The 487,587-nt window shown below is 39.9% G+C and overlaps 2 protein-coding genes across 3 annotated transcripts; one reads left to right on the top strand and one right to left on the bottom strand.

Moving 5' to 3' along the window:
* Nucleotides 1-4,725: 4,725 nt before the first annotated feature.
* LOC124805146 (odorant receptor coreceptor-like) lies at nt 4,726-280,034 on the top strand. The gene is made up of 8 exons (XM_047265615.1): nt 4,726-4,802; nt 44,085-44,478; nt 104,642-105,187; nt 176,490-176,589; nt 180,612-180,719; nt 204,147-204,302; nt 240,192-240,254; nt 279,672-280,034. The coding sequence occupies exons 2-7, from the start codon at nt 44,102-44,104 to the stop codon at nt 240,246-240,248; spliced, it is 1,344 nt and encodes a 447-aa protein (XP_047121571.1). The 5' UTR covers nt 4,726-4,802; nt 44,085-44,101; the 3' UTR covers nt 240,249-240,254; nt 279,672-280,034.
* On the bottom strand, nt 257,780-391,876 carry LOC124805145 (elongator complex protein 1). 2 transcript variants are annotated; one of them, XM_047265613.1, is made up of 14 exons: nt 390,669-391,876; nt 390,221-390,584; nt 383,926-384,164; nt 381,968-382,488; nt 373,130-373,443; nt 372,910-373,048; nt 367,214-367,416; nt 342,921-343,114; nt 331,344-331,487; nt 303,201-303,309; nt 293,009-293,145; nt 279,716-279,867; nt 269,829-269,913; nt 257,780-257,925 (listed from the first exon to the last, which is right to left on the bottom strand). In XM_047265613.1, exons 1-14 carry the CDS (start codon nt 391,813-391,815, stop codon nt 257,852-257,854), a joined length of 3,822 nt encoding a protein of 1,273 aa, XP_047121569.1. In that variant the 5' UTR covers nt 391,816-391,876; the 3' UTR covers nt 257,780-257,851. The 2 variants fall into 2 exon arrangements, with proteins under 2 accessions (XP_047121569.1, XP_047121570.1); XM_047265614.1 differs by having other exon boundaries at nt 381,968-382,485.
* Between the last annotated feature and the right edge of the window lie 95,711 nt (nt 391,877-487,587).

Raw genomic sequence — 487,587 nt, 5'->3', positions numbered from 1 at the left:
AACTTTGCATCTGTTACACAGTCTATAGAGGTGCCATCTACATTTAATTTAACGTTGTCATTTTTCCTCTTCAAACTGAAATTCATGGCATTGTTTATCTCTATGTTCAATGTCGCTCTATTGCTTACTGACCAATCATAAACGTCCTTGAGAGTTTCGTTTGCTTTCTCAGTGACTATAATATTGCTGTTATCAGCGAAGAGAATTTTTTCACCATGAGTAACATTACTGGGAAAGTCATTGATGTTCACCAGGAATAGTATTGGTCCTAATATGCTACCTTGCAGAACCCCTATAGTAATATATTTTGGTTCTGATAAGTGTTTTACTAAATGTTTAGATCTATTTGAAGTATGTGTTATCTCTACTCTTTGTCCCCTATCTCCTAGGTATGATCGAAACCAGTCATTAGCTACCCCTCTTATTCTTAATGCTTCTAATTTATTTAATAGAATCTTGTGGTCGACTGTATCAAACGCCTTAGAAAGATCCAAAAATATGCCTGTGACACACTCATCTTTATCAAGAGCATCAAGTACAACTTTTGTGAATTCTACTATGGCTGACTATGTATTTTTGCCACTTCAGAAACCAAACTGTGAGTCGCTTAAAAGATTGTATTAATTCAGGTAACTGATTAATCTGTCTTTCATAATTGCTTCTATTATTTTTGAGAATGCTGACAGCAGGGAAATGGGCCAGTAATTTTCTGTCTTCTGCATTACCTTTCTTAAGCAAAGGTACAACTCTTGCTTGTTTTAACTGCTCTGAAAGTGTCCCTGATGTGAAGGATTCATTCATTACATTTGTTAAGGGGCCATGTATAATCCCTATGTATTGTTTCAGTGCACACATTGGTACTTCATCTAAGCCTACTGACTTTTTATTTTTTAGTTTTTGAACAATTTTATTGACTTCATTCTCTGTGGTTGGAAGTAACGTCATTGTATTTATTGCAACATTAGTTACAGGTGTTATATTTCTTTTGGGGAATTTTTGCTGTAACTTCTCTACAATACTTGAAAAATGTTCTTTTACATAGTATGCTAAGTGTTGTGGATCATTTATTACTTTATCCCCCTCCCTTAGCAGTATGTTATTCTGAATTTGTTTGCCTCTCCCCATTTCCTTTTTCATAACATCCCAGATTGCTTTGCTTTTATTCTCTGCATTATACAGGGTGATTCAAAAAGAATACCACAACTTTAGGAATTTAAAACTCTGCAACGACAAAAGGCAGAGCTAAGCACTATCTGTCAGCGAATTGAGGGAGCTATAAAGTTTCATTTAGTTGTACATTTGTTCGCTTGAGGCACTGTCTGCAGCTGATAAGATTAAAAGAATCGATTTCTCTGATTTTATCCTTGCTCAAATGGAAACAGATGACTCTTTCGTTTCAAAGATCGTGTTTGGTGATGAAGCAACTTTCCACACTAACGGGAAAGTCAACCGTCACAATGTCTGTATATGGGGCACTGAGAATCCGCGGGAAACAACTCAGTATGAACGTGACTCGCCTAAGGTGAACGTTTTCTGTGCCATGTCAGCCAATAAAGTTTTTGGTCCCTTTTTCTTCGAAGGTGCTACTGTAACTCGACTACAGTATCTGGAGATGTTAGAGAATTGGCTGTTCCCTCAGCTCGAACAAGAAGCACAACAATTCATATTTCAGCAGGATGGAGCGCCACCACATTGGCACTTATCTGTCCGTAACTACCTGAACGTCAACTACCCGAGGTGATGGATCGGCCGCCAGGCAGCCCGTGACAGAGCACTTCATCACTGGCCTCCAAGAAGCCCTGATCTTACCCCCTGCGATTTTTTCTTATGGGGGTATGTTAAGGATATGGTGTTTCGGCCACCTCTCCCAGCCACCATTGATGATTTGAAACGAAAAATAACAGCAGCTATCCAAACTGTTATGCCTGATATGCTACAGAGAGTGTGGAACGAGTTGGAGTATCGGGTTGATATTGCTCGAGTGTCTGGAGGGGACCATATTGAACATCTCTGAACTTGTTTTTGAGTTAAAAAAAACCTTTTTAAATATTCTTTGTAATGATGTATAACAGAAGGTTATATTATGTTTCTTTCATTAAATACACATTTTTAAAGTTGTGGTATTCTTTTTGAATCACCCTGTATATTATTTTGTCATTAAATGACTTTTTTGCAGCAATCTGCACCTTCCTATAGATAATTTTGTATCTATAATAGAAATTTAAGAATTGTGGATCATTGCGAATCTTTTCCATGGAACTGAGGTGTTTAAGTGTTTCGGAGGACTTCTTAATACATGTTATCCATCTCTTTTTGTGAGATGTTGATACAGACATGCATACTTTTGGAAATGCCTTTATAAAGTTAAATTTAAACAGTGTGGAGATTTTAGAGAATTTCATATTCACTTTGGTTACCTTATACACTTCATCCCAGCTTTGTTTTTCTAGTTCTTTTGAAAAATATTTTATTTTTATTTCTGATAGATGTAGTTTGTAGGCTTGTAGTTTAGGAAATGATTTGATGCCTGATTTTACTGTTGTTATTTGACAGAGATGGTCTGATAGTCCGAGACCTTTCACAGCTACATCACATTTTTCCCTGTCCCTATTTGTGGCCACATGGTCAGTTACTGATGCAGTCATTGTAGTAACCCTTGTTGCACTATTGACCAATACGGACATGTCAAAACTTTGAAGGATGTTTATGAAGGTGCTACTGGATTCATTTATGATATTGGTGTTGATGTTAATGTCCCCAGAATTATGTTGACCTTTGTACTTGTGACTTTATCTAGAACTTCTGTTAATTTATTTAAAAAAAGTGTCCACACTACCACTAGGAGATCTATACACACACAACATTATTAATTTCTTGCTGATATCAAGCGCTGTTAATTCAATAGCTGATATTTCAAAGTGTATATTTTCACTTACTGTACTGAGGTCATGTCTGGATTTGAACTGTGTTCCTTTTCTGATATAAATACATGATCCTCCACCCCTTAAAGTAGTTCTGCAGAAAGAGTTTGCTCTTTTGTACAGTGCATGAAACATTCAACGAAACATCATTGCTATGGGCTTTTGGAGCTGAAGGGCCACTCGTGAACTCTTTGGGACTGCACGACACAAAGTTTTGCGTCTCACTTCGACCCGCCAACACCAACACTGGACTGTTGATGAATGGAAACTTGTTGCCTGGTCGAAAAAGTCTCGTTTGAAGTTGCATCGAGCGGATGAACGTGTACTGATATGGAGACAGCCTCATAAATACATGGACCCTGCATGTGAGCAGGGGACTATTCAAGCTGGTCGAGGCTCTGTAATGTTGTGGGGCGTGTGAAGATGGTGTGACTGGGGCCCCTGATACGTCTAGATGCGACTCTGACTGGTGACAAGTATGTAGGCATCCTGTCTGATCACCTGCATCCATTCATGTCCATTGTGCATCCTGATGGACTTGGGCAATTCCAGCAGGACAAAGCGACACCCCACACGTCCAGAATTGCTACAGAATGGCTCCAGGAACACTTTTCTGAGTTTAAACACTTCCGCTGGCCACCCAACTCCCCAGACATGAACATTATTGAGCATATCTGGGATGCCTTGCAACGTGTTGTTCAGAAAGATCTCCAGCCCCTTGTACTCTTACCAATTTATGGACAGCCCTGCAGGATTCATGGTGTCAGTTCCTTCCAGCACTACTTCAGACATTAGTCGAGTCCATGCCACGTCGTGTTGCAGCACTTCCGCGTGCTTGCGGGGACCCTACACGATATTAGGCAGGTGGACCAGTTTCTTCGGCTCTTCAGTGTAATACCTGAAAACTCAAGCAGAATACTTGTTGTAAAACAATATATTGAAAATAGACTTAAGCGATTATTAAATAATTAAATTATTGAATAATAAAATAATTAATTAAAATAATTAATATTAAGGTATTTAAGTCACTCGTTTGTATAAATTTTGTTTTGGCGCCAACATTGCCAGTCGCACGTCTGTAAGGTACAAGCTCTTACAGACAGTTCCAAGATGGAGTGCTTTGTAAAAAAACTTGTATAGGCTCATGGACAGATTAAAGTAAAAATTATTTGAACTGAAAATATTGCTCAAATGCAAGGTGTTGTAATGAATTTTATATAATCTATGGACGGCAAAGTAGAAAATGTAATTAATAGGACTTCCATTTTCAATACTATAACGAGAATTCGATTCCTTGAATTTTGCAAGTTCCTTCAATGTTCCTGGTACCACGAAGAAAATATTTCGACGTGAGCTACAAGATGACAACTAAATCAGACAAAATTTGAATAATTAAATATTATTTGTATGCTTTCATTTTTAAAATAATTATTCCTGTAAGAAATATTTGCCAGTTAATTTTAGAAGATAGTAGCTAGTCATTTTTATTTCTCAGGCGGAAATATTGCTGTCCTTTCTTACACGGTACAGGAATATTAAATCGCTATCATTTGCTTTTTTCTGTTCGTCATTGGAAAACGCAGGACAGTGAAACATCGAGCGGATCACATTAGTCTTATGCAAAACGAAGACGGGACTGTTCTCGTGCCTAACACGTGTGTTGTGTAATGAATTTTTTCGTCCGTTTGGAAGACAAAGAGAAGACGCTGCGTTGCGCAGTACGCATTAAATCTTAAAAATTCCCCAGGTTCTTACCGAAAGCCAGTCGCGTGACACACACCCTTGAAATATTAATATGCGTGCGAGTTCGCCACATGAAGATCGTCATTCAACGTCTTTGAGTTCCTTAATCGGTTGTTTTACGCTGGCGAATAACTTCAGGTAAGAAATATGATGAAACACACTACTTTTCCCTATTCGAGTTTTTGTGAACAATGTTTTCGGCTGTATTCGTCGACGGAGTAATTCTTACCGAGAATATTTATAGATGATTCAGGCTTGGTGTGACACTTGCAAAATCCCTTTCGTATTCGCAACTCTACGGATAGCGCTCTGAACACCTGTCTGCGACGTCAGATTACGTGCCGCAGGATATGTAGTGTGTACCAAAGACACTTTTACAATCCTTGTGAGAGAACTTCTCACCGCAAAACACTGAAACGTATTTCATATATCAGGAAACCTTTCGTTTTGAGTTGTTAATGAAATAACATTTCACAAAGTTTTCAAGTCATAAAACGACAACAAATGTTCAAAACGTCTACCGATTGTATTCATGCAAGCATGCAGTATTTGAATCACGGATTGCACACTTCTTAAATCATTCTCAGATGGTTTCAAATGGTTTCGCAGACCTCCATGACAGTGTCAGAGGCTCTAAATTCGAAGTCTCTGCTGCATAAACCATTTGGTAGCACAGTTAACAGTTCATAGGAACAAGGTGAGAGGAATTTTCTGGTCATGGAACTGGCCCTTTCCTACACGTCCACACATCCACATACCCATCTATCATGACCGACCGAAATAGTGCATCTCGAACAGTGTCGCTGAAATGTTTTGTATCTCCAAGATTTATGAACCCACTCCCTCTTACTTGCGGGACACACCCTGTAGTAGGTCTGGAAGAATGTGCTGAATGAAGTCCTTACGGACAGTGCCTTTATGATCTGCCAGGAGAAAATGTGGACCTACCTTGCAGTCACCTACAATACCATTGGTCTTAAACTGTCGCTGGTGTCTAAACTGAATTTTATCATCAGTATTTTAATCCACGCATAAATGTTGAATGAGAAGCTGTCAGAGGACATTCTTAAGGTGCATTACAATTTCTATCTCGAAAAATACACTCTAAGACAAAGAAAAGGACACCCAATGAAGGAATTCGGAGAAGGGACGAACACATTCAGACAAACAAATGACTACAAATTCAAATAAATTGGATGATTTATTCAAGAGAAACAACTTCACTAACTGAAAACGTCAATAATGCGTTGGTCCACCTATGGCCCTTACGCAAGCAATTGCTCAGCTTGATATTGGTTGAAAGAGTTGTTGGATGTCCTCCTGAGAGATACACTTTCAAATTATATCCAACTGGCGCGCTATATCGTCAAAATCCGAGATGGTTGGAGGGACCTGCCATAATGCTCCAAACGCGCTCAATTGTATAGATATCCGGTGACCTTCCTATGCAAGCTAGGGTTTGGCAAATACGAAGAAAATCAGTTCAAGCGAGGTGGCGCAGTGGTTAGCGCACAAGACTCGCATTCGGGAGGACGACGGTTCATTCCCACGTCCGGCCTTCCTGATTTAGGTTTTCCGTGATTTCCCTAAATCGCTTCAGGCAAATGCTGGGATGGTTCCTTTGAAACGGCACGGCCGACCTCCTTCCCCGTCCTTTCCTAATCCAATGAGACCGATGACCCCCGCTGTTTGGTCTCTTCCACCAAATCAACCCAATCAGCATAAGACTCTCGTCTTGTGCGGGCGGGCATTATCTTGCTAAAATGTAAGGCTAGGATGGCTTGCCATGTAGGGCAACATAACGGGGCACAGAATATCATCAAATTGCCGTTGTTATTTAAGGGTGCCGTGCATGACAACCAAATGTGTTCTGCAGTAAAATAAAATGGCATTTCATACTGTCATTCCTATCTGTCAGGCCGTATGGCGGGCGTAAAAAAAAAAAAAAAAAAAAAAAAAAAAAAAAAAAAAAAAAAAAAAAAAAAAAAATATTTCAAATGGCTCTGAGCACTATGGCACTTAACATCTGAGGTCATCAGTCCAAAAAATGGCTCTGAGCACTATGGGACTTAACATCTGAAGTAATCAGTCCAAAAAATGGCTCTGAGCACTATGGGACTTGACATCAGAGGTCATCAGTCCTTAGAACTGCTTAAACCTAACTAACCTAAGGACATCACACACATCCATGCCCGAGGCAGGATTCGAACCTGCGACCGTAGCGGTCGCGCGGTTCCAGACTGAAGCGCCTAGAACCGCTCGGCCACAGCGGCCGGCGGCCGGCGTCAGTCAGGTTGGTGTCCCACCGTTGTCTTGGGCGCTTCCAGACACGGCTTCGGCCTGTGCTCTCATTCACTGGGGTAGAATTGTCTTGACTGATGAGTGCCGCTTCGAATTGAGCCCCAATGCCCAGCGAAAACGTGTCTGGAGCATTATAGGCCGATCCCTCCAAACATCTCGGGATTGTGACGGTCTAACACGACAGCTGGACAGAATTTGGTACGATGTCCCTCAGAAGTACATCCAAAAACTATATCAGTCGGTGCCAAGCCGAGTAACTGCTTGCCAAGGGGCCTTAGGTGGACCAATGCATTATTGACTAGCTCATTTTGTGAAGCTCTTTCTCTTGAATAAGACATCCAATTTATCTAAAATTGTAATCATTTGTTTGTGTGTGCATGTACATCACATCTACCGATTTCCATCCCATTCGGATAATTCCTTCATAGTGCGTCATTTTTTATTTTTTATTTTTTTTATAATAGCCAACAGAAGGACGCCTATGACAAACTCTACTTTTTGCGACTGTTTCATTACAAGCTTAATAAAAAATAGCGAACGTTCATTTATAAATGTACAGTTCCGAGTATTTATCCTGCTGGCCATTAAAACTGAAATGTCAGGAAGATTACCAAATAACAAAATATTACTTATTTGATATATACAGTATAGTATGATTAGATTTGTAGGTGATTTGGGGATATATAGGAAGCAAACTTTAGTTGACAGTACTGCCACCCTTGATAAAAACAATGGTTCTAACATGGCCAGGCGTTGAGTCGAACTGAGCTTGGCACAGGTCCTCCATTCTCATTATGCTTTGAACAGTCATAGTCACCAGTTGTAGTGGCTGACAAGTGCTGCCAGTCTCACCAACGCATGTGTGTTCAACGGGTGAGATATCAGTAGAACATTCTGGTCTGGGCAACAGGGGGACATCCTCTACGTCGAGGTCTTGTGTTATATTATTGAAACATAACATCACAGAGACCTCGAAGCTAGGACTCCGTTGCTGACTGTAAAGCATCATAAATGTGACGACTGCTGTTCGTAACAGGCGGGTTATGTGAACCACAGGTGATAGTCTTGTGTGGCCGCTGGGACCCGTACCATCGCCCCATGTACTGGTTCCATGTGGCGGTGGCGAATTCAGTCTGGCACATTCATTCTTCTCGGAGCAACCACACACAGATGTAGCCATCGTGATGCTTTATGCAGGACAGAAACTTCCCGGAATAGATAATTTGGTGCCACACCTACATCCAGTGTGAGCGTTGGTCACATCATTCTATGTGTGCTTCTCAGTGCTGCTGTGACAATGGGGAGCTGCAAGAATGGTCGCATTCTGACTGTCTCTGGTGCTCCAGACATGGTCACACTGTCCTTTCAGATACTTGCCTTGCTGTATACAAGTCCAGTTCCTGGATTTGGTCACATCATTCTGAGCATGCTTCTCAGTGCTGCTATGACAATGGGAAGCTGCAAGGATGGTCGCCTGCTGAATGTCTCTGGTGCTCCAGACATGGTCACACTGTCCTTTAAGATATTTGCCTTGCTGTATACAAGTCCAATTCCTGAGTCAGCGTAAAAGAGGATGTGCAGAAATATGGAAACAGCGAGAAAGACAACACATTTGTCATACCCAGCGCTGTGTACGAAAACTGTGACTATTCAAAAGACCTACCAGTCATCTCTGAATGGATAAATACGGGCCCTGCATGATTTTCAAGGGAATATTATATAATTCTTGCTGCAAAATAGCGGAAAGTTCTGGTGATGATGATGGAGTTGGACAGCGATCACGCACCCTTCTTCCCTTAGTAGACCATAAATGCTCACCAATATTGAGATCTGGTGACTGTGGTGGGCAGGACATATGCGACAATTCATCCTTGTGCTCACAAGATCAGTCCTGGACAAGGTGAACTCTGTGAATATGGGGCGGTCGTCTCGGAACATAGCATCATTACTGGGGAACAAACATTGTTTCATGGGATGGACCTGGTCAGCTAAAATGGTCATATGTAACGCCATTCTGCAGAGCAAGCATGGGCCTTTGACATACCATGATATGGCTGTCCAAGTCATCATTGGACCCACGCCATGTTTCACTCTCGGGACATAAACTCGGCTAGAAGTTAGAAACAGTATGAAATAAGACTCGTCTGACCAAATGGTTTCCTTCCACTGCCCCATAGCCCAGGTTTTATGGCTTCAGCACAACTTTTTCCTGTTATGGAAATTTGCATCACTGATGAGAGGTTGTGGGATTCCAGTTTGCCCCGCAATTCCCAGTTCATGGAGCTCCCTTCATATTGTTCTGGTGCTGGCAGGGTTCACAAGTGCGACATTCAGCTCAGCAGTGACTTTTTCAGCTGTCGTCCTCTTAGTTTTCGCCACAATCTCCTTCAATGACTCTCTGTCACTATCACTTAACACATTGCAACTTAACGGATGACGTTTTTCGGCTTTCCCTGTGAGTGGTATAAATCTCCGATACAGTGCCTCTTGAAACACCAGATACTTCGGCTTCTTTGGTTACAGAAGCACCCACATATAGACGTCCCCAACTGGTAGTAAGGGGGGCGGGGGCGGCATTCCCCCCCCCCCCCCCCCTGGAATATGGGTACAGATTTTTCATTCATTATAGATTTCTCTCGAATTTCTAGTAGCTATTGTCTGCGTCTCCACTCAACTGCAGATTTGACATTGACGACTGAGACGAAAAATACTGCAGATTCAGCGGTCACTATACAACATGGATTTTTTTAGTTGTCACAATGCACTAACAATCTTAGCGTGAACGGACGTTAAGTTTTGTGAGCGAATGAAGTGTTATAGAGAGTGCCAAAATTCTATAAGCCATCTTAAAAGTTTTCTCTAATTCGAGGGGTGTTAACGTGGCATTGTTATTGACATCCAACAGTATTTTCTCTTTCATTTATTCCCCCCCTCTCCCCTGCTATTTTAGATTTTTAATTTGCTATTCCAGCCTAACATTATTAGGATATGAACAAATAATATTTGTGAATATTTTCTAGCTGTATTTCATTACTCTCCGGATGTTCTGGATTTAATAATATGAGGATGTAATTTCAGATTGCTGAATCAAAAAGTGTCATCCACATTCATATCAATAACGTAAAAAGGTGTGCAATTGAAATGTGCTTATCGTTTAGGTACCAAGGTAATCTACCTTAAAAGTGCTAAGTAGATTTTCTTCAGATACAATAAGTTTTGTGGACTTCTTGTCAGTTTTACTTCTTGGGGGCACGACTCGTTCGCAAACTCTCCGAGACGGTTATATCAGACTGGCAAGTTTTGAATCTTGTCCCCTCTTGGAAAAATTTATGTGGACACCCACAATTGAGCATACATGCTCTGAGCTTGAAGAAAGAGAGTATCTTACGAATTAAGTCTCTCGCTTGTTCGTGTATAGTTCATCGCATACCAATACCATCAGGAATGGCAACTCGCAACAAATGGAATTAAAATCCACTAAATAACTCGCTACGATCACGTTTAATGCTCGCATTGGCTACGACGTTCACACCACCACAATCCGCAGAACACTATAGAACGCTCATTGGCTGTCTCAAAAAGCGTGGCGTAGGTGTGCAGGACAAGATTAAACTCGACCGCCATTGTTCACGAAATATAAATGGGTCAGTCTCAAGTGTTGGCAGACGAGAACGTCGTGGCTATTAGCTGCAAGAGAGGCGGATGAAGGATGGATATATACCATCAACTTGCGTCTGCATGATCTTGTGTTACAAATAGATTTTTAAAGATTGATCCTCCAGCACTGAACCACCACTCGAGATGGTGGAATGGCATCAGCGATGCCTTATAACTGTTTGCAGTTAATGAACACTGTGATCAGATTTTGTAAGGCCCAAAGAGCTTCAGGTTGCATTATGACAGACTCGCATTTTATCAGCTTCTCGTTTGCACATTTGCAAATTATTTTCTTCGTTATTGGGCAGTGAATCCTTCAGTTCTCCAAAAATTACAGCATGGCGAGGTGTATGCAGCAGGTTGCTTGTATGTTCAAATGATACTCCTGATCTGATACTGGACGTGGAATGCTGGCACTACGACGATGGCGTTCAGAAAAAGAAACAAAATATCACACTTCAGTCTGATGCACTGGTAAGGCAGTTCATGCGTTAAAAAGGGCAGAAAAAATTGAGTCCCACATAGCGGTCAGTAAATTGATGAGGAGACCATCAGACAGGGCATGCAGTCAGTGATGCTGACGATAGACAGACACAACCACTTAGGATCGACGCGCAAGTCGCCGAAATGGCGTCAAATCGAGAGACTTGCACCAGGTGAGCGGTCTACCCGAAGGGAGGCCCTCGTCACACGCCATTGTTATTATTATTACCACTTAGGAGGACGAGATTTATGTTGTGACCCAATATGAAGTGGATAACGCACATTATCTAATCCCACATTGGAAGCAGGCATGTGTAATCACCTGTATGCGTTGGTAGGTGTGGCGAGGATTGACTTTTAGTAGCTAGATGGCGGCGCGGACTGACGGTCAACCATTGATCAGTGGTGTTGAGTTGTTGGAGGTGTAAGCAAACAAAGTTCTCTGCTCAGAAGAACTTTTAGTTTGGAACTGCTGTTGGGCATCAACTCACCGATTTTTCTATGGCGTGGAGGACGTAAGAGGACACTTCACTGCAGTGAGACTGAATTGGAGTGTCAGCAGCTCTTGTAGGAAACCAGAATCGGCATTTGTAACCTGAAATCATTACAGTGCAGATTTTAATTTCCATTATTACTGGTTGACACGGAGAGAAGTAAAACACAAAATTACAGCTACCATATATTTGACTGAAAGTTGGGTTGACTGATTTCACATTAAACTTAGGGTAAGGTGAGGCTAGGAATTTGCTTGTTCTCAAGTTTTGCTCACGGCAGAATTTGAGAGATAGATGGATAGAGTGTGTGTGTGTGCGTGTGTGTGTGTGTGTGTGTGTGTGAGAGAGAGAGAGAGAGAGAGAGAGAGAGAGAGAGTAGTCGACGCAGTAAGAGGGAAGACGCAATTGTCTGGAACAGATGAGATAGCAAACCGCCACAGTCCCTTCTAATTACCAGTGCAGTTGGGAGAGAGAGCTTAGTCAAAATTATTCACCTTCACCAAATAAAGTATAGCATTTGTAGTTCAGCAGGAGAGTAAGAATTAAAACAGTGACAGGCAAAACAAAACCAGGTAACATCCAAAGGCAGTCGCCCGCCGATCTTAATTCAAGACGCAGATTGGCACAACAGATAATTGTGGACGTGCCCCCTTGCTAGTGGAAGATACTGGGCCACCCAAAGTACATCAGAGCCAGTCTCTATCTGTTGTGAGTTTGATACAACCTCCCTAACTGCTTGTTTGTCATACAGGTAACACCAAAGGCCAGCAGATTCTGACAACCACATTTGCTAGTGTCCGTACCCTATGTTACATGAGCTAACCAATGTAGTATAACTCAAAAGGAACGGTGGAGGAGAATTCCTCGATTATATTTTTGCAAGATGTAGGCAACATGGGTGTGTAAACATGGTTGTGCATAGGCAGTATCAGATTAAGAGTGTTTGATGTTTATCGTATACAGTCCAAATGACTCTGCAGATTCCTCCAGGTTAGGTAAATAGCCTTTTGTTTGACAGGTGCCAAACGAGAGTGTATGTAGCGTAGGCAGTAGAGTAGTATGAGGCAGCCTTTAGGACGTTATCCTTTAATATGCAGATACTCAGTTCAGCTGGAAAAGATAAGATGTACATGTTCCACAAGCTAATGATTAAATTCATACAGCTGGTGGAACCCCTTTGTTTGCTTAGTTGGTGTTATACAACTGGTCATTTAAACTCAATATCTTGTTACGTTATAGAAGCAGTGTAGCATAAAATGTCTTTAAAACAGGCAGTAAAACGTCGTCGCATGCTACTTCAGGAATGTCATTCACTCAAATGTGGATCTGATTAAATCCCTGAACTGGCTGAGCACTGTAGTAAGCCATGTGCGAGTTGCATGGAAAAAGCAGGCACCATAGATGGCAGGAATCGGCAAAGTTAAGTGGAACTCGCAGCATACGGACATGGAGATAGAATAGTCATCCATAACATGGAAATACTTAAGGGGACACGCCCCCTGAGTGGGCTGCAATTTTAGCATTATCTTCACCCTCACAGTGCAACTGATCTACACTACATGATCAAAGGTATCCGGACAACCTCGAAAACATACGTCTTGTCAGGATATAGCTCTCTGTACAGTTCTGCTGCCTGTATAGCATTTCGCCTACCTTCAACAACAACAACAATAAAAGAAACCTTATGTCGATGCAGTTTGTAGGAAGAGCAGCCTTTATTGTTTGCCTACTCTACACACAACAGTATTTGAAAGGACTGGACTACTGCCGCGTGGGATTAGCCGAGCGGTCTTGGGCGCTGTAGTCATCGACTGTGCGGCTGATCCCGGCGGAGGTTCAAGTCCTCCCTCGGGCATGGTTGTGTGTTTGTCCTTAGGATAATTTAGGTTAAGTATTGTGTAAGTTTAGGGACTGATGACCTTAACAGTTAAGTCCTATAAGATTTCACAAACATTAGAACATTTTTTTTTGACTAAACTACTGTACTAAAATTACCTGTACATAAGGAAACTGTATCGCACTTACTGTACTGCTAACTTACATTCCCCAAAGATGAGTAGCATTTCTACCTTCTCTTCGTTGGTGTACATTTTACTCACACAAACCTTCAGCTGACGATGGTTGACGGAATGACGGGTGTGCTTTCTACTTATGTTTACATTTGTCCTCTGTCAACGTCAGCATGTGGGTATGGTCCATTACCCCGGGTACCTGCACTAAGTGCTGGATGCGTCAACGTCAGTGTTGTGTTATGTAATTAATAACGTTGTGTTTCAGTGAAAGGTACACTGTGATACATTTTTGAACAGATCTTGAGGAAAGGAAATGAATTACCGGATAAAAAATACAGGGTGCCATTAAAAAAAGTCAAACCACTGTTCCATTTACTTAAAACATTTTGTAATTTGCATCTGGACAAACAGTTATTTAGGGTGGTCAAGATAAATGTGACACCCTGTGTATAGGGATCTGGCAGATAAAAATCTACTAAGGAAATGTCTCTCTCAGAATGCAAATGAAAGGTTCAACAGCTGTATATGGGAGAGAATACCCAAAACTGTATTTGTTGGGCTGACAGTGCTGAAGATTGGTGTAATGGATGCAATAACAACATTCAGTGATGGTGCAATGTCAAGGATCAATGTTATGCAGAAATTGAACATCCAGACAATAAGGAATATGGCTTCAGGTCTAACTGCTATTGATAAACGGTGGGTAACCGAAGCAGAGGCAGCTGCAGAAGCTCTTACCAAGGAGTCAAGGATAAAGGAAAGAATGAAGAGAAAGATTATGGAGGATAAGGAAACAGAAGGACAGCTGGTGTATGCAAATAGAATATTCTAAACGAGCATAGTGATGAGTTAATAAATCTGAAAATCTTCTTTTGCGATTTACCAAAAACTTGAATTTTCATCAGTCGGTTACACTTTTCTCCTAAATGACTGAAGTTAAACTTACAAAAATTGGTACAGATACTTAGAATGACCTCCTCTACCTCCCTTGCCTACTATTTCCTGAAAACTTTTTAACATGAAGATAATGTCGGTTATACTTGAGCTACATTTTTAAATGTTTTTGTTGTAGTACAATAAATTACTTATCTTTTTCACAGATCAGCATCAGGAAAGGAAATTGGAAGCCTAAAACACTTATGTTAATGTTGTCTGTACTCTGACTCTTTTTCCAAGCCGTGCAGTCAGTTGTTCCAAAGAAAATGGTACCACAGTGAAATAGTGCTCCATTTTTTATACTATTATAAATATTGTCGTCAGTACCAAAATATAATAAATATCTCAATGATTTTGTGGGAAAAACTTTGACTAATAGCCCTGACTGTGTGTGTAAGAGTTTTCAGCTATCTCTCATTTATACACTATGTGATCAAAAGTAAACTGACACCTGGCTGAAAATAACTTCCAAGTTCGTGGCACCCTCCATCGGTAATGCTAGAATTCAACATGGTGTTGGCCCATCCTTAGCCTTGAAGACAGCTTCCAATCTCGCAGGCATACGTTCAATCAGGTGTTGGAAGGTTTCTTGGGGAATGGCAGCCCATTCTTCACGGAGTTCTGCACTGAGGAGAGGTATCAATGTCGGTCGGTGAGGCCTGGCACGAAGTCGGCGCTCCAGAACAACCCCAAAGGTGTTCTGTAGGATTCAGGACAGGACTCTATGCAGCCCAGTCCATTACAGGGATGTTATTGTCGTGTAACCACTCCGCCACAGGCTGTACGTTATGAACAGGTGCTCGATCGTATTGAGAGATGCAGTTGCCATCCCTGACTGCTCTTCCATAGTGGGAAGCAAGAAGGTGCTTAAAACATCAATGTAGGCCTGTGCTGTGATAGTGCCACGCAAAACAATACGGGGTGTAAGCCCCATCCATAAAAAACACGGCCACACCATAACATCACCGCCCCCGAATTTTACAATTGGTACTACCCACGCTGGCCGATGACGTTCAACGAGCATTCGCCATACCCACATCCTGCCATAGGCTCGCCACATTGTGTACCGTGAACGTCACTCCACATACGTTTTCCTCCTGTTCAATCGCCCAATGTTTGCGTCCCTTACACCAAGTGAGGCGCCGACTGGCATTTGCCAGCGTGATGTATGGCTTAAGAGCATTCGCTCGGCCATGAAATCCAAGTTTTCTCACCTCCCGCCTAACTGTCATAGTACTTGCAGTGGATCCTGATTCAGTTCGGAATTCCTGTGTGATGGTGTCGATAGATGTCTGCCTATTAGACATTACGACCCTCTTCAACTGTCGGCGGTCTCTGTCAGTCAACAGACAAGGTCGGCCTTTACGATCTTGTGCTGTATGTGTTCCTTCATGTTTCCACTTCAATATCACATCGGAAACAGTGGACCTAGGGATGTTTAGGAGAGTGGAAATATCGCGTACAGACGCATGGACAGAAGTGACATCCAATCACCTGAACGGAGTCCGTGAGTTCTGCGGAGCACCCCATTCTGCTCTCTCACGATGTCTAATGACTATTGAGGTCGTTGATATGGAGTGCCTGTCAGTAGGTGCACAATGCACCTTCCCGACGGATGTTTTCTCGTCTTGTTGCGAGGTTTTAGGAAACAGGAAGTTCCAGCCCACGACAGCGCAATCGTCGTAGCACTCGCACAGACAAAGCTGCCGAAGTTACTGTACTCGCTTCTGTTGTTACGAATCCACATGTGAGCACACAAGTGCTTGAACACGAGATTGGTACTCCTAAAACCAGTGCACATCGTATTCTTACACGTCATCAGTTCCATCCTTACCATGTACACCTACATCAAGAATCGCATGGGAATGATTTCCAGAATCGTGTACAGTTCTGTCAGTGGGCAAAGCAGCAAATCCTCGCCAACCGCAACTTCTTCTCCAATGTTCTATTTACCGATGAGTGTTCCTTCTCAAACAAAGGACAGGTAAATACAAGGAACAAGCATTATTGGTCTAGTGACAACCCACAATGGCTTAGACAGGTGGAACATCAGCGTCAGTGGAGAGTTAACGTCTTGTGTGGGATGCTTGGTACTACAACTATTGGCCCTTATTTCATCAATTGTAGTCTAAACGGCACAGCGTATGCCAACTTCCTCAGACAAATTTTTCCTCCTCTTCTGGATGAAGTGCCACTAAGAACCAGACTACTTATGTGTTATCAATACGATGGATGTCCAGCATATAATGCCTTGTGTGCACGTCTTGTTCTGAACCGAAGGTATCTAGCCAGATGGATTGGTCGAGGAGGAACAGTTACTTGGCCTGCTAGGTCTCCCGATTTAAATCCTTTGGACTTTCTTCTTTGAGGATGCATTAAAGACGTTGTCTATCGCGATATTCCAACAGCTCCAGAGGGCTTGCAGGAACGTGTCGACCTTGCTTGTAATTTTCTTCAGCAGGCAACACTGGAAGCAGTAAATAATTCTTTCATTCAACGAGTGCGCCGGTGTATCGGTCTCCAGGGTCACCACTTTGAGCACCTATGAAGTTCTGTTCCCGGTCAATGGTACAGGAGAGTCAAAGTCAATTTTGTATTATGTTTTTACTTGGTTTTCAGTTGTTTTCTGACAACTCCAGCAAGTGGAAGAGTTTGTGATCCTGGGCTCAATGTCAAATTTGTGTTATGTAATTAATAACTTCGTGTTTCAGTGAATGGAACACTGTGATACATATTTGAATAGGTCTTTAGGAGAGGAAATGAATTAGCGAATAAAAAATGCAGGGTGCCATTTAAAAAAGTCATACTGTTGTTCATATCTTTGTAAAAAACAAAGCTACAACGAGGGCAATCATGCTGATTGATGTCCCCCTGACGACTAAAGGACATTTGCTTGAAACATATTGTAATTTGCATCTGGACAAACAGTTATTTAGGGTGGTCAAGATAAATGGGACACCCTGTATAGGCCTAACTGCGTCCATTACAGCAAGTGGTAAGGAATGCTTGTGGGTATATTGTGTGCCTGTAGCATTGCTCAGCCAGTACTTGCACCACGGATCTTCCCCTTTTGTACACAAACCCTGCTGTGGGGTTTCATCTGTTAACACTCTGTGAAACCATGTTGCCCAAACAGCTCATCTCATGTTCTCCAAATCTCGTACATTACTCTTTATTGCTGGTCCATAATATTGAGTCAAAGAATCAATTCCACTTTGTAAGACGACCTGGAACACCTGTGTGTTTTCCTCCTGACAGTTTTTTTCCACTGAAGTCTTTACATAATTTTCTCAGACGAGCCCCCATTCTTTTTTGTACATGCCCAGCACATTCAAGCTTTTCTATCAGTGTGTCCCCATATGGTCTGTCATTAACAACAGTACTGTGCCCTTTACACTCTCCATCCCCAAGGTAGCATACATACCTCACACCACAACTGACCTTTGATCTTGTAAAAATGTTTAGAACTCCTTTCTTTTCCATGTTTGCACTTGGGTCATAAAAAGTTCTTTTCACAAACATGGGTGCCACTAAATTTTTGAACAAACTGGCAGTGCTTTGTTAGATATTCATAATCTAGTATGTTACCAGTTACAATAAATGTGGCAGTTACAACCCCATTCAGAGAAGTATGACCTCTCTTCTGCCAAGATCCATCAAACGCTGCTACAATGTCTGTATTCTCAGACAAGGCTATTGCTTCTTCTGCTGCTCTTTTCATTGAATGTTCACTCACACCACATAAAGCATTATGTATTAATTTATTGTACCTGTCAAACCTCAGTGGAGGAGGAGTCAAATCCATCACTGCACAAAAAGTCTGTGCAGCTCTCCTGCCCCTTCCAATACATCGCATTGCATAAGGAAGCTGAATATTTACACTATAATGTCGACTATCAGTTACTGGCGATGTCATAGTATCGCTGTGCATCTTACATGAGTTACAGGCAATCACAAACCGACTTGAAAGGCCCTTGCTTGCTGAAATATCCTCAGAAACGTCAATACTATCTTAACAATTGCAGTACTTACATTTCACAACACTCTTCAAAAGTCTTCTCAGCATATTTAGGTTCACAATAACATTTCCGTCGTTATTGCTGCTCACAATACTACTAGGCTTGTTCTTATTACATTCAGAAAGCGAAAATTTACTCCTAGAAGCACTGCCTGTAGACATAGTTTCCGCAGGCGACTTTTGAAGCAACTGATGTGTACTATTCAGTTGTGTTTGGAACTGATTGCCGCGAAATTCTCATCTGGGGCTAAATTTCTTTACTCTCGGCATTTGTAGCACAGGAAACATACACAATAACTACAAAACCACACGTGTATGAAATTCCGATATCATATATTCTCAGATTTTTCTTTACATTCGAACCATAGCCTTCTAGACATGCCTGTACTTTGGTTCTGGTAGTCAGTGCCTTCTAGAATACACCTGTGTTAACGATCCGTAACTAACAATGGAAGTAATGGAGAAACAATATAATGCATCATGTATTCTGATGCACTTCAAACTGACAGACGTGTGGCCCCGGTGGAACATTACGTTCAACCTCAATTTTAGAATGAACAGAAAATGATAATGCCCATTAACTATACCTTTTTGTAGTCTGCATGAAATGCTCTTTTCTATAAGCCAAGAATTTTTTTTCAAATTTTTGATAATTTTTATGAGCATGTCCTCTTAAACTGTTCAGAAGAAGACAGTTAACAAAATAATATACCATTATCACTAGAAACGAAGGTTTATATAATATGTGCAAAGTATTAACATTGTTAATAGCAAGCATGTAACATCTTATAATCATGCAATTAGCTAGGCTATCACCAACACATCACTTATGCGTTGGTGGAAGTACATGTCACTGCTCACTAGCTGACTGATGTTAGCGTATCTTTATAAGAAATCAAAGAGTAATAATAGGCATATTTTGGGCATCCTTGTACTTAATCACAGACATCACCCTCTGTTTTCAGCAGACTTGTAAGAAAGAACAGACACCACACATATAAATACATGTGCCATGATGGCAAATAATGATACCTTCTGTGTTTGTTAGACCTCTAGCAGGAATCAGGTGACAATGTGAGCAATGAAGATATTGGATGGTGGATGCCATGTATGTAGTGTGTAACATATGTGAATTTGGATCAGATGGGAAGCATGCTCAGATTGTTAAGGCCACAACTCGTAGTAATTGGGAACCTGGTTTCAAGTCCCAGACCAGCACAAATTTTCACTTGCCACCATTACATTTATTTCAGTCCCAAATTGCAGCTGAGATCAGAATTTCTGTTCCATCATGTATATATGGCTGAAGTATCATGAATGGAGTCTGTTCTTCGAAATATGTCTGAAAGAACAGACACCACACATATAAATATATGCACCTTGACACCAAGTAGTGATACCTTCTGTGTGGATTGTGGACATCATGTGAGGCTTAAAACAATGGGGATAATGGACAGGTGATGCGGTACTCTCTTTATTCTTATTTGGACACTCCTTTTAATCCAGAGGTGAACTGCTTTAAGAACTTACAAAGGTGAGGTGTACACCTGCCTTGGGATGGTGTAGCTATGCCAGCTGGACTAGGAACTGAGCCATTGGGTCGGATCAGAAGTGTGCTCAGATAGCCAATGTGGTCAAGGCCACCATCCGCAATAAGCAGGAAATTCAGGCTCAGGTCCTGGTCCAGCACAAATTTTCACTTGTCACCACTTGATTTATTTCAGTGCCAGGTTGCAGCTGATATCAGAATTATTCTTTCATCATGTATATATGGTTGCAGGCTCATGAGTGGACTCTGTTCTTTTGGACACTGCACGTATAAATATAAACCATCTTAGCTATCAGTTGGCCTACTTATTCCTGGTAAAGTATACCCTAATCCATTTTGAAAGGGGGAGCAGCTCTGGTAGCAGGCAGTGGGGCCAATACTATTAGATCAAATTAAAAAGTTGGCAGCCAGAAACATGGTGGAGTTAGTTGTCAGTTATTGGGGTGCTTGGGGTGGCCTTTCATTTCAACATATGCAGGGAAACTAAAGAAGATATCAAGACATTTCTGTGAAACCTTCAGGACATAAGTCACCACAGAATAAAAAAGGAGAATAAGTGGCTTATATGAAGTTGTCCTGCCAAGATTGGACAAATACAAAAGTCTTTAGGACAGAGCATAGTAATTTTTCATGACATGGTGACATAGCAGTGCTAAGAGATATGGCTGCCAGGCAGTGGTGCACCCTCACATGCAGTGTGGTTGCTGACAGCTCATCCCGTGGCTCAGTACCTAGTCCAGCTGCCATAGCTACACCATCCCAAGGTAGATGTACATCTCACCTTTGTAAGTTCTGAAAGCAATTCACCTCTGGATAAAAAGGAGTGTCCAAATAAGAGTAAAGAGAGTAGAGTGTTGTCTATCTTACGGATGTTTCTTTGTATATTGCACGTAAGAGTGGTCCAGCCTAAATAAAGTTATGAAATGAGCACTGAGTCAGTATTAACTGCACATTGCATAGAATGTTAAAACTCATATTCAGTGTGCTAGCTGCTAAAAATTCTAACGGGTACACACAGTCTACCTGTTGGCATAAAGATAGATGCAGCAGAGCCATGGCTGGGAAAATTAACGTTTAATGGTGCAGTTGTATCTAATGCAGTTGCACCAGGATCTAGATTTTACATCTGGATGTATACTCTCATTTAGCAGGTTATAACTAAGGTGAATTTGACAGCTCAGACTGGAACAATGCTCCATAAATAATATATTAGGAGCTAAATAAACTCACACCTTAAGTTTCCAGTTATGGACGAAGGAAGAAAATAGTGACAGTGATTGGTTGAGCTTGCTGCTGAACTGAATCGTGGACATTGCAGTGTGAGTGACTCTGGCTAACGCAGGAAATTGTGGTGGACTGACAATCAGTAGAATGCCACTAAGTAGAGAAACCATGAAAGTGTATGAAATGACTGAGACCCTGTGGATGTGTTAATCACATCTATCTTGTAATTAAGATGTACAGCTCATCACAGGATATATTCTCTGTATAGGTATGAAGATATAAGTATTGTCTTGTAAAACACACTGTGGAAGAAAAGAGGCACTGCTCAGGTGACAGAGGACTATATTAAAAACATTGTTACAAAGGACAATATAAAGAAGGGCATTCATACCATAACATGCAGAGAACAAAATTCTTGGAATAACTCTCCTGGAAAACATATGAAACAGTACTAGCCAAAAGCACCGAAAAAACTGTAGAAATTCTAGTCATACAGTTTACTTTCCAGTGCTGTTTGATGGTGGCATCATTAAAATGTTTGGGACTAAGACTAGCAAGACTAAAATTGTCCAGAGATGCACATAACTATGCATAGATTAAGTAATTGTAATAGTAAGGCCAAATGGGTAAGGTGCTTTCAGTGGCATAAAGTGTATCATTCCCATTGACAGAAGAGTAGTAACAGATACAGCTTTGATCATGACCATAGGCCCCAGATATGGCCTGCACCAATTTGTCAAATGTAACAACTATTTGGCACGCACACCAGATGTATAATTATATGTGCAATGAATGAAGTGTTACTAGAAGAGGCCAAGGTTATGGCAGCATTCTTTATGCACCCAGAGCTCACTTCCACAGTGGTCCTAATGCTGCTAGGTGAAAACATGGTGATAGCTTCAATCACAACTGTAGTGGTAAATACTGTTTCATGTATGTGGGTAAAATTGTGTTAATAGAGATGTCTGTGGATCTTTCTAGGACTTACAGGCAACATGAAGATCTCTGGCAGGAGACACAGCAGTCAAGCTCACTCTATTGAAGGTAGTAACGTGGCAGGAGGGGGCGATAAGGCACCAAAATACTTGGCATGGGCTAGCATTCCAAGACACTTGCATGGCAGGGAGACAGGTTACACCCCACCCCCACAAACACGGGTGCCACACATGTTTGCTAACTCCTATAGGAGAGTGGGGGGTGGAATGCCTCTTAAAACTGGCTACAGTTAACATCAAAGAAATAGCACACTTCACTGTAGCACAATCAATATTAGAGCCATGACTTCAAAATAGCAGCAAAATACAGTAGTCATTCTAGGAGGTCTGATTTTCTCATCCACATGTGTCACGAAACATATATTGACATAAGCAATATACCCTTGGTTAAAAAAGATTGGATAGGTCAAATAAAAGCCTAAGAAACATACCTGATATTTAAAAACCATAAGTTACTTAGGTGTAATAGCGAGATCTGTAGTGAGTAGCAAACAGAGTTTATTTATTTATATAGTACCAGTGTAATGTACAGTGGGCCACATGTCAGCTTAGGCCCCATGTAAACAGGTATCTGGTTCTGCTTTATTTTCTCATTGATTGTCCTTGGTGTCGACGTACTGCGTTGCTATACTGGCTGAAAAATGGGTGGGGGGGGGGGGGTGGAAGATCAACACTGACGGCTTTAAATGATGTAGCCAACAGGTGCACATTGGCGTTTCACAGTTCTTTACTTTCACTGTCGACAATCCACCCAATAATACACAGTTATATGGCCAGTGCACTATTGTTTAACTTTCGATAAGCCTCATTAATAGTTTGCAGGCATACATCAGCATACTGCTACAATAGTTACTGTTAAACATCTATGAGCAGTAAAAACATAACCACGCAGTTCACTGTTCTTATAGAATAATACAGTGTGTATTAAACAGACTCTGTCATTGTTTTAACATGCGGCCTATTTGTATTACTCTTATTTCACTGTTAAGTCAATGCATTGTTGTTGATCTAACCAATATGGGTTTCTCGTCTGAAACTCGGACATGGATTGATCGTATCGAGACCAAAAGTGGAGCATTTATATATCATCAAAATAACACATACTGAAACTATACATTGTTTTATGTTTAATTTACAGAAATTACAATTACAACATCACTCATTAATTTAACTGAATACATCGAAAAATTGGTTCTTTCTAACTGTTTCTTCTACCAAGAGGATTAAGCCGAATTATTTGTTTAAATGATGAAATTAACAGATATAGTTACGCAAACAATGCTTTTGACAAAACTGGTGATTACTTTGGAATTAATTAAGGGCTGGTTTGGCTAACATGTTTTCGAATAGAGCCAAATAAATACTTGAAGAATACTATTGTTTTGTCCTCCCAATGTTTATAATTAGTAAAGAATTTATATTTGTTTATAAGTCAACAATAGAATTTAAGTTACTAAACAATTACTGATTTCACCCTATAACAAAAGATATTAACTAGGAATAGTCGAAATAAATTAGAAATTCAAATACATACATAAAACTAAGCACAAAATTAGATCTGGTGCTATATTCTCTAAAACTGAGGACCAATCTTTCTCTTTTATGAAAATGGATCTTATATTCATGTATGTTAATAGTAATTAGTCAGACATGGAAAATTGAATTTTAAGGAGGCAGATGGCAAAACAAGAGGGGAAGTAAAAATATCCCAGCTTGCTTCGTCACATGGTGACAAGTCCAAAGGAAAAAGGGTAAAATGTTTAAGCAATTTTTTAATTTGTTTGTCTTCATCAAATGCAATAACGAGTGATCAAAGTGTATACATCTCAATAGTGTATTCCAGCAAATGGCTTTCCTGGACATGGTTCTGTAGGATGCTTCTCTTTGTATAGGCACAGCGTGTACACACTTGAACAACACTTAATAACACTCACGTTAGGTGTATGTTCTAAACCCAGACTGTTGTTGTTGTTGTGGTCTTCAGTCCTGAGACTGGTTTGATGCAGCTCTCCATGCTACTCTATCCTGTGCAAGTTTCTTCATCTCCCAGTACCTACTGCAACCTACATCCTTCTGAATCTGCTTGGTGTATTCATCTCTTGGTCTCCCTCTACGACTTTTACCCTCCACGCTGCCCTCCAGTACTAAATTGGTGATCCCTTGATGCCTCAGAACATGTCCTACCAACCGATCCCTTCTTCTAGCCAAGTTGTGCCACAAACTTCTCTTCTCCCCAATCCTATTCAACACCTCCTCATTAGTTATGTGATCTTCCCATCTAATCTTCAGCACTCTTCTGTAGCACATTTCAAAAGCTTCTATTCTCTTCTTATCTAAACTATTTATCGTCCATGTTTCACTTCCATACATGGCTACACTCCATACAAATACTTTCAGAAACGACTTCCTGACACTTAAATCTATAGTCGATGTTAACGAATTTCTCTTCTTCAGAAACGCTTTCCTTCCCATTGCCAGTCTACATTTCATATCCTCTCTACTTCGACCATCATCAGTTATTTTGCTCCCCAAATAGCAGAACTCCTTTACTACTTTAAGTGTCTCATTTCCTAATCTAATACCCTCAACATCACCCGACTTAATTAGACTACATTCCATTATCCTCGTTTTGCTTTTGTTGATGTTCATCTTATATCCTCCTTTCATGACAGTGTCCATTCCGTTCAACTGCTCCTCCAGGTCCTTTGCTGTATCTGACAGAATTACAATGTCATCGGCGAACCTCAAAGTTTTTATTTCTTCTCCATGGATTTTAGTACCTACTCCAAATTTATCTTTTGTTTCCTTTACTGCTTGCTCCATATACAGATTGAATAACATTGGGGAGAGGCTACTATCCTGTCTCACTCCCTTACCAACCACTGCTTCCCTTTCATGCCCCTCAACTCTTATAACTGCCATTTGGTTTCTATACAAATTGTAAATAGCCTTTCGCTCCATATATTTTACCCCCTGCCACCTTCAAAATTTGAAAGAGAGTATTCCAGTCAACATTTTCAAAAGCTTTCTCTAAGTCTACAAATGCTAGAAACGTAGGTTTGCCTTTCCTTAATCTAGCTTCTAAGATAAGTTGTAGGGTCAGTATCGCCTCACTTGTTCCAATATTTCTACGGAATCCAAACTGATCTTCCCCAATGTCAGCTTCTATTAGTTTTTCCATTCGTCTGTAAAGAATCCGCGTTAGTATTTTGCAGCCTTGACTTATTAAACTGATAGTTCGGTAATTTTCACATCTGTCAACACCTCCTGATTGGAATTATTATATTCTTCTTGAGGGTATTTCGCCTGTCTCATACATCTTGCTCACCAGATGATAGAGTTTTGTCAGGACTGGCTCTCCCAAGGCCGTCAGTAGTTCTAATGGAATGTTGTCTACTCCCGGGGCCTTGTTTCGACTCAGGTCTTTCAGTGTTCTGTCAAACTCTTCACGCAGTATCATATCTCCCATTTCATCTTCATCTACATCCTCTTCCAATTCCATAATATTGTCCTCAAGTACATCGCCCTTGTATAGACCCTCTATATACTCCTTCCACCTTTTTGCTTTCCCTTTTTTGCTTAGAACTGGGTTTCCATCTGAGCTCTTGATATTCATACAAGTGGTTCTCTTTTCTCCAAAGGTCTCTTTAATTTTCCTGTAGGCAGTATCTATCTTACACCTAGTGAGATAAGCCTCTACATCCTTACATTTGTCCTCTAGCCATCCCTGCTTAGCCATTTTGCACTTCCTGTCGATCTCATTTTTGAGACGTTTGTATTCCTTTTTGCCTGCTTCATTTACTGCATTTTTATATTTTCTCCTTTCATCAATTAAATTCAATATTTCTTCCGTTACCCAAGGATTTCTACTAGCCCTCGTCTTTTTACCTACTTGATCCTCTGCTGCCTTCGCTGCTTCATCCCTCAAAGCTACCCATTCTTCTTCTATTGTATTTCTTTCCCCCATTCCTGTCAATTGTTCCCTTATGCTCTCCCTGAAACTCTGTACAACCTCTGGTTCTTTCAGTTTATCCAGGTCCCATCTCCTTAAATTCCCACCTTTTTGCAGTTTCTTCAGTTTTAATCTACAGTTCATAACCAATAGATTGTGGTCAGAGTCCACATCTGCCCCTGGAAATGTATTACAATTTAAAACCTGGTTCGTAAATCTCTGTCTTACCATTATATAATCTATCTGATACCTTTTAGTATCTCCAGGCAAGTCACTGCATATTGACCTTCAGAGTGGCTGACAGCTCTTTCCACGATTAACCAGTGTAATGGAGAGGGTGTCATCAACACGGTTGATAACACCTTGTTCATCTTGTGTAATAAACTTGTGAATGTAGCTGCACAGGTATTCTCTATGATTTACATTGCCACTTCCAGACATCAAGTCACCAGGTTATTAATCTCAGGGAAGTAGAATTCAATGGGAAAATTAGGGAATTTATTTAAAGTTTTCTTTTCTTTTGTTTTTCTCTCCCTATTGTGAGCTACCGAGGACCAAGGACTGTAACTACTATGAATGACAGATTATAGTCTGTAATATTAACAAGGTAACAAAAGACAAATTGCTACTTGCCGTAAAAAAGGCATGTCAAGTTGCAGACAGGCACAATTTAAAGACATTCACATATAGATTTTGGCGACAGCCTTTGTCAGTAAAAGAGACACACACACACACACACACACACGACCGCCATTCCAACCTGAGATGCTGAAGTTGGCAGTCATGTGTTTGTGGGGCATGCTTGCTTCTGTGTGTGTGTGTGTGTGTGTGTGTGTGTGTGTGTGTCTTTTACTGACAAAGGCTGTCGCCAAAATCTATATGTGTGTGTGTCTCCTTTATCGACGAAAGTTTTGGCCAGAAGCTTTATGTGAGTGTTTTTAAATTGTGTCTGTCTGCTACTTGACCTGTCTTCTATACGGTAAGCAGATAGTGTCTTTTACTACATTGTTGATATTCCTACCTGGAGTTTCCATTGTTTGAGGTGTAGTCTATAAGACATGCAACAGAGGTTAGCATCACGTACATGGAAGATGTCAGGTACTAACTACAGACTAACTACAGACTACATGGCAGTGGAGTGTGTGGTGGGGTGGCTCCATCTATACAGCGATGACATTACTGATGGTGGTACGTGATGCACTGCAACACGTAATCTCATGTGTGAAACAAATCCTGTTGCTCAAGAAAAATGTAGCTGGCACTAATGGAATTCACCAGAAAAGAATAAGGTGGTCAGGGTCTGTACTGCACATGCAGCCTGTTAACAGTGAACTGTACAAAACTTCACTTGGAATGAAAAGGGTAAAGGCTGGTTTGGTTTCAGTGTCCAGTAGGCATAAGGTTAACGACAGTATGATCACAAACTAATAATTGCCAGCCACATACAATTCCAGTACTACTTCATAATGCTACTTCACAGCAGACTTCTTACCTTTCAAAATTACGCAAGGAAATGTATTTGAGATGTGCATGAGGGGGACTCCAGGCAACACAAAAGTTAAAGGGTGAAGCCTTCATTCGAGTAAGTACCGATACACCCAGACATTGGTTAATGTAAACACACTAACAATAACAGTGATCGTCTTTACATGCAGTAGTGCCAGAAGGAAGAATTAGTGTAGGAGTTAGCAAATTATTACATAGTGGGGGCCACACATTTAACTTTGAATCTCAGTGGGTACTGGATAGCACGTTTTCAGAAATACTAAAAAAATATATATCATGAAGTTTATTGTTGTTTGGTGCACCAGGCTGTCAGTGGAGTCCTCAGTCACGCTGTGTTATTCTTTACCATATTTAGTGACATATATGAAATTTGTCTTTTGAAAACAAAACTTTCTCGAACTGTAGCTCCAACCTAGTCTCTGGCTTAAGTGAAATATCTCGTAAACGTTCATTACTCAGATTATTTCTGCATTCAAATCTTGTAAACTTCAGCAAAGAAAACATTTGTTGCCAAGTTTATTACAGAGCTACAAGGGGGGAAAGGAACCATGTTAATGATGTAACATTTACATTGGCTGTTGTCTGAGAAGAATTCACAAATAAAGGCAGCACAGTATAATTGGCACATATTCAACTTCACAAATGGTAGTAACTAGCCGTACTGATGGCTTACATGTTGGTGCATGAAGACATGCTTGGTGAGGTGCTATTAATTCCAGTAGAAGACTGGGAATACTTATAATATTGTCATAGAAATAACTGTCCCCATTGTTACAACATAATATTTCACATTAGGGAGGACAACATTTCAAATCCGCAGACAGTTCATGGTAAAGGGATAATCTTTACTTTTACTTCCTCTGAATATACAAATACAACAACTGATGGAAGTTTTAGAAAGATTTTTTCAATGGAAAGTGAACAGTGATTGGTGTGAATATTTTAAAAATTTTAGTAAAACAATCTTGAGCACTACAGATGTCTATTTTGGTTGGAAACTGGCTTTGGTCTATAACTTAGACCATCTTCGGATCACAGGCACCATGATAGTGGCAACTTGAGAAGTTAACGTCCGCGCTCTTATGATCTTGCTCTATCTACCGCCAACAACTTCCATCATGGGTCCTACTACCTGAAGTTGGTCTAAATTACAGACCAAAACTGGATAACAACCAAAATAAACATCTGTTGTGTTATACTAACATTTAGTCAAAAAAACATTGCATAAAACCTGCAACGGAAATTACACGTGCTCTTAAGGTATCCGTATCCCACATGTGAGTGGCACAGTGCAGCACAACATAGCAATGTAAGGCGTTTGACGACATCACATTGATCCATCCCTGAGAAAGAAAAGCAAGCAACTGGTCCAGGCAGCTGAGAAGCATATCAGCAAGTACCGATAGTGGGAGTATGGCGACCCATAAACATAATAACCATAACACAACATCATCTACTGAAACTGATCAAGGAGTTTGTGAGATCATATACCCTAAGTGAAGGCCTCCGCTGAAACAACACCAAGGGAGGGACGACAGGTGGTATGAAAGGTCACAACAAAAAAATATAAAACGAAATACTGTTGTAACCAGCTAGGAATATTCAGTGAGCGCCAGCTACATCTTGCGAGCTATCATCCCAGAGATGTTTGGGCTCACATGCAGTTCCTCTTCGTCGAAATATCTTGGCACAAACTCGTCTAGGGGTTGAACTGCACGTGTTGCATTACACGCCCATTAAATTAGACACTTGTGATCCTTTGGTTAAATTGTCTGGCTGATGGCAAGTTTGCGAAATACAAAGTTAATTTTACGTATAATAACAGTAATAAAAGTATCGGGAACTAAATCAACGACCCATAAATGATGTAGGCCACACAGTTGCGATTTGGTTAGAGTAATGTTTATTCAGAAAGCAAACTAATAGAGAAAGTCGTCGTATTTAGAGTTACTGTTACACTCGAGTGCATATCCATTTGACACAGTTCGATCATTTACAATCTCATCGCTAAACACAAGTCCAATACTCCGCCCCCTTAGCTACACGAAAAGTTACGAGTTCACACTAGGCGTGCGGCTACTCACTGCTCAGAGACTAGGTCCCGCGATACCACACAATGCGAAATTTTCTAAGTCGTTACACTTCCTAGCTACCTAATGACCGACCGTGTGCTTTCACGTCTCCTCCAGCACTCCCTAGACCCGTCCCCAGCCGCGTTTCCCGCGCTCCGAATATCCTCGCTCAATTGACTAGGGCAGTTCCCTTTCCTGAAGCCGTCCATCTGATTGGCTACAACTTATTCTACATTGTTTTACTTTTTAACATATCTAAATAATCAAAGCTTGACCACTTTCAAATTCTAAATAAAGTAACAAGAATATCCATTACATAACAAACGTTAAATTCTTTTACATAAAACCAATACAACTTCCTTCTTAGCTTTTAATGCACGGCCAGTAGCCTTGCACCAATGTTCTTTCTGATAAATAAATAAAGAACAAAAGTAACTATTATCCACTAAATTTTACAACAAATATTCTATTACCTAATGATTCAATAAGGTGTCATGCTGTCACCGTTCAATGTGTTTTGTGTGGAGAAAATGATGATCCGATGCTTAGCTGAAAATACTGATAATTTAAATTTAGTATATCTTTTAAACAAATAAAGAAACAATGATGTTATTTACAACATTGTCATTTTGATGATGCGCTTCTATATGAAATTCAAGTTTTATTGGGATCACCATGAAAATTTATGAAGGATGATAGATTAAAATAACTGTGGCTTAATTCCATGCACTACTACAGAATTAAACAGTTTTCATAAATGTTTCCCTTTATGGCCGATCTTAGGTGCGCCATATTTAACACTGCTACGTCTCCTTGGCCACAAAAGCCCTCTACTGGGTTTCCCTGTGATGTAGGTAGTCGTCTGTCTCACTTGCACACTACAGTGCTTAAGTCTCAATAGACAGACGTCTGTGAGTTACCCCATCTCGTAGTGAATCTGCGCCCTTTGTGGCATCCGGTACTTTACGACAGCGTTCATTTCAGAATTCCTGAAGGCTGACTCTTTCGGCCATATACTTAAATTAGCGAGAAATGTTTGTTAACTCAGAATCTCTCCAGTTGAGAGCTGCTAGAGAATAATGGCTCTGAACATAGACTGCTGCTAACTGTGTGATCACAGTGCATAAGGATGCTCTGAATGTAGAGGATATCTTGGTCATGACAGGGGTGCTGATCTTTTCCTCTTCAGCACTGCTTTACCAATGTGCAGTTTGTCTCTTGGTGGCTCTATTATGCCAGCAGGCAGGTTCAAATGGCTCTGAGCACTATGGGACTTAACATCTATGGTCATCAGTCCCCTAGAACTTAGAACTACTTAAACCTAACTAACCTAAGGACAGCACATAACACCCAGCCATCACGATGCAGAGAAAATCCCTGACCCCGCCGGGAATCGAACCCGGGAACCAGCAGGCAGGGTTAGCACTGTGTTACTCTGATAAGCTCATCAACTGTCAAAAAGAACTACCATGGAGTGGTCAGCTGGTTGTATCCCTGATTTGACAGGAGATGGTAAAAGCATAATTTGATAAGAATTTTCATAAGGAGGAATAAATTTCTTTGTCTTTCCATTCTTAAATACTGTGTTTCGCATCAGGACCCAGTCATTCTGTTGATAAAGAGGATACTACTGTTCTTTTATTTACTCCCTGTACTTACTTGGTTCTGAGTTTAGTATTACACTGAATCACCAAAGAAACTGGTATAGGCATGCGTTTTCAAATACAGAGGTATGTAAAAAGGCAGAATACGGCAACACAGTCGGCAACACCCATATAAAACAACGATTGTCTGGCGCAGTTGTTAGATTGGTTACTGTTGCTAGAATAGTAAGTTATCAAGATTTAAATGAGTTTGGACATGGTGTTATAGTCGGTGCATGAGCGATGGGAGACAGAATTTTTGAGGTAGCGATGAAATGGGGATTTTCCCGTACGACCATTTCACGAATATACCATGAATATCAGGAATCTGGTAAAACATCAAATCTCCGACATCGCTGCGGCTGGAAATAGATCCTGCAAGAATGGTACCAACAACAACTGAAAAGAAGCGTTCAATGTGATAGAAGTGCAACCCTTCCGCAAATTTCTGCAGATTTCAAAGCTAGACCATCAATAAGTGTCAGCATGCAAACCATTCAATGAAACATCATCAATACAGGCTTCCAGAGCTGAATGCCCACTCATGTATCCTTGATGGCTGCACAACACGAAGCTTTATGCCTCGTCTGGGGCTGTCAACACCAACATTAGGCTGTTGATGACTGGAAACATGTTGCCTGGTCGGACAAGTCTCGTTTCAGATTTTTTCGAGCAGATGGACATGTATGGGTATGGAGACAACCTCATGAATCAGTGGACCCCGCATGTCAGCAGGGGACTGTTCAGCTGGTGGAGGCTCATAATGCTGTGGGGCATGTACAGTTGGAGTGATATGGGACCCCTGATATATCTAGATATGACTCTGACAGGTGACACATACATAAGCATCCTGTCTGATCACCTGGATCCATTCATGTCCTTTGTGCATTCCGACAGACTTGGGCAATTCCAGCAGGGCAATGCGACACTTCACACGTCCAGAATTGCTGTAGAGTGGCTCCAGAAACACTCTTCTAAGTTCAAACACTTCCACTGGCCACCAAAGTCCCCAGACATGAACATTATTGAGCATATCTGAGATGCCTTGCAACGTGCTGTTCAGAAGAGGTCTCCATCCTTTCGTACTCTTACAGATTTAATGGCAGCTCTGCAAGAGTCATGGTGTCAGTCCCTCCAGCACTATTTCAGACATTAGTCGAGTCCATGTCATGTCGTGTTGCGGCACTCCTGTATGCTCGTGGGACCCTACATGATATTAGGTAGGTGTACTAGTTTCTTTGACCATTCAGCGTATTTCGCTGAACTCATTTCCACATCAATTTGGATCCATGTGCCAAGTTTCTTACATCCTTACAAGGGAACCTCCCCATCGCACCCCCCTCAGATTTAGTTGTAAGTTCGCACAGTGGATAGGTCTTGAAAAACTAAACACAGATCAATCGAGAAAACAGGAAGAAGTTGTGTGGAACTATGAAAAAAAGAAGCAAAGTATACAAACTGAGTATTCAATGTGCAACATAGATAACAACAAAGAGAGTGTGAGCTCAGGAGCACCGTGGTCCCGTGGTTAGCGTGAGCAGCTGCGAAACGAGAGGTCCTTGGTTCAAGTCTTCCCTCGAGTGAAAAATTTAATTTTTTATTTCAGACAATTATTGTCTGTCCGTCCGATGCGAGGTAACTGCTCTTATGTTTTCATCACTTTTTTGGGAGTCATTATCACATCCACAAGAAAACCTAAATCGGGCAAGGTAGAAGAATCTTTTTACCCATTCGCCAAGTGTACAAGTTAGGTGGGTCGACAACATATTCCTGTCATGTGACGCACATGCCGTCACCAGTGTCGTGTAGAATGTATCAGACGTGTTTTCCTGTGGGGTAATCGGTTGACCTTTGACCTTGCGATCAAATGTTTTCGGTTCTCATTGGAGAGGCACGTCCTTTCGTCTACTAATCGCACGATTTTGCGGTGCGGTCGCAAAACACAGACACTAAACTTATTACAGTGAACAGAGACGTCAATGAACGAACGCACAGATCATAACTTTGCGAAAATAAAGAAAGTAAACTTTTCACTCGAGGGAAGACTTAAACCGAGGACCTCTCTTTCCGCAGCTGCTCACGCTAACCACGGGACTACGGCGCTCCTGGGGTCACATTATCCTTGATGTTGCCTATGTTGCGCATTTACTACTCAGTTTGTATATTTTGCTTATTTTTTTCATAGTTCCTCACAACTTCTTCCTGTTATCTCGATTGATCTGTGTTCAGTTTTTCAAGGCCTATCCACTGTGCCAACTTATAACTAAATCTGAGGAGGGTGCGATGGGGAGGTTCCCTTGTTAGAATCTACACTTCGATGCAACTTGTCTACCTCAAAATGTAATCTCATAGGACAACCACAGATCACCTCATAGTGGATGTGCCCAGTTGCCTCATGAATTCTGCTACTGCAAGCAGATTGGGCATATAGAATATACTGGTCCCAATCAGAAAGTGATTTATTCATATAATACAATAACTTACAAATGGTAATTTGATGGCCCATTCAAACAGCCATTCACCTCTGGGTGGAAGGGCATAGTCCTCCACTTTTTGATTCTGAGAAGTCTACACACTTGTACAAATAATGAAGACATAAGATTTCTTCCCTGGTAGTTAATATAACATCAGGAGTGCCAGAAGATAGTATTATGTGGTTGACAAATGCCTTTACTGCAGATCCTGCCATGAAATCAGCAAGTGCTACTAGTAATAAATAACTGACAAGATAAATTCGTTTTCCTGTTGTGTCTGGGAGAATGGTCCTGTTATGTCTGTAGCCACAATCCCAAAAGATCTAGAGCCTTCAGATATGATTTGCAACAGAAATCATGGACGTATCTGTTGTGTCTGCTGTGTGCATATCAAGCACATGCGTATATATTTATTGATGTCACAGAGCCAATTGGGCCACCAACAGTGAATAGCAGCATGGGCATCTGTGGCACGTTTGCCACTGTAACAACTTGGACGCTATCATGACACTAGGAGATGATATGAGTCTGGAGCAACTCCTGTGTTAGTAACCCATCTCCAAGTTGAGTCTGGCGGTTTAAGACCCTGTCTTCAGACACAAAATCAGTCTATGTGGTATATTGTTTGTAATCTGTATTTTTTCTGTGAGTGTCTTTTAATGCTGCTATAAGTACTTCATCTGCTTGTAGCACTTGGGCCTTCTACTTAGGTCATCTGCATTTTGATGTGGTTTACCAGGTTATGGCACACTTCCTAGTTATATTCAGATAATTTTGATTCCCATCATGTCAGGTGGCTACTGGGGTCTTTTACATTGAAAAGCTATAAGAGGGCAATGTGATTAGTTACCGTGGTAGTTTTTCTGCTGTGTAAGTAACATTTAAAATAGTTAACGCCAAACATCAAAGTGAGCAACTCTTTTTCTGTGGTGCTGTAGTTAACTTCAGCCTTATGGAGCTGGCGAGAAGCATAAGCAATAGGCTTTTCCTTCCCAGTGTACTCTTAACTCAGAATACAGCCTATGAGAAATCAGAGGCATTGCATGATAATATAAATGGATTTTCAAGGTCAGAGTACCTGAGCAAATGTGAATTTGTTAGTATCTCATTATTTTGCCTCATTACAGTTTCACACTCAGTGGACCCTTCATAACTTGGTCCTCATCAAAGGTTTAGTCACAGTAGCATTGTCTTTTAGAAAGTCAAGGCAGTTATTAGTCAGCCCCAGAAAACTCTGTAATTATTTTACATTTGTAGTGGCAGGAAAGTTGTCTACAGATTCTGTCAGCCATAGAACTGCCTTTACTCCAGGAAAACTGATAATGTATCCCAAATCCTGAAATTGAGACTCTACAAAGGAGCATTTTTTTCAACTTCAAAATTAAGAGAGCATTCTGCGACACTGCTAATCCATTTATCAGTCGCTCAGCATGCTCTTTCATAGTTTGAGAGAACACTATGGTGTGATCTCAGTATATTGAACAGGTGATGAATTTCAAGCATCATAATAACAAATCAGCAAATCTCTGGAATATGGCAGGTGCATATCTCAGCCAAAAATGCATACTTAAGATCTCATATAAATCTGAGGGTGTGACAAAATCTGTCTCTGGTCAGTCCTGGGAGGCTATTGTAACTTGGTGGTAGCCTGATAGTATACAAAGAGTAATGCAAAACTTCCAATTCTCCAAGCTGTTCAGTGTTTCGCCAATTTGTGGCAAGGGAAAAGTATCAGCTGTAATAACCTTGCTTACTGCCTTCATGCCTACACGTAGGTGATAGGACTCCTCACCATTGATTGATTTTTTTATCTATGCTAGCAGATGACTGAATTATTCCTGCATCAAGCTGTTGCTGGATTGTCTCTTTCACAAAAGACTGTAATTGATATGGAATTTGGTATGGTTTCTGCATTAGGATCTGAAGTTTCCAGTAGATATTTCATTGTAAATGAGATCAGTGGAGGGGACATACTGCATTTCCTCAAACAAACATGAATGTAACATCAAAACCAGATACAATTGATTCCACTCAGAGTCAGTAACATGTGACAGCTTACTTTGCAACTGCCATTAGTGGGCTGGCATGGCTCTGTACGCTTCTTGGATAGGTAATGGCTTTTGTTGGCATTTTCTCTTAACTGCCCTTTCAGCACAGAGCTCCTCAGCCTCACTTATTTTCTGTACACTGGCCAGTATAGTTCCTGACGGTATTACTACGTCTCACACATCAAAATTATCTGCACTCAATGAGATACACACTTTCATCCCTCCAGTTTCAGTTGTGCACAAACTTCTTGTTATATGCTCCTGGATTCTAAGGAGAATATCATTTTAGATGAACAGGTCTTGGATTTGACGGTCAGCCAGAGAAACTTTCCATTACCAGCAATGATTGTTACAGGGGTGTTGGTTATCAATGCCATAGTACGCAGTTTATTCGGAACTCGAGAAATAGGCTTTTTTCCCATGTTTCTCGCGTCTGCATGGTGTGGCTACCATTAAAACAATTATGTGCTTCACCGAATCCAACAGAATGCATCCTGTAGTCAATTACATGCTGGTAGTAGCCTCCATTTCAAACACATAAAAGTTGCCATTAAGGCTGCTGGTGAAATATCGACATATCTATATTCTTTCAAAAAATATCGATATAATTTGGAGACATTTTCCCACAGTATATCGATATCAATATGGTAATATCGAGAGCCGATATTTTTATTTTGTGTTATATTTTTTTCACAATTTTCTGTAAATATTTGAAGTTGTTATTTTGAAATTGCAGTATAGCATAATTTTACTTTCAATGTGTGAAGAAGTCTTACTGCTTTTTTAGCTTTCATCACATTATGTCTTTCTCTTTGACTGTGCGAAGCAAGTGTAGATGGTACAAAGGACCAAGTCTAATGGCAAAGGGGGATGGCGGCGTGATTGGAATAACAAGATCTCCGATGTGAAGAAATACGACATTAGTTGCATTAAAAATCAATTTTGAATGCAACTAGTGTGATATTTCTTCACATCGGCATTCTTCAGTAACAGTTACTGGAAATGATAAACAAGAATCTAAATGACAACAAGATTGGTTTTTGTGGTGGACAGAGACATGCGAGAGGGAATGATGATGAAGCCGGCGTTCGGCGCTTCCATCAGAAATGGCAAGGTTTAGCTTCACTGTGCAATTTTGACGTTACACCTGCTAGGTCGCTGTTATTGGCAGAAACGAAAATAAAACAGGTAAGTCAACATGAAGTGGTCCAGTCAAATCCAATATCTGACGAAACCGGTGGATGGAACTACTTACCTGGAGTTACTAGTGTCAGCAAAGTACTTATCACCAAGTGCGAACATGTATCGTTTTCCTTTCAGTTCTTGTTCTAAGGGTGGAGGGGGGATTGGCAGATTGCTAGCCTGTTGATGTACAGAATATATAACAATAAATTATTGCTTAAATATACAGCTCTAAAGCCGGCAGTGTATTTACAAAGTGCAGCCGATATTTTTATAGGTCGGTACGTCGATATTTTTTCAGTCGATATATCGATATATTGATACTTTTTCCGATATGTTAAGAGCCGACAATAATATTTTTTCAAATATGTATAAAATGGATTCTCGATATTTTTAAAACTATCAACAGTCCTAGTTGCCATTGATCGTTAATTTAGTGAACATGCACCTGCAGACTTTATCACTTCAGTGCTCAAATTACTAATATGAAAGTGATTCGGTTTTAGTGGCTGTCTGTCGCCAGCTGTTTGCAACAATAGATTGTGAAACAGCCATGCTAGTTTACAACCCTCTAGATCCACTAGGAGGAACCTGAAAATTAAGGTCTGCCCTGGATGTAGTTGCTTGTCTTCGCGTCCCACTGTTCTGGCCTTACAGCTCTACGGTTTTGGCCATAAGTTTCTGTATTTGTTGCTGCATTGATACAACAAGGTCTTCTTCGTCACTCTCAGCAACATTTTCCTTCTTAGAACTTGTCTTTTGAACCATCATTGTAGCAAAAAGAAGTCCTAGCAGGCAACAGTAAACAACAGTAGACCAAAGCAAAACAGGAGGGAGATCGTGCAGGAAAAAAATGCCCTACTACCTCTGGCTGCTACCGAAGCAAGCACATTCTCCAGCAGATCGGCGACAGGATGCGAAAGCAGTGGCTAGCGTCAGTCACGTTTGTAGTGTTGTGTGGAGATGGTGGCGGCAGTGATGCATCACTATGGCGTGGATCACATGACCCTTGGTCAGGTGGCAGCTTGATGATAGTGATGATGAGGTGGCGTCGACACCTAGACCTTCACAGCGACGACAGGAACAAGCGAGAGCAACAGTGATTGCAGCCTGGCATTGGGCAGCACCACGGCAGCAAAAGGTGACGCTACAGTGAGCAGTGCCTGACCAGCAGCAGCCATGGTTGGGTGGAAGGAAGTGCAGGCCAGAGAAAAAAACCTTCTCACAGTGTGCACGTGGGTATGTGTGTGTGTGTGTGTGTGTGTGTGTGTGTGTGTGCTAAGTGTGCAAGGGTGGTGGAATGCAGCTGGCTGGTTAGAGCCAGATGTGACCACAGGCTGTCCCTAAAGTTGTAGCACGTGTCTAACCATGCCAACAAGGAACAGTAGCGACAACTAGCTATAAGGAAATAACTGTTTCTGCACTAAAGGATGGGACGTAGCCTACTGATGTGACAACAGACTGTGCAGGACAGACGAGTGTGCACCTGGAATATCCAAGATCTTCGAAATACTACTTGGTTACTTGTGGGCGCCTGGAACAGCTGGGTTCTTTGAAATAATAGTTAGAAAAATTAAGAAAAATCCCAAAGGGTTTTATTCACGATAAAGTAGTACAAATGAGACACCTTAGAAAATTGCCACTACGGCCAAAGTTCAGATAAAACCATGGAAGTGCAGGGGAGCACCATGTTAGCAAATCGGAGGCCAGCAATCTCGAGAGAGTAAAGCGTCGTCATCTCACCCATTTCTGTTGGTGTCCACTGCACTACATAATCCTTTCTTGCACCCTTATTGCAGTTCACCCAAGGTGTCACTCCTCAGCAATCCTGTCTATGTTCACAACACCAGGCCAGCAGCACATACTGATGCTACAGGTGGGCTGCAAAGAGTCTTCACATCATTTACACTTGGAGCAAAGGAATGAAAGCATTAATAAAAAAAATTGAAATTGTCTGTCCCTACCCCTCCAAGCAGGTGGCTCTCGTACAGGGTTTATGCTGTAGCATGAAAAAGATTGTAAGTTAGTATTTATAAACTTGTTGGTTAACTATTTCCGTGGAATAGCGTGATTGGCCTGTGTTTTCTGTGTCTGGCCACACCACTCGCTTGACTGTGCTGGTTGTTGATGTGTAATGAACACATGAGCGTCCTCACACAGTATGCTTCTGCTGATACATGCATTTGTTTGTACGCAGAAGCCTATGAGGATATAAATCAAGTCTGCTTTAAATAAACGCTGTAACGGTTGTTAACGTGAGTTACCTTTGAGATTGGACGTGGTGAGTTGATGATGGTCAAGAATGTCTTTAAGGTGACAAAGACGCCATAGTCAGCACCTCACTGAGTTTGAAAGAGGTTATGTAATAGGGCGAGAAGAAGCTATATGTTCCTTCTGCTGTATTGCAGAAAGACTTGGCAGGAATGTAGCCACTGTACATGTTGCTGGCAGCAGTAGTCACGAAAATGTATGGTGCTAGAAGACTGGGCTCCGAATGGCCATATGGTACTACAAAGAGGGAAGACCATGGTTTTTGGGATATGCCTCTGGTACATCACACTGCATCTGTAGCAGCAAATTGAGCAGCAGTTGGCAGCATTGTGACACAACAAAGTGTAACAAATTGGTTACTTCAAGGATGTCTCCAAGATGCCCTGTAGCATGCATTCCACTGATCCCAAACCACCGCCATTTGCAACTGCACTGACGTTGAGTGAGAGCTCATTAGAGGACAGGATGAATGGCTTTGTGTTTTCTGATGAAAGTTGGTTCAGCCTCAGTGCCAGTGATAGCTGTGTTGAGTGCTTGTAGCCACCCTGTTTGTGTGCTAGACACAATGGACCTACACCTGGAATTATGGTCTGGGGTGTAATTTCATACGACATCAGGGTCCGCCCCGGTAGCTGAGTGGTCAGCGTGACAGACTGTCAGTCCTAAGGGCCCGGGTTCGATTCCCGGCTGGGTCGGAGATTTTCTCCGCTCAGGGACTGGGTGTTGTGTTGTCCTAATCATCATCATTTCATCCCCATCGACGCGCAGGTCGCCGAAGTGGCGTCAAATCGAAAGACTTGCACCAGGCGAACGGTCTACCCGACGGGAGGCCCTAGCCACACGACATTTCCATTTCCATACGACATCAGGAGCACTCTCGTAGTTATTCCACACACCCTAACTGCATGTTTGTACAACAATCTGGTGGTTCGACCTGTTGTGCTGCCATTCATGAACAGCATTACATGTGGTGTTTCCCAGCTGGATAACACTCGCCCATATATCACGTTATAACCCAACATGCTCTACATACTGTCGACATGTTGCCATGGCCTGCTTCATCACCAGATGTGTCTCCAATCAAGCACCTATTGGACATCATCAGATGACATCCACATTTAGCTTTAGCTGTCCCTGCATTGACCAACCAAGTGCAACAGATATGGAACTCCGTCCTACAAACTACCATTTATTACCTGTACATAACAATACATGCTGGCAGTCAAGGATGTAGGCAGGAATTTTGTCAAAGGGTGAGTCCGATTTGTTAAAGAGGTCCTTAAAAAGGCTCATGTTTTTATTTATTCTGAAAACATTTTTTTTAATTTTATGTATCTAATTTGCTTTTGGGAGTCCTTCATAAAAATAGTAATTGGTCTATAAAATTAAACATGATGCCTTGTATGAGCTCCACTTGACCCATGGATTCACACGTGAACATTCCACAGACCATACTGAATCTGCTGCCAGTTTGTCTCTGTCTTGCTGTATAGTTATCACAGAGCTGTTTCCCTGGAAGAGAACAGATTTTCGTCTCATCAGCATGATGAAGCGAGACCACGCAAAGCTCTGCTAACACAGTCCTTGGTTTGCGTTCCCCACAACATGTTCTGTGTGTTCTTTCCACTTTAAGTTCTTTGTAATTGTAATTCCTAGCATTTAGTTGAATTTACAGACTTAAGATTTGACTTATTTATCATCTAAAACAGTGTCGCCACGAAAATAAATTAAATAAGATATGTGCTCGAAAGAGAAAACTGAAAATAAAAATACGTGCTTAATGTGTTAATGTTGTTTCCAGTACTGGTTCTTTTTGCTCGCCGCCCTTGAGGATGAGAATAATTTCTGGGTCTGCACAGTCTTGTTGGGAACTGGCAAAAATATCATCAATGTTGACTTAGTCTCGACAGCAGTGCTGGGTTCTGATCAAAACTTTTAGCAGTTAATAAGCTGTTTGCTCATCGGCAATGTTGGGATATTGGTCTTAAACCGTTTACCTTGTCGCCAGTGTTGATAACTGGTGAAAAACTGTTCTCATCAAATTTAAATTTTCCTCATCGCCAGTGCTGATAACTGGCGATAAATTATGAACAATTTCTACTTATCATTGTCGCCAGTGTTGGGATGCTGTAACTGAATGTTACTATCAGTTCAGCGCAAACATCCATGCTAGCAGAAAAGATATTTCCTACAATGGTTCTAATTAAGGTGGCAGTATGCACGCTAGTAAAATCTACTTGCTTGACAGGGCGCTACTAGCAGAGAGATGTGCAACACTACAAGAAATTAGCAATAATATTTACTAATAGTTATGATACAAAATTGTACATAACTTTGGTAACATTTTGATGTGTAGTACTTAATATCCTACACCTAATACAATGAAATCTAATTAGCTCTGTTGTCTTTTGGCAATCTGCGGTATTGTAACTATAATTGAAAGTAATTATTCAGACACTCCTGACTGACTATATCTAGTGTCCATAAATAGCAACAGCTGAGTCAGAACTGTTGTCTTCTGGAAAGAACTCAGGAACTATAATCCTTAGTGTAACTGCAGGAAATGGTGGTACTGTAGGGATGGCTGAATTGCAGTAACTCTGAGTGTCAGTGGGTCATCGTCCTTTGTTGGCACTGGTAGAACAATCTCCAATTGTGCCCGTACTAGGCGGAAGCAAAATAGTCCACTGTTGACAACTCTCTCTCTCTCTCTCTCTCTCTCTCTCTCTCTCTCTCTCTCTCTGGTGGCTGACAACACCATTGGTGAAGGAATAACAGGAGCAGAGTGTAGTCCTGACGAGTGAGTGCTGTCTGGAAGCATCTCCTCAGAACTGAGAAGGCACCAGGCGACTGGTTGTGCATGCGTGGTTACAGGCTCTCGTGGTATTACAGAGTACCTCTTGCCATGTACACAGCATTAATGATCCATCCTCACAACTTTATTTCTGCCAGTACCTCATCTCCTACCTTCCAAACTTCACAGAAGTGGTGCTGGGGATTTTCATCACAGTTACCTCCTTGTACTAATATTTGTCTTCCCACTTCTGTGATTTCTCGTTTTGGGTATATCCACTCCTCTTCAACAGCACTACCTGTATGATACTCATCATCTCAGTATCTACAGCCTTTGATATCTTCAAATGCATATCATCATTCCTCACTATTTCAGTGCCTCACTTCTTCCACATTGATTCTTCAACATGATTAGCTTACGGATCACTCTGCTCTTCATCATCATCATTACATTGTCATCTGAGTCTTTAATTATCTGAGCGTGGTTACGCCTTCCAAGCAAGTGGCTGTGAAATCTCTGTCTGACCATGATGTAATCCAGCTCGGATCGTCATGTGTCTAGCGGCCTTGTCCAAGTATACCTTCCTCTCTTGTGATTTTTGGAGTATTTATTTCAGAACTCAGTTAATCCTTCTCCTCTCTCATTCCTACAATCAAGCTCAAATTCTCCTAACGCTGTCTTTTATTCTTTGCCTACTGTCATGTTCCTATGCTCCATGATTATTAGATAATTATCTTCCTTTATATACCAAGTTACCTGTTTCTGTCAATACATACTTTCTCTGTCTCTACATTTTCTGCTTTTAATATTCGCAGTTATATCTGAACTATTATTGTCAGCATTGGTCTGCTGCTGGTTCTGATGAAATCTACCTTATCCCTTATCCCTAATCTGTTCACAGCAACTCAGTCTTTGCCCTATCTTTCTACTCGTAACGAATCCTACTCCAGTTAAAGTATTTTCTGCCGTTGTTGATATTACCCTGTACTCATTTGAGCAGCAATCCTTATCTTCTTTGCATTTCACTTCACTTCTGTCAATGGAGAGATCATTATGAATAATTTTTCTATTACAGGCGATAGGTCTTGTAGATAACCATCATGTGTAGTGAGCGCAGGGGTTTCTATTGCCTTCTGCGTCCTCATGCCGTAGATCATTGCTGATTCTTCCGCCTTTTAGGAGCAGTTTCCCACCCAAAGGGTAATAAACCCCTTCCCTTCCGTTCTCTTTGACAAAGCCATTGGCAGAATGGAGTGATTCTCTGAACCAGAACTTGTTGGCTGCCATTGCTGATAATTTTTATTCAGAATTTAAATAGTGGCTGGGATCGAACCCACGGACTCAGTGTCTTTCAATCACTGGTCTACATCACTACCACTAGAGCATGAGTCTTCTCTAAGTGTACACATGCTGTAATTGTTAGTTTCCCTTTCTTCAGCCCATCTTGCAAGATGAGTCGAAAATTCTGTATAGCTTCAAGTGCTCCTACATTTCTTTGAGCCCAAACTGATCTTACGCCAGGTTGGCTTCTATCAGTTTTTCCATTCTTCTGTGAATAATTTGTGTCGGCGTTTGCAACCACGAGTTACTATATTGATAGTTTGGTACAGGGTAACATTCGCAGCTGTCGGCAGCCACTTTATTTGGTACTGCGATTATTACATTCTTCTCGATGTCTGGGGATATTTAACCTGTCTCATTTACCCTGCATACGTGATGGAACAGCTTCATTGCAGCTCGTTTGCCCAAGCATGATATAACAAAATGAAATCGGCCAGTAATTTGTGACAACCCCATATTTCTCCCCAGTTGCAGCAGTGGCAGCCATGTTACGGCGGGTGTACAATGCACTGCGTAATGTGGATGAACCATCACGTTACATGGAGTTCAACATCCTGATGGTGCGGTTCATGGGCGTGCTGGTGAACCGTGGCATGCCTGGAGCGCTGTTGACATGGTCGCTGCTCGCGCTGCTTCTCAGCCAGGGGCTGGCCGGTGTGCTCGACCTGTACGAAAACCATAGTGACATCGCTGATATCACTGCTAACCTGCCTGTCACCACCATTGTCTTCAGCTCTGCCTACCGCCTCTTCTTCTTCACCCTACACCGTGATCGCTACCAGGCGATCGTAGATACCGTTGGGGATCGTTTTGTCGCCTCTTCCAGCAGCATCAACATGGCTCCCTGGCTACGACGCTCCAGGTTGGTGTGCCCAACGTCTGCTCATTGACTGTTTAATGTTTTGTTTCAGTTACAGGTTTGTAGAGAATGTATGTAGTACTAGATGACACTGTCATAATTGGAATACCTATAGGAATTTGAGCCAACAGTTCAAGCAGCCATCGCTAGTCAGCACAGCAGTCGCCAAAAATTTCGAGACGGTGGTGGCAGGAAATTCAAATATTCAAGATGGCGCTGGCAGTAAATTCGAAAATGCAAGATGGCAGTGGTGGAAATACAAAAGCTGCAAGATGGCCCAGTAGCTGAATTGTGCTAGTGGGAAATAAAAAATATTCAATATGGAAAAAGTAGCCCACTTGTGCTAGCAACCATCACGGATCCATGATCAAAAGAATCCAGATAGTCTGAATTTTGTGTCATGTTGAAAAATATCTGAATAAAAAAATATGTAAAGGGTGTATTAAAGGACTTCCACATGCACAGCATTTATCAGAAATACATAAGCATCGTCTGGATTTCAGAAAATGTCGCCATGTTCGAAAGTATCTGAACAACCTTGGGAAAGATGTTTCAATGTGTGTGAACAGTCTGAACTGTGCAAACTGGTGTAATGTCCAAATGTATCCAAACCACAGGAAAAATTGATCAAACACACGCACAGACACACACACACACACACACACACACACACACACACAATTGGCATGTCAATTGTCACAATGTTAATTCCACATCTAAAATGACTGTCAAAATACATAAAGAGTATAGCTCACAGTATTTCCACCTCGAAAATGTATGTCAATAAAAGCCGCCAACACACATAATGTTTATACCAAGCGTCATGAGATTATTACCAAATCTCAGCTGACCCCTAAAACATAACTCTGGACTCCTAAATTATGTGCCACAATGTCATTTTCACATCTGAATGGTCTGTAACATTTGTTAAAATACGTAAAGGGATTGGCATTCGAACCTAGGGCCATATGAGGCTAGATTACTGGTAATACAAAGACAGAAATTTTATCATCTAACATTTTTAGATACTTTTCAGTACTGTTTTATTTTACTAAGCACTGTTTTAGGGGAAAAGATGGTAATGCATGATGTTCTACACTACAGAAATGTAATCGATGTTATTGAATTCCCAACACAGCTTTTTTATTAGTCTAAGTCTCAGGCCTACTTGAAGTTACACTGAAGCGCCAAAGAAACTGATATAGGCAGGCACATTCAAATACAGAGATATGTAAACAGGCAGAATTTGGCACTGCAGTCGGCACCGCCTATATGAGACATCAAGTGTCTGGCGCAGTAGTTAGATCGGCTACTGCTGCTACAATTGCACGCTATCAAGATTTAAGTGAGGTCGAACGTGGTGTTATACTCGGTGTATGAGCGATGGCACACAGCATCCCAAAGGGAGTGACTAAATGGGGATTTTCCCATATGACCATTCCACCAGTGTACCGTGAATATTAGGAATCTGGTAAAACATTAAATCACTGACATCGCTGCAGCTGGAAAAAGATCCTGCAAGAATGAGACCAACGACGATTGAAGAGAATTGTTCAGTGTGACAGAAATGAAATCCTTCCGCAAATTGCTGCAGATTTCAATGCTGGGCCATCAATGAATGTCGGCGTGTGAACAATTCAACGAAACGTCATCAATATGGGCCTTCAGAACCGAAGACCCACTCATGTATCCTTGATAATTGCATGACACAAAGCTTTACGTCTCACTTGTCAACACCGACATTGGACTGTTGGTGACAGGAAACATGTTGCCTGATCATAAGATTTTTGTTTTAAATTGTATTGAGCAGATGGATGTATACGAGTATGGAGACAACCTCATGAATCCGTGGACCCCGCATGTCAGCAGGAGACTGTTCAAACTGCTGGAGGTTCTGTAATGGTGTAGGGTGTGTGCAGTTGGAATGATATGGGACCCCTGATACGTCTAGATACGGTTCTTACAGGTGACACGTATGTAAGCGTCCTGTCTGATCACCTGCATCCATTCATATTCACTACTAGCCTTTAAAATTGCTGCACTAAGAAGAAATGCAGATGATAAACGAGTATTCATTGGACACATATATTATACTAGAACTGACATCTGATTACATTTTCACCCAATTTGGGTGCATAGATCCTGAGAAATCAATACCCAGAACAACCACCTCTGGCCGTAATAACGGCCTTGATACGCCTGGGCATTGAGTCAAACAGAGCTTGGATGGCGTGTACAGGTACAGCTGCCCATGCAGCATCAACACGGTACCACAGTTCATTAAGAGTAGTGACTGGCACATTGTGATGAGCCAGTTGCTCGGCCACCATTGACCAGACTTTTTAATTGGTGAGAGATCTGGAGAATATGCTGGCCAGGGCAGCAGTCGAACATTTTCTGTATCCAGAAAGGCCCGTACAGGACCTGCAACATGCGGTCGTGCATTATCCTGCTGAAATGTAGGGTTTCGCAGGGATCGATTAAGGGTAGAGCCACGGGTCGTAACACATCTGAAATGTAACGTCCACTGTTCAAAGTGCCGTCAATGCGAACAAGAGGTGGCAGAGACGTGTAACCAATGGCACCCCATACCATCACGCCGGGTGATGCGCCAGTATGACGATGACGAATACACGCTTCCAATGTGCGTTCACCGCGATGTCGCCAAACACGGATGCGACCATTATGATGCTGTAAATAGAACCTGAATTCATCCGAAAAAACGACGTTTTGCCATTCGTGCGCCCAGGTTCGTCGTTGAGTACACCATCGTAGGCGCTCCTGTCTACGATGCAGCGTCAAGGGTAACCCCAGCCATGGTCTCCGAGCTGATAGTCCATGCTGCTGCAAACGTCGTCGAACTGTTCGTGCAGACCGTTGTTGTCTTGCAAACGTCCCCATCTGTTGACTCAGGGATCGAGAGTTGGCTGCACGATCCATTACAGCCATGCGGATAATATGCCTGTCATCTCGACTGCTAGTGATACGAGGCCGTTGGGATCCAGCACGGCGTTCCGTATAACCCTCCTGAACCCACCGATACCATATTCTGTTAACAGTCATTGGATCTCGACCAACGCGAGCAGCAATGTCGCGATACGATAAGCCGCAATCGCGATAGGCTACAAATTCCGACCTTTATCAAAGTCGGAAACGTGATGGTACGCATTTCTCCTCCTTACACGAGGCATCACAACAACGTTTCACCAGGCAACGCCGGTCAACTGCTGTTTGTGTATGAGAAATCGGTTGGAAACGTTCCTCATGTCAGGACGTTGTAGGTCTCGCCACCGGCGCCAACCTTGTGTGAATGCTCTGAAAAAGCTAATCATTTGCATATCACAGCATCTTCTTCCTGTCGGTTAAATTTCGCGTCTGTAGCACGTCATCTTCGTGGTGTAGCAATTTTAATGGCCAGTAGTATACATTGTGCATTCCGACGGACTTTAGCAATTCCAGCAGGATTATGCGATATCCCACACGTCCAGAATTGTTACAAAGTGGCCCCAGGAACACTCTTCTGAGTTTAAACACTTCCGCTGGCCGCCAAATTCCCCACACATGAACATTATTGAGCATAACTCGGATGCCTTGCAACGTGCTGTTCAGAAGAGATCTCTCACGGATTTATGGACAGCCCTGCAGGATTGATGGTGTCAATTGCCTCCAGTACTACTTCAGACATTATTCGAGTCCATGCCACGTCGTAATGTGGCACTTTTATGTGCTCGTGGGGGCCCTACACGGTATTAGGCAGGTGTACCAATTTCTTTGGCTCTCCAGTGTATTTTCTACTAGTGTTTCGAAAACAAACATGCGAGGATCTGCCAAAAAATAATGCCTCCTATTTTTTGCTGCATGAATAAATTTCTTTCAGTGAAAAATTTGAGTTTGGCGCTAGTCCGCAAAGCTTGTTCTCTTATCTACTGCAGTAGTAACTTTCTGCATCAACATAGGGCAGTACTGCAGTCGCTTACAAAATGGCTGATATCAATATTCGTATAAGATAGTTTTCTGTGACAGAATTCTTGAATGGAGAAGATGGAATTCCCATTCACATTCACGAAAGACTGAAAACTGTGTAGTGAAGCAACAGGAGGACTGTTAGACAATGGGTTTGCCACTGTATTGGAGCTGAAGGACAAACACCACAAGCTGATGAAATGCAGAGTATCAGAGCAGTGACTTCAGAGAATCCACACAACATTCAGTGAGTCGATGACATCATTTGTGGTGACTACCAGGCGACTGTAGATGACATGTGTCACATTACTCTCCTCAGAAAAGGAAGCAAAACTGCCTCCCAACTCTTGCAGGATTTCTGTTTGGAGAGAGAGGAGTTTCTGGAAAAAATTATGACTGAAGACGAAACAAAGAAGAAGAAAGAACTGAAGAAGAATCAACGACTCGATGAAATGCCATCACAGAAGCTCACAGCAGAAGAAACTGTTTGACTGGCAAGGAAAACGTTGCCTATAATATTCTGCAGTGCAAGGGGTGTGATTATGGCTTATCTGTTGGAGTGGGGATACACAGTAAATTGTGTCCAATACATCAGAATCCTCAAACAGGTTAAAGCATTCCTTCAGTGAGTTAGACCAACAAAAGCTGTAGTGGATGTTCTTCTTTTGCATTATAGTGCAAGACTACACACCAGACTTCACACCACGGACCAGTTAATGAAAATTGGATGTAAATTCTTGTCTGACCTGGTACCATCAGACTTCCAACTTTTCAGGCAGCTAAAAGAAGCTCGTCACTTGGAAGATGAGGAGGCCATGAAAATATCTATGGACCAGCGGCATCAAAAGCAGGTTGCTGTATTTGTGAAAATGGATAGAGATTATACCGAAAAGTCATAAATTTATCTTCAGTGTTGTAGTTTTCAACCTATGTAGCTGTGTTTTAAATTTTTGGCCAATTAGAAAGGGAGGCATTACTTTTTAGCTGACCCTTGTATTTTGAACTATGGTGCCAAGGCTATCTAAACAATTTACCTGGGTCTAAAACGTATATCAAAAAATACATCAGCAGCGAACACACACACACATTTTTTTCAAATGCCTCATTGTTATTACCATGTCTTCTATAATGCCTAAAACATGCCTGTGGACTCTCAAATTAAGTGCCACAACGCCATTTCCCCATCTAAATTGTGAGTAAAGTTTGTCAAAATATGTAAAAATAGTGGTATTTTTATCTCAAGCCTACTTGAGGCTATGTTACTGGCGGTACAAAGATCAAACTGTCATAATGTGATACAGATTTTTTCAGGTATTCTTCACTTCTCCAAGCACTAACTCTGGGAACAGGAGGGGGGAGGGGAAGAAGGTAATGCATTACGCTTTACACAAGAAAAATCTGCTTGATGATATGGACCAGCTAATGTAGCTTTCATATTCCTTTTTATCTTGGACTTACCTGTGCTAGCATACTTCTCTGCTGACAGATTTTCCCTAACCTTAACGAAACTAACCGTGCATATTTTTAATATTTAAGTCCAACTTTATGATGTGGCAAATGTGAAATGTAAACACAAGACAACATGGTCAAAGACTATGATGGACAAGATGCCATACAGAGAGGAAAGTTCGATATTTCTAAAACATGATCTTTTCACCAAAGTAAATTATATATCAAATACATATGGATTTCAAGAACAAAATATACATAGGATACTTATCATAATATGCCAATATAATTACAGATGTCTGATTACACATGAAAATTCGATCTTTGCACTAAAATAAAATTGTCTATATTATTTATCAAAATACATAAATATTTGAAATACATAACACTTGTGGAACAGTTGTCATAACTTAATTGTTCTAACAGATTTTCAAAAATCTATATATGACTTGCATATTGGCACTATTGATGTAATTTACAGGTTAAGCAACACTTCCAAATGCGCTGAGTTTTATTTTCATACAACAGGCCTATTGTAAGGAAATCAAAAATTCCCTATGTTATATATTATGATACATACATATTTATTCTATAACATTACATAACACTCATGGCGCTATCGCTGATCTAACTTACATCCTGAAATGCACTTGCCTGTGCTAATAGTTTGATTATTGTATACCATTTTAAATAAAGAAAAGAGCTGCATTTACAATTTATCAAAACTCAAATGGCACCACTCACCTAACTTAAGGGCTAAAGTACATATGATTAAGACTGACTTATGCTGTCACACAGAGGAAACTACTAGACATTTCGATGAAATAACATGTTGAGCAGTAGTAATTCATATTCATGTAGGTAAGAAACAAACTTTCAACTAATTTTCAAAGACTGCCAAACATTATAGTGACTCCATTTCAGAGTATTAACTTTAAGCTGCATTAATACAGCTGTCCAGTAAAAAATGTTTGTCACCTTCTGGTGATAATGGTAATTTTTTCTATCGCAAAGTGGAGATTGCATGAAACTTTGCCCAAAACATGAACATAGTACTGCAAAATTGTAACAAATCGCCTCATACAATGTCAGCTACAAGATCATGAATAGTATTCTCAGTTGGATGTAAGTATCATACATAACTGTAGCAAACCGCTCTATATGTCATAATATTAGACCAAAATTGTAACAAATCACTCATTGTTACAACAAAATTGTAACAAACTGCTGTACAAATCGATTTGTTACAGCAAAATAGTAACAAATTGGTACTTTTACAAAACTTTAGTCATATTCTGCTGATAATTCTAACTTACATTATTCCACAATGGAAACTACAATGCCAAGCAGGCAAGGCAGTGATAGCTGACAGAAACAAATAGCCATCCAGAGTTTAAAAAGTAGACTGACACCAAATGTTGACAGTGTACGTAACTCGACAGTGGTAGCCACCTACTGAATCTTAAAACTATGTTGTAACACTAGAAACTAACAGTGTATGTGCCGATACTTTCCAGTGGCTGTGAGCTAATGGATCTCTGATAGTATTCTAACACCAGAAGCTGATAGTTTAGGCACCACAACTTGGCAGTGGGTGTCAGCTATTGTATCTTAAAACTGTGTTGTAACACCAGAACCTATCGTTATATGTGCCATAGCGTATCTATGGGTGTCACCTACTGAATTACAAATGGAATTTTCAGATAATCACCATGTTTCAACAAAGTTGTAAGAAGCCACCCATGTTACAGAAAAATTGTAACAAACTGTCACATGCATAATGTATTTGCCATCTTATGCTATCACAGTGGAGATTACATGACACTCTATCCTATACATCATCTTTTTACAGTAAAATGGTAACAAATCTTCCCTTGCATCACCATGTTATCGCAAAAATTGTAACACCTTAACACATACATTGCTATGTTACAGTAAATTACCAGTAAATATACTACGTTGTAGCAAAATTGCCAGACATTGCCCCATTTATCAACATGTTACAACAAATCTCCAACAGAGTACCCAGTACACCAGAAGTGGTTGTCAGCTACTGGGTCTCAGATAGTATTCTAACAGAAGAAGCTGACAGGCTGCATGTGCCATAACCTGACAGTGGGTGTCAGCTGTTGGATCCCAAATAATATCCCAAGCATTAAGGAACACCTTAGAAATCGTTCTATATACCATCATTACTACACAAAACTCCAACAAATTAGTTACATACATCACCGTTGTTACACATAATTGTAACAACTGACCCCACACTTTGCTACACAAGCAATTTGAGACTTGTTGTAGCAAGTTATGTCTTCCTGCAACAGGCATACACAGTTAGTGAGCAACCTGAGACATGTCCATACCGGAAAATCAAGACCTTTTACATAAGAAGCAAAACAATTAGGTCCATAGCATCATGTCTGCAGGTCAGTACCACATTCATGACATTACAAGCTGTGTCACCTTTATTATGTCATCTTTATGACATCACATGTGTCACTGTCCTTTTCTCCATCGCGTCATTATCGGCACATTATTTTACCAGTCATTAAAATAATTAGCCAATCAGATTGTAGCTTCCATTTTGTATTGTGATGTTGCGTGGTCATGGTCAGTGAGCTGCACATGATGCCACTACCACATCACAGCAAATGGTGTGTGACAAGTGACCACACCTGCGATATCATCCTTTTGACAAACTATTTTGCTTGTTGTAACATGTCTTGACTTACTGGCGTCGACAAGTCTATAGTGGCTGACTAATCACTATTGCTTGTGGGAATAAGTTGCAACTGGCCAGAGCAAGTCTCTTTTTTCTAAGGTGGAAATGCATGGATCAGCTTTACAATTTTGCTGTAACATGTCGATGCAAGAGGAAATTTGTCAAAATTTTGCCACTACAGGGGTCATTAATTCACAAATTAGCTGTAACATAGCAATGTATGTGGCACTTCGTTACAATTTTTGCTGTAAATGGTGATGTGTGGTGCAATTCGTTTCATTTTCAGTAACTTGACGATTTAAGGTACCATTTGATACAAGTCTGGCATAACATGACAATGTATGGGACGATTCGTTACACTTTTGCTATAAGGAGGAAATATGTTATAGTATTTCTGTAGAATAACACTGCATTGGGTAAATTTTTGCAATTTTCCTACAACACAATTTTTCTGTAAAATACCAGTATATGATGCAGATTGTTAAAATTTTGGTGCAACGAGGAAAACTTGCTATAGTTTTATGTATCAGTAGTAATGTATGGGGGAGTAAATTTCTAAATTTTGCTGTAACATGGCAATGTATATGGTAGTTTTTTAAAATTTTGCACTAATATTTAAATGTATGAGGTATTATGTTACAAGTTTGCTGTAACATGAAGAAATAAGGGGCAATTATGTATAATATTTCTGGAAAATTATGATTATAGTAGAGTTTGTTACAAAATTGTTAAATGCTGATGCGCAGGGGAAGTGTCATGTAGTCTCCACTGTGCATCAGCATTTTAGCATTATCAGAAGATGTTAAAAATTTGGAACAGAGGGCAATTTGTTACAATTTTGGTACTATATAGTGATGCATGGAAAATTCAGTTACAATTTTTTTGTAACATAACGCGATTTGTTACAATTTTGCTGTAACATGATGCCATAGTGAGTCATTTGTTGCAAATTTGTTTGATGCTCATATGTAACCAAGATTACTATTTGCAATCCAGTAGTTCACACTAGTAATCAAGTTATCACACGCACACCCATCTGCTTCTGGTGTTATAGTACAATTTTAATATCCAGTAGCTGTAACCCATTGTCAAGTTATGGCACATAAACTGGCAGCTTATTGTGTCAGAATGCTAAGTCAGTTCTGAATGGCTCTTTTTTTGTGTCAACTCTTACTCCTTGGTCTGTTTAGCATTGTTCTTTCTACTGTATGTTAGCATAGACTACCATTGTCAGTGAAATACGACAAACGTTTTGTACACGGGAAAATTTGTTACACTTTTTCTGTATTTTGTTACAATGTCGCTGTAACATGCTGAACCACCTCAAAGATGTTTAAAGATGGGACAGTTAATATTTCTGGTCTTTAAATAATGGTCGACATGATGCCCTTGGCTGTGCAGAGCACATGTTGCGAATGAGTCTCCCTGCACTAGCTGCTTGCAATACTGAAATTTTTAATTTTATTTGAAATATTTATTGTATTAGAGCTAAGGCAGTGTTCATTTAAAGAAATAATTTGTATGTTTTTAAATTCTGAGAGAAGAATTTCTAACTCATCAAGTTTGTAGCTTAGGCTGCTGCAAGTTTTATAATTTAAGCCATTTATATTCCAGTGAACCAAATAAGAATTTTCGCTTGTTTTAATAGTATTAAGCATACATTTTCATAGTCACTCTTTAGCAGTTTTCTGTTCAGCTAAAAGGCTTTTTTTTACATACCCTCCAGTAAATGTTAGTTTCCCTTAGTTCTAATGATTTTACAAACATCCATAAAAATTTTGCTGAAGGTCATCGATCCTAGTGTATTTAGATATATACAGTCCATCCTTGGCTAGACCTTCCTTGATCAAAAACTTATTTGAGTCTACAGCACCTAGTCTGTCACAACACTCATTAATTCGGCAATTGATTTGATCGATATAACTGTCACTCACCGACCTCACGTTTATGATTCCGCTGATGACTATCCTGGAAGCAGGGTAAATTTTTCTGGCTGATCAGATTATATTTTTTGATTCGCTGATAATTTCCTCTTCGCTGTATCCTTGGAGGGAATTAGTTCCAACATGGATGAAAATGGCATTGTAATTTTGGTTCGCTTCTTTTTTGATGTTTTCTCTTGAATTTGTAGTGTTTTTAAAATAGTTACTGATCAGATGGGACCTAATTCCTGGGTGGTCTTCAGCTTCACATGTTGGCACTATGACATTTTTCAACATGGAATCGCCAGTTATGAGAAATTCATTTTCAGTTACACTTTTAATATTATGACGTCTTTTGACCTCGAAGTTTTCACCTGTCCATTTATACATAGTATTTACGCCTACTGAGTCTGCATTTTGTTTTGATTCACGTGATGTGAAATGCTCAACATGCAGAGAGCTCGTATTTGTACCCCTCCGCAAATGCCGTAGTTCCTTGTTTGAATCGGTCATTTTTTGGGACTTGTTTGAGTCGCAGTTTTATTCATGAATAAGATCCACATATTCATTTCTAGTCGTCAGTACCTCTGATTGTAGTTTCATTGCTTCACAGGATGCCTCATTACCGTTTTTTGAAACACAGCTTGTATCACTCCGCATCCACAGATTTTCATCATCTCTGGCGATGTAGTTCATGCATTCACTGTCTTTTTGGCGCATAAGTTCGCAGTTTTTGAGTTGTAATGCTAACAAGTCGTCCTTGACGGATTCAGATTCTTTCTGCAGCTTCTGAATAACTGTCAGTTCACTTTGGAGATCAACCTTTTCTTCGCATAAACAGGTCCATAAACAATTTTGGCAATGCCATAAGAAATCATTATTTATGAATTTTAGGTTCATTCTTGCACGCTTTTCATGTAGGCAGAAGCGACAATTTACACACAGAATTCCTTTAAAACACGGTTTTTACATTCCTTGCACATTGCACTGCTAAACACTTGCTTTTTTAAGTGAGCTGCACTGTTACACTGACCTGTTGGCGCAATCATTTTATAGACACCATACAAAGTAATTTTTTATATTTTTGCCATAACATATAGATGTTTGGGGTGAAGAAACATGCAGTATAAACTATGCAATACCAGTCGATAGATATCGGGTTTTCTGTCCTACTTTGCCACAATTATTCCTAAAATCTCAAAAATAAGCACAAAAAGACCTAAAATTAATCAAAAAGCATAAAAAACACTATCTTATCAAGAAGTTAGATTTTACAATAAACCAAAATAATAAAGGAGTGCATGAAGGAAACTAGTCGTTTTTCGTAATTTTTTACTATTTCCACTGTTTTCAACAATTCTTCTCCATATTTTAGAGCATTTTTCTATCATTTTCGAACCTTCACATCATTTATTACATTTTTTAATATGTGTCAATATACACCAAAGGATTTCAGGAAAGGTCATAAAATTCGAAGAATAAAATCTACCTATAAAAGTTTAAAATGATCCCTTTTTCTCTTGAATTTTTGGATTGAACAATGAAAAAACTCAGTAAACCAGTATTATTTAAATATTTTTAGCACTTAAAAACATAGGAAAACACTGGAAAAAAAGATCATAACCCTGAAACATTTAACCTAAAAACTCGATATCTAAGATTAATATTCGCATGTTCAAAGTAATAAAAATCATAATCACTAATTAATTTATAATATCCAGTTGGCAAAACAATTTTTAGCTCATTATTGAGCTCCATACACTTTTCTCTCCATATTCAGTATTCAAATATTCGCATCCAGCAACATTATACCAAATACTCACTTACAGCTCAGTATTTTTTTTAATCAAATTAGAATTGCTGGCATTGTTGAGCTTCTTCAGCAGACCTTCCATTTATATAGAAAAATGACAGAAAATAATTCTTGTAAATGAGTGTCAAATATTAATACACACAAAAAAATTTATTTTATTTTATTTAGCAACAGGTTATTTACTTGAGGAATATTGTAAATGTTATATCCTAGCCAGTAATGCCACCCGAGCCCGCTGCCAAAAGGTTGGCAGCATCAAAGTCCAGACGCCGTCCGCATAAGCAGCGCCAGCGAGACAGGAAATCGCCGCAAGTCTGCGCGCGCCACCGCTGGCTTCTGGCTTCTTAAGCGCTGGAGTCGCGAGCGCTAGGACAGTTCTGTATTCGCCGCTCAGTTGTATACTCGCCACCGAATTGTGTACTTGCTAGTCAGTTGTGTGTTCATCGCAGCAGAGTTGTTGTTTGTCGTCAGCCAACGCTGACCTAGCCGCTCCGACTCGAACTAGACAGATTTCTGTAGACACGGAGTTCATTACTGTTTCTGTATCTTCGTTAATAAAGATAAGTGCCGACTTTTATTTAATCAGTGTTTGGGTTTTCATCTTTCTGTTCACTGTTCCAGCGGACCGGTCGGCCCGCTATTAAAAGTGTGGCGGTGACTTCGTAAGCCGTTTCTACAGCGAATTGCTTGTCGCTACGAACACCGCCACAAAACTGGCGACGAGGACTTCCGAACTCGTGTGCAGGGCTGGTTCAACTTGTTTCTGGTTATACTGATTATAGCGATAAAATTTTGGGGGCTGGTTTAATTTGTGTTCACTATGTCTGCCGACTTACAACAGTTGATCTTGTTACAGAGTCAGCAAATACAAAGTCTGGTGGAAGCAATCGCCAAACAAGCGGCTAATCCTCCAACACAAAAGGAACAAGCACAGGCAGCACCACCTTTCCGTGCTTTTGAGGCATCACGAGAAGAATGGCGAGAACATTTCGCGCAGTTACAGGCGCACGTGACAGTCTACAAAATCACAGGTACTGAGCGGCAGCTTTATTTAATTTCCACTGCAGGCGTGGAAGTCTATCGACTACTTTGTAAGTTGTTCCCGGAATCCCAGCCAGAAGCTTTAGACTATGACGTTGTTGTTAACAAGCTTGCTGAGTATTTCGAGTCGCGAGTTCATGTGGCAGCAGCCAGATTCAAGTTCTTCAGATTAAAGAAACTGCCACATCAATCTAATAAACAGTGGTTAACAGATTTACGGGGCCTCACCCGTCAGTGCCGATTTAATTGTGTGTGTGGAGCTTCCTACAGTGATGTCATGTTACGAGACGCTATTACTCAAAACATTGCAGATTCTCGTATTCGTGCTGCTATCTTAAAGTTGCCTGACCCGTCATTAGAGACTGTGATGAACATCATTGAAGCCCAAGATACTTTTGACTATGCTGAGTGTGAGTTAGATCAGCCATGTATTTCTCAAATTGCCTGTGCTAAGCAAGTTATGTCACGCCCGCGGCCCCACCGGCAGAGTCAGACTGTAAACACTAGCCGGCCGCGTCATGTTAAACACATTCGTCAGCCGCGTGTGCAAAATGATAGAGTTAAGTCTTGCCCTGAGTGTGTTCTTGCTCATCCTCGTGAACGTTGCCCGTTGAGAAACGTGGTTTGTCACTTTTGTCAAAGGAAAGGACACATCCAGACTGTTTGTTTGCGTAAACGCAAGAACACTTCTAGTGCTGCCCAGCCCATGGATATTCATGTTCTTCAAAGCCAGCCCGCCCAGAAGGTCGCGTTTAAAGACTCTTCCACGGTTCGTGTGGGTAATAAACTTGTTCGCAATAATCCACCCACTCAGCCCTCTGCTATGCGACCCAAGCGTAATTCCAACGCTGTAAAAAGTAATGTACAGACTGCAAGTGAAGCGGGAGTTGTTGTTCCACCCGCCCAACCCACGAGTTGTCGTAAGCAGCGAACACGCGCTAAACGCGCTGATTTTGTGTCTTCCGCCTCCACTGCACCGATCCAGAGACAGTGTAATAAACTATTTGTGAAGCTACGCATCCAGGATAAGACCTTCAATTTTCAATTAGACACTGGTGCGTCTGTGACTCTCATAAATAGTGCTACGTATGCGGCTATCGGCCGCCCTAAACTTTCAGCGGCAAAACATTCTTTGGCTACTTATAGTGGAGAACAAATTCCTGTGTTAGGTGTATGTAGCGTGCCAGCCACATTCCGTGGCAATACAAAAACAGTTTCATTCACAGTGCTCCGCGCTACAGACAGTGTAAACATTTTCGGATTAGACTGTTTTGACTTGTTTGGCCTGTCTATCCAAGACAATGTGTTGCAAATTAATTCTGTTGTTGGTCCTCAAGACAGCATAACCGATTTGTGTAAACGATACAGTGACATATTTAAAGACGAACTAGGTTGTGCTGAGAACTTTGCCGCTCATATTACGTTAAAAGATAATGCTCAGCCTCGATTTTGTCGTGCTCGTCCAGTGCCTCACGCCCTCCGGGCACCTGTAGAAGATGAACTTCGTCGTTGGCAAAACAACGGTGTTATTCAACCCGTTTCAGCGAGCCAGTGGGCTTCTCCCTTAGCTATTGTAAAGAAACCGTCTGGCAAGTTACGTTTGTGCGCTGATTTTAAGTCGACAGTTAATCCTCAGACTGTCATTGATTCTTTTCCTTTGCCTAGACCGGACGAGCTGATGGATAAGTTAGGGGAAGCTCGTTTCTTTTCCAAAATTGCTCTCCGTGAAGCATATTTGCAATTGCCCATCGACGAGCAATCACAACAGTATTTTGTCATAAACACGTCGTTGGGGTTGTTCCGTTTTCTGCGTTTGCCTTTTGGTTGTGCGTCAGCTCCAGCTGTTTTTCAGCGTTTTTTGTCACAACTTCTGGCTAATGTGCCATCGTGTTGCAACTATTTAGACGATATTGTTGTGTCCGGTCGGACGCCTGCTGAACATTTCCGTAATTTGGAGTGTTTTTTTACAGTGTTGTCTCAGGCAGGCCTACGTTGCAACATCGATAAATGTTCATTTTTCCTTACGGAGATGGGGTATCTGGGACATGTTATTAATGCTCAAGGCATTCATCCCTCCCAGTCACATTTAGCAGCTATTCGTGATTTGCCCGCCCCTCGCAATCTGCAGGAATTGCAAGCAGTTCTTGGCAAATTGACATATTATATTAGGTTTATACCTAATGCATCACAGATTGCTGCACCGTTGCATCGTCTCCGCCGTAAGAATGTTCCGTTTGTGTGGTCAGCTGATTGCCAATCAGCCTTTCAGCAGCTTAAAGAGGCTTTATTGAATGATCGTTGTCTGGCCCATTACGACCCTAACAAGCCTCTGGTGTTAGCTTGTGATGCCTCTTCTTTCGGCCTCGGTGCTGTGTTGTCTCACCGAGTCGGTAACACCGAATGTCCTATTGCGTTCGCATCTAAATTGCTAAATAAAGCTCAGTGTAATTATAGCCAATTGGACAAGGAAGCATTGGCTATTGTGTTCGGTGTCACAAAATTCCATCACTACCTCTATGGTAGACCATTCTATTTAGTAACAGATCACAAGCCCCTGACGTCACTGTTTCATCCGTCTAAACCAGTTCCTCAGCGGACAGCTCAGAGACTACAACGTTGGGCTCTTTTGTTATCACAATACCAGTATGAGATACTGTATCGCCCTACAGCTCAGCATGCAAACGCTGACGCGCTTTCTAGATTGCCGATTGTTGCGGGTGATGTCTTCCATTCCTCTGACGACTCTTGCCATCAGATTGACGCCGATGAGCATCAATCCCTCCCGGATTTTCCGATTGATTATCGTCAGGTGGCACGTGAGACAGCTACGGATCCTCATCTGAGTTTACTATTACGTTTTGTTCAACGTGGTTGGCCGTCCAAGGCAAAGGACATATCGGATCCTGTGGTTCGTCGCTATTATCCGCAACGTCATTTGTTGTCTGTTTCGCACGGAGTTTTGCTGTTACGCACCGAGAATGACCAGCTTCGTGTAGTGGTTCCCCAAGTGCTCCAATCCAAGGTCCTCGACTTGTTGCATCAAGGTCATTGGGGAGTGGTCCGCACCAAGCAGCTTGCCCGCCGTCATTGTACATGGATCGGCATTGATAAGCAGATTACGCAGATGTCTACAGATTGTTCGACGTGTGCCGAACACCAAGCTGCTCCGCCTCAACGCTATTTTGAGTGGGCACGCCCTGCCGGTCCCTGGCAGCGAGTACATATTGATTTCACTGGTCCATATTGGCATTCTCGTTGGCTCATCGTGATAGATGCATTTAGTAATTTTCCGTTTGTTGTGCCCATGCAGTCTACGACGTCTGCACAAACTATACAGGCGTTGACTTCAATTTTTTGTATTGAGGGTCTTCCAGAAGTTTTAGTGTCTGACAATGGTCCACAATTTACCTCTGTTGAATTTGAAAGTTTTTGTTCTGCCAATGGCATTCGCCATGTTCTTACTCCGCCGTTCCACGCTCAATCGAATGGTGCAGCGGAACGTTTTGCACACACATTCAAGGATCATATGGACCGCCTTTGTGCTACGCACTCTTGTCAGCAGGCCCTCATCACGTTCCTGTCGTCGTACCGGACCACGCCACGCGACGGCCCTTCGCCTGCGGAGCTTCTCCACGGCCGTCGTCATCGCACCCTACTACGGTTGTTGCACCCCCCAGATCGACCCGCCGCTTCTGAGCATCGCACGCGTTTTCAGCGCAACGACGCCGTTTTTTTTCAGAGTTTATCACGGTCGCCGTCGTTGGGAATGTGGTACCGCGATAAGTGTCCAGGGTCGCGGTTTTTATACTGTTCAAGGTGCTACTGGGGTGCACAGGAGGCATCAGAACCAGTTGCGCCGCGCTGGCCGCCCGGATTCTGCCGCTCGTTCTTTGTACACAGATTTGGTCCGCGGAGGGTTCCAGCCACGCCTTCCGACTTCGCTGCCGCCCCCAGGGCAGCAGCAGCAGCCGTCGCCGCTACCACGCCGACAGCCCGTCCCGTTGATGCCTCCCGCGCAGCTTCATTCGGGAGCGCCCCAGGTGGTCGCTCCGGCGCCTGCGGTCCCTCTTCAGTCGCCACCGCCTTCGGAGCTGATGGACGTCGACCCCTCAGCCGGGCCGCCTTCCCAAGCGGTGGCTGTGCAGCCTGTCCTGCAGCCGCTTTCCTTGGGCACCCCCAAGGAGTCTGACACCGCAGCGCCTTGTCTGGCGCCCACTCAGCAGCCGTCGACGCAGCGTCAGGAGACGCTGCCTCTCTTCGTGGGTCCCGACGCACCGTCGCGTCCAGTACCAGAAGCTGCGCCCGTGGTCACAGGCGTGCACCCTGACCTCGGTTTTCAGTCGGTGTTTCCCGAGGCCCCGCGCAGCCAATGCTGGGGTGCGGACCGGGGACTGCCAACGACAAGTCTCCGCCCCGGTCTCGTCCGCTACGCCTGCGGCCAGACCCCTCCCCCGTCGTCGACGCTCGCCACGTCATTATTCAACGACGGTGCGGCGATTTGGGGGGGAGGAGTGTTATATCCTAGCCAGTAATGCCACCCGAGCCCGCTGCCAAAAGGTTGGCAGCATCAAAGTCCGGACGCCGTCCGCATAAGCAGCGCCAGAGAGACAGGAAATCGCCGCAAGTCTGCGCGCGCCACCGCTGGCTTCTGGCTTCTTAAGCGCTGGAGTCGCGAGCGCTAGGACAGTTCTGTATTCGCCGCTCAGTTGTATACTCGCCACCGAATTGTGTACTTGCTAGTCAGTTGTGTGTTCATCGCAGCAGAGTTGTTGTTTGTCGTCAGTCGACGCTGACCTAGCCGCTCCGACTCGAACTAGACAGATTTCTGTAGACACGGAGTTCACTACTGTTTCTGTATCTTCGTTAATAAAGATAAGTGCCGACTTTTATTTAATCAGTGTTTGGGTTTTCATCTTTCTGTTCACTGTTCCAGCGGACCGGTCGGCCCGCTATTAAAAGTGTGGCGGTGACTACGTAAGCCGTTTCTACAGCGAATTGCTTGTCACTACGAACACCGCCACAAAAGTAAATATTACTAGCTGGATAATCACTACTATCAAATTTATCTTTGATATCTTCATAAAACTCCAATTTTTTACTATACCTAAGACTTATGTAAGCTGAATATTATCCCCCTTTTTCAATTTATTACATTATAATGGAAATCATGAAATAATTATTTGCATAAATAAAAAATACTCATGACAATATAGGTTAATTGTTGAACATAGTTTTAGTCTTATTCATGTGAATAGCAGCATGGTTTTCATTAAATGTTGTTCTTCCTTTGAAATTTGATTATCCTATAAGGTTTTCACAATTTTTGGATTGGAAACTAATTATATATCCGCTCTGTTTCTTACAGTTTCCATTGCTTTTCCAAATACTGACTTATTCATCAATTTGTAGAGATCATTTGAAAATCATTTTTGCTTTAGTCTTCATTTCTGTATTCAAATCTATGTATTTTTTCAACTGATCAGATTGATTAAATTTTATAACTCTGTGTATTTTTGTTATCATCATTCCTACAGATAAATATTGTTTATATTTCTATAATGAACTACATAACTTTTTCTCATTTAATGTTATTAATAACTGGCTTTCTTTAGTCTACAACACATTTTTATTTTTTGAAGGAAGAGGTAAATCGTTATGCAAATCATGTGGTTCTCTAAGATATTCTTGATATAATTCAAATATCTATTCAATTTTAGTAATATTTGATATTTCATTCATTTTTGTTAAAACAAATAAATTTGTATTATCTCATTCAAATCATATAAATCGTAAATATTGGTTTGAAGCATATCCATAGATTATTTGCTCCAAATATTTGATATATTAGCTTCATCAGACTTTTTCACAAATTATTAATTGTTTTTACTTACCTTTTACAACATTTTGGTGTTCCTCCTCTCATTCCTTTTCTAATCACAAAAGCGTATCATACTCATGTAATAATTCTAGTGGTTGTCCAGTCATTTTTAGCATTGCATCCCAAGATAAACCAGGTGCTGTAAAATACCAGGACAAATCTAAATCTGTGTAAATGTTCTATATAATTTTTTCTAAAATTTTCAAACATGTCAGCCAACAACAAAACATCAGACTTAAGACGTAAATAATGATCTACTTCAAGACTTTCTTACAGGAAAATTTCATTTACCTTTGTTCAATTTATTATAGAATTCTTTTTTGGTGGAAGCTAATTTCTGCCAGTTATATAAATAACCATAAGGATAAACATATTTTAAAATAACTTGTGGAAAAATTTTAATAGTTGTCATTTGATTCTTTCTTAAATTTGATAGAAGTTTGTCAAGAGTTGAAGCCATGAATTTAACTGCGCCAACATATCAAATTTTTAAATATTCTGTTTTTTTTACCAAAATGAGTGTATATGTCTTCTTTATTTGGTATTAAATCTATTTGTTTTTCGTCATAATCAAGTTCTTTTGCAAACAAATAAAGTCATATCATGATAAATTATGTAAATAAATTGCTACAAAACTTGGATGATTTAGTTGAAATTACAATTATATGCCTAATGGATTTATATATTTTCCAATTAGATGATCATGATGATTAACACCTTGATTATTTTTTTAATCATGGGATCTACATACAGAACATATTTTAAATTTTTTGTCTTTATTGTTCTTCATGTGTCAAAGGTTTCATTTCATTTCTTCAATTTCAGAACAAATTCCTCCAATTTCTTCAACTTCTTTTTTAAAAATTTGATAAAATTTTTGACTGTTTGGTCCTCTATATGCAGCAGGACCTTAATAATGACCAGCATATGCAATGTAGTAACAAAAACTACTTTGATATTTCATAGTATAAGATTCGTTATTTAATTTTCATTCAATTAGAATTATCTGTTCATTGCTAAGTTACCTGCACTTTAATATTTTCATGTATAAACCATTATAAATATTATCCTCTGTTAATAGTGAACATTTTTGAATTAGTTTAAATATTTTTATCATTTCTGGTTCTGATTGACGATTTCACAATATAAAAGAAAAATTTTTTAAATCTGCAAAAATAACAATAGACCCTTTTTGCATGTGACAAAAATTTATAAAACTTACTTATCTGTCTCTCTTTGGTAATTGGACTTTCAATGGTTTGTTGACTAAACAGTGTGGTTTTCCTTTTGTTTGTTTATTTTTTGTACTACTACATGCTTGTATTATGTGTGTTGTGGTTGACTTAGGATATAATTTTATAGCAAGAACATAACACTTAAAGAAACAGTGAGTTTCTTCTTTTAATATCTAAAAAGATAATGTAGCAACAAAAAATTCATGAAATAGAAGCATGAAGGAAAGAAACTCGTATGAGTGAAGAAATTCTCGCAATACAAAACCAAGCACCACTGTAGGAGAGGACAGAAAACATACAGTTCTGCTTTATTTACTTTTACACATTTCCCTGAATCAAACTGTGGTGCACAGAATAACTTTTAAATAAAAAATAAGAGTTCATAACATATTAGTTATGAAGTCCTAACTTGGTATACATTTCCTTAAATTTGTTTCACTTAAAGACTTTGTAAACATCTCACCAAGATGATTTTCAGAACGAAAATATTCCACATTGATATCCCCATTTTCATAGTGTTCCTGCACAAAATAATATTGTACTTAAATGTACTTGGAGCATTTGTGGAACTATGGATTTTTCAGTAATTTAAAGGCACTCGCATTGTCAATCAACAATACAGGCATGTTTCTTTTTCCACTGATCTCCAACAGAAGTCTGTTAAGCCTTACTAATTCCTTGGCTCCCTCACTTACAGCAATGAACTCCACTTCAGTGGTGGATAGCACAACTGATTTCTGCAATTGAGATATCAACAATTCAACTGTATTGCCAATGACTGAAACAAAACCACTTGTTGATCGCCTTGTTTTCGTGTTGCCAGCAAAGAAAGCATCAGCGTAGGTACAACGTTTACTGCGATATGATGTATAGAAGAGATCTAAATCTGAAGTACCATGAGGATATCTGAAAATGCGTTTTACAGCGTTCTAATCAGAAGAAGTGAGTTTAGCTATAGATGGCTAGACTTTTCAAACAGCATGAGTGAGGGTTGGACGAATGCATTAATGATTGCACAGTTGAACTACAAGGAATGTTGCTGTCAAGAGTACTGCTATATTCACTGTCAAATTATTCATTATCACAGGGAGTTTTTAATGGTTTCAAATCAGATGTATTAAAAAATGTAGAATCTTTTCCATGCATACTTGGTGTGAAATAAGCAAGATAGACGTTTGTTGGTCGGCTTGCATACCTAAAAATGAATCTGAAGATCGCACTGTTATTTTGAATACTTATTTTAACACATCTAAAAATGAAATCACTTTGAGTTGTTCCATCGATAAGTCCATCATCGAGATCAATGCAAGGATCTGCTGTAGTACTAGTAAAGCCTCTAAAGTTTTAAATTTTCTTCTTCTGCAATCGGTATTACAACACAAACGTCATAATGAGCAACTGGACAAAAAGTTTCATCTTAATGAAGTCTGGCACGTTGAAACTTACACATCCACTTGAGCACAGTATCTATCAATCTATTAGTTGGGCTGGGTCTATTTTTAATTCAAAATACCCGTCGATAATCGATAGCATGTTTTCCTCTAGGCAGCTCTACCAAGTCCTAGGCATCATTTCTTCTTTCATTGCAGTAAACGATTTGTTGAAATTACTACCTTCAATAGCTTCCATCTTCCATCAGGCTTCATTGATATATGTTGGTGCAAGCTCTTCATGGATTGCTTTTGTCAGGCAAACTAAGGCGTTTGCTTCTTGAGCCTGGTGTGGCCGGTATCCTAATCCGTAGTCACTAAATTTCACTGGTGGGTGTAATTCACGAACTGGATGTCAATATGTTAACTCAATCATTTGGTCACTAGTCTCACTCTGAGCAACAGTTGATTCACTTTTCGCTCCTGTTTCCTGATATATGGAATTAAATTACAACTCAATCGAATTTCCAGTTGTGCATAGCTTTCCTGGTTAAAAATCAACATTGCATAAATTCATCAAACAATATTTTGACGGAATGCACACGTTGTAACTATCTATGTCATTCACGTAGCCAGTGAAATGGCCAGATATAGTTTTGTCATCGAATTTAGAACGAAATTTCTTTGGTCAGTGAACGTAGCATTTTGATCCATAAATGCCTAGATTGCCAGTCCACAATTCGAAAGATGTGTTACCTTCAACACTTGACATCCCAGTACAATCGAGTAGAAAAACGCTGTGTCACACGAATGAGCTCAAAACGAATTAGGTAATTTACTAAATGATAACACTAAATGAGCTAATTCAACTATATGCCGATTTGCTTGTTCAGCACCACCGTTTTGCTCAGCAGTGTCCGGACACATCAGACAAAACTCAGTACCACGGTCTCATAGCACTGCAGCTACTATGTTGTAATTAAACTGTCCTCCACCATCAGACTGAAATATTTTTACCTTACAACCAACAGAATCACACTCCTTTAAAAATGTTTTCGAATTGTCAAGCACTTCAGATTTATTTCGCATGAAATACTGTATATCCGAACGAAAAGGGAATAATCATCTTTGAAGATCACGTATTTACGAAAACCATTTATAGAGTCAATTGACATTGGTTCAATAACGTCTGCAACGATCAACTCACCGACAGCTTGTGAACGATCTCTGCAATGGCTAAATAGTTCGTGATGGGATTTCCCAAGAACACATCTCTCACAAAACAATGTGGTATCAGGGCACCTCGTACATGATGTTTATCTTGATGATCGAGTCTGTCATGCAAACATTGTAGCTGTTCTGAAGTTGCAAAATTAATCATTACTTGTGAATCCTGAGTACAGACTCGCATGTTCAGAATGTATACTGAAACAACTAGTCTTCCTGTTGTGACTATTACATTCTGTCGCCAAATGATAACACTTTTGTTGTCACAAGTCACATTACATCCATGTTATGCAGCTTGACGGACATAAAAAACCTGGTCTCTGCCCTTAGGTACATGCCAGACATTTTCAAGCATATAACGTGTCTACCTTTTATTTATGAATCTTTCAATATGAACACTGCCAGTCCCACATAGAATGTAGCCAGTCCCAGATGCAAAAATAACTTATTTTCCAACTGTCTGTACACACTATGGAATCAAAAACTTTTCTAACGTAGCAAAATGCCATTTACTTGTTGAATTATGATGCTTTGTGACAGAGTCTCAAATCCAAGAATCTGCACTATCAAAATTAACATGAAACAACAGGCTAGTAGCTAGAAATGGAACATATCTATTAATTCCTAATTGCAAACCACTAATTCTATTTAATGTCCAGCCAGAGTCACAGGTTCATTCTTGATATAATTTCTCTTTTCCATTTTTTAATCAAACCTCTTTAATCCATAATTATATAATTTTGTCCCTGAAAGTTAAAGTTCATAATTCTTTGATCTGTTTGCATTCCTTACTCGCAAAATAGGATGCAGCTAAATTTCAATCAGTGACAAGCTTTTAGATAATTTTTCACAGTTTTCATAATTTTTGACATTGATCATTCAACAAAAAATATGCTTATTATTTTCGGAATCTATAATTTGTAATCTGTTTTCAAATGCTCTATTAAATAGATAATCTTTGATTCTTTTTTTTTAGCTTTTTGTTTCCCTAGTACATTAGTAGTAAAAGAAATGTTTCTTCAGTGGTATAGTTTCGTTGTTTTGAAAAATTTAATCTTCGTTTCAGTTTTAGAATAAGGTGATTATGACCAAATGTTTGTCTTAATATTATGATGTTTCATTGTAAAGGCAATTAAATCATCATATCTCAAGTTACAATATCCGCTTATATTATTTCATTTAAAGTAATCAAAAGTAGACTGATCATGAACTGAGTCCACTTTGTAATTCTTTATGAAAAAAAAGTTTTATTAGGACAAAAAATAACATTAAATGGAGTTTAACATCAAAATTATTACTTTTTATATATTGTGGAATACATTTCTTACATTTAGTCATAAGTTTGAAAAGAATTGTTCTTTTTCAGAAAGAGATATAAAACATAAAATAAATAACAAACATATTGTTTCTTGTATAGAAGAAGGAAAGATTTTAGATATTTTTAAATTTAGTAAACAAATATATTATAATATTAATCTAGGGTCATAGTTTAAAGATATTTGGGTGGGTTTATTTGAAGAAAAACTGTAATGGCAACTAATGATATTTTGTTTTATTCATTATGACTAGGAAATTATTTAGACCCTACACATGTAGCACCAGTGAGAAGTAATAAAATCAAGTCAAATTTGATGAAATGCTTATATAATTGTAATCTAAATTATACAGAAATAAAATGCAATAATCCTTTTACTTTAGAATACGATTATATTCGAAACACTTCGTTCTCATAATTTGGTTCAGATGAAATAGATTTTATTAAGTTTTAGAAATCCAGAGAAACTTGTATGAGTCTAAGAACTAAAATTGCTGATGAAGTCTGAGATTATTGTCTTACTGTTTAGGAAATTCTCTTTGATTGCCTTAAATACACAAAAGATTTAAAAGATGCTAAAATACAGCAATTGACAAATGATTTCCAATAAATAAACTATCTCTACATAAAGAAAGAACAAAAGACAATTAAGTATTAATAAACAACAAAAAAGAAATTAACCCAAGAAATAAAATTAAAAGAAGCTTATCAGATTTATTGCAACAGACTTCAAAATAAAATTTAGTTAAAAAACATAAAGTTACTTCAGGTCAACTCGATTTATAGCACAAAAATTTCTAATTTTTTTATACATCCTTGGATACATGTCTTGCATTTGTTCATAAGCTTGACTTTACAAGATGGATTTCTATGAAAATAATCTAGATTTTAAATTTCTAGACAATTAATACATTTTTTTGAGATGTTATCCTCCTCAGATTGTTGTTGTTCTTCAAGTTTAATCAATAATCATATTTCAGAATGTTCTTCAGTTGGATTTTTCTTCACATGTTCTTCGTAATAATATTTCTTCATAATAATATTTTCCATGTACACACAGAATTTGTATAAAATTACACAATTTTTTTATGATATTCATTTAAACATTGTATATAAATTGTCCTATAACCATCATTTCTGTATTTCTGAGAAGTAAAATTATCGGTTAATTTCTCAATTTCGCAAGTTTTAAACTTTTCGGATTTGATGCAGTCTGTAGATTTCTCCAGCACTCATATAATCCTTTCCATTTATTTAGAAAAAATATTCAATAGGAAAAAATACAGTTTATGAAGCAGTAAAAATTGTTTAGCTTAGCAAGCGGTCTCCAATTCTCTGTGAGTGACTGCTAATCTGTCGATTAAATCTCTAACATCGTTCATTTAAGTATATTCAACTTGTTTTTCTGTATATTTCTTTATTAATACTTCGAGATTCTTCACGTAAATGAAGAATCTGCTGCTAATTTTGAAAAATGAATTTCAACAATTTCTTTTGCACATAATTGTGTTTAATTCCTCAACTTTATAAGGTGTCAGGCAAATCCAACACCTTCCATGAACACCCTGACATGATAAGCAAATCCAGTAGTATGTCACATAGCTCTGAATAAATCGTGACATTGAATTAACCAAAGTAATACTAGTAACAAGTGAGGAAATGGAATACCAAAAACTAACACAAGAATGCCTAAATGCATGTCATACCTTCCCACCGTGAGACAGTCGCAGTTCCGAGGGGAGAAACGAGAACGGAAGCCGAGAACAGAACCGTGTTAAGCTAGAAGGCCCTACGATAAGGGACGGACGGACACCCACGTCGCCAGCTAACCGCTAGGACCACACAACCTGCAAGTTTTAGCGTGAGACTTTTTCGCGTCTCTGTTACATTAGGACCACCCCCCAGCCCATGTTAAAAGCTATAGCCCTACAGAAGAACAGTATAGATCTTACGATAGCACAAAAAGGGCTACACCACCCGCAAGTTTAAGTGTGAGACTTTTTAGCGTCTCTGTTACATCAGGACCACCCGCAGCCCATGTTAAAAGATAGAGCCCTCCAGAAGAACAGTATAGATCTTACGATAACGCTAAAAGGACCACACCAGCTGCAAGTTTTAGTGTAAGACTTTTTCACATCTCTGTTACGTTGCAAACTTATTGCCCCACCACGAAAAGTATAACGTTTCTCATTAGAGAGACAGAATTTTTGTAGGCGGAGCTTAAGGTTAACATTGAGACCTTGATTGGTCAGATGAAAACACAGCCAGATAGTTTTTTTAAACCAACTTCCGTAAATTGTAGTAAGGAGAAGTTAGGCGAGAGTGGCTTCCGAGACAGCGAGGTGAGCGAAGCTGTGATTGTCCGCCGCCCCCTGATGAACACCGACAAGGTAATGAACGCACGCGATGCACAGAAGTCTCATATCTTACACCCCCTTTTTGCGTAATAGTAGTGTCGATCGTCAATTAAAGCTCATGGTGTTCACATTTGCCACTTGAAGTAAAAATCTGAAATCCGATGATTTTTCTGTTATATAGTTATTGAGAAGCCACATCAGCCACTGTAATTTACGACAAGTTAGATAAGTAATTAAAGATAATTGAGGGTCACTGTATACCATTTTGATAGTTTTCTCTTTTGTGAAACTTAATTTAAACCTAGATTATAGATGTGATATGGTAAAGGTCATCCTTCGATCCATTGTAGAACTTGGAAACCCATTCAGGGAATATTCGTTCACATTTTTGTTGAACACAGTTGGTTTTTTCCATCCTGTATTAAAACATTTCCTTTTATCAATAGTGCAATTAATAAACAATGTTTTGTGAGTAGAATAAAATTTCCAATGGTAAACGTAACTGCTTTTTCGACGTTATTTTACCAGCTAACTAAAAATAGGAAAGCCTCGAACCCCTTCCACTAAATTTAGTTAGTATTAAGATTCTTTTACAGGGAGTGCAGTGGAGGTGACGCTGAAATCATTAAGTATTTGGTTATGTCATCGCTAGTCTCACTGAACTCTTCTGAATTCTACATGTCATGTGTGGTCTGGCGTCTCCTTACCAGCAACAGGTCCCAGGTTCAAACTAGACAATTCCCCAAAAAACATGCTCAGAGCGTCGTTGCGCGAAAGTGGTAGGGAGACACGATATAGAACAAACAGACACCACGCAGAATGTTAGAATTTTATTCTATTTTATTTGGATTATTTTCAGAATGTAATGCTCCTGAATCATATAATATATTAGCATAACTGGATAAATTGATATAAACGTATTTTGAATTTATATAATGTATATCAATATGTTATATTAAATGATTCATTAATCTATCTCTTTCTACTAGTAAATTGAAAATATATTTAAACACGCCATCAGGTTGTAATCTAAAAACATTCTCTTCCCTGGTGTTAATATATTTCGACTTTCGTCCACTTATTTTCATTTTTTTAGCATCTAATGTTTTTAATTTTTCTCTTCATCTTACTTCTTCAATCCATCTTGTATTTTGATTCAAATATTTAATACAGATTAAAAATAAAATAATTTAACATATTACATTTTTGTTTAACATTTATGTTTATACTGTTTAACAGGTAACGAATTTATGTATATTACATTTAACATATTTACCATTTATGTTTATTATTCTATTAATAACTTCTAATTCTATATCTTTACTTTCCTTCATTAAGTTGCCTAATCATTACTATCATAAAAAAGCTGAAGTTATCCCCATTCCAACATTTACCACACATTTATTTAAAAATCTTCAAATTTTAAGTACCTATTAATAATCTCATGATAAATATGATCTAAGGTTGCATCACACTGTCTAAAAACATTTAAAAATGTGTGTTAACTCTGGCTAATTCCTTAGGTATTTTTGAATATGTCTGACATAATTAAAAACAATCTATTCCTTTATATCTTTCGCTAGTGAAGTATTCTCTAACTATGTCCTGATTTTCAAAAATTAAATCATCAAATAAATCAACTGGATTATTTTCACATTCATCTAATGCAATAGCATGATCGTTATGTTCAATAAAATTCGTAGTATTATTTTTATATTCCACTTTTTAACGGATTTTTAATAAATTCTTGATTTTGGTTGATCTAATATTTTAATATACATATAAATCATTGATTTTATTCTTGTTTTACCACCCTAGTGCTAAAATATAATTATTGGAGGTTAGTGTTGTTTCTTTGCACCTGCTTGGTCCTACTATTGAGCATCGAATAGAATTTGATAGTAGCTTAACGTATTTCTTATTTGATTGCTTCTTTGGAATTCTTATTTTAACAACCTCTTTTGATATAATTAGTAAAATTTTAGTTAGTATTAAATGAGTCACTTATTTCAATTGAGTGGTAAGTCACCTATTTTTAAAAAAGGATTAACTAAAGATATAAGAGATAGTTATAAAACTTTGCACTAGTTGGTTTTTATACAACATTTTTAACTCCAAATATTATATCAAAAAACAATAACCTTATTGTGATGGAGAAACAAATGGAGATTCTATTTGTCAGTACAGTTTAAAAAGGTTAGAAAAATTCATTCACACAAAAATCCTCATATAATCATTAAACCAGGTGAAAAGTTATTATGGAGTGAAATGTTAAATTGCATATGGAAATAAAAGATACTATAGGAAGTGTGTTAGAATTTAATACTCAAAATAGTCTATTAATGACAAAATGTTTGGTAACAAAATTCCTAAAATTAATCCATTCGAGGTAATTAATATTAATTTAGTTTCGAATGTCTGTAAAAATGATGACTACTTTCATATAGAGACAAATATTATTGCTTTATTTTAGCCTAAGGATGAATTTGGCGCCCCAGTAATGTATCAACCAAATTATACTTCATTTAGTTCAGTTCATGATTTAATTTTGGATTTAAAAATAAATATTACTGATGAAAATGTTAATTTGGTTAACTTCAACAGTGGTACTGTAACAGTTGTTTAACAAATGCAATAGGTTAATAAAATTTTATTCTTAATAAATGAGCTACAACTTTTAGTCGTTCTCTGTGAATGAGAAAAGTAATATAATCTAAATATCCCTAGAAAGATGTTTACATTAGCTTAAATGTTGGCGATGGCTGGCTACATCCAAATCGTACTCAGTTATTCATGAAGATTACAATTATTAAGGGGATGCAACAGACTATGCAACATATGATGGAAAACTTAATAAAAAATATTTGATAACTTTGGGGCAAAGCTATTTGATTTTGTAACCATAAAGAAAGGAATAATTTTTACCTAGAATAGAACATCCATTTACTTCTTCATCATTTTTATTAAATTTAACTTCATCTTGTAGTGATAAAATTTGTATGAAACGACATATACTTATCAGTGGAAAAAAAATTGAAATATTAAAATCATGTATTATATCCACTTGAAATGTTTGCAGGATTTTTAAAGACCTTAAAGAAGTTACGTCGAAAAGTGGTATACTTTTAATTTTTACTTGGAAATCAAGTCGAAATGATGGGCCAATTATAATGATCATGGAGTCGAAATAAAAGATACGTTGCTGAAAGACAGTAAAATTGTAGTTGCGAATATGGATGTTCGAATTCCAGTTTTTAAATATGAGTCTAAATATGCACTTGTAGTAGAAGAAGAAAGACTTAAAAACCATAAAATAACAATATCATTCTTTGAATTACTAACTACAAAAATAGCTGGACTTAGTGACAGACAAAATTATGAACTAGATACCACAAATTACTACTACACAGTACAATCTGATATGGGCTACTTTATTTTTGTTGTGTTTCAAACTAGTTAACAAAGAAATCACTTGGTTGATTCTTCATATAAGATCATGTTGAACTACATAAATTACGTAATTCTTCAGGTTTTCCCGGAAAGGGTTTCTGCCGTTCATTTGCGTCTTTCCTCGGTGATATTTCAACTGCATGACTTGCAGTCATCCTCAGGTGCTGTCTGGACAGCACCTGAAGAAGACTAAGAATCACACAGTGGAAATATCGTGCGAATAACCGGCAGAAACATGATTAAGCAACATAAATTATTTATATATGAAAAATGGAAGAAATGAAGTATTTCTGTAAGAAATTAGGAAATTGAAACCACCTAATAATTTCGAAAAATAATGGAAAACGTTTATTTTTCTTTGTTCCCGCCTTTATGACTTTATTTTCTTATAGAACATGACTTTATGATCAAATCATGTTTTTCTCATGTTTTCTGATGAATTTTCGACATTTGACGTGAAATTTATGTTTATTTTTCCGATTTTGAAGCGAAGTGGAGCAGAAGCCCCAATATATATCTGTTAAAACTGCATAAATTAGTGTTATCAGCAGAACATTTTGTAGTGAAAGATAAAGTAACCAGCATCAGACACTATAATGTTTGGCCGGCTTTGAAATGTTGTTGAAATTAGGTAGTTAAGAACCTGTCAACCCTTATTTCTTACCTTTATGAATATGTATTACTGCTGTTTAAATATGTTATTTTATCCAAGGTTCATGTAGTTTACATTGTGTGACAGCTTAAGTCATGCCTCTCCAAGTGTACTTTAAACTGTAGGTTAGATCAATAGTGCCATTTGTGTTTTGATAAATAAAAAGAAATCTTTTCTTTCTTTAAAAGTATTCTCGCCAGTAAGTGTCATGATTGATTTGCGACGTTATAGGACAAATTCTTACATATTTTACTAAATGCAAATTTTGGTTTCTGTAAGAAGTAAGCTCACAGAGAAGTGCTGCTTAACCTATAAATTGTGACACTAGTGTCAATATGTATGCCATACATGTGTTTCTCAAAATCTTGCAGAATAGTTAAGTTGTAACAGTAGTACCACATATGTTTTGTACTTGATATCTTTATTTATTTTGATGAATAATATAGATATTTTCGACAAATGTCAAATTGTTCATGACCAGAGATCTATCATTATACTTGCATATTAGTGTCAGTGAGCTGCAAGTATTTCATACTTCTTCTTCTTTTCCTTCATCTTCATTTTCTTATTTTTCCTTTCTTCTTAGCCTAAAGCATGCTTCCTTCAGTACCATCAGTTTACCCTGAGGTTGTCACTCCATCTTTTCTTTGGACAGCTAATATTTCTTTTACCAGGTGGTGATTTATTTCGTATGATTTTCAGAATCTTCGATTTATCAAATCTGCCTATGTATTCATGCTTTCTCTCATATACTAACTCATTAATTGAGTCCACTTTACGTCATTTTCTAATTATTTCATTTCTCTCTCTACCTTTCAGTGTCTTCCCTGTAACCCTTCTCAGAATTTCATTTCAGTAGTTTCCAAAAGTCTTTTTGTTTTTGATGTTTGTGGTCTTGTCTCAGCAGTGTATGTTATAATTGGTCTCACTATAGCTTGTTGTATTGTTCCCTTTACATCTTTTCCTATATGCTTGTTTTTCCAAATAGTATGATTTAAACACACTGCCACTATGTTTGCTTTTGCTACTTGTTCTGTAACTTACTTTTGACATTTCTATTGCTGGACAGTTCAATACCAAGATATTTTAAATGTCATTACCAGCTGAATAACTTTTCCATCCACTTCCAGCATGCATCTAATTGGTACCACAGATGTGGTCATACAATTGGTTCTTTGTGTGGATATGACTATATGCAGAATTTTAGCTGTCACATTAATTATTTGTAAAAGTTTCTGCAGGTTATCTTCACTGCCTACCAGTAAAATTGTATTGTCAGTAGAACAAATTATTTTTATTTCTTTGTCCCTATTCTATAACAACTACCTAGTAGTACCTTCTTTGTCACCTTGTCCATGATTACATTAAAAATTGGCAGATTCAGAGAGTCATCTTGTCTTATACCATTAATAACTGGTCTGCTGCTGGTTAACTTGGAACCAATTTTCACCTGGATGTAGCTTTTTTGTCATGACTTTATTTTTTTAATTTTTTTCTTGTTATGGCAATCCATGTTGGGACAATATCACAGGATATGGAACATGACAGAAAGCTATGGTAGCACATAAAAATAAAAGAAAATGATTTCATATTACATGAACTTAGGTTCTACTGCAAAAAATCAATTTTGAGAGATAAATAAATATTAAAAAATAGTAAGTGTTACAGAAAATAAATAGTGCAAAATAAGTTTTTACAATAAAGAATAGTCCGTATTATGAATGAAGATTTGGGCATATATTTGCAGTTAACAATACGAGAAATGCTGAACACTGTGGTTCAGGAACTCTTCTATCATATAAAATAATCCTTGTATTGGGAACTGTAATAAAGTTTTTTTTAAATAAGAGCTCATCTTCTACCAAACTCTATAATTCTTGAAGGGATGGTGTTAAAAATTTTACTGCCAATGGACTCTTTTCTGTACCATACTTAAATTTGCTAGTTCATATTGGATATCATGTTTTCTTCTCAAGTCATGACTAAGATACTCACTATCCGGCTTAAAAATTGATTTTAATTTCCTTATGAAGCACATCAAAGTGAATGTACATTGTGCAGAGGATATAAGGATTCCAAGTTTCTTAAAAAGATTCCTGTATTTGACTCTATGATGGATTCCACACATGATCATTATGGCTCTTTTTTGTACACACAGTACTTTTTAGCCAGTGACTGATGACCCCAAAATATAATTCCATATGCCAAAATGGCATGAAAATAACCATAATAGGCTGCCTTCGTGGTTTCCACACTTCTAAAAGAAGAAACAATGTGTAATGCATAAGTTTCTGAACTCAATCTTTTGCATAGTTCCAGGATGTGGTTTGACCAGTTCCGTTTGCTGTCAATATGCAAGCCTAGGTATTTCTTCATCTTTGAATGTCGTATGGAACTAAATGTAGTTTGTTTTGGTGTAAGTTAAAGGAGGGCCATTAATGTCAAACCAGTTCACTGTTTCACGTAAACCTTATTTGCTCTTTCCTCAGGTTTATCTTCTGAATTATCAATAAGTAGTGTAGTGGCATCAGCAAAATGGTGGATCTACAATATTCTGTACAGGGTGGCAGACCATTTATATAGATAATAAAAACTGTGGGGCCCCGAACTGAGCCCTGTGACACTCCACATGTGATGCTACCCCATTTTGATAATAGTGGGACTCCATTTTGACTATCCATTACAACTTCCTGTTTACTGTTTGACAGGTACAAGTCAAGCCATTTCTCTGATGAACCACTTATACCGAGATGTGCAGCTTTTTGTAAGATAATCTGGTGATCAACGCAGTTAAATGCTCTTGTTAGGTCACAAAAAGTCCAAACCACCTTCATTTTTTGTTGATAGATTCCAAGACATTGCCATCAAATGCAAATATTGCATCTTCTATTGACAATCCTTTCTGAAATCCAAACTGACTTTCGCTGAGGATATTTTGATCTCTGAGATGCTTAACTATCCTGGCATACATTAGTTTCTATAAAACCTTTGAAAAACTTGTCAATAATGATAATGGCCTATAGTTAGCAGTATCCATCTTATCTTGATTCTTATACAGTTGTTTTACAACTGCATACTTAAGCTTCTCAGGAACTATTCCTTGCTTAAGTGATGCATCAGAAATGTGGCAAAGGATTTTACTTACATGGCTGGAGCAGTATTTTAATAATTCGTAAGAAATATTGTCAATTCGAGTAGAGTTTTTACTTTTCAGGGATTTAATAACTCTTTCAATTTCTTGAACAGTGATTGTTGTTACCTTCATGTGTTGTACTGAGCTAAGTACAGTGGCTTTCAAAAGATTGATGGCTTGGTTCATGGAGCTTTGTAAGCCTATTTTTCTGTTACTTTAAAAAAAAATGTTTGTTTAATGTGTCTGAAACTATTTTTGGATTGCTAACAAGATGATACTCACTTTTTATTTGCATATTTTCCCTACAAACTGTATTTTTCCTTCTTTCCTTATTTACAAAATTCCAAGTAGTTTTTACTTTATTGCTCACATTCTTTGCTGCTTGTATGGTCTTATTCAGGACTTTATTGTAGAGTTTATAGTGCACACCCCTATTGGGATCATTTGATCTCTTGGCTGTTGCATGTAGTTCTCTTCTTGTATTACAAGAAATTTTGATGCCTTTAGTAGTCGAAGACATGTTTCCAGATTTTAACAGGCTTTCTCTCACTGACTTTTTTGGAAAGGTTTCTTCAAAATGACTTGTAACTTCAATGATAAAAATATTAAATTTTGAGTTAACACCAATTGTAGCATACATAAGAGACCAGTCCACTACTTGTAATTGCTGACTAAAACTTTCAATGGTATGTTTGTTTATAATCCTAAAAGTTTTTCCAAATGAAATTTTCTTTCCTTTGCACACTAATTTGGTTAGGAGTGAGGAATTGCCCTTATGATCAGAAAGGCCATTTATAATATTTTTCACAGTTCAGTTATTGTTATTATCCTTATCGACAAATACATTATCTATTAAAGTGCTAGAACCAGCTGTTACTCTACTTGGAGTGTCCACCACTGGTACTAAATTGTAACAGTATATCAGATGTTCAGAGCCTGTTTTGTTTCTATTTCCAGTTAAAAAGTCCACATTTAAGTCAACCATAACAATGGTTGAATTAGTTTTCCTACATAGGTGGGACAGAAGTGATTCTATTTTTCTCAGAAATACATTCAGATTTCCAGCAGGTGTCATGTAAATAGCCAGCACAATAATTGTTGCACTGTCTGTTGTTAACTTGATGCCACAAACCTTAAAATGCTGTTCATCACAGTATTTGCTTAAATCTAGAGATTTGTTCACTAGATTTTTTTCTTTTTTTTCTACAAATATTGCAACTCCACGTTTTCTCATAATACATCTATAGTGAAGTGCAGCTAAACTTATGTTCTCAATCTGTAGCATGTGGATTCTACTCATAACATGATGTTCTGTGAAACACAGTATACCAGGCTCACTTTCACACTCGTCTTTTAAATTTACTAGCAACTGGTCTATTTTATTCTTGAGACTACATATATTTTGGTGGAATAATGACAATTTTTTATTTTTGCACATCCTAGCATTTGCAGGATGTTTGCTAGGGGTGGCTTTTTCCAGTACACTAGTTGATAGTATTGCTTGAGGTGTGGAAGACATATTGAGCACATGAGAGAGACGTTTCATGCATCCTGTTCTCTCACGTTACTCGCCATAGAAAACGCTGTGTTTGCTTTCTACTGTGTGTAGAACGGGCAACAGTTTCTGCTGCATGTGTTGATGTTTCAGCTGTTAATCCTGCCACTGATGATTTTGCTGCTTTTGATGATGATGCTTCTTCTGCAGCTAAGACTGGTCCCATACCGGTATATGAAATTTTGCTGTTCACTCTCACTCTGTTCGCAATGATTTCATTTATCATTTTACACACAAAGTTTTTTCCTTCATAATCTAGATGCATTCCATTTTTGATATGCTGCCATCTGCCCATTTTCCATATTTCAAGGGTGCTACATTTTCAGACAAAGAACACATTTGTTTTATTTTAATGTTAGTTTTTCGAATTTCTTTGTTAATACAATAGTGATACTTTAGACCATATCTGTATGGTAAAGGTTCAACTACTGTATTTCGTTGTCTATTGCACTCCAGGAGCTTTTTTAGTTCCATTAGGCAGTTATTTGCTTGATTTTTTTTGCAATATTATTTGCACCCGCTATACACAAGATATAGTCATTTTTTCCTGACTTTTTATCTGTAAGTCAACATCAATAATGTTTCTCGTTGTTGCTCCCAGCTTTACAATACTTGTTGCGTCGCATTTTTTGTTTTCTTTGAAATGTCTCGTCGTGTTTTTGCCATGACTGTCCATTAAAAGTAATACTCTACTTTCTTGTTTGCACTGTTGTTTGTGTTTGTTGATATTGTCTTTCTCATTCGTCCCATTGCTACATGCAAAAGATAATATGCTCAATTTCTCACAGTCACTGTTTGCCTTAATGCTGAATTTTCACCATTCTGTTGATAAGGTTTGTTCAAAAGTCCATGTTCCCTTAATGATATTAGGCCTAAATCTGCCTCTTCACTCATGGTAAAAATATGAAAGTTGTTTTTAACCGACAAATGTTTGATGTTATCACTCCCTGGCGATGTTTTCGTATTTACATCTCTTTTTTTATATGGTATTTTCGTTCACTCGTTAGAGTTTTTTTGTGGAAGAGAAATGGACTTTTGCTTCACTAATGGCTCACTTATTTATTTTCGAACTTTTAACATCTCACTACTCAATACACTGAAGATTTGCTGAAGGCTAGAAGTACGCTCATTTAGCTTCAAAATTTCGTCCCTACAATTTACACACACGGACATTATTTTCGTTTTTCGCAAGTGCACTGCTCACTCGTGCACACAAGGTGTCCGCCATCTTGTTACTTCTGGAACTGCACTGTTTGTACTTTGTGGTGTAAAGCCTAGTTTACACGACTCATTAGTAGCAGCCGTTGCAGACAACTGCGCTACCGGCCTCTGCGCATTCACGCCGCGTATTTGCGCAACTCGGTGAAAGCAAACTTGTTCGGCGTGTTCCAACTTTGGCGACACTAGCTGCATGAGTTTTGAGGTAACGAGTGTTCGTAGAATGTAGACAAAATGAAATATGAAGTGGGGGAACGGAGAATAATGTTCGATTTTTGATATCTATGCTTTGCATAGGTGTTTGTGGGATTTCGATGAAGCTGATTACAAAAATAAGCAACATATTGCTGCCGGTGAGACCGTCATGTACGATCATAACATAGATGGTTTGACAATATCTGAGCTGCAGGTCAAAATTTTTTGAGTTAGGAGCACATGTACATCTGAATTAAGAAAAATACATGCAAGTGTTATTCTAGCTGTGGCAATGCTCTCGTCTACAAGACTAAAATCCCATCGTTCGAGTTGGCCTCTCTTTGTTAAGGAATATTGTTGACAGGAGGGAAGGGTATACAAATTCAAGTAACTACATTCTTTATTCAATATCCATCTCTTCAAAACGTGGCTGCAGTGCTCCCCATTCACATATGTTAGAATTTTGAAATATTGCCACTGTACAGACCTACCTTCAAGAGAGTAGTTTGCAAACCATTCTCTTTTTAATGCGGCCTGCATTCAATAATTATTGTTGCTAATGTTAATAATTATTACTGTACTGTTAATGTTAATAATTATTGGTGTTAATGAAAAAGCGTCACCACCAACTAAAACCGTATCTTATACCATGCCAAGTTTTCTCGATTGTAATGCACGCATTATGATATGTAATTTCAGTTCTGGTGACAGTGCTTCATGCATTACAGTATCTTCATTCCTTATCGCATAATTAACTGTATTTAGAAGAAACGTGAACAGTTCTGGTGAAATTCTAATATAATTAAAAGAACTTCTTGGATCTTCTGTTATAAATTATTTCTGCAAGGATGCTGAGCAACCGATCTGACGTCTTTTCTTCATCCAGTCACGAATCAAAACACGTTTCTTATTTTTTTGTTATGCAGCTATTCCACGCAACAAGCGTTAACACCATCACAACTCGTGCGACGTGCAGCTGCCAAAATTTTTATTTCAGGCACGTCAAAACAACGAAACTGAAGTGTATACTGGTATCGTCGTGTCTACAGTCGTGTATGAAACCACTTGCGTGCAATTCATTCCACGCAGTGAGTAGCGCAACACAATATCGTCGGGTAAACTAGGCTTTAGTGTCATGACTTGCCATTATGCGCCGGTACTGATACAGTGATGTATGGTTAAAAGACAGGCAGACAGAAAATATGGATGTGGACAAGATAAGCAGGGCTTTAACGTAAAGCTGTTTTATGAAAACAACAGCAATAGTGCCATTGCTTTTCATGAGTATTGATGCATCAAAGGAGCATGGAGAGGTTCTTTTTCCACACTAGGAATGAAGAACATTGTTCTGATGTTCAACTTAACTTGTCATTTGGGAATTCCCCCTGGGACAGCCTGGCGGCCAATAGAGGAACAAATTGTTGAAGCTGTGGCGCCTCTGGCATAAAGCGTCATATCTCTGGACCTGAGGATCTTTGCTTCACTTTGTCTATGTCTGCAGCGCGCTACATTTGTAAGGCCATGCTATATTCGACTTGTTCTGTGCTTAAATAAATGTTCATTCGACAGCTAAAGTGTGCTATTACCGATCTACGATACGTAATATCCACAATGGTGACCCCGACATCGTCATCGTGCGTTAGGGAATTACTATGTGCTTTGTTTCATCACAAATGGACTCCCTGTACCGGTCCACATTGTCTTTGGAACAACGGATCTACCAGTGTCCTTTCATGCTACTGCCTTGCACCCTGTTAACTGTGCTTGCGTGTTTACTAGTGTACCTAATGTGCATTTGGTGAAAAGTAAACAATTACCTGGGCCCAGCCATGCTTGTGGCCACTTAACCGTAACCATCCCAACATGGCCACTGTCAAGTGCTACTATGCAGCAATGGCTGCTACACGGACAGTGCATGCCGTTTAGCGACATTGTGAACGATAATTGAGTGATGGACGTAATGGTTCACCCCTCAGCTAAGCAGTCCTCTTCAGTTTGGTAAATATGGAAATGGTGCGTGGAAGGGGCCTCCCATCGGGTAGATCATTTGCCTGGTGCAAGTCTTTCGAGTTGACGCCACTTTGGCGACTTGTGTGTTGATGTAAATGAAATGATGATGATAAGGACAACATAACACCCAGTCCCTGAGTGGAGAAAATCTCTGACCCAGCCGGGAGTCGAACCCGGGCTGTTAGGAATGACATTCCTTCGCACTGACCACTCATCTACCAGGGGCGGACTTCAGTTTCATCTGATGCGCCAACGAAATTCGAGAACTGCTATCGAACATTCATGAGCATGACGTCGCACATTTTTACATGCCTGACGTCATAGCACCACCCCCGCACACCGTCTCGGCGACACCAGCTGCCTCGGCCACGCCAGTTTCCCTGGCCATCGCTCTGTGGATATACCACAATCGCCTTCTGACTGCTTTTGTAATGGCACCAGCCATTCCACCCACAGCAGTTACCGGATCAAGCTCCCTGTGGCTGCACCATGACTGCCTTCTGCCCACTGTTGCAATGGTACCAGCTATTACACCCACATCCTGTTTGCCTTTGAGCTTGCAGTTGGGACACATCGTGCCGTCAGTTGCATCGGCTCACTCCACATCGTGTGCTGCTTGGACTGCCCACGCAATGCACGCAGATCTTGGCAGTGCATCATCCACGTCCCAGTGTCGGGCTTCCTACCCTGCTCATACAGATCTTCACCTCTCAGTGCTGCATCATGTGTTACCCAGCAGGTTTCCTGCATTGCAAAAGGACAACCCTAAGACTTGATTCTCATTGGTGGATCATCTGCTGGATATCCATGGGATTTCGGACGACGACATGCATTTCGTCTGTCTGGTGAGCTACTTCCATGCTCATCCAGACCTCATCGGTGATCTGTTTAATGGGGAAAACACTGCTCTTCAAACGCCTTTCTCACCCACCAGCAGAGGTTATCCACTACATCATCCATGATGAGCACCTCAACAACCGCACACCTTAACAGCTATGGCAGTGCCTTCTTGCATTAACTGATCATCAAGCACTACCAGTCGCCATGCTGTGGACCTTGTGGATGGTCAAACATCCGTCAGACCTACAACTTCACCTGCTATTTCATGTAGCTGACCCTCTCAAGGTTCATCTACGCATGGCCGAACAGGCCTATGCAATCCTTCGTCACTGACACCGCCTGTCACGTATGACATCGCCATCGCTTTCAGTTGGCAAGCCTGCACCTTCGGTTCTGCGACCTGCTGGCGGGGGCCAGTGTGCACGCCTCAGCAGCTCAGCAGCCTGTCAGGAGCTGCCACCTGATGGCCTACAGGAGGTACTGCCTGCTACTTCCCGACAGCAGCCGACCCCGCCCGAGCAGCAGCTAGAGCGGTCTCAGGCAATGACGCAGTCAGCTGTGTAACCCAACCACTCCACATCGCCTGCTATGCTGGTACCATGCCACTTACGGGGACACCACTCGCAACTTGTGTGTACCAAACGATTCTGGCAGGCACGTTTAGGGGCCTGGTCCCACCTCAACCATCCATGGTGCCCACCATCTAACCCGCACCACTTGCTCCAGTGGCATGACGCCTCTACGCCACAGACTTGTCATCAGACACTTGCTTTCTTGTCGACACCGGTGCTGACGTCAGCGTTATCCCGGCCAAGCATGCAGGTAAGATGCTTTCTCCCGCTAACCTTGCTTTGATAGCTGCAAATCACTCTCCTATCATGGTCCTTGGCTCCATCAAGATTTCGCTCCAGCTGTCACCAGTCGCCACCTTTCCTTGGACTTTCCATGTCACCAACGTGGATGAACCTGTGATCAGGTTGGACTTTCTACACGATTACAAACTTCTGCCAGACCTGCAGGCCGCAGTGCTCTGCCACACACCTGGTTCTACCGTTCCATGCTCTAACGAGTTTGGCACAACTCCGCTCTCCGCCCCCTTGGCTATGCTTTCCACATGTGCATTTCTGCTCGAGGGTATTACTGCACATCTCTCTTGGATGTATGTACACAGATCCACGAGCTCCACACACATAACAAGGCAGTACATACCAACATTGCCACCACCTCTGCTGAATTGGCTCATGCACAGAATATGATTCACATTCTATCTGCAGAGCTGAATCATTCGGAACCGTCATTCGCTTCTATTGCATCTTCACACTGCATCACTCCTGTGTCAAGTTTCCCTCCTCCTGCTGCCAGTTCTGCGCCATCACAGATGAATCAAGAAGACACTCATGTTCTCGCTTTGCAAGATCTCTCGCATCGCGTGGCTGCCACACCACACCCTCCATCATTGTCTGCTGCTGACTCCCCACCCACGCCATTCCGGCCCAGCAAGTTCAGTGAACCACTCATGCGCCCCCTCTTGTCCCCCAAGCCTGCCTGCCTTAATGGGTATCGGTCATCAGCAGTGGCACTCATCATAGAATCTGCACCATGGATGACCCACCTGTATGTTATAAAGCTAGACGTCTTAACGCTTCCAAACTTGTGCAAGCGAAAGAAATTGTTCAGGATTTATTGACTTCCAGTGTGCTCCGACCATCAGACAGCAGCTGGTCTTCACCTATCCACCTTGTTCCTAAGAAGGACGGATCGTTACACATATGTGAGGACTACAGGTCGCTTAATGCTTGGACAATTATTGATAACTGTCCCATTCCTCATATCCAGAATTTTACACAATTACTGCATGGCTCAAAGTTCTTCTCTGTCTTAGATTGTTTGAAGGCATGTCACCAAATTCCCATTTACCCACCAGATATTCTGAAGATGGCCATCATCACATCCTTCAGCCTATTTTAATACTGTTACATCCCTTACGGCTTGAAAAATGCTGCACAGATGTGGCAATGCTGCATTGATTCCATTTTGCTAGCTCTGCCTTTCGCTTTCACTTATTTGGATGACACCCTGAGTTTTTCCTCATCTGCCGAGGAGCACCAGTTTCACCTTGATGCAGTCCATTCGGCTCTCACAGCCAACAGTGTGGTGTTCAACCACAACAAATCTCAACTCTGTTTTACATATGTTACATTCCTTGGCCATACAGTTTCGGCCTGCGGCCAACGAATTCTCATGTCGAAACCATTCTTGCACTGTCTCTTTCTGAGTGTTATGGTCAACTCTGTTGTTTTCTGGGTATGGTAAACTTTTATTGACGCCATATCCCTTAGGCTGCTTCCATCCAATTGGCCCTTACCAACGCCCTCTCTGGTAAAAATACCATGGGGAAGTGAAAGTTGGACTGGACTAAGCCCATGCTCGATGCATTTGATAATCTGAAAACTGTGATCGCAAAAGTGGTCACTCTCGCCCCCGCCAAGGCCCATATTTCTATTATGACCAATGCTAGTGAGTCAGCTGTGGCTGCTGTCTTACAACAGCACACTGGACTCTACTCAGCCACTCTTTCTTTTTAAAAAAAAAGTAAGTGGTCAGTTATCGACTGTGAGCTTCTCGTGGTTTATGAGGCAGTCAAACACTTCTGGGGTGACCTGGAGGGGCGTCCTTTCACTATCTACTCAGACCAAAAACCTCTCATTGTCACAATACACAACCCAGCGAAGGATCTCCCTCCACGACCCTTTCTGCACATGGACTTTATTTGCCAACATTCCTCGGACACTTGTTACATCCGCAGTGCGGAAAATGTTGTAGCTGGCTACCTATCTCGCATCTCGGTGCTCTCCGCACCCTTGAATTTAGACGACCTCCCTTGACTCCAGACTAAAGGCGCAGATACACAGCAATTGATTTGGGATAACGAGTCTTAGCTCGCTATCAAACCTTTTGCCCTGCACAGGTCGACAGCCCCGGTCCTCTGTGACGTTTCTACGGCCTCCCTCTGCCCCTTGGTGCCGTCCACTCTTCGGCACAGGATCTTCAATGCTTTACACAACTTGACCCACCCCAGAACGTGGGTAATGACAAGGCTAGTCACTAAACGGTTTGTCTGCCCTGGTGTGCGGCATGATTGCCACTCGTGGACGAGCGTGTGTGTCCGTTGCCAATGTAGTAAAGTGGGCAAACACATGCAGCCTTCTTTAGGACAGTTCGACATCCCCAGGGGTCATCTGCGGCATGTGCACATTGATGTATACCCATTCCGAAGGGTACAAATACATATTGTCTATGATCGACCACGCAACCCGTTGGGTTGAGGTGATCCCTCTCGTCGACATGATGGCAGAGACCATAGCTCGCACTTTCCTATTGCGTGAGTTACGAGATTTGGCTGCCCCCTTCCACTTACTATGGATCAGGGGCGACAATTCGAGTCCACGCTCTTTGCTGGACTGTGCGAGCTGTGCGGAGAAGCAATATTCCACACTACAGCCTATCACCCACAGGTGAATGGCCTGGTTGAGTGATGGCACCGAACTCTAAAAGCTGCTCTCATGAACCATGGTGGGCTTTGGTCTGAGGCACTTCCTTGGGTCTTACCCGGCATCCGTTCTGCCCACAAGGAGGACCTGACTGCTTTGCTGGTGGTGATCTTATACGGAGAACCCCTCGTCCTGCCAGCTGAATTCATCAAGGATTCACACCCGACTGATGCAATCGACCTGCCGGCCCTTGTAGAACGAGTGCATGTGCACGTCACCTGCCTTTGACAACCTCTGCCTCACGCTCATTCCTCGCCACTGGTGTTTGTCCACAAAGACCTGGCATCGTGTGAGTTTGCAGTGCTACACAACGACTCCATACGTGCGGCCTTGCAACCACCTTACTCGGGTCCGCACCGTGTCTTACACTGCGGAGTGAATACTTTAATGATACTTCTCAATGGACGCCCAAATATGGTTTCAGTTAACCGATTAAAACCGGTATGGTCCCTTGCCGAATGGCGTTCCAACACCTCCGGTCTGCCTGCCATTGCTGCTGCCTCGCCCACTGATGCCGCCAACGTGACCTCCAGCAGCACTCCACCAACTGCACAGCACTCTGATGCACGTGGCCCAGTCGGCGCAGCTTCTGAGGTGCCCATTTCTCATGCTTGACGCCACCTTCATCCACCATTCTGGCATGACGACTTTGTGTTCAAGTGAGAAAGTTGCCCTCCGCACTGCTGTGGTGGGGGGGGGGGGGTATCTGTGGCGCCACTGGCGTAAGGCACCATATCTTTGGATCCAAGCATCTTTTTCTTTTTGTCTATGTCTTCTCAGCGCACTACGTTTGTACAGCCATGGTGTATTCACCTTGTTCTGTGCTTAAATAAATTTTTCATTCGACAGATAAAGTGTGTTATTAACGGTCTACGGCACATGCCTATAGCCATCCTACTGTCATATTAGATGTCATTTAGATATTAATGGTGACTTTTCAGGTATTCAGTTGAAATACTGGTTCTAGCTTGCTATGCAATATTTAACAATTGACCCAGTTGTCTTCTTCAGTTGCTGCTAGCTTTTATATCATGTATACTCACTGACTGGACTCCATGCAGACCGTGAAGTACCATTAATATTGTGCTGCTACATAGATGACTTCAACTCCTGGCATCTGCCATGCTCTTTGATGCTTATTTGCTTTTCAGATCCTCCACTGTTGTATCATAAAACACACATTCTCTTAACATGTCCCAGCTGTGAATGAAAAAGAAGAGCTAAATTTGCTTACGTACCTTATGCTGGCACAGTTTTTGGTAAGATTGGTACTGTTGTACAGGAATGTATTTCACTTCCAAGATCGTTTATAAAAACTCCTCTTTGTCATGCTAAAGATGATCTTCATAGGTCTCCCCAAGCTTGGTGTGTACACTATTCCATGTGAATGTGGCTGAGAAAGAGAGATGCAAGAAACATAAGTGACAGACACAATGAAAAAACCAAGCCAATATGTTGTCACTGAGCACTGTCTCAATTGTAATCATGAAATGACGTATTACAACACCAATATCCTGGTGCAAATGCCTTGTTTGTTGGACAGTGTAATTAAGGAGACTATTGAAATAAAGATGTAGGAAAACATAATAAACTAGGAGAGGGATTTCAAATTAAGAAAGCTTGGGACCTGGCACTCAATTTACTGATACATCACTGGCCATCTCAGCCACCAGAGCTGGAAAATGCTGAGAGAGTAAGCATTTCGTAGAATAACATTGCAGGCTTTGAAAACCAGATGAGTATCAAAGGTTGTAGTGGACACTGGTAATCGAACTGTTCTGACATTGTGGCACTTCGGCACATTATCAACAGTATTTCAAAGTGTGATTGGAGTCCATATAATGAATACACATAATAATACAGCTCACAGAATCTGCATAAGACTACTGAGTCTGTCACTGGTATATTGTAGAGACAAATCAAATCAACAACTTACCTGAATACCCAAAGCACACTACTAATCAATCACATCCTTTTTAGAAATAAATAATTTTTACAACAGTAGAAGATTTTATCACTAATATGCAGATTTTATCGCTAATATGCCAAGGAAATCAAGATCACCTCAATTTGTATATTGCTCTTCAGAAACTATTTCCAGAGCATGTTATATGAATTAGTCTAATGCATCCAGATTATGGGTTTATAGAATCTTAAAAAATGGTAGTTCCTCAAGACAAAAACAATCCTATATGCCAAAGTATAAGAGACAGGTGAAGCATAAAACAGTGTTGAACGATCAGTCACCTCTCATGTGTGGAATATACACTAAAATTACCGCCAACTGCATATTAAACACAAACTGCTGTAATCCAATAGAGAAACAAACAGGACTTAAAAGTGTATACTATGCAGTGTTACAGAAAGATGTTTTAAAAATTTCAGACGTTGTAAAGGATGAAATTTGCAACATTTTGATATAAGGAACCAACAGCAGTAAAAGTGAAGTAAAGTTTCAGCAGTTACCACTGAGCTGTTGAAAATCCACCCACTACCTGTATGAGAAGTTACACAGTGATGCTCTCAGTAAACATTTGGGTTGTACTCTTTGGAGATACACTTACCAGATCATTTGAATTATGCATAGTGTTTGAAATTTCTGGACAAGGCGTTTCCTGTACTTCTGGAGGTCATTCCCTTGCAATTGTGCTCAAGTTTATGGTTTCAGAATGATGGTGCTCCAATGTACTTTGATCGTCAGCCCTGGGCACATCTCACACAGAACTTCAGGCAGAGAGTAATTAGAAGGGGATGTGGGGATGCCCAGTCTGTTTGGCCTATGCACTCCCCTGACTTTCTTCTCTGGGGTCTGTAAAGCCCCTTGTGTACTCAACATCAGTAGGAGCAGTACCTGAGCTTGTTGGGTGTATCTTTACAGCATTTGATACTGTCAGAGGAGAGCGCAGAATATTATAGAGAATCAGACAAAACATGGCTCATTGTTACATATTACATATAACAAATTGAACATTTGCTCTACAGTAGTGATGCAACAGATTTGGTTTATCATTTGATTGCACTCTACTATCAATAAAGGTGTTCCAAAGTACTGTAGAATGGTGTTTCATTTAGCCTACTGAATGCATAGAAAATGCATAGTGCTGTAGAAACTTTATTTCATATTTCTAGCTGCAGGTTTTTTATTGAAAAATATTCTGAATTTAACATTATAAAATGTCCTAAATTTTTAAAACGTCACTCTGTAACACCCTGTGTAGTACTAGGGATAATTTGCAAGCAATGAACAAAATTAATGAATGGGGCAATGAGTATTAATCACTGCTTTGCCTGGATTTTGCAGATTTCGAGAAACATTTTCTTTCAATATACATATACATGAAATCTGTAGTAGCATCCCGTGCAGAACAAGTATTGATTCATCACGTGTTAGTATACTGAAGAATGCATTCATTGATACTACAGCTTCCATTAGTGTTCATCAGGAGTGTAGGAAATTTAGGATTGAAAGAGGGCTTAGGCAAGGAGGTTTCAGAAAAACAAAACAGTTCTGCGGACCTCTCTACAAAACAGTATGCGATGTGGCATCAAACAGGCAAGTGGTAATCTCTGTGAAATCATCTAAAGTGACAATGTTCAGTCAGTGATGCAGGCATGTACACTAAGGTGACAAAAGTCATGGGATAGTGATATGCTCATATGCAGATGATGATAGTATCACATACACAAGGTATACAAGGGCAGTGCATTGGTGGGGCTGTCATTTGTAGTCATGTGGTTCATGTGAAAAGGTTTCTGACATGATTATGGCCATACGTAGTTGGAGATAGATGCATGGGACACTCCATAAGGGAAATCAGTGTCAGAAGCATGCAGAGAATACTAAATTTCAGGCATTACCTCTCACCACAAACAACATAATGACTGATGACCATTATTATTTAAGACCGAGAGCAGCGGTATTGGCTTAAAATTGTCAGTGCTAACAGACAAGCAACTCTGCATCAAATAACCACAGAAATCAACTTGAGATGTATGACCAACGTATCCTTTAGGACAGTGCATAGAAATATGGCAGTAATGGGCTATGGCAGCAGCCAACTAACCCGAATGCTTTTTCTATCAGCACAACATCACCTTCAGCACCTCTCCTGGGCTTGTAACCATATTGGTGGATTGGAGGACCCTAGATGCTGGAAAACTGTGGCCTGGTTAGATGAGCCGTGATTTCAGTTGGTAAGAGCTGATGGTAGGGTTCAAGTGTAGTGTAGATCCCATGAAGCTATGGACCCAAGTTGTCAACTAGGCGCTGTGCGTGCTCATGGTGGCTTCATAATGGTGTGGGCTGTGTTTATATGGAATGGACTGGGTATACTGGTTCAACTGAACTGATCACTCACTAGGAATGGTTATTTTTGGTTACTTCAAGACCGTTTGCAGCCATTCATGGACTTCACATTCCCAAACAAAGATGAAACCTTTATGGATGGTAATGCACCAAGTCTCCAGGCCACAATTGTTTGCAACTGGTTTGGAGGACATTCTGAACAATTTGAGTGAATGATTTGGCCACTCACTGAACATTCATGGGCCATAATCAAGAAGTCAGTTTGTGCATAATTTCGTGTACCAGCAACACTTTTGCAATTATGGGTGGCTATAGAGGCTACATGGCTCAATATTTCTACAGGGGCTTCCAGCAGTTTGTCGAGTCCATGGCATATCAAGTTGGTGCAATACACTGTGCAGAAGGAGGTCTGATGCAATATTAGGAGGTATCCCATGACTTTTGTCACTTCAGTGCATATCAGTGAAAGAGTGCATCTTATTACACAGAGATTCTCACTCTCCTGCTCCTCTGCTTCCTACCACACATGCAGCTGCAAATGCCACAGGTTGACTTTTGGCAGGAGACTATGAGTCAACACATTACCCCTGGCTTCTATAGTCATCATCGAGGGGGAGTCAAATGAAAAATCTGAACTATTTTTAGTGGAATACAAGTGTATCATTATTTGACAGACTTCCTGTCTCCTGAATGAGATTTTCACTCTGCAGCGGAGTGTGCTCTGATATAAAACTTCCTGGCAGATTAAAACTGTGTGCCAGATCGAGGCTTGCACCAGGGACCTTTGCCATTCGTAGGCAAGTGCTCTACCAACTGAGCTACCCAAGCGCGACTCACAACCCATCATCACAGCTTCAATTCTGCCAATACCTTGGCTTCTGCCTTCCAGACGCAGAAGAGCTCCTGTGAAGCTTGGATGGTAGGAGACAAGGTATTGGCATAATTGAAGCTGTGAGGATGTGTTGTGAGTTGTGCTTGGGTAGCTCAGTTGGTAGAGCACTTGCCGCGAGTGGCAAAGGTCCTGAGTTTGAGTATCAGTCCGGCACACAGTTTTAATCTGGCAAGAAGTTCCATATCAGTGCACACTCTGCTGCAGAGTGAAAATCTCATTCTGGAAACATCCCCCAGGCTGTGGCTAAGCCATGTCTCTGCCATATCCTTTCTGCCAAGAGTGCCAGTTCTGCTAGGTTCGCAGAAGATCTGTGAAGTTTAGAAGGTAGGGGATGAGGTATTGACAGAATTGAAGCTGTGAGGATAGGTCATTCATTGTGCTTGGGTAACTCAGTTGGTAGAGCACTTGGACACTTAAAGCAAAGGTCCCAAGTTTGAGCTCAAAGCTGACTTTTTAACATATTGAAATATGGTGCACTGGTGATGGTGTTACTCCTGGTGTGTAGTGTTCGAAGACAACCCCTCATTTGCCTCAAAAGTGAGTCAGTAAACTGTCGCCGCATGCAGTGGCCATGCGGTTAGAGGCACCATGTCACGGACTGTGCAGACCCTCCCGCTGAAGGTTTGAGTCCTCCCTCGTGTATGGGTGTGTGTTGTTCGTAGTATAAGTTAGTTTACATAGTGTGTAAACCTAGAGACCGATGGCATCAGCAGTTTGGTCCCTTAGGAATTCACACACATTTGAACAATTTTTCATTTCAGTAAACTGTCCCTGCAGATGACTGCATCTGGAGCTTCTTGTGTTTTGGCAATGAGGAATGGTGCCATTCCTAGCTTGCTCTCTTTTTTTTTGGGGGGGGGGGGGGTTATGGTAGTGTACCCAGGTTTTGTCTGTAGTAACAACTCTCACAAATCAGCCATCACCTTCTGCTTCAAAGCACCACAAAAGTTCTTCACAAATATCAATGCATTGCTCTTCCATTTCTGGAATCAGCTGTTGTGACACACATTCTGCAGACACTTCATGAAACTTAACCACATCATGAGTGTTCTGACGTGCTGAGCCATCACTGATGTTCATACACTTTCTGCAGTGATGGACACATAGCACCATACTGGACCTTCATTCGCCAAAGGAATTCAGTAGGTTTCTAGCTTCACTTCTCAGAGAATGCTGTTCTTCCTTAGTGTAATCCGCAAGAGGGCAGCCATTTTGAACTGGTATTGTGGCCACATTTCATTTGTCCGTAGCATGCTGCCACATGCAGGCCATTCCTTACATCACTGGTAACAGTACTGGCAACTTACAAACAAAAGTCTGAAATATCAGTTATTAATTACAGTATTAAGGTTTTCATTTGACTCCCATTCATATTTTAAAGTTATTGGGCGATTAGGATTTTTGACAAAAAAAGAAAAGAAAAACAGTTCATGTCCCATTATACTGCTTCAGTGTATCTCAAGTAACAGTTTTGTTCCAAGAATGGTATAAAATACTGTTCAAACCATTCAAGATTTGTGTATATTGACTCCACAAGACTTTAACCAGTTTTCGTTACCAAAAGCACTACAATTCCTGAGTCATAGTGGATATATCTGGTGATAAATATGACACAATAGTACACTCAAGAGAACTATTTTGTCATAATAATCAACATGGTACAACATACATAAAATAATTAACGCAGTCTGGAAAACAACAGTATTTGTTATCTCTGTCTCTAAAGAAGGCAAACATTTTGATTGCGCAGGAATATTTCCCACTATTGACAATTTTTATATCAATCATTAAACAATTATTGTGGTGATCGCTAGGTAGAACCCTTCCCCATCCCCCTCCAGTGTGGAGCACTATTGAAAAGAAAGAGTGGTTTCATAAAAGTAGTTGTTGCAGGTTAAACACACCATTGAAAAAGAAATATGATGAAAAACACTAGACATGAAAATGCAGAAGTACAAAACAGTAACGAGAAGGAAATATAATAAAAATTAGATCCAGATTAGAAACAGGTGTCCTCATAGCATCTAGTTCATTGCTACAAACAAGATAATTTGTGGAGTCATTCATGCTTTGGGTGGCAACACTGTGACAATAATAAATACAAGCAAAGAAATTTGCATTTGTATGTCATAAATGAAAGCAAACTTAATAGAACACAGTAACACATAATACACAACAGAGGATGTATCAAAAAGAATCATCCAATTAGGCATGTCTATACTTCTGAAACTAATTTTTGATGAATGGGAAACTCTAAAAGTTTTTGTTCATACCTTTTCATAGTTTTTCAATTGGCCCCCCCCCCCCCCCCCCCCCTTGAGATGCACAGCATAAGTCGATACGATAGTCTAAATGTTCCCACACTGCATTAAGCATGTTGTAAGTTAACAGCTTCCACAACTGCTGTTATGTGATGTCTCAGTTCATTCATTGTTGTTGATAATGGATGCACATAAACAGAGTCTTTTATAAACCCCCACAAGAACTAATCACATACAGTCAGGTAGGCCAGTAATGCAAGCCTGGATGATTTGGTCCAGTACAACTGATCCATTGTTCAGTAATTGTTTGAGATAAAGAAATCCCACACTTCCAGATGCCAGTGTCACAGTCGCCCCATCCTGTTGGTAAATGAAGTTTTACCAATCAGTCTCCAATTATGGGAAAAGAAAGTTCCCAAGCATTTCAAGATATGTGCTTCCTGTAACAGTGTTCTTGGCAAAGAAAAATGGTCCACACAACTTTTCTGATGAAACTGCACAAAACATATTAAATTTTGGAGAGTCCCTCTCATGTTGTACAATTTTGTGTCATTATCCTATACCTCATATTCTCACATTATGATGGTTCACCTTTCCATTTAAATGGAATATTGCCTCATCACTAAACACTAAGCATGGAAGAAAACTGTCATCCTCCATCTTACCAGAAGAACTCCACACATTGTTGTTTGTCACCTTCACAAAGAGCTTGCAGTCACTGAATTTTGTGTGGTTTCATGTGTAAATGTTGATGCAACACATGTCAGAGGGACATTGGGGGCATGCTGAGCTGTCAAGCTGCATTGCAAATGGATTTCTGTGGACTCCTTGAGAAACTATAGTGGATGTGTTGAGTATCTGTGTCAGGGGATGGCCCAGCGATTTGCCTTTACACAAATAACGTGTTTCTCAGAATTGTTAATACTATCGTCTAATATTCTGTCCTGTAGGAGGATCCACACCACATCTAGTACAAAAGTTATTCTGAACAGTTATTACTGACCCACACTGCACAACACGTAAAACACAAAATGCTTTCTGTTGTCCTGACACCGTTTTTACTAGAACTGAAGTGGGCACACACTGCTGCTAGCTAGTGGGAACTATGTAAAAATCAAGAGTTTGCTCTTCTCAATGGTGCACTGTTCATGCACATATCTCAAATAACATAATAGTCACAATTTTTTTTAATTGGGTGATTCTTTTTGATACAACCTGTATTTTGAGTAAATGCAGTCATATAATTAGGAAAGCAATATATGAAGTTCATGTGAGAACAGTGAGTCCAATTTGTAAGACATGGATATTACAAATTCTTAACAATTATAGAGGTTATATATGAACACATTAGAAGGAATGACCTGGGTAAGTCATTACCTACTCAATGATGTAGTCAGTGAAGTGTGTCAGTAATCAGTGATAGCGGCCAAAAAGGGACTGTGTTACCAATGGCATTGTCAGTGTATTGCCTGGGTTTCAGTGGTAGACTGTTGTACAACAGTCTGAGGTGCCTTCTGTACTTCTTCATGAGTTGCCTTGTCACCGCCTAAAGTCCATTCTGGCTTTAATCTCGTTCAGAAACTGTGGACATGCAACCATTTAGGCTGATGCCCAAGGTACTGTGACTTCTGTTTAAAACTTTATGAGGACCTGAACAGGAGGGCTGTAATGATGGATGCACTGATTCATCCCTTAACATGACATACTTGCAGCTTTTGGAGTCTTGGTGTATGAATGCCAACGGCGAACCATGTGAGTGAAGAGGAGGAGAAGGTATACAAATGTGAACTATGTCCTTTTTAACCTTGCTTACAGTTTTGGCAATGCCAGTATTTCATGTACATCTGTAGCCTCCATGAGTTCCACAGGTAAAATCATGATTTCTGCCAATGTTGCCTTGAATGTGGAACATACCCCCAGCAACATACACCAAAGGGCCTGTTGCCATTCTCCTTCATGGCACATTAGTGCTCCTTTAAAAGTGAGGTGCCAGCTTCTCTGCCAACCCTTTCCTCTGAGGATGGTAGGCAGTGGTGCAAATTCATTTGAACCCACACATTTTGTAATTGTTGGCGAACAGTGCAGATTCAAATTGTCTTCCCCATACGAGTTACAACAGGCTGGCCTGTTGTTACATGTACAGGGAAGCCAAAACAAGATAGTCACAACTCTGAGAAGGCTTTCACCATCGATTCTGCTTAATATCTGTCAATGGTGTTGCCTTCACCCATTGTAACACCCTGTCAATCACCTAAGAATGTTCCAGAAACCACCAGATGCTCGTAATTATCCCACAAGGTTGCAGCCTCCCAGTTGGGATATCAAATTTGGCCAATGGTGGGCTCACGCACTGCCTAAAATTACTTCTCTGACTATCTATGCATACTTGAGCCAACCATCAGCAATCATGCTTCATACAAGGCCATACAAAACTTTCAGTCACTAACTGAACTGACAGACATATACCATGGTGTGCCAGGCTGTGCAAACATTTGAATATAGTTATTCTACATGGCTTGGGAGTAAATGGCCATATGTGGCCTGTGATGTGTCGCATCACAATTTACAACGCAAAGTAAGTACTTGGAAACATTCAAATTTAAAACTCATTGTATCATCTGTTAACAATTATAGTGTGTCATAAAAGTACTGAGCTTCTGTGATTTGGGCCACATCAGTGGGGTTTGACAGCAGATTAATCCTTGACAGAAAGTCTGCAACTAAATTGTCAGACCCCTTGATGTATTTCACAGTCATTGAAAATTGTCCAGTAAATTCTAGATGCCTGAAATTGCAGGGAGGACAGACTCTGCTTGGAGTTTCTAGTTGTCTCTGCCAGTGGGCCCAACATGTTCCAATGTATTCACTGTACTTTTTGTACGCACATTGTTGATTTCTGTGGTTTCAAAGTTTGTGGACAGTTTATAGTGACTAAGGAAGTTTGAACCTATAACTGGAAGTACAATTTAGTGTCTCAAAAATTCCACACAAAGCTGTGATGCAGTTCCCAGTTGATTATTAAAAATGGTGCACTGTTGTGTTGTTAACAGCCCATAAAGATATCACCCCATGTTTAGCACCTTCACATGAATGTTCATAAGAGATGATGCTAACTGCTCAGCCTGAGTCAATAAGAAAGCGTCTTTGTGATACTCAATCTGATACAAATGTTCTCGGGCCCTTAGGTGGCGAAACATCACACACAATTTTAGCATCATACCCTGTTAATTTGGAATCTTGTGCTGTCTCCAGTGTGCCTATGTGTGGTGGTTTCACCTGGTATGAAAAACTGCAGAGCAGGTTGCACTTATGTGCAGATTTGCCAAATATTGCATGGTGCAACAGAAGTATGCTGAGTGATGTTCCTCTGTGTGTTGCTGAATGATAGATGTGGTCCATGCAACCAACATTGTGCTTTCCAGATCTAGCACTTGCGAAGTTTTGTCTGACTCCAACAGTGCTCATGTAGTCTGTGCTCAACAAGCAGGTCCAGCTCCCAGCTCCACATGTGATTGGAAGTGCTCAAGGAATGATCGGGTTGCACCCATTCCATTCCAGAGGCCTTGCTACTTGCACTGTACTGAAGTTACATATTGTAACACAACTAGCTTGGTTTTGCCTCTGCTGAAGCACAAAAATCCAGTCTGCTAAATCAAGTTTGCTGTTGATAGGATCCCCCTAAATGGCGACTAATACTGTATGCAAAGTCAATGGCAACTTCAGAAACCAGATCCTCCTCCAAGATGTCACCCCCACAGATGACCGAAGGTGCCACCGGAATTGTGATGGTTCTTATTGTCCAGTGTATCTTTGTAAAGTATCTGGTGCATTTGCAGTTCTTGCAACTTTGATAAATGAGATAATAAGTACTTTTTTAACACATCAAACTTGTTTACGATAGGGATGCTGTTACTATGTCACTAACCATGTTAGTGTGTTCTGCTAAAACATTTAAAACTTTCACAAACTAATGATTGTTTTCAGTGATACTTTTTGGTGGCATGGCAATTTTCTTGCAAGCAGGACCATGTGCCCATGACTACAGGTGCCACCCAGGGACTATCACTGGCTTCTATGGTGCCTTTTGCCAACTGTCAGTCTATGAACTCTTCCACAACTGGTTGCAAATGCTTTGGTATATGATGTGACTTACTATAAAATGGAGCATTATTTCCTGCTAGTATGCAATGTTGGGTAACAAGAATTGCAGGTAATGGACCTTGTTCAGGAAACAAATCTTTAAAGTGTAACAGTAATGCTTCCATAGCTTGCCAATCACTGCCCTGCAATGACCCACTTTGTTACACAATGCAGACTAACTGATGGTATGCTTGTAGCTGTGGTCAATACATGACCTATCTATAGCCTTTTGCCCGTATGCATGGCAACTCATGCCCAGAAAGACTGCTAAATGCACACCTGGCAGGTGTTAAAGATGACTCACAACAATTATTACTATTAAAAGCAGACAGGTCAGAAGGTGCACACAGCTATACAAATATTATCCTCAAATTAAAATGACCACCCCTATGATCCACACAATGAAAATGGCCAGGTAAACAAAATATTTCTCAATCACTGCCCTACATTGTGTGAAGCATTGACTGCAAGATGAGTGAAACTGCTGTGCTGATGATGGTGATATCAGAAATTGGCACCATGGTAGTGGCACCAGGATCACTTCTGACCACTGGTTAAGTTGTTACTGCTCAGGTCAGGATATTTAGTGGGCAAGGAGGCTGAGCAGGTGAGTGCCTCACCCAACAGGCCGAAGGCAGCAGTTTGCAGACACTTGTTACAGCTCTTCGCCAGGGGGAGGCTCAGGCTTGTCTGCATCTTCTTTCAGTCATGGAGATTACCAGACAGCAGTGACAGCTTGCATTCCCACTGAACCTGGCTGCCTGTGGTCTTGGTGGGGAAGTATTCACTCAGACAGTAGGTAACACATCACCATTCACCAATCAGGTTATCCTGCAACTGGGGAAACAATCATTCCTTTTGAATCAGAGATGCAGATGAGATGACCACACACTGAGTCTTCTGAAACAGGGTATTTAAACTGGACGTAACTCACTGCAGCCAGCAATGCAGTCATTTGCCCTCATTACCTGGAGGCTTCAGTGGACTTTTCCCTATTGTGGTGACTCAGTTATTATCAGTCCTGTTGCCTTTGCACTTTCCATCAGTGCTGTGACACCATCAAGAGGCTGAGCTTGGATGGAGTGGACATTACATGTTACAGCTCCATATTGCGGGTCTCAAAGAATGATGCATTGGATACTGTCATACTGCACAGTTTGTGCCTCATGATTATGGTTCAGCTCAATGTGAAAATCTGTTACAAGTGACATTCTGCCATCTGCAGAATTGGCACTCTTTGCATGCCCCAGATACTGACTCTGGCACGGGTCAATTTGGTTCTGTGCCATCTGTGCCAAGTAATAATTTTAAAGATCTATATACTCACACAGAAATTGGATCTACTGGGCAACATTATGGTTAATGTAATGGGTGTAATATTATTTTCAAATCAGTGTTCATGTGTGATGGAAAGAAATTAGCTGGTCTGAATCAAACAGCTCAGTGTAAAACTTCTCATGGCTGAGGTTCACAGCCGTGTAGAATTTTTTACAAGTCATCGTAATCACCTTTGATTGTAGGAATTATTTTTTTCACAATTGCAATTTTGGCCTTTGGGCCATTTTCAAGTGGTAACACAAAGGCTAAAGGAATACAAAAATGAAGCACAGAGTGTACCCATATATACAGAAATACACAAACATGTTATTTCAGATGTTACCAATATTAACATCATTCATGCAAATCAAAGTAAATTTTCACTGTAGAAGTACAGTAACATTACATGAATGTGTTATGTTACCAATGTCAACATTTCATGTAATTTACATTATTTCACAATGTACACAGCTTTGTACTTGTCTGATGTTACTGTATTTCTACAGTGCAAAGACCTGATTTTGACAATGACAGTTTACATGTCAAAGGATTTTAAACCCTGACTTTGACTGAAGCAAAATGTAAGTCACATGTTATTTTCAACATTTTTGTAATGTACTACTGTCTACACAACATGTTTTTGTAGCTCTTTGTATACAAGTACACTCTGTACACACTTCTAGATTTTGCAGTAACATGTGAAAATGGCCCAAAAGGTCGAAATTGCAGTTGTGAAATAAATAATTCTTACCATCAATGGCGAATGTGATGTCCCTTAAAAAACCTTCAGTGTAAGTTAATAAGTAATTATTTGAAGTGTAACTACCACTAATTAAACTATGATCCAAAAGAAGTAATTTTTTTTTTTAGAATTAAAAGTAATTATGGTTTGTTCTTCTGGTATACAATTGCATTCTGCCTGTAGTTTAGAAGTGATAAATCTAATTAGTGTAAATAAGCTTCTTAAGCTGGATAACATAATAATTTTATCCACATAGAAAAAGCTTCTCATATTGCCCTGAAGGTAAGTTTAAAACTATTTACCATTGTGCGGCTACTAAAAGTATTACAACACAATCTAGTTTGAAGATTTTCTGAAGAAGATAAATTTCATTCAAACAACTTTGTTGAGGATTCCCAAACATATTAACAGAAATTGTAAACATATTCTTCAATTTTTTTTTCTTGTACACCCATTTCAGTAAATGGAAGAACTTTAAACTAGTCTTTTGTGTTTCTTCTAACAATTTTAGTAATGTCTAGCATTAGTATTCATTAGATATGCTTTTGCTCTATAGATATAAGTACTGCCACAATAGCTGGCCATTGTGGCCGAGCAGTTCTAGGTGCTTCAGTTTGGAAGCGCACGACTACTACGGTTGCAGGTTTGAATCCTGCCTCGGGCATGGATGTGTGTGATGGCCTTAGGTTAGTTAGGTTTAAGTAGTTCTAAGTTCTAGGGGAAAGATGACCTCAGATGTTAAGTCCCATAGTGCTCAGAGCCATTTGAACCATTTCAAACGCCACAGTAGTGATTATTATTTTTATTAGAAGTCAAAAATACTAATAATATATTTCCACAAGATTGTCTCCATAGCCAAATGATTTGCAGTCAGCCACTCAGAACATGCATAAGGTCTAATCCATGAGTGGCGTTTAGTTACTTTACTTGTGTTTTCACAAAATACACTATTTTTTTGCTCTTTCCCTTTTTACCACCAAAATTTTTGAAATTATTGCTGAAAATAATGATGATTATCAGTTTTGTTTACACCTCTTATACAGTTATAATTTTTTTTGGAAGTGTTTTAAATTTAATTAATTTTTGATTTGCCTATAGTTTCTTTTACTTCTATTATCAAATTTTTTAAGCATTCATATCTTTGTCTTTTTTAAGCAACATTTTTAATGAAGACAGTTTTTTACTTATGACCAAAGTGTACATTGTTAAATTGTGTTTTAGCCATTAGGACATATAGAAACAGATGATCATGAATGTATAGAATTCTTTGTAAATATAATTTCATAGTTAATGGAGATAAAATTTCCATATTTACAGAATATTTTATACTGATATTTTCTGTGTAAAGTACTCTAAAATCCTAATACACACAGTCTTTACAACACACATGGTGCTTCTTGTTCATCATATCACAATGTTAATAAAAGTAATTATCTAAACTCTTATCAGTGTTATATTTTTACACATTTTCTTCTGCATACAGTTAACATTTATTTATTATAGATATACCCATATAGCTAACATTCCTTTCCCTTGGATTTGACATGTTTTTGAACTTCCCACTGTTCCTCCTACTAAAAACAATACATTTTGGTTACTGGTCCCAATGGGAAGTGTGCAGATAGTGTGTTAACACAAAACTGCTTAGCTAATGTTGCAGACAAAAATAATTTTGTTAACTGTAAAATTTCCTGTCATTACGAAAATAAATTGCAGTAAAATACCAATAGTATGTAGCAAGTGATATGTTTTGCCATATTATCATTAATGTTGCAGCATCTAAATTTATACTGATAGAACTTGAGTTATTAAGAAAAATTAAAATTAAAATTAGAATTCAAACTGTCTAACCATAATTAGTTTTATACCTAAAATTTTATTTTTGCTGTTTAGTGTGTTAAAATTTTTAGGAATTTTTTATGAATGTACATCACAATACAGAATGTTAAAGCACACCTTGGTTTAGAGAAATGTTTTATTTTTTCTTAAAAGTATTGTTTTTGTTGGTTTATACAGCTTTCCACATTTGCAGACTGAATAAAGAAATACAAATACAAATACAAACTGAACTGGCATCATTAGGGCATGTCATTCAAAGTTTATTACTACTCTCAACCAGTGCTATAATGTGACTGAAAACAGCTCAGAGTTCATCACCACAAATGCTCCACGTGGCTCTACATGCATGACAAACCACAGTTCACCCAAAACACAAATATAAGTGACACAGTCTTCTATATTTCCGTGTTCTAGAGGGAATTACAGTTTGGACAGCAAAAAATTTTTCTTCCCTTGCAGAACACTATTTTATTCTTAAATCAAACTGATAATGCACCATAAACTATTATTTTTACTGCCAGTAATAACAAATTAATACTTTGTCTAAGATCTTTCCCCGGAAACCATAAATCACAGTTTTCACTGCTGAGCCCTGAACTTGCATTCACTCACATAGTTTTGTATCATTTCTCTGATGACTACTACTTAGCACTAAAATATTGTTGATCTTCTTAAATGCTCCCTTCCTATTGTTTGCATATATCTTATGCTTTCTATTATCAAACTATCTGTGCCCTCACTGGGACCTGTCTATCCTTTGTTATGAGTCTACAAAATAATGAAGCTACTGCAGATGCAGTATACATCTGCTGCTAGAGATGCAGTGTCTCTTGGTTTTGGTAATTTGGAAGATTTAACTGCACACCAGTTGTCTAATATTGACATAATGTTACATTGGAAAACTGCAGCTCACATCTGTTCTGATTCTGCTGTGCAGCTTCCAAATCATATTGAAAGTCCTAGTTTTATAACTGTGTAGCAATACCATCTGAGCTGCTGAAGCACGACTCACGCCTGGTCCTCACAGCTTTACTTCTACCAGTATCTCGTCTCCTACCTTCCAAACTTCACAGAAGCTCTCCTGCGAACCTTGCAGAACTAGTACTCCTGAAAGAAAGGATATTGTGGAGACATGGCTTCGCCACAGCCTGGGGGATGTTTCCAGAATGAGATTTTCACTCTGCAGCGGAGCGTGCACTGATATGAAACTTCCTGGCACATTAAAACTGTGTGCCCGACCGAGACTCGAACTCGGGACCTTTGCCTTTCACGGGCAAGTGCTTTACCATCTGAGCTACCGAAGCATGACTCACGCCCGGTCCTCACAGCTTTACTTCTGCCAGGCCTGTTCCAACTAGCTAGTTGTTTCCTATGCACAGTAATCTATGAAAAAAATCCTGAAGATGCCTCTGCTTCTTTTATTCTATGAGCTCTTCATTTGACCTGTGGGGACCGCATTCTATACCTACCTATGTGAGGAAAATCTGTCGGAGGCAATGGGAATTGAAAATGAGGCCTTCTGCACCAAAGGCAGTGATGTTAACCATTCAGCTACAAAAGAGGTCTTCATGAAAAACATATTGACAATCAATTTACACAGATTTTGAACTGAAATCTGTGTGAATATCATGAAAATCATGTTGATAATGCAGGTTTCCATTTCAGATTGACACACAGTTAATGAAACACACTGCCCTCCTTATTATAACAGTGTGTGGCTTTTATTAATAACCTTTTTATGCCAATGATTTATAATAAATTTTTACTTTACAGAATAATTTCCATACTATACTTCACATATGGTTCGTTTGTGGCTTCAACTTGGCAGCTGCACCCACTAATTTCAGCACAATTGACATCAGCTGAAATGAGAAAGGAAAGTAATGGAACTTTTGAAGGCTTACCTAGAGAGCTGTGGGAGTTTCCTTTCAGAGCACAATACCCATTTGATGCTAGGCAGCCATATGTCTACACTGTTGTTTTTCTATTACAAGGAGCTTGTATATTTGTTTCTGGATGCATGATAGTTGTACTAGATATGATGTTTATTACACTAACATTACTCATATGTGGTCAACTTGAAATACTCAAAGATAAACTTCAAAATATGAGAAACATAGCAACTGACCAAAGGCAAAATGAAGATATTGGTTTAGTGGGAAAAGCTCTGGAAAAACAAGCTCTGGAGAGACGTAAAATGATCCTGAACTCGAGTACTGACATAACTAAACAGGATGAAAATTTTAATGAAGATCTTGTAACTAAAAAGATAAATCTATTACTTGGTGAATGTGTAGAGCACCACAATATGCTACTGTCGTAAGTACATGAAAATTATGTATAATATCTTTATTTATTAAGGATATTTAATATTAATTTTATGATGATGTGCACATTTTCATATCACAGTCACATTACACTTTATGTTACATGAACTGTATTCCACAAATCCTACTGAACTGAGTCTCTCGGAACTGCAAAAGTCCGAAAAATGAACATTTTATTTAAGCTCTATGCTTTGACTTAAAGTGTGAAATATTACATTATAAAAAAGATAACATGATATGTAAAGAAATACATTTTAAAGCAAGTTAATTCATTTCACAGTAGCCTTAGGTATACAGGGTGTCCTCGAATGAATGGTCAGTATTCAGGGATAAGAGAGGAATGGTCATTTGAAGTAAAACTTCATACGGACATATGCCCTATTCCATATAGTTTCTGAGATAGATCACATTTAAAGTACATTGTTATTAATTTTCTGTATTATTCAATATTTTGTCAGACTTACACATGTAACCACAGATAGTAAGCATTGCAACATGTGTTTTACAAAGTATCAATTGAGAAATGAACATTTTTAACACACTCATCTCTAAGCATTATTGTGCATATCACACTGCAGCTGTTGCATGGTTCACAATAAATGTATGAATAACCCACTGTCAGCTTCAGTGTGTCTGTGCACTCTTGGGAGAACATGTTGTGTTGCTTGTCTGAGTGCCTCTCCATGTTCCCTAGTGAGGACAGCAGCATCCTTGATTTGACCAAGTATTTCATGTTGCATATTCATCTTTGTTTGCATAACTCAGAATTCATCCAACCTCATGAACAAAAATCTAACAGCATAAGATCTGGCGATTCTGATAGCCAGTTAGTTGTACCACTATGACTGATCCAGCAATTGGGGTCACTGAAGTCCCTCACACATCTCGTAAAATGACAAGAAGCTCCATCATGATGGAAGTACATTGTGGTCTGTGTGACCAAGGGCACAAACGTTCTCACGGTGTTCAGCAAATGAATTTTCCAAAGAATGGAAGTAATTCTATCCTGTCATTTGCTCTTATAAAATGACTGGACATGTCAACATATTACCAATCATGCCCTGCAAAACATTGGTTGAAAAACTAACTTTGAAATTGATTTCCACCATAGCATGTGAATGTTCCTGTGACCACTGATGATTATTATGGATATCGCTGACTCCATTCTTTGTAAAAGTGACTTCATCAGTGAGAAATATTAATGTAAGCAAATGACAATTGTCATTTAACCAACAACAAAATTCAAGTCAAGTGGCATTGTTGCCTGTGTGAAGATTATGGACATACTGTATGTGAAATGAGTACAGGTTTTTCTCATGTAATGTTCACCATACATGTTTTCATGGGACACTAATATATGCAGAAAGTCACCATGTGGTGGTAACAGAACTATGGTGCATCATTTGTTGTTCATTCACAGATTGTTGAAGTATACATTCAGAAGAAAAATGGGATCTTGGAAGAATACCTGTTTCATGCAATGTACTAAAAACTCTGTTAAACACTCTACAATCAAGAATACGATGTGTCAGAAAGCCCTGACAGTTTTCATCGATAGCAGCAGGAGCACTATCACTGCAGAAGCTGTAAATGTACACCATATCTGCATATTCTTAATTAGTATAGATATGTGGTATTTTAGCCAGCATGTGTACAAACCCAGTTGATCGATGCTTCTCTGTGACACATTCTCAATCCCTCGCACTACTTCACTCACAACCACCGTGAGCAACTGTGTGTTCAATAGTCTAGTTTAATGACAGAAAGACATCCCAAGAAAGGAGGCTGAAAGCAATGATGTACGTTGGGCTAGAATAATATATTAGAGATGTTGTGTTGGTAAGATACAGAGAATAGACAAAATAATGTGAACACCTCTGCTTACTTGGGAATAGCTTATTAATAAGGGGTTGGACTTCCATTTGCCGTAATAGAACTGTGATTCTTCTTAGAATACTGACATATAATGATTGTACAGTCTCCAGTGGAATGTTATGCCGCTGTTTGATCAAAACCTCTTCTAACTCCTGTACTAAGGAGGGAAGCAGAAATCTGCTCCGGACTCTGCGCTCCAATACTGCCCACAAGGGTTCAATAATGTTCAAGTTGGGGGACTGAGCTGGGCAGGGAACATGCTGCAGTTCAGTTGCATGCTCCTCATACCATGATTGTACTGTCCTGGCTGTGTGAATGAGTGTATTGTTGTCCTGAAATATGGCATTGTTGTTGGGGAAAAACATTTGAATCACGGGATGCACATGATCATCTAAAATGGCTGTAACATGGCCTTTGAGAGTAATGATCAGACCAGCAGAATACCATGATATGGCTGCCCACACCATCACACTTCCACCTCCGTGCTTAACTGTTGGAATCAAGCCATCAGGATTGTAGGTTTCTTTTGGCATTCTCCAGGGGTAAAGCCAACCCGATGTTGTAAATAATGAATAATGTGGCACAAGCAGTGTGAATGCGGGTGCACAAGCACACAGACTACTCTGAATTCACTCAACAAACGAAACGGAGAGGAATCTTCAGGCGTAAAAGTAACTTCGGCTGTACCCCGAGGGAGTGTTATAGGTCCATTTACATTCACAATATATGACCAAGTGGACAACTTCGGTAGTTCCATGAGGCTTTACACAGGTGATGTTGCTATATACAGAGAAGTAGCGAAAAATTTTAGCGAACTGCAAGAAGACCTGTAGAAGATCGACACTTTGTGTATGGAATGGCAACTGACTCTCAGTATAACGACAGTTATGTATTGTGCATGAATGACCAGAAAGACCCATTATTGTATGACTGAAGGATTGCAGACCAATCACAGGCAGCAGTTACATCCATACAGTGTGTCTGAGTGTGCATACAAATCGATTTACAGTGGAACGACCATATAAAGCTAATCACAAGTACGTTAGATGCCACATAGATGCACTGTAAGAATCTTGAGGAAATGTAGTTCACTAACAAGTTGAGTAGACTACATAATTCTCGTTCAAGCAATACCATAATATTGGTCATCAGTCTGGGATCCGTACCAGACAAGATTGGAAGTATTAGAGAAAATTCGAAGAAGAGTAGCACATTTCATCACAGGTTCACTTAGCAGGTGCGAAAGCGTCACAGAGGTTTTCAGCCAACTCTGGTGTCAGGTGTGAGAGAAGAGTCTACGCTATCTCAGTTTCATTTTTTACACATCCAGCATAGAAAGTTTCAAAAGCTCTTAGGAGTGTGTAATTATTGTCAACAATTTACAAATTAAGAATGAAATACACTTGTTTTATAATTTGTAATACACCATTTCAATGAAATGGAGCATTCAAAATTTATCACAAACACATCAGCATCATCATTAAATGACACTTAAAAACGCATCAATGGCACAAGCCCTCAAGACAGAATGTGAAGACGAAGATTGGAGTTTAACATCACATGGTTAGGTGCAAGCGTAATGAATAACGTCGTGATTTCTGGTGTCCAAAGTTGTTCATTCGCATCCTGTTACATGCTTTCTTCCTTTCATTGTGACGTTTAATATCTTAGTGCTTATCAAATTATGCTAAGTTATACAGGGTGATATTTATTAATGTTTAGAAACCTCCGAAGTGGTATAGATGACGCTGAGAGAATTTAATGTACGACACATGGGGCCATAAATGTTGGCAAATATCTCAAAACTAGATAACAAATGTTGAACATGTGACGTCACCAGATGACGTACGTCGCCTCACAAGGAGCGGTGGACCCTCTGTCTGTCGCACCTGAGGCTCAGGGTTCGATTCTTGCTTCTGGCAGGCAGTATTTTTATCATTGCTTTGGACGTCTGTGCATTTACATTGAGGTAAGATAATTGTATTTACCGGTCTCGTGGTCTCCGTTGGTTTATTGCAAAGTACAGTACAACGAAAACCTTCCGTATTGCGTCAGAAGTAAACAGGTATAAAGAAGCTTCCGAATTTCGTCGTTATCTATCAATGACCAACGTTTCCTCTACTAAATAATGCATGTAAAGAGAAAAAGAAGGAACAAAACAAAAAATAAAATAAGAATAGCTGTAGCTTGATTATGAGGCTAGTAATTTATTCACTTTTCGTTTACCACACCTCACAGATTAGATTAGATTAGTTTTTCGTTCCATAGATCCGTGCTGAGGAAATCCTCGTGGATGTGAACATGTCTTCTTTTTTTAGCTGAAATAACAATACTAATAGTATGAGTATATACATCATTTTTTTCTTTAAGCTGAAATAACAACACTAATAGTATGGGTATATACAATACATTGTTTGTTTCTATTAAAAAATTCGTCAAAGGAGTAGAAGGAGTTGGCCACTAGTAAGTCTTTCAGGCTCCTTTTAAACTGGTCTTTATTTGTAACTAAATTTTTTATGTTTGCTGGCAAATTATTGGAGATGAGTGTTCCTGAGTAGTGGACCCCTTTTCGAACTAAAGTAAGTGCTTTTAAGTCCTTGTGCAGATCATTTTTGTTCCTGGTACTGTATGTATGAACTGAGGTGTTTGTTGGAAAAATAGATATATTATTTAGGACAAATTTCATTAAGGAGTAAATATACTGAGAGGCAGTAGTTAGTATACCCAGTTCTTTGAAAAGGTTTCTACAGGACGTCCGTGAATTTACTGCACAAATAATACATATTACATGCTTTTGGACTCTGAAAACTTTTGTTTGACTTAAAGAGTTACCCCAAAATAATATACCATATGACATTATGGAATGAAAGTAGGCAAAGTATGCAATCTTTTTCATTTTTATGTCGCCTATGTCAGCTAACACTCGAATTGAAAATACAGATTTGTTAAGGCGTTTCTGCAGTTCTGTGGTGTGCTCCTCCCAACTGAACTTATTATCAAGTTGCAATCCCAGGAATTACCTCTTCTATCTGCTCTTCTTCGTATTTTATGCATATACTGGGTGGAAACCTCTTACAGGTTCTGAATTGACTATAGTGAGTCTTTTCGAAGTTTAATGTCAGTGAGTTGGCTTTAAACCATTTATTAATATCCATGAAAATATCATTACCAGATCTTTCTAGAACTACACTCAACATACTATTTATTGCAATTCTTGTGTCATCTGCAAACAAAACGAACTCTGCTTCTGGCAGTGTAACTGATGAGAGATCACTAATGTACACAAGAAAAAGCAATGGCCCTAAGATGGATCCTTGTGGGACACCACATGTAATTTCTTCCCATTCTGATGATGACTGACAACTTCATTCACTGGTCCCTTGCACTGACACACTTTGTTTCCTGTTAGTGAGGTATGACTTGAACCATTTTGCAGCACTGCCCCTGACACCATAGAATTCTAATTTATTTAAAAGGATGCTGTGGTTCACACAATCAAATGCCTTTGACAAATCACAGAAAATACCTGCTGCTTCTAATTTGTTATTTAATGAATGAAGTACATTTTCACTATAGGTGTAAATAGCTTTCTCGATAACAGAACCCTTCAGAAATCCAAACTGTGTTCTTGATAATATGTTATTTGTGGTCAGATGGTTGAGCAGCTGCCTGTACATTACTTTTTCTAAAATTTTTGAGAATGTTGGCAAAAGTTAAATCGGTCTGTAGTTTGATGGTATCTCTTTATCCCCTTTCTTGAATAGAGGCGTAACATCTGCATATTTTAGCCAGTCAGGAAATGTCCCAGTTATAATTGACTGGTTACACAAGTAACTTAGAATTGTACTAAACTCACAAGAACATGCCTTAATTAACTTTGTTGGAATTTCATCGTAACCACTAGAATGCTTTGTTTTTAAAGATTTTATTATGGAAGTTATTTCTTTTGGTGAAGTGAGTGACATATTCATGTACCTGAAGCTATTTGTAAAGGCTAGTTTCAGATATTCAAGGGCATTATTTACTAATCCTGGATGTAAAGTACTTGTTAAATAGATTTACCACACTATGCCCATCGGTTACTAATGTGTCATCTACCCTTAATGTTATTTGCTCCTGATCCTTTCTGGTTCTACCAGTCTCTTCTTTCACTATATCCCATATTGGTTTTATTTTGTTCCTGACTTTGCTATCTTCTTTTCGTAGTGCATTTGTTTAGGTGTCTGAATCACCTTTTTTTAATATTTTGCGGTGTTCCTTGTATTTAGCTAAATCATCAGCATTGTAGCTATTATTGGTCAACAGATACATTTTCCTTTTTGTCTTACAGGAAATCCTTATTCCTTGTGTAACCTATGGTTTTATTATACAATCCTGTTTAATTTGAGTAACTTTTAGAGGCAAACAGTTTTCAAACATGGTACTGACATTGTTCATGAATGTGTTATATTTTTCATTCATGTCATGAGCACTATAAACATCTTTACAGTTTATATTTTTGAGCAGTTTTCTAAAACACTCAATTTTTGGTTGATTGACTACCCGCCTGTACTCAGATTTAGCAGTCTTGATAATCTGCTTAGAATTTACATCTAAAACAAGGAGCTGCATGTCATGATCTGATAGTCCATTTATTACAGTTTTTATTATATGATTTTGTTCCTTTGATTTGTCTCTAAAAATGTTATCAAATACCGTCCTTGGAGCTGCATGTCATGATCTGATTGTCCATTTATTACAGGTTTTATGATATGATTTTGTTCCTTTGATTTGTCTATAAAAATGTTATCAAATACTGTCCTTGAGGATTTAGTGATCCTAGTTGGAAAGTTTACAGTGTGAGTTCGATTGAAAGACAACATTACTAACTGCAGTAAATGTTTACTGGGAGATTGCATTAGAAAATCTGTATTAAAGTCACCAGCAATCAAAATTTCTTTGTTTCTTCCTGTTAAATAACCCAAAAGAGCTTCTAGATGATTTATGAATAGATTATAATTTCCTGCAGGTGGTCAGTAAATAGTTACTATTATATAGGATCTGTTATGGAACTCTACTTCTGTTGAACATGCTTCTAGATGCTGCTCTAAACAGAGTTTATTAATGTCAATGTTCTTGAATTTATGGCAGTTTTTAATAAATGTGGCAACTCCTCCTCCATCCATATCTACTCAGCAGAAGGAGGAAGCTCGCTTAAATCCTGAAATGTCTAACATATCTATACCAGTGGTCACTTGATATTCAGAGAGGCAGATTGTGTCAATTTGGTTAGATGAATTCATTTCATCAATACAAACGAATAGTTCATCAACTTTATTTCTGAGTCCCGGAATGTTCTGGTGTAATAAAGATAACTGATACTGCATACTAATGGGATTATAACTGCTTTGGCAAAGATGAACTGGCAGTTTCTGATTACTTTCTGTTAAACATTGTTTAAATTGAGGCTGTATGCTAAAATCTGACTCCTGTTCATCTGTTTTCTCAAACTGAGTGTGTCTGCCAATCTCTCTTAAAATTAATTTTCTTTCCCCCTTCCCTATCCTAAAAAAGGCATCCCTCTGACACCTGTGACCACTGGTATTTTACCACTTGTGACACTGTCCCCCTTACGTTTTCTGCAATCAACCCAGACAGTTTTCCCTTCCCTTTCCTATTGAGGTGAAGGCCATGCCTGGTGTAGTCCCACCTATCAATAGCATCCACAGGAATCAAACCAATATGGGACCCTATATCCGTCCTAAGCAGCCACTCCAACTCCAAGTTCACCCTCCCGACGGAAGAGTTCAGATGAGGCCGATCATTGTGTCTCAACACAGACACAAATCCCACTCTAGTATGCTTTGTTGCTGATGCTATCTTCACCAGGTCACTCTCCATGGAATATTCAGAGTCTCTGTCAATGCTATTTCCCGGACCACCCACTATAACCACAGCTTCCTCCTTTGTGAAATCCTTGCATAAAGAACCTACATCCTCTGTTACCTGACCCAGATCTGCACTAAGCTTGAAAAAGTTTGTGACCTGGTACTCTGGACCTAGATTTTCCTGCATTAGTCGGCCAACACCTCTACCATTGGAGCTACCTAACAACAGAACTTTCTTTCTCATTACAAATTTCCCTACCTTTTACAAGTCCTTGAAAGCTTCTTGTGCCCTTTCTACAGCTTCAGCTACATGAGGCTCATCTGATTCTGACTGAAGTAACAGGTCAAATCTATTTTCAAGATTTATGACAAAGCTGTCTGGTGCTCTCCTTTGCCCATTCCCCCTATTACCTGTTGCCTCTTCCCACCTCTGTTCACCCTTCTCCCTCTTTAACCTGTCCAGATCCTCCCTTGCCTTGTCTAAGTCAACTTGAAGAGCTGCAATTTTCCCTTCCTGTTCTAGTATTTTCCTATCTCTACTGCAGATCCTACAATACCACTGGCGAGCCTCATGTATGTCCCCATTTCCTACACCACTACATTCCCCCCAATGAAAGAAACTACAGCACCCATCACACCACACCCCAGAAATAACGATCCCATGGCATGTCACACACTTCTCACTCATGGTAAAAACAGAAATCGTATAAACTGATTTAAGTACTGACTAAAACGTAAACAAAGGACCCTAGAAACTATTCAGGAAGATATAAATAAATTGAAAGAGTACTGAATAAAGAAACTGGTGATTACATATAAGTTTAAGTCACTGTTTACTTACGATACACGCGCATGAAATTAAGCCTAAAATCTGTGCTATAGGCGCTAGAAGGAAAATAAACTTCTTACCCCATTTAATCTTCTTTAACACTTCACTAACACTTCCACTAATGTAACAACACTTATATTTATACCAACTGGAAACTAAGGATTTCTGTTTTGCTAATTAGTTAAAGATTGTAATGCATTTTGACAAACATTATGGATTGTGAAACTCCAAGGGACATGAAAAATGTGTACAAGACCAGGACTCAATGCTGGGACCTTTGCTTTTCACAGGCATGTGTGCTGCTGACTGAGCTAACCAAGCATGACTCATGACCAAACCTCATAGCTTCATTTTCTCCAGTACCTCATCTCCTACCTTTCAAACTTCACGTAAGTTCTCCTATAAAACTTGCTAGTCTAGTGCTCCTGGAAGAAAGGATAGTGTGGAAACATGGCTTAGCCACAGACTGGGAGATGTTTTCCAGAAAGAATATTCAATCTGGAGGTGTGTGCTGATCTGAAACCTCTTGTCAGATTAAAACTGTGTGCCAGACCAGGAATCAAACATGGGACCTCAGCTCAGTCGGAAGAGCACTTGCCTGTGAAAGGCAAAGGTCCCAGGTTTGAGTCCTGGACTAGTGCAGAGTTTTAATCCACCAGGAAGTTTCATATCTGCACACAATCTGCTGCTGAGTGAAAATTCATTCTGGAGATTACTGGCTTTGTTGAACTACTACCTCCAATACTAAGACCTAAATGTATTGGACATTCACAAAAGCCGCCACATTGATGACTTCACATAAAAAATTGAGCAAATGAATAAATAAGTAAACCACGTCATTTACAGAGCAGTATGACAATCCTGGTGAACATGTTAATGTATATATGTAACAAAATTCTGAGGGTCAAAAAAACTGTGGATCTGAAGGAACACTCATTTAGCTTATTTTGTCAAAATGTGATAAGAGTAAATTTCTAATACCAATATTGAAAAATGAAAGAGCAAGAAGATTATCAATAGATGTTTTATCTTTATCAAAAGATCACTTGTAAATCGCTGAAATTAGAAATTTACTGTATAATATCAGATTATTGTAGGCCCTATAAAGAAATTGAGAAGTGGCCATGTATTCAAAGACTGGTATCAAGTCTCAAGCTCTGCAGGTTAGTGGATATTGTGCCAAACACCTGTTGAATGCTGTACAATAGCATTTGGTCCGAGAACACACTATCTGGTAGTAGTGACACATTTAAAGGGTATCTGACTGACAATGTGTTTTAAGTTTCACATAGCTGTTATAGAACACAAAGAAGATTATTCAGCATTAACTGGAGACTCATTTCTATGCAGGTTGTACTATTGATTGTCTGCTTGACTGTACTGACTAAATATACAAGGTGCAACTTAATGGCAATTTAAGATTTTGAGAGATAGTAGAGAATGAAACTTTGAACATTCTAATATAAAAAAAAAAATACGTAGCTGGAAATGTGAAATAAAGTTTTTGCAGTACTATGCACTTCGTATCCTTTTGATTGGCTGAATGAAACACCAGAATACTATAGTTTGAAAAATGTTTATTGATATTAGAGTACAATTAAATACTATAAACAAAATCTGTGGCTACACTACTGTGAAGTAAATATTCAATATTATGGCAATCAACCTCATCAGATAATATTAGAAGATATAATATAACAAAAAGAGTTTGTAAAAGGAAGATGTTAAAAAAGAAAAATTCTAGGTACACTAAAACACTGTCCAATGTGTAAGATAATGTAATGAAGCTGTTAGACATGTACAATAATACCAGGTCTGAAAATGCAAAATCCTTGTATGTAAGATGGAGAAACAATTATATAAAAAAAAACAGTTATTGAAGCAAAAAAGTCACACAATGTGCAGTGCATTGAGAGTTCTAACAAAAAATGCAGAGCTGCTTGGAATCTCATAAACAATGTTGCCAAAGAATTGCTTGATGTCAAAATCATTATCTCTCCATAAAAGTAATGATTACTTTATTAAGTCTGTGGAGGAAGTAAGTCATTTCATCAGTAAATCTGATACATGTCCATCAGACCTCTTAGGAAAAAATTGTCATGGAACACCCTACAACCATATTCTCAATTTCTCTGAGATTACGCCTAGTATTGTGTTAAAAATAGTAAGGAGCTTCAAGTCAGCAGATAGTGTTGAAATTTATGACATGTCTTGCAACTTGCTGAAGAAAATCATTTACTCTATTGTTTATCCATTGGTGCAATGTGTAAATAAATGTATATCACAGGAGTACTTTGCAGAGGTGCTAAGATTATCTATGGTGACAAAGTCAACCCTGCAGGTTTCAGACCAATATCAATAGCTCCAGTCCTAGCCAAAAGAGTAGAATATATCATTTATCATCAACTGTCTGCTCATTTTGAAAAACTTGGAATATTTAATGTAGCACAGTATGAATTTAGAAAAAAAATTATCAACAGCTGATACAATAGACACTGTAATTAAATGTATGGCAAAGCAGATTACACTGCAAATAATTAATAGGCTCCAAGTACTGCTCCTTGCAGCTACCCCAAAGTTTAAGAAGATTACCCAGTTCCTCTGGCCCAAACAAAGTAGCCTTTAAGTTACAGTGACATTCCCACCAGGATCCTATGTCTGTCATACACCAAAAATAGCCAACAGTTCTCTTACTCTCCCCACTGTGTTGACACTGTAGGCCATATTCCAGTTGTCATGGTGCTTGGATGACAAACCATCTGCTACCCACTAAAGTTGATTTCACCACTTCTGATACCAACTACAGCCAACAAGGTCAGGAGGCAGGCAGCACAGGGCTGAGGTGGGTTAGCACACCGGTGAAGGTCCAGAGAGACTCAGATGTCAAAATTAACATTTTATTTTACTTGTACATTTGTGCTACATTGGTGTGGTGTAACAACCATGCCCTCACCCCAATGAGATGACTGGTGAAATGACAAGCAGAGTCCAGCTAACTGACTGTAACAAGCATGCTAGTTTTGCTTATGGTGGGATCAACCCCACTGTGTGAGTCAAGCCACAAACATCTTTTGTCAGCATCACACGAAGATTGGCCAGTAGTCCAAATTGCTGGTGAAGTGAACCTGGGTAGGTGTGCTGCACTGTGGGACTAAGTCCAGAGGAAAGACTTAGTGCAGGAAGCTGGTAATACTGGGCTGTGAATGAAACTGCTACAACAGTGATAGCTATTTATGCAATATGGCATTGCACCAGTTATGCCAATGTGCAGCTTCTAGTCATATTCTCAGCAACACCACTGGAGAAGAAATCACCTTTCCTGTATGGCAAGAACTGTGCATTACTGCTGCAGTGGCAGATTTCAATGAGCGAGCCTGGCCTGTCTCACAATACTTCAACACCTCTGTTTCTATAACCAATATAACAACACTGCTAGTTCTCCCTAGGATCTCAAGCATTCAGAGGGAATGCCACCATCTCAAGGAGCCTTGTTTTCACTTAGGTTTTTCAGTGCTCTGTCAAATTCTTCTCACAGTATTGTAACTGCCATCTGATCTTCACCTACTTCTTCTTCTATTTCTGTACCCTCATGATTAATTTTATTGCGAAACTAGGAAAAATATTACTTTGCATGTGAGTGCATGAAAATTGTTCCACCACTTTGAACAAATATGAAAGGAGAATGAATCATTTGTAAAATACTGCTTGTGAATAACAAGAATTTATTAGCTTTCATTACTTAACTTACGGTCATAATTTCTTGAAAATTCAGTGTCTTTGTTAGCTCATCTTGTAGACATTTTTTCCCCTTATACTGACTCTCCATATATTCCTTCCATCTTTCAGCCCTCCATTCCTTGCCTAGTACTGATCTGTCATCTGATCTCCTGATATTCTTCTGTTTTCTTCAAAGGTGTATTCAATTTTCCTGTGGACAGCATCTATCTTTCTCCTAGTTATGCATGCTTCTACAGCCTTGAATTTGTCATCTAGCCATTCCTGGTTAGCCATTTTGCACTTTTAAGTTAATGGTAATGTGACAGTTCTGTGGTCATCCGTCCACATGACATACTGTAAGATGGCACCAGGTGTACACTTTGTTGATTGTTTTTCTGCAGATGTAATTTTTAATAAAGAAGAAAACTGTCCATCATTTTGAAAAGTTGATGTTTATGATCATAGAAAGTGCACCATCACCAGTTTTTCTGAACTACGCAAATGAGAGTTATCCTTGCAACATATCATTAACTTCCAAAATCCTTTTCTCCTAAATCTCCATTAACCCACAGTCCACACACCCTCCACCCAACAGTTTCCCCTTCCTTTGACCTGTCAGCCCACCCAGTCAATGCCTTTTTCTTCTTGTGTCACATGCCACCAGCTCCAGTGGCTGTGCATGCCTAGCCCATGTGCTTTCAAACCTTCCTGCTCATCTGATGATTAATTTCATTGCAAAACTGGGAAAAATCTTACTTTTCATCTGTTTGCATGAAAACTGTTCTGCTGCTCTGAACGAATATGAAAGTAGGACAAAACTATTTGTCAAATATTGTTTGTGAATAACAAGAATTTAGTAATTTCCATTACTTAACTTATTGTCCTAATTTCTTAAAGTTCAGTGTCTCTGTTGGCTCATCTTGTGCAATGATTTTTGCCTGCAAGAGTATATTCAGATTTTGATGTAAATATAGAATGAGAAATGACCAGTTGCAGCCAACATAAAATGTTTGATTCCTGTTCCCCTCCACACTGCACACAGTGATGCCACTGGCGGAGGACACTGTGGCAGTTGGTCGGGCCTTACTTGCCCATCTAAGGCCAGGATGCAGAACGTTACCTTTGTCTTTACCATTAAGAAAAAAATAACATCATACAATTTTCAATCTTTTTGAAACATTTAGGAAACAGTCAAAGTTTTTAACATTCTACTTCAAAGACACTTCTGGTATCTTTCTTTTTGTGTAAGTTATTTTTAAATAGTCACACCTGTTTCAACATTGTGGCAATATAAAATGGTAGTTAGTAACATCACCACATTACAAACACCTAATTACAAATACTTTCAACAGCTAACTCCTCTACTATTTTCATTATCTCTGTTATCCTAAGACATGTTTTATCACAAAAATAATTAGATGTTGTCGGCATACTTTCTCTTAGCAATCATATTCACAGTAACCACACAATGAATTTTCAACATATTTTCTGTTACAAACACAAACACATCATAACCCAGAATATATTTCCCTAACTTTGACTATCTTCATCTTCTACATCATCATCAACAAAATCATCAACTGTCTCATTATTATAATCTCATCATCGGAAGCATCATCATTATAATATTATTTTTTCTTACCCATCAACATTTCCTCAACACCCCATGGAGACCCTACTTCAGCACCGTATCATCACACATAGTTTTCGAACTAACAGCTTCCTGTTGTAAAAATACGAAAAATATACTATGTGATCAAAGTATCCGGACACCCCCAAAAACATACGATATTCATATTAGGTGCATTGTGCTGCCACCTACTGCCAAGTACTCCATATCAGCAACCTCAGTAGTCATTAGACATCGTGAGAGATCAGAATGAGGCACTCCGCAGAACTCACGGACTTCGGACGTGGTCAGGTGATTGGGTGTCAATTGTGTCGTATGTCTGTATGCAAGATTTCCACATTCCTAAAGATCCCTAGGTCCTCTGTTTCCGATGTGATACTGATATGTAAATGTGAAGGGACACATACAGCACAAAAGCATATAGGCCGACCTCGTCTGTTGACTGCCAGAGACTGCTGACAGTTGAAGAAGGTCGTAATGTGTAATAGGCAGACATCTATCCAGACCATCACACAAGAATTGCAAACTGCAACAGTATCCACTGCAAGTACTATGACAGTTAGGCGGGAAGTGAGAAAAATTTGAATTCATCGTCAAGCGGCTGGTCATAAGCCACACATCATGCCGGTAAATGTCAAATGACGCCTCGCTTGGTGAAAGGAGCATAAACATTTGACAACTGAACAGTGGAAAAACATTGTATGGAGAGACAAGTCACAGTACACAATGTGGCGATCCAATGGCAGGGTGTGGGTATGGTGAATGCCTGGTGAACATCATCTGCCATTGTGTGTAGTGCCAACACTAAATTTGGAGGTGGTGGTATTATGGTGTGGTCATGTTTTTCATGGAGGGAGCTTGCACCTCTTGTTGTTTTGCATGGCACTATCACAGCACAGGCCTACATTGATGTTTTAAGCACCTTCTTGCTTCTGGGACAATATTTAAAAGCAATTCGGGGATGGTGATTCCATCTTTTAACACGATTCAACACCTGTTCATAATGCACAGCCTGTGGCGGAGTGGGTACATGACAATAACATTCCTGTAATGGACTGGCCTGCACAGAGTCCTGACCCAAATCCTATGGAACACCTTTGGGATGTTTTGGAAAGCCGACTTCATGCCAGGCCTCACCGACCGAAATCAATACCTCTCCTCAGTACAGCACCCCATGAAGAATGAGCTGACATTCCCTAAGAAGCCCTAGAGCACCTGATTGAACATATGCCTGCGAGAGTGGAAGCTATCATCAAGGCTACGGGTGGGCCAACACCATATCGAATCCCAGCATTACCGATGGTGGGGGCCATGAGCTTGTAAGTCATTTTCAGACAGGTGTCCTGATACTTTTGATCACATAGTGTAGCTTACTATTGTGAATAACACTCATTATTTAATGTAGCTGGGACAATATTTAAAAGCATATTAAATGTATCTGCAATATTGCAAATATGGACAACCATCAGCTGTAGAATGGAATGGCGACAATGAAAATTTCTGCTGGACTGGGACTCAAACCCAGATTTCTCACTTATCGTGAGTGATCAGCTTATCATTTGGCTCTCCATGCATGACTCACAGCCAGATCCAAACTTCCATATGTCCTCAACTACATGTCTACAACCTGTACCCATACATCCATTATGCATGTCCAAATGTACATTGCATTGTAATTCAGAATGACGTAGGCACTATAATATTGTACCATATGTAAAAATTGTTAACATACATGACACTTCATCTTAAAAGCTTTTGTTCATAATAAGATTTTCAAAAACATTTCAGTTCTTCCATAGTAATTCAAAAGCTGAATCTTAATCTGAAGATAGCATCAGCAACGAAACATACCAGTGTGGGATTTGTGTCTGTGTTGAGACGCCATGATCGGCCTCATTTGAACTCTTCCGTAGGGAGGGTGAACTTGGAGTTGGAGTGGATATAGGGTCCCATATTGGTTTGATTCCTGTGGATGCTATCGATAGGTGGGACTACACTAGGCATGGCCTTCACCTCAATAGGAAAGGGAAGAGAAAACTGTCTGGGTTGATTGCAGAAAACTTAAGGGGGGACACTGGCACAAGTGGTAAAATACCAGTGGTCACAGGTGTCATAGGGATGCCTTTTTTAGGATAGGGAAGGGGGATAGAAAACGAGTTTTAAGAGAGATTGGCAGACACACTCAGTTTGAGAAAACAGATGAACAGGAGTCAGATTTTATCATACAGCCTCCATTTAAACAGTGTTTAACAGAAAGTAATCAGAAACTGCCAGTTCATCTTCACCAAAGCAGTTACAATCCCATTAGTAAGCAGTATCAGTTATCTTTATTACACCAGAACATTCCGGGACTTAGAAATAAAGTTGATAAACTACTCATTTGTATTGATGAAATGAATTCATCTAACCAAATTGACATAATCTGCCTCTCTGAACATCAAGTGACCACTGATATAGATATGTTAGACATTTCAGGATTTAAGCGAGCTTCCTACTTCTGCAGAGTAGATATGGATGGAGGAGGAGTTGCCACTAAATACAAGGAATACTGTAAAACATTAAAAAAAGTAATTCAGACACCTAAACAAATGCACTACGAGAAGATGACAATGTCAGGGAAAAAATAAAAACAATATGGGATATAGTGAAAGAGCAGACTGGTAGAACCAGAAAGGAACAGGAGCAAATAGCACTAAGGGTAGATGACACATTAGTAACTGATGGGCATAGTGTGGCAAATCTATTTAACAAGTACTTTATATCCGTTACTGATAGAATGGTACTTTCAGGATCAGTAAATAATGCCCTTGAATATCTGAAACTAGCCTTCACAAATAGCATCAAGCACATGAATATATCACTCACTTCACCAAAAGAAATAGCTTCCATAATAAAATCTTTAAAAACAAAGCATTCTAGTGGGTACAATGAAATTCCAACAAAGTTAATTAAGGCATGTTCTTGTGAGTTTAGTACAATTCTAAGTTACTTGTGTAACCAGTCAATTATAACAGGGACATTTCCTGACTGGCTAAAATATGCAGATATTCAAGAAAGGGGATAAAGAGATACCATCAAACTACAGACCGATTTCACTTTTGCCAGAATTCTCAAAAATTTTAGAAAAAGTAATGTACAGGCAGCTGCTCAACCATCTGACCACAAATAACATATTATCAAGAACACAGTTTGGATTTCTGAAGGGTTCTGATATCGAGAAGGCTATTTACACCTACAGTGAAAATGTACTTCATTCATTAAATAACAAATTACAAGCAGCAGGTATTTTCTGTGATTTGTCAAAGGCATTTGATTGTGTGAACCACAACATCCTTTTAAGTAAATTAGAATTCTATGGTGTCAGGGGCAGTGCTGCAAAATGGTTCAAGTCATACCTCACTAACAGGAAACAAAGGGTGTCAGTGCAAGGGACTAGTGAATTAAGTCATCAGTCATCATCAGAATGGGAAGAAATTACATGTGGTGTCCCACAAGGATCCATCTTAGGGCCATTGCTTTTTCTTGTGTACATTAATGATCTCTCATCAGTTACACTGCCAGAAGCAGAGTTCGTTTTGTTTGCAGATGACACAAGTATTGCAATAAATAGTATGTCAAGTGTAGTTCTAGAAAGATCTGGTAATGATATTTTCATGGATATTAATAAATGGTTTAAAGCCAACTCACTGACATTAAACTTCGAAAAGACTCACTATATGCAATTCAGAACCTGTAAGAGGTTTCCACCCAGCATATGCATAAAATACGAAGAAGAGCAGATAGAAGAGGTTGACAGTCTTAAATTCCTGGGATTACAGCTTGATAATAAATTCAGTTGGGAAGAGCACACCACAGAACTGCAGAAACGCCTTAACAAATCCGTATTTGCAATTCGAGTGTTAGCAGACATAGGCGACATAAAAATGAAAAAGCTTGCATACTTTGCCTACTTTCATTCCATAATGTCATATGGTATAATATTTTGGGGTAACTCTTCAAGTCAAACAAAAGTTTTCAGTGTCCAAAAGCGTGTAATACGTATTATTTGTGGAGTAAATTCACAGACATCCTGTAGAAACCTCTTCAAAGAACTGGGTATACTAACTACTGCCTCTCAGTATATTTACTCCTTAATGAAATTTGTCTTAAATAATATATCTCTTTTTCCAACAAACAGCTCAGTTGATACATACAATACCAGGAACAAAAATGATCTGCACAAGGACTTAAAAGCACTTACTTTAGTTCAAAAAGGGGTCCACTACTCAGGAACACTCATCTCCAATAATTTGCCAGCAAACATAAAAAATTTAGTTACAAATAAAGATCAGTTTAAAAGGAGCCTGAAAGACTTACTAGTGGCCAACTCCTTCTACTCCATTGACGAATTTTTTAATAGAAACAAATGATGTATTGTATATATTCATACTATTAGTATTGTTATTTCAGATTAAAAAAAAATAAATTGACATGTTCCACATCCACGAGGATCTCCTCAGCACGGTTCTATGGAGCAAAAACAAAACTAATCTAATCTAAACAACGCTGACTACCAAATCTGACTTGTCTTTCAGTAAATATTACCCAACAGACACAGATTCTCACAAATACACCACAATGGTTCCCCAGATGCTTCCAAAACATATACATACATTTCTATTAAACCATGTGGCATAAAAGCTCAAAGTACTTGTCATGTATTTACTTTTTCCAAAATTATTTTCAAGTCAGAAACAGTGTGGTGCAAAGTTTATTGCAGACAGCAAAATACTTCCCAAATATGCCAAAATTTGATTAAAATAGCATAACAGCTTCCCATAAAGAGTCAGTATTCTATCAGGTTCTCTAAGTTCAGATACTACAGAAACATGTTGCATCATTAAATCTCATATCATGCAAAACATTTTTTCATAGTTATAGAAATGTGCAAATTTCTATTTTCAAAACAACATAACAGTCTCCAAAAATGGACAGCAGATCACCTAAATAAATTTCTTTTTAATCAATCAGGACAAAATATAAATCATAGTCACTGTCATTCCAATAAAAAAAGGCTTTCCTTAGAAGCAGTCAAATAGATGTGTTCAAAATTTCTCATCACTCAACCATAAACACAAATATATTTTTCTATCACAGAAGCATGCAGCACTAGATACAACAAAAGCAAAATCATCTAGCAATAGTCAGAGTCATTAATATTGAACACAAAATGGTAAAAGGCATCAAGTATTCAACACAGTCATTTCAAAAACGTTCATTATCAAAATATGGAAAAACTTTTACAACATAACACTTCCTGCCATTAATCATTCTACACATTTCCTAGCACCACTCATTTTACAACAAAGACAAAAGCTTCAATTAATCACTGTACACTACTAATCATTGCATTATATTAAATGCTCAGTTTGCAACATTAACATATTCACACATTCACAAAGTGTAGTCTAACAGGACAAGAAAATGTCCATTACCAAAACATGAGGATAATCTTTTGCATACCTTGGAAGAGGAGCCTTTCTTTTGAAGTCACTGTAGTTTCTGAGACATATCATTTTATCTGGAGGATTTTTTAAACCTTTTAACTACTTTATCCTATGGTACCGTTTCCATTTTAATGTCAAGCTTAAACATAATACTATCATCACATTTTCAACAACCATGTATAATGTTACTGTTACATGTTACATTCACTTTTTCTTTTAAGTCTACAGGAGAACCCAATATGTGAACTTTTTTACCACAAAAAAACATAATTTTGCTTTGAAAGAGTGCAAATATTCTCTTCTTCAATGTAACTATAAGATACACATTTTGAAATTTTTCGTCAGAAACAGCTATTTTACATATGTCAACAAACTTTATTATCATGTGACAGTTTCTTTTGATTGATTGTTTTTGAACTGCTGACAAAAATTATTTTGGTACTTCTCCCACACTCAATCTGCAAATGATTGTTAAATTTGAATAACTTTTCCCACACAGAATCACTTTTGTAAGATTCTGATGTTAAACAACTTGTGTTATACACAGTGTTGAAAATTCTATCTTTACAGATACCTCAAACATTTCCTGTTTATTGTCTTCGACTACTACAAAATTATTTTTCAAAACAAGAAAACAGTTACTTTCCTCATTCAAAACATTAACATTTTCCAAGGCAGGAAAATAATTTGTCTCTACACAAGTTTATCTGTTGTATTTACAACCTCATACAAATTATCCACTTTACTATCATTAGAAATTTCTACATTATTAAATGAATCATTTAAGTGTTCCTCTTTACTAGATATTGTAGACACATGACAGTTTTCAACCCTAACTGCAGGCTTCGTTTCTACTACTAAACTATATTTTAGTTCAATTAAATTTGTGTCTACATTTTTGTCTTTGTCTTCAACATTCTCAATGTGAACTTTTATTTCGTTAGTGTCTACTACTAACGTTTCTACTCCAAAAATTTCATTTTTGCCTGTTTCCTTTGTAAAAATCTCACAGGTCTCATTTACTGACATTTCAAATACACTCTCCACAAAAACAAAATTATTTTTCATAGCAATACCTTCCATTTCCTTCCCAAGATGTTGAATTACCTGTGACAACGATTGTTCAAGGTTAACCACTAACTGATTAACACTCATGATTGACTGTCCCCTTTTGTGGAATTTTTCCTGATTTCATAGATTTATTTATGTATTTATTTAGTCCTTCTAATCCTACATGTACAGAATACATACAAGGATATTGGACATGATTAAGACTTTACAAGATAAAATACAGTTTGTATTGCATGATCAATTAAATATGCCTTTAGTTCAAGCTACTGATTTTATTTACTGATTTAATATGCTTAGGCAGATTATTGTAAATTTTTACCCCAATATGTAGAGTGCCTTTTTGGCACAATGATGTTCTCACCTGTTTCATATGAAGATCAGATTTTTGTCTTGTATTGTATGCATGTATATCTTCAGTTTTCAATAAGATTTCTGGGTGTATATGAATATATTGTTTTATGAAAACTGATGTTTCGTATATAAAAATGCAAGGAAGAGGAAGAACTCACAATTTTTTTGAATATGGGTCTGCACGATTTCCTGAAAAGTTTAATATTTGTTGTTGCATTGCCCCAGAAGATTATGCCATGTTTAATTACAGAATGCACATAGGAGTAGTATATATTTAACAGCCTGGCTTTGCTGCAATAAGTTTTTAAAATCCTTATCAAGTAGCAGGTTTTGCTTAGTTTTCTTTGCAAATATTCAATGTGTACCTCCCATTTTGTGTTGTTCTGGAGCCAGAGCCCCAGAAATTTTGTGCTGCCAACACTTTCAAGAACTCTGTCCCTTAGTTCTATTTGTATGTTTGGATGGTGGCTTCCTTTTAGATTACAGAAGTTAAGTGCTACTGTCTTTTCTTTGTTTATATTAGCTTGTTGTGGCTGAACCACTGTTCTACACTGTTCACTGTTTGGATAGCAGAATCTTTTAGTTTTTCTTCTGTTTTCCCACTAATAAGGAAGCTTGTATCATCTGCAAATTGGAGGGTAGTTCGGCAATACTTGTTGTACATAAGATCATTGACATTGAGGAGAAACAGAATGGGTCCTAATACTGATCCTTGAGGGACACCGTATTTCACATTTTCACATCCTGAATAGTAATAGCTGATTTTCTTATGGTCAGTATATTGCACTTCAACAACCTGTTTGCAGCCACATAGGTATGTCCTAAGCCACTCATTGGATATACCTCTAATTCCTAATTGGTCAAGCTTCTGCAGTAGGGCATTATGGTCAATGACTTCGAAAGCTTTGGATAAAGCAAGACATATGCCCATCACAAACTCACTCGCATCCAGTTTAGCATAGATTTCATTAAAAAATTCAAATATTGCACTCTCAGTTGTGTAGCCTTTCCTGAAACCATGCTGTGAGGGAGAGAGAATTTTATGTTTATTTAGGAAATCAATCTAATATAAAAAAAATTTCTAAAATTTTTGAAAATACAAGCAGTAGGGCTATTGGTCTATAATTTGAACCACCTTCTGGATTTCCTTTTTTGAGCAGTGGTTTCAGTTTTGCTGTTTTTAAGCATGAAGAGAAGGTTCCTGACGCCAGTGAGCTATTGCACAAGTGTGTCAAGGGTTCAGCTAAGGCAAGACAGTATTTTTAATAATCGCATCTGGTATTCCATCAATTCCACGTGAGTACCCTGTTTTCAAGGTTTTTATAACTGATAAAATTTCTTCAGTATTTGTGGATGAAGGGAATAATGATGTAGACACATTTCTCATGCTGTTGGATGATGGAGGTGATATTTTGTTGTGTTCTTCCAGTCCACTCACCAACTGTTCACTTATGTTTGCAAAACATTTGTTGAAGGTCTCTGCAATTTTTGTTGGGCAAGCAATCATTTGTCCTGCATAACATAAGTTTATATTGTTATATTGTTTGGTTTCTCATGTTGTTTGATTTTTTATAACTTCCCATATAGATTTAGATTTGTTTTTTGAATTTTCAATGCATTTGTCATTTGCCATTGTTTTAGCTTCCCTTACTACATTTTTGAGGATCCTCTTGTAATTCTTCAGGTACAAATGAAAATCATGAGGCATGATCTGTGTCTTTGCTATATTGTGTAACCTTCTCTTCTCTGCACGAGAGATTCCTGTTGTAATCCATTTGTTCTTTTATGAAGTGAAGCTGACATTTTTGTTTTTTTAATGGAAATGCAGCTTCAAACTATGGCATGAAGATTTCCATGTATTTTTCATACTTTTTGTTGGTATTTTCACAAGTATACACTTCATACCAGGTTTCTTCACTGTATAAAAATGTTTGTTTATTTTTTACTGAATTTTCTTGTTTCTTTTACAAGTTCCTCTTTCTCATTTGTTTCGCTTGGAGTGTGTAAAGCAATAAACTGTGCATAGAGATCACTGAAGCCAGTACAGTATTAAAATTTCTGGCACAGAATTTGTCATTTACATTTGTGTTTATTAATATCTTATCAATTTTTGAATTTGTTGTTGGTGTAACTCTTGTAGGAGAACGTATGGTGGCTTTTATATTATATGTTTCCAGTAGGGCCATTAAGCTTTGCTGGTCTTTTGAGATTTCTTGAAAATCAATATTAAAATCTCCACATATAATCACTATTCTGTTGAAGTTTTTTATAGTATTTTAAGCTGCTTCTAGTCGATGATAGAAATCATTTAAGTTCCCATCAGAGCTCCTATATACACAGACGATTATTAATTTTAATGCAGAGAGTTCAACTGCAAATACTTCAAAAACTTTCTCTTCAGCTAACAGTTCCATGGGTTTTAAGTTACAGTAATCAATACCAGTTTTAACAAATATACATGACCCTCCATGGCTGGATGTAATTCTAGAGAATGATGATTGAAGTCTGCAAGTTTTGTGACTGACATTGCATCTTTAGGCAGCCAGTGTTCAGTTATTCAGTTATATACAGTACAGAGGAGTATTTTAACTCATCAGTAAATAAAATTTCAAGTTCACTTAATTTGCTTAGCAATTATTGGACATTTTGATAAATCAGCATTAAATTAAAAGATTTGTTAGACTTTGGCATATTGTTAGACTTTGGCATATTTAATTGATCACTTACCTTTAACTTGTCAGTAAAAAATCATTCAGATGTACTGGAGGTACTGCTTTTCTTTTCCCTACTGCACTTATTCTTCTATTATCATCTGCTGCAGAATTTTCTTCTGTGTCTAACTCCCCTGTTATTTGTCCAGCTGCTCCACTTGTTGATTCTGCTGCTGATGCTACTGTTGTTGATTTTGCTGCTGGTGTTAGTGCTGGGTCTGCAATTGGTGAAGCTGTTACTGCATTCATTGTTGTTGCTGTGACTGAATATTGGAGGCACCTTGTTTCATCTTTTGTTGTTGTTGATATGTTGGTGAGTGAGGCCTTGGTGGCGTTGTTTCCTTCGAATCTTGGGAGGGGGAGGGGAGGGCAATCCAGGATGATGTTGCTTTTGAGTGTTTGATGCCTCTTGTTGATAATTTCTTTAATTTTTCTGACAATCAGTTTCTTTCCCATGTTTTTAATCTGCAACCAATGTAATGTGTCTAATCTGCACCCGATATTGTTAACAGTTGTGAGTTCTACATTTCTGATATGTTTGCAAAGTAATGAAATTTGTTGGTTGGCACAGATTATTTCTTTATTTATGCATGACCAAAACGGTAAGTCATGCTAATGTGGGATGTTCAGCACTAAAACATTTGTGTGTGTCAAACCATAACTGCTTAGATAGCTTAACAAAAAATTTTAAGTTTGTGGCTCTCAATTCTACTGGTTTTCTTGTTTGATTTTGTCTGCAAAAATATTAAAAGGAAAAGTATTTGGAAACATTGCACTCATGTGTCTGTATATGCTGTTATTGTTGACCATGTCAGTCCATTTATTACCGCTTCCATCAATACATTACACACTCTTCATTTGATGGCTTGGTCTCCAGTTACTGGCGTTGTTGCTACTTTCATTAATTACATTTCTGCAACATGTACATAATTTCAGTATATATTTCTAGTTATTTATGTTCCAGCTGGTGCACCCGTATTCAAATGTCTCTCTTGTATCTCATGATTAATTTTATTGCAAAACTGGGAAAAATGCTACTTTGCATCTACTTGCATGAAAATTGTTCTACCATTTAGAACAAATACAAGAGGAAGATGATTGGCAATGCGCCAATCCCCCCAAATCCCCCCAATACTCCAGTCAACAACTGCTAAAACATTGCATGAAAATTCTTGAACCTAAGTGAAAATTTAGTGCATATATTGTGCAAAATAAAATAGTGGCTAGACACAGAAATAACAATGTCTATTTTAATACACTAAAATATAGAAATTACATGGTAATATCTTAATAGGTCATGCTACAAATGAGTGCAAGCATATTATTTCTGTATAAATCTATGAAATGGTGACAAATAGAAATTCTGCCTATAAGCACTGTTGACCACTGAGTACACAATATTTTTAGGAACTTTCCTCTTTCTTAAGATTTAAATTTTGCATGAGAGAGAATGAGGTCAATAGTCAATGCAAGTTTGCCTTCAGGTACTCATCTACAGAATAAAAACTGTTTCATTAGCAAATCTTTAAGCTTCTTCATGAGGGCTCTGCATTTATTTCTAATTGATAGAAGAAGTTTGTTAAAAAAAATAGGCCTGCTCATGTTTCTCGCCCCATTCTGACTTCTGCTTCATCTTTGGCTCACCAGGTGAATGTTTTGTCCTGTGGTGATCCCAGTAGAGTGAACTTGACAATCCTTACTCCCAAAAACTTCCTTCCTGTTACTCATTTAATTTCTTTGTCATCAGTTTCAAAGGGTTCCATATTGGCAGGATGGTTGTGGTATGGGTAGAAGGGCATATAATGTGTTTATTGCCCAGTACTTTCCTCAATATCATAATGTACTAGATTAAATTTAGCCTGTGGGAGCAGAAATAATACACTTCTGGGAAATTAGTACACCCTTTCAGAGTTTTCTAGTTCACTCAACATTTACTGTTGCAACAGCACTTGTGGAGCACAGGAGGTGGTTATGTTTACAGGTCAATAGCACAACTGGCCCATAGGTACCAGGTATCAACCAATGTTGAAATACCCATATTAGTAGATTATGTAGCCTCCATGGGTGGCAATGCAGGAACTGACTCTGGCATCCAGCTGATCATACAGATGGCGAATACTGTTCTGGAATACATTATTGCAGCCTGCTCAACCTATCCACATAACTGTGTGAGAATTGTTGGTTGGTGATGTGCATGAGTCACTTCTTGTCCCATCATATCCCATAGGTGCTTGATTGGAGAGAAGTCTGGAGACTGTGATGGCCAGGGAAGCTGCTGCACGTCTTGCAGAAAACATTTAAGTTTCATGGGCAATGTGTGGGTGAGCACTGTGCCACTGAAACAACACATCACCTTTATGTTGCAAGAATATTTTGCACATACCAAGCACTGGTTAGTCCCCATTGAGAAACACCAAAGGTGAACAAGAGCTTACTGCAACCCAACTTGTAGGGACTGGGGTGTGGCCAGTGTGTCTTGGATAAATGCTCTCTACAAGACAGCACTCACTAGTCTATGTCATATGCACAAACAATCATCACTTGCATGCAGGCAGAATCTGCTTTCATCACTGAACACCTAAATGTGTCATTCTTTCTTCTAAGTGATCCTCTGATGGCACCAGTTGAGACAGGTATGTTGTTGCTGTGGGTTGAGTGGAAGATGGGCTAGAGGTGTGCATGCTTGTAGTCCCACTGTTAATAACTGGTTTGCAACAGTTCAAGTTGACATGTCTGGTCTCACAAGCCCCCTTATCTGTGCTGTGGTAGCTGTACGATCTGCCACTGCTGCTCTTACAATATGATGATTTTGATGGGTGTTGTATTGTATGGACATCTGTTCCATCGGTCAGTCTCAGGGTAGCCCTTATGATGTAGAATGCGTCAAGTGCCTAAGAAATGCACAAATCAATGAAGATTTAAAAAAAAACTTAAAATTTTTTTTACCTTTGCCATGCCCTTAAACGGCACAAAATACATATATTATACCTATAGATTTGTTGTTGTTGTTGTTGTTGTTGTGGTCTTCAGTCCTGAGACTGGTTTGATGCAGCTCTCCATGCTACTCTATCCTGTGCAAGCTTCTTCATCTCCCAGTACCTACTGCAGCCTACATCCTTCTGAATCTGCTTAGTGTATTCATCTCTTGGTCTCCCTCTATGATTTTTACCCTCCACCCTGCCCTCCAATACTAAATTGGTGATCCCTCGATGCCTCAGAACATGTCCTACCAACCGATCCCTTCTTCTAGTCAAGTTGTGCCACAAGCTCCTCTTCTCCCCAATTCTATTCAATACCTCCTCATTAGTTATGTGATCTACCCATCTAATCTTCAGCATTCTTCTGTAGCACATTTCGAAAGCTTCTACTCTCTTCTTGTCTAAGCTATTTATTGTCCATGTTTCACTTCCATAGATGGCTACACTCCATACAAATAGTTTCAGGAACGACTTCCTGACATTTAATTCTATACTCGATGTTAACAAATGTTTCTTCTTCAGAAATGCTTTCCTTGCCATTGCCAGTCTACATCTCACATCCTCTCTACTTTGACTATCATCAGTTATTTTGCTCACCAAATAGCAAAACTCCTTTACTACTTTAAGTGTCTCATTTCCTAATCTAATTCCCTCAGCATCACCCGACTTAATTCGACTACATTCCATTATCTTCGTTTTGCTTTTGTTGATGTTCATCTTATACCCTCCTTTCAAGACACTGTCCATACCGTTCAACTGCTCTTCCAAATCCTTTGCTGTCTCTGACAGAATTACAATGCCATCGGTGAACCTCAAAGTTTTTATTTCTTCTCCATGGATTTTAATACCTACTCCAAACTTTTCTTTTGTTTCCTTTATTGCTTGCTCAATATACAGATTGAATAACATCGGGAGAGGCTACAACCCTGTGTCACTCCCTTTCCAACCACTGCTTCCCTTTCATGCCCCTTGACTCTTACAACTGCCATTTGCTTTCTGTACAAATTGCAAATAGCCTTTTGCTCTCTGTATTTTACCCCTGCCACCTTCAGAATTTGAAAGAGAGTATTCCAATCAACATTGTCAACAGCTTTCTCTAAGTCTGCAAATGCTAGAAATGTAGGTTTGCCTTTCCTTAATCTTTCTTCTAAGATAAGTCGTAGAGTCAGTATTGCCTCACGTGTTCCAACATTTTTACAGAATCCAAACTGATCTTCCCCGAGGTCGGCTTCTACTAGTTTTTCCATTCGTCTGTAAATAATTCGCGTTAGTATTTTGCAGCTGTGACTTATTAAACTGATAGTTCAGTAATTTTCACATCTGTCAACACCTGCTTTCTTTGGGATTGGGATTATTATATTATTCTTGAAGTCTGAGAGTATTTCGCCTGTTCATACATGTAGCTCACAAGATGGTAGAGTTTTGTCAGAACTGGCTCTTCCAAGGCTGTCAGTAGCTCTAATGGAATGTTGTCTACTCCTGGGGCCTTGTTTCGACTCAGGTCTTTCAGTACTCTGTCAAACTCTTCACGCAATATCATATCTCCCATTTCATCTTCATATACATCCTCTTTCATTTCCATAATATTGTCCTCAAGTACATCACCCTTGTATAGACCCTCTATATACTCCTTCCACCTTTCTTCTTTCCATTCTTTGCTTAGAACTGAGTTTCCATCAAAGCTCTTTATATTCATGCAAGTGCTTCTCTTTTCTCCAAAGGTCTTTTTAATTTTCCTGTAGGCAGTATCTATCTTACCCCTCATGAGATAAGCCTCTACATCCTTACATTTGTCCTCTAGCCATCCCTGCTTAGCCATTTTGCACTTCCTGTCAATATTATTTTTGAGACGTTTGTATTCCTTTTTGCCTGCTTAATTTACTGCATGTTTATACTTTCTCCTTTCATCAATTAAATTCAATATTTCTTCTGTTACACAAGGGTTTCTACTAACCCTCATCTTTTTACCTATTTGATCCTCTGCTGCCTTCACTATTTCATCCCTCAAAGCTACCCATTCTTCTTCTACTGTATTTCTTTCCCCCATTCATGTCAATTGTTCCCTTATGCTCTCCCTGAAACTCTGTACAACCTCTGGTTCATTCAGTTTATCCAGGTCCCATCTCCTTAAATTTCCACCTTTTTGCAGTTTCTTCTGTTTTAATCTACAGTTCATAATCAATAGATTGTGGTCAGAGTCCACATCTGCCCCTGGAAATGTCTTACAATTTAAAACCTGGTTCCTAAATCTCTGTTTTACCATTATATAATCTATCTGACACCTTTTAGTATCTCCAGGGTTCTTCCATGTATACAATCTTCTTTCATGATTCTTAAACCAAGTGTTAGCTACGATTTAGTTATGCTCTATGCAAAATTCTACCAGACACCTTCCTCTTTCATTTCTTAGCCGCAATCCATATTCACCTACTATGTTTCCTTCTCTCCCTTTTCCTACTCTCGAATTCCAGTCATCCATGATTATTAAATTTTCGTCTCCCTCACTACCTGAATAATTTCTTTTATCTCATCATACATTTCATCAATTTCTTCGTCATCTGCAGAGCTAGTTGGCATATAAACTTGTACTACTGTAGTAGGTGTGGGCTTCATGTCTATCTTGGCCACAATAATACGTTCACTATGCTGTTTGTAGTAGCTTACCCGTACTCCTATTTTTTTATTCATTATTAAACCTAATCCTGCATTACCCCTATTTGATTTTGTATTTATAACCCTGTATTCACCTGACCAAAAGTCTTGTTCATCCTTCACTAATTTCCATTATATCTAACTTTAACCTATCCATTTCCCTTTTTAAACTTTCTAACCCACCTGTCCGATTAAGGGATCTGACATTCCACGCTCCAATCCGTAGAACACGAGTTTTCTTTCTCCTGATAACAACGTCCTCTTGAGTAGTCCCCACCCAGAGATCCGAATGGGGGATTATTTTACCTCCGGAATATTTTACCCAAGAGGACACCATCATCATTTAATCATACAGTAAAGCTGCATGCCCTCGGGAAAAATTACAGCTGTAGTTTCCCCTTGCTTTCAGCCGTTCGTAGTACCAGAACAGCAAGGCCATTTTGGTTAGTGTTACAAGGCCAGATCAGTCAATTATCCAGACTGTTGCCCCTGCAACTACTGAAAAGGCTGCTGCCCCTCTTCAGGAACCACACATTTGTCTGGCCTCTCAACAGATACCCCTCCGTTGTGGTTGCACCTATGGTACGGCTATCTGTATTGTTGAGGCATGCAAGCCTCCCCACCAGCGGCAAGGTCCATGGTTCATTTACTCCTATTCAAAAATTCATCTGTGGTATAGAAGGAGTTGTCAAGCAGATATAAGTTCAATTTGTGATGCAGCAAGTTGGGATAATTTTAATTCCCCTCTTGTTTTGCCTTCTGCCTTTTTTTTTTTTTTTTTTAACTAAATACCATTAACATATGTGAATAGAATCTGCATATTCATATAAGAGGTAGGTTGGCTCTCTGTTTTAAATAATATAAAACAAGATCTGTGCTTAGTTTTAGGTAGCAAAGGCAGACCTTAATTAATTCCCAATTACTTTTCAGTTTTGTAAAAAGTATTGTTTGCATTCTTATATTTCTTAATTTCATGATTTAAACAAATAATTCGGCCTAACCCTTGTAGTAGAAGGAACTGTTAAAATGACAGAATTTTTCGATGTATTCAGTTAATTTACAAGTTAAGTTTTAATTGTAATTTCTGTAAATTTAACTTTTAAACAATGTGTAATTTCAGTACCTATTATTGTGATGATATATAAGGGGCCCAATTTTTGGTCATGAGTCAGACAGTCCACCGCTGAGTTTCAGACGAGGAACCTGTCTTGCTTAGAATGACTTAACAGATCAATGTAAATAAAAATAAACCTCCAGTAGTCAAATGTGTAAAACTGGATGAAAAAACAAAAAGATTCAAAGAAGGAATGGAGTATATGTATAAGCTACACAGAGAAACCAGTCTTGATTCATATAAAGAGGATTATAAAAAATATAAATATGAGTATTGCAAGGAAGTAAGGAGAAGGAAAGTAGAACATATTAGTAAACAGATCAGAAATTCTGACTGTGTCTCAAAGTCGTGCTGGGCAGTAGTTAATGATATGAGGAACACTGATTCAAAAACTAAAATTAATAATATAGAGTTAAGTATACATAATGATAATTTTTCTGATCCTTATATAGTTAGCAATATATTTAATGATTATAACCCTGATGTATGTGTGGATGGATATGCGTGTGTGTGCGAGTGTATACCTGTCCTTTTTTCCCCCTAAGGTAAGTCTTTCCACTCCTGGGATTGGAATGACTCCTTACCCTCTCCCTTAAAACCCACATCCTTTCGTCTTTCCCTCTCCTTCCCTCTTTCCTGATGAAGCATCCGTTGGTTGCGAAAGCTTGAATTTTGTGTGTATGTTTGTGTTTGTTTGTGTATCTATCAACATACCAGTGCTTTCGTTTGGTAAGTTACATCATCTTTGTTTTTAGATATATTTAATGATTACTTTATAGATGCTATTGAAAATGATATTTGCATGAAACAGGAGAGGAAGTTTAAATATGATAAGGAAAAGGAATGGGACTCTTGTAAGCTACCTACAGTAACCATCAGGGACATAACACAGCTAATTGACAGCCTAAAAAATAAAAGATCAGCTGGATGGGATGAATTTTCTCCTTTTCTACTGAAAAAATGCAAGGGTGAGTTAGCCAGACCATTAGTCCATCCAATAAATTGTGTACTTGAAGCAGGTGTGTTTCCAAAGAAACTGAAACTTGCTATAGTTAAACCTTTATATAAAAAATAGTTAAACCTTTATATAAAAAAGGGGAAAGAAAACAACCACAGAACTACAGACCAATTGCCTTAACCTCAGTGTTTGGTAAATTAATTGAAAAAATAATGCGAGAAATCTTAATGGAGCACTGTAATATGAATAACTTAATAGGAGATTTCCAACACGGCTTTAGAAGTGGTCGGAGCACCATATCTGCAGCAGTACAGTTTGTACACTGTCTGATGGAGAAAATAAATGAGGGTTACGAAATGGCAGGAGTGTTTTTAGATCTTTCCAAAGCGTTTGACAGAGTCCATTATGGCGCTCTTTTAAGTAAACTAGCTTATAATGGTGTCAGTGGGGAACTGTTGCTTTTAATAGAATCTTACCTTAAAGATAGACAACAATGCACAGAAGTTGTGTATGATAATGGAGAGGTAATCGAAAAAAGAAGATCAAAGATAAGAAATATAAATTTTTGTGTGCCACAAGGCTCTATCTTGGGCCCCTTCTTGTTTATTTGCTACGTGAATGATTTCCCAAAAGTATTAGACACCAGTCATCGTATTACTATGTATGCTGATGACACCTCTGGAGTTTTCTGGGCACGTAGTAATGATGACCTAAATTCAGTGGTACAGAATTTTGTTGAAAAAGCCCAAACACATTTTGAAAAAGAAAACCTGAGGGTCAATATTAACAAAAGTAATTTAATTTATTTTAAGACAAGTGGCTCAAATACAAAAACTGTTGTAAATGAGGACATTAAGGAAAATACCTGTTCAGAATGTAAATTTCTGGGGATATATATAGATGACAGACTTTCGTGGAATCAGCAAATAGATCATGTCTATGGTAAAATAACATCTAGCCTGTATTTACTAAGGAGATTAGTTAAATATCTAGATATTGAAGCAATAAAAATAGCGTATTTTGGGTTGGTGTATCTCCATCTATCTTATGGAATTGTATTGTGGGGTGGGTGCAGCCAATACAATATAAAAAGGGTATTTGTATTGCAGAAAAGAGTAATAAGAACTATGGCAAAAGTAAGACCCAGAACTTCATGTAAAAACCTGTTTATTAAGTTTAATATTATGACTATCTATGCAGTATATATGTTTCAATCAATATATTAGTGAAAAAAGACAAAAGAGTGATAAACAGGAATATGGAAATCCATGATTACAATACAAGATAAAAATCAGACTTTCATATGGTGAGCAGACGATTGAATCTAACAACAAATACCCCATTCATTGAGGGAGCAATATTTTATAATTTTCTGCCAAACAACTTGAAACAGCTTTCTGGTAGAATTTTTAAAAATGAGTTAAAAAATGGCTTATATTGAAGTGCCCGTACAGTATGGTGCTGACATGAGTTGACCTCAGGAATGCTATGTTAAATATATTTAAATGATCTTTTACTTAATAGCATGTAATCTAATTATATTGTGTATCAATAATCTAAATGTAATTATTATAACATTGCCCATGCATGTTAAATACATGTTTCGAGCTGTAAGATAAATAAATAAATAAACAGTGAACTAAGTGTTAAACAATTAGGCCATATGTAAAAACAATGACAGTGTCTGCTCCATACATAACTATTTATTCTTCAAGAACTGTCAATTATCTGGTTATGTTTTTACTGCTTGTAGATGTCCAACAGTAAAGTATTGTAGCAGTACGTGGAGATTCACTTGCAAACTATTAATAAGGCTTATGGAAAGTTTAAACAATAGTGCACTGGCCATATAAATTTGTATGTGGGGAGTTGAGAAAAGTGAAAGTAAAAGATAGTGAAATGCAACTGTGCATCTGTCGACTACATTATTTACAGTAGTCAGTATCAAATTACAATCCCCTATTTCCGCCAGTATGTCGACACCAAGGACAACAAACGAAGAAATAAAAGCCGGTTTAACCACTACATATGGTGCCCCGAGTGAGGAATATTGTACGTAGCCACAATAAAACAAGGACTCGCGAACTTTGAAAAGTGAAATCAACAGCAGGGTACAGTGAAGAGATACTACAGCCAATCGGCGCTGGGGTTTCATAGCCATAGTATGACACTGATCGAGATAAACACATGCTTCGCCAAGAGATCGACAACTTGCTGCAGCGGTGCAGACAATGGACCAAGTTGACAACCACAACAGCAACAGCAGCAGCAGAAGAAGAGTGAATGAGAACAAGGTAATTCATTGCAAAAGCTGTTTTGTATTGAGTGATATACAATGAGCGACTTTAACAAACAAGGCAGTGTGACGTTGTAGAGGTTAAGTTGTTAGACGAATAGAAAGAGTGGGACTGGTTCTGTAGCCGACTATAAATCAAAAATGAATGTAACTTTGAATGATGTGGATGAAAAACCTCTTGTAAAGAGCAAAATGGACAAAAACAGCACTGAAGTGGTCGTCAAGGTTAAGGAGGAGGAATCTAGTAGCAAAAGTCAGCAAGGGAAAAAATTTATGACACACGGAGAAGTGTAAGCAGTGTTAGGGCAAATTATGAGTATGTTGAATAACATAGCTATCAAAGAAGACATGGAAAGTAACATGAATAGGGGGGGGGGGGGGGGGGGAAGCCATGAATAGGGTGGAATACATAATACTAATGGGAAATTAACATCGAGTAGTAAATGTGGAGAAGAGAGAGAAACTTTGTGATGACATTAGTAGCAAGGGGGAGATTTCCTTGAAATTTTGTGCTGAAAGTAGAGTTAAACTTGAGAACCAAATAGATCAGATTTTAAAATGATTTTGAAACGGAGGTAGAAGCCAAGTGCCCAGTAGGGGTAGAGAAAAGACTGGTAAAAGTAAATGAAAATATAGATTCAAAATTGACTGAAATAGAGAAAAAAGTGGAAGAGCATAGCATAAGTGAAAGTGTATCTAATTCTGACTGTAAATGTAATGATAATAGCAATGACGAATCCAGTAGTGATGAGAATGGGGTATTTGAATTTATAATTGATGATGAGGGTGTGGGTATTACGTGATGTAGACCCATAATAACACACTTTTAGAGTCAAAACGAACATTTATTTCGGCACTGAACAGAGCGAAAATAGAGGTGGATGTCGAACCTGGTGTGAGAGAACAAAGACAGAATGCAAAGTCAAAGTGAATAATCAAAGAAGTGTCACTTCATGTCAGAGACGCCACAGACACCACACCCCCCCCCCCCCCCCCCCCCCCCCCCGCCCCTCCCCGGGCAGTGCGGAACATGGCTGGGCGAAGCTAGCACACATCCACAAAAAAATCATCATTCCAGCATGGAGGGTGGAGGTGGCGTCCGGCGCGCAAAGTGTGCAGCTCAGGTGTGTCATCATCATGGTTTTGTTCAGCAGACAGCTGCGGCGTAATACACAGTGCAGGCCAGAGTACAGAGGTTGCAGATTCACACGAACAGAGTCATCCCGTAGCATGACAAAATCGTAAGAATTCAGGTCCTTATGAACAAACATCTGTGGCATGGTGTTCGCGCGTGGTAGAGGCAGGTGGAGGCGGGCCACATGAGCACGCACCCTTTCAACGAGGGCCAGCAGATCAGTAGCATACATGGGAGAAGTATCCTCAACAAATTCAGCAGGCAGGATGAGTGGTTCGCCATACAGGACGTCTGCCAATGAGAGGTCCTCCATGTGCGCGATGCGAAGAACCGTCATCCGAGAGCAGACATTGTGTATCCATGTCTTTGGCCTGAAGCTGCACCGGTTCCTCTAAGTTCAACGGGGTGGAGATCATCGATATGCGAGAGAGGTAGTCAGCAACTATGTATTCCGCACTGCAGATGTAACAAGTGTCCAAAGAATGTTGGCAAATAAAGTCCATGTGCCAGAAGCGGCACAGTGAGAGATCTTTCGCCAGGTTGCAGATCACGTCAACAAGAGGTTTATGATCAGAATAGATAGTGAAAATGCATCCTTCGACATCGAAATGTTTGACTGCCTCATAAACCATGAGGAGCTCATGGTCAAATGCCAATCATTTACATTGACTCCTCATAAGTGTTTTGGAGAAGAAAAGCAGTGGCTGCATTGAGTCTGCAGTGTGCTGTTGGAGGACAGAACCTACTGCCAACTCGCTAGTGTTGGTAGTGATAGAAATCCATGCCTCAGGGTTGGGGTGTGGGAGACTGATAGCCTGTTCGATGGCTGGTTTCAAATTGTTGAAAGCGTCCAGCATGGGCCTAGTCCAGTAGGGCACAGGCTGTCGGTCGAGACCGTATGGCCAGTTGTGGAACAGAGCTGTGATTTGTTGGCGTTAATAGCCAAGCCATTGGCCGCAAGAGCTGCACAAACTGTGTGAAGGTGTAATTTGTGTTCCTCCACAGATGAGGAAAAGATAAGTATGTTATCCAAATAGGCAACAAAAGTAAAAGGAAGTGGCAGCAAAATCGAATCAATGAAATGTTGCCACACCTTTGAAAGTAAGCACAAAATAATTCTCGAACGCACGACGTTGAAGACGGGGTCACCACTATGGGTATTACATGGCATAGAACCATAACAACACACTTTTAGAGTCAATATGAACATTTATTTTGGCACTGAACAGAGCAACAACAGAAGTGGACATCGAACATGGTGTGAGAGAACAAAGACAGAATGTAAAGTCAAAGAGAATAATCAAAGAAGCTTCACTTTGTGTCAGAGACACCACAAGGGCAATGTGTTAAGTAAGGAAAGAATAAAGGAGGATAATATCAGACCTAGCTGAAGAGTTGTAGTTCGAGAGTGGTAATGAGGAAGAGAACCATGCTGTCTGTCATTTGACTAAGTTGGATAATTACTTTGGTAAGCAAGCTGATAGATTTTCCAGGGAAAAGTTTGATGAGGATTTGTAGTGTTGACAAGATCACATGGTAAGTAAAAAGGATGTGTATCAACCTGTAATAACAGCAAGTGTACAAGGTATGCATGTTAAGTGTTTACTGGACAGTGGTAGTCATTTGAATGACATGTCAGAAGCATTTGTTGAATCAATTAAGAACACAGAGGGTATAGTAATAATGCATGTTTCTGGAACAAAAATTATTGTTGCTACTGGTAATCTCTCAAAGAGAGTGAAACAAGAGATACCATTAACTGTGGAATTGACAGGACAGATGTTGAAGTACAATTTGTTGATGATTCAAAATCTCAACATTGATGTAATGTTTGAGACTAATTTCTTGTGCAATTAACAAGTAGGGGGTTCAACATTCTGTGCTGAATTCATTATGTGGCGATAATGGTTATCCCAGATGTCTGTCTCAATTTTCGAGTTTCCTGAGGTAGTCAAACTTTTCTCCTATCCTATCTGTAGTTTGTAAATGAATCAGAATTAAGCTCTCTTCGACTTTCAAGTGATTTTGTGCAGCAGCATACCTTAGTATAAGAATATTTTAGGAAAAGGCTTCTCTAGTGTCATCTGTGTATATGTATATTATGTTGTGAATATAATAGAGGGAAACATTCCACGTGGGAAAAATATATCTAAAAACAAAGATGATGTGATTTACCAAACGAAAGCGCTGGCACATCAATAGACACACAAACAAACACAAATATACACACAAAATTCTAGCTTTCACAACCAACGGTTGCTTCATCAGGAAAGTGGGAAGGAGAGGGAAAGACGAAAGGATGTGGGTTTTAAAGGAGAGGGTAAGGAGTCATTCCAATCCCGGGAGCGGAAAGACTTACCTAAGGGGGAAAAAAGGACAGGTATACACTCGCACACACACACATAGCCATCCACACATATACAGACACAAGCAGACATATTAAAAGGCAAAGAGTTTGGGCAGAGATGTCAGTCGAGGCGGAAATGCAGAGGCAAAGATGTTGTTGAATGACAGGTGAGGTATGAGTGGCGGCAACTTGAAATTAGCGGAGATTGAGGCCTGGTGGATAACGGGAAGAGAGGATATATTGAAGAGCAAGTTCCCATCTCCAGAGTTCGGGTAGGTTGGTGTTAGTGGGTAATGGCTAATGAGGATCACCCTGTGGCTAAACATGCCTTGGTGCACGGCCAGCACATCTTGGCACAGTGTTACACCGTCCGAGTTATCTGGATACTTCCCACTAACACCAACCTATCCGAACTCTGGAGATGGGAACTTGCTCTTCAATATATCCTCTCTTCCCGTTATCCACCAGGCCTCAATCTCCGCTAATTTCAATTTGCCGCCACTCATACCTCACCTGTCATTCAACAACATCTTTGCCTCTGCACTTCCGCCTCGACTGACATCTCTGCCCAAACTCTTTGCCTTTTAATACGTCTGCTTGTGTCTGTATATGTGTGGATGGATATGTGTGTGTGTGCGAGTGTATACCTGTCCTTTTTTCCCCCTAAGGCAAGTCTTTCCGCTCCTGGGATTGGAATGACTCCTTACCCTCGCCTTCAAAACCCACATCCTTTCGTCTTTCCCTCTCCTTCCCTCTTTCCTGACGAAGCAACTGTTAGTTGCAAAAGCTAGAATTTTGTGTGTATATTTGTGTTTGTTTGTGTGTCTATCGATGTGCCAGCACTTTCATTTGGTAAGTCACATCATCTTTGTTTTTAGATATATGTATATTATGTTGTGTTAGTTATAAGTAATAGAATCATCAGAGGATAGAGGAAAACAAATTTGTTCCATGGTTAAATAATTTCTGTCATACAAAAAGGTAAGTTAAACATAAAATGAAAGATGCCAGCATACGTGAAGGATAATTACCATCTGAAGTAATCAGCTCACTGGTGCAGCAGCAGAGGCAATATGCAGTAAAAAAAATAATTTCTGTAATACAAAAAGGTAAGTTAAACAGAAAATGAAAGATGCCAGCATATGTGAAGGATAATTACCATCTGAAGTAATCAGCTCACTGGTGCAGCAGCAGAGGCAATATGCAGTAAAAACCATCTTAAGTATTCGATCTTAATATTAAATTGGCGTAATAGAAGTGTTTGTGTTCAATGCAAATACAAATGTTTTATTCCAATGCGGATCATATTTACAGTGTTAACATAATAATAATAATAATAATAATATAAATTTCTACATGACAAATTTTATTAACTACAATATAATAATCCAAGATGGATACAATACATATTTGTGCAGATGTCAATAACAAGACGTTTTCTAATAAATCGATTACAGGATAAATGAACTACATAGTTCAGTGAATGACAAATAAATAATGAAACAGATTGTGGCGTAGAGCGCCATAAATATCAATATTTGTTCTGTGCGTAAGTGTGCTATCTTTGAGGAGAGGGCTTTGGGCAGGATGTTGGGACACTAAAGGCAGTTAGCCTCCGGACTTGTATCTGTGAAGAAGCTGAGTGTGAATAAATCTGTATCTGAGTGAATTCTAGTTGTTTACCTACAACTATTCCATATTCCCTCACTGGTGACCCTGTTTTTGTGTAATACGCGTCCGAGTTACCGCCCGAAGGTTATTTACGCGCCTACCGCGTCGAGTTTCTCCGCGATCGCGAGGGCCTTTGTTCAGCTCCAGACAATGGCCTTTCAGCATTCACCGCCACCCGGATTCCAGCAACATCTCTCCAGCACTCCTGCTGTCGTAGTGGACATGCCGCAAGAATCTTCGGAATCCTTCAGCCAGAACATGCAGTGGAATTCATCGAGTGCCGCCAGTTTCTTCCAACCGCCAACGGTCGTGGACTCTGGCTTTGTTAGCCTGGACCTTCCCATGTGTTCTCCACAGAGCGTTTGTCGGAACATTCCTACTCCTGTGTCGAACACACAATTCAATACAGTTCGTGGCATCGAGCGAGGTTTTGCTACCTTGGAAAATCCAGTAGTAAATTCAAATTCGAATCAGTTCCCGCCACGTGTGTATCCTTCCATGCCGGCTAGTCAACAGGTGTTCAATGCTTGCCAAACAGCAAATATCACATCGAGTGTGCATCCTAGTGGACGTGTGTGGGATCCTTGTGTTGCTTCTAATCAAGTCAACAATTCTGTGCTGGACAGTAATTACTCCAACATCTACAACCAGCCCCACCACTCACGGCCGGACATTCACCGGCGTACTTATGCACTTGTGGCTTCTCTCCGAGCTACCACGTCAATGAGAATGCACATTTTGACTACGAACCTCACACCGTTCGAGCGTCCGCCGCTTCTCAGCCGCCCCCCCCTCGGCGTCAAGTGAATTTCGCGATCCCCACATTACGGGACGCCAATAATTCGGACTCACAATCTTCTGCATGCTCTACTTCCATCTGAAGTAATAGGCGCACCTCCGCAGTGACTGCAGTGGCGAATCTGCTGAAATTACCAGACTTCAAACCCGCTCACCCAGAGTTCTGGTTTAACCTGGTTGAGCAAACATTCAATGTCTGTGCTTTGGACGACGACGCACGCTTCGTCTCCCTCATGAACCATCTTCACGACCGCGTCGATTTAATTTACGATCTGGTCAACGCACCCCCCCTAGCAGGGAAGTATGCTGTGGCAAAACAGACGATACTGGAGCGCGTCTCTAAAATCAGGAGAGAAAATGTGCAACAGCTCATCTACGAAGAGCGTGTCGGCGACAGGTCTCCGTCCCAGCTGTGGCAGTGCATCCATCTTCTCGTCGATGAGCAAGTTATGCCTGATGACACACTCGCAGAAATCTGGACTGAAAAGCTGCCTTTTCCTGTCCAGACTGCAATCTGCTTATGAAGATAGGCCAGTAAATGAACGTTTACGCGCCGCCGACAGAGCATACTCCGCCAGGCAACATGAGCTCCATGCACTGCATTCTGGACGTGACCGCACTAAGACGCTTTCTGATGCCACGCCCTTGTCTGGTGCTGCTAATAACAAGTTTGTTAAACTAGCCACCCTGCCTGCACCTTCAACTCCCTGCAATGACAGTGCATCGGCCTCGGTGGAAGACTCTGGGGCACATACTCCGTCACCTAGCAACTACCCACAGGAGCACAGGCCCACCCAACCTTACTGTTTCTTCCACGCGAGATTCGGGGAGCAAGCTCGCAAATGCCAGTCACCGTGTTCTTACCCAAACTCCAACCACAGGTAGGCTACAGTGCCACCTCCTGCAATGTAAACAACAGGCACCATCCCACGTTGCACTCCGTTTCGGACAATAACAGTAAGTGTGGTCGAGTCTATGTTCGCGATTTATGATCAGGTGTATATTTTCTGGTAGACACTGGCACAGACGTCTCTTTGCTGCCGGTTCGCCTAGCAACCAATAAAGTGCAACCACACAAAACAGTACTTCGTGCAGTGAACTTGTCTACCCTACAGTGTTTGGGTTCCACTTTGTATACAGTGAAACTTTCGCTCGAGTGCAAGCTGGAGTGGACGTTTCTAGTGTCAACAATTGAAGAACCTATTCTCGGAATTGATTTCCTCAAGCACTATCAGTTGTCACTAGATTTTGTGCAAAATACTGTGTTTTACGCCCCCCCCCCCCCCCTTAACAAACATATTCCTTTCGCTTCGCCGAGTGACAGTTCGGCTACCACCAAACATGTGTGCTGTGCTAAGAAGTGTGTAAACCTATCCTTGGAGCTGCAATCTTGGACAAACAAGTGGCTAGTGGAGTGTGCCAAGTCTTTGAAGTTGCGGATGGAACGTACGGAAATGCTGCTGCAACTTCGCGACATACACCACGAGTTGGCCTTCACACAACAACGCCTCACGGCACTGCAAGCAGACGACTCGTCGGCTACAGACAAGGTCAGTCCATGCCAATCTGGTGTTCCCGTGCCCGCGCACATTAACGACAATGTTGTGAACTCTGTAAACTGTGTCAGCACCCCCTTTTGTAATGATAGGGTATGCCCGAGTGCTCATGCTCCTTGTGTTCCGAATGGACAATTAACTTGCCAAGCTCGTGGCAACGAACTACGGCCATCTGCTGTTCGGCCATGCCCACTCGTGCCTACAGTGCTCGTAGCAGCATGGCCCGCTACCAAGAACCGGTGTACCAACTTCACCCATGTTAACACGTGTGCGGCCTTTACGCAGCCTACGAGCGGGTGGCACACCTGTACTTCCGTGCCCTCAGCACCACAGCTTGGCCCGTCCACCACTGCCTGCTCCACTTCACGGACGTCTGACTGTCATGCCGCACCACCTATTGCAGTAGTCACTAATGACACAGTTCATCGGTTACGTCTAACCGATGGGTCGCCCATATCGCAACGCCCACGCCGCCTCAAGCCGGGATTTATGAAAATTGCAAAAGAACAATTGGATGATCTGTTACAAAATGGAATAATTGAACCTTCTTCCGGTTGCTGGGCTAGTCCTATCCTGTTTGACCAAAAGAAAGATGGTACTTGGCGTATGGTCGGAGACTATAGGCATTTAAATGCCCGCACCATCATTGATAAATATCCGGTCCCACACATTGCAGACTTCAATCATGCACTCGCAGGTGCGAAGTACTTCTCTGTTTTGGACTGTAAGCACGCATTTCATCAGATTCCTATGGCTCCAGAGGATATTGAAAAGACTGCCATAACCACTCCCTTCGGGCTGTTCCAATACAAATTTATGCCATTTGGGTTGAAAAACGCCCCCCAAACGTGGCAGTGTTTCATCAATCAAACTTTATCCCATCTAGACTTTTGTTTCGTATACATGGACGACATATTGGTTTTTGCTTCTACTTTGGAACAGAGTGAGGAGCGTGTTCAAGTCGTGACAGATATTTTAGCAGCCGCTGGTATTGAACTGAACAATAAAAAGACTCAATTGCACCAGTCATCCAACACATTCCTAAGTTATGTTGTGTCATCGGACGGTCTGACACCACCACAGGACAAGATCAAGCCTGTTCTCGAGATGCTACGCCCAGAGACCTATAGGGAATTACGCAGGTTCATCGGAACAGTTAATTATTACCAGAAACATTTGCCAGCCGCTTCTGCGGTGCAGGCTCCTCTCACAGATGCTCTCGCTGGCCCACAAACTTCTGGCACCCGCCAGGTACCATGGACACCAGACATGGACAAGGCATTTAATGAACTCAAACAGTTGTTGGCCTCCGCTGTCACTATTGCTCACCCACGGGCGGACGCCACAATGTTTATCACTACTGACGCTAGTTACAATGCTATCGGCGCAGTACTAAGTCAGACATACAACGATGTTACGACCCCCCTGCAGTTTTTCTCAAAAAAGCTAAACAACGCACAGAAGAAATACTCAGCATTCGACAGAGAATTACTTGCAGTTTACGAGGCCGTAAGACACTTCAGAACCGATGTCGAGGGTCAAGATTTCTGTGTGTTCACTGATCACAAGCTGTTGGTTCCTGTCATAAAAAATCCTGCGGCTGATCCGCCCCCATGACACTTTCATCACATTGATTACATCTTGCAATTTACAAATGACATTCGCTACATCCAAGAAGCAGACAATGTGCTCGCTGATTTTCTCTCGCGTGTTGGTGCTGTCACAACCTTAATTGACTTAACGGACCTACCTCGGTTGCAATCGGCAGACCCCGATACCATGCAGTTAATTTCAGACCACAGCTCCTCTCTCCAATCGGTACGCTCTACTTTCCCTGGCATATCTGACTTAGTGTGCTGTGATGAATCGACTGGTATGTTGCAGCCATTCATTCCTAAGCCCCTTCAACGCCAGGTCTTTGACAAACTACACACATTAGCACACCCCGGTGTCAAAGCTTCCACCCGTCTGGTAGCTGAACGGTTTGTCTGGAGAGACATGCACCGTGACTGTCAGTCTTGGGCAAGGGCATGCATGGTGTGTCAACAGAAAAAAGTTTCCAGGCACACTTCTCCACCCCTCTGTTTTTCCAACTGCCAGGCCGGTTTCACCATGTTCATGTTGACCTCGTAGGCCCTTTGCCCCCCTCTGAGGGTTTCCGTTACTTGTTTACAGCTATTGACAGGATGACTTGGTGGGCTGAGGCTGTGCCTATTCCGAACATTAGCTCTGAGACAGTAAGTCGAGCATTCTTAGATTCGTGGATCTCTAGATTTGGCTCACCTGTTTACCTCACCACTGACCAGGGGCGACAATTCGAGTCTTCAGTTTTCTCTGACTTATGTAAAATGTATGGTATTGTCAAAATTCATACTTCTGCACACCACCCCCAAAGCAATGGGCTTGTTGAGCGATGGCATTGCACCTTAGTCTGCCCTGCATTGCCATGACTCACTATGGACAGAGGCACTGCCCTTCATGCTTCTTGGCCTTCGTGCGGCTTTCAAGGAAGACCTCAAGGGTTCTGTAGCAGAGTTTGTGTATGGCCAACCTCTGGTTTTGCCTGGAGAATTAGTCACTCCGACCACACTTCCACGGCCCTCTGAACTCCCTTCACTTCTCGAGTGGGTGCGCTTGCACTGCAGCAAAACTCAGCTGCCACCTCTGGCTGCTCATATACCTCCACGCGTGTACGTACCGCACATGCTAGACTCTTGTGAGTACATGTTTCTCAGAGATGACTCAGTCAAAGCCCCGCTTCAGTCGCCCTACACAGGTCCTTACAAGCTCATCAAACGCTCTGAGAATAACATGGATCTCCTCATAAAAGACTCTGTAACCACGGTCTCACTCAACCGAGTGAAACCAGCTTTCATTGAGCCTCAGGTGAACCTCCCTGATTCTGCCCCTATTTCTCCCACTCCTGCTTCGAGCGGCCATCCATCTTCCCACACCATGCATTCGGGTATTGATTCTCCACAGCGTGCTTCTCTGCCAAGCACTCCTCCTTCTCCACGTTCATCTAATTCGAGTGGCCAATCTTTTCGGGGCTTCACTCCTCACAGCCCTCGCAGTCGAACTGCCAACCACTCGGATTCTACCATTGTGCTACCATCTTCGTGTAACAACTCTTTGTCATGCCGTTCAATCCACACTGGCTCCTCGTTGCCTTCGGTCACGCTCCCTCGTCTGTCAGCTGATCGCCTGAGGTTGTCTCCTGCGCAGTCCAGTGCACCTGCCACCCCCCTCTTAGCAGATGCTTCCCCCTGCCATGGCTTTTCCACACCTCCCTGCCTCCCTACCATTGCTCGTACAGGTGTCATCCAAGAATTCACAATACATGTGCACCCTGATGACATACATAAATTATCTGTTGTCGTAGATGGCGATACGGTGTGTGTGGTACTCGCGTGTGACAATGTTGAGAGAGGAAGTGCAGAATCTCGTGTTGTGCGCCGCTTTAAATTGAGCAGAAGTGCTGCGTGTGGCAATTTGCGTGCCTTTGTTAGGCCTTCTGGCAAGGTGATTCTCCACCTGCCGGCTGACGAAGTGCTACACCTCCACTCCAGGACGGGATGTCGTCTTCAGCCGCCGGCATCGCTCACTGACTTCACGGTCGACATACCGGGTTTCACCCCCCGGTCTCCTTCCAGTCGACCGCTTCCGCCTGACGCAGAAGAACTGTGCGTTACCTTCCTAACTTCTCACCCCCCGCCCCCCGCCCCATTCACAGATTCACAGGGACGTACTCCATACTGTGCGGGGGGGAGGGGGGGGGGGGGACTATGTGGCGTAGAGCGCCATAAATATCAATATTTGTTCTGTGCGTAAGTGTGCTATCTTTGAGGAGAGGGCTTTGGGCAGGATGTTGGGATGCTAAAGGCAGTTAGCCTCCGGACTTGTATCTGTGAAGAAGCTGAGTGTGAATAAATCTGTATCTGCCCTCAAGATAAATAACAATAAGTACATGAAACAGTAATAAAATAGTTGCACAGTGTGGCATATATATAGTTTGCATATGTATAGTTTGCTGTTAAATTATAGTTCATTCTCATAAGGAAAATTGGTCATTTGTCACATAATCAAGGAATTCTTAAGCAGAGTAAATTACTTTACTTTTAATCCACCTCGAAAGATTGGTTTTAAATTTATTTACTGGCACTTTGTAGGCATTTTCAGGTAATTTGTTGAAGTAGACAGGACCAAGATATTTGTAGCTGTTGTGTGTCTTTTCAAGCATAGCGTATGGCATATTAATTTATGCCTGCTTCTTATGTTATGGTCATGAACTGTTCTCCTTAAGTCAAATTTACTCAGATTCTCTTTAACAAAGACAAGGCAATTGTAAATATAAAGACCAGGCACTGTCATTATATTTAGTTTCTTAAAATGATCTCGATATGATTCATATGGGCTAAGTGGTGCTATGCACCATATGGCTCTCTTTTTCCATTTAAACACTAATTTTGAGTCTACAGAATTGCCCCATAATAGTATTCCATAACTCAGGTGCGAATGGAAGACTGTAAAGTATGCATATAATAGAAGTTCTTTACTGACATTGCTTCTCAGCTTGTACAGCAGATGTAATGCATGTGCCAATTTGCCACATATCTTCCCTGTGTGAGTATCCCAGCTGAGCTTTTGATCTATATGAAATTCTAATAATTTTACTTTCTTGTTATCATGACTGGGAACACGCAAATTGAAGGCTTCAGTTTTACTATCATTCTTCTGCCATACATTTGCCTGAAACAAAGTAGTGCACCTCTCCATTGTCACTACAATGCTGTGCTGCACATTTTTAAAACTGATATCACATGTGATGAGTGTTGTGTCATCACCATATAGCACTGCATCACATGATACAACTGCAGGTAAATCATTTATATAAATAATGAAAACAAAAGGTCCAAGAATAGATCCTTGAGGTATGCCCTTTACAACTGGGAGACAATCTGACATTTGATTTACCTTAACTAACTGTTTTCTGTTGTCCAAGTATGACTGCATTAGGCATAGGGCATTATCTTTCACTCCATAGTGGTAGCATTTTTTAAAGAGAATATTGTGCCAGGCCATATCAAAAGCTTTCCTGAGGTCCAACAGTGTTGCACAGATAATATCTTTATTTTCAAAACATTTGTATATTTTTGCTATCATACTCTCAATTGCTTTGACTGTAGAAAGGTTGGATCTGAAACCATACTGTGAGGAGGTGAGTATATCATTATGTTCAAAATATTGACTTTGGTATATGGGTTCCCTTTTTGTACCACACTTACCCACCATATCTTAGCTGCCATAACAGAGGAAGTGGGATGGAAATATGGTTGGTAGTCACAATTTATAATTAAGACCGTTTATTGACATTACGCCTTTTAAGGAATTTGACAATTACAAATGGTGGACGAGCCACTAGATAAAGCTTTGCAAATACAGTTAGAAACTCAACATACTCAGTACTCCAATTAACAGTTCCTTAAGAGAAAGTTATATAGAACTTAATGTGTCAGGCATTTATAGAAACCTTAAGCATAGCAATTATCAATTACTTCACACAGCCACTTCATCAAACTCCTTAAGGTGGCCACACTTAAGACATTCTTCACTAAAATACCCTTATAATTTACTATTTCAATCCATTAAAGAAGCACTTGTTAAAAGGTCAATTACAAACTTAATGTTGCCGGGCACTAATACCCCTTGCTTTATTTTCCCTTATTAAGAAAACAGAATTACCAACAAATTTCAGAAATTTAAACTCCCATATAGGATTTCCCTCAAAATACATATAATGAAAACAGTTACTAATAAAGGGTGATATAATTACACTTCAACACTAATGCTCAACTAAGATCCAATTACGTAATATGATAGAACTACATAAAAAAAACTCCAGCAGAAACACTCATCTTTAAAAGTGAATGTTGACATGCTCAGATGTGTTAATAAAGACTTCTAGAAAGGAAGGAACTCAGCAGATGCTATGCAATTTAATGTTTAGCCAGTTGCCAGACGCTAATATTTAAGGAAACAGGTTCATATAAGAACAGGTTACATACAATATACGTGGTGTGTTTTTTTAAGTAAGTACCATTTTGAAATTAAAAAATACATGCTAAGATATCTCAATAATTTTATTTTTACATGAAAGCCTGTACCTTAATCTACTTTTCTACATAATTTCCGTCAATATTGAGACACCTGCCATAACATTGTACCAGTTTTGAATACCCTCCTCATAGAAGTCTGCATCACCACTGTTTTGACTTCGTCATAAAGACACTGACCGCCCAGGTGTTTCTTCAAGTGCAGGAACAGATGGTAGTCACTGGGCACAAGATTGGGGCTGTACAGAGGACGATCTAGAGTTTCCCATTGAAAAGATGTGATGAGATCTTTGGTCTGATTCGCCATATGTGCACGGGCCTTGTCTTGCAGCAAAACGATGCCCTTGCTCAACTTGCCACTTCTTTTGTTCTGAATTGAACGGTGCACATTGTGCAATGTCTTACATTATGCTGCTGCATTGATTGTCTCATTACGAGGCAGAAATTCCTCAAGCAATACTCCTTTTCTGTCCCAAAAAACTGTGCACATGATTTTCCAGGCAGAAATTGTTTGCTTAAACTTCACTTTTCTGGGTGAATCTGGATGCCGCCATTCCATTGACCATTGCTTTGATTCTGGTGTGATGTAGGCCACCCATGTTTCACCTTGAAGAAGCACCTGGGCGGTCAGCGTCTTCAAGACGATGACGAAGTCAAAACAGTGGTGATGCAGTGGTTAACAAGTCAGGCGGCAGACATCTATGAGGAGGGTATTCAAAAACTGGTACAATGTTATGACAAGTGCCTCAATATTGATGGAAATTATGTAGAAAAGTAGATTAAGGTACAGGCTTTCATGTAAAAATAAAATTATTGAGATATCTTAGCACGTCTTTTTTTAATTTCAAAATGGTACTTACTTAAAAAACATGCCTTGTATATTTATCTATCTACCAGCTTAACCCGCTTTGATGGAAGGAAGACAAATGCTAAACTTTGGAAGGCGGTATGTGAACAACTCCCAGTAGTGGCCAGGTTCTTAAACACTGGCAGGCCTAGACCTCGGATGGCATTTCACTCCCCGCCAAGGTGCTGGCACAATCAAAGGCTTTTGTGCAAATCACAAAGACATTCCAATAACTCTGAAACATAGAAACACTTGGCAGAACCTTTGGCTCCATACATGGGTAAGCATGTATAGGAACATGTTACACTACTGACAAATTTGCAACTTTGACCTCAAGCATTTTACACATGGACAACTGTATTGATAAAGTGCAGGCTTTGAAAACGCCAACAAAAAATCATTTCATTACAAAAAACACAGAGCTCTAATAAAACTTCTGAGAAAACTTTCAAATAACGGCCACCATTTAACTAGGTCAACTGAACACTTCCACACCATCTTAAAGTTCGACTATGAAAGTCTCACCCTAATAATAAAATTTAAATGCCCCTGAGTGCATTGGTCATCAAAACACAATTGCAACCACTTACTCATACCACATACACAATACAAAGGAGCGGGTTCCACAGCTTCACCGCTTCACCTCAAATTTTGTTCCTAGTGAAATCACTGAACTTGTATCTCCAAGCTGCCCATGTCGCCAAAACGCCCAACCATCTTCGCTCCACAACAGATAAAGGTCATCACGCTATTTCAGTAGCCATTGACACTCGTCTCCCAGTGAAAATCACAAGACCTCGAGGGTTATCCGTCGAAGGCTAACAACAAAATCGCTTCGCCCACCAACCCAGAAGAAAAGACATGCAAAAGGCAAAGATAGCTTACCTCGACCACAAATGATCTCAACGATACATGAACAAAATATCAGTGGCACCAGATCAACACAGCTCAGACTCATCTGTTTATGCATGCAGTATTCTATTATTTTTGATATTACTGGTATAAGTGATATTAGTCGATAGTTATCCGGTGATACTATATCTCCTTTCTTATGTACTGGTTTAACTACAGATATTTTTAAACATTCTGGATAATTACCTCTATTTAAAATTTTGTTGATTATTTTAGTCAGTGGCGTTACAATTTGATTCCTGATATATTTAATAACATAACCATAGTAATCCTCTGCTCTAGAATTACTGAGCTTAGCTATTGATTCATTGACCATCTTCTCAGTTACACAAATCCAGTGAAAGTTGTCTGTCTGTTTACTGTTCATTTCTGGCAGCAGTGCCTCTGCCTTACTCACACTCTCCATTACACCGTTATCTGATTTGAGGACTGACAAAATGCGCATTTAGAATATCAGGTGGAATTGGTGTCTGGTATACTTTATTATCACAGCTACTTTCTGTTTTAATAATTTCCCATGATGCAGCTTTGCATTTATTTGCTGAGTTCAGTATAAATGTATCATTTGCTTTGTACTTAGCAGCCTTGATTTCAAACCTGTAAATATTTTTAACTTTCATGTACATTTCCTAGTCAGCATTATTGTGCTTTGACCTATCATGATAGAGTAGCATTATGATTCTTATTCTACTTAGATGTGGGATGTACCAGCTTTTTAGATTTTGTGGTTTGGTGTAACAATTTTGCTTTGATATTTTCTTGCAACGTCTAGGACAACATGCTTCAAAATTTTCAGTTAACGGTTCTAGAAATTTGTTGGTAGATTGATTTGTACCGGCATGCTTCAAAATTTTCAGTTAACAGTTCTAGAAATTTGTTGGTAGATTCATTTGTACTGGCAGTGGTTATTATTTTATTCCATTTTATTAAATTCAATTTACTTATCAACTTGTTTAGCTTTGATATGTTAACTGATCTACAGTCTGTGGAAGTTTCAGATGCTTTACTGTTAAGAGTTCGTCTGAGCCATAGTCTCTCATGATCTGAAATGCCTAGCTTGATTGTGTTGAATTCTGTTTTGTTTAGATGAAAATTACAAATTATGTTATCTAGACATGCTTCCTGTCTTGCGGGTTTGTCATTTATGCAACTCAAGTTAAGGGATCATAATGTATTTAGCAAGTGATCAACCTTTCTATTCTTAAACCTAATATTATCATCAAACATTAGTATTCGGTAATTTCTGTATTTGAGTACGAATCAGTATATGCAGATAACTATCTATCTGTGTCATGGTGGTACAGCATTTTATAACATTAAGGAATTACAACTTTAAACATAGTTGCCTGGAGTAATGTGTGGGGAAAGAATAGGCAAGGTTTGCACGTATATCGCCCTTCGGACTAGAATATCAAGCAAATTGATGTAATACAGTGAAATAATAGTTTTTGTAAGTGATAATTTTATCTGATCAGTAATGAGAGTCAAGTTTGCATTAGCATAAGGATATATTACTGTGGAGTGTTTTTCAGTAGAATCAGTTTTGCATTAGATAAGCAGAGCAGGTGATTATTAATTAGATAATGAAGCAATATGAAAATAATAAAATAATGAATAGTGTTAGGGTATTAATGGTTAGGGTGCCTGTCTCTGCAGTAGGGATAATTTTTGAGAATGCACTCCACAAGTTAACTAAGTAAGAAATGTAAGAGAAATAATGGTGCTGACAGACAAGATAACTGTATACAAAAAAATGTAGTGTAACTGTAATGATGATCTACTTTTGAACTAGGCAACCTTGCATACTGTGTATATTATGCAATTCATGACACCAAAGCTGGAAATTAGAGGTTAACAGAAACAGCAATATTTTAGTGACGTACAAGTAATATATCTATACATTATCCCAAAACTTCTTTTTGTGCTCTGGTAATACTGAAAAGTAATTTTGCTGACTAACTGATAATGGGGTGCTAGAGTGACGTGAATATTCTGACAGGTCACCTATATGGTAATATTTTGTGATTTAGTGAGTATTTAAGTTTCTGATTGAATGAGAGTAGTAATCAATGTGGAGAAATAGGCCAATGATTTGGTACAGCTTCCATCCCAGTAATTTTGATTTGAATAGTAATTAATTTATTTGATGGCGATTCTATTCTTTTTTCACAAAGTAATGATTAGTAAATCCATACTATGGCTCATCTTGAATTTCTGCTATTTTGCAAATGGAAAAGAAACACAAATCTTTCAAGTTTAACCAGTTTCAGACAATCATGACCTATAGTACTGTTTTGTAGTGTCATGTGCATTTGATTTTAAATTTTTACTAGTCCACACTTTTCATAATATAGTCAGTTTTAGTACTAATTATTTTAATGTTATGAGGACTATGTAATGCCTCTATTTATTATGTAATGACTATCATTTGCCATTAGTGAATCATTTTTATTAGACTTAAGTTAGAAGTAAAAAGTAAGTGTACTAAAGTAGGATATTTTGTCTGATTTTTTCATGTACTGTGGTGGAGAAGAATCACCTCCATGGCAACTGATCACAGTGCATTTCCTAACAGCCACTTGGACCTGTTGAAGGCATGGACAGCTTGGTGACAAAGTGTGTTAAAGATCATTAAAAGTGTGAATTTGCAACCCATGAGGATTTATTATCTGAAGCAAAACAGGACTTGTATCAAATGATATGTATCTTTAAATGTAATCTTCGCTTTGGCAAAATAGACATGAAGATGTGTAATTTTTGTTAAAAGTACAACTTCTAGATATTTTGTGATATTGTACAACAAGACACTGTGTGTAATTATTTTCTATGGGGATTTTTGTATGGCCAGTTCACATAAGTTAGATTTTGAAAAACATATGTACTGTAGTTTTTGATAAGATTTCCTATTGTGGTGTCGATAGGTCACATCGACTACATGAAGCATGATCTTCGAACTCTAACTGCTCTGACGAGCTGCCATGTTAATGTACCAGTCAGCCTTTGTACCTTGTACAGTGTACACGTGTATCTTTCTTTGTGCTGAAATATATGTATGTATAGACATTTATGGGAACAGTTTGTTGCATATACAGTTATCCGTATTCCTGTTTCCCATATTGGTGACCCCAATGTTTCTATGTCTTCTGTGACTTCCGCGCCGGCCATGTGGAATCAACAGGTTTTACTATCGATGCCATGGCTGCCTCACCCAATGTTTTATATGAGGATTTGGAGGCTCAGCTACTACTACCAGACCACTCCAATACCCAGCCAACAGTTGTTTCACCGCTAACGGACAGTGATTCGTGATCTCCAATGAAGTTAACCACAAACTTTGCAGATCTACAACGGCCGAGTGTTATGCCATTACCTCATACAATGGACTCAGGTTTCATGTCGCTGGACTGTGCACGCCAACATGTGAAAGGTGAAGTGGACGATTTCCAGAATCGTGTAACAATCGACTGCTCTTGTAGTGTTCAAGGGGACCCAAATTCGCACACGTGCTTAGATCCTCTACACGCTGCAACATCGGTTACAGTAGTGCCAAGTGCAACACCACCATTCGTGCAAAACGCACACATGGTAAACTGCTATCAAGCTATGCCAGTTTTGCCATCCTCACAATTTAATAATGGACATTTTTATACATCAAGTTCGCCAGGCTCAACCACCAGATCTTTTGCCCAAGTTCTCGTCCATGTAGGTGTAAGTTTAAGGACACCAGATGACACTTTGCCATCCAGGGGAACATTGTACCACGACAATGTGACTGCCAGCAGGTTTCACACCAAGCCCCCCCCCCCCCCCACCCCCACCCACCCCTCCTGGGGGGGGGGGGGGGGCCAATTCCGACCATACAGCCGCTCGCTCCTTCCGCAGTACTGTCTGTGCCCACTGCACCCACAGAGCTGGCCTTCTGCATCATTTGCAAGAGCCGCTCGCTCCTTCCGCAGTACTGTCTGTGCCCACTGCACCCACAGAGCTGGCCTTCTGCATCATTTGCAAGGTGGACAATTTAAGTACTGTGCCTTTAACCTCCGGTCCAGTTTACGGGCCTACCTCATGTGCTACTCATCCATTCGTTCCCACGGTACCGACCGTGCCTGCTGCAGCGTGCTTCCATGACTCACCAGGGACATTGCAACTGGCTGTTGTTCGGGACATGTTTGCTAGTAGCACGCCCACGCCAGTAGTGCTGGATTACAGGACAGCCTATCCTACCATGTGACAGCAGGGCCTTCCAAGATATGCCGAAGCCACCCTCCCCCCCCCCCCCTCTCCCCCCCTGACTGTCTGCTGAAGCTACATCCTTTATATGAGGACACCCTGTTTCATGGTTTGTACTTGTGGAACACCTTTTCAAGTTACATTAGGTGACTGATGACTACTCTAAATTTCTATGTCTCGTCATGCACCTCCATGACCACTCAGATTTAATTTGTGACCTCCTCCTTTTGCGACTGCCACCGCCACCGCCAAAATATGAGTTCGCCAAGAAGACAATATTGGACTGACTCGCCTGCTCACCACAGGAATTTATAATCAAGGTCCTGTACAAGGAACACCTGGGGGACTGCACTCCGTCACAACTCTGGCACCACCTTTGGCTACTTGTGAGTGAACACATGATGCCGGGCATTACCCTGTGGGCAATATGGTCTGCCAAGTTACCTACCAACCTGCAGATACACCTGCTACTGCACTCTTTCGAGTCTATCAACTCTCGCCATCGCATCGCAGATCAGCTGTATGCACTACTGAGACAAAAACACTCATCACACCTCTCACTGCTGGTTGGCACTATGCTGCCTGTTTACCAGCTGTCTGCAGGCAGAGGCAGGGCTCATTCTGCCTCCACGCCATCTACACCACCGGGCAGTACTCGTTCACTCTCTCCTCTTTCCGAGCACTCAAGAATCGCACACGCACCATATGTCCCAGTTTACATTCTCGAACAGATCAGCGAGGACAAACCTCTTCCACTGTCACAATCACCAACACCACCACATCCAGCTCACCCATACTGTTGGTACCACAAAATTTAGGGGGATGAGGCCAAGAAGTGCAGATTACCTTGCCAGCACCCAAACACTGACCACAAGATCTAAAAGACGCCAAGTCCTGCAGGGAACTTCACAGGCGTCCTCAAACATTGCATTCTGTCCACTCGTCCTCTCGGACGAGCGGTTGGTTATACGTGACCGAAATTTCGTCGTGGCTTGTTTTCCTAGTCGACACAGGCATTGATGTGTCCATCATACCTACATCGTTGGCTCCTCCCATTTTTTCACTGACAAAGTCACTCCTAACTGTCAATGCATCAACATTACAAACTGTTGGCCCTGCTAAAGTTATGGTGCACCTATCCCCTTCTCTACGTTTCCCAAGGACTTCTTACATCTCCGTTGTTGATGAACCAATTCTCAGTATGGATTTCTTGTCTCACTACAAACTCTCCCTGAACATAGTCCAAGGTTCAGTTCTACACCACCCTTCTGACACTCAGATACCATGCTCAGGCACTTATGCTCGTCATTCCATTTCCGTCGCGACATGTGATAAGGTTTGTGAGCGCTCCACCCTTGCAGACAAAATTGTGACCTGCATCAATAATCTACTGTCAGAGTATGATGTAGCAGCGCAACTCTGTCGGCAAAACGACGAGTTGAAACAACACATTACTCACACTTTCGACGAGCTCACCACAGCTCGTACCTCGCTGCTGCAACTGCAACCCACAGTTCCTTCACCTGATTGACCTTCATCAGCAGACACCAGCACAGACACTCATCAGGTTAGTTCAAAAACATTCATTGTGTGTGATGATTCGCATTCAGTGATCTCTGCAACTGCCACACTTACACTACGTGCAGTGCCATGTGTTTCAAACAATGCATCTAATGACAGTCGCGCATGCGATCTGAATACATCCACCGCGCAGGCAGCTGCCCCACGTGTTGGTAAACATTCCCCCTCTCTCGTGTGCCAACCACGTAATTCAGTGGCCGTCGCTGTTCCCCACGCAACACCAAAGCCTCTCTTGCCAGTGCCAGTTACTCAAGGCAAAGCTAACAACAGACAGTCGCTGCGTGCCCCGATCCGCTCCATGCTGCATGCGCAGCCAATCTCTCCAAACAAGCACACACTGCGCTCACGTAATAGACATGTGACTTTCATGCTGCCTTTTCCCACTTGAACTAACGGCTATGCCTCATCACGTCCCACTCGTCCCGAGACTTCACGTCAGGATGTTACTCAGCCTCATGTGCAGTTCTCAGTCTCTTCCGGCACTGACAGAATGACAAAAATGGTTCAAATGGCTCTCAGCACTATGGGACTTAACATCTGAGGTCATCAGCAGTCCCCCAGACTTAGAACTACTTAAACCTAACTAACCTAAGGACATCACACACATCCATGCCAGAGGCAGGATTCGAACCTGTGACCGTAGCAGCAGCGTGGTTCCGGACTGAAGCAACTAGAACCACTCGGCCACTGAGGCCGGCGACGGAACAGGACACAAGATAATTACCACTGCTGGCCCTCCTATTAGGCACAAGGTTAGATGCCTCAACCCCATTAAGCTGCGCACAGCCCGGCAGCAAATTAATGAACTTCTGGAGGCAGGCATTCTACAGCCATCAGACAGCAATTGGTCTTCACCGATTCACCTCGTCACCAGACACAATGGTTCTTTTTGAATGTATGGTGATTACAGACACTTAAATGCTCGTACCGACATGGACAATTACCCAGTGCCACACATAAACAATTTCACCAATATGTTATCGGGTGCCACAATCTTCAGTGTGATTGACTGTAAACGTGCCTATCACCAGATTCCCATCACGCCGGAAGACATTCCAAAGACTGCTATCATAACGCCGCTCGGTTCATTCCAATACAATTTCATGCCTTCAGCTTAAAGAATGCAGCACAAACATGGCAACGTTTCATTGACTCAATCTTATGACAGTTCGAATTCTGCTTTGCATACCTGGATGACATCCTCATTTTCAGCAAGTTGACTGAGGACCACGAAGATCATTTATCCCAGGCCATCCAGACCTTGAACTCCAAAGGTGTCGAGGTCAACAAAGATAAATTCCAATTGCGCCAGTCTTCTGTGACATTTTTGGGTTACACTGTCTCCACAGACGGTATACAGCCTCCCAGATCCCCCATGCAGGCTATCACGTTATTGCCACCCCTGGCTACATACAAAGAACTCTGACATTTCCTGGGTACTATAAATTACTACCGCTGACATCAACCTTCTGCCGCCACTGCGCAGGCCCCGCTGACGGACTCACTGTCCGGTAAACAGACTTCGCCTTTAGCTAGTCCGTTGGACTGAACCTATGTTAGAGGCCTTCAGGGCTCTAAAGGCAGCTTAGCTCACGCTGTCATACTCGCCCACCCCGATCCATCTGCTGAGTTGTTCATCACTATGGATGCCAGTGACATCGCGGTCAGGGCAATATTACAGCAACGCAAAGGCGACATTGTTTCACCCCTTCATTTCTTCTCTATAAAACTGTCTCCAGCACAGAAGAAATATTCCGCTTTTGATAGAGAACTTCTGGCGGTCTATAAGCCATCAAACACTTTCGCCCTGACATTGACAGCCATTCTTTCTTCCTCCTTACTGACCACAAACCATTGGCGAACGCATTCTGCAACCCTCCCAAGGACCCACACTGTCAGTGTTTCTGCCACTTTGACCTGGTCTCTCAGTTTACTACAGACGTACACTACATCAAAGGCACGGAAAACATCCCCACTGAGTTCAAAAAATGGCTCTGAGCAGTATGGAATGACCCCATCCGAGGTCATCAGTCCCCTAGAACTTAGAACTACCTAAACCTAATTAACGTAAGGACATCACACACATCCACGCCCAAGGCAGGATTTGAACCTGCGGCTGTAGCGGTCGCGCGGTTCCAGACTCAAGCACATAGAACTGCTCCACTATACTATCCGGACCCACTGTTTTCTTTTCGTGAATAAATACTGTCTCACGCATCATCGATTTATCTGCCCCTGCCGCTCTCCAGATCTCTGACGAGGAATCTCAAGCTCTCCTCATGGATCCTCAGACATCGCTCGTGTTTACCAAAGCCAAGTTCCCTGGCGTTTCAGACTAAATGTGGTGTGAGTCTTCTACCGGCACTCTGCAGCCGTTGCTCCCTCCCATGTTGCACCGACAAGCCTTTGACACCTTCCATAACCTCACCCACCCTGGCGTCCGCGACACCACATGCCTCATCACTGAGTGTTTTGTTTGGAAAAATGTTAAACAGAACTGTCAAACCTGGGCACGCAGATGCATTTCCTGCCAACGCAACAAATTCAGATGACACACCTCTCGCCTCCTTGGCAAGTTTGACGTTCCGCAAGGACATTTTCGTCATGTACATATCCACCTTATTGGCCCTCTGCCAGCATCAGAAGGCCACAGATATATCCTCTCCACAATTTACCGCATCTCTCGTTGGGTGGAAGCTGTTCCTTTACCCAACATCACAGCAGAAACTGTAGTCAAGGGATTTGTCTCATCATGGCCGCTAGGTTTGGTTGCCCATCCACCATCACCACCGACCAGGGTCGACAGTTCGGGTCTGCACTTTTCACGGTTCTATGTAACCTTTGCAGTATCAAAAAAATTCATACCACAGCCTACTACCCACAATACAACGGTTTAGTGGAACGATGGCACCACACCCTTAAAATAGCACTCAGGTGCCATGACCGCCTCTGGTCTGAGGCACTTTCTTGGGTGTTACTCGGTCTCCATTCGACCTTTAAACCTGACTTACAGGGAACCATCTCCGAATTCTTTTTCGGTGAGAACCCAGTTCTACCTGGAGAATTTATCCTGCCTTAAGCACCTAAGGATTTCCCCACTTCCCCAGACTTTATTAGTAGAATGCGCGCCCATGTTAGACATGCACGACTACACCCGTCTGTCAGTCATTCCCCCGCCGGACACTTACGTGCCAACCACACTCAACACATGCTCCCACTTTATGCTCGGGGGTGATTCCGTTAGACAACCCCTGCAACCCCCATACCTCGGCCCCTTTGAAGTACTCCACAGGGGCAAGACGACGTTCGACATTTGGTTAAAGATCACCCTCAGATCGATTCACTACACAGGCTCAAGCCTGCTTTCGTGGACTCCGATGCCCCTCTGCCATCCCAATCAGACCATCTGGACGAATTTTCCATTGCCGAGCCCAATAATGAGTTAGCTAACCCATGGTAGGGTCTTCTCCTTCTGATGATTCTTCACCGCAGTTTGCAGGTTTCCCAATCATTTCATCAACCCCATGCACAGTTTTGATGACGTTTCATCTACTGGAGAGACTTGCTCCCCAACTTTCAACTTGCGCTGCAATGTACCACCTAACCACGTTGATGACATGTCGATTGTCACTTTCAACAACCATGTGCTCGTGCTCCTTACAGACACTGCAGACTTGACACTCAACGAGGAACTAGATTTCAAGATAGTGCATACCCTGTCCCTCCCCCAAGAGTGCAATCCATCAAGTGTTCGTGCATTCATCTCCTCAGATATCTCAATCTGCATTAGGGGCAGGCATGCCGTACCCCTCCCCACACGTCTACTCCCAGGCCGGACGACGCATTGTCCACCCCTGCTGGCTGTCTGATTACGTTGTGGACCTGCAGCCCATCACCACGCCTTCGTACATTGCCCTGACTGAGATGGAGCTTCCAGTCGTGTGCCTGCCACATCACACTACTCACTCCAACACTGACACCCACACGACCTCCCCCAGGCCTCACAGGCTGTACAGCAGGGGGATTGGGGGGGGGGGGGGGGGGGGGGGGGGGAGGGGGGGGGGCTGTGTGTTGTCAGTAGGTCACATTGACCACGTAAAGGATGATCTTTCAACTCTAGCTGCTCTGACGAGCCACCATGTTAATGTATCAGTCAGAATTTGTACCTTGTACAGTGTACACAAATATCTTTCTTTGTGCTGAAATATATGCATGTATAGACATTTATGGGAACAGTTTGTTGCATATACTGTTATCTGTATTCCTATTTCCCATATTATGTAATATTTTTTGTGTGTACATTGTTAAACCCAATTTCTGGCATCAATTGTGGTCATTGAATTGTCCAGTTAGCTATTGGCAATATCTATCTCTTCAATCCAACGAGATGGTGATGTGACAAAGCAAGCTGGGACAATTTTAATTCTCCTCTTGTTTTACCAGCTACCTCCTTAAAACGTGAATAGAATATGCTTTTTCATACAAGAGAAAGGTGGGCCCTCAGTTTTAAATAATATAAAACCAGATCTAATTTTGTGCTTAGTTTTAGATATGTAAGTGATTTTCTAATTTATTTTGACTATTACTAGCTAGTATGTTTTGTAATAGGGTGAAATCAGTAAGTGTTTTGTAACTTAGATTCTATTGTTGACTTATAAACAAATATTAATTCTGTACTAATTATAAGCATTTGGAAGACGAAATACTAGTAATCTTACAAAGTATCTATTTAGCTCTATTTGAAAACATGTTAGCAAAGCCAGACCTTAATTAATTCCCAAGTACTTTTCAGTTTTGTAAAAAGTATTGTTTGTGTACTTATATTTCTTAATTTCATGATTTAAACAAATATTTAGGCCTAACTCTTGTAGTAGAAGAAACTGTTAAAACGACAGAATTTTTCGATGTATTCAGTTAATTTAACGAGTTAAGTTTTAATTGTAATTTCTGTAAATTTAACTTTAAACACTGTATAGTTTCAGTACCTATTATTGTGATGATATACAAGGGTCCAATTTTTGGTCACAAGTCAGACAGTCCACCACTGAGTTTCAGACGGGGAACTTGTGTTGCTTAGAACGACAACAATGATCGACTTAACAGTGAACTAAGTGATAAACAGTTAGGCCATGTGTAAAAAGAGTGACAGTGTCTGCTCCATACATACCTGCTTATTCTTTAAAAACTGTGAATTATGTGGTTATGTTTTTATTGCTCGTAGATGTCCAACAGTAAACTATTGTAGCAGTATGTGGAGGTTCGCCTGCAAAGTATTAACTAGGCTTATGGAAAGTTTAAACAATAGTGCACTGATCATATAAATTTGTATACGGGGAGGGGGGGGGGGGGTGAGAAAAGTGAAAGTAAAAGACAGTGAAATGCAACTGTGCACCTGTCGACTACATTATTTACAGCAGTCAGTGTCTAAATTACAACCCCCTATTTCAGCCAGTACGTCTACACCGATGACAACAAATGAAGAAATAAAAGCAGGTGGAACCGCTACAAATTTATCTTTAAAACTGTTACTGCTGTCTGTCAGACATTTTATTTCATCTGGTAATTTATTGAAAAGTTTTAAAGCAGCATATTTGACACCTTTCTGTGCCAAAGATGGGTCAAGTAGAGGATAGTGTAAGTCTTTCTTTCTTGCGGTATTACAGTCGTGAATGTCACTGTTGTTTTTAAACTGCTCCATGTTGTTGAGTACAAATTTCATTACTGAGTAAATGTACTGTGAGGTTGTTGTAAGAATTCCTACCTTTTTTAGGAGATGCCTACAAGATGTGCGACTATGTGCCCCACACATTATTCTAACCATTTTCGTTTGTGCATTGAATACTTTTTGCCCAAGTGTTGATTTACACCAAAAAAGGACTTGGAAGAGCAGTTGAATGGAATGGACAGTGTCTTGAAGGGAGGATATAAGATGAACATCAACAAAAGCAAAACGAGGATAATGGAATGTAGTCGAATTAAGTCGGGCGATGCTGAAGGTATTAGATTAGGAAATGAGACACTTAAAGTAGTAAAGGAGTTTTGCTATTTGTGGAGCAAAGTAACTGATGATGGTCGAAGTAGAGAGGATATAAAATGTAGACTGACAACAGCAAGGAAAGCATTTCTCAAGAAGAGGAATTTGTTGACATCGAGTATAGATTTAAATGTCAGGAAGTCATTTCTGAAAGTATTTGTATGGAGTGTAGCCATGTGTGGAAGTGAAACATGGACAATAAATAGTTTGGACAAGAAGAGAATAGAAGCCTTTGAAATGTGGTGCTACAGAAGAATGCTGAAGATTAGATGGGTAGATCACATAACTAATGAGGAGGTATTGAATAGGATTGGGGAGAAGAGGAGTTTGTGGCACAACTTGACTAGAAGAAGGGATCGGTTGGTAGGACATGTTCTGAGGCATCAAGGGATCACCAATTTAGTATTGGAGGGCAGCTTGGAGGGTAAAAATCATAGAGGGAGACCAAGAGATGAATACACTAAACAGATTCAGAAGTATGTAGGCTGCAGTACGTATTGGGAGATGAAGAAGCTTGCACAGGATAGAGTAGCATGGAGAGCTGCATCAAACCAGTCTCAGGACTGAAGACCACAACAACAACAACATTATTCCATGTGACTTCATAGAGTGAAAGTATTTAAAATATGTTAGCTTTTAGATTTCTATAAGTTATACTCAAAATTAGCAATTATTCCAATTGCAAATGTTGCTGAACCTAGTCGCTTTAGGAAATCCAAAATATGAATTTTCCAATTAAGATTCTCATCTATATGTACACCCAAAAACTTAGTATGCTCTACACTGGCTACTGACTTCTGTTGGTATGTAATATATTTATTCAAGAAACTGTACTCCTTGCAGTAGAAAATTAGATGTACTGTGTTTTTTCTAAGTTCAGAGCAAGCCCATTCGCAGAAAACCAATCAATAACTTTTCCAAAGATATTATTTGTACCATTTTCTATTGGAGTTTGTTTCACTTGTATCATCAGCAAACATTGTCAGTTTAGCTTCTTGTTTCAGATAAGAAGGGAGGCCGTTCGAATGTATCAAGAACAGGAGGGGACACGTGATCAAACCCTGCCTCAGTGGAACAGCATTTTTTAAATCCAAACTGTGATTTACTAAGTATCAAATTCCTGCTGAGATGGTTAACCACTCTTCAGTACATTACTTCCTCGACAATTTTTGAAAATGATCTGAGCAAGGATACTGGCTGGTAATTATTTACACCTGTGGTGTCCCCTTTTTTGTAGAGAGGCTTGACAATGGCATATTTTAACCTGTCTGGGAAAATACTTTTGAGCTACGGTTGCTTTACTGATGTGGCTCAGAACATTTGTTATAACTGCTCCACATTGTTTTAATATCTAGAGATGTCATCTACTCCAACAAAACATTTAGTTTTCAGAGATTTGATGATATTCCTTATTTTACAAGAGGTTAGATAAAAATTAATCTGACTAGGGTTTCTCAAAACTGACTCTTCCATATACTGCATGGCTTTTTCTTCTGAACTATTCTCACCAATTTTTTCACCTACACTTAAGAAATGGTTGTTAAATACATTAGCTACTTGTGTACTCTTGGTTAAGATGGTCTCATTCCTGTTACTAGTAATACTATCTACTGCAGTGGTTACTTTTCTTCTCTCTCTTCTAACAACATTCGATACTGATTTGATTTTATTGCCTGAGATGTTAATTTCATCTCTAATATACATATTTTTTGATTCTCTGACAACTTTTCTCAGGATGTTACAATATTTTTTATACTGTAAAATTACTTCTGAGTCATTACTAATTCTTGCTGCCTCATAACAATTTTCTTTTCCTTTCTGAAGACACTTTAATACCTGTAGTGACCCAAGGTTTCTTTGAAAACTGTTTAGTGTTACATTTAGTAATTTTTGGGGGGCAACAGTGTTCAAAAAGGGATATAAATTTATCAAGAAATATATTGCATTTATCATTGTTATTTGGCTCGTTATATACATCTCCACAATTAACATTTCTTATACTTTCTCTGAAGTGCTCTACAGATACTGGGTTGCCCAGCCTTACACTTTTACTTAATGGTTTCTGAATTGTTCACCCTGCTAAGCTTTCTATGTTAATCAGTTGTGTGCATCGTGGTCTGATAATCCATTTATCACAGGGAAAGCATGTGTTAGTTTTACATCCTCTTGCTTCACAAATACATAATCTATTAGAGTGCTACTGTCTTGAGCTATACAAATAGGGAACTTGATCACTGATTGTAAGTTATATATTATTAACAACACTTCTTGTTTATGTTTCCTATCAGAACTGCTTAGAACGTTTATATTTAAATCACCACAGATTAATAACTTCTTTTTGTCTAACAGACAGCATAATAGGGAGTCAAACTTTTTTACGAATAGCTCCCAATCTCCTAATGGGGGCCTGTACACTGTGGCTAATATCAACACTACATTATCTAGCTGTAGTTCATATGCACAAACTTCAAAGTGCTGATCGACACAAAATTTGGTTACTTCTACTGTTTTGTACTTATACCCTTGTTTTGTGTAAATGGCAACTACTCGTTTATCCATACTAGATCTGCAAGTGTAAGATGCTAAATTATACCCATTTATACTGATGCTTTCCATCCCCACAGTCACATGGTGTTCAGACAGACAAAGTATATCACTACCATTCTTATTTTTGAGATTATTAAAGAGATCTTAAGATACTACAGGGCTATTACAAATGATTGAAGCGATTTCATAAATTCACTGTAGCTCCATTCATTGACATATGATCACGACACACTACAGATACGTAGAAAAACTCAAAGTTTTGTTCAGCTGAAGCTGCACTTCAGGTTTCTGCCGCCAGAGCGCTTGAGAGCGCAGTGAGACAAAATGGCGACAGGAGCCAAGAAAGCGTATGTCGTGCTTGAAATGCACTCACATCAGTCAGTCATAACAGTGCAATGACACTTCAGGACGAAGTTCAACAAAGATCCACCAACTGCTAACTCCACTCGGTGATGGTATGCACAGTTTAAAGCTTCTGGATGCCTCTGTAAGGGGAAATCAACGGGTCGGCCTGCAGTGAGCGAAGAAACGGTTGAACGCATGCGGGCAAATTTCACACGTAGCCCGCGCAAGTCGACGAATAAAGCAAGCCGGAAGTCGACGAATAAAGCAAGCAGGGAGCTAAACGTATCACAGCCAACGGTTTGGAAAATCTTACGGAAAAGGCTAAAGCAGAAGCCTTACTGTTTACAATTGCTACAAGCCCTGACAGCCGATGACAAAGTCAAATGCTTTGAATTTTCGGCGCGGTTGCAACAGCTCATGGAAGAGGATGCGTTCAGTGCGAAACTTGTTTTCAGTGATGAAGCAACATTTTTTCTTAATGGTGAAGTGAACAGACACAATGTACGAATCTGGGCGGTAGAGAATCCTCACGCATTCGTGCAGCAAATTCGCAATTCACAAAAAGTTAACGTGTTTTGTGCAATCTCACGGTTTAAAGTTTACGGCCCCTTTTTCTTCTGCGAAAAAAACATTACAGGACACGTGTATCTGGACATGCTGGAAAATTGGCTCATGCCGCAACTGGAGACCGACAGCGCCGACTTCATCTTTCAACAGGATGGTGCTCCACCGTACTTCAATCATGATGTTCGGCATTTCTTAAACAGGAGAATGGAAAACCGATGGATCGGTCGTGGTGGGGATCATGATCAGCAATTCATGTCATGGCCTCCACGCTCTCCCGATTTAACCCCATGCGATTTCTTTCTGTGGGGTTATGTGAATGATTCATTGTTTAAACCTCCTCTACCAAGAAACGTGCCAGAACTGCAAGCTCGCATCAACGATGCTTTCGAACTCATTGATCGGGACATGCTGTGCCGAGTGTGGGAGGAACTTGATTATCGGCTTGATGTCTGCCGAATCACTAAAGGGGCACATATCGTACATTTGTGAATGCCTAAAAAAACTTTTTGAGTTTTTTTATGTGTGTACAAAGTATTGTGAAAATATCTCAAATAATAAAGTTATTGTAGAGCTGTGAAATCGCTTCAGTCATTTGTAATAACCCTGTAAGTGTTCCCTCATTGTATCTGTATGAAATAATTCTTTTCACAAGTAATAACCCTAAACTCTTTTTGTCAAATAATTTCCAGCATAGTTACAAAACTAGAAACAAAGAAAGCTTCATGCTGCCTATACACAGGCTTAATCTTTTTGCACAGACTCCACAATATATGGTAATGAAAGTACACAATAAACTGAAAGACACGAATTTTAGAAAGGTCCAAACTGAGGCAGTAAAAAGAGAATTGTACAGCACCCTGGTGCAGAAATGTTATTACTCTGTTGATGAATTTTTTAGTGATCTGACCATCTGAGTGGGATAAAAACAATAATAATAAATAATATTCAGATTTTATTGTAATTTAAAAAAAATTGTATTCCATGTATAATTTATCATAATTTTAATATAATAGAAGGAAACATTCCACGTGGGAAAAATTATATATAAAAACAAAGATGAGGTGACTTACCGAACGAAAGCGCTGGCAGGTCGATAGACACACAAACAAACACAAACATACACACAAAATTCAAGCTTTCGCAACAAACTGTTACCTCATCAGGAAAGAGGGAAGGAGGGGGGAAGACGAAAGGAAGTGGGTTTTAAGGGAGAGGGTAAGGAGTCATTCCAATCCCGGGAGCGGAAAGACTTACCTTAGGGGGAAAAAAGGACAGGTATACACACGCACACACGCACATAATCCCTATTTACTATACATGAAGTTTCGTTTATTCTATTTTCTTGACTTTGGTTTTAACCTAAAAAAAAAAAAAAAACTGTCTGCCTGGTCCCATTAACCACAAGGACCAGGCACTATTGCGCATCTGACGCAGCATGTCCAACTTGAATGTGGCAACTCTCCAAAAGGACCATCCTGCCACTTGGAAGGCCACAATTTGACCTCTTTCAAACTCCCTCAGTTGGCTGTAGGAAGCATAAGTGCATCTCCGCAGCATGGTTGCCTGCTTGCTTCACACGTATGCACCACACTGAGCCTTCTGGTTATGAGCATTCCCTACTAGAAGGTAGACAGATGGTGCTACGATAGTTATGCCACTATGCTGTCTGTTGGCAGACAATGTTGAAACCATTATCAGTAAATCTATTATACGCCAGGTGGCATATGCTGTCATCAGATCAAAGCTGACACAGTCTTTCCAGGTGTACTACTTTTTTCCAGCAGTGTATTAAACATTATGGTAATAGTTTATTGTTAATATATTGTACAGAATAACTTCCTATGAATTGCTTCTCTTTTATTAATGTATATCTTGACTCGTTCCACATCCAAAAAAGCTTCTCTTTCATGATGCAATCGTAAGAAAATGTTAAATGACAAGTTTCTTCACCCCCTTGGATACAGTAATTTCCACAATGTGTGTGTACAATGTTCTTCAATAAAATGCTCTTATTTTTACTGAAAATGAGAAAATGAAATGAGAGAATGTTCACAATGAGAGCTATACTACTACGTAACTTCACAATGCTAAATTATTTCTTTGTATGTTTGAGTAACACAAACTTTTAAAATTCTGGAAGCTTTTGGTTCTTTCATTTGTATAAAATTTAAAAAGAACAGGCTGTTAAAAATATCTCAAATTTTCTTTCAGCAGTGGCAGATATTCAGATGTTGTTCAGGAAAAGCATTTTCCCTACCCCCAAGAGATTACTTCTCTATCACAAATTCCGTAGATCCTTTTTGGTCTAGTACAATGTTTCTGCACCATCAATCAAGCAAAATGGTATGGTGTGATTTATACTGCTGGCAAGTTGTTTCTACTCTCTACTACATAAAAATGTAGCCAAAACAGACCAACTCTCTGAAAGAGTTAATGAATTATCAACCGTATCTCTCTATGAATTTGGACAGGAGACAGATGAATTTCATAAAGTGTTTAGTACTGGGTAGTTATCTGGCTATATGTATGTGACTAACACTGCATATTTTTATTTCATGCTGCAACATAATTCCATCTAAAGCCAGTGCCAGTAAAATACATTTCCTGCTGTCTAAAGGACAATGTTCACCTGTTTTGAGTACAAGCTCAATCCAGTTGTGCAATATTTCACTTTCTTCCCTTTGTGTGGTCTTTGCAGTACACCATGTGAATACAAACACTGTCTACATGCTTCAGCCCCTAATGCTTTCACTTCACTAATAAAGTTCACATATCAAAATTGTTTTTAAGAATGAAAACACATATCATATTTGAGCAAATAGCCAGTACATTTGTTGCAGCACAGCTTTCTGCATGTGTATTACTAATAGATGTAACCTAGTGTAGTATTGGATCATATTTGTGCTACACACAAAATAAAATAAAAACGATGAGTGCCGTTACATGCGTGGCTATTTAGCCAAATATGATATGAAGCTTGAGGCTTGTGATATGTCCCCGAAAATGACTGATGGTCAGAATTAGCTAAGATTACTGCCTGAGTGGACCATGTTTTTGGTCCTAAAACAGTTCCTACTGTTCTTTGACAGCAAATAGAAAGAGTTGCAGGAAGTGAAAGAAGTAAGTTGCCCGTCTCTCTCTGGAATTGCACATATGGTTTTTGTGCTTTGTACTGAGTATCTCTCAAACAAGAAGGACACAGTGAAATAATGGCTGCCAAATATTTCATAATATATCTACAGTCACTTTGTTACCTGCTAGCATTTAATAACAATGATGTAGTTGATGTGACGTAAAATCATTGAATTATTTAGTTCATAGGGAGTTTTCAAGGCGTTTAGCACTTGTCCATGTCAGATGACTGACCAGTGCATGTTTGATAGTACTGTATTTGTCCACAGTGGGTGGGGAATCTACGATGGCCTTTATTACTGTGACCATTTGGTCATTGAAAATTAAAACAATTTGGAATATTATTAAAAGAGAAACAGGTCAACCAAGAGCAGAGGAAGACAGTATTACCATCAAATTGAATGAAAACTTTACGAACAAAAAGTCAGAAGTTGAAAATATTTTTAATAATCATTTTCTAAATGTTGTGGATTTAGTAGGATCCAGGTGTTCATTAGAACATGCTAGGCTGTTAATGGAAGAGGCCATACCTATGCAATTTGATACAATTGAAATCTCACCCACTTCTCCCTCTGAAATTAGGAAAATAATAAACTTGCTTAAAAGCAAAAACTCACATGGAATTGATGGCATTTCCAGCAAAATACTAAAAGCTTGTTCTCAACAGATAAGTAAGATTCTCAGCCACCTGTGTAATAGCGCTCTGGAACAGGGCATTTTCCCTGATAGACTGAAATATGCTATTGTTATACCTTTGCATAAAAAGGGGGATAGATCTGATGTCAACAATCACCGTCCAATCTCCCTTCTAACAGCTTTATCAAAAATTTTTGAGAAAGTAATGTATTCAAGAGTAGCTTCACATATCTGTAAAAATGAAGTACTAACAAAATGTCAGTTTGGTTTCCAGAAAGGTTTTTCAACAGAAAATGCCATATATGCTTTCACCAGTCAAATTTTGAATGATCTGAATAACCAAACACCACCCATTGGGATTTTTTGTGATCTCTCAAAGGCTTTTGATTGTGTAAATCATGAAATTCTGCTAGACAAGCTCAAGTATTGTGGCATGAGTGGGACAGTGCACAAATGGTTTAATTCGTACCTAACTGGAAGAGTGCAGAAAGTTGAAATAAGTAGTTCTCGTAACATGCAAAGATCAGCACATTCCTCAAACTGGGGCACTATCAAGAATGGGGTTCCACAAGGGTCAGTCTTGGGTCCTTTGTTGTTCTTATTATATATTAATGACTTGCCATTCTATATTCATGAAGAGGCAAAGTTAGTTCTCTTCGCTGATGATACAAGTATAGTAATCACACCTGACAAACAAGAATTAACTGATGAAATTGTCAATACTGTCTTTCAGAAAATTACTAAGTGGTTCCTTGTAAATGGACTCTCACTGAATTTTGATAAGACACAGTACATACAGTTCCGTACAGTGAATGGTATGACGCCATTAATAAATATAGGCCTTAATCAGAAGCATATAGCTAAGGTAGAATATTCCAAATTTTTAGGTATGTCCATTGATGAGAGATTAAATTGGAAGAAACACATTGATGATCTGCTGAAACGTTTGAGTTCAGCTACTTATGCAATAAGGATCATTGCAAATTTTGGTGATAAACATCTTAGTAAATTAGCTTACTACGCCTATTTTCACTCATTGCTTTCATATGGCATCATATTTTGGGGTAATTCATCACTGAGGAATAAAGTATTTATTGCACAAAAGCGTGTAATCAGAATAATAGCTGGAGTCCACCCAAGATCATCCTGCAGACATTTATTTAAGGATCTAGGGATATTCACAGTAGCTTCTCAGTATATATACTCTCTTATGAAATTTGTTATTAACAACCAAACCCAATTCAAAAGTAATAGCAGTGTGCATAACTACAATACTAGGAGAAAGGACGATCTTCACTATTCAAGATTAAATCTAACTTTGGCACAGAAAGGGGTGAATTATACTGGCACTAAAGTCTTTGGTCACTTACCAAATAGTATCAAAAGTCTGACAGATAACCAACAAGTATTTAAGAAGAATTTAAAAGAATTTCTGAATGACAACTCCTTCTACTCCATAGAGGAATTTTTAGATATAAATTAAGAAAAAAAAGAAAAAAAAAACAAAAAAAAGAAAAAAATAAAATAAAAAAATAAAAATAAAGAAAAACAAAAAAACACAAAAAATAAAGTTGTTATATTAACTTAAGTATGTTGTTAAATTAACCTAATTATGTCATGTATTGGAAAATTCGACTCGTTCCACATCATTACGAAATATCGTATTCATGATCCATGGAACTAGTATTAATCTAATCTAATCTAATCTAATCTAATCTGAAGGCAGAAACCACATAGTTTTACCTGATCTTGTCCAGTGGGTCTGGACTCATTGGCTCTCCAGTTGTGTGAACCACACTTATAGATTCTTCTGTCAGATTAGCAGTGAATTTGTAACGACTGGATTAATTATGGCATTTGTTGCTGGGTCAGTAGAGCTTCCTAATTTTGGAGTATGTGGGTAGTGAGTGGCAAGGATGGATTTTATATGGCACTGTAACTACAAGTAGGTGTACACAATGTATATGTTGTGAAAACTTATGTATCTCACATCATATTATTACCAGTACATGTTCCAGAGTCATCAAAATGAAACAGATTACAACACTCCATTGCTAATCTATTTCATAATTTCATTCTGAACATAGCTAAAGAACTTTCAACCCTTCTTATAAAATGGAGACATTAATTGTTAGAGATCACAGAAATAACCGTAGGCTGAAATAATGAGTGAAGATACCAGTGTTAATATTAAACATCATGTCACTACAAACTAGTCATAACACTTTTCAAGCATAATTTGTGCTGTACACAGTACCATTGACTTTGGGTCCTCAAATAGTATGCTTATGTCATAAATGAAGATTGCCATTTTTAAACAGTCCTTTACAAGCATTAGAAGGTCATTTGTTTTGTTTTAGAACAGGATAGGATCTATTTCTAAACATTTAAACATTCCATCCATTACGTTCTCCATTATGCACAAGATGCAGCTGAACATAACATGCTTGATTTCAATGGCTGCTTCACTATCCAAGCCATTTGGATCCTCCCCTCCACCACCAGAATTTGTGAACTGCGCAGCTGACAGTTATCCTTACAACACATTCTCCACTCCTAAAACTATCCTAGTCTCAATCTTTGGTAAAATACTGACCCCACACCCTCCAGCCAACAGTTTCTACCCCCTCTGACCTATCACTTTCTCAGTATTCCTGCCTCCCACCCTTTTTGTGTGCTGCCCTCTGCCTACACACTCACCCACCTCTCTCCACTTCCCCCCCCCCCCCCCCCCCCCTCCCTGCCACCACCTTTCTCCACTCTCCCCACCTCCCTGCCACATAGCCTCCCAACACTGTGCCTGTTGGCAATCTAGTCTATGCACATTGCACCAGCCAGCACTCCTCTCTCCCTCCATCTATGGACTGCTATCCCTTCTCTTTCCCCACCCCCTCCAGATTGCTGATTCCATCCACGTGACAGTTGCATTTTGGTCTGAGCTGCCAGATGTGGCAGTCATGTGAGCATTAGGTGTGCTCGCTTGCGTGAATGAAAGTGTGTGTGTGTTTCTCTTTCTTTGTCTGATGAGGGATGTAGCTGAAAGCTAACATGTGTCTTTTAATTGTGCCTATCTGCAACTTAATGTGTCATGTTTATGGTAAGTAGCAATCTATCTTTTCCTTACATAGTTAATATCTGAACAAAAATGATTTTTGTATGATGTTCTGTAAAAAAAATCCTCAATGAGTGTATAAATGAACCAATGTAAATTTATGGAGAGCTGCGGGGCATTAAGTCATTCTAAAACATAACTATTTATCTGTTCAAGTTCAATTTTGTATATGACAAACATATATTTGCTATTGCAGGATGATTTCTGAAATTGAATTTATGCACTGGTCTGCATTCATGATCAATTTCTGTGTCTTACTCATCATATTCAGCTTTGCTGCATTTGAAGTAACATCTGTAAGTACGAAGATAAAAATGTGATATAAATTCACTATAAGAAATGAGTACTATATTAACTAGCTTCTAGCTACACTAATACTCAAGGTCTTCTGTCCTTCTGCCCATTCCTCTCTCTCTCTCTCTCTCTCTCTCTCTCTCTCTCTCTCTCTCTCTCTCTCTCTCTCTCTCTGTCCCCCTTCCCCCCAGCCTCATATTGTACCTCCTTCAGATTATTTCTGCCATCTATAAAACTTTTATTTAATTTTAATTTTCACCTGTGTTACTTACATATTTTCTGTTGCGCTTATGCAGAACATAGTGCTTTGACGAAGCTCCATCAACACACTCAACTCTGCAAACGGTTTCCTCTCTTTCTTCACTTGTTCTTCCAGTGTGCTCGTCCATGATGTCCTTGGTCTTCCTCATTTCCTTTTACATTGTGTGTTCCAGCATAGAGCTCATCTCTGGATATCACATTTGACCAAAATGTTTTAAGAATTTACCAAAGACATTTATTGAGGAAGACTTGCACACTCTTGGTGATTGTAGAGATAACCTTTCAAGGTTCACGTCCATATAGCAGCACTGCTTTCATATTTGTTCTAAACATTCATAGTTTATTTGCTATGGAAATCTCTTTGTCCTCCATAATGGATGCCCCATTGACTTTTTGAATTCTTGCTCTGACACTGGCAGCTGCTCCTCTGCCTTCAGTAACTTCGATACCTGGGCAGTTCTCCTGCGCAATACTTACTACTAGTGTCCTCTGTAACCTTTTCCTATTTTTTTTTCTTCTTCTTTCATGAAAGGAACAGCCAATTCTGAGAAAACGCGTTTCTCTCATCTTATTTGTGTTTGTGTTTACTCCCATCCAGTAATTAACAGTTTTTTATCTGCTTACATTTCATTGTTAAATTATTCAGATTTTTGAACATCCCTAACACCATTATCCTATGAACTTTGTTTCTAACACCGTAACACATTTTGTGACGCTTTCTGCATAGTGTGAAAATATATGGTCAAATTTGGCTCACTTTTTGCCTGAGGAGACAATCACACACCACCATGATATATGTCTGAAATTCTGTCAGCATTTTTCACCTGCTACCTGAAGTTTTGCCTATTATAGAGCTGTAGAGTTTTATCTTAAATAGTGATTGTCCATACACGTTACTTTAAACCAGTGTTCATTAGCTTGAAATGCTAGAGCAGATTACTATTTACATTTACTCTTCACGTTGTGAGTGAGTAGCTGCAACAATAAGTCCTGAAAGAGTGTGCTAAACAAGAGAGTTATAGCCTAAACCAATGCACTATAACTTAAAATTAGAAATGAAATGGACATGCAGAAACTATTCAATATCTGGCCTATCTCGTACTGAACAAGAGGCAAATTATGGTGAATGAACACAAATTTCTTTGCATTAACAGGTAATAAGTGATTTTGCTTGTCTTTGTAAATTAAGCCAGCTTCAGAGAAAAGTTTGTCACTACATACACTGCTGCAGGGTGCTGAAAGATTAATTCTGGCAAACTTTATCAAGTTCAAGTACTATGTCACATTTCGGACAGCCAGATACTGCAGTTGATTTGAACAGTCCCTGTATAAGGTCAATTTTGCTTGCAGTCATGTTTTTTCCCTGACCATCACGCTGTCTATAATTAATTTCAGTTGCCACCTCATTCCCGCAATTCCAAAATTTGTCATTTGATGCTGATATCTTGCACAAACTGATGCTCTGGTAAATTTAGCTCCTTTTGAATCACCATGAGGTTTTCTTGAGTTAAGCTCAAATGATTATAGTACATCAAGAGCACGGCCAATTAGAAATATCTCTAGTCAGCTGTGGTCACCAGACAACTATTGGTCATTCCCGCTTCTTCAGGCTGGATGTTCAATGGCTCAATTGCAATCCTCTTAATCAAATGGATGAAATATTTAGCAGAATCATACTTAGCCACTCAAACACCTTTCACCATGTTAGTGCCACTGGCATGAATGTGTCAATGTATTTTGCTTTTGTCTATATATAAATGATCTGCAAGAGTATTAAGCTAACTTGCTATGATTCTTCTGCTGTCAGAACCTATAAAATGCTTCAGAAAACAACCAGTGAATTGCAAAACTCAGGAGCCAGACATTTTTATGCAAATAGCTCCATATACCACAAGTTACAGAGACCATGAGAGCACCTAAAATACTTATTTTGATTTTTTCATAAATTCTGTTGCAGATGTCAGGAACAATTTTTTCAAGACTCTATGAAAAGCTTGGGATTTTATAGCACAGTAAAACTTGTTGTAGGAGTATTGTAATGCAAGTCCTTTCTATGACTGATAATGACTCATTGTCTAGAGAACAATTTTTGCCATTGAAAAAGATAATTTTTTGGATTTTGATGTTTTACAGCCCTAAACAGTTTACTTTCAAAAGATTCTGCCTAGTCAGTTGGTTTTCTGTCAGATGAACTTGTACCAGGGATGCCTAAAAGATGGTCCATTCGGGGAAGTGACTGTACTTCTATTAACTGCTTGGAATTTATCTGGACTTTTGCTACAACAGTTCAAAACAAAAGAATAAAAGACAAGCTAATGCTGCTGTACAAACTCACTACAACAAACAAACAGAAAACTTAGAGGAAAGTGTCTTAAACTAGACTCCTCATGTAAAATGGATCATCCAGTCTCTTGGCTCTCCATTCTCCTCAGGTTTAATGGGAATGAGTTTGAATTGTAGTTCAGGCTTGCACTCTTTAGCAGAGTGCCTAAGTTGCTCATTGCACTTCTTAGTTACCAGTTTGGCATTACATATGTTGAGAATGGAACAAGTTTTTACATTTGGATTTAAAGTTAATATTTATGACGAAACTGTTTCATTTAGATGTTTAGTTAAAAATTTATTAAGTTAACAAAATGGAGGCAACAGTTCCATAAACTTGAGCCCCTGTGGTTGCTTAAACTGGACCCCTGACTATGCACATTGCCTTTCTTGATGTCCTCTGCATGTCCTCTGCTTGTCTTATCTGCAAGGAAACCAAATGCTTTGAGCAACATTCAAGTGTTTTGCAAGCAATCTCTTTCACACACAAACTACAATTCCTCAGCATACCTGCAATAAATCCAAACTTGCTGCCATTTTTGCTCACAGTTCAGTCTATGTAATTCTTCTGTTTCATAGTCTGATGCACTGTTTCTCCAGAATTTATGTATGGCAATGCTGCTCCTATTTTGACTTCCTAATTGTCCAGTCAGACACAGCTCTTTATGTTAAACAAAATGTATATTTTTATCTCAATTAAGAAATAAGTACCAATTTTTTGTACCAGGTATATACTTAATTCAGACTGATCTGGATATTGCTACAATTTTGTTTGGTAGCACTAATTCACAAATATCTGGGTCGTACTGAAGAAGTATGAGATTAATTAATACAATCAGAACTTGCAAAAATTCATAAACAAATTAATACTAGTGGCTGTTATCTTGACTTCCATACCTAGTCAGAAAGTTTTATCCTGTATTTTAGGTTCTTAGACAAAAGTAGTTATAGTTTGACCCCACTACCATATACTCTATGAATCACTGTGTGTGTGTGTGTGTGTGTGTGTGTGTGTGTGTGTGTGTGTGTGTGTGTGTGTGTGTGTGATGTTCTTCGTATCTTGCTTCATTTAAAATATTCAATATCTCTATGGTGACAGAATAAATTACTCAGTTGGACATAGTGTGACCAATTTTATAACCACACTCTTTTTTTAAAAAAATTAAGTTTATTATGTTCATGCAACAATTTCTTCTCAAGTCATAAAACTCCACAATGCTAATTAATTGGAGCATATTAGTAAATTTACATTTGTTGATGTTAGACTGCATTCCTGTACTTACTCTGCGTGATGTTTCAGAATGTACATATTTTTCAAACTGTTAGCTCATCATTATCATGGAAAAGTTACACTTTGTTTATGGAAAACAGTTATCAATTAAGTACTGACAATAATGTATATTTTAGATTTCAAGGCTTTGTAACATGCACAATATTTCAGGGGACTCCAACTTCTCCAGCAAAAGTGGTGAATCTTGCAGAATATCTACTGGTTTCTATACTGCAGATGTTTCTGCTGTGTGACTGTGGAGATAAATTAGTTGATCAGGTAAATAGTGACCTATCTCTGTAACAATTGCTAATTTTGCATAGTCATTGTCAGACTGAAAATGATTTCTTGGTACTCAACATATACCCAATTTATGACAAATATATGAAACATCAAGTACCAACTGTTCTCTATGATGAATACAAACTGCCAAAAACATCACATGTTGTCTTCAGTGAATCTCATAGTTGTGTTGAGATTTCCGAAATAAGGTCAACAGTAGAACAAAAGAATTTGAGACTTTAGCTGCACCAAGTGAATGTTACTGATAAGGCATTTTATAATATAGCAGCATGTTTTTCAGATGAATAGCAACAGCCACAACCATAAAAATTAACTGGTGCCCTGTCATGTAATTTATAAGTAACAAGCTCTTCAGGAAAAAAGAATAATGGCAATTGACAAACTGCCTGTTGGCTTCTGTTTTGGGTTCTTCGGCCAATGTTCATCTAATGATTTTGCTGACGTTTCGCCAGCACGAGTGGCTGGCATTGTCAAAGCTTCACCCTCCATTGCCGGTGGTGAACTGGAGCCGAGCTCGCGGGCGCAGACTATATGTACCTGGCGCGCCAACGTCTGAGGGCTTCTACGCGGTCATTTCCGATGCGGTTCTCCTCTTGCTACCTGCAACAGTTGTTCATTGCAGTACGGGGAGCCAGGATCCATTTACCTTAAGGCTTTCCACTTTCTCGTTGATGCTGTTTGTGTGTTTTTGTATTTCTACAGCTTCTCTGAACAAGCGCGTGTGATAGTGCTTCTCTACATTCAGAACTTCCGTGTCGGCGAATTTTATTACGTGGTTGGTCTAACTTAGTGTATGCTCTGCCACGGCTGATTTCTCCACTTACCCCAACCTGCAATGTCGCTTATGTTCTTTGATCCTGGTGTTGAAGGATCGTCCAATCATTCCGACATAAACTTTTCCCCATGTGCATGGTATCGGTATATTCCCGACATTGTAAGTGGGTCCGTTTTTTCCTTTGCCTCTAATACACTCTTTGATCTTCCTTGTCGGTTTGAAAATCGTCTTTACACCATGTTTGCACAATACACAGCCGATTCTGTCCATCACTCTGGGATTGTATGGCAGACAGGCCAGACCCGACATTTCTTTTTCTGATTGCTTACTTCGCCGAGTGTTTGGCTCTGTTACACTTCTAATATAATTTGCAGAGTACCCATTGCTCCTCAGAACACTTTCCATTTCATGTCTGAGGCGCTGCAGCTCACATATTCGTCCTGCTCGCGTTACAAGCGTACTAATCATGCCTCTTTTCTGGCTCGGGTGGTGGTTTGATAGTTTGTGCGGGTATCGGTCCGTGTGTGTCAGTTTTTGACACATGCTGTGTCCCAGGTTTTTGCCATCCCTTGTGACCTGCACATCTAGAAATGACAGTTTTTTGTCCTTTTCTACTTCCATGGTAAATTTTATGTTGGCATGGAGGCTGTTCAAGTGTCTTAGGAAGTCACCGAGCTGTTCTTCACCATGGCTCCACACAATGAAAGTATCATTGATATATCTGTACCACACCTTGACCAACAATGGAAGAAGAAAGCACAATTGATGTCCTCTCTCGCCTTTCTGTCATAGTGCTGAGATGAAGGTGCTACACTGAAGTTCTTGAAATGTAAGTGCCTATTCACCACTGTCCAAGCACATCGTATCTATGACAGAATGGAATGAGCTTTCCTTCATGAGCAAATTCATACAACACGGAGAGACTTGGCAAGAACTGATCAGGAACTTCTGGACATTTTCTATCAACTAAGTAGCAGAATGCATCGAGACGACTGGGACAGCATCGACAGCATCACTCACAGAAGTATGCAGAACGTACTTGAGTGCTGCACTGAGCAACAGAAGAAAAAGTTTGAAAGATGCCGGAATCAGGCCGACAAGGCGATTCCCAACATGTCACACACAGTGGTCAACCTCACTGAACGACAATTGACCGAAGAGGAAGTGCCTGTTCTTCGAAAAGGAGCCACTTTTCACACTAATGAGAAAGTGAACGGGCATAACTGTCAGATCTGGGGTACAAATCATCCACACAAATGCACTGAATTTGAGCATGATTCCCCAAAGTTAAATGTTTTTTGTGCCAAAAAGGAGGCAGTGGTGGCCTACTTCTTCATGGAACAATTTGAAGCACAGACACTGGACTTGGTGACTTACAAAGATAAGGTGTGGTACAGATATGTTGGTGATACTTTTGTTGTGTGGAGCCATGATGAAGAACAGCTCAGTAACTTCCTAAGACACTTGAACAGCCTCCATGCCAACGTAAAATTTACCACGGAAGTAGAAAAGGACAAAAAACTGCTACTTCTAGACATGCTGGTCACAAGGGATGGCGAAAACCTGGGACACAGCATGTATTGAAAACCGACACACATGGACCGATACCTGCACAAACTATCAAACCACCACCCGAGCCAGAAAACAGGTATCATTAATACGCTTGTAACACAAGCAGGACAAATATGTGAGCCGCAGCACCTCAGACACGAAATGCAACACCTGGAAAGTGTTCTGAGGAGCAATGGGTACTCCACAAATTATATTAGAAGTGCAACAGAGCCAAACACTTGGTAAAGTAAGGAATCAGAAAAAGAAATGTCGAGTACAGCCTTTCTGCCATACATTCCCAAAGTGACACACAGAATGGGCCATATATTGTGAAAACATGGCATAAAGACGATTTTCAAACCGACAAGGAAGATCAATGAGTGTCTTAGATTGGCAAAGGAGAAAAGGGACCCACTTGCAATGTGAGGGATATACCGTATATCATGCACATGCGGAAAAGTTTATGTCAGAATGACTGGACGATCAATCAACACCAGGATTAAAGAACATAAGTGACATTGCAGGTTGGGGCAAGTGGAGAAATTGGCGGTGGCAGAGCACACACCGAGTGAGACCGACCACATAATAAAATTTGCTGACACGAAAGTTCTGGTTGTAGAGCAGCACTATCACATGCGCTTGTTCAAGGAATCTGTGGAAATACAAAAACACACAAACAGCTTCAACAATAAAGAGGAAAGCCTTGAGGTAAACGGGTCCTGGCTTCCTATACTGCAGCGAATGACCGTCACAGGTAGCAAGAGGAGAACCGCACTGGAAATGACCGTGGAGAAGCCTTCAGATGTTGGCTTGCCAGGTACATATAGTCTACAGCCACGAACTCGGCTCTAGTTCACCATCGCCAATGGAGGGCAAAGCTTTGACAATGCCAGCCACTCGTGCTGGCAAAACGTCAGTAAAAATCATTAGATGAACGTCGGCCGAAGAACCCAAGGCAGAAGCCAATAGGCAGTTTGTCAACAAGTGGTCACGAAAACCTTAACAATTTTGTATAATGGCAATTTTTAGTGATCTCTGAGTAAGATCATTTTACGTGCACATCGATCGCATAATGCCTCAAACAAAAAGTATCTGAGACATTAACAAATTTTACTCTTTGTGTGACACATGAGGAGCTTTGCTATGGCACTTGTCCATGAAGGCATTTTCCACAATTACTTACTGTGCTCTCACTGCAAGGGAACAACAGACAGAACTTCACTGAGTCAAATGGTGATGGTAGATGCCTATACTGCCAGGTCTACTGTTCACTCTGTTGAACTGTAATAAAAAAGTGCATAATCCAGCATGCTCCAAATACGGAATGAAGAAACTGATGTTCTGTCCCTGTCCTTCTCCTGAAAATGCTGAGAACATATTTTGCTACATATGGATGGCTTGCAATATTTCCTTCTCGCAGCATTCAACTAGAGTGCTGTTCGAGTTGTACTGACAGAAAATCTAAAGTCAAATTACAGAAATAAAGCCACTACAGTAAAGTTATGTCCCTTTCTCCCTTGCAGTGCAAGGATGAAAATGGGTGGAGCCCCATCCTGCTGAAAGATGAACGGAGAGTCCAACTGCATTTGAGGCATAAGCCATTACTGCAATATGTCCAAGTAGGAACATCCAGTGACAGTGTTCTCGGCAAAGAAGAATGGCCTGTAAAGTTTTTGATGTGACAAGGCACAAAAAACATTTACCTTCGGGGAATCATGCTCAAATTCAGTGCATTCGTGTGGATGCTTTGTACCCCAGATCTGACAGTTATGCCCATTCACTTTCTCATTAGTGTGAAAAGTGGCTTCGTTGCTAAAAATTAAGAGATCAAAAATGCCATCCCCATCCTCATTCAACTGTTGCAGCTGTGAACAAAACTCAAAATGCTTGTCTTTGTCATCATCACTGAACTTCTGCACTAGCTCCAATTTGAATGGTTTCATTGACAGCTTCTGTCCAGGACTTTCCACACTGTCACTGGAGCCATTTTGAGTTCACAGGATGCATGACACACTGATTTCTTTGGACTCCTTATGAATGTCTCTCGTATGCGCTCCACATTCACTTCACTCACACTGGGACATCTGCTCCTCTTTGCCGGGCACAAGCAACCCATCGTAACGAATTTGTTGTGGCAGTGGTAAACAGCCTTCCTTGTTGGTGGCTTCTTACCGTACTTGGTTCTAAACATCCGTTGAACAGCTGTAGCACACTTGTTTTTGTCGAACTCCAACACACAGAAAGCTCACTCGTCATGATGGCAACTAGCGCTGACTATCGGCTCATTACCAAACTACACTGTTGCAGTATACATGAAAAAAAACTTTCAGAGTTTCTCTTCAAAATGACATATGTATCATATCTATACAATGTTTGGGTCTTGTGCAATAAATAATTGAAAATGTTTCCGGACTTTATGTACACCCTGTATATTCACAAAGGTATCATGAAATATGTTCAATTTTAAATTAGCATCAGGTTCCCTCACAACTCATCCCAGTCTAACTGTTGCAAGCTTCCCTAAAATTTTCAGTTGTTAAGTCATTAATTGAATGCACTATTTCAGATGACTGTTTTGCATTACTGTATGGAGCTTTACCATATACTGTAACTAGCTGTGCATCATGATCTGACAGACCATTCTTAACACGAAAAGTTTCATAGTATTTCAAAAATAGCTGAAAATTTCCCCGTGGGGACCTATACATGGCTAAAATTATAAAAGTATCATTATTTAGTATATGTTGGTCTACACAAAATTCTTTAGTTTCCAAATTTTTCACACTATGACAGATTTTAACATTTATGGATACTATCTTGACTACATTATGTATATTATCTTGACTACAAATCAGCTATTGGTTCTTAAAGAAATGTCAATCACAATACTATTTTTTTATTCATAGTATTTCAGCTAGATCATCACTAAAATGTATTGAAAACCTTTAGTGACGTGTTATAAGTTTTTCTTGATTAAGGACTGATCTGATGCTGAAACTTCCTGGCAGATTAAAACTGTGTGTCCGTATGAAACTTGGACTTGGGACCGTTGCCTTTCTTGGGCATGTGCTCTACCAACTGAGTTACCCAAGCACAAATCATGACTCATCCTCATTGCTTTACTTCTGCCAGTATCTTGTCTCCTACCTTCCAAAAATCACAGAACCTCTCCTGTGAAACTTGCACAACTAGCACTCCCAGAAGAAAGGAATGGCTTAACCACAGCCTGGGGGATGTTTCCCGAATTAAATATTCACTCTGTGTGGAGTGGCAGATTAAAACTGTGTACCGGACCAAGACTAGAATTCAGGACCTGTGACAAGGTACTGGTGGAAGTAAAGCTGAGGATGGGTTTATGACTCATGCTTGGGTAGTTCAGTCAGTAAAGCACATGCCTGTAAAAGGCAAAGGTCCCTAGTTCTAGCCTTGGTCTGGCACACAGTTTTAATTTGCCAGGATGTTCCATATCAGCACATGCTCCACTGACCTAATGCTTTTTCGAAATGACTGTTAATCAGACACCAAAATACTCACTTTTACGCTGTATGTTGTTGCAATGTTGATAAGGGCCTCCCTGTTCCTACTTTTAGTGAGAACGTCAATGTTAATCTCCACAGACTCTGAAATCAGTTTTATAATCAATGATAAAATCCCCTACTGTTGTAAAAAATATTTATTTTGGAAAGCACAACCCATTTCAGGACTTGTTTCCCATTTTCAGGTGCTTCTGAAAAATTATAAATCAATAATAGTACTTATCCACAATGCTGATGTAAGAAAAGCTAAAGAGAACCAACAGAAATTCTTAGAAAAAAAAACCTGTACAAAAATTAAAATGTGAGTCCATAAAGGATGCATCACTGAGATTAAAACCAGTTAAAGTATGTTAAAATAGTGCACCCCTAGTACATGGCATGAAACAGAATATCCTCTACCAGAAAGCCTCTCGCAGAGGAGAACCTACATAAAAGGACAAAGGTCCCCAATTAAAAAAGAGAAACCACCATTAAATGGAAGCAAATCTAAAGTATTAACAGCCTAACATCCAAAATCCTCACTACAAAACTTGTAGTGGTCGGGGCTTAAGGGCACACCACACCTGGATCTGCATGAAGGTAGATAGGTGGTCTTTCAAAAAGTGAAACTTAAAAAAAAAGGGTGTTATATACATTGTGCACCTGCAGGCATGTATGAAAACACAATGTAACCCTCTGAGTAAAGTGTGTAACTCAGCAATGCACCATATGCACCCATCTGACCTGTACCATGCACAACTCAAAGCTTAAATGCCAGTGGGAGTGGCCATGTACCCATAATGTGAGTGAGTGGACTGCTCATGCCATCAGATGGTCAGAATTTTAATTAATGTGACCACCAGCAACAGGTTAAGAAACCACAAACTAACATCTGCTGCTGTGAAAGTAGTTTCTCTCATGTACCAGTGAAGCACTAATTACAGAATACCTCATTTGCACCTGAATTCATCACAAACTAACCAGCAGGATCAAACCAAACTGTTGTTGTTGTTGTTGTGGTCTTCAGTCCTGAGACTGGTTTGATGCAGCTCTCCATGCTACTCTATCCTGTGCAAGCTTCTTCATCTCCCAATACGTACTGCAGCCTACATCCTTCTGAATCTGCTTAGTGTATTCATCTCTTGGTCTCCCTCTACGATTTTTACCCTCCACGCTGCCCTCCGATACTAAATTGGTGACACCTTGATGCCTCAGAACATGTCCTACCAACCGATCCCTTCTTCTTGTCAAGTTATGCCACAAACTCCTCTTCCCCCCAATCCCATTCAGTACCTCCTCATTAGTTATGTGATCTACCCATCTAATCTTCAGCATTCTTCTGTAGCACCACATTTTGAAATCTTCTACTCTCTTCTTGTCCAAACTATTTATCATCTATGTTTCACTTCCATACATGGCTACACTCCATACAAATACTTTCAGAAATGACTTCCTATACTCAATGTTAACAAATTTCTCTTCTTCAGAAACGCTTTCCTTGCCATTGCCAGTCTACTTTTTATATCCTTTCTGCGAGGGCAGTTCAATAAGTAATGCAACACATTTTTTTTCTCGGCCAATTTTGGTTGAAAAAACCGGAAACTTCTTGTGGAATATTTTCAAACATTCCCGCTTCGTCTCGTATAGTTTCATTGACTTCCGACAGGTGGCAGCGCTGTACGGAGCTGTTAAAATGGCGTCTGTAACGGATGTGCGTTGCAAACAACGGGCAGTGATCGAGTTTCTTTCGCGGAAAACCAGGTCATCTCAGATATTCATAGGCGCTTGCAGAATGTCTACGGTGATCTGGCAGTGGACAAAAGCACAGTGAGTCGTTGGGCAAAGCGTGTGTCATCATCGCCGCAAGGTCAAGCAAGACTGTCTGATCTCCCGCGTGCGGGCCGGCCGTGCACAGCTGTGACTCCTGCAATGGCGGAGCGTGCGAACACACTCGTTCGAGATGATCGACGGATCACCATCAAACAACTCAGTGCTCAACTTGACATCTCTGTTGGTAGTGCTGTCACAATTGTTCACCAGTTGGGATATTCAAAGGTTTGTTCCCGCTGGGTCCCTCGTTGTCTAACCGAACACCATAAAGAGCAAAGGAGAACCATCTGTGCGGAATTGCTTGCTCGTCATGTGGCTGAGGGTGACAATTTCTTGTCAAAGATTGTTACAGCCGATGAAACATGGGTTCACCACTTCGAACCTGAAACAAAACGGCAATCAATGGAGTGGCGCCACACCCACTCCCCTACCAAGAAAAAGTTTAAAGCCATACCCTCAGCCGGTAAAGTCATGGTTACAGTCTTCTGGGACGCTGAAGGGGTTATTCTGTTCGATGTCCTTCCCCATGGTCAAACGATCAACTCTGAAGTGTATTGTGCTACTCTTCAGAAATTGAAGAAACGACTTCAGCGTGTTCGTAGGCACAAAAATCTGAACGAACTTCTCCTTCTTCATGACAACGCAAGACCTCACACAAGTCTTCGCACCCGAGAGGAGCTCACAAAACTTCAGTGGACTGTTCTTCCTCATGCACCCTACAGCCCCGATCTCGCACCGTCGGATTTCCATATGTTTGGCCCAATGAAGGACGCAATCCGTGGGAGGCACTACGCGGATGATGAAGAAGTTACTGATGCAGTACGACGTTGGCTCCGACATCAACCAGTGGAATGGTACCGTGCAGGCATACAGGCCCTCATTTCAAGGTGGCGTAAGGCCGTAGCATTGAATGGAGATTACGTTGAAAAATAGTGTTGTGTAGCTAAAAGATTGGGGAATAACTTGGTGTATTTCAATGCTGAATAAAACAACCCCTGTTTCAGAAAAAAAATGTGTTGCATTACTTATTGAACTGCCCTCATACTTTGACCATCATCAGTTATTTTGCTCCCCAAGTAGCAAAACTCCTTTACTACTTTAAGTGTCTCATTTCCCAATCTAATTCCCTCAGCATCACCTGACTTAATTTGACTACATTCCATTATCCTCATTTTGCTTTTGTTGATGTTCATCTTATATCCTCCTTTCAACACACTGTCCATTCCGTTCAACTGCTCTTCCAAGTCCTTTGCTGTCTCTGACAGAATTACAATGTCATCGGTGAACCTTAAAGTTTTTATTTCTTCTCCATGGATTTTAATACCTACTCCAAATTTTTCTTTTGTTTCCTTTACTGCTTGCTCAATATACAGATTGAATAACATCAGGGAGAGGCTACAACCCTGTCTCACTCTCTTCCCAACCACTGCTTCCCTTTCATGTCCCTCGACTCTTACAACTGCCATCTGGTTTCTGTACAAATTGTAAATAGCCTTTCCCTCCCTGTAGTTTACCCCTGCCACCTTCAGAATTTGAAAGAGAGTATTCCAGTCAACATTGTCAAAAGCTTTCTCCAAGTCTACAAATGCTAGAAATATAGGTTTTCCTTTTCTTAATCTAGCTTCTAAGATAAGTCGTAGGGTCAGTATTGCCTCACTTGTTCCCATATTTCTACGGAATCCAAACTGATCGTCCCCGAGGTCGGCTTTTACCAGTTTTTCCATTCATCTGTACAGAATTCGCATTAGTATTTTGCAGCCATGACTTATTAAACTGATAGTTCGGTAATTTTCACATCTGTCACGCCTGCTTTCTTTGGGATTGGAATTATTATATTCTTCTTGAAGTCTGAGGGTATTTCGCCTGTCTCATACATTTCTCACCAGATGGTAGAGTTTTGCCAGGACTGGCTCTCCTAAGGCTGTCAGTAGTTCTAATGGAATGTTATCTACTCCTGGGGTCTTGTTTCGACTCAGGTCTTTCAGTGCTCTATCAAATTCTTCACGCAGTATCGTATCTCCCATTTCATCTTCATCTACATCCTCTTCCCTTTCTATAACATTGCCCTCAAGTGCATCACCCTTGTATAGTCCCTCTATATACTCCTTCCACCTTTCTACTTTCCCTTCTTTGCTTAGAACTGGGTTTCCATCTGAGCTCTTGATATTCATACAAGTGGTTCTCTTTTCTTCAGAGGTCTCTTTAATTTTCCTGTAGGCAGTATCTATCTTACGCCTAGTGAGATAAGCCTCTACATCCTTTCATTTGTCCTCTAGCCATGCCTGCTTAGCCTTGCACTTCCTGTCGATCTCATTTTTGAGACGTTTGTATTCATTTTTGCCTGCTTCATTTACTGCGTTTTTATATTTTCTCCTTTCATCAATTAAATTCAGTATTTCTTCTGTCACCCAAGGATTTCTACTAGCCCTCATCTTTTTACCTTCTTGATCCTCTGTTACCTTCACTACTTCATCCCTCAAAGCTACCCATTCTTCTTCTACTGTATTTCTTTCCCCCATTCTTGTCAATTGTTCCCTTATGCTCTTCCTAAAAACTCTGTACAACCTCTGGTTTAGTCATTTTATCCAGGCCTCATCCCCTTAAATTCCCACCTTTTTGCAGTTTCTTCAGTTTTAATCTACAGCTCATAACCAATAGATTGTGGTCAGAGTCCACATATGCCCCTGGAAATGTCTTACAATTTAAAACCTGGTTCCTAAAATAATCTTTCTGAAACCTGTCAGTATCTCCAGGCTTCTTCCATGTATACAACCTCCTTTTATGATTCTTGAACCAAGTGTTAGCTATGATTAAGTTGTGCTCTGTGCAAAATTCTACCAGGCAGCTTCCTCTTTCATTTCTTCCTACCAATCCATATTCACCTACTACGTTTCCTTCTCTTCCTTTTCCTACTATCGAATTCCAGTCACCCATGACTATTAAATTTTCGTCTCCTTTCGCTATCTGAATAATTTATTTTATCTCATCATACATTTCTTCAGTTTCTTCATCATCTGCAGAGCTAGTTGGCATATAGACTTGTACTACTGTCATGGGCGTGGGCTTCGTGTCTATCTTGGCCACAATAATGCGTTCATTATGTTGTTTGTAGTAGCTTACCCGAACTCCTACTTTTTTATTCATTATTAAACCTACTCCTGCATTACCCCTATTTGATTTTGTATTTATAACCCTGTATTCACCTGACCAAAAGTCTTGTTCCTCCTGCCACCGAATTTCGCTAATTCCCACTGTATCTAACTTTAACCTATCCATTTCCCTTTTTAAATTTTCTAATCTACCTGCCTGATTAAGGGATCTGGCATTCCACGCTCCGATCCGTAGAATGCCAGTTTTCTTTCTCCTGATAACGACGTTGAATGGAATGGACAGTGTCTTGAAAGGAGGATATAAGATGAACATCAACAAAAGCAAAACAAGGATAATGGAATGTAGTCAAATTAAATCGGGTGATGCTGAGGGAATTAGATTAGGAAATGAGACACTTAAAGTAGTAAAGGAATTTTGCTATTTAGGGAGTAAAATAACTGATGATGGTCGAAGTAGAGAGGATATAAAATGTAGACTAGCAATGGCAAGGAAATCGTTTCTGAAGAAGAGAAATTTGTTAACATCAAGTATAGATTTAAGTGTCAGGAAGTCGTTTCTGAAAGTATTTGTATGGAGTGTAGCCATGTATGGAAGTGAAACATGGACGATAACTAGTTTGGACAAGAAGAGAATAGAAGCTTTCGAAATGTGGTGCTACAGAAGAATGCTGAAGATAAGGTGGGTATAACATGTAACTAATGAGGAGGTATTGAATAGGATTGGGGAGAAGGGAAGTTTGTGGCACAACTTGACTAGAAGAAGGGATCAGTTGGTAGGACATGTTTTGAGGCATCAAGGGATCACAAATTTAGCATTGGAGGGCAGCGTGGAGGGTAAAAATCGTAGAGGGAGACCAAGAGATGAATACACTAAGCAGATTCAGAAGGATGTAGGTTGCAGTAGGTACTGGGAGATGAAGAAGCTTGCGCAGGATAGAGTAGCATGGAGAGCTGCATCAAACCAGTCTCAGGACTGAAGACCACAACAACAACGATAACGACGTCCTCCTGAATAGTCCCCGCCCGGAGAACCGAATGGGGGACTATTTTACCTCCGAAATATTTTATCCAAGAGAACGCCATCATCATTTATCCATACAGTAAAGCTGCATGCCCTCGGGAAAAATTACGGCTGTAGTTTCCCCTTGCTTTCAGCCGTTCACAGTACCAGCACAGCAAGGCTGTTTTGGTTAGTGTTACAAGGCCAGATTAGTCAATCATCCAGACTTTGCGCCTGCAACTACTGAAAAGGGTGCTGCCCCTCTTCAGGAAACATACGTTTGTCTGACCTCTCAACAGATACCACTCCGTTGTGGTTGCACCTACAGTACGGCTATCTGTATCACTGAGGCACGCAAGCCTCCCCACCAACGGCAAGGTCTATGGTTCATGACTTAATTCCTGTAATGTCACTCAAGAATTCATATAGCGTGCTTAGAGAGCATAGTCCCACACTGTTACTAATTTATACCTCTAAACACTATGGAACAATTAATACAAATAAAAAGAAATCTATAAAATATTTAGTCCACCAGCAGTTATATGAGAAGCAGCTACGCTAGAGCAATATTGATCACTTTAAGAATAGCCATTACAATAAAAAGCACAATGAAAGATTTTTAAGGTACATTGGTCACAGTGCACTGACAACATCAATAAAATTTAAAATTGAACCAAAATAATAATAATCACTAATAACAATCAAAGCAATGAAAAACATAGTAACCCTCAAGAAGGGTGCCCATAAACATGCTGTAATCCAAAGACTCAAAACCAATGCAACTGACTGAACATCTAGCATGCAGAACCAAGAGCACAGTGCAGTGTGAAGGCCAGGTCAGAGTTGGTCAACGTCAGCATAAGAACTGATGCGTCTGGACTATCACTGCCGGCAAGTAAACACCTGTATTAGCTGTTATGCTCATCTATGCTCCAAGCACTTCATCAGCAATAGCTTGCCACACTACTCTGCAGCAAGACCCACACCAGCTCATCTGTGGCCACCTCAATATCCGCTTGCAGGGATACTAATTCCCTTCCCTCTGAAAAGCCCATATAGAGCCAAACATTGCCATGTTCCTGCCACAACCTCTGCTGAAAAACTATAGAGGAAGCGAGATTCCATGGCAACAGGTCTATCAATGAAGTAGGCAACACCAACGCAGCAGACTCTGCTGGAATGGTGAAAAATTGCAGAGGCGTAATGGCTGGTTTTCCAGCATCAGTGGGTATGAGGATACATACTAGGGTGAGCAGAGAAAGGAAGGAACTGACTTCAAGACCATATGCTCCACATCAGAAGTCAGGGGAGTGATCGCCATGGCACCCTATCCCAGGGGCTGACTGTAGGACAGAAGAGGCATTGTGGGTGGTAACAGGTGTGCACGTGATGTCGCAGGTCCAAAGATTACAGACATAACTGATTCAAATGATGGGTCAGATGCTCCTGACTGACAACATCCACCATAAACAAATGCTGACTTTTGTGGCGCACCACTACACCCAGCAGCCAATCCCACTGCTGTGATGGTCCACAGTATGCAACTCACATGAAGAAGATGTATTAAAGGCTGCCACATCACACAAAGCCAGATCCCCATGGTTACTTGTGTCAGAGAGTCAGAGAGGTACCTTAATTACATTAGAATCAGGATTCAGACACTCTCTTATAAAAGAAGTTAAATTAACAGAAGAGCCCCACTTAATGTTCAAGAATACACAGAAAAGTGCCTATATCATCAGCATATTAGATGATTGAGTAATAAGACAAAGAGCTTCTTGTCTGTTTAGAAAATTTAGAGAGCTCTGAAAAGATAGACATCCTACACTTAAATGAGCACCACATAACCAGACAGTATAGCATCTTACTCATGTATAACTAATATGGGAAGGAGAGGAGTTGTTACATATATTGAGGCAGAACACAAGTTCAAGAACATTGAGACAAGCAGATTTAGTAGTGAACAGCACATAGATGTGTGTGCTTGTGGATTAATACTGCAAAAATGGGTACACAGGTCTCCACTGGGAAATTTTGTACTCTTTATGAGAGATTTGGATTTGTAGCGACGTCATGCGTCTGCCGAAACAGATGTCAGTTGATCAGCTGATCGGCTGGTGCATGTCAACAGAGTTGGTGCACTGACTGCCAGGAGCTACACTACGATATGCTTTCTCCTTGCTGCAGTGTGCGCTCCATCAACTTAATAATTTGCTTTGATTTTTAGGCTCCATGAATTTAACAATTTGCTTTGATGTTTTAGTATTCTTGTTACTGTTACTTTTTCCTCAATTAGTTACCAAAAAACTGGTAATATTTATGGTACTGGAAATGTTTCGTCATGTTTTTCCTGCTGTTATGTGAGCACCTTCTTGCCCAAATAAAGTGTTGGACAGAATTATACGTCATGCATATCTTATTCTCACTGCAAACAAGAACACAATAGCGAGATCACAAGTACAACACTCCCAGCTTGTGACAGTTGTGATCACGATATGATTGCAGCTAGAGAGAGAATAAACCAGCAGCACAAATGGCTAGCAGTGAACATGAAGAATTGGAAACTGCTGCGGTTGGTTGGTTGGTTGGTTTGGGGAAGGAGACCAGACAGTGTGGTCATCGGTCTCATCGGATTAGGGAAGGATTGGGAAGGAAGTCGGCCGTGCCCTTTCAGAGGAACCATCCCGGCATTTGCCTGGAGTGATTTAGGGAAATCACGGAAAACCTAAATCAGGACGGCCGGACGCGGGATTGAACCGTCGTCCTCCCGAACTGCTGCGGGGATGGATCTGTCAATCATATCAAGACTGGCTGTGTGGCTACTGCCATTTTGGCCCCACAACCCAGTGTTATGGTTTACACAGGTAGAAGTGAGTTTCCTCTGCGCCGGAGTGACCACTGACTCCACTAAGTTCGCACTGGTGGTCAGTCAGCTGGACTTTGCTACACAGCTGAGTTTCAAGATATTATAACTTCACCTCCAAATACAGAATCATATGCGAAGTTAAAGACTGAATTAATTTGAAGAGTGTCAGCTTTGCAGGAAGAATGAGTGTGGCAGGTAGTCACACAAGAGGATGTCGATGACAGAAAACCATCACAATACCTTCGTCATTTAAGAAGAACGGTTGACACGCGCACAGTGCCCAATACATTACTACACACGTTGTGGAGCAGCGATCTGCTGGCACAGGTGAAGGCCATTACAGCATCACAAATGGACGTTGCTAGATGCCAATGCGGACCTGGTGGATCGAATTCAAGACACCATCGTACCATCCTCCTGCCCTGAAATTACGACAGGATGTAATAGCAACTTGGTGGTAACACATGAGGATTACAACAGTCTCGTGAGCAAGATTGATGTGCTGAGGAAGCAGATGGGCGAAATACTCTCTGACATGTACGCTAGAGGATGATTCTGCAGAAGATCTAGAAGTCGTTCCTCAGCGAACTTCGCTGTGGCCGAAGATTCAACCTGAGCAGACATGTGTTGGTACCACAGGAAATTCGGAGAGCAGGCACACAAGTGTACTTTGCCGTGTACCTTTCTCAGTTGTAAGTGGCAGGCAGAAGTAACTGCTCCAGACTGTCGGTCGCCGTCCTTGTGTCTCTTTACGACAGATCGCAAGACAGGGCGCAAGTTTTTGGTGTATATGGGTTCTGACTTAAGTATTTTGCCATGGACCCAGTTACAGCTCATTTTGCCTTTTCCGCGGCTAATAATTCAACCATCACGACATATGGAATGCAGCACATCAAGTTGGACCTGGGATTACATTGTGCCTTGAAGTGGAATTTCACTGTGGAAGATGTAACTGAGCCTATAATCAGAGCAGATTTCTTACCGCATTATCGACTGCTGCCCGAGATTGCCAACACCCGCCCAATAGACAATGTCATGGGACTATCTGCCGATGGATTCTGATGTAGCTTGGCAGTACACAATGCCAAACTGATCCAGTTGGAGAGAAATGAGTATACCATAGTTCTAGATCTGTTACCGGCTATCACAAGGCCATCTCGGGCCCCAAAAAAGGTGTCACAACACTGTACATTATATCAATACTACCGCAGGCCCTCCAATTTCATGTAGACCCAGGCGTCTTCCTCCTGACCGATTCACTGTTGCCAAGGAGGAATGTAATATAATGTTGAAGGAAGCCCTCATCTGCGCATCTAGTGGGCCTTGGTCATCACCCCTCCATTTAGAGCCCAAAAAGAATGGTGTATGGCATCCTTGTGGTGATTACTGAGTCTTGAATGCTGACAATGCCGGATCAGTACCCTGTTCCTCCCTTGAAAAATTATAATTACGCATTAAATGGAAAAAGATGTTTAGCATATTAGATTGCACAAAGGCTTATGCACAGATTCCTGTTGCCGAAAGAGACATTCTGAAAATGGCCATTATAAGGCCATTTGGTCTGTTCGAAAGCCTGTTTATGACATTCGGATTGAGAAATGCTGCCCAGACATGGCAAAGATTTATAGATTCCATTTTGCAAGGCTTGCAGTATTGTTTTGCATATTTTGATGATACACTTATCTTTTCAGCAACCCCAGAAGGACACAAACAGGACCTGCTTGAGGTATCTAAACGCCTTGATGAATACAGAGTAGTGTTGAACACCTAACAGTGTTTTTTTGGCCAGACAGAGGCACCTTTTTAGGCCACCAGATTTCTTCAAAGGGATCACTGCCACTACCAGAGAAAGTAGAGGCTATATTGAATATTCCATAGCCAGAAACTACTAAAGAACTGTGATGATTCTTGGGAGTCCTTAATTTTTACCAACATCACCTATCTCCTGCGGCAGAACTCCAAGAGGCTCTTACTGCAGCTTTAGCCGGTCCCAAGGTTAAACGCCAAATGCCAGTATTGTGGACAGAGTCGATGAAAAATGCATTCAAAGTAGCCAAGAAAAGTATAGCAGATGCAGCCCTTATTCAACATCCAGCTTTGGAAGCACCTCTCGTTCTGGTAGTAGACACTAGCCAGATGGCAGTCAGTGCTGTCTTGCAACAGTATGTACACGGAGTCTGGCAGCCTCTCACATTCTTTTCACAAAAGCTATCTCCTGCGCAGCAACAATGGAGCACATACGACCACGAATTGTTGGCGGTTTATGAGTCCATTAAATATTTCCGTACACAATTGGAAGCTAGAGTTTTTGTCCTTTTTACAGACCATAAACCCCTCACCTATGCCTTTCAGCAAAATATGGACAAATGTTCTTCGAGACAATATAATCAACTGGAGTTCATCGCACAATTCACTACTGATGTATGGCACATATCGGGAATTGACAATGTTATTGCTGACTGTCTATCCTGGGTGAGCAGTATCACGAAGACTGTAGATTTCGCACAGCTAGCCGAAGCACAGGAGTCTGACCTGTAACTTCAAGATTGTTTACAAGATGCCACGTCTGGCCTTCAACTTCAGCCAGTCGACATTCCAGCTACAAACGCAAAGTTATATTGTGTTGTTTCAACAGGGAAAACTTGTCTGTTTGTTCCTATGGTGCTATGCAAGCAGGCCTTCAAAAGTCTACATAATTTGTATCTCTCAGTGTAAAGGTAATAATTAGACTAATAGCTAGCCATTTTGTGTGACCTGGAATATAAAAAGAGTGTCGCATATGGGATCGTGCATGCGTACAGTGCCATCACAGCAAGATTTCTCGCCATGTCTGTGCGCCAGTGGGCAAATTTCCAGACACGACAGCATGGTTTGCTCATATTCATATTGATGTTGTAGGTCTGCTGCCCCCTTCAGAAGGACAACATTATCTACTGACAGTAATGGACCAGTTCACATGCTGGCCAGAAGCCATTCCGGTAGATAACATCTCCACCAAGATGCTAGCCACTGCATTAGTGCCACACTGGATAGCCCAGTTTGGTTGTCCACTTCTTATAACCACAGACAGAGGGCAGCAGTTTGAATCTGACCTATTTGCCCAACTAAGTAAATTTTGTGGCACATTGCATCACACAACAACAAGTTACCATCCTGCTAGTAACGGTATGATTGAATGCTGGCACCGATCGCTTAAAGCGGACTTAATGTGCCATGAACCACAATGGACCTCTGGCTCACCACTGGCTTTGCTTGGCCTACATAACATGTATAAACCGGATCTAGAAGCCTCACAGGCACAACTGGTATATGGAGAAGTCCTATGGCTTCCCAGGGAGTTTCTGGACCCACATGCAAGTTCGCTGGACGATGTTAGTGCACGAGTATTTGTCAGCCACCTCAGAGGCAGGCTGATGCAGATCTGACCACAACAAACATGATGCCATGGTACATCGCAAACATTCATACCCCGAGAGTTACGATCCTGTAGACATGTAATTCTGTGAGTAGAGGGTGTCAAACTGCCACTCACACCGCCATATACTGGTCCGCATCATATTGTCATTAAGGGTGACAAAACATTTGATATCATCATCAATGGACAAGATGAATATTGTTTCCATTGATAGAGTGAAACCCTACTAGACTCTTCACATTCACATCTGCAATGCAATCAGGTGAAACCTCCACCCGCCACCCGGCAACCTCCACCACCACCATCACAAGCTCTACTTGAACGGCAAACGCGTTCCAGATGATGGGTACACTTCCCGGAACACCTCAGGGATGTCACTTCTGGCATCATCCAAGGATGCTTTCCTGAAGGGGGCTGGTGTAGTAACATTGGGCATCTGCCGAAACAGATGTCAGTTAATCAGCTGCTCGGTCAGCGCATGTCAACAGGGTTCGCACACTGACCACCAGGAGCGATGTGAGACGCTTTCTACTTGCCTCAGCACATGTTCCCTGAAACTTAATTTGCTCTGACTTTTAGGCTCCATGAATTTAATAATTTGCTTTGACTTTTTAGTATTCTTGTTACTGTTACTGTTTCCTCACTTAGTTACCAAAAAACTTGTAATATTCGTGCGACTGGAAATGTTTCATAATGTTTTTCCTGATGTTATGTGAACAACAAATAACTTCTTGAATAAATAAAGTGTTGGACAGAATTATATGTCGTGTGTATCTTTTTCTCGTTGCGAACAAGAACACGATAGCAAGATCGCAAGTACAACAGTCCCAGCTTGCGACAGATTTCCTAGTACGCTGTCATACAAAAGCAAACAGCTATAATCTGTGATGAATCCAATGTAGATTTTCTGTAGGAAGCTTATAGAAAAAAGATCTAGAAACCTCATCTGGACCCTACAATTTCAAGATAAAGAGAGTACAACCCTAACTGATAATGTTTTGAAACTTCCTGGCAGATTAAAACTGTGTGCCCGACCGAGACTCGAACTCGAAGGTAGGAGACGAGGTACTGGCAGAAGTAAAGTTGTGAGTACCAGGCGTGAGTCGTGCTTCGGTAGCTCAGTTGGTAGAGCACTTGCCCGCGAAAGGCAATGGTCCCGAGTTCGAGTCTCGGTCGGGCACACAGTTTTAATCTGCCAGGAAGTTTCATATCAGCGCACACTCCGCTGCAGAGTGAAAATCTCATTCTGATAATGTTTTCTTCGATGAAACTCAGAGCATGAAAATAACTGTATACCCAGAAACAAATGCTCTCTCTGATCATGATGCATAGTTAGTTAGGATAAATAAGACAGTGTCTTGCAGTACTAATACTCCTCACTAGAAATTAGAATAATTAGCAACTCCAGAACAAATGTTTTTAAGAACTATGAAAAGGAGATGGCTTGGGCTGAAATTTATAATGAACAAATACTGAAATAAAATTTAATCTGTTCCATGATAAATTTGTATCATTATTTGAAAATAGCTTTCTACATAAGCTAATAAGAAATGACATTAAACAGCCATGTAAAAAACCACAGATTACTAGAGGGATTAAAGTATCTTGTGAAAGGAAAAGGGAAATGTACCTGTTGGCAAGAACAAGTAGAGATCTTGCAGTAGTTGCACATTACAGAAACTACTCAGAATTACAGAGATAAGTTATTAAAAAAAAATTAAGTAACTTGCATGGTATGACAGAAATCAGTAATTCTGACAACAGTCTTAAGGCTATGTGGAATATAGCGAAACAAGAGAATGAACAACCAGACAAAGAACAGGATAACATTACTGCTGAATTAAATGGAAGTGCTTTAAATGATGACTCACAAGCAGCAAATGTATTTAATAATCACTCCACAAATATAGCAGAAAATATAGGGACAAACAGTTCAAGAGAAAAATCACAGCAGTTTGTTGAAAAAGCAACTCTCATCAAATTCAGTTATATAAATGTGAGGACCTCCTCATATGGATCAACTTGGGTTGTTTTGAGGAAGGAGACCAGACAGCGAGGTCATCGGTCTCATCGGATTAGGGAAGGAAGTCGGCCGTGCCCTTTCAAAGGAACCATCCTGGCATTTGCCTGGAGCAATTTAGGGAAATCACGGAAAACCTAAATCAGGATGGCCGGATGCAGGATTGAACCGTCGTCCTCCCGAATGCGAGTCCAGTGTCTAACCACTGTGCCACCTCACTCGGTATGGATCAGCTGGAATGAAAAGTACATCTAATCTATCACCAAATTAAGAAAATTAAACATTCACTCAAAAATAAAAGCTCATCTGGATTTGATAGTGTTTCCAACAGAACACTAAAGATTTGCTCTCGTATAATACGTAATGCATCTCCAATTCAGGGTATTTTCCAGAGAGATTGAAATGTGCCATCATTAAACCCCTCTATAAGAAAGTTAATAAGAGAGATGTCAATAACTTCTGATCTGTTTCACTACTGACGGAATTTTCCAAAATCTTTGAGAAATTAAATGTTCAGTATATTGGATTTACAAATTAAGTTGTGTTTTGAATATGTATTCACTTGTTCCTCAACATCATGATCTATCATGCAAATCATCAGTGGAACATTTAACTAACTAACTAACCCAAGTTGCAACAAACCAACTTATAATGTGGCTTGGGCTGTTGCAAAGGTTTTGCTGGATTGCACCCATTAACTGATGTCAACCAGTATGTAGGCTAGTTGGAAAACTAGACAGTGCATTATGATGAGGGATGTCTACACATGTAATTTCATGTCATGGCTGGTAGTGATCAAGGGAACTCTGATGTACGACAGTACATCACAGATATCCAGCATTCTCATGCATTACCTCTCTTCTGATAGTATCGTGGTGTCTTTTTCAACAGGACAATGCTAGTCCACAAATGGCATGTATCTCTATGAAATATCTGCATGGCTCTGAAGTACTCTTATGGCTGGCAATATCCCAGATCTGTCCCTGACAGAACATGTGGGAGTCCAGCTCGGACATCAACTCTGTTCCAGTGTCATTATCAAGGATATTGAGGACCACTTGCAACTGTTATGGGCCATCTTGCCTCATGAGAGGATACAAAGGCTCTATCGCACCCTGTCAGCCAAATCAGTGTATGCATCCAGGCCAGAGAGGGTGCATCATCATATTATTAAATAGGCTCAGACAGCTAAGTTCTTATGAATTGATTTTGTAATCAATGAAATAACATCACATGCACTCCCAATGCAGTAAGTTTCATTTCCTATCCTCCTCCTTTCCCATGGGGTACTTCAGTTTTTTGTAAGGCAGTATAATTTTGATCCTAAAGGTCTGGGACATACAGTATTTTTAAGCTGTTTTTTATGAGATAAATTTATTGACTTTTACCTGTATATCTACTTCAACGCATACTGATTTCTAGTACATCCTTCAAACTCCAAACCCATTACCTCATTCCTCATACATGTAATTAATTTTATCCTAACCCAGAACTACTGCTCCTCTGAAGGGAAGGTATACAAACAAATCTGCGGCACTGCCAAGGGCATCCATTACACCCACCTATGCCAATTTGCTTATGAGACATCTAACAGAGACCTTCCTAGCTCCCAAAATGCCAAACCCCTAGGCTGGTTCAGGTTCATTGTATATATTTTCATGATGTAGACTCATGGCCAAGACAACCTATCTTCACTCCTTCACAACCTGAGCACCTTCTCTCCCATCTGTTTCACCTGGTCCTCCTCAACCCAATATGCCACCTACCTAGACATTGACCTCCTCCTCTCTGATGGTTCTATCCACACCTCTGTCCACATTAAACCCACTAACCACCAACAGTACCTGCATTTTGGCAGTTGTCATCTTTATCACACCCAAAATCTGTCCCATACACCCTGACCACCCGGATCTGCAGTGATAAGAACTCCTTTGCGCAGTATGCTGAGGGTCTCACCAAGGCCTTCACAGACGGGCACAATCCCCCAGACCTAATCCACAAACAGATCTCCTGTGCTATTTCCCCCTCACACCTCAAATCCTCCCACCCCCCTCAAGAACCAGTCACTAACGAGTGTCCTCTTTGCCACCCAATACAACCCTAGACTTTAACAACAGAACCACATCCCTTTGCCTAGACTTTGGTCACCTATCATCATGGCCTGAAATGTGGGACATACTTCCTGAGATAATTCCCACTCCTAAAGCGGTGTTCCATGCCCACCCAACCTACATAATACCCCAGTCCATCCCTGTGCCATACCAATAACCACGTGCAAGACCTGCCCGATCCATCTGCCCAGTACCTCCTGTTCCACTCCTGTTGCAAGTTTATCCTACTACATCAGGAGCCAGACCACCCGTGAAAGCAGCCTTGTCATATACCAGCTCTGCTGCAATCATTGCACAGCTCATTATATTGGTATGACCACCAACTAACTGTTCACCAGGATGAACAGCCACCACCAGTCTGTGGTCAAGAGCAAAGTAGACCACCCTATGGTTCAATATGCAGCCAAACCACTTGATTTCAATGGCTGCTTCATTTCCCCGAGGCTTCTATCCTCCCCTCCACCATGAGCTTTTCTGAACTGCACAGCTCAGAGTTATCCTTATTCCATGTTCTCTGCTCCCATAACTATCCCACCCTCAATCTACAGTAACATGTTGTCTCACACACTCCACTCAACAGTTACCACCCTCTCTGTCCAATCACCTGCTCCCCATTCTCATCTCCCACCTGTTTGTTTGCTGCCCTCTGCCAACACCGCCGCCCATCTTTCCCCACTCTCATCTTCTTTTTAACTCTGATTTCCCCATCTCCCTGTCCCCCAAGCTGCTGACACTGGACCTGTTCACAGTCTAGTCCCTGTACACTCTGCCAGACAGTGCTCCTCCCCCCCCCCCCCCCCCACCCATATGCTGTTATCCCTTCTCCTTCCCTGTCCCATCCAGCCAGATTACTGCTTCCATTCCACATCACATGGCAGTTGCATTCTGGCCTAGGCTGTTGGATTGGTGGTCCAAGTGTGCATGAGATGTGCTTGCTCATGCCAGCTTGCTTGTGTGAATGAATGGTGTGTGTGTGTGTGTGTGTGTGTGTGTGTGTGTGTGTGTGTGTGTGTTTCTCTTTTTCTGACAAAGGCTGTGGCCAAAAGCTTTGTGTAAGTGTCTTTTAATTGTGCCTGTCAGCACCTTAACATGTCACCTTTATAGTACCTATCTATCTTTTCTTACATTTTAGAAATGGAAATTATTTTATCTGTTATACAGTTATTACTATTATAAAAGTCAGTTTTCAGCATTCTTCTGTTCTTTTCAGGAACTCAGTGTGTCTCAGGCTGCATATGAATCAGAATGGTATCATTGTTCAGAAAGCGTGAAACGCACTTTACAGATCATTGTGCTTCGAGCCAGGCAGCCTGAGCAGATCACAGTTGGAAAAATAGCTGGACTTAACCTTGACACTTTTAGTGATGTAAGTAAAGTGATTCATGTTACAATACATAGTAAAGAATCCTGTTTCAGCTGACTAGGTCACATGTACACCTAAGATGCAGTATAGTGAGGGAGATATGTCTGACAACACTGGCCTTTTTCCTGCAGCTTCACCCGTGTATGCGTTTGACTCTTATATTGAACACCCCCCCCCCCCCCTCCTCTGTCAACCTCTTCCTCCATCCCTGTCTGTCTGTCAACCTCATCCTCCCACCTCTACCTGTTATTTCCTCCTCACCATTCTCTCTATCTCTTCATACCCTTCTCCCCCTCTCTTTGTCCATTTCTTCCACCTCCTCTCTCTGACCATATCTCCTCTCCCACCCTCCATCTGACTGTACCCTTCCCTGCCCCCCCCCCCCCCCCCCTCTGTTTCCATCTCTGCCACCCTCTCTTCCTTCTTCACCTGCCCATTACCCTCTACACCTTCCAACTGCCTCATGCTTCCCCCTCCTTCTCTCTCTCTGCCCATTGCCTCTTCCCCCTTGATCTGCCCATCCTCTCCTGTATCCATCTGAACCTGTCCTCGGCCATGTTCATCAGAACCTGCAGATCCTGAAATACAGTTAAGGAAAGCAGGCCAATGCCATTCCCAAAACATGCCTGTCATGCAGGGCAGGGCTGCACATTAGGGGCTTGAAAAATCATTTATTTGCCTCTGATGTTCAGGCTGTCATGGAAAGCACGTCAATAAAGCAGGCCGATACTACTACAACACAACATGCCTGCCATGCAGGACACCCTATATGCCAGGGGCTGGAGAAAACACAATTTTGCCTGTACCTCCTCCCTATTGGAGCTGGTAGGTTATAAACCTCACAGTCTTAATACTCGTGAGGTATGCTGCTTCTGTGTCAAATTTGGCTGAAATTGATCCAGGAAATTTGGGAGGTCTAGACAGACAGACAGACACACACACACACACATTATTTTCCTATTGGAATCATAATTAGTCGACAGAGTTCTCAAATTGTTAAACACTTTGGCTTTTTAAATTTACCAGTTATCAAAGGAGGCAATTTTTCAGACCTATCAGTGATGACCATAAGTAAAGCAGTTATTCTCTGGTTTCTCAGTTTCCCACCATCCCATTTCTCACCTTTAAAACAAAAGATCTTACTTGGTAATAAGTTATAAAAAAGAACAGTGCTGTCAACATTACAAATATTTTTTGGATCAAAATCTTTAAGGATATTTGCAGTTCTTTTTTCTATTGTTTCACAGTTCTGCTTTCAACACTTACAATTTCATTATGCAGTTGGTTGTAAACAATGTTATGAGAAGCTTTACATTATCGATCTAACCATTCGGTGCAGTGTAGTTGGTGATACCCACTTTTGCAGAAAACTGAAGTGCCTTTTCTCTCAGTATGTTGTCATCAAGTAGAAGCTCCGACACTCTTGTGCTAGCAAACCACTCTGCAATGAGTTTATCCAAACTATCATATGCTGATGGCTGAATGCATTTTCACATTTTGCCATGTAATCAGACTGTTTCGCATTGGTTTGATGGTGGGCTGATTTCTACAATTGTGTTCAAGGTGAATGCAGAATGTCCTAGGTCTTTTGCTAACTGAATTTGTGATCTGACACATGAATCTCCACATTGTAGAATCATAAGTTTTTCTTCAAGAGAACTACATTTCCTGTCTTTTCTAGTCATTTTACTTGTAGGCACTGATTCAAGTTAATAAAGAATGTGACTTTTACACTAGTGCTTGTTTGTTTATTATTACCAGTATGGTACTATTTTTTCAGGATCTTTGTTAGCATTACAGTTCATTTTTCTGTTTTCAGTCATGGAAACTTAAAAGATCTTATGGTAATGAATCTATCAGGACCTTCATTCTCCTCACTGTGTTGTGTTACAACACATTTAATTTAATTTCACAGTCATTTAAACAGATAAACATCACTTTTAAATTGTTTTTACTTTCACGTGAAATACGCACACACACACACACACACACACACACACACACACACCATCTTACTTGGTACGATGTCAGATGTAAACATTCCTTCTCAAGATGCTCTGTAACATGATAACTATTTCCACTCTCTTTCCCACTCACGACATTCCTGAACCAGATGACCTCCTTGTCAGCAACAAGCTGTGGATTTCATGACTATTGTGCTTTGTTTATGAAGACTGCCAACATTAGTGTTTTAACAAATATTGTGTTAAAAGTTTTATTTACTGTAATTTTGTAATGATTATCAATAATACATCTCATATTAGAACATGAATATCATTTTAATGTGGTTTCATGAAAGACTTTTGCTTCCATGTTTTATTTACGTTACTAGACATGATCGGAAAAAAGAAAGAAACTTGTGTTTGTGTGTGTTAGCACTCAGCCACTGGCTTTGTGATACTCACAATATGTAAATAAAATACAGAAGCAAAAGTCTGTTATAAAATAATATTATAAAGATTTTCATGTTCTAATTGAGACTCATATTGATAATTATTATAAAATTACAGCAAATAAAATTCGTGACACAGTATTGATTAAAATGCTTAAGTTGGCAGTCTTTGTAAACAAAGAACAATAGCCATTAAATCTACAGCTTGTTGCCAACATGGAGGTCACTCAGTTCAGGAACATCCAGGGTGAGGAAGAGGATGGAAATTGTAATCATGTTATGGTACATCTTGAGGGGGAATGGTTTACATCTGATATGGTCATACCAACCTAATACCGTGTGCCTGGTATGGAGTAACATATTCCATGTGGAAGTAACAATGATTTGTGAAAGCCCATTATAGAGACGGCACTCTTCAAAAGCAATGTTTATTTGTATAAAAAAACTTTGAAATTAAATTAAAGCTCTAGTAATGCAAACCAATGAGCAGAAGGAAGGTTGCTACTAGAGTCACTATCGTCAGATGGTGATTATGATTAAGGCAGTGACTCAGCATACTTTCCCACTCTTCCAAACACTGCAAACCTATAACACAGACAGCTGTGACCCAACATGCCAACAATGAAAATCTTGCTTACCACGTTAATGCTACATTTGGTGATCAATAACTCTGCATAAAGTCTGCGTTTTCTGCTTTGATCTAAAGCTGACATTGAGCAGGAACACAATGCACTTTTTGTAGAAATCTATATGAAAGTCAATGTTAAAGATTGTGATAATATCAAAGAAAACTTAAAATACGGGAAATGTTATGACATGGAATCCTTTATGACAGGAAAGCGCTGTACAGGAGAATAGGACTTCTGTTGGAACGAACAGAAATTAATGTAAGAAATGTAAAAAATGTAAAATGCAGGAACATAAAAAACGAGGTTTTCCTGTATATAACGGATATACCTATGGATGATTCCACCTCATTCTCATACACAGCAACATTTGTTTTCAAATAACAATCATTCAACATTTAATAGTTAACTGGTATTGCAAATGTGCTTTCAAGAGGCATGTTGAGCTTATAGGTAGTTACTGTCAGTACATATAGAATTGGAAACTACTAAATTGTTGTTTATGTTGACTTCAGTCTACAGACTGGTTTGCCAAATCTCTCCACGCTAGTTTATCCTGTGCAAATTTCTTCATAGCTATTGCAACCTTCATCCACTTGTATTAGCTTACTATCATCAAGCATTGGGCTCCTACAATTTTTGCTCTCCACACTTTCCTCCATTATCAAGTTTGATTTCTCAGTAAGAGCTGTAGCAACTAATCCATTCTTGATGTCAGGTTTGCGATAAATTTCTTTTTTATCCAGTTTAAGCAAGTATCTCCTCATTAGCAATCTGGTCTATCCATCTGATACTCAGCTTCTATTTGTAGTGCTACATACAAAATTCGCGCACTCGGACTTCGCAGCGCAACTCCTCACAACAATAAAAAAATATCTCTCACAAAATTTCGGCCAGCGAGAACATGTGACAGTAAAAGGACGTCAAAGAGTGACAATCTGGCAACAATGTAATCACATGTAAGCTAACTATCTTTGTCGTCATATAAGAGTTGTGTTTTTCTTTTTTACCAGTTTCGAAATGTTAAAGATGATAGCACAATACAGTAACACAACATTTACTTGTCATTTATATTACATGTAATATGAGTGCTAAGATGTCGTACATTAGCAACCAGTGACAATAATAATGTCCATATTAATGACCGCATGACCCTCACAACAGAATACGTTGTCCTCAGAACAACAGATGCTCAAAGCGAGCTCCCTCCATGTCCAAACATTGCGCAACTCGCTGGATCATACAGCTCTGGTCCCTTCATGCCAAAGATGCATCCACAGTAACAAGACCAGCATGAACACACCATACCAATTCTTCCCCATTCATAGGTGGAGTAGAGTACAAGTGCTCATTCAGGTGTCCCCACAGGAAGAAACCCAGGGGATTTAGGTCACGTGAATGTGGTGGTCATACAACTGGACCTCCATGTCTGAGCCATTTCCCTGGAAATGTTCTGTCCAAATACTGTCACACATTAATTCCAGAGTGTGGAGGTGCACCATCATGTTGGAACCATATCCTCTGCCGAACATGCACTGTAACATCATCTAGTGCATCAGACAGATAGTTTGAGACTAATGCATGATACCTTCATGCAGTCAACCAATCAGGCAACATGTAGAGGTCCAAACACCTATCACCCAATATTCCGGGCCAGATGTTGATATCAAATCGAACTTGATATCCACGGTCGCGGGTGACATGCAGGTTAACCTCACACCAATGGTGGGCATTGTGCATGTTGAAGACACCACAACGGGTGAATGCTGCTTCATCTGACCATATTACGGTGTTCACGAAGTCATCGTTGGCTTCCTGTTGTTGTTGGAACCATTCACAGAATTGCATCCGCTGATGGCGATCTGCAGGAGGCACGTGTTGCGGGAAAGAATAATGATAGAGGTGCAGCCCATGCTTGTGCAGCACGTTAACGACTGTGCATTGTGAGACACGAAGTTGTCTTGCTATGCTACATGTGCTTCACTGAGTTTCTTGGTGCATGACTTCCAGAATAGCTTCCTCAGTAGCTGGCATATGGTGAGTCCATGGATGGTGGAAGGCGAAAACCGGACACCTGAAGGTGCAGCTCCAGACGACGAAACACATTTTTATCTGGATGGCATTGACGAGGATGTTGTTGTTGTTGTTGTTGTTGTTGTTGTTGTGGTCTTCAGTCCTGAGACTGGTTTGATGCAGCTCTCCATGCTACTCTATCCTGTGCAAGCTTCTTCATCCCCCAGTACTTACTGCAACCTATGTCCTTCTGAATCTGCTTAGTGTATTCATCTCTTGGTCTCCCTCTACGATTTTTACCCTCCACGCTGCCCTCCAATGCTAAATTTGTGATCCCTTGATGCCTCAGAACATGTTCTACCAACTGGTCCCTTCTTCTTGTCAAGTTGTGCCGCAAACTCCTCCTCTCCTCTTGACAAGGATATCTAGCAGCATATTCACGAGTGGCAACACCAGCCTGGTTATCAGATGCACCAAGGGCCTGAAGCATACCCACAAATTCCTCGTTTGTGTATGCTATACGTCTGCCACTCTGGTTTAGAGGTTTACAATGAGAAAATTTGATAGGTGTATGCATGTACGTTGCAATCTATCATGGCGCATTACTTTGCTCGCTACTAGTCCCTGTCTTGTGGACAGAGCATATAGTATAAACACGCCATCAGTCCTGCGCGTCGTTCCATCTAACGGCATTATCCCTCTGACGGATATTGTTCTGTATGATTCATCCTGACACTGCTAATTGTTAAATGTTCAGTTTCGAATTACATTGCTTACCTAATGGTAACAGATGCGATGTTTCCACAATCCCATCGATAGAATAATAATAATAATAATAATAATAATAATAATAATAACAATAATAATAAAGTATACACAACATTTATTACCAGATACCCAGAACTAAAATTTTTAACAGTACAACAGCTAGCTGATCAGACCCGTGTAATAATAAAAAATAACAGGATACCCCAGGCAGAATTAGAAAACATCAAACAACAAGTACAACAAATACTGGAACAAAATAATGTGCAATCAGAAGAACAAGAAAATACAGTAATGGACTCAAACATCCCATAGCAAACAAACAAAGAACAACACGCATCAATTAAACAATCAGAGGAAAACGAAATCTTAAGACAGCCACCAGAACAAGCAGAAATAGAACACGAAGTGACACACATGTTAGATATAGAAGAAAAATTTCAGTTGCCATATATAGAATACAAAGACACAAATACAGACATTAGACCATTCTTGCATAGACCACCAAATAACCCACAAGTCGAAACAACTATCAACACAATCATACACAACAAAATAAATGAAAATAGAACTATGGGAGAGTTACAACTACTGGTTTATGTAGGAGCACTCACTGCACTAAATATACACATTAGGCAGAGACCAGAACAAACCAACACACAGAAGAAACCCATAAAACCAGCATGGCAACACAGGCTACAGATCAGAATAGAAAAACTAAGAAAAGACATCAGACAGCTAACACAATTTATAAGAAATGAAATAGCAGACAAAAAACGAAAAAGGTTAGGTAAAATCTCACAACAAGAAGCGATAGAGCAATTAGATGAAAAGAAGCAGATATTACAAGCATTGGCCAAACGACTTAGAAGACACAAAAAAAGTGAAAATAGAAGGAAACAAAACCAAACATTCAACACAAACCAAAAGAAATTTTACCAGACAATAGATAACACACACATTAAAATAGACAATCCACCAAACATAACAGGCATGGAACACTTCTGGAGCAACATATGGTCAAACCCAGTACAACATAACAGACATGCACGGTGGATACAAGCAGAAACAGACTCATACAAGATGATACCACAAATGCCTGAAGTGATAATTTTGCAACATGAAGCCACCCAAGCAATTAATTCTACGCACAATTGGAGAGTCCCTGGAAATGATAATATAGCAAATTTCTGGCTAAAGACGTTCACCTCAACACATTCACATCTAACTAAATTATTTAACAATTACATTGCAGACCCATACACAGTCCCTGATACACTTACACAAGGAATAACTTATTTTAAACCTAAAGATCGAGCAGACACAGCAAACCCAGCAAAATATCGCCCCATAACATGCCTACCAACAATATACAAAATATTAACATCAGACATTACACAGAAATTAACGACACATACAACACAGAACAAAATTATAAATGAAGAACAAAAAGGCTGCTGCAAAGGAGCATGAGGATGTGAAGAGCAACTGATAATAGATACAGAGGTGACATATCAAGCTAAAACTAAACAAAGGTCGCTGCACTATGCATACATTGATTACCAAAAAGCTTTTGATAGTGTACCGCACTCATGGTTACTACAGATATTGGAAATATACAAAGTAGATCCTAAATTAATACAGTTCCTAAACATAGTAATGAAAAATTGGAAAACAACACTTAATATCCAAACAAATTCAAATAATATCACATCACAGCCATTACAGATTAAACGTGGAATATACCAAGGAGACTCACTAAGTCCTTTCTGGTTCTGCCTTGCTCTGAACCCACTATCCAACATGCTAAATAATACAGATTATGGATATAATATTACTGGAACATACCCACACAAAATCACACATTTGCTATACATGGATGATCTAAAACTACTGGCAGCAACAACTCAACCGATTACTAAAGATAACAGAAGTATTCAGCAATGATATAAATATGGCTTTTGGAACAAACAAATGTAAGAAAAATAGCATAGTCAAGGGAAAACACACTAAACAAGAAGATTACATATTGGATAACGACAGCAACTGCATAGAAGCGATGGAAAAAACAGATGCCTATATCTAGGATACAGACAAAAAATAGGAATAGATAGTACAAATATTAAAGAAGAACCGAAAGAAAAATATAGACAAAGACTAACAAAAATACTGAAAACAGAATTGACAGCAAGAAACAAGACAAAAGCTATAAATACTTATGCTATACCAATATTGACCTACTCATTTGGAGTAGTGAAATGGAGTAACACAGACCTAGAAGCACTCAATACACTTACACTATCACAATGCCACAAATACAGAATACATCACATACATTCAGCAACAGAAAGATTCACATTAAGCAGAAAGGAAGGAGGAAGGGGATTTATCGACATAAATAACTTACATTATGGACAGGTGGACAATTTAAGAAAATTCTTTATAGAATGAGCAGAAACTAGCAAAATACACAAAGCAATCACTCATATAAATACATCGGCTACACCATTGCAATTTCATAACCACTTCTACAACCCTTTAGATCACATAACATCAACAGACACGAAGAAAGTAAATTGGAAAAAGAAAACACTACATGGCAAGCACCCGTATCATCTAACACAGCCACACATCGATCAAGACGCATCCAACACATGGCTAAGAAAAGGCAATATATACAGTGAGACGGAAGGATTCATGATTGCAATACAGGATCAAACAATAAACACCAGATATTACAGCAAGCATATTATTAAAGATCCCAATACCACAACAGATAAATGCAGACTTTGCAAACAACAAATAGAAACAGTAGATCACATAACATGCGGTTGTACAATACTAGCAAATACAGAATACCCCAGAAGACATGACAATGTAGCAAAAATAATACATCAACAACTTGCCATACAACATAAACTAATAAAACAACGTGTTCCCACATACAAGTATGCACCACAAAATGTACTGGAGAATGATGAAAACAAATTACACTGGAAGAGAACAAATTATAACAGATAAAACAACACCACATAACAAACCTGACATCATACTCACCAATAAAAAGAAGAAATTAACACAACTAACTGAAATATCCATACCCAATACAACAAATACACACAAGAAAACAGGAGAAAAAATTGAACAATACATCCAACTGGCTGAGGAAGTCAAGGACATGTGGCATCAGGATAAAGCTGACATTATACCAATTATACTATCAGCTACAGGAGTCATACCACACAGTATCCACCAGTACATCAACGCAATACAGCTACATCCAAACGTATATATACAACTACAGAACTCTGTAATTATTGATACATGTTCAATTACCCGAAAGTTCCTAAATGCAATGTAACACATGCCGTACAGTTAAAAGGAAGTCACGCTTGATCAACATCCATGTCACTTTCCATTTTTAACCAGACATAATGTCTGAGAAAGGAAAGAAATAATAATAACAATACATTGAGAAATGTACTAAACAGCGTGCAGTTACCAGACTGAATGATGAAAGGCATAATTAGTAGGACCATGATGATAACACAGACAAATAGTTACCAAGTTTGGACATTATTCACGAAGCACGTTGCTAGTCTTGCTGGTAACGAAAGGCCCTAATGAAATGTAATGTACCTGAATGAGGCAAGAATAATAGTTTGTACTAATCTATGGGACCACTGGAGGAGGGTACAAAGAAAACAGGTTTCGCATCTAGTAGATGAAATGAAGTGGAAAGAGCTTCTTTCAAAGCCTACCAGTCTTCCATTTCTACGATTCAGGTGCATAAGTACAAATGTTTTCTAGAGGACCCGCTGCAATCGCTGTTGATGATTAAGATGCCAGAAACCATACCACCTGGACTACATTTAGCACATAAAAAACACGTGCCTTGACCCAGGAACGAACCATTGACATCCTGCATGCTAACCAAAAACTCTATACACTGCACCAACTGCAGTGCACAACTAGAATGTGCTGTCAGAGGAAGTTACCATACATGTGGTTACAGTGTTGCCAGATATGCCACTCTTTAATCTCCTTTTTCTCTTGGATGTACTCAGCGGACAAAATTTTGTGAGAGACATTTTTTTATCGCTGGCATGTGAGGAGTCACGCTGCGAAGACCGAGTGTGGGAATTTTGCTTCACCCTCTATATTCCTTATCATTTACTTTTCACTTCCTCAAGGCACACATTTTCAGAAAAAACTTAGCACTTAAATTTATATAAGATGTTAAAATAGTTCTCTTTATCAGAAAAAACAGTGATTCTGTGTCAAAAAAAAAGATTAAAATAAAAACATTTAAAATAAATAAAGTTAATTTTCTGTTGACGACTGAACTCTTAAATGTGACCACACTTCTGGCTATACGTTGTTAGCTAGGTTGGTTGAACCCATCACTGTCAGTTCAAACTTGTGTACAAGCTGTTAAGTGTACAATACATGGTTAGCTTGGTGACAGACAAGCTACTACAAATCACTGTAAGTGAGACGAAATTTTTATTGTTTATGCCACACAGTTTTATGTATGGAAACATGATCACAAAACGATACATATTTCTGGTGCTTAAAATGAACCTAAACTCTCATTTCTTGCCACTATTATTAAAGTTTAAGACCAACTGTATTTTAAAGAAGTGAATAGAATACTGACAGTATTTAAAAACCCATAAAATATTTCCATCCTGGACTTAACCGTAATAAATTTACAGGTGCTGAATGCACACTCATGTAAACCTCTTTTGCAAATTTATAGTTATGGCTGAATTGCTGCACAAATCGACATACATCCTGCCCGATTTGTGGTTCCAAATTGTAGGTCCTACTTTAGCCTCTGTGCAGCCGTATACACCAATGAACTGGACTTTTATAGTGATGGGCTGTTAGGCTCAAAGAATACACCAGTAAAGTTTTGCGAATTCTTTATGCAAAATATGTAAAGATTCAAACTTACAAGCAGATTAAAATCAGCTGTTTCAAAATATCATACAAACAGTCCACTCACAAATAACAAAACACTAATCTCTATGATTGCATCCTACTTTAAATAATTAACAGTGCATAAAAATATGGGTTTACCCATTTTAAATGTGTCTTCTAAGATTAATTGCATGTTCCTAAATTGCTCTAAATTCAAGCGCAAATATCATGAAATATTTCTTAAAAGTATTACAGACAGGATGGAGTCACTATCAAAACATAAATAAATAGAGTCAGGAGGAAGGTATGAGGTAAAAACCAGTCATTGAGGAATTCTTTTCAGTTTATGAGATAACATTTAAACAAATCTCCCTCTCATTAACTTCCAGCCTGTGCAACTGGCTAAGGGCAATGGAGCTCTTACTTTCAATAACTCAAAGTTGAATGCAGCTCTCATGGTGAACGTTGCCTCACACCAGTCAACATCAATTACAGCCCTTCATGTAACCAAAGTTTATTAACCAAAATCTGGTGTCAGCCAATGTTTCCTCAATGTGATCACCTATGTAACTAAAGTCTCATTGTTTTTTAGTACGAACTTCTTACATGGGCTATGTATATCCCTATACTATCCATAGTTGGAAGCCTTCTGGTCATCGTTCCACAATGGTCCCAACCCAGGCAGCTGTGAGATGTATTCACTTCTCTGCTACTGCGATCCTGGTCAAACTCCATTGCATCTACAATGCTCAGGGACCTCTCAACAATCACCTAAACAAACTAAAAGCAGTAGCTATTCTAATATAAACTCACCTTACAGTTAATTAATAACTCTGAATGCAACTGCCTCTTGCCATACTAAATTATTTGAGTACATTACTCTGTCACGAGTGAGGTGGCATATATAGCATAATTTATATGTGAGAATATTATGAAAAGGATAGATTGCTACACACTATTTAGTGGAGATGTTGGGTCACAGTTGTTTTGCTGTGCCAATCACGACTCTACATCTCCGCCATATGGTGAGTAGCAACCTATCCTTTCATAATATTGTTGTTAATCCATCATCAATTTTCCATAATTTATATGTGCAAATTTGGACCTTCACAATGTATAGTTGAGGTATTGAGTTGTCAGTAGGCACATAAATGAGGAGGAGGCTGCTGCTTAGCTTTGGCATGGATCCTCTGAAAATCACACTTAGTGATTATCAGAGGGTTCATCAATCACTTCCACAAAAATCCTCTAGTATTTCAATCTTGAACACAGAGCAGAAAAAAATGAACACTTACATCTTTCCGTGAGAGCTCTGAGTTCCCTCATTTTATTATGATGATTGCTTCTCCCTATGTAGGTTGGTGCCAGCAAAATATTTTTACATTCGGAGGAGAAAGTTGGTGACTGAAATTTCATGAGAGGATTCTGCTGCAACAAATTAAATCCACCCCAAATCCTGTATCATGTCAGTGACAGTTTCTCCCCTATTTCTCAATAATACAAAATGTGCTGCTCTTCTTTGAACTTTCTCAATGTACTCCATTAATCCTATCTGGTAAGGATCCCACACCATGCAGCAGCACTCCAAAAGAGGACAGAAAAGTGTACTGTAGGCAGTCTCTCTCTAGTAGATCTGTTCGACTTTCTAAGTCTTCTGCCAATAAAACACAGTCGTTGGTTCGCCTTCCCCACAACGTTTTCTGTGTGTTCTTTCCAGTTTAAGTTGTTCATAATTTTAATTCCTAGGTATTTTGTTCATTTTTCAGCCTTTATATTCAACTGATTTATCATGTAACCTAAGTTTAAGAGATTCCTTTTAGCACTCATGTGGATGACCTCACACTTTTCATTGTGTGTCAATTGCCATTTTTTGCTCCATAGAGCCAACTTTTCTAAATTATTTTGCAATTTGTTTTGATCTTTTGATGACTTTACTAGATGACAAACAACAGCATCATCTGCAGACAGACTAATACAATTGCTCAGATTCTCTCCTAAATCATTTATGTAGATAAGGAACCGCAGAGGGCCTATAACACTACTTTGGGGAACACCAGAAATCACTTTTGTTTTACTTGATGACGTTTAATCAGTTACTATGAAATGTATCCTTTCTGACAGGAAATCACAAATCCAATCCCACAACTGAGATGATATTCCATAAGCATGCAATCTGACTTCAAGCCACTTCTGGAATTCTACAAGTAAAGAATCAATGTGAAATCCCTTGTCAATAGCACTCAAAACTCCATTTGAGTAAAGAGCTAGTTGTCTTTCACAAAAACAATCGGTGCTGACTGTGTGTCAACAGACCATTTTCTTCAAGATAATTCATAATGTTCGAACACAATATATGTTCCAAAATCCCGATGCATATGGAGATTAATGTGGTTGTTGTTGTTGTTGTCTTCAGTCCTGAGACTAGTTTGATGCAGCTCTCCATGCTACTCTATCCTGTGCAAGCTTCTTCATCTCCCAGTACCTACTGCAGCCTACAACCTTCTGAATCTGCTTAGTGTATTCATCTCTTGGTCTGCCTTTACGATTTTTACCCTCCACGCTGCCCTCCAATACTAAATTGGTAATCCCTCGATGTCTCAGAACATGTCCTACCAACCGATCCCTTCTTCTAGTCAAGTTGTGCCACAAGCTCCTCTTCTCCCCAATCCTATTCAATACCTCCTCATTAGTTATGTGATCTACCCATCTAAACTTCAGCATTCTTCTGTAGCACCATATTTTGCCAGCTTCTATTCTCTTCTTGTCTAAACTATTTATCATCCACATCTCACTTCCATACATGGCTACACTCCATACAAATACTTTCAGAAACGACTTCCTGACATTTAAATCCATACTCGATGTTAACAAATTTTTCTTCTTCAGAAAGGCTTTCCTTGTCATTGCCAGTCTACATTTTATATCCTCTCTACTTTGACCATCATCAGATATTTTGCTCCCCAAATAGCAAAACTCCTTTACTACTTTAAGTGTCTCATTTTCTAATCTAATTCCCTCAGCATCACCCGACTTAATTTGACTACATTCCATTATCCTCGTTTTGCTTTTGTTGATGTTCATCTTATACCCTCCTTTCAAGACACTGTCCATTCCATTCAACTGCTCTTCCAAGTCCTTTGCTGTCTCTGACAGAATTACCATGTCATCGGCGAAACTCAAAGTTTCTATTTCTTCTGCATGGATTTTAATACCTACTCCGAACTTTTCTTTTGTTTCCTTTATTGCTTGCTCAATATACAGATTGAATAATATCGGGGATAGGCTACAACCCTGTCCCACTCCCTTTCCAACCACTGCTTCCCTTTCATGTCCCTCGACTCTTATAACTGCCATCCGCTTTCTGTACAAATTGTAAATAGCCTTTCACTCCCTGTATTTTACCCATACCACCTTCAGAATTTGAAAGAGAGTATTCCAATCAACATTCTCAAAAGCTTTCTCTAAGTCTACAAATGCTAGAAACATAGGTGTGCCTTTCTTTAATCTTTCTCCTAAGATAAGTCGTAGGGTCAGTATTGCCTCACGTGTTCCAACATATCTATGGAATCCAAACTGATCTTCCCCGAGGTCGGCTTCTATCAGTTTTTCCATTTGTCTGTAAAGAATTCGCAATGGTATTTCGCAGCTGTGACTTATTAAACTGATAGTTCAGTAATTTTCACATCTGGCAACACCTGCTTTCTTTGGGATTGGAATTATTATATTCTTCTTGAAGTCTGAGGGTATTTCACCTGTCTCATACATCTTTCTCACCAGATGGTAGAGTTTTGTCAGGACTGGCTCTCCCAAGGCTGTCAGTAGTTCTAATGGAATGTTGTCTACTCCGGGGGCCTTGTTTCAACTCAGGTCTTTCAGTGCTCTGTCAAACTCTTCACGCAGTATCATATCTCCCATTTCATCTTCATCTACATCCTCCTCCAATTCCATAATATTGTCCTCAAGTACATTGCCCTTGTATAAACCCTTTATATACTCCTTCCACCTTTCTGCTTTCCCTTCTTTGCTTAGAACTGGGTTTCCATATGAGCTCCTGATATTCATACAAGTGGTTCTCTTTTCTCCAAAGGTCTCTTTAATTTTCCTGTAGGCAGTATCTATCTTACCCCTAGAGTGATAAGCCTCTACATCCCAACCTCTAGCCATCTCTGCTTAGCCATTTTACACTTCCTGTTGATATCATTTTTGAGATGTTTGTATTCCTTTTTGCCTGCTTCATTTACTGCATTTTTTATATTTTCTCCTTTCATCAATTAAATTCAATATTTCTTCTGTAACCCAAGGGTTTCTACTAGCCCTCGTCTTTTTACCTATTTGATCCTCTGTTGCCTTCACTACTTCATCCCTCAGAGCAACCCATTCATCTTCTACTGTATTTCTTTTCCCCATTCCTGTCAATTGTTCCGTTATACTCTCCCTGAAACTCTGTACAACCTCTGTTTTAGTCAGTTTATCCAAGTCCCATCTCCTTAAATTCGCACCTTTTTGCAGTTTCTTCAGTTTTAATCTATAGTTCATAACCAATAGATTGTGGTCAGAGCCCACATCTGCCCCTAGAAATGTCTTACAATTTAAAACCTGGTTCCTAAATCTCTGTCTTACCATTATATAATCTATCTGATACCTTTTAGTATCTCCAGTGTTCTTAGATGTATACAACCTTCTTTCATGATTCCTAAACCAAGTGTTAGCTATGATTAAGTTATGCTCTGCGCAAAATTCTACCAGGCGGCTTCCTCTTTCATTTCTTAGCCCCAATCCATATTCACCTACTATGTTTCCTTCTCTCCCTTTTCCTACTCTCGAATTCCAGTCACCCATGATTATTAAATTTTCGTCTCCCTCACTACCTGAATAATTTCTTTTATCTCGTCATACATTTCATCAATTTCTTCGTCATCTGCAGAGCTAGTTGGCATATAAACTTGTACTACTGTAGTAGGCGTGGGCTTCATGTCTATCTTGGCCACAATAATGCGTTCACTATGCTGTTTGTAGTAACTTACCCATACTCCTATTTTTTTATTCATTATTAAACCTACTCCAGCATTACCCCTATTTCATTTGTCTTGTTCCTCCTGCCACTGAACTTCACTAATTCCCACTATATCTAACTTTAACCTATCCAGTTCCCTTTTTAAATTTTCTAACCTACCTGCCCGATTAAGGGATCTGACATTCCACGCTCCGATCCGTAGAATGCCAGTTTTCTTTCTCCTGATAACAATGTCCTCTCGAGTAGTCCCCGCCCGGAGATCCGAATGGGGGACTATTTTATCTCTGGAATATTGTACCCAAGAGGACGCTATCATCATTTAATTGTACAGTAAAGCTGCATGCCCTTGGGAAAAATTACGGCTGTAGATTAATGATATGTGCTTGTAATTTAACGGATTACTCCTACTGTCCTTGAATATCGGTGTGACATGTGCAACTTTTCAGTCTTTCATATGGGTATTTCATTGAGCAAGCAGTTGTATATAATTGTTAAGTAGGGAGCTATTACATCAGTGTACTCCGAAAGGAACCTAATTGGTATACAGTATGGACTGGAAGGTAATGGTGTGGGGGAGCAGGAACTGAATGGTCATGCACTACATCACACATTACTACTTTAAAGATTGGAACCACAAAACTTTTAGAAGGCAACAGTTATGTCAAAACTTCTTGTTACTCTGTGCCATTTATTTCTGATGACAAATAATTAATATACACATCAGCTTTTCTCCCATTTACTTAGCAGTCTGGATGCTTTTGTCATCTAAAACAATTACACAAGAACTCCCACCCCAACATATTACAAAGAGCTCCTATCACGACCTTACATTCCCCTGCTTAAGTTTCTTTTTCAGCTTTATCCAGAGTTTTGGAAAAAAAACGAGAAAAAAAGAAAACTCCTTCAGCTCAGGAAAAATGTAAATCCCTCAAGGTAGTGGGAAACACAATGTTAATGACTTGCCCCTCAATCATGCAACACCCACATATTCTCACTTGTAAGGTAACATCTTAATAGCATTTATACACACAGTCAAAAAACAGAAAGTCCAGAATAGAATAATAACAATATTTTGAAAATAATAGATTGCTACTCACTATATAGGGATGTTGAGTTGCAGAGAGGTGCAACAAGTGACTGCTATATATTTAATGTTTGGCCAAAAGGTCTTCTCCTGAAATGTAGAATACACACAAACACAACTCACACACACTTGACCACTGACTCCAGCTGCTGTGGTTGAAATGTGGACTTCATCTGTGCCTGACAGGAGCAGCAATCCGGCACGAGTAGTGGGGGTAAGTAGGAGGCACGGAGTGGGGATGGGGAGGAATGCAGGGTAGGCCTGGGGTAAGGTATGTGCTTCTTTGACAGGGTTTCGACTACCTCTCATCGTGCCTCGAAATAAGGAATATCCGACTCTCCTACTCACTATCCTTACCAACTGTCCCACAGTGGTATTCTGCAGCTCAACATCCTCGTCCACTCCTACTCCACCCCAGCTCTTAAGGCCTCGTCTCACGGCTCATATCCCTGCAATAGACCTAGATGCAATCCCTATCAGTGTCAGTGTCATCGTAACTGCCGTCTGCTTCACATCTGCTGTGCAGCGAGCTACATTAATTTAAGTATTAACTGTATTTTTCTTACTTGTCACTTCTTCTTCCGTGGGTTTTGCTTTTAGGAAGCTTTAATTGTCGAGTGCTAGTAATAGTGTTCCATAGATTTCGTGTTTGTTTTGTATACAGTCAGAGAGAGTCCCCTTAGTCAGTCATAGTGCCAGTAGTGCTAGTGTTTGTTTTGAATACAGTCCAGACACAGGTAGTGCTATTTTTATTGTTTTCTACAAGAAGTGTCTAGTAACCACAGTTTAGTCAACTATCAGCCGTCTATAGTGAATTAGCAGTCTGGTTGAAAGTTGATTAACTCTCTACAGTAAATTGATCTCTTAGGATGGATAGGATGTGTGACTGCTGTGTACAGACGCAGGAGGAGCTGGCCACTGTACCCGAACAGCTGAACGTGTTGATGGCCGCTGTCAGCCGTCTTCAGGCTACTGCCTCGGAGTGTAGCGGCAGTGGGGAGTCTGCTGCGTTGCACGCTACACTCCAGGTGTTACGTGCTTCACCCACTGTCCCTGCTGTTGAGACATCGTCGCGGGTACCGGGCGCGGCTGGGCCACCCTTTCCCCGAGGGGAGTGGCGGGTTCGGCGGCGTTCACGGCGCACGAGGTGGAGGGTCAATGTGGAGGCTGGCCGTATGGCATCGCCCGCTCTGCCTGTGAGTGGACATGTGGTCGCTCCTTCAGCAAGGTCCGAGCAGGCACACGGGGGGAGGGGTTTATTAGTGATTGGGAGCTCCAACGTTAGGCGGGTGATGGAGCCCCTTAGGGAAATAGCGGAAAGGTCGGGGAAGAAGGCCAGTGTTCACTCTGTCTGCTTGCAGAGGGAGGGGGGGGGGGGGGTCTCATCCGAGATGTGGAGAAGGCCCTGCCGGCAGCGATAGAGAGCACTGGGTGTACCCGACTGCAAATTGTTGCTCAAGTCGGCACCAATGACTCCTGCCGTCTGGGTTCAGAGGTCATCCTCAGTTCATACAGGCGGTTGGTGGAGTTGGTGAAGGCGGAAAGCCTCGCTAACAGGGTGGAATCTGAGCTAACTATTTGTAGTATCGTTCCCAGAACCGATTGCGGTCCTCTGGTTTGGAGCCGAGTGGAAGGCTCAAACCAGAGGCTCAGACAATTCTGCGAAGATCTGGGGTGCAAATTTCTCAACCTCCACTATCGGGTGGAGAAATGTAGGTTCCCCCTGAACAGGTCAGGCGTGCACTACATGCAGGAAGTGGCTACAAGGGTGGCGGAGTATGTGTGGAGTGCACATGTGGGTTTTTTAGGTTAGAGAATTCACTCCCTAGGCCCGACAAGACGCCTCCTGAGGCGCAGCAAGGTAGGAGTAGGCAAAATGCAACAGGGAATAACAATATTAATGCGCTAATAGTAAACTGCAGGAGTGTCTATAGAAAGGTCCCAGAACTGCTCTCATTGATAAACAGTCACAATGCCCACATAGAACTTGGGACAGAAAGGTGGCTGAAACCAGATGTAAACAGTAATTAAATTCTAAACTCAGATTGGAATGTATACCACAGAGACAGGCTGGACAGTGAAGGGGAAGGTGTGTTTATAGCAATAAGAAGTGGAACAGTATCGAAGGAAATTGACGGAGATCCGAAATGTGAAATAATTTGGGTGAAGGTCAAAGTTAAAGCAGGCTCAGAAATGGTAATTGGATGTCTCTATAGGCCCTCTGGCTCAGCAGCTGTTGTGGCTGAGCACCTGAAGGATAATTTGGAAAATATTTCGAGTAGATTTCCCCACCATGTTATAGTTCTGGGTGGAGATTTTAATTTGCCGGATATAGACTGGGAGAATCAAACATTTATAACGGGTGGCAGGGACTAAGAATCCAGTGAATTTTTTTTACATGCGTTATCTGAAAACTACCTTGAGCAGTTAAGCAGAGAACCGACTCACAGCGATAACATATTAGACCTTCTGGTGACAAACAGATCCGAACTATTTGAAACAGTTAACGCAGAACAGGGAATCAGCGATCATAAAGCGGTTACTGCATCGATGATTTCAGCCGTAAATACAAATATTAAAAGAGGTAGGAAGATTTTTCTGTTTAGCAAATGTGACAAAAAGCAGATTTGAGAGTACCTGACAGCTCAACACAAAAGTTTTGTCTCAAGTACAGATAGTGTTGAGGATCAGTGGACAAAGTTCAAAACCATCGTACAATATGCGTTAGATGAGTATGTGCCAAGCCAGATTGTAAGAGATGAAAAAGAGTCACCGTGGTACAACAACCAAGTTAGAAAACTGCTGCAGAAGCAAAGGGAACTTCACAGCAAACATAAACATAGCCAAAGCCTTGCGGACAAACAAAAATTACGTGAAGTGAAATGTAGTGTGAGGAGGGCTATGCGAGAGGCATTCAATGAATTTGAAAGTAAAGTTCTATGTACTGTCTTGGCAGAAAATCCTAAGAATCCTAAAGAATTCTCTAGATTGTCGCACAGATGACAAAATGGTAGATATCGAAATAGCCGACAGAGGGATAGAGAAACAATTAAAATCGCTCAAAAGAGGAAAGGCCGCTGGACCTGATGGTATACCCGTTCGATTTTACACAGAGTACATGAAGGAACTTGCCCCCCTTCTTGCAGCGGTGTACCGTAGGTCTCTAGAAGAGCGTAGTATTCCAAAGGATTGGAAAAGGGCACAGGTTATCCCCGTTTTCAAGAAGGGACACCGAACAGATGTGCAGAACTGTAGACCTATCTCTCTAACGTCGATCACTTGTAGAATTTTGGAACACATATTATGTTCAAGTATAATGACTTTTCTGGAGACTAGAAATCTACTCTGTAGGAATCAGCATGGGTTTCAAAAAAGACAATCATGTGAAACCCAGCTCGTGAATTCGTCTACGAGACTCAGAGGGCCATAGACACGGGTGCCCAGGTAGATGCCATGTTTCTTGACTTCCGCAAGGCGTTTGATACAGTTCCCCACAGTCGTTTAATGAACAAAGTAAGGGCATATAGACTATCAAACCATTTGTGTGATTGGATTGAAGAGTTCCTAGATAACAGAATGCAGCATGTCATTCTCAATGGAGAGAAGTCTTCCGAAGTAAGAGTGATTTCAGGTGTGCCACAGGCAAGTGTTGTGGGACCGTTGCTATTCACAATATACATAAATGACCTTGTAAATGGCATCAGAAGTTCACTGAGGCTTTTTGCGGATGATGCTGTGGTATATCGAGAGGTTGTAACAATGGAAAATTGTACTGAAATGCAGGAGGATCTGCAGCGAATTGACGCATGGTGCAGGGAATGGCAATTGAATCACAATGTAGACAAGTGTAATGTGCTGCGAATACATAGAAAGAAAGATCCCGTATCATTTAGCTACAATATAGCGGGTCAGCAACTGGAAGCAGTTAATTCCATAAATTATTTGGGAGTACGCATTAGGAGTGATTTAAAATGGAATGATCATATAAAGTTGATCGCCGGTAAAGCAAATGCCAGACTGAGATTCATTGGAAGAATCCTAAGGAAATGCAATCCGAAAACAAAGGAAGTAGGTTACAGTATGCTTTCCCACTGCTTGAATACTCCTTAGCAGTGTGGGATCCGTACCAGATAAGGTTGATAGAAAAGATAGAGAAGATCCAACGGAGAGCAGCGCGCTTAGTTGCAGGATCATTTAGTAATCGCGAAAGCGTTACGGAGATGATAGATACACTCCAGTGGAAGACTCTGCAGGAGAGATGCTCAGTAGCTCGGTACGGGCTTTTGTTGAGGTTTCAAGAACATACCTTCACCGAGGAGTCAAGCAGTATATTGCTCCCTCCTACGTATATCTCGCGAAGAGACCATGAGGATAAAATCAGAGAGATTAGAGCCCACACAGAGGCATACCGACAATCCTTCTTTCCACGAACAATACGAGACTGGAATAGAAGGGAGAACCGATAGAGGTACTCAAGGTACGCTCTGCCACACACCGTCAGGTGGCTTGTGGAGTATGGATGTAGATGTAGATGTAGATCCCATACATCCTCCCACCATCACCTATTTCAGTCTGGTCATAGTCGCTTTCTATCCCATGAAAGGCACGTCTATCTTTGAAAGCAGTGAGTTAATCTGCAAACTAAACTGCAACCACTGTGCTGCTTCCTATGTGGGTATGACAACTAATAAGCTTTCCACATGAATGTCCACTGAAAACTGTGGCCAAGAGACAACTGGTCCACATAGCTGCCAACCAAGGAGCCCTACACAATGTGCTTTACTTCAGTGACAGCTTCACAGACTGCACCATCTTGATCCTTGTTAACAACACCAGCTTTCCTGTAATGCACAGGTGGGAACTCTCTCTGCAGTATATCCTACGTTTACGTAATCCCCCCTGCCCTCAACCTTCGATACTCCCTGTCCTCCTCCTACCTATCTCCTTCCCCCTGCTCAAACTCCAATACTACACAGCATTCTATTTCTCCAACACAGCCACTGGTGAAACTTCCTGGCAAATGAAAACTGTGTGCCATACTGAGACTCGAACTCTGTCTCTGCAATATCCTTTCTTCCAGGAGTGCTAGTTCTGTAAGGTTCGCAGGAGGGCTTCTGTGAAGTTTTGGAGGTAGGAGACGAGGTACTGGCAGAATTAAAGCTGTGGGGACAGGGCATGAGTCATGCTTGGGTAGCTCAGTTGGTAGAGCACTTGCCCACGAAAGGCAAAGGTCCCGAGTTCAAGTCTCGGTCCGGCACACAGTTTTAATCTGCCAGGAAGTTTCATATTAGTACACACTCTGCTGTAGAGTGAAAATTTCATTCTACAGACACTAGTCTTTTTCCACTTCTCTCCTTTTTTGCTCTTCCCCTTCCTGCCCCCCCCCCCCCCTCCCCCTTCTGCCAAAACCTCCTGACTGCACCTAGTAGCACTACCCTTTCCTTACCACATCCCTGCATGCTCCCACAAGCGTCTCTACACCTTCCCCCACCCCTACCTTGTTATCCCTCCTATCCCTATGATTCCTCCTTACCCCCCCCCCCCCCCCAATCAACCACAACAGATAGTAGTAGGTGTAGTTATAGTCTGCAGTATGGCCACAGTGTCTGGAGACCGTGGTCATTTGTGATTTTGTGAATGTGTGTGCTATCTATTTCAGAAGGAGCCTTTTGGCCGAGAGCTTAAATGTGCGGCAATCTTCTTTTTGTGCCTGTCTGTGACTCAATGCCTCCCAATAGGGTTAGCAGCAATCTATCCTTTTTGTAACACTGGGCTTATATACATAAGTTTATCAAAGGTATCAACATAATACCTTCAAGTCAAGATGCCTTCATCAAAAAATAGTAGCTATGTTTTTCTACATTCAGAGCAAGCTGACATTCATCACACCAACTAGAAATTTTGTCCAAATAATCTTGTATTGCTCTACACCCACTCAGTGATAATACCTTCCCACACAACACAGCAAAATCAGGGAACAGCCACAGACTGCTGCTCACCCCATGCGTCAGGTCATTTATGAAATTTGCCTGTAAAGTACGGTCTCCAATGAGCTTCCGTCAAGAGGGAGCGAGCTAGCCTAAATTTGACAACAGCATCGTGTTCCTTGATTTCCACACCACTATTCTTGCAGTCCTCATCTCTCTGTGACACTCATACTTTGTGTGGCAGCTGTTAATGATGGAAGGGAAAATCAATGCTCCCACCAGGTGTGAATTGCGTTCTGTGATTAAATTTCTGTGGTTGAATGGATCAAGCCCTATTGAAGTCCATCACCAGTTGACCAATGTGTAGGGAGGAAAGTGTATGGATGCAAACAATGTGCGTAAGTGGCATAGGGAGTTCGCAGACAGCCATACAAATATACACGATGAGGCCGGACACAGGTGTCCATCAATTTCAGATGAGACAGTGATGAAAGTCAAAGAAGTTTTGCTTGTTGATCGGCATGTGACTGTACATGAGAGATTGCCAAACTGATAGGAGACATATCTAACATTACAGTGGCCAAGATTTCGATGCACATTTTGAATTATCACAAGGTGTGTGCCATGGATGTTCAGTGTTGTTGTTGTTGTTGTTGTTGTTGTGGTCTTCAGTCCTGAGACTGGTTTGATGCAGCTCTCCATGCTACTCTATCCTGTGCAAGCTTATTCATCTCCCAGTACCTACTGCAGCCTACATCCTTCTGAATCTGCTTAGTGTATTCATCTCTTGGTCTGCCTCTACGATTTTTACCCTCCACGCTGCCCTCCAATACTAAATTGGTGATCCCTTGATGCCTCAGAACATGTCCTACCAACCGATCCCTTCTTCTAGTTAAGTTGTGCCACAAACTTCTCTTCTCCCCAACCCTATTCAATACCTCCTCATTAGTTATATGATCTACCCATCTAATCTTCAGCATTCTTCTGTAGCAGCACATTTCGAACGGCTGAAAGCAAGGGGAAACTATGGCCGTAATTTTTCCCGAGGGCATGCAGCTTTAAGCAGGGATGGCTAGAGGACAAATGTAAGGATGTAGAGGGTTATCTCACTAGGGGTAAGATAGACACTGCCTACAGGAAAATTAAAGAGACTTTTGGAGAACAGAGAAGCATTTGTATGAATATCAAGAGCTCAGATGGAAACCCAGTCCTAAGCAAAGATGGGAAAGCAGAAAGGTGGAGGGAGTGTATAGAGGGCCTATACAAGGGCAGTGTACTTGAGGACAATATTATGGAAATGGAAGAGGATGCAGATGAAGATGAAATGGGAGATACGATACTGCGTGAAGAGTTTGACAGAGCACTGAAAGACCTGAGTTGAAACAAGGCCCCGGGAGTAGATAACATTCCATTAGAACTACTAACAGCCTTGGGAGAGCCAGTCCTGACAAAACTCTACCATCTGGTGAGCAAGATGTATGAGACAGGCGAAATACCCTCAGACTTCAAGAAGAATATAATAATCCCGATCCCAAAGAAAGCAGGTGCTGACAGATGTACAAATTACCAAACAATCAGTTTAATAAGTCACGGATGCAAAATACTAATGCGTATTCTCTACAGACGAATGGAAAAACTGGTAGAAGCTGACCTCGGGGAAGATCAGTTTGGATTCCGTAGAAATGTTGGAACACGTGAGGCAATACTGACCCTACGACTGATCTTAGAAGCTAGATTAAGGAAAGACAAACCTACGTTTCTAGCATTTGTAGACTTAGAGAAAGCTTTTGACAATGTTGACTGGAATACTCTCTTTCAAATTCTGAAGGTGGCTGAGGTAAAATACAGGGAGTGAAAGGCTATTTACAATTTGTGCAGAAACCAGATTGCAGTTATAAGAGTCGAGGGACATGAAAGGGAAGCAGTGGTTGGGAAGGGAGTGAGACAGGGTTGTAGCCTCTCCCCAACGTTATTCAATCTGTATATTGAGCAAGCAGTGGAGGAAACAAAAGAAAAGTTTGGAGTAGGTATTAAAATCCATGGAGAAGAAATAAAAACTTTGAGGTTCGCCGATGACATTGTAATTCTGTCAGAGACAGCAAAGGACTTGGAAGGGCAGTTGAAAGGAATGGACAGTGTCATGAAAGGAGGGTATAAGATGAACATCAACAAAAGCAAAACGAGGATAATGGAATGTAGTCGAATTAAGTCAGGTGATGCTGAGGGAATTAGATTAGGAAATGAGACACTTAAAGTAGTAAAGGAGTTTTGCTATTTGGGGAGCAAAATAACTGATGATGGTCGAAGTAGAGAGGATATAAAATGTAGACTGTCAATGGCAAGGAAAGGGTTTCTGAAGAAGAGAAATTTGTTAACATCATGTATAGATTTAAGTGTCAGGAAGTCGTTTCTGAAAGTATTTGTATGGAGCGTAGCCATGTATGGAAGTGAAACATGGATGATAACTAGTTTGGATGTTCAGTGATGAACACAAAAAAGAAGTGCATTCAAAGTTCCCATGAGTTTCTGCACTGTTACCGGCAACAGGGTGAGGAATTTCTGGATTCAATTGTACCCGAGAACAAGACTTGGGTCCACTACTTAATGCCAGAGACTAAGGAACAATAAAACAAATGGAAGCATTCTGGTTCTCCAAAAGTCAAGAAGATCTAGCAAATGCCGTCAGCGGCGAAGGTGTTGGCATTGGTATTCTGGGATAGGAAAGGCGTTCTGCTGGTCAACTACCTGGAAAGAGGTACAACATTCAATGTGACAAGGTACTGCGAGACACTAACAAACCTACGCTGGGCTATACAGAACAAAATTGGCTGACAAAGTTGAGTTTGTTTGCTCCATGGCAATACCTGCACTTACTTTGCCAGAAAGACAACAGATCTCATCGACAAATTCGGGTGGGAAATCATTGACAATCCTCCATACAGCCCTGATTTGGCTCCCAGTGACTACTATTTGTACCCCAACTTGAAACAACACTTGCGGAAGAAGGGGGGGGGGGGGGGGGGTGGATGATATTCTCACGTGATGAAGAGCTGAAGACAGCTGTCCTTTTCTTACTACACAAGTCAGCAGAAGAGTGGTACAATGCAGGTATGAAAAAACTTCCAAAGTATCTCCAAAAATGCATCAATCATGACAGGGACTACATTGAAAAATAGCTACATGTCCAAGCATTCCGAATCTGTAATTGGTTTTGCAATAAAAAGATGTTTACTGTGTGAAAAAGCATTAGAGATCTTAATTTATGGGCAACCCTCGTACATATAGAGAGAATAAGACTGGGGCTATCACATTTCTCTGGGACACCCCTGATGATACTCTTACCTCTCATGAACTCTTGTTGCCATTGAGGACAATATACTGGGCTCTATTACTTAAGAAGTTTTTGAGCCACTGGCATATCCGGCAAGCTATTTTGTATGCTTGTACCCTTGTTAACAGTCTGGTGTGGGGCACCGTGTCGAAAGCTTTTTGTAAATATAGGAATATGAAATCTGCCTGTTGCCCTCCATCCATGATTCACTGTATATCATTGTGAGGAAAGGGCAAGCTGAGTTTCACACATGTGATAGTTCTTTAATCCTTGCTGATTTATGAACAGAAGCTCTTTCATCTCCCAAGAAAATCTGTTATAATCTGACTGGGAATATGTTCAAGAATTCTGCAGCAAACTGATGTTAAGGACATTGGTTTGTAATTCTGTGGGTCCTTTCTTTTATCCTTCTTATATACTGGAGCCAACTACACTTTTTCCAATCACTTGCAACTCTGCACTGGGTGAGAGATTTGTGATAAATGTGAGCTAAATAAGGGACCAATGTCACAGAGTGCTTTCTGTAAAAGCGAGGGTTTCCATGTGGTGGTAGTTGTTGTTAAGCTTTGTGCTTTAAAATTTTTACAGATGAACAAATTTCTACTAACTATTGCCTGTTGTCATTTGCGAGTACTTTTTTTAACTGAGTGTGCAACAATCTCTGCTTCCCCAGCAGTTTCAAAATCTCATTATAAAACCATGGTGGGACTTTACCAGCCTTAAGCCACGTAGTTATACATACTTTTCCAAATAGTCCTCTGTGTCCATCATAAGAGAACTACATGCTGTACTATGTTTGGGCTATTACCACTGCATAATGAGGCTTACGATTTGTCTTTTTGTTCTTTATTCTGATTTTGTCACACCATAAAATGTATTGCATATTTTCTTCTTTTTACACATTTTATGTTTCCGAGACAGTCATGAATCTTTAGTCTCCTTCTTCTTCTTCCTTCGTCATGTTGTTCTTGTTTTACTTTTTTTTCATCACCCTGCATTCTCTCTGCCTATGTTCTCATTGCAGCATTTTGCTCCACTTATTAACATTAGCTTTATTTCAGTCGGTTTTTCCTCTGACCAATATTCTTCCAGATATGCCACCTCAAAATCTGTGTAGCTTTGTAATGTCATTCCTACACACATACGCCAGATGACTGCACCTCTTGTTAGTTCCTTGATTCACAAATGATTCTTTTCCATCCAACCAATTGGCCAGCTTCACTTGAAGTTTACCAAAAATTGCAAAAGGATGGAGCAAGCCTTTCAGAGAAGGTTTGTTGATTCACCTTAACTGAGACTCTTAACACCTTCCAAGTATGGTTCTACTATGTACACTAGATGACTTTGCCTGTAATTCCTTTTTAATCCATCCTTGTATGGCTCCTTTAATCTTGTTGCTGTTTGTGGTTATTTCATTCCTCACATTTTCCATTTGTTTCCAAAGCCCATCACATTTCTTGTGTTTTAGCTTCTGCCTTCTCAATTTTGATTACATTACTATGCACTTCTTGTGTGTCATGTTCTAATTTTGTGTATTCTTTCTTCGATAAATTTCTGCTTACTCAGATTTCTCTCCCACAGCTGTGACTGTTTGATTAGATTTTGTAGCTCTCCTTCCAATTCAGATATTCTCCCCTGAATGCTTGTTCCTAATTCCTCACATTTGGCTGTACTTTCTTCTGGCTTACAAAGTATTGATCAAGAATTTCTTTAAGTTGTTAATTCTCCTTTAGCTCTTGTGTCCCCCATTCTTTCCTCTATTTTATACAGTGTGCCTCTCATTATTCTTTCTCTTGCATTATTAAAGTCAATTGTATGTGCCAATTTGATTTTGTAGCTTCAATTCAGTACTAGACTTTCTTTCCATTTGTTGAACTTTTGTGACCCTGTACAAGGTATACTAGTGCAGGGTGTATACGTGGACAAGGAAAAAAACTTCCCAGATTTCCTGGTTAAAAAATACACTTTCTCCCGGGTGAAAATACACTTTTTCCATGTTAAGTGACAGTACACTCTTATGCAGCACTGTAAAACTCATAAATCCTTTGAATGTTTATGGTTTTATATATACCGGATTAGAATTTTCCGGCACTTTAGAAAACGAAACTCAGGAGGAAAAACACGTTTTGAAAGACCTTTGATGTGCAGCAACATGTGCGCTGCAAATTTTTGTATTACGAAGGTATAAATTCGAATTACACCAATCACTGCATGTCACTTTCCGAAGCATTGAAATCGAGATTGTGAAGCGTTTTTGTAAGCCAGTCATAGCTCATGTCACGTGATCTCGCCAGCTGATGACAGCACAGGACACGTGATGTAGTCAGCTAATAGCAAGATCACTGTTACGTAGCGCGCTTGTTACACTTTAAGATACATCGCACAAATGTGCCAGTAAAATTTTTAATAATGATGTAAATATCTGATCTTCTGGGTTCAAAATTCTTCTAAATGGTCGTCCTCAAAGAGTTGATTTTTAAATGAGAATCAAACGCGTTGTGATTTAAGAAATTCATCATACATTCTCGCACATACCTCATCTTACGTAAAAGGAAATCTGCTTTCAATGTAACGCTTTTCAAACCACCATTCACAATAATTTCCCGCAACCTGTTAGAAATACGTTCGTTTCAGCAGTTGCAAGAGAGCGCCAGATAACAAGTGTCACCGTGCTTGGGCAGCTATGACGATGCAGGAAGCCCATAGTTCGTACGTGTAAGATATTAAAAGATCTTAAATTACATCATAAAAGAAACAAGACATCAGAGGATACTTCAAGAGCGTTGGAATTTCGTGAACCATACTAAAACGCATAATTCGGCTTAAAATGCACATTCGTATGTAAATTTTCTTGGAGTACCAGTACTGTATTATCTCATGTTTGGTCCTTTATTATGGCATAATGCCATACGTGCACTTGAAATGCAGCGAACAGTTGAAACTAGCCTATAGTGTGAAATTAAACACTTCATTTCAAATAAATTGACTGCCTCAACAGAAAAGATTAATAAAAGCCAAATCTCTTTAGCAAACCGGCAAAAATAACTTCCTTGTTCTGTAAGGTGATTAATGTTTCACTGTCAGAAAGGTGGAAATAAAATCTAAAACTAATAACATATTTTAGCCTTCCGTAATTACGCGAACGTATTTTAATTCATTTGATAGCTCCCAGCCACAAAAATCCGTTTTGTTATCATTTAACGTGAGAGCAATAAACAAAGAGGAAACAATAAAAATCACTAAACGTAAACACAGGACATGTGGAGACGACCCACCTCCCCACCACAACTGAGACTGCTCTGTGCATCAGCCCCAGATTTACTAATTTTCGAACCGGGGCAATATTAAGTAGTGGCACCCAGCCACACTTCTGTAACCAGAAGCGGGAGAAGGTACTACTCATACGCGACTTAACTGCGCATGCGCAAGAGCCCTCCCGCGACTGCTAATCTAATTTAAAAAGTTGTCATGCCACGCTCATCGGAGGCAATTTGTTGTTACAAAGCATTGCATAGTCTTCCTAAAGCCTTTGACACACTTTGCTGTTTGCAGACGCTTGTATGAGCACTGTTTTGTTGTTGTATACAGCGTATTTCCTTTGCAACTTAAGTTTTATTTTCGTTTCTTTTTTTTTTTCTCTCTCGTTCATGTTTTGTTGCTGCAGTATTATTCTGCAGTAGGGGGATATAGTAATATCCTTTGTTAGTGTATTGGTTCTTACCAGTCAAAATCACAAGAATTTAATTGAAAACTAAAACAATGAAAAATTCCCGGAATTCTAAACAATTCCTGGGTTTTTTCCGGTTTTCTCCCAGGTGAAAAAATTCCCGTGTTTTTCCCGGATCTCCCGGTTGTCCCGGGTTGTATACATCCTGTAGTGTATGTAAGATTCTCCTCCACTCTGGTGTCACTACCATTCAAAAAACCCTGAATCTTTAGCTTAATTCCCTTATACTATTTTGTTATTATATTGCTTCTTATTTATTCCATGAAACATTTCTCATGTTTCAGTCAAGATGATAATTTGGAACAAAAGTTTTAACAATCATCACTCAACTTGAAGAAAGAAGTAAGATGCAGTTACAACACAGTTAGGTCTAAATCTTCATACACTATTAATACCCATAACTATAAATGTTATCTATCAAAATTCTACTGCAACTATGCTAGGCAAAACAATGGTATTGCTACTAGTGACACTTTTTGTTGTCTGAAACTACTGTGGCTAAACAGCATACTGTGCTCTGCATTGCTGAAAACTGCTCCATAATGTTCTTGCAATGGTTCTGCATGTAAATTTATTCCTTTTCTCATTTCACAGTTTGTTAAACACTTCAGTCCAATGGCATTGTTCACTATGCTAATTCTTCCTTGTCATTCAACAATGTTTACTGTATGACCTATTGTTGGCTCCTCTGATGGAATGTAATGATAGTCTCTTGACAACCGCTTTTAATTTTAATACTGCAATTTCAATTTGTTTTTCCCTGCATTCTTCTTCACCAGAGGCAAACTCATTACTACTTAATAATCAGGATAATAAGATTTTTAGAACAAAACAGTTATATCAAAACTTATTATTTCAGCAAAACACTTGTTTTTGATTACAAATCAAAAATTAGAAACATTACCTCCACTTTTACAGCTGTCACACGTTCCATGTCAAATGGGCTCTTCCTCATAGCCTCACAATCTGTGGATGTTGCATCTTCAGTGGAAAGCAGGAGTCATCAAAATATACCGAAAAGCTTATCAGAGCCTTTATTGGTAGACAATATTTTATCCAGTTCATCCATAAACAGATCTCAAATACCATATCCTCCTCTGACACCAGTAAACCTGTTAACCAGCCACCGACCAGCACTCTTCTATCACCCAGTATCTCCCTGGTCTTGAAAAGATCAGGCACATTCTTCACCAGGACTTAAAATACCTCTCGTTGTGCCCTGAGATAAGGGATATCCTACACAAAATCCTACCCGCTTCACCCAAAGTAGTGTTTCATCCAGCACCTGACCCACAGAATATCCTTGCCCATGCCTATTGCAATCCTGGACACAGTGGATTATTCCCTTGTGGTCAACCCAGGCACAAAACCTGTCTCAAATACCCACCCATCACCACTGACACAGTCCAGTTACAGCCATTTCCTATCCAGTAAAATGCAGGCCATATGTGAAAGCAGCCATGTTATATATCATCTATGCTGCAATTGCTGTATAGTGTTCTGTGTGGGCATGAAAAGTAAGCCATTTGGATACTATCCTCCAGCACTAGTTTCTATGAATTATGCATGTAGGAATTCTCTCTCCAGCATATCCTGCATTCTATGTGCCTTACTCTGTCCCGCTATATTCCGCTAACCCCTCCCCACCTCCACCTACCTGGACAACTGCTCTCAGTAATCAGCAGTGTGTACTTGGATGTCTGTGTGTGAGGATGTGTGTAATTTTTGGTAGAAAAAGAGCAAGAGTTCTAAAGCTAGTGGGAATACTATTTTTTGTTACATGTTTCTACGCATCAAACAACAGATCGCTAAAGGTGAGAGGTTGTCTTTCTCTTATTTTATGTATTATTCCATCGAGGGATTTGCATTATTGTTATCCATTACCAATTCACACTCTATTCTTTAATATGTCATACTTTCTTCTCCTTTCAGTGCCTGCCTTCAAAACGCACACCAGTCATTCTTAGGTTGCACAATTTTAATACCCTATTATAATGGCCCAACCATGCTAATAAGTGGTCTACTACTACTCCCTGCTCTCATGGTAATTGCCCCTTTCTGATTATTTAATTCCACTGCTGTTTTTAACATATTCTCTTCTACCAACTCGTGCAGCCCAACTTAACTGTTGGCTTAGAAAGGGTCTTTATTTAAAATTGCATAGTACGATCCCAAGTGTTTTTTTACTGTGGCATGTGTCAATTTGCCATCGAACATTTCTATTTACCAGTGAGGCTACTATTGCCTGCTTCTTTAAGACGTTATGTGGCCTTCCTTCTAATGTACACATAGCTCTCTATACGCTGCCTACCATCTTATTTTCCTTATGACAGACTGTAGCTTTTCACCCTCTTATTTTCAACCCTTTATTCAGTCACTCTTCTTGTCTTCCAACCATCCCACCATGAATTTTACCTCTGCCAATTCTGGAAGCTCTCTTTAGCCCTAGCAAAACTCTAACCACACATCCTCTATCTGAAATAAAAGTCTGGCACATGGCGTCCCATCTCATGGGACTGCCATTGAAATTGGCATGTTGGGTTGCCACCCATCCTACTGCAAGAACCTTCAACTTTTCCATTCCCACCTGTGACCACAACTTCCTAGATGCTACCACTGAAACAGAAACTCACACCATTCAACAACTGGAACAGCACTCCTAGCACCATCTGAGGAATATGTTCCAGTCACTCATGTCTTCTGTCCACATAGGATTACCTACAGCCAAGAAGAGTTTACCACCTGAACATGACCCCCCATTCGACTATCATAGCTCCCAAACAGTGCCTTGCTGACTTACTCCACCTTCCACATCCCAAAACAAAACTTCCTCCACCTTCACAAAACACACTGATACTCTTGAACACTCATCTTGTATGGTTGTTATCAACCTTTCTGCCAAAACTCTGACCCCTGCAGAAGTACCAGTGCCTTCTAAAGATCTCAACTTTAATCCAAAATCTAAATTTAACTATTCTGGATTTGTAATGGTCATTATTTTCTTTCTCCAGTAGAAACATTTTTCACCACATCCCCCACCCCCCACCCCCACCCCCCACTGACAACAGTTAACCAAAACCCTGCTTAGAACATTGTTTACAATAGTTCCAACATCATTCCAACAATGATCCTCCTCCTCCCCTTCCACACTACCCTCTGGTAATCTTTCAGAAATTCCTCATCTCTAACCTGACCTTACTCTTATTTCCTAAATCCTCTGCTGTTAGTTCAATAACACTCGTAAGGAATACACACCTATGTCTAACCTGTAAACCAATCAAGGCCTTACCATCCTTTCCACAGACAATGGCTCTACCACAGTGATTATGTATCATTGTCACTATGTGGATAAGGTTCTTCTTCAACCATCCTAAACCTGTGCATACAAACCTTACAACCATGTTCCCATTCCACAAGTCCAAGATGACCTCCAGCAGATCCTCAAGGCCATAGGTCCAACCCATGACCAGGCACCTGAATCCATCTCCCTCCTCAAGCAAGGAACCCCATGCACACCTAACTTTTACCTGCTCCCCAACTCCACAAGCTCAATCCCACACATCTCCTCACTGGCTGTCCCATTTTGGCTGCATACAATGCTCTCACAGAACAAACCTCTGCCTTTGGTGACCAACACCTCAAAACTATAGCCCATAACCTCATATTTTACATTCAAGACAGTGCTCACTTCCTTCACCATTTTACGGTTCATGTCCTGTTACCACCAGTCTCCTTACTGGTCATTGTGGATGTGACATCCTTGTACACCAATATCCTCCATGCCCAAGACTTTGTGGCCATGGAATGCTACCTTTCCCTAACCTTTCCCAACATCCTCCTGATTCTAAAACCCACTACCTCTTCTCTGCAGTCCCCCTCTTCCTCTGTTCTACTTCTTCCTCCCAATCAACTTCTCTATGCCACTCGTGCAGCACATGGACCACCACCTCCCTGCACTGCCTGCACCAGAATGAGCCCACAGGTACCGCATACCTGTTCTGTGTCCCTACTACCACTCTCTCCCAGCCATCATTCATTCCATCCTCTAACTCTCCCTCCTGCTTCCCACCATCTTCCTCCTCTCAACCAACACAACTCATCATCCCAGTAGAGCTGCACGTCTGGGGAGTTCGGTGGCCAGCGGAAGTGTTTGAACTCAGAAGAGTGTTCCTGGAGCCACTCTGTAGCAATTCGGGATGTACGAGGTGTTGCACTGTCCTGCTGGATTTGCTCAAGTCCATGGGAAGGCACAATGGATATGAAAGGATGCAGGTGATCAGACAGGATGCTTACATACGTGTCACCTGTAAGAGGTTCCATATCACTTCAGCTGCACACGTCTCTTAACATTATAGAGCCTCCACCATGTTGAACAGTCCCCTGCTGACACATAGGGTCCATGGATTCATGAGGTTGTCTCCATACCTGTACATGTTCGTTTGCTACATACAATTTGAAATGAGGCTCATCCGACCAGGCAAAATGTTTCCAGTCAACAACAGTCCAATTTCGGTGTCAGTGCACTCAGGTGAGGCATAAAGCTTTGCGTTGTGCAGTCATCAAGGGTACATAAGTGGCCTTTCACTCCAAAAAGTCCATATCGATGATGTATTGTTGGATGGTTCACACGCTGACACTTGATGATGGCCCAGCATTGAAATCTGCAGCAATTGGCAGAATCGTTGCACTTCTGTCATTTTGAACGATTCTCTTCAGTCATTGTTGGTCCCATTCTTGCAGGATCTTTTTCTGGCCACAGTGATGTCAGATATTTGATGTTTTATTGAGTTCCTAATATTCATGGTACACTCGTGAAATGGTTGCACGGGAAAATCCCAACTTCATCACTACCTCAGAGATGATGTGTCCCATCACCTGGGCGCCGACTATAACATCACATTCAAACTCACTCAAATCTTGATAACCTGATATTACAGCAGCAGTAACTGATCTAACAATTGCACCAGACACTTGTTGTCTTATATAGGAACTGCCAATGGCAGCGCCATATTCTGCTTGTTTACATAACTCTGTATTAGAATATGCATGCCTATACCTTGGCATTCCAGTGTATATGAGGAAAGTACCAGGCAGCTGTGTCTTGAGAATGTCTTTATTGTCTGACAGGACTAGTTTTCACAGCACATTACTGCCGTCCTCAGGCCCCAGTGCAGCCAAAAGAATATTAGAACTTCTTTGTGCATCTGTTGTGGAGTCCTTGTCATTAGTACACATGGGCTAGCTTTCCTTGCAGTCTCCTGAGGAAAGCTAGCCCAAGTATACTAGTGACAAGGACTCCACAATAAATGTGCAAAGGAATTCTACTACTCTTTCGGCAGTGTCGGAGTGTGAGAATGGTGGTAATATGCCGCCGAAACTAGTTGTGTGAGACAATAAAAAACATTCTCAAGACGCAGCTGTGGTGGCACTTTTCCTCAAATAGTTTCAGTCTTGTTCATGTGCCTACCGAAAACTCGATTTGGTTTAATAAAATCATATAGCTCGTAAGATTCTCGCCTTATAGTTCTGTTCTGTTTTGATGGTTGCACCAGACAAACAATTTTAATTTAGTTAATATATTCCGGGTTGGAAAGGAACCTTGTCATGCTAGAGGTTGGATGCCAACCACAATCAGATATGATTTTTACTGATAGCGATGAATGTTTTAAGATGAATATGCTGATTTATTAACATGTGGCACTCAATAAGACCCACTTTTACATTCTATCATTTGATGATATACATTTTCATATTCATTATATGATCTCTCGGATACACATCTAATGCCAAAGTGAGATCACCAGCCACTACTGTAATTTAAACAAACCCCTCACAGGTGCTACTGCACTGCATTTTATTATTATGACAACATACAACATACCTTACAAACTCTTCTGACTTTCAAAAAATATTCTAAACTAACCCAGGCTTTTTGCTGAAGCTACTAACATTTGGGCATCTGGATCACTGGTTTTGAACAGCATCTATCTATACTACTATACATGTCACTGAGCTATTATTTCAAGATGTTAGCTAACATTTATTGGAACTTAGAACTGAATAACACAAGTGATTCCTCTTTTGCAGATGCTGAGCCGATCTTTTTCATACTTCACAGTTCTAAGACAAATACGAGATGGATAATGAAAGGTATGTAATTCCAATTGAACTGTAGTATTTTTCATAAAGAGTAAATAAAATACTGAGAGTGATAAAAAGGATAGTTGGTACTGACCATATAGCGGAGATGCTGTGTCGTAGATAGGCACAACAAAAAGACTGTCGGAAAGTGAGCTTTCGGCCAACAAGGCCTTTGTTGAAAATAGACAACACACACACACACACACACACACACACACACACAAAAAAAAAAATCTCTGGCTGCTGAAGGCAGACTGCGAGCACCAGCACATGATGGGCAAGGCAACTGGGTGTTGAGGGTAAGGAGGGGCACGAAGGGAGAGGAATAGCAGGGTAGGGGTGGGGAAAGGTATAGTGCTGCTCATTACATTCCATCCTTTGTCTGAGGTTAGTAAAATAATAAATAGTGACTCCTATGCCGGTAACATATTGTGACAATGCATAGGCAGGCATTCTACATTTATACTCTGCAAGCCACCCAGAGGAATACCAGTGTTATACACATATCAAAAATGTTTCCCAATGGCAGTTAAAACGGAAAGAGTAAAAGTAGAACATACCTAAGCTGAAAATTAATCACATATATACAGAAAAAGTGATGACAAATGTGAACAATCACATGTGACAAACCCAGCAAGAAGTTCAAAATGTAAAAAATATTTAATCATGATCTACAATTTAAAAAATGAACAGATGTAGAGAAGAGAAAATAGTCAGACAGAAAAGCATACTGAATTTCGTGGAAAATGAGCAAAAGGGTGAGGGGTCCACGAAAAAAGAATAAAATTTGTAATTCTTTTCCTAGTATAGTATAGTATAGTAGCCAGAGAGGAGCACTGCTAGACTGGAACCATTTGTAGGTGAGTGTGTGCCCACAGTTCATACAACACAATGTGACATGTAATCAAAGAGCAAACATTGTTGCTGGCAGAGCGAAGAAAGCAGATCATAAATATACAGCAGTAAATGACATTCACACAGATACCAGACCAGGAAACACTTATAGCCAGAGTCCACTTGGCTGTTGGAACACTACAAATACCCAGAACCAGAGGCAGCATTTATTGCAGCATTCTATCACAAACACCTGTTTCAAGAGCCGTGTAAAGTGCCGATGTGCATCTTTACTGATAAGTAGCTGAAACTACCAGCAAACACACATGACTTGCTGAAGGTGTCATGTGGCCTTATGACAGGAAACAAGAGCTCACACGTATAGGCACTAATTTGTAAGGTAGAAAGCACAACAGAAGTTATAGAGAAGCACCCAGTTGAGAGTAATTATCTGCGAGAGGAAATCATGAGAACTGGAAATGAGCTAACTCAACATAACGACTTAAGCTCCAAGCTAATGGTGTCCAACTACTCAAAGCAATCAACAAATTCAACATTGTGCTCAAAAGCACACCTGCTTCTTAATGGTTTGAGCCTGACAATTTCTTGACAGGACTGAATGAAGCTCATGAGTAGTGTGTGCACAAAATAACTAGAGCTGTATCTGCACAAATGGTATGATAGGGTATGATACAATGGTAGTGGGGGCTACTTCATTGCAGATGGCCATGTGTGTTGAAGGGGGGCGCAATTGAATAGCTGACTCCACGCACAAATGCGAATCTCGCCTAACTTGTAAGCTACAGCACCTGAGTCTGCAAATGCTCGTGTTAACATGTTACATCAATACAATCAGTAATTCAAAAAATATAGGTGTCCATAGTCAATAGTTTCTCTCTAGAGTACCAAATTGAAATAGTTGCAATCACAACATGTCAACATAAGCACAAGAAGTCCAACCAGACACTGCCAAAAGACAGTCTCATAAAACAAAACAAAAATGTAGTGGAACACATTTTGCTTACTGTAAACTGTCTGTGTAAAAATGAGAATTGTGTGTCACATCAATATTGTGTGTCAGTCCCCTGACAAGCTGATTGTCAGTATTACCTAAATATAACTTTTTTTCCCTTCTTCCACATCATTCATGAAGTAGTGAACCTTTGGGAAATACTTGTAGTTGTGCTTTCCCTCTCCTTCATTCTCTTTATTGTGTGACTGGAATAACTAGCAGTTCCAGCCACCCTCTCAAGCACAGCTTTTGAATGAGGTTTTTGCTCTCTTGCTTGCCCCTTCTGAAATAAATATAATGGCACTGTACATAATCACTTGAGTCTGATAATAAACAACATGACGTCCATATTACTGGGAGTTGGAACCACTCTCCTGCAGACATCATATAACAATATGTTGAAAACGACCTCTCACTACCAACATTACTCACTGGGATTGTTTCTATTACGGGCTTCTGATTACCAACATACCTTAGTGACTGCATGTCGTTGCTGCCAACTTGCACATATGTAAATAGAGAATTGCCAACTTCGATACATCATCCAAAAACTTCACACTGTAAACATTATAAAATTATGATGTTTGGCAGATTGGTTAGGGTGAGTACGTCACCATTTCTACATTTTACAATTCTGTTGTGTGGCAGTTGGCAGCGCAGAAAAGCCTGAATTTTGCTGATTCACAAAGACTTGGCCTCATTCTTTCTATAAAAGTAATAATAACTGTTGGAGCAGGAGGGTTGGTTCTGAGCAAGCACGAAGGAATTATCTTCCTTCTCAGCTACATTTCATTACTTAAAACCACATCCATGTATTTTTAGTAACACTAGAAAAATTGCTGATCTGAAGCCATGCAATCAAACTGGCACCAATGTTAAGTTAAACCTGTATTTCTTCCCATCAAAAATGTGTAATATTACATAAATCTGATACATATTTGTTCATCCACACTCTCAGCTCTGGATGAACAACTTTTTCAAGTGGAATAGCAGTTTCAATGAAAGCTGGAGTTGATAAAATGAATTCTTCTTTATCAGTTCTCACTCGTTTCGTCAGTGCTCTGACATCTGTGATATTAACTTCGCTTTTGACACTTGTCGTCATCAGCACATTCTTCTTGCTATACTTATGAGAAGAACTGTCATTAGTATGTTTTAGGCATGTGTCCTTTCTCTGCCACTCAATTTGCATGTTGCTGTATTTACACGTGAGTATCTATCTTTCCAGTTTTGCCAAGCATGTAACATCCTTCTGATAAAAATTCTTTATATCAAGAAAAACTGTCACTACCGTATTAATAAACTCCAGCATGCAGACAAATTGCAAAATATGAGACCGAATGCACCGGCGATCAGCAACAATTTCCAACACTCAATACACGGCCACATCAAGTAATGCGCTGGGACACTGCTAAATGTCTTGGGCGGGAACTGTAGTTAGCAGTACTCGATATGATACAAAATATCAATGTATATCAAAGGGGTGTAGAACTGATGGTTACTGGTATTCAAAATCGATTGCTGTAGCTCAAATTGTATTTCCACCATTAATTTCACATGATGTGATTCCACACAATTTCATTAATTATTTCACTATTTTGCTTAAAGGTTGAGCAAAATTTGTAAAATTTCAGAAAAATTTTGCAATTTCACACTTTGCCAAAACTGGTGACTCTACATATTACACGCCATTGATATTACTCAGCTGACTTTCCCACTTCGCTGACATGAGTTGCAACCCTCTGCTGTTAGAGAGCTTCGAACTGTTATCATGCATCATGGCAGTGTGTAACTTAAATATGCTGATGTGTGAAGAAACAGTGCAATGTTATCAAGTTTCTACCGTAGAAAATGCCTCCGATTGATATCCATAGAAGAATGAAAGCTATACATGGTGATGATTATATCAACATCAATAATGCGTGACACTGGGTTATTCGTGCTTGCAATGAAGGAAACCGTGGTGCTAACCTAAGTGTGTGTGACAGAGCTCAGAGTGGACAACAGCGTAAGGCAACAGACGAGACTTATCAGAACTGAGTGGATGAACACATCAGAAAAAAATCATCAGATAACACAGACACGGCTTTCATCTAAGTGTTGCTTATCACAAGACTGTGTACAGGCTACACATGCGGCAGAGAAAACTGTGTGCACAGTGGATGCCTCAAACGCTCACTCGACGTCTGTCAATAATTTCGTGTGTGTTTTTAAGTGTGAGTGTGATGGATTCCTTAACAAGACACCAAAAAGTTCAAGGTGATGCCATCAGCAGGCAAAGTCGTGCCAATAGAGTTCTGGGATGTTCAAAGCATGTTGCACTTGGAATTCATGCCTAAAGGCAACAGCATTAACACTGCAAGGTACATCAAGACCTCCGAAAAATGAAAGCACGAATTCAATGGGTTTAGCCATGCATGGTGAGCACCTTATCCATGAGCATGTCAATGCCAGACCACACACGTGTGCTGCGGCATCCGCAACAATCTGACACCTGGGGTTCACTGTCATCGATCACCCTCCTTACTGTACCAACTTGGCCCCATCCAATTTTCACCTGTTTCCAAATCTTAAAGAACACCTTTTAGGACATCCCTTTAATAGTGATAAAGCATTGCAAGCAGAGATGGCGTGGCTCCACCCCCACAGGCAAACAGTCTTCAGTGGCGGCATCAATAAACCGGTCTCTCATTGAGAGAAACATATTTGTTACCAGGGGGACTATTTTCATAAAAAAATAAGTAGACACAAAGAGTAACAATGTAAAATCTTAATAAAGTTTGTTTTATTTAGAGAACTTTAAGAATTCACACACACAAAATTCGGAGGCATTACTTTTCAACACGCTCTCACACACTACATCAGCCATGTTCCAGGGGCCCACAGAGAGGGGCATGGGGCATGTGGCATGTGGATAGAAGTAAAAGGTGTACATTTTGTTCAAGAACAATACAATGACAGGATGTATACACAGACAAGGAAAAAGATCCCGGATTTTTCCCAGATTTCCCAGCTAAAAATACACTTTTCTCCTGGGTGAAAAAACACTTTTTCTGTGTTTAGTGACAGTATATTTTCCCTTGGAATTGCAAAACTTATCAATCCTTTGAATGGGTATGGTTTTACACATGGGCTTAGAATTTCCCGGCACTTTAGAAAATGAAACTCAGTGAAAAAAATAAGACATGTTCTGGAAATATCTTTGATGTGCAGCAATGTGTATGCTGCGTATTTTTGTATTAAGAAAGTATACATTGGAATTCCACCAAACACCACATGTTACTTTCCGAAGCGATGCGCTTTTGTAGGCCAGTCATAGGCCATGTCACGTGATCTCGCTGCCAATGACAGCGGATATTGAGAGCACAGGACACGTGATGTAGTCAGCCAACAGCAACATCAATGTTAAGTAGAACGAATGCACAATCACGGAAAGTTAATAGTTTAAATTAATATACGTAGTGTTGCTACAAGAAAAGCAAAGCTTTCACATATATTACTGGTCTCTAAGGTTAATAAGCAGCAAGAGATGCTAAGTTTTCGCATATAATGTTGATCTTTTTTGCACGTGTTACACTTTAAGATATATCACACAAATGTGCCAGTAAAATTTTTAATATTGACATAAATGTCTGATCTTCAGGGTTTGAAATTCTTCTAAATGGCTTGTCATCAAAGAGTTGATTTTTAAATGAGAGTCAAATGCTCTGTGATTTAAGAAATTCTTGGTAAATTCTTGCACAAAGTTCAACTTACATAAAAGGAGCAACTCTTTTCAAACCACCATTCGCTATATTTTCCCGCGACATGTTAGAAATAGGTTCGTTTTAGAAGTTGCCAGAGAGCACCAGGTAACAGGTGCCACCCCACTTGTGAAGCTGCCATGACGTAGGAAGCCCGTAGGTACGTGCGTGTGAAACATTGACATATCATACATTATGTCACAAAAGAAACAAGACATCAGAGGATACTCAAAGAGCATTAGAATTTCGTGAACTATACTAAAATGTGCACATTCAAAGTGCATACTTAAAGTGTACATTTGTATGTCCTGATTACCAATGAAGTAGACCTCGACATGATATTAAGCTTTTCAGTGTGGGTTTCAGGGTGTAAATTTTCTTGGAGCACCGGTACTGTATTATACCATGTTTGGTTCTTTATTATGGAATAATGCCATACATGCTAGAAGATGAAAACGTGCACTTGAAATGCAGCGAACAGTTGAAACTAGCCAGTACTGTGGAATTAAACATTTCATTTGAAATACATTGACTGCCTCTGTGGAAAAGGATTAATAAAAGTCAAATTTCTTTAGCAAACAGACAAAAATAACTCCACTGTTCTGCAAGGCAATTAATGTTTGACTATCAGAAAGGTGGAAATAAAATAAAGTCTGAAACTAAAAACATATGTTAGCCTTCCACTATTATGTGAATGTATTTTAATTCACTTGATAGTTCCAGGCCACAGATAAACAGTAAAATCACTAAATGTAAACATTGGTCACATGGAGACTAACCATTATAGCTCAGACTGCTCTGCGCATCAGCCCCAGATCTACGAGATTTGCTAACCAGGTCAATACTAAAAAAATTGAATTTTCAAAAATATGTTCATCTTGTAGTGCACACATTTCTGAAAGTCTGAAACATAAAACATATGTGTTTGAGGAAATGTAAGACATGTTATTTGGTCTTAAGTTTGCCAAAGTGCAATGCCATACCTCTTCATACAGCATTCTTCTATCGCACGTCACTGTATTTCGCTCCGTGGAATTTAAACGTGTATGTTTTGTAATGGATGCCATCAAACTATATTCAGGACAGTGGAAACTGAAATGTCCTGTGGTGCCTCTCCTGCTCCCAGTCAGCCAGTTTGACAGCCTGCCCCTCTTTAAAAAAATTAATAGCGGATAGGATTATTTGTAATCGGGAGAACAAGAACTCTTCAGAAAATTTGCACTCTTTATTGCCTATGAGCTAATAACTTGCTGTTCTGTGTGACATAAAATTAAATATAGGATACATAAAACCAATAAAGACAAGAGACAAGCAAGAAAGTATACATTTTCTCAATCCTTAGCTCCTAGCATTTTTTTTCTCTCTATTCTTGCTACAGCTTTACATGGCATGCTTTCTTTTGTGCGAAACAATGTATTACCTCGTCAAAGTTTGTCAAACGTTTTGCTACACGAAAAATTGAAATGTCGTTATCTAATGCTGAAAAAGCTGTTAATACAAATAACACCCAAAACTGGTGTGGTTTCTTGATCTGATTACATTTATTTTGTCACTGTCTGCTAGATAAAATAAAATAGGCCTTTCTAATATTGCAGCAATTTTGTAACACACACCAAATGAATGAGACTATCTTGGCACAAATGGTCATTTTTATAACACAACAGAATATAATTCACGAAGTACCAATATCAAATGCCTATTTGGCCTAGTACAAGCAAAAAAGCTGTATGTTGGGAAGTAGTTTCACATTTCATTCACACGCACCAGTTTCTCAAGCATGACATCGAAAAGTAGTATTACGAAAATTTTTATATAAATTTGGAATGGTCTTATTCTTTCATAGTTTGTGTGATGTCCCCGTTTCTTCTCCTTCCTCGTTCTAACAAACTGTCTTGTCATCACCAATTCTGTAGCTGTTCCTGCCATTGTCAAAATTTGTTCGCAGATTAACTTCACTAACCCTGCCAGAATCACAGGTTTAGTTATCTCGCGATTATTCTCTGGTTAGGTGCTGTTACATGTTCATACAACATGTATTCTGTGTTACTTCCAGAATAGAACTTAAACAGCTACTAGCCGGGCACTGTACAACTGGTCATTACTAATGTAGCGATCTGGCCAAAAATTTTCTGCCACAATTTCATTTTCTTGGATACACCAAGAAGATAATACGATAATACGTAATCTTTCTCACCTGTTATTCCTGTTAGTCTTTATTTCAATTCCGGTAGTCTGAATCTATAGATTTCGCTAGTAATTATAACAACGCTGATCATTCGCAAACCCAATCAACCACATAATCAGACAGCATTGGCATTCATCCATTCAGCTTTACTCTGCTCAGCTCGTATAGCTCCATCCCCGTTTGTCTGCAGAAAGTTTATTTCTAGATGCGACGAGGATTCTCCTGACACAGACATCACGTACACTATGCATGCATTCAAAAATCAACTTACGATTCATTCAGAAATCAACTTAAAATGTGTTCAAAAACGAACAGGGATGTGTTTCAAAATCATATGAATAATCGATAGATCAGCGTGCGCTGGATGCTAGACACTTTGTGAAACAAGTTTTTTTTTTCCTCAAGAATATGAATTTGGCACCCCCTAGCTGCTTGCTGTGACTGCTTGCACAGCCAACAGCCACATTCCTGTAGCTAGAAGCGGGAGAATCTACTACTCAAACGAGACTCAACTGCGCATGCGCCTGCTCGTAACTGCTAAAATGAATCTAATGTAAACAATTGTGACTTCACGCACATTGGAGGCAATTTGTTGTAATGAAGCATTGCATAGTCTTTCTAAAGCCTTTGACACATTTTGCTGTTGGCAGACGCTTGCATGAGCACTGTGTGTCGTCGTCGTATATGGGGCATTTCCTTTGCAATTTAAGTTATTTTCGATTTTTTCTCTTGTTTATGTTTTATTGTTAAAGTATTATTCTGCAGTAGTGAGATACAGTAATATACTTTGTTAGAATATCGGTTCTTACCATTCAAAATTACAAAAATTTAACAGAAAACTAAAACAATGAAAAATTCCCAGAATTCTAAAAAATTCCCGGATTTTTTCCAGATGACAAAATTCCCGGATTTTTTCCAGATGACAAAATTCCCGGATTTTTTCCAGATGACAAAATTCCTGGTTTTTTTTCCAGATCTCTCGGTTGTCTCAGGTCGTATACACCCTGAATGAAAACTTGCATTTTAGTAATTTTGCTATAATGAGTGATGGTGAGTAAGCACATTAGTAATTTCACGAGATGTCTGTGTATAGTGCTATAGAAACGTGGATAAAGAAATGTACGCAGGACCAGTATGTAGACATGTAATAAATGCGTTTCTATTATTTTACTGTGCGTCGAATCAGAAAGTGCACTATATTTTATAATTATATTTAAAAACTGCCTCGATTCATTACATTCATGCAGAAGTAGTTTTTAGTGATTTCTCTGGCTCACCTAGTACTGGATGTGAGATTTTGCCAACACAGTAACACATACCAATTGTTTCTCCCTTCCATTTTATTGTGTAATGGTGCCTACATTTTTGCTTCACTGCTGTTTTGCTCCATCCCCGTTTGGCGACTTATGATTGACATAGTCGGTTAATGGATCATCGTCAAATGCAATCTCACCAAAAGCCTCCAACGTTCCACATGTAAAGGTATGACACACTGTTTACCATACAGCCTTTAAATGACACTGTCATTGTAAGTCTTCAAAAGTCTTGGAAGCTGTACAGGACACATGATGATCAATGTCTAAAATGCGATGAGCTTGTGGCTGTTCTAATGTCTTTGTAGCTCTGAAGACCATCTGACGCCCTACATCCAAGATTTGGTAAATGTGAGAAAGCTCTGAGGTTACTTGGAATCAAGTAACTTTTGCGGCTTGAACTCTCTTCGAACTGTGCAGTAAATCACATTTATGTTTGCGAGGCTTGTAGTAATAGTTTTAAATATGGCTCTCATGCTTACTGTCCAATTCTACTGTTGTATGTCCACGAAAACTCTCCAGTTATGACAGGTGGTGTAAGAACTCAACATCATAAACCACGTGCACAACAACATTGGATTTACACTGTCATGGAATGATCTATCTATAGACACTTTAGTGTCACCGACAACTGCACCAGTGTCATCTGCATGCCATTCACATACACCATATTTAAAAACACTGATAATACTCAGGAAGGTACAACTTTTTAATGTGGCTTATATATTTCCTCAGGATTTAAGCTACCTTTATATCAAATACCATCAGAATCGGTTCAGTGGTACAATCATGAAAACATAACAAATTGAGTTACTTTTGCAATTAATAATATTGGTATTAATAGAGAAGTATGGATTATGTATTGATTACATTGAATCATATTTCATAAAACATATCAACCAATAAAAGCATCTGCGCAGCTATGATAAAGTTCAAAATTGCTGGAAGTAAGTATCTTTTTCAAAGATTACATAGTTTTCCGTAACTGTGCCATATTCTTCAGATCAATAAATATCTTGTACTACACACATTATAATTTAGCTTATCTTCTTCATTAGGGTTCAAGCTATCTCACAACAAATTTCGTGGATATTGGTTCAGTGGTTTAGTCATGAAAATGTAGCAGATAGAGTTACTTTCACATTTATAATATTCAGTGCTTTTTTTTTTTCTAAAAAAAAGTTTGAGGGTACTCCGACATTGGATATAATGTAGCAAAAATTACTTATAACTGAACATTGGATACCACCTGTCTGCTTTTAGCCATTATGTCATCAACATCATCATGGTAGCGGGACCATAGAGACTCAGCGTTTGAGTGTACACATACCCATTTAGCACTACCATCGCTCACTATTAGCAGGCGAGGGCACTACATGCTTGTCGAACTGGCTGCCAGCAATTCAGTTGTCGAGAACAGTTGCTGCAGCTTCGAAATGCTTGAAAAGTCAATGACATCGCTTTTCCCACCAAAAACTGCACTGATATCGTTCATATTGCAATTACCAACACGGAAAAATTACATAAAAAATTTATGTCCGTGAAATAAATCTTTGGCACTCTTCAAAGTTCTCAACATTGTAAAAAAATTACTTTGTCGACGAAAAAGTTTAGGGGTACACATCCCCCAGCGTTCCCCCAGAGAAACAGCACTGATAATATTAATATGGAAGCATGGATCGACATGTATTAAACACGTTGAAGATTGTATAAGCATTGTATTCTAATTGTTATCCACGATTGCACTTGTGTATCAGCAAAATGAAATGAAATGTGTGTGGGGCTTTATTTTCTGGGGGATCACAGTTGGAATGTTTGAGAGCTGGGTGCAAGTATTTTTATTTGACATGATTTTGGTGACTTGCATGTTGATAATGATAGTGGTGGTGGTGGTAACACACACATCCGGACACGAGCAGGGAAGAAAAAACCGACCCGGGTGGGAACTGAATGCGGGATGCTGTTTTTGAGAAAAAGCAATGCTAACTACACGACCACAAGTTTTTCACACAAAACTGAATGCAGTGAAGAACTCGCAAGTGATGCATGACACTCACCAGCTAAAATGCGATGGGTTTGTGACTGACATTAGTATGGGACTATGAATTAAACACGTAAAGTACTGTATTGACTACGCTGAATTGCATTATGTAGGACATAACAAACAATAAAAGCATTTTCAAAAATATGACAAAATTCAAAAGTGAAAGAGTAAATACCTTTTTTAAAGCGTAATTATTGTTCCATATTTCATGTTATATTCTTCAAATCAATAAGTATGTTGTACTGCACACTTTCTAAAATAACCTATATTCTTCCTCAGAGTTCAAGCTATCTCTACACCAAATTTTATCAAAACCACTTCAGTGGTTTGGCCCTGAAAAAGTAACAGAGTTACTTTTGCATTTATAATATTAGTACTGACTGCCATATCACAGTGTGCAATGTTTTTTCTTGTTGGTTTAGGGTTTTATGTAGCTGCTGGCCCGCTTCGAAGCTGCACCAGAACACTTCATGAGATCCATTACTCAATGTAATATCTGATGTATTTACCTTCTTCTTTCATCATAGTTGATCCTCTTGAAGTAGAGGTCTTGGTAATCAGCGCCTCTGAAATCACATGTGTAGCAATACAGCTGTTATTGGAACAAAAGAAGATAACGTCTACTCATATGACGAAAAAGCATATCCACTACTTTTCTTTTACAAATATATATTTTATTCAACGGTTGTACAAATCATTAGTGTGACTCGTGAATTCGAGTAGAATACAATCTTTTTATATGACATACGCTTTGAAGGATCAATATAACAAACCAGTTCACAATATATTTCACTTGTACAAAACCACCCTGTCTTTTGTTTTCATTCTTGCAGAATGTGGTTGGCTCTTTGACGGTGAAGCCACTGCCAAGCCACAATGTCAAAATGTAAAAGGCTCCACCAACAGTAGGTGAAGCTGTTTATTTGTCTTCACATCTTGCTGTTTTCTCGTATTCCACACCTACCATTTAATGTGTGCTCACACAAAAACAAACACCTGCACACAGTATATGTTACGCGACTTACTTCATACTTAATATAATAGAGGGAAACATTCCACGCGGGAAAAATATATTAAAACAAAGATGATGTGACTTACCATACGAAAGCGCTGGCAGGTCGATAGAAACACAAGCAGACACATACATACACACAAAATTCAAGCTTTCGCAACAAACTGTTGCCTCATCAGGAAAGAGGGAAGGAGAGGGAAAGACGAAAGGAAGTGGGTTTTAAGGGAGAGGGTAAGGAGTCATTCCAATCCCGGGAGCGGAAAGACTTACCTTGGGGGAAAAAAGGATGGGTATACACTCGCGCGCGCACACACACACACACACACACACACACACACACACACACACACACATGTACAGACACAAGCAGACATATTTAAGACAAAGAGTTTGGGCAGAGATGTCAGTCGAGGCGGAAGTGCAGAGGCAAAGATGATGTTGAATGACAGGTGAGGTATGAGTGGCGGCAACTTGAAATTAGCGGAGATTGAGGCCTGGTGGGTAACGGGAAGAGAGGATATATTGAAGAGCAAGTTCCCATCTCCGGAGTTCGGATAGGTTGGTGTTGGTGGGAAGTATCCAGATAACCCGGACGGTGTAACACTGTGCCAAGATGTGCTGGCCGTGCACCAAGGCATGTTTAGCCACAGGGTGATCCTCATTACCAACAAACACTGTCTGCCTGTGTCCATTCATGCGAATGGACAGTTTGTTGCTGGTCATTCCCACAAGATCAACACCTTCAACCCATTACATGCAGTCTCCCATCCTTCATCAAAGACACCAACCACTTTCTCGAACGCCTGGAATCTTTACCCAATGTGTTACCCCCGGAAACCATCCTTGTAACCATTGATGCCACTTCCTTATACACAAATATTCCGCACGTCCAGGGCCTCGCTGCAATGGAGCATTTCCTTTCACACCGATCACCTGCCACCCTACCTAAAACCTCCTTCCTCATCACCTTAGCCAGCTTCATCCTGACCGACAACTTCTTCACTTTTGAAGGCCAGACATACCAACAACTAAAGGGAACAGCCATGGGAACCAGGATGGCCCCCTCGTATGCCAACCTATTCATGGGTCGCTTAGAGGAAGCCTTCTTGGTTACCCAGGCCTGCCAACCCAAAGTTTGGTACAGATTTATTGATGACATCTTCATGATCTGGACTCACAGTGAAGAACAACTCCAGAATTTCCTCTCCAACCTCAACTTCTTTGGTTCCATCAGATTCACCTGGTCCTACTCCAAATCCCATGCCACTTTCCTTGACATTGACCTCCACCTGTCCAATGGCCAGCTTCACACATCCGTCCACATCAAACCCACTAACAAGCAACAGTACCTCCATTATGACAGCTGCCACCCATTCCACATCAAACGGTCCCTTCCCTACATCCTAGGTCTTCGTGGCAAACGAATCTGCTCCAGTCCGGAATCCCTGAACCATACACCAACAACCTGACAACAGCTTTCGCATCCCGCAACTACCCTCCCGACCTGGTACAGAAGCAAATAACCAGAGCCACTTCCTCATCCCCTCAAACCCAGAATCCCCCACAGAAGAACCACAAAAGTGCCCCACTTGTGACATGATACTTTCCGGGACTGGACCAGACTCTGAACGTGGCTCTCCAGCAGGGATACGACTTCCTCAAATCCTGCCCTGAAATGAGATCCATCCTTCATGAAATCCTCCCCACTCCACCAAGAGTGTCTTTCCGCCGTCCACCTAACCTTCGTAACCTGTTAGTTCATCCCTATGAAATCCCCAAACCACCTTCCCTACCCTCTGGCTCCTATCCTTGTAACCGCCCCCGGTGTAAAACCTGTCCCATGCACCCTCCCACCACCACCTACTCCAGTCCTGTAACCCGGAACGTGTACACGATCAAAGGCAGAGCCACATGTGAAAGCACCCACGTGATTTACGAACTGACCTGCCTACACTGTGATGCATTCTATGTGGGAATGACCAACAACAAACTGTCCATTCGCATGAATGGACACAGGCAGACAGTGTTTGTTGGTAATGAGGATCACCCTGTGGCTAAACATGCCTTGTTGCACAGCCAGCACATCTTGGCACAGTGTTACACCGTCCGGGTTATCTGGATACTTCCCACCAACACCAACCTATCCGAACTCCGGAGATGGGAACTTGCTCTTCAATATATCCTCTCTTCCCGTTACCCACCAGGCCTCAATCTCCGCTAATTTCAAGTTGCTGCCACTCATACCTCACCTGCCATTCAACATCATCTTTGCCTCTGCACTTCCGCCTCGACTGACATCTCTGCCCAAACTCTTTGTCTTAAATATGTCTGCTTGTGTCTGTACATGTGTGTGTGTGTGTGTGTGTGTGTGTGTGCGCGCGAGTGTATACCCATCCTTTTTTCCCCCAAGGTAAGTCTTTCCGCTCCCGGGATTGGAATGACTCCTTACCCTCTCCCTTAAAACCCACTTCCTTTCGTCTTTCCCTCTCCTTCCCTCTTTCCTGATGAGGCAACAGTTTGTTGCGAAAGCTTGAATTTTGTGTGTATGTATGCGTCTGTCTGTGTTTGTATCAGCCTGCCAGCACTTTCATATGGTAAGTCACATCATCTTTGTTTTTAAATATATTTTTCCCGCGTGGAATGTTTCCCTCTATTATATTTACTTCATACTTAATATTATTCTGTTACAATCACCTTTTTTTGTACTACAGAAAAAGTGTGAAATAATGTTTGACTAAACAGCATGTAAAACTGCAAGTGCTAATGCTAATTATGAAATAATCTAGAACAGGTTACATAAAATAGACACACATTTAGGATGAGGTGAAAGAAAAGGCAAGACATAGCAAAACAAGAAGCAGGACTCATGCTATTAGGGGATGATGATGATGATAATAATAATAATAAATCAGACATAATGTCTGAGAAAGGAAAGAAATAATAATAATAATTTCATATGGCTCAGTGGCCTGGTGCAAGTCTTTCTGCTGGACACCAATTTGGCGACTTGTGTCTCCCTAACCTATCTCAGATATCCAACTGGAAAAAGCGGAACTATGGTTTTAAGGTGGAATCTGAACCACATGTTGTTTCTGGCGACTCTTTATTTCGTTTGAGAGATGAAGGCTATGTTAGAAAGAAGACTGAAAAAACAGTGATCTGACTGAGACTCAATCCCGCAACATCTTGGTTTGCAGGCACGCACTTTACTGCTACTGCATCTATAGGTTTTGATGAGTGAGTCTGCGAGTATCAAGATATGTGACATATATTATCAGATCTTTTGTTTGCACTGACTTGGAAGTTTAACATTTTTACACCACCAAGGGCCTGCTGACCTTAGTGCCTGATACAAATTTCAGCTTCATATCTATACCTGTTCCTGTGAAAAAGGTGTCTTAATAGTTGAACAGACAGAAAAAAAGAACAGCAAAGTGATTCTCTAACAGTTTCGTTTTTACCAATTGAGGAACAGAATCCTAATGAAACGAAAATCAGGAACAAAATAAATAATGTGTAATGGAACATATTTGGATAGGAAAAGACGATAGGCAATAATGTAAACATAAATTAGGATTTTAGAGGAAGTCCCCAGCTAAACAGTCATGATGTACCAATGTAACTACATAAATTTTGCACTGGGGAGAAAATTTTGTGATTGTGGTTGTTTCCTTTACAGAACAATGAGATTCAGTAACTAACAATTCTCCTTGGGGTATGAAATAATAGTCTGAAACTTATCCATTATTACAACTGTAAGTTCCATTTTTTGATAAACTATTTACCCTACTCTTGTTTGTTCAGTCAATTATAATGACTGAAAATAGCCTTCTTGTTGCTTCATAACATTTGTACAGCAATTTTTCATACTAAATTCTTCTGCATGTTGAAAATATCATTTTGTTGTGCTTAATTAGTATTTTCCCTCTTGTTGCTCAAAATTCTCTCTCCGCTCCGACACTTTTTTGTAAAGCAGCCAGAAACAGCTCAGAGCTGAATGTAACTTTGTACACGTGCAAACCACCAGCATATATGTAAGTGTTTAGAGTTGCTATTCTCTGTGAAAGAGTGCATTAGTATTGTTCATCTTTAGTACTGTTATCAGGACTGATAGGGTACATCAGGGTGTGAACAGCTTTAGATTCTGACTGATTATTATGAAACCCATGGCAATGTTGCATACTCTGGTGAGCCAGCAATACCGACGCCTGACAAGAGTTTGGAAGGGACAACATTGTGGGTCCCCATTTGGCTAGCTGGTCAAACTATGCAATATCCAGATTTGAGGGACATTCAGAAGTGACAGTGGTGAAATGTTAGACAGTGAAGGCAGGCATTCTCATCATGGTTCTGGTCAATGACATCTGATCACAAGGGAGGATTGCCGTATGGTGCACCAAGCACATCATAACACTCTCATATCTGCCTCTGTAATAAGAGAACACACAATGGACCCTGCACATTCTGCACCTTCCTGTACCATTCTTTAGCAAAACAATATCTATGCTCCGTTGATAAATGGTGTCGCACTGCATTCAGGAATGAATCCCAGTTCTGCGCTATCCTGAATGAGCATTCTCGGCGAGTACTGTGGCAACCTGGTGACAGGTACCTTTCTTCATCTGTTCTGGAGAGGCACAGCAGTGTTATTTCTGGCTGCCTTATGTGGGGAGCCATTGGTATGACTTCCTGTCACAGCTGGTAGTGAATGAGGGAAATCAGAAGGCAAATTGGTACGTCCTATGCGTTTCCTCCCATGTGACAATATTGTGGTGCCATTTTTCAGCAGGACAACACTTGTTCACACACGGCATGTGTCTCTATGAACTGTCTACGTGATGTTGAGGTATTTTTGTAGCCAGCAAGAGCCCCAAATCTATCCCTGATAGAATATGTGTGAGACCAACTTGGACACCAACTCTATCCCAGTAGCAGCATCCAGGTTATCAAAAACCAGTTATAACAGTTGTGGGGCAGCTTCCCTCAGGAGAGGATTCAATGACTCTATGACATACTTCACAACCAAAGGAAAGCAGGAAAGTTACAGATGAAGCACAAGCTCAGAGGATGGGGAAGAAAATAGGTTGTGCCACTTTTTAAAGGTACTTTACCGACATACGCCTTGAGAATTTTAGGGAAATCGCGGAAAACATAAATCTGAATGACCAGACAAGTTATGAACTGTCATCATCCCAAATCTGAGTCCATTGCCTGGCAGTGTAATAGCACTTTTCAACAACACAAATTCTTTCAGTTGGCATTGGTTAAGTATTAACTTTGTTTTAAATTACTACACTTTAACTTTTTTATTTTCACATATCAGCAACAATTCAAAAGATGTTCATGCTAATCAAAGGAAATGTTGTGTGCTAGATACATGAAAACAGAGAATGAAAATATAAAAAATAGCTAATTTAATGAATTAAAAGAATTTATTTACAGTTATCATACATAAATTAACACTCAAGCATTATTTTCCAAGATCTGCAGCTTCCACTGAGAACCTGTCATTGTAGGAGGATATCTGACATGGGGTTCTGGAACAAATGAAACATAATTATACAGAACTGTTTATAACCTATAGGTACAATTACAAAAATGTAAATTAAATAGCCAACATATGTACATATTCCACGCCACTGATGATGCCTTGCAGAAAATAAAGGCGAAACGCGTATGGCACTAAAATTGTGTTTTATTCAGTTGCTGTCAGACGTTCCATAAGTAAAAATTATCAATATACCGTAATAATTATACATCTTTAAAAGCAGTTCCATCCTTGTCCTGATCAACACACTATTCATTTCTTTTCATGGACGAACCAAGATCACAAAAACATTTTTAAAATCTTGTCAAGTAACTTAATATAGTGAAGCAATACAGGTATTTCAGTAAAATCAGTGAAATAGTTATTTTTTCCTTGATACAGTTTATCACCATGTGTGTGTCATTATTCTAATCAAGGCAGATCTTGGCATATAAGTGCCACAAACTCGAGCAGTGAAAAATAAATGCATGAAAAATACCAACAGTACAATTGCTTACTGATTAGAATGACGACAAACAAAATGTTGATGACCACCAGCCGAAGTTGAAACAGTTTACATGCACAACCGAAGTTGAAACAGTTTACATGCATGTAAGAAATAGAGATTTGGGCTGTATTCTAATAAAACACACTGATGTAAGTAACTTTTTTATGCAAAATAAAGAATGGAGGAACACACACACACGCTAGGGGAATGGCGAGGGTGGATATCCTGTATTGCATTTATCGGTTCCCAAAATGTGGAGAAGAAAAGGAAAGGAAATTGTATAATAGAAGAACATCACGTACAGCAAAGCATTTTCATCCATTCAGAATTCAAATTGTCCAACAATTAATATCAATTGATTTAGCAAAAATGATAATACTTTGCACAAATTATAAATGAGTATCACACAACTACAACTTCTTTCAAACACAATAACATCACAATTATGAAGTCCATAGCCAACTAAATGGTTATATCATAAAACAAAAATTTAGATACTGAGCAGAAGAAAACCTGTGGTTACTGAACACCAGTTACCTTTGCAAAGGAAGGTTAAAAGCATGACTTGGACATTGTTCATTTTGCATTTTAGGACCAACAGAATTTTTTGAATGTGGAAACAGGCATGCTATTATGGTGAAATCTGAGCATTATATGAAAATACTCAATGACTATCTTTCTCAGAATTGTGCTGTCTAAGATACCAGCTTTGCACAGTTCAATGAGATGGTGTGACATCTGATGTGGCACAAATCACCAAAAACAATATGAGATATGTTCCCATTAGCTGTCACATCGATAAATGATGGCAACAGTCGCACTTCTGGCTCACTACTAAATTCATCCACAATCCACAACTTTTTACACAAATATTTTTGAAGCTCAAGATCTATGACTTAAAGAGTTAAGGATCCTTGAGGACAAGCATTTTGCAGATTCTGAGAAAGACATACACTCTTGAACAACATGCAGAATGATGTTTGAGAAGAATGAGATTCACCACATTAATCTGTTCAAAATGAAACCAACATTTATTTACAGACTCCACAAATTTGCATGTGTTCTTTAGTCAATTGAAACCAAATTGCTACTTCCTCAGGGAGGAAAGAGGATTTGGCTGTGCAAGGTTCATCAGGGAGGGGTGGGGTCAGGTCATTTCAAACCCAGACCACGAGTAACATAAATTGTATATGGTGAATCAATCTGGATTTTAATATTTTATAACAAATCATGTAGCACAGTGCTTATGATAATTTTTGAATAATGTATATTTTATTAAAAATGAAACAATTTCTTCTTTATTCCCTGTAATGTCACAAAAATACGAAAAGTCTACTGGATGAAAAAAGTAAATGTTTTCCTTACACCAGGCACACCTGGCAAAAGAACAATTAATGCATTCAGGCTCTTCACAGTTTTCTTTATACAGACCTGGAATGGAGTAAGAAATGGTGGCTGTTATTCTGCATATTGTGTATGGCAGAGTTCATGTTGTTGTTTGTTGTTGTTGTTGTGGTCTTCAGTCCTGAGACTGGTTTGATGCAGCTCTCCATGCTACTCTATCCTGTGCAAGCTTTTTCATCTCCCAGTACCTACTGCAACCTACATCCTTCTGAATCTGCTTAGTGTATTCATCTCTTGGTCTCCCTCTACGATTTTTACCCTCCACGCTGCCCTCCAATACTAAAGTGCTGATCCCTTGATGCCTCAGAACATGTCCTACCAACCGATCCCTTCTTCTGGTCAAGTTGTGCCACAAACTTCTCTTCTCCCCAATCCTATTCAATACTTCCTCATTAGTTATGTGATCTACCCATCTAATCTTCAGCATTCTTCTTTAGCACCACATTTCGAAAGCTTCTATTCTCTTCTTGTCCAAACTATTTATTGTCCATGTTTCACTTCCATACATGGCTACACTCCATACGAATACTGGATGTTAACAAATTCCTCTTCTTCAGAAACGCTTTCCTTGCCATTGCCAGCCTACATTTTATATCCTCTCTACTTCGACCATCATCAGTTATTTTGCTCCCCAAATAGCAAAACTCCTTTACTACTTTAAGTGCCTCATTTCCTAATCTAATTCCCTCAGCATCACCCGACTTAATTAGACTACATTCCATTATCCTTTCAAGACACTGTCCATTCCATTCAACTGCTCTTCCAAGTCCTTTGCTGTCTCTGACAGAATTACAATGTCATCGGCGAACCTCAAAGTTTTTATTTCTTCTCCATGATTTTTAATACCTACTCCGAATTTTTCTTTTGTTTCCTTTACTGCTTGCTCAATATACAGATTGAACAACATCGGGGAGAGGCTACAACCCTGTCTCACTCCTTTCCCAACCACTGCTTCCCTTTCATGTCCCTCGACTCTTATAACTGCCATCTGGTTTCTGTACAAATTGTAAATAGCCTTTCGCTCCCTGTATTTTACCCCTGCCACCTTTAGAATTTGAAAGAGAGTATTCCAGTCAACATTGTTAAAAGCTTTCTCTAAGTCTACAAATGCTAGAAACGTAGGTTTGCCTTTCCTTAATCTTTCTTCTAAGATAAGTCGTAAGGTCAGTATTGCCTCACGTGTTCCAGTGTTTCTACGGAATCCGAACTGATCTTCCCCGAGGTTGGCTTCTACTAGTTTTTCCATTCGTCTGTAAAGAATTCGTGTTAGTATTTTGCAGCTGTGACTTATTAAGCTGATAGTTCGGTAATTTTCACATCTGTCAACACCTGCTTTCTTTGAGATTGGAATTATTATATTCTTCTTGAAGTCTGAGGGTATTTCGCCTGTTTCATATATCTTGCTCACCAGATGGTAGAATTTTGTCAGGACTGGCTCTCCCACTGCCGTCAGTAGTTCCAATGGAATATTGTCTACTCCGGGGGCCTTGTTTCGACTCAGGTCTTTCAGTGCTCTGTCAAACTCTTCACGCAGTATCATATCTCCCATTTCATCTTCATCTACATCCTCTTCCATTTCCATAATATTGTCCTCAAGTACATCGCCCTTGTATAGACCCTCTATATACTCCTTCCACCTTTCTGCTTTCCCTTCTTTGCTTAGAACCGGGTTTCCATCTGAGCTCTTGATATTCATACAAAATCGATGAATCATTTTCTGTAAATGTTAAGAGGATGTTTTGGATATAACAATGAAAACTATTCTCTCCCATTTTTCCAGATTATGCTAGGTAGATTACAAGATTTCTGCAAGTAAACTGTACTTTTTTAAATTTTTGGTCCTAATTTGCCTTGGAATCAGGAATATTCTGATACTTATCACTGGCATTGTTGTGTATGAATGTGTGATGGCATTTGACTGCACAAACGACTCTTTTCACTCAAAATGACAAAGTACAGTTTGAACACACAAAACCTGACTGACTGGTATTATAGACAGCATTTTAGGGGATAACGAGAAGTTTTTTTCTTCACATTTGCTGCGAATTTCTTTTCAGTATTACCTATGAATGACATGTCCTCTGAAAGTTTACTTGAAGGAAACTTCGTAATTTTGAGACTTCCTTTTCCTTTCCCGAATCTGTTTAATCAGGTCGAAGAAGGCTGGAAATCACTAATGTTCATCTCACTTGCAATTGAGAATGCCCGGTTTTGTGGATTTTCCTCAGTAATGGTGCACTGACTCTCACGAGCAATCCTAATTTTTTTTAATAGTTTATCTTCAATACTTTTGCAAGTTTGCTTTTGTCGCACACTGCTTATGTTCAATTGTTTTTGGGCTTGCACGGTGCTCTGTTTTTGCTCTGGACTTTAATTAGCACAACGAATCTCATTCGAACCACAATTCATGGAGCTGTCTGAGTTATTTCCTGTTTCTCCTCACGTTTCCACAATTTCTAATGAAACACCAATATCATCTGAATGATTGTCAGACATTAACTAATAACTAACTCATATGCAGGTCTTAAGAAGTAGGTGATTTTGACTGCATACCACATTCTTCATATTTCATCTTTGCAAGGTTGAAAATATTAATTTGATTCCACATTACTGTGAATCCATAGTTTTATTTAATGTGTTTTGTCTACTTCCTTTTGATTGATTGAAGTGCTTTAAAATAGAGCCAAACGCGCCCGGTGTAAATAAAACTTTTATGACAGTCGCGAAAGACGGAATATTTCTCAATATTACATACAACACCTATGTGGTTCTTAAATTAAATGAGATATTGTTATACAGTAAATTTTATATGAAATTTAGGTATCTTGTCCACATTTCATTCTCAACATTGTAGCAACTAAAATCAACCATACGGAAAGTATACACTATGGACTTTTACCTCTGCAAACTCTTCAAAATTTCGTGCAATGGTTTACTACATTTAATGCTGCACAACAACTGGGTTGAACATCGAAACAAAATTAAGTCATTTATGGGGGGAAGGTATCAGTCAAGAAGATGTGTAAAAATCTAATTTTTGGGCCAAATAGTTTTTGTGAAATCGAAATATAAGTGTGTCAAAGCAGTGTGAACACCATGTGTCTGCACAGGCGAGCAGTGCAGTGATGACAAAATCGCGCACACCGCGGAATGCGGGGAGCACGTGTCTGCAGCAGGGAAAGGGTTAATGAAGAGACAAAGCACTACAAATGTCAAAAAATTGCATTCAAATGAATAAAATTCGTGAAGTAAGACACTCTGATATTGTTTTTAAATAAAGAAAATATTAAGCTCCGCACAAGGTTTGTACTCTTCACCTTTCGCTTACTAACCCATCGTCTTAACCGTTATGCTAATGCAGCTCGTCCTGTAACTTAAGTCCATGAGGACACTTAACAGGTCACGCAAAATACTGACAAACACTGTTGGTATGACTATGAATTACTCACACTTCGTCGAAGTACAATAGGAAATACACAATTACCGCTGTTCTTTATTGCGAAAAAGCGGTTCGTGAGATTGATACAGACACCTTTCCTTGCTATCGCCTGAATTAGGAGTCTTATTGCTTGTATGGTTTAATCAATTAATAGAATATGAAGCAATTGGTATAAAGAACGCTTTTTCTAAACTTTCTATAAAAGAAAGTCTGCTATCAAGACATTGCTTTTCCTCTATTACTTTATTTATGACTGAACGGTTCTAAAACTGAAGACACTCATCCATGCACTGCTCTGCAGTCGAGATCTGGCAACGTCGTTCTCTGTTCATTGGCTGACTGTGTTTTCTGACGTCAGATGCGCAGAACGAACCTAAACTCGGCCGCCAATATAAATGACGCGCACTTTAGTGATGACACTCAAGTACCAAGGTGAAGTCTAAATTTTCATAACGTATCCATAGGTACAGATTTACAGGTCTCTTTACAAGACCTCAGCCCACAAGGCCATCAGATTTCCTCTTTGGACAACTGTGTCACTACTAATCTGTGTGTTGATTAGTTTCACTTATTCTTGTGTATACAGCAATGTGTTTGTTCATCATTTTATGCTATGCTAACTATGAAGGAATTTGCTTTGTCATAAGCTATTTTGCTTCAATGGAAATGTTTTGTGATGATGCAAGAGAACTTGTAGATCCCTACATAATTATAATGCAACAATAGAACTCATTCACTTATTTGTTGAAGGCCAGGTTAATATGGTATTGTTCTCCAATAACAAAGACCACTATAGGTAAATGTTATGTTGTAAATAGCCCACATGCACCAAATAAGGTACAAACAATGGAAAGTACAGTGTGGAATAATAACAATATTATGAAAAGAGGGTGCTGAATTGTAGACAGGCGCAACAAGAAGACTGCTATATATTTAAGGTTTTGATGATATAGTGTTCTTCAAAAGCAAAATGGTGTTCTTCAAAAATAGCACAAACCAGAGACAAGGACTGATTTGTGTGTGTGTGTGTGTGTGTGTGTGTGTGTGTGTGTGTGTGTGTGTGTGTTATGCACTTAACATCCCATGTAATGACTTAGCTGATTAAACACAATGAACAAATTTGTGTCAGAAACTTCCAGCGCATGGACCTGTATTCAGGGCTGGTTTAAAGCATATGTCACATAAGTGGCCCCTCAGTGCACCCAGCTGCAACGAGTGCCAGAGGCTCCCAAGTGTAAAATTTATGTAACACGATTTATCACAACTAGCATCTATTTAAACTGTGCCAGAGTTCTGTGATGTCAAACATACATAACAAAAGAAGATTTCACTATAGGACACAGTACTGTTTGGCAGTCCTCAATTTATTCTGATGATGATGATAATTTTCTGTGGTTCAATGGTCAGGTCTTTCAAATGGATGCCACTTATGTGGCTATTGTGTCTCTAATCAACCCTATTTATATAACCAGAGCAAGGGCACCTACAGCGTAACATGGAAACTGAACCATGTGCCACTCCTGGCGACTCTCCCACATCACTGAGATGTGAAGAATAGATTAAAGACAGACTGAAAATTCCCATGATCCTGCGACCTCTCAGTTTCCATGTACGTGCTTTACCACTAGACCACATGGTCAAACATTCATTCTTATAAATGCTTCCCTTGTGGCAAAGCTCATTAAGATGCAAACCAATACGGTGTGTATACGTTGACAAGGAAAAAAATTTCCCAGTTAAATAAACACTTTCTCCCGGGTGAAAATACACTTTTTCATGTTAAGAACCACTATATTTTTCTTCAGAACAGTAAAACTTATCAATCCTTTGAATGGCTATGGTTTTATAGACCTGAGCAGAATATTATGGCACTTTAGGAAATGAAATTCAGGGGAAAAAAAAAACACTTTTTGGAAAGATGTCTGCTGTGCAGCAACATGTACACTGAATATTTCTGTGTTACGAAAGTATAAATTCAAATTCCAGCAAAGACCGCATGTTACTATCTGATGCATTGAAATCAAGATTGCGGTGCGCTTTTAGTAAGCCTGTCATAGCTCATGTCACGTGATCTCACCAGCTAATGACAGCGGACATTCAGAGCGTAGGACATGTGATGTAGTCAGCCAATAGCGACATCACTGTTAAGTAGCACGAAACACAAACAGGAAAAGTTAATGGTTTAAATTAATATACAAAGTGTTGCTACAAGAAAAGAAAAGCTTTCACATTTAATATTAGTTTCGAAGATTAATAAGCTGCAAGAGAAGCTAAGTTTTCCCACATAATGTTGATCTTTTTTGTGTGTGTTACATATGTGCCAGTAAAATTTTTAACGATGTCATAAATGTCTAATTTTCTGGGATTGAGATTATTCTTAATGGTCATCCTCATAAAGAGTTGATTTTCAAATGCTCTGTGATTTAAGAAATTCATCATACATTCTCGCAAATGGTTCATCTTGCGTAAAAGCGAATTTATTTTGAAAGTAACGCTTTTCAAACAATCATTTACAGTGTTTTCCCGTGATCTGTTAGAAACAGGTTCGTTTCAGCAGTAGCCAAAGAGCCACAGATAACAGGTGTCACCACGCTGGCGCAGCTATGACGACGCAGGAAGCGCGTATGTTCGCACAAGTAAAACATTAAAAGATCTTACATTATGTCATAAAAGACATTAGAGGATACTCCAAGAGCATTGGAATTTTGTGAACCATACTAAAATGCGTAATTCAGCTTAAGGTACACATTCGTATGTCCAAATTCAGGCGTAAATTTTTTTGGAGTACCAATACTGTATTACCTCAGGTTTGCTTCTTCATTACGGCATAATGCCAAGTGTGCTAGAAGATGAAAACGTGCACTTGAAATACAGCAAACAGTTAAAACTAGCCAATAATGTTGAATTAAACACTTCGTTTCAAATAAATTGATTGCCTCAGCAGAAAAGATTAATTAAAGCCAAATTTCTTTAGCAAACTGACAAAAAGAATTTCATTGTTCTGCAAGACAATTAATGCTTGACTGTCAGAAAGATGGAAATAAAATAAAATCTGAAACTAGTAACATATTTTAGCCTACCATAATTATGTGATAGCTCTTGGCCACAGAAATCAATTTTGTTTTCATCTGACATGAGAGCAATAAATGAATAGGAAACACCAAAAATCGCTAAATGTAAACACGGGTCTTTTGTTCATTTTCTAGTGCAGGTTTTTCTGAAGAGTCTGATACACAAACATATGTGTTCGAGGAAATGTAAGACATGTTATTTGGTTGTAACTGTGCCTAAGTATAGTGCCATGCATCTTCAAACAGCATTCTTCTATCACACGTCACTGTATTTCACTCTGTGTAATTCAAATGCGGAATATTTTGTAATGGGTGCCATCAAACTATATTCAGGACAGTGGAAATTAAAATATCCTGTAGTGCCTCTCCTGTTCCCAGTTGGCCGGTTTGACATCAAGCCCTCTTTTTAAAAAAATCTTCAGAAAATTTGCACTCTTTATTGCCTATTAGCTAAACTTGCTCTTTTGTGTCACGTAAAATTAAATATAGGATATAAAATCAGTAAAGACAAAGAGACAAGCAAGACAGTACACATTTCTTCAATCCGTAAGTCATAGAATTTTTTTCTCCTCCAGCTTTGCATGGCATGCTTTCTTTTCTGGGAATAAATCTAATACCTCATCAAAGTTCGTCAAACATTTTGCTACATCAAAAAATGAAATGTCATTGTCTAATACTGTAAAATAGTAACCACGATTGGTGTGGTTTATGTGTATTTTCTCACTGTCTGCTAGATAAAACAAAATAGGCCTGCCTAATATTGCAGCAATTGTAACACACGCCAAATAAACAAGACTGTTTTGGCACAAATGGTCATTTTTATAACACAACAGAATATAATTCACGAAATACCAAAATCAAATGCCTATTAGGCCAACTACAAGCAAAAGGTTTTATGTTAGGGAATAGTTTCGCATTTCATTCATATGCTCCAGCTTCTGAAGCATGAGATTGAAAAGTAGTAGTAGTATAAAAATTTTTATATAAATTTGGAATCGTCATACTCTTCCACAATTTGTGTGATTCCCCGTTTCTCCTCCTTCCTCGTTCTAACAAACAATCTTCTCATGACTAATTCTGTACTTATTCCTGCCAGTGTCAAAACTTATTCTCTAGTTTACTTCACTAACCCTGCCACAATCACCAGTTTAGTTATCCCACATTTATTCTACCGTTACGCGTTATTACATGTTCGTACAAAGCGTTTTCTGTGCTAGTCCCAGAATAGAACTTTAGCAGCTGATAGCCTGGGACTGTACAACTCGCCCTTACAAGTGTAGCGGACTGGCTAAAACTTTTCAATCAAAATCTCATTTTCTTGGGTACTCTGAGAAGATAACATGTAATCTTTCTTGCCTGCTATTCCTGTTAGTTGTTTATTTCCACTCTGGTAGTCTGAATCTATGGATTTTACTAGTAATTATAACAATGCTGATCATTTGCAAACCCAGTCAACCACATAAACAGCAATTGGCATTCACCCGTTAGGCTTTATTCCTTTCAGCTGGTATAGCCCCATCCCCTTTTGTCTGCAAGAAAGTTTACTTCTAGATGCAACGGGGATTCCTCTGCCAGAGACATCACGTACACTATGCACACATTCAAAAATCAACTTATGATTCACTCAGAAATCAACTTAGAATTTGTTCAAAAATGTTCAAAAACCATCTGGGATGCGTTTCCACATCATATGAATAATCGATAGACCAACGTGCACTGGGTGACCCACTTTTTGAAACAAGGTCTTTTTCCTCAAGGATAATGAATTTGCCCCCCCCCAAAAAAAAAAAAAAAAAAAAATCGCCACCCAAGACAGATACCCGGTTTGCCCCCCAACCCCTAGGTCCACATGTGTGAATCTGGCAGCTTAGGCGTGTCAGTAAAATTCTTCCAGGTAACATCTGGCTGCATGCTGCTATTGCTTATACAGCTAACTGCCACACTTCTGTAGCCACAAATGGGAGAAGGTACTACCCATACAAGACTCAACTGTGCATGTGCATGAGCTCGCTCGCAACTGCTCAAACAAATTTAATGTATGCAGTTGTGATGTCACACTAATCACAGGCAATTTGTTGTTATGAAGCATTGCATAGTCAAACTTCCTGACAGATTAAAGCTGAGTGCCAGACCGAGATTCGAACTCGGGACCTTTGCCTTTCATGGGCAAGTGCTCTATCATCTGAGCTACCCAAGCACCACTCACGACCTGTCCTCAGAGCAGTACCTCATCTCCTACCTTCCAAACTTCACAGAAGCTCTCCTGCAAACCTTCCAGGAGTGCTAGTTCTGCAAGGTTCACAGGAGAGCTTCTGTGAAGTTTTGAAGGTAGGAGACGAGGTACTGGCAGAAGTAAAGCTGTGAGGACGGGTCGTGAGTCGTACTTGGGTAACCCGGATGGTAGAGCACTTGCCCATGAAAGGCAAAGGTCTTGAGTTTGAGTCTCGGTCCACCACACAGTTAATCTGCCAGAAAGTTTCATAACAGCACATACTCCACGGCACAGTGAAAATCTCATTCTGGATTGCATAGTCTTCCTAAAGCCTTTGACACATTTTGCTGCTGGCAGACGCTTGTATGAGAGCTGTGTTTTGTTGTTGTACATGGCGTATTTCCGCAACTTAAGTCTTATTTTCATTTTTTTCCCTCTTGTTCATGTTTTACTGCTGCAGTAGCGAGATACAGTAATATCCTTTGTTAGAGTATCGGTTCTTACCAGTCAAAGTTACAAAAATTTCACTGAAAACAAACAATGAAAAATTCCCGGAATTCTAAAAATTCCCATGTTTTTCCCGGTTTTCTCCCGCATGAAAAAATTCACAGGTTTTCCTGTATCTCTATGTTGTCCCGGGTCATAAACACCCTGCAATAATACAGCATAGATGAAAGATGACATACATGACTCTTCATGTGCATTGGGCTACATACACAATGGACAATGGGCAAATTTCAGACAAAGGTTTTGAAAAATAGACTCGTAAAGTCATGACGACTAACCAGGTGACCAGGATCGAGACAGTTTCAGCAAATCCGCTGTAGATGAAGGATAAAATAGAATCATTACGTAAGAATTTACCAATTACTTCAAAAACTGGAAAACACGTTTAGAGGGCTACACTGCACAACAAATATCACAATTTTTGCTGTGAAAATGGCACATTTCACTTCTGGAAAGCCAAATAATTAGAATTTTGTAGAATTACATCCTCTACATTTTAGAAAAGGAAGGAAGATTATGATTTAACATCCCAATGACAACAAGGTCACTCTAGACAGAGTAAAAGCTAGGATTGGGAAAGGAATCTGGCTGTGTCCTTATCAAAGAAACCATCCAATATTTGCATTAAACAATTTAGGATACTTTGGAAAACATAAATCTGGATGATGGATGGGAAACTGAATCCTGGTTCTCCTGAATGAAAGTCCAATAACTTAAGCACTACACCTCTTTGACTAACACATATTAGAAATGAAATGTTCCTCCATATTACCTAGCAAATGAAGGTTCGTTCCAGAAGAAACACCTGCATTGAATGACTCGATGATGCTATTCGTTGTTGCATCTGGTCCAAAGCTCTGGAAAGAAAGAAATGGCCAGTTAAGCAATATTTACAACAAAGAAAGAGAATCTTAATGATATTTGTATAATTAGATTCCGAAATTATGAGATAAAATTGCTCTCGGTACTTATCTTCAAGAGATGAAAGTCTTAGTGCTACCAATACATACACATAAAAGTACGCGAAACTATCCTGGCTTTTGGAACTATTAGTTTCTTCCTCAGGGAAGAAATAGTGACAAGTAAGAATGTTAACAAGGATGAGCAGTCACTCGGGCTCCAGGGTGAGTGTGACCCAGATGTTGTGAGGGTAATATTGTTGTACACGTGTAGGCACATTCATGTGCAAACTGACAACTAAATGCCTCAGTTATGGATAACAACTAATTACTTACTAAAAATAATACAATATATTATGTTCTACATATCATGCAGGTATGCTTATGTAACACACAACTCCATCAAGAATACATCACAGTGCTTACCAGCTTTCAGAAAGTTATCATGTGTCTAATTAAAGAGCATAAATGGACAGGAATGTATCCACTCTATTACAGTGCAAAGATGAACAAAATTGGAGTATGGATGTTTTTTCATATATTTTTACATAGAAATAATCATACAATTTATAGCATCCTAAATAACAGATTGTCATATTTGTTTTGTACTTATGTTGTTCCACAGACAAAAATTTTGCAGTTTTTGGCTGCAACTGAAAAAGTCCTAATTTGTTTCTTTGCATGTGTGGATGAATCCCTATAAGCACAGTAGTTATCCTACAAGTTTTCACAATAACTGTCCTCCGAACTATCATGACATAACACAGTGGAAGAAAGAAGAGTGACAAACAGTTTTGCAGTGCAATATTTATTGAGGGATACTGGATTTAAGAAAATATTTTGGAGTCCAGAGGAGACTCTCCACCCACATCAAGTACTCTCACAAAAGTTGATCTCCTCCATTAGTCTCTCTCTCTCTCTCTCTCTCTCTCTCTCTCTCTCTCTCTCTCTCTCTCACACACACACACACACACACACACACACACACACACACAAATTTGGTGGAGAAAGTGTAATATGTTTACATACCACCAGATAGGGGATTTGTCAGGCTAGTGTATATTTGTGATGACCACTATCTATCAATACCACATTAAAAGTGAAGAAAGATTGTTTTTTGCAGCTATGACGTTCATAGACAGAACACAGAGGAAAGAAGAACTCTAAAAAATTTAAGTGAGAAGCATTTTCCTTGGGCATGAATTGATATTATTATATAAATGTTTAAAACAAAAAATAGTTGCCATTTAAATACTGTTGATGCCATTAGAGAACATGGAGCTCCTCCAGTGTCATAACCTGTACATCTACTTGCTCAACCACAAAACTGAGAGTGCGTGGCTGAAGGTTATTCTGAACGCGAACAGTCTCTGAAAATTACTTCTGTTACTGTTTATTAATGGCACCCACATTATGAAGCAAACAATGCATTTCAGGAGATAATGTCCCATTCCTCAGGCAAATTTTATACACAGACAAAAAAATCATGGGTGTCCACATTCTCTTTTGCTTAGTCATACAGACATTATCAAGTTGTACAGAGGGACTGGTTCAATACACAACTAGAGCGAGTGTAATGTGGTACCATGATGGGGGTCCACAATCCATTCTGTCTCATTCACAGATTACTGAATAACAGCTTTCATCAGCTAATATAAGCTCGATTTACTGTAGTTTAAAGAAGACAATGTCATAGATATCTGCATATAATTAATTTCAGGAAGTAATATGCACAGCTAATTTTGGTTCACAGGAGAGGCAGGCATGAAAGCATTGGAAGCCAACATGGCTGACTTTCAGTGTAAACTTGCCGGAATGGGATATGTGGCTCTCAATAAGCTTTTAAACACAGTGGCATAGGGATAAGGCCAGCAGTTCCTACAGGTGTTGAATACCCGCGAAGACACCCCTGCCCTGCAAGAACGCGAACCATTTGTTTTTCTGGGCATGGGGGAATACATAAACTAGTATGAAGCTTTTTTAGACCTCACAAGCGCTCTTTCTTGAGTTGGAGAGCCAGATCTGAGACAACGTGTGGGAATTAAGTTTATACAGCACTACAGACACATACAGAAAAATATCTATAGAAATAATAGTTACTCGTCACTTAACCGAGGTGAAAGATAAATGGGTGTGCATACTGGGTCCTGGGAAGAATGTATCTGAACCAAATGCTTGATGGAAGCTAGTGCAAGTTTCAATGTGAAGTTAGTCTTCACAAGAGCTACAGAGAAGCTAACAGACACTTCTTCATGCTGGATTACACCAATGGTAGCATCATCAGTGGTGTTCCATACCAGCAGCAACCATAATACCACTCCTTTTAGTGTTAGCAGTGATGATGCCACTGCACAGCTTGCCTCATATCTCAAGTAAGTACCTGACACACAAGCTCTTCATGTTTGCATCAACCAGTGTTGTTAACTGTCACGATAACTAGCACACAGTGTTCCTATGTTTGTGAGTCATGGAAAAAGGTAAGACCAGCATGGCAGGACTACGATTTGGTTCTCTCTGCTTTATACATAGTGGCAATTGGGGGAGAGCTTTATTCTATGTACTGTCTAGTAGCCGCTGCACTTCCAAGTACATGGCTTGCTCTCAAAAATGTTACATTTGTTCCAATTTCCCATCAACTGAAACCTATCCATAAGTAAAGCAATTATTTTACCATCTCTAACTATGTTATGGAGAGAGTGCATCATGCAATCAGGTCTTTTGAAGATTACAATGTAGGTAGGCCCCTTCAATCAGCTGTGTGGTATATAGCACCAAGGGAGTTTACGTGGAGTTCCATTAGCATGCTCTCTGGGTGCCACCAAATGGGTGTGGTTAGGCGTTTTACTAACTCAGCCTAACACATAGTATAAAAATATGCTATGCTGCAAGTCCAGGGCCAACCGGTAGAACACTTTCACCTCTCTAACCAGTGGTATATAAGCTGGCCAGTATCCATTCACAATGCCCACAGGAACACTCCCTCTCCTGCTGCACAAGTTAAATCACTAACAGTAGTTAACCTTCTGTCCATACATAAACAAAGCCTATGACAGCTTGCTAAGACTACATTCAGTTTTCCATGCCAGAGCAATTGCAGCAGACTGTAAATTTATTGTCTATGCTTCACATGTACAAATGAACAACCATTTTCTAAACTAGAAAGGAAGGAAAGATTGAAATTTCAAAGTGGAAAAGATTTCTTCGACAGGAGTTGGCCCTTTCTCAATTTCTACAGGAGGGGGGGGGGGGGGGGGGGTTTAACATACAGTCATCTACACCTACATCTACATCCATATTCTGCAAACCACCAGAAGTGCATGGCAGAGGGTACATCCCAATGTACCAGTTATTAAGGTTTCTTCCCATTCCATTCATGTATTTAGCGTGAGAAGAATGATTGACTGAATGCTGCTGTTCATGCTGTAATTATTCTAATCTTGCCTTCACGATCCCTATGTGAGTAATACCTAGTGGGTTGGAGTATATTCATTGAATCATCATTTACAGCTGGTTCTTGAAACCTTGTTAGTAGACTTTCTTGGGATAGTTTATATCTATTTTCAAGAGTCTGCAGTCATATAGTCTGCAATCATACAGTTACCAATTTGATTACACAGCTGGCATGGCCACATAACAAGATGTCAAACTGAAGAGATGAAGGTCTTGATTCAGTCATAGGCTGTGAAGAGTCAGTTCTACAGGCCAATATGGAGGTAGTTTGAAGGTTTGTCGTGTTCATCAAGGTAACACTGGGCCTGGCTTGAGGTTTACAGAAACAGTCCAAAACATTTATCTTCCACAATAGTAGTCATGTCAGTTGACACAAAAAACTGAAGGCATAAAAACAATGCAATAAGTTCATAAACATTATCAGTTGTAGAGCTTTCTAAACAAAGTGGTCAGTTGAGAAATATTAACCAATGGTATGTTATGCTAGTCATTTTGGTTCATATCCAACAAGATTTCCTCTATAAGTCTGACTTCTTTTTCTATTTCAAATTTTTAGTTTTCAGCATCAACTCAATTTTCTTGACAAATAAATAAAAATATATTTTGTGAATATTTTCTAGCTTCACTTGCTAACTTGATGGATACCCTGCATTTAATTACACAAGGAAAGTAATTTAGTATAATTAACTCATTACAGATATCATCCCTTATTGTATTAATTACACTCCTGGAAATTGAAATAAGAACACCGTGAATTCATTGTCCCAGGAAGGGGAAACTTTATTGACACATTCCTGGGGTCAGATACATCACATGATCACACTGACAGAACCACAGGCACATAGACACAGGCAACAGAGCATGCACAATGTCGGCACTAGTACAGTGTATATCCACCTTTCGCAGCAATGCAGGCTGCTATTCTCCCATGGAGACGATCGTAGAGATGCTGGATGTAGTCCTGTGGAACGGCTTGCCATGCCATTTCCACCTGGCGCCTCAGTTGGACCAGCGTTTGTGCTGGACGTGCAGACCGCGTGAGACTACGCTTCATCCAGTCCCAAACATGCTCAATGGGGGACAGATCCGGAGATCTTGCTGGCCAGGGTAGTTGACTTACACCTTCTAGAGCACGTTGGGTGGCACGGGATACATGCGGACGTGCATTGTCCTGTTGGAACAGCAAGTTCCCTTGCCGGTCTAGGAATGGTAGAACGATGGGTTCGATGACGGTTTGGATGTACCGTGCACTATTCAGTGTCCCCTCGACGATCACCAGTGGTGTACGGCCAGTGTAGGAGATCGCTCCCCACACCATGATGCCGGGTGTTGGCCCTGTGTGCCTCGGTCGTATGCAGTCCTGATTGTGGCGCTCACCTGCACAGCGCCAAACACGCATACGACCATCATTGGCACCAAGGCAGAAGCGACTCTCATCGCTGAAGACAACACATCTCCATTCGTCCCTCCATTCACACCTGTCGCGACACCACTGGAGGCGGGCTGCACGATGTTGGGGCGTGAGCGGAAGACGGCCTAACGGTGTGCGGGACCGTAGCCCAGCTTCATGGAGACGGTTGCGAATGGTCCTCGCCGATACCCCAGGAGCAACAGTGTCCCTAATTTGCTGGGAAGTGGCGGTGCGGTCCCCTACGGCACTGCGTAGGATGCTACGGTCTTGGCGTGCATCCGTGCGTCGCTGCGGTCCGGTCCCAGGTCGACGGGCACGTGCACCTTCCGCCGACCACTGGCGACAACATCGCTGTACTGTGGAGACCTCACGCCCCACGTGTTGAGCAATTCGGCGGTACGTCCACCCGGCCTCCCGCATGCCCACTATACGCCCTCGCTCAAAGTCCGTCAACTGCACATACGGTTCACGTCCACGCTGTCGCGGCATGCTACCAGTGTTAAAGACTGCGATGGAGCTCCGTATGCCACGGCAAACTGGCTGACACTGACGGCGGCGGTGCGCAAATGCTGCACAGCTAGCGCCATTCGACGGCCAACACTGCGGTTCCTGGTGCGTCCGCTGTGCCGTGCGTGTGATCATTGCTTGTACAGCCCTCTCGCAGTGTCCGGAGCAAGTATGGTGGGTCTGACACACCGGTGTCAATGTGTTCTTTTTTCCATTTCCAGGAGTGTATATTAAATATATAGTTTGCTTACTCTAGTGAAATACACTTACCTTCCGAGTTCCAACATTATCTATGTTCATAAAACTATTAAGTAGGAATATTGTTCTTTATCTACTGAGAAATATGAGTCTGTTATGTATAAAAAGTCCGTTTCTTCAGAACTGCCATTTCTTGGATACATTTATACTGATGCTCTTGCATAAGATCAAGTCTGGTTCAATGGTGTAGGTGTGAGACTATCAAACCAAAGGCACCGGGCTCATGTCTCAGTCAGTCCTAGAATGATTTTTCCCCACTCTAGAAGTCACACTATAACTGCCTGGGTAAATCAACCCCCAAAGCAAAGACAGGCACAGGGATACTACATCTAATAGTATTATAGAACCACATCTAGTAAAGCACTACAATGTGTAAACCAGTCTTCAGGCTGAATACAACTTTAGTGAGAACATCATTTCCTGAAACATTATTTTCATAATATAAGTGATACTACTGATACATGTTGTGGTTGAAGCTAACGGACATAACTTTAAAAACTTGATACAACCATGACTTCGAACCCAGAAAAATAGATAAATTAAAGAGAATAGTCATTATTTGCTTAAAAGAAGTTTTGATATATACTACGCTTGAATATAAAAATTTAAAAATCCACCAGAAAGCTACACTGAACAAGGCCTGCCTAAATTACAAATGAACCTCAAACAATCAATACACAAGATTAAACTCTTTCTCCTGTTTCTTTCTTGACAAAACATCAGCTATAGTAGGTTTCAATATTCTAACATATCCATCTGATAGCCTTAATCATAGTCTGTGTAGAATATGTTATTTTGACATCTGAATACTCATTTGGAAAAGATAATGAATTTCTACATATGAAGAGCTCCAGTTGTTGAGAGATAGGTGCCCTGTTACCAGAAGAATCTTGGGAAAATGTAGCTACTCTTTTGCTCTGGAGATACTCTGAGTATTGCATAAATTATTCATAAAAACATAGCAAGATTACAATGCACTGTACTTTTTATTCTGCAGATGCTCGTTCCCTGTTGTCTTCAAGGGTAATTTTATGTAAATGCAGCAAAAATTTACAATGAATTCCTTCAGAAAAACAGATGTTAAGAATATTGAGTTATTACCAACTGTACAAAACACAGAAAGCTCTTACGGAATATCCTGGCAAATTAGAACAGTATACCAACCAGTGACTCGAAGCTGGATTCTTACCTTTTGTTGGCAATGCTCTGATGGTAAGAGCATTGCCACAAAATGCAAAGAACAGACTTGGAGTCCTGGCATACTACAACGCTTTACTCTGCCAGGATGTTTTGAAAGATGAACAATCAACTGCAGAGTAAAAAATACATTATGGAGACTCTTCAAAAAAACAGCATATGGAAAGGCATATGCCAGTATATTTATCTTCAACTGTATTTGTGGATCATGCGATAAATTCAAATAAAATACGATACCCCTGGGCACCAAAGCCAGGAACTTCATCAGTAACCATAATAACGACTACTTTCACTAAGACTGCTACAACTCAAATACTTTCAAAACTGACAATATTGTGAAAAGGATAGATTGCTACTGACCATATAGTAGAAATGTGTTGCAGATAAATGCAACAAAACCCGCCCTGACATTAGCCAAAAGCTTACTTGCTTAAGAGTTGTGTTGTTGTGCATACCTGTGACTCAACATCTCCACTATATGGGGGAGTAGCAAATCTGGATTTTATTGTTTGATTATACTTCCAAACTTCGATTGTTTGATTATACTTCCAAAATTCAGCTTTCTTCTGACCATCATCTCCTCTGTTTGCCTACTGTTTTTAATAGTACATTAGTTTTAGAAAACTTGTTATTATACAGAGTCAAATTGAATGAAACTTTATCTTATGTGGCTTAATTTCTTCCAGGATATCCTTTGAATTTAGTTTAAATTTCACTTCTGGTCATCACAGAAGTAAGTTTAGGATTTCATTCATTTCAATGTTAACATTTTACACTCGTTCTCCCTTATGAAGTTTGTTGTCAACAAACAATCGCAGTCTGGAAACAACAGTCTTCTTTTTCTTGCTTTTCATCCCATATCTTCATGGAGTCAATACGTTAATCCGTATTTTGGTAATAGAGTGTCGCCAGATGCCCTACCTACCCCATTTCTGAACTGTTTGTTAATCATGTAACTGAGGCAGGACAGGAATATCAACCTAGTATTCACCTAGTCAGATATGCTCAAACAGCACCCTCAGGTGGCCCGCACACCACCCTTTGTCATTAATCTATCAGGTGAATTAGATTCCAAACCAGCCAGTTTCCCCAAATCCTGGACAGGCGTAGCTATCCAGGTAGGTAGTTTGGAAAACAACAGTAATATTCATAAATGTAATTCTAGACAAAGAAATTATATACACTATCCATCACTCAGCCTTAGTGTGCCATACAGGAAGAAGTGAGGTATTCAGCCAAAAAATCTTTACCCACCTACCAAGTGATGCAAAGAATTTAATGGAAAATAAAATTAACTTCAAACACAAATTAAAATCAATGTGCTTGACAACTCTTAGTCCATAGGAGGATTTCTGAATATGAAGTACTATTGTGTGTGTGGGGGGGGGGGGGGGGGAGGAGAGGGGGGGGGAGCACGTTTAACAAAGGAAGACAGAGCGACAGATATTTGAACTTACAACAGGTAAGTATGAAACACCATATGCACATTTTAAAAAATGCTTAATAAATCATGCACGTGGTCAGCATGTTGCCATATGTTTCACTGTGATGTCTACAACTGTAAAATGCCATGCCATAACAAGGGGTCGCAATTATGGTCCACAGAACATGCAAATAACTATGCATGGTTTAGAGTACAGTTTTGCATTCTAGACCAAGAACTTCAATTGACTGTAACAGAGATAAAACAGTAAAATTGGAATTATGTAAAAGCTTGCTCCTACTGCCTAAATATTTGAGTGACTGTCTTTCAGGACAGTAAACCTGCTGTTCATATATTACCCTATACAATAATGATATTTATATTTACATAAATAATTACATTCCAAGATATGTAACAGCATTAATTCAGAAAAAGCTGCAGATTATTATTTAGGACTTTTGAAACAACGGTAAATACTCTATTGAGGACAGGATTGCAGACAGAAGGGAGCAGATATTTTGGAGGTGGTTTAACAACCAGCTTTCAGAATTTTCATTGAATTCATTCATCAGAAAAAACAGATGCATAAATAGATAAAAGGGAGCTCTGATTACTATTTTGCCCCTTCATATGTGTAGTACAAAGTAACTTTTCTTCCAGCACCTGTCCCCCATGGTTTAAAGATCAATTCTTGGAACATCAATGTGAAGTCATGTTTTTACTTGGTTTAGTTTATTATTATTTCCAACACACACAAAAAAACTCAAACATTGAGGTGAACAGTGCAGTATCCCACAAAAAAATATTTTGTGTAGCAAGAAACAATACAAACACCGCAAGGATGAACTCCACAGCTTATTCTGTTTCCCACCGTTCGGTAGAGTTAGTGTTGTCTGTGCATTCTGTGTTTAATTTTGTTGGTTGTGATGGACAATGAGATTGTGATGGACAACCAGGTTGTGGAGGGTTACCCTTGGAAGAAACCTTCAGCTCCACCCAGTGAATCGGAACACTTTTTAAGATAAATCAGAATGAAGGGCAATAGGACACATTCCTTAAGACAAAATGAAGATAGACTGTCCACTTTTGAAAAAGTGCATCATAATAAAATGCAATTCATGTCTGATAACTTCCATTCTTTGGGAAATTACAATCTACATATTTTATACATATCTAAATTTTTGAAAAGAACTTTGTATTGTATCAGCTACAAGAGTACTGATGTATTGCATACAGCATTCTATAACATTCACAGTATCAGGGAAAAATACATTTGTACTGTACTAAGTAAGATATACGATACAGGGACAGTCAAAACAGATTTCAGAGACAACATTGTGTGTGCAACAGCAAATTTAAAACACTAAATCTTTTATGAAATGAGAATGTGTGCAACAGCAAATTTAAAGACTAAATCATTTTATGAAATGAGAATGTGTTAATCTTTTATGGCGACACTCTGTTTTACAGATTTCCATTTACAACATTCTTAAGGAGCCACATACAGAACTCACCCTGACGGGTTGCAATAGCAGATCGGCCGACCAGATTTCGTCCGTGCTACGCTGCATTTCACTCAGCACTGAATCAAGCAAATGTTGCAAAGCAGCAGCATCAGCATCTCTGCCAAATCTTAGAAGCATTTTGCACAACATTCCAACCTCATCTGCATGAAAAAAAGGAAAGTGCATTACTACAACCATACTGTGAAATTCTTTATTGAGATAGTGTAGAACAAGAACAAATGCAATCTCTGCACAGATAGAACTGGAAATGAACAAAAAATAAAGTTTTCAACTTATGTTTCTTGTCATACAGAGAGAAAATGCATATGTACAAGTCGTCTTATATCACAAGTGTTTATATGAGGATGATGGTTGATATGAATCTCACACATTTCATATCAAATCAAATTTTAAACCATAATTTCACATAATTTGTAAACATTATGAATTTTCATCTTTTTGTCTCTTTCCACATGATGGCTATATCTACTGTTACATTTTTTCCTTGTGCCAATCTGCAATGTTTAATATACACACACAAATTTACAGTTTTAATTTACACAAACAATCAAAGATACAATGCTTCAATGAATAGCAATAAAAGTACATCTTTGAAACTGCATTATAAGAATTCATTTGTGGTTGTCATTTTCTTATTTTAGAAGAGTAAAATCTCATTAACAACAGAACAGAAATGTGAAAGTTAGCACATTAGTAAATTGCGTTTATAATAAAAAAACCATTCCACTTAAATTCTAGGTCCATATAATGACAATACTTTTGTGAAAGTTTCCTGTACTAGAAGATGGAATAGTTTCATAAAAATTACTATCACATGCATAAAAGATATTAGCATGTGATGAAGTTTAACTGACACTGACGTGTTGATATGAGTGGATGGGAGTGAGGGAGGGGGAGGGAGAGGGGGGGGGGAAGGAATAGTGAAAATCTACATCTAAATTTCTAGTCTGCCAACTACTACAAATTTTGATGGAGGGGAGATCTCCTCATAGCTCCACCTCCTTTCCACTCACAAGTTTTCTAATCATTTCTGTGATGCTTTCATGCTGCTTAAACAAATCTGCACAATACTTCTTTGAATCTTGTTAATCTGTTCCACTAATCCAACTTCTTGTAGGTTTCCAAACAGTTAACAATACTCGAAAATTTGTCAGACAAGTAAACTCTTACACATACAATGAATGTTTCCCTCAAACTGAATCTACTTTCCCCTTTGCTAAATTTATGCAGTCATTCCACCCTAAATTGCTCCCAGTATGTACTTCTACATGCTTCACAGTTTTATTCAGAAGGAGATTTTCTCTAGGTGAGCACTATTACTACTGTTTGCTTCATCAGAATGTTTATTATCAGTCAGGATCACAATATGTGCTTTTTGTTTCAGTTTATTTAACAAACCATCTTGCACTATGCCTGTAGTAGGTCTTTTCAACAAGCATACTGTCTGACAGCACCCAACACAATATGCTTATTGAATGGAAACAGAAATCGGTAATTGCCAACAAAATTGTATTGTGATCCTGACGGTCAACACATTTTCTGTTGAACATTTGACAATTACAAAGGAGTGTTACCAATGGTAATTAAAGGAACAAGTGTTGGGCATCAGCCATCAATGTGATACTGGATTAAACAAAAATGTCAACAAAACTACTGTTGAACGCTTCATTAGATTGATTCTGGTCTCTCTCTCTCTCTCTCTCTCTCTCTCTCTCTCTCTCTCTCTCTCTCTCTCTCTCTCTCCATTCATCCATCCATCCATCTATAATGGCCCTCCCACCTTAAGCAAGCCAATGGAAGATAAGTACTTATCTTAAGAGTGTTTTTGACAGCTATGCAAACTGAGTATTTGAGCTACTGTTTCCAACAGCAGAGAAATATTTTTACATTCACAGTTGATATTTTTATTTCTATTTGGTTTATATATAAAAATACGTTGATGCACTTCTTAATTACAGGGCTTGCTGATAAAATTTCTCACAAATTTTACTTGGTGCAACTTTTCATCTGCTACAGTAAATTGCAGTGTCAGCAACAAGCTGGCCATTAACACATAAACAGGTGACATAGTGTTTATCTCTTTCTTCAAAGTTCACACACGTGTAGTCAGCATACTCCCCCCACCCCATTCGTGAACGTACAAAACCTACTTTCTTCTATGAAAACACGCGACTGTGATGTAGTGTGATGGTCATCCAGAAATTAAGTTTTCATATTTTTCAAAAGAAAAGCTACATAAAAATTTATTGGTAACTGATATAGCAATGTTGAAAGCTATTTTCTGACAATCACTGCCAGGACCGAGACAACTGTCATACTATAGGATCAACTTTTGTACTCCTGTGCTGCGGAAGTGTGCCACCTGAGACTGCACCCTCAGTAATCTTCAGCTCTTTGTCATTGTAAAAATGCTGATCAGAGGACAGGATTTTCTGGAGGTGCAAGAAAAATGGAAACAGCTAGGATCAAATTAGGACTGCATGGTGACTGATTAATCAGCTATAAGCTGAACTTGTTCAAAACATATTGTACACCAAGGTGCATGAGGATGAGCTTTGTCAAGGATCAGCATAACACCTGCACCGAGTTTTCCATGACTCTTGTTTTGAATGGCCCTTCACAATTTCTGCAGTCTTTCACAGTAACGGCCAGTGTTCACCGTTTCATCTCTGGGATGGAAGTCAACAAGCAAAATGCCTTTCCTGTCATAAAATACTCTGCACATCACACGTTGTGCGCTTCACATTCTGCACCGACAGTATGTTGAACCAGAAATCCTTTGTGATGCCAATGCATCAACAGTTTCCGGCGTAAAGCGGACAACCCATATTTCATTGTCTGTGATGATCCTGTTGATGAACTCATCATCATAATACTGGTATTGCTGCAACAATGTCAATACTGCTTCTAAGCGATTCATTTCAAGTTTGAGCATCAGATTTTTTGGTATGCACCTGGCACACACATTCTTGAACAGCAGCTGTTTTAGTAACAGTTTCAGGCAACAAGGATCACAATATCTGCGATAAATGTCAACTGAGATCCATACTCGTGGTGCAACAGTTTTCCATAATGTGCTGTCTCACCAGCTCCATAATGCTGTCTTGATGAGGGGCAGTCTCCCATGACCCTCTCCAATATGGACACTTTGATTACCTTCAAACAACTGCCTCAACAGTGACACACCATCTGTTTGGTCATGACCTTCGGCTCATACAGCTGACACAGCTGATGATGAATTTGGACTGGCAACTTTATCACAGCCCAAACTTTGCCTTGCAGTTGGGGAGAAAAAATAAGAGAAGTCATTTTTAGCCATTCTGCAGAGCTTTTGACAACCATCAGCACTTGTATGGAAGTCCAGTGATTGTTAGGTCATAGCTTGGTCATGCATGCACTACAGTTCTGACTAAATACGTTTAACTGGAAAAAAAGGTGGGAGGAGGCTGGAGGTAGGGGTGGAGAGGAGAAAACTTAATTTCCGGGTGACTTTCATAGGTTTTCAGATCATGCAGAATCCTATTTTTACTAGACTGAAATATGGAGCAAACTTATAAATCATGTGATGAGTGGAATAAAGCTGAGTGTATGTGATTACATGCTACACAAAGTGAAGCTGACAGTTATAATTTCCTTATTTACAAATGAGATCAAGCATCTGTTTCAACAATTATGTGACCTGTTGTATTAGTCTTAAGCATTTAACACTGCAATTAACATAATATCTCTTAAATTCTTGATAGTAATGTGATGATATTTGTTTCAACAATTAGCTAGTTGAAATACTAACAAAATAAGTTTGAATCATAGCATTTTCAGTTATTTCTTTGTATACAACTCATGAGCACCAGAATTTTGTTTTCTTTAATGAAGCCCTTCTACAGGAATAGAATCTGAGAAATGTGTGTTAAATGTGCTTTTTTATTTTGTTACAAGAAATTACATTTTATTTTATCCATCACATCCAGCTTTAAGACATAAAAAGCATTTATGTTTTATGGTGTTTACTAAAATCCAACACAGATATAGCAGCAATATCAAGACATGAAGCAGAGTATATCAGAAAACTGTTAAGTACTGAGAAAACTGTTGTACTGAATGAAATAACACGTAATCTGTGTTAGAGAATAAGGTAGTGATCTTATTTGCTTGAATACCACAGGGATGTTCATTTCTGATACCTGAAAAAATTGACTTCTATCCTGCAGCCAACAAGTTCAGCAGATTCCTTATGACAGCACCACTGAGCACAACAGAAAAAGAACAGAGAAATGTGGTTGTTAACAATACAACCATATCCTTCACCAATGTCTGTGACACAGGGAAATAGAAATTATCCCGTGTTGTTGTAATTTTTAGCATTTATTCTACCCATAAATTAAGATTTTACAGCTAACATCTACAAGCTAGTATACCATGTTCTGTTACTGAAATTATGCTTCCACCATCCTGCCTGTTGGTGCTTTAATCATACCAACTCTAATGCTACAATACTCTATACAAAAAAAATTATAGTCATATCAAGAAAAGAATAAATAAAATGCACCTTCATTTTCAAATGCATATGACTTTCCTTCTCTGAATTGGTTGACTTATTTTTTTCCTTCAGATGCTCCCCCAATCCATCCACCCAGCAATTCCTATTCCAGTCCTGTCACATGTTTATCCAACCCAATTGGGTCCGGCCACCTGTGAGTGCAGCCAAGTCATTTAAAAGCTCTGCTGCAATCATTGCACAACTTTTTATATTGGTATGACTACCAACCTGCTGTCCACCAGGATGATCCACCACCAAACTGAAGCCAAGAGCAAGGTACACCACCCTGTTGCACTACACGCAGCTGAACATGACACACTTGATTTCAATGGATCCTTCACTACCCGAGCCATCTGGACCCTTCCCTCCTCCACCAGCTTTTCTGAAATGTGCAGATGGGAGTTATCCTTACAACACATTCTCTGCTCCTGTAATTATCCTGGCCTCAACCTATGGTAACATATGGTCCTCACACCCTACACTCAACAATTTCCACCCCCTATGACCTATCATCTCCTCCCCACTCTCATCTCCCTCCCTGTTTATTTGTAGCCCTCTGCCAACCCATCTGCCTGTCTTTCCCCACTCCTCTCCTTTTTTGTTACTTTTTTACCCACCTCCCTGGCTCAACTGCCTGACATTTTGCCTGTTGGAGTCTAGTCCCTGCACACTCCATCAGAGAGCGTTAGTCTCTCTCTCCACCCACACACTACTGTCCCTCCTCCTTCCCTTCCCTTCCCTTCCCTTCCCTTCCCCTCCCAGATTGCTGCTTTCATACCACATGATGTTGCATCCTGGCCCGAGATGCTGGAGTTGGCGGTCATATGTGCGTGAGGTGTACTTGTTTTGCGCGTGCGTGTGTGTGTGTGTGTGTGTGGGGGGGGGACTGACGACGGCTGTGGCTGAAAGCTACATGTGAGTGTCTTTTAATAGGGCCTGTCTGCAACTTCATGTGTCTTCTTTACTATACGTAGCAGTCTATGTTTCCCTGCATTGTCGATATTTCTACCGGAAATTTCTATTGTTTAATTTTTGCTGCATATAGTTTTGTGTGGTCCTTTGCCATCAACTTTTTCCTTTTTAAGACTGCAGTCCACACATTCCTTTATACTTCATCAGTGGGAAAAGTGTTACCAATATTGAGATTATGTAGAAAGAAGTTATAGACGTCATGATAAGAACAGAAAAAAAGGAACTCCATGCAAATAATATTTCATGACATGAGACAGCTATATCAAAACCTATAGCATCAAATTTATAATATTTATACACAAATAAATATTCTCAAATAGAAGTAAATTCACATTTGCTCCATAACAGTATCACTCCTTCAGTCCAGTTATAATTAATTCAATAGATTTCGAAAATTGTGTAGTAAAGTTTTTGTAGTTTTTAAAACAGCCTTATCTATGGAACGGAATATTACTTTCTTTCACACACTTTTAGTACAACCAAATCCTGCACAAGACTTCAGCATTGTAATAAAGAAACCTCTCTGAAAATACTACAATAAAGAAAACCTAATTTTTATTTTAGAAGCTACCTGCAGAGAGAAATCCACACCTGATCAGGATGTGGGTTTCAATATAATGACATGGTCAATATCATCTGAAGTCTCAGTTTCCTTGCACAAACAACTAATTTGCTTTAATGGGGATGTGTTGTTCAGGATACTGTTATTAGTTTCATGATTTGGTAATTTACTCATTTCTGAGTCAAGAACATAAGGTGGATAAAAGGCTCAGGAATCCACTATTATTCATTCCAAAGGTGCAAGTAATGTAACTAGTAGTGCAAGAACTTTCTTCTGCCACTATTTCCATCTTTGAGAAATGCTGGCCATTATGTTCTGGTAGACTTCAAGTGGTATTTGTTTCCACTCTTCCATAAGCATATTTTCTTTCTGAAGCATGGTGAATAATGCCACCAGGTTCTTGGATACATTACAAATATACAGGGTGTCCCACTCGAAAGACGCCCCAGAAACATGTGTAGTAATTCTGCTGAAATTGCAATGTGTAATTTGTGATGTTTGACATGGCAACACTGCATTGTGCATCATGATCTGATGCAACAGTGTGTTTTCTTGCATTACTATGGCTCAAGCTCAGTGTTCAATGTTTAGTGTTTAGTGTCAATGTATTGCTATTCTGTCTAAGAGTGCATGTTTTTGTGAAACAATATCTGAATTACTGGTTCCATTCAGACATGTCAGTGAATATTTGTTGAGCTGTTTGGTGACCGGCATATACCATCTAAATGCTGCATACAAAAGTTAGTGAACAAGATGGAGAGCAATGGAACGGTGTTGTATCTAAGAAGACATGACTGACGTGAAACGATTGTTGGCCTCTCCCACAAAGTCTGTTTGAACGTTTATCTCAGGATTGTGGAATGTCATGAGACACGTCACAGAGCTGTGAAGAAAGCAGCATATATCCCTAAAGGTTGTTCAGGAACTGAATATCAATGACAAAGACAAACACATTACATTCTGCCATTCGTTTCAGCAATTTATTGCTCAGAAGCCAGGAATATTGTAGTACAATGGTTCAGTGATGAGGCATGGTTCCACCTCTCTGACTATGTAAACTCTCAGATGAACGTTTGTGGTGTAATGAAAATACACATACACAGGTCGAGCAACTCCTGCATTCACAAAACAATGGCATGTTCTGAGCAATATCATTGTGTCGCAATATCAGACCAATTTTTTTCGAGGCTACTGTTACAAGTGCAGTTTACATCGAGAGGTTTCTTGAGTTTGTGAACCAGTTGGATAATGAGAACCCTCTGCTGATTAAGCAAATTTTTGTTTGTGGAGCCTCTTTCAAGTGGAACACCCTGTATTATTGATGCTAATTTATCTCTAGTTTTTTATTTGATTCAAGTCAGCACATTGAACACCCAAGTCCAGCAGACCATTTGATTTTCTTCATAGTATTGTGCAGCTGAGATTGTTTTATGGACAGAAGCACTGACAAGCTGGTACAGAAAAGATTTGATTCCAAACTATTCCTACAGAGTGGTGTGCATCCAACTGCCTGCAGCCTGCATAAGCCTGCAATCATTTTCCCGTCAAACAGGACCGAAGATCAAACCTAAACACACAACCTCAGAAAACTAAATCATTTCACTGTTGCTGGGACACACATGGATACATTTGTATGCATATGCCAGGTTTACACATCCACAACCGAGCCGTCACATAATGTACTGTGTCTCATCAGACAGTAAATCTCCTTCCACCTTCAAAGACCATTAATGATACTGTTGGTACCATTCTAAGCAGTGTCCAAAAATTTTGTTTTTTAATCAATGATTTAAGAGCAGGAGCACATTTCAACGGATTATTATGTCACTGACTTCCGTACTTCAACTGCAAAGGTAACAAGCACATCACACATTGATTCACACATACACAATGTTTTAGAGTTTTACAGTAGCTGTTAGTAAATTTCATAGGCTTACTAGAATGATGAAGGGTGTAATAATTCCAAATATTTCCACTTCACTATAATGTTTACTATTGTAATTCCAAAACAGCACTTTGTGGGAAGAGTCAGACAACATATTACTTCCTCCCACGTACATCTCACGAAATGACCACAAGAAAATTCAAAAAATTAGGGCTAATATCGACAATCCTCCTATCCATGCGTCATTCATAAGAAAACAGGGAATGGGGGTATCAATTAGTGGTATCAGAAATACTCTCTGCCAGTAACCATTAGGGGGGGGGGGCTTGTGGAGTGTGAAACCATTAGGGGGGCTTGTGGAGTGTGATGTATATGTAGATGAAAGCAAACTTGGATGAGAAGGTCAAATTTTGTGACTTAAGGATACAGGGTACTTTTCAGGCTCAATATTATGTAAAAAATCAACACCTATTTCTTTTAGGCACTGTTTACAATGTATATGTTTCACAGATTTTTTGTATATATCAGGTAATGCAGCACACTTTCTAAACAAATTAGAAGTATTTTGAATATTTTTGAACCCACTTAGGGTTATCAAAAAAATTACACAGAAACTGATGCATTTTTATATATTTATTTTTTCAAAATGCTTCCTCAAATTGAAGTACCATTTAATCCAATGTTATACATTTGAAGGAGACCAAATTTTTCCCAGATATGCATGACATGATGGCTGTGGTACTCGACCTATTTAATTCCACCTATTATATATATTACAAGGATTTAAAAAACCACATCTTACATTTTAATTTTTACAATTTTTTTAAAATAAAAATGTCATTTTTTCTATAATTTGGTTGTTTCTGCAATAAAGCTTAGGTCTACTACATAAGTATGGACTATTGCTTGTTACAGAAAAAAATTAAAGCAATGCTTTATAAACTTTAGGAAATATTTGTACCTGAATTCTGAAAAATACAACTTCCGGGAAATTGCGAATGAAGATATGGGTCCAATTAAACTGTCTCTCAGACCATTCCAGAAGCATAGTCTTCATCCTGCAGCATTTCTTCATCTTCAAGCTTCCTCTTGGCATTCCTTTTAGCACTTCTAGCTTCTTTGGTAACTTGAAGAACGAATCTTTCAGCTTCATGCACCCATTGTCTGTCACATGCAAGCAATTGATCTTCCATACCAGAGCCACATTTTATGCCTGGATCTCATGACTTCCAACCTTCCTATCACTCCATCATTGAAACATATCATTGCATCTAGTACACCAACTTTTAATGGATTTAGTCCAACAAAAACATTCTTGGGTAATCTTTCCCATATGCAAGGGTTGGAACTTTCATTTGTATTCTGAGTGCCCCCACGAAGACATTTACTAAGCAAAACAGGGTCACTCAGGTCTCTAAAAATTGGTTTTATTTCATTCATAACAGGCACATTGCTTTTTGGTAACCACACCAATCTGCTCCTTTAGGGCTAAGTCCATGAACAGGGTGATCATCTATGGACAACTTATGAAAGTAGATGGCCCATACAGCTTTTCTCATTGCTGTAACATCATTCGGTGGTGCAGTTTGTCTAATGGCCAGTGCATAATAACTCTGAAGAACGTCTATTTCAGTTTCTGTCCATCTGCCTTGATCAGGCAGAGACTTTCCATCAGATAGCAACTTTCCTTTCATTTCATTTCTTTTCATAGCTTCCTCAATCTAGCACCCTCCTCTTTTGCACATGTCCACAACACTCCAGTTTTGCTGCCAAGGTATCACCATAAACATTGAACTCATTAATTTTATTGAAATCTTTAAAAGTCCCCATCACCTAGGTACTTCGTATATCTAACGTTATGAACAGGCAAACACTGATTTTCAATATGTGTTACCATGGCAGGTGTGGCAGTACTTAGATAAGCACTCAACATCAACAACTTTTCCATTCTCCAGAGAAGTGGTACTTACAACAACATTCAAGGAAAGATGTCCTCAATATTGCCATGTCCCATCAAGTGCAATAGCAATGTCCCTGGTTCCACTAATATTAAGAGTTTCTTCTGCTGTACATTTCATAGATGCTTTAGACACAACCGACAAGGCATCTAAAATTATTTTTATGTACTTGCTGAACCTACTGAGAGCAGGAGGAGGAAGCTCCATCAAACTACAAAACGTTTGAGCAGCCTTTTTTCCCTTTCCTATTGCACGCATTGCATACACTAACTTCAAATTCACATCTTATGAATCATGCACAATGTTCGAAGTCATTTTCGAGGTAGATTTATTGCAGGATCTATGCAGAACAACTAATTTTGACGCTAAACTCTTCCTGCTACTTTGTTGTTCAGTTATTTCCAGACAGCCTAAACCATCACATTTTTTTACATTTCGCCTTTTCATTTATCAAAGAAGATAAGATGCCCACATCAACAACAACAAATCCACTACAAACAGCATCATTGTTAACATAAAAATTTGAATCACCACAAGGCGTGCCATGTGGGAGTATCTTCCCTGAAGAACTGATACATAGGTTACTTTTAACAGTGTGGTTGGCTTTGTTTGTGAACTGGTTACCACGGAATTTCCCTTTATTGGATTTCTTGATGCGTGGCATAGTTCATATTTATTGTACACTAAAGGATATGTACTTCCACAAATATATGTAACACGTGAAGAAACTGCTTCAGCGAAACAAAAGTAAATACTAGCAAAGATAATCATTTACAGACACTAGAAATCTGCACTGTTACCAACAAATACAATATATCATACATATAATTGCTGGAAACAGGAAGTTCACAGTTCTTTTTCAAATAATACTGGTTTCTGTAACAGAATTACAGGGGGCATGGTAGCATACATGACAATAACTTTAAAATTTGAGACATATAGGTCATTTTTCATTTGAAAACCTATAATGTATATATCAACGTAGTCAGGAAAGACTATAAAATTTAATAAAGTCATAATTTTTTTTTCCATTTATAATTACCCTGTATCCCTAAGAACATGGAGTCAGACATTTCAGATCTTCTCTTTGAAGAGTGGGACGTGGTTGAAGAGATGTACGATTGTGTTTACATTACGATGGGAGCTTGGAAGAAGCCCTACTGTATTACATTCTTTGCAACTGATTATTATATTTTGTATTTTTTATACTATACATTACATTTTATTAATTTATACCATTTCAAAGCACCATTATATTTAGGATCTTTTGAAAACAAGACTTTTTTGGAATGGCCTGTTACAATTAAATAGTGAGAAACATTTTGGTAGTTAAAGGCTTTTTGTATTTGGTGCTTTTAGTAATACAACTTGCACGCTATGAAGTTATGCCATTCCAAGGTAGCATTACACTGGAAATTTATAAAAATGAGTCATTCTTGGTATGATATCTTATAATTAAAAGTCAGTTAATGACAAAATTGTGTGTGCAGACTAGGGGACATGGTAAGATCAACTATATATACTAAAGTAATGTCTGTTAACTGTAACACAATGGATAGAGGTGCAGATTGAGGTGTGAAAGGTTACAGGTTCACATACTGCTTTCTCGGTAAATCTTTTTAGTCATCTTTATGTCTTCAATAAGGTTCTGGAATGTTCTTATCAATTTAATGGAAGTAACATTGGATTTTCTTTGTACATACAGTAGGAAATTTTGCACATTTTGTCAAGTCTCTTGTATTTCACATGTTAAAAAAAATCTGCTTCTAAATAGAAGTGGCCATCTAATAAGAATGTCCTTCAGGTTTTACTGAAAGGTGAGACTGATGAAATAATTTTTAACTCATATGAACAGTAACAGTATTTTAAATTTTTACTGCATTATTTCTAATGGAAGTTTTAAAAGTTAGTGTCACTGATGGCTGGACACTGAACTTTTATTTTTGCATTATATACGGTTCATTGATGCTGTTTACCACTGACAGAACAACACTGACAGAATATGGACAAGGGAACTAATGTACATTTTAATAGCAGATTTACATGCACCTTCTTCCATAAACAAACTGTGTGATGTGATTGACAGATATAGCCAACACCTGCCATTGGAGAGTGCTGCAGATGCAAATTACAATGAGTAGCAAATTCCATGCCATTTACTAGATTTTTTGTGAGCTTGACAACCATGATAGAAACTAAATTTGATGTGCTTCACAATGAGAAACGCATTACGTGCAAGGAAAACTGTGCTGTCAAATCTCAGGTGTAATACTTGAACTTATGAGCATGTATAATATGGCTGCATTTAAATTCACTCGGTTCTCTGTGCTGTCTCATTCTGAAAAACAAACCTTTACGATGCTGTTGCACTGCTCTTGCACCTACACATTTTTGGATATGTAACATGTTGCCTCACAGAGACTTTTGACCACACAGTGTTGAGCCAACAGAACACAGAAACAGATAATTTTTCATTTTAATACAATATTGATGTTGTTACACTAAAGCGTGCCATTACATCAAATAACATCAAAGAGCAAATGCATTGTGAAGTAGTTGGTAGATGGACTTAACTTCTTAAACACATTCTTACAAATTAACCCAAATGAAGCAAACTCAATGACTGTTACTTTTCTTTATGGAATGAACTATTTTACTTGATGAATAAATTTCCTGTAAACATTATGTTCCAGAACACCAGCAAAAGAAATATGTTGATCTGCCAATTTCTGTGTTTGCAAAGTAGGCATGGAATATTACTGCAAAACTACCAATACATTTGTGGATGTTCTGTGAAATTATACTGGGTTACTGAGGTGCTGCTTACAGTCAACAACAACAACAACAACAAAAACTTTACTCAATATTTCATTGTCATTATTAGCTACCAAACATTAACCTTCAATTTTAAGGGGATGGGCTCTTTCCATATCTGGAACCAGCAGCAGGAGAAAGATCCACACAACTACATTTTACAACGTGCTTCTTACAGAAGAGTTTCATTTCTGCTTACTATTAAAAAATATGTTCCATTTGTGCACTGCCAGCTGTAAACTCTAACCCTCCATAAGAGGGTAAAACAGGTTTTATTATAGTACTGAACAGCACTTTAAACTAAAATACAATTACCGCTACTCTCATAGTAGTCATATGTCAATAACAGTGCCTAGCAAGTGCTATTATAGTACCCTCTGCCACACACTTCGGAGTGCTTTTCAGAGAGGCGTAAATTCCTTTTTCCAATTACAAGTACCATATCTTACCAATGCATCAACTGGTTTGGTATAGTAATATAAGAGTAAAACTCTGCGGCAGCATAGGACAAAAAAAAGTTGTAAAGATATATAGAAAAAGTACTCACACTTACCCTTTAAATTAAGACAAATTGTGATCTGCTGATGCAAGGCCTGAACCAGTGCTAGATCTTCATGCTTGCTGCCTTCTTTTAAACTGAGTAATTTCCGTTCTTGTTTGCGGCGATTCTTACTCGATCGGCTACTACGCCTGCAAGTAAAATATGTTATCCAATAATAATTTCAGTGCATTAATAATTCAGAAAAGTATTGTCCATACTGATTTTTAGCACCCTACTAGCAGTGAACATGTGTGTAAACAAAATTTGTTATATGCTGCACAATTTTGATTCAAGCAGAGGGTATCAAAAGAAAATGAATTTGTTCTTTTGTGTGTGAGACACTTACAGGGTTAAATTGTAAGTGGAAGACCACAGGTATCTTCTTTAATTTAACAAAATAATTTTACTGGGTGTGCCTTATACATATGAGGAAGCATTATATAATTAAGGAAAAAGTTCATTTCACATCTACCAAAAAGGAAGCAGAGATTTGTCTTTCTGCCAGGGGTGGGGGTGCAGAAGAGGCCACAGTGTTCTGTTCTAGGTACAGTAGTACTCTTAGCACATATCAAAGATCTGCCTCTAAACACAGCACACAATTTAAAAAAGTTACTTTTGAAAAATGGCAAAAGTTTCATTGTGGAAGATATGGTCTGTAATGTAAGTGATTTAGCAAAAAGAGTAGTGTGTTAAATTAGCTTGTGGCTTAAAGAAAGCCTAGTGGGAAAAAACTGTGAGAGAATAAAAAACTTTTCATAAGAAAATTTATGAACTTGTGCAGGAACAGAATGCTGGTATCTTCATTACAAGAAGAGATCCACCACCACAGAAATGAAACATGAAAGCCTAGTTCCTTGACCACCTTCCTATCCTCTTCATTACAAGAAGAGATCCACCATCACGAGAACAAAACATGAAAGCATATTTACTTGGCTATCTTTCTATCCTCTACTGTGTCTTTTTGGGCGTTACTGTATGTATTCATATGTATTCATATTCTTAGTTCAGAAAAGGGTAGTCAAAATGATTTGTTGTATCCTTCACAAGTTTCATGCAGCCCGCTGTTAGTGTCCCAAAATTCTAACCATGCCATCCTTATACATATGATGTCACATTGGACTCATCTAAAGAAATTACTGCATTCAGTCTGTACTTTTAAAAAAAGGGGAAGTCCAAGTTGGAATATCAACAATATTACAAAATATGCTGGTTGGAGTGGCCGGAGACAGCGGTCATGTGTGCATAAGCTGTGCTTGTTGCATGAAAGTGTCTGCCTGCATATTTCCTTGCTGATGAAGGCTTTGGCCAAAAGCTCAATGTGTAACAGTCTTTTCACTGGGCCTATCTGCAACTGAATGTGTCATCTTTACAAAAAATAATTTACTCAACCATTGTACAGACAGTTGTGCACAGTTCTTCAGATTCCATTTTCACGTTTCCAGCAGAACTGAAAATTTGAAGTGGCAAACCTCATATTTTCAAATATAAATTGGAAAGTCCCTTTGTGGCACTTCTATTAGTCTGTACTTAAGTTCTACATAGCAGTTTCGAGTAGTTCAATGTGAAGAGTGGCTGCCTCCTTGGTCTAGTGGTTTGTATTGCCAGCTACTAACACAGAGATCCCGGGCCTGATTCCTGGTGACCTCAGATTTTTCTTTAGTGGGATGGTATGAAAACGGGTCCACCACAGCCTTGTGAGGTCAAATTAGGAGCCACTTTAATAAATACTCAGAAAAATTGACATGTAAGCTGCAGAAGTGGTGCGAGATGGAAAGGCTTGCAACACGCCAATAACCACACGAGATATATTTATTCGTATATGCCATCATTTTTTCTTGTTTTCTTTTGCTGTCTGTCAGTAAATTATGTAGTGACCTTGGCTAACATGGTCTCACAGAATCCGAGAAGAAATAAAATTACAAATATAAATTTGGCGTCTGGTTGTAGTGATTTCAAGAAACCTTTACAAATTAGGTCCTTCTATAACTGGCTGTGTGAACTGCTCCTCAGGTCAGAGTGACCACATCCAACAGGATCAATCTTCAGGATATTAAACTCTCTTTACTTTTCTTATAAATCTGTCCTCCTCCTTCCCTTCTTTCCCTATCCACAGAAAAACAAAATTCATATGCGAGTTTTGAGATTTCTCACCTTTACAATGGTTACTTACATATACCATCCCAGTTAAGAAAACTACTTTGTCTCCCATCAAAAATTGATACTCCCTATCATTGAAACACCTTGTAATAGGTCACAGATGTATTGGCAGTGAGTGCTTTTGCATTGTATGCCATGAAATAATCATAGGTCTTTTAAATATTAGTTGTTAGCTCTCTGAAAAAATGATTTAAGTATAATGTTTACTATCTATCAGAATTTAAATCAATTATTCTGCGAGTTCCTGATAAACACAGGCATGAATCTTCAGAAAAATTGGGACCATTTCAGGATTAGTGTGTTCATCGTGTAAAAATTTAGCAGCCACTTGTAGTACTAACATCAAGAAACTGTATCTGAACTGGTCAGTCAACGCCCTACCATTACTTTGTAAGCTTCTAGTTTCAGTTTGTGTAACATTCTCTGAGAAGGTGGTACCGACACACACATCAAAAGTGCTAAATGGAACAACTGTTTTCTTATACTTCTTTCTATGGCCACTCCTAACTTGTCTCTTTCATTCTCAGTTAAAACAGATACAGCTCCTTCCTTACTGTTCCGGCAACATAAGAGTCATCAACCACATTTTCTCTGTGTTTTGGCAGATATTTTGCAATTTCTTTTAATAATGTGTAGCTGGAGTCAGCCAAACCAAATAATGCTCATCACGTGTCTTTATGTGACACCCAGTGCTGGTTCGTTTCCACCTTACAAACAAAATGATTTTAAAAGTGGAATTTTACATGCCCATTCAATAGAGCAGTCCCAAATGAGTCTAGTTACGATTCATTTCATTGATATGTATTAACAGGAATATTTAAAAAATGATGAATAACCTGTATTTCAGCAGTGACTCGCATGCCGCACTGACTGATACTGTCATACAGCAGTGATGCTCAGTCGCTGCTAGAGTACTGGTTATTCATCGTGTTTTAATGTTCTGGCTAATATATATTGATAAAACAGACATCAAACTAGACTAGTTTGGGACCACTTTCTCAACTGGGCAGATAAAAATCCTCTTTTTGTCAGTTTGGTTTCCAGAAAGGTTTTTCAACGGAAAATGCTATATATACTTTTACTAATGAAATATTAAATGCTCTGAGTAACCGGAAGTCACCGGTTGGGATTTTTTGTGATCTCTCAAAGGCTTTTGATTGTATGAATCATGGAATACTTCTAGATAAGCTCAAGTACTGAGGTATGAATGGGACAGCGCTCAAATGGTTTAAATCATGCCTAACTGGAAGAGGGCAGAAAGTTGAAATAAGCAGTTCACATAATATGCAAACAACTGGTGATTTCTCAAACTGGGGAACAATCAAGAATGGGGTGCCGCAAGGTTCGGTCTTGGGTCCTCTGCTGTTGTTAATATATATTAATGACTTGCCATTCCATATTTACGAAGATGCAAAGCTGGTACTTTTTGCCAATGATACACGTATAGCTGTCACACCCAACAGACACGAATTAACTGGTGAAATTGTAAATGATGTTTTTCAGAAAATCATTAAGTGGTTCTCTGCAAATGGGCTCTCATTAAACTTTGACAAAACACAGTACATACAGTTCCACACAGTAAATGGAATGACACCATTAATAAATATAGACTTCGATCAGAAATCGGTAGCTAAGGTAGAATATTCAAAATTTCTAGTTGTATGCATTGATGAGGGGTTGAACTGGAAAAAACACACTGAAGATCTGCTGAAACGTTTGAGTTCAGCTACTTATGCTATTAGGGTCATTGCAAATTTTGGTGATATACATCTCAGTAAATAAGCTTACCACGCCTATTTCATTCTCTGCTTTCGTATGGCATCATAATCTGGGGTAACTCATCATTGAGTATAAGAGTGTTCATTGCACAAAAGCGTGTAATCAGAATAATTGCTGGAGCTCATCCAAGATCATCCTGCAGGCACTTATTTAAAGAGCTAGAGATCTTCACTGTAGCCTCACTATATATATGTATATGTATATATATATATATATATATATATATAAAGGAAGGAAAGATTTCGAAATGTTATGAAATTTGTTATTAACAATCCGAACGAATTCAAAAGTAATAACAGTGTACATGGCTACAACACTAGGAGAAAGGATGATCTTCACTACTCAAGGTTAAATCTAACTTTGGCTCTGAAGGGGGTAAATTATGCTGCCACAAAAGTCTTTGGTCACTTACCTAATAGCATCAAAAGTCTGACAGATAGCCATATAGCATTTAACAGGAAATTAAAAGAATTTCCGAATGGCAACTCCTTCTACTCATTAGATGAATTGTTGGATATAGTAAGTGGGTAGTTTCCGCAACCCCCCCCCCACACACACACACACACATGTAATATCTTGTATGTTGTTGTTGTGGTCTTCAGTCTTGTATACACATCTTTTATTAACCTGACATGTTCCACGTCATTACGAAGTATCATATTCATGATCTATGGAACAAGTACTAATCTAATCTAATTTCATCTTTAAATATCATGTCGTTTGTAATGGGAAACAAACCAAAGCTTTGTGTCACATGGAAGATGGGATGAGCAGTATTTATTTGGGTTGGTTCCAACTACACAAAGCAAAAACAAAATTGCAAATATCTGCCAAAACACAAGATAAAATATCCCTGATGACCCTTCGGCATGATTCTTTTGCAAAGAAATGATAGTACACAAAGGCGCACACACTTCTGTTACATGATAAAGTGTCTTAACTCTTGAAGCAATCAAGATATTGTAGCAATTATGATTTTTGAAACAGAATGGCACACCTTTTCTTTTTAAAGGCATCCGAAAGCACTTATAAAGATAAGCACTGTGATATAATGCTTGTTAATTTTGAGGTTGAAGCTCTTCACAACAGAATCCAGGAGATATTCTAAAATTGAGATGCAAGTAAAAAAAAAAAAGCTATTGTGCTGTAAACACACACATGCCATGTTACATCACTATATCAAAGCTTCTGACTTTTCACTAGTTCAGAACTAGCAGGAACTGTGCTGTCTATTGGCAGGTCATCTTTTGTGTGTGTGTGTGTGTGTGTGTGTGTGTGTGTGTGTGTGTGTGACACACCATGAAGGAATTATCCGAATTTGATGGAAATCTGTAGATGTGATGTACATGTACAGACAAACAACTGATCACAATTTCAGAAAACCTGCACGATTTATTCAAAACAAAGAGCTTCACAAATTTAGCAAGTCAGAAATACATTGGTCCATCTCTGACCATTATTGCAAGCAGTTATTCGGCTTGTTATTGATTGATCGTGTCATTGGATGTCCTCCTGAGGGATATCATGCCAAATTCTGTCCAAATGGAGTGTTAAATCATCAAAATACCAAAGTGGTTGGAGGGCACTGCCCATAATGCTCAAAATGTTTTCAGTTGGGGAGAGATCCAGCAACCTTGCAGCTAAAGTGGAGTTTGGCAAGTACAAAGCCAAGCAGTAGAGACTTTTGCCATGTACGGGCAGGCATTATCTGCAATGAAAAGAAATAGCATCCAAGACCATCATTCCTGACTGTCGTGCTGTATGGTTGACAACAGGTTGGTACCCCACCACTGTCTGGGGCATCTCCAGACACATCTTCAGCCTGAAATCTCATTGACTGGAGTAAAACTGTCTTCAGTAATGAGTCCCACTTTGAACTGAGGAGTGATAGCCTGGAGAGCCCCTTATTTTCATAGCAGGATCCCTTTGGTTACCATTAATGGCACCCTTACAGTACAGCAGTATGTCGATGATATCCTATGCCCCATTTTGTTGTCCTTCATGGCAAGCCATCCTGGGCTTACATTTCAGCAAGATAATGCCCGCCCGGACATGGTGAGAATCTCTACTGCATGTCTTTGTGCTTGCCAAACCCTGCCTCATGAAGGTTGCTAGATTTCTCCTCAACTTGTTATGTTTGGAGCATTATGGGCAGGACCTTCCAACCTGCTCAGTGGCACGATATCACTCAGGAGGACATCCAACAGCCCTCTGAACCAATTCCAAGCCAAATGACTGCCTTGCGTAAGGACCACAGGTGGACCCATGCACTGCTGACTTGCTCAATTTCTGAAGCTGTTTGTCTTAAAGAGAACATCCAATTTTTTTCTGAAATTGTAATCATTTGTTTGTCTGTAGATGTATACAACATCTACTGATTTCCATACCATGCAAATAATTCTTTTTGTTATGTTGTGTCTTTTGTCCTGAGACCAACCAACCATCCAACCCACCCACCCACCTACCCAGACACACAAACAAACACACACACACACACACACACACACACACACACACACACACACACACACACACACTCTCTCTCTCTCTCTCTCTCTCTCTCTCTCGGAGTTTTCATAGACATGTATATCATTCTTTCCGTATCTTACAATATCAAGAACTACATGGTACTGATGTACACACATAAAAAGTTTTGCATCACCTCGGCTCCAAGAGTTCCAGAACCTGTACACAAAACTGGAATAGAGATCAACATAAACATCATTTCTGCCCTTTTTATTGCTCACGAAAACCACACATTGCATATTGTACCACCATACAGAGAGACCTTCAGAGGTGGTGGTCCAGATTGCTGTACACACCAGTACCTCTAATATCCAGTAGCATGTCCTCTTTCATTGATTTTTGCCTGTATTCATCGTGGCATACTATCCACAAGTTCATCAAGGCACTGTTGGTCCAGATTGTCCCACTCCATGTGTGGTACACATGGACTCTAAAGTGAATACCTTAAGAGCCATGAGAACTTGTTCCATCTTCAAGACTGTGAAACACATCTCTTTTACTGAATGAGAGCTCATAGATCTTAAGGTATTCACTTTAGAACCCTTATTTACTGGACTTTTTTCCTTGTTTGGTCCATGCTAGCACCTCTCAACATTCAAACCAAAGAGGACAGTTTCTTTTAGATGCAAAGCCACTCTGTGTTCTTCATCTCGACTATTCAACAGTGAAACAAGGAAGACAACTTATTTCAACAACCAAGCAACTGCTGGAACTTTAGTTTGGTCAGTGCAGTATGTATTTGCCTCAGGCAGTGTCAATAATGTTTATCTCCTAGATTTATTCTGGGTGGTACCCCTCATGATCAGTGTCGACAGATTTTAAATGTACCTTCAATGATCGATATAGAGTTGTACATTTTTCTCTCATGATACCTTCAACCTGGTGCACACCATCTATACCTCTAGCTGCATAATGGTTGTCTGGAACCGATCTGTCACTGCCACTTAACTGGTAGAGGAGAAAAACATTGTGGTCCATAAATAGAGTGACCCGAATCAGCCTGCAAACACTGGACATTATGGGTTGTTAATGGCGATTTCAAACCAGGGTAACTCTCAGAAATCTCCACAGAGACCTCTTTCTCTGTTCAAATCAGTCCACCGAGACTTTCCTGACTCAATACATGATGTTTAATGCGAGGGCAAGGACCATATAAAGATGGAGACTTGTCGCCAGAAGCAGCACTTATGGAACTGCCCAAGGAAATTATATATTCAAGTGGTATTGTAGAACTTCTACCAGTTAACATTGCTTCAAAAAGTCTCTGGTAAGGTTCTTGAGCCTCTTTACTGATGAGAAGCCATCTGATACCACAACTGAGTGATCTACAATCAAGGCCTTTCAAAACACTTCACATCTATGAAGTTCACTCGTTGTATGTCTTGGGGAGCTGACAGTGTGTACCTGCTCCAATTTTATACAACCTTCATATGATTATGGCTGGATAATGGGTACAAGGTGTTTGGATCATAAGTGCTATCCTGGTCTAAAGTTAGCTTAATTCCATCCTGCAGCCTTCTGGTGGTCACTTGCAACTCATATGTTGCTCTTATAGGGTTGAAAGAGGAAGAGAAAACCCTGCAAGACTGTCCACAAACAGCAAGGCCTCAACAATCCTTTACCCATGCTAATGGGTTACATCAGCAGTTCACAAGCAGCAAAATCATCTGAAATATGCATAAAGCAAGACCGTGTTAAGCTTCTTTAAGGCAAAATTTCAGTTCATTCATAGGAGGTAAGGCACATACAGACATGGAAAACCTCAGATTAGACATGGATGGTTCACAGATCCAGATTGCTTCTATGCTGCTTCTGTTATGCCACCTTCTGCTGCTACATTACACGATGAGTGGTATTCCACATTAAATACGTAAGTGTTCCATTTTATAACATCATATGCCAGCACCACGACTGTGAACCAATAAACATAGACATGTTTAAGGAGGGAGAAAATGTATGCTGTTTTGTGAAAGGTTCTGATTGTGTCTTTAAGATCTAATAACACAATGAATTAACAGTCTCCTCAGGACACTAAAGCAGTTGAGACAGATTCAAAATATGAAAATCATCATCTGCTTCAATTCACTGAGTATTCTGCAGGTGAACCACTGTATTTAGCTGGCAGAGTTACCAATCCAGCCTATCCAACACACCCCTTTGGCTACTACATCCAAGGTAGGAGGCAATTTTCTGCTTGGAACAGGGTATGTGGATGAGGAAATTGAAGGGAATGAACTGCCAGGTCTCAAGAATACTCATTGCAGTACAGTGTAAAGTTCCTGTACATGCAGCAACATTCCTGTTGTGGCATTTATTTAACCCTCGAGTGTGCGTGCCATTTTTCATAACACGAGTGGGCGCACGGCGCACTTTGTACACATGTATAGAATAGCTTCATTCATGTTGCCAAGACAAGTCATGTATGATCAAAATCACAGTTTAATCTTAGTTTATTTAAACAATAAGAACATAAACTTACATAATATGAGCTAAAATAAACTTAGGTAATATGAACTACACCACTGTTTTATTAAACAATAATGAAATAAATTTTCAGTACCACACCCTATTGCCAAGGACAGGTATTACAGAGACAATAAAGACCCTCTCGAAGCATTAAGCAGTGCAGTTGCATCAGGTCTCGGTCAGCTGCTTATTCAATCACTAATTATCTCGTAGACAATGGCATCAATGTGGAGTTATGTTGCTAGTTTGTAACTGGGGATTTTTTTTTTTTTGCCTAGTTTGCTTTGTATCTTATATTACTGCTGCTCACTTGGACATATGACAACATAAATTATCATTGTGTTACCAGAAGCAATAATGAAGAAGGAATAGGTATGGGTCTGCTGTTGTGAAACAAAAATGGAACCATGCAAAATTATTTTATTTTTTGTTGGTGCACTTTACAAACACGCTCAAGGGTTAAGGGAGGAAAAATGAATATAAATTAAAAACAATCTGTTGCCATCGGTGGCTATCCAGCTATCCTATAATGCCTCAAAGCCACAAACATAAAACTATGTCCACCGAAGTCACCTCCAGATTAGCATGGATTTCTTTTCGGGCAAGAAGACCCAATTTTGTGTGTGTGTGTGTGTGTGTGTGTGTGTGTGTGTGTGTGTGTGTGTGTGGTGTGGTGGGGCCTATTGGTGCGCGCGCGTGCATGCTCAAGCACACCATATAGGTGATCATACACCACCTACTGCATGAGTGCACCACATTTTAGAATGACAGGTTAGCCAACAGCCTGTTGGAGGACTCTGCATAACATTAAAGGTATTGAATACATCTTGTCAAATTTTGTTTAGTTACCATGCTTTTAACCAAGGTCTTGGGGAAGTACACATAGCTAAATAATTCAGCAGGCTTTAACATTTAACAGTTCCATAGTTCCCATTTGGGAGCTCATTATAACATTTGTCTCATATTTCTATGAACTTTTTTTAAGCATTTTTGTTATATTATCACTTATCTTTATTACTCTCAATTTTTTATATGATTATATCAGTTTCTATACATTTTGTTCATGTTTACTCACTAATTACCATGCTGGTCAGCACCTAAACAACAACAACAACAACAACAACCATCTCAGAGATGAAAAAATAACACCAGCTCAAACACACAGCTGCAAGCAAGTTAAATCACTCCAATGCTTTGTTTCATGCAGAAGTTACATTTTAGATGATGAAGTTACATTACAGAGTTACATGTTAGATGATAAAGGATAGGAACTTACGTGGAAGCCTTAGAGTCTGTCCTAGATGTTCTCAGAGTCGAAGCTGCTATGCTACTGGTGTCGGAGAACAGTTCATTTTCAGGATGTACACTGATTTCTTCATCAGCATCTATATTCAGTAACAAAAATAAAATAAAATAAAATAAAATAATCTTCACTCATCTGAAGAGTCATGTAGTACCATATGAAACATATTGAAAAGTGTTCAGATTCAATTTTATTTTATTTTATTTTATTCCTAAGAATGAAGGCAGACTTCCTGTTCACACAACTGCTCAAGCAGAAGGCAACAGAAGTTGAATTAGAGACAGAACTTTGCATTTCAATGGACAACCAACTATAAAAGCAAAACAGCAAAAACACCAGCACAACTTCACTGTCTTAACTTGTGGTACAGCCTCAGCGGAAAATGCCATAGAATACATGATGAGGTATTTGAAGATTTGCAAAGAGAAATAATGTTTTTCTATCAACTAAATGACTTATTTATTTGACTGAATAAGCATCATTTAGAATGACTGACTTAAGACTAAGAACATACATAATGATGAAAAACAAAGAATAAATTTGTGTGCATCTCTGTAAACATGGAACATTACCTTGAGAGAACTGAAACTAAATGCAGTCTGGCAAAACATTTTCCAACACTACTGCTGTTGGAGTGATTACATTTGTCCTCTTAAATGTCAAGTTTTGAATGCAAATAAATTAATAATATCACCAGGTTAACCAGCATCAGAATAACCTACTAATTGGATTTTGCTCCTACTGTTGTTGTACTCTATACCACAACATTTTGTTTTGTTCAAATTACCAGAAAATTCTATTTACCACTCATCAGTATACTTTATTATGATGAAAGCACACTCAATGCCTCCTCTGTGTGGAGAATAGCAATCTACCCTTTGCATAATGTTGTTGTAATACTTCTCACACAGCATCTGACGCAGAGCAAGTGGCTGTGAAAGGTGTCTGTATCCTGTGTTACGGGCGGCCTCCGGAACTGTGGTAGGCAACAGAATACCACCACAGACAGATTATCTTCCCTGCATAATGCAGTCTCCATTTTACGCACAAAAATGGCTTCCTCTCATGTTAAATCAGTATTTGGAGGTAAAATAGTCATCCATTCAGATCTCCGGGTGAGGCAGGGGGGTGGGCAACTTGAAAGGAGGCAAAAAATCAAAATGAGAATTGGTACCTGGAATGTTAGAACTCTAGTACAAGCAGGAAAACTAGAAAACTTTAAAAGAGAGATGGAAACAATCATATGGACCTCATAGGAGTTGCTGAGGTAAGATGGAATGGATGTGGAGAGTTACCGTCAGATGAATATGTATGTACTACTCAGGAGGAGAAGTAAAAGGAATGAATGGAGCAGGAATGGCTACGACAAAGGAATTGCTTAAATGTGTGGAATATGTGGACTATGCAAATGACCGGGTTACTAGTGTAAGGCTGAAAGGAGCACAAAAAGATTTACTGATTGTCCAGGTGTATAAGCCAACTACAAAACATGATGACCAAATTGTAGAGGAAACATACAATTAATAGAGAGAATAATGGACGAAAATAAAAAATGCTGCAAAATAGTAATGGGAGACTGGAACGCCATTGTGGGAAAAGGGAACGAGGGAAACATAGTAGGCAGTCATAGTCTTGGAAAGAGAAATGATAGAGGTGAATGGCTAATTGACTTCTGCAGGGAAAGGCAGCTGATAGTGGCAAACACATGGTTCAAGAACCACAGGAGAAGGATCTACACTTGGAAATCACCAGGGGATAAATACAAAAACCAAATTGATTTTATACTGGTAGAAGACAGATACAGGAATGGAATCAAGAGGGTGCACACATTACCAGGTGCAGATATTAACAGCAACCACAACTTATTTATGGCAGATATAGAAATAAGAATGAAAAAACTGAAGAAGGCGACCATGGTGAAGAAAAGGGATCTAGAGAAGATAAGATCCAACAAAGAACAAATTACAGAAATGCTGTCATGAGTTTCTAAACACATTACGAGACAAAGAACCACCTGATAATGCCAACGAGTACAGGAATATGCCGAAAGAAATAATCATTAAACAGGACAGCAAAATATAGGATGTGTAACAGGAAAAAGGTCAAAAAAACATGGGTCACACAAGAAATGATTTCCAAGATGGAGGAGAGAAGAAAATTTTAAAAAAGGGCAATGAAGAGGCAAGAAAGATGTACTGAAGGTTAAATAATAAACTGCGAAGAGAAACAGAGCAGACTAGGAAAAGTAGCTAAAAGAGGAATACGATGCAACTGAAAAACTGGACAGGAAGGGAAGATACGACTTATGATACAACAGAGCACGAAGTGCTACAATGGAAATTTTGAGAAAAGACGAAGACGTAGTGTACAAAGATCGTGACAATGTCCTCCAGAGATGGGAAGAATATCTAAAAGAGCTATATGACACAGATCGCAAACCAGAAACTCTGGAACTTGAATCACTCAACAGTGTAAGTGATGACGAGGAAGGACCAACCATCATAATGGACGAAGTAAAGTCTGCCATAGCTGCAATGAAAAATGGCAAGGGGTAGGTACAGATACAATACTGGGAGAAATATTAAAATGCTTGAACCAAGATGGAATAAGAGAGAGATTGATGTTATGTAATAAAATATATGGCAGTGGTGAATGGCCTGAGGACTTTCTGACAACAGTAATGATTCAATTACCGAAAAAACAAGGAACCAAGAAATGCAGTGAGCACAGGAGAATTCGCCTCATTTCACATGCGGCCAAAGTGGTGTTAAGAATAATTAATAAGAGACTTGAAAAAGTAATGGAGGAGAATCCTGGCGAGGAGCAGCTTGGCTTTAGATGGAATACAGGCACCAGAGATGCAATAGGGCTCCTACGAATCTTGGGAGAAAGGTTTATTGAAAAAGGCATTTGACAATGTGGTTCGGGACAAGCTGGTGACTATAATGAGGAAAAAGGCAGTGGACTGGAAAACCAGAAGACTTGTAAACTCATTATATCTTAATCAAAGAGCCTTAGTTAAAGTGAGAGGAGAAAGTACAAACTGGATCAGACTAGGCAAAGGAGTAAGACAAGGATGCTGTCTATCACCTACCCTTTTCAACCTCTACTTGGAAAATATGATTGACCAATGCTCATTAGATTCAAGGAAGAAGAGTTGGATGTTTGAGGTTTGTTGATGAAATGGTCCTTCTAGCCACAGGGGAAAAAGAATTAGTGGATTTGGTGGACACAATTACAGCTAACAGAAAAAATTATAGAATGAAAATTAACACAAATAAAACAAAAGTATTGGCACTAGGAGGAAATAAAGAAATAAAAATTATGCTGAATGGAGAAATATTAGAATAGGTGCAAAATTTTAAGTATCTTGGAAGCAGGATAGACACTGACTGGAAGTGCACCACAAAAATTAAAATAAGGATAGCAATGGCAAAAGAGGCATTTTATAAGAACAGGAGCATTTTCTGCAGCAGTCTGGACAGAGAACTCAGGAAGAGACTCAGAAAATGTCTTGTATGGAGTGTTCTTCTGTATGGCACTGAAACATGGACTTTGAGGAAGAAAGACAGAGAAAGGCTGGAGGCTTTTGAGATGTGGACATGGCGGAGGATGGAAAGAATAAATTGGATGGACAGAGTAAAAAATGAGGAGGTACTGAGAAGAGTGGGAGAGAAAAGACAGTTACTAGATGCAATAAAAAGAAGAAAAAGAAATTGGATTGGGCATATATTAAGAAAGAATGACGGACTGATAAAACAGTTTTAGAAGGTTATGTAGAAGGGAAAAGGAAGTGAGGAAGGAAGAGATTTCAGATACTGGATGACGTGATGGACAGTACAACACACAGTAGCCTTAAGAACGAAGCAGTGGATTGCAGAAAATAGAGAGGCAAAGGACCTGCTAATATAGCAGAAAACTGATGATGATGAATACGAAAAGATTCTTCTTGTGACATAACAACTTTATGAGTAATTTTCCTCAAGTTCGATGCAATAAGGCTATCGTCTACAAGTACCAATAACATAACAACTTCATCAGTGATTGTCCTGCAGAATAAACACTGACCAGTGTCATTTGCTTTAAAACTAAACTGCAGAAGAAAATTCAGAAACTTGTTGTTCCAATATTGGAGAGCCTGCTTGAGCCTGTACTGTAACTTCTCAAGACTACAGGATTCTTTGTGTCAATCGCCAGCCCCTAGGGTGTTTCCACATAGATTTCTTTTTCAAGGTTGCAGTGTAGAAACGTAGGGTAAATGTTGAACATTGTCATCTCTACATCTTTGTATATGACAGTTGCTACGAAAACTCGAAAAGACTCATACAATATGACTGGTGAGAAGATGCTATTGTAGTTGATGCTCTACTCTTATTTGAAGCCTCTTGCACAAAGCAGAGCTTTGAACTTGGTGATTTTGCTGTCCAAGTCAGAAAAGATCTTTAAGACCCACTTTGAGTCAGTAACTTACTGGCTGCTGGTTTTATCATTTTTTCCAAGTTTTGTTGTCTTTCTGAGCTTCCAATTCCTCTGCAATTGTCTTTCTTGAATGTTTCAAGTTGGGATAGAAAACTAGTTCCTCGATCTATTAGGAGCAAAATAATGGATGCAATCAGGTGCGTACTTGCTCGCTTAGAAATGTCAGAGCAATCTGATAAGCATGTTGATTTGACTTGACTACGATTCTCTTCTGTTACCTATTGTGCTACTCTTACATCATTTTGTAGAGGTTCTTTCTCTTCCTGTACTTTTAATGACCGGTCATATGTTTCCTTCTTATGATTCACAAATTCAGGTTCTTCAGCATCCTTAATCTTCAGATATATTTTATCAAATTCCTGTGCTGTTGAAGCAGTGCTGCAACAGACTTCATTGAATGTGGCAAATCAGGATACAAAAATTTTCTGATTTGTGGGGACAAAAAGTTGATAAGTGGTTCCTGCTCCTTGGAACCCAAAAAACATGATTTTTTGAGTATTGGCATTGAGCTTGCTTCAAAATTGTTGTGGCACTTGATAAAAAGCATCAGATCCAAAGGTGCGATAAAAAGCATCAGATCCAAAGATGAGAAGATTATGTACACAGAAATTCATATGGAGTTCACTGGAAATTGCATTTCGTTGAAATTCTATTCAGTATGTGTTGTTGTTTGTTGTCGTTGTTGTGGTCTTCAGTCCTGAGACTGGTTTGATGCAGCTCTACATGCTACTCTATCCTGTGCAAGCTTCTTCATCTCCCAGTACCTACTACAGACTACATCCTTCTGAATCTGCTTAGTGTATTCATCTCTTGGTCTCCCTCTACGATTTTTACCCTCCACGCTGCCCTCCAGTACTAAATTGGTGATCCCTTGATGCCTCAGAACATGTCCTACCCTTCTTCTAGTCAAGTTGTGCCACAAACTCCTCTTCTCCCCAATTCTATTAAATACCTCCTCCTTAGTTATGTGATCTACCCATCTAATCTTCAGCATTCTTCTGTAGCACCACATTTCGAAAGCTTCTATTCTCTTGTTGTCCAAACTATTTATCGTCCATGTTTCACTTCCATCCTTGGCTACACTCCATACAAATACTTTCACAAACGACTTCCTGATACTTAAATCAATACTTGGTGTTAACAAATTTCTCTTCTTCAAAAACGCTTTCCTTGCCATTGCCAGTCTACATTTTATATCCTCTCTACTTCGACCATCATCAGTTATTTTGCTCCCCAAATAGCAAAACTCCTTTACTACTTTCAGTGTCTCATTTCCTAATCTAATTCCCTCAGCATCGCCCGACTCAATTCGACTACATTCCATTATCCTCGTTTTGCTTTTGTTGATGTTCATCTTATACTCTCCTTTCAAGACACTGTCCATTCAATTCAATTGCTCTTCCAAGTCCTTTGCTGTCTCTGACAGAATTACAATGTCATCGGCAAACCTCAAAGTCTTTATTTCTTCTCCATGGATTTTAATACCTACTCCGCACTTTTCTTTTGTTTCATTTACTGCTTCCTCAATATACAGATTGAATAGCACCGGGGAGAGGCTACAATCCTGTCTCACTCCCTTCCCAACCACTGCTTCCCTTTCATGTCCCTCGACTCTTATAACTGCCATCTGGTTTCTGTACAAATTGTAAATAGCCTTTCGCTCCCTGTATTTTACCCCTACCACCTTCAGAATTTGAAAGAGAATATTCCAGTCAACATTGTCAAAAGCTTTCTCTAAGTCTACAAATGCTGGAAACATAGGTTTTGCCTTTCCTTAATCTTTCTTCTAAGGTAAGTCATAGGGTCAGTATTGCCTCACATGTTCCAACATTTCTACGGAATCCAAACTGATCTTCCCCGAGGTCGGCTTCTATCAGTTTTTCCATTCATCTGTAAAGAATTCACGTTAGTAATTTGCAGCTGTGACTTATTAAACTGATAGTTCGGTTAATTTTCACATCTGTCAACACCTGCTTTCTTTGGGATTGGAATTATTATATTCTTATTCAGTATGTAGACAACAGTATTAACTGTTTCTGCCCATAAAACGTTGAGAGAGTCTTGGCTTTCAACACCGCAAACATGCTTTCAACAATATTGTTCAACTGTCCCAATATTGGCCATTTTGCTCTGGTGTGAATGGAGTCGACGTTTCCTGCTGGTTTCCAAGGTTTCAGAGAAGTTGTTTCATGTCACAACTGATATGCTTGTATCACTGTCGCATGCAAAGTTTTGATTCTTTGATGAAACTTTTCAACATGAGCGCACTGAATTTATCAAATAATTCAACAGTATCAGATTTGTGTATGATCTTTAAATGTGACAGAAAAACTTGAACCACTGATTGATTTCAAATAACATCAGGCCAGAGATATCTGAATGTAGAAATTTACCTGAGTTGAGGTGTAACATACCACTTCAGCAAATGATGTGTTGCACAATGGTTACATTACCGACAAATGATGATTGACAAACATACCGTTAAATTTTATTAGCAGATTCAGTGAGTTTGGATACATATATTTTGAGGTAAATTTGTATTCTTTGTGCACATTATTGAGTGCAATGGACACAGCGTTTCTGCAAGAAGGGGTGGCACTGGCAGTTCAGTTGTGTTTTGTGGCACCAGCTGCTTTGACAATTACTCCATGCAGCTGTGCCTTTGGCTTGAAGATACACTGCACTTCATGGAATAGCACACACCATGACAATACACATCATCCTGAAAGAGGGAAGATAGTCAATCAGCTCTGAAGTCTGATAGTGTGTTGACTCTGAACTGTCTACTAATTTTTAATACTTGATATAATTAACAAATCAAAATGGCACATAGTTGTTATATGGGATGTTGTGGGATTGTACGAGTTAGAAGAACATATCTACATCTTCAAAGAGTGACTTCTGTTATTTGGTAGCTTATGGGAGATATTAAGGTGGTGCACATGTTTGTCGCATTTATGTTTTGCACATTGGTATTCCAGTTGCTATGGGTTTACTGACTGTCAGTTTTTGTTTGTAGTTCATTGTTGCTATTTGTGATTACATAATGTCATTTGTGGATAATTAGTGGAGCTACGGACGCAACAGAATGGAGTGACACAAGGAGAAATCAGAACATTTCCAACGTATTCTTCTGTTTGTGTTCAACAGAGAGGTGACAGCAGTGGAGGGCAGCCAGAAACATTTTCACTATGGATGGAGATAATGCCATTGGACAGAGCACGCCAAGAAAATGGTTTTCTTTTTTTTTTTCATTTTAAGGATGATCATTTTGACATTAGTGACTCTCCACGTTCAGGAAGACCTTCGGGGTTTAATAGAGATCGTTAAACCACATTAATCCATAATGATCCATGCCAGTGCACTAAAGAACTGGTAAATGTGATGAACTGTGGTCATCCACCATCATGCAATATTTGCACACAATGGAGAAGGTTTTTAAAAAAAATAATAATAATAATTTGGTGAAAGAGTGCCGCAAGCTCTAAATCAAAATCACAAAAATCAGTGATGATGTGGTGTACTACAAATTGGTTCCCCAAAGTGTAACTATCACTGCTGACATTTATTGTCAACAATTGAGATGTCTAGCAGATGCAATCCAAGAATGACAACCAGGAAGACAATCTGAAAATGGCGACCAGGAAGACAATCTGAAGTAATGCCCACCTGCATACTGCTAGACTGACAAAAACCACTATACAGGAGTTGGGTTGGGAGGTCATTCCACATACACCTTATTCATCTTTTCCACACTCTATCAAACAACCTTCAAGGAATTTCCCTACTGGATGAAAATGTGCTCTGAACACATCTCAATAAGTTCTTTGCCTCAAAACCACATTATTTCTACAGTTACAGGACCAAGAAGTTACCCCAGTGTTGGCCAACTTTGTAAATAGTGAAGGAGAATATACATTGATCAGCCAGAACCTAAGGACCACTGACCTACTATCAACATAAACTCATCCAGGTGATAGCAGTGTCATCTGACGAGGAATGACTGTCAGTCAGACACACACAATGTGCATGCTGTCTGTGTGTAGAATGGGGAAGCCACATTATTTATGCGAGTCTGATCGAAGCAAGTTTGTAATGGCCCAGAGCTCAGCACCAGCGTTTCAGAAATTACATGACTTGTCAGGTTCCAGGAGTGCTGTGGTGAGTGTCTTCAACAAGTGGCGAAAGCAAGGTGAAACCATGTCTAGACATTGTGGGATTGGGCAGCACCCCTCTTTTTTTTTTTATGGTTTTAGGGCGCAAAACTGCTACGGTCATAAGCGCCCATTCTGTGGCTTAGTGGAGGCTAAAAAACCGAATTTCAAATGAGCAACAATGGGAGCGAAACTCAAGGAGGAGGGAAACTAAAAACTGAAGGAAATCTTAGAAAGGTGCTATTGAAGGTGGGTTGTTTTCCCTGAAAAAGAGCTTCAAATGACCGATGTCATCTCACTGACACTGATGAACTCAAGGACGCAATCGGATGAGCACATGTCATCTGTTAAAAGGGAAGATGTATCAGGCGACAGCTGTAAACAGGCACATAGCGGATTAAAATAGGGGCACTGAAGTAAAGGGTGTCTCATCGTCCACGGTTGAGAGCAGTGGATACAAAGCGGGGGAGGATCGCCACTTAAAAGGTGTCTATGGCTAAAAAGACAGTGTCCTATCCAGAGTCTAGTTAAAATTACCTCCTCCCGATGATGAGGCCAAGAGGAAGAGGTTCTAGCACAGGGAAGAGATTTGATGTCCTGTAATTTATTATCAGGAAATGCAGACCAATATGTGTGCCACAGAAGAGCAACACGACGACATAAAACGCTCTGTAGATCGGCAAAGGGAACCATGCGAACAGTGGGCCGAGGGAGAGAGAGTGCAGCCTCTGCCGCTATATCGGCTGTTTCATTTCTGTGGACACCAACATGGCCTGGGAGCCAGAGGAATGCCACAGAGATGCCTCCCAAGTGGAGCATGTGGAGGCAGTCCTGAATCCGGTGAACTAGAGGACAGATGGGATAATAAGCTTGAAGGTTGAGGAAGGGAGCTGAGCAAATCTAAGCATATAATATACCGCATCCGTTAATGGCAACGGGTGTATTGGACAGCCTGGAGAACGGCGTAAAGCTCCACAGTAAAAACCGAACACTGGTCGGCAAGCCTAAATCTGATAGGGGTGTCGCCAACAATATAGGGACATTGCCAACATTAAATGTGGTCTTTGAACCATCAATGTAAATAAATGTGGCATCCTCCATTTGTGCACACAGAACTGCAAATTCCTGATGATAAACTATAGGGGAGGTACTATCCTCGGGAAGCTGGCAAAGGTCACGGAGAAGGAAGGTCCAGGGATGAAGCCAAGGTGGTGCCATACCCCCATTTGTCAAGAAAGGTTTTGGAAATTGGAAGGAAAGGGAATGTAGCAGTTGACAGAAACAGATTCCTGGTGGTAGTAGAGTGGAAGGGCAGCCTCCATACCCTAAATACAAGGAGGTGTCGAAAAAAAAGGCAAGGGTCGGGTGAGCAGGCATGGAAGACAGATGACTAGCATAACGACTCAGGACAGATTGCCAATTGTACAGCGGAGGTTCAGCAGTCTCAGCGTAAAGGCTCTCCATGGGGCTGGTGTAAAAAGCTCCAGACACTAAATGCAATCTACAGTGGTGGACAGAGTCCAGACGCCGAAGAGTAGACGGCCGTGCAGAGGAGTAAATTATGCTTCCGCAGTCCAATTTCAAGAGCACTAAGGCGCGATATAGGCGGAGGAGGACCACTCGGTCCGCTCCCCAGGAGGTAACACTCAAAACACGGAGGGTGTTGAGAGATTGCAGACAGCGAGCTGAAAGATATGAAATGTGGGAAGACCATCACAGTTTCCTGTCAAACGTTAAGTCCCATGAATTTGGCAACGTCCGCAAATGGAAGGTCGAAAGGGTCTAGATGTAGGGAAGGCGGATAAAACTCTGTATGATGCCAAAAATTTACACAGTCTTACTGGGAGAAAATCGGAAACCGGTTTCGATGCTCTATGAGTGGAGGCGATTGAGACATCTTTGAAGATGTCGTTCAAGAAGGCTGGTCCCTTGAGAGCTGTAGTAGACTGTAAAATTGTCAACAAAGAGGGAGCCCAAGACATCAGGAAGGCGACAGTCCATAATTGGATTTATGACAATGGCAAACAGTACAACACCTAGCACAGAGACCTGGGGCACCCCATTGTCTTGGGAAAAGGTACAGGAGAGAGTAGCATTCACACCTTAATTGTGCGCTCTGTCATAAATTCACAAAATAAAAGGGGTAGCCGACCTAGAAAGTCCCAAGAGAACAGTGTGCAAAGAATTCCTGTCCTCCAACAGGTATCGTATGCCCTCTCCAGATCAAAAAATATAGCTAGAGTTTTGAGTTTCTTGAGAAAATTGTTCATGATATAAGTGGAGAGAGCAACAAGATGGTCAACAACGGAACAATGCTTTCGGAAACTGTACTGGGCATGTGTTAAAAGGTTTCGGGACTCCAGCCACCAGCCTAAGCAGCAATTTACCATCTGCTCCAAAACCTTACATACACTATTCGTGAGAGAGATGGGGCAATAGCTAGAGGGGAGATGTTTGCCCTTTCCAAGTTTCAGAACAGGAATGATGATAGCTTCCCGCCATCTTCTGGGAAAGGTAATGTCGGTCCAAATTCGATTAGAAAGGCAAAGGAGGTAACACAGACTACAGTATGATAAATGCAGCAACATTTGGACATGGATGCCATCTGCTCCTGGGTGGAAGAGTGAGAAGAAGAGAGTGCATGCTGGAGTTCCCACACAGAAAAAACAGTATCATAGCATTCGTGATTTTGAGAGGAGAAAGCAAGAGATCGCACTTCTGCTGCTCGTTTCTCTGGGAGAAAGGCTGACGGTTAATTGGAAGAGCTCGAAATCTCACCAAAATGTTGACCCAATGAGTTAGAAATTGTGACTGGGTCTACTAAGGTATCTTGCATGACAGTTAGCCCAGAGATCAGGGAGAAACTAAGACACATCAGATAACTGTCGAATTTGACTCCAAACTACAGAAGAGGGAGCGAAGGTGTTACAGGAGCCAGTAAAGAAGTCCCAGCTTGTCTTCCTGCTATCGCGGATGATGTGACAGCACTGTGCACGTAACTGCTTATAGTGGATAACGCGAATAGCACATCTTCACTCGCGTATTGCATTACAGCAGGCCTCGTTCCACCAAGGAAACAGGAGGACGCTCGGCCAAAGGGAAGGTACGAGTGTATTGAACGTTCCGCTGCTGTAAGAAAAACTTCTGTAACATGACTGATCTGATCATCGATGCTAGGAAATGGACGGTGATCAAATGTTGCTAGAAAAGTGTCCAATCGGCTTAGGAAATCTTCCAGTGTCTTGGGCGCATAGATGGCATTTGTGGCTGTAATCGAAGGACACATGGAAAATGGTCACTCGAGTGTGGATCAGCAAGAGCGAACCATTCAAAGCACCGAGTTAGCTGAACAGTACCAATTGAAAGGTCTAGTGCTCAGAGCCATTTGAACCAACTGAAAGGTCCAAATGAGAGAAGGGTGACGTGGAGGCAGACAGAAACGTAGGTTCCCCAGTGTTAAGGCAAACAAGATGCACTTGGTGGAAGAGGTCAATCAATAGGGAGCCTCTCGGACAAGGACACAGAGACGCCCAAAGCAGGTGGTGAGCATTGAAGTCCCCAACCAGCAAATAGGGGGTGGGAGCTGACCAAGGAGATGAAGGAGATCGGCTCTTGCCATTGGTGTGGACGATGGAATGTATATGGTACAAAGAGAGAAGGTGTATCCAGAAAGGTAAAGACGTACAGCGACAGCTTGGAAGGAACTGTTAAGGGGATTGGGTGATAATGGATAGCATCATGGAGAAGAATTATAAGTCCCCCGTTTGCCAGAGTACCATCAACAGAGGAGAGATCAAACTGGACTGATTGGAAATGAGGGAAAACAAAGCAATCATGGGGACGTAGCTTTGTCTCCTGAGGACAGAAGACGACTGGGGAGTAGGATCGTAAGAGGATCGAGAAACCATCCCAATTGGAGCAAGGTCTGTGGGTATTCATTGGATAGTTGACATAAGGTGGACAGAAAAAGGAAAAATCTCACCATGATTGCCGTCAACTCAATGACCGCTGCAAGCTGGCAGCCAACGGTGTGGAAAGGCAGTCAGCCCAAGGTAGAAGATCCTGATCCATAGGTTGTTTGAAGGCAGCTCCTGCTGCCAGTGATTAGCTGGTTGATCGGCTGCCAGCAGCGTGTCTCAGCAACACGGATGACGGCTGAGGGTGGCTACCGCTGGGTGGCGCTGTAGAAGAGACACGCGGTGGCAGAGAAGGAGAGGAACTGTTTCTTTTGAGCCTTCTTGGAAGCAGGACGTTGAGAAGAGGGAGGAGTCGATGGGTGTGAGGACTGGGTATGTAAAAAATCTTCGCAAGTAGGCTCTTTTTTGGAAGTCCGTGCGTCTGATTTTGAGGCCCATGATTTAGCAGGAGCTGATGAAGGTTGAGCCTTAGACTTAGCGGGTGATAGTGAGGACGTTGAACAGGCAATCTATGGGCTGGCCGACCTGACGACTGTGGTGCTAAAGGTGAGATAACAAGTCTGCATGGCTACCTCCTTAGTAGGTCGAGGAGAGGTGAGGACAGTGCTGGGAGCACATTGGGCTTTCTACTGGTGAAGAACTTCCGAGCAGCAAAGGTAACACCTTTTCCTTCACTTGGATTTCCTGAATAATTTGTTCATCTTTAAAGATAGGGTAATCTCTAGAAGAAGCAGCATGGTTGCCCATACAGCTGATGCAAAGAGAGGATGGAGGTGGACAATCAACCTCATAGGCATCCCTGCCACATGTAGCGCATTTAGCTGTGTTGGAATATGACTGGCTGGTACGATTAAACCACTGACACCGATAGCAACGGGTAGGGTTCAGGAAGTAAGTACGAACTGAAATGATCTCAGATCCCTCTTTAATGTTGGATAGAAGTTGAACTCTGTCAAACGTCAAGAAGAGAGTACAGGTCAATACCAATTCTTTTTCAACCCATTTCACAATGCGATGTACGGCCATTATGCTCTGATCAGACAGGTAATTTTGAATGTCCTCATTGGATAATCTGTCAAGTGATCTTGTATAAACCACCCCGCGCTATGAGTTTAATGTACGCTGTGCTTCTACCCGGACAGGGAAGGTGTGTAGCAGTGTAGTTCAAAGCAATGTTTGTGCCTGAAGGGCATTGTTTGTTTCTAACAACAGGGTACCATTTCGTAACCAGGGACAAGACTTGACAGGGCCTGCAATTGCATCGACACCTTTCTGAACAATGAAAGGGTTGACTGTGGAGAAGTCTTGACCTTTGTCAGACCGAGAAACAACTAGTAACTTTGGTACTGATAGAAGAATTGTCCATGGCTGAACTGTCCATAGCTTTCTCTTGGGGGCAGAAGTTGTAGAAGTAGAGGAAACCATTGCAAAAGTATCCCCCATGATCACTGGCATCTCCGATGGCATGCTCCTTCCTAGTGGGGGCCTCTCTGAGGGCACTCCCGCCTAAGGTGATTGACCACACATCACGTCACACCTCCCAAGAAACGGACGGAGGGACCAATCAGCATGTTCGAAAGGTACCAGCTCGGGTAATCACCCCTCCCCGGGCCTGGCCTTTACCAGGGGGTACATGTGTGTCCTGCTTGTCTACCCTGGATGGGGAATGACTCGTTACGCCGTCACAGGCTATGCATGGAAACACATGGGTCAGCCTTCAGACATGCCCAGGCAGGAAAGAAAGAGAAGGGGAGGAACAAAGACAAGGAAAGAAGAGAAGAGGTCTCAAACACTGCAGCGGAGAAGAAGGTTAAGAGAAAATCAAGGAAAAGAAGAAAAAGAAAACAAAGTGAGAACAGAGATTTTCCAGTGTAGAGAGAAAAGAAGAGAAACCATGTCTCTCAGTCATACAGATCCATTTCTGAACATAGGCACAAAACATACTCTCAAAGAGAGGGAGAAAAGGAAGGGAAGGGGCAGGGAGGGGAAGGAGGACTGAGGACAGGGAGGGATATGAGAAGGGAAGGTATGCAGCCCAGAAAGGAAAGAGAGCTGCACTAGCTCGGGGTCCCGTGCTTGCCACGCACGTATCCACAAAAGAGTTGTGGACCCCTGTGGGCAGCACCCCTCATGACATCATAGGCTGGGCAGACTGGTAAAACATCATCAGTGGTGAACTGTGGCGGAACTAACATCAGACTTTAATGCCGGGCAGATTACAAGGGTGTCTCAACACACAGTGCCCTGAACGCTCGTAACAATGGGCCTCCACAGCCAACGACCCATGGATGTACCAATGTTAACAGATGAAATCGGCAACTACAACTGAAATAGGCATGTGATCATTGACACTGGATGTTGGCACATTGGCAGAGCATTGCATGGCCTGATGAATCCTGATACTTTCTTCATCCATGCCAGTGGGAGGGCGCGAACCTGTTGTTTTCCAGAGGAACAGCCCCTTGACACCTTTACTATGGGATGGAGACAATGTAGCAATGGCTCCATTAAGCTCTGGGGAATATTCCCATGGGTATCCAAGGGTCCAGTGGAGCTCGTGCGAGGCGCCAAGATGGCCAAGGAGTATCATACACTGTCTGCAGACCACGTACTCCAATTCATGACGATCATGTTTTCCACTGTCAGTGTCTTTTTTCAACAAGATAATGCACCGTGTCACAAGGCCATGAGTGTGATGGAGGGGTTCAAGCAATGTAACAGCAACTTCCAATCAATGTGCTGGCCCTCCCAACTCACCAGATCTGGACCTGAGCGAACACCTCTGGGATGTGATTGACGTGGCGCCTCCCCCTCCCCATAAGATATGGGAATTAGGTGACTTGTATGTGCAAATGTGGTGCCAATTCCCTCCAGCGACCTACCAAGGCCTCACTGCTTCAACACCATGACACGTTGCCACTGTTATCCTTGTCAAAGGTGGATGCATTAGCTATTAGGTCAGTGGTACCACTGTTACCACAACCATCGAACTTCGACAGAAGTCCATCACAGCTAACCCATAGACAAGCTTGAATTGCAAAACTTCTACACAATCAAGCACATCTGGGGCACACTGACATGGAACTGGCACTTGACACTTGCTGCAGTGGCAGTTAATTAGTGTGATATTATAGCAAATTGTGTATTCATCAGAGGAATGAAAGTTTCTTGGCAAAAGTAAAGACTCTTATCAACACACAGTTTGTTTTGAACCCTACAATGTCCTTCTACAGTTGAGCCAATTTGAAATGCACCACCTTTCACACCTTAAATCAGTAAACTGACTTGGTGACAGTTATTTCAGTATGAAGTTATTGGTTTTGGCCGCCACTAGCCACCTTCAGATCTGCAAGACAAATAAGTTGAAAAGTTAAAAGATAAGTTACGCAGATTATGTCAAAATTAAAGTATAGTAAAATAAAGTGATATTGTACCTTAAAACAGATGCCATGGTTCAGTCCAATGGCACTGTCAATGAACAGAAATGAGGATGGTCTTGCATATAAAAGCTAATCCCCTGATGTTCTAGTAAATAACTATTCAAATGCAAACAATGGAAAGTCCAGATCTGAATATCAATAATATTATGGAAAGGATAGACTGCTACTCATCTTAAAGATGACATGCTGAGTTGCAGACAGGCATTACGTAGAGACAGTTACACATTTGAGCATCCTGCCAAAGCATTCTTCGGAAAGGAAAACACGCACACACATCTCATGCACACATGACACCTACACCTCCATCCGTTCTGGCCAAAAAGCTGGCTGCAGATAGGTGTGGTGTGTGTGTGTGTGTGTGTGTGTGTGTGTGTGTGTGTGTGTGTGTGTTTTTCCTTTCTGAAGAATGCTTTGGCAGGGGCTAACATGTGTAACAGTCTTTTCATCATGCCTGTCTACAACTAAAAGTGTCATCTTTATGGTGAGGAACTATTCATATGTTACTGACATGTTTCAACAAAATTTTAAAGAGCATATGTTAAGTTGCTCTCTAGGGGATACTGCCTTAACAAAGCACTCTTGTGCATAGGTGACAAGGTTGGGGGCTATGTCAGTGACAGCATAGCTACTTGTAGGGTCAACCTTACTAAACAGGTACTGGCTGAGTAGCAGACAAAGTATGTCCTGCAATGACCTGTCACTCTCTGTCGTTTTCTCATCCACAAGAGCTGACGGGGTGAACTAAATAAATGAGAGTCTCCTTTTATTCTTAGTTATTCCTTTCCCACCTTTTTCTCGGCTGAGGTATGGTAATGTTGTCCAAAGAATCCCTGGTACCTCATGCCAAAAACAGTCTCATGCAAAAATAAATTGTTATGAATCTCTCATTTATGCCTCAGAATGAGGTAAGAAATGATACTCTATGATGACAAGGCAAATGATAAATGGACTTACAAAACAACACACAGAAGCAAGGAATCTGTGGAAACCTGGGCATATGGAAAGGGTAAAAGACCAATTAGAGAAGTACAATGTAAAAACTGCTGCAATTCCAAAAAAAAGAAAAAGGAAAAAACAAAACAAAAAAAAAGATTTCCTGGAGAACACACAATACCCTCAGACAATACACTCTGTTTAACTGTGGTGTACAGGTGTACAAACAGAAAAGCATGAAATGGGAACTGCATTACTCACTTCAAAGTAGTTAGTTGTAACAGTGATCAAGTTTGAGACAGTTAATGAAAGAATTTGCTACTTATGAGTGAAAAGTCAATGGTTTAATGTCTCTACTGTCAATGTTCATGCACCTGCAAATGACAAAGAGGGCACTGTAAAAAGACAGTTTTTATGATCTCTTAGAGAATGTTTATGGCAGACTACTGCAACATGAAATCAAAGTTGTACTGGGATACTTTAACGTCAAGGTAGGAAAAGTGAACATCTGCAATCAACAATAGACAGAGAAAGCCTCCATGAGGAAACCAATGAAAATTTACTCAGAATGATCTAATTTGCTGAATCAGAAAGCATGAATGTTAAAAGAATAACCTTCCCACAGAAAGATATAAACTAAAGACAGATACTTGGAAGATGGAAGGACAGCTAACCAAATTCATTGCATATTAAGTCTCAAAAGGCACAAAAGTGCAATCAGTGATATCTGTACATATAGGGAAACGGACACAGGCTGTGACCACAAGCTGGTGGTTGTATTTATGAAAGTCCAATTGAAAACAAATCTCAGAAAACACCAAGTACACACAGTGCAGTATGAAGTTCAACCACTGAGGGACAATCCTGAAACTTGTCAGTATCATATGGAAGTGAGCAACAGATTTCCAATGCTTGACAAAACAGAGGAAGTGAAAAAGTGAAACTAAAGACATAAATGGTCTCAGGATTGACTTCAAGAAAGGAATTCAAATGTCAGCCAAAAAACACATAATAAATGTAGAATGAAAGAAGAAGGAATGATTCAACAATACATGCAAACTGGCAGCAGACGCTAGCCTGACAGCCAGGAATGCATGGCTACAAGACAGGAAAAAATAAGAATTAGAACAGGGCTATGGAGAGATACGGAAGGATACAAGCAAGACTCTAGGACCAGAAAAAAAACACTTCAACTGAAGCACACCATAGAGAGTATTGAAGATGACCAGAAAGAAAACAGTACCGGCTGAGTATACAGCACTGTGAATAACATCAAGAAGGGATATCAACTGTGAACTACAGCCCTTCACAATAACAACAGTTGCAGGATCGGTGGATCATATGATGTATTGTAAGCTAGGAAAGAGTATTTTGATGACTTATTGAACTGCCCTGATCCTAAAAATAAACCGGAGAAAACATGCCCTCCAACAATTGAAATTCTCGTAAATGACCCAATATATGAACATATGCAACATACAATTAAAAAAAAAATGAAAAACCATGAAGCAGTTGGAGGTGATGGAATTCCGGTGGAATTACAAAAAAATGATGGTCATAAACAGCGTAACTGTTTCATCTTATTGTTAAAACTTGGTGAGGTGAAAACATACCAGATGAATGGAAGGAGTCAATCATCATTCCTATAAATAACAAAGGGATAAATGAAACTGCACAAATTACAGAAGCATTTCCAGAATTTCCCGACTAGTAACACTATACAAAATACTATCACATATAATATTGCAAAGACTCACCCTCTATATTGAAAATGTAACAGGAAACTACAGGAAAGGATTTTGGGAAACCCAATCTACAATGGACAGCATATTTTGGATCAACATCATCAATGCAAAATTATGGAAATACAACAAGAACATACATTAGCTGTTCACTTACTTTCAGAAGGTCTACAATTCAGTGCACAGAGAAATGAGATGGGAAATCATGGCATTATATGGAATCTCTATGAAACTCAAATGTGTAAACAGGGTGACCTAGTATTGTTGGTATCAGACTATTTTGTGGGCAAAAGTGGATTGAAGCAAGTTCATATATTATTCCCATTTACCTCCAACCATGTGATGGGAAAAGCAGTAAGAAAAACTCAAGAAAAGATCAGAGAACCAGTCATGTATACCGCCCTTTGCAGATGCCAGTTTTAACAGGAAATAACAGTGGCAAAATTGAAACTCTGTTAAAGAAACTAAATGAATCATTTAAATAATGAAAATTGTACCAGTTACTTATTTTTTGCTGCTAAGCACAACACATTTCAAGAATGTGTAACTGGTGTAGTTTTCATTATTTAAATTGTGAGTGACAAAGTTGAAGGCTTTCCCAAAAATCTAATACGATGAACTAAATTAAACTAAATGAAACAGACTCTAAAATGGATTTAAAAAGTAATGAAGGAAAGACTGACCACCTGATCATATAAAGGAAAAACATGACTACACAACAATGTGATGACCTTCATACAGAAAACTACACTTCAAAGAACACTCTCAGCTTCTATTACCTTGGTTTAAACATACATGACTGCAATTGCAGACAAGTCAAATATCAAATTACAGAACCCAAAGAAAGTTTACTTCTTCCTTTAACATTTCTATTCTATAAACTCCTTACCAAGAAAAACAAGCTGAAACTCTATGACATAATATTCAGATCAGTACTGCAGTATGGAGAGGGTACACTGAGCATAACCATAAGAGAAGAGCACCAACTTTCAGTCTTCAAAAATAAATGCACAGAAAATTTTTGGGACAACATTTGACCAAGCTATGCAAAGATATGTTCACAGAGCCAATGAAGGACTAATCAAGCTAGTGATCAACCCTCAGAAGTGACCATCATCAAACTGAAACATTTGCAATAGGCACACCATGTTGTCAGAATGGTCCATCAGATGCATGAGAGAAAGATGGAAGGCTAAAGACCCACTGGATGACCAAAATGTAGATGCCAAGATGAAGTGACCTCATACTGTAGAGTGATAGGTATCACTGAATTGAAGGAAGCAACACAAGACCGGAAGAACTGCAAGCAGACAATGATAGTAAGGCAGGATTGCAACATTCCAAAGAAGCCATCAGACTGATTGAGTAAATGAGATGAGTGTCCACACATAAGAACTTTAGTCAGTAAAATGTATAAAACTGCATAATAAAATCTGCAGTTACAGTATTTTATGACAAAGTTGTGATGCATCTACGACAAGCACATACATTACATAAAATGGAATGGCAGTATGCTAATAAGTTAGAACAAATAAATTTCAAATTAAAAAAAAAAAATACACTTCTTTAGTATAATTGTGTAGCTTCACTTTTAACTTTTTAAACTTTTTATTTGCCTTGTAGATTTGTAGATGGATGGTGACATGCACAACCAGCAATTTAGTATTTAAATTGTTGCCACTGTACTGGGAAATAAATTATTTTCAAAACAAGCCATCAATGGCCTCTCCATTACACTGTAAATGTTGTTCTTATCAAGATAAGGACATTTCTCTGACTGGAAATTCAACAGCAACAAACAGATGAGGATGATGGGAAATAGTCATTTGTGTTACGAGTAGCTTACTCTAAGCTCAATTTTCTGTGAACATTTAATGATGCCATATGGTCCCTAATTATTGTAATGAAATATTTTCATTTAAATTTATCATCCACATGGTCCCCATTTCTCTGTATTTCTTTCAATACTGTAAACTGAGGTTGATTATATTTCAAAAAAATGAAAAATGGTGATTATTTTATATTTTTCTAAACAAAAACAATTTTTGCATAGTAGTTCTCACACTTCTATGCCAAAATTGCACGCATGGCCTCTACAGACATAACTGTTCCATTTATGTCTGTAGCGGGCATGACAGCTGATTTTAAGTGCCCACAGTGAGCTTTGTGATGTTACCACTACTGTGGCTCTTTTGGTAAAAGAACATATGTAGCGATTGTGAGCTGTGACAATGTGTGGCTAAACCTCTCTGGTTACAAAAATCAGATAAGGCATTGCTTGTTTTTGGTGCACAGCATGGCAATTGTGGTTATCATTCAGAGTTGTTAAGATAAAAGTGTCATAATATGTATTCAGCAGCAAGCACAAATAAAGTACAATATTAGCACAAGGTGTTATTAGAAACTCTTGGCACGATTTCATTATTCTGATTTCATAACTGTCATCTACAAAGGCATTAATAAATCAACATTGCATCTTAGTCTGTTGTATTTTTGAACTTCACCCACAAGTAAATTAACATTATTAATTAGTCAACAAGTCATTGATAAATAGGTGGTGTCGATATCAGTTAAGTGAGACAAAGTTGAAGGCAGGGTCTCACAATCGGTGTTGCGCGTGTTGGACTACGATTTAATAGCAATCTTTGGATGTGACCGATGCAACACAAATACATCAAATGGTGAACCCACAGCATTCCAGTACAGTGGCGCTTTGTTTTGTTAAAAACAGCATTGGAAAGAAGTGATAATTTGTGAACTATAACTGGGAATAGGTATGCCTATCAGAAGTGACTGGCCATATGCTACATTTGACAATGAATGTTAAGAGCGACGATACTGGTGGTAGTGGGAATGTAATATATGGGACAATCCAAGTCAAAATATTAATTCTAAAAATGAATGGGGAAATTTGTGACGTAACAAGAACTTGAAAAGTGAAATAATGAACATGGGGAACTGGTAGCCAGATCAACTATGGATATTACACAAACAGTTAACCACAGACCAGTAACAGAGAGACTAAATCAGTTGTTTGCATACATTACGAAAATGCATAATGTTCTCAGGCGGCAAAATGATGATCGTAAACAGCAAACTATTGATTTTAGTGACCGGGTGGAGGATCAAGTCAAAATAAATGCGCACAAGCTTCAAGAAGCATTAAAAGAGCTGTGAAAGGAATTCATCAATTGTTCAAAGCACAATGACTGACGCAACAAAGTTAGGGATGAATAATCAAAGGTCAGAGCAGAGGTTGACAAATTAAAACTTAAGTATGATGCAGATTGTGAATCTAACAAATTCACATTTGGTCTTGTGAAAAATAAAGTTAATGATGAGATCATGACAGTAAAGAAGAATTGTTCACAGCACAAGAAGACACTCTTTAAGATGGTAGTTGGCAAGCATGAACAGTGCACGAACCAGGCAAATCATGTAGAACACGTAAGGCAACCCACTTTATATGAACATGTGGTAGAAGAAGCAAATTAATAATTGAGACAAAGAAAAATGTGGTGTTATGCTGAATGCAGTGTCAAGCACGATTATTGATACCAGCATTGGTACATGCAAATTTCACAAATTCCAACAGAGTCAAGATTACGTCCCATTGCTTCCACATGCCAGTTTAAGCATGCTTTTCAAAACTGCATTCTGAGAAACATAAAAATAGATGTTTATGTGAATAGTCTGAAAGACAGTGGACATACATGGTGGTTGTGAGTCGTTGATAGTTGCAGTTGCAATAGTTTCAGTCCATTTCATGTGGTTTTCCGGAATACATTTTGGTCTCTCAAACAACAATGGGCAATCAAGCCAAAATTACTGAAACTGTCACTGTATGGCTAGCTAGAGTGATGGTACCATTCGTGTGTTTTTAGAGACGTGTTGAGATCATAACATACATCTAGAGGACCCTGTTAACAACACATAACTTAAAGAGATACTTAGTCATCGATTACTGCTGCACATCTGTGAGAAATTAGTTCTAACAAGATACATATATATCTGATGTGAGAAACCGAGGCAATGACACATCCTGGAATGAGTAATGTAGTGATGGAATTTCAGAGCACGAAATCAGTGGAATCACTGTAAAGGATCACAGACATATCATGACTGGAAGTGAACGTATGATAACAGTAGGGATATCATGAATTTCAAGGAACAACGAGCAACAGATTTATGATGGATTGCCACAACAGGAAAGGAATGATAACAGTGTTCCTCATCAGGATTCACAGAAAAACTGCGTCTAGTTCCAGACACAACCCACTCAGACTGAATGTACGGACAAGAGGTCACCTATTACACTATGAACTACACAAGTAGACAATGGATGTAACGTTAAGGAAGACTTATTAAGGGAAGGCGAGCACTGTACTGAGGGCACTGTCAAACCATTTGTACAGCTGACTATTTGGAGCTGATGTTGACATCTTATTGGGTCCGGCTCGAAGGCGAGCATAATTGTAGAGAACTTATTTCAAGAATTCATTGATCAAGGAACTATGTTGATTTTTCCAGTAAATGAACTCAGAATCATAACCACAGTTAGGAATCGAAGAAAGCCAATCAGAAATCGAGCTCTGTTAAAATAATTACTTTTGAATACATTATGGGAGAGGCAGTGATCAATGTGTTACAAATATTTACTATTAAAACAGTCCTGATCACGATTTATTTATCAATAAGACCGGTTTCGACCACTACTGTGGTCATCTTCAGACCACTGAGTAGGAACCTACTAGTGATTCTCCAACAGAAAGAGGTTCCTACCAACAGTCTGAAGATGACCACAGTAGTGGTCGATATCGGTCACCTTGATAAATAAATCGTGATCAAGACTGTTTTAATAGCAAATATGTGTTAAAATATCTAATTTTGGGAGATTCTGAGCAGCCAGTATTTCTTGTTCCATTTTTAAACACTGGAATCATCTGAGGTACTGATTAGATGACATGCTTACATGAAGAATAAGGAAGAAGACATGAAGATATGCTTTAAAGGAATTGTAGATGAATATTTTGTGAGTGCACTGTAGGTGTGAACTGTCATTTTGTTGGTGTGAAAAAAAGGAGCAGGAGTTGAGATGTCATGATTTCAAGGGAAAGAAAAGGGCATGAAGTCATGGGATAATGTAAATGTCGCTGCTGCAAATATTCAAGTGAAACTATATAAATTAACAGAACTTTCAGAGCATCAAAGGTAAGAGTTGAGAGAGGTACTGCAGTTCCACCAAGGTATATTTTCATCTTAGTCCAGAATAATGAGAGGTGGTGTTTGCAAATTAAAAGTGAAACGTCAAAAACAATTTCATATGAAATCTTACTTTATTCCATCAGCCAAGAAACCTGAGGTTGACAAATAGATTAAAAAATGGTTCAAATGGCTCTGAGCACTATAGGACTTAACATCTGGGGTCATCAGTCCCCTAGAACTTAGAACTACTTAAACCTAACTAACCTAAGGACATCACACACATCCATGCCCGAGGCAGGATTCGAACCTGTGACCGTAGCAGTCGCGTGGTTCCAGACTGAAGCGCCTAGAACTGCTCAGCCACCGCGGCCAGCTGGATTAAAAGAATGCAAGATATAGCAATCATCTAGTGATCAGGTGGTGAATCTGTGGTCACATACATGAAGTAACGAAGCCGGATGGTACTACCAGGATTTATTGAATACCATGGCAATCACACAGGGCAATTCTTCTGCAAAGGGATCAACCCAAAGATTTACTAGAGCTATTACAGATATTTAATGATGTCAAATATTTGTTAGAAATTAATTTCGTATGTTCAAGAACTTTCTATACGACTGTAGTCATTATATGTTTATCTCCATTTAAACAGAATGTTTTTGGGTAGCTCCAATGAGTTCAATATAGAAACTGTTTGCCTTATACTGCTTTTACGCAAAGAGCATACGCTGAGTGTTAAAATTAATGACTGCCTTGTGATGGGGTGCATTAATGTCTGCCCATGCACAGCAGTAATTGTGTTGTTTCGATACATAATGTCAAAATATGTCCATTTCAGTAGCGGTGCTCAGGCTGTCGCCTATTGAGCCTCATCCGTTCATTGCAGGTGTATGTGCATGTGCTATGGCAGCTGTGTTGTTTGTTGGGAGGTCTACCAACCTAACAGCTGCTGCCATCCACCATAACTGTTGACACTACCAGGTAAATATGTCCTGCAAGCAGCTGCTACAAGGTCCACCCCCTTTCTCCCTTGTGGCTTGCCTATCAGAATGCTTACCAGCCAAGCAACATACTACGCCCACCACTTGGACAGAGATCGAGAGCATTCCATGATGCACTGTGCTCTTCACAAAGCATCCCCGGGCCCTACTAAGCTGTGTCCTCTTTCCTATGATACCCTCAAGCTATGACTATCTACAGTGAAGTGTTTAAAAGCACAGCATAGTGAAATAGTGAATTATATACTGCATTATGAAAGTGCATCAATATAACAAGGGAACTTATCGTTGTTTAAGGTGACTTTGAACCATGTTTTAAACCTTATTGTAAACTTCAAGACACAAACTTTTATGTTCTTTTTCTGGTGTGACAATTTTATCTAAATACTTTACAATGTAATAATATAATGATATTGTTTGATTACATCGCCATTTATCTTGTTCTACTAGTATTTGTATATGGCTCCATGGTGTTTTCTATGTCTTTTGATCTGTGTTTTTCACACACTCATCTTTTTTGGAATTTTTTTTTTCTATGTAAATATTTGGAATTCAAATGTAATGTCAAATGACTACCCCAACTGATAATGAGTCATAAGCCAGTCAACCTAACAAAACTTTCAAGGTCTTTAAAGATCCGACATTACTACGATCTTACCTAATTGCATGAAAGATTGAGTGCTTACTTAGGAATAATTGACTATATTTACATTGAAGTGGCCTTTGTTTACTAATCATTATCTTTGCATTATTTAACTATGGCCACAGCTTCAAAGTTAGATGAAATTCCTCCTTTTTTCCTGCAGTAATGTTAAGTAAACAATATGTACATTAGTTATAAGCATGCCACCATGTCAGTCATTGACTGATCTTTCTTACTATTTGAAATCTTTCTTTGACATCTTGAATGTTTCATTTAGGGCTCTGTTTTGAATTTCTTCCCTTGGATTTTACATACACATGAGGAACCTAGGATCAAAAATTTAAGAGATCCGGGGATTTTGGGTTACATTGCTGTGCCTCTTTCATTAGAAAAACAAATATAGCATCTGTTAGCTGCAACAATTTGTGGCTAAGCCCCTTTCTGGTTACCACAATCACATATGATGATGTTCGTTTTGGATCCACAGCATCACAACTGTAAGATGTTCTTCCACGTGTGCAAACAATGTTGAACATTAGTGTATGTGTTCGAAATGTCATCCCAGAACGAATCATTTCAAAATGCAAGGTGCTAGAAGCTCGTGGCATGATTTCATTATTCTTATTTCATAACTGTTGTTGCATCAATAGTTGCATCTCATTCTGTTGTACTTCCCAAACTTCACCCACCAGTAATTAAATGTTATTAATTAGTCACAAAGTCATCATTAGAAAGGACAGGTATTGCTATCATGTAAGTGAGATGAAGGAGGTGGGGGGTCTCACAGCTTGCACTTTTTAATATTTTTCCAAGTGCTTATGTTTAACAGTAATTCTGGGTTTTTGTCTTTTCCATGTTTTTATTTTTGATGATGATTCATTGAAGTCAAATCTGCATAACTGCAGTATATCTACCAAATACACTCAAGACATTTGCGAATAAAAGTTGTAACAGGACACACTCCTCTAGCAATACTTTTCCTCAACAGTAGTTGTTGATACCAGTATTATTTTTCAAATTCTGGAAAGGTCAACATTATCTCAGTTGCTTTTCTGAAAACAGTTATATAATTTTATACATAATATGTTATATTTAAGCTAAACTATGTTGTAAAATATTTTAGTTTTGATGTTATAATCAATAAGTACTAGTTCTGAATATACAGTAAATTTTTTTTCTTTTTTTTAAGCATTTGGAAGTACAAATTATTTGCACACTTAAAATTTCTATTATGAATTACACAATCCTGAACTGTTTACCCTGTTTATTTCTGGATCCATTTATGAAATAATAATAGAAATTAATAATGTAACGAAAACTGGTAGGAATTAATTTGTTAAGAAAAATTATAAACCCTTTTGAATATTGTTATTTCCGCAGAGTGTGGGAGTCATAAGCTTGCCTCTGATGTGATCAGACGTATTTTTGTATAATAGATGCAAACACTGCAATTTTGGCTTTGTTAAAGTGAAAAATCTAAATACTGATTGATTTACTAAAATTTGAGAAAATCAGTGGAAAATATATTTGCATAAAAAATTCTGCAACAACAATCTTCCTATTTATTTAGTTCAAACCAACTGAGAGGACCTGATGTTAAGATTTTCAGCTTCAAGAATCAGACGCCTAAGACAAGAACAACTGGAGTCATCTCAACATGACAAGCTAAGTAAACTTGAAAGTTTCTCTTCTTTCGTTTCACCTCTTTGGGGTACACTGGAGCAATCATTTCTTTGCGCGTTGTTCTTTTCTTAGGGCCCAGTATTTCTTCATGATTTCTGATCTTTTCCTCTTCTCCCAAGATGCAGGGTTTGGACTTTTGTGTAGATTTGTCTTGGAACCTTTTGTTTTCATCTTTAGTAATTAATTTAGCTGTTCGATCAATAAGTGAATTATCTGAAATCTTTAATTCTACTAGGTCTTTCTCAGTTTCTTTAAACCAGTTGGGTTTTGTTTTGCAGTTACAGAAAAAGTCAACAATTTGTTTAGTTAATCTGTTGGAATTCATCCTGAGAAGATGGCCATAAAACTTTATCCTCCTTTTTCGCACAGTATCTGAAAGTTTATCGATTTTCTTGTAGAGTGTTTCATTTTGATGTATATAATCTTATTGTTCTGAAATTTTGCTCCTATGATTTTTCTTTCCTTTAGCTCAAGTTTCTCCATTTGGTCATTGAAATTCATGTTTAGTGTTTCTGCTGCATACAGTGCTTCTGGCTTAATTATTGTTTGTAATGTGTAATTTTGGACCCCCATGAAAGGAATTTTTTGTTATATGTATTTTTTGTTAGTTGGAAGGCCAATTCAAGTTAATTTTTTCTGGATTACATTGCTTTCATAATAGACTTTGCTTATTAATTACTTGGACTGGGCATTGTTTAACGTGGAAAATACATGGAAAAAAGAAGGAAGGGGGAGATTACAAAGTACACTATGAAAAGATCATGTGCACCAGTTTGAAAAAGTCAAATTTCACTTATTTACAAAATAACAAAAACGAACTGACAGGTATAAAAAAAGAGTGCTCTAATGGACATCATAGTAGTAGGTCTGCATATTGGGAGTCAAATAAATGAAATATAGTTCCAACATAAACTATGCTTACCACCAAAGTTTTCCTTCAGTTTAATTTTTTCTTCTCTAACAGCTGCTAATCGAGCTTTGTATGTGGTGAAACTTTTCCTTGCATTATTTAGTTGATGAACAATATGATCCTTATGCTCCAGAATTCCTGGTTTTACATGTGTTTCTGAAAAATCAGCAGGTCAAGTTGTTAGTCACAAAGTAGAAAAACATAGATGAGACAAAGATAATATTTCAAATGTCAGTCTGTAACTGCAAGATAATAACAGATGCTTTACATGTAAAGATCAATAGTTTAATTTCATGTCTTCACTATACCGTACAAGCATGCAAAAAGTGACGGAGAGATTTAAAAAGTAATGCCATGAAACAGAGATTCAAAATATGTTACCATTATCTTGTTATCATGTGACAACCAAAAGGAGATAAAACATAAAAACCATGAGATTAAAATGTGAGCTAAAATGATTCTCTTCCTTCCACTTTTTCTCTTCTGTACCATAACACAAAATGCTCCGATTATCACTGCATTATAGTAGGACATTTAGGAGCTTAAAATCACACAATTCCATAATCCAGGTTTGTTCACACTATTTGTCTTTGTTTCATATATAGTAAGACTTCACAAGAAAAAAAGAATCAAAGTTAAACATTTTACTGATCTCTGTATGTTACGCTTTCTACTCAAAAAGTTCCTTCATTATTTGAAACTAAAGGTTTTATATACATTTCCACAACAAATTTTCTGAGTCATAGACGACATAATGATGAAAAGTGTGCCCTAATGGACACTTGTAATAGTGACCAAAACATTGGTACATTTTAGAATGTGACAACCCAGAAGAATTTTATAGAAACTGATTCCCACAGCAAAACTATATGAGCATTTGATTAAAATTATTTACAACAGTCATTGTCTACTGTCCACAATAGTGAAATAAGGGGACATCATTATCTAGTGACACAAATGAAACTAAATTACCTGAGAGGTATCATCTTCTGACATTCTCTTCACCTCTCTTCTTTTCAAACACTTATCTTGCATCAGTTTCACAAAACCAGGCGAAGCGAAAAGATGCTGGATCACACTACCTTTTAGTTTTGGTTTTATATTTCAACTGTTTACATGACAAGAGGATCTTGCTAACCACTACACAAAATGAGTGTAGGACTCGGCACGTAAGAACTGTTTCCATATATTTACTGTATGTACATCAGCCTCTAAAATCCAGTACATAATGTTTTCCATTTTTCCAAGTATAGTGAGAACATTAAAATACAACTGCTGGGAAAGAGAGACAGAGCAACAGACAAATTTATGTAAACCGGCAGCCTTAGAAACAGAACATGAATGATTAAATTTTTTCAGCACTGAAAGTGTCAATCGGAAGAATTATGATTTAAAGCACACAAAAGGCCTTTGATGAGAAAAATTCCAAAGGAACATTTTCTCTTTTTATGTAATTAATAAGAGATAGGAAGCTTGCTGCACTGTAATGCTCATGACACTCTCACCACCAATGGGTCGTGCAAAGCTATTGGCAAAAAGAATGTCATCAACAAGTTATGCTCTTAGGGTTCTATCATGCCACACAATACTTTCATGTCATTTCATTTCATAAGTCAATAACAGCAAATATCTTATGGTGACATCCTCATTTTAAATAAAATAACTTTCCTTGAGACAGAAAAACCTCTGTCTACAAATCAACATTATTTCAGAAAACATCATTCATGCAAAACTCAGTTTACACTTTTCTCACATTATATCCTGGAAACTATGGATGAAGGACAACAGGCAGATTCCATATTCCTAGATTTCAGAAAAGTGTTTGACATGGTGCCCCACTGCAGACGTAATGAAGGTATGAACCTATGTGATGGGTTCCCAGATATGTGAGTGGAACGAAGGCTTCATAAGTAATAGAACCCAGGACACTGCCCTAGACAGCATGTGTTCCTCAGAGACAAAGGTATTGTCAGGAGTGCCCTGGGGAAGTACAATAGAACCACTGTTATTCTCTGTATATGCAAATGGTCTGACGGACAGAGTGAGCTGCGATCTGCAGCTGTTTGCTGATGGTGATGTGGTGCACCGGGAGGTGCCATTGTTAAGTGACTAGGAGGAGGATATAAGATGATTTGGACCAAATTGCTAGTTGGTATGATGAATGGCAGGTAGCTCTAAATGTAGAAAAACATAAGTGAATTCAGATGAGTACAAAAACCAATCCCATAATGTTTGAATATAGATTTAGTAGTGCGCTGCTTGGCACAGACACATCAATTAATATCTACACACACCATTGCAAAGTGATACAGAATGGTATGAGCATTTACAGAGTGTAGTAGGGAAGGTGAATGGTTGACCTCAATTTATTGAGAGAACTTTACGAAAGTGTCTTTAAAGGAGACCATATACAGGACCCAAGTGTGGCCCATCTCGACTACTGCTTGAGTATTAGGAATGCCCAACAGGTCAGATTAAAGGAAGACATTGAAGCAATGCAGAGGCAGGCTGCTAGATTTTTTACCAGTAGGTTTGATCAGCATTCAAGTATTACAGGATGCTTTGGGAATCAAAATGGGAATCCTTGGAGGGAAGGCAATGTTCTTCTCATGGAACGTTATTGAGAATATTTAGAGAACTGGCATTTGAAGCTGACTGCAGAAAGATCACCAACGTACATATTACATAAGTACCACGAAGACAAAATAAGTGAAATAAGGGATCATGTGGTGGCATATAGCCAGTTGTTTTTCCCTCACTATTTGCAAGTGGAACAGGAAAGGAAACAACTAGTAGTGGTACAATGTACCCTCCACCACACACCATATGGTGGCTTGTAGTGCATGTACGTAGATACTAGTGTACATCTACACATACTCAATTCTTAGAGAGAGGTTTCTTTGTTGGGAATTCAAGGTACGAAACATGGACAGAATTCTCAAACTACAGAAAAGAGAAGTCACAATAACTATAAGTCAGGCTCATTACTAAGAACTATGTAAAACATTGTATTCCTACTGCACCAAGTAGTTCTACAAATCTGTTGTGCACGTCAGTGAAAACATTACTATGTCTTTCAGTAATAGTTGTATACATTATCATGGAACAACAGCCAGTTTACATTTACCAACAAAAAACAAACAAATCTTTGAAACATCATTTCCTATCAGGAAATAAAACTGTGGAAATGCATAAAAAATTTCCCAAGGAGGTGAAAAAGATTACTAAAGTACATCTATTTAAAAAGGCAATTGAAACATACTTCATATGAAATGCAGACTACACAATTAATGATTGCTCAGAAAACTCATAGTGGGGATTAAATAACGAAAGGTATAGCTACAACACACTATAACTTTACAATACATTATCAAAATGTTTTGTGGTGCATGATGCTAATGTATTGTGATTCTCCCGAACTCAACATTTTCCTCATCATGAAAGGATTCTCATTCAGTTTTACAGATGGGCTGATGGAAGGACATGGAGACGTGCGTGGGGCATAGTAGTAAGTGTATGGGGTTGGAGGCAGAAAGGAGACTGAAGGTAATGCAAGGGGCACAGCAGTATGTTCGTGGTCTGGGAGTCCCTTGTGGGTGTCTCTAACGTGTGCAGTGATAGTACAGAGAGATGTGACGAAAAAGTGCAAAACTATTTTCATGTTGTCAGTTATCTTGTGTTAACGGCATATAATCAAAATAATATTGCATGATAGGGAATAACAAAATGAGGTAGAGCTGTTGTTAAGACACTGACCTGATATTCGTGAGACTGGAGTTTGCCTTGTCCAGCCATGCTGATTTAGGGTTTCTGTGATTTTTCGGAAATCATTTTGAACAAATGCCAGGAATGGTTCCTTCAGCTATGGCATGCTCGACCACCTGTCCAGTCCATGCAAAAACATTCTCATGTGAATGTAAATCTGAGCTATTTATTTTCATTGTATTATGACGAAAAATCCTATATCACTGCGAGATCGCCCCTGCATCACAACTCACACACATATTGCCGCTGTCATAACACATTTTTCAGTTTCCGACAGGCTACAGTTCATTTCATGCATGTGTATGAATATGTACCTCTATTTTTAAACACCCTGTCTGCTGTTCAATGGACTCTATGAAGATAGTTGCAATCTATCCTGATTCATACTGTTATTCCATTGCCGATTTTTCCATTTCTTAACTCAACGGGTATATGTTTTTAAAATTATTGTTTACTGTCTTACAAATTGTAGGATGTCATTATAATAGAAGGAGACATTCCACGTGGGAAAAATTATATATAAAAACAAAGATGAGGTGACTTACCGAGCGAAAGCGCTGGCAGGTCGATAGACACACAAACAAACACAAACATACACACAAAATTCAAGCTTTCGCAACAAACTGTTGCCTCATCAGGAAAGAGGGAAGGAGAGGGGAAGACGAAAGGAAGTGGGTTTTAAGGGAGAGGGTAAGGAGTCATTCCAATCCCGGGAGCGGAAAGACTTACCTTAGGGGGAAAAAAGGACAGGTATACACTCGCACACACGCACATATCCATCCACACATACAGACACAAGCAGACATATTTAAAGACCAGGTCTTTAAATATGTCTGCTTGTGTCTGTATGTGTGGATGGATATGTGCGTGTGTGCGAGTGTATACCTGTCCTTTTTTCCCCCTAAGGTAAGTCTTTCCGCTCCCGGGATTGGAATGACTCCTTACCCTCTCCCTTAAAACCCACTTCCTTTCGTCTTCCCCTCTCCTTCCCTCTTTCCTGATGAGGCAACAGTTTGTTGCGAAAGCTTGAATTTTGTGTGTATGTTTGTGTTTGTTTGTGTGTCTATCGACCTGCCAGCGCTTTCGTTCGGTAAGTCACCTCATCTTTGTTTTTATATATAAAATTGTAGGATGTGCTAGACAGTAAAATCTCCAAAAACTTAGTGCTTAGAACAAGAAAGTCTTGATTGTCATCTGGTAAATAATGTCTGTTGTAGATTCACTCATGACGTGCAATATCAGAGATCTCGCATCCACACAGTTCAAAGGCTCACTTATAGAGGCCTCCTGGGTTGGGCTACCTGGCATGCTTTGGTGAGCCACCAAAGAAACAGAGAATTATTTAAGCGATCACAAATGAGTGCTCGGCCTATCCTGTAACCTGTATTACTGTTGTGCAGTCAATGTGCTACATGCAACGCACGACCTGTACTTCATTGTATCATGTGTGTCGCTATATAAAGTGCAATGTTCCATAAATCGTGTTTGTTCTTGCTACAGCAAACTTGATAAGTGAGGGTTCCATTTTCTCCGCATATTAGTGTCAGTGCTAGGTCACCCGATAAACATCTTGATGGAAGAAATACTTCAACATATCACTGCCTAGCGGAGAGTTTTCTTGGAACAACAGCAGGCTCTCACCACCGCTCTCAATCAAGTTACATCTGCATGTTCGCAGCAGGTTGCTCTCCCATCACTGCAACTGTCGCCCTTTCCAGCACATGATGAAATTGGCTGAAGATTGGGACTCCTATGAGACATGATTACACCAACATTTCCAGGTTTTTCACGTGAACCATGCAAACCTGTGTAGGGCTCGCTTTCTTTCTTTTCCTGGCTTTTACTGCACATTTATCAATTGTTGTGCTAACTTGCGCCTTAGTAGGAACCAGCCAGCTTATCATTTGATGGAATGTGCAAGCTTCTCTGAACCTATTACTGGAATAGAAGACATTTCACTGCAACACATGTAGAATTTTACCACTTCCAGAAATGACCAAACCAATCTTACAAAGCCTGTGCTGCAGAATTACACTACTGTTATTCGTCTGGCCCTGGATAGGAAAGTCTGCAAAAAAGCACTTCAACGTGAGAATGCAACTTTAACAAAAGTGCTCAATATGGCACAGTCCTTTGAAGCATAACGGGTCACAAGCGAACAGACTGCTGCGTGGGTGGAGGTATCTGAAGTTGCTCAGTCAACTACTGTTAGGCACACTGCAAGCATTTAGGATAATAGGGGAAGCAATTGCAGCAGTACAACCTTTGACTCACCATCACATAGGGCAGCATTGGTTACGGACACAACTGCAACAGGCCACATTACAACAGCGGCCATGTGGCCCCCCTTCCATCTTGCTCATACTGCTTCAGCAAACACGAGTGTGCTGCATGCCCTAAGTGTTGAGCTATTTGCAACATGCACCGAAAGAGAGCCCACACTGCATCAGTGTGTAACTCTTCTTCAAAATTGGTGGACACTGTAGTACCGATGGACGTAAGCTGCATCTGTACAATGACTATCTTCCCAAAGAAATTGTTTATTGATTTGTGTGTGTTTAATAAACCAATAAAAATGAAAATGGACATAGGAGCTGCAGAGACTTTAGTAAACGCACATAACGTACATGAATTTGGGCTTCCCTCCCATCACAAGGGTTTCATGGAAGTTGGTTACCTACAATAAACAGCAGATTCCGATCCTAGGTCAGTTCTCTACCCCTGTCTGTTGCAAATATATTGTTCACCATCTCACCTTCCTTGTTGTAGATCATTCTCATACTGCAGACCTGTTCAAGTTAGATGTGATTAATACTTTCGGTTTCTCCATTGCCGGTGAAGTTGGAGTCCCTCTGCTCTCAGTTTTTGCCTCTCTTTTCCTCTGGGCACAGTTGTGCTACTAGTTTTCTGGTCCACATTACCATGAGAAGATCCAGCTGTGCTATATTCCCCCCCCCCTCCCCCCCTCCAGGTGCGAGAGGTGTCTGTCGCATTGCACGACTCTGTCAAAGCTGCACTAGACCATCTGACATCACCATGTCATTCAGACTGTATCTTCCAGTGAATGGGCTACACCACTGGTCATCATTAAGAAGACAATGGTAAGCTTTGCCTCTGCGGTGACTTCAGTGTCACAATTAATGCAGAGTCCATGATGGAATAGGGTGTATATGCGGACAAGGAAAAAAAATTCCCGGATTTTTCCCAGATTTCTCAGTTAAAAATTCACTTTCTCCCAGGTGAAAACACACTTTTTCCATGTAAAGTGACAGTATATTTTCCCATGGAATGGTAAAACTTACCAATCCTTTGAATGGTTATGGTTTTATACAGGGGCGTAGAATTTCCCGGCACTTAGGAAACGAAACTCAGGGGAAAAAAAACACATTTTGGAAAGCTCACTGATATGCAGCAATTGTGTACGTTGCATATTTTCGTATTACAAAAGTATAAATTTGAATTCCACTAAACACTGCATGCTACTTTCCGAAGCATTGAAATCGAGATTGTGATGCGCTTTTGTAAGCCAGTCATAGCTCATGTCATGTGATCTCGCCAGCCGATGACAGCGGATATTCAAAGCATAGGAAACGTGATGCAGTCAGCCAACTGCAACATCACTGTTAAGTGGCGCGAAGACACAAACAGAAAAAGTTAATGGTTTAAATTAATATACACAGTGCAGCTACAAGAAAAGCAAAGCTTTCACATATAATGCTGGTCTATAAGGTTAATAAGCTGCAAGAGAAGCTAACCTTTCACATATAATGTTGATCTTCTTTCCGGGTGTTACACTTTAACATATAGCACACAAATGTGCCAGTAACACTTTAAATAACAACATAAATGTCTGAATTTCTAGGCTCAAAATTCTTCTAAATGGCTCATCATCAAAGAGTTGATTTTTAAATGAGAGTCAAATGTTCTATGATTTAAGAAATTCATCGTACATTCTCGCACATAGTTCAACTTCCGTAAAAGGAAATTTAGTTTGAAAGTATCGCTTGTCAAACCACCATTCGCAATATTTTCCCGCGACCTGTTAGAAATAGGATGCCAGAGAGCATCAGATAATAGGCGTCACCACACTTGCACAGCTGTGATGACGTAGGTCGCCCATATGTTCGTACATGTAAAACATTAAAAGATCTTACACTATGTCATAAAACACATCAGGGCATAGTCCAAGACCCATTAAGCTTCTCAGTGTGGCTTTCGGGATGTACATTATTTTCTTGGAGTACCAGTACTGTATTATCTCACAATCGGTTCTTTATTACGGCATAATGCCATATGTGCTAGAAGATGAAAACGTGCACTTGAACTGCAGCAAACAGTTGAAACAAGCCGCTAGTATGGAATTAAATACTTCATTTCTGATACATTGTCTGCCTCAGTGGAAATAATTCACAAAAGCCAAAATTCTTTAGCAAATCGACAAAAATAACTTCAATGTTCTGCAAGGCAATTAATACTGGACTGTCAGAAAGGTGGAATTAAAATAAAACCTGATACTAGTAACATATTTTAGCCTTCCGTAATTATGTGAATATATTTTAATTCACTTGATAGCTCCCAGCCACAGATATACGTTTTGTTTTCATTTGACGTGACAGCAGGAAAAAAAGAAGAAACAGCGAAATCACTTAACGTAAACACGGGTCATGTAGATACTACCCACCTCCCCACTACAACTCAGACTGCGCTGTGTATCAGTTCCGGATCTACGATATTTCTGAAATGGGGCAATACTAGAAAGTGACGTGCCCCCAACCTCTCCCTCGAGTGTTTGAGATAGGACGTCACAAATTTCCAAAAAACTAAATTTTCCAAAATATGTTCATTTTGTAGGGCACAACTTTCTGAAGAGTCTGACACATAAAACATATCTGTTTGAGGAAATGTAAGACATGTTATTTGGTCTTAAGTGCAGTGTCATGCCTCTTCATACAGCATTCTTCTATGCACGTCACTGTATTTCGCTCTGTGGAACTGAAACGTGTATATTTTGTAATGGATGCCATCAAGCTATATTCTGGACAGTGGAAATTAAAATATCCTGTGGTGCCTCTCCTGCTCCGAGTTGGCCAGTTTGACATCCTGCCCCCTCTTAAAAATACTCGCAATTAATACTAGATGGGATTATTTGTAACCGGGAGAACAAGAACTCTTCAGAAAATTTGCACTCTTTATTGCCTATTAGCTGTTTTGTGTGACATAAAATGTGTAATGTTTCCCCAAGTGTAAGTAGATTTCGTGACTGTTTTTTCGCAGTAGCCCTGAGACTATTTTATTGCTGACAATAGACACTGCAATTACAATGAAATTAATATCCCTGTAATTGGATTATCTATGCAATTTAAGTGAACAAGGACTCAACTTTTTTGTTCTCTCTCTTCCTTTTCAGCCATTGTCTGGTACAGTCTTAAAACATATTGCTTGGTCTATGTTATGTAGAGATTTTGTTATTTGTGCTCATTTTACATAATAATAACTATTTAATTTCATTGTGTTTGTTATTACGACTAATCATATCTGTTTTCCACAGCTTTTGTTCATGAATTTGATAGTAAAATGTGGCTTACTTTGTGTGGGGATATCTGTTACTGAATGATCGCGTATTAATGGCACCAATAAGTGTAATACGTTTGGTTTGCTTTCAGAGTAGAACCTTCATCTAAAATTTCACTTTTCACAAAACGATGTCCGATAACTTTTAGAGATAAATCACATCCCAAAATTATACTCGCCAACAGACAATCCCAGGAGAGTGGCCTAGCTAAAAAATATGGTGGTAATATCTGGCAAACTGCATTCGAATTTCAATATTTAAAAATATTTTTACATAATTTTTCAATCACATAACTTTCTTGCTTTAATTTGAGACTCGGTTAGCCAAAGGTAATTTTAATTTGGTCCAGACTTACATTTTAGTTCAAACATTTTAAAAGCCAGAATAAAATTAAGCACTAATTTCAAAACTCAATAATACTAAATAGTAATAAAATGCCACCACTAAACACCGCTGCCTCCGTTGCTGGGTCCTGCAAGGCCGCTGTCTCCGACGGCCTAGCTGACACCTCCCACACCGAATGCTGACTTCAGCAAGGACATTACTATGGAGACACCGTCTCCGGTCCTGTCCTATGGCCTCTTATAAGAGGGGGGACGGCGCACCCACCCAGCCCCCCTTGTCATTTCCACCCCTGCTTGCCAGTGACTGTCCTCCACTTGATGAGCATCCGCCTTCACCAAACGATGAAATGGACGTCAGGGCCATCACTGGAGTTTTCCATGACTCATAATCGTGGTGCCCCCCCCCCTTTCTCTCTCTCTCTCTCTCTCTCTCTATCTCTATCTCTATCTCTATCTCTATCTCTATCTCTATCTCTATCTCTCTCTCTCTCACTCACTCACTCACTCTCTCTTCGCAGTACCAGTGCTTTTTCAGTACCAGTGCTTTTCTTCTCTACCACACATTTTTTTCTGTACGCCGCATTTTTTTCTGTACTACACATTTTTTTCTGCGCCTAGTCTTTTTATGTATGTGATTCTTCCATCTAGTAGAAGTGTGCAGTGAGTAATGTACCTTCACTCATGATGCATGTGATTTCAGAGATCGTGCATCCACACTGTTTACAGGCCCGCTTATAGAGGCTACACTGAGCTTCCCCTTGGCATGCTCTGGTGAACCACCAAAGAAACAGTATTATTTCAGTGATCGTAAAATTTTTCGAACCAATTGTTATGTTGAAACCACAGTCAGTGTTCTCTGATTTTTCTATCACAGCTTTGTAAGTACCATACTGGAAAATAATTAATACTGACTTACCTAACAACATGATGCATCATTGGTGGAGACAGCATTAAAGAGCAGTAATGTATTACTAATTACAAAATAAGATAAAATCTTTCTTTGGGAGTTCTCTCACCAAAGGCCTACTGTTGGTTATAAACATTAATTTCATTAGAGTCTTGTAATTGATTGCACTCATCTTCAACGTTGAAAAGAATATGATCAATGAATGTTCTTTAGCTCATGTTGCATTATAATTCACTAAGTACAATAAATTACTTACTTGATCTACCTTTTCTTGTTGGTCTACCTAAATTTGGTTGGAATTCCAAGATAAATGACTACATTACTATAATAATAATAAATTATACATTATAATTCCATATAATGCATTACTATTACTCAGAATGAGTTGAAATATAGCTATGTTGAAAGGAATACTATTTTTTATAAATAAATAACTATAACCAAAATTTTACATCTTTTACTTCTTTTTAATGTAAGAGACAACTACAAGGAAAACTCACAAATATTTCACACGTTTCATATCTCTCTCTCTCTCTCTCTCTCTCTCTCTCTCTCTCTCTCTCTCTCACACACACTCTCTCTCTCTCTCTCTCTCTCTCTCTCTCTCTCTCTCTCTCTGTCTGTCTGTGCGCGCGCGCGCACTCGCACATACTCATTAGGTTTTGATGTATATCTCTGTGAAACTATAATCCCTTCCTTTCCCGCCTTTTATTGTTCACATACACAGCTCCACTTCTCAATATTTAAAATGATAAATTGCCAGCTGTTTCACTAACAACTTTCAGCTCTATCATCAGCAACTAAGCTAGTTTTATTTGTGTTATTAAATCCACTATCACTGAGCAGCACTTAATATACATACAAATTACAAATACAAACACTAAATTGCTGAACACCATGAGGTAAACAATACTGTTAACATCAAATCCAACCTATTAATGTCCAATGAGTCGGATATAAAACACAACCACAGAAGATTCATAAATATTCATAATCCATACCTAATAGGTCAGGCCTTTTGCTCTGGTACGATATCCGCACAGCCTCACACCAACAGTGACCTTGTGTCAGAACAGCAACAGTTTCCTCAGCATCATTCAAGAAATCTTTTAGAACACAGGCAGCATCTGTGTAACGCCGATTTGATACCAAATCTGCAACCATGTTTCGCCAAAAATCTGCTTCCTGGTTCTCGCTACAAAAGAAAAGGAAAACTGATTAATAACAGAATCTGCACATACAGCCAGAAACATAAATAAAATTATTTGGAATAGTTTTCTGTTCTTTCAAAACACAAGATGTTAACACACACACACACACGCACGCACCGCACGCACGCACGCACACACACACACACACACACACACACACACACACACTTAAAAAAGGACAGTAGCTTTTTAAATATTCATCTTATCTTAGTCCTACAAGATAAATTATGTTTTACACTGATTAGGAAAAAAAATGTTAATTTGTGGATAGATTCTTAATATCACTGCTAAATTAGTAAAAAAGTGTTAATAAGTTAATAGTGAGCGTCCGGATGTTTTGATGAGTTGTTGTTTACTTTTATGTATAATATTTCTATGACCGACCCAGCCATCTTTCTTCATATGATCGCAATTTGCCAGCCATCTTTCTTCATATGATCGCAATTTGCTATTATGTGTACTCCTCACTGGACTCCAACCAAAATGTGAACTATAGCTGGTCTCTCACAATTACCTATAGCCACTATGGCATTTGATGCTCTTTTGTTTTTAGGAGCTTGCACTGATAGTCCGCGAAATTTCTGGGACAGCGTAATTAAGGACTATATCAAAATAAAGAGATCAGAAAACAAAATAGCAAGGAACAGCCATTTCAATTTAAATAGCACTTGGCACCCAGAACTTAAAATCTTGCCATCCATCACATCCATTAGAGTTGTAAAATGCAAAGAATTTGCATTTCACGGAATATCAGTGTAAATTCTGAAAAACAAAAGAGTATAAAAAGTGTAGTGGACATTGGGAATCAAACTCTGCAGTAAATAGCGGCGTGAGACCCACAATATTTCACAATCTGGTTGGAGTCCAGACAGCAAGTACACATAACAGAAAAATCCGCAGTAGCTGAAGAAGATGGCAGGGTCGCCCATCGAAATAATGTGCATAAAGTGGAAACAACAACTCGACATAACATCTGGGAGCAAACTAATACACAATCACGCTGAGAAAACCTGTGAGATCAGAATGCCAATAAGGGTCACCAGACTCATCTTGATCTGCAAGAGAAGTTTAAGATGAGCACTACTCCACCACTGATGGAAGAAGCCCTATAGTAATCGAATCACTCACAAAAGATTCCAAGTTCCTAACACTGGACTCTGAGCATACGTTTTTAATAGTCAATGCACCATCTCAAACTGGTTCCTTGCTACTTCCATGAAAATCCGTTAACAGAAAACCAGATAACAGTTCACAGACACATAAACAAGTGAGCCATCAAAATGAGAACATGCCGAGTTTCCACGAAGACAAATACAATTTATCTAGTTTAGCTATGCCTCACTAACCTAGTAATACATGAGAGTACGAGAGTACACTTCGAGGAAAATGCATCACTGGTCTTGGAGAAAAAGAAAAATGAATCAGGAAGCTGGGTGACTAAATGAGCTTTACCAAAACTTATTGTGACCATGAATTACATTTAACAAGGAAGAAACAACACTGTTTGTTTCCTCATCTGTAGTTCTATTTAAACAGTGTTCTGGTAGCTGTTCAATTTCGCTGAGTGGGAGTACTCAGTAGTGGATTTGTATGCAAAAGTACATTTACAACTCAAGTTAGGTCTAGGTGGTAACACGGTCTAGCTCAGTATGTGATTTCAGTAGATTTCACTCGAGAATACAATTATGTTCAAGTTACATTTAAGCATAGTGTTGGGAACTTAATGGTAGTTGGCACTGTCATTATAAGTATTATATCTCATGATAAATTTAGGCACACGAAAAGATGGAATTGCAGTCAACAGGAATTGCAATTGTCACTAACCAACTGACACTCATCCAAGAGTGGTGCCATGTTTAGTGTGGCTGGAAACTGTTTGTTAGCTGAGGGAACTATTCTGGTAGCAAGGAGGTTCAGAATTTAGTTTTATGGAGGGATAGTATCATAATGGTAGTGGATAGGTTGAGACTATTCTGGCTCTGTTACTTCATAATTCAGTACAGAAAAAAACCATGGACATAGGCAAAGTGGTATTTCAGATCACTGAACTGTAGGAAGCACTGCACAGCATTATTTTCAGTTTAAAGAAAACTGGTTTGAGATTCCACACCTGCATGTAACAAGGTATTCCAGCATACAGAGTTTAGCTACAAGCCAATGTCTGAAGTGGTGGCCAGAATCTGGGGAATTCCAAACACAGAAAGGTTGGTTGGTTGTTTCGGGGAAGGAGACCAGACAGCGAGGTCATCGGTCTCGTAGGATTAGGGAAGGACGGGGAAGGAAGTCGGCCGTGCCCTTTGAAAGGAACCATCCCGGCATTTGCCTGGAGCGATTTAGGGAAATCACGGAAAACCTAAATCGGGATGGCCGGACGCGGGATTGAACCGTCGTCCTCCCGAATGCGAGTCAACCACTGCGCCACCTCGCTCGGTACACAGAAAGGTGGGCTGCTGTTGTATGTGGGTCAGACAGGTGAGGACGCGATGCATAGGAATAATGTAGGGCTCTTACTATCTAAAAGCAGCAAGAAGAGCTTACTGGAGAGGAAACCAGCCTCAGAACGAATAATAACTGCACGCTTTAAAACAAATATGTGATATATCACTGTAATTCAATGCTATGCACCTACTGAAACAGCTAAAGGAGAATTAAAAGATGCATTTTATACAGAGCTTAACGGAGTCCTTAGACAAGCAAATTCTTAGGACATAAAAATTTTAATGGGTGACTTGAAAGCAAAATTTTGTTCATAAAATAAAGGACTTGAACATATGGGTGAGCATGGCATGGGGATCAGAAATGTAAATTGTGAACTGTTAGATATGTGTGCTGAACATGGCCTAGTCACTGGAGGTACATTGTTTCCACATTGTAACTGCCATAAGGTAACTTGGGTTTCTACAGACCACTTTACTGAAAATCAAATAGACCACATAGTCATAAGCCACAAGTTTTGGCACACTCTGTTCGATATCAGAAATAGAAGAGGAGCAGACGTCGGAAGTGACCACCATCTAATTTTGGCAGAATTCAGATAGAAGATAATGGCAAAATAGAACCAAGCTCAATCACAGGAGGAAGAAAATAGATGTGGCAAGGTTAAAGACCAAGTGATCAGAGAAACATTTGCTCTTGAAGTACAAAACACATTCCAGGTCCTCTCTGAAGAAAACTTTATGGAAGAGGGAATTGAAACAGGTTGGCAAAAAATCAAAGACAGTTATTTAAATGTGGGAGAAAAAATCTTAGGATTTAAGCACATCAAAGGAAGGAATAGATATCCGATGCTACATGGAATGAAATCAGCCACAGGAAAGAACTAAAACTTAAGTTAAATCTTTGTAAGAGAAGAGCGAAGTGCATAAAGAATACACGGAGGCACACAAAAAAGTGAAAATATGGCTATGTTTAGATAAAAGGAAATGGACAGATGAGCAAGCAAAGTTGGCAGAAGAGATAGCAAGACAAGAAAATATGAAAGAGCTTTACAATATAGCCAAACGGTTGTCACTGAAGAACTTCAGACGTGAAGGACCAGTTAAGAACAGGGATGGCGTGATGCTTACAACCCAACAGGCACAGTTACAGAGATGGGAAGAGCACTTCAAGGAACTGTTAAAATTTTGAAGACAATCAAGAGGATCAGGTAAGAGATGCTCCAGAGGAAGTCGAAGAAGATCACGATATAATTCTGCAGTGCCCCAAAATGGACAAAATTAGGATTGCTTTGAAAACCCTAAATAATGCAAAGGCTCCAGGTCTAGACAACATAGCACCGGAGCTCATAAAAGCCGTTATTGAAAGTACCGTTAAAATGCTCCATCCCTTGCTGAAGCTTATTTGGCTTGAAGAGAAATCTCCAATGGAGTGGAAAAATGATTTGGTGGTAAAGCTCCCAAAAAAGGGAAAATTGTCAGACTGCAACAAGTGGCATGGTATTACATTGTTGTCAGTGCCCAGTACAGTCCTTACCAGAATTATTTTAAAGAGAATTACAGAGTCTCTTGAAAATTGATTCCATAAAGAACAGGCTGGTTTTAAGACATAGCGCAGTTGTGTTGATCTTATTAACACTCTTAGGATCATTTTAGAGCAAAGCAAAGAATTCCAAGCAACCATGTACCTGGCATTCATTGATTTTCAAAAGGCCTTCGATCCTGTGAAACAAAGTGCTCTGGCAGGAGTTGTGGAAGTACGGTATACCACAGAACATCTTAAACATCATAAAATATCTATACGATGGCTACAAATGTTGCGTACTCCACAAGTGAAATATGACAGAGCCCACAAAAGTAACAACCGGAGTCCAACAGGGTTGCATTTTATCACCAACACTTTTTCTACATGTTCTAGACTCAGTTATGAGAAGAGTCACAGCAGGCAGGAGACGAGGAATTCAATGGGGGATCCATGAATGTCTGGACGATTTGGATTTTGCAGATGATGCAGTTTTACTAGCTCAAAGGCTGACTGATATGCATGCTAAATTAACCTTGCTGAAAGACGACGCAGAGACTGCTGGCCTCAAGATAAATATAGGCGAAAAAAGAAAATGAGAGTAAATTCAGGGAACATGGAGGTGCTGCTGTTAATAGGCGAGCAGTGGGTGGAGACCGTCAACTCAGTCCTGTACCTGGGTAGTATAGTGATGGAAAATGGTGCAGCTGGAGATGACGTGAAAAACAGCATTAAAAAGACAAATGCTGTTTTCATAAAATTGTATCTAATACGGAAAAATAGAAGTATCAGGTACAAAACAAAAATCCATATTTTTAGTACAAATGTGAAGGCTGTCCTTCTGTATGCCAGTGAAAGCTGGAAAATGGATGAAGAGATAACATCCCAGTTACAAAGCTTCATAAACAGATGTCGCCAATGCATCATGAATATCTGGTGGCCAGAAAAAATACGTAATGAGCAGCTCTCGCAAATAACAAACCAGATGCCTATGGAAGACCAGATACAAGAGAGAAAGTGGGGGTGGTTGGGGCACACATTGAGAAAACCAGCTGGAGCCATCGAGAAAAAAGCATTCGAATGGAATCCCCAGGGAACAAGGAAGAGAGGAAAACCTAGAGGCACATGGAAGAGGACAGTGGAAGCGGAATCAAAAAGGGATGGCAAGACCAGGGCAGAATTGAGGCAAATGGCCAATGACAGTGACAAATGGTTGAGTTCTCCTGGATGCCCTATGACCCCATAGGGGCCAATGGAATTAAGTCAAGTAAGTTGGGGAAAAGAGAACTACCTGTATGAATATCAAGAGCTCAGATGGAAAACCAGTTCAAAGCAAAGACGGGAAAGCTGAACGGTGGAAGGAGCACATAGAGGGTTGGTTCATTGGTTGATTCAGAGGAGGGGACCATACAGCAAGGTCATTGGTCCCATCAGATTTGGGAAGGATGTGGAAGGAAGTCGGCCATGCCCTTTCAAAGGAACCATTCCGGCATATCGTAGAAAACCTTAATCAGGATGGACAGACACAGATTTGAACCATCATCCTCCCGAATGCGAGTCCAGTGGGCTAACCCCTGCGCCACCTCACTCAGTCACATAGAGTGTCCATAAAAGGGCAGTATTATAAAATGGAAGAGAACATAGGTGACGACAAGATGGAAGATATGATACTGCGAGAAGAATTTGAAAGAGCACTGGAAGAACTAAGTCAAAACAAGGACAAGGACCGGGCAGTAGACGACATTCCATTAGAACTACTGTGAGCCTTGGGAGAGCAGCCATGACAAAACTCTTCCATCTCATGTGCAAGATGTATGAACAGGTGATATATCCTCAGATTTCAAAAAGAATATAATAATTCCAACTCCAAAGAAATCAGGTGATGACACGTGTGATTATTAACAAACTATCAGTTTAATAACTGATGGTTGCAAAATACTAACATGAATTCTTTACAAATGAATGGAAAAAACTGGTAGAAGCCGACCTCGAGGAAAATCAGTTTAGATTCTGGAGAAACAGAAGAACACGCGAGGCAATACTGATTGTTTCTCTATCCCTCTGTCGTCTATTTCGATATCTACCATTTTGTCATCTGTGCGACAATCTAGAGAAGGAACTACAGTGCAGTCTTCCTCTGTGAAACAGCTTTGGAAAAAGACATTTCGTATTTCGGCCTTCAGTCTGTCATCCTCTGTTTCAGTACCATTTTGGTCACAGAGTGTCTGGACATTTTGTTTTGATCCACCTACCGCTTTGACATAAGACCAAAATTTCTTAGGATTTTCTGCCAAGTCAGTACATAGAACTTTACTTTCGAATTCACTGAACGCCTCTCGCATAGCCCTCCTCACACTACATTTCGCTTCTCATAATTTTTGTTTGTCTGCAAGGCTTTGGCTATGTTTATGTTTGTTGTGAAGTTCCCTTTGCTTCCGCAACAGTTTTCTAACTCGGTTGTTGTACCACGGTGGCTCTTTTCCATCTCTTACGATCTTGCTTGGCACATACTCATCTAATGCATATTGTACGATGGTTTTGAACTTTGTCCACTGATCCTCAACACTATCTGTACTTGAGACAAAACTTTTGTGTTGAGCCGTCAGGTACTCTGTAATCTGCTTTTTGTCACTTTTGCTAAACAGAAAAATCTTCCTACCTTTTTTAATATTTCTATTTACGGCTGAAATCATCAATGCAGTAACCACTTTACAATCGCTTATTCCCTGTTCTGCGTTAACTGTTTCAAATAGTTTGGGTCTGTTTGTCACCAGGTCTAATATGTTATCGCCACGAGTTGGTTCTCTGTTTAAATGCTCAAGGTAATTTTCAGATAAAGCACTTTAAAAAATTTCACTGGATTCTTTGTCCCTGCCACCCGTTATGAACGTTTGAGTCTCCCAGTCTATATCCGGCAAATTAAAATTTCCATCCAGGACTATAACATGGTGGGGAAATCTACTCGAAATATTTTACAAATTATCCTTCAGGTGCTCAGCCACAACAGCTGCTGAGCCAGGGGGCCTATAGAGACATCCAGTTACCATGTTCGAGCCTGCTTTAACTGTGACCTTCACCCAAATTATTTCACATTTCGGATCTCCGTCAATTTCCTTCAATACTATTGCACTTCTTATCGCTATAAACACGCCTCCCCCTTCACTGTCCAGCCTGTCTCTGCGGTATACATTCCAATCTGAGTTTAGGATTTCATTACTGTTTATGTCTGGTTTCAGCCAACATTCTGTCCCTAGTACTATATGGGCATTGTGACCGTTTATTAACGAGAGCAGTTCTGGGACCCTTCTATAGACGCTCCTGCAGTTTACTATTACCACATTAATATTGTTATTCCCTGTTGCATTTTGCCTACCTTGCCGCATCTCAGGAGGCGTCTTGTCGGGCCTAGGGAGGGAATTGTCTAACCTAAAAAACCCACATGTGCACTCCACATGTACTCCGCTACCCTTGTAGCCGCTTCCTGCGTGTAGTGCACGCCTGACCTATTCAGGGGGACCCAGCATTTCTCCACCCGATAGTGGAGGTCGAGAAATTTGCACCCCAGATCTCTGCAGAATCGTCTGAGCCTCTGGTTTAAGCCTTCTACTCGGCTCCATGGAGTCTGAAAGGGACATGGGCGTTCCAGTGTTAAGGCAAATGGGATTGAGTTGATTGAGAAGTTCAGCCAAGAGGGTATCAACCCCATGGGGATTGTGCTCACTGAAGTCACCAAGCAGCAAAAAGGGGTGCTGGAGTTAACCAATAAGCTGGAGGAAGTCTACCCCCAATGACCGAGGAAATGACCGAGGTATGTAAACAGTACAACGAGAAAAGATGTAAAATGCCGTCCCCAGAAGGAAGGCTACAATGGACTGGAAAGAAATGCAAGACATCATAGTGGTCATGAGAATGTTTTCTGGAGGCAGAGGACAAGTGGATGCTGCAATTCTAAGAGAAGTCGTAATTCCTCCTTCTTGTATCTAAGGGTGCAAATGATCCATTGGAGGAGAGTCATGATGAGAAGGGGGGGGAAGGGGCAGGAAAAAATAAAGGGGTGGCACCACGGCAGCTGCTGAGTGCCAGCCTTTGAAGACTCTCAGCTGGAGGATGCAGAGGCTGGAGGGTCCTGCTCCATGGGATTGATAGAGGCATCGGCATTCTCCCTCTGTTGGTCTGCGGAGTCCAGGGCAGAAAAACAGTTGACACCGTGCATTGGCAACACTTGAGGTTGGCCGGGTGAGGATATAGACGATGACATCACTGAAGAGGATCTCCAAGTTAGTGAAGGAGAAGACCGTTTGCCTTTGTTTGATTTCTTGGAACATTTGATGTTGGCAGATGATGATTCAGATGTCTGTTGGCTGGAGGGACGTAAAAAGTCTCTGCAGGAGTATTCCTTCTGTCCTTTCCAGCCTGCTGGTTGTGTAGCAGGTGATTTCTCCACATGAGGCAAAAATTTTAGTAGCTTGTTGCAAAGCTGGAGGAGGAGGAGGAGGAGGAGGAGGAGCAGTAGGAGACAGTGATACTACCGTGACATTGGGCATGAATTTGTGGTCGCACGTCTGTGTGGCCATGTCCTTGATGAAGCACGATGTAGCAAGAAGGGTACTGTAAGTGCCAAATGTAAAACGAAGGGTTTCAGACTAACCAACCACTTACAAGCAACAGAGTGAGGCACTTTTTCCTTTACCCAGATCTCCTGAACGACCCACTCATCAAGACACATGGAACAATCTCGGGAGGAGGCTGTATGGTCACTACTGCAATTGATACTGCAACGAGGAGGAGGCAGGCATTCGCCTCTGTGAGCATCCCTACCACAGGTTACATGTTTGGCCAGGTGTTGACAGGAAATTCGAGTGTGGTTGTAATGATACCACTGATAGCAGCACATTGGGTTCAGAATGTATGGTTGGACTGTGATAACTTCATAGCCTGCTTTGATCTTGGAGGGAAGGACTACTCTATCAAATGTGAGAAAAAGAATGTGTGTGGGCACTAACGAGGCATCTACCTTTTCCATCACCCGATGGACTGCAATTACGTCCTGATCAGAGAGGTCAGTTTGAATTTCTGCCTCAGTCACACCACTGGGCACCCTAGTAATAAACACCACGCGAAGAATTCAGCAAGGGCCTCAACATGAACAGGACTGCCATGGAGGAGTGAAGCTGCAAGCAGTTGTTGTGTTTGAGAATCACAAGTAGTCTCCAAAAGCAAAGACCACTGCATAAATAAGAGCAGGATTTCACAGTGCTGGCAATTGCATCAACACTTTACTATATAATAAACAGATTAACTGTAACAACAGACTGATCATCTTCAGTATGCGAAAGCATGAGGAATAGAGTTGCAGCCTCATTCCATTTACATTGAGTAGATGTAGACAGAATGAGATGTTTGGCTCATTGCGAGAAAATCCCATGACTGCCAGCGTCTCTGATGGTGCGCTCCTTCCAACTGGGAACCCCTCCTCAGAGGGGGCGCACCCACCTTAGGTGATTGTTCACACCTCAGGTCACACCTCCCAAACACCTGACAAAAGGACCAATTGACAATTTGGGAAGGTAACAGCTCAGGCAATTACCTCTCCCTGAGCCTGGCCAGTACTATGGTGTACGTTTGAATACTACATGTCAACAAGGGACTAGGAATTACACGTTACCCAGTCAACTGTTATGCGTTGGATACATGGGCAGACCTTCAGGAGTGCACAGTGTCTAACACTGATGCAGAAGGAGGATAGAAGAAGGGAAGCAAAGAAGGCACACAGGAACGAAAAAAAGAGTGAAGGGACTGTTCTGATGTCTGGCTACTGAAAATACACAACACATTCCTAAAAACATCCCAGACATGTTCCCCAAGGAAGGGGAAAAAGAATAGCAAGAAGATAGACATGCAGCACAGAAAGGAAAAGATGCTGCAAAAGCTGGGGTCCCGTGGTAGCTACAGAGGAACTCACCAAAGAATGGTGAGTCCCCGGGGGGAGGGGGAGGGGGGGGGGGGCAACCATATGTAAATAACACCATGTGAAAAACCCAGCGTACAATGGGCCTCGACAGGAACAGGATAGCTGTGGAGGAGCGAAGCTGTTACCAGTTCTTGGGCTCGAAAATCACAATTGGTCTCCAGAACCAAAGTTCCATTATGTAAGCAAGAGTAGATTTCACAAGACCTGCAACTGCATCAACACCTTTCTGAATAATAAACACATTTACTGTAGCAAAAGACTGATCTTCAGTGCGTGATGACCTTCTTCAGTACATGACACTACGAGAACTTAATTGCAACTGGGAGGGTTATTGAGTCTTTAGCCTCATTCTGTTTACATTTAGTAGACATAGACTGTGATGAATATGACTGGCTCATTGCAAAAAAATTTCCTACGATTGCCAGCATCTCCGATGGCACACTCCTTCTAACTGGAGTCCCCTTAGGTGATTGTTCACACTCAAGCCATACCTCCCGAACTCCAGACAGAGGGACCAATCAGCAATTGGGAAGATAACAGCTCAGGCAATCACTCCTCCATGGGTTTGGCCTGTACCAGAGGGTACATGTGAGCCCTACATGTCGACCTAGGGTTGGGAATAATGTGTTACACAGTCACCTGTTACATGTCAAATGCATGGGCCAACCTTCAGGAGTACACCGGGAGGAAGAAGAATCAAAGAGACCTCAAATGCCAAAGTGGAGGAAAGGGAAGAGATGGAGAACAAAGAAATACGGAAAAATCAGATGAGGGACTGTTCCAATGCCAGACTACCAAAGCTTTAGACCACATTCCCAAAAATACCCAAGACATGTATCCCTAGAGATGGGAGAAAGAACGGCAGGAGGATAGACATGCAGCATGGTGACAGAAGAGATGCTGCAAAGGCTAGGGCCCCATGATAGCCAAGCACGAACTCACCAAAGAGTAGCTGAGCCCCCTGTGGGTTGTTAGGTTGAGAAGGATCAGGCAAAGCAAATGTGGAGAAAGTGTTGATGTTCTGGAGAAATCTGGATATTGTGTCCTCACCCTCAGTCCAGTTCCTGAAGATATCATCAATGAATTTGAACCAGATAAAGGATTTGGGATTCTGGGTGGTTGGGAAGGAATCCTCTTCATGGCCCATGGAAAGGTTGACATAGGATGGGGTCCTTCAGGTGCCCATTGCTGTACCACATATTTTTTCATAAGCGATACCTTCAAAGGAGAAGTTTGAAGATAAGGACATAGTTACACTGTTCAGGAAGGAGGAGGAGATTGTATGTTTGGAGTCAGCCCGGTGTTGGGGAAACTAATGTTCAATTCCAGCAAAGCCATGGGCAAAGGGGATGTTGTTAGTAAAAAGTTATGTTTCCAATGATTAAGGAAAGTCTCAGCAATAATGCCCGACTAGGTAACAGTCCCCATTAACAGTTGTAGGATAACATCAGTTCTGTAAGTTCCGTAATTCAACTATTTCTCCTGTAGTCATTTTTTTATTTTGTATAAAGTTATTCATAATTATTTATAACATCTCACAGATAGGCATGTTAATTTATAAATTGACAACATCTAGGGATGCAAAGATGTAATCAGCTGGTATAACTATATCATTAACTTCATCTGCAAACTCATATGTATTTTGTGAACTACACTGCTCATAAAATGTTCATAGCATTTTTAATCTTTGTGCTAGCATGGCATTTTATGCCTTTTACACACCCATTGGTCTACACTTTTAATATTTTAATTTAAAAAATTTTTACTCCATACCTACTTTATCCTTTCCCAATTCCTCTCATTCCATGTTATAATTTTACTATTTTATGCCTTTTACAGTTTACACACCCACTGTTTTACACTTTTAATATTTTAATCAGAATGTTTATATCATCATACTTTTTAAAATTTCTTGTTAAACTCTTGACATTCCTGCTTTCTTTCCCCTCTCCCTATCACCCTCACTTCATACCCCCCCCCCCTTTCCCTCCTCCTCTTCCTCTCTCCCCTACCTCAACCTGATACCAATTTAAAACACACAGAACACAGACCACAGTTACAAAATACAGTACTCTGATATGAGGCTCCAACACAGACACAAAGGGTTGCTGACACAACCATGTAAGTAAATTCGACATTCATGTACAATGATTTTCTATTTACTGTAAAAAATAAACAATACATCCTTAGTTTTGCTTTGTTTTAGACCTGAAGATGACCCAGAGAAATCAAAACATACTAAAAATGTGAACTGAGACTGAAGAATAAATGACGATTGATTGAAAAATGAAATAATTCTATGTGACGGTTTCAGGTTAGATGTACGATTTGACAAAGTTCGATGTTATCCAGTTACTGACTGATGCATACGTTTACAGACAATATCTATTAATTGTTCAGCTAATTCAATCTTTAGAAGGTGAAACCTCTTTAACCTAAAGCCAACAAATACAATTTCAGTCACTGTTTCCATGTTGTCCTCTGCCAGAGGAAATCTACAACCCTTTTTTTTTTTTTTTTTTTTTTTTTGTTACCCTTTTCACTACGTCCTGAATGTCTGTTATTTCTCTTTTGGTTTCACTTATTTTCCAATCTTCCTTAGTGAGACCTGAAACCTAGGTGTGACCTTTCCATAGCTCTCTGAGCTAAAAAAGGTTTTCTTTAGAAAAAATCATTTGAAATCCAAGTTGCACAGCCATGTGTTAGTAAGAGAAGAACACACTGTTCAAAAACAACCATTTTTAATTTTGCTATCATACTAGATTTAAAAACAGTTGTGTTTCCTCCATAACCCTTCCAGTCTAACATGATTCAGATGGAAATTTTGTGTTTTAAGTTTCCTTGGTTATCAGTTAGCAATCCCATATAAACATATTCACTAGCATTTTTAGATAGTTGTTCAACATTATTTGTCTTTCAGTGACCCATTTGTTGTGGGCAGTATTTTCTTTGCACAGATTTATCTCAGGCCCACTTTTATAGATGATCGCAATTTTATTATGTTGTTGAGGATTACTATATTATCTGCAAATATCAAGTTAGTGAGTCTTTTCCCATTTATTTTCACTTCCAGATAATTTTGGATGTAGCCGTCTCAAGGACTGCCATAATATAAGTTCGTAGTGTTTTTGTATTGTGTGTTGGTGTTCCAGTTGCTACAGTTTATTTATCAATTTTCATTTTTTATTTGTAGTTCATTGTTGCTATTTGAGTTTACATAGTGTCATTTGGAGATGGTGAGTGAGCTGTGGATGTTACAAAATGGAGTGCCAAGTGGAGAAATTGGAACATTTCCAACATATTCTTCTGTTCCGAGTTCAGTAGAGGGCTGGAAGTAGCAGAGGCAGCCGAAACGTGTGTCATGTATGGGGATAATGCCAATAGACAGAACACAGCAAGCAAACGGTTCTCTCTCTTTGAGGAATGTTGTCTTGACATTAATTACTCTCCATATACAGGAAGACCTTTGGGGTTTGATGAAGATAATTTCAATGCTTTAATTTACAGTGATCCATGTCAGTGTACTCACGAACTGGCAAATGTGATGAACTGTGATCATTCCACAGTCGTGTGACATTTGCATGAAATGCAGAAGGTTCAAAAATCGCATGTATAGGTACTGGATGCTCTAAGCCAAAATCACAAAAATCAGTGGGTGGCCATATGTGCATCTCTGCTTGCTCATTAACAACAATGACCATTCCTACCCTATATCATTACTGGTGATGAGAAAGGGTATCTTTATGCAACCATAAGGAAAAGAAAGGAATGCCTGAGCCCAAGCAAAACAGCAACTCCCTGTACAAAGACCTGCACGCCTCCACAAAAGATAATGTTATGCATCTGGTGGAACACTGATGGTAGGGTGCACTACAAATTGCTTTTCCAAGGTGTCAACACCTGAGACCTCTTGCAGGTGTAATTGTATTAGTGCCACTTAAAGTTCATGTCACGACCAGATGTATTGAAAATTTCCTCACCCAGTAGATAGAGCGCAGTGTTCCCGACCTACCTTGCTTTGCTTATTCAATATTGTCTTCCCGGTAGCTGCGTCCATCTCACTTAAATCACACTGAAATTAAGAAGCCAGGATCCTAGATTAAGTTTTCCAAAATCAAAAGTCAAGACCGTATTCATTGTTGAACATTTATGACAACCACAGTGCGATTTATTTGTTGTCTCACACACACACACACACACACACACACACACACACACACAATATTCATGTGACCAGGCCTTTTCCACTTAATCGTCACATTAGGTAGGTCAAAAACTTCCAGTCTTTAACAATGTTCACAATTACACTTTTTTGGTACCGACCAGAAAAATTAACCGACTTGCCGCACTTTTGCTTCATGAGAATCTGACCGAGAACTGAGAACTGCACCAGCTCGGACCTTATATACGTAGACGGGTGCTTGAATATTTGACTATTTCTGTTAATATATTATAGTTTATAATTTCCCAGGGTTAAAATGATCCTTTCTAATTGGTTTTGAAGTTAACTATTGGGTTTTATTACTTAAATAACATGAGTGAGCTGTATCAATTTAAATACGCGGAACTAACTTATGCATCTGCAGTGGGAATTCCCGACTTATCATGGCAGCCATCTTGAACAATAATTTTTACTTATTCAAATTTACGTAATTCTTAATTAATGCACTTACAAGGTTGAGACTGGAGTCATTTTATGTAGAAAAATAAAGGTAGCAAAAGTATCAAAACAGGTCTCGGAATTATTTAGTAGTTTGGTCACAATTGGCACTGAAAGTCATACAAGCTACAGATTTCAGGTCTTAATATCGATTTAACTAATAGACTTTAGGTTAATTTAAACACTTTGCTGGAATCAGTAAAATTTAGGCTTTCTTTTGGATAAAGTCTTATAGTTGAATTCGATCTATTAGCTCACTCGAATTTTACTTAATATGTATTGCACAATATACGTCATTGTTCATAACTTCCAATACGATGCATTTCCAATAAAACTAATTAGCTCATTACTTTCACAATAGACATTACAATGTACTGAAATAATAGATTTTACTACAGGAATTTTATTTAAACTATTTCTGAATTCTGTACTATGAGGCTGAAGGCCACAGAATCTGTAGTCAGAATCTGAGTAGTGAAAATGAAAAAAAAAAAAAATAAAAGTTCATTGCTTAACTAAGTTACTGAAGGAGTGTAAAACCAAAACAGGATAGCAGTGGGCAACCCTGCTTCGTTACACACTGACAGAAGAGTGCATGAAGTGATGCTACTCCATGACAACACCCGCCTGCATTCGCCGAGACTGCCAAAAAATCAAACAATGGAAAATTCAGTTATTGGAAAAGGAGAGAAGTAAAAAGACTGTGTGTGATGGTGGAATGAGGGCTGTGTAGTGCTGGAATAGGAACAGGGAGGCTGGATGGGTGAGGACAACGACTAACACTATACAGGAGTTGGGCTGGAAAGTAATTCTGCAACCATCTTAGTCACCTGATCTTGCACCCTCAGATTTTCACTTTTTCCATTCTCTACCGAACAAACTTCAACGAATTTCCTTTCTGATGAAAATGCGGTCCGAATATGGCCCAACAAGTTCTTCACATCTAAATCACATGTTCTACAGTCGCGAAATCAAAAAGTTGCTGCAACAATTGCAGACTGTTGTAAATAGTGAGGGAGAAAATATTATTGATGACTAAAGTCTCCGTTATGTGTATCTGTTGTGTTTATTGATCTTATGGAAAAATGCTACGAACTTATGCACCAACGCAATAGTTTCACGTTTATAGAGGTCACCCTGCTTTACTCCTCTACCAATGGAAAATTCTCTCATGTACTGTCCTACGTTGACAGCAGCTATCAAGGTACCACAGATGCTGAATAATATATTTCTGTACCTTGTTTCCACATTGTCTTCATTCAGTGCCCTTGCAATCACACAGTAGCTGGCAGAATCAAAAGCAGTTTCAAAAATCTATAAAAGCTATGGACGATGACATTTCATATTCACTGGCTCGACTAATTACTTCACACAAGATTGTCAATTGTGATATAGCCACTGCAGCATCCAGCTTGTTCTCTGAGATGCGCAGTTTCCACAACAGTTTTGATGTGATTTGTCAACATTTTTGTGAAAATTTTGTACATACAGTGAGTATTATCTTTGCTTTGTTGCAGATGCCAACAAGGTACAAACAGTAAAAATTTTAGACAAATGATTTTCTGTTTCTTCACAGTAAGCTTAAGTATTTCAGTCATACAGATCTTAATACTTCCTGCTTTTCCATCCTGCATTTCAACTGCAGCTTTTCTTATTTATTTTGTGAGGATTTCTGGAATATCATCATTTTCATTTACATACGGTGTTAACAGAGGTTCACACGTTTTTTCACATAGTTTGTTGTAGTTTCATAGCTATAGAATTTTCTTCTTTACCTGATGGAAGGAGTGTATAGAGGGTCTCTACAAGGGCTATGTACTTGAGGACAATATTATGGAAATGGAAGAGGATGTAGATGAAGATGAAATGGGAGATACGATACTGTGTGAAGAGTTTGACAGAGCACTGAAAGACCTGAGTCGAAACAAGGCCCCGGGAGTAGACAACATTCTATTAGAACTACTGACGGCCTTGGGAGAGCCAGTCCTGACAAAACTCTACCATCTGGCGAGCAAGATGTATGAGACAGGCGAAATACCCTCAGACACCAAGAAGAATATAATAATTCCAATCCCAAAGAAAGCAGGTGTTGACAGATGTGAAAATTACCGAACTATCAGTTTAATAAGTCACAGCTGCAAAATACTAAAGCGAATTTTTGACAGACGAATGGAAAAACTGGTAGAAGCCGACCTCGGGGAAGATCAGTTTGGAGTCCGTAGAAATATTGGAACACGTGAGGTGATACTGACCTTACGACTTATCTTAGAAGAAAGATTAAGGAAAGGCAAACCTACATTTCTAGCATTTGTAGACTTAGAGAAAGCGTTTGACAATGTTGACTGGAATACGCTCTTTCAAATTCTGAAGGTGGCAGGGGTAAAATACAGGGAGCGACAGGCTATTTACAATTTGTACAGAAACCAGAAGGCAGTTATAAGAGTCGAGGGACATGAAAGGGAAGCAGTGGTTGGGAAGGGAGTGAGACAGGGTTATAGCCTATCCCCAATGTTATTCAATCTTTATATTGAGCAAGCAGTGAAGGAAACTGAAGAAAAATTCGGGGTAGGTACTAAAATCGATGGAGAAGTAATAAAAATTTTGAGGTTCGCCGATGACATTGTAATTCTGTCAGACAGCAAAGGACTTGGAAGAGCAGTTGAACGAAATAGACAGTGTCCTGAAAGGAGGATATAAGATGAACATCAACAAAAGCAAAACGAGGATAATGGAATGTAGTCAAATTAAGTCGGGTGATACTGAGGGAATTAGATTAGGAAAGGAGACACTTAAAGTAGTAAAGGAGTTTTGCTATTTGGGGACAAAATAACAGACGATGGTCGAAGTAGAGAGGATATAAAATGTAGACTGGCAATGGCAAGGAAAGCGTTTCTGAAGAAGAAAAATTTGTTAACATCAAGCATACATTTAAGTGTTAGGAAGTCGTTTCTGAAAGTATTTGTATGAAGTGTAGCCATGTATGGAAGTGAAACATGGACGATAAATAGTTTAGACAACAAGAGAATAGAAGCTTTCGAAATGTGGTGCTACAGAAGAATGCTGAAGATTAGATGGGTTGATCAAATAACTAATGAGGAGGTATTGAATAGAATTGGGGAGAAAGAGGAGTTTGTGGCACAACTTGACTAGAAGAAGGGATCGGTTGGTAGGACATATTCTGAGGCATCAAGGGATCACCAATTTAGTATTGGAGGGCAGCGTGGAGGGTAAAAATCGTATAGGGAGACCAAGAGATGAATACACTAAGCAGATTCAGAAGGATGTAGGCTGTAGTAGGTACTGGGAGATGATGAAGCTTGCACAGGATAGAATAGCATGGAGAGCTGCAGCAAACCAGTCTCAGGACTGAAGACAACAACAACAACAACAACATCCATGAGGTCCCATTATATTCTCATATCCTATTCTGTTTGTCCCTATCTGTGCATTTAGGTCTTCTATAATGATCACTCTCTATTTACTAATGACTTTTTCTAAATCTTCAAGAATCTGGTTCTTATCCTCTTGACAACATCCAGTCTGAGGTGCATACATCTGTACTAAAGTTATTTTTTCTCTCCCTGAATGTGCGAGTCATCTTCATTATTCTCTCAGTTATGTACTGAATGTCAGTGATTCCTTCTAGATCTTTATTCATGGTGAAACTGACACCATTCTTAGCCCAAATCCATATTCACCTACTACGTTTCCTTCTCTCCCTTTTCCTACTACTGAATTCCAGTCACACATCACTATTAAATTTTCATCTCCCTTCACTACCTGAATAATTTCTTTTATCTCATCATACACGTAATCGATTTCTTCATCATCTGCAGAGCTAGTTGGTATATAAGCTTGTACTACTGTAGTAGGCGTGGGCTTCGTGTCTATCTTGGCCACAATAATGCGTTCACTATGCTGTTTGTAGTAGCTTAGCTGCACTCCTCTACCCCATGGATATGGTAGAAGAAATATAGAAGGTGAGCATCTTCTTGACTTCTGTATGAGGAATGGGTTGGTGGTGAAAAACAGTTGTTTTAAGAAGAGACAGAGCCACAAGATAACACGATACAGTTGCAATGGATCACAAAAGACCGTAATCGATTATGTCACCATGGATGAAGAGAGGAGTAGAATGGCAACTGATGTCAGAGTAATCCCTAGCGAGAGCCTTGACAGTGATCACCATCTATTAGTAGCAGACCTGAGAAACTTCAATGTGCCGAAAATACAGAACAATAAAATGCCAAAAATCAAAGTATGGGAACTCCAGAAAACAGAGAAGAGAGCTGAATATCAGAACCAGATAAAATCCCTGTTATCAAGAGATGAAAGGAAAAATGGAGAGGCAGAATGGACCAGATTAAGGTACACATTGGAAAAGAAAGCCACCAAAGTTTGTAGAAAGACAAATATGATGACAAGAGAGAAGGAAACACCTTGGTGGAATGAAAGTGAGAGAGCAGTAATCAAGGAAAGAAATCTCTTCAGCAAAGAGAGGGATCGGGAGAAAAATAAACCAGAACTTATTGGAGATGAGGCAGAAGAAAAGACCAGGGCATAGAAGATATTCACTCAGAAATTGGAGGAGGACAGTAGAGGTATTAAGAAACTGTTGTATCAGGTTATCAGAGGTAAAAGGAATCCAATGAATACCATAAAAGCACTAGAAGATGAAAATGTAAATCTGGTTACGACAGAAGTGACATGAGAGAAGTCCTGAAAAACCATTTTGACCACCTATTAAATAGATCAGTCGAAGAACCATACACAGAACTGGAAATCCACACTTACAATGAGGAAACTCCCATCACCAGAACAGAAACAGAGGCAGCCTTAAAATCTATGCCTAAAGGAAACTCTTCATGTGCAGATGAAGTGAACACAGACATGATAAAGGCAGCAGGTATCCAAGGCATACAATGGCCGAACTGAGCACTCAATGCCATACGGGCAGATAAAATACCTGCGGATTGGAGCAGGGGTGTAATAATTCCCCTGTTTAAGAAAGGTAGCAGGTGGAAACCCACCAACTATAGAGGAATAACCCTATTGTCTCATGGGCTGAAAATACTTGAGAATATCACAGAAAAGAGACTGGGAACTATCATAGAACCACAGCTGGAAGAGGAACAATATGGCTTAAGAAGTAACAGAGCAACAAGAGATCTAATTTTTAGCACCCACATGTTGATGGAAAAGTATTGGGAGAAAGGCAAGAACCTGGTCATTGTACTCCTGGTTACAGAAAAAGCCTATGATAGTGTTATGAGAGATAAGATCGGGGAATACCTGAGGAAAGAGAATGTGCCTGAAGGACTAATAATAAAAATTCAGATGTTGTACAAAGACTGTACTACCTGTGTACAAATTGGGGAAGGATGATCATCATGGTTCGAGACCAAGAGTGGAGTTCAGTAAGGAAGTGCACTGTCCCCACCATTATTCATTACTGTTATGGATACTATAATGCAGAATGTCATGGAGAAGTCAGGTGATCTGAATGCATTTGCCTTTGCTGATGACTTCATGATATGGGGTGAAACTGAATAAGAAGTACGGATCAGATTCAATGAATGGAAATCTCAATTCCAGAAATATAACCTCAACATCAGCAAGACCAAGACAGTGGTGATGGCAATCAACAGAGATGGACAACCAGCAAGTGTAAAGCTAGGAGACCACCAACTGGAGTGTGTGGACAGTTCTCCTTCCCTCAGAAGTGTAATCTCCAGTGATGACTTGACAGAAATGAAATCACCAACACAGTGCAAAAAGGATCTGAATTCTACCAATAAGTAGGATAACTTTTATGGGATGACTTGATTCCAAAACTGACAAACTGACTAAGTTTAATAGCCATTTCATACCAATATTGACCACTTATCTGTATGACATTTAATCCCCTCTGGACTGGATTCATGCACAAATTTGGTTGGAAAGTGTATCATAAAGCCATTGTGTCCTCTCCTGAAGCAAAGTTGTCCAGAACTGTTTTAAATGTTTCTCGACAGCATGAATACTGACAATGAGGTGAAATTGACATCTGAGCTGGTCCCATATGATGTATAGGGGACAGATATAGGGGAATTTTTGGCCACAGGACTGCCTCAACATTATGCAGACAGTTCAGAGTGACACATCTTGTGTGGATAAGCATTATGGCATCACAAAGCTGTCAAATGAGAACGCAGAATGTCCATGACACACGATTGTGCTTTCAAAGTTCTCTCACTCACACCAGCCATGATGAAGTCATACTGAAAGCCTCCCTACACTATGTGGGCAGGAGTAACACCCCTTTGACGGCAGTCATTTAGGGTACTGCATAACAGCAATTACAGCAATTCATTAATGAACACAATGCAACACCTTTCATCAGCAGTTCATGCTTCTCAGTCATGACACCATTAAATTAATATCCACTATTGTATCAGCAGAGTAATGTACAGGATGATTATAATTAAAGTTAAACTTTCACAACGTTGTAGAGACAACACCACTGCTCAGAATGATGCCTAATTGCAATGTAATATTATCATAGAAAGGGGAAAACATATGGCAGAAGAAGAAAAACAGTGTGAAAATTGATGAATAGTTGGCGCTGTATGTGTCAAAATACATGAATGAAAACACCTGTCATGCACATCAGCCAATGAAGTTGGTATAAACACGCAGAGTACACAGCTTTTCCTCCTTTCACATCTGCAATGTTCGCCATGACTTGTCTCAATGCAGGATCACGCTCTGCTTGTAAAGCTATATTACAAGAATGATGACTGTGCACATGTTGCTCTGCAGAAGTTCCAGACACTGAAGGGTCTGAAAAAGGCGTTGGTCCAATGACTGCCATGGGTTTGGAGAAAATGATTCGGGAATTCGAAAAGACAGGTTCTTTTGGTGTGCAACCTGGTCACGGGAGGAAACGAATTGATTCAACATCAGTGAAAGCAATGGCCACAGCAATGCAGGAGGAGACAAGTGGTGGTGTGCAAACGTCTAGTGCATGGAGAATTGCCTGAAAATTGGACATACCCATAAGCACGATGCGTAAAATCCTACGAAACATCCTTCTTTGCTATCCATTCAAAATTACCCATGTGCAAGAGTTGCTTCCTGTTGACCTGTTAGCAAGAGAGACCTTTGCTTTAGAATTTCTTGCTCGTGTAGAAGTGGACAATGATTGGCCATGGAAGACTGACGAAGCCCACTTCCATTTGACAGTATATGTCAATACACAGAATTGTCGAATTTGGGCAATGGAAAATCCATACGCAAATCAACCAGTATCACTTCATCCTGAAAACGTCACTCTGTGGTGCAGGTTTATGGCATCATTTATCATAGGGCCATATTTTTTCGATGAGACAGGTGCTTCCAGTCCAGTTACCTGTACCGTCACTGGTAAGCATTATGAAGTGTCTTTTGTGCAACCATGTCATTCCACCTCTCCAATAGCATGGATGTGTGGATGGTATCATTTTCATGCAAGATGGCGCACCTCTGCACATTGCAAATCCAGCTAAGCAGCTGCTAAACGCCATTTCAGAAATGCTAGAATTATCAGTCACCATTTCCCTACAGCCTGGTCATCCCGATCACCTGACCTTAATCCGTGTGACTTCCGGCTGTGGAGCTATCTGAAAGATGTTGTGTTCAGTGTTCTGACTGCAAAATTAGCTGCATTGAAGGCACGCATTGCGTAACATATTCTGAATGTGAGCCCGGAAACACTTCAATCAGCTGTGGGACATTCTGTTTCTCGATTTCAACTTGTTGCAGAAAACAGTGGACAGCATACTGAACATGTTTTGCGCCAGTCACACAGAAATTAATAATCAGATTTGATTTTGACTGATGCTTTTTATGCAGTCTTTAGCCTGAGGACAATTAAAAATTGATTTTTCCCATTCAATGTGATATGACCTTCCCATGGTGGATGGGCTTATGTAATTAACAATATCACACCTGCGCACCCATGCACACTGAGTAGTACAGTTTGTTTAACGTCAAATGTTCACCTTAGGCATTGATGTATGATTCATTTGTCATTTGTAGTTGATCGCTATTAAATTATGATGCTTACAGTGCCTTCTATTGCTACATTTTGTAGCTATTTATTTTTCTAGTGCTGTAAGTTTTCCCCCTTCTCCGATAATATTCAGTTGCAATTTGACATCATTCTGACCAGTGGTGTTATTTCTACAGTGGTCTGGATGTTTTTACAAAGGATAGTACAAGTATTGTGTGGATCTGCAATTTTATTTACATATAGAGTGTTACATCGAATGAGGAATGACACATCTTCAAGATGGCATCGAGATCACAGAACTTCGCGGGACAAAGTGTTTCCATAGACAAGAATACAGAAGTTCCTAGCACTGCCACCCTACTTTTAAGAAATGTCAAGTCCTCAGAGACCATATAATTTTGACAACAGTTGTGATATTGATTCAGACAAATGAAACGTTAATGAAATGTCATTCATTCTATGTGAAAGTTTTGAACGGGATGTATTCACAAAACAATACTGAGAAAATTTAGATAACTGGCATCTGAATTTGACTGCAAAATGAGTTTCTGCCACCAACATACTTTTTGCCTCAGGATCACGAAGGACATACAAGAAATTCAGGCTTGTTCAGAAGCATACAGTCATTTTCCCCTCACTCTATTTCTAAGTAGATCAGGAACGGAAATGACTAACAGTGGTACAAGGTACTCTCTGAAATGCCCTATACAATGGTTTTCGGAGTATGTATATAGATGTAGATTTGACAGAAGTTTGATGTTATCCAGTTACTCATGTAAACATTTATGGACAATGTGCAGGTTACAATTACGAGTGCTCTTCGTATATTACTTAACAACAGTTAAGGCATTATTAATGAGTTCTGTTCCAGTAATACCCATGCAGCCAGTGCAAGAGTCTGACACAGAATTTCAAGAGGCCGTGGTCTAACAACATAAAAGGAGAACAGATGAACCAGTCTTATACAGCACAATGTCCAAACAGGTAAAACACAAACCTCTTCATTAATACAATGGTCACTTTGTTATGTTTTTACTGTCAAATACACATTATTTTTTGCAAAATTATTGAAGTAACACTCCCACACTTTTAAACATTGTGATATCTGCACTGCAGTTGTGGTATAAATGCAGCATCTTTGCAATATGCATTTGAATTTTCAATGTGACACAGAAAACATTGGTATCCTCCTGAGATCAGGGACTGAACTCTCCAAATGCATTTTGAAGCAGTAAAAGAAAATCCATGACTAGGGTTTATCATTCAACTGAGAAAGAGGTCAATATAAAGGCCACAATTTCATATTATATAAGGGTGGGGAAGAAGGAAAATCTATATCTGGGTATTTCAACCCTGCTCCTCCTACACGTACATCCAGTGGCTCAAGTACCTCATTTGGCTGATCACATAACACTGTTATTGTACTTTTAGACAATAATCACTCGTATGGTTAATTATCACACCTGTAATTCAGCTGGGATAGCACAATGGAAGCTTCCTGCCAATCCAGAGACCTTTGGTAAGCATCCAGTGCCTTTTCCATTTTCTTGCTACGTTCATACATTATTCCTGCGTCATGAAATTTATGCTCTGCTATGAGATAATCAGCATAGGCCTCAGCTATTTTGCAGTAAAGATCATTAGACTTATTAAAAAGCTGTAGGGCCTGTGAATAGAAAAATACAAATGCTATAACACACAAACTTTGCATAGAATACAATATCAAGAATAAGAGCAAAGGAATAATGCCAGTGGAGGCTATTCTTGGAAAACTTGGGTAAGAAGGCAAAAGGGCATGACCAGAAAAAAAAAAGAAAAAAACATTTTGGAAAAATGATAGGAAGATGCCCTTGCAATTTATTACGAGTAGTTGAGATCACAATGTAATGTTCAGAAACTCAATTAACTTCATAATATACTGCAAGTAGTCTGCCATTCTGAACATCGTTTCAACTAGGAATCAGTTGCTTTTAAAGCTCATGATTCTTCACACTGTATATAAAGGTGATTGCAATTCACAAATCAAACATTTGTGCAGTTTGGAAATCACATTGTTACTATTATAAATTTCAGTGGGATTGTTTGCAGTTATGGCTCGTGCAAAATTTTACCAGTATACTATGAAGCCTTTTGACTTACAGGAGTAGTAATCATAACTAAATTAAATACATCAATTTTATATGTATAAATTGGATCGTTTAAAAATATTTAAATTTTACAATACCAAGGAAAATAATCAAGTTCTGAAAATGTACGTAACTGCATGGATAAAAAATCTGCTCACTAAGCAGCAGCAGGAGAACACACATATACACAGGGTTACAGTTACAGTTTGAAAGATTTTGGAGCCTCTGGCTCCTTCTTCTGGCAGAAGTGTTGAAGGGTAAGAAAGAGGGGTCAAGGAAAATGACAGGTGCAGTTTAGGAAAAGGGACAGAGTTGGGAAATGTTGCTCAGGACCCCAGATCACGAGAGATTTACTGGACAGGATGAGAACGAGAGATTGATTCTTGGGAACGGCAAATGACGAGATTTGACAACCTGAGAGATTAAAGACTGTGGATGATAGGGAAATACAAAAAACAGAGATAACTGCCAAAACATTGTCCACCAGTTGCCAAGAGCAAAAAGCTAAGTCCATTTTATGTGATACAGGTGGGAGGGTGAGAAAAATAGATGGGTCAGAAAATGGAAGATGTAGAAAATTAAAAAGGGGATAGACAAATGAATAGTTACTGTGAAGAAATACAGAGATTGTAGAAATTAACATAAATTAAGGGCAGGTAGAAGGCAAGAACAAAGGACAAGTTGTACTGCCTGATGGACTAGTGGATCTCTTAGGTATTGGTGTCTGAGAGAAGAATCCAGATGGCATGTGTGGTAAGAACAGGCACTGAGGTAACAACTGGCATGTTTTAGAGCATGCTCTGCAACAGGATCTTGTGTGTTCCAGTTAACCCTTTGCCTATCCCATTACATGCTAACTGATAATTTAGCGGTAGTCATGCCTATGTAAAATTCTGAACAATGTTCACATAACAGGTGGTATATGATGTGTTGTTTCACAGATGGCTCTCCCATGGCTCGTGTATGGGATGTTAGGAGCATGCGTATGACAAGGCAAGTGTTATAGCGGGAATGGTCACAGGGTAGGAGCCAGACCAGAGAGATGGGTGCAGAAGGAGCATAGGGTCTGACAAGTATATTGTGTAGATTGAGAGGGCGATAAAAAGCTATTCTAGGTGTGGTGGCCAAAATCGTAGGTAGAATGGACTTCACTTCAGAGCATGATTTTAGGAAGTCATAGCCTGGTCAAAATAGCTGATTTACACATTCAAGACCAGGATAATACTGATTGACAAGTAGTGTACTCCAAAGTTGTTTCTTGGACGGATCAGCAGAATGAGGATTGGATATGATGGACCGGGAAAACTGCTTTTAGAATTAGGCTGGTGGAATAATTATGTCCAGTGGATGCCGGAGTGAGAAAGGTGGTGCATTGCTGTAAAGAGTCTGCATCTGAACAAATATGCTTGCCTTGAATGCTGAGTCTATGGGGGAGGGTACATTTGACATTGAAAGGATCACAACTGTCAAAATGTAAGTACGTACTGTTGTATGTTAGTGGGTTTAATGTGAACAGAAGGGTGCAACTGACCTTCAGTGAGGATGAGATCAACATCAAGCAAAGTGGCATGGGATTCAGAATAGATTCATGTGAAATGTATTTGGGAGAATGTATTTAGAGATTCCAGGAATTTTAACAGATCAGGCTGATCATGAATCCATATGGCAAAGATGTCATCAATGTACCTTAAACAAACCAGGGGCCAAAGTCTCATGGATCTGAGGAAAGCGGGGGTCACTTGGAGGCGACATTCCTGGGATCCGTAAGCCTTTGGCCCCTGGTTAAGATACATTGACGTATCTTTTCCATATGGACTTATGATCAGGCTGACCTGATAAAATTCCTAGAATCTCTGAATACATTCTCCCAATTAAATTTCACATAGTGCTGTTCCAAATCCCATGCCACTTTGTTTGATGTTGATCTCATCTCACCGAAGGTCAGTTACATGCTTCTGTTCACATTAAACCTACTAAAAAATGACACTATTTACATTTTTTACAGTTACCATCCTTTCCATGTCGAAACGTTCCCTCCCATACAACCTCGGCATTTGGGGCAGACTTATTTGTTCAGACGCAGACTCTTTACAGCAATACAACACCTTTCTCAACTCAGCACTCGCAGGACATAATTATCCCAACTACCAGCCTAGTTCGAAAGCAGATTTCCCAGGTCATCACAGCGAATCCTGGTACTGCTGATCCGTCCAAAAAACAACTCTGGAGTAAACTACTTGTCAATCAGTATTATTCTCGTCTTGAATGTATTTCATCAGCTACTTCGACAAGGCTATGACTTTCTAAAATCATGCCCTGAAATGAGGCCCATTCTACCCACGATTTTGCCCACCACACCTAGAATAGCTTTTTGTCACCCTCTCAAAGCTACACAATATCCCTGTCAGACCCTATGTTTCTTCTGCACCCATCTCTCTACTCTATGTCTCCTACCCTGCGTCCAGCTGTGCTGTACGACTTACCTTACAGTATGAACCCTCCTACCACCACCTATACCTGCCCTGATAGCAAAACATATACTATCAAAGGGAAAGCCACCTGTGAAACAAAACATCATATTACACCATCATGACTACCACTAAGTTATCAGTTAGGATGAATGGGCATAGGCAGAGGTTTATACTGGCAACACACAAAATCCTGTTGCAGAACATGCTCTAAAACAAGACAGTCGTGACCTCGGTGCCTGTTTCACCGCACCTGCCACCTGGTATCTTCTACCAGATACCAGTTTCTAAGAACTCCGCAGGTAGGAACAGGAAATACAACATGTCCCTGGTTCTCGCCTTTAATTTACATTAATTTCTTCAATCTAGTATTTTTTCACAGTAACTATTCATTTCTCCACTCCTTTTAGTTTTTTTACGTCTTTCATTTTCTGATACATCTATTTTTCAGCCCCTCCCATCTCTATCATATACAATGGACTTAGCTATTTGCTCTTAGTAACTGGTGGATGATGTTTTGGCAGCAATCACTGTCTTTTGTATTACCCCGTCTTCCACAGTCTTCAAGCTCTCAGGTTGTCAAATCTCATCCTTTGCTATCTCCAAGACTCAATCTTTCATTCTCATCCTATCCGGTAAATCTCTCTCGATCTGGGGTCCTGGACAACATTTCCCAACTCTTCCCGTTTTCCTAAACCACACAAGTCATTTTCCTTGACACCCTCTTCCTTCCCCTTCAACCCTTCTGCCAGAAAAAGAGGCCACACTGGCCCCAAAAGCTTGCAAAATGTTTGAATCAAACCAGAGCTGATGAACTGGCAGTCAGTGTGCTTAACCATTCGGTCATGGCACTATAACATCAACTGATCCTAAGAAATTCCTCACACTGTAGGTGCTATAAGCAACACAGAACTTAGAGCCAGAAGGGAAGACAACACATCAGAGCATGCACAGTTGAAAACAGACAGTTATTTCTCTTCTCTGAGTTGATCATAGTGTTGTTGACCATCATTTCAGCACTCAATACTGGTTTCTAGTTATTGCAGAGAGATCGTAACAAAACGTGTTTTCATCTGTTTTGTTTGCACACTAGCATATATTTGAAGAGAAGTGGTATAATTTTATTGTGATTTCTGGCTTACATTTGAACAGAAATGTCAGAATTTTAGTGCAACTTCTGGCTCACATTAAAAGAGAAATGGGATAATTTGAGTGCAGTATTTACAGTGTGCTGTAGCACATTAGCACATGATAACTGGCTGTCTCTGGCTGTTTGAAACATTTCCATTTCTTACCTTCCCTTTCACCCAAGATTCACTGAGAACTGAAAATTCCAAAATAGTAGTAGTTGTGCACTGAGCTACAGAACTGCCTACTGTTTTGGTCTTAATTGAAAAACACTGGAAGTATCTTAAGTAATTACTCATTTTATGCACTTTATTCACTCAATATACACATTTTGATGATCCAAGATATTACTTCCTAACAATGCCATGAAATACACACATTATAGCAGAAGCTCACCAGCCATTTTCTTTGTAATAGCACAATGTTCATGTCACATTATTCATACATGCCACATAACATTACACTATTCACTGCATATGACATGGTCTGTACTCAGCCAAGAACACTGCTAGAGTACTGTGTCGGATCTCGACTCCCGCTGACAGCAATTAAAAAGTTCATGTTTTCATTTATATTATTAAGAAAATTAAAATTAAGAAAACCTCCCTTAAATACAAGGTATGGGAAATCTAAAACCGCAATTATGCTCGGAAAACTTTGGGCTACAACATTATTGAAACAAATTTTAGAAATACGGCATGGTATGAGAACAACTAATGCCCCAAAACCTGATCTTATTTAAATACTAACTTTCGAGAATAATTCTGGGATAAACTAAATAATCTCTCAGCATCAGCAAAAATCTGGCTACAAATCTGGTTAGCTAGCTGTTTCTGAAGATTAAATTCTGACTTAAAGATTCCTGCACAGTGATGAGCTTGTATAATCTCCAAATTGTGACACCTATGGAACTAATTAATTTTACACTAAAGCAATAGCATTGTGATGTTTAGGATTAAAAACTTTGTGAGTGTGTAATAATAATCTACAATACTTCAAGAAATGAAAATACTGAATACATGTACACATCTCGTACAATTACAAGTTGTAGTTATGAGAAAGAAAAAGATTGAGGGGTGTTTATAACATGTTCGATTGTTTCAAATATGGTATACCGGTTGTTTTTTCTCACACTAAGATCACCCTGTTGTGCTTTCCAAGTCCACCATGATATTAGTTACATACATTGTAGTTATGAAAGTATTTACAGTCACAGCATTTGCAAAAATAAGGGAAGATCATGTGAAATCTATAACTGCACCATCAAACATTCTAAATGAGACATAAATCTATTTTCATACAGCGGCATCTAAATAAAAAGAGAAGAAAACAAGCATTATGAACACTGCATGTATGTCAAAAATAAAAAACGAATGTCACAAAAGGGCTCTGTGAGTACATCAGTCAAATTTATCAAATGAGAGAATTTCTCCTTACCTCAGAATACATTTTGTGTGTCTTTATTAGTTCTAAGCACTCATCAAAATGCTCTGGACATTTTGAAATATGAGATAGTGCTGATTTGTACCGTTTTAAATATTTGTCAATGGTATACTTTTGGTAATTCGGTTCCAATCTGTCAAAAAAGTATAACCTTTCAGCATGGAATAAAACGGCAATAACATAAAACTCAATACAGTATATTGTCATGCCATACCTGCGTAACTCATTCAGGAATGGGAGGTATTCCTTAGGGTCTTTTGTTGACTTTGATGCAACTAATGTTACTAGGTCAAAGTCGTAAAGACCAAGTGCAATGTTGTACATCTCATTTACATCGACCATATAAAATAAATATTTAAGAGCTTCATCAACAGATATGTGCTTAGAAGCCTTAGCTTCTTTCAGTGCACATGCCAGATCATCTTTATTGTTTTTACGCACATAACTTGTCAGGACGGGGAAAAGATAAAGTGAAGCATCATCACGCTTCTGGATAGCCTCACGTATCTTGTCACAAACCAGATTAACCTTGAGAGGAAGAAAAAAGAGAAACATTATAAGGCATTAATAAGAACAAATTCAGTTCTCATTATCTTGCATTAAGGCATGAACACATAAATGAAAACTATACATCTTAAGCAGTGAGTTATCTCCTCCTCCCGTTTCATTACTGGCAGCACTAGTCCCCCCTCCCCCCTCCCATTGTCATTACCATCACTATCGCTGTCATCACATTGTATCTGTGGAAGTTAATACAGCCAACTCAAACAATACTCTCATCTACTTATATTCTCAATTAATGTACACATCATTTAAGTCAGATGCATGTACTAGTAGAATTGAGACACTGCCATCTTAATGCAACAGGCAAACATTTTACACTGTAATCAAAGTAATTGTGATATGTGTAACAAAATACCATGCAGATAGCTGGTGATTTTTATTTCCTTCTATTTTTCCCATAACAATTTAATTTACACAAATCCAACATGGGACTACTGTTCAAGAAATATTTTTTATATAGTTCTAATTCATCTTTTTGTAAACAGAAGAAAAACTTAAATTATAAGCCAATAAATCAGAAATAACTGAAGAATTGATATACACTCATTGAAGAAAGCACTGTTTGACTAAAGCTTTCAGAATTATTTTAATATTTCTTTCTTTTTCCTCATTCTTTTTCTTCTTTTAGTGTCTAATGTTTTACAGCTGTTCGTAAGCATCATAGCTATATCACTTCTGTTTGAAAAAGTTCTTCACTTGTGTGCAAAGTCCACATCCGTAAGTTACTGAGCCAAGGTGTTCTTCCTCTTCCTCACCCTCACCCTCTTTTACCAGGTATTTTCATTTACAGAAGGTTCTATTCTCATTCCTCATTACATAGCCAAGATACTGTATTTTTCTGTGTTCAGAAATATCATCAGCAATTTTATCTGCCCATGGCATTCTTAGCAGCCACGTCTCAAATATCTCAATTCATTTGCCCATAATCTCAGTCAAAATCCATGTCTGTTCCACAGAAAAGGATGGGAAATGTGTAGCAACATAGGGATCTTAATTTTGTTTTGATTAAGAGGTGATGTCTCTTGAATGCATTACTCATTTTACAAATTGTTCTCTGACTTTCTCAATAAAGACTACTGTAATTTATCACAAGTTATTAGAATGGCTGTTAATGTTAGTTCCAAGATACGTGTATTTGTTAGCTTGTACCATGAGTTCATCATTACTGTTTAGATTATAGTCTGGTAGGTCTCTTCATTTCCATGAAATATGTGTTTATCACCTCTGTTACAGTTGCCTGTTATTCAGTGACTGGTGTGGGCACAATACATCTGTTTTGAATATTGGTGGCAACAGCTCTACCACTTATTGTGACTGAAGAACAGTATGCACAAAATTAAAAACAAACTTACTGTGAAAGTAATTTTTCATACTGACATCCTTGAATAACATTCTCTTCTTTTCTTGCTGTGTTAGGTGTATATGATAAATTTAGCTGTTGATGCCTTTCTCCACCAGCACTGTCAGTAGCTGACAACCATAACTGATGTTATAGCGATATTTTACAATCAACTGTTTGCCAAAATATGTAGTGGTGATTTAATGCAGAGATCAGAAACTTCTTCATGTGTGTCCTTACTGCCCCTTTTGTGATATTTCTGTTCTGTGATAGATTATAACTGAACCAAAATTTTACTATGTAGTGCATAGTAACTTCAAACTTTTAAGAACCACTATATGTGACATAATTTTGTGTTACAAACAATTTCTTTATTACAAGCCACATCATTTTCAATGCCATACAGTTCTCAGTTATAACCTGTTAACATTTCAGTTGTTTCAACTTCTGGAATTACTTGCTGCTATTATGTGGATTGTGTTCCACACCTACATGGATACTCTGCAAATCACACTTACGTGCCTGGCACGGGGTATATCAAATCACCTTCACAATTCTCTATTGTTCCAATCTCGTCTAGCACGCGGAAAGAGCAAACACGTGTATCTTTCCGTATGAGCTCTGATGTGTTGTATATGATTGTTAAGTATGGAGCTGTTGCATCAACATACTCTGAAAGGAATCTAATTGGTATACAGTCTGGACCAGATGACTTGCTTTTATTAAGTGATTTAATTTGCTTCACTACTCTGAGGATATTTACTTCTATGTTACTCAAGTTGGCAGCTGTTCTTGATTCGAATTCTGGGATATTTACTTTGTCTTCTTTTGTGAAGACATTTCGGAAAGCTGTGTTTAGTAATTCTGCTTTGGCAGCACTGTCTTCGATAGTATCTTCATTGCTATCGCACAGATAAGGCACTGATTGTGTCTTGCCATTGGCATACTTGACATATGCCAAGAATCTCTTTGGCTTTTCTGCCAGGTTTCAAGGCAAAGTTTCATTGTGGAAACTATTATAAGCATCTTATGGACTAAGAAATAACAGTCTTCCTGGCATTCCACTTGTAACACACCGATATTTCATTAATTTTGCACTAAAACAAGATTCTGTGTACTATAGATCTATAGGATATTGGTCTCACTTTGAAACCCATAGTGATTCTTTAAAGGAGTACAAATCTGGATGGGGTGGGGACTATATTTATGTACCCCATATGTTCTGCAGCTATCAACTGCTTCTGGTGTGAAGTACAACAGATAACAACAACACTAGTGTTTAGATTGTATGCGAGTATGTATTTTTCATCACTTTTCCACAGTAGAACATCCACTGTTGGCCATAGTGTGGGACAAGATTTTATATATTCTCTCTGTAAAAACATGTCAGCTCTGATAATAGCCAGCTGGTGCCAGTCTATATCCCATTGTAACTGTCATGAAAATGCACAGGAGGAAATAAGGCTGAAATAAAGAAAGACTGGTAGCTAGGTTAAGGCTAAAGAGAAAATTGTTTTGTTTTGTTTTAGGGTGCAAAAACAACTGGAGTCACACATGCCCATGTCAGAACTATAGAACACAAAGGCAAAAAAGGAGTTAAAAATGACTTCACATTAAGTCCAATCAACAGAAGGAAAGACAGCTAAAAACAGGGACTTGGAGAAGAGTCCATAAAATACACTGAATGGCATATAAAATAGAGAAATGGAGGTCCTGAACTAAAGATTAAATGTCCTTCATCATATTGCTACGACGGGCAAAAAGTAAAACGCGGTCAACAGCCTGCACGTTGTTCACCAACAAGGCCAGTAACTACATTATCAAACCTAAATGAGAATGTAAGTAGTTAAAAAACGGTCCTTCCATAAGGAAATGAACTGTTAAAGGTTGAGGGCAATGGGCACAAAGTGGTGTGGGAGCACCACTTAACAAATGACGACAGCTAAAAAGACAGTGCACAATATGCAACCAAGCGAATACGATCTCCTCGAAGCAAGAGGGCTGAGAGGAGTCCTCCAAGCCGCTGGGAAAAGTTTAATTCTCAGGAGCTCGTTCCCATGACGGGAGGAGGGGTGGTGATGCCAAAGTGACATCACTTGCTGACAGAAGACAACACAAAGATCATTGGAGGGAATGGAAGAACTACCAGGCCAAAAGACAAGGACTGCAGCCTTAGCAGCAGCATCAGTGGCCTTGTTCTCCATCAGACCAATGTGACCACCAGGGACCCACATAAACATCACAGTGGCTCAATCAAGCGTGAGTAAGTAACAGATTTCCTGGACCCATTGCACTAAGGAATGGATGGTGTGCAGCAAACAGAGGCTCTGAAGGGCACTGAGAATCTGAGCAGACGACTAAATTGAAAAGCCAGACTGATACAGGACAAAGATTTCTGCTGTAAATATTGAGCAGCATTCCGGAAGCCAATGACGAAAAATTTACAGGTCAGTGACGAAGGCACACCTGATACCATTGTCAGTCCAAGAGCCATCAGTGTACACAACAGCACTATTGTGAAGTTCTTTGGGAAGGTCGATAAACTTATGAAGATAGGGCGAGGCTGGAGTAGGTCCTTAGGAAGCGAATGAAGGCCATGGTGTACATGCACCACCGCACAAAGCCAAGGTTGTGAAGGGTTCATATCCATCAGGAAAGTGGCAGGTAATATGAAGTTAAGCTGCCGGAGCAAGAGGCGAAACCAAAATCCAGGAGGTAACAGAGAAGAGGGACGCGTTTCAAACTGGAGATCAAAGAAGTCATCAAAGGAGGAGGCACAGGATGGGTGGGTGGGCATGGCAGACAAACAGCATGCATATCTGCCGGAGGAGAAAATCTTGGCAGTATAATATTGGTAGTTCAGCAGCTTCTGCATACAGACTCTCAACCAGGCTAGTGTAAAAGGTGCCAGTAGCCAAACGGATGTCATGATGGTGGGTAGTACTGAGACAGCGTAAGCGAGATGGACACGCAGATGCATAAACAAAACACACAGTCTAGTGAGACCAGTACAAATGGAGGAGGGTGGCCCAATCTGCTCCCAACATGTAGAGAGTATGGAGGATACCATTTCTCCAACACTTGTCATAGGCTTTGTCCAAATCAAAAACACGCCCACAGTTTTATGTTTCCACAGAAAACTGTTCATGAAATGGTTGACAAAGGGACGAGATGGTCAACTACAGAACAGCATGCAGGAAATCTACATTGTGCAGCTGAGGATACATAGGACATTGAGGGACCGCGTACAGTGGGCAGCCAGGTAAGACACATGGAGGACCAACAAACTTTCCTATCAAGCATGAACGCCAGGAATTTCATAGTTTCAACAAATGGGAGAGCAACACGCCCAAGATGTAAAGAGAGTGGAAGAAACCAACTGCACCAGAAATTCATACAAAGAGTTTTGTTAGTGGAAAAGTGAAAACCACTGCTGATGCTCCATGAGTAAAGCAGACTCCAAAGACATGCGAGAGCTCAAAGCAGTCGTGAGGACGCAATTTGGTTTCTGGACACAGCAAACAAGCGAATGCTGCAATTCCAAGACCGGCACTGAGTCCTCTTTGTTGGCTCTAAGGCATCAAGCATTCCAATGGAGGAGAGCCATGACGAGGAAAAGGGAGGTGGGAAAAAATGAAGTGGAATCACCTCAGTTGCAACCGACTGCCAGTCTTTGAAGACATATTGTTACAGGGTGCAGAGGTTGGAGCACACTGCTCCATAAGATCTACAGAGGCATCAGCAGTCTCCCTCTGTCAGTCTGTGGAGTACAGGGCAGAAAAATAGTTGGCGGTGTGCACCAGCGACACAGAGGTCTACTGGGTGAGGGTATCATGTGGCGACACCGTCGAAGAGGATCTCCGAGTTGGCAAAGGAGAAGACATTTTGCTTTTGTTTGATTTCTTGGAGCCTTTCTGGTTGGCATAGGAAGACTCGGATATTTGTTGGCTGCAGGGACATAAGGAGTCTTCGGAAGAATATTTCTTCTGTCCTTTCTGGTCTGCCAGTTGTGTAGCAGATGACTCCACCATTTGAGGTGAAAATTTGGTGGCTTGTGCACAGCTGGAGGAGGAGACAGGGATGCTACTGTAACACTGGATGATTTCACAACCACAATGCTGAATCTGAGGCCATATGTCTACATAGCCATGTTGTTCGTGGAGTGAGATGTAGCAAGAACAGTACTGTAAGTGAAAAATGGTACAACACAGGGTTTCCGACTAGCCAACAACTTGAGAGGGGCCGGGTAAGGCACTTTTTCCTTCAACCGTGATGGCCCACAAATCAAGATACACAGGACAATCTTGGGAGGAGGCTGCATGGTCGCCATTGCAATTGATACAGCAGGGAGAAGGAGGAAGACAATCATCCCCATCAACATCCCTACCACAGGTTACACATCTGGGTGGGTGTCACTAGGAGATTCGAGTGTGGCTGTAACGATGAAACTGGTAGCAGACCATCAGGTTCAGAATGTACGGCCGAAATGTGATAACGTCGCAGTCTGCTTTGATCTTTGACAGAAGCGTCACTCTATCAAAACTGAGGAAAAGAGCATGTGTAGGCACTAATGATGCATCCATCTTTTTCATCACTCTATGGACTGCAATGACACCCTGATCAGAGAGGTATGTTTGGATTTCTGTCTCGGTCAGACCATCTAGCAGCCTAGTGTAGATAACACCACAGGAATAGGTCAGCATTTGATGGGCCTCAACATAAAAGGATAGCCATGGAAGAGCAAAGGTGCAAGCAGTTGTGCTTGAGAATCAGAAGAAGTCTCCAAAAGAAAAGTGACAGTGCACAAACGAGAGCAGGATTTCACAGGGCCAGCAATTGCATCAGCATCTTTCTGAATAATAAACAGATTTACCATAGCAAAGGACTGACCATATTCAGTATGTGAAACCACAAGCAACCATTGTGCAGCTGGGAGGATCTTTGAAGCATGAGCTTCATCCCGTTTACATTTAGTAGACATTGACTCTGAAGATGATGATTGGCTCATTGCAAGAAAATCCCCCATGATTGCCAGCATCTCCGATGGCGCGCTCCTTCCAACTGCCCCCCCCCCCCCCCCTCAGAGGGAGGTACCTGCCTTCAGTGATTATTCACACCTCAGGTCACACCTCCCGAACACCTGACAGAGGGACCAATTGGCAATTTGAGAAGCTAGCAGCTCAGGAAATCATCCCTCCCTGGGCCTAGCCTGTACCAGGGGTATGTGCGAACCCTACTTGTCAACCCGGGGTGGGGAATTATGCATTATCCAATCACCTGTTATCTCCTGTTACAGTCTGAGACATGTGTTCCAGCCTTCAGAAGCACACAGGGAGGAAGGAAAAGAAAGAGTAACCTCAAACGCCAAAGCAGAGTAAGGATAGGAGAAGGGGAATGATGAAAGGAAAAAGGAATGAAAAACAATGGAGAGACTGTTCTGATGTCTGCTACTGAAAATGCAGAACACATTCCCAAAAACATCCCAGACATGTTCCCCATGGGAGGAGAAAAAGAACAGCAAGACGATAGACATGCAGCACAGAAGGGAAAAGATGCTGCAAAGGCTGGGGCCCCGTGGTATCGTAGCACGAATCCGCCAAAGAGCGGTAAGCCCCCTGCAGCGGAAATAGAGATGATGAGGAAATTGCCCTGGGGAATAAACTTCACTAACAAGAATCTTTGCCTGTACCAGAATCACGTGGACACTATCCTCCATGCAACAAAGTGTTGCTCCCGAGTAATTCTTCATGAAGATGATTAGTGCCTCCACTCCACTGACAAACATTCTATTCTGGTGTAAGTGCTACTGCCATATCCCTCCACTAGTTACTACGTAACTCAGGAAGTCATCACTACTCCATGTCAGAAAGACCACCACAGCATATCAGCATTTCAGTTTGTGTTCTCTTCATTAATGCCCATCACTGAATGTAAATATTTCTTCACTTCAGTATGACAGCCACGATTTATAAAACGAAACACTAGTATTTCCATTATAACACGCTTGTTCTATCTAATCACTAAATCAAGTATTTCTACTAACTGAATTATTTTTAATAGTTGTCTTCTCCATTCTTCATCAGGAATGTGCACACTCATCCTACAAACCACTGATACATTTATTATTCTTTCTCCATAGACCTCAGTCTGGTTCTTCAAGTTATCCCCTGCACATTAAAAAAATGACTCCAGACCAAATCTCACAATGGTCACTTTGATTCCAGTTATGTTTATAAATGTCCATCATCACTTCTACACAATTGACAGTCAAATGTAAGTGGTACACATTCCCTGTAAAAACAACAATTACTGTTGGCTATCTACACTGAATTATAGCAGCTCTCAGTGTTGTCAAGATTCACCAATGGAATACACAGCTGGTAGGAAATTACCTCGTTAATAGGCCACCTACTGACCCTAATGCTACAACATACTGGCCAAGATGCTCATTACTCATTCAAATACATTGAACAGATAATAAAAAATTGTTATATTTCTTAACTCCCTTAAAGTCACTGCATTTATCTATGTTGAATAACACACCATAAAGCACTATGATTACTCACTGGTGGCAAACTACACTTTCTGAAAACATTCCACTTTCTTCTGTGATCGTTTGAATTTACACAGGTGGGACAGTTCAATTGACAAGTTTTACATGAGGCAAACTGTGTGATTATATTTCAACTACACAATAATGTAAAAAAGTAGAGGAATGCTGGTGACTAATAGAGCAATAATACAGCGAGCATGGACAGCTATGACTGCATTAAGAATAAAATATGGCTGGTAGTTTGTTTATTGCTGTTGTCCGAAGGTCTGCAGTAGAAGTTACATAACCTGATAAAATAAATGAATGAAAAATGAATAAATAACATTGAAACTGACGAACATATTTACATTGTCCCAGAAAATTGACTGAATAATATTTTGGATATAAAGCCACAGAAACTCCAGTCTCTCCCACTATTTTGTCTCATATCACAGCTGAATGCAATCCATGTGGATTCAAAAATTAGGACATATAGTTACATTTCTTAATGTCTCACATGCATTTTCAAATGTGGGTTGACATTTATTTTCCTCTTGGCTGATGCCAGAACAAGAAAATACGCATGCAAACTTACAATTAGTTTCAATGAAACTAACCTTATCATCAAACACCTTTCTTGTGCTTCCTCCACTATATGAAGCTGCATACATTGTTTGCACTACATCCTCACTGGACAATTCAGAGAGGAATAATGATAACCACGAGGGATTGTGCAAATCCTCCACAAAATTGTCAATGTTGGATAAAAATCTCTCTGGATCATGGTCAAACAAAAGATTCAGATTTATTCGCTGCTTACGAAACAGTTCAAATGCAGAACTGTAGTTAGCAGCATTCAAGTACCGAGCTGCAACATCTAACACTAATGTTCGTGGCGTAACCGTCTCCAAATTTCCACGTGGCATCTGCAGAACAACACGAGTATCAACAGCCACCACAATTCGTGAGCCTCTTTCCACACGTCTGCCACCCTTTTCATGCTGAGCACGCAGTAAACAGTCAAAATTTTCCAGTTTAACACAACACAATGTATGTTGTGATGTAACCATTAGAAGAAATTTTGGTAACACAAAAACAGATGTGATACCACTAGAGACAAGTGCTGGATCACGATCTGCTGAAAAAGAAAAGTCCCATTTAAAATGTAAATAAATTTAAACTTTTACAAACTGATACATAATTTACAACTGCACTCTTGAATATTTCAGGAATAAGGGGACTCTTTTCTCCATAAATTGTAAGATCCTATTAGTCCAATAAATACATATCCTTATCATGAGATTATGAAATTTACCCATTTTTATCCTCCCCTTTTTGTCAGTTGCAGCAACCTAAAAAATCTTCTGGTATGTACTTCAGACAGGATTTGGGATTCTCTCTCTATGAATTCTATGAGAGAAGTCAGAAAATATCAGCAGTACAGAAAATGTTTACTGTTTACATGGCAATTTTAGTATATGTTGAAAAATTTAACTGTCACTGGAGAAGTTGTAAGGTTTTGTTTGCATGCAGATGATCTCCAAAACAGCAAAAGAAAGAATTATGCACATAAATCACTACACTCCTTTGAGTCACACTAAAGTTAGCTAAATCCAATTGTTTTTGTCACAAAGTGCGCCAAAAGAGAGCTCTACTGAGGCTGCAAATAATCTGTCTTCTAGAGCTCTACTGAGAAGGGAACAAAGTGATAGGAAGAATTAGCACAGAGATACTTTGGTAAGGAAGGAGAGAGCAAAATACCGAGTACAGGAGAAGCTAAACAATGAACATCAAAACAAAATCTTAAAATTGTCAAGATGTTAACACTTAGTCTGTGACACATGGCAGTCACACTGTTCTTCGTATGTTGCTAGTAATAATACACTTAAATATTATGTTAGTGCAGTGTCCCCTCCCCCTTCATGAAAAAAGTATGCTCTTCACAAACTAAACTCATATTCAGTCCCACCACCAAGGAAGAAATATGAGTTCAGTTCCTATATGAAGAATCAGAGAACATGTAATGCATACTGATTAGTAGCAAGTCCACCCAGAACTGTATGTGATGAAATAACTATTTCACCATTCACCACTATTCTTTTTGTAACTCAAAATAGAAAATGAGTCTTGAGTTCTGACAGCTTCCAGTAGTGCTGTCCTTCAATTCAAAATGTTTTCCCCTTGTGTTACCAGGCAACATCCAAACCTACTAAAAATGTGAAAATAGAAAGTATTTGCATGCATCCAAACATTATTCGAATGACGGCAAAATAACATGAATCAATCTTGCCCAAACCACATTTTTTTTCAGTAAGTACACTGTAGGTAGCAAACGCCTATCATAAAATGATAGCATTCATATATTTGGTGATTAATAAAACACAGTTTTTTGAGTTTTATTTGGGAATAAATTGTGCTTTCTTCCTCCATCACTCTCACTTCCATAAAACTAATATGAGTTACCACCCTCCTCCTCCTCCACCATCACCACTACACCCTCCCCTTAGCTCATAACCTGGGTACACAGCTGTCTAACATAACACAGAGATCTTAACAATGTGTGTGAATCACTCACCTTCACTAGTCACATACAAATTACCACGGTTCGTGAGTCCCAGAGCGCATTCCGTGTCACCAACAGTGCACGTCAGCATCACAGTGCAGGGCTCTGGCATTGCTTTCCCAAATTGTTCCGTTTTATTCTCGGATGGTAGATATTTTAACATTTGCCCATCAGACAGTTGAATTAATGCAGCTGAACTTGTACATAATTTAGTAAGGGATACAATGCTTCCAGGTATATTCAATGTTTTCCTGCAACATTCAGAAGACACACCCAAACTTGGACAAAATTTCTATGGGTCTTGTGACATGAAAGAAGATTATACAGAAAGGAATCTACCCCAATTACACAAATTATGAAGTTATGTACCTATTACGACACAGTTTATAATACCTCATTAAATGAAAAGAGGACTACATCACTATTATTTCCTCAGATAGACAAAGAACTAGAAATTTAGGAAATACGGAAGCGTCCGATCCCACCCGTCTGCTTTGACCCATGACGTCACAAATATGGCGGAAACGATCGTAAACCACGATTCCAATATGGCACATATAAAGTCGTTACGTACACATTATGAGGACGAAAATACATCGAAAAACAAACACACACACTTTCGACAAAAAGCCTAATGACACTAACGGGACAAGAGCGGGAAATGGAGTGTTTTTGGGTGGGGGGGCAAACTAAATATAAACAAATTTAGACACCCATCCCCATACAAAACCACACAGAAAGACGAAAAAAACCGACATCACAAAACTCCCCAAATACCACTAAACACAATATCATCTGGAATCGGACACTTCCCTTGACCTATATAGTTCAACAGCAGCTCCTGATCCCATAAATTAGGGTCAAACACTTCTCTTGGCCTATATAGCGCAAAAACATCTCCCAATACCAATATACACAGCCACACATTGGGATCGAACACTTCCCTTGACCTGCGCACTGTTAATTTTATCCGTCATATCCATTCCTGAACAAAAACAACAAACGATTAATTTTACTAAAATTACCACACGATGTACAGCGAACAACACTAAATTAACCTTCACACAAAACCGTTAACTCACTGAAATGAATTCCACTACAAACACAGCCGACACTAACAATTCTGGATAATGAGCAAATGCAAACTGAGCCCATTCCACCACACAAACGAAAACCCTGAACATACCACAACACGACGACATCTAGAAACACGCCACACTCACAAACCAAACTCCGCGCCGTCATGACGTCACACACAACAACACCCTTACATCACGGGTCAAAGCCGATGTGTGGGATCGGACGCTTCTGTCGACCCGAAATTTATAGTAAGAGGAGGATCAAGAAACCAATAATTTAAATTAGTGTTATACCCTACTCTCCATTCCAGTCCATAAACATTGTCTTAAAACAAAGAATGTGGTAACAGTAATCAAATACACACTGGTTTCATGATATTAGGGAAAAATTGCAAAAAGGAGATAACTTGGGAAAACTTGAAGCAATGAACAAAAAACTTGTTAACAGTTGCTTGTGACATTCTTGCAATCACTCTATGAGACTGGACTTATATTTCATGTTTAATCAGTTTAAAATGTGAGCTCTATCTAAAGTTACTGCACCCACAATACATATAAAGAAGTAATGGTAACAACTCACTGAATAATAAAACATTCTGAGTTGTCAGAAGGCTCATAAACAAGACCGAAAACTTTGGTAGCTTTCAGACGAATCCTTGTGTGAAGAAAGAAGGGAGATTAGTGTTTAATGTCCAATCAACAATGTAATTTTAGATGGAGTACAAGCTTGGATTAAGAATATCAGTTACACCCTTGCAAATGGATCATATGGGCATTTGCATCAAGTTATTTGGGGGGAATTATGAAAAACTCAAATCCAGATGGCCAGAAGGGGATCTGAACCATTGTCCTCCTGAATACGAGTCCAGTGTGCTAACCACTGTTCCACCTCACTTGGCCCTTTTTTGAACTAGGGTACACGTACAAGTAGTGATTTTTTTTCCCCAATAAGTAACCCTGTCATCATCCTGAAGGTTCACTTAAAACATTGCAATGGTTTACGAATTATAAAACATTGCAATGGTTTACGAATTATGATCTTATATGGGGTGGTATGCCCTTGCCTTCCTCTGCTCTTTGAACTGACTTACCTAGCATGTTATGAGACCTACAGTCCAACATGGATTCTTAACAATGGAGCAAATTTGCATTTCTCATATTAACAAATCACTGCCAGAGATGAAAGAAGCAGTAAGTGTCAGAAAAATATTTTTGTACTAACTGGGTTGAAACATGATACCAGTGAATCTGTAGTCTGGCACTGACTTGCTGAATTTATTCCTTTCCACATGTTTTTAAACAGCAATTAACAAATATGGTAATAGTCAAAATTCAATAGGGGAGCGGGAGAACCCAAAAAACAAAAATACAGAAACCCGTGCAGTCCAGTCTGCAAGTCATATGTATATGGCAGACAGCTGTATAAAAGGGTAGTTCATGTTGTAAGAGTGAAAGACAACAGATGTCATAGCCAACCTACTCCAATTCTATCCAGTTATCATTTACCAGCGATACTAGGATGGACAGCCATTACTAGATTAGAAGCAGACCACAAGCATAATGTGCTTAAATGTGCATGATTCAGTCGTTCTCAGAATTTGGCAACAAGATGAAATTGTAGATTTGGTATTTAGAATGTTCTGTTTAGGAAGTTCAACAGATATGACAAGTTGCAACAATCAATATTCAAATGAACAGAACCACAACAGAATTCCAGCTACAGTCTGGCCCAGTCAATCTGCGACATCACCTAACATTTACTGGTGAGTAGCGAGTCTCCCAAACAGAATCCCATACAAGCAAGCCAGTTGCCTCTTTACCTGTGTTTACTCGTGCTTTAGGTACCTGGGCAATGCACGGTTCTGTTTAAAAAGAATAGCTCAATGAAGCCATAGGGTCATGCCGCACACATCTGCTTTCATGCCCTGCTGTTAATTTGCTGTAATTAATAACCTGTAGCTGTGATCCTGCAGTCAAATACTCTATGCACTGACTAGAACTGCGTGTTAATAGGCCCTGTCACAAGATAACGTATGGCAGCAGCTGTTCACTACCCAGAATCGATCACCAACACAGTCGAATACCACTCATTACCACATGCACGTCTGCTTCCTTCCTGAACTCACGTAAAAGTGTCCAGAATCTCTCCCTTGAGCTCTTCACTCAGAAAGTCCCAGTCTTCACTTGGCTCTCACAGTGTTCCACTACTGTCTGCTTTTCCATTGCCTGAAGGCTGTCCCCACCAAAAATACATTGTTCTTACATTCTAAAAACATGATTTGCATCAACATGATGATTTTCCTATCTTAAACTAATATTTTACAATAATATTTAAATAAAAAAATGTTACAAATACGAGTTGTGTTCAGAAAGTAAGATGACGTTATGTTTTTATGAAAAAATATTTATTTATTCATCAATATTCATGTTGGCCCCTTCAAAGTAATCCCCCTCAGATACAATACACTTGTGCCAACGCTTCTTCCAATCCTCGAAGCACTTCTCATAAGCACTTTTTGGTACAGTCTTGAGTACTTCCAACGATGCAGTTTTTATTTCCTCAAATCTTTGTCCTTTCATGGGGCTCTCCAGTTTTGGGAACAGGAAAATAGTCACAGGGGGCCAAATCCAGTGAATATGGTAGCTGAGGCATGATTGTCGTGTTGTTTTTGGCCAAAAAATCTCTCACAAAAAACAATGACTGAGCAGGTGCATTGTCGTGATGCAAAAGCCATGAATTGTTCTTGCATAATTTCGGACATTTTTTGTGTATTGCTTCTCGCAAATGGCAATAATATCAAGGTAATACTCCTTATTGACTGTACAACCTCGAGGTAAGAATTCATGATACATTATGCCACAGTAATAGAAGAAAATAGTGAGCAAAACTTTGACATTTCATCGAACCTGGCGAGCTTTTCTCAGTCTAGGCTCTCCAGGATGCTTCCATTGGGATGGTTGGGCTTTGGTGTCAACATCATAACCATAAACCCATGTTTCGTCACCAGTTATGACCCTTTTGAGCAAATCAGGATCATCACTGACGTCATTCAAGAGCTCCTGAGTGATGCTCATGTGACGGTTCTTCTGATCAAAATTGAAAAGTTTAGGAGCAAACTTCCCTGACACACGTCTCATGCGCAAACCATCTTAAAAGAAATCCATGACATGAGCTGACTGTTATGCCAACATCCTCAACAACTTCTCTTACAGTAATTTGATGATTTCCCAAAACAATTTTCTTCACAGCTTCGACATTATCATCTGTAGTTGAGCTGGAGTGTCCACAACAAGGTTCGTAAGGGACACCTTCTTGGCCATCTAGGAAGAGCTTGTAGCACTTGTAAACATTTTTTTGTACTTAGAGCAGACTCACTGTATGTCACTGTCAACATTTCACTTGTTTCCATTTTCCACACAAAATTTGATGCAATATCTTTGATCCATTTTTTTATAACAATCGAAAATTGCCGAGCACACTAAAACACATCTAAACTTTCTATCTGTCAAAAAACAAAGTATGCTGTACACTTGAAACTGTGAACGTATGTTCAGAACATATGTACCAACATAACAAAAAACTGATAATCGAATGCACATTGCCTGTGCAATTTGAAAAGTCATCTTACTTTTTGAACAGTCCTCTTATGTAGCTGGTCACACTCAAATCATTCACAACAATTACAAATAAAGGTTTGTTTATAAATAAATACACTAGTATTCTTGTGCAAGTGCTTTCACATAAATTAACAATGAATTGTAGTTGAATTTTACTTAAACACTTACTTATGGCTTCTTGACATAAGAGTCTTTTGGTTTTCTTTTCAATTTTGGTGTCCGTTAACACAAGCGATTGAGCATTTTTAAATTAGAGCAATTTTGTAATAGCACTTGCAAACAACATTTGAATAAAGTTATTGGCAAAATAGCAAACTGTTCATTAAATAAATACACAAGTATGTCAAAATATGAGGTACTGATGCTGTGTTCATTTGCTGTGTAAATGTGGAGAACATAATGTTCTGACAAATTTATGCACAATGAAAAAGATATAAAAGACATCATAGATCAATAAATAAAATGCAGATATATAGCTTTCAGGGATAATAGCTACAATGCAATGCTAGCTTACTGAAATCCCTTGAAGCAATTTTAAGTTGTTTCAGATGTTCATGGTGTAAAATGCTTTACCATGAACACCAGAGCTGTTTCTGACTTACAGAAACAGTTTCCTTTTAACAAGATACCTTTATTCAGAAGAAAACGGTATTCAAATAAGATAAGGATTTATTAATAAAACCGTTGTACTTTTCATTCATGCCAGGAGCACTATATACGGGTCGACAGAAGCGTCCGATCCCACGCGTCGGCTTTGACCTGTGACGTAAGGATATTGTCGTGTGTGACGTCATGACGGCGCGGAGTTTGGTTTGAGTGTGGCTGTCTCCAGTTCTGTTTTATCTTATTTTATTTACTTTTCTGATCTGTTCGTTCCATCTCGTGAGATTTTTTTTTTTAATTTAAAAACACTTATTACTTACTTTAATTATCTGTTTCCTCCAATTCCTGTTTTAGTTTATTATATTTATCTTTCTGATCTGTTCGTTCTATCCCGTGAGATTTTTTTTTTTTTTTTAAAAAAAAAAGACAAAAAACACTAATCAGCTACTGAAGCATCTTTATCTTCTATGGGTTGCAGGGGTTACGACCCCTGGGGAGTTGGGTGGGTATTCATGCATGGCTGTCTTCACTTACACATTGTAGCTACGCAAGGCGTCTAAATTTGTTTACATTTAGTTTGCCCCCCACCCAAAACACCCCATTTCCAGCGCTTGTCCCGTTAGTGTCATTAGGCTTCTTGTGGAAAGTGTGTGTGTTTGTTTTTGTTTCCGCCATATTTGTGACGTCATGGGTCAAAGCAGACGGGCGGGATCGGACGCTTCCCTATATACATAACTTCTGCTCTATCTTACCTGAAATATGTAATGCATCACCAACTCAATTATTTTTTTCAGAAGACTGAAACTTGCCATTAATGAGTATTTTGGTGCATGATTATTGCACAAAAACAATGAAAAATGCAGGGTGGGGGAAGGAGGATTTCCACCACATAGCTTTTACCACACACACAGCACAGGTGTATACGCATCAATATTAATGATGCAGTTTAACACTGTATCAAAAACAAAGATTGTACATGTAAAATTATTTCAAGAAAAAATTCTCACCTGGTTACAATACTTCTATCAGCCAACAAGCTGATATTAATGAGCACTGATGTACATCCCACAGAGACAGTACTTAAAAGAACTTCATCAGTAAGCCAAAGCCAATGATGCATATTCAGACAGTGTTTTATGCCTGAATTTTCACATTCCCATAACAACTGCCCCATACTGATGAGTACATGTTCATTTTTAACTTCTTCTCTCCCGAATATAGCTAGGTCACCATTACACATTATCACACAAAGCTTGTGTAATGTGCTTGAAGAAAATATTACAGTGCTAATAGCAGCTGGCAATGTGAGTGTTTCTCCACACATTGGAGGAGGTATCACTGAATTCCGAAATGATGTTAACAACAATTTTTCTGTAAAAAAAAAAGATATACTTACAGCTATTTAGTACAACCACAACCAAATAACAATGGCAACTGCAAGTATTTGGTAGTTACCTCCATCAATAACTGCAACATCTGCATCACTACAATATATGGAACTATAATCTGTCCCCCAGGACAAATCATACCGCATATATCTCGATCCCTGACATACATGCAGACGTAAACTGATTTCGATATCCCACTGGACTTTCAAGTTTAGTTCACTGTCATCAAACAATAAGTTTTGTTTGAGATACCAATGATAATTGTTGCTTGTCCAGAGCTGCAAAAATGACTGACTGGAATTTTTTTTCTTACATAATACGGCCAGCACGTCTGAATCACAATTCCACGATAGCCAAGGTATGTACACTTCCTGTGGGACGAATGGCAACGAAAATTCACCATGTCGTAGACCATTTTTTTCGAAAAATATTACCTGGTGTTTATTTGGTAGTGTTTGTGTGGATGCTATCAAATTCCCCGAAGGTCTCCACGCAAGACTCATTTCCAGACCAGGTACGTACTCACTTGTGTATTGCAAAACACCTTCACGGTTAAAAATTTTTATTTGGCGAAAGTTGTTACGGTGCAACAAGCTAACACAATAAAGACTGCCATCGCCTCGCCAACTCACTCTGGGAACTGTATCATCACCTTCCGACGGAACAACAGGTTTCTCTTCTGCTCTAGCTGCTGCCTTCCCTTCAGAACCATGAAACTGTGTTTCTTTCTTCCCCCAGCCGACTGTTATGAACTGCTTTTCGCCGAAACTATCATCGTGAAAATCTACTTCATTAACAGGATCGAATGATCCAGTCATAGTAATAATGCTTTCTTTCCCGGTGACAAGAACTATCATTTCTTCGTCGGGACTCCACTGAACTGCAGATACCCCACTGTCGACACTTCCGACACATTCCACTTCCTTGGAATAACTTTCTACAGTTAATATGTCACCGCTGGCTAGCACCAAGCAAACTTCTTCGCTGACAGAATTTACGTTCATGCCTATGATATCGTAACATGTTGTCAAATGACCGAGTTCTTCCAAACTGAGAAAACATTCTACCTCACCGCTCTTAGCAGACAATTTATACACTGTCTTCTCACTATATCCTAAGATGTCACCTGTAGCTACATCTACAGTAAACTGTGAAAACGCATTACTTTCTGGAATATTTAATGCAATATGACGGGAAACCGAAAGATTCCTCATTTTACGATCGTAAACTAACAGAACTCAATCACAACCATGCCACAATGTTGACAGACAGCTAGACGCTTTCAACTTCCAAAGATTACCAAGCAAAGAAAGCACATTCGACATTAAAAGTATTTGGAAAACATAGCGGAAAATCTTTGTAGGTTCGTTCAAGGGCCTGCGCAAGAAACAAGCATAGAAACCCGTGCTTCGTGTTTGCTTTGCTTAAACAGTTCTTGTCCCATTTCTGGTTGGATCAACATCTGATATGTATAGCAGCAGCAGCAGCTGAATACCAACTGGGAATCTTTTGGAGGATTGTGTACTGTAATGTTTGTCCAGTCGATAGCACCAACTGCACCAGATATCCTGTTCCTCTGGAAATTGGTCTCAATTCGTGCACTTTCCTCAGCAGACAGTCTCTTTATAACGTCGACTCCTAAACTACTAAAAAAGTAAAGGCCAATTAACACTGGCCATCACGTCCCGTCAAAACATTCCACAATACGGGTACATTTCAAATGGCGATATCCAAAAGGGCAATTCACACTGGTCGTCACATCTCGTCACGTCCTGTCCCGTCAAAACATTCTGAATTGCATTTATTGTTAACTAGCTCTCTGAATTATCTGTAAAAAAATTTTACAAGCATCAATGGGAATTATTTATGTAGTTTCACTAGCTAACCCCAGTACAAATAAGGCACTCGAACTATTGAAAGACAAATAAACATGTAAATGAAACCTATACATTTTGAAGATTAAGATATTGAGGAAGGCATACGACTGCGCAAAAACTTGCACTGTATGTTATGGCAGCTCGTAACGGTGTTCCTTTTAGTAATTCTGGGTGCAGTTTGACGTAATAAATGAAAAAAAAAGATGATAAGATTTTCCAAAATATGAAATGCAGATTCCTCTTCCTCAAACTTCTTGTATAGTGTGTGAAATTCCCCTTCTCTACCAAGTAATGAAATTTTTACAGGTCCACGCATTTTCCTTGTGTTGTTTTGCACTTCTGTCTCCCTTCTCTAACACACAAGCTATCCCTGAAAGCTGAAAACCACTTATGTCCAATAAATGTCATTTTCGCACAAATGTGGAGTCCAGCATCCACGTATATAAGCTGCCGCATTGTGTATGTGTACTTCGCGTGTACAAAGACCTGAAAATCATATCGGGCAGACCGTAATTCCCGTGAAAAGAACAGGTGAGGACAGCAATGCAATTGTCTTGGAGTGCCGTGACATAAGGGACAGTGTGAATACACCGTCACATCAAGGTGTATACTGTATTCATACTGTCCTTCACGACACAGCGTGTCAAGTCAATTCAAGTCACGCGAACTCAACTTGCATTCCTGTTCTCAACTGTTCTTTTTTCGGTAATTGCGAGCTTCGCAAGATGATTTTCAACTGTTTTTACACGAGGAGCACATACACAGTGCAGTAGCTTATATCACTGGATGCTGGAATCCACATTTGTACGAAAATGACATTCACTGGACTCAAATTGTATGCAAATTGCAGGGATAGCTTGAATATTAGAGAAGGAAGATAGAAATCTAAAACAACACAAAGAAAGTGCATGGGTGGGTCTGAAAAATGTCATTGCGTGGTACAGGGAATTTCACACATTATACAAGGAGCTTGAGGAATAATAATGTGACTGTGTATTTTGGAAAGTGGAAGCACAAAGGAACACAGTTAAGATCTGCCATCACATTCCATGGAAATAAGGTTTAAAGTTAACTTTAGTTACTAGTCCACTGCAATTTTTGTGAATTAGTCATATCTCCCTCAATACCTTTCCCTTCAAAATATATAGGTTTTCCTTACATGTTATATTCGGCTTTTAGTAGTTCAAATGCCTTATTTATACTGGGGTTAGCTAGTGAAACCACATATATATTGACCACTGATGCATGCAATAGTGTTTCACACAATTTATAGAGCTACTTAACAACAAATATGCCTGCCACAAATATGTATTTAAACAAACAACTTGCAGTGTCTGAAGGTTTCAGTGCATTTCCTTATGTAGCACTAAAAATGCCTGATCTGAGAGAGGGGACCAAACAGCATGGTCATTGGTCCCATAGGATTAGGGAAGGATGGGGAAGGAAATTGGCCATGTTCTTTCAAAGGAACCATCGCGGCATTTACCTGAAGCGATTTAGGAAAATCGCAGAAAACCTAAATAAGGATGGTCAGATGCAGGTTTGAACTGTCACCCTCCCAAATGTGAGTCCAGTGAGCTAATCACTGTGCTGCCTCGCTGGGTCCATCTGCTAATCAGTTTGATTCCACCAATGGTACTTTTTACTTCAAGCTGAAGCTGCGTGGCAATACATTTCATTGTAAAATATTAAATGCTGTACCGATATTTATAAATACCCACTTTACAAATGTAGCAGAGGGCAAGTGATTTATTATGCTCATGTTGTACAATTTAGACTGCTGTGTCACTGCTTCAATTAATCTGTTGTCATTTTTTATAAATTTCAACAAAAGAAATAACGGAATGAAACAGCTTATAGCCAATAATTAACAATAGACGACTGATATCAACCCCTAAAACTACGACGAAATGAAATATGGAGATCTGCCCATGGCTATGTATCGGGAGGAAATGAGCTTGTTAATACATGGTCAGCAATGGATGGATGATGTCAGCAGGAAAACATTCCTCCAGAGAAACCTTGATGGTGTTCTAATGTTCCTATTTCCCCCAGCCTGAATTTTTCACTTTACTCCTCTGACACATGATGCTGCACATTAAAATGTTCCATAAATTCAGTGTTGCTATACTGCAGCTCTATATTCTCGAAATAAGTTTTGTCTTTTGGTACAATGAAACATTTCCAGCATGTCAGCACTCAGCAGAAATTCCAATTCCGATTAGCTGGACATCTGTAATAAATGGCAGTCATAAATTTCAAGTTTCAACTATTTGCAATTCGTTTGCACTTTTGCAAGTAAAGACGATTTTATAGGAACATGTAAAATGCTTATCACACAGTTATCAAATGAGAAATAGTCGAACATTGGTACAGCAACAGTTTCCAAAAGATTGAAGAACCCTCCACAAACGGAACACGAGTCACTTGATGTCTACCCCCAGTAAACCTCACTCTACCTCAGACAGCTCTGTGATTGTGCGAGTGTGGCAGCTTGGAAGCTCCAGAAAAAAAAATTATGGGTAGAGTCTGACTGCCTCCTCTCACTGTTTACACAGCAAATAGCCATACTCCATGTAGCTAGAAGCAGAACAGGCGCTAGTAATGAGCGATTTCAGCTCACTTCGTACTACTCCATGATGCATCACTATTACTCGTTTCCTGGTCAATGCACCATTTTGTAGCATTTCCTAGGCTGATGTACCAATTCGTAGCGTCCCCTCTGCGGAATGACAAAGCCAAACTTAAAATGTACTGGACCACTTGGAGTGTCTGGTACAGTAAGCAGCAGATTTACAGGGATGAGTGGTAGGTCCTCTTTGTGACTCACCTGCACGATGGTAGCGTAGTCAGCCTCCGCACTTTCACAACATGTAATCTTACCTTTCCTTAACTGCAGTTCAGATGCTCAAACGTTATTCGGCACCCTGTGGATTCTGGACTTAGCAAATATCTAGAACTAAGGTTTTGGAGAGGAATTTCTGAGATACTAATTAATAAACACAGCTCTGATAAAAGCAATTATTTTCTAGAGGCATGTTGGCCTCAAAAGCCTTTGATACAAATTATTACAAACAAATTGCAAAATCGTAGTTTAAGCGCCAGAATTCAGCCAGATAGTGGTCAGACAGATTAGCCCCTCTAAGTGGGTTCAAGACCATTGCCAGATACCGATTGCATTTGTTTGTTGTTTCAGTCAGGCTAATCCCAATTGTGATTGTATTAATATAATTCACTCAGCAGCCACACGGGTCTTTTAATGCACAAGGCCAGGATCTTGTATTACAGGATGCCACAGAACTCAGTCTTTACTTACACTTGATACCCCTAATAGTAATAAAAATGATCATAACCAATTGCTCATAATGATCATTGGCAGAAAACCAAAAACGGAATTGCTACAGCAGGAGTGGCAACAACAGCTGACTTACCATGTTCAATGACTGTCCTGTTGTTTCATGTGATAAGCTTTGCTCAATTAATTATTTGTGTCTATGCCTCAGTAATTGTCACCCATTAAGATAAACATTCATTCATAGTCAAAATAACTTCACCACCTACGCGAATGCTACTTTCTCACGGTCTTATTCAGATTTAGCCAAAAAGCAAAGCTTAGTTTGTAATCTTGTGGGAGCGACACTGCCAGCCATCCATAATGCTCCTTGGTCGAACAGCTAGTCCCCAACAATGGTGTACTGTGCACCCTTCTCCCCCACTAAACTGCTTGTAACACCAGCCACCATCTTTTCCCTTAAAACAGACACATTTTACCTTACACTTTCCCTGTTGCTTTCTGCGCATATGCACTTTTGATTTACACTCTTCTGCAGATTTTACTCTGGCCCTCTGCTCTAATTTAAAGTTTTTTCAAAGAGCCGGTCGAAATGGCTGTGCGGTTAAAGGCGCTGCAGTCTGGAACCGCAAGACGGTCGCAGGTTCGAATCCTGCCTCGGGCATGGATGTTTGTGATGTCCTTAGGTTAGTTAGGTTTAACTAGTTCTAAGTTCTAGGGGACTAATGACCTCAGCAGTTGAGTCCCATAGTGCTCAGAGCCATTTGAACCATTTTTTTTTTCAAAGAACTGTTTTTTTACCCTTCGGCAGCCTCTGGTAAGACCAGGCCACCTTCTCCATCCTTAATGGGTGGCCACCTGTGGATACTACGTCGTATTTCTAAGCGGCCGTGACTTTTCTGTGTCCCTCCGCCTTCACGATCTTGCAAGTCACTATGCTGGCCTACCACACCCGACTCGGCTCCCATCGTAACCCTTCGGCACGCTACCTCCGCTATGGCCGTCTGCCTGTCTGCTATCCTGCTGCTTTGTAAGAGGTGCCCACTTAATTTAAAAGGTTATACATTTAGTTTCATTGCCCGTACAACAACTGGGTTTCTTTCTGAAACCACCTCATATTCTTAGCTAGCGAATGAAGTTCTTAAAACTATTGCTTAACTGAAGCATGGTCATTCATGCACAGCACATTTCCACCTCTCACAGTGTCCAACATGGAAGCCAGTATTACCGCTCCATGCGCTGCAGTAACACCACAAACACTGACAACCGTGAGTGGATTCGTGATGGAGTGCGCACAGCGGTGGTGGGAAGAAAACTGTGATCTCTTTGAACAAATGTTGTGGCGTTTCGGCTGTGAGACGTGTGATTACTCACTGGTATACATTTTGCATATTATGGAGAAGGCATATGTTTGTCTTGACGGTACTACTGGACGTTTATGTATGCGTTGCACCATTTGCAATGGTTCAATTGGGTCGCAGTCATTAAAGATGTTCAGTAACAAGACCTGTATGTGACATGTACCATTTTGTAATTGATGTACAGCTTTGTACAAATAGCATGTACCTCCCTGTGTGAACCTCTGACAGCCATTAATTTTGTTTACTCTGACCGGTGGTTATCGATATTTCGTTACCATTATGTCCATTCTAATACTACCCAAAAGGTCAATAAAGCACATACTAGTAAACCATGTTTTCATTTTGGGTGACTGGACATCGAAATGTTTCCCAGGCCATGTACTGAAGGTGTGGATTTCAATATGTAAGTACAACATTCGTTGCTTCATAGTGTGTCAATCACATCGTTCTTGCAAGCAATGTGTAGGTCACGCTTGCATTGCAGGAAGTGTAATAGCGGCGAGTTTTGTTCATTTCACATGTCAACTAAGTGTTCCAATTTCTCTGAATGTAATTGACATATTGCAATTCAACCAACGCCATTATTATTGTGATTTCTCATGTTATTGATTGCATATGGAATAATTTGGGACGTCGATTGAAACAAAAACGTAAGTTTGTGTCGAAACCAATACTTGTACACCGTTTAGGATGCCTCATAGCATTTACTTTCGTGAGCCTCTGCTGTACATTCATACCCATGCAAGCCATTTGTCAATATTACTGTGGTTACAGATATATTGGTGGTGGTAAGTTTAGGTGGGACACCCTGTATAGTGACTATGTACTCTGATGTCATCGTCAACCTTTACCTGTTTCTTAGACCAACTCTAGAAGTATGTCAAAAAGTAAATAAATCATTCCAGTCAAGTACAGTACATAGTTAAAAGCCACTGCAAGACTTAGTTCTTCTTCTTAAGTCTTATGAGGTGGATTGTTGCCACAGTTACAGGGAGAATTTGCTAACGGTAGACCTTAGAAAATACAATCCACTAATATTTATCTTGGCCATGATGTAGAGGTTTCACTGGCAGATATGATAAGACAACATACAATTAACACAGGTGCAAAAATTTCTGCTTTGCTTACTAGTGGAGCTCCAGTGGACATGCCAAGAGTTTTCAAAAAAGTGTCTCTAATTATACCGGAATAGCGTTTGATGACTGTTAAAGAAAGTATAATGCTGCTATCTTAGGAATGTCAATTACCTGAAACAGAAATAACGAAATTAGATTCCGAGAGGTTAAAATTAACTACTGTTTAACGGAAAAATGTTAGTAATATAACAGAACTTTGGCAAGAGGTCACATCACAGGAACACACTAGTTCCCAAAATCCATTTCGTAACCTCTCACATCTTGCAATGGTGCTTTTTGTCTTACCTTGGCCAAATGCTGAGATCAAAACAGCATTTTACGTGCTAAACATTGTGAAAACCTCTCTCAGGAATAGACTTAAAACGAATATGGTAAACACAGTTCTTACTGATTGGGATGGACTTACACAGTTGAACAAGTGCTGTCATAATTATGTCTCACCAGTGCATGTTTGAAGCAGGTCGACACAGTGACTGCTTAATGACTAGTAGAACAACCCAGCATCTCAGCTGAAGAAGAGAAAAAGGACAATGTGAATCAATTATTATTATTTTAGTCAACAAAAGTGAGTAAATGTGTTTAAACTTGCTTTTTACTGTTGCATCAAAATATGGTGCTGTTATCTAATAATTTGTATTTTGTATTTTGACTGAGTTGGAGGATTTTTAAATATTTGTACGACTCATAAACGAAGTAACGTGCATAATGTTTAAAATAAATTGTAATTTTATCTTTATTTTTGCTGAAATATACGCAGATATATAATTTTGAAGGAATTTTTAAATGTTTGCCCAACATGTACACAAGTAATGAGTGTAATATTTTGAATTAAGTTTTATTTTATCTTTATTTTAGCAAAAAAAAAATACAGACACATGTAATTTTGAAGGATTTGGGCTATTGTCTCACGGAGAAAATAATCAAGTGAGGGGAACACAGGCAGTAGTACAGTGTTAGTACAGTCGCAGAGCGGAGATGGAGGTAATTCTAATGCAGTGGAGGCATATCAAAAATCTACTCTAGGTGAATCTCATACAGCAAATAGTAGATATCAGTCAAACGGGTAAGCAAACTTTGCAAAACCAGGATCTAGATTGGATAACAGGTTGAACACTGGTGTAATATCTTTACCTGAGTATGTGAGACAACTTTCGAGTCCCCTTGTCATTGTTGAAAGGCATACTGTGTGGCCAGACAGCATATTTTAGAGGACGAAAATTTGAGATCAATGAAAGTTCCAGATGTTGTGACTTCATTCATTGCGTTTACATGCCTCACATCTTCTGAAAGACAAAAAACGAATTTCAGTAACCGTTTTTCGCTGTCGTGTTTGCACGTTAAGGATTGAAGCGGATTTGCTAGAACATATATTGGTTGTGGTGAATGATTATTAATTATAGGTAAACTGCACGAAAAATTATCTACCCAGCAACGCACGTAGGCATAGATGCGTTCAAAAACATTTGATATACACTCCTGGAAATGGAAAAAAGAACACATTGACACCGGTGTGTCAGACCTACCATACTTGCTCCGGACACTGCGAGAGGGCTGTACAAGCAATGATCACACGCACGGCACAGCGGACACACCAGGAACCGCGGTGTTGGCCGTCGAATGGCGCTAGCTGCGCAGCATTTGTGCACCGCCGCCGTCAGTGTCAGCCAGTTTGCCGTGGCATACGGAGCTCCATCGCAGTCTTTAACACTGGTAGCATGCCGCGACAGCGTGGACGTGAACCGTATGTGCAGTTGACAGACTTTGAGCGAGGGCGTATAGTGGGCATGCGGGAGGCCGGGTGGACGTACCGCCGAATTGCTCAACACGTGGGGCGTGAGGTCTCCACAGTACATCGATGTTGTCGCCAGTGGTCGGCGGAAGGTGCACGTGCCCGTCGACCTGGGACCGGACCGCAGCGACGCACGGCTGCACGCCAAGACCGTAGGATCCTACGCAGTGCCGTAGGGGACCGCACCGCCACTTCCCAGCAAATTAGGGACACTGTTGCTCCTGGGGTATCGGCGAGGACCATTCGCAACCGTCTCCATGAAGCTGGGCTACGGTCCCGCACACCGTTAGGCCGTCTTCCGCTCACGCCCCAACATCGTGCAGCCCGCCTCCAGTGGTGTCGCGACAGGCGTGAATGGAGGGACGAATGGAGACGTGTCGTCTTCAGCGATGAGAGTCGCTTCTGCCTTGGTGCCAATGATGGTCGTATGCGTGTTTGGCGCCGTGCAGGTGAGCGCCACAATCAGGACTGCATACGACCGAGGCACACAGGGCCAACACCCGGCATCATGGTGTGGGGAGCGATCTCCTACACTGGCCGTACACCACTGGTGATCGTCGAGGGGACACTGAATAGTGCACGGTACATCCAAACCGTCATCGAACCCATCGTTCTACCATTCCTAGACCGGCAAGGGAACTTGCTGTTCCAACAGGTCAATGCACGTCCGCATGTATCCCGTGCCACCCAACGTGCTCTAGAAGGTGTAAGTCAACTACCCTGGCCAGCAAGATCTCCGGATCTGTCCCCCATTGAGCATGTTTGGGACTGGATGAAGCGTCGTCTCACGCGGTCTGCACGTCCAGCACGAACTCTGGTCCAACTGAGGCGCCAGGTGGAAATGGCATGGCAAGCCGTTCCACAGGACTACATCCAGCATCTCTACGATCGTCTCCATGGGAGAATAGCAGCCTGCATTGCTGCGAAAGGTGGATATACACTGTACTAGTGCCGACATTGTGCATGCTCTGTTGCCTGTGTCTATGTGCCTGTGGTTCTGTCATTGTGATCATGTGATGTATCTGACCCCAGGAATGTGTCAATAAAGTTTCCCCTTCCTGGGACAATGAATTCACGGTGTTCTTATTTCAATTTCCAGGAGTGTATGTTAATCTCGTATTTTTGGTGAGTGGTAATTTACACTTCCTCCCCAATGATGATCAACAGTGCCAGCGTGACTGCGGCGGCTATTCTCTTTTCTTAATGAACTTCGTCTCTGAATGTGTCCATTTAAAAATCCTAGTTCTCGTCACATAGAAAGAAGGAAATCAGGAAGTAACTCGGTAGTAGAATGAAAACTTGCAACTTCCGCACATTTAAAGTTTTACTAAACAAAATACTGAGACTCAGTTACATGCGTAATTCCCACAACAACTCAGAAGACCGACAGATACCGAGATCGGTGAAAAAAGACATATGAAGTTGTTGTTGTTGTGGTTTTCAGTCCAGAGACTGGTTTGATGCAGCTGTCCATGCTACTCTATCCTGTGCAAGCTTCTTCATCTCCCAGTACCTACTGCAGCCTACATCCTTCTGAATCTGCTTAGTCAAGTGCATTCATCTCTTGGTGTCCCTCTACGATTTTTACCCTCCACGCTGCCCTCCAGTACCAAATTGGTGATCCCTTGATGCCTCACAACATTTCCTATGAACCGATCCCTTCTTCTGGTCAAGTTGTGCCACAAACTCCTCTTCTCCCCAAATCTATTCAATACCTCCTCATTAGTTGTGTGATCTAACCATCTAATCTTCAGCATTCTTCTGTAGCACCACATTTCGAAAGCTTCTATCTCTTCTTGTCTAAACTGTTTATCGTCCATGTTTCACTTCCATACATGGCTACACTCCATACAAATACTTTCAGAAACGACTTCCTGACACTTAAATCTATACTCGATGTTAACAAATTTCTCTACTTCAGAAACGCTTTCCTTGCCATTGCCAGTCTACATTTTATATCCTTTCTCTTCGACCATCATCAGTTATTTTCCTCCCCAAATAGCAAAACTCCTTTACTACTTTAAGTGCCTCATTTCCTAATCTAATTCCCTCAGCATCATCCGACTTAATTCGACTACATTCCATTATCCTCGATCTGCTTTTGTTGATGTTCATCTTGTACTCTCCTTTCAAGACACTGTCCATTCCGTTCAACTGCTCTTCCAAATCCTTTGCTGTCTCTGACAGAATTACAATGTCAGCGCCGAACCTCAAAGTTTTTATTTCTTCTCCATGGATTTTAATATCTACTCCGAATTTTTCTTCTGTTTCCTTTACTGCTTGCTCAATATACAGATTGAATAGCATCGGAGAGAGGCTACAACCCTGTCTCACTCCCTTCCCAACCACTGCTTCCCTTTCATGTCCCTCGACTCTTATAACTGCCATCTGCTTTCTGTGCAAATTGTAAATAGCCTTTCGCTACCTGTATTTTACCCCTGCCACCTTCAGAATTTGAAAGAGAGTATTCCAGTCAACATTATCAAAAGCTTTCTCTAAATCTACAAATGCTAGAAATGTAGGTTTGCCTTTCCTTAATCTTTCTTCTAAGATAAGTCGTAAGGTCAGTATTGCCTCATGTGTTCCAACATTTCTACGGAATCCAAACTGATTTTCCCCGAGGTCGGCTTCTACCAGTTTTTCCATTCATCTGTAAAGAATTCGCATTAGTATTTTGCAGCTGTGACTTACTAAACTGAGAGTTCGGTAATTTTCACATCTGTCAACACCTGCTTTCTTTGAGATTGGAATTATTATATTCTTCTTGAAGTCTGAGGAAATTTCGCCTGTCTCATACATCTTGCTCACCAGATGGTATAGTTTTGTCAGGACTGGCTCTCCCAAGGTTGTCAGTAGTTCTAATGGAATGTTGTCCACTCCCGGCGCCTTGTTTCGACCTAGGTCTTTCAGTGCTCTGTCAAACTCTTCACACAGTATCGTATCTCCCATTTCATCTTCATCTACATCCTCTTCCATTTCCATAATATTGTCCTCAAGAACATTGCCCCTGTATAGACCCTCTATATCCTCCTTCCACCTTTCTGCTTTCCCTTCTTTGCTTAGAACCGGGTTTCCATCTGAGCTCTTGACATTCATGCAAAAGTCTCTTTAATTTTCCTGTAGGCAGTATCTATCTCACCCCTCGTGAGATAAGCCTCTACATCCTTACATTTGTCCTCTAGCCATCCCTGCTTAGCCATTTTGTACTTCCTGTCGATCTCATTTTTGAGACGTTTGTATTCTTTTTTGCCTGCTTCATTTACTGCATTTTTGTATTTTCTCCTGTCATCAATTAAATTCAGTATCTCTTCTGTTACCCAAGGATTTCTACTAGCCCTCGTCTTTTTATCTACTTGATCCTCTGCTGCCTACACTATTTCATTCCTCAAAGATACCCATTCTTCTTCTACTGTATTTCTTTCCCCCATTCCTGTCAATTGCTCCCTTATGCTCTCCCTGAATCTCTGTACAACCTCTGGTTCTTTTAGTTTATCCATGTCCCATCTCCTTAAATTCCCACCTTTTTGCAGTTTCTTCAGTTTTAATCTACAGGTCATAACCAATAGATTGTGGTCAGAGTCCACATCTGCCCCTGGAAATGTCTTACAATTTAAAACCTGGTTCCTAAATCTCTGTCTTACCATATATAATCTATCTGAAACCTTCTACTATCTCCAGGGTTCTTCCATGTATACGATCTTCTTTCATGATTCTTGAACCAAGTGTTAGCTGTGATTAAGTTATGCTCTGTGCAAAATTCTACCAGGCAGCTTCCTCTTTCATTCCTTAACCCCATTCCATATTCACCTACTACGTTTCCTTCTCTTCCTTTTCCTACTGTCGAGTTCCAGTCACCCATGACTATTAAATTTTCGTCTCCCTTCAGTACCTGAATAATTTCTTTTATCTCATCATATATTACATCAATTTCTTCATCATCTGCAGAGCTAGTTAGCATATAAAGTTGTACTACTATAGTAGGCATGAGCTTCATGTCTATTTTGGCCACAAGAATGCATTCACTATGCTGTTTGTAGTAGCTTACCCGCACTCCTGTTTTTTTATTCATTATTAAACCTACTCCTGCATTACCCCTATTTGATTTTGTATTTATAGCTCTGTATGCACCTGACGAAAAGTCTTATTCCTCCTGCCACCGAACTTCCCTAATTCCCACTATATCTAACTTTAACCTAGCCATTTCCCTTTTTAAATTTTCTAACCTACTTGCCCGATTAAGGGATCTGACATTCCACGCTCCAATCCGCCAGTTTTCTTTCTCCTGATAACGACATCTTCCTGAGTAGTCCCCGCCCGGAGATCCGAATGGGGGACTATTTTACCTCCGGAATATTTTACCCAAGAGGATGCCATCATCATTTAATCATACAGTAAAGCTGCATGCCCTTGGGAAAAATTACGGCTGTAGTTTCCCCTTGCTTTCAGCTGTTCGCAGTACCACAACAACTAGGCCGTTTTGATTAGGCCAGATCAGTCTGTCATCCAGACTGTTGCCCCTGCAACTACTGAAAAGGCTGCTGTCCCTCTTCAAGAACCACACGTTTGCCTGGCCTCTCAACAGATACCCCTCCATTGTGGTTACACCTACGGTACGGCTATCTGTATTGTTGAGGCACGCAAGCCTCCCCACCAACGGCAAGGTCCATGGGGGGGGACATATGAGGTACATATAATAATTGCTATTTTTGTTCTTCAGTTTTCAGTCAGCATAGATATAGTCATACATCCATACAATATATATATATATATATATATATATATATATATATATATATATATATTATTTCGTTTCATGTGTACTTTACAAATTATTTCACTACTATTTACAAAAAAAAATTTTAAGGTTGCATCAATAGCTGCATTTGGATTCAGAGAATTATTGGAAATTATCCAGTTTGTTGATGATGATGATTAGTGTTTTAGGGCACACAACAACGAGGTTATCAGCGCCCACCCAGTTTGTGCACCTCATGTAATGATTTCTGCTCACACACATGAATTTGCTAATAGTACAGTTAAGTTGACCTGTCCATGAGTGTGATACTATTTCACTTGTTTACCAGCAGTCAATAAAAGTGTTCATCCCATATTGTGGTGTGCTGAGGCTTGTGGATAATGGAACTATCGATGCTGTGGTGAGGGGGGTCATCGTTTATGACCCAGACATTTGTCTTTTCGTAATGCACATGTTTCAATTGTTGAACCAGGCTCATGCTATCAGCATCATGAAGCGATTTAAATGGGTTCAAGGTAAGTCTCAAAATTCCTTTATTCGTTTCTGTACTCTCTCTGTGGTAGAATGTCTTGTCTATACCCAAGTCTACCAAGGAAATAAACATTCATTAATGCTCAGCAGTGGCATACGTTTTTCACACGAACACACGGACTTACGGGTTTCAAACCTTCACAAAATGTTTGTAGTACTTTTACAGTTATTAGTTAACATATGCAGTCCTGGAAAACATTCAGATTTACATAGTCTTTACTTTTCATCATTTTTGCGATAACCTAAGTATTTACATTTTAAAATGTATTGACACACCGTCTTTGAGTTTTTGTTACTCCGTATGTATAAATTTTCATATTGCATTTACATGGTTTTAAGTAAATATTATACCAAAATTTACATGAACGCTGTACAGAAATTATATGTACAAGACAGTTAATGTTACATATATCTCTTGTGATTTTATGTCATGTAACATCTTTAAGTTTTTACATTGTCATTTTAATCACATATTGTTCTCTAGCATTACCCTTTTGAGCATTCATTTGTGAGTAATCTGTATTCATAGTCTCATCTTACTTTAACATTGCACAGGTCGTTTTTTCAATCTCCTTTTCTAGTATTGACAAAATTTTTGCGTAAAACGTTATCACATGATGTGCTAAGTTTTGTATTTACCCACTGCACCTGATGTGGCTACCCGTCATTACAAACACGAAGGATGGAAAGCTTCATAACATAAAATCGCGATATGCCTACATAACTATGCTCAGTTTTGACAAGTTCAATAGGCTGTGTCTTCTCGTCTACAGGAAATATTATGAGGAGGAAGAAGCATTCACTTTTCCTCTACTACTTCAATCTTTAGTTCATCACACAAAAACTACTGCGTGCATCATTTCATGGCTATCTACTCGTATTAATCCATCTACTTCGTGTTTACTATCTACTGATACATTCTGACAGTACAGTACTGTGTTACACAAGTGCTGTCATCGACTGTAAACAGCATACTTCAATGTCGATGACTTCTTTTTGCTACATGATATCACTCTTGTGTACTCTGTTGTTAATGAATCTGTCCTCTACAAGAGCCGGCCGCTGGTGGCCGAGCGGTTCTGGCGCTACAGTCTGGAACCGCGCGACCGCTACGGTCGCAGGTTCGAATCCTGCCCCGGGCATGGATGTGTGTGTTGTCCTTAAGTTAGTTAGGTTTAAGTAGGTCTAAGTTCTAGGGGACTTACGACCTCAGCAGTTGAGTCCCATAGTGCTCAGAGCCATTTGAACCATTTTGTCTCTACAAGAATTGTGTCAATGAGCAAGTGTAAAATAACATTGAGACAATTTGTGTTCGTGTGCAAATTTACTGTAATAACTCTTGCCTGGCTCTCTTCTCAGTCATGTGGACTCATAATGCATGGTCTGACCTCTTTGACTTCGGTAGCACAAGACCTAAGTTCAACCATTTTATACACCTGGCATATTTAGCTTTTTCATAGTGCATTGACACCATCACACTCACGCATATTTTATACATATAATTATTTATTTTCGGTGTGGCCCTTATACTTTGGTACCAGGCACCTAACTATTGTGTTCCCTATTTTACCCAGGATGTGACTCTGCATCATTCGCTGGAAGGACACTTAAATATTAACGTAAAACTAAGTGTGTAGTTGCCCATTGCCTACTAATGCATCACACTTCCAATACTCATACTTTCAACTTCTATCAGTACACAGTTCATTCCTTATTTTTTTATGAGTTATAAGAGCGCAATATTCGTACTGTGGTTGTCGTTTTGACTTACATTGTTGCACTTGGGAAGAAAAGTGTTGTCTTAGGTGTGGCACAATCCTATCTCTTTTAGTATATCGCAGATTTAATTTATATTCCTTCATTCTTCACGTAGAGATCCCCTTTTGTGCATAGCATTTAAATAACCACTTCTATAAATGTAAATAACTTATACATAGTACCATAGTGTGTAACTAGTTTTCTGTAGATGGGCTGTGCTGTGAGCATGCACGGAGACTATCAGCCTTAAAGGTAACTACTGTTCATGTGCAATTCTGTCCCCACTCCACAAGTCAAACGCCAGATAAAGCAAACTAAAACACGCTGCTGACGTTCGAGTACAATTTTTCTACCCTACCATCGTGTATGTAAACACACAGGAAATTGAGTAACACAGGAAGGAGATAATTCAGAGGCTTCCTTTACCAGGATACAGGTTGGCTGGCAGCTTTTCTAGGAGCTCTTTGCGGTGTGGGGGAGTAGCCATGTATGTGAAAAACGGTATCCCATTTGAGTCAATTGATGTTTCAAAGTACTGCACTGAAAAGGTGTCTGAATGTTGTGCAGGTGTGGTTAAATTTAGTGGAGCTAAACTTCTTACTGTTGTTATTTATAGATCCCCAGACTCCGATTTCACAACATTTTTGCTAAAGCTAGAGGAGGTTCTTGGTTCACTTTATAGGAAATACAAAAAGTTAGTTATATGTGGTGACTTCAATATTAATTGTATAAGTGATTGTGCAAGGAAAAGGATGCTGGTAGACCTCCTTAATTCATATAATCTTATGCAAACCGTATTCTTTCCAACGAGAGTGCAAGGGAACAGTAGAACAACCATAGACAATATTTTTGTTCATTCGTCATTATTAGAAGGGCATTCTGTTAGCAAAAAGGTGAATGGCCTTTCAGATCATGATGCACAAATTTTAAGTCTAAAAGATTTTTGTGCTTCAACACATGTTAAATATAGTTACCAACTTTTTAGGAAAGCTGATCCAGTTGCTGTACAGACTTTTGTAAACCTTATCAAGGAACAAGATTGGCAAGATGTTTATAGTGCTGATACAGTAGACGATAAATATAATGCTTTCCTCAAGACTTTTCTCGTGCTCTTTGAAAGTTGCTTTCCGTTAGAACGTTTAAAACAGGGTACTAGCACAAACAGGCAACCTGGGTGGCTGACTAAAGGGATAAGAATATCTTGTAGAACAAAGTGGCAATTATATCAAAACGTTAGAAACAGTCAAAATCTAAATGCAGCAGCCCATTACAAACAGTATTGTAAGGTGCTTAAAAAAGTTATTAGGAAGGCAAAAAGTATGTGGTATGCAGATAGAATAGCTAAGTCTCAGGATAAAATTAAAACCATATGGTCAGTCGTAAAGGAAGTGGCTGGTCTGCAGAGACAGGTCGAGGATATAGAATCAGTGCGTAGTGGGGATGTCCGTGTTGCTGATAAGTCGCATATATGTACAGTACTTAATAATCACTTTCTGAATATAGCAGGTGAACTAAATAGAAACCTAGTCCCAACAGGGAATCATATAGCGCTCTTAGAAAAAAGTGTTCCGAGACTGTTACCTGAAATGCTCCTCCATGATACTGACAAGAGGGAGATTGAGTTAATAATCAAATCACTAAAGACCAAGAACTCTCATGGATATGACGGGGTATCTAGCAGAATACTGAAGTATTGTTCCACGTATGTTAGCTCAGTACTTAGCCATATCTGTAACTTTTCCTTTAGCAGTGGTCGGTTTCCTGACCGATTAAAGTACTCGGTAGTGAAGCCACTTTATAAAAAGGGAGACAGGGATAATGTTGACAATTATAGACCTATTTCTATGCCATCGGTGTTTGCTAAAGTTATCGAGAGGCTTGTATATACAAGGTTACTGCAGCATTTAAATTCACATAATTTGCTGTCAAATGTACAGTTTGGTTTTAGAAATGGCTTAACAACTGAAAATGCTATATTCTCTTTTCTCTGTGAGGTTTTGGACGGATTAAATAAAAGGTTGAGAACGTTAGGTGTTTTCTTTGATTTAACGAAGGCTTTTGACTGTGTTGACCACAAAATATTACTGCAGAAGTTGGAACATTATGGAGTAAGGGGAGTAGCTTACAATTGGTTCGCCTCCTACTTTAAGAACAGAAAGCAGAAGGTAATCCTCCGCAATATTGAGAGTGGTAATGATGTTCAGTCCCAATGGGGCACTGTTAAATGGGGCGTTCCCCAAGGGTCGGTGCTGGGGCCACTGCTGTTCCTTATTTATGTAAATGATATGCCTTCTAGTATTACAGGTGATTCAAAAATATTTCTGTTTGCTGATGACACCACCTTGGTAGTGAAGGATCTTGTGTGTAATATTGAAACATTATCAAATAATGTAGTTCATGAAGTAAGTTCGTGGCTTGTGGAAAATAATTTGATGCTAAATCACAGTAAGACTCAGTTTTTACAGTTCCTAACCCACAATTCAACAAGAACTGACATTTTAATCAGACAGAATGGGCATGTTATAAGCGAGACGGAACAGTTCAAGTTCCTAGGCGTACGGATAGATAGTAAGCTGTTGTGGAAAGCCCATGTTCAGGATCTTGTTCAGAAACTAAATGCCGCTTTATTTACCATTAGAACAGTATCTGAAATAAGTGACATTTCAACACGAAAAGTAGTATACTTCGCATATTTTCATACGCTTATGTCATATGGTATTATTTTTTGGGGTAATTCTTCTGATTCAAAAAGGGTATTTTTGGCTCAAAAACGGGCTGTTCGAGCTATGTATGGTGTAAGTTCGAAAACCTCTTGTCGACCCCTATTCAATAGTCTGGGAATTTTGACATTGCCCTCACAGTATGTATTTTCTTTAATGTCGTTTGTTGTTAGCAATATTAGCTTATTCCCAAGAGTTAGCAGCTTTCACTCAGTTAATACTAGGCAGAAATCAAATCTGCATGTGGAATGCACTTCCTTGACTCTTGTGCAGAAAGGAGTGCAGTATTCTGCTGCATCCATTTTCAATAAGCTACCACAAGAACTCAAAAATCTTAGCAGTAGCCCAAACACTTTTAAGTCTAAACTGAAGAGTTTCCTCATGGCTCACTCCTTCTATTCTGTCGAGGAGCTCCTGGAAGAGATAAAAAATTAAGCAAATTCCAGTGTTACATTCTTGATTTTCTTTATTTAAACTAACGACTTGTTTCATTTTATGTGTTTCTACAATCGTGTTATAATTTCATGTATTGACTCGTTCCATGACCATGGAGACTTCTCCTAAATGTGGTCCCACGGAACAATAAATAAATAAAAAATAAAAAAAAATAGGCCCTGAGATCATGCGCACTGAGGTAAGTGAGTCAGTGTGTCTTGCAGAAGCGCAAAAGGAAGAACTGCAGGAGATTTTAATGCATTTTGATCATGTGTTTGAACGACAGAGAACACAAATACAAAATGCAAGTGTACCGACTCGAAACCTTCTGCTTTTCATATTACCCTATTTCATGTACCAAGAAGGAGGCTGTAAGGATAGAGATCAATAGAATGCTAAACTGGGTAATAACGCAACCATCCTTATCTCCATACTGTAGTCTCATTTTGTCTTTTAGCAAATCAGGCAGTAGTGTCTGCTTTGAGCTAAGTACCTCACCATAATAGATCTCTGGACCTCAGACTGGTAAACTTTACTATATGAAGATCGCCATAAGTACACTGCTTTTGTATGTGGGGGCAGAAGCTATGAGTTCTGTGTTCTCCCTTTTCGTTCGAATGTCAGTGGAGGCATATTTGTTTCTCTCTTAGATCGAGCATTAGGATCTGAATTGTTAAGTAAGATAACTGTCTATGTTGATGATTTACTCACTGCTATGCCCACGTGGTCAGAACACTTTGGTCTCTTGCTCCAAGTCTTGTATCAGTTTTCAGCATATGGAGTCACGGCCAATCTAATGAAGTCATATCTCAGTAACGAAAGGGTTAAATTCCTCAGACACATAATATCGCCTAAAGACATACTGCTGTCTGATAGCAGCTATCACGCAATGCCCTGTACCCCAAAATAAGACACAGTTGAAGGCATATCTAGAATTAGTATCTTTCTTCAGAAAATTAATACTACAGCAGCTTTTAAATATTGATGCTCCATTGAATCTTCTGTGGAAGAACCATCCTTGGCTATGGACCAAGAAATGCCAAACTTATTTTGACAACATTAAAGAAGCCCTTTTGAATGCCAACATCTTACATCATCCGACATGATCCAGGATTTGTGTCTGTGTACAAACACATCCTTGCAAGTGCTGGGGACTTATTTATTCCAAATCACTGACTCGAATATTACCGCCACAGTAATTAGTTTTACTAGTACCAGCCTATCTGGAGCTAAACGAGCGTATTTCGAACCGAAATGGAAGCTCTCGTGGTAATATGGGTGTTCAAAAAGTTGGAATACTACCTGTGGGGAAAACATAACAAGGTGTATTGCAACCATCATTTTTGTCCTTCCATCACACTTGTAAGCTCTTACACAGGAGGATCACTAAATGGTGTTCGTACTTACAGCAATTTGATTTCGAAATTGTATACAGGTTGGTCCATTGATAGTGACTGGGCCAAATATCTCACGAAATAAGCGCCAAACGAAAAAACTACGAAGAACGAAACTTGTCTAGCTTGAAGGGGGAAACCAGATGGCGCTATGGTTGGCCCGCTAGATGGTGCTGCCATAGGTCAAACGGATATCAACTGCGTTTTTTTTAAATAGGAACACCCATTTTTTATTACATATTCGTGTAGTACGTAAAGAAATATGAATGTTTTAGTTGGACCACTTTTTTCGCTTTGTGATAGATGGCGCTGTAATAGTCGCAAACGTATTAAGTACATGGTATCAGGTAACATTACGGCAGTGCGGAAGGTATTTGCTTCGTGATACATTACCCGTGTTAAAATGGACCATTTACCAATTGCGGAAAAGGTCGATATCGTATTGATGTATGGCTATTGTGATCAAAATGCCAAACGGGCGTGTTCTATGTATGCTGTTCGCTATCCTGGACGACATCATCTAAGTGTCCAGATCGTTCGCCGGATAGTTACGTTACTTAAGGAGACAGGAAGTGTTCAGCCACATGTGAAACGTCAACCACGACCTGCAACAAATGGTGATGCCCAAGCAGGTGTTTTAGCTGTTGTCGCGGTTAATCCGCACATCAGTGACAGACAAATCGCGCGAATTCGGGAACCTCAAAAACGTCGGTGTTGAGAATGCTACATCAACATCGATTGCACCCGGGCCATATTTCTATGCACCAGGAATTGCATGGCGACGACTTTGAACGTTGTGTACAGTTCTGCCACTGGGCACAAGAGAAATTATGGGACGATGACAGATTTTTTTGCACGCGTTGTATTTAGCGACGAAGCGTCATTAACCAACAGCGGTAACGTAAACCGGCATAATATGCACTATGGGGCAACGGAAAATCCACGATGGCTGCGAGAAGTGGAATATCAGCTACCTTGGCGGGTTAATGCATGGTACGGCATTATGGGAGGAAGGATAATTGGCCCCCATTTTCTCGCTGGCAAACTAAATGGTGCAATGTATGCTGATTCCTATGTGGTGTTCTACTGATGTTACTGCAAGATGTTTCACTGCATGACAGAATGGCAATGTACTTCCAACATGATGGATGTCCGACACATAGCTCGCGTGTGGTTGAAGTGGTATTGAATAGCATATTTCATGACAGGTGAATTGGTCGTCGAAGCAGAATGCCATGGCCCGCACGTTCACCAGATCTGACGTCCTCGGATTACTTTCTGTGGGGAAAGCTGAAGGATATTTGCTATTGTGATCCACCGACAATGCCTGACAACATGCATCAGCGCATTGTCAATGCATGTGTGAACATTACGGAAGGCTAACTACTCCCTGTTGAGAGGAATGCCGTTACACGTATTGCCAAATGCATTGAGGTTGACGGACATCATTTTGAGCATTTATTGCATTAATGTGGTATTTACAGGTAATCACGCTGTAACAGCATGCGTTCTCAGAAATGATAAGTTCACAAAGTTACATGTATCACATTGGAACAACCGAAATAAAATGTTCAAACGTACCTACGTTCTGTATTTTAATTTAAAAAACCTACCTGTTACCAACTGTTCGTCTAAAATTGTGAGCCATATGTTTGCGACTATTACAGTGCAATCTATCATAATGCGAAAAAAGTGGTCCAACAACAACATTCATATTTTTTGTGTACTACACGAATGTGTAATAAAAATGGGGGTTCCTATTTTAAAAAACGCAGGTGATATCCGTTTGACCTATGGCAGCGCCATCTAGCGACCCAACCATAGCGCCATCTGGTTTCCCCCTTCAAGCTAGACAAGTTTCGTTCTTTGTAGTTTTTTCCTTTGACGGTTATTTCGTGAGATATTTGGCCCGGTCACGATCAATGGACCACCCTGTTCATCTAAGGTAATCGAATTGTAATTGCTGATATCTTATGGAGATTTCCACAAGGTCTAGACAAGTTCTTCGAATTCGTAGAGAACAATTCAGAAATCAGGATTCTGTTGATGAAAGACAAAACACAACAACCATACTACACTAGAGTGTGTAAAATCATGGAGCAACTACAGCAGAAGGATCCCAGACGGCAAAAGATAGGGCTAATACTGCTGCAGAATAATAATGACTGGTTGAAAAATTTTCTATGATTTACCAAGGTATTTTATCGGCACCACCCAGAGCAGAGCCAGTGGTGTGTTTGTTTACCAGAGGATCACTTTTACGACTTTATATTATGCACTCACGATGTTTGGGGACACTATGGCGTCTCCAAATGCCATGGTAAGATAAACACTTATTGTCACTATCCAAATTTAAGACGAAAAATTATGCAGGTAATACAGAAATGTGTAGTGTTTCAGAAAGCTAAGGATAAAAATAAGTCAAAACTAATTGAAATAAACCCGATTTTGCATTAAAAAAAAACCTTGGTGATAATTTCCTTTGACGTGTCTGGACTGTATTCACAAGGGAAAGGAGATGTATGAAATGTTGTTGATCTATACAATGTTTTCTCCAATCTAATTGTATGCTGTGCAGTCAGTGACTGCAGGTACCATCATCAGGAGGATTACATCAGATTACACAGGCCAACGATGGAAAAACTTTATTTCTGAAAATACCTTATTCTTATGTTTTTAGGATGGGAAGTCCAAATATGATACTTAAAAAACTGTATAACCCATCATTTCTTCACATTTTACGGTTAAATTTATTAAATTAAGCGATTTTTAAATAATTTAACAGCTTTTATATAGTTAAAATAATTTAAAAAGGATGTGTAATGAATGTAGATGACGCTGGTAGCATTGCTGAAAAACATTTGCTGGCAAAAAAGGTCTATTTTTGTGTTAACAGATGGTGTTTTATTTACTATCAACCTAACCTCACTTTCCCGTTTCCTGTACATGTGCTCAGTACAATGTCTAACTGTGGTTGTAAAAACTCTGCTGACAGTTTTTGTTATATTTGTGGTGAATTTGTGATTAAAAAACACCAAAGAAACATTACAGACTTTGTGGAAAAGGTTTATCTATCATACTTTTGATCTTAATTTGGTAATCAAGATAAATCTTGGGTGCGCATAAGGTATCTGAGAAAATGGCTCAAAAAGGGGGAAAAAAGCCTTTAGATTTTCTGTTCCTATGATATGGAGGGAGCCAAGAAAGCATTCAGATGATTGCTACTTTTGCAGTGTTGATATTACTGGTCATAATTCGAAAAACAACAAGGTAATAAGCTACACTAACCTTCCTTCTGCCATCTGACCAGCAGGGCGTGGTGTAGATGATTTAAATTCTATTCCAACAGAAGTATTTTCTGATGTACAACGTCATTTAGATGAACCAGATGAGATGAATTCCATTGTAATACAGAAAGTCTAGAGACCAAATTGTTTACTTAGATCGAGCTTAATGATTTGGTTAGGGATCTGGGCTCAACGAAAGAAAAAGCTGAATTGCTTGGCTGTAGATTAAAAGGAAAGAACTTATTGGCAGTTGGAACCAGCATATACATGTATAGAAAGAAAGAGCAGCAATTTTCCAATTTTTTTTCAACAAGAAGGTGATTTAGTGTACTGCTCAGACATTCCCAGTCTGATGAATGAGCTTGGTATTGAATACAAAAAGGAAGACTAGAGGCTATTTATTGATTCATCCAAAACTAGTTTAAAGGCTGTTTTATTATACAAAGGTAACATGTATGCATCTATACCTGTTGGACATTCTGTACATATGAAAGAAAGCTATGAAAACCTAGAAATAGCGCTAAATAAAATAGGCTATTCTGCTATGGTTGGATGATATGTGGTGAACTAAAAGTAACATGCATGCTTCTTGGTCAGCAAGGTGGCTTTACCAAATTTCCATGTTTTTTGTGTGAATGGGACTGTAGGGTTAGGGATCAACACTGCTGCAGAGAAAACTGACCTGTGAGAGAGTCTTCAAAACCTGGTGAGAAGAACATTCTATGCAAAACCCTTGTAGATCCAAAAAACATACTCCTACCACATCTACATATAAAGTTAGGCCCAATGAAACAGTTTGTAAAAGCTTTGCCTAAAGATGGACGATGTTTTAAGTATCTTTGCCAAAAGTTTTCACACCTTTCAGAAGGTAAACTAAAAGAAGGCGTCTTTGTTGGACGTGACATTAGAAAATTGATGTTTTATGTAAACTTTGAATCCACAATGATCTTAAATGAGAAAGAAGCTTGGGTATCATTCAGGCAAGTCGTTACAAAGTTCTTAGGACATGAAAAAGACCCAGAATATGTTTCTATTACAGCTACAATGTTAAAGAAGTTTAAAACTTTAGGATGTTTAATGAGTCTGAAAGTTCACTTTTTGAACAGTCAGCTTGATTACTTCCCAGACAATGTGGGAGATGTTAGTGAGGAGCAAGGAGTGCGTTTTCACCAGGACATTAAAGTGATGGAAAAACACTACCCAGGCCGCTGGAACACCAACATGATGGGGGACTACTGTTGGTCACTTCACCGAGAATTTCAGCAAGCGACTTATCATAGAACAAGCTACACAAGAAGCTTCAAAGAAAAAAGATAAAGTAAATACAAACCAATTCCAGCTGACACATGAAACCTCTATTAATAAATATCATTGTTTTGATTAGCTTACTGTGAATACAAACCATGCTTATGTTGTAACAAAGTGTTTAATTAATTTCCTCATTTACCGTATAGCATAGGATTTTTATACTATATAATAAAAAGCATATTGTTCGAAAACTATGGGTGATACAAAAAAACTAAGGCTAGATTTGGATTCAGCTCATAAAAATCTATAAAGATCAGCTATAAAAGTAAAAAAAAAGGTTTAAAAATATTTCGTTGGCCTATGTTATATACGCAGGGTTGGCATACCGGAAATATTGTTGACAGACAACGTATCATACTTTACAGGCAACTGTTGGAACGAGTTCATGAACACTAACGACAATAAATATATACTTCTATCCAGGTTTCACCTAAAAGAAAGAGCCATAATGAGGATATTTAAGGAATTAAACAGATTTATCCGGACTTACGCCTTCACAAACACACAAGGTGGATCTAATAAGTTACACTATTCCTGAAAGTTGATAATAATCTCCTGCATAGCGCAAACTGGCTTTTCACATACAGAGTTGCTGTTAGACAAAAGAGAAGTAGATGATTGGGAAAAACCTCTACACAAGATCCATAAGAAAGAAATATTACATGGAAGCATCAGTACGTGTCCTCGTTTTTGTAATTGGTCAAATAGATCCTGTGAAATTATATTCGTGATAGATCCAGTGCCCAGTACTCTGGGTACCCTAAAACCAAGTATTTGTGCACTGATAGGTGCCTGTACTGTGTCTTCATTTTCATCCACACAGTTGGTAATATCCTCCTGACACAGATCGTATTTGATATCACCACAGTTGTATCTCATAAAACAGCTTTTAACCAGTTCCATGCCCCCACCCTTATTACTGGTATCGAATGGGGGCCTATCGAGACGGTTCGAGTTTTCCAAATTACCCTGAGCACTCACCAACTCGTTAGGGTAACCTCAACTATGTGTGCATCATGCGTCTGGTCTCGCCAGTTAATATCTTGCTCAGCTCTCGATTCGAAATTTCGTTGTCCTTGGGCGCTATTTGAAACGTAATTTTGATTGTACTAGTTACGACCAGGAGAATTATCTTGTCGCCCAGTTGCGTTCTGCGCTTTGCGCTTGCCAGTAGCCGTTTCGGGTCATTGCACCGGTCGGCGGCGCTTGTACGCTTGTTGATTCTAACCTCTATGGCCATTAAATCCTGTCCGATTGAAATTCTGTCCTTGGTAATTTTTATATCCTCGGTTGAATTTTTGCCCATTTCAGTTATCAGATTGGCTGTTATTGGTGTTTTTGCGAGGTGGATGTGGCTGCCAACAGTGTTGGTTATTATTGCAATTCCCGTCGTGTTGTGCGTTAGTTCGCGTGGAGTCTGCTTGCACTGTCACTTTGTGTTTGCACAGGTCTCTCTTCGTAAATAAGATCAATGAAATCGAAAACTGAGAGGAGCTGCCCTATATCCTATTCAGGAGTAGTGATTAGTTTCTCACATATGTTAGCCCTTAGTTGGCTTTTCAAGATTTTTAAGACCTCTACATGTGATATCGCATTCGTCCAGTAACAGGTTTTATTTAGCTACTTCTCGAAGTATCTTCTGAGCCCTCCGTGTTTACAGCTGAATGGCGACGGGTTGAACACTTCGCGCCTCAACGTTTGTTGTGCTGCAATGGACCAGAACTTGTCTAAGAATGCCCTTTCAAACTGTTAGTGGGTGTGACATTTTTCCTCCAAGTCAGTGGCCCACAGCAAGACTTCACCCTGTGTATAACCTAACACAAAGCATATATTTTGCGCTTCTATGCAATTTCTTGGGAAAACGTTCTGGAATGTTCTTATGAACACGACTGGGTTTGTTGCTTGCCTTCGGAAGAAAAAATCGGAAACTGCCTGTGTCGTAATAAGCCTCAATCCTCGAGCAAAGTAGAAAGTCATGTACCACTTTGTGTTGCTGGTGTGGCATTGTTTTGATGTATACCTCTGCGTGACAGGGACAGAAGTCGGCAGCGCCTGCTGCATGTTATAATTGCGATCTATTTCATCTGACAGGTTTGGGATCAAGTGTGGAAAGATGTTCGGATTATTTATTTATCTTGTCAAATGTACAGAAACATAAAAAACGTATATAAGTCCTGACATAATTTTACACAAAAGAAGACAAAAAATTGGACACTTGAAGTGCATTTGGTGGAGTTCTCATAAGGTCTTGCGTGGTGCAGGTGGTTGGTGATGAGGAACGTTGGTGGAAATGGCTGTTACTCTGCTCAACGCCACACTGGCAAAGAACTGAGTCCACAGAGCAACCCCAAGACCGCAGATTGGTCTTCCATCTCGTTGTGTTGGATCGTAATCTATTGAGAGACCTCCACATTGACCACTTCTCCGAATGTCCAGGGGGAAGTTCTTCCTTTGGTGCCATCCATTCTCCCAAATACCGACACTTCTCCCGCAATCGCGAGATCCTTGCCACATTTGGATTCTCGATGAGAGCCTCAGTAGTTGTCAAGAAGCTCTTTCTTGATTTCAGCCTTGGATGTGTGGGCTGACGACAACATAGTGGATGGGCTTCCTTCGTGATGGCCTTACTTTCCTCATATCTCGCAGCTACCTCACGTCTGATTTCAGGAGGAGCTATGCCAGCGAGGCAGTGGAGTTTGTCCACAGGAGTAGGTCTTGAGCAACCCGTGATAATGCAGCAAGACTCATTTAGAGCCACAGCTACGTTCCTGGCATGACTGGACTTGTACCATAACGAACATGTATATTCAACAGTGAAATACCATAGAGCAAGCGCGCTTGAGCGCACAGTGCATGGATTAGCACCCCATGATGCACCTGTCAATTTTCGCGCTATGTTATTTCCGTCTGCCACTTTCTGTTTGGTGTTTAGGCAATGCTTTTTATATGTTACTCCAAGGTATTTGGGAGTAGGATTATACTAGAGTACGATGCCTCTCTGGGATATATTTAAGGATCTATTTACCTGTTTATTCTTCAGGTGGAAAGCGCGGGTTTGTGTCTTGGCAGGATAAGGTTTCAAGTAATTCCCATGATAGTGAACAGTAAATTCTTCAAAAGATTTTGATACCGTATCTTCTACAGTCTCAAAACAGTCAGCCTGAGTAGTGATAGCGCAGTCATCACCAAACTAAAGCTTCGAGTTCCTTCAGGGATAGGTTGATCGTTGGTATAGATGTTGAATAGTAGCGGCTGAAGCACGCTGCCTTGTGGTAGCCCATTTTTCTGAGTTCTCCATCTATTTTTCTTACCCTCCAATTCCACAAAGAATCTGCAGTTCTGGAGGTTTCTAATATTGCACATGAGTGTGAAGTCTTTAGTCATATAATAAACTTTATTCAGAAGGAGCTGATAGTTGATTGTATCGTTGGCCGCAGATTATCTATCCTGATTGTTGACACCTGATGGACTGTTGAATGTTCCCTTTCCTTTTCAGTGTTACTAACGATGTTAGTCCGCATTTTTCCTCTACTGCTTTCGACCTCTGGTCTATTTTAGCTCTTAGTTCTGCCTTTTGTTCCTTCATTGCTTTCTCGATCACATCTTTATAAACCTTGTGTTCCTGAACTACCTTCTGGGCCAAGGTACTGCATTAGTCCAGGATACCAACCTCTGATCTGTCCTTTATTTCCTTAATGTCTTTATCTATCCCTTCTTGTTCCTATCTCATGAAATGAGCATTTAGACTTATGCTAATTACTTTAGTTGCAATGACAGGTCTTGCACCAGTCCAGGTAGACCTTTGTACGCTGTTTGCAACTTGTCAATGGTACTTACAAGTGTATTTATATTCTTGCACAATTTGTGATTGCTCCTGCTGCATTTTTGTCCAACCCTCAGATACTTCCTTCACTTTTTCGGCGAACTGTTCTTGTGTTTTGTCTACTTATGACACTTTCTGGCTTAAATTATTTTTATTTTATGACTAATCTCTAAGAAATTGTGTTTTTAGATCTTTCCCCATACTTACAAGTTCACCCGATAATTCATTTGAAAGATCGGCATGCAAATCTCTGGCCAAGTCATTGAACTGTTTTGAAAGCATCAAGAGTTTGCTTCTGCTATTCAAGTAATTCCTTTTGTGTATCTGTCTGTTGTTTTGTAAAACCATAAAATTTTTCATCGATACTTTGCTTAAGTGTTTCATTTTGCTCATTAAGCTTATTGAATTTTTCGTTTTGTTGTTTCAAAAAATCTCTGAAGCTTTGTTTAAACAACTGTTGTAACATTTGCGCCGTGATCCAGTTTCTGGTGTGCGCAATGCACCCCGTCCAATCATGTTTTCATTACGTGTAAGTTTGACAAGCAAAGAATGATTTAATAAGTCTGCGTCTGTCGCTCATTGTATTTTCACCAGGGGAAAGAATACTCCCTGGAAGAAATTGTGATCCTGTCTCATCTACCTCCATCATATGTTATAAAACATTAGGCAAATGTTAATCTCATAGTTTTGGTGTGTGGCTTGGTAATTTACCTTTTCTCCCCAATGATGCACGACAATGCCACTGTGGTTCTGGCGGCTATTCTCTCGTCGTAATTAACTTTGTCACCGAATGTGTCCAGTTAAAAATTAAATTTCCCGTCGCATGGGGAGAAGGAAACTAGGAGTAACTCGGTAGTAGAATGAAAATTTGCGACTTACGAGTATTAGAAACTTTACTTAACAAAATACTGAGACTCAATTATATACATCTTTCTCACACCAACTCAGAAGACAGACAGACACCGAAATCGATGGAAAAAGACAAATGAGATACATAAAATGATTGCTATTTTTGTTCTTCAAATTTCTTTCAGTGTAGAGATAACAATACATCCTGAAAGGGTACAGTACTGCCCAACATGGAAAAGATGTACAACAACATACTTTGTTCTTCTTATCAGAATAGCGTTTTTTGTAGAATAACCCCTTTTTATTTAACACACCGAAGCCGGATACCAATGTAGGAAAGAAGGGCAATTTGTATGTTTAATTGTTCAGATGTGCACTTCCTTAAAATAGATCCCTGAATCTAGTTTGGTAATGTTTGTGAATTGAATGAATGGTTGTTCATCTGCTGACCACAGATAGTGAAGGTAGATTCTATAATCATCTTTGAGACAGTTCTCTGGTGACCTTTGGCCGAAACAAAGAGAGGAAGTATACCAGAGCTTCAGAGGGCCTGGAATGTGGCTAACCCATACGGTTGCAAGGTCCTCTCCCACTTCTGCGGAAGCGCGGGATGACCAGATGGACAGCCATGTTTGAGCACTCTGTTGCTGGTTCCTGAGGTGTGAAGAGGTGCTCTATGTGCTCTCCAGAAAAATCATCAAATTTTGTTTTTCCAAATTTCCTGTTAGGTATCAACAGACACTTGTCGGCAAGTGTGGATCTGACATAGAAGCATTCAAGAGTCTATTGCGCGAACTCGAAGTAGTCTTCGATAAACAAGACGCAAAGGACAGGAAGAAGGCGTAAAATAACAAATACCACGGGCCAGCAAGGGCAGACGACAACAGATCGCATAATCGCGCTCGTCAGTTAGGAAACCAGGGTTACGGAAATCAAGGTTACGTTATTCAAGATTATGGAAACCAGAGACACGGAAACCAGGACGTCAGGGAACAGGGTCAATCTAGACAAGGAATCTGGGACAGGAGGAATAACGAACGGCAAAGCGACCGTAATTGGAGAGAGCGAAATCAAGGACAACAGGAGAACCAGGGGACTGAAATTAGACCAGCAAATCCTAATGCACGTCAGAGGAGGGGGAGTCTAACAAGGGATTGGCGCTAGTCCATAGGACTCCACCACATCTCTCACACAAAGAAGTTCGTGGAATAATAGTAGTTTAAGTGGTGTACATAGTAGAATAGGCAAATATATGAACCTTTCTTCGGGGAACAATAATCGTTACATTAATAGATTAAGATTGCTAAAGTATTAACACGCTGCGTTGTCTTGCATAAGAATTTACTGCTGCTATCCTCTTTTTGTTTATGTTCGCGATCTCCAATGTCGATGGAGTAGGAGACACTACCTTTTCATGAGCAATGTTTTTGTCCTTTCCTGTCTGGTGTCCATGTTGAGGGATAATGATGAGTGACGAGATGTCGCACAAACGGGCGCATACAAGAACGTGCTCTTAGAAGCGTTCTGAGAAGTCGTGATACGCTCCATAGCGGCCACAACCAGTTCGTGAGACGTTCATACCAATGCTTGCAGGCACGCGTCAGTGCACTGCAAGATTGTGGTATATTGCGTGATTTCGAGGATGAACATGGGCAGTATAGTTTTTACAGTGATGCGCCAGCATCGTTGTCTTGCAAGTCGGGGTGAACCTGTGAGCGTTTGACTCCAATGGTGCCCTAGACGGTAGAAATGCGGGCATAAAGCCTACCATGCCAATGTGCTGGTTGGGGATTTAGCGTGCTGCTTGTGGCTGTCACAGATGAATAACCAAGGAATTATTCTTGGAGATTCGTGACATACTGTGTAGCTGGTGTGTGGTGGGCGACGGAATCCTCAACAGGAACCAGTCCTGACTTGGTCATATTACACTGCCTCTGGAAAGGTGTGCTTGGATCGCGAGTACCGCATAACATAGAAAAAGAAGTTGGAACTATAAATTTATTGTCTTGTATAGCCATGGCTAACCTAGTCTCCGGAGTTTCAGAGAGGCGTAATGAAAACTCGGAGGTCATGTCGTACGGCGCGCACATCACTGTCGTCAATAGCGGCGAGCAGCGAGACATCTCAACGTAACAGGAATTATGTAAGAGTATTGTATAAGGTAAAGAAACAAAAAAAGGTACGATATACTAAAGTTCAATTCATTTATCTTGGCGGCTCGCGCATGCCCGCCCAGACGCGGGAGATTGCAGCGTTGCCAGTTGTACGCGCCAAGAGAAGCAGCGCCGTAGCAGTGTAGTTCTCAAACTTACGTTTAGGGGGGAGCGCGCAGTTTATGAAGTAAAGCTACCACGGCCGCATTAAACCTTTCGCTGCTACAGAGACGTGCTCCCCGCATTCCACGCCGTGCGCGATTTTGTAACCACTGCACTGCTCGCCTGTGCAGACACATAGTGTTCCGACTGCTTTGACACACTTATCATTCGATTTCACAAAAACTATTTGGCCCAAAAATTTGATTTTGACACATCTTCTTGACTGATACCTTCCCCCCATAAATGACTTAATTTTGTTTCGATTTTCAACGCAGTTATATTGCAGCATTAAATGTAGTAAACCATTGCACGAAATTTTGAAGAGTTTGCAGAGGTAAAGTTCATAGCGTATACTTTCCGTATGTTCGATTTTAGTTGCCACAATGTTGAGAATGAAATGTGGACAAGATACCTAAATTTCATATAAAATTTACTGTATAACAACATCTCATTTAATTTAAGTACCAGATTGGTGTCGTATGTAATATTGAGAAATATTCCGTCTTTCGCGACTGTAATAAAAGTTTTATTTACACCGAGCGCGTTTGACTTTATTTTAAAGCACTTCAATCAATCAAAAGGAAGTACACAAAATACGTTAAACAAAACTGTGGACTTACAAAAACATTAGGACTTGAATATACTGTGTATGAGTGCTCTGGGCTATGTCAAATATAATTTTTGTGTGTGGCACACACAAAAAGCATTTATTTGCTAAAACATTGATCGGCCGACCCAAACGTTGAATATTGTGTTACCTCAGCACAAAACTACGAAAGGTGACTTGGCAATGGAGGAGACACAATGCTGTCCAATGAAGATGCTTCAAAAGAGAAAAACGCGTCTGGTCTAAATAAGACGCTTATTACAGTTGCAGAAGAGGAATATATTTCAATGCCATTGGTAAAATTGCAACTGTGGAACAAGAACAAGAAAGAGAACATGAGTATTATTGTGTATGTGCCTTACCCTTCATTGTTGTCAATCGCTGCGATAGTCTTCTGCATCGCTGTAGTCAGTGTCGCAGTCCGAATCATCAGGTCTTAGAGTTATGACGATGGGTTCAAACAGATTGTCAATTACAATTTCCCTGTCCATGTCCTCCTCCTGTAGCCTTTGTGCATGCCGAACACATTCAGCCCATGCTGAAGAAGTAATTCTGTCAAGTGCTTCGTGCAGAAGCCTTTCTGTATCGGCAATTTTAAATGTCACGTTTCGTTCTGCGACATACCCTTTCACTTGTGCCCAAATTAACTCTATCGGATTGTATTGGCAATGGTATGGTGGCAAACGCAAAACTGTGTGTCCATGTTCCTGTGCAATACAATCGATTTCATAAACTTTTGTGCGAGGCTTATGAAGCACTACAAGATTCAACATTTCAGCACGAGTTTGGTTGGCAGTATGTGGAATATTTTTACTTGCAAGCCATAACATGATATCGGCTTTTTTTGTACTTGTTGTGGGTGTCTTGTCAACAACAACAGAGTGATAACTCGCATTGTCCATTACAATCACCGAGTTTGCAGGCAAGTAAGGGAGAAACTGATTCCTAAACCACAATTTAAATGTCTCAGAGTTCATTTCGGAATGATAATCCCCTGAATTTCTCTTTTTTGCCCGGAACACTAATTTGCTTTCTGGAATGAATCCAGAAGCAGAACCAGCGTGAAGCACAATTATTCGTCCACCTTTACCAACTGGTACTTTAAACCCACCCGAACCATCACTCATTTTCCAACACGCTTTCCTTGTGTGATTTTGGTTCACCCATGTTTCGTCCAAGAAAAAAATGTTCTTATTCCCGGACTTTCTTATTTCAATAATACGTCTTAAAAACTGTGCCCTTGAAGCAGCGATATCACTACGTTCCATTAAAAACTTTCTTCCATCATTTGTATGTACATATTTGAATCCAATGTTTTTAAGTATTCTATTCATTGAAGTCATGCTACCTTTAAAATTTATGGTTTCACGCATTTTCACAGTGATTTTTTTTACAGTAGGAAATTCGCCTGTGTTGTACATGTTGAGCACTTCTCGTCTTAGAACATCTTTGTCGAAATTATCTAAATTAGTTACAGTCCTCTCACGAGTGCGATATTTCCCTGGCGATCTGAAAAGTGGGCTTCCATAGGTCTCCGTAGATAACTTTCCTTCATTGGCAATCCGCTGAACGGTTCTCAAGCTAACGCCTGTCGCTTCTGCAGTGCGTTCCTGAGATCTGGCGACATCCGTGATAGGTCCACCGTTTTCTGCTTCGTGCTTGAAAAAAGCGTGAATCCGGTAAATTATGTCCCTCGCCTGTTTATGGAGAGTTTGTCGCTTACCATCATTATCAGCCATGACAACTTGCAACAAATGCGATAAAAATTCACCAAAGAATAACTGCAATCACATTTAACAGTCGCACTCGCCAAGACATTCCCAGCAGACCTTTCAGAAAACTACTGAACACTCATTGGCTGTCAGCGGATGCGTGACGTCAGGTGCGTAGAACGAGCCTTAAATCGACCGCAGTCGTTCATGGTTCCAACTATACAGAGTGTTCATTTTAATTGGAGACATTGAAATATCCGCAAATCTACACATCGGATCAAACAAATTTATAACTAATTATTTTTTTGTCTCAGAGGGGGACATCCAATGTTACCAAATTCGACGAATTTGTAGTCAAATTTGTTATAATTGGATGTCCCCTTCCGGGAGGAACTAATTTTCATTAGGATTTCTTTTGGCTCTGTGTGTCGTTTTCAAGAGATTTCAATGTCCCCATAAAATGAACACCCTTTATAACATAAACAGTGTTTATAAATTGGGAAATATTCTATCTTTAGCAACAGTAACAAAACTTTCTTTATACCAGAGTCATTTCGCTTTTTTCTAAAACGTTCTGATTAAAACGAAGTTGGCGAAGTACACAAAACTGAATTTTGGACGTAATAAAACATAAAACTAAAATATATTGCCAGTGAGGTACAGTGCGCAAACATTTTGTTTTTGTCACAACGGACAGCAAATACTTGCCAAAACATAGATCAGTCGACGAAACCATTGAATATGATGTTGCCAAAGCAGCGAAGCAAAGAATTCCGTCAGACAATCAAATAGCTCGGCAACGTACGAGCCGAAATTCTGCTCTAAATAATACTTTTAATACTGCCGCAAAAGAATATATCTCAATATGAATAGTAAAACAGCGACTGCGCGGAAGAGGCGATATACAAACAAGACGGATAACATGAATATTGTATGTGTGCCTTTTCGTTGTTTTTAATTGCTGTGAAAAGAAATATTGGAGGAGAAAATTACAAAAACTGAAAACTTATTATGATTATAATGAAGCACAGGAAATTTCAAAACATTACATTCAAACGAATAAAATTCATTAAGTAAGACACTTCGCTATTGTTTTTAAATAAATAAAATATTTAGTATGCAACAAGCCTTGATCTCAGAATCTTCCGATTAGCAGCCCAACACCTTAACCATTACGCCAACGCAGCTACTCATTTCTGTTATCTCCTGGAGCACTCTAAACGTTTGCAAAATACCGACAAACACTGTTGGGATGACTATGAATTACTCACGTTGCGTCGAAGTACAATAGGAAATAAACAATTACCGCTGTTCTTTATTGCGAAAAAGCGGTTCGTGAGACTGATACAAACACCTTTCCTTGCTATTGCCTGAATTAGGAGGCTTATTGTTTGTTTGGTTTAATTAATTAATAGAATATGAAGCAATTGGTGTAAAGAATGCTTTTTCCAAACTTTCTATAAAAGAAAGTCTGCTATCAAGACATTGCTTTTGTTCAATTACTTCATTTATGACTGAACGTTTCTAAAATTGAAGACACTCGTCCGTGCTCTGCACTGCAGTCGAGATCTGGCAACGTCGTTCTCTGTTCATTGGCTGACTGTGATTTGTGACGTCAAATGCGCAGAATGAACCTAAACTCGGCCGCCAAGATATATGATGTGCACCTTAGTATAAGTTAAACTGTAGGATTTAACAATAACTAGATTAATATTGTGGGGGTTTTCTACCACAAGTGTTTGGCGCGCGCCTGTTGGGATGTTATTTTTCAGGTCATCAAATCACAGACCCAAGATGGAGGGACGACCAGCGAGCGTACGTAGAATAGTTGATTGTTCTTTATAAGCTCAGTAAAACTTCGACCTGCATAATAACATAATTTATTCAAAAGACATAGAATGTGGATCGTTGGCAAATGGTAGTAAATTCTTGAGCATGTCTACTGTCGATCTATATAATTAATAGTAATATTAGCGCGGGCCCGCACATTTAGCTGTTCATCCAGTGTAGCGTCACACACCATGTACAGTAGTGAGACCGGTCTCTACACAAATATCAAGATAAATTATTTCCATGTCTAGATTACATACACCACGATTATAATGATAGCCATAGATTAATAACTATAAAAGTAAAATAAGAGTGTATGAAATGACAGACCATCAATGTGTCATTATGTAAATTTATTATAACATAGAAGGTCATGGGGAAAAGTTAGGCATAAGATTTTTGTAAGAATTGTGCAGATGACGGGGATCGTGGCAATGCAGAGGCCAGCCGGAGCAAAAACAAGAGGTCATCGGCTACCTGCAAGAAGAGAGAGTCAGCGCGCCACCTGACGTGAAGGGTGCGAGAGCATCCAGTCCTACAAGCTGACAGTCACCGGGCCGTATACCTGAGGGATTAGGCGGCAGACAATCCTCGCCAGGCCGTTGACACTGACACGCGACCCACACGCGACAGCCTGCTAGCTCTCCGGATGCGGCAGCCGTTTGGAGGGATTCCCTGCGGCAGACCACGTTGTCGTGAGTACACGAAGAAGATCACATATCACGTCAGAAACTGCGTCTCATGTGCCTCAGGACAGAAAGGGACGCTATATACTCACCTGTTTGGGTTTTTACAACTCAGTAGCATTGGCCGATCTGCATACACAAAGCAGTATCGTGCCACACACTCTAACAAATGAATGGTCTCATTTCTAACTTCTCCTCTCTATTTGAGAGCAGTTGTAGCAATCGTCGCTCCTAGTTCGATCCTGTATGGATGACCTCACACACTTGTGGAGTCACTCCACATGCCTTCATCCCTCGTCGAACCGCAATATTGGGAAACGTAAAGTACTGTCCAGCGAGAGAAGAGACCTAGACTAGTGATGTATCCCAACAAGTAGACCTCAGAGACAATTAATCGACGTGAGGAGAGCCTATCACTGTGTCTTCCTACCGTACTGCCGTGATCATATGCGTGGGTCTTGCTGCAATCTCAACAGAGTACTGCAGATGCTCCAGCACATCCCATTGCCGTTGCAACAACGTAGCAACAACACCTGACGTTTAGCCCTATGTGATGTCAGTACTGTGGAATTTGTGAAGTGCTTCGAATATTTCTAACAATGTGATTTAGTGCCTCATTCTAAGCACAGTCGTGAACATTGTGCAATGTGGAAGCACAACTTGACACCCCATGAACCTTGTTTTTTTTTCTTAAATTTCTTTCTCTAGTGTTGTTTTTGTAATGTATGTTATACCTTGTATGTGTTTGTGTTTTACACTGTAATTCTAATTACAAATTACTGTATTGTTCTCCACACCATGTTGTTTTTTTGTATTTGGTATTTATTGTCGTGTGTATGCAAACAGTGTGCCTGAAGTCCCCATAAACTGAAGCAGATACCACCACTGTCATTGTGAATGGACCATCAGTTCAGGGAACATTTTGTATAGGTTATTCTTGCTGCAGGGAGACAGAATGAATCGGAGGTTGTAACTAGATTCTGGAAGCTCACAAAGAGATTGTTAAGTTAAATAGTATCATGTGTGAGTGAGTTCAGGTTAGTTTCATGATTCAAATTGTTGTAAAATCTTGGGCATTTAATTGCGGAGCACTCCAACTCTGATTGCAAAGAATAAACTGCTCCATATTTGGCTCACATGCCCGGGCCATATGTAGAGCGTGAATGTCTGTGTGAATCGGTGTTTGGAAGGGGCTCCCTGGGTATGGATGTGTGATGTGAGTGTTAGTGTTCCATATTAAGAAGGTGAAGTTGGCTACATCATAAATAATCCTCCCTCTATGAGCTGCATTTTTCGGTTGTAGTGGTTTTTTTATAGAGTGCGGCATGTGGAGTCAGTTTGTAAGATTGTTCTTGGGCGATTGACTCACTACCTTGCTCCTAAGTGAGCCAACCGCTCACCAATTACAATCTAAAATGGCGTAGGGGCTATGAGAGGTGGCATGAGCCCCCTCTCATATTTCTATCTTACGATTTTCGTCTCTAATTGCATGCGGTGAAAAGTTGCTATTCCTTCCCACGCGGAATTCCTATGCAGTGTCTCTCGTCACCCAGGTGGTCCAGTGACAGGCGGGCTCTGCGGATCTCGAGAGGGTTAAGCCGATGGGTGTGAGGAAGTCGACTGAATGCTTTGCAGACGCCGACATTGTCAAAAGACACGCCTGGAGGGGTCTGAAGTAGCGGCTGGGCTAGAGGTTCCATTACTTCGCAGAATCTTAGCGAAAACACTTTCTTGCGAGCTACCAGCGAGGCGTGGGAATGACTTGTGTACCCAGGCAGTTGTGGCGGGAAAATTCCCGCGCTTTCTGCAAAATAGTAACTGTGATTGGCTTGCTCAGGGCATAGCTCCGTGACGTAGCAAAATCAGTGCAGAAATTGGCGCCAAGAATCTCCATTGGTGGAATGGTAGTGCTCCGTCAATGGAGTGGAATTTTCCGCCGGTTTTCGAGTTGCTGATTGGAACGTTTAACCACGGCCACTGTCGTGGTGGCGGGAATGTCGTGTGTTCGGCCTGTACGGGTGCTCTAGTAGTCGGCTCTCGCCTTTCGGTCGAGGACGTCGAAGCAACCAGCCATCGCCTCCGGTACGCCAGATCGTGTTCTGGCAGTTAAGAAGACAGTTTGGTAATGTATGTCCGCAGCACCGGCAGATAGGGATTTTCCTAGGTGATAATCAGAGCTCAGCAGAGCGCGCCTGTTCGTCTTTTTCTAACTTTGTTCTGTCTTGAGTAGCAGCAATTAATGTTGGGTTAGCTGTGTGTCTCTCTTAAGATTTGAGTGGCAAGGAATTGGCTCCACATACCACTTCGTCATAAACCTCACAATCTAGTTTAGGGACAACTTCACCTTCACAGCATTTGTTAGAGTATCCAATTTGAGCCAATTTGATGTATTATAAATGTTTCATGTGTTTTTGTTTATTATTTTGTGTTTAGTCTTAATAAATCATATTGTTATTTTGGACAGAACTTTCATTCTGTTAATCGGTTGAGCAACCTATCATTTCTCACTACGTTAATGAAACCTTCCTTTATTTAACTTATTTATCAAATTAAATTATTGCAGGTGCCAAACTCATTTCTACTCCACTTGCAGGGTTGATTACAGTCAGTTCGCATATATTTTTTAATCCATGTGCAACAGCAAAAGTCGGAGTTAGAATAGGGGGGGCTTAGAGCATCATTTACATATGTAGATTCTAGGAGAATTTAGTGTTAAATACACTGCTTGCCCTGGCACCTCGCATAGTTAAGAAAAGAAATCCACCATTCTACTATTGCTTTACAGATTTTGCTAGTTTTACCTAATAACGGAAATCTATTTGCGACGTTTATTTGAATTTTCAGTAAAGAATAAAACCTAGAGCGAAAAGAAATTTTTTTCCTTATAAACACTCTCTATAACGCCAAAAAGGTAGGAAACGTGGGAATTTAACCGTTTGTTTCCTGACATAAGAAAAAATTTACTTTTTAACATTTTCTTTGCAGAATGTATGCTGTTGTGGCCTCAAATGACGGTAGGATTTTTTGTAAAATTTTATTTTATTTTTCACAACTTTTTTCTCTCCTGGTACTTAGAAGTACCGTCAGACTCCATGTACAGAATCACAACATGCGCAGAAAAATGCTCCAATTTTTATAACTTGTACCTTATTCCGCATAAATATTAAATATTTTTACATTAGAAAATTAATTAACCGAAATATGATATTTCTGAATTTTTTTTTAGTTTTACATAAATTTATTCTAGAGCAACTTCACAATACATAGTAACTTAGCTATACATTTTTGACAGTATATACATATCACATATTTACTGATACCTCATGAAATTGTAGGAAACAGTTCTTTTTCTCATTGCAGCACAAATACACATTACATGTACTACATTCTGAATGTGGTCTCAACTGAATTTTATTTTTCGCACACATTTCGCATCGTCCTCTTTTACAACTGAACACTACAAAATGGTTTCCTCGGTTGCCAAGACGCACATCCTTCAGAACAGAAAAGTTATCTTTCCTTCTCTTTAGGAGAGTTATTTCATCTTTACCAGAGTTTCTCTTTTTGAGATTTGGCACTTGCTGTTCATTCATTAGCCCTAGTGTCACAGCACACCTGAATTCCAGCAGTGGCAGTGCCCCATGTAGATAACTTAGATAACTAAAAATGACGTAAGCATTGACAGAAGCAATTTCTATTGCTCCCCAGAAGAGACGGTACCACCATTTCTTTGATCGCTTGTCAAGACCATAAGTTGAATGTAATCTGTCTGCATGATCCACACCACCCATGTTTTTATTGTAATCACATACAATAACTGGACATGGTATAGTCCTACTAGTTCCATCTTTCTGTTTTCTTGTCACTACGCTCTGTTCAATGCCATGGAAGTTTGACGCAAAATATACTACTTTATTTTCCTTCCATTGAAATACTGTTAGGTCTAAAGATGACTCTCTGTGATTTGATTTAGACATTTTTCTTTAGGTAAATTCCCTGGCAAACCTTTCCTGTTTGTTCTAATTGTTCCACAGGCAAATGTATTTACCGATTTCTGTGTGAGAAAAAGTGGACAGAACAACTATTGAGAGGTAACGCACTGTTGCTACAATAAAGCGTTCGCACAACCTGACGGTACTAATAAGTCCGCCTTATATTTTCCACTTTATCTCACTCACTTGTAACGTAATGCTTCAAACAGTTATAAAAAAACGAAGAAGGTAAGTACTTACAATGGAAAACTCAACGGAAGTTTCAATAAATTGCGCACAAATTCAGGCAACACCATGGAAACAAGCACATACGATCTTCTGTTTTCACAGCAGCGCGCGAAAAACAATTTCAAGCTCTGACCGCCAGAGAGGTCTATGTATTGCACAATAACATCTATGAAACAGTAGAGCAGAGTTACTGTTACGTACCGACGGGCTCTCAGATCACGAAACTGCACCACGAGAAAATAATTAGAGTCAAAACTTACTGGTACTTTTAAGTACCGTCAGGCAACAAAGGGTTAAGACCGGTCTCCAGCCGTGTTGTATTACCACTCTCGCGATTAATAAACAGGTCTATATGGCGCCAAGGAAGCCAGCCCTTGCCGTGATATTTATACTGTAAGTGACCGCTGTGTGGGAAACATGTCAGTCAAAGGATCGAATTTGAAATGCCAACTTGCAGTACAATAAAGTCAAGTAACGATCAAGTCAATGTTAGTTCCAAATAACAACCCTAACATTAGTGTCCAGTTCAGAAGTTATTAGCCACTAGTTTCGAGTAAGTGATCTCTAAAAGAGCCAAGTCGTCTTCACAATTCATACAGAAGTATAAAAATTCATAAATTACATACATTTTAGAAAAACAGAGTATCGAAGTGAATAAACGAGTCATGATAATTTCGCGAAATTTAACGATTGAGTTATCTGAGTTAGTTGAAAACATCCTCCATGAATAACTGTTGTGAACAACATAAGCTAACACTGGAAAGAAATTTTGTGACTGTCCTGAGGAACTAAACTCCACCCGTAGCAAGAAGACTAACCCGCCACCCACGTACAAAGGCCTATTCAGTTCTATGCCACCCTTGTCACCCCCCGCGTCCAGGCCTGGCCATCTGCATTGTCACCAATTGCAGGTGCAAAGAAACGACAGCTGCACCCTCCGCATTCCTGAAGCATGGGACTGCGTCACTTAGTGCAGTTTACGATGATAGGAAAAGCAGGAAGTAACTGAAATATCTACACTAAATAAGGGACCATTTTTACTTTCATTAACACTACTACTATTGAAATTAATTTTTAATCAGTTGCAACAGCAAGACTGGGAATGCTTTATGTACATATTATCAAGAGTTGTAAAGAAGGAAGAAATAAAAGTTCTATGACCTGTAAAAGAGCTACTTGAGAAGCCATCTACGCCTCTATTTAAGATATTAAGTACATGGCACATTGGTAGCCACCATAAGTGCCATAAAACAATCACTGAACCAGCCTTTTGTAGCGCTTAGTTCCGCCCACAGCCTAGTGCAGTAGCACTCACACACGTGGGTGCGGATGTCAGCGTTGCTGCCGAGCCAGTTGGACCAGTTGCAACCGTAATGTCAGCGACTTACTGCTCCAAGCACCCTTTGAATAACTTTACTCACATTTTAAATACTAAGGAACCTACTTTCCTTCCTATACACTTTACACATGACAATTGGACTTTAATTTTATTAAAAACAAAAGGGCCGAAAGGTAAGCCATATCGACGTCTTCGAGATGCAGCTAGCTTCGTTGAACCACCAATAATGATTATATGGAAGCAGGTAGGTGAGAGAATTAACAAAAGGAACAACTATGATACCCTGGAACAATTGATTGGGAGACTGATAACCACCAATATTCGCAATTAGGAAACAAGGAGTACAAATCAACACAGGGAATATCACACAAAATGTTTAATAATTATTGGTCCGTTAACTGAAGGAGACATAAAACTACTTTAAACTAAACCTCGCTAAAGATAGTATTAACGAAACACTGTTTTCTACTACAGCATTACTCATAACGTTGACATAACTTGACAACAGCTTTCCTATAGGTAGGCATACCAAAGTCATGTCATCTGTTTGGAAATATAAACAAGAGCATAAGGGAATGACAGAGAATACTTGCACTTGCACTTATTTTGCTACGAAATGCAACTGGAGAATAAGGGAGTTTTGTGTAAGGGAAATAATATTTTGTACTTTTGTTTCCATTGCGGTTTTTCCACCGCTTGTGTCACTATGATGGGTTGCCAATTACTTATGTCGATGTATTATTTTTACTATTGTTCATTTTGTCCATGTTTTATTTATGTTATTATCAGTTTATTGGAAAGACTTGCTAGAGTTTTTCTGGCACCAGTAATTTGGTATTTGTATCAATCTAGTGTTTCCATGTGTCACTGTGTTATTAGAATGATGAGGATAATTATTTTTGCGGGATTTCAGGTATGCTGCAGTAAGTTCCCGAGTATTTCCAATTTTTAAGTGTTTAGTAATAATGATGTCTTAGGTAAGAAATTATTTTGGAAGGGTAATTTAAGATGTAATCATGCTTTGTTTCATTTGTATTTGAATGTTTATTTGGAAGGACATACCACGTGCCCACCCCGTGATAGGTAACATAAACAGAGTGAATCACGCCCACAGGACGAGCAAGCTTTGGCAATATACCTAGTCTGATGGATGAACAGGAGAACCATTCCCACAAGGGCACGTACCTTACATGACGCGGCTGGCACTTGCGCAGACCCTTAGCTGTCTATGTCGTTCCTTCACTTTTCAGTTTTGCGGCATAGTCCACCCTAACCACTTTCAGCTATCAACAGGACTAATCAGTTCAGGCGAACTACCACAGTTAGACTTCAATTCTTATGTCGAAGAGGAGTTCATGAGAACAGTGTTTTGTGCTTTCTGATGACAGCTTATCAGGCGCCATCAGACACGAACCGTGTCTTGCCCGCAGCTAAACCGCCAGTACGCGGAAATCTCCGTTCAAAACTTGAGCCTTCTTTGGCACTGTTTTTCCATTGTATTTTCCGAAGGAATACCGACTATTGAAGTAGTATTACTTAACTGTATGGCGTGTCTCAGGACACTGCGATATACCCAAGGATAGAGGACGATGTTGAGTTTTAGGAAGAAGTGCGTAGCAGTTATCTTGGAGTCGCAGCTGTGTCGTATAAACAGTTAAGTAGGCGATACTGTCGTATCAACGATGCGCTGTGTACTCTACCTTCATAAAGGAGAAATCCTTCAGAAATTACGCTCAATGTAATTGCTGCTAACTCAGTTCCCTACTCTTTCTATTTCCATTGAGGAAATCTCTAAATACATGTCGAGTTGTGTTTTCCTCCTCTAGTTATCAACAGCGTTGACTTTTTCCAAGCACATGTACCGTGTGCGTTGCGGTTAGCGCCCACAGAGCGTCCAGCTGATCGATTTCTTCTTTCAATTTTCGGTTTCGTATATCGATCGCCTACCTATCCCTTTCATCTATGCGTCAGTGGCTCTTGTCTCTCAATACGACTACTATAGTCTAGCAGTGTTTATCCTGCACCCAGCCTACTCTCAGGCTATTTTGCCATTGAACTCAGAGGCTCAATCAGTGTCATACCCCTAGGCTATCCACCCATTCTTGGGCCCTTGTCTTTCATCTCATAATACTTTTTCAATGCTGATATGAAGCTCCTGTGTTATTTGCAGCTTAAATTCTACATCCATTACTTTGTCTTGCAGAATGCTAATTGTTTACCCTTCATTGATCAGTGAATAGGGAGTGTTGGGGTTAATTTTTGGGGACTGGGAGGTGAAACTGTGGCAAGTCCGTTCTGGAGGGAACGCCAAACACACTTCTCCCTCCGGCGCCATAGTGAAGTACTGGAACAGTAGGGGATCTTGGGGTGGGGGTAGGGGGGGGGGTTCCTGTCTTTGGGGTCTGTCGTCTTTTCTTCTTCGATTCCAACACTCCAGATCTTCTATTTCATTTCTTACTTCTCATCAGGGTACCACCTCTGTCCACATGCATATGTCTCTATTGTTGAGACCCTTCTCAATTACTGTGTCGACACTTGTCGTTGTTGACTAAAACCTATCATATAGGAGGATATGGGTAACAAGCTAGCTCTTCTGCACTTTTGAAGATATTGCATTTATTTGAATATGTTTCATTTATAACAATTAACTACATAATCCTTTATTCCATATGAACAATTAGTTCATACGAGTATTAATATTAGCGTTAATTACGTCGTATCTGTCACTTATGAACCAGTTTACTATTGCATAATGTAATTTTAAACAGTACCCACTGTAACAACGCATATAGCGTTATGTCACGCGTAATCCCACCTCTGACGCGCACTGCTCTGACGTAGCGCCATAATTATTGTTTTCTTGGCCATCGTCGAACAAACCATATCAATTACGCACATCTATTCCCTTTTATCCAATAATGCTATACCCTTTTTTGTAACATTCGTATTCATCATTGCTCATTCGGAATCCCATAAATCTCTACTCCAATCCAGACGTTTTTGTGCAGCATTGTGTTGTGCGCTCCGCATTTGACGGTCGGCGTTGCTTCTCAACTGCCGCACTGGCCTTGGAAATTATCTGATGCGTCCCATTCTGACCTAGCACCTTGCAGTCAGCTGCCGCACTCACACACGCCTTATTAGTGCTACCACAACGTTACCCAGTAGCCTTACCTTGTTACAACTGTTCTTATTGTGATATTATTACGCCACTAATAACCTTTCATGGCTCTATGGCTTACTCACTTAATATTCGCGCTCATCTACCTACATTTTTTATACCTGGAAGCTCATTCGTGATTCCGTTGTCAACTGATTGCCTGCTTGATCTAAGATATCAAATGATCACCTCTTAATGTCAATTGACGACCTTCTAAAACATGAGCAAGGACAAATTTCTTATGATCGCCTAATAGCACACTTAAATGAAAGGCAAACGCTGTTGAACTACATACCACCATTATACCCAGCGCCACAGTAACCCCTGTCACTGCTACTAGAAGAAAGAACGTATCAGGCATGTGCCCTCCCTTAGTTTTAAGAGAGGATCTATGATATCAACTGATGTGGAAAAACTAGTGTAGCGTAGTGAAGTGCTCCCCTAGTGTTAACTCCGTTTTTAAATGTGTCTGAAACGTGTGAACTTCCCCTCATACCCCACTGCGCTGAGTTCCAGTGAACAGGCGTGGCCACAGCCACGCCCCCTCCTCGCCTGCAGCTTTCGCGCTGCCCACTGAGGACAACACATCACACCGCCTCGTGCCACTCGCCCTACATGTGACTCCTGTGGTGATGTGAATATGTTAATTTTATTAAAAAAAGAGAACATTTGGCATGTATGCCACATTCAAACCACACTTGTGCGCTCATTTTATTTTGTTCTGATGTTTTGCAACTAATGTGATTTTAGTCTGATGTTTTGTAATATTTATGTCTTGCTTTTGTATACTCACAATACTGTTGATATATGTAAGCCCTTTTGTGACCTCTAGGAGATCTTTTAAGTCTCTACACCCTCCCATCGGTTAAAGACCCTGCCGTTTTCTGTGGGAGCCCTAATATCCAAATAATGTTTATGTTGTTTTGCAACCTAAAATGATCTACATCTAAATAACTCACTTTTTAAGCGAATTCACTTACGTTCTCCTCTCCCACGGAAGGGGGAAGAGGACAAAGATGAGTCAGATAGTAGGGGATTTTACTTTATTATATTAGCTTTAAAAAAGTACGAGGGTTGTTTTTTAAGTAAGGGCCGTTCGCGCGTATAGTCACGTAGTTCGCGCGGACGCCGCAACAAGCCACCGCGCCACTTGCCGGCATCCTTCCCGTTCACACTGATGCAAGTTGCTGACATGTACGCATCGCTGTGCTACTTTATAATGTTTACGATTATTGAATCGCCCGCTGCGTGTGAGATACGGTCAGTGATACGTTTTTTGACTGCGAGAAGCCTATCAGCTGCAGAAATTCATCGTCAGTTAACAGAAGTTTATGGCTTGAATGCAATGAGTGAAGGTAAAGTGCGTCAATGGGTTAGAGAGTTTAAAAATGGCCGTCAAAACGTCCATGACGAAGAACGCTCAGGCCGGCTCTCTGTGATCACTGATGATTTGGTGGCTGCAGTCGAAACAAAGATTCGTGAGGACAGAAGATTAACAATTTCCACTCTTTCTTTGGAATTTCCACAAGTTTCAAGACCAGTTTTGTACAAAATTGTGTCTGAAAACCTAAACTTTAAGAAACTGTGTCTCGGCGGGTACCCAGACTCCTCACAGACGACCACAAAGGGAAGAGATTCGCCACTTCATTGGACTTTTTGATTCGTTACGAGGAAGAAGGGGATGACATGTTGAGTCAAATTGTCACTGGAGATGAAACATGGGTATCCCATATCACTCCCGAAAGCAAGCCACAATCGATGGAATGGCGACACACAACCTCACCCGTCAAGGTCAAAGCCAAACAGATGCTGTCAAAGCGCAAGATTATGGCAACTGTGTTCTGGGACTGGCGCGGTGTTTTGCTAGTGGACTTTATGCCACGAGGAACGACAATCAACTCAGATGCCTACTGTGCAACTCTAAAGAAGCCCCGCAGAGCAATTCAAAACAAAAGGCGCGGCATGCTGACAAAAGGAGTTTTGCTCCTGCACGATAACGCTAGGGCCTCACACTTCTCCAAAGAATCGGGATTTGATTGATTCTTTTGGCTGGGAAGTTTTGGACCATGCACCATACAGCCCCGACCTTGCTCCTAGCGATTTTCACCTTTTCCGGTACCTGAAACACTATCTTGGCGGGCAGTGCTTCAATGACGACGATGAAGTGAAAGCGGCCATGAACTCTTGGCTGTCAGAGCAGGCGGCCGAATTCTTTGAAGAGGGAATTAAAAACTTAGTTGTACAGTATGACAAATGCTTAAATAAACAAGGCAACTATGTAGAAAAATAGGTAAAAGTGTGTAGAATCAGAAAATAAAAGTTTTTTTACAAAAGTATTTGTATCTTTTTTTAAAAATAAAAACGGCCCTTACTTAAAAACCAACCCTCGTAACTTTTTCTTGTTACAGACAAGCCTCAGCCGGCAGCGTCGGTTGCCTGTAATTTTTCTCGTCCCGTGGTCTGGCAACAGGAAGTGAAGACCAAGCCTCCCTCGTGTGCTGACAAGGTAACGCCTCCCCAGGCGTCGCTGACCAAGCCACACTCTGGCAAGTTCCATTGGCACCCCTGCGGGTTTCTCGGCCCTGACCAATCAGGGCAGAGGAAGCCGCATGACCGTGCTGGAAGTACTCGGCCGCCGCCACCAGGCCCTCGCTCTTGGACGTGCGCCCTGTAGTAGTGAACACATCTTCCGCTTCTCCTGGTGCTGTGGCGCAATGGACAGTTTTTGCATGCCGCTCGAACTTACCCGATTGGCAGAAACCAACTAAACTAAATTACATTGATACAGTAGTTAATGAAGGAATATATGCTGTTGACTTTGTCTATTGCTGTAAGAGCTGAATGAGAACAAAATTTCGTTATCATTATTTATTAGTACAGTCCATCACGTTACAGCACATCAAGCCAATTCAAATCATATGATCTCAACTAGTATGGCTGTTCTCAACTGTCATTTCATGGGACTTGCGTTCTTTGCAATATGTTTTTCAACTGGTTTCACACTTGAAGTGCAAATACATAACACATTATCTTATATATGTGAATACTGGAGTCCACATTTGTATAAAAACGAGATTTATTGGACTCAAACGGTCTGCAGTTTACAGGGATGGCTTGTTTATTGGAGAAGCAAGACAGAATTTCAGAACAACGCAAAAAAGAAAGTGGATCCGAAAAATTTCATTATATGATACAGAAGGGGAATTTCGCACATTATGTAAGGATCTGAAGGTGGAGGAATTTGCATTTTATAAGTATTTTAGAAAGTCAAAGCACCAGTGTTTTTCATTTGTGCCATCAAATAACCCCAAAATTACGAAAAACGAACACAATGTTAAAAGCTGTCGTCACATCCCACGAAAAATTATTTCTTTGAGGGTATGTTTAGTTGCCAGTCCAGAGCAAATTTTTATGCAATACTCGTATCCCCTTCTGTATCTTTCCTTTCAAGATTTCTGGCATTATGTATATCTTGTATTTGGCTTTTAATTGTTCTAGTGTATTATTTGTATTGGGGTTAGCTAGTGAATCCACACAAATATCAGCCACTGATGCTTGCAAAATTGTTTCACACGAAGTCCAGAGAGCTACTTAACAATAAATACATGTGCCACAGACATGAATTTGAACAAACAACTCTAATACAAAACTTGGTGTATAATTTACAAAAAAAAGCATTTTGCCAATATTGCAGCGTCTGAGGGTTTCGTTCTATTTGTTTACAAAACCTTACAAACGCCTGGCAACATACAAATTATGTCCACTTACTACTTAATTTGAAAACCAAACAATTTATATAAATATAATAATAATGAACAACAAAGACATAGAATTACAACTGAGATCAACTATGGAAATCATGACAAAATGCATTGGGGAGATGTATGTATAGCTGCATATTTGGAGGAAATGAGCTTGATGGTCATGTGCAGTGTTGCCATTGCATAAAATTTAAAGTCTCTCGGTGGTGTTAAAAGTTCCACTAGATACGAAAAATAGTGTTCACTAAAAATTTGCTGGCTATGCCTAAACTTTTTTGAGGGCAAAGATAATGTCAGGGGCGGTAAATTATATTTATTTTCAGCTTTTAGTTACTGCCAAATAATTGTGTACTACAAGATATTTTTGATGATGCTATTTTGCTTTTATTCTTGGAATGTTTTCCAAAGTTGATATTCATTTATTGATATATGGTACTGAAGTGTGTTATTATTTTTAACAACAAAACTAATTCTAACATGTTCAAGTTATAGAAATCTGAAAAAAATTAAATTTGTGAATGATGCCCTCAACTGAAACTCCAAATTATTCATGACACAGGCTTTCGATCTGAAAAAAAAAATAAAAAGTGCACTTCTTGCTACTTTCTGTCAGTAATTATGTACATAAGATTATTAATAAAATAAAATATATGTAACGTGGCAGTTTTAATGTGTTATGTTGAAAGCCCAGGTAATGCAGTCATAACTCCAACTTTATTATCAGACCAACCCTGAAATCGCGAAAAAATCGGAGTTCCATATGAAAAGTTTAATGCCACCCAAAAAATATTTGTAGCATCTAAGTTTTTGCGATTTCATGGCTGGTCCCATGGAAAGAGTTCTTCTCAGTGATGAGTACACTGATTGGACCTAGCATGTAACATGCCATGGTGTGTATATTATGGTACACTTTCACAAAAGAAAATATAGTTATTAACTCAATACTTTTACCTACATTTCAAAATCAGGTAAAAAGTCTCCAGGATCATCAACTGCATTAAATGAAGAAGGAGTTGAAGCCTCTCCAGTTTCTGTTGCTCTTCATTTACTGACCTGGTTAATAACACGTTCTGGGAGGTTATAAGTCGAGCAACTCATGTTTTTAATCTTGACTTGGTTTGTGATGAAAAGAAGAAAATTTGCCATTTGTTCAGAGTGACTGTTCCAAAGTTCGTTTTCCATAGTGTTCATGGAGCTAAACATCTTTTCTGCTTTGCCGTTAGAGTCTTGTAAGAATAGAACAGCAACAGTGAAATCACTAAAATCCTGGAAAGTGTTTGATCCAGTCACATTTTTATTTTCAGCTCCTTTGGCCCAAAAGCTAATAGGGATTCCAGTCAACAAAGCCATTAGTTTGCCACTGTTGCAAGATTTTGTCAATTTGTTTGTCTTTCTCACTCAAGATAGTCATTTTTCCTAAAGCTTTGTAACTGGCTGGCAGTTGTGTATGGCTTTCTTCTCCTACCTTCACTTTAAAATCAATACACCTTTTTTTTATTTCTGCAAAAATGACATTATGACTTACCAGAAGTTTCTCTACATGTGACTCAAAAAGGTATGCAAGGCAGGCACAGGATAGAGGGGGGTCTCTAATTTTAGAACTAAGTAGTCTGTCGGTTGCTGCTGCCATCGACAACAGAATTCTTTGGCAGACTGAACCAGTGAGCTCAATACTATTGAATATAGCAAAGTCATCAAAGACCTTAACCGTTTTACAGGGTTTGATTTTTAACTGTCAAAGATTTTCATTGTCTGTTGTAGTCACCAAGGATAGTTTTCAAAAAATACACGTATATTCGCTTTCGTTCATCTGTGTATATATTATAAAGCATCTACGCTGTGTGACATCGATTCTTAGCAGTCACAAAATGCAATTTTAATTCATCTCTTTGCAAAATTTTTTTATATAGCCGTTTCGATAGATAGCCATCAGGTGTCACATGCCTTCAGTATTTTTAACGGCGCATCATGGTGATTAATTGGCTATAAAATATATCTCATGTGTGTGTTACTACATGGGTTTGGCTGAAGTTGGTGAGTGTCGGGTTGTAGACACTGGCAGTGCAGGCTGGAGGCCACCAGGTGGCAGTGGTGTAGCAATGGCAGACTAGCCATGGAAGGCATGGCTGTGGCTGTGTGATGGAAGCGATAATGTATAGGGTGCTCCCCTCACCACCGCAGCCAGCGATGGCACTCGAGGCATGCACTGCCAGTATCAAATGGTAATGAATGTGTGGTCAGCAAAATGGAGGGGTAACTCCAGAGGGTCGGTGACATATGAAAGCCATCGCATTTGTAGTTCATAAGGCAGCTTGACAAGTGAAAGGGCGCAGAGAGTGATGTCAGGTATAACTTCACTGTCGATTTGGGAGTGAAACTGTCACCAGAGCTATGAGGTTGTCCACTTGCCTAATAGTTCGTCGTGAAGATAGTGGTATATTGGCCTGCATGGGAGGCTGGAGAGGTGCTTGATGAGGCAGTTTTTAGCCTGTGTATATTTGTAGTCCTTGGGTGGTGAAAGTAGTAGAACACAGATGAGGTCGATGTGGTCGTGCAGATGCCTGATTAAGCAAATGAAACTTGTGCTATCGTTTGAGATACCCTGAAGATTCAGGATATTGTCCACTAGGGCAAACCATGTCTTAGGATTGTCTTTTTGCAGGACTGGCAGCTTGGGAAACTCCACAGGGGTAGTATTACGAGTGGGTGAGGGAACAGCCAGCATGCACTGAGGCAGAGAAGCCATACTGGCCTGTGGTTGAGCGTTATCGGACCAGAGACTGAAGCAGCAAAAGTCTGGGCTGGCTTGTAGTTGAATGCACATTGAAGTCTGCTAATTCCAAGAATGGGCATGGTTGTATCAGATGACAGGAGTGACAGGAGCATCAGAGGGAGGTGCAGCAGGCGCAGGTGTGGGCAGAGCAGGGGGTGGCATAATTCATCATCAGAGGGGACCCGAGCAGTTTATGGACGAGGCAGCAGCGCCACAGCTGGAAGCAGCAAGCAAGAACAATGCAGGTGCAAACAAGGAAGTGATGTCGTGATCCATAGCAGAAGGAGTGGGCACATCCGAGGCAGGTGGGAAGAATGTTGCAGCACCATGGGCTGGCATATTTGAAGTAACAGCAAGCAGACTATGACTGCTGTAGGTTGTTGCAACAGAAGAGCGTGCAGAAGGTGCAAGAGCAAAAGTTTCCAGCTTAGCGGAGGAGCCCATCACAGCAGGGGGGGGGGGCAGGCATCATCAATGTGAATTGTGAGAACACTGCAGGATGAGCAGCCGAATGTAATGAGGCAGCATGATGCAGACTCAGTAAATGGGCCATGTAGCTCCAACCTTGTCCTTGCACCAGCGATGTGGTGTGGAATGGCGTGGCAACATCCTTTACAGGAACAAGGTCGATAAGTAGGCTGCTTGGCACAGCATGGTCAACATGCAGGGCAACAGGTGAAGTCGGCCATATTGTGCTGGGTGATGCTCGCTTGGTGGCGTCAAAAACCTGTTAAACATAGTCATATTTCTGCCTTAGCTGTAAGTGATGAGGTAGATATTATAGCAGATTCACAGTCAAACTTCACTGTAGGTATTGAATAGATTGAATGCGAAGGAATAATGTGGTCCATGACTGCGGTGAACAATGGGAACCAAAGTACACGAAACAAAGATGATAAACACTCGCAGTTACTAACAGTTGTCAGAATCACCACAATGCTTATTGGTACAGTTAAGGTAATGTGCATCAGTAATAACACACGTTTCAATGGAAATACATTTATTAAACACTAAATAACTAGAAACAATATAGCAGAAAACGTGAGTGTTACAGGATGTCAGAAAGCCAGCATTAGAATTCTCCAAAGCAGGTCGTTCACACATAAAATACTCTTTTCACTTATTGATAGTCGCCACAAGTGCCTTTTAAACTTAAGCAATTCAGGTTACAATACATTCCTCATGTAAGATTATAGGATTACACATCTATTACTGTGAACTGCACATGTTATATTGTTCTGAGATTTTATTATTATGTATTGAAATTAATAGGAAACGGGATATAGCTTTAAATGCATTTTCAAATTAGTGCCGACATTGATATTCAGAAGCAGCTGCAAGCTGTTTTTGGTTTAACTGACGCCATTCATCTGTCGTGTAAGTCCAGCCACTTGGAGCACTAGCATTACTGCAATCATCAAAAGGTTATATTATTTTAGCCTGTAGGGTTTTGTCATTGTTTGACAGAATATTCCTAGGACTGGGGATTCCCATTTTATCTGATTCGATGAAGTTATCAACATCAGAAGTTGAAGATCAGATAACTGCATGAATGAAATAATCGTACTTTATTTATTTAATTATGTTTGGTTAGTCGCACATTATTAATTTCTAAACTAAGAAACTTTGTGTCTATTTGATCCCCTAAAAAGTCACCAGACGTTGCTAAATTATTTTCCCGGTAAAAAACCAGAATTTTGTCCACTAAAAGTTCATAAAATACACCCGTAACGTGATCAAAAACAGATGATTAGGCTATGCCAGAACTTTTTTCCTGAGAAACCTGATGATGCCGCGACATGATGTCCACTGTGGATGTCGCCATTTGAAAACTGTTGCAGCACGTATTGATTGAACATGTGAGTTAACGAGCATTTTGCTCTCATTCAAGTAAATGGCGGAAAGAGACAGCCTTCCAGGAGTGGTAAAACGAATCCTGTCATCCAGGACCGGGTGCTACAAAGAGCGCACATTCGCCACGAGATGGGGAAATTCACGGCGTCTATGGTGCTGAATGAGGCCAGGCTGATAAGGCCTAAGCGCTGTAGTGTGCGAGAGAGACAGACGAGAACCTACGTCATAGGGAAACCCCGAAGGGCTGTTTGTGCCCAGGGAGGCGTAGCAGTGTTAAATATGGCGGACCTAAGATTGGCTACAAAGGGAAACATTTATGAAAACTATTTAACTCCGTAATAATTCAGGGAATGAAGCAACAGTAATTTTAATCTACCATCTTTCTTAAATTTTCATGGTGATCCCAATAAAACTTGAATTTTGATCATGTCTGTAATAGTTTAGGATTTACTGTTAAAGTGAAACTAACAAGTTTTGTAACAAAGACCTGAATGCTAAAATCTGAACGCTTTGGTTGATCTTAACGATCGACATTTCATATAAAAGCGCATCATTAAAATGACAAATGTTGTAAATATCAATTCTGTAACTTTATTTGTTTAAAAGATACAGTAAATTTAAACTATCAGTATTTTCAGTTAAGCATCAGATCATCATTTCCTCCACACAAAACACAGCATGACACCTTATTGAATCATTAGGTAATAGAATATTTGTTGTAAAGTTTAATGCATAATAATTACTTTTGTTCTTTATCAGAAAGCACATTGGTGCAAGGCTACTGGCTGTAACATTCAAAGTTAAAAAGGAAATTGTACTAGTTTTATGTAAAACAATTTAACATTTATTACGTAATGGATATTATTGTTACTTTATTTAGAACGTGAATGAGGTCAAGCTTTGATTATTTAAGTATGTTAAAATGTAAAAGCATTTAGAATAAGCTGTAGCCAATCAGATTGACAGCTTCAGAGAAAGGAAGTGCACTGGTCAGTTGAGCGAGGATATTCGGCACGCGGGAGACGCGGCCGAAGCTGGGGAGAGGGACAGCGCTGGTGGAGATGCGAAAGTGGACAGTCGATCTTTAGGAAGCTAGGAAGTGAAACGACTTAAAACATTTCGCGTGTGTGGTATCGCAGGACTTAGTCTCTGAGCGGTAATCAGCTGCGCGCCTGGTGTGAACTCTAACTTTTTGAGTAGATAACTAGATGAAGTATTGGACCTGTATTTCGCAATGAGATTGTGAATGATCGAACTTTGTCAAATGGATACGCACTCAAGTGTAACAGTAACTATAAATACGACCACTTTCGCTAGTAGTTTTCTTTCTGAATGAACGTTATTCTAACCAAATCGCAACTGTGTGGTCTACATCATTTATAGGTCGTTAATTTAGCTCCCGATATTATTATATGTTATATTAACTTTGTTTCCACAACGAAACTTTGTCTCGAAACCTGGCAGAAAATCCAAAGAGATTCTGGTCGTATGTGAAGTATGTTAGCGGCAAGAAACAATCAATGCCTTCTCTGCGCGATAGCAATGGAGATACTATCGAAGACAGTGCCGCCAAAGCAGAGTTACTAAACACATCCTTCCGAAATGCCTTCACAAAAGAAGACGAAGTAAATATTCCAGAGCTCGAATCGAGAACAGCTGCCAACATGAATACCGTAGAAGTAAGTATCCTCGGAGTAGTGAAGCAACTTAGATCACTTAATAAAAGCAAGTCTTCTGGTCCACACTGTATACCAATTAGGTTCCTTTTGAAGTATGCTGATGCATTAGCTCCATACATACAATCATACGCAGCCGTTCACTCGACGAAAGATCTGTACCCAAAGACTAGAAAATTGCACAGGTCACACCAATATTCAAGAAAGGTAGTAGGAGTCATGCACTAAATTACAGGCCCATATCGTTAACGTCGATATGCAGCAGGATTTTGGAACAGATATTGTGTTTGAACATTATGAATTACCTCAAAGAAAACGGTCTATTGACACACAGTCAACATGGGTTTAGAAAACATCGTTCCTGTGAAACACAACTAGCTCTTTATTCAAATGAAGTGTTGAGTGCTATTGACAAGGGATTTCAGATCGATTCCATATTTCTGGATTTCCGGAAGGCTTTTGACACAGTACCACACAAGCAGCTCCTAGTGACATTGCATGCTTATGGAATATCGTCTCAGTTATGTGACTGCATTTGTGATTTCAGTTATTAGTAACTGACGGAAAGACATTGAGTAAAACAGAAGTGATTTCTGTCATTCCCCAAGGTTGTGTTACAGGCCCTTTGCTGTTTCTTATCTATATAAACGATTTGGGAGACAATCTGAGCAGCTGTCTTTGGTTGTTCGCAGATGAAGCTGTCGTTTATCGACTCAAAACAAACTGCAAAACTATTTAGAAAAGATATCTGAATGGTGCGAAAAGTGGCAGTTGACCCTAAATAACGAAAAGTGTGTGGTCATCCACATGAGTGCTAAAAGGAATCCGTTAAACTTCGGTTACATGATAAATCAGTCTAATCTAAAAACCGTAAATTCAACTAAATATCTAGGTATTACAAATAGGAACAACTTAAATTGGAAGGAACACATAGAAAATGTTGTAGGAAAGGCTAACCAAAGACTGCGTTTTTTTTTTGGCAGGACACTTAGAAAATGTGACAGACCTACTAAGGAGACTGCCTACACTAGGCTTGTCCGTCCTCTTTTAGAATACTGCTGCACAGTGACGGATACTTACCAGATATGATTGATGGAGTACATCGATAAAGTTCAAAGAAAGGCAGCAAATTTTGTATTTTCGCGAAATATGGGAGAGAGTGTCACCGAAATGATAAAGGATTTGGGCTGGACATCATTAAAAGAAAGGAGTTTTTCGTTGCGATGGAATCTTCTCACGAAATTCCAATCACCAACTTTCTCCTCTGAATGCGAAAATATTTTGTTGACACCGACGTACGTAGGGAGGAACAATCACCAAGACAAAATAAGGGAAATCAGAGCGTGTATGGAAAGATATAGGCGTTCATTACTTACGTGCGCTATACGAGATTGGAATAATAGAGAATTGTGAAGGTGGTTCAATGAACCCTCTACCAGGCACTTAAATGTGATTTGCAGAGTATCCATGTAGATGTAGATGTATGTTTCATACAATTTTGCAAACTTCCCGTCTGCCAGACAATTTAACCAAAGGGTCATAAGTGCCTATTTTAGGGCGAGTAATGCGACACATGCAGTTCAAGCCCTAGACGAGTTTGAGCCAAGACATTTCAACGAAGAGGAACCGCATGTGAGCATGAATATCTTTGGGATGTTAGCTCGCAAACATAACATGATGGACAATGTGAACTGGCCTGAAAGTTGTTTGATCAAAGATGCCATCATTCATCACTCTTGGGTGTAGTACTCCTTGTGGTCGTAGTCTGAAGTGTAAAAAAATTACACTTCTTTCATAAGTGGACTTGTTCAAGTGACATTTTCTTTTATATGTATGAATTTAAGATGAACTGTTTAATCTTATTGTAATGTTTATGTATCTGACATTTGATTTCAGTTTTTATATCAATCCAACTTAAAAAGCTCTCTGGGTTAATACTGTGACTGGAAACTGATGAAACAGTAAAATAAGTTCTCAGCATTTTCGGTAAGTGAGTGTAAACAGAGCATCAGCTTCGTCAATCCATATTAAGGGAAAGGTTGTGCCATCAGTTTTTCCCATGTGTCCTCCTCACTTATGGAAGGCATTTACATAAAAAGTACAATATTAATTTTGATTTCTGCTCCTTTAAAACTACAATTTAAATGGGAAGATATTACATATGGTAGCAGTGTACACTGCACTAATAACAGTCAACCACATAATGATTTGAGTACATTTATTTAACATGAAAAAATGTCAGCGTAGAGGAGAAAACAAAACCAATGCTTATGCTTTGTCGTCGTCCACGCCCGCCACAGAGACGTCCCTTTCCCCTCCAGAGTATGGGATAAGTGCAGAGATGGAAATAGTGTCGACAACAAAGTCTCAAAGCCACCAGGAAGAACATAAGTGGCATCCTGCGCAGGAATACAGTTGATCATCGACGGTCAAGGGGGAGAGGTGGACAGAGGGTGGAGAGGAATGTAGATTGAAAGGATGTCATTACCTGAAACAGAAGCTGATGGAGAGTCGCTGTCAGCATCGTCAGGGCCATCGAATATGGCGAAAGGGGTGACATCGAAGTGCTGTGATGTGTCCTGTGGTGGGGTTGAAGGAATGTTGAAGATGAAGATGGTGCCACTGCACATAGATAGGTCATCGATGTTATGACCTTAGACTTCGCATGGAATACTGACTTGTGTAAAGAAATCGAGTCACATGCAGAGGAAGAGACACTGCACTCAGGGAGAGAAGGATAGCTAGAGAAGTCACTTGGAAGAGAAATGGTAACCTTGTCCCGGGCATGGACAACTGTAGAATCAGAACCATACTTTGTGGTGGGGGGGAGGGATCAGCTAAACTCCAGGCCAGTTTGAGACAGACACTATTTGCTTCTTCCCATTAAATAGAATGTCGAAGGTGTTCTGTCCACTGCTGAACAGGCGAGAGTAGGGAGGCTGGAGTGTGGCTCTGACTGAGTCATCATGTAGCATAATGTAGTAACAATGTGCGAGGTCTTCATGCAGGAATAAGCGAGGAAAGGTGTGAGTCCTTGGAGGGGAGGTTATTTATTTTAGAAATGCATTCAGGCACTCGTTTAACCAGTTCTGGAAGTTCATCTGTGGTTAGAATGGGCATTGGTTCGACAAACTGAGTGGGTAGGACATGGGCTTCGCCATATAAGGCCTCTGCTAATCAGGCCTGGAGGTCATCTGTGCACACTCTGAGTGGGACCATGGGAGTGCAGAGGACCAAGAACTACTGTGATACGTAAGTGCCACCTTCAGTGCACGATTCCACCTCTCCACTAAGCTGTTATTCTGGGTATAATATGTTGTTATATGGAATTCCTACATCACACAGAGCTCGCACAGGCGGGATAACAATGTTGACTCAAATTGGTGGTCCTGATCCATGGTAGTAGAGGAAAGACAACCAAATCGAGCAATCCAGGGATTGAGAAAGACAAGAGCTACAGTTTCAGCCATGATATCAGCAACTGGGATGGCTTCAACCCACTGTATCGTATGATTAATAATAGACAGGATGTAATGGAAGCTGTTTGACTGGAATAGAGGAACGATGATGTCGATATGGATGTGTTGTAATCTGTCCTTCGGTATGCTAAATGTTCCGACGTATGGCTGGGCATGTCTACTGGGTGGAGTGTACCTGTGGAAGTGTCACAGGAGATAGGCATTGTGTAGCCCAGAGGAGGAATTGCTCAAGTGTTAGAGTGCAGTCTGAATCTTGAGGCGTTTGCGACAACTCCTGGTCATTTGCTTGTAGGTTGGCAAGCTCACCCATATTGATGGGAGAGGTTATAGAGTTCATGTAGGATGACATTACCTGCATCCCGTATATACTAAACACTGGTGGAGTATTGACAGATGAGGTCTATGTGGCATAGGCATTGTGCAGATACATCCATGCTTGGGTTTTGAATAGCATCTGCTAGAGGACTGAAATCTGTGTAGATGGTGGACTCGCAACCATCGACGTTATCACAAAAGTATCATACCACTTCGTATACTGCCAGCAATTCACAGACAAATGTGGACCATTTGTGCTGAGAGGCTGTCAGTTTATGGAAAAAAAATTCAAAGGCTCTGTTTATCACCCAAGTGTTGCTGTAACACTTCACCTATTGATGAATCATCTGCAATGGAAATACACGGATCTGACATAGTATGGGGCAGAGTGACAGCACGGGAAAGAGCTGACTTCAGTGCATATCTTCCATCCAGGGAACCTTCCAGGCACCAGAAGTGATTTTGCCTTTAAGGACATCAGTGAGGCAGGCCTGGAGGGAGGCAGCATGAGGAATGAGACGTCTGTAAAAGTTGATAATTCAGGGAAACTAGTGCAACTCACGATAGTCAAGGGGAAGAGGAAGGAGTTTAATGAAATCGACTCAGAAGGAGGTAAAACGGATTCCGTCCGCCAAAACTGCATGGCTGAGGAAGGTGACATCTCCTCTGCACAGTTAAGATTTCTCATGGTTTATCTCGACAGCGTTATTATGTAGAAAATGAGCAAGATTTAATTCATGCTGAGCCTCAGATGAGGAGGGAATGAGTATGTCATCTACGTAGGCATATGCTTATGGCATGTTAAAAAGCAAGGAGTCAACAAAACATCGTCAGGTCTGGGCAGCGTTTTTTAGGCCATACAGCATACAACAGTATTCAGCGAGGCCAAACGGAACAATCGCGGCAGTGTTTGTACTGTCCACTGGGGCCATCGGTAGATCAGTAAACTGTCGAAATAATCGTAATAAAAGTTCCCAAATTTACTGCCGTCCAGGAAAATTCTCGCACTCGAGTTATTCTAGGGACCCGACGTGGAAAGCTCTTGAGATATTTAGCAAGTCGTGGAACGTATATCAGAACAACATGTCAGAGGCCATAGGAGGGAGAGTGTCATTGCAGTTGACAAAAATATTCTCTCTATTGAGGACAAAGTTGAGTGTGATAGTGAAGTCATCTTGTCGCTTATAACAAGTGTAGGTGCAACCAAGTTAATTGTTGGATGTTTTTACCAGCCAGCCAATTCTGCTGTGACTGTTCGAGAGCCATTCAAAGAAAGTCTACGGTTAGTAGCGCGTAAATAACCAGATCATGCAATAGTGGTTGGAGGCGACTTTAATGTGCCGAGTATAGACTGAGATGTCTATGGACTCATTGCAGTAGGTGCAGACAGACAGTCATGCGAAACACTTTGGAACACGTTTTCTGAAAATTGTCTTGAACAGCTAGTTCGGAAGCCCACATGCACTAGAAATATCTTAGACCTTGTAGCTACAAACAGGCTGGACGTTATCGACAATGTCAGAATAGAAACGAAGAATAGCGACCATGATGTCATTTTAGCAACTATGATTATGAAAGTTAATGAATCAGTAAAGAAGGCTAAGAGACTGTTTCTGCTAGACAGGGAAGTTACTAATATCTCACATAGACAGTGAATTGGCATCGCTTAGTTCCAGTAAGGTGGATGTAGAGGAATTATGGGCAAAGTTTAAGTAAACTGTAAATCGTGGTCTGGAGCGTCATGTGACTAGTAAGTGGATAAAGAATGGAAAAGACCCACCATGGTTTAATAAAAAAAATCGGCGAATGCTGAGGAAGCAGAGGCTGTTGCACTCTCGTTTCAAAAGGGAATGCATAAACGAAAGAAGGTTTGTAGAGATCTGTGCGTCTGTGAAAAGATCTATGCATGGAGCATGCTACTACCACTGTCACACCTTAGCAAAAGATCTGGCAGTGAAACCGAGAAAATTCTGGTCATATGTATAATCGCTAAGCATGTCTAAGGCTTCCATTCAATCCCTTGTTGACCAGTCTGGTGTGGCAGCTGAAGATAGCAAAAAGAAAGCAAAGCTTTAAATTTGCATGTTCATGAAATTGTTCACACTAGAATCATACAGACATACGGTAGTTTAGCCATCAGACAGACTCTCGTATGGACGACACGTAATCTGGCGTAGAGAAACAACTGGAAGATTTGGATGTAAATAAATGACCAGGTCGAGATGGAATCCCAGTTCGATTTTACAAACAGTACTCTATGGTATTAGTCCCTTACCTTGCTTGCATTTATTGTGAATCTCTCGTCCAGTGCAAAGCCCCAAGTGGCTGGAAAAAAGCGCAGGTGACTCCAGTATATAAGAAAGATAAAAGAATGGACCTGCAAAACACAGGCCAATATCCCTAACTTATGTTTGCTGCAGAATCCTTGAACATATTCTCAGTTCGAATATAATAAACCTTCTTGAGACTGAGAAGCTTATGTGCACGAATCAGCATGGTTTGAGAAAACATTGCTCATGTGATACTCAGCTTGCCCTTTTCTGATAACTATGGATGAAGGGCAACAGGTAGATTCAACAGGTAGATTCAATACTTCTAGATTTCCGGAAAGCATTTGACATGGTCTCCCATTGCAGGCAGTTAAACGAACGTACGAGCACATGGAATACGTTCACAGATATGTGAGTGGCTCAAAGTCTTCTTAAATGATAGAACTCAGTATGTTGTCTTCGACAGTGAGTGCTCATCAAAGACAAGGGTATCGTCAGGAGTGCCACAGGGAAGTGTGATAGGACCGCTGTTGTTCTCTGTGTGCATAAATGATTTGCCTGACAGGGGAGCAGCAATCTACAGTTGTCTGCTGATGAGGCTGTGGTGTATGGTAAGGTGCTGAAGTTGAATGACATTAGGAAGATACAAGGCAACTTAGACAACATTTTCAGTTTATATGATGAATGACAGCTAGCCCTAAATGTGAAATAATGTAAGTTAATGCGGATGAGTCAGAAGATCATACCTGTAATTCTCAGACACATTATTACTAGTGTCCTGCTTGACACTATCGAGTCGTTTAAATATCTGGGTATAATGTTTCAAAGCGATTTGAGGTAGAATGAGCATGTGGTAGGGAAGGCGAATGGTTGACTTCGGTTTATTGGGAGAATTTAAGGAAAGAGTGGTTCACCTGCGAAGGAAACCGCATATAAGACCCTGGCGTGATCTATTCTTGAGTTCTGCTCAAGTGTTTGGGATCAGTACCAAGTCGAATTGAAGGAAGACATTGAAGCAATTCAGAGGCGGGCTGCTAGGTTTGTTACCAGTAGGTTCAAACAGCACGTGTTACGGAGATACTTCAGGAACTTCAATGGGAATCTGTGAAGGGAAGGCAACGCTCTTTTCGAGAAACACCATTGACAAAATTTAGAGAAGCGGCGTTTGAAGCTGATTGCCAAACTATTCTACTGCTGCCAACATTCATTGCTCATAAGGACCATGAAGATAGAGAAATTAGGGCTCTAGTTGCGAGTGGAACAGGAAAGATACTGACAGGTTGTGGTACAGGATACCCTCTGACACGCACCACATGGTGGCTTGCAGAGTATCTGTGTATACGTATACCTGGACCAGTGAAACATGTCACTTGACAGTTCGCCTCTAGTTGGCTATACTTCGATTGCGAGGTTGCGATAGCTGCCACAGCACATGCCCCCAGCTTTGAAGTACGTTTTGTATATGTAAGCTACAATCAACGTTTATATGTAAGTACAACAAAGTACGTTTTTCTAACAATGGAGAGAACGACGACGGAGGCAAATCATTTGACTGTATATGAAACTGTGAAATAGGAACACCCGAAATTAATGACAATATCTATGAAAAGCCATTGCAAATTGTTACCATAATAGCTGCACATAAAACGTATAAGAATGTAAACCTAAGCATACCTAAGAACACGCTATCCACACTCGTAGAAAGAAATAAAGCAAAAAGTGCATAGTCTGCTCGCTTGCAGAGAGAAAGAATTAATTCTGTATACATTTACATTCACCAAAATTACAATATCGTCATCATCAAGAGAAATGGCACTCCACGACATGGATTGTCGCCTGGTGAACGACGTCGTTTTGGTGACATTGTTTCATAAACAAAAACTGTAGTCGAGGTGGTAACACAACACAAAAGCAGGCAGTCACACACTAACATACAATGTTTAAACGGAAGCTGGCAATGTGGGAGTGTGGACGCAGGAACCAGCTTCTGTTGCGGTGCTGCTAGTGTGTTATTGGTTCAGAAGATGCAGTGCCTCGCGTTCCTCACTTGTTTGTCAGTTATACTGCCAACTTTACAGGGCCTTGGGAGTGTCCCTGAAGTAACATGTTTCAGAGGCCTGGGGATAGATGTAGATGATGATAGGATTTGCATCAATCCAAAACACTAAATACCTGCACGCCAATAAGCAGCTGTGCGAAGTCTTGTATGTGTGGAATTGGTTAGCTGTCCATAATGGTGCGAGCATTTAAGAGCCCTATAATCGCCATGGAACCTGGCCAAACCGGCTTTCTTTTGCATGAGTTGTATGGGAGAAAACCAGTTTAGCTGATCAGTGAACAATGTCTGAACTAAGGAGCTAATGGATTTCACCTGGCAGAGTTTTTATGATGAGCCGATGGGCTTTGAATGAACAGGAGGTCCCTCGGTGGTATTGATTTAATGATAAGTACTGTTGTAATGCGTGATAGGCGAGAGTCATCTGACACCATGAGGGTAACGTTATGGTTGACTTGTGCAGAGGGAGAGCACTGTAAGTTGGTAGCAGAAGGTGTAGTGTTACTGAAATGAGTAGTTAAAGCAGCTGATACTGGCGCATTGGAGTCATGACATCGTTGTGTAGATGAAAATTGTTGCAGTATCCAGTTGCCTGTATAAATTCCTCAGATGCCATGCCAGTCCATTGCCGAAGGATCTTGTGCTTGTGGAGAGTGTCAGTTGCAGCTCACTCGGCGGTAAAGTGAGCAAGCAGTGTCATAAGGCGAACCGTTAAAGATGAGCACTAGACCAAAGAGTGCGTGAGTGAATCCTCGACAGTGGGAGGGCTGGAGGAAGTTCCAAACAAGCCTGTAATTAAAGTTCCTGAAGCAAGATGCAGCAAGGCAGCTTCGCAAATATTCGGGGAAAAGCTGAAATGTTGTAAAATTCCATGTCTAGGACAGGTTCATCAATGGCTGGCACTTGGGAAGTCCACTTAAAAATGAGTCCTGGAGCAAATTGTACTGAAAGTTCAGCTGCACCGAGGCCGTTAATAATAGAATTATTCGTGCACACAATGTTAATTTAGTAGGCGTCATTTTTGCCAGAGCTAGTGCAGGAGTTATCACACCGGTCTCAGTACATGTGTTGATCAAAAAATTTTAGCCAGTGAACTGTCCAGTATGTAGAGGCAGCTGCCAGTGGTTATTGTGACAGACGCCAGTCTGTTGCATCTGTAGGCATCGAGGGGAAGTCATTCGGTCCAGCACACCTAAAGTGGACTTCACATCGAGTTTGGGTTTGCACAAATTGGACAGCAATTACATGCAGCATCACTGAACATGGAGTGAAACCGGCACAGTGGGTACACCGAGTGTGGAATGTTGGCCACTGCACACGTACCGTCCATTGGTAGAGTGGGGGGACGGGGTGGCTAAGCACTCTGCCAGATGGTAGTTTGGCAGCTCTTGGAGAGAGTGCAGGCAGTGCACGCTGGTTCCTGGTAGGTGGCTGCGTGTTGCATGAGGGCTGCTGACACACTCTTCCATGTCCTCTTCCAGCAGGGGAGGGGTGGGGGGGATGGGCAGGAGTGGAGACATTTGCTTCTTGTTTCTTGATGTCGTTGACAGTATGGACCAGCTGACAGGTGTAAGCTTAGTAGCTAGGTTGGCGAGGTGCAATCTGGAATCTAGAGGTTGTGACGTGTGATAGCAGATGAAGCTGCAATTCAGATGGAAGTTTAATGAGCCAGACAGTCCAGACAGCCAGATCCAGCAAAAGGGCAGCATCAACAAGGGCAAAGATGGCACCGCAGCTGTGAAGAAGTCCGATCATCCAGAGACTCTTCATGTACAATTTGATGAAGCACTTCCGATGGGGCATGGGAAAGATGCTCAATCATTTTCTTTGTGACATAGTATTTATGTTGAGAGGTGGAAACAGTACCAAGTCACTAATTAAGTCTGTGCGGTCATGGAGGTGCGTGATTAGGTACACAATGCAAAAATCTTTGTCAAATGTACCATAGAACTTGAATAAATTCTCGCCAACAGCAAACCAAGTACGTGGGTCATCTGTTGAGAGTGGAGGCAACTTCAGCAATTCTCCCCTGAGCAAGTGGTGTGAGCAAGCAGGCTGACATGGGAGGTAGTTGGGCTGGTGCTGAGAGGCGAAATCTTGTTGACTGCAGGATGTTGCTCAGCAGGCTTGTCACCATGGGTCGTCATGGTGTAGGTTTCTTTGAGGGGGGCAGCAGGCATGGCATGGGATGGCATTGCCTGGGGTCTCAGTTTGGTGGTAACAACATGCTAGCCATGAAACAGGCACAGAACCAGAGCAGTCAACTGGTGTGATTGAGGTGATTGTTATCATCAAGTGCAAGTGGGATAAAAGCAGAGAGCGCCAAATGCAATGCGTGGTGCAATTCCCAAGGCTCCAGTGCTGTGGGGATGGTGTACGGAAACATTGGCACCAGGTGTTGCGTGCATAGCCGTGGTAATGGGAGGCATGTGCAGAGTATAGGTTACCTCAAGCACAGTATGTGATGCAGAACAGTTTGTGGGATCCGGGCCGCAAAAGTCTGTTCTGGGGAGAAATGCACACTGGAGCCCACTGTGTGTAAGGTGAGGTCCGAAACACACACAAGGCAGAGGTTTAGGCATCAGAGCATGTACACATGAATCCAGTCCAGGCAGAGATGTGAAATGTGAGACGTCAAAACCAGGTTGTTATGGAGTAATTGTCGGGTAGGCCATGTGGATATGGTGAAACGATGGGTGCAACTTCATGCTCCAATTTAACAATTGTTTGCACTAAATGTTGCACTGGGTTCTCACAATCTCAATGTGAAATGCCTTGTGGAAGCACTTGGAAGTGTGTTGGTAATGGCAGAAGGTCCATATGTGTAGTAAACAACAGTGTGGATCAAAAAATGTTTGCAGACATAAAATGACTGTTGAACACAGTCCAGAGTCACCAATGTGGATATTACATATGGTAGTGATGTAGACTAGACTAGTAATAGTCAACTACATAATAATTTGAGTAGATTTATACAACATGAGAATGCAATACAACACAAAACTTTCCCAAGCAAGGTGCAAAACGTAAGAGAAGAGAGACAGGTCAAAGAAGTCAGCCTAGAGGAGAATACAAAACCTGTGATTATGCTTTACCATGGCCAACACTCACCACAAATGGTTTGCGCCATGGCAACAGATATTATTTCTTTTGCTGGATAAATTCACGAAGAATTTATATTTAACTATTTAGGGTGCAGTATATTCAACTATTTAGGGCGCAGTATATCAATGTCTCTTTTACACACACTTGCTGATATGAACACCTTTAATTAATTTCAGCACCACATACAACGTACAACTCGAGGACATGTAGGTAACAAAGAGAATGATAACAAGAAGCATAGAGAGACTACAACAGTACATCAGGCAGAGATTGCCCATGACTATAAAAGTTTATGATCAACCTTTGGTTGTATATTTTAGGTATACTATATAATAGAACTGTACAAACACTATTAAATATACTGAACTTTCCTTTATTTATTATATATTTTCCTCAGAGCACATATAATAAGCATTCATCACAAAACATTATCCCAAAGTAGTCAGCCTTAGGCATTGTTATCACATTCTGTTCTATGTTCATAACTTGATTCAAACAACTTCTACCACAGTAGCCAACACCCCCTCTCCCATTTTTGGGAGAGCTGTAGATTGTCTAACAATCAAAGTAGGAACAGAATGGAAATAACAAGTTTCAAGAAATCTTATTAAAACAAGGAGGTCTGGTACCTCTGGATATTGATTTCTATTTGAATGAGTTTGAATAATGTGAGGTAGTCTTTTGTTTGAAGCCCACTATTGTTGTCCTTGTTTGACATGGGAACAGTACCCAAAATGCTATCACAATAGGCTGGCTTTAAGTGATCAACTCAGACCACAACTAATTTATCATTTCGGTCGACCATAAAATACTGATGGATAAGGGGAGGTTTGACAGCATCAACACATAACCAAATTTGGTGGCACCCTTTCAAGTCCTTATGTACAACAACAAGTTTGGTCCTGTTTCTAATAGGGTTTCTGGGAACCTGACTTTGCATAAGCTTTTGTAGCTACTTAAAAAAAAAAAAATCAACAAATTCCCCAGATTGCAAGGAAGGAAGTTTAGATGGTGAAAAAAATCAACAGGTACATTTATTGATTCAACATAAACCAGCTGTGCAGGGCAACATTGCATGTGGTCCTTAATACTAGTATGCAATCCCAATAAACTAAAGGAAATGCCAAAACCCAAGATTATGGATGGGATGCCAATGCTGTATTTAAGGTCTGGTGCAAACACTCTACTATCCCACTACTGGAAGAACGGTAGATCATAGTACGGATGTGCTTGCAACCATAAATGTATAACAGTTCGGCGAATAACTGACATTTAAATTGGCATCTCCTACTGACATAATAAACTGTGGGATACCAAAATGTGCAAACCATGAACAAACCAAAATGTGAGAAACACATATTACAGAAATATCCTGAACAGGTACAGCCTCTGGCTGGTGAGTAAATTGGTCAACCATTGTGAGCAAAATCAGTATCCTTCATACGGGGGAGGGGCCAGCAATGTCGAAGGGGTGGGAAAATCAGCAATAGGAGCATCCATATGTCTACTAATTTTGCATTTCTGGCATTTGATGCATTCTCTCACCCAACTGCAGCAACATTTCCATATCCCAGGCCATACAACTTTGTCTGTAATTTAACACACAGTAGCTCTTACTGCTGGCCAAAAAGTGCAATGAATTAAAAATAATTCAACGGGACTTTTCAGGGACAAATGGATGTATTTTTCATACAGAAGTATGACACCAAATACCACTTGTGGAACCATCTAGAGGTAGGCATTTCAGATATAAGCCCATAGTTTCTAGATGCAGCTTATATTGGAGGAGTATGTCTGTATCCTAATCTGCAGCCATGCTGAACTTCTGTAGAAGACTGAGCTATGAAATCGGCCTGATGAGCCTTTCATAGAGAATTTATCTGTGTGACATTTTTGAAAATGGATGTCAATGGTCTGAGGTCAGTATATATAGTAAAAGTCTGACCTTCAAGACAAGAATGGAAATATTTTATAGCAATAAAAATGCTATCAGCTCCCTATCAAAAACACTCCAAAACTGTTGCTGTTTTGACAAATTTTTAGAAAAGAAAGCCAGAGTTTACCATGCTTGAGAAGTATGTTGTTGCAATATAGCATCCACAGCAACTTGACTAGCGTCAACAAAATGAACTATGGGACCATAAGCAATGAGGTGAGACAGCAAAGAACCTTGAGCAAGTTCTATTTCCAGATTCCAAAAGCTTTAACGGCCCCTATCATTCCAAGAAATCTTTCTGTTGCCAAAAGTGTTCATTCCTTCTGAGAGGCTATTAAGAAGCTCTTGCACTTCATCCAGCATCGGAAGATGTTTGCAAAAATAATGTAACATGCCTAAGAAAGGGTTGTTGTTGTTGTGGTCTTCAGTCCTGAGACTGGTTTGATGCAGCTCTCCATGCTACTTTATCCTGTGCAAGCTTCTTCATCTCCCAGTACTTACTGCAACCTACATCCTTCTGAATCTGCTTAGTGTATTCATCTCTTGGTCTCCCTCTATGATTTTTACCCTCCACACTGCCCTCCAATGCTAAATTTGTGATCCCCTGATGCATCAGAACATGTCCTACCAACCGGTCCCTTCTTCTTATCAAGTTGTGCCACAAACTCCTCTTCTCCCCAATTCTATTCAATACCTCCTCATTAGTTATGTGATCTACCCATCTAATCTTCAGCATTCTTCTGTAGCACCACATTTCAAAAGCTTCTATTCTCTTCTTATCCAAACTATTTATCGTACATGTTTCACTTCCATACATGGCTACACTCCATACAAAAACTTTCAGAAATGACTTCCTGACACTTAAATCTATACTTGATGTTAACAAATTTCTCTTCTTCAGAAATGCTTTCCTTGTCATTGCTAGTCTACATTTTATATCTTCTCTACTTCAACCATCATCAGTTATTTTGCTCCCCAAATAGCAAAACTCCTTTACTACTTTAAGTGTCTCATTTCTTAAGCTAATTCCCTCAGCATCAAGGGCAGAGTCCTTTAAAAGTCTCAGAGTGAGGCATGTTTTGAATATCGGAAACCTTATCAGGCATACGTGAAGTGCCTTTGTTAGACACTTCATAGCCGGAGAAAGGAACCCCTCTCTTCGTGAAAATACACTTGTCAGCATTAATCGTGATTCCATAGTCCTCCAGTCTTCTGACCATAGATTATAAATGTTTCAGATGGTCCTCATATGAAGCAGGAAAAATTACTATGTCATCGACATACCAAAGATCAAATGGGGAATCCTGTAGAACTTCGTACAAGACACATTGTCATGTTTGGGCCATGTTATGCAGTCGAAAGGCCATAACATTGTGTTCAAGTAACCCAAAAGATATAGTAATAGCAGTTTTCATTTTGTCTTTGGGGGCTGTAGAAAACTGTTAAAAGCCTTACCGCAGTCAAGAACAGTAAAAAACTGTGCGCCCTTCAAGTTACTGGTAAAATCAGATACATTAGGACAGGGTATGAGAGTTTAAAATTCTGAAAGCTCCACAGATCCTCCTGACAAGGTCTACAAACTACTGGCAGTCCTGGCATAGTTTTGATCGCAACACCTCTCCATTGTAAGCACTGAGTTAGTCTGTGCTGGAAAATCCTTCAGTATCAAAAGCCCAGTTTGGCTTGGGCAAGGGATGGGGTATGGCAGATTTTCAGTCTACATGGCAGCTGCTTCATGTAACTGTTGTAATTTCCGATGCACCTGTTCCAAGGCCATACACACCTGCTTTGCCCAATCTTAAAAGTGTTGAATTTGTTCTCATAGACAGGTCATTGCCTTGTTTCCTTCATGCCACATTTCTGAATGTTTCACAATTTGAACCCTAAGTGTGAAGCACCATGCATTCAACACTGAAATTTGCACCATGATGCATGCAGGAGAAAGCAATGTCTTCCCCCATGAGACACGTGTGTGTGTTCCGCATGTGAGTGGGTGCAGCTCTGAAATGCGTTGCACCATCGAGGGAGACACGGTTGGTCTGGAAATCTTCACGTGGTCCATGGTGCAGACACCACACCAATTGTGACTCAACATGAAAGGAAGTTGGGCACATGAAGGTCCTTTTATAATGCAAATGCTCGCATCTGATAGTAGGCTAAACGAGCCATATTACAGGCACTGGACTCCACTGCCCACTGCCGGATTTGAAAGTGGGTTCTCTGCTGGGTGTGAGGAAGAGGATGGTTGGGGGTGTGTCAGTGGATGGCTCCTGATGACAGAATAACACGTTTATTGACCAACTGCAATACATCAGTTGTGGGCCTTGTTGGTGAGGTTTGTTTGCGCCCATAATATTCTCGGTGGCGATGGTGGTTATAACGTTCCACCAAGATCTAAGATCATTACATTTAACTTACCTTTCTATTGCCTGGAGTTCACAAAATTTATTGACAACTGAACCGCATACTCATCCCGTTAACAAAAACATTGACTGACATACTTCACAGATCTCTTTGACTGACTGACTGAAAAATCAACAACTCAACAACTAACCCTCTTGCAGCCTCGCTGCATCGCTTTATATAGAATTTTAACAATAAATTTCAAAATAACCCATTATTAATTTTGCACAATTTTTGATGTTACAATTAAAATTTACAAAACATAAAGAAACTGATGTTACAGCCGAATAAGATATAAAATGTTGTTGTTGTGGTCTTCAGTCCTGAGACTGGTTTGATGCAGCTCTCCATGCTACTCTATCCTGTGCAAGCTTTTTCATCTCCCAGTACCTACTGCAACCTACATCCTTCTGAATCTGCTTAGTGTATTCATCTCTTGGTCTCCCCCTACGATTTTTACCCTTCACGCTGCCCTCCAATACTAAATTGGTGATCCCTTGATGCCTCAGAACATGTCCTACCAACCGATCCCTTCTTCTGGTCAAGTTGTGCCACAAACTTCTCTTCTCCCCAATCCTATTCAAGACTTCCTCATTAGTTATGTGATCTACCCATCTAACCTTCAGCATTCTTCTGTAGCACCACATTTCGAAAGCTTCTATTCTCTTCTTGTCCAAACTATTTATCGTCCATGTTTCACTTCCATACATGGCTACACTCCATACAAATACTTTCAGAAATGACTTCCTGACACTTAAATCAATACTGGATGTTAACAAATTTCTCTTCTTCAGAAACGCTTTCCTTGCCATTGCCAGCCTACATTTTATATCCTCTCTACTTCGACCATCATCAGTTATTTTGCTCCTCAAATAGCAAAACTCCTTTACTACTTTAAGTGCCTCATTTCCTAATCTAATTCCCTCAGCATCACCCGACTTAATTAGACTACATTCCATTAGCCTTGTTTTGCTTTTGTTGATGTTCATCTTATATCCTCCTTTCAAGACACTGTCCATTCCATTCAACTGCTCTTCCAAGTCCTTTGCTGTCTCTGACAGAATTACAATGTCATCGGCGAACCTCAAAGTTTTTATTTCTTCTCCATGAATTTTAATACCTACTCCGAATTTTTCTTTTGTTTCCTTTACTGCTTGCTCAATATACAGATTGAACAACATCGGGGACAGGCTACAACCCTGTCTTACTCCCTTCCCAACCACGGCTTCCCTTTCATGTCCCTCGACTCTTATAACTGCCATCTGCTTTCTGTACAAATTGTAAATAGCCTTTCGCTCCCTGTATTTTACCCCTGCCACCTTTAGAATTTGAAAGAGAGTATTCCAGTCAACATTGTCAAAAGCTTTCTCTAAGTCTACAAATGCTAGAAACGTAGGTTTGCCTTTCCTTAATCTTTCTTCTAAGATAAGTTATAAGGTCAGTATTGCCTCGCGTGTTCCAGTGTTTCTACGGAATCCAAACTGATCTTCCCCGAGGTTGGCTTCTACTAGTTTTTCCATTCGTCTGTAAAGAATTCGCGTTAGTATTTTACAGCTGTGACTTATTAAGCTGATAGTTCGGTAATTTTCACATCTGTCAACACCTGCTTTCTTTGGGATTGGAATTATTATATTCTTCTTGAAGTCTGAGGGTATTTCGCCTGTTTCATACGTCTTGCTCACCAGATGGTAGAGTTTTGTCAGGACTGGCTCTCCCATGGCCGTCAGTAGTTCCAATGGAATATTGTCTACTCCGGGGGCCTTGTTTCGACTCAGGTCTTTCAGTGCTCTGTCAAACTCTTCATGCAGTATCGTATCTCCCATTTCATCTTCATCTACATCCTCTTCCATTTCCATAATATTGTCCTCAAGTACATCGCCCTTGTATAGACCCTCTATATACTCCTTCCACCTTTCTGCTTTCCCTTCTTTGCTTAGAGCTGGGTTTCCATCTGAGCTCTTGATATTCATACAAGTGGTTCTCTTATCTCCAAAGGTCTCTTTAATTTTCCTGTAGGCGGTATCTATCTTACCCCTAGTGAGATAGGCCTCTACATCCTTACATTTGTCCTCTAGCCATCCCTGCTTAGCCATTTTGCACTTCCTGTCGATCTCATTTTTGAGACGTTTGTATTCCGTTTTGCATGTTTCACTTACTGCATTTTTATATTTTCTCCTTTCATCAATTAAATTCAATATTTCTTCTGTTACCCAAGGATTTCTACTAGCCTTCGTCTTTTTACTTACTTGATCCTCTGCTGCCTTCACTACTTCATCCCTCAAAGCTACCCATTCTTCTTCTACTGTATTTATTTCCCCCATTCCTGTCAATTGCTCCCTTATGCTCTCCCTGGATCTCTGTACAACCTCTGGTTCTTTTAGTTTATCCAGGTCCCATCTCCTTAAATTCCCACCTTTTTGCAGTTTCTTCAGTTTTAATCTACAGGTTATAACCGATAGATTGTGGTCAGAGTCCACATCTGCCCCTGGAAATGTCTTACAATTTAAAACCTGGTTCCTAAATCTCTGTCTTACCATTATATAATCTATCTGATACCTTTTAGTATCTCCAGGGTTCTTCCATGTATACAACCTTCTTTCATGATTCTTAAACCAAGTGTTAGTTATGATTATGTTGTGCTCTGTGCAAAATTCTACCAGGCGGCTTCCTCTTTCATTTCTGTCCCCCAATCCATATTCACCTACTATGTTTCCTTCTCTCCCTTTTCCTACACTCGAATTCCAGTCACCCATGACTATTAAATTTTCGTCTCCCTTCACAATCTGAATAATTTCTTTTATTTCATCATACATTTCTTCAATTTCTTCGTCATCTGCAGAGCTAGTTGGCATATAAACTTGTGCTACTGTAGTAGGTGTGGGCTTCGTATCTATCTTGGCCACAATAATGCGTTCACTATGCTGTTCGTAGTAGCTTACCCGCATTCCTATTTTCGTATTCATTATTAAACCTACTCCTGCATTACCCCTATTTGATTTTGTGTTTATAACCCTGTAGTCACCTGACCAGAAGTCTTGTTCCTCCTGCCACCGAACTTCACTAATTCCCACTATATCTAACTTCAACCTATTCATTTCCCTTTTTAAATTTTCTAACCTACCTGCCCGATTAAGGGATCTGACATTCCACGCTCCAATCCGTAGAACGCCAGTTTTCTTTCTCCTGATAACGACATCCTCCTGAGTAGTCCCCGCCCGGAGATCCGAATGATATAAAATACAATATCGTATTACATAAATTTTTTAGTATTATTTGTAGTTTTAAATATTAAAAATCAATCTGAACTTTAATTACAATAACGTCTCTTGTATTATTTTAGTTATGTAATTAATTACAGTTTAGATTTGGCCACCAGTATTCAATGACAGTACAAATCTGGTGCTTTATCCAACTACATACGTAAAATTTACAAATAAGGCCTCAACTTCTGAAAATCAAAAAGTTGTGTGATGTAAACAATTGGAGAAATAATTAGAAATGTAATTACAAAAGATATTGATTACAGAGGAGGACATAAAAATAGATAACAAATGAAAATACACTGCTTGGTAATAACTTTTAAGCAGTTTATCAAGGTAATGATGTTCCCTGTGTCAAACCACCAATCAGCTGCAATTAAGGTAATTAGAGGTGCCAGCCACTTATGCCAACATTTCCAAAGCCTCTTAATATTTGCCACCAGATATTTAACACTTCAATTTCTTGATTGAACATCTAACTCAGCACCTATACATAATTTTGTTAATGACAACAATCCCCTGACAATCATGATAATTACATCCTTCCAGAACATTCTATATGCTTTCACCATGAGTATCAAGTGTTTTAACAAATTGGACAGAATGATATATATAAAGACACACATACAAGTCCCTAGGAAGCAGTGATTTGTCCAACAGCCACCCGGATGCATACAAAAAAGGTGGTATCAGTCTCTTCATTAGAATCTTGGGGAAGGCTGTATCGTTATACCGGCCCCTCCCCCCTCCCAGCCCTTTTAACAAGCATTACTTGTATGATTGGCTACCAAATTACAAAAATCAAAAAAAGTTTTCTTTTCTTAGCTGTCGCTTTAGTCACTGGTTCACATTACACATCTTAAGGAATTGGAGCTCACGATCATCAGTCTTTTGCACTGTCCATCTTGTGTCTGCAACCCCTCTTTTTCTGCAATTCTCAAAAAAGCACCCACAAATCAAATACATGCTCTACAGAGTATAACTACAATAATTGGTCGATCACTATTGTAGGAAAGTCAAATTTAGTACACAGTTACATTTTCAAATTATTCCTCAAATAACATCACTCACTAGTCATATTACATACAGAAAACTTATACTACAGAGAATGGATAGTATTTTCAGTAAGAGATAACTTCATTGCAGGTTTATAGATGAGTATAAGATGTAGTATACGAAAACGAAAAGAAGAAAAATAGAATGATACATAGCTTGGAGACCTCGTGCTCGCCCTGCACTTGACACAAAGATGTGTCTTCCTGAGGGCTTTTTACATTATCTTATTTTTTTCTTGGTGTTTGACACTTGCTTATAGGGTTTCAGTTCAATTATGTTACGTAAACCAAATAACCTTCCAGACTTTGGATAAACTTTCCTGTATGCATTTGGGTGCTGCATAGACTGAATTTTGAATGGACCAATATATATGTCGAAGAATTTATTTAATTCATTACTTATAGCCTTGGATTTTTCATGTGTTTTCACCAGGACCAGATCATCAATTTTAAAATTTGTAAGTTACAACTTCTTATCATGTTTGTTTTTCCTCTGTTTCCTTTGTTGTTCCATTACTTTCTTGACTATTTCTTCTCTTTCCTGTGGACTCATAGCCTTACATGCTGGGAATTCAATTAATTCATTGATCAGATTCGGTGGTTTCTTGTGGTACATTATTTCATATGGGCAGAACCCACTAGATGAATGTTGTAAGCTGTTCACTATATCTTCAAAGCTGTCTACATACTATATCCAACTTACATGATTTTTGTTGCAATAAATTCTAAATAATCTCCCTATTTCTCTCATGTAACAATCAGCCGGATTGCTTGATGGGTGGTAAGCAGATATCAGAATATGGTTTATGTTCTTAGCCTCAACAAATGTTTTCCAAAGTTTAGAAGTAAAGTGTGCTCCACTGTCAGAAAGTATGCTCTTCGGTTTTCCTACCTTTGTGAAATAGTCTCTTCTAATTTTCAAAATGATCTTCTTACTTGTTGCCGTCTTCAACACATAGAGTTTAATGAATTTTGTAAAAAGATTCACCATGACAAATATGTAACAAAATCCTCCTTTAGCCTCAGGCAATGATCCATAAAGATCAACTGCTACAAGTAGTTGTTGTTCTTTTGGCAAGATGTTTTGCATATATCCTTTGCAGGTTTGATTACTAGCTTTTACCCTCTGGCACCTGTCACATGTAGATAATTGCTTCCTCACTCTCCTGGCAATGTTGTAAAAGTACATATTTTCTTGGATCTTTTGGATACATTTCAGTGTCCCACAATGTCCGAAACTCTCATGTACATACTGCTCTGGACAGCACAATCTCCAAGCATCACTGTCTTCACTGTATCTTCTGAAATGTATACCCTTGTGCACTTTATAATACTGCTCTACTTTCTCATATCCTCTCTTACCCAGATAACTTTTAACTAACTTCCAGTTGGAATCATGGTTCTGATATCTACGGATGTCATTACAAATTTTCCTGATTTCACTCTCATCTTTCACCACTTTTAGATATATAATCTGAAATTCCCTTTCACACTCATCACTGTTTTCATCTTTTCCTTCCATTGGCCATCTTGATAGAGCTCAGCAATTAGATTTTCTTCACCTTTTATATACTTTCCTGTATAGTTGAACTGCTGGAGGAATAGCGCCCACCTGGTTATCCTGCTGTGATGGAAAGCACACTCTTGTATATAGATCAAAGCCTTATGGTCTGTGTACACTACTACTTGATGTCCTAATAAGTTATTCTTGAACTTGGCGAAAGCCCAATAGACCGCTAACAATTCTTTTTCGGTGACGGTATATGACTCCTCATGTTTTTGTAAAGTTCTACTGGCAAAAGCTATTGATCTATGCTCCATCACACCACCTACAATCTTTTCTTGGAACAAATGAGCTCCCAGTCCGTAGTCACTGCTTTTGGTCATAATGCAAAATGGCTCTATAAGATCAGGTCTGTATAACATTTTACTATTGCACATCTGTTTCTTGATGTTGTCGACTGCTTCCTGAGAATACTCGTTCCATACTCAAATGGCGTTCTTCTTCAACAAGTTGTTCAAACATGGTGCATTTAAAGCTTGATTGCTGACAAACTTCCGGTAGTAGCCACAAATTCCATAGAATGATTTAAGTTGTTTCTTAGTCTTGGGTGCAGGAAATTTTGCAATGGCTTCAAGTTTTTCTTCATCAGGCAAGATTCCTTCTTCTGAGATGGTACGGCCTAAAAATTTGAGCTGCTTAACTCCGAATTTGCACTTCTCTAGTTTTAATGACATGCCTCCCTGTCTCAGTCTGTAACACACTTCACACAACAAACGATATGTTCTTCCCAACTCTTTCCTGTTAAAAGTATGTCATCAACATAAAGGATTAGTTTGCTTAACAGTTCTTTTCATAGAACAAAATCCATTGCTCAGATAAATTCTGCAACTGATACATTAAGACCAAATGGTACAAAACAATAGCAATAACATCTTCCTCCGTACAAAAATGCAGTATATTTTCTAGACTGAATCTCCAATGGTACGTGATGGAAACCTGCTGTTAAGTCTAAACTAGACATGTACTTCATATGTTCAAATTTATGTAGTAACTCGTCTGTGTTCTCAGGGTGATCAGTTTCCCTCTCAAGGTATTTGTTTAAATGTCTTGAATCAAGCACAAGTCTTATTCCAGCATCACGTTTGGAAATTACCACCAACGGGTTATCGTATGCACTATTGCACCTTTCAATTACTTCCCAGTCTTCGATTTTTTGTAGTTCTTTCTCCACAGATTTTCTTTTTGAGATGGGCACTCCATATGGTTTGATGAAAAATGTTTCGTGAGGTTTTAGATTAAGTCTACATTCATAGTTCTTCACTTTTCCAGGTTTCGCACTAAACACATTTTTCTATTCCCACAACAAACTACCTAATCGATCTGTCTGTTCTTTATCTAGACTTCCAGATTCTTTTAGTTTTGTGGCCACTAATTCAGCATACTTGTCTTCACTGCATTCTTCTTCATTGTCTTCCTCGTTAATGTCAATCTTTTCATTTGCACATATAACTCTTCTATTTGAAAACTGTTCTCTAGGCAATTTTGGATAATTAGTTCAGTCACATGTGTTACATCTGTCTTTGGGTTGGTAAGCCTTAACTTTTTGTTATTCCAGTCAAAATCTGCATTTACTCCTTGTACCCAATTCATTCTGAGCAAAATATATTCATTGAGGTCAGGTACTTCAAAACATCCTTGGTTACACTGTACATAATTTATGGGGAAAGATATTAAGGCTTGCCTGTTTACAACTTTGCTGTGCCTACCAGTTGCTCCTTTAATTTTGATTCCAATAACAGGATATTCTTCAAAGTCAGCACTGTGTCTCATCTTGTCTCTAAATTTTTCAGAAATTGCACAAACAGGACTACCCACGTCTAAGAGGCAAACTCCCTCATAATTTGCAATGTTTACACATATATACGGGCAACCTAAAACTAATTTCTTCCTGATTTCCTCATCTGCATGCAACAGATCATCCTCAATCTCTCTAAAGTCCAAGTTGTTTATACCATTTTTGTCTGCACAATTTCTCTTACTTGTCTGAATCTTACATAGAGCTACATTGGATGATTGCTTGATGTCATGTCTGTCTTTTACACACTGTCTACTTTTCCCGGAACTGATCTCACTGTAAGCCTGCTGACTGGTTCTACCTTCCCAGTTGGAATGCAATTCTTCACAAATGATCTTGATAATCCTTTTTACTCTGACTTTGTCACTATAATCCTTGTAAGAATCCGATAAACTTTCTAGCATCACATCTACATCATAATGGCTGTCCACATGTTCCTTATCTGATACCTTTCCAGTTTTCATTGACACAATCTGGTTCCCATATTCTTCACCATTAATTAAACCTTCTCTAACCTCCATATACACCATGACACCTAATTCTTCTTCCCATTCATCATTACTACTGACACTTTCACTATCAATATTAGCACACATGCTATCAACTCCAATACTAGACACTTCTACAACATCTTTACAATGCTCATTAGAATTGTCGACAAGTACACTAGTACAAGTATCATCACTTAAGAGCTCAACAGGGATAGATTTTTCCTCCATTAATTTACTTAATCCAAACTCATCAAGATTACCATCAGAACCAACATTTTCTTCACAAACTTCTTCACCACACTGATTATATAGACTTGAGATAGTTTCCTCCTCTAATGGAACTTCTTCAACATTCTTACAGATGCTAATACTTCTATCTTCCACACTTTCATTCATACTTTTCCAGAATTTACTGTCAAACTGTAATTTGCTAATACGATGAGCTCTTCTTACTGTAGCTCTGTCATTTCCAGTTCATTATCTTCTATTACTTTGTCTTCTGTAATTATTTAAATGTCTCTAGGCCAGTGGTGTTTAGCCTGATTTCAGTACGTATTTCTCACCCCAAACTGACAGGCTCCCAATGAGGCATCTGTCAGTTTAAATTGCCTTGTCTTGATTGGTGATTATCTAATTGTCCGTTGCCATTCTCCAAAGGTCCCTCCCTGTTGTCATGTCCTCTGTTTCCATTCCCATTACTATGGTTGATCCATCTGTTATCACTTCTATTGTAACAACTATTATTATTCCGATTTTTATTGTCACTCCTACCTTGATTCCTACTCTGATTCCAGCCCCCAGATGGTTGATCGCCAAATCTACCATTACCTAACCTCCCATTTCTCTCAGAGGCTCTATCCAACTTATCTACATACCTCAAGAACTGATCTCTTTTCTTTAATCTCCTTTTACGGCATTTATTTGTATTAGTTCGACCATTCAGAAACTCACTTTTAATCCTAGCTTGCTCAGATTCTGACCAAAACTTATTTAAGAACTTTCTTTCAAATTCATCATATGACATGACACAATTAACATTCTGATTGGCCCATGAGATTGCTTCTCCATCCAAAAATCTCTTAACAAATTTAATTTTAACATTGTCTGTCATGTCATTACTAAAATTATCTTGATAATGCTGTAAAAAATCAACAGGATGCAATTTACGATCTGCTGGAAATCATTTTATGGTATGCCACCCCATACACAATTAATATTGCTAACAAAATTTCTTTGAGCTACACCCTCTTGTAGTTCTACAGCTTTCTAACTTAAATCTGCAACATCATTTTTACACAAATCTATTTTTTCATCACACTTCAGTTCTACATTACTTATTAGATTGGTAATGTCTATAAATTTTAACTCAGATTTCCTTTTGTAAGTTTCTTCTTTTTCTTCTAAGATTCTCTTAGTCTGAACAACCTCTACTTAATTTTAGAATTTTCTACTTCTACATGCTTATCTAGTTTTTCAAATCTCCCTCATTTTTTGACAACTCTTGTGTGAAATTAGTTTCTAATATTTCTAACCTTCCTTCTACTTCTCCTACATGAGTATTTTCACCCTGCCCTGTCTCAACAGTAATTTTTAGTGCTGCCAAACCATCCTGGATTTCCCTTATCTTACTAGTATCCTGCCCAATCTGTCCCATCTGTTCCTTCACTTCATGCCTAATCTGTCCCATCTTGTCCTTCGCTTCTTGCCTAATCTGTCCCATCTGTTCCTTTGCTTCTTGCCTCATCTGTCCCATCTGTTCCTTTGCTTCTTTTATATGCTGCATTAATAACATTAACAAATAATCTCTGCCTACTCTACCCTGTGCAATTGGAGTGTTCATGGCGACATTTTCCCTGGAACCCTCTCCACCAAAGCTTTGATCTACACTTTGATTATTACTGGGTGATAGTTCACTGATACTTGATCCTAGGTCTGAAGTGTTTTCTATTGGTTCGCTGCTGACAAGTTTTTCCTCACTCATTTTTATCTTGTCATTATCGGCCATGTTAAATTACAAAATATAAAAACTTCCCACACAAATGTTTCTCACTGTCACAGAACTATTTAATTAAAAAGATAAACTGTTACTCATCTGATGGTTGACGGTGCTGTCCGAGAATTTGGTCCTTTTTATCCACACCAACTCTTCCCATGGGGCAACATCCATTCGTTTCCGTGCGTCCATAACACAAAATTTTTCAAGACAGTTTATGTTTAGCATTAATCTTACATTCACCTGAACAGTCACTTGTTAAACATATTTCTACACTTCAAACATTGATCCCATCTCAGCTCCACCAAATGTAATGATTCATGTTGAATGTTACTTAAGTTTCTTCTGCCTAGTCCATTGATGAATGAATGTGGAATTTTCATGCTTTGATTTTCCATGCTAACATCTCTGCAGTCTCTAGTTATTTATTGCTAAGGACTTATTACTTCAATTTCTTGATTAGATACTTAATTTAGTATATGTACATAATTTTATCAATGACAACAATCCACCAATAATGATGACAACGCACGTCCTTCTAGAACATTCCACATGCCTTCGCAATGAATATCAAGTTTTTTTATCAAATAGGACAGACTGATACATATAAAGACACACATACAAGGCCTTAGGAAGCACTGAACTGTCCGATAACTATCTGGATGCATATACAGACATTTCATATGAGTTCTGAGGGGAGGCGGTCCTGTTATAAACAAACGTCGCTTATTTTACACAGCATTATCCACAAACGTCTTTCAGTCGCAGTTTCATGGTCCAAACTAAATGTTTTGGGTGCAGACATTTCACTGCCATTGCTGCTCAGTGATACTCTTTTGGGTACTGTACCCAAAGAGCACCCTCCCCACCCCCTCCCTCCCCTCTTCCCCCTACCCCTTTCTCAGAGCATGGAACACTGAAGAATAGAGAGAGTTTGTCGACAATCAATGGGTGGTGCTTGTAGCTGCAGGTGCTGTTCAAGTTTCCATGACTGGCTGCACTGTGGCTGGCACTTCCGTCAGACGTGACTGGATTGTTTCTCGATGGGCCGCTGTTTGAGCTCACATGACTAGCCATGCTATGGGCTGCACTTTTGTTAGACACAACTGGATCATTCCTTGTGGCTTGGGGTGCTGCAGATGCTGTCAACAGGAGAGCACTATTCAACCTCGTTGGCAGTTGTAGATTGGAAACAGTCTAAAGGTGAGAGGGGGCGAGCCACGGCAGAAGACGTAATCTCAGTTGTAGTGTGATGTGGTGGGGACTAAGAGTGCTTTGTCAACTGTCTGAGACTGTGATGTGTCATCCATGTGTGAATGATGCTGCATTATCAGGGTCACATCTGTGTTGCCAATCGTGGCAGTAGTTGGTAGGAAGACTGTTAGCTGGTCTGTATGTGAGATGTGATAACACCACCACAAAGTCCAGTGTGTTCTGCAAGCGAAAAGTGTGAATAAATTTTGTAGTGATGGGAGTACTCATAGAATCTAGCACTGTGTGTGTGGCCTCTATAGAGAGATAATCATTAATCAGTTTTACTGTTACTTCTTTGGGCTGAAAATAACATCTGTAGTGATATCTGCTGGTTTTCCCAGAGAGAGCTAGTGGCAGGTTTGTCACTTGAGGTGTTACCTTGTTGGGGATAACTCCTGTCATCCAAGGAGTGAAGGCTCCAGGCTGGCTTGGTCTGGTTTCATCTTGCCATTTAAGTCTATATCAAACATGTGGCTATGCTGTTGCAGCACTCAAAATGATCAGTTAAAAGGCGGCTGCAGCATTGACTTTTCAATATAATCTCAAATCATGAGCTGATGGAGGAAGTACACATGAGTCCTGTGTATCTCTTTTGATCCTCTGTACCATACCTGATAGGTCAGATGAGCCGAGGTTGGGTGTAGGCTGCAGAAACTCCACTGGCAATGTCAGTGCCTTCCCATATAGAATTCCTGCTAGTGAAGCTTTTCAATCCTTCTTGTCTGCCACATTGAGTCGGAGGAGTGCCCATGGGATGACCTTGGTCCATTCTCCCTTACTTTACATGAGTGTGGTTTTCATGGTTCAGTGCCAGTGTTTCACGAGCCGGTCACTTTGGTGGTGATAATCTGTGGAATGATAGCAAGCAATTCTGCACAAGCTGCATAATATGTTAACAAGTGAGGATACAAATTGGTGGCTCTGATCCATGGTAATGATGTCAGGGCAGCCAAACTGGGTAATCCAGTTCGTCACAAAAGTGCAATGCGTATGTTCCACTTTATATCGACAGTTGGGATGGCTTCCACTCAGTGGGTTGCACAGCTGATCATTGACAGTTTGTACCTATATCCTTCCACTAGAGCAAGGTGTACATGTCAGAACCACCCAAGTGGAATTTCAAACTTGCTAAGGTGAGTCTGCACATGCCGGCCTACTTTGCTGTGTTGACAATTTAGGCATGCACTTAACACCTGCCCAAACAAAATGTTCAATAAAGATCTGAATCATCGTCTGTATGCCTGGGTGGCTGAAATCATGTAGTATGTTGAAAATCAAGTGCCACAATGGTGTGTGTACCATAGACCAAATACATTTGAGCTACATATCACAGAGGACAATTGGATCCATTCCTGTGACCAGTCAGTGTTCAATCTTGAGGTTAGCTGAATCATTCTCAAGCAATGTAACAATCATCTGATTGTGTTCCTGTTCTTCACAACTTTGTAGAAGTCAAGGGTGAGGGAGATGGTTCTGACTGATGGCACGTAATCCATGATGATGGGAAATGCTCTGCAGAGGTGGGCTCATGAGTGCATTTATCAGTGGTATTGAAAACCGTGTATCTTGTGGGAGATGTCTATAATAATTAAGAATTCCCAATAATCATCAAATGTTGTGATATGAAAGAGGAGGCAGCAGATGTTGAACTAGTTGAGTGTAGTGTGGTGTGGACTTAATCCCCTCTGCACTGAGTATATGTCCCAGAAATGTGACCTTTTTCTGACATAATTGTGACTTGTCTTTGTTTATGGTCATCCCTGTGTCATGGAGGGCAGTGAGAATGAGTTTGAAGTGAACTTCTTGGCTCTGATCTGACATCTAAATATGCACAACAGCAGTCCAGTTTAAACAATAGCCTGTTGATGAGCTATTGGCAGGTCTGTGCCACAGTTTGGAGGCCAAAGACTTCACCAGAAATTCAAATAAGCCTAATGGCACCATGATGGCCATTTATCAACATCATGTGGATGCATAGGGATCTGGTAGATAGTATGTTGTTTAACAATCAATCACAGAAAAACTGGTTATCCCCTTGAGCACTTGGGTAATTCCTGTTTGTGTAGTACAGACATCATGTGTGAGTTATGTGTTCTATAGTCTCCACATAGTTGACTAGGGCTGTCTTTCTTAGCTGTTAATTTAATGAGAGATGCTCACGCACTGTCTGAATGCCTTACGATGCCTGCGTGCAACATGTCATTCATTGCCATCTTAGCTGCCTGCAGGATCATAGGGGCGAGGCAGCATACTTTGTGCCAAATCAGGGGGCTGTGTGGCATATTTAAACTGTATGTCATATCATTTTTAACAGTGCACTGATAAAGTACACCTGGTGCATCACTGATGGGATTAGAGAGCTTTTGGGAAGACTGTCCTGAGAGAGTTGTCTGTCTGGTGGTTCATTTGTGTGGCTACCTCCATGTCTGGCAGAAGTGCATGGATGTCTGTCGGAGGTGTAGCTGCACAGTGGGTGCTGTGGGATGTGTTTGTTGTCGTAGCAGATGGAGTTGGGCTGCGCGGCCCCCTTGGTGTGTCACGGAGAGGCATGGATGATCATCGGAGGTGTCACTACACTGTTCATGGCTACTACTGTGTGTTTTTATTGCCACTGTAACAGGTCAGGCTGTGTGGCCTACTCTGCACATTGCAGAGGGGTGTGATTGACCATCAGAGGCATGACTGCATAGTCTGTGATCACCAAAATGTGTGTTTGTTGTTGTTGGAGGAGATCAGGCTGCACAGCATCCTTGGCATATTGTGGAGGGGTGTGGCTGCCCATTGTGGACATGGTGATGCGGCTGTGGGCCTGGGCAGTGGAGATAGCACATATTGTCTCAATACATTTAAGTAGTAGTGGTGTTAGTCATTAGCTTTTGTGCCGGCAGTTGTGACCAGGTGCAAATGTTGCTTTGTGGCCTTGGATGAACTGTTGCAGTGCATGATGGAATGGGATTACTTGATCAAGGTGAAGTGTGAGACAAAACTTTCTGAAGAAATCAGCTCCTAGCCCCGATTCTAGCATGTCATCAACGTAGAACATCCAAGGACAATGTAACTTGTTCATGAGTTGTACAGTATGATCTGCTTTGCCATGGACACAGCTGTTGGCCTCATTTGCTGCATGGAGTTATAAACACAAAGCCCCATAGCAAGGTTTGAGAATGTGTTGTGGTACTTTAAATACATCAAGGCTGTGTTGATAAGGAATTACATATTGGTGCACACATCCCGTATGTACACGCGGCTTCCACTGTGTGTTGTCATTGTGGAGCAGAGGCAACTTGTCAGTTCTGGGTGGACCACTGCACCTGTACGATTTTGCACTCAAAGCCCGAGTGCAAGCAGGGTTGTTGACAGTTTGACTGCAACACAGGTGAAATGTGTGTAGTGCCATCAGTGGATAAGCAGCATATTAGCCAAATCATCTGGCCCGGCACTGTCAGTTGGAGGTGTCATGCCATGTGCACTCCAAGCAGTAGCACTTGGACAGAAGATTCAGATGACATCAGCTATGTTTGACGCACTGCCTTATCAGATGGAAAGAGGGGGTAGCTTTGCTCACACTGATGCACTGCCTACATTGCATGACTGTAAAAAGTCTGTCTTCCATCGCCAGTTTCCTGCCCAATCAGTGGGTGAGCATTGTCAGTTACAATTGCTGACTGAACTTTGTAATCCACAGTGACCAGAATATCGGGTCTGGTATCAGGATGAGATCCAATAATGATTGGGTATGCCATCTGATAAATGTTTGTTATATATCAGTTGCCGTACCTGTTGCTCCAGTGGGCAAGAAACACGTTGCAAGAGTACTGCCTTCACTATGTTTTATTTGTTTCTGGCAGATGGGACAAGTATTAAGTCACTGATAACTCCACATTCTCAGTGAGATAGTATATTAGCACGACAAATTTCAAGTTACCATCCAGGTTTCCTAACCTCGCACAAACCCACTCCACCTTTGCAAACCATAGTCACTTGGTCAGGCCTAAACAGAGGGATTTTAGGTTGCATACTAGCATGGCATCTGTCAATAGACATGACATAGTTGCCAACTCAAGATGGCAGTACTATTGCCCCTTGGTTGTTGCTGTTGAATGGTTATGCCAAGAGTTTGTAATCACTGTGTGGTACACATGGTAGGCGTGTGAGTCATTATAGGTATGCACAGAGTAGGTGTTCCGAAAGTCTGTGTACATGATGTTTAAGAGGCAGAAGGTGTAAAATCAGTCCGTACACATGTAGGTTGTGAGAGATCACAAAACATACTGTATTAGGTTTGGAGCACTAAAAGTAGTATTTGTATTCTATTATCTTCTAACATCATTCAGTTCAATGTACAATCTCTTAACATCTATCTTTCTGGCTACACTGCAAACCCACATAATGGTTGCCCAATAAATTACTAAAATAAATCTCCAACAGTTATAACATTTTCATAATATTCAACATCATTAAAGTGAATACCAATCAAATATGCAGTAACACCTTAGCATCTGTGATAAAATTTGTTCTATGTCCATCATACACTTCATTGCTGAACCAGCAATTACATTTAATGACAAATTTTCTGCTATATGGCATTGCACTATAGCAGATGAAAACATACAAACACTGAATAACATTCTAAAAGGTACATAAATATGTCAACTTCTTCAATTAAAATTCTTCTCATTTACAAACCAATAAACAAAAACAATTTAAGGCTAATTTTGTGTATGGGAAATAATTACAGTAACTAAAATGCTTAAAACTTAACAATTTCCTCATGAAATAAACAAAAGCCATTTCTGTTCTGACATGGATTTGTTACCAACAACAAATCTGCAGTGTTTCTCTGTGCGCTCAATAGAAGGTCACACACTCACCACTCAGGTTTGAATTGCAAATATAACCTAAAACTTTATCTTTCATTGAGACATTAAACAACACAATTTTCACTGTTAGATTCAGTACATATATATAATGTAGGATACCTGATACAACAGAAAGTCTATCACTAAATCTTATTTTGTCAATAAACAGTAAATTATACGGCAAATTACATAACATACATTCACAACTTAATAACTCATCCATATATTTGTTTATAAGCCCATGTTTGCTGTAGTAGAGCTTAAAATTAATATGTGCTTGAGTATCTTGACTCATAGTTCTATTTTCCAGAGCTACAGTATAGTCTAACTGAAATCTTGTTGTGAAAACTCACTATAGCTTAAAGTTTCTTTTAATTATTCATTTGCATTACCACACTCATTACCACAAACCTTGAAGGTACTGTACCTATTGACATCTGCACTAGTAAGCCTACTTTCTTCACATTTGTCTTCACTTATATATTCACTACAGTATAAATATTTTATATATTGAGGTTCATAATGGTCATAACCTTTAGTAAGCTCACAAAGACACAAATATTCAGTTTTAAATTTGTCTTGTAAATCTTCCCAAGACATGAATTTTTCTGAATGGTCTTATGGTGACACAGTGGCTAAATGTCATCTCTTGTTGTTGTTGTTGTGGTCTTCAGTCGTGAGACTGGTTTGATGCAGCTCTCCATGCTACTCTATCCTGTGCAAGCTTCTTCATCTCCCAGTACCTACTACAGCCTACATCCTTTTGAATCTGCTTAGTGTATTCATCTCTTGGTCTCCCTCTACGATTTTTACCCTCCATGTTGACCTCCAGTACTAAATTGGTAATCCCTTGATGCCTCAGAACATGTCCTACCAACCGATCCCTTCTTCTGGCCAAGTTGTGCCACAAACTCATCTTCTCCCCAATTCTAATCAATACCTACTCATTAGTTATGTGATCTACCCATCTAATCTTCAGCATTCTTCTGTAGCACCACATTTCAAAACCTTCTATTCTCTTCTTGTCTAAACTATTTATAGTCCACGTTTCACTTCCATACATGGCTACACTCCATACAGATACTTTCAGAAACGACTTGCTGACACTTAAATCTATACTCGATGTTAACAATTTTCTCTTCTTTGGAAACACTTTCCTTGGCATTACCTGTCTACATTTTATATCCTCTGGACTTCGACCATCATCAGTTATTTTGCTCCCCAAACAGCAAAACTCCTTTACTACTTTAAGTGTCTCATTTCCTAATCTAATTCCCTCAGCGTCACCCGACTTAATTCAACTACATTCCATTAGCCTTGTTTTGCTTTTGTTGACGTTCACCTTATACCCTCCTTTCAAGACACTGGCCATTCCGTTCAACTGCTCTTCCAAGTCCTTTGCTGTCTCTGACAGAATTACAATGTCATCGGCGAACCTCAAAGTTTTTATTTCTTCTCCATGGATTTTAATACCTACTCCGAACTTTTCTTTTGTTTCCTTTACTGCTTGCTCAATATACAGATTGAATAGCATCAGTGAGAGTCTACAACCCTGTTTCACTCCCTTCCCAACCACTGCTTCCCTTTCATGTCCCTCGACTCTTATAACTGCCATCTGGTTTCTGTACAAATTGTAAATAGCCTTTCGCTCCCTGTATTTTACCCCTGCCACCTTCAGAATTTGAAAGAGAGTATTCCAGTCAACATTGTCAAAAGCTTTCTCTAAGTCTACAAATGCTAGAAACGTAGGTTTGCCTTTCCTTAATCTTTCTTCTAAGATAAGTCGTAGGGTCAGTATTGCCTCACGTGTTCCAACATTTCTAGGGAATCCAAACGGACTTCCCCGAGGTCAGCTTCTACCAGTTTTTCCATTCATCTGTAAAGAATTCGCATTAGTATTTTACAGCTGTGACTTATTAAACTGATAGTTCGGTAATTTTCACATCTGTCAACACCTGCTTTCTTTGGGATTGGAATTATTATATTCTTCTTGAAGTCTGAGGGAATTTCGCCTGTCTCATACATCTTGCTCACCAGATGGTATAGTTTTGTCAGGAATGGCTCTCCCACGGCTGTCAGTCGTTCTAACGGAATGTTGTCTACTCCCGGGGCCTTGTTTCGACTTAGGTCTTTTAGTGCTCTGTTAAACTCTTCACACAGTATCATATCTCCCATTTCATCTTCATCTACCTGCTCTTCAATTTCCGTAATATTGTCCTCAAGAACATTGCCCCTGTATAGACCCTCTATATACTCCTTCCACCTTTCTGCTTTCCCTTCTTTGCTTAGAACTGGGTTTCCATCTGAGCTCTTGATATTCATGCAAGTGGTTCTCTTTTCTCCAAAGGCCTCTTTAATTTTCCTGTAGGCAGGAAACTCACATGAGATAAGCCTCTACATCCTTACGTTTGTCATCTAGCCATCCCTGTATAGCCATTTTGCACTTCCTGTTGATCTCATTTTTGAGACGTTTGTATTCCTTTTTGCCTGCTTCATTTACTGCATGTTTATATTTTCTCCTTTCATCAATTAAATTCAGTATCTCTTCTGTTACCCAAGGATTTCTAGTAGCCCTCGTCTTTTTACCTACTTGATCCTCTGCTGCCTTCAATATTTCATTCCTCAAACCTACCCATTTTTCTTCTACTGTATTTCTTTCCCTCATTCCTGTCAATTGTTCCCTTATGCTCTCCCTGAAACTCTGTACAACCTCTGGTTTAGTCAGTTTATCCATGTCCCATCTCCTTAAATTCCCACCTTCTTGCAGTTTCTTCAGTTTTAATCTACAGTTCATAACCAATAGATTGCGGTCAGAGTCCACATCTGCCCTGGAAATGTCTTACAATTTAAAATCTGGTTCCTAAATCTCTGTCTTACCATTATATAATCTATCTGAAACCTTCTACTATCTCCAGGGTTCTTCCATGTATACAACCTTCTTTCATGATTCTTGAACCAAGTGTTAGCTATGATTAAGTTATGCTCTGTGCAAAATTCTACCAGGCGGCTTCCTCTCGCATTTCTTAGCCCCAATCCATATTCACCTACTACGTTTCCTTCTCTTCCTTTTCCTACTACCGAATTCCAGTCACCCATGACTATTAAATTTTCGTCTCGCTTCACTACCTGAATAATTTCTTTTATCTCATCATATATTTCATCAATTTCTTCGTCATCTGCAGAGCTAGTTGGCATATAAACTTGTACTACTGTAGTAGGCATGGGCTTCATGTCTATCTTGGCCGCAATAATGCGTTCATTATGCTGTTTGTAGTAGCTTACCCACACTCCTATTTTTTTATTCATTATTAAACCTACTCCTGCATTACCCCTATTTGATTTTGTATTTATAACCCTGTATTCACCTGACCAAAAGTCTTGTTCTTCCTGCCACCGAACTTCACTAATTCCCACTATATCTAACTTTAGCCTATCCATTTCCCTTTTTAAATTTTCTAACCTACCTGCCTGATTAAGGGATCTGACATTCCATGCTCCGATCCATAGAATGCCAGTTTTCTTTCTCCTGATAACGACGTCCTCTTTAGTAGTCCCCACCCAGAGATTCGAATGGGGGACTATTTTACCTCCGGAATATTTTACCCAAGAGGATGCCATCATCATTTAATCATACAGTAAAGCTGCATGTCCTCGGGAAAACTTATGGCTGTAGTTTCCCCTTGCTTTCAGCCGTTCGCAGTACCAGTACAGCAAGGCCATTTTGGTTAGTGTTACAAGGCCAGGTCAGTCAATCATCCAGATTGTTGCCCCTGCAGCTACTGAAAAGGCTGTTGCTCCTCTTCAGGAACCACACGTTTGTCTGGCCTCTCAACAGATACCCCTCTGTTGTGGTTGCACCTACGGTATGGCTATCTGTATCGTAGAGGCACGCAAGCCTCCCCACCAACGGCAAGGTCATGGTTCATGGGGGGATGTCATCTCTGACTGACAAAATAAACATCACTGCCCTGTGCAGTAGAGTGAACAACAAAATCTTTGATAGTGTTGAACCTCTGACCAATTCAGACCATGGTGTAATTCTGCCCAGCAAATAAAGTAAGGATCCATCTATTACATCTGTGTACCGTTTCTTATGTATGCACTCCTGCTGGTACCACATTTCCTGCACTGGTGACTCCATCTACTGTACCCCATCCTGATTTTTTGCATATCTGTTGTGCCGGTTGGATATCTACATCTACATCTACATACATACTCTGCAATCCACCATACGGTGCGTGGCGGAGAGTACCTCATACCACAACTAGCATCTTCTCTCCCCGTTCCACTCCCAAACAGAGCGAGGGAAAAATGTCTGCTTATATGCCTCTGTACAAGCCCTAATCTCTCTTATCTTATCTTTGTGGTCTTTCCGCGAAATGTAAGTTGGCAGCAGTAAAATTGTACTGCAGTCAGCCTCAAATGCTGGTTCTCTAAATTTCCTCAGTAGCGATTCACGAAAAGAACGTCTCCTTTCCTCATTGGTTGAGCTCAATAAAATCATTTTGCCTCCCCTTCATATCAATTTGGACCTTATCAAGAACTTTGTAAAAGCTCTGGATAAAGAAGATGTGGCTTTCAATCACTTAAAAGAAAAGTTTCCCAAATAAAGTGAGGCAAAGCTGAAAGATGATTTGTAGGACCACAAATAAGAAAATTGCTGAAAGATCCAACCTTTGATACCAAACTCACAGATATGCAATTAGCTGCTTGGTCTTCTTTTAAAGCAATTGTGAAGGGCTTTTTGGGTAACAGAAAAGACAAAAACTATGTTACCATTGTGAATGATCTGTTGGACAACTGTAAGAACATGGAGTGTAGAATGTTGCTTAAAATTCGCTTTTTACATTCTCACCTTGATTTCTTCCCAGAAAATTTGGGAGTCGTAAGCGATGAGCATGGTGAACACTTTCACCATGACATTCTTACCATGGAACACTGTTACCAAGGCCATTGGAACCCTTCAATGATGGGTGACTACTGCTGGGGTCTTGTTAGGGAGAGTGATGAAACAGCAAACAAAAGAAGAACCCCGTTATCGCATTTTTCAAAAACCAAAGATGATTAAAGGTGAAAATATCTTCTGAACTAATTTGGACCTTTTATTGGCATCATGCCCATGTATACATACAAAATAGTATTGATTTCAAATGTTCTGAATGTTTATTTTTGTTTGACTTAAGTGTGTCAATTTTCACTACTACTATTCTGCTGTGTATCTAGGAAATGTGACATAATAGAGAAAAACTGATTTTACCAATGTATTCGGCACCCCAAAATTAGTTAAATCCACCCATTTACAAACCAGATGCAGACACAAATTTGTTAACTAGTTTAGTCAAAGCCATGATGAAGAACAAAGTTCAGGCGTTCCAGTCTGGGATGGTATTGGGTGACAAGGAGGGCACTTCTTTGTGGTTGGTTCTTGGGATGGATGTGAGGATCAGATTTGTATGAGAATATGGCACAGAAGATCTGTTTATGAATTGAGTCTGGAGGGTATTGCCTGTCTGATAAGGCCTTTGTGGGGCCTTCAGCATACTGGGTGAGGGAGTTCTCATCACTGCAGATGCATCTACCATTGGTGGGCATTCTGTATGTGAGGGAGATTTTGGTGTGGAAGCGGTATCAGCTGTCAAAGTGCAGGTACTGTATGTGATTTGTGGGTTTGATGTGGACTGAGGTGTGGATGGAGTCATCTGAGAGGAGGAGATCGACATCTAGGAAGGTGGCACGATAGGCGGAGAATGACGAAGTAAATTGGATGGGAGAGGAGGAGGTTGTGGAGGAATGAGGATAAAGTGTCCTGGTCTTGGATACAGATTATAAAGATGTCATCAATAAACCTGAACCAGAACAGGGGTTTGGCATTTTGGGAAACTAGGAATGTTTCCTCTAGGTGGCCCATGAAGAGGTTGGCACAGGAGGGTGCCATGCAGGTGACCATGCCTGTGCCACAAATCTGTTTGTATACCTGCCCTTCAAAAGTAAAACATGGGTTAGGATGTAGTCGTTTAGGTGTATGAGGAATGAAGTGGTGGGTTTAGGTTCTACAGGGCATTGGTAGAGATAGAGTTCAATTGTGGCAAGGCCAAGGGAGTGACAGATGTTGGTGTATAGGGAGGTTGCATCAAAAGTGATGAGTATGGACAAGGAGGTAAGGATGTGGGGATAGTGGAGAGCTGGTGCAAGAAGTGGTTGGTATCTTTAATGCGGAAGGTTATGGTTTGGACAGTTGGTTGGAAGTGTAGACCTTCAAAGGCAAAGATTCTTTCAGTGGGGCACTGTAACCAGCCACAATGAGGTGCCCAGGATTGTTAGGTTTGTGGATTTTGGGGAGCATGTAGAAGGTGGGTGTGTGAGCTGCTGTTGGGATGACTAGGGAGAAGGATTCAGGGGAGAGGTTCTGGGAAGAGACTAAGGATTTCAGCAGAGATGGAACATTATGTTGGACTTCTGGGATTGGGTCACTTTGGAAGAGCTTGCAGGTGGAGGTGTTGGACAGCTGGTGGAGGCCCTCTCTCAGATAGTCACTCCATTTCATCACAACAGTGGTGGAACCTTTGTCTGCAAGGAGGATGATCGGATCAGGATCTGTTTCTGGTTGTGTAGGGCAGTCCTTTCTTCTGTCAAAAGGTTGTTGTTCTTAGGGAGGGATCTGTGGAAGGGTGGTGAGGCCAGGTTGGAAGTTAGGAATTCCTGGAAGGTGATCATGAGACAGTTTGGTGGGAGTGTGGGATGGTCACGGCCAGATGGTGGTATGAATTGGGACAGGCAGGATTCAGTATTGGGACTTGATTGGTTTTGGTTGAAGGGGTTGGTGACAAAGTGTTCCACTATAGGGTGCAGGAGAAGGAGAGTAGGCCTTTCACAAGTCCAACATGGCTAAACCTGGGAGTAGGGTTGAATGTGAGGCCTTTGGATAGGACTGAAACTTCTGTGGAGCTGAGGATGTTGATGGAGAGATTAATAACAGTGTTCTGGGATTGTTTTGACTTTGTATTTCATGTAGTGTTGGTATGGAGTTTTGGAGGATACGGCAGGTGGAAAAGGCCAGCTAAGCCAGGTCTCCTCCTCTACCCATTGAGTCACCTCCCTAGATGTTGATCTCTTCCTCCCAGATTACTCCATCCACACCCCAGTCTCCATAAAACCCACAGATCACATACAGTACCCGCAATTTGACAGTTGTCACCTCTTCCACACCAAAAAATCCCTCCCATACAGCATCGCCACTCGTCGTAGACACATCTGCAGTGATGAGAACTCCCTAACCCAGTACGCTGAAGACTTCACAAAGGCCTTCGCAGACACACAATACCCTCCAAAAGTAATTCACACAGATCTCACATGCCGTATCCTCACACACAACTGATTCTCTCTCTCCATCCTAAGAACCAACCACAAAGCCACACCCTCTCGTCACCCAGTACCACCCCAGACTGAAACGACTGAACCATGTCCTTCGATAGGGCTTTGATTATCTACCACCATGCCCTGAAATGAGGGACATACTACCCAAGATACTTCAAACCCCTCCTAAAGTGGTGTTCCGCCACCCACCTAACCTCCACAACATCCCAATCCACACGTATGCCATCCCACCACCCTCTCTCTTCTCACACGGATCATACCCCTGTGGAAGACCCAGATGCAAGATCTGCCCAGTCTACTCACCCAGCACCACCTACTCACAGGCTTATCCTACCCCTTCAAAGGCAAGGCCACTTGTGAAAGCAGCCATGTTATATACCAGCTCTGCTGCAACCATCCAGTGGCACAACATGCAGCAGAGCACAACGTGCAAAATTTCAATGGCTGCTTCACAATCCATGCCATCTGGGTCCTCCCCACAACCACTAGCTCTTCTGAGCTGCACAGATGGGAGCTATCCTTACAGCACATCCTTCACTCCCATAACGTTCCTGACCTAAACCTAAGGTAACTCGCTGTGCCCCCACCCAATTGTGTGTGTGTGTGTGTGTGTGTGTGTGTGAGTGTGTGTGTTTGTATGCACACCATCCCCTGATCCACATGACTATGAAATCGCAGGACCAGGAGTCCACCACCTGCCCCCTATACCTACACCCCTAACTAGCCTCCCCACTCTCCCATGAGTCACTTCCCCCTACCTCCTCCCTGCCTCCCACCACTCTCCTTCACTTACCCCACCCTGCTTCACACCCCTACTTCACCCAAGACCCAAGCTAGAAAAAGGAAGTGTATTCCAAAAGCTAGCCAAACTCTGAACCTTTTGTTTGTGTGCCTATCAGTGACACAGCACTTCTGCCTATCAGTGATAAGTCTCCTTTACGCCTAAGTAACTTGTAATTCCCAACAAGAACTTTCTGTACATTGTTGTTCAGATGAAGTGTCACACAAGAGATATCGGTGGTGAGACTATACACTATGTGATCAAAAGTATTCGGACACATGGCTGAAAATAACTTACAAGTTTGTGACCCCCCCCCCCCCCTTTCGGTAATGCCGGAATTCAATATGGTGTTGGCCCACCCTTAGCCTTGATGACAGCTTCCACTCTCGCAGGCATACCTTCAGTCAGGTGCTTGAAGGTTTCTTGGGGAATGGCAGTCCATTCTTCACGGAGTGCTGCACTGAGGAGAGGTATCGATGTCGGTCAGTGAGGCCTGGCACGAAGTCAGCATTCCAAAACATCATAAAGGTGTTCTATAGGATTCAGGTCAGGACTATGTGCAGCCCAGTCCATTGCAGGTGTGTTATTCTCATATAAGAACTCCGTCACAGCCTGTGCATTATGGACATGTGCCTGATTTTGTTGAAAGATGCAATCGCCATCCCTGAATTGCTCTTCAACAGTGGGAAGCAAGAAGGTGCTTAAAACATCAATGTGTGCCTGTGCTGTGACAGTGCCATGCAAAAC

This window comes from Schistocerca piceifrons, chromosome 7 (genome assembly GCF_021461385.2).
Source record: "Schistocerca piceifrons isolate TAMUIC-IGC-003096 chromosome 7, iqSchPice1.1, whole genome shotgun sequence".
In the NCBI taxonomy this organism is placed as follows: Eukaryota; Metazoa; Arthropoda; class Insecta; order Orthoptera; family Acrididae; genus Schistocerca; species Schistocerca piceifrons.
The sequence above is the reverse complement of the archived record's forward strand: the minus strand, read 5'-3'. Positions and strand labels throughout refer to the sequence as shown.

Coding starts and splice junctions, on each gene's coding strand:
- LOC124805145 (XM_047265613.1), bottom strand. CDS start 391,815: ATGAGGAATCTTTCGGTTTCCCGTCATATTGCATTAAATATTCCAGAA. Junction 367,417..372,909: donor CACACAAAATGTATTCTGAG/GTAAGGAGAAAT, acceptor TTCTATTCACAG/GCCCTACAGCTTTTTAATAA. Junction 293,146..303,200: donor ACAGACTCTAAGGCTTCCAC/GTAAGTTCCTAT, acceptor TTTTACTTGCAG/GCGTAGTAGCCGATCGAGTA.
- LOC124805146 (XM_047265615.1), top strand. CDS start 44,102: ATGTTACGGCGGGTGTACAATGCACTGCGTAATGTGGATGAACCATCA. Junction 44,479..104,641: donor CCCTGGCTACGACGCTCCAG/GTTGGTGTGCCC, acceptor TTTACTTTACAG/AATAATTTCCATACTATACT. Junction 204,303..240,191: donor ACCTTGACACTTTTAGTGAT/GTAAGTAAAGTG, acceptor CCTCTTTTGCAG/ATGCTGAGCCGATCTTTTTC.